The 576,716-nt window shown below is 38.2% G+C and overlaps 6 protein-coding genes, 3 long non-coding RNA genes and 1 pseudogene across 27 annotated transcripts; 7 read left to right on the top strand and 3 right to left on the bottom strand.

Annotated features, from left to right (window-relative positions):
* Window positions 1-1,855: 1,855 nt before the first annotated feature.
* On the bottom strand, window positions 1,856-41,080 carry LOC309604928. Its single transcript, XR_014231120.1, has 3 exons — window positions 35,716-41,080; window positions 16,936-35,383; window positions 1,856-15,400 (listed from the first exon to the last, which is right to left on the bottom strand). It is a non-coding gene; the product is annotated as an uncharacterized lncRNA (long non-coding RNA).
* A 20,516-nt stretch (window positions 41,081-61,596) lies between these two features.
* Window positions 61,597-129,765, top strand: MROH9 (maestro heat like repeat family member 9; the record flags this gene model as incomplete). Its single annotated transcript, XM_082344230.1, has 20 exons — window positions 61,597-61,671; window positions 62,209-62,288; window positions 69,305-69,554; window positions 69,952-70,098; window positions 72,054-72,230; window positions 80,286-80,506; window positions 89,019-89,160; window positions 92,443-92,592; window positions 104,933-105,087; window positions 106,870-106,886; window positions 107,166-107,383; window positions 108,552-108,695; window positions 109,707-109,867; window positions 111,388-111,508; window positions 113,825-114,040; window positions 115,846-116,022; window positions 117,671-117,823; window positions 117,925-118,041; window positions 118,608-118,710; window positions 129,027-129,765. The coding sequence occupies 20 exons, from the start codon at window positions 61,597-61,599 to the stop codon at window positions 129,098-129,100; spliced, it is 2,898 nt and encodes a 965-aa protein (XP_082200356.1). The 3' UTR covers window positions 129,101-129,765.
* A 43,516-nt stretch (window positions 129,766-173,281) lies between these two features.
* FMO3 (flavin containing dimethylaniline monoxygenase 3) lies at window positions 173,282-195,893 on the top strand. Of its 2 annotated transcripts, none has more exons than XM_082390982.1 (9): window positions 173,282-173,487; window positions 174,362-174,593; window positions 183,730-183,918; window positions 184,931-185,093; window positions 185,344-185,486; window positions 186,269-186,468; window positions 190,692-191,047; window positions 193,263-193,335; window positions 194,036-195,893. In XM_082390982.1, the coding sequence occupies exons 2-9, from the start codon at window positions 174,462-174,464 to the stop codon at window positions 194,376-194,378; spliced, it is 1,599 nt and encodes a 532-aa protein (XP_082247108.1). In that variant the 5' UTR covers window positions 173,282-173,487; window positions 174,362-174,461; the 3' UTR covers window positions 194,379-195,893. The 2 variants fall into 2 exon arrangements, with proteins under 2 accessions (XP_082247108.1, XP_082247107.1); XM_082390981.1 differs by having other exon boundaries at window positions 173,285-173,487; window positions 174,456-174,593.
* A 104-nt stretch (window positions 195,894-195,997) lies between these two features.
* LOC309635186 (putative dimethylaniline monooxygenase [N-oxide-forming] 6) lies at window positions 195,998-236,469 on the top strand (annotated as a pseudogene). Its single transcript has 8 exons — window positions 195,998-213,684; window positions 219,570-219,758; window positions 220,867-221,029; window positions 222,133-222,274; window positions 223,675-223,872; window positions 227,560-227,914; window positions 229,799-229,871; window positions 231,279-236,469. The product of its transcript is annotated as a putative dimethylaniline monooxygenase [N-oxide-forming] 6 (transcript).
* An 8,501-nt stretch (window positions 236,470-244,970) lies between these two features.
* On the top strand, window positions 244,971-299,499 carry FMO2 (flavin containing dimethylaniline monoxygenase 2). Of its 5 annotated transcripts, none has more exons than XM_082390582.1 (10): window positions 244,971-257,510; window positions 257,628-257,739; window positions 257,878-258,015; window positions 281,328-281,516; window positions 283,577-283,739; window positions 285,201-285,343; window positions 289,966-290,165; window positions 291,445-291,800; window positions 294,533-294,605; window positions 295,367-299,499. In XM_082390582.1, the coding sequence occupies exons 3-10, from the start codon at window positions 257,884-257,886 to the stop codon at window positions 295,716-295,718; spliced, it is 1,608 nt and encodes a 535-aa protein (XP_082246708.1). In that variant the 5' UTR covers window positions 244,971-257,510; window positions 257,628-257,739; window positions 257,878-257,883; the 3' UTR covers window positions 295,719-299,499. The 5 variants fall into 5 exon arrangements, with proteins under 5 accessions (XP_082246708.1, XP_082246709.1, XP_082246712.1 ...); XM_082390583.1 differs by having other exon boundaries at window positions 257,624-257,739; XM_082390584.1 differs by lacking the exons at window positions 244,971-257,510; window positions 257,628-257,739; window positions 257,878-258,015 and having other exon boundaries at window positions 281,428-281,516; window positions 283,509-283,739.
* LOC309636332 lies at window positions 285,352-464,577 on the bottom strand. The gene is made up of 3 exons (XR_014249409.1): window positions 458,965-464,577; window positions 387,235-387,414; window positions 285,352-285,469 (listed from the first exon to the last, which is right to left on the bottom strand). It is a non-coding gene; the product is annotated as an uncharacterized lncRNA (long non-coding RNA).
* Window positions 306,373-333,640, top strand: FMO1 (flavin containing dimethylaniline monoxygenase 1; the record flags this gene model as incomplete). Its single annotated transcript, XM_082344214.1, is given in 13 exon segments — window positions 306,373-306,377; window positions 306,421-306,625; window positions 317,898-318,020; window positions 318,097-318,162; window positions 321,321-321,483; window positions 324,745-324,779; window positions 324,783-324,887; window positions 328,057-328,140; window positions 328,144-328,256; window positions 330,038-330,393; window positions 330,914-330,983; window positions 332,879-333,101; window positions 333,105-333,640. Coding segments are annotated over 13 exon segments (1,665 nt in total). The 3' UTR covers window positions 333,222-333,640.
* Window positions 346,737-380,586, top strand: FMO4 (flavin containing dimethylaniline monoxygenase 4). The gene is given in 10 exon segments (XM_082389165.1): window positions 346,737-347,033; window positions 350,264-350,403; window positions 352,609-352,797; window positions 353,426-353,588; window positions 363,879-364,021; window positions 364,912-365,111; window positions 366,185-366,537; window positions 372,273-372,342; window positions 378,483-378,837; window positions 378,839-380,586. Coding segments are annotated over 10 exon segments (1,737 nt in total). The 5' UTR covers window positions 346,737-346,981; the 3' UTR covers window positions 378,911-380,586.
* LOC309604770 lies at window positions 357,340-363,871 on the bottom strand. Its single transcript, XR_014231037.1, has 2 exons — window positions 360,556-363,871; window positions 357,340-358,835 (listed from the first exon to the last, which is right to left on the bottom strand). It is a non-coding gene; the product is annotated as an uncharacterized lncRNA (long non-coding RNA).
* Window positions 464,578-465,072: 495 nt separating the features above from the next.
* Window positions 465,073-565,126, top strand: PRRC2C (proline rich coiled-coil 2C). 13 transcript variants are annotated; one of them, XM_082343735.1, is made up of 36 exons: window positions 465,073-465,312; window positions 495,965-496,130; window positions 497,652-497,829; window positions 499,231-499,340; window positions 500,448-500,573; window positions 502,528-502,748; window positions 506,573-506,655; window positions 507,241-507,374; window positions 507,455-507,542; window positions 508,568-508,712; window positions 510,236-510,289; window positions 514,437-515,070; window positions 520,941-521,110; window positions 521,564-521,813; window positions 523,146-523,356; window positions 524,543-526,795; window positions 529,039-529,247; window positions 532,560-532,714; window positions 534,129-534,966; window positions 535,379-535,464; window positions 540,345-540,533; window positions 540,665-540,916; window positions 542,120-542,212; window positions 545,620-545,721; window positions 549,155-549,356; window positions 551,566-551,769; window positions 553,625-553,737; window positions 553,995-554,131; window positions 557,222-557,453; window positions 557,674-557,796; window positions 558,899-559,117; window positions 559,457-559,560; window positions 559,951-560,077; window positions 560,928-561,164; window positions 562,693-562,745; window positions 563,199-563,414. In XM_082343735.1, the coding sequence occupies exons 2-36, from the start codon at window positions 496,019-496,021 to the stop codon at window positions 563,269-563,271; spliced, it is 8,517 nt and encodes a 2,838-aa protein (XP_082199861.1). In that variant the 5' UTR covers window positions 465,073-465,312; window positions 495,965-496,018; the 3' UTR covers window positions 563,272-563,414. The 13 variants fall into 13 exon arrangements, with proteins under 13 accessions (XP_082199861.1, XP_082199855.1, XP_082199857.1 ...); XM_082343729.1 differs by lacking the exon at window positions 562,693-562,745 and having other exon boundaries at window positions 535,382-535,464; window positions 563,199-565,126; XM_082343731.1 differs by lacking the exon at window positions 562,693-562,745 and having other exon boundaries at window positions 557,674-557,781; window positions 563,199-565,126.
* The last annotated feature ends 11,590 nt before the right edge of the window (window positions 565,127-576,716 follow it).

The following is a 576,716-nucleotide window of genomic DNA, read 5'->3' as shown; positions in this document are numbered from 1 at the left end:
GAGCTTTGTTGTCATATATTCAGTTTCAAATCTTGTGCTGCCTATTATGTGTCTGGCATTATATATATGCTGTCTCATTTAATCTTCGCATCAACCCTTAAGGTCATTATTTATGAATGAGGAAATTAAGTTCAAAGAGGTAACTAACTTTCCCAAAGTGACTTGTCAGACATAATGGCGCTGGGAAATGAATGCAGGACTGAGTCCAAAACCAGAGGTATGACCAGTGTTTAGGTGGAATCTGAATGTGCCGTTAATAGGCAAGCACCCCAGACAGCCAGTTTATGTCTATTGTAGTTCTTCTGTCTTGGAGATATGATCTGAAGTCAAAGGTGGTGATGTTGGTCTTGTAAGGGCAAAAAAAACCCCTCAAACCAGGCAAAAGCTCCATCTGATGGCAATTAGGGCAAAAGGCAAGAACATTAAACAAGATGTTTTGGTTATTCATCCATTCAATGAAGACTTATTATACCTAATATATGACAGGCATTGTGCTAAACACAATGAAGAATACAAAGATTCATGAGGTCCAGTTTCTGCTCTGAAAGATCTATGGCCTTTTAAGTAACAAGAGCTGCCCTGTATCATATGTCTACTAACTGCCAGGCATTTCTCATAAACCATCTGTAATCCTTAAATGGCATTGCAATGTAAGTATTTTTGTTCCCATTCTATGGATGGGGAGTTTGAGGCTTTGAACGACTAGACCCAGGTCATACAAGCAAAGTCAAGATTTGAGAGCAAGTCTGACCCCAAAGCTTGTGTTCTCAGCCACACATATCTGAAGTCTAAACTTGATTGAGAGAAGCAACATCCAATAGGTCTTCTTTTTATTCTCCTCTCCTGCCACCTAACTCTCATTCCCCTCTGCACTGAGTGCCTACCAAAGTGCTAAGTTCACTTAGGGACTCAGTGAATTCATATCATGTGTTTTCAGCTCTGTAATAGAACTCTATCATCTTCTCCTGATGCTGTCAAATGACTGAACTTGAGAAATCTGAGGTCTGAGCATTATATTTCAAGTTCAGTTGGCCATAATACAAACTCTTGCTTCTAGTGTAGAATTGGTTGTATTATTTAGATTCAACAAATACATTTTAAACATTTACTATATATGCTAGGCAATTCCACACATGTTGTTTCATGATTTCCATTTTGCAAATAATAAATTCAAAGCTGTAGAAAAATTGCTCAAGATCACTCAAATTGTAAATGTAAGTCCATGATTCAAATTCCAGTTCTCTCTGTCCAGTATAGTTTTATGCATATATCCAAGTTTTTAATATATTTTCAAGGATATGTCCTAGTCAAGTATAATTCTGCTCTACCAGATGTGAATGCTGTTGGGTTTTGTATGGTGAGAACTACTTTTATTTAAAGCATTTACTCTCTTTCTTCCTCTCATTCCACTTCCATGATTGCTTTTGGAATATTTTATGTCTACACAACCTCTGCTTTTTTTCTTGGTGTCTCATAATTGCTGGTCCTGGCTCCAAGCCTCTCTCCCATAACTATTCCCAGAGGCCATCCCTCACCATGCTACTGTCCGTCTATCAGTTAAGTTTTCATGAGAAACGTCTCCTTTGTGGCATTTACCAAAGGAAAAACAAATCTCCCAAGCTTCTCTAAATAGCACAAAGTAATGCTTTTCTCATAGTCTTTAAAAAAAGGTTTTTTTCCTTTTCTTTTTTTTTTTCAACTTGTATGACTTGTCTCATCAGTAGGACCTAGATAGCTTGCCACATGAAAACTTTTGAGTAAACTTTCTACAAGCCTTTGGTGTGACTGAGACAGAGATTGTCCCTCCTTAGCCCCAGGTAATCTCTTGGGAATAGTTTAGTATTTTCAGAAAGAAGAAAATATCAAAATAACAGGTGAGAATTATTTTTAAAAATTAATGTTTATGATAAAACTCAATAGAGGTAAGGAGCTCATTTGGGTAAGGTCACACTAGTTCTTATGTATGTTGCCTTATGAAGTTCTCAGCAACAAATTAGATCTTTCTATATTTCTTCCATAAACCCATTCTGCTTGAGGGCTTCAGTGTGGCGGCCCTTGAATTGAACTGGAAGAGGGAATTTAAATAGGAAAAGAGCAGGAGTCACCCACTGCTACATTTAGGAGCTGTTAAGTGTTTTGGGAGTTCAATCAAGAGAAAGTTGGAGCAAAGTAAGGGTAAGACTACTCTCTACCTGTGGAAAAGACATGTAGAGAAACAATGTCCTCCTAGGCTTAATACCTTTCAGCAAACTAGTGAAGATATATGGACCAGAAATAATAGCCTCCCACCCCTCAAACTGGGTGAACTTGTTCTGAATTTTAAAGAGCAGAGTTTTTGGCTAAGCAAGCAAGACATGAACTTCACCTAGTCAAGGAAGGCAGTCAACCACTGGGCAGAACAGCCATTGCCTGATAGCTGTCTCTCCATAGATTATGGAGAACCAGGGAAAGACAGCCAGAAAAGGATGCCCATTTCCAGCTCCACTCTCTTCCTCCCTCTAGACACCACCATTTCTTTTGCAATGCATTAATTAGCTTTGACACAATATTTCTGAATAAGAAACGACCCCAAGATTCAGTGGCTTAAAGGAACAATCTTTTTTTTTTTCATGGGTCTGTGGGTTGGCTGAGTTGGGAGTGAGACTGGGCTCAGCTGGGTGCACCTGCTTCTTACTGCAGGTCTGTGGGCAAGCTGGGGTGGCTCTGCTCCATATGTCTCTCATCATCCTGGAGTAGACAGCTTGCCAAGCCATGCTTCTCTCATAGAAGGAGCAGAAGCAAAAGGAAGCAAGAAGAAGCATGTGAGACCTCTGAAAACCTAGGTGTGGAACTGGCCCCTATCACTCCTACCCATATGGTCAAAGCAAGTCATGTGGCCAAGCCCAAAGTCTAAGAAGCAGGGAAATACGTTCCACCCACAATGAGCTTGTGGCAAGTGTATATAGATGCAGGGAAAATGGAAGGATTGGGGTCATTTAGTCTACAAGCCTGAATCACCCACAACCCTAAAAAAAGGTGCTTTACATGAAGAATTTGAACTTTCTTTATTAAAATGTGATTTTTCTTCCTTCACTCTTTACATTATTATTCAAGGTTCTAAATCCCTTCCACTTCTCCCTTGGCCAGAGTCCAGAATGCTCTCTTCTCTTCATTTCCTGCCTCAAATTGGAAACTTTCTCCCCTTATTGTTTATCAAAGTATGATCACTTTTTGTGCTGTATTTTCTTCATAATTCTTTGGGAACCAATCTATATAGCGTTTTATTGAACAAATAGTATTAATATTTGTGGTATTGCCTGTTTACTCCCCATAAATAATAAAGGATATAGGGTGTGTGCACACACGTGCACGCACACACCCACAAACTACAGAGAGTAGTCAAAATGAGGAAAAGTAAATTACTGGGGGTTAATCTGAATGACTTCATGGAGAATTTGAATACTGAATATATTTTTGAAGGAAATTACCAAGCTTCTTAAGGGCTTAATTACTCAAAAAAAATTTTTTAATAGTCCAAAAGTCCAATTGCAACATTCTACTCACTACCCACGTGATGAGGAAATAGATGTGTGGACTGATTAGTATTTTGCTCTTGTACTTGTTATTCACCACAAGCCTTTGCCCAGCCTTCTCAAGAACACAGACCATTAGTGTAAAGGCAAGTGAGTGAGAGTAGGGATAGCTCACACCTAACCCATCACCACAACTAGACAGAGCTTAGAGCCCATGCAACTTTCGGGGGGTGGTGGTCAGTGGTATGGTTCATGAGTGTTCTCTGTGTCTCTCTCCCCATGTGTGCGCACGTGTGTGTACATATAATAAAAAGTAAATTTATGCCGTGCTTGTTGATTAATGAATACCAATCGGTGATCAATAAATTGTACCATATCTGCCAGATTGCTGCTCTCATCATTAGGAACTATTAGTACATCCAAAAGTATATGTGTTTGAGTCACTAAGGTGATGTATTGTACAGTTGCTTTACTCTTCTGTTTCTAAACCCAAGTTTAAGGTAATAGGGTAGAAGCCTCTTCTTGGGTGAAGTACCCCTATTCAGTGTTTCTATGCCACCCTGACTACCCTTCATCATACCATTTACCATCCTACATTGCAGTTGTTCCCTTGTCTTTCTATCCACCATTTGATCATAAGCTCTAGGAAGGCAAGTAAACAATTGTATCTGTTCATCGTTTTATCTCCTGGTACAGTACCTGTCTTGTGTTAGATGCTCAATAAATAAGAAAGTATTGAGAGAAATAAACATCGTTCCAATATATTAAAAAAAGGACAAGTGAAGCATTTTGTAACTTGCTAAAGTTATATAACTTATTATAATTGTTATAATCTCCACTAAAATTACCTAATGAGAAAAGCTACAATAAGCAAACCCCAGATTACGAATGTACCAGCCCAGGCAATCTGACCAGTTTGCATATTATCTAATTTGGGGGTTTTATGTATAGATCTCAGCATGAATGTGTTCAGTGTATACATGACAACATGGGCTACAGGGCATATACACATGCTTCATGGTGGGGGGCAGGCCTGTACCCACTGCCTACACACAGACGGACAACCACATTAGGGACAGACAAGCTTGGAGTTAACATTGAGATGGTTTCACTATGAAAGCTCCTCAAAGTTGTAATATAGAACTGAGATTCAAGTGCAAAATAAAATACAAGTCTTACCAGAAGGGGAAAAAAACAGTTTTTCTCTGCATTAAAAAAATGAGAAGTCTTTTTTATTTTTCCCCTGAATGATAGGACCATAATGATTCAATTTCTTTTGCACCAATCAGCATCAGCCGTGAGATCCAGACCTGGCACATGGAAATTTCAGCCTTAAGTCAAATATTATTTCAAAGTTAATGACAAAATCTATTTTTGCAGTGGTCTTGTTTAAAATATTTCCCCTTAATACTCTTGAAATGCTGTAATTGAAAGCAGTTATTTGAGATGCCAGTGCATACTTCTTTAATTATGTCCTGTACCATCTGTTTCCAATGAAAGGGCAGTATCTGTTTGCAGTTACCAATCTTATGAAAAACAGGCTTGTCCCGAAATAGATTGGAACTAAAACCAGAAAGCATTTCTTTCAGAGGCATCCTTTCAAGCCAATTAACTTTAATCATTATAGAAATGTTTATTTCCCATCTTAGTCTCTCTTCACATGTAAATTCCTTCAGGGGAAAAGATCCCTTTTTGTGACTGTTTGAATAGTTCCAATTTGGGTTAATCAGAACCTGCTGGCCTGTTTATTTTCCAATTGTGAATGCTGGCAGATTTCTTGATGAAGGAGGCACACAGTCCCCAAGGGGAGCAGATCTAGAAAAGCAGCAGATACACACCTACTGGTCAGAGAAAGTTCGCTTAACCTCCAGGGTTCCATGCTTGCCTCCATGTTGTCTTCTAGGGTGGGGACCAATGAAGTGATTTGATAGGTGTGAGACCAGGACTCCTAAGTTGCATCAGTATGAAGCCCATCTTCCCAAAGGAGCCAGACATTCTCTTAGACCACACACTCACATGTCATTCTCATATAAGCTGTAAGAAAGCTTGGTGACCTTGCAAAATGCAGCATCTGTGGTGGTGGCTTATAAGTGGCATCACACTACCTAGGGGAGAGTTATTTCTAAATTGCTCTGTTCTTCAGGGAAATTTTCAATCCACAGGTCTAAAAAAATGGTTCATGGAATGTTTTTGGATGTTATTATTAAGTAGCTTCATTTGTCCATCAGAGAACTTTGACTGATTTGTCCACTGATATATCCCAAATACCTAGAACAAACAGTACCTGGGACAAATAGATCCTCAGTGAATATTTGTTAAATTTATTCCCTCTTCTAGACCATAACAATATGTTAATATAAGACATATAAAATCTCTGCTCTTATGATGTCTTGGAGATGAAAACAAAAGGGTCAAAGACAAGACATATTGACAATGAGCATCTTAAAGATAGATCAACAAGATCATCTCTGTGCCTAGAAGGTATCTGATGCAAAGGGTCTCGGTCAGAGTTGGTGTTTATTAAATATTTGGTTAATTTAGCTCAGCAAGCATATGTGTCTTGGCCAACACCTAAAAAAGCTACCATTTACTGAGCCTTTAATAAGTTCCATTCACTGTGATGAATGTTTTATACACATGAGCTCCTATGATCTTCAAAACAAACAAATAAACACCCTGTGAAATACATATAAACTATTTCCAATGTTTAGATGCAGAGCTGAAGCTTATGTATGGACAGTAACTTAGTGAGATTGATCAGTTAGTAAATGCTAATCTGAGATTAAGAATTCAGGTCCATCTTAGTTGAAAGTCGATATTCATATGTGCTCTCTATTTTCTCTCATGCAAAGCTCAAAGTGTCCAGGAAGGCCTCCTTCTAACACACCAAAGCTTAGGGATTTCATGGTCACATATTTTAAAAATCTGAAACCATGTTATCATTTGGGAAACAACAATTTCCATTCCTATTTCTCCCTTGAAGTTTCTGGAGTTGTACATTGACTGGACCTCCTAATAACAACAACATCCTTCAATTTTGGCTTCCTGAGCATCTGTAGCTTTTGGATCTTATGGGCTCCATCCAAGAAGTAGATATTTTCCTTGTTTCCCAAGAATCATGAGGGTAAGTAATATATTTTTTTCTGTTTGGAATTGAAATGTTATCCTGTCAGGTTGGATGAACTTGGCAGGCTTGAATTAAAAAATACCACCCATCTATCCCACGCTCTCTTCCTCTGATGATTTAAATGGAAGTGTAACAAAATCCCTTAAGCCTTCATAATTTAATCCCATCCCCAACTTTTCAGAAAGCCATCAGAATTCCTGTGGGGCTGTCCAGTGAGAGACAGTACAGGATGATGCAACAATGGGAAATGTGGAGGGACGTGATGGAAAGTTGGGAAAGAGAACAGAGACACCCTAATTATGCAGTGGCTGAGCATCTTCACATACTCACGCTAATGAGTGGCTTCTGATACTGTGTGGTCAAGGAGGAAGCTGGCCTCCATGTTCTTGAGCTTGACATTCAGGAGCTATGACTCATGCTGGGTCTGTAGCAGACTAACAAGTTATGAATAAACTACTAGCACTACCTCTACATTAGAGTTTCTATGATCTATTTGTCAACTGTTCATTTATTACTTAATAATATCAATCACCACTTCTCAGTCTTCATGCACAGTGTACTAAATGTTACCCTAGCAGCAAGTGAGAGGTATCTTTATTCAGAAACGTCCCATTTAAGTTCATTAAACACACACATATATAAATATAGGATGAAGATAAGAGCTCCCTCAAAGAAAATAAGAATGTCAGAGTACAGGTCTTTTACCTCCTTAGGCAGGTTTATTCCCTGATAAAAGAAACTGAAGATGATACAAAGAAATGGAAAGATATGCCATTTTCTTAGATTGGAAGAATCAATATTATTAAAATGACTATACTACCCAAGGCAATCTACAGATTCAATGCAATCTCTACCAAATTACCAATGGCATTTTTCACAGAATTGGAACAAAAAATTTTACAATTTGTATGGAAACACAAAAGGCCCTGAATAGCCAAAGCAATACTGAGAAAGAAAAATAGAGCTGGAGGAATCAGGCTCCCTGACTTCAGACTATACTACAAAGCTACAGTAATCAAAACACTATGGTACTGGCACAAAAAGAGACACATAGATCAATGGAACAAGATAGAAAGCCCAGAAATAGACCCATGCACTTATTGTTGTTTAACCTATGATAAAGGAGACAAGAGTATACAATGGATAAAAGACAGTCTCTTCAATAAGTGGTGTTGGGAAAACTGGACAGTCACATGTAAAAGTATGAAATTAGAATACTCTCTAACACCATATACAAAAATAAACTTGAAATGAATTAAAGACCTAAATATCAGACCAGATACTATAAAACTCCTAGAGGAAAGCATAGGCAAAACACACTTTGACATAAATTTCAGCAACATCTTTTTGGATTCATCTCCTAGAGTAATGGAAATAAAAACAAAAATAAACAAATGGGATCTAATTAAACTTAAAAGCTTTTGCACAGCAAAGGAAACCACAAGCAAAACAAAAAGACAACCCACAGATTGGGAGAAAATATTTGCAAATGATGCAACTGACAAGGGCTTAATTTCCAAAATATACAAACAATTCATAAAACTCAATATCAAACAACCCAATCAAAAAATGGGCAGAAGACCTAAATAGACATTTCTCCAAAGAAGACATACAGATGGGCAACAGACACATGAAAAAATGCTCAACATCGCTAATTACTAGAGAAATATAAATCAAAACTACAATGAGGTATCACCTCACTCCAGTCAGAATGGCTATCAACAAAAAGTCTACAAATAAAAACTGCTGGAGAGGGTGTGGAGGAAAGGGAACCCTCCTACATTGTTGGTGGGAATGCAAATTGGTGCAGCCACTATGGAAAACAGTATGGTGGTTCCTGGAAAAACTAAAAATAGAACTACCATATGATGGAGTTACCAGCAACCCCACTCCTGGGCATATATCCAGAGATGCACCCCAGTGTTCCCTGCAGCACTATTTACAATAGCCAAGACATGGAAGCAACCTAAATGTCCATCAACAGATGAATGGATAAAGAGGTGTGGTATATGTGTATATATATATATATATATATATATATATATATATATATATATATATATATATATATATATACACACACACACACAATGGAATATCACTCAGCCATAAAAAAGAGTGAAATAATGCCATTTGCCACAACATGGATAGACATAGAGATTATCATACTAAGTGAGGTAAGCCAAAGACAAATATCATATGATATTGCTTATATGTGGAATATGAAAAAAAAGATACAAATGAACTTATTTACAAAACAGAAATAGATCCACAGGCATAGAAAACAAACTTATGGTTACCAAAGGGGGAGGTGGGGGAGGGATAAATTAGGAGGATGGAGTTAACATATACACACTACGATGTATAAAACAGATAACCAGTAAGGACCTACTGTATAGCACAAGGAACTTACTCAATATTTTGTAATAACATATAAAGGAAAAGAATCTGAAAAAGAATCTATCTATCTATATCTGAATCACTGTGCTGTACACCTGAAACTAACATGACATTGTAAATCAACTATACTTCATTTAAAAAAAATAAATTAAAAAAAAGAATATCAGGATAGGGCAAAAGTCAATGTGTTAAAATGAAAAAAACTAATAATAACAATAACAAAATTAATATTTATTTAGTTTCTACTGTGTACCAGGCACAATGCTAGAAGTTCCATAGTAACTTTATAAGAACCCCTTTGAGATGAATATTCTTATCCCTATTTTACAGATGAGAAAATTGAGACTCAAAGAGATTAACATTAGGTTCCAGAGCTAGTAAATGATAGAAGCAGAATTCAAACCAGCTCTTCCTGACTCCAAAACCTCTGCTCTTTCCATATTAATGCAGTTTGTCTAAAGGATCATTAGTAGAGAATGTGGTACAGAAAATTTTGTTCTCAGAATTTCATTAATAGTGGATAACATAGATGGAGGTGGCAGAATTAGAGAAGGAAAAAAGGCATTTAAGAAGTAAAATCTTATACTTCACAAATTTCCATATCCTTTGAAGTCTTGAAAAAGATTAATTTTTATGAATCAATTTTAAATTTTCCTGTGATAAGTGGAAATTTTAAATATATGCACTTAATACTTATGGGGGCATTGAAATGAAGCATTGGAATTGCACCATCCTGAGCTTCCCTATGTAATCATGCCTCCATCATTCAAGCTCCTGAGATTTAGTCCAATGGCAACAATGAAAACACTCAACATGCCTGGTTACAATTCTCTCCAATATTACCCTTTAGGTCACTTTAAACTTGAGCCTTCCCAGCCTGTTTTACTGATCTGCAGGGAGTGTCCACTGCAACACATCAATGAGGAATCTCCAAACATTACGAAGACTGTCTTTTGGTTTTACTGAAGATGGTGGCAGAAGCAATGGCATCAGTTTTCCTATTCAGTCATCATAATCATTATCACCAAATTAATATGCAAGTCATTTTGGGGGCTCTATATATTAGCTACAAATTTTCTATGCAGTAAACATGGTTTATATATAAATTATAAATTTATCCAACTAATTTGTTGAAATAATTCCAATGTATTGGAACTGCTAGGACTAAGGACATCAAAAATTTATAGTTTCGAGTCCACACTAGATTTTCCCCTACTATATAGACAGGACCTCATCAATCTTGTCCCCCAGTGTTTATGTGGGTATGTCTCTTAAAACTGTACAAATGTTAAATATTTAATCTTTGGTAATATGATATTACAAAGAAATTGCTTTTCTTCTGTTACTGTTAAGCTCAGTCATCTTCATATATGCTTAATCCTTACTAGTCACTTGTGCTATTTAATTTTCTTCTGTTTTTTTCATTTCCTTTGGTATACCAATGTCTTTGTTACTAGTTACTAAGAACTCATTTATGACTAAGGATGTTAACCATTTGCCATGCAATGCAAATGAAATTCCATATTTTATTGCCATCAATTTACTATGGTGTTTTGTATTTTGGTTGTGTACTAAAATAGAATCACGTTGTGTTTTTTAAAAAAAGTAAATTTTGTTCTGTTAAGGAAGGAGATTGAGAAAATAGAGAAGTTAAAAACTTACCATTGGATCCTGGAAATATTCCTGAGCTGGAAATTAAAGTTCTATTTTCTGCTGCTTCACTAATTAACTTTCTACTTGGGCAAAGTCACTTCACCTCTCTGGGCTTTAGTTTTATCATGTGTTCTATCAAATTAAGGAGATGAATTTAATGCTGTTAAGGATTTCAGTGTGAAGTTTTGGTATCCAAATCTCACCCTACTCCTACCTCAGGGTTCTCTGTTGAAGGAGATATTTCAGCAAGGCTAAATAGCCAAATGGGAAATAATATGCCAGCATTTCAGGAGTGGAGCTCCTTGATCAAGTCATTCTAGAGCACCTTGGGCTTTGAGACTATATTGGGCCTTCCTTTCCCTACTCCCATCTAGCATGACTGGATCTGGGTAGCATATTCCAAATTTACGTAAATAACTAACCTCACGGGTAGTAACAGTCAATTTGTCTCAGCCATCCAAGTGCAAGGAAAGATTAGGTCAAAGTGTGGGTGAACTTCCTTTTCTGAATGGACCAAGGCAGAAGTGAGGGATGGAAAAGAAGCAGAAGAGAAGAATAATCTCTCTCCTCCAAAAATGACTTTTAAGGTCATTCCTGGTATTAAGTGTCCACGGATTGATGAAGCCACTGCCTATTAAAAAACCAGGGCTAACATATAATGACTATCATTCAAACTGAGACATGTAGTGAAATTGAGGATTATATATAAAGAAATGAGAATGAGGTTAAAAGCAGAGTTTTAATCAGGACAATAGATATCAGAAGACAATGGCATAATATATTTAAAGTGCTAAAGGAAAGTCAGTAAACCTAGAATTTTTCACTCAGCTTAACTATTATTTAAGAGCGGAGGGTGGAAACACAGTTTACCATACACAGTCTCTCACTGAAAAAGTTATCAGAGGATATGCTTCATGACATTAGCACTTTTTTAAACCATGAAGCACTATATAGCATTATACCAGGTTAAGATGGAAAGGAGAAGCAGGGGTACAGGTTTTCTCTCTCATAATTCCTAAAAATGAACAAAAATATTTTGAAAAGGCCAAAACTATACATGATACATATGTTGTGTGTACGTGTGTTTAATGAAGATAAATTGTTACATTATTAATATAGTTTATATGTGGTCCTACAGGTAAGAGGATAGACTTAAAATTTTTTCATGTCCATTCCAAGGCCTGAGTAAAAACAACTTAAACAAAGCATTGTGTTATCTGAATTTTACAGTTGTATGTATGTGTCTATGTATAAAATTATCTGTTTCCATAAAGGGAAATTGTACAATCCAATATAATTTATTTAAATCTAGTTCAATTAGTTTATACCAATTCAGTCCAGGTCAGATCAGCTCAGTTAAATTTAATTGAATACAACTGCTTGCTCTAATCTTGGTCCACTTTCATATTAGTATGAGAAAGTAAAAATCCAGCCCCAGATAATAGCTCTCTGTTGCCAGTGTTTGTTCTAGCCACCTTCCCAATTCCCCTTTACTCACTTGACTAGCTTTTTCCATTTCTCATCTTCTGAACCTTTGATCTTTTGGCTTTGTGGCCCTGATCCTATTACCTGCTTTAGATCTCTCTTTGTTTTGACAACTTATTTGGATCAGTTTCTGTGTCCTATTAATTTTAGTCTGTTGACTTCTTATGATCCATTCAAGTTTGATGACTTTGCAAGTCAAAATAAGAGACACTTGGTTAAAGACTAGTTCTAAAAAAAGTCACCAGACTATGAGACTATATGTTGACCTCTCCACAAGTTTATAATGCACTACTGTGCAGTGAGACATAAAATGGCAAAGAAAGACCATGTATATTGTGAACTAAAAAGACAATGATGCCTCAACTTGTTCACCTCTGTGCTTCTTTGTCCTTGATTCTTTATCCTTGATTCTTTATACCCATAGCTTCCCTTAACTGGATAGAGCCAAAAAGGCTAACCCAACCTAGAACTCTTTTTATGTGTGCCAATGCAATTCCCAAACTCATTGGGAGAGGAAGGCACATAACTGAGGCCCAGCATCAGTCCAAAGTTCTCAAAATAAATTACTTTCCAAATAGTTCAAAGAGATAAAGAAGGCAGACAGACTCAATATGGCTGGTAAAAAGTTGGCATCAAGGGCAGATGATAGATTTGAACTACAGTTTGCTGTATTTTTATGCTTTGAGTGACAGCATAAGTATCTTCCTGCTATTCTTGGCAAGGCAAAAACTCAAATTTTGCCTTTGGTGTTTTTTTCCTTACTTTATTATTTTTTAAACTGTGGTAATGCAAAACTGAGAAAAAGCATTAAGTCATCCTCTCATTGCTCTCGCCAAAGAATTACTTCCTATGGTGTGTATTCTAGGACTTCTATGAACTAAATTAACCTTAAATTATGGTAATGTTTTCACTACTTTCTCTGGGACATGTCTCCCAAATCTAATGATTCTTATTATGTATTAGATATTTATTTCTGATTCTGGTTTCCAAATTTTCTACTCATATTTCTCTGAGCTACATCTATATTATTCAGTAATCATAACACGGGGTTACAGCCTTCATATTAAGAAAGGCATTTAAGCATTTCTCTCAGTTAATGTACTGAGAGTGGGGATAGGTACGTATAAGGGAGTGGGATGTTACAGAATCTCAGTGAGGACCTCTTAACCCCCAAGATGTGACATCTGTTTAAAGTAATCATTGCATGTTACCTTGAAAGGAAAATAAAACATCAAAAGATAGCTTGGTGGATGACTGAACTGGGACAGTTCCAACTCTTCATTATAGTTGAGAGAGCCATTCACCAACTATCAATAATTAGGCTCAGCCTTTATTGGATTCTCAAGCAGTTCTATAAGCTCTTTCTATTCTTTCTGTCAAACCTTGAACATTTTCCACTCCTGTGTGAGCTGAGATGGTTTTTTAGCTCACAGCTTCTTGATAGTCGTTCTCCCCCCAGAAGAATGACTGTACTTTGCCCAGCATTGTAGAATCTTGCCCTAAGCATGCACAGCTTATGATTTGGCTAACTAAAGTTTCAAGATAGATTTCTGGAGCTGATAAAAAAGATACCCACTTTGACACTTCTATTTAACATTTTACTGGAGAATCTCAGCCAATTAAATAAGGCAAGAAAAATAAAGATAGGCATGTTGGAAAGGAAGCTGTAAAACAGTCTTTATTCCCAGATGATATAATCATGTGCATAGAAAAATCATAACTCCTCAATGTATTATAACTAATATGTAAATTCAGCAAGGTCACAGAATATAAGACCAATATACAAAAATTTAACTTTAAGTCTAAATACTAACAACAAAATGTGGAAAATAAAATTAAGAAAACAATATTTACAATAGCTTTGAAGAATATAATATACTTAAAGACAAATATAGTGGTATATATGCGAGACCTATGCATGCAAAACTATAAATACTGCTGAAATTAGAGTTAAATAAATGGAGAAATGTGCTATGTTCATAGAATGAAAGACTCTATAGTGTTATGATATCAATCCAGAAATAAACCCATACTTTTACAGTCACCTGATTTTTTAACTAAGAATCCAAAGCAATTCAATGAGGGAAAGAAAGTCTTTTCAACAAATGGTGCTGGGTCAACTAGCTACCTATATGAAAATAAGTGAGCCTCACTCAACCTGCACCTTACACGATACACAAATGATTATTTTGAAATGGACCACAGACCCAAATATAAAAATCAAGTATATATAGTTTCAAGAAGAAAACAAAGGAAAACACTTCCATGATGTTGGTGCAGGCAATAATTTTCTAGCTATGACCTAGTAAACACTAACCATAAAAGAAAAAATGTAAAATCAACTTTATCAAAATTAAAACTTTTGGAAGATTCTGTTAAGATAATCTAAAGACAAGCCACAAATTGGGAGAAAATATTGTGTATATATATATATATAAAACCACAAGTATGCATTTAGTACCCATGCCAGGCATTGTTATGTGTCCTGGAAATACAGCAATAATTTTTTTCCCAGGCATCAGCCTAGAATCATCTTCAAAGAAGCCAATCTGACAGAGGCTGCAAACCAGAAATGTACTTGGCCAGCCAGAGGAAATGCTGACTACATTAAGGGAACTCTTGATAATAAAACTTGGAGTTTTGATTATTAAATGAAATTAGACAAAATAATTACTGAAATAAGTTTCATGAGTAAAAATCACATTTGAGAGTAACCAGAGAAGTCATGGGACCTGCTCTAGGTTTCATCCAAGAAGTGGGGAACAGCAAACCCCAGAAGGACAATTTTCCCTAGTAGTGTGGGTAAAGGATAAAGACTGTTGTTAATATTGGTGTCAGTATTGATGGTGATAGTTGACTTCTTTGTTTATTTTGCACTTTATCAAGATCTACTCTTTCAATATAACAGTTATATTCTGTTCATTCTTCATAAAAGCATTGTCCAATAGAACTTTCTGTAATGATAAAAGTATTCTAGAGTTGAGCTGTCCAATTTGGTAGCCACTAGCCACATTTGGCTACTCAGCACCTGAACTGTGGCTAGAATGACTAAGAAACTAGATTTTAATTTTTATTTAGTTCTATCAATTTAAATTTAAGTAGCTCTCTGTGGCTAAGGGCTACCATATTGGACAAGTTATTCTCAAAGGTACATGTGTACTGACTGATGTAGTTACAGTGCCCAAAGATCTGAAAGGCATTGAAGTTCTCTGTAAAATGTTGCCTTGAAATATAGATCAATGGAACAGGAGAGAAAGCCCAGAGATAAACCCACACACATATGGTCACCTTATCTTTGATGAAGGAGGCAAGCATATACAGTGGAGAAAAGACAGCCTCTTCAATAAGTGGTGCTGGGAAAATTGGACAGGTACATGTAAAAGTATGAAATTAGAACACTCCCTGACACCATGCACAAAAATAAACTCAAAATGGATTAAAGACCTAAGTGTAAGGGCAGACACTATCAAACTCTTAGAGGAAAACATAGGCAGAACACTCTATGACATACATCACAGCAAGATTCTTTTTGACCCAGCTCCCAGAGAAATGGAAATAAGAACACAAATAAACAAATGGGACCTAATGAAACTTAAAAGCTTTTGCACAGCAAAGGAAACCATAAACAAGACCAAAAGACAACCATCAGAACGGGAGAAAATATTTGCAAATGAAGCAACTGACAAAGGATTAATCTCCAGGATTTACAAGCAGCTCATGCAGCTCAATAACAAAAAAACAAACAACCCAATCCAAAAATGGGCAGAAGACCTAAATAGACATTTCTCCAAAGAAGATACACAGATGGCCTACAGACACATGAAAGAATGCTCAACATCATTAATCATTAGAGAAATGCAAATCAAAACTACAATGAGATATCATCTCACACCGGTTAGAATGGCCATCATCAAAAAATCTAGAAACAATAAATGCTGGAGAGGGTGTGGAGGAAAGGGAACACTCTTGCACTGTTGGTGGGAATGAAAATTGATACAGCCACTATGGAGAACAGTATGGAGGTTCCTTAAAAAACTACAAATAGAACTACCATACGACCCAGCAATCCCACTACTGGGCATATACCCGGAGAAAACCATAGGTCAAAAAGAGTCATGTACCAAAATGTTCATTGCAGCTCTATTTACAATAGCCAGGACATGGAAGCAACCTAAATGTCCATCGACAGATGAATGGATAAAGAAGATGTGGCACATATATACAATGGAATATTACTCAGCCATAAAAAGAAATGAAATGGAGGTATTTGTAATGAGGTGGATGGAGTTAGAGTCTGTCATACAGAGTGAAGTAAGTCAGAAAGAGAAAAACAAATACAGTATGCTAACACATATATACGGAATCTAAGGGAAAAAAAAAAAAAAAAAGGCCATGAAGAACCTAGTGGCAAGACAGGAATAAAGACACAGACCTACTAGAGAATGGACTTGAGGATATGGGGAGGGGGTGGGGTGAGATGTGACAGGGTAAGAGAGTGTCATGGACATATATACACTACCAAATGTAAAATAGATAGCTAGTGGGAAGCAGCCGCATAGCACAGGGAGATCAGCTCGGTGCTTTGTGACCACCTAGAGGGGTGGGATGGGGAGGGTGGGAGGGAGGGAGATGCAAGAGGGAAGAGAAATGGGAACATATTGTATATGTATAACTGATTCACTTTGTTATAAAGCAGAAGCTAACACACCATTGTAAGGCAATTATACTTCAATAAAGATGTTTTAAAAAAAATGTTGCCTTGGCTCTAGAAGGTGAATTAATACACTATTTTCCCATGCAAATATACTTGGCTTTATTGGATAGCACACATTTTTAACCTCTACATCTCAGTCTCTGTAGGGAAGCTCATGACTTTTCTTTCCTCATTTCTCATAAGGCCACGGGGTCTCATTCCAGAGCAGTCAAACACTTACAACACTCATTGTTCCTTCAGTCATTTTTACTTGTGCTTAATGCACTGGGAAAGCCATTGGTGATGAAAACTGTGTAGTTCCTACCTTCATGGAATTTACTTCCTGCTTCAGAGGTCTTCTACCCTGTGAGCCTCAAGGAAAACCAGGTTAAGTAGTTCTACTCTAGACCTCAAGGAGAAACTTGTACTCTTCCCCTTCTACCTCTTTCTTCCTCTCCCTTTCCTTCACTCAGTATCCTTATCCTTAGGCTAGTCTTCATGGATTTTATTTTTCATCACAGTGGTACAATCTAAAGCAAAGTTTCTGCAGGCTCTTTGATGAACATTCAGTTCACACAATCATAAATTTTATATCAATTTAAAATTCAGTTATCAAAATTTTAAATAAAACTCCTAGTATTGAAAATCATACATTATAATGAGTACATTATTTCAGTGATATTATTTACAAACTGTGATAGTACATGTGTTTACTTCTTGATCAGTGGAGTCAGCTTGACTCATAGGTCAGTTGATTCCATCCTAAATGGAATAAAACATAGTAGTTAAAAGCAGGGTGCATTTCTTAGTTCTCTCTCGCATGTGTTGTTTTGTTTTCCTTTAATTTGCTTTGTTTTCCTCAGTTCTTTTTTTTTTTTTTCATTGCTCATAGCAGCTTTAACTGTAATAGCCCAAATTTGGAAACAGCCCAGATGTCCTTCAACAAGTAAATGGTTAAATAAACTGTAGTATGTCCCTACAATGGAATACTGTTCAGCTAAAAAATAAAATAAAATTTAAAAAGAACAAACTACTGATACATGTAACAACTTGGATCTCAGGGCATTATGGTGAGTGAGAAAAAAAACAATCTCAAAAAGTTACATAATGTATATTTCAGTTTATGCATCAGTCTTGAAAAGACAAAGTTAAAGAAATAGAGAACAGATCAGTGGTTAAGGAAGGAGGGAGGTGTGACTTTAAAATGGTATCTCCAGGGACTTCCTTTGTGGTGACATTAACAATTCTATATCTTGATTAGGATGTTGGTTATATGAATCTAAACATGATAAAAATACATAAAGCTATACACAAAGACATATCAAAAAAGGAATTTGTGCAAAAACTGGTAAAATTGGAATAAAGTCTGTAGGATAATTAATTGTATTTCATCAATGTCAATTTCCTGGTTTTGATCATGTATGTACTGTAGTAATCTAAGATGTTACCACTGAGGGACATTAAGTGATGGGTACATGGGACCCTTCTGCAATATTTTTACAAGTTCTGGAGTCTATAATTATTTCAGGATAAAAGTTTTAAAGCATAATTAATTGTATAATTTTGAATACTAGAAAAACCAGAAAATGTAATTTAGAAAAATATATATATACCATAGCAATAAAGCATACATATTACCTTAATAATAACTATAAAAATATACTGAAGGGAAAATAAATCTATAAGACAGTTAAGAGAGAAAATTTTAAACCTTTTCTTTTTAAATTTATTTATTTATTTTTGGCTGTGTTGGGTCTTCATTGCTGCACAGGGCTTTCTCTAGTTGCAGCGAGTGGAGGCTACTCTTTGTTGCAGTGCATGGACTTCTCATTGTGGTGACTTCTCTTGTTGCAGAGCATGGGCTCTAGGTGTGCGGGCTTCAGTAGTTGTGGCTCGCAGGCTCTAGAGCGCAGGCTCAGTAGTTGTGGCACACTGGCTTAGTTCCTCCGTGGATATGACTGTATTCTTGCCAAAAATCAAATCTGCACCTCATCAAGCTTTTAGATCAAATTTCCAGTTTGTAGGAACTACAGGGGACAGAGGAACATGCTAGTGACACCACAGAATGCAATAAGCAAATCCAGACTATAGGAAATTCTACCAAATAAACAGCTCATTTCCCTCCACAAATATATGGCAAGGGAGAAAAAAAGAGGGAAGAGAAACCTGTGATTTACTGTAAGAGATTTAAAAGACATATCAACAAAATGCAATGTACAAACACTTTGGGGTTCTGATTTGAAAAAAAATGTAAAACAAATTTTTTAAATTGTGAGACAATTAGGAAAGTTTGAATACTAAGAATTTGATCATATTAAAGAATTACTGTTAGTTCTTTTAGGCATGACAATGGTATGGTAGAAACCTTTTAGAGATACATACTGAAGTATTTACAAATAAAGGATATGATCCATGGGATGTTTCAAAATAATCTAGTTGAAAAATGTAAACCATATATAGATAAACCATATTTGGTCATGTTTGATAATTACTGAGGCTGGGTAATAGGTATATGTAGATTTATTATAATGTTCTCACTACTTTCATGTATGTTTTAATATTTCCATGATAAACAGTGTAAAAAGAGGGAGAAAACAGGCAGAAAAGAATAACGGAAACAGTCTAAGGTTGTGGTTAAGAATGCACCTCTCTAATCGACTGCCTGAGATTGAATTCCAGCTCTCCTACTTATTAGCTGAGTGACCAGAGCAAGTACTAAATTTTCTTGTGCCTCAGTTTCCTCATTTGTTCAATGGGGTAATAATGGTACTTGTCTAACAAAGTTGCTGAGAGTCAGTGAATTAATACACATAAAGCACTTAAAACAGTGACACATACCTATATATGCTAATACATGTTAGCTATTTAATGAGAAGTTATCCTAATAACAAGGAATTAATTTTGAAGCTCAGCTGGAAAACGTTCCAACACTAATCATTTCATAGTAGCTTCCTGAAGTCTTGAAATGAGTATGATTTTGAGACCAAATGTGGGCACAGCAAAAGATAACTTAGACTTCGGTCTGCAAGGGTGGGGAAAGTGGATGCATGTGGAGATATTTACCAACTCTCTTCTGTGAAGCCCAAGAACCAATGACAGGACAGTTTCCATAAAATTACAGGATTTTGTTACTGGAATCTACTTTATCCTTTTCTTTTACTGAGGTGATAACTGGGGCCCAGAGAGGTCAAGTAATTTGTTAAAAATCACACAACTGGCAATTAAACAGTCCCTAGAATCCAGATCTCAAGATTCCAGTAAGACAAGTTATGTGTTTCTTATATCCCAGCATGGCATGTGTGGGAAAGTCCATTCATCCATGAAATCAATTATGACTAGAGCTGTAAAGTACCTTATTTGGGGATTTCCCTAAATATTGGGAAACAGAGAAAGGAATAAGTGTGGTAGGGCTGAATAGATCTAGAACAGACAACCGGACCATCATTTCTGGGTTTTTAGGAAACCAAATCATTCCCTGCCATTCAATCCTTTGTTTTACAGGATCAAGTTTCCAAAGGATTTTATAGGTCAAACCTTAGGCAGTAGTGCCCAAAGGTCCTACTTCAGGTCTCCGGTTTTCTTCATGGATGATGAGACCCCTCCAAAAACTCAAAAATGACAGTGGTGTGGATCATTTTTGAGGTCTATTCAGAGACATCTGAAAATATCATTTATTTCCCTTGAAATAAAGGAAACATTTATTTTATTTGAGAGTGTCCTAACAGTTCACAGGGAACATCCAAAGTAAGCATATTCTTTCCCAAAAACAGTTTTCAAGAAGGGTGTATATTTCTTGCACTGCCAAGAACAAAGCTTTCATCTGTGAGGGACTTGAGAGCTAAAGTGTATTTCAAAGACATATTAAACTTATGTCCTAATAGGTCAATTATTCTTGAGAAATTTCAGTGGCTGAATTGAAGAAATGTTCACAAGGAAATTAAAAATTAAAGTTGGTATTCAAAATTTTGCCTTTTAAATGCTCTGTTAATCAAAATGGGCCTTTACAAAAATCAGTCAATGTTTTTTATGTCCCCTCATCATGTAAATTGTTGATGGGGAAGAAAACCATGAAGCAGTTACTACTCTTAGCTACCATTTGCAGAGAGGGAAGCATTTTGTAAAGTAAGCAGTAATTTCAACAAAGTAGTTTAGTGTCTTAAAGACAAATTTTTCAATAGCAAATATGCCTACAAAAGGACCACTGTTCTAGTAATTATTGAACTACTTGTGGTCCCCTTAACATCATGTCTTTCCTTATGCCTTTTCACATATTTGTGGTTATTCTTTGCTACTATACTAAAATTTGATAAGCAGTGATTTATTAAAGGTTAGTTACAGTGTGGAACTTGAAATCCTATCAAACTTTTCACACTCTATTACATTAAAATCCATTGGTCTGTCTTGCACTTTGAGGAGATTTTTCACTCATGTCCAACTTTGTAACATCATAGATTGGTAATTTGGAACATACTGGTTTACTTAGTTATGCAGGTCTTCCAAATGCTGGCACAAGGTCACATTTATTAATATCACCACCAAGCACCAACTTCATCAGAAAAGTCTTTAAATATTGGGAAGCTGTCAAACTCATGGTGGTGGATAAAATTTTCCAAGATTCGAATTTTCTCTTTAAAACTTTAATTTTATCATTGGCACCAGATACTTGTTTTCCCCAAAGTGACATACTTCACTCGCTTTTGAGAAAATGTCTGCCAAATACCCAAGTCTGAATAACCATAGTGTGTCATTCCTTCTTTCAAATTAAAAGAAAAATGTGTATCATGAATAAAACATTGAGTTCAACTCACAACTCAAACTATCGCACAAGTGCTTTTCCTCAAAAATAAGAAGTCATTGCATTTCATTCTGTACGGAAGTGTTTTATGCGTCCTTCCCATTTCATTACACAGAATATTTAAAAGACTTGTACTAGCTTTGCCTGTTTTGTTTGTTTTATTTACTGTGACTACTAATACAGTTTGGTGCCACTGCACTGATTCATGCTAAAGGACTGGCAGTTTTACCCATCAATGCTTTTGTACCATAAGTGCATTATTATGAAAATACTTTTGACCTCATGGACTCCTGATAGGATCTCAGGGGCCTCCAAGACTCTGCCGATTGCTGATGATGCTTTGAAAACTCCTGCCCTATAGTATATTAATTCTGATAGAGTATGATTTGAAATAAAGATTACGGGAGAGTGGCAAGGAAGAAAAAGCTTAGGCTCTGAAAAGGAGAGCTTAATTCCTATTTGGTTTATGTTCAAAGTAACCTTGAATGGAGGATACTTAAAGGAGAGTATCTTAGGGGCAGGCTATAAACCTTATCACTGCAGTTAATGAAGGAATCGAATGAATAAAAATCTAATATAAATTAAGAAACTAAATTAAATGATAAAAGCATTTTGCATTTGAAATGTGAAAAATACATTTGGATTCTCCCTGTTATTACTTCCTTACTACCATGGGAATAATCTTGATTAGACAATACTTCACTGGGCAAATTTAGGAAAGCTCTTGTAGAGTATACAAGAATGAGAATTCTGTTTTCTACAATTGAACTTTAATGTTTCAAAGAAATGTAAATCTGTGGCTTCGACTTATCAGCATTAGATAGCAACTAACCTCAGCATTTGGGGAAAATTTACCCGCAAAGTAATGTAAGATATAAAGCCAATTTTAGTGCAAATGTACCTAGCTTGATAAGATAGGTGTGTGGATCAACTGGAAAGTACATTTTTGCACATAGACACATTAAATATTTATCAAGAAAACTTGGTTTTGAAAAGATTTCTCAGGTGAACTTTTGTCAAGCAGGTAATCACTTCTTATTTTTTAAAACTTTTACGGGTTGTCTTTTCTAGGTACAAAAGTAAAGCCTTTGCCTTGTATGTAGAATGTGTTTTACATTTTTTTTTTTCTAGTAGAAAAAAGGAAAGAAACAAAGGGGGGAAAGACAATAGAAAATTTCTCCTAATGCCACATTACTATTTTGTACATTTTGGGTCTTTTTAAGAGAAAAATACACATTCACTGTAAAAAAAAAAAAAAAAAAAAAAGGAAATAGACAAATAAAAGTTGACATAAGAAAATAGGAATAATAAAAAAGTGGTAATCACTGTTAAAATTCTCTCTCTCTTTCTCTCTCTCTCTCTCGTTAAACTAACTAATTAAATATTATGAACTCAGTAGGAATACAAGCATGAAAGAGTTTTGTATTTTTTTTCCTCGTCATTGCCTTCAACTAAGCTAGGGAGTAGCTTTATTTTCTATCTCACATTGATATATAGAAGACACAAAGTTTTTCCATTTTAATCTCACAGCCAGTGTGCACTTCAGAACCTCCTGCCCCCCAGGTCCAGCCAGGTGAACAAAACTTGAAGTTGACTGGAGAGGGTGTTCTCTACAGCTTCACTCCTTCACTATTTTCCACTTTCCCCAACTATGGTCATTGCTAAGGTACTTTCTTGTGTTTTTGTTCTTCTTGCTTGCTCTTTCTCCATATGGAAAAGTTAATATTATCTAAGTGTTTTTTTTTATGTCTTTAAAATTTTTTGAGCACAATTTTAATGCCTATGTATTACACCATCTGTCAAATGATTATTCCATAACTCTCCATTATTGTTGTGTTCATAATTCTGACTTCCACTCATCAGATTTTTTTTTAAGCAGGTACACTCAATGTGCATTGAAACCCTAGAGCACCCTTCTGTGAATTACTCCTTCCCTATAAAACCTCAAGAGTTTTGCTGAGTGTTACATAAGAAAAAATTTAGTATCAAAAAGGGAAAGTAAAAAAAAAAAAATCACTTTTAAAATTGCATCCAAAAAAAAAAAGTACTTAGGAATAAACATAACCAAGGAGGTGAAAGACTTATACGCTGAGAACTATCAAACAATGATAAAGGAAATTGAAGATGATTCAAAGAAGTGGAAAGATAGCCCATGCTCTGGGATTGGAAGAACTAATATTGTTAAAATTGCCATACTACTCAAAGTGATCTACAGATTTAATGTGATCCCTATTAAATTACCCATGACATTTTTCACAGAACTAGAACAAATAATCCTAACATTAATATGGAATCATAAAAGACCCAGAATTGTCAAAGCAATGCTGAGGAAAAAGAACAAAGCTGGAGACGTAACCCTCCCAGACTTCAGACAATACTACAAAGCTACAGTGATCAAAATACCATGGTATTGGCACAAAAACAGACATATGAATCAATGGAACAGAAGAGAGAGCCCAGAAATAAACCCATACACTTATGGTCAGTCTTCAGCAAAGGAGGCAAGAATATACAGTGGAGAAAAGACATTCTCTTCAGCAAAAGGTGTTGGGAAAGCTGTACAGCCTCATGTAAATCAATGAAGTTAGAACATTCCCTCACATAATGCACAAAAATAAACTCAGAATGGCTTAAAGATTTAAATATAAGACATGACACCATAAAACTCCTAGAAGAGAACATAGGCAAAATATTCACAGACATAAATCTTAGTAATATTTTCTTAGGTCAGTCTCCCAAGGCAAAGAAATAAAAGCAAAAATAAACAAATGAGACCTAATCGAACTCATAAGACTTTGCACAGCAAAGGAAATCATAAAATGAAAAGACAGCCTATGGAGTGGGAGAAAATATTGCAAATAATGCGACCAACAAGGGCTTAATTTCCAAAATATACAGACAGCTCACACAACTCAAAATCAAAAAAAAAAAAAAAAAAAAAAATACAACCCAGTCAAAAAATGACAGAAGACCTAAACAGACATTTATCTAAAGAAGACATACAGATGACCAACAGGCACATGATAAGATGCTCACCATCTCTAATTATTAGAAAAATGCAAATAAAAACTAAAATGAGGTATCACCTCATTGGCCTCAAATAGCCATCATTAAAAAGTCTACAAATGATAAATCCTGGAGAGGATGTAGAGAAAAGGAAATTCTCCTACTCTGTTGCTGGGAATGTAAATTGGTGCAGTCACTGTGGAAAACAGTATGGAAGTTCCTTAAAAAACTGAAAATAGAGTTATCATATGATCCAGCCATCCCACTCCTGGGCATAGATCCAGAGAAACCTCTAATTCAAAAAGATACATGCACCTCTATGTTCATAGCAGCACTATTTACAATAGCCAAGACATGGAAGCAACCTAAATGTTCATTGACAGAGGACTGGATAAAGAAGGTGTGGTATATATGTGTATGTGTGTGTGTATATATATATATATATATATATATATATATATATATATATATATATATATAATGGAATACTACTCAGCCATATAAATGAATGAAATAATGCCATTTGCAGCAACATGGATGTACCTAGAGATTATCATACTAAGTGAAATAAGTCAGACAAGGCCAAATAGCATATGATATCACTAATATGTGGAAACTAAAAACTGATACAAATGAACTTATTTACAAAACAGAAACAGACTCACAGACATAGGAAACAAACTTATAGTTACCAAAGGGGAAAGGCAGGGAGGGATAAATTAGGAGTTAAATTAGTAAGTACAAACTACTGTATATAAAGTAGATAAACAACAAGGTCCTACTGTATAGCACAGGGAACTATATTCAATATCTTGCAATAAACTAAAATGGAAAAGAATCTGAAAAAGAAAATATGTATAACTGAATTGCTTTACTGTACACCAGAAACTAACACAACATTGTAAATCAACTATACTTCAATTTAAAAAAATAAAAAAAGCTGATCTTTGTCCCTGGTTCCTGGGAGGGAACCTCTAAATCCTTAGAATTTCCTGAGTGGTAGGAGTGTCTTTGTTACCCATGGTGGCCCCCTGGGACTACACTGAATTTATGCTAACAAAGTGACTCATGCTAGCCCCTAGATAGTTTCCGGCCATGAGAGAAAAACTAACTATGTTACCAGAGGGCTGCAGGAAAGGAAGTGGGGCTGGAGATCCAGTTGAATCACATGCCCAATGACTCAATCAATCATGCCTATATAATGAAACCCCAATAAAACTCTGGACACAAAAGGTCAGCTGAGTTTCTTTGTGTGATACACATCGATGTAGGGAGACACTTCTATAGTGTTCAAAGCAATAGAGACATCAAGAGTGATGTGCAGTGCAAGGTGTCCACTCCATTAGATATATTAATTATGAAGATCTTTGCCCAGTCTAAGAAAAAAAAAAAATTAAATGAGTGGTAAAGGTTAAAGATAGATATTTAGGGGTTGAGCAGTATAGGGGAGGAAAAATTTTCCTCTACCCATCTAGGTTCTTTTGGCTGGCTTATTAATTAAATTGATATAAGACAGATTAACAGAAAAACAAATTTAATTACATATGTATGGGATCCCCTTAAGAATATTAGACCCAAGGGCAAATCAGGTAGTTGAGGTTTATATGCCATCCTGAACTAAGGAAGGGATAGGGGCCTGGGACTTCTAAGGGGAGGAGGGTAATTCACAGGACTATAAGAGCAGATAGTTGATAATCAGATGTTTGCTCTGCCATACAGATATGTCATTCAGATAAAAGTTATCTCTTGTAGTAGCTCTCTCTCTCCCTGAGCCAGGCTCCCTATCTAAATTTTTTTAGGTATTTAAGGGAGAGGTAAAATGTTTTTTTGTTTTGTTTTGTTTGTTTGTATGAGTCTGCTGGGTCTTGATTGCCTTCAGCTCAAAATAATCCATATGCCAAAAGTGGTATATTTGGGTGTCATGTATTTTACTCCCCTTCAACAGAAAATTGAGAATCAAAGTATGGATAGTGTGAATGTGAGTTAATTTTTCTAGAATCTCAGTTGAAGGAGACAAGGTGAGTGGTAGAGAGACAGAGGGCTAAGGAAGGGGCTTTAAATGGAGAATTGTGCGTGTTTGTATGATGATTGGAAGGCAACAATGGAGAAAGAATACAAAAGAGAGAGGATAGTTAATGAATTAACTTCTCTAAAGAGGACACTGGAATAGGAAACAGGTAACTGAGTTGATTTAAGAAAAAAGGTAGGACAACACTCCTCTGAGATTATTGAGCTTTTCTCTAGAAATATTCATCAGATTGAGTTTATTCATCGTCATTAAATAGATTACTTAATCCTGTCCAGGACATCATACTTCAGACCCCTGCTACAGGGTTGCTCCCAGCAAGTTATTGTAGTTGCTACTGACAGCCCCCTCAGTAAGATGATGTGATCTATACATCCTCCTGGGCCTAGAGTCCATCATCACTTCCAGGATGGTTCTAGCCATTCTCCCCACCAAACTAATTCCTAGTTGCTTAGGGCCACCAGGACATTCTGGTTTCCTTCGTTTAGTTCTATTGAGCATCAGAGGCATTAAAGCAAATTATCCAGTAGAGTCCTGTTTCCCTCATGAAGGTGCATTCCAGTAATTTTCCTAGGGAGTGTCACTTCCTCTTTGTGTGTGTGCTATCTGGGATAGGCAGGAATAGGAACTCATTCTCCTGATAAATGGAATCATATTCTAAAGGCCCACTGGAAATAGTTCTTGAAAAACATTGTGATGAATTATGTGTAAATGAATCAGAAATATAAGGATTGGATTTCCCTGGAAATACATATGAGCTGAAAAATGAAGGGAGGGAAAAATTTCCAGTTCCTTAAGGAAGAACTGGACTGGACTGCCAAAAATGACAATCTGTTTTTCCAGCACTCAAATGTCATTTGAACTCCCTGCCTTTCATTTTCAGGCACCTGACAAAAAATAGGATACTCAGAAGCTTTTTCTGCACCCTGAAGTATGACTTTATTAATTCAATTAACTACGGTCCAGGCTTTCTTCCTGGACTGTAGTTACAAAAACTAAAGGGACACCTAGAGTCTTACAAGAATAGCTGATGAAGCAGTGGGGGGCAGGCAGCACTCATGAAGTACTGAAGGTCTGATGAGCCTTTGCTCACAGGCTTCTCGCAGGGCCCTACGGGATTACAATACCACTCAAAGTTAACAGGGAGAAGCTTCCACCCGTGACAAAGCCTGCTTTTGTAGAGGTAAAAGTGTGGGCAATGAGGTAAGGGGAGCACAAGACGTGCCCTTTTCCTGCTGGTTCACTTGTACCGTTCCTCTTACTAAAAGTAGGATCATTCTTTACCCAGATACTCTAATAATAGAGAGAAGAACAGCTGCTCCCTGGGCTTGAGTGACTAAGTGTATCAACTAGCTTTGTGATGTAACATATTACACAAAATTTAGTAGCTTAAAATTTCTCAATATCCTATGGTTTGCCTAAGAGGTCCTCCAGGCCTTGGCCGGCTCACCTGGGGCTTGAAGGTCTAGGACGGCCTCACTTAACATCTCTGGGCTGTGGTTAATTTCTGTTTCCTTAGTCTTCCATTCCTATATGTTCCAAGTTATATGTAATAACATCTATTAATTTTTTGTATATGGGCAGCTATTTTTTATCTCATATCATTTTTCTTTAATGTTTATGTAATTAGATTCATGATGTTTTTTATTCTTATTTAATTTAGTAAAAATTATACTGTTAGAGTTTTCCCATCTTTAAAAATTCTGCAAAACGTAATTGTAATAGCTGCATAATATGCTTTAATTTTAGGTATGCCTCTTAGTTGAGTCAGTCATTTTTCTTCTGTTGATAGTTGCATTATTCTTATGTTTCACAGTATAAATAATACTGTGATGAATATCTTTGTAAACAAAATTTGGATTGAATCTCTCTTTTCAATCTCTTGAATTGTGATTGTTGTGTCACAGGGTATGAACTCTCCAAGGATTTATGTTTCCGAATTATGGGGCAGAAAGGTCCAAATGTGTGTTCCCAGCAGCACTGGATGACAGGGTCTGAGTATAGCCCCATACAGTGCTCTCCTGCAGGGCTGCTGGGAACATACATTTCGATAAGCAAAAAAAAAAAAAAAGAAGAAGAAGGGAGGAGTGCTTTGTTTTAATTTTCATCATTTTGATTATTGGTCAGTTTGAACACTTAAAATATATTTATTGTCCTTTCCTTTTGCCATAAATTGTATCTTCATGACCTTTCACTTTTTTATATTGAATTTTAGCCTTTTTATCACTGTTTTGTAAAGCCTCTTTATATAAGGCTACTGACCCACCTTTGTCATATCTATGGTATATTTTCCCTTAGATTGTTATTCACATTTTATGTTTTTGGTGGTATTTCAAATTTGTAGGTGCATAAAGCTACCAATATTTTACCTTTTGATTTTTTCTATTATTTTTATACTCAGATCTTCTTCCATTCAGAGGTCAGAAATTTGCTCATTTTTTCTGCTGTTATTTTTTTAAACATTGACCTCTCTAATCCAACTTAAATTTCTTTTGCTGTGCTGTGTGAGTTTAAACTCCAAACTAATTTTCCCCTGAATAACTAGTTTTGCCTGCACTCTGTATTGACTACTTCATACCTTCTCTGGGGTCTTGTGTTGCATCCTGTATCATAAGCTAATCTCTCATATCCAATTGTCTACATCCCTACTAGAACATCTGCATAATTAATGTATAAAAACTAAACTCCTTATCTTCTATACCGTCCTTGCTCTGTGCCCCCTCCCCAGGCATACCCTTCAGAATGGGATGTCCATCCTTCTATTTGTTCATGATTTCTCTCTTTCTCTCACACCTCCACATCCAATCCATCACCTAATACAGATGCCCTACTTTGAAAATAAAGTCAGAATCTGACCACTGTTCCTACCTGTACTGTGTTCACTCTGGTTCAGCAACATCATCTCTTGCTTGAATTATTACAACCACCGCTTAACTGTTCTATGTACGTATTTGCATTAGGCCAATTTCAGACTATTCTCAAAAGACCATCAGGATGATAGGTCAGATCACATCCTTCTTCTACCCAAATCTTCTGATGGCTTCCCTTCTCACACATAGTAACAGTGAGGTGCCTATACTAGTCTATAGGTCCCCCTCTCACCTCCTGTCCTAATGATTGACCCCTTCCTCACTTATGTCCAACTACAGTGGTGCCAACTACAAACTGGCACTTGCCATCTACCTCTAAAAGGATCAAATTATAAGCCTCTGAAGCTGCTGACCTTCAACACCCCCCGAAAGGAGTTCAAGGTGGAGATCAGGAATGAGGCACTCTGTGCTCTCGGAAAAACTGGCAGAATAGGTCTTCAGACAGCTAGATATTTTCAGGAGAAGATTTTATGAGCCCAATTCTTGCATCTCCTCGTATCTAGAAAAACACTAAAATCCTTCATGGTGACATCTGCTCCTTGTGACTAGCAATAACCTACACGAGACTAGCAGCAACATTCTGCAAAAAATATGTGCTTGATTGCGTGTACTCCCCCTTCACCAAAGTCACATATATATTGACCTTCCCCCTACCTCTTCGGAGCAGTTTCTCAGAGCTGTCTGAAATGCTATGTCCTGGGCTATAGTCCTTATTTTGCCCCAAATAAAATTTAACTCACAACTCTCACATTGTGCTTTTTTTTTTTTTTTTTCAGTTGACAGTGGTCTCTTTGAGAAGTCCAATCATGCTCTGGCCCCAGAGCCTATACACTTGCTGTTTCCCCTACTGGAATGCCTGTCCCCCAGGTAGATGCATGGCTCCCACTCTCCTTTTAGGTCTTTGCCTAAATATCACTTTCTCACTGAAGCATTTGCTATCCACATTATTTAAAACTGCAAATTACACCCACTCCTCTTATGCCCAAAATCTCTGCCCTCCTCCTCTACCTTGTTTTTTTTTTTTTTTTTGCATCATTTATAACCAAATGACATCCTACATTTTGATTTTACTTGTTTATTGTCTATCTTCCCATACTAGAAGATGACCATGAGGGTAGTAATGTTATCTTCAGTCTCTAAATTTTTATACTTCATAATCCCATCAACATATTGTTTAATGTTTTCATCTTAATGCTTTGAAAAAAAAAAGAGCTCTAAGTGCTTTACTAGATCATACTTTTGGAGAGTCTTTTTTGTTTATTTGCTCTTATTGAATGTAGATGAATTTCTGTATTTTGTATCTACTTTTGAAATTTGGTGGTATGGAAGGCTGGAAAAATTATTATACAATGTGCTGTGCCCTACATATTACATAAGTCTTTTAAAAATAAAAACTTGAGGGTAGAGTACCAAGAGTATTACAGACTTTTCATATTTAAAAACTTCTATGGGAGAATCTTGAGTCTCTTTGCAATAATTCTCAAATTTTACTATAAAAGAGAATGCAATTGATTGTGTGCTATGTTTATGGAATTTCCACCTTTTCCCATTATAAGAATTTTGTTCTAAATTCAGTGATATGTCCTAAGAATACCATATCTAAATGAAAATGTGATATAACTAGTCCCTTCCCCCACAACCACCACCCCATCAAATTTCCACTTTTCCAGAAAGAGAACTTAAAAAATTAAGGCCTATTGTTTGGACAATTTTCCTTAACGTGAAGGTAAAAGTTTTGGGTTCTTTTTTTATAAAAACATGGCATAATTATTCAGCTGTAGTTTTAAAGAAATGTTCTTATTAATTAAAAGTTTAAAATAACTAAATAAAAAATCAAATACAATGGAACTAAACTATAATGCACATGCTGGGGATGGGGTCAGCATCCTGCTTTCCAGTTGATTTTTCCAGTAGGTATGGTTTTCCATTAGGCGTTATTTTTAGCTGCATACATTACCCATTCCTATAATTAAATGCTAGGTAATAAAAGAATCTGAATGGTTCCTGCTCATCTTAACCACGTCCTTTCCATTTTGAAACACAATGAAAAGAGAAAAAAGGGAGGAACATGGAGGGGAAAACAGGGATGTTTCTTTAGGACAGTTTATAAACATGGGAAGGTGGACTTCTTAATGTTTTCATTAATAAGAAAACAATGTCTCCTCTCCCTCTTCTCCTCTCTCAGATCCCTCCCCCCAACTGCCTTCCTGTTCTTTCAAGCTTCCATCATTCAATCCAAAAAGTGAAGCTTCTCTAGTTCCTCAGCTGTACATTTGAGATTCACTACGAGATAGTGTCAAAATGTATTTTATCATAAGATCTACAAATAATTTTCTGACAAATCTATGATACCGTACATGTGTAACATAAAATCACAACCATGGAAACTGTTACTTTGGAAAACTATGCCTAAATCTAAGTATAATTGGAGCTTTAAAATTTTTTCCAGTAATAATGCTTGTTACTTGTTCACTTATTTTGTCAAGCAGAAAATCTATAATTGATACCACAGATTTAAGCAAAATTTATGAGAAAATTATTTCAAACTAAGGCAATGCTCTCCATGAGCCTAACTTTTATCTGCAAATTAGGAAAGACTGTTTTGATTCAATCAGTGATCAGACCCCTGGATCATTGCTGCAGAAAGCACAAGGAGTTCACTGTAACAGCCTAGGATGTAGAGGGTGCTAGCTAATACATGTTAATAGATGCTATAGGATAAAAGCGTCCCATAATCAAATAAGATTGGAAAATGCTAGGTTAAAGAAAGTTAAATACATTTCTGAGAGTATCTCAGGGGTACTCTGCTATTTAATATGCAAAAGTGCAATATGAATTTGCAAAAGGAGGCAGTGACTATAGAGGCTTTTGTTCATGGAGCATGTCCTTACGCTGGAAGTCACAGAGGGAAATACTCTCAGACTCTGGCAGGTAATTCACCAGTTTAGGGAAAAAACCCTAATTTCCTATCATAACTTTTTACAACACATTACAATATACAATTTATCTAAGAGAAATAGAATTATAGGAAGTTAAGCATGAAAAAACTATGGTAACATTATTTATCTATTTATCTATTTATTTCCCCAGATGTCAAAGATATTCTTGGAATTTAATAAGAATAAAAAAAAGGCTTGCTGCCTCAGAGAACAGAGAAGCAGCAGCTATGAAATGCTGGAGAAGAAATCAGCCTCAGGGTGTTGATCCAATGTCTGGTACAGGAAGGACAAGAAGGGGATGAGCGTGACCTCTTGTGGGCAGAACCTCCCTTATTTCACCTTTGTACACTCTTCTTCCAGAACCTCACACAGTGTCATGTACGTAAGGTGATAAAAGTCAGGATGCATGAGTAAAGGCTATTTTTCTAATCTCGACTTTATTCATTAACAAAGTTTTCCTAAAATTAAATCTTATTTGCTTGTGTATTTCTATCAGTTGGGATTTTGTTTGTCTGCAAGTGATAAAAACTGAAAGCAGGAGACTAGAAGTTTAATTATCTTTATGAAAAAAGCCTATATATCAATATACAAAGCTGCCAAGTCAGCTTCATGATTGTCAAGGCCCTTAGCACAGGGCTTCCACCTCATCGTCCAGTCTGCAGTGACCATGTCCTTTCTGCAGCCGATAGGAAAGAAGAAAGGAAAAACAAAGCAAGCGTCTCCATTTAAGGATGCTTCAAGAATTCGTAAATGAACTGTGATAAGGGAGGCTGGGAAAAGCAGTCCTATTCGAAGTCGCCATGGACTCAGCTTACACTTGGGAATTCTATTATTATAGAAGAAGGAGGGAATGCCTCAGTATTTAATAAAGAAAAGTATATGAAAGAAAAATTTTAACGTACAATAAAGAAAATAAAAGTATATGAAAAACTGAGAGACAATGGCCAGCCAGAAGAAAATGCTTAGCTTGCATCTTTGGAAGTGCAATCAAATGTTTCTAGTGGGGACATCTGAATATCTCAAAAGCACCATTCAAAGAAAGATAATTTACTTCCCTCTTCATCTCTTCTTCTTTCCCACACTCTCTAAAGTATGTTAGGGAGTTGGGGAGGAGTTGAGTATGAAAAAGAAACATAATTTAGCCCCTTCTGGAAACTGCCAGACCACCACCAGCTCTAGCTTGGGGAGGAGAAGTTGTGATTTTGAGTGAAATAAGTAGCGTTATTACATAAAATTGGACAGTTTTTATTACTAAATTGTGATAGTTCTATTACTTAAAGTGATCATAGGACATTTGAGTAGCAACAGGAGATCAGAAATGATATATGTGTGCTTGAAGATTTTATCCAGGAGCAGGGAAAGAGCTTTCCTACTGAATAAAGTTTAAAGGAAAAATGAGAAATAAAAGTAAAGATTATTTGTCATTATATCTCATGAGTATTGCTTGTACACAGCCATGATGACAATAATTACCTCACAGGATTTTTGGTGAAGAATATGTTAAAAAAAAGGAATGCAAGAAAGCAGTAGAGAACAAGGTATAAAAAGCAACTAAATAAATGTTAGTTTCCTTCCCTTGTTTCATACTATTCATCCAGCAAACATGTATTGAATTCATACTATTTGCCAATTATGTTTTGCAGAATAAAGACATAAAAGGTGGGAAATCATTGAGAAAAGTAGAAATTAATTTGAAAAAAATCATATCTCAATTTTCCCTGTCTAAAGAGAATTCAATTTATCTGACTCACTGCCACCTGGGGGCAGCTGTTGAAACTTTAGACACAAGTCCCAGGAGGGCTCCAGCACTTGAGGCTTGGAATTTTAACCCCATTTTATTAACAGAGTCATTCTATAACATATTTCTTGAGTTTTATGAGATCATTTAGTTACTTTTCTGCTAAATGCTTTTGCCAGTCCAAATGGGTCCACACACAGATATGACAGGGTCTGAAACCATTTCCTGGGGTTATTGGGCTAGAGAGAAGCCACTTTCCATTGTGTCAACTGAAGGTGGAATTTTCAGTTTTCTCCATTAACATGATGAATTTCACTTGCCTTTTCAGCTTTCCTAGTTGTAATCTCTAATGAATACAAGTTTTATATTTAGTGACACCTAGTGGTTCCATGAGGTAATGAGAACACTTGCTTTGATGCTTTCTCTGGCTGCGTAACAGGCCAAGAGGGGCTAGGCTTGGGTTTGTTTCTCATTTTTACCCTTGTCAAATAGTCTGTAAGAAAAATTACTTTGTATCATAGTAGATCAGATTCTCCCATTCTTGCCTGTAAAATAGAATGATATTTGTGCTCCCATATCATCAGTGGGATGTCAGAAATTTCTGGAAGAGAGGTGCTATGTTCTTTCAAGTTGTTATAAATTGTAAAGCAACTCTCCTTCTCTCTGCTGGAATCTATGGAGGTGCTACTAACCAAGAGTGTGGAGGAAAGAAGACAGATAATGTCAATTGTTTCATTTCCCTGACTGGAGCAGAGACATAGTATGGAGATTTTTAGGGAGGAAGAAGCCAATGACTCACATTTTTCTGTCTGGTTTGAACTTGTAATTTTTTAAAAGCAAAATAAAAAGCAGAATATGACATTCCAGATTTGAAAGCCATTTCAAAATCATTTTATAACAGACCCAATTGTGATTCAGCAGTTATTTATCTTACTCTTGTCTTTTGTTTTCTATCCACCCATAGATTATAAAAAATTGAGCAGAGTCAAGTGAGTTCCCAGGGAACAGAAGAATCCAACCCATTATGACTTTCTTCTTTCTTCCTAAGTTTTAAATAGAGAAAAACACAAAAATAATATACACTCATGTGCCCATATTTTCTTTAATAAAATAAATAAAAATATTATGGGAGGGCTTCCCTGGTGGTGCAGTGGTTGAGAATCCGCCTGCCAATGCAGGGGACACGGGTTCGAGCCCTGGTCTGGGAAGATCCCACATGCCGCAGAGCAACTGGGCCCGTGAGCCACAACTACTGAGCCTGCACGTCTGGAGCTTGTGATCCGCAACAAGAGAGGCCGCGATAGTGAGAGGCCCGCGCACCGCGATGAAGAGTGGCCCCCGCTCGCCGCAACTAGAGAAAGCCCTCACACAGAAACGAAGACCCAACACAGCCATAAATAAATAAATAAATAAATAAATAAATAAATAAATAAATAAATTTATTAAAAAAAAATATTATGGGAAAAGTTACTCTTATTTTATTATCTCATTCCAAATCCCCATCACTATCATGCATAAGGTGTTTATCCTTTCAGCTCATGTTTTGCAAAAATAATTTGCTTTCAATATATGCACATATCAAAAATATTAGTTGGTGTGTTTTATATGCTGTAATTATGTAAATATTATTGTTCTGTAGGTATCATTCTACAATTTGTTTTTTATAGCTATCCATGTATAGATATATAATCTTAGTCCATTATTTTAACTGCTGAGTTCCATTGTATAAAGCGATCACAATTTACTTGTCCATTCTCTTACTATAACACATTTTTTCCAATTTTTTTCCTACTAAAAGTAAGGTAGTGCAAGTACTTTTATAATGGTGGAGTAAGAACCTCTGAAAATCTATTCCTCCATAAAAGCAATGAGAACACAGGCAAAATCAACTTTTTTTGGAACTTGGGGAATTAACTGAATGTTTGCAATCATCTAAAAAGTGTTTATTTTTAAAAATGGGTGAAAACCCAAAACCCCAAAACCATAGTAGCTGTGAAAATCAGCAGCCTAGCCATTGCTAGAGAGGGCAGAATATGTTCATAGATCCCACAAATCCTCCAGGGAACCATCATTATTTGACTTTTTGTTATCTCCTTGAAAAAGTACCATTCATAGGGCCTGTCATTATTTTACCTGACTCAGAAGTCCTTCAGTGCAAACAGTCCTATTCTCAGAGCATTTGCCAAAACCAATCAGTGGCAGTTGTTTAACACTGTAGCTCCCAGAGGTGGCAACAACAGTTGGAGCAAATAAGAGGCTGACCAAAAAAGGAAAAATAGGGAAATGAGGTGCCCATAGGACGCTTTGAAAGCTCTGATCTATTTCTGGAAATCATGTTCAGAGCTCTGCACACACCAAGGAAAGACATGAGAAGGTTCTAATCTCTTACCTCTGGGCAACATTAAGGCTCTGCAATCAGGAAGCAAAGACTAAGGCAGTGTTGTAAACTGCTGGAAGTATGGAAAGCATTCAATAACAACAACAATATACACACACACACGTACAAACACATGGAGCTCCTTGGCAAAGGTTGGGAGACTTACTGGTTCAAAACACTTTAAAAAAACCTCTATCCAATCATTAGCTAACTGAACAGAGAAGTCAGTGGCCATATATGACAAAAAAGAAAAAACACAGACTTTATAGTATTAGTCCAGGAAAGTCACTACACTCACAAAATAAAACCACCATCAATAACAACAACTGAGCATAACAACAAACTCTGAGGGGAGAGCAATATGATTTCTAGAGCTGCTATATTAAATTTTTTTAAATATCCAGATTTTAATAAAAATTATGACACATGCAAAGAAAAAGAAAATTATGGCCCATATACAGGAAGAAAAAACAATAGAAACGGTCACTAAGGAAACCAGATATTGTACCTACTAGACAAAGACTTTTAACAAACTGTTATAAATGCAGTGAAAGAACTAAAGTAAACCATGTTTTTAAAGAAAGTATAAAAACAATGTCTCTTACCAAATAGAGAATATCAAAAAGGAAATAGAAATTATACAACACAGCCAAATAGAAATTCTGGAGTGAAAAGTATAACTGAAATGGAAAATCTACTTAGAGGGGCTCAACAGCAGATTTGAATAGCAGATGGCAAAATCACCAAACTTGCCAATAGGTCAATCGATGTTATCCAGTCTAAAGAGCAGAAATTTAAAAGAAAGAGGAAAAATAAACAAAGCCTCAGTGACTTGTGGTACATCATCAAGTATACCAAAATATGCCTAATATGAGTAATAAATGGAGAGGAGACAAAGGAGCAGAAATAATATTTGTAGAAATAATGGCCAAAAACTTCCCAAATTTTATCCAAAAATCCCATTAACCTTCACACACAAAGCTCAAAGAATGTCAAGTAGCATGTCTAAAGCCAAAAACAAAGAGAAAATCTTAAAAGCAACAAGTGAAAAGCAGCTCATCATGTATAAGATATTGTCATAAGATTAACAGCTGGTTTGTCATCAGAAACATGGATGGCAGAATGTAGCAGGGTGACATATGCAAAGGGCTGGGAGGAAAAAAATTGTCAACCAAGATTTCTATATCTGGCAAAACAATGCTTCAAAAATTAAGAAAAACCTTACAGAAACTGAAAAGATTATAAGGGAATGCTCTGAATAATTGTATGCCAACAAATTACATAACATATGAAGTGGAGAGATTTCTAGAGAGACACAAACTATCAAAACTTGCTCAAGACGTAGAAAAAAATTGAATAGAACTATAATGAGAGATTACATTAGTAGTTAAAAACCTTCCTACAAAGAATATGTCAGAACCAAATGACTTTAGTGGTAAATTCTACCAAGTGTTTAATGACAAATTGACAACAATCTTTATAAACTCTTCTAAAAAATAGAAGAGGATTGAACATTATCCAACTTATTCTACGAGGCCAGCACTACCCTGATACCAAAACCAGACAAAGACATCTCAAGAAAACTACAGACCAATATCTCTTATAAATATAGGTACATAGATTGTGTTGATGGTTGTACAAGTCTGTAATTATATTTACAACTATGGAGTTGTACACTTTAAAGGGTGAATTATATGGAATACAAGTTATATCTTAAATTTGTTACAAAAAGATGCTGCAATGAACACATTTCCTGTGCCTCCCAGTACACAAATTCTATAAATGTTTCTATGTCTATGGACCTACAGGTAGAAATTCTGGGTTGCAATTTTTCAATTTTACTAAAATGTGACAAATTGCTCTACAAAGTAGCTATATCACTTGTACTTCCTCCAGTGGTGTCAGAAAATTCCAGTTTATTTTATCTTTGCCAATATTTAGATAATCAATTTAAAATTTTTTACTTATTTGCAGTTCTTCTTTTACTTATTTGTTGTGAAATGATATTTATTGGTTTGTATTTCCATGACTTTGAGGACGATTAAGCATCTTGTAATAGTTGTTGACCATTCAGTTTTCCTCGTCTGTGAATTTTCTATTCATATCCTTCACCCAACTTCTAGCAAGCTGTTGGTTTGCAGAGCTACCTTTCAGTGCTGATAACATAGGAACCAGAAGCTTCCCTCCCCAGGAGTGACAGTGAGCATTACCAGCCACTTGAGCATATCAGTACTTTCTAGGCAAGTGCATCCATTCCAGAATGGAATCTTTGAAATATATGGTTGTCATGACGAATGACAACATCTCAAAGGATTCCTTTCGTTGTTAGAATATGTTACCTTTGGCTAAGAGGTAAGACACTTGAGTTTCTCTTCACTACCCTGCCTCCTATCAATTACAGAGAAGTCACACACGAGTAAGTGATTTTTATTCTATTAGTCCTTCAGTCAGTCAAAAGTCTGTCTTCTTTCTAACTTTGACTACTTTTCTTAGTTTTTGTTCTGTTAAAAGAAAGAATTATGGGTATATTAGAATTTACTTCACTATGGGTCCTCCTCTAAAGTTCTTTCCAAATTTGCCAATTGGAAGAGTTCATCTTTGTTAATTAATCTCCTAACTCCATGTCTATCTTCTTTTCCGCCATCTGACCACATCTCTCCTGCCTCGAAGGCATCTGGAGCACTTATCTTAACCTATGGCAGTCTACACCATCAAATTTTGGTCTCACCTCAAGCACTCAAGCTCAAAAATTGAACCCCCCTCCAGAAAACACTTTATTTTTCTCAATGAAGCTGGATTTCAAGGAGTTAGGAAATAGAAAAATTCATTAGGTGGTGAAAAGCTCATGAGACTAAATAGTTTACACATCAATTTTTTATTAAAATAAACCATGCACACATAAAAACACAGAATAGCAAAACTTGGGAAAATTCTAGATCTGTTCTAAAATTTCTTCACATATGTATTGAATCCTGTGAGAATTTTAAAGAGGAAACTTTTGCTAAAGATAAATAAACATTTAGTAAATATGGAATCTTTGAAAATAACAATGAAAACACTCCAGTGGTGAAATAGCTAAATCGTGAGTAAATATGACATCTCTGGAATGAAGCTTTTGTTCAGATATTTGGATCCAGAGATACTCCCTGGGAAGATGAATGATGCTTTTTGGTGGGGATGGAGGCGTGAGGAAAGCAAGGTGAGCAGCTTAGACAGAAAAAACGGAAATGGAATATGCAAACTGAACACTTTTCTTTCGTTCTGGTTTTCAACTAAGAATCTACTGTTGCAGGTAAGTCATGATAGAGGAGGTAAATTCTGAAGCTGCCAAGATCAAATAGCAAGGGTAGAATAAATCTGAAAGAGCAAATTTACACACACAGTTCTGGGTCAAGAGGAGAATTTCTCTATCTGAAAGTCCAGCAAACATTTGATCTGAGAGTAGCTCATCTCATTCAATACTGAGTAATTATCAAAATGGAATCAATAGAGGATGTAAAAAAAAAAAGATTTTACAAGAAAAAAGCAGAAATGTAATATAAAAATAATGACAGTTAAATAATTCTAGGAAAATATCACAGAGCAGATAAAAAAGACTTTATAATTTAATGAAGCAATTTTATCTGTAAAACGTAATCTTGAAATAGAGATATAAGAATTTAGGGAAAAACAGTGCCGTTTAGGACAGAAGTGGAGGGGAAAGAATATTCTCACAAAAACAAAGGTCATGTTGGAAACGGTGCAAAGAAAATAAGCATTGCTGAAAATATGGTAAGGGGCATGAAGGACAAGACTGAGATAAGCTAGAAAGACATTAAAAAAGAGACCAATATAAGCATAATTGGTGTCACCAAAGGAGAACCAAAAAAAAAGAAGAAAATATTTAAATAAAAATTTTAATATAAATTTTCATGAAGATATAGGTCGAAAAGCAGACTATGTCCCTAGAAAAATTAACTCTATACAATCAAAGGAGCAGTATCCTAGTAAAGTTACTGATTTCCAAAGATAAAGAATGCTTTGGAAATCCAGGAAAAGGAAAAATATTCAACTAACCTTTCTAGGAGAAGAAAAAATCCAGCTCACCATAGCATTTTCCACAGCAATACTGGATGACAGTGGAACAGAACACATAAAATCCTTGAGGAAAACATTGTGGTCCAAGAATGTTATACTCAGGCTAGCTTTAACTCAGAGTGAGTGTGAGAAATATTTTGTAACATGAAAGAACTCAAGGACTGTGTTTCCCTTCAAGAGACTAACAGAAAATGAACTTCAGCTCAACAGGAGATGACTAGAGAAGCCATGGCAGTGTGCACTGAATCTATTTAAAAGAAAGTGAGGATTATTGTTACAGAATTGAATATAAATATTATAAACTTTGTAAGTATGAAAATTATATAACTAATAACCCAGGAAAATTAGGAAATAAGGAGGAATGTAAGGACATTGATTCTTTTTTTTTTTTTCACACACACACACTGTATTTTATTTTTACAAGAGATAAATAGACTGACACCAAGCATTGTACATGGATGACCACAACAAAAGCAACAATGATTGCAATTACCAAACATGAAACACACTCATTCTATGTCATAATATTGACATTCAGTCCAGTAATCCTCCACTGTAACAGCTCCTTTACTTTGCAGTGAGAATTGATTTGTATATTCTTTGCCTCTGAAGGACACTGATTCTTTATTATTAAAACTTGGGGATTAATAAGTCATCAAGTAATATAAACAAAAAGGCATAAAGGTTTCACTAAGTAATTTAATCAATTAAAATCTATAGGGGATAAGGAAGGGGAGGAAACAGAGATGAACAAATTTCATCTTTGCTCACAATTGGGAATCAGATTTGGTCTAAAGTTTGGTCTACAGTTTTGAGGAATAAATATATTACAAAAAGTTAGAGTCATCTTAATCATAATCACAACAGGAATATAAACCTTTCATATAAAAGAAACACACAAAACACACCACTTCACACCCACACACAAAGAAAGTCAAGGAAAAAATACCAAGTAATAAAGGACTTAAAAGTAGCCACAGCTACAGAAAAAGCATAAAATATAGAACAAAATTAATACCAAAATCTGTTCCATAAATAAATCAAAATGGATTGAACTCATCTATAATGAGAAAGGAGTCTGGTTAAGTTACAAATAAAACCCAGCAATATGCTACCTACTAGAGATATTTATAAAACAAAATACTCCATTGTAAAGCAATTAGACTCCAATAAAGATGTTAAAAAAAAAAAAGGTTGTGAATAAAAAGATGGGAAAAAGTATACCAAGAAAATGTAAACAACAACAATAACAACAAATTAGGAGTCAGGATCTTAATTCAGACAACTTTGACTTTTAGGCTTGAATTAAGACTTAAAGCATTAAATGTGATTTTTTAAAAGCATCACATAATGAGAAAGTCTATAAATCATAATAAAGATAAAATAATTATAAAAATTCATGTGGTAGGAAGAATTTTAAGATGTCCTCCAATATTCCTGTCTCTTGGTATACATGCCTTGTATAAATCCCTCCTCTTGAAGCTGAAAAATTAAGGAAGGATAAAGGCTGGAGCTCTGATATGATGGGATATGATTATATTACACAATATGGCAAAAGGGATTTTATAGATGTAATTAGGTTACTAGAGAGTTGGCTGCGAGTTAATCAAAAGGAATATTATGAATGGGCCTGATGTAATCACATGATCCCTTTGAGTCTGTGTCTAGATGTTGGAGACAGAAGTCATATTGGTAGTGTGAAAAGGCCTGTGAAGGGGCCACAGAGCAAGGAACTCAGACAGTTTCTACAAGCTGACAGATGTCCTCAGACTCAGCCAGCAAAAGAGCAGGATCCTCAGTCTTTCAGTCTCAAGGAATTGAATTCTGCCAACAACTTTTTTTTTTTTTTTTTTTTTTAATAAATTTATTTATTTATTTTTGGGTGTGTTGGGTCTTCGTTTCTGTGCGAGGGCTTTCTCCAGTTGTGGCAAGCGGGGGCCACTCTTCATCGCGGTGCGCGGGCCTCTCACTATCGCGGCCTCTCGTTGCGGAGCACAGGCTCCAGACGCGCAGGCTCAGCAGCTGTGGCTCACGGGCCTAGTTGCTCCGCGGCATGTGGGATCTTTCCAGACCAGGGCTCGAACCCGTGTCCCCTGCATTGGCAGGCAGACTCTCAACCACTGCGCCACCAGGGAAGCCCTCTGCCAACAACTTAAATGACCTTGGAAGAAGATCCTGAGCCTCAAGTGAGATGGCAGTTCATACTGACACCTTGATTTCAGCCATGTGAGACCCTAAGGAGAGCCTTACCTTCTTGACTCACAGAAACTGTCAAATAATTATAAATGGGTGTTTTTTTTAAGCCATTACATTTGTGGTAACTTGTTACACAGCGATCAAAAATTAATATGATCTACTTACCATATAATATAGTAGCATCAAAATTCATAAAGCAAAAAAAAAGCTATAGGAAAGTTACTGGCTTATGTACTAATACAAAATACTCTTTTGCAGCATTAGTAGTAGAAGTCTTTAATTCGCCTTTGTCAGCATGTCGTCAAGGAGTATTAAAGCAAGTAAGAATTTAGGATATACTTCAGACAAAGGTAACTGTGTGTATATGTGTGTGGGAGAGCGAGAGAAACCCATATATCAATCTCTAGCCCTGAATACAAAGAATATATCTTTTTTCCTAATGCCCACAAAAAGGTATACTCACAAAAGATAACCATATGTTAGGCTAGAAATTTCTGAATAAATTCCAAAATGTAGAAATAGCAGAAATAGTCTCTAATCACAATGCAAAAAAAAAAAAAAAAATTAGCAGTCAATAGTAAACTTATGAAACAAACAAAAATCCTTACCATGTGTCATATAAGGTATTCTATTAATTCTTAGGTTAAAGAGAAAATTAATACACAAATTACAGAATGTTGATAGCACTACATATTAGAACCTATAGCATACAGTTGAAAGAGTGCACAGAGAAAAATCCATAGCTTTGAATACTTAGAATTATAAACCAGAAAGGATAGAAATAACTGCATCAAGTATCCACAACAAGAATTTAGAAAAAGGACCTCAAAATAAATCCAAGGAAGGCAGAAGGAAAGAAGGCGTACACAAAGATGAAGCTGCATCCCTGAATCTGATAGGAGAAAAATAGTAGAACTATTGAATAAATTCAAAATCTGATACTTTCTCATGATGTGAAGGACACTTCACTTCTGTGATATTTTTCCCAAAACCTATATTTCCAATCAAATTTTGAGAAAAACATCAGATAAATGCAACCTGAGGGGCATGCCAAAATATCTAACCAGGTACCCTTTTCAAAATAGTCAAATTCATGAACAAGGAAAGATTACAAAATAATTACAGAACAGAGGAAACAAAGGAGAAATGATGACCAAATGCAATGTGGGGTCCTGGTTTGGATCCTGGAACAGGAAAAGGACATTAGTGGAAAAATAGAGTCTACAGTTTAGCTGTTAAAATTGTACCAATATAACTTTTTCAGTTTTGACAAATGGTCCATGGTTATGTAAGATGATAACACTACGGAAACAAGGTGAGGGGTATATGAGAACTCTAAACTATCTTTGCAACTTTTCTGTAAATCTAAAATTATCCCAAAATAAAGACATTATTTTTAAAAAAAAAAAAAGAATTACAGAAGACCTAGAAAATTGAAACAGAACAGTTAAAATGAAAGAAATAAAAATAATTATCAAAGGGCTACACCATCAAACAAAGACATATCAGGTTCTAAAGGTTTTCTAAGGGAATTTTACAAAACATTTCAGTCATTGATAATTCCAATTCTAATTAAATCATTCTGATATCATAGACAAATTTAAAAGGTACTCATATTCTTTCCCATGAAATAAATAATTTAAAAATAATATAGTCTTTTTCTTTCCAATTTTAATACACTTATTTCTTTCTATTTTCTAATAATACTAGCGGGAATGTCCAGAAATGGCAAATGATAGTGGTATAATGGTCATCGTTGTCTTGTTCTTTACTTTAATGAGAATGCTTCTAATTATTTCCTTATTACATCTGGCTCTGGCTTTTGTGTTTACATGTCACATTAAGAAAATGACTACATATCTGTTTTATTAAGAATTGCTATCAAGAATAGATTTAAAATTTTATCAGAATTTTTTGCCTCAATGTAAATTATCATGTAACTTTTTTAGCAATTAATGTTGAGAATTATATTATGGGTCCTCCTTTATCTAACCATCCTTGTAAGTTTGGAATAAATACCTCTTGGTTAGGGTTCATTATTCTTTTAATGTGGCTGTGTATTCTGTTTGTTAATCTTTTAGTTAAGTATTGTTTAGTAATATTTGTAATGAATTTGTCTGAAGTTTGTGTGTGTGTGTGTGTGTGCGCACGCGCGTGTGCACGCATGTACTATCTTCGTTGGGCTTTGCCATTAAGGTCATATAAAACTTTAGATTTGGGGATATGTTCCAACAGGTGGTAAGAGTTCATTTCCTTTTAACTACTCTCCCTCTTCTCCCTGACTAGCAAGTAATCTCCAGATTCTGCAGTCCAGTGTCAAATGGCACCGCATGGTAAGTGATATTCTATGAGGAAGTAATGTAACTGAAATCTCTTGGGGGGAAAAAACAAACAAATTTGTTCACTGTCTCCATTACAAGCCTGTCATAATTAATGTTTAAAATATATTTTAACATAGGTGAGTAGGTGGAAGGGGGAAAAGGGCAGTTTGATTGAAAACTGTTCTTAGCTTTTTCTTCCCAGCAGAGTCATATTCATGCTCACCCTTCTGTGCCCCTGCAGTGACCTCCATCACTAATTCAAAAGGATGGAAGCTTTGACCCATCCCGCTATTTCCCCATCCACCCTCATCTCCTGACTGCTCTGTCACAACAGCCTATTATCCTTCCTCCTTCCTCACTGTGGAAATCCTTCCCACCAAAATGGGTCAGAAGTAATCACCGCTAGAAAGAGGACAACAAGTCATGTCATGGGCAGATGAGAAAAGAAAAATATTTTTCCCAGTTCCCAGCCACAACCTCAGAGAAATAAAGCCAGGGGAGACAAGGGGAGCTGTGAGAGAAGGAAACCACATTACCCACTCCAATAATAATAAAAATAGCTAACACTTATGTAGCATTTATAACGTGTAAGTCATGCTCTGAGTGCTTTACATGAAAAACTCATTTAATCCTCACAACAGTCCTACAGAGTAAGTGCTACTACTATCCCTGCTTGACAAATGAGGAAACTGAGGCAAGAGGTGACCTGCCTGTTGACACATAATTTACAAGTCGCAGAGCCAGGGTGCAAATTCATGGAATCTGGTTCCAGAGTCACTGGTCTAAGCATCAAGCTGTAATGTGTCAACCCTAAAACCAAGAATCTTGCCTGCCCTTGGGATCAAGGAAGACCTGTGAATAAATTATGAGGCTGAAGATTTTAAATAAACAGGATTCAGTATTACTAATAATGGTGAAGCTGTTTTAATAAACAAAAGAGATGGAAAATTCATGGAAATCAGACTTAGAAGTCAATAAGGGAGAAAACGATCTAGGAAGGAATCGAGGGTAGGGGATCAGTGAGAAGAAAGGGAATAGAGTACAGTGGAAGAGTTACAGGAAAAAATAGAACAATTTCCTAGTCTTCTCAGCCAAAACAATGTTATTAGCGCTCCCATATCTGTGTATTCTACCTCTGGATAGATAGAAGAAAGACTTGGAATCTTTGTCTGCTATTTACTCTTTTGTGCGGTACTGTACATGTGTGTGCATTATTATTATTTTATTTTATTTTTTATATAGCAGGTTTTTATTAGTCATCAATTTTATACACATCAGTGTATACATGTCAATCCCAATCGCCCAATTTATCACACAACCACCCCAACCCCCCACCAGAGTTTTTCCCCCTTGGTATCCATACGTTTGTTCTCTACATCTGTGTCTCAATTTCTGCCCTGCAAACCAGTTCATCTGTGCCATTTTTCTAGGTTCCACATATATGCGTTAATATACGATATTTGTTTTTCTCTTTCTGACTTACTTCACTTTGTATGACAGTCTCTAGATCCATCCACGTCTCAACAAAAGACCCAATTTCGTTCCTTTTTATGGCTGAGTAATATTCCATTGTATATATGTACCACATCGTCTTTATCCATTTATCTGTCGATGGGCATTCAGGTTGCTTCCATGACCAGGCTATTGTAAATAGTGCTGCAATGAACATTGGGGTGCATGTGTCTTTTTGAATTGTGGTTTTTCCCTGGGTATATGCCCACTAGTGGGATTGCTGGATCATATGGTAATTCTAATTTTAGTTTTTTAAGGAACCTCCATACTGTTCTCCATAGTGGCTGTATCAGTTTACATTCCCACCAACAGTGCAAGAGGGTTCCCTTTTCTCCACACCCTCTCCAGCATTTGTTGTTTGCAGATTTTCTGATGAAGCCCATTCTAATTGGTGTGAGGTGATACCTCATTGTAGTTTGGATTTGCATTTCTCTAATAATTAGTGATGTTGAGCAGCTTTTCATGTGTTTCTTGGCCATCTGAATGCCTTCTTTAGAGAAATATCTATTTAGGTCTTCTGCTCATTTTTGGAGTGGGTTGTTTGTTCTTTTAATATTGAGCTCCATGAGCTGTTTATATATTTTGGAGATTAATCCTTTGTCCATTGATTTGTTTGCAAATATTTTCTCCCATTCTGAGGGTTGTCTTTTCGTCTTGTTTATGGTTTCCTTTGCTGTGCAAAAGCTTTTAGGTTTCATTAGGTCCCATTTGTTTATTTTTGTTTTTATTTCCATTACACTAGCAGGTGGAGCAAAAAAGATCTTGCTGTGCTTTATGTCAAAGAGTGTTCTTCCTATGTTTTCCTCTAAGAGTTTTATAGTGTCCAGTCTTACATTTAGGTCTCTAACTCATTTTGAGTTTATTTTTGTGTATGGTGTTAGGGAGTGTTCTTATTTCATTCTTTTACATGTAGCTGTCCAGTTTTCCCAGCACCACTTATTGAAGAGGCTGTCTTTTCTCCATTGTATATTCTTGCCTCCTTTGTCATAGATTAATTGACCATGGGTACGTGGGTTTATCTCTGGGCTTTCTATCTTGTTCCATTGATCTATGTTTCTGTTTTTGTGCCAGGACCATATTGTCTTGATTACTGTAGCTTTGTAGTACAGTCTGAAGACAGGGAGTCTGATTCCTCCAGCTCCGTTTTTTTCCCTCAAGACTGCTTTGGCTATTCGGGGTCTTTTGTGTCTCCACACAAATTTTAAGATTTTTTGTTCTAGTTCTGTAAAATGCGCCATTGGTAATTTGATAGGGATTGCATTGAATCTGTAGATTGCTTTGGGTAGTATAGTCATTTTCACAATATTGATTCTTCCAATCCAAGAACATGGTATATCTCCATCTGTTGGTATCACCTTTAATTTCTTTCATCAGTGTCTTATAGTTTTCTGCATACAGGTCTTTTGTCTCCCTAGGTAGGTTTATTCCTAGGTATTTTATTCTTTTTGTTGCAGTGGTAAATGGGAGTGTTTTCTTAATTTCTCTTGCAGATTTTTCAGCATTAGTGTATAGGGATGCAAGAGATTTCTGTGCATTAATTTTGTATCCTGCAACTTTATCAAATTCATTGATTAGCTCTAGTAGTTTTCTGGTGGCAGCTTTAGGATTCTCTATGTATAGTATCATGTCATCTGCAAACAGTGACACTTTTACTTCTTCTTTTCCAATTTGTATTCCTTTTATTTCTTTTTCTTCTCTGATTGCCGAGACTAAGACTTCCAAAACTATGTTGAATAATAGTGGTGAGAGTGGACATCCTTGTTTTGTTCCTCATCTTAGAGGAAATGCTTTCAGGTTTCACCATTGAGAATGATGTTTGCTGTGGGTTTGTCATATATGGCCTTTTTTATGTTGAGGTAGGTTCCCTCTATGCCCACTTTCAGGAGAGTTTTTATCCTAATGGGTGTTGAATTTTGTCAAAAGATTTTTCTGCATCTATTGAGATGATCATATGGTATTTATTCTTCAGTTTGTTAATATGGTTTATCACATTGATTGATTTGCATATATTGAAGAATCCTTGCATCCCTGGGATAAATCCCACTTGATCATGGTGTATGATCCTTTTAATGTGTTGTTGGATTCTGTTTGCTAGTATTTTGTGGAGGATTTTTGCATCTATATTCATAAGTGATATTCATCTCTAATTTTCTTTTTTTTGTAGTATCTTTGTCTGGTTTTGGTATCAGGGTGATGGTGGCCTCATAGAATGAGTTTGGGAGTGTTCCTTCCTCTGCAATTTTTTGGAAGAGTTTGAGAAGGATGGGTGTTAGCTCCTCTCTAAATGTTTGATAGAATTCACCTATGAAGCCACCTGGTCCTGGACTTTTGTTTGTTGGAAGATTTTTAATCACAGTTTTAATTTCATTATTTGTGATTGATCTGTTAATATTTTCTATTTCTTCCTGGTTCAGTCTTGGAAGCTTATACTTTTCTAAGAATTTGTCCATTTCTTCCAGGTTGTCCATTTTATTGGCATAGAGTTGCTTGTAGTAGTCTCTTAGGATGCTTTGTATTTCTGCAGTGTCTGTTGTAACTTCTCCATTTTCATTCTAATTTTATTGATTTGAGTCCTCTCCCTCTTTTGGTTGATGAGTCTGGCTAATGGTTTATCAATTTTGTTTATCTTCTCAAAGAACCAGCTTTTAGTTTTATTGATCTTTGCTAACATTTTCTTTGTTTCTATTTCATTTATTTCTGCTCTGATCTTTATGATTTCTTTCCTTCTGCTAACTTTGGGTTTTGTTTGTTCTTCTTTCTCTAGTTCCTTTAGGTGTAAGGTTAGATTATTTATTTGAGATTTTTCTTGTTTCTTGAGGTAGGCTTGTATAGCTATAAAATTCCCTCTTAAAACTGCTTTTGCTGCATCCCATAGGTTTTGGGTCATCATGTTTTCATTGTCATTTGTCTTTAGGTATTTTTTGATTTCCTCTCTGATTTCTTCAGTGATCTCTTGGTTATTTAGTAACATAGTGTTTAGCCTCCACGTGTTTTTTCTTTTTTTACATTTTTTCCCTGTAATTCATTTCTAATCTCATAGCATTGTGGTCAGAAAAGATGCTTGATATGATTTCAATTTTCTTAAATTTACTGAGGCTTGATTTGTGACCCAAGATGTGATCTATCCTGGACAATGTTCCATGAGCACTTGAGAAGAATGTATTCTGTTGTTTTTGGTTGGAATGTCCTATAAATATCAATTAAGTCCATCTTGTTTAATGTATCATTTAAAGCTTGTGTTTCCTTACTTATTTTCATTTTGGATGATCTGTCCTTTGGTGTAAGTGAGGTGTTAAAGTCCCCCACTATTATTTTGTTACTGTCGATTTCCTCTTTTACAGCTGTTAGCAGTTGCCTTATGTATTAAGGTGCTCCTATGTTGGGTGCATATATATTTATAATTGTTATATCTTCTTCTTGGATTGATCCCTTGATCATTATGTAGTGTCCTTCCTTGTCTTTTGTAACATTCTTTATTTTAAAGTCTATTTTATCTGATACGAGTATTGCTACTCCAGCTTTCTTTTGATTTCCATTTGCATGGAATATCTTTTTCCATCCCCTCACTTTCAGTCTGTATGTGTCCCTAGGTCTGAAGTGGGTGTCTTGAAGATAGCATATATATGGGTCTTGTTTTTATATCCATTCAGCAAGCCTGTGTCTTTTGGTTGGAGCTTTTAATCCATTCACGGTTCAGGTAATTATCGATATGTATGTTCCTTTAACCATTTTCTTAATTGTTTTGGGTTTGTTTTTGTAGGTTCTTTTCTTCCCTTGTGTTTCTCACTTAGAGAAGTTCCTTTAGCATTTGTTGTAGAGCTGGTTTGGTGGTGCTGAATTCTCTTAGCTTTTGCTTGACTGTAAAGCTTTTGATTTCTCCATCGAATCTGAATGAGAGCCTCGCTGGGTAGAGTAATCTTGGTTGTAGTTTCTTCCCTTTCATCACTTTAAGTATATCATGCCACTCCCTTCTGGCTTGTAGAGTTTCTGCTGAGAAATCAGCTGTTAACCTTATGGGAGTTCCCTTGTATGTTATTTGTCGTTTTTCTCTTGCTGCTTTCAATAATTTTTCTTTGTCTTTAATTTTTGCCAATTTGATTACTATGTGTCTCGGAGTGTTTCTCCTTTGGTTTATCCTGTATGGGACTTGCTGCACTTCCTGGACTTGGGTGGCTATTTCCTTTCCATGTTAGGGAATTTTTCGACTATAATCTCTCAAATATTTTCTCAGGTCCTTTTCTCTCTCTCTTCTGCTTCTGGGAACCCTATAATGCGAATGTTGTTGCGTTTAATGTTGTCCCAGAGGTCTCTTAGGTTGTCTTCATTTCTTTTCATTATTTTTCCTTTATTCTGTTCTGCAGCAATGAATTCCACCATTCTGTCTTCCAGGTCACTTATCCGTTCTTCTGCCTCAGTTATTCTGCTATTGATTCCTTCTAGTGTAGTTTTCATTTCAGTTAATGTATTGTTCATCTTTGTTTGTCTGTTCATTAATTCTTCTAGGTCTTTGTTAAATACTTCTTGCATCTTCTCAGTCTTTGCCTCCATTCTTTTTCCAAGGTCCTGTATCATCTTCACTATCATTATTCTGAATTCTTTTTCTGGAAGGTTGCCTATCTCCACTTCATTTAGTTGTTTTTCTGGGGTTTTATCTCGTTCCTTCATTTGGTACATAGCCCTCTGCCTTTTCATCTTGTCTATCTTTCTGTGAATGTGGTTTTTTGTTCCACAGCTGTACATTATTGTTTTAAATGTTTAAACAAAATGGGTATAATGCTTTAAAAGTGTATTCAAAAAGATGTTTCTATAGATAATCTAAGTTTCATCACTGGATCAATCTATGCATTTGTATCTAAATTTGAAATCCATCTCTTGCTCTTGTAAAGGTGCTGTTTACTATGTATGTCTGTGAATGTCCCTCATCCTCAAATCATCAATTTTATCTTAATTTTTATCTTTATTTTAATTTTATATCATTGGATTTTTTTCTTTGCCTCTAAGCCACCCCCAATCCCTTTTTATTTCTCTGGGGAAGAGGGATCTTAATTAATAAAGTAAATTAATAGAGAGCAAAGTATCTTACTGTGTGAATTTGAAAGTCTTTTTTTGTTTTATTTTGTTTCATTGCTAGTAGGGATTGCAAAATGGAGATTTGCCATCAATGCAAAATAAATATACTTTGTTTTGACCTAGTGGAATGTATACACTGTTAGAGAAATAGAATAGTCTAAACACAGTCATTGCCAATAGAGTGATGAAGAGTTTTACTGACAATATGAAGTGAACAGTAAATCTAGAAAACATAAAGAGCTAATTTATGCCATTTATATTACAGAAACAAGTTTATTAGACTCACCAATTTATCTCTGGAGTCATAGCAGGAATCAGTAAGACAGTTGCTAAGCCTGTAAAGTAAGAATATGGTCCTAAGAAGGTAAAACCTGCACTACAATTTCAGTTCTTAATTTGTTTTTCAGAATCAGGGTCTATATTTCACTTAGCTATGGACAAGATCAAGTCCAAAAACCAAATTATAGTCAAGATAATGACATAGACTTAGGCTGGAAATAGTTGTCTATAGAAAGGAGATGGTCAAATGGTTCATGGGACGAAAAGCAAACTTGTTTCATGTAGAGGTCACAATTTGAGCCTAAATTGAATTCTTGTTAGAATTCGGGCATGTCTGGACCACTCCAGATGAGACAGAACTACCAGGATGGAAGAGCCTGCAAGGGAAGAACATATCTTGTGTGAAGATATTATCAAGGTGCATAGTGTGATTCAAGGACAATGGGCTGGTAGAAGAGGGGGAAGAATCTCGCAATAGCACAGTCCCAGCTTCTGAGTCCCAGAAAGATGGGGCTGCTGTAAAAGAGAGAGAAACAATGAGTGGCTAAAATGGTGAGAGTGAATGAGGTCACCTGTGGTTTTTGCTATGAAGTGAGAGCATCTTTTGTGCAACCCTAGTTTTCTCTATCTTTTTAAATTGAAATATAGTTGAATTACAATATTATATTAGTACGACCCAGCAACTCAAATCCTTTGTATTTATTTGAAGAAAACAAAAACACTAATTTGAAAATATATATGTCCCCCATGTTCATTGCAGCATTATTTACAGTAGTCAAGATATGTAAGCAACCTAACTGTCCACTGACAAATAAATGGATAAAGAATATGTGGTACATATATATACAATGGAATATTACTCAGTCCTAAAAAAGAATGAAATCTTGCCATTTGCTACAACATTGATAGACCTGGAGGGTATTATGCTAAGTGAAATAAGCCAGTTAACTTGATAATGGGTATCAGCAGTCATGGGACTCCATCAGCAAGCACTAGCAACATTATCAATGCCTTTGACAGCTGGCAGCAGCAGCTTCAGCAGAATCTTTTGGTTTCAGCCAGAATAGTCAATGTTATCTTACCAAATCACAGCAATAAAGAAACTGTCACACTTTTAAACTATTATAGATAGCTCGGCTATATAACACAAACTCTTTCTGCATCTAATTTGGCGAATCTATACAGTTATTCCTCTTTTTCAAAAATGTATTGGCTAAGGTCATAGAAGCAACCTAAATGTCCATCAACAGATGAATGGATAAAGAAGATGTGGTGCATATATACAATGGAATATTACTCAGCCATAAAAAGGAACGAAATTGGGTCATTTGTAGAGATGTGGATGGACCTAGAGACTGTCATACAGAGTGAAGTCAGAAAAAGAAAAACAAATATTGTATATTAACGCATATGTGGAATCTAGAAAAATGGTACAGATGAACCGGTTTGCAAGGCAGAAATAGAGACACAGATGTAGAGAACAAACGTATGAATTGGGAGATTGGGATTGACATATATACACTAATATGTATAAAATAGATAACTAATAAGAACCTGCTGTGTAAAAATAAAATAAAATAAAATTCAAAATGAAAAGAAAAAAATGTATTGGCTAATTTTACTCATTTACACTTTCAGAAGAATTTCGGACTGTGCTTGTGAAATTTCTCCCAGAATTTCTTTTGGCATTTGATTAGAATTATACTAAATTTATAGATTAGTTTATGGAGAATTTATTTAAATTATTGTCTTGTCATCAGGAACATATTTTTTTCTCTCACTTACTTGAATTTTCAGTAAAGTTTTTTCTTCATGTATACCTTAAATATTTCTTAATCATTTATCTAGGGGTATTTTATAGATTTACAGTTATTGAGTGTAGAATATATGATTTGCAAATATTTTCTCCCAGTACATTGATATTTTTTTTCCTTTCCTTAATTGTGTCTTTTGAAGAGCAAAAAGTTTTAGCATTGATCAAGTCCAATTTATCTTTTTTTTCTTTTGTTGACTGTGCTTTGGGGTCTTTATCTAAGGAAATTTTGCCTAAACCAAAAGTGACAAAGATTTTCTCCTATGTTTTCTTCTAAAGGATTTATAGTTTTAGCTCTTAGATTTAGATCTATTATCTATTTTGAGTTATTTTTGTGTAGGTGTGAGGTAGGAATATCAATTCATCTTTTTGCATATAGATATCCATTATTCCATTCTTTTATTTTTAACATATAATCTCATACCATTATTGCAGCAGAATGTGACCTGCACAATGTCTGTCTCTGGGAACTTAGAGATTTTTTGTTTGTGAAGTGGATATATGATCAATTTTAAATGCTTTTTTAGTTTTACAAAAGTGCTATGTTTCCATTTTTTAAAATGATGCAATATAGATGAGTTTTTTAAAATACCACCATAAGAACAGCTATCATCAATTATGATTCCAGCCATTTCCCTAGGTTGCAAATCATTTTCTCTAAAAAATAAAATCTGAGGCATAACTTACATTTTTTCTGGTATCCAGTATAACCAATGAAAAATCTGATCATGATCTGATTCTCTAGCTTTTGTCACCTGTTTTCTCTTTCTGGAAGCCTTTAAGATTTTTCTTCATCTTGGCTAGACTGAAATTTCATAAAAATAGTTTTAGGTGTATTTTTTATTCAAATATGTTAAACACTTACTCATGTTTCAGTCTAAAGATTCCAGCCATTTATCTTTGAGAAGATCTTGCATTATTTATTGGAAAATTTTCTTCCTTATGTTTTCTTCATTCTTTCCTTCTGAGACTACTATTAGTTAGACATTGTATTGTGACATTTTAAGAAATCCCAAGATCTCATGGCTTTGATCTGAGACACATGAAAACGTACTAAAGAATCAACTCAGGACAGAACCAAAGAGTTTCTCCTTGTGGATGGATTGAGGTGTGTGTATTAGTGATCTGGCACATCAGAATGTTCACTGACAAGACAGTTTAAATAATGCTCTAGGAGGACGGTTTGAGGAGAGATTAATACCTTAGGTATTCATATAATTAAAATATACTTTTGTGGTTCATTCTAACTGCTATTGTTAAATGTCTACCCAATAGTAATAGTAAAAAGAAATGTGAAAGTTTTTTTAATGTGTGCATATTAACATAATCACTGAGCTAATACTCTCTATCTTGCCTTCAAGGGTCAATAGACTACCTACTGAAATGTTTGTGGTTCTCCACGGGTTAGACTTGCTAAGTCAGTATTATCACTTCCAACAACCAGATAACATTGACTAATGAGGATAAAAACAAAGACTTTTTCTGCACATTAGAGATCTATTCATTTAAAGGGGAAACTTTCAATACTGAATAGAGAAGCAGTTTGTTAATATGACCTATCCAGAATTATTAGTGTTCATAGATAACATTAATATTGTCAAAGTAGATAATAAAAGGCATAACAGATGGCAAATTAAAGTACTAGATGGACAGGGTAAAGCTGACTTGAAATTGTTCCAAAATAAGTGCCTGTTCTATAGGTCTTTCTAAAATGTGGGGATTAGGAAACAATGTCTGCATCACCAGCTGGCTAAATCTTATTATTTGAAAAAAAATTTTGTGCTTCAATGGATATCATAGAAGAGTTGTGAAGAATGTTTGTTATTACAATAATCCATTATGACCTAACTCAGAGGTCTAATCCAGGTCTAAACTAGGGATATATTAGAGAAAGGAGTTTTAAGTAGGCTTGGAAAAGTAAGAGAGTAACTAGGAATCCTCATCCTCTTGGACCACTGAAGTTGATGTGAACATGATGGTTTTCATCACCTATTCTGCTCAGGGTTTTTAAAATTATATTTACATACTAATAATACCATGTATTACTAGTTCTGAGGGTTTATACAATTACATTAAAAAGATGAGAGGGAAAGAAACCAGTAAACTTTATCAGCAGAATTCTATCAGATATTGAAATGGATATTTATGAATATAAGGCTCCAAAGTAGGCAGTCACCAACAAGTTTTTGAATGAAGCCACATTGAGACTTGGACTTAAAACAACACTCTAGGTTCCACAAGGTTGCCAAAGGGGAGGGAGGGTGGAGAAGGGAAGTACTGGGAGCCTGGGATTAGCAGATGTAAACTATTAGGATGGATAAACAACAAGGTCCTACTATATAGCACAGGGAACTATATTCAATACCCTGTGATAAACCATAAATGGAAAAGAATATAAAAAAAGAATGTCTATATGTTTATAGCTGAGTCACTTTTCTGTACAGCAGAGATTGGCACAACACTGTAAATCAACTATACTTCAATTTAAAAATAAAATTAAAAAAAACAACAACACACTACTAGGTTGATATTACTAGGCAGTGATATTGGACATACTAACTGGTTATGATGTCCATGTATACCTAAGCTTTAAAAAGTTCCTCTCTTTGCTGTTCCCAATGAAAAAAAGTAGAAATCTTCCCCATTAAGGAAGTTAGAGATATTTGGGTCTCTGTGTTTGTAGAGGTTCTCTGCTTTTACTGTCATGCTATAAATTTTGAGTTATCTCAAGAGAGTATACTCTAGTGGCCATCAATAATAATGCAGTTCAACAGAAGCACTCGCTTCTCTGTTTGAGGTAGAGAAATCAAAGAAAGCACAAGGGGCAGAAATCCAGCAGAGAAAAATGATAAAGAGAAAGGTATAAGGTCTCTAGGCATAGAATATCAGGTTTCAATGGGTATTAATATGTCACACCAGAATCAGTAAAATGACAAGTATTGTACCCAGCACACATGGTTCTGAAATGGAAACAAATGGTTTTGCCTCAATTATACAATCTCACTTTTTTTGAGAGTCTCACTTGTTGACTTTGGTCATGTAAAAAGGAAAAGTAAGCTTTGGCTAGTAGAGTCTTTCTCTTTGTTCATTTGTGTCTGCAAATAACTGAGGACTTCACATCCAAATGTGAGACCTGAGCTGATTAGTCAGCATAATGACCTGCCAGTCTGGGCATCTACAGAAACCCTCTACTGAGCTACTCCCATCTAGGTCTCTAGTGGCTTTCATGTCTCAAATCCAAAGAATAATTTTCTTTTTCTTGTGTGACCTTTAAGCAGCATTTGATATTGCTACCAGTCACTACTTATCTCTCTTTTTCCACTGCCAGTATTCTAATCCTAGTCTGTTACAATCTCTCGCCTCGGTAACATTCTCTTGGCAACAACTTTATCATATTTAATCAAATCTCTACAAAGCAGCCCTGTGATCTTGTCCCTCCTTCTATTAAATGCCTCCCATGGTCCTTAGAGATGAGTAGTAATCTTTATTACTCACAAAAGGACCAGCTGTGATTCAACCTTTCTGGCCCCATGATTTTCCACTCTCCTTACTTTCTTTGTACCATCCATGTGGTTTCCTGTCCTGTCCTCTGATACAGTGGTACTCAATCCTGGCTTCATATTAGGATTATGTGTGGAGATTTTAAAAAAACGTACTGTTGCTAGGGCCACACCTTCAGATATTTTGATTCACTTGTGTAGGGTGAAGTCTAGGCATTTGTATTTTTAGAAGGGATCCAAATGATTTTAAGGCTCAGTGAGGGTTGAGAACTGTGTCTGTAATGCAACAAACCCTTTCTCAAGTCAAGTCCTTAACCCATAGTGTTTCTCTGTTTGAAAAACTCTTCCTCTGCTCTCCTGACCCCCATAATCTCTAAGTTTGAGCTTAAAACTTCTTCAGAAAACAAATTTTCCTTGATACCCTTTGCTAGTTTAGCTTCCCTTAATCATCCCTATAAATCCTCTTTTGTTGAACACTTAGCGATTTCCTGTGTTTCAAGTTTGCTTTCCCATGAGATTATTGGCAGAAACTATCTGTCTTGCCCCTGTTCTAACCCCACTGCTTAACACAGCACCTAGTACATAGTAGACACTAAACAACTATCTGATGATCAACTGAAAATGTCTGCATCCTGGGGATTCAATCTTGCAGAGATATTATATTTAGTTCTTCATCTTTCCATAATAATATTCTTGGTTGAGAGGGGAGATTTGTAAGGATGGCAAAGGCTTTTTGATGAGGGAAGTGTGTATTTGGGGTACCCTCATGAGCCAAGATATGTTGATGCTAAGACCCTAAAATGTCTGGAGATTTGGTGAAGTAGGCCTTCCAGTAGTGTGCAGAGATGAGGGCCCCACATCTCCCTGGAAAAGGACTTTCTAAGAAAAGACAGTGGAGGCACAAAACTAGTTTAAAGAGAATGATTAATTAAAAAAAAAAAAAAAAGGAGTAGGGCAATTCTATATAATATAACAGCACAGTAACTTTCTTTCAGGAATTTGTCCCACCAATCTTCCCTAGACTTTAAGTCAAGCAAGGAATGAATAAGAACAAGTAAAAACTGTTAAGAACTACAATATTGAGAGTGCACAGTGTAGTTACACTGGTCCTGGTGCTTTTTGCAGTAGTAGAAAATAATTTAACTAGATTTGGGAGTAGGGGGTGAATTTATTCTGGGTGTAGCCTTCACCTATCTCAGTATCTGGCCTTGGCAGGGTTGGTAGGGACACAAGAGCATCAGCAACAGCAATCACTACCTTCAGTAAAGCACCAGCACAAGACAGAAAGCCTAAGAGGTAAGGGCATTGGATATTCATGCCCTCAATTCAGATGCCCCATCTCTCTGAACTTTTGACATTTTGCTATTATCAGAGAAAGGAGACATTCTAGTGAGCTAAGATTAAGGGACAAGTTCAGACTCACATAGTATTCTAGAAGACCAAGTCCATGGCTCCCTTTGAACATTCCCAGGATAGTTTGGGAATTACCAGAGGGGAATTCAAATTCCCTCAGAATAATGATTATTATGATAATACCATTTTCTCCCTGGCTAAGGTGGCATAAGAAAACACACATTATCCGTATGTGATTTGAAACATCTGAGATTTAAGAAACTAGTCAAGTTGGCACAACTCCAATTCTTCTGGCCAAGAATGACAAGCGATATTGAACAAAAAATGTCAATGATATAAGATATATATAAAAAGCAGATGGATAGTTTAGAGAACAAAGCCAAAATAATAAATATGGAAGCTTAAGGCCCACCAGACTGGCCCTAGAATCCAGTGTTATGAAATATATTACAAAGTACAGATTTCCAGGATTGTGAGCATTTTTTTTTGAATTGATTAATTTATTTATTTTTGGCCGCATTGGGTCTTCATGGTTGCACACGGACTTTCTCTAGTTGCGGCGAGCAGGGGCTACTCTTTGTTGCGGTGTGCAGGCTTCTCATTGCAGTGGCTTCTCATTGTGGAGCACGGGCTCTAGGTGCGTGGGCTTCAGTAGTTGTGGCACGCGGGCTCATTAGCTGTGGCTCGTGCGCTCTAGAGCGCAGGCTCAGTAGTTGTGATGCACGGCTTAGTTGCTCTGAGGCATGTGGGATCTTCCTGGACCAGGGCTTGAGCCTGTGTCCCCTGCACTGGTAGGCAGATACTTAACCACTGCACCACCAGGGAAGTCCCAGGATTGTGACCGTTTTATCAGTTACTGCGGGTTTCCAATGAAGAGCCAGAGTGATTAAGGAGTCATTGAAAATGATATAAAAGAGAACTTATCCATATAATAGAAGTTAAAGCCAGAATGATAATCATACCTCCCCAGAGGGGGCACTGAAGAATTTCTGGGAACACTGGTGAGCATGTTATATATTTGAAACAATAACAAAAAGCCTAATTGGGTAAAGCAGGTGAAATTCCTGGCTAAATCCTATAACTCCCTATACCGACACCACTGGAGAATCAGTTTGTACATGTTAGACAATCCTTACTGCTTATCAATGTGTGCACTGGCTTTTGGAATTAGATAAACATTAGCAGTATATATGGCACAGGTGAAAGCATGCTTATAACAAGGAAGGGATATTGCTGTAAATCAATGAATCAACAAAAGATGTGATGCTAAAGTAATATGGGCAGAACAATAAACTGGTGATGGAGTTGTGGTAACAAGTTTGGCTCCATGAAAAAGAGAGATCCTAGCTAACAGAGGGGAAGCAGAGGTCCATGTTATTAGAGATCAACCTAATGATGATTATTACTGTACAAGCAAGCTACAGGCTTAAAAACGGCTTCTCAATTCTGGCTGTACATCAAAATTTTCTGGAAGTCTTTTTTTTTTTTTTTTAATGTTGATGCCTGGTCTTGAATACAGATCTATTAAATCCAAATCTCTGGAGGTGTGGCCCAGGAATCAAAATCAATATTTTTTAACCCCTTAATGTTCTGCCAATGTTGAGAATCAGTGCTTTAAATTTAAAGTGTTACAAATTAATTTCCAAGGACTCAAGCCCAGTTAGAACATATTCTACAAGAAAAGTTCCCATTGAAACAATACTGCCAAAGGATCATTGCTTATATCAAAAAAAATGTTCAGTTAGTCACTGCCCAGAAAAACACAACTAGTAGATTTCTGGCCAAATTAAATGAAAGTGGTGACAAGGACAAAAATGTCTTTCCAAAATAGACCAATCACCATTATTCTTCCCTGTTACAGTGAGAGTTGTCTGCCATATAGAAGATTCCATGCTCTCTAAGTAATAATAATGTACAGTATGTTAATAAATACATAGCAAAGAATTATTCTTTCATGATTAAGTAAAATCATGTTTGGTATTATTAGGAACCAATGCTAGATATGAATATAAATATTTTAGAGAAAGGAGAATAAGTCCTCTGAACCACTCAGTCTGAGCACAGCCCAGAGAAGAGGTGTTAGACAATGATCAGTGTGGTAACCCCCAGGAAGGTCATGGCAGGATGCTTATCCCTAGTGGGGAGATGCCATTTTTTAATTCAGATCCCCAATCAGGAAGTTTCTCTGACTCTCTCATCTGTTTGGGCTGGTTTACCATGGTACCAGAGAATGGGTGGCTTAAACAACAGAAATTTATTTCTCACAGTTCTGGATGCTGGGAAGTCCAAGATCAAAGAATGGTAGATTCAGTATCTGGTGAGATTCTTCTTCCTGGGTTTCAGACAGCCATCCTTTCCTTGCATCCTCACATGGTGGAGAGAGAAATTGAAAGCAAGCTCTCTTATGTCTCTTCTTATAAAGGCTCTAATCCCATCATAGGGGCTATCCCTCATGACCTCATCTAAACCTAATCACCTCCCAAAGGCCCCACCTCCTAATATCATCACATTGGAGGTTAGGGTTTCAACATCGAAATTTCTCAAAATTCAAACACGCAGTCCACAACACGATCTTAATAGACAGGCATATAGCTCTATCCATCAAGATTGCTCTTACACTCCACAGAGGCAGAACATAGATCCCACAGGGCACTCAATGCTGGAGTCAGCAAAGCAGCACTTAGCAAACAGAGAAAGGCTTTTTTATAATGTGCGAAGTATTCAGGGGCAGTCATTTACCATGCACTAGAGGGAATAAATTCCCTTTGAAATACCATTATTATACAGCAGTACCTAAAAGAGAACTTTGAGCTATTTCAGAAATAGAGGCTGAGAATTTCTATAAACAGCATTAATGGGCCGGATACAAGAAAGTGACATTGCAACAGAGGCTTGTATGAAGAAGAGTGGGATGTGCAGAAGAAAAGAGGTGCTATTCTATTAGGTCTTCTCCAGTTCTCCAACTTCTTGAATAAAGAAGTGGAGATTCTTAATGGAATCCCATTTATTATCATTTATAAATTTAAATAGTTATATTAGACAGCTACACATTGACCTGTACATGGTTCCCATTCTATAGTAGTGTGAGTTTGGACATTTTTCAGTAAGGCCTGATTTAAATCACCTTGCTGGTATGTTTATAGATAGACTCCACGCTGAGTAGATTGCACTTTATGGTTAGAGTGGTGTATAGGAGGGCACCTGGTAAAGAGCATTCCTAATAAATTTTTGTCTGGAAATGCTAATTATATAAGCGCAGTGGTTGGCTGTAAAAGGCCAGCATTTAGTATCACGCATAGGTTTAAATTACAGTTTGTCTGGTCTCAACACTTCTATAAACCCTTGGGCTTATATTTCAAGTCCAATTTGGTCCCTTTGGTTTCTGTAAAAGACAGAATTACACATGATGTTATGAGCCCCACAGGTCTGTCATCATTGATTCTTTTCTCTCTCCTGGTACTTATAGGCACAAACAGCTGCCAGCCTATGGGATGCATACTCAGGCCTGTTAAGTAATCAAGCCATGATCCTGGCCATGAACTCCAGGTATAATAAGCTTTAATGCTCTCATATCACTGATTGAATACCTTTTTAAAAATGTAATAGATACATATCAAAAATGTGAAAAATAAAAATTTACTCCAAACTCCACCACCCTAATTCAGCAACTATTAGTTCTTTCTTTCTCATGTTCTTTTTAAACCTTTCTGTATTGCATGAATAGGCGGACCATCTAACTATTGCAGAATCATAAGCAGGTTGCACATTCAATTTTCTATACTACTTTTCATTTTTGCTTTGTCTTAATTTTTAATTTCTCTGTAAAATCATATTTTCATTTTAATGGCAATGGAATAGCCCCAAATTTTGACATTTTCTAAATTATATTATATTTTACCAACATTATGATAATCATCCTGGTACATAAAAGATTGTATCTGCTCTGAAATACTGCCTTGAAATACCATTCTGAAAGTGAGGTTCCTGATTTAGGTGATAGGCAACCATGAAAATGCCCTGCTGTGGGGGAATCCTCATTGGTCAACAGCTCCAGCTGCTGCCTGTATAGACTTACCAGCACGGTCTGTGAGGTGTCACTTCCTGTAGGCTGATCTCACCAATGACCCATAATGGTAGGACAAATAACTCCAATGGGTGACTTCAGCTTGAGGGATTGCCATCAGCCAAGCTGAACCCTCCTTGGAACTTGCTGCAGTCCAAGACTCTTCCTATCCTATTCCTCCTTCCTTCCTTCTCTTGGAAATCTCTTGTACTTCTAATCTTGTTTTGGCATCTGCTTCCCCTGAACCCAAAGTAATGTAGATGAGATGAACCTTCTTAGAGTTTTTGATTGTGTTTTCCAGAAGAACTGCACTTATTAATAAGTGTTTTGTCAAAGCCTAGTCACCTAGAAGATACTCATACATGTATACATAGATCCATATAAACAAAAGTTGGCATACTGTATTATATTATCTTACAGGTTTCATGGAAAGGCAGACCCTGGATTAGAATCCCCTTCTCCATATTTTAATTTAATTTTTTGGTCTACTTAAATGTGCTAAAAATCTCCCACATAATGGTTTTTCCTTTATTATTTAAAATTTGTTATAGATTTTGCTTTTCATATTTTGACCAAGTATAATTTGGTACATAAAGATTTACATGTGTTATACCTTCATATATACTTGTATAATTTAATAATATAAATAAATTTTATTTGTTACTATTAAACTCATATAATAGCTTACTTCTTTTTTTGACTAATTTAGTCTTTATTAATTATTATTTAGTTTCTGCTTACTCTTTTGCTTGTCTTTTTTTTGTTGTTGTTATTGGAGTATAGTTGATTTACAATGTTGTGTTAGTTTCAGGTGTACAGCAAAGTGAATCAGTTATACATATATCTACTCTTTTTTAGATTCTTTTCCCACATAGGCCATTAGAGATTATTGAGTAGAGCTCCCTGTCCTATACAGTAGGTCCTTATTAGTTATCTATTTTATATATAGTAGTGTGTATCTGTCAACCCCAATCTTCCAATTTATCCCTTCCCCCTTACCCCGTGGTAACCATAAGTTTGTTCTCTACATCTGTAACTCTATTTCTGCTTTGTAGATAAGTTCATTTGTACACTTTTTTTAGATTCCACATATAAACAATATCACATGATATTTGTCTCTCTTTGTCTGACTTACTTCACCCAGTATGACAATCTCTAGGTCCATTGATGTCACTGCAAATGGCATTATTTCATTCTTTTTTATGGCTGAGTAATATTCCACTGTGTATACATACCACACCTTCTTTATCCATTCATCTGTCAATGAACATTTAGGTTGCTTCCATGTCCTGGCTATTGTAAATAATACTGCAATGAACATTGGGGTGCATATATCCTTTTGAACCATGTTTTTCTCCAGATATATGCCCAGGAGTGGGGTTGCTGGATCATATGGTAGCTCTATTTTTAGTTTTTTAAGGAACGTCCATACTGTTCTCCATAGTTGCTGTAACAGTTTACATTCCTACCAACAGTGTAGGAGGGTTCCCTTTTCCCCACACCCTCTCCAGCATATATTGTTTCTAGATTTTTTGATGATGGCCATTCTGATTGGTGTGAGGTGATACTTTATTGGAGTTTTGATTTGCATTTCTCTAATAATTAGTGATGTTGAGCAGCTTTTCATGTGCTTTTTAGCCATCTGTGTGTCTTCTTTGGAGAGATGTCTATTTAGATCTTCTGCCTATTTTTTTGATTGGGTTGTTTGTTTTTCTGATATTGAGCTGCATGAGACGTTTGCATATTTTGGAGATTAATCCCATGTCAGTTGCTTCATTCACAAATATTTTCTCCCTTTATGAGGGTTGTCTTTTCATTCTGTTTATGGTTTCCTTTGCTGTGGAAAAGCTAAGTTTAATTAGGTCCCATTTGTTTATTTTTGTTTTTATTTTCATTACTCTAGGAGGTATATTGAAAAAGATCTTGCTATGACTTATGTCAAAGAGTTTTTTATGTTTTCCTCTAAGAGTTTTATAGTATCCAGCCTTACATTTAGGTCTTTAATCCATTTTGAGTTTTTTTTTTTTTTTTTTTTTAGAATTTCACTTATTTATTTATTTATTTATTTATTTTTGCCTGTGTTGGGTCTTCGTTTCTGTGCAAGGGCTTTCTCCAGTTGCAGCAAGCAGGGGCCACTCTTCATCATGGTGCGCAGGCCTCTCACTATCGCGGCCTCTCTTGTTGCGGAGCACAGGCTCCAGATGCGCAGGCTCAGTAGTTGTGGTGCACAGGCTTAGTTGCTCCATGGTATGTGGGATCTTCCCAGACCAGGGCTTGAACCCGTGTCCCCTGCATTGGCAGGCAGATTCTCAACCACTGTGCCACCAGGGAAGCCCCTTGAGTTTATTTTTGTGTGTGGTGTTAGGGAGTGTTCTAATTTCATTCTTTTACATGGAGCTGTCCAGTTTTCCCAGGACAACTTATTGAAGAGACCGTCTTTTCTCCATTATATATTCTTGCCCCCTTTGTCATAGATTGGGTGACCATGGGTGCATGGTTTTATCTCTGGACTTTCTATCCTGTTCCACTGATCTATATTTCTGTTTTGTGCCAGTATCATACTGCTTTGATGACTGTAGTGTTGTAGTATAGTCTGAAGTCATGGGAGCCTGATTCCTCCAGCTCCGTTCTTCTTTCTCAGGATTACTTTGGCTTTTGTGGTCTTTATGTTTTCATACAAATTGTAAAATGTTTTATTCTAATTCTGTGAAAAACGCCATTGGTAATTTGATAAGGATTGCATTGAATCTGTAGATTGCTTTGGGTAGTATAGTAATTTTCACAATATTGATCTTGCAATCTGAGAACATGTTATATCTCTCCATCTGTTTGTGTCATCTTTGATTTCTTTCATTAGTATCTTATAGTTTTCTGAGTACAGGTCTTTTACCTTTTTAGGTAGGTTTATTCCTAGGTATTTTATTCTTTTTGATGTGATGGTAAATGGGATTATTTCCTTGATTTCTCTTTCTGATCTTTCACTGTTAGTGCATAGGAATGCAAGAGATTTCTGTGCATTAATTTTGTATCCTGCAACTTTACCAGATTCCTTGATGAGCTCTAGTAGTTTTCTGATAACATCTTCAGAGTTTTCTATGTATAGTATCATGTCATCTGCAAACAGTGACAGTTTTACGTCTTCTTTTTCAGTTTGGATTCCTTTTATTTCTTTTTCTTCTCTGATTGCCATGGCTAGGATTTCCAAAACTATGTTGAATAATAGTGGTGACAGTGGACATCCTTGTCTTGTTCCTGATCTTAGAAGAAATGTGTTCAGTGTTTCACCATTGAGAATGATGTTTGCTGTGTGTCTGTCATATATGGCCTTTATTATGTTGAGGTAGGTTCCCTCTATTCTCACTTTCTGGAGAGTTTTTATCATAAATGGGTGTTGAATTTTGTTAAAAAGTTTTTCTGCATCTATTGAGATATTATACCATTTTTATTCTTCAATTTATTGATGTTGTGTCTCACATTGATTGATTTGCAGATATTGAAGAATCCTTGCATCCCTGGGATAAATCCCACTTACTTGACCATGGTGTGTGATCCTTTTAATGTGTTGTTGGATTCGGTATGCTAGTATTTTGTTGAGGATTTTTGCATCTATCTATGTTCATCAGTGATATTGGCCTGTCATTTTCTTTGTTGTAATATCTTTATCTGGTTTTGGTGTCAGGGTGATGATGGTGTCATAGAATGAGCTTGGGAGTGTTCATTCCTCTGTAATTTTTTGGAAGAGTTTCAGAAGGATAGGTGTTAACTCTTCTCTAAATATTTGATGGAATTTGCCTGTGAAGCCATCTGGTCCTGGACTTGTGCTTAGTCTATTCATATTTTCTATTTCTTCCTGGTTCAGTCTTGGAAGGTTGTACCTTTCTAAGAATTTGTCCATTTCTTCTAGGTTGTCCATTTTATTGGCATATAGTTGCTTGTAGTAGTCTCTTATGATTTCTTATCTTTTAAATCTTTTTTTAAACTTGCCATTATACTTATTATTTCTCCTTTTCTTTTTTTTTCATAATGCATTTATTTTGCTTACGTCCTTCATGTCTTTGGTTGTATTTTTAGTCCTTTTAAAATCTTAAATTACATGTTTAGTTTATTTTTTTCCCTCATTTTAAATAAGAAAAAAATCTTGACAGTATTTAAGTACTTTAAATTTTCTAATTTTTAAAATAGACTTCTCATTGTGATTAGAGAATGAAATATATATCCTTTTATATTTTGAAACTTTCTATGGCTAAGTATATGGTAAATATTTGTCAGCATTCCATGATTATCTGAAAAGATAATCCTTGTTATCTCAATTAATACAATTTATACCTCCTTATTAATTATATTAAAGGTCTCTCCTTTTGCAGAATTTTTATTTTTATCTACCATATACTAATAATTGAATGCTTAATCATCTCCTATATCTGTGTCTATTTCTCCTTAAATCTTTAATAATTTAATAATTTTTCATAAAATTATTATATATTTTAATAATTCTGTTTAATAATTTTTCAATTTTGTTTCTGTGTGGTTTGAGAGCTTTTGTATTAATAACTATTTCTTTTATTATTTTATAATGATTGCATATATCTCTCTTAATACTCTTTCACTTGAATTAGACTTGTATCATATTAATATAGCCTTCCTGATTTATTTCTGATCATGTTCAGTATAATTTTCCCATGCTTTTATTAGGAGGCATCTACTTTCCTTTATTCAATTGTGATTCTTGAAATTATACTTGTAAAAATTTTGCTTACTGATCTTATATAATACTTATTGCTTCATAATAGGAAAAAATAAAAATTTTCAATAAATATTTAAGTACATTTGGCTTACCTCTACTTCTCACTTCACTTTAATATCTGAAAAAACATTTCACTCAAAAATTTAACAAAAGCATACAGTAATTTGTGAGGGATGCTTATTCTTCCTTCTCAAGTTTCTTTCTATACCACCTGGTTATATATCTTGGAATATAAAAAAGGCTTTACACTGCCATTCTTATTTCTAAGATGTCATTGTTTGTAAAACACATTAGTAATTTAATACTTGTTCTTTTGAAAATCAATTACATGTAGCCCAAAAAACAATGTATACTTGCTGATAATTCCCGATGTTGACCTATACATTTACATTGGACTTTCTTCTTTAGTATCACCAATATCTGACTCTCACCCTTCTTCACACTTAAAATGTGAAGATTCTTTAGTCCATAAGCAGTTATGAATGGCATTAGAGTATCACACTACTATCCTAATCCTTGTTCATGACATGGACCATTTTAGCATTTTTAGGACTGGCAATATGATTTCAAAGTACATTAAAAGACACTATTTTCTATTTTATCAAAATATTAATTTTGCATTTTTCTAAACAAAATCATATATCTCTAGAAACTACAACTGAAAATACTACTGGAAGCTTTTGATAGGTAGCTGTTCAGAGTCTGAAAATCCATTGCCCATGAATAAGTCAAATCAATCCTCCCAAGATTTGAAAATTATCTAATATAATCCAAGAAATGCCATTTCAAACAATGGATATCGGATATTTAGGTCTTCTTCTCCAGTAAAGGAAAAAGATTCTGAGTTCAGCACAAGATTTTCTACCTTACCAACTATATTACCATCTTTTTTAGAAAAATTATTTTTAACACAAAAAAATCAGGAGGCACTGTTATCCAGGTCACACTTATTGAAGGAGCAATAGCTGTGTCACAACTTATCTTTTTAGCTGCTGATGGGAAGGTTTCTTTTGCCATAAATTGGAAGATGTATCCCAATATCAGAAACATTAAATGTAAGAAACATTGTATCATGGACTAGAGAAAATGTGGCAGTAATATATTTCAACTACCTAAATCTCAGCATGGCTTTATGGGCTTGGCTGTGTAGGTAACCACCTTTTACATTATTATGTCTATGCAGAAATATATTATGAACTCTAAATAACAGATTATAAATGATTTTTACCAAAAAATATGATTCCTTTATTTTTTTTAATTTTTTAATTTTTTAAAATAAATTTATTTATTTATTTATTTATTTATGTCTGTCTGTGTTGGGTCTTCGTTCCTGTGCGAGGGCTTTCTCTAATTGTGGCGAGAGGGGGCCACTCTTCATCGCTGTGTGTGGGCCTCTCACTGTCGTGACCTCTCTTGTTGCGGAGCACAGGCTCCAGACGCGCAGGCTCAGTAGTTGTGGCTCATGGGCCCAATTGCTCCGCGGCATGTGGGATCTTCCCAGACCAGGGCTCAAACCCGTGTCCCCTGCATTGGCAGGCAGATTCTCAACCACTGCGCCATCAGGGAAGCCCCCAATTCCTTTATATTTAAAGCACCATTGTTATTTTTTCACTAATATTTAAAACCCATGTTATATAAAGCCGAAAGTTGGGCCTCATTTTCTAGTACACTGTCGCTTAAACTAAGAAAAAACCCACTAAAGTTAGGTTGTATCCGTTCTTTCCTCAATTTAATAATTATACCTTTTCTTGTCAGCTTCGTGGATCCCTTATTGCAATATGAAACTCAACTGAAGATAGTAGAATTGTCGTTTAAAATGGCATTTGCTATACCAAGTCTTGACAAAGTGAAAGAAATTGGGAAGAATGAGGATGACCAAGAGGACCTGGAGGTAAGACTTGCTTCCTTTAGTCATGAGACATCGTCATGTACCACAGCAATCCCACAGAAAGTCTGTCCAAAAGTTGTAATCTTTGTTTTCTCCTTCATTCTTTTTATATATAATAGATAAACAGCATATTCTAGCACTAATCTCTATCCCTGGGCTCCTTGTGAATTCTATAACCCATGGGATTTAAAGGATTGTATAGGATCTATAGGAACAAATGGGTGAAGAGATTTTGGTTAATTTGTTTGACAAAAACAGCAAGTTTACTGGCAAGGGCTGCAAAGAAGGAAATAGGAGCTAAGAAAAATGGAGGTAGGAAGAATCCTGTAGTAAGATCAGCAACATCTGTGGTTTTTATTTCTCAGCATAGCTACACAGTTCACTTGCTCCGTAAGGTATTAAAGCAATTCATGGCATATTGTATTGAATGAGGTCTCATCTCCAGAGCTACCTCTCTCCTTTCTTACCTTCAGTTTATGGGGAGAACTCAGGACCCCAGGATGCAAAACTATAGGCATTGGTAAAATTTTATCTAAGGCTGGCTGGCTGGTTGTGCAAATTTCTTGTTTTTCAGAATTTATACCGAACTATTTTAAACATATTTGAGGACACTCTTCTGATCTTAGTGTCTAAAGACCTCTACAAACTGCAAATCTTAAAGGTAAAGGGAAAATAAGTATTCTCATTTTCTTGTCATAAATCTAAAGGGTATACTATATTTTACTTATTATTTACCATTTGCCATACTTACATCTCCTTCAAGTATTTGGCAGCTGAAAATTTTTCTTTACCTTTCAGAATGTGTCATTATCTCCCAAATAAAATCACTTCCTTTTATTTGAATTACAGAGACACAATTTTAAGAATCCAATTTTGGGAGAATGGCAACAGACACTTAAGAAGCCAAGGGTTATGTAGCAATGTAAGAGTAAACACAATACGGGGTAGCAGAGCATACGTTGACTGGCCTAAACCACCTTCAGGTCCACCTAACAATGAACCATATTTTGATAATATCTATATGCATGTTCTTCCCTAACAACCCTGGGCTAAGGAATCCCATGAGCATCCTATATTTGCAGACACCCTAGTATCAAAGGAAGTTCTAATAACCATCCATAACCCTACTTTTCACATCCAAGATTTGACTGTGTTTTTAATGTGCCAGGCAGAGACAGAGACTGATCTGGCATTTTATGACCTTTAATTTTGCATTTTTAACATGATGGCATCAGGAGGCAGCTGTCTGAAAATACTGAGAAACTAGATTTACTTACTGTACCATGAGAATCATGGGATTTGCAAATCATAAAATACATTCAAGGAAAGAAGCAGAACTGGTATATATGAAGATTAGGAGAAATGGGGGGGATAATAAAATATACTGAGGTAACTTCTGCCTAATTTAAGCCAAATATTTTCCATGCATTTAAAACATTTTAACCTCACAATCCTGTAAAGTGGTTATTACCCCATTATTACAACCCTCTCCCCATGTGTGCTCTTTCTACCACCCTAGGCTGCTTATTGAGGATTTACTCTATGTCAGGCACTAAGCTGAATACTTAATATATAGGTTTTTTAATTTAATCCTTAAAATAACCCTATGAGAAAGTTAAAATTATTTCTCTCATTTGCAGATAAGGAAATGGAAGCAGAGAGAGGAGAAATAATATGTGTGCATCTAATGAGTAGAGGACCTACTCTAACTTGGGAGCCTGTTACTTAACCACATTGTTCTTTTACCTACCACATCTAGAAACTCCCCTGATCCTCAAAAAGAGTTGAGCCTCACTCCTGGAAAAGGAATAGGCTGAGCGCCCTGAGATTTAGAGACTCTTCTGCCCTAGGAAACAAACTTCAGAACAGTTTTACACAATGGGAGCAAGAGAAGGGGATGAGATTTGGCCAACCATTGGCATAAATACTAATGACTCCAACAATCTGTCTTAAGAAGTCTACTAATGGTGTAACATGTAAGGCATATGTAGTCTTCTTCCTTCCTTAAGTATCTGAGGATTTAGAACAAATAGGTAGAAGCTACAGCAAGACAGACCATATTTAGCAATGAATCAAAATTAGCAAGAACTTTCTCATCGAGCTGGCTCCAGGAATATACTCTAAACCATGAGTCAGAAAATATCTGGATGGTAAATTTACAGAGGCAATTCTGGGATAAAATGACATTTCAGGATCAAATAACATTTGATTCTTTTTTAAAACTGCAAATCAGATCCTATGGTTTTAAAAAGAGAGAGAATATGTATTGTGAAAGAAAAAGAGAAGGAGAAGCAGCTGATGATAATCAGCCTCATAGCCTCATGTTAAACCTTTCATGATGCCTGGCAAAGTGACTGTTATAGTGGATATTGGTAAATACTTGTTGGATAGAATTAAATAAAATAAAACCCAGGTGTAGCTATATGGCAGATGAAGTATTATACTAGACAGTAATATCCCAGCTTATTGTCATATTTTTAAAATAAATAGAGGATAGGTGTGAAACCATTGGGAGGATATGGGGAAACTTGACTTGGTGAAGGTGGTGATCAGAAGAAAGGGACCTGTGGAAATGGGAACACCATGGTTCTAGGATAGTTCTTGTGTTTTCAACAGGAAATGGCTGTGTGGATGAGTGAAGATAATTTGTACATGCAGGAGAGAGCCATGGTGATCATCAGCAGAGTGCTAAGCTTTGCATCCAGGAAAGTCAAGGGATATGTAAGTCACAGAGTAATCATGCCACGTGCTTCTGAAGACTGCATTTCCGCAGTGCTGCTTTCCAAGTCTTGGGTCTAGAGAGTGTTAGATGCCTGCTTCGTATTATCATACTAGTAGGTTGGGATACTGGGAAAGGAGTTAATATCCTACATGACTTTATGTCAATTAGGGCAGAGTTTCTCAATTGATTAAGATGCCTCATGCTTTCCACAAACAGTATGAGTGTGTCAAAACCAGGCTTTTGCTGACTCTCTGGATTCTCCTCTTTGGACCACAATCAATGTTATTTGTAAACTTATAAATTCTTCCATCCTTACTTTCCTTCTTATTTCTCTCTTTCCTAGAATATTTTTAAACCACCATTTATTTTAAATGTATAACAAGTAATTCTTGAGTACTTTCATTGTAAAACATGCTAAAGACATAGCAGAAATCCTTCTTTACTATCCTCTCCACCCCAATCTCATCCCTAGCCATGTCTGTGTGATGTGTGTCCTGCCAAACAGCTACGTACACATACAAATATACACGCACACGGATATACATAGCTTTGTTACTTAGTTTTTCTTTATTAAAGTTACATCATATTTACATATGGTTCTGCAATTTGATTTTTTCACTGAACAGTATACCCAACAGATACCTTCATAGATTTGCTTCATTATTTTAACTACAGCTTATATCTTATAGTGTTGATGTATTATGATCTACTTAACTATTCTTCAGTTGATGAACATTGAGGTATATTGTGGGTTTTTCTACTTCAAACAATACAAAAATGGTCATCCTTTTGCATGTATGTGAGTATGTACTTAGAAATGCTAAGAAAAATAATAGGCCAAAAAGTATGAATAGGTTAAAGGTTAGTAATGCACAATTGTCCTTCATTCTGCATTCCTGTGAATATTAGAGTACCCATTTCCTCAACCTTCACAAACACCTGGATATTATCAGACTTTTTAACTGTTGCCTTTCAGATGGAGAACAAATAGGTATCTCATAATTGCCAATATTTACTGAGGTTTCCTATATTTTGAATAACACTATTGCCTGCCTTCTAAGAAGCCTCAGACTATCTCTGAACATTTTTCTCTCTTATGGATACTGTATTTTCAGTCTCTGTTCCATAACTCACCCTTCACTGTGATTTTTAAACATACTCTACTAATTGCATATCTGATTGCTTAAATCAGTTCAGTTCAGTATGAAGGGGGTCAGAAACATGCATTTGTGACACTATCTTCATGTATCCATTTCAAATACTTGTACAGTCTCTAGACATATTGAGATGAAAAGCCTAGATCAGCCTTATAACATAGCTGAATTTTTATTATTTTATTTAAAATAAACTTTGGGAGACAAACCCATGCACTTATGGTCACCTAATCTATGACAAAGGAGGCCAGAATATACAATGGAGCAAAGATATCCTCTTCAATAAGTGGTTCTGGGAAAACTGGACAGCCACATGTAAAAGAATGAAGTTAGAACACTACCTAACACCATACACAAAAATAAACTCAAAATTGATTAAAGACCTAAATGTAAGGCAAGACACTATAAAACTCTTAGAGGAAAACATAGGCAGAACACTCTATGACATAAATCGCAGCAAGATCTTTTTTGACCCATCTCCTAGAGTAATGAGAATAAAAACCAAAATAAACAAATGGGACCTAATTAAACCTAAAAGCTTTTGCACAGCAAAGGAAACCATAAACAAGATTAGAAGACAACCCACAGAATGGGAGAAAATATTTGCCAATGAAGCAAATGACAAAGGATTAATCTCCAAAATATACAAACAGCTCATGCAGCTCAATATCAAAAAAAAAAACCAAAAACCCAATCAAAAAATGGGCAGAAGACCTAAATAGACATTTCTCCAAAGAAGACGTACAGATGGCCAACAAACACATGAAAAGACGCTCAACATCACTAATCATTAGAAAAATGCAGATCAAAACTACAATGAGGTATCACTTCACACAGGTTACAATGGCCATGATCAAAAACTCTACAAACAATAAATGCTGGGGAGGGTGTGGAGAAAAGAGAACCCTCATGCATTGCTGGTGGGAATGTAAATTGATACAGCCACTATGGAGAACAGTATGGAGATTCCTTAAAAAACTAAAAATAGAACTACCGTATGATCCAGCAATCCCAATACTGGGCATTTACCCAGAGAAAACCATAATTCAAAAAGACACATGCACCCCAGTGTTCATTGCAGCACTATTTACAATAGCCAGGTCGTGGAAGCAACCTAAATGTCCATCAACGGAGGAATGGATAAAGAAGATGTGGTACATATATACAATGGAATGTTACTCAGCCATAAAAAGGATTGAATTTGTGTCATTTGTAGAGACATGGATGGACCTAGAGACTGTCATACAGAGTGAAGTAAGTCAGAAAGAGAAAAACAAATATCATATATTAACGCGTATATGTGGAATCTGAAAAAAAAAATATTATTTACAAAGCAGAAATAGAGACACAGACGTAGAGAACAAATGTATGGATTCCAAAGGGGAAAGGGGGATGGGATGAATTGGGAGATTGGGATTGACATATATACACTATTGATACTATGTATAAAATACACAACTAATGAGAACCTAGCACATAGCACAGGGAACTCTACTCAATGCTCTGTGGTGACCTAAATGAGAAGGAAATCCAAAAAAGAGGGGATAAATGTATACATATAGCTGATTCACTTTGCTGTACAGTATAAACTAACACAATATTGTAAAGCAACTATACTCCAATAAAAATTTAAAAAAAGAAAGTGAGAAAAAGCCAAAAAATAAATAAATAAAATAAGCTTTGGAACATAATACAATTTACTTACATGGGAAAATACAGTCCATGATGTTCTTTGCATCGTGCTAATTCCCCATCTCAGTGTCCAAAAGAGAGACCGAGTGGCTTGTTTTAAATATTCTGATTCTTTGGCCTGGGAAGTCAGTTTCCCTCTATTTCTGAGATGGTTTGGAATGTCCATTCAAATGGACACAAAATTTTGCAAGTGAGGCTTGAGATTAAGTGTAGTTCAACACTCCAGTCTGTTTTCTGTATAGTTCCTAACATGCTTTATATATTCAGCAAGTATTTGATGGAGACTATTCACATGCTTCTCATTGCACTTCAGTACACATATATACTTTCTATTTATATATCTAGTGTATATTTATATACTAGATATATACTATATGTGTGTATAAATATATATATATCTTCTAGTGAGTTCCATTCAGGTAGCAGGTATGACACTTGGGGGTTTCATCTTCTGCTATCACCTCTACTCTCCTTCAATTACAGTTGTAAAGTTCATTCTCCCCAGCACATACCCCACCCTTCAACTGTGAAACAATAAATGTGTAAATTCATATGTGCAGCAGAAGGCTCTCATAAATTGTTGTGGGTTCCTAAGCTATAACTGAGACCTTTGAGAAGCCAAGTGATAACGTATTCCTCTGTTCTGCAATGTTTGCTCAATGCCACCAGGTGGAAGCACACCAGCATTTTCCAGAAGGTGGGAACTAAGCTAGCCTCAACCAGCTTATCACAGTCATGGAAGTATAAACCTTTACTAAGTTTACTTTCTCTTTAAAATAAGATAATTAAGATAATTATCTTCTAAAGATAAGACAATTATCTTCTGAAGATAATTAAGTCAGTGAAATTAATGGAGATGGGGGAACAAATACATAAAACAACCAAAAATATTATTAATAAATTAAAAGCTAAACTACCCACAGGCAAGGTCTGTGTATCTCTATATCTGACACATTGTAAATAATAAATGAAGATTTGTTCTGCCATTCTCTAACTAAATGTAGCTACCTATTCTGTTCTCAGGTTCTGGCCATTCACTGGATAAAAACTATTTTCTTCATAAATTACCCTAGCCTACGTCTTCCAGACTCTCAGAGGCCCTTGTCCTATTGAACAATACTTTCATTTGTATTCTACCAGAATTTAAAATGGTATTCCTCTTACATGACCTGTGTGCCCATCAGGGTGAAGAAACTGCTACACTCAAAGAATATTTGTCCTTTCAATTAAACTGTTAATTTCCAAACGGGTGAAGAAGTGTGAGCTAAACATGTCATATTATCTCAATAACAGATTTTTCCTAGGTTTGTTCCTTTGGCACATCAGCATTTAAAAGACAGGTGGAAGATTTTCAGTCAAAGCTAACAGATTGTCCACATGTCTATCTCCTCCTCCTCCACAAAATGATAGTAATAAAATTTGTTAAATGTTGCCATTGCAACAAAGAGAATTAGTAACGGGTTCTCAGTGGGCTAGTGATGTCAGCAAACTTCTGCATGACAGAATAGACAGAAGATGGTAACTGATAAAGTCTGGCAGGGGAATCTGAAAGGCAGGGGCATGTGAACATTAGAATGGAGGACAGCTGAAAAGGGAGGGAGTTTCCCTATGGAACCCTGAAGAGTCTGGAGCTATGGAAGCCCAAGTAATGAAGAAGAGTGGGCGGCAAAGGAAAGCTGAAGACATACACATGCACTGAAAAGACTCATAGGAAGTTTATACAGAAGGATCTATAGTGCCTCCCGTCCCCATTTACACACACACACTCTATATTCCACAGGGACATGAGTCCATTGGTAGGTAAAATTTGAGGACATTTTTCTCAAAACAATTGTAAATTCCCTGAGACAATCATCTTGATTCTGTTGTTTAGATACACTTCAGCATGACCCCAGCCTTCCCACCCAACTACTTTAAAGCCAAGCCCACCAGTTGATAAGCCTTGCTCACATACAAAATCCCACCAGTGGCATCACATTCTTAAATATGACTAGACACCCAAGAATTTGCCAGACATTTGAGAAAACCCTCCAAATACAAGAGATAGTCCCAGGTAAATAAAGAGAACAAAAATGATTATCAAAAATAGATAATTCTTAGTACAGATGAGAATTTAGTCTCAAAAGGAGTAGAGAGGACATATTTTTATGCCAAAAGGAAATATAACTAAAAATGAGTATGGCCTATGCACTGATTCATCACAGCAGGAATAGATAGGCAATGTCCCAAAGTGATATTAGAACTGAAGTAGAAGTCCATTGTTTAGAGATGTACAGTTGACTTCCAAAAGAAGCAGCTAAAAAACTTAGAAGTGGTTGCCTCTGGAATTTAGTACCTAAAACTGTCATAATTGTTAAGATAAGGAACTGGAGAGGCCAGATGTACACAGAAGAAGGAATCCAGTAAGAAAGGGCCAGAAAACTAAGCAGGAGCACTTAGACTTAGGAACAAATACAGAGAAGCTACTTTTATCCAGGTCTTAGCTCTCCTTCTTTCAGCACTTTAGATAGATTTTCTAAAAAAGCAGGACTATACTGTATTAAATGTTCCCAAAGTCTTGTGTTTGAGGGGGTGTGACTGTGGTTGGCACACTTCTGAAGGGACTGTGCAGGGCATAATCAGTGTGCCCCATGGTTCACACAGCTTTATTCCTCTCTTGGCCTGTCCTAGGTCAGGTCTCCCCTCTTCCTCAAACATGCTATGCAATCTAGACATGGCCACACCTACTCTGTTAGAGACACACATCTAGACAGACCCTATCTGGCATCATTAGCAGCTTCCTTTACAAAGACACCTGCTAAGAGTTACACACCCACAAGTTCATAAGAAGGGATAATCAGAGAGAACGCTCAAGGCAAAAACTATAACACAATAAAACTTTAAGGCCAATCCTCTGTAAACGGTCCCCAGGTTCAGTGAGCTAAGCTGTGAGAAGTACTCCGCTGGTTCTAGGTACTTTCGTTATAAGGGTCTTTGCCATAGACATCTTTGTAGCATAACTAATTGGCCGTAAGGCAATTTTTTCATAAAAGATAAAATAACGAAAAATAAAAGGGGGACATTATAAAGGTCATAATGAAACATGAAAAATTAATAACAAAATTAAAAAGGCTTTCTTGAGAAATACAATTTAAATATTTGCATACAATTTAAATACATTTAAATTGTGTGTAAATTCGTGGCAATTCTGCCAAATAAGTGATTTTATTTTGTGGGTTGTACTTAAGCACTTGTCTTTGAAGTCTTTCATTCATAATATGTTTTTTGCTTTTTGATTCATCTCCTCATTCAGCATGATAGTTTTTCTCTTTTTGCTAAAATTTCTTCCTTCATTTCATCCTTCATTCCAAATACCAGGATGCGTATTTGTAACTGAGCTTTGTATTGCGTTATAAAAACCTCTGCACTGTCTTTTGTTCTTGGCATCTTGCCACATGTCTGTTCATAGATGTTCCAAAGTTCTATGGGAAATGTAGGTTCAACTCTGCACCCCTGAGACCCTTAGCTTCTTTCTCCTCCAATGTAGTGTGCTTCAAAATAAGAAACCAACTCTTGGGGCAAATCATTGTCATCTCTCAGCTCAATAAAGCAATCAATAAAATGGCTAACTGAAAGAAAGTCTAACTCATTTCAACCAGTTGAAACCAAAGTGTCAAACCAAACAGTCTACTAGTTATTTTATCTTTCACAGCAAAATTGCCTTACAGACAATTAGTCATGTATTAAAAGGGTTTGCAGCAAAAATGCTCGTGGCAAAGATGTCTATGGCAGAGAAGCTTGTGGCAAAAATACCAGACACATACTCATACTCCTCCATCGTGCCCAACAGAGAAACAGAACACCTTCCCCTTTTTTTTAAACCCATAATGCAAAGGTGGTTCTTAAAATCTTGCCATTTGATAGAAAAAGAAATTTGGAATGCAAACCAAAAGAAGAGAATAGGCAGGGGAAAATAAAACACTTCTTCCTAGGGCCTAGAATAAATAGCAACCCCTACTGTCTGCTTCTAGATTCTTCTAAGTCATAGGAAGTCCTCCTAAAATAGGGGGAGCCGCAGGTACCCTTACAAAGAATTATAGGCAGAAAGAATCCAAGGAAGACATCCACAGAAGCAGATTATCTTCCTTTCTTCTACTAAGACCATCACTCCCACATCCTAATTCGGTCATATCCTTGGCCCATGACCTAGGTCACCTCACATTCTTCTTCAGGAATGATTCTGTGTGTGTGTGTGTGTGTGTGTGTGTGTGTGTGTGTGTTTGTGTGTGTAAGACTGAGACAGGCAGACAGACAGACAGACGTGAGTGGGTCAAGCAAAAAGAGAGGCAAGGATAAGGGTATATAAGAGTAACACAAAGAAGGAGAAACAGGTCTTGGGATCTCCCTGGAAGGTTGACTTGAACTCTAACTTTGACCACCAAAGCATCTACCTAGGAAAAGTAATAATTTGTCTTAGAGATAAGAAGATTCTGCAGGCCTACTAGTTTAGCAAACCTACATGTGGGAAGAGTCCTTTTTGTTTAAAGAAAATTGGTAATAATTCTCATACCTTCACAAAAGCAAAATATCTCTTCCATCTCTCCTTTCTTCTTTTATGTGTCTACTCCTCTCTCTGTTTGCATTTGATCTGGCTAAACAAATCAGTCAAGGTAAAAACCTAAATATTTGAGAAACCTATGTGTCAAGGAAGTTGTGTGCATGTAGGGGGGGAATATATAAATGTTTTGGCAGTAGGTTTGATAGCAGAAGCAAATGTTTTGAGTTTTTAAAAAAATTAATTTCCCTGGGAAGAATCAGAGCAATTCTAGGAAGAAAAGTTTTCTTCAGTGACTTACAGAGTCATCTGAAGTGTTCTCCAGTGACTTACAGAGTCATCTAAAGTGTTTCATACATGGAGAAGGAAGCATGAAAGCTTTTGGATATTGACTCCCCCATTCCAGTATCCTAAGAATTTGATACCTACAAATAGCTACCTAAAATATAGACTAGAAACTAACATTAGTTGAGTCTCTATTATTGCCAAGCACTTTGCTAGGAACGTTCTTTTTTGTCATAAATGTTACCCCCTTAGTTCCCACAATAACTGTTACAAGGTAACATTTGTTATATGCATTTCACAGATGAGAAAATTGAGGCTCAGTAACAGAGTGAGGATTTTAATACAGATTTTGTGAACTCTGAAGCTCAACTCTAACCGTAGTCTGATATATATATCAGACACAAACATTTAATGTTGACCATGCATAGCAAATACATTTTTCTACTTTGTTTTTTCACTAGACAAGTGTTGATGTTCCATGTTTGGGTGTCCTGGCAGCAGAACTGTCTCTTTTGTGTTCCCATGCTGATCCCGCAATCACACAACAAGCATCCTTGGGAATGTATCACCTCCTCTGCATTGCAAAGTGTCAGAATGGTAAGAAAGATTCATCTTTTCTAAGGGTTACTAATAATCTGTTCCTAATTATTATACTTGTGGGTCCCAAGGGGGCTCTATGTCTGTAGATTTCAAAATCCTGCCCCAAGATCTATAGCTTCACTTTTTAAAATGTATTTTAAAATCTTTTTTAGAATTATTTTTTAAATGTTATAGTTGGTCCTTCAATGTCTATAACATACTATACTTAGATTAGTGTTGGGTGTTAATGATGGGGACAGGAATGCTGGATGGAGGCAGGGAAGAAAGAGAGGAAGAAAAATTACCAATGGGACTTTTTAAAAAGAGGCATACTTTTTCTCTGTAATGGAGTATCAAATAGAATACTCAGATTCTTGCTTCAATGGTGGGGAAAAATTAGCCCAAGACCTAAATAAATGCTGCTCTGGTCTGCCTAACAAAGCATAAGAGCAAGACCTTATAGTATCAAACTATTTCCAAATACTTTAACAGAGAATAGATTTACTGTCCCATAATAAAGAACTATTTAAAGATTATATATACTAATTGTTCTCAAGTCATTGGACATCAGATAACAAAGGACAATGATTCCTAATGAGATGGGAACAAATGAACAAATAAAGCAGAGTCTACAATTGACTGAGTTTACAACCTAGAGTAAGTTTCTAGGCTGCAGCCCAGAAAGGAGTAACCCAAGAGTCTCACCAAGTTGAAGAGACAGAATTGGGAATCCAGATAGATCAAGATAGCTAGAGTTCACAGGGCAAAGCGCCAGAAAGGAGTGCACAAAGAGAGCTCCAGAGATGTGCAGAGAGCCCTTTAACTATTTGGCTATGTAAGGATCAGAGCACACATGTGAGGAAACTACCTGAGGCTTGTGGGGGGGATGGTGGGGGTAACAACCAAAATGGTTAAAGGATCCACCGAATCCCGAAAGACTGGAAATGGTGCCCATGCCTATAAGCTAGAATTTAAAACTTCATAATTCATAAGTAATGAAGCAGAGTACAAAGAGATTTTGTCTCATCAAGAGGAAAAAATTATCCCTGAATTATTTTAGTGCCACTTAACAAAAGTTAAAAACAAGACCTAAAATTATCAACTGATCTCCAAATACTTTGTTTATCAGAAAAAGCTCAAGCTTACTTCTAGGAATACAAAAATTCCATCACTTAACAAGTTAAAATGAACAGTTTGGACAAGTTAAAATTAACAATGTCTGACATGAAACAAAAAATTACCAGGTATGCAAAGAAACAAAATACAACCCACAATAAAAAGTAAAATGAATAAAAACTGACCCAGAAATAACACAGATGATAGAATTAGGAGAGTCATTAAAACAATTATTATAACATATTCCATTTATTTAAGGAGTTAGAGAAAAAGATGAACATACTAATGAGAGACAAAGAAAAGTCTCTAAAAGACCCAAACTGAACCTCAGGAGATGAAAACTACAATATCTGAGCTGAAAAACACTCTGGCAGGGATTAACGGTATAATCTTTTTTATTGAGGTATAGTTGATTTACAGTATACACAATATACATTTATAATAGGTGTACAGTATATTCAGTATTTATACAGATTTTACTCCATTAAAAATTATTATAAGATAATGGCTATAATTCCTTGTGCTATTAATATTTCCTTGTTGCTTATCTCTTTTATACATAGTAGTTTGTATCTCTTAATCGCATATGCCTAATTTGTCCATCCCCTCTTCCTTCTCCACTTTGGCAACCACTAGTTTGTTTTCTATATCTGTGAGTTTGTTTCCATTTTGCATATACATTCATTTGCATTTTTTATTTTTTAGATTCCACATATAAGTGATATCATATGGTATTTGTCTTTCTCTGTCTGTCTGACTTATTTCATTAAGCATAATATTCTCTAGGTCCATCCATGTTGCTGCAAATGGCAGAATTTCATTCTTTTTTATGGACGAGTTTTATATATCTATACAGATAGATAGATGATAGATAGATAGAAGATATATCACATCTTCTTTATACATTCATCTGTTTATGGGCACTTGGGTTGTTTCCATATCTTGGCTATTGTAAATAGTGCTGCTATAAACATAGGAATGCATGTACTTTTTCAAATTAGTGTTTTCATTTTTTCTTCATTTTACTTTCCTGGATATATACTCAGGAGTGGAATTGCTGGATCATATGGTAGTTCTATTTTTAGTTTTTTGAGGAACCTCCATAGTGTTTTCCATAGTGGATGCACCAATTTACATTCCCACCAACCCTGTACAAAGGTTTCCTTTTCTCCATACTCTCTCCAACATTTGTTATTTGTAGACATTTTCATGATAGTCATTCTGACAGGTATGAGGTGATATCTTATTGTTGTTTTGACTTGCATTTCTCTAATAATTAGTGATGCTGAGAATCTTTTCATGTTCAACAGTGTAATCTTAAAAGAAGCTGGGGCTGGGAGGGGGCAACATTTCATTCAGAGTAAAGGTAAGGTAAGGATTGTAGCAAATTTCTCATGAGACAATGCAAGCCATAGGCAATGAAGTAACCTCATAATGTACTGAAAGAAAAAGCTGTCAATCTAGAATTTTTTAACCAGCAAAAGTGGTGCTCTTTCAAAAGCAAAAGTGAAATAAAGACTTTTTAGATATACAAGAGCTGGTAGAATTTATCACTAGCATATCTGAAGTATGAAAAATATTTCATGAAATTATTCAAGAAAAAAATGATGTCAGATGAAAATCTAGGTCTACATAAAGGAATAAGGAGCACTGGATTGCAACTATGAAGGTAAATATTAAAATTTTCTTCCCTACATTTTAAATCTCTTTAAATGAGAATCAACTATTTAAAGCAAGCAAACAAACAAACAAAAACAAACAATGTAAAAGCTAAATATGTGACAACAATATCACAGAGGCTTGAAAGAGGGTGAAATATGAGGTTCTTATCCATAAATTCATAAAATATCACTTCAAAGTAAAGTGTGATAAGTTAAAGATGTATAATATAAATCCTAAAGGAACTACTTAGCTAATATAACAAAGAGTTATATATAATAAGCCAAAATGGAGATACAATAGAATCATAAAAAATACTTAATCAAAAAAAGACCAAAAAAGAAGAAAAATAGAAAGAAAAACAGATGGAAATATGGAAAACAAAAAGTAAAATGAAGACTTAAATCCACTCATAATAAATATAAATGCTCTAAATATCTCCAATGAAAAGGCAAAGATTATCACACTGGACAAAGAGCAAGACTCAACTATATGTTGCCTATAAGAAATCTACCCTAGATGTAAAGACACAAATAGAATACAAGTTAAAAGTTGGAAAATGATATAAGATGCTAACACTAGTCAAAAGAAAACTGAAATGACTATATCAATATCAAAAAATACACACATTTCAGAGCAAAGAATGTTTCCAGGGAAAAACAGGGTAATTTCATAATGATAAAGGGGTCAATTAATTAAGAAGACATAATCCAAAACACTTATGTACTTGAAAATGAAACATATTAAAATAATCAAAATACATTAAACAAAAGCTGATAGGACTACTATGAGAAATAAATCTACAATTACAATCAGAGAATTCAATACCACTTTTTCAATAACCTATTACACAAAAAATCAATAAGGATACAGACCTGAACCAGCTAGACCTAATTGACATTTATAGAACACTCTACCAAAAATGGAAAAATAAACATTCTGTTCAAGAAAAAACCAGAAAATTTACCAAAATAAACCATATTATAGACCATAAGACAATCCTCAAGAAATCAACAGGTAGTTAAGTCATACAAAATATGACCAAAACAGAGTTAAATTAGAAATCAAACACAGAATTAACACCATACAGAAAAATAAACTCAAAATGGATTAAAGACCTAAATGTAAGACCAGGTACTATAAAACTCTTAGAGGAAAACATAGGCAGAACACCCGTTGACATAAATCGCAGCAATATCTTTTACAATCTGCCTCCTAGAGTAATAGAAATAAAAACAAAAATAAACAAATGGGACCTAATTAAACTTAAAAGCTTTTGTACAGCAAAGGAAGCCATAAACAAAACAAAAAGACAACCTACAGAATGGGAGAAAATATTTGCAAACAATGCAAATGACAAGGGATTAATCTCAAAATTTATAAACAGCTCATGCAGCTCAATATCAAAGAAAACAAACAACCCAATCAAAAAATAGGCAAAAGACCATACAGATGGCCAACAGGCATATGAAAAGATACTCAGCATTGCTAATTATTAGAGAAATGGAAATCAAAACTACAATGAGATATCACCTCACACCAGTCAGAATGGCCATCATCAAAAAATCTACAAACAATAAATGCTGGAGAGAGTGTGAAGAATAGGGAACCCTCCTACACTGTTGCTGGGAATGTAGATTGGTACAGCCACTGTGGAGAACAATATGGAGGTTCCTTAAAAAACTAAAAACAGAGCTACCATATGATCCAGCAATCCCACTCCTGGGCACGTATCTGGAGAAAACCAGGATTTGAAAGGATACATGCACCCCAATGTTCATTGCAGTGCTGTTTATAATAGCCAAGACATGGAAGCAACCTAAATGTCCATCAACAGATGAATGGATAAAGAAGATGTGGTACATATATACAATGGAATATTACTCATCCATTAAAAAGAATGAAATAATGCCATTTGCAGCAACATGGATGGACATAGAAATTGTCATACTAAGTGAAGTAAGACAGAGAAAGACAAATATCATATGATATCACTTGTATGCAGAATCTAAGAAAAAAATGATACACAAATGAACTTATTTACAAAACAGAAACAGATTCACAGACTTAGAGAATGAACTTATGGTTACCAGTGGGGAAGGGTGGGGAGGAAGGATAGATTGGGAGTTTGGGATTGACATATACACATTGCTATATTTAAAATAGTCAACAAGGACCTACTGCATAGCACAGGGAACTCTGCTCAATATTCTGTAATAAACTAAATGGGAAAAGAACTTGAAAAAGAATAGATACATGTATATGTATAATTGAATCACTTTGCTGTACACATGAAACTAACAAAACATTGTTAATCAACTATACGCCAGTGTAAAATAAAATTTTTTTAGATTTTAAACAAGTTAAAAATAAATAAATAAATAGAAGTGGGGAAAAGATTTATTCAAGTTAAACTTTTATCAACTTTTTAAGAAATGGAAACTCTGGAGATAAATTTTTAAATTTTAAAAGAAAGAAAGATATCTGAAAATTCAAAATATTTGGAAACTAGATAACCTGTTTCTAAATAATAAATGTGTCAAAAAAAAAGAAATAACAAGGGAAATTTAAAGCATTTTGAACTAAATGAAAATGAAAATATAAAATTTCAAAATTTATGGAATACAGCTAAACAAGATCCCAGAGGGGAAATTCTTAGCACCATATGCCTACATTAGAATAGAGAAAAGTTCTTAAATCAATGACCTTAGCTTCTGCCTTAAGAAAGTAGAGAAAGAAGAGCAAATAAAAGCAGAAGTAAGAAGATGAGAGGAAATAATAAAGACCAGAATAAAAACCAATAAAACTAGAAAGCAGAAAAACATAAAGGGAAAGCAATGAAGCCAAAAGCAAATTCTCTGAGAAGATCAGGGGAGAAATAAGAGACACAAATTACCAATATAAGGAATGAGAGAGATAATGTCACTAAAGATTCTATGGGTATTAACAGAATAAAAAGTGACATTATGAAAAACTTTAGGCCAATAAATTTGACAACTTAAACAGACAAAATTTATTGAAAGACACAAATTACCAAAGTTCACTCAAGAAGAAATCGATAATCTGAATATTCTATATCTAGCAAAGAAGTTGAGTTTGTAGTTTAAGATCTTCTGCAAAGAAAAGTCCAGATCCACAGGGAAAACTTCAGACTGAAACGATCTATCAAACATTTAAGAAAGAAATTATACTAATTCTATACAAATTCTTCCAGAAATGGGAGGATGAGGGAATACTTGCCAACTCATTCTATGAGGCTGGCATTATTCTGACACCAAAATCACACAAAGACATTACAAGAAAAATAAAACCAAAAAACTACAGACCAATGTCCCTCAAGAACACCGATGAAAAAAATTAATCAAGCTTAGCAAGTCAAATAGTACACTAAATAAAAAGAATAATATACCATGGCCATGTGGAATTTATCCAGAAGTGCAATGTCAATTTAACTTTTTGAAAATCAACCAATGTAACATACCACATCAACAGATGAAAAAAATAACCATATGATTATTTCAATAGATACAGAAAAAGTACTTGACAAAATTCAACATCCATTCCTAATAAAAACTCTCAGAAAATTAGGAATAGAAAGGAAACTTCCTCTACTTGCTAAAGTACATCTATCAAAAATCTACACCTAACATCATACTTAATGGTGAAATACTGAATGATTTCCCCAAAAGACCAGGAAAAAGACAAGGATGTGCACTGTCATTACTTCTGTTCAACATTGCTTTGGATAGAATAGAATAAAGAGTCCAGAAATAGATCCACACATGTATGGTCAAATGATTTTTGACAAAGGTTCAAAGGCAATTCAGTGGAGAAGGGATAAACTTCAATAGACATTGTTGGAAAAATTGGTGATTTATATGCAAAAAAAGAACTTTGATATATATCTCATAAATGCATAAAAGCTAATTCAAAATGGATCGTAGGACTACATGTAAAACCTAAAACTATGAAACTAGAAAGAATCTTTGCACCTTGGATTAGGCAAAGATTTCTTAAACATAACCCCAAAAGCGTGACCCATAAATGAAAAAAAAAAAGATAAATTAAGTACCTCTGCTCTTTGAAAGACACTTAAGAGATAAGCCACAGACGGTGAGAAAATATTTGCAAATTACATATCTGATAGAAGAATTGTATTCAGAATTTTAAAGGAACACTCAAAACTCAGTAAAAAAAAAAAAAAGAAAGAAAAAGAAAAAACAAGCAACCAAATTAAAATAATAATAGTAGATTTGAACAGTCATTTCACTAAAGAAGCACAGATGACAAGGATGCACATCAAAGGATGATCAATATACAGTCATAAAAGAAAGGTAAATTAAAACTGCAATGAGGGTTTCCCTGGTGGCGCAGTGGTTGAGAATCTGCCTGCCAATGCAGGGGACACGGGTTCAAGCCCTGGTCTGGGAAGATCCCACATGCCGCGGAGCAACTAGGCCCGTGAGCCACAACTACTGAGCCTGCGCGTCTGGAGCCTGTGCTCCGCAACAAGAGAGGCCGCGATAGTGAGAGGCCCGCGCACCGCGATGAAGATTGGCCCCCGCTTGCCACAACTAGAGAAAGCCCTAGCACAGAAACGAAGACCCAACATAGCAATCAATCAGTCAATCAATCTTCAAAAAAAAAAAAAAAAAAAAAAACTGCAATGAGACACCACTGCACTCCAGTTAAAATGTCTAAAATTGAAAAGACTGACCATACAATGCGTTATTAAAGGTGTGAAGCAACTGGAACTCTCATACATTGCTAGAGGGAATGTGAAGTGATGCAACAGCTTTGGAAAATAATTTGGCAGTATCCTAAAAAGTCAAACACACATCTACCATACGATCCAGTCATTCCACAGCTTAGTGTTTACCTAAGAGAAATGAAAGCAAATATCCATTCAAAGGCTTGTACGTGAACGTTGATAACACCTTTATTTGTAATAGCACCTTTATGTGTAATAGCCAAAAACTGGAAACAACCCAAATGTCCACCAAAAGGTGAATGAATAAGCAGATGATGGTATATATGTACAATGGAATAGTATCCATCACTAAGACTATTGATACAAGAAAAAACATGGATGGATTGCAAATAATTTTGCTGAATGAAAGATTCCAAACAACAAAAGAGTATATACTAAATGGTTCCACATATATAAAACTGGAAAATACAAACTTGACAGAATGCAGATCAGTGCCTGCCTTTGAATCAGGGAGTAGGATCTGGGAGCAGGTTTGATCAATTACAAAAGGACATGAGGAAACTTTTGGAGGGAATAAATCTTTTTTTATTACAGTGATGTTTACGGGCACATACATATATAATAACTTACCAAATTAGACACTTTAAATATGTTGCATATTGGTTATATCTCTATAAAGCTGTTAGCAAACAAGCAAAGTCATTTAAAACCTACCTTCTCTAGAACAAAAGACATCTGCACCTGAAGCTTATGTTGAGGGCTTTTCTCTTTCTTGCTGTACCACTCCCCCAGCTCTTTGCAAAATGCCTCCAAGTCTGCTCTTTTACCAATAGACACGTCAACTTAGCAGTAGCTCTTCCATTGCACTGAACAATGCATTTGATGGCCTAAATGTACTTGATATTTGGTCAACTTATTAAAATTATCTATGTCCTTTATTCATATTTCACAGGCCTCTCTTAAACACTTTTTAAACTCTGGGTCAATGTAGTCATAATATTTTATGTGACTAAACTGTTAGCAGAGAGTTAAACATTCAGAAACTTTAGACTTCCAGAATTGGGCAGGAAGAGGAAATTAGAAATAGCAATGTTATAGAGGAACCAGTGATCAAATAAAAACCTTAAACTCTTTTCCTTAATACAGCGGATATTGCAAAAAATAAAAGTACAAAGTATGATAAGCCTGGAAGTCATTGCCTCCTGCCTTCTCCCTCTGATATAGAATTTCTACCCAAGATCTTGCAAAGAGACAAAAGTAAAATTGCTCAGGTAACTTAGCCACCACTTTATCCTATGGCTTTTGTTTCATGTGTATTATTACTTTTAGTGGCAACTTATTTCAACAAAATTTATATTTTTAATAGATTTTTTTCTGTTTTATTTAAATTCAGTAAAGCAAAGAGTAAATGATAGAGTAGAGCATTTGGCTTCCTGATTTTCATCTCTATTAATAAGAATTATGCCTATTATTCCAGAATATAGCAATTTATATTATTTTACCTAATCCTTACAGAATGCAAATGAGATAGGTGTTTCCTAGTTGTTATGCTTCTTATTGTTTGGCTAATAAGTTACTAAAGATAGGAAACTTCTGATTTTCTAGCAAAATTAATGAAGTCAACAATTAACAGCCTTTTCAATGCTATTATAATTTATTCAGCAAACATCAAAATAATGTGATTTACATTTTAGAAACCTCTTAAATTTAAATTTTTTTAAAAGTTCAAGTGATAAACCTCAGTACCAAGTAAATAATTTTTACATTGACCCAACCCTTGGGGAAAATCATGAGGCTCTATAACTGTATACATTCCCTCACCTTCTTCAAAGTATATGGGCTTATTCATATGCTTGAGAGGTCACTGGTGCCTAAGTTGTGCTGTCCAACAGATGGCTGTCTAGCTACACACATTGAGTCAACAGTTCAGCAAAGTCTGCTGGGGAGGCTCTTCAGGCTAGCTTATCTCTTGAGTTGGGAGGGTCTTATGGTTCCTCCTAAAGGTACATGCATAAAGCAGTGCCTTGCCCTCCCACGGCTGAGGTAGATAGAATTGTGGGAGGCTGAGGAGATATGAAAGCAATATACCTCAAATAATACAATCAAAAATACCACATAGATGTCCTAAATATGCATCTTCATGATGATGCATCTTTCCAAAATCAAGCATTATTCGTAATCCACCTCCCCTCAAAAGTCACAAACCTGGTTGACTACGAAGTTGTCTATTTAAGTGAAGAAACCAGGCATCTGTAGAGGTTTACTAGAAAATCCTTTTACATCTTTCCATGCTTCACTCCAGAGCCCTAGAATTGAAATCCTGAGCCCCACAATTAGGCTAGTTAGCTTAAGACTGGCAGCTTCCTCAGGGTCTCTTCCAAGTGGTTCTTGGGTCTTACTATCTCCACTTCCAGTTTAGCGTCCTCTCTTATCTGAGTTTAATGTCCATCAGATTTAGAAATCCTTGGGTTTGGGGGAGGGTGCCCTGGGTCCTGTGTTCATGACCTGTTATTCAGTTCTCAATTGTGAGATCAAAGTAGGTCTAGTACTAGCATTGTGTGCAAGAGCAGTAGCTGGAAAATCCTGAGGTAGGTACTTTCAGAGGTAGATTGGGACAAGTGAGTGAGAGAATCTAAGGTTGTAGTAAGGAAACCAAGAGGACCATATCCAAAGACAAAGTCCAAAGGATGCAAATAGGAGGATAAGCATCAAGGTTTTTAGCCAATAGAGCTAGATCATATTTTATAAAGGGAGCCCCTATCATTTGATGTACTCTACTGTCATATCTATACCTTTGTTACTGAGTCCAAACTCATACTGCTCGCTGCACAATAGACCAACAAGTCAAAAGACAAGGTGTTGGGGCAAGGAATAGTGACTTTATTCGAAAAGCCAGCAGACCAAGAAGATGGTGGACTAGTGTCCCAAAGAACCAGCTTACCCGAGTTAGAATTCAGGCTTCTTTTACATTAAAAGGGGAGGGGAGGTGTGACTGGTTGTTGCAAACTAATTGGTGCTGAAATCCTTTGTTCTTGCAGCTGTCCAGGTAGGTCTGGTCACAATGTTCCTGTAAACCTCCAACAAGACAACTATTATTTTCTATTCTGCACCTTTTTATCTCTATATGAATGGAAACGTGTTATACGTTTAAAGGTCAAGCCTGAGAGACAGAATATTGAGAAAGGGTTAGTATGTATATTCCGGGCTATAGGCCACATTCTCTTACTGTTTGAGACAAAGGTGCAAAGCTAGCATGACTAAGCACAGGCAATGGAGCACAAAGGCTAGAGCTAAAGGAATAGATCCAATATGGAGTCAGGTTTGTTCTTCTTTGTTCAACCTTGACATACCAGAAACTTCTAACACTATCTCTAAGTTTCACTAGGAATTGTTCCTTCTACAACTTTTTAATAGACACCAAACTAAAGTATTTTGTTGAATAAACAAATATGCAAAAGAGAATATTTCCTCTTCCAATGATTTTTTTAAATTCAACATCTTATATAATTAAATCTGGCTTTCTCAAAGTAGAGCAAACTATTTATAATATTCAGTTCACCTCACCAAGCCTTAGTGACCCTCCTTTATCCATCTTTCATAGCTTTCCAAAAATACTATCCCTCACCCCTCTGTCCAGTAGGAGGGAGCCTGGTGGTCATCAGTTTTCACTCAGAACTCAGTCCTTCCCTATTGACCAGAAAGAGCTATGTTCTATTCCTTTAATGGGGATGGAGAAAAGCTTTTATTGGCAATATTGAGTACTTTCTGTATTTTAGAGAATGGCGCACACACACACACACATAAAGGAAATTTTGAATATATATATATATATATATATATATATACATACACACGTACAAAAGGAGGAAATGTGGTTCATTCATAATTGAGAGATCCATAATATTGTGATTTTTTTCACATTTTATAGCCCATGGATATTCCTCTAACTTTAAAAAGAGATTGTTTGAATTGTAGTTGTTGTACCTCAGTCGTGGACATATGGGCCTTTTTTTCTCTTCCCACTTCTTGATACTTCTCTGAGAAAAAGCCCACACCTTTGAATGACCCTGCCTTTCTTACTCCATCCTTTCCTTCATCTTCTACAAATCATGCCTGTTTCTGATCTGAGCAAATTCATTTCCAAAGCTGAAGTTCACAATAATTTCTAGTATTTGAATAGCTGAAATGGGATAAAATCAATATTTTATAGTTCTTCTGAATTGCAATGCCATGATTTTCCACTTCTCCCTGGCTTGCCCCCAGAGCTGACTTATTCAGATGAAAATGTTTTAATTGCTTTAAAAATCAGATGAAAAAATATATATAATTCAACTTGAATTACAGTCATCTTAATAGCAACACAACTGTAAAATATAATTTTTAATATTTTTTAATGGAGGAAAAGGCCCACAGCAGCAAAGGTGCCTAGGGCCTACAAAAATCATATGGCCCTGCCTGGCCCTGAAGCTTCCCTCAGGATGTCTGGGTTCAGCTGTCTTGCTTCTCTTGATATAAGTAAAGCCTGAGATCATGACTCTCCTTTTTGGTTTCAGAGTGTAGGACAAACCTTATTGCCACGCTTGCTGACTGACTTTGTGTGGAGTCTCCTGATGAGACTCTCTGCACCTGATCAAACAACTGCATCCAAGGCAGCAACCATACTGAAACTGACTCTGGAATATTATGCCCATAAGGTCACCATGGTAAGATACTTGACAATGAGCAGGGGAGTGCAGAATGTATTCTCTAATGGGCTCTTACTGCCTTTGTTACATGCCTACTTCTTTTCATATATATTTCTTGCCATTGTTCATTATGTCACTTCAATAAAATGAGGCTTTTGTGTGAAATATTTCAAGCATACAGAAAAGTTTCAAAATAATGTAATGAACATTCACTCACCAATCATACCAAATTGTAACATTTTGCTATACTTGCTTCAAATTTTAAAGAAATGCATTAACAACAATAAAATAGTACAACTGTAATTGAAATCCCCTGTGTAACCATTAAGGAAAGTTTTAAGAACCCTCAGCTTGCTGTAGGGCTGGCCACATAATTTGTGGGGCCCAGTGCAAACTGAAATGTGGGGCTTCTTATTCAAAACAACTACCATTAGATGTAGAAACATATGAAGATTTTCCGTATCTCTCTCTCTCTCAATTTGTCATGGTGTTGTTATTTTCTAAGTTAAAAATAACCCTAAAATTTTATAACATTAGCATGCATTTTGCCATCCATCTTTCTATTGTGCAATGCCAATCATAGCTGCAAATATAAGAGCACACAACTTAACAAAATACTACAATTCATATTTCATATTTCGTGCATGCATATGTATTTTATTCTTACCAGAAGAGTGGTAAACACTACACAAAACTACCTTAATTGTCTTTATTTCACTCCTTGTCATTCACACATTCTATTAACACTCTCTATCTTCATTTTGTTCGTGAGTAAGGAAAGATTGAATGGAAAAGAATTTATGGATTGACACATCTTTCTCTTTCCTTCTATGTCATCATTTTCAGCCTAAGTGGTTGAGGCATCAATAAATGTTTATCTTATACCTGCTTTGATTTCCCACTGAACCCCTGCACATCATGGGTTCACTGGAATTCTGTGTTCTTAGGGAATTGTGAATGCTGCCTCTGAATGAGGCTGCAGGAACCATAGCTGACTCTCATACTGCCACACACACACACACAGGCTCCATTGTCCCATGGGACTTCACTTACAAAACACAAACTCAAGGAAAACTTATTAAAAATTTCAATATGACGACAGCAGAGGTTTAAACAAAGTGAAGGACCTTCTGAATGTGGGACCTTGTGCAAAAGCATAGGTCACGTGTCCATGAAACCAGCCCTGATGGAGACATAAGGGCTGAACTCCCAGTTCCCTCTCCTGACATAGCAGTGTTATGTGATTGTAGATAAACTGAGTGCTTGCACTCAAACTCAGAGAGCAGGAAAGGGGAAATAATGCTTCTTACAAACTCTCATGCTTCTACAGACAGGAGCATTCCAAAAGGCATGCAGACCAAGGGGAAAGCTGGAGGGCAACTGTCATTTCTTTAACAAAATAAAAGTTCTCCTCTCATGCAGTGAGAAAAGGAGGCTAGGTAAAACCATATCAGGTCCTGGAGAAGACGAGAAGCCAATTAGAAAACTAGATGTGTAAAACTAGCCTGTGCTACAATGAAATCATTAAACATGGAGAAATAAACTGAACAAAAATGGGGTTCAGCAACTTATTTCCCCACCCCAGCTCCCACAAACAATTGAACTACTGAATACACTGGATTCTTGGCTTAAACAGGGTTGGATTCTAAAGTCAGTTATAATGAAAAATTGCATTAAAATTATCCTGAAAATCTCCTAAACTGCAAGTATAGTTTGTGGGCTTACTATTTCTAAATAAATCTAACACAGCACGTCTTTCCTTGAGGACTGAAGGAAATCATCATTTCTACAATTGAGCATACAGTGACATAGCTGGCTTGTTTTAGGGGCATGCTGCATTTAAAGTAGTAGGAGGAGGATGAGAAGAAAAAGCTCTAAACCCAATAGTTAAGAGAACTCTGGAGAAGATCACTGGTTTATGTCTCCCATTTCATGTTTACCTTGGAGCATATGTGGTGGGATGAATGTTTTACAATAAACACTTCATTTTGTTTGTTTAGAGTAGAGGGTTGGGCACAGATAATTCAGTTGTATACGAGGCAATTGCAATGGAATGTAAATTTACATCAAACAACTTTTCAGCTTATGGTCTCTGAGAAGTACTTTCAAAATAAGAAATGAGGTGATCTGGGTAGATTAAATTTGATGTTGAATATACAACCATTGGTTTGAGAAAAATTCCAGGTCTAGTTAAAACTCTCCTTACTCAAAAATGAAGAGGGATTGGAGACAAGATGGTGGAGTAGAAAGACCCGAGTTCACCTCCTCTCACAAGTACACCAAAATCACAACTGCTGAACAACAATTGACAAAAAAGACGGGAGCCTACCAAAAAAGATATTGCAAGGCAGGAATAAAGAGGTAGACATAGAAAATGGACTTGAGGACATGGGGTGGGAGGGCGAAGCCGGGGCGGAGTGAGAGTAGCATCGGCCTATATACACTACCAAATGTAAAATAGTTGGCTGGTGGGAAGCAGCCGCATAGCACAGGGAAATCAGCTTGGTGCTTTGTGATGACCTAGAGGAGTGGGATAGGGAGGAAGGGAGGGAAGCTCAAGAGGGAGGGGATATGGGAACATGGATATGCATGTGGCTGATTCGCTTTTTTGTGCAACAGAAACTAGCACAGTATTGTGAAGCAATTATACTCCAACAAAGATCTATTTAAAACAAGATATTCTACATCCAAAGACACAAAGAAGAAACCACAATGAGATGGTATAAGGGGCACACTAGTGATATAACCAAATCCCATACCACCCAGGTGAGTGACCCACAAACTGGAGAATAATCATGTCACAGAGGTTCTCCCACAGGAGTGAGAGCTCTGAGCACCATGGCAGGCTCCCCAGAATCAGGAGGTGGAGCCCCCTGAGTATTTGGCTTTGAAGGTCAGTGGAGCTTGATTGCAGGAGCTCCACAGGACTGGGGGAAACAGAGACTCCAGTCTTGGAGGGCACACACAAGTTCTTATGCACACTGGGACCCAGGGCAAAAGCAATGATTTCATAGAAGCCTGGGCCAGACTTACCTGCTGGTCTTGGAGGGTCTCCTGGGAAGGCAGGGAGCAGCTGTGGCTCTCTCTGGGGTCATAAAAGCTAGTGGTGGACATATCAGGGAATGTTCATCTATGTGAACTCTGGCTGAAGGAATATATCTTGCTTGGGTCCTTGGCACTGAGACCTGGCCTCACCCAACAGCCTGTAGGCTCCAGTGCTGGGATTCCTCAGGCCAAACAACAAACAAGGTGGGAATACAGCCACACCCATCAGCAAACATGCTGTCTAAAGACTTCCTGAGCCCATAGCCACGAATAGACACATCCCTTGACATGGCCCTGCCCAGAAGAGGACCAAGACCTAGGTCCACCAACCAGAAGGCAGGCACTGGCCCCTCTCACCAGGAAGCCTGCACAAGCCTCTCAGCCTCACCCACCAGGGGGCAGGCACCAGAAGGAAGAAAATTATGATCCCACAGGCTGCAGAACTGAGTGTGCAAACACAGGTCAGAACCTACCCTGGGACCAGCTAGTCCCTGGCCATTCGGTGATAAGAGGAAAGTGTATTGCTGTGACACAAAGGACATCCCCTACTGAGGGCCACTTCTTCAAGGTTGAGAAACATAACTAACCTACTACATAAATAAAATACAAATAGAAATTTTTTAAAAAAAGAGATGGCAAAGGAATATATTCCAGACAAAATGAACAAGATAAAACCACAGAAGAACAACTAAGTGAAGTGGAGATAGGCAATCTACCTAAGAAAGAGTTCAGAGTAATGAATATAAAGATGATCCAAGAACTCGGGAAAAGAATGGCTGCACAGAGCAAGAAATTACAAGAAGTTTTCATCAGAGAGTTAGAAAATAAGAATACAATAACGGAAATGAAAAATACACTAGAAGGAATTAATAGCAGAATAAATGAGGCAGAAGAATGAATCAGTGAGCTGGAAGACAGAGTGGTGGAAATCACTGCTGCAGAACAGAATAAAGAAAATAGAATGAAAGTAAATGGAGACAGTTTAAGAGACCTCTGGGACAAGGTCATAGGCACCAACATTCACATTATAGAGGTCCCAGAAATAGAAAAGGGAGAGAAATGGCCTGAGAAAATATTTGAAGAGATAATAGCTGAAAACTTCCCTTACATGGGAAAGGAAACAATCACCCAATTTCAGGAAGCACAGAGAATCCCATAAAGGATTAACTCAAGAAAGAACACACCTAGACACATAGTAATCAAATGGACAAAAATTAAAGACAGAGAAAACATTAAAAGCAACAAGGGAAAAGCAAAAAATAACATACAAGGGAATCAGCTGATTTGTCAGCAGAAACTCTGCAGGTCAGAAGCGGGTGGCATGATATATTTAAAGTGATGAAATGGAAAAACCTACAGCCAAGAATACCCTACCAAGCAAGGCTCTCGTTCAGATTCAATAGAGAAATCAAAAGCTTTACAGACCAGCAAAAGCTAAAAGAACTCGGCACCACCAAACAAGCTTTACAATAAATGCTAAAGGAACAGCTCTACGTGGAAAAGAAAAGGCCACAACTAGAAACAAGAAAATTATGAGAGTGGTAGTTCACCAGTAAAGGCAAACTTACAGTAAATGTAGGAAATTATCCACACACAAATATAATCTCAAAATCAGTAATCATGAGAGGAGGAGAGTACAAATGCAAGATATTTAAAATGCATTTGAAATTAAGATATCAGGAACGTAAAACAATCATGTGTGTGTATATATATAGAGAGAGAGACTACTATACCAAAACCCCATGGTAACTGCAAACCAAAAATCTATAATGGATATACACACAAAAAAGAAAAAGGAATCCAAACACAACACTAAGGATAGTCATCAAATCACAAGAGAAGAGAACAAAAGAGGAAAGGGAAAGAAAAAAGACCTACAGAAAACAAATCCAAAACAATTAACAAAATGGCAATAAGAACATACATATCAATAATTACCTTAAATGTAGATGGGTTAAATGCTCAAACCAAATGACACAGATTGGCTGAATGGATACAAAAATAAGACTCATATATACGTTGCCTACAAGATACCCACTTCAGATCTAGAGACACATAAAGACTGAAAGTGAGGGGATGGAAAAAGATATTCCATGCAAATGGAAATCAAAAGAGAGCTGGAGTAGCAATACTCATATCAGACAAAATAGACTTTAATATAAAGACTGTTACCAGAGACAAGGAAGGACACTACATAATGAGCAAGGGATCAATCCAAGAAGAAGAAATAACAATTGTAAATTTTTATGCCCCCAACATAGGAACACCTCAATATACAAGGCAAACATTATCAGACATAAAAGGAGAAATTAACAGTAACACAATAATAGTGTTAAATGACTCATTAGACCAGATGGACTTAATTGACATTTAAAGAGCATTCCATCTGAAAGAAGTAGGATACACATTCTTTTCAAGTTTACATGGAATATTCTCCAGGATAGATCACATGCTGGGTCACAAAGCAAGCCTCAGTAAATTTAAGAAAACTGAAATCATATCAAGCATTTTTTCCACCCACAATTCTATGAGATTAGAAATCAACTATAAGAAAATACTGTAAAAAACACAAACACGTGGAGGCTAAAAACTATGCTACTAAACAACCAATGGATCACTGAAGAAATCAAAGAGGAAATCGAAAAAATACCTAGAGACAGATAAAAATAAAAACAATGATCCAAAATCTATGGGATGCAGCAAAAGGAGTTCTAACAGGGAAGTTTATAGCGATACAAGCTTACTTCCAAAAACAAGAAAAATCTCAAATGAACAACCTAACCTTACACCTAAAGCAGCTAGAGAAATAAAAACAAACCAAACCCAAAATTAGTAGATGGAAATAAATTATAAAGTTCAGAGCAAAAATAAATGAAATAGAGACAAAGGAAGCAGCAGAAAAGATTAACGAAAATAAAAGCTCGTTCTTTGGAAACATTTTTAAAAATGATAAACCTTTAGCCAGACTCATCAAGAAGAAACGGTAGAGGGTCTAAATCAATAAAATTAGAAATGAATGAGAAGGTACAAACAGACATCACAGAAATACAAAGGACCATAAGACATTACTAAAAGCAACTGTATGCTAATAAAATGGACAATCTAGAAAAACGGGACAAACTCTTAGAAAGGTACAATCTGCAAAGACTGAACCAGGAAGAAATAGAAAATATGAACAGACCAATCACAAGTCATGAAATTGAAACCGTGATTAAAAATCTTCCAACAAACAAAAGTCCAGGACCAGATGGCTTCACAGGTGAATTCTATCATACATTTAGAGAAGAGCTAACACCCATCCTTCACAAACTCTTCCAAAAAACTGCGGAGGAAGGAACACTCCCAAACTCATTCTATGAGGCCACCATCACCCTGATACCAAAACCAGACAAAAATACTACAAAAAAAGAATTACAGACCAATATCACTGATGAATATAGATGCAAAAATCCTCAACAAACTACTAGGAAACAGAATCCAACAACACATTAAAAGGATCATACATCATGATCAAGTGGGATTTATCCCAGGGATGCAAGGATTCTTCAATATATACAAATCAATCAATGTGATACACCATATTAACAAATTGAAGAATAAAAACCATATGATCATCTCAATAGATGCAGAAAAATCTTTTGACAAAATTCAATACCCATTTATGATAAAAACTCTCCAGAAAGTGGGCATAGAGGGAAGCTACCTCAACATAATAAAGACCACATATGACAAACCCACAGCAAACATAATTCTCAATGGTGAAAAACTGAAAGCATTTCCTCTAAGATCAGGAAGAAGACAAGGATGTCCACTCTCACCACTATTATTCAACATAGTTTTGGAAGTCCCAGCCATGGCAATCACAGAAGAAAAAGGAATACAAATTGGAAAAGAAGAAGTAAAAGTGTCACTGTTTGCAGATGACATGATACTATACATAGAGAATCCTAAAACTGCCACCAGAAAACTACTAGAGCTAATCAATGAATTTGGTAAAGTTGCAGGATAAAAAATTAATGCACAGAAATCTCTTGCATTCCTACACACTAATGATGAAAAATCTGAAAGAGAAATTAAGGAAACACTCCCATTTACCATTGCAACAAAAAGAATAAAATACCTAGGAATAAACCTACCTAGGGAGACAAAAGACCTGTAGGCAGAAAACTATAAGACACTGATGAAAGAAATTAAAGATGATACGAACAGATGGAGAGATATACCATGTTCTTGGATTGGAATAATCAATATTGTGAAAATGACTATATTACCCAAAGCAATCTACAGATTCAATGCAATCCCTACCAAATTACCAGTGGCATTTTTTACAGAACTAGAACAAAAAATCTTAAAATTTGTATGGAGACACAAAAGACCCCGAATAGCCAAAGCAGACTTGAGGGAAAAAAATGGAGCTGGAGAGTCAGACTCCCTGACTTCAGACTATACTACAAAGCTACAGTAAACAAGACAATATGGTACTGGCACAAAAACAGAAACATAGATCAATGGAACAAGATAGAAAGCCCAGAGATAAACCCACGCACTTATGATCAACTAATCTATGACAAAGTAGGGAAGGATATACAATGGAGAAAAGCCAGTCTGCTCAATAAGTGGTGCTGGGAAAACTGGACAGCTATATGTAAAAGAATGAAATTAGAACACTCCCTAACACCATACACAAAAACAAACTCAAAATGGATTCGAGACCTAAATGTAAGACCGGACACTATAAAACTCTTAGAGGAAAACATAGGAAGAACACTCTGTGACATAAAGCACAGCAAGATCTTTTTTGCTCCACCTGCTAGTGTAATGGAAATAAAAACAAAAATAAACAAATGGGATCTAATGAAACTTCAAAGCTTTTGCACAGCAAAGGAAACCATAAACAAGATGAAAAGACAACCCTCAGAATGGGAGAAAATATTTGCAAACGAATCAATGGACAAAGGATTAATCTCCAAAATATATAAACAGCTCATGGAGCTCAATATTAAAAAAAAATCACCCACCCAATCTAAAAATGGCCAGGAGACCTCAATAGACATTTCTCCAAAGAAGACATACAGATGGCCAAGAAGCACATGAAAAGCTGCTCAACATCGCTAATTATTAGAGAAATGCAAATCAAAACTACAAAGAGGTATCACCTCACACCAGTTGGAATCAGCATCATCAGAAAATCTACAAACAACAAATGCTGGAGAGGGTGTGGAGAAAAGGGAACCCTCTTACACTGTTGGTGGGAATGTAAATTGATACAGCCACTATGGAGAACAGTATGGAGGCTCCTTAAAAAACTAACAATAGAATTACCATATGATCATGCAGTCCCACTACTGGGCTTATACCCAGAGAAAACCATAATTCAAAAAGACACATGCACCCCAATGTTCATTGCAACACTATTTACAATAGCCAGGTCATTGAAACAACCTAAATTCCCATCGACAGACAAATGGATAAAGAAGATGTGGTACATATATACAATGGAATATTGCTCAGCCATAAAAAGGAACGAAATTGGGTCATTTGTAGAGACGTGGATGCATCTAGAGATTGTCATACAGAGTGAAGGAAGTCAGAAAGAGAAAAACAAATATCATATATTAATGCATATATGTGGAACCTAGAAAAATGGTACAGATGAACCAGTTTGCAGGGCAGAAATTGAGACACAGATGTAGAGAACAAACGTATGGACACCAAGGGGGGAAAGCGGCAGGGGGTCGGGGTGGTGGTGTGATGAACTGAGCGATTGGGATTGACATGTATACACTGATGTGTATAAAATTGATGACTAATATGAACCTGCTGTATAAAAAAATAAATTAATTAAAATTCAAAAATTAAAACAAAAAAACTCCCAACAAACAAAAGTCCCAGACCAGATGGCTTCACAGGTAAATTCTACCGAACATATAGAGAAAACATCCATAGTGCTGAAACTGTTCCCAAAAAATTGCAGAGGAAGGAACACTTCAGAACTCATTTTATACTACAAAGCTACAGTAGTCAAAACAGTATGGTCCTGGCACAAAAACAGACATATAGATCAATGTAACAGGATAGAAAGCCCAGAAATAAACCCACCTATGGTCAATTAATCTATGACAAAGGAGACAAGAATATACAATGGAGAAAAGACTATCTCTTTAAGAAGTGGTGCTGAGAAAACTGGACAGCTACATGTAAAAGAGTGAAATAGAACATTCTCTAACACCATATAAAAAAACAAACTGGAAATGGATTAAAGACCGAAAAGTAAGACCAGATACTATAAAACTCCTAGAGTAAAACATAGGCAGAACACTCTTTGACATAAATCTCAGCAATATCTTTTCAGATCAGTCTCCTAGAGTAATGGAAATAAAAACAAAAATAAACAAATGAGACCTAATTAAACATAAAAGCTTTTGAACACCAAAGGAAACCATAAGCAGAACAAAATACAGCCTACAGAATGGGAGAAAATATTTGCAAATGATGCAACCAAAAAGAGATTCATTTCCAAAATATACAAACAGCTCATGCAGCTCAATATCAAAAAAAACAAATAACCGAATCAAAAAATGGGCAGAAGATCTAAATAGGCATTTCTCCAAAGAAGATATACAGATGGCCAACAGGCAGATGAAAAGATGCTTAATATCACTAATTATTAGAGAAGTGCAAATGAAAACTACAATAAAGTATCACCTCACACCGGTCAGAATGGCCGTCATCAAAAAGTCTACAAATAGGGACTTCCCTGGTCGTTCAGTGGTTAAGAATCCTCTTGCCAATGCAGGGGACATGGGTTCAAGCCCTGGTCCAGGAAGATCCCACATGCCATGGAGCAACTAAGCCCATGCACCACAACTACTGAGCCTGCGCTCTAGAGCCCACGAGCCACGACTACTGAGCCCGTGAGCCACAACTACTGAGCCCACGTGCAGCAACTACTGAAGCCCACAAGCCTAGAGTCCATGTTCCACAACAAGAGAAGCCACCGCAATGAGAAGCCCACACACTGCAACAAAGAGTAGCCCCGGCTCACTGCAAGTAGAGAGAGCTCGCACGCAGCAACAAAGACCCAACACAGCCAAAAATAAATACATAAATAAATAAATTTATTTCAAAAAAAAGTCTACAAATAATAAATGCTGGAGAGGGTATGGAGAAAAAGGAACCCTCCTACACTGTCAGTTGCTGCCATTTGCAGCAACATGGATGGACCTAGAGATTATCATACTAAGTGAAGTAAGCCAGACAAGTAAGACAAACATCATATGATATAGCTTATATGTGGAATCTAAAAAAAAAAAGATACAAATGAACTTATTTACAAAGTTGAAAGTGACTCATAGATATAGAAAGCAAAACTTATGGTTACCAAAGGAGAAGTTGGGGGGAAGGATAAATTAGGAGGTTGGGATAAATATATACACACTACTGTATATAAAATAGATAATCAACAGGGATCTACTGTATAGCACAGGGAACTATACTCAATATTTTGTAATAACCTATAAGAAAAAGGAACCGGAAAAAGAATTACTGAATTACTGTGCTGTATACCTGAAACTAACACAACATTGTAAATCAACTATATTTCAATAATAATTAAAAAAAAAAAGAATAAAGCCAGAAAACAAGGAAAAAGTGAATGAAAAGGGGAAAAATAAAACTTGGAGCCTATAAAGAAAATTTGAAAGATTATGATTTAGTGTTTACCATTCTAGTCCATTCCCTCAACACATAGTTCATTCCTTCAAAGTATAGATTCATATCTCCTTTAATTGTCAAAATGTTTTCAGAAGTATATTGTTCTGTTGTGATTCTGTTCCATTATTTTGACTTTCTTTTTAAAGGACTCAAATTATATTGTACATATGCTTTCTGAATTGAGCTTATATGTTTTATATAATAAAGTCTACCCATCCAAAATAAACCTTTTTTTAAAAAAATGGGTATTCTCCCACTATCCATAAATGCATAGATTGGGAGGCAGCCAAGATGGCAGAATAGGAGGGCCCTGAGCTCACCTACTCCAACAGGTACACCAAAATTACAACTATTTACAGAGCAACTATTGATGAGAAAGACCAGAAAACTAGCAGAAAAAATCTACAACTAAAACTGTAAAGAAGGAAGCACAATGAGATGAGTAGGAAGGGCAGAGACACTGTATAGTCAATATCCACGCCCCCAAGGAGGCAACCCATAAACAGGAGGATAATCACAATTTCAGAGGTTCTGCCCAAGGAGCGAGGGGTCTAAACCCCACATTGGGCTACCCAGCCTGGGGGTCCTACACCAGAAAGATAAGCCCCCAGAACATCTGGCTTTGAAGGCCTGTGGGGCTTGCTTTCAGGAGAGCCAGAGGGCTGTAAGAAACAAAGAGTTCACTCTTAAAGGGGACATAGTAAACCTCACATGCTCTACAAGACCCAGGGCAGAAGTAGTAATTTGAAAGGAGCCTGGGTCAGACCCACTTACTAGTCTTGGAGAGCCTCCTAGAGAGGCAGGAGGCAACTTGGATTCACCTGGAGACATAGACTCTGGTGAGTAATGGGGATGAAATGTACAGTGTGGGAAACATATATAATCAAGAATAATATAATATCTTTGCACAGTGACAGATGGTAACTATACTTATTGTGGTGAACATTTTGTAATGTATAGAAATACAGACTCACTATGTTGTGCACCAGGAATTAACATAGTGTTATAGGTTAATTATACTTCAAAAATAAATAAACAAACTCATCAAAAAGGAGATCAGATTTGTGGTTACCAGAGGCTGGTGGGAGGGGTAATTTCCAGTTAGAAGATAAATAAGTACTAGGGATATAAGGCACAGCATGATAAATGTAATTAACACTGCTTTATGTTATATATGAAAGTTATTGAAAGAGTAAATCCTAAGAGTTCTCTTCATAAGGAAATATTTTCTCTTTTTCTTTTATTTTGTATCTATATGAGGTGACAGATGTTCACTAAACTTATTGTGGTAATAATTTCACGATGTATGTAAGTCAAATCGTTATGCTATACACTTTAAACTTATACAGTGCTTTATGACAATTATATCTCAATAAAATTGGAAGAAAAAAATAAATGCATATGTTTATTTCTCATCCAAATAAACATTTTCATTGTGTAGTAATGCACATAAATATGCTTTCCTCTAGTGCTTATTTGTGTGTTAATTGCTGCCTTGGTCATTCTGAGAAGGACTGAATTCTTTTGTCTAAGAAATGCCTCGGTTAGAGGTGGCTGTGCAACAGGAGACTCTTGTTGACCTGTGAAATTGCTTTTCCAGGTGTCTAAAATTGTGGATGTTATTTATAAGCAATTGTGTGGAAATGCTTCTCCCATTTTGAAGCAAGCTATGTTGCGGGTCATTACCTTGTTGACACGTACTTCACCAAAGAAGGTCATCTTTCAACTTATGGACTACCCAGTCCCAGCAGACAAGTAAGCCCCCTCTCACCCCTTCCACAGGGTTCGTTCAGTCTCCAGAGTCAGAGAGACCTGAACAAGTCAGATCTGGTTGCTTTTTTTCTGAAAGAGAATATCTATTTTTGTACCACATAGGATGATTGTAAGGCTTAAATAAGATCACCTATAGTATTCATATCTTCCTAAAATATGTGGCACACAGTACACCATCAAGAAATGATAATTGTTGCTATTATTTATCTGAGGATTTAAATTGTGTTCTGCTGCATATCCCACATTGAAAAACCTCTTCTCAAAGTGATAATGGTTTTTTCCCCACATGTGATAAAATTCATAGTGTCTTTTTCTCATTTATGAAGGACAGACATAAGATATTTCCAACCACCAATAAAATAATAAAACATTTAAAATTCCCAGGTATAATTGGGAATTTTACCTGTCTCTGTCCCTTAACTGTTTATCTGAAATTCACGATCCAGGGTCATGAGAAATATTTAAGAAGAAAGTATGCTAAGGTGAGCCTACGTGACACTATGAATCTAACAGCCACGTTAGAGGAGCTTATTAGATCACATCACTCCATTTCTATAGTTTGTACATTGGAAGGGAAGGTATTTCTTCTCTACTATTAACAGTATAAAAGGCAGGAAATTACATTATGGAAAGGATTCAGGTTTGGAAACAAATGAAAATGAATTGCATCCCAGCCTTGACCCTTATATCCTGTGTGACATCATGTAAGTTTCATAAACTCCTTGATCCTCAATTTCCTCATCTGTGAAATGAGGAAAGTTCTTTTCATCTATAAAGCTGTTATATGGATTAAATTAGTTAATGTCTGTAAGAGGGCAATGAAATCAACAAAATTCTAAACCAATTATATGACCGACTTTCTATTTCCAACTTAAAGATTGTATTTTTTAGGAAGCTTAAACTCACAAAGTATTTTACTATTTAGAAAATTCCTGGAAACTAAAAATATTCATAAGACTCAGTGTTTTCTCATTCAGGAACTAAGTACCCACTGTGTGTAAAGCGTTACCAGCCTTCAAGCATTTTGTTGAGGAGAGTGAATATACCCGCATGGATATAAGATAAAAGCTGCCAATGAATCCATTACAAACAGTGTGTACTGAGGAGGTACAGAAAGCAAACATAATTAGAATTAGGTGAACTTAATTAAAATAGTCACTAGCAGGTCTTGTGCAATAGTAGGTGAGGATTGAGGTAGAAAAACTGGGATTTGTAGGTAAGATTAAACAGAGAAACAGAAAGAAGGTGTGATCAAAAGGGAAGAGAATGAGACAGGGCTTGAGAGATTTGATATCCATGTGGTTCTAAGCATGGTACTATGAATAAGCCCTGCAGATAAAAGCAATTGAGTACTGGGGTTCTAGAGAGATAGGTGTGTCCATGTTCTGAGGGACCAGGCCCCCATATTAGGAACCTAAATGCAAAGAGAAAGAACGACAGAGTTCAGAACCCAGCATGGCTTGACATATAGCAGTTTTTAAGATGAGCAATAGTAAGAATAATCTTGAAGTGTGACAGGTATGTAGGGAAAGGAGGTCAGGAATTGGAGATTGAGAAGCCAGGGTTCTAGTTACATCTGTGTCACTGACTATATGTGTGACATTTGGGAAAATGGCTTCATTTTTAAATTTAATTTTCTAATTTTTAAGTTATGTAGTTTTTTAAAATTTAGTTAGCTTTTTACCTAGTTTTTTTAATTGATATATTTATTTATATATTAATCTGTATTTCCGTACCAGTTTTTAAATACTCTATTATCCCTAGACAAACAAGGTCACAAGGTGGGAGGGAAGAGTATGGAGTACAGAAAGCTGATCAGTTCCTGACATTGAGCTGGACAGATATTTACATAGCAATAGGAAATGAACTTGCAGACTTACAGTCTGTATTTTCCACAAGACCATATTGAAATTCTTCCTCTGTCTTCAAGGACAAGAAACTTAATGGGATCATTTGGAAATGGGAATATCAGTTAGTTTTGGACTTGTCTGCAGTTTCTTTGCACTATAAAGATGTAAAACCAAGACTCTTTTCCTGATTTGTGTCACAGTGTTGAGTAGGAAATGAAAAACGTATGATTTTCACTATCGGGGATGGGGGCTGTGTTTGCAGCACTTTGATGCTGATGTGGCAGGCGGCTGGTTCTGAGTCAAGTATGGCTCCACACGTGCTGAAGACAATCTTGCTGATACTGAAAGGAAAGCCTGGGGCAATGGAAGAAAGAATAACGGAAAGAAGACATTTCTCTCTTGACACTACTAATATGATGCCCGTGGCGGTAAATAATACAATGCGTGTTTCTTTTTCCTGGTGTTGTTTTCTTAGTCGTGAAAATCCCTATCTGCTCGCAGTCTCAGTCATACTTCCTTGACACGATCTGGCTCTCATTCATTCATTCATTCATTCATTCACTCAACACATATTTATTGAGCGCCTACTACCTGCCATACCTCGATCATGAAGCTTACATTCTTGTAAGAGACCCAGACAATGAACCAAAAAAATGTGTTATGTGTCAGATGATATAAAGCTTAGAAGAGATATAAAGTGGGGTGGGGAAAAGAAAGTGTCAGGGAAGGTTTAGGTAAATTGGTCAGGGCAGGTCTCTCTGCTGTAGTGACATCGAATCAGAGACCTGAATGAGATGAGGGAGTGATCCTTGCAGATATATGAGAGCTCTAGACAGAGAGAAGGGCAAAAGCCACGTGGTGACGGGAGCTTACCTGGCATATCAGTGAAGCAAGGAGGCCAAAACATCTGGAGAGCACCGAGCAAGGGTGAAGGTGTAGGAGATGGTATCAGAGAGGTAGCCCCCAGCCGGATCACACAGACTCTTGATAGGCATGTGAAGGCCTAATCTCATTTGTGTCCATCATTATATATCTCCCAAGCACCCAAATCACCACTCCTGGGAGTAAATTCAAGTCTTACACAGATATAATAGGAGAAAAAGTGGATAATGCTGCACAAACGTGAGGTGGTGAGATGTGTTTCTCTGATATAGTGGGTATTGTAGTGGTGAGTAGACCAAACAATTTGTTAGTGACCCGGCACGCCCCTCCTTAAATATTTCACTGCCCTGGATTGTTGAAGCACTGGGAGGACCTGGGTTATTGGTAAGACTATTCTTCATGACCACATAGGCGTGGAGCCTTGGGAGGTATGCCTTCCTTGGGAATCAGCGTGCTTCCTGCTGGTTTGGCAACCAGGCACTGTTGATAGTACTTTGGGAGCCCATGGCCAGAGAATGCTTGGCACAGTTCCTGCTTCAAAATGGACTGAGTAACTGTTATTGAATGAATGAATACACATGCATGCTTCAGGCTTCCTTCGAGGAATTTGGGGGAGGAGTTGCAGAGCCCCTGCCTTTCCACCCACCTCACCACTGCTGACTGGGTTTAAAGGGAGATGGTTACATTCTTGACTCCTTTTTCCTTCCCTTATAGGCATCCCAGGCTCTGTGCACATTGCTGCCTATTGGTTCTTACAAGAAAGCGGTGGCCCAGTTTTTCCCCCAGCTCCTGATGGCCCTCATGCTTCAACTCTTTTACACCAGCAACCTGAGACTGATGACAGAGGACAGGCCTTTGTGAGATACTAGTGGTATAAGAAATGAGCTTCCAGCTGTCAAATATTTCTACTCCCTTGGGTTCATGTGGAACTATATAATCCCTTGTGCAGTATATTCATTTATTACAGTTTTCTCTCCTCTGCAGGGTAGGATGCCTTTGGAAAAGTAACTATCCTAAGTACCTAGAAGTAAGCTGGGACCTTCCCTGAATGTGTATGCAGTGTATAAAAAGCCACTCCCACAGAATACGGTTTATTCCTGTCACAAAGGGAAGCCACCACGCAGAGAGAGAGTAGGGAGGAGCAACAGGTCCAAAACCGGACATGTAGTAGCTCTGCCATTTTCTCTGATAGTGATCTCTCGGGGTAAATTACGTGTAAGGTAAAAATAATGTGCACAAATGTGCTTTGTGAACTGTAAATTTATTTTGTGGTTGGTGATGTGATGTGTGGGCTTATGATAGCATGCAGTCATTCTGTCCACATAAGGTAAGGTTCGGCTCTTCTCTCTTGCCCAAGAGATTACAGTAAGCTTTCCTCCTCTCCAGGGAAATCAGGACCCAACTTTCTGCTATTTGCCCTCATCTGGTGTGGACTTCTAAGCCAGGCAGGACTCTAACACACATTCAGTCCCATTAAGATATTTAATCCACTCTCTGTCTTTCAAGCAGACATACACCAAATCATCCCAAGTAGATAAGAATGTATTCTATTTATTTAAAGCATCCAAAGAAGACAATCAACAGGCACCTTTAGCATGTCTTCACATCACTTAACATCTTTTGCTAATAAGCTTTTAATAAACTAATAAACAAATAAGCTGCTCTATGATTAATCCTAGATTTTACATGCTACAATTTCAGTTTAACCCCACATCCCATGTCCTGTTAATCAGGGGAGACGAAGAGCATTTAATGGTCTTTTCCTTTGAAACACCCCCCTTTCCCAAAACTGGCATCCTGCCCAACATAGAATGAAAAGGCAAATAGTCACTTGTATCTAGTTATGTGAAGGCCACTTGCAAGTGATGACTCTCCTCTCTTTGGGACCTTAGCTATGCTCGAGATGCACTGAGAGTTCTACTGAATTGTTCTGGACTGCAACAAGTGGATATTGCTCTAAAGAGAAAGAATTGCTGGAAGCAGTTTTCCCAAGCACTGTTTCACCATCATGGAGTCTACCTTGTTGCCAAGTAAGAACAGGGGCATTGAGAAGTGTTCTCCGTCTCTTTCCCACCTGTTTCATCTTTCTTCAACTACGCCACTGTGGGAACACTGTCAATATACACTAGAACTTCCAAGTCTCTCCCAATGGTCTGACTTGCCATTTGACGTCTACTTTTTCACTTATTTTGGGGGGTTTTACTTTTCCTTGCCTTGCTCTCTTACCTAATGATATAGATACCAAATTATCCTCCCTCCACAGAACAGGTTTCTCTCTCAGATATGGAGAACTAGAGGTGAATCTGCTTTTCCCTTCCTCTGTTGTTAACTGATTCCTCCTCTGCAGGCATCAGACACGTGCTCCCACTTTAAAGAGGTCTGATAAAAACCTGTACCCAATGAGACAAATTTGGGAAAGTATAATAGAAGAGGACTTTTATTTTCCTTGTACCACAAAGTTGTTGTTGTTGTTGTTTTTTCTAGTTAGCCCATTAGTGAATAGCAAGCTTCTGATTATAGGAATCAGCTTTTCTGATCAAGAATCACAATACATGGCCTTGACAACATAATAGACCATTTGAAGTTGTGACTGACTCAGAAAGTACAGTCCATATGGTTTCTGGGCTTTTGGTGCTTTTAAACCATTTTATTTGCACATAGATTTCAAGAACACATCTTATTTTGTAAAAGTGTAGTACGTCTCCACCGTGCAGATGGAGTCATTCTATCCTCAGTACCTTAGTACATTTGAATCTTCTTATTCAAAGTGTAGTCCACACACCAGCAGCAATAGCATAACCTGGGAGTGAAACATGCAGAATCTCAAGGCCCACTCCAAACCCAGTGAATCAGAATCTACATTTTAGCAAGATCCCTAGTTGATTTGCATGCACATTCAAATTTAAGAAGCACTACTTTAGTGCTTCATCGCCTGGAGTCTTCAAATGGAATCTCTGTTACATCACCCTTCCCAGTCCTGCCAATCTGGTCTAGGCCAGCATGTCAGGACAGCTGTGAGCCTGGTCACTGCCCAAGTGTGTTCTAGGGAATGGCTCAGTGAATCAGTCCTCACCACCTCTTCTCTTTAATAATCCAGGATAGCCCCATATTCTCTTCTTCATTATATCATTCAAAGGAAGGACTTGGTCTAAAATCACAAAGGTGACCTGTGTGGCCATCTTGGATTGCCAAGATATATATTTTGCACTATTTATTTTTTCTCCGTTTGGTCAGGCATGGATGGGAACTTGCGGTAATATAGGGCAGTCTGTACTGTGGCACAGGATAGGAGAGATAAGAAAGAGGAGTGATGTTAAGGAAAGAGATGTTATCAGTGATCCTGGCATATATAATTCCGCAGAGTCTGTGTAGAATTCATAATGAGCCTGCGGTTTACCTTGTATTAAGGAATATTCAAGACTATCTTTCTTTTTATCTGGTGATACAAAATATGAGGATAATGTTTCCCTCTTTTCTACCATTAGCATTTGCTGATGCAGAAAGTGTTTTCATCTTCTTTGCTAATTCTGTGCTTTATTCTTCTTTACAGAACTCTCAGTGACTATAACTTTCCACAGTTTCCAGACACCTTGCATTATCTCTACAAGCTCTCAGTGGAAGGTCCTAGAAGGTCAGAAGACAACGTCATCACAATAATATTCCTCACTGAAGTGAGTTTTATTACGAGACTGTGAACAATCAAGTTCTCATTCCCTTTCCTTATCCAAAGTTAAATCAACTCTCTAACGTTTTGTCTCCCTCTCCGAATATTGATTCTTACCAAAAGTTAAGACAATAACAGATATCTGAAGCTGAGGGGCGTAAGGTGAAGATAGATTTGAGTTATGAGAGGGTTGTCCCTTTAGACTGTTTCAGGAGTTGGCCTTTGTAGTTTCCTAGGGGGTGTGGATTTGCACAGACTAATTATTTTTGTAGTCCTAGTTCATATTTCTCTACAAGCTTCTTAAAGTATATAGGGATAATTAAGTTTACTAAAGGTGGTAGGTAACATCTAGTGTCTAAACGATACTTCAGACTTTCTAGGGGAAAAAAGGAATGGGCTAAATAACTGGGTAACATGAAAATATAGAACTATATTACTTTGTATATGAATATTACATCAAATATTGGAATGTCATACTAGAGTCAAGCAAATTGAGGCAGTACTTTTGCTTACAAAAGGCATGTAAAAAGTTCTATAAATTGAAATTATCTGAGTCAAATCTAATTTTCCATAAAAGTAATATATAATAAGGAAGTATTGATCTAGGTACGATGCCACATATTTCCAAAAGTTTGACATGATTTCAAACTTCATGTCAAAATAGTTAATAAACTATAAAAGGCATACCCATACACTATACTATATACTTCTAAAGCTTTCACAAAGATACATGAATTAGTTTAACTTAACATTGCAGTAGCAAATCACCAGTATTTTTCAAACTTGCTTAATCCATTTGAACCTCTCATTATTTTATTATGTGACTCATTATTTTTATTGTACTACCCTTTAAGTATGTACAAACACCAAATAGGTCTAAACATGAGACACAAAATCCCTCCCATAAAATGCTACATTTAAAAGAAATTTACAAACTACATAAGATTTATGTAAGCATCATTAATATACCTGATGGAAACCTAGTTGCCTCTCTCACCATGAATATAATGCTTCCTGCTACTGGAGATTGGCATGTCTGTCTTTCCAGGAACTCAGCAATGACCACACTCTCCCACCACTTGCTCTGTTTAGAATTTCTGGGCAATCGTCAACTTTCCAGTTCAACTGTGAGGTTCCCTTGGCCTTTTGTTGTTCTGAACACACAATCTATGTATTTTACCTTATTTTGGTCTTATCAGCCAGTGATACCTAAGACAGTATTACCAATGCCTATGCCATTTATTTATATATATTTGTTATTTCTAGTTTTCTACTGATATAAATAGCAATCAAGTTCTACTGATATAAATAGCAATCAAGTTTACATCTTTGTGCCTAAATCTTCTTTCTTTTGGTATTTTAGATTATGTTCTTATAATAGATTCCAAGAATCTGAAATAATAACCAAAGGGTATAAACATTCTCAAGGCTAAGGATTTTTAATGCCAAACCACTAACTGGAAAGCAGTGACAATCAGAGCTCCCCACACAGCTCATGGGTATGCTTACCCCATGGCACTCTTGCCACCATAAACAAGCTTTCCAATGTGAGAGGCAGACGTGATGTCCTGTGGGGTGATTTGATTTGTACTTATTGTTTAAAATTGTAGAGAGTTTGAACATTTTAAAAATATTGTTATTTATAAATTAAAGTTCCATATTATGAACAACCTGATCTTTCCTTTACCTATTTAACTCTTATGATCTTAGAGTCTTTCTCAATGAATTGTATGCTTCTCTCTCTCTCTCTTTCTCTCTTTCTCTCTCTCTCTCACACACACATACATACACATATACACACCCCACAGATTTGTTAAAGATCAAGTAACATATGAACACTGTGCTTTGTACATCCTTAGTGAGATAAATTGCAAGGACAAAAAAAATCTGTAAAGAAATATTTATTTTTCCTCAGGAGGTTTATTGATGTTATATGTGTTGATATCATAATTTTAAGACTATTGTATGCATTATATGGTAGAAAACGGATAAGTAAATGTACTAATGCTATTAGGCACCAAGATTTTCCAGGTAAGAGAAAGATGAGGCAACATAAAAGTATAAAAAGTTAACGTAAACTCTGTTATTCCACGTGTGAAAATTTCTTTCATCATATATATAAAACAAAGCATGTATTTCCTATTCCATCTGCTACTTCTCCTTCCCTCTATGGACACAGAAATATATGTAAAAATATGTGTAAGTATTTAGAGTTTTAGTGTGATTTGTGTTTGTTTTACTGAAAATGTCTCGATTTTTATGACTGAAGCAAAAACAATGCCTGGCCATTACTCTGCCTATGAACTTAATTGTTTTCTTTTAGCTTCTCAATAATTTCTTCAAGGACCCATTCCCAGAAGAATTTTTGGTTCTCTTCAGAAACTGGGTCAATGACTCTGATCCTGCAGTTAGCAAACTGAGCCTTCAGAAAATTGCCAGCATGGCACCAGTTATCAATGAGGTATGTGTGTGTGTGATTTGTGTCTGCCAGCACCATCGAAGTCATAATCTGAGATTTGGTATAACTCAGTATCCTTACTGACAAAACATTGATTATTTTTTAGTTTATACATCACTAACACAATATCAAAGCTGAGTGTTTTATCAATAAGGAAACTGGGTTGAATGGAAAGGATGTGTTAAGTCAATTTATTGGCTTTATCACCTTATTTATATTTTTCCCAGAAAATCACTCATTACACTCAGAATTTATCAGCATTGCCCTACATGAACACTCTTGTTACACTCTAAACCACACATACGTTATTTTCCACTCCAACATACACACATGCATACACATTAATTCCTGTCTCAGAGCACTCGCTCAAGCTTTTTCTTCCTTTATACCACTTTCCTCCTTCACCCATTCACATTTTTCTTATTTTCCAATGATCAGCTCAAGTCAAATTTCACTGGATATTCTGGTCTCTAGCAGCCTCATCCCTTTCAGGGCCACACCAACTATAAGCACTTGCTTATATAATATTTTATATTTATGGCTCTCTACCTATGACTCTTGAACCAACAGCATCAGAGTCTCTTGGAAATTTGTTAAAAATGCACACTGTCAGGCCCTATCACAGGCCTATGGAATCAGAAATCCTGGGGGTTGTGCCCACCAATCTATGTTTTCAAAAGTCCTCCAGGTAATTCTAATGCAGGTTAAACTTGAGAACTACTGTCCTATATCATTTCCCACTAAGTCATGTGAATACTTCTTGCCTTCCAGGAAGAGTGTGTCAACGCATACGCCTATGTGTTGTAATTCTTTTGTAAATTTCAAAGTAGCTTGCACAGTGCTGAGACTGTAGATATTCCATAAATTATTACTGATTTAATAATAAATTTAATAATAAATCCTAGTATATCCATTAAGCATAGTCTCTGAAAGCTTAAAGCCTGTCAGTGGGCACTCATTTTGCATTTAGAATGAAATGAGCCATAGTTTATTTGCTTTAGATAAATCATACAAGTCAATAGTATGTATTGCGAACAGAAAGTTATTTATTGCCTTGTCTAGTCCTCTTACCAATGCGATTAACAATGTGACCAAGTTGTCTAGGAAAGTGGGAGAGAAACAGTGGAGAGGGATCTGGATTGAGGTTTCATGTACTATCTATTGGTAAAGACTCCAGCCAGACACAAGTGTCCTCTGGCTGTTATTTTGGCAAATAGTATTTATTTCTTTTATTTCCTTTCTTTCCAGCCTGTCTTTCACTCCTCTGGTGTCTCCTTTTCATGTTTTGATTGCATGATATTCTGCTTGTCTCTGATCTGCAACTGATGCCCATGACCTAGCTCAGCAGCTCAGTGGCTCTCATGTCCAAACAGGTCATTGTCACCTAGTTTAGAGGTTATACTGCCAATGGTGTGTTGGTAAATGTTTAAACAAGCAGCTCTGTGAAAATAAGACCAATTTCTCTGGTGTAAATACTCCCACTATGGATGATTTCAGTCTATCAAAGGGACATCTGTAGACATGGATTTGGGAGAAGATGTGCAGTGGCGCATCATTATTTAATATCCCCACCATACAGATACAATACATGTAAATAACCTCAAAGGCATAAAAGAGCAAAATGTAGCAAAAGAACAGGAAGTGATGAGTCTTGAGTATTTATTACCAGTTTTTATTTATTTCTAAATTTATAAAATTTAATTTTTAATAGTGACTTGTTTTAATGATCAGCTTGCAAAATTTTTGACAATTTGGCAATTGACTCTTGTAAGCTAGCTCTAGCACATCACTGCATGCTGCCCAAACTCAGAGGTGTGTGTGCCAAATGCTACCTCAAGTCTCCTTCTAGTTCTTAAATCCCACCGTTTTCTTCCTTTTATATGTAGATAGAAAATGTATGCAGCTTATTAATATCCATCTTGGATGCCTTCCTTTCCCAAGACAAGACTGTTGTAATTCGGGCCTTGATGACCCTTCGAAGACTTTTAGGCAAACTGGACAAGGTGACCTACTCCTCCCTGTGTACCAGAATTGCTTGCAGCTACTGTCCTCTGATGGATCATGTGAGTTGCACAGTTAGATATGTGAGATCATTAGGTTTTATCATTAAACTGAAGCCCCAGGTAAGGCAATGCTATTACGTCCCAGAATAAGTCAACAAAAGGCAGTCATTTTGTGCAGAGCTACCTTTTTTTTTTTTCCCAGAGATACTAAGATTAATCAAGTAAGCTCTATGTTTGTTTGTTTTTAAACTACATTGTGAGAACCTGGAAAAGTCTGCCCATAGGAAAAGAGAATCAAAATGTAGCCTCTGTTCTTAGATGAAAGAGGAATTATAGTTTAGTGGCTGTGTTTGTTAACCCTGAATCTGGACTTCCTAGGTTCAAATCCCCGTGCTGCCACTGACTCGCTGTGAAATCTTGAGCAGGTGGTTCAGTCTCTTAGTGCATCATCTGTAAAATAGAGTGAATAGCAGGCATATTATGGGTATTGGAGTTGACACGTGTAATGCCCCAAATGAATATGATATTTTCATAGAAAACTTTAATTAGAAAGTATTTCATCAGAAAGTTGTGCATTTTGAATATTCTCATTTTTTATGGTAAAAGTGTTCCAGAAAAGTTGGATGACAGTAATATAGTATTTTAATAAACAGGAACATTTTGGTATGCTATGGGAAATCTATCTGTTTTTAAAGATTCCTTTGATGAGTGTTTGTGAACCAGAGAATTATTTCATAGTAAATTATCTTGCCAAAATTTGTAAGTTCTTAGTTCTGCAGATTTCATTGAAGAAAGGCCCAATATTATTAAATTATAGAAAGAGGAAACAGTGTCAGAAAAGATTTTCATAAGGACATAGTGATAATAATAGTAATAATAATAGTGGCCAAAATGTATTGAGTATTTACTATGTACCAGGCACTATTTTAAGGGATTTACATGGGCAATTTTATATAATCCTCTAACAAACTCTATTGCTATTATCCAGTTTATGTATAAGGAAACTGAGGAAAACTGAAATGAATATTTGGCCAAGTTCACACAGCTAATAAGTAGCTGGCATGCCCATGTAAAGAATTATTTTCAAAATGGAATCAAGCTTTTTTAAAAAACTGAAGGTGATATTATAGTTTAAAAAATTAACCTCTTCCTCTGACTTGCAATTTTTCTCTTGTAGAATCTTTATAATCCAATCACCTTCCTATTTGGCATAAGTAAGCCCTTGGAAACCTAGTACTATGCCATTATGCAAAGAACTTGCATTGGTATTCACTGGCAATTCTGCAAAGGCCTCCAGCATTTGAAGACATCATGGTCACATTACCCTAAGTATTATTGTAGAAATCATCTCCAAGTTATACAGATTTTTACATGTTATATTTTTAGGATGTTTTTAAATACTATCTTCCTAAATTTAAGAAACTCACTTTTCACAGGGGATTTTCTTTAATGTAATCTGAATTTTGGTAAGCAACTCTTATTTTAAAATCAAAAGGCAAGCTGACTTCTTAGACCCAAAGTGAATCTTTTCTAAAAATAAATGATAATAATTATATATATACATATATACACACATCATATATAGTATATATACGTATAAATATATATATACTAGTGTATATATGTATACATAGTATATATAGTATATAGTGTGTGTGCATATATATAAATATCCTCAAATGAGGTCTTTTCTGTGTGCATATTTCAGATTAATGGAGGCATTCGGAGTATGGCCATTCGACACTTTGGTGAGTTACTCAGGGACATGAGTCAGTACACATGGATGCTGAATGATGTGGTTTTCGGAGGCTTGGTACCTCTGATTCTGTTTCTGGAAGATACAGAGGCAAGAGTAGTTAAAGTAAGTCCTGTGATTTTGTTTTTCTTAGTTTTGCTGAGAATCGCAGTGCTTTATGTAACATCAGATGAATAGATTTTTACTGACCTTTTTCTACTTCACAGGCATGTAAACATACATTAGAAATCTGTGCCTCAGAATTAAAATGGTCAACATCATATTTGCTCAAGGATGAACATTACAGTTTTGAGCTGGTAGTGCTCAACGTCTGTAACAATCTTGTAAGTGACCCCTCAGGGTTTACTACCACAAGATTTATAGAAGGAACTTTAAAGGATATCCAAAGTGATGAAAAGCATGATGAGCAAGGAATATAAAGAAAAGATAAATGAACAATTATAGCTAGAACTTGAGACAAGAGAAAATTAAAATTTCCCACTCTCTTTTCCTCAACATTTTTCATCTATCGTTTCTTCCTCCAACCTACATACTTTGAGCAGTGTAAAGGTAGGAACAACATTTCAGATCACCAAAAGAAAAGCTGGAATTTCTTTTCCATGGCCGAATGAGCTGGTTCTCTGAAAACAGCATAAACTGCAATGATAGACAAATGGGGATGGAAGGATGTTAAGCAAAAGTTGGAAACCCAAAGTTTGGATATCATGTAATAAGCTGAATAATACCTGCAAGCAAAAGAATAACGTTCATACACAGAAACCCCCAAGTTTTAAACTGACCCTGATTTGGTATAAGCAACCAAGTTCTTTTCCCTGAAAGCCTCTCTGGAGAGAGCAAATGTGCTTTTTCAAGAAGTGAGAGAATGTTTTTTTTCCTTTTTTATTCTCAGCTTATTTCTCATCAGAAATATATTACAGATTTGATATCTGATACCTTAGGATTCCTGAGGAGTTCCAGAACATATCTGAGAAGAGGATCAGTTATTTTAATAGGTAAGTAAAATTCAATTCTAATTTGTCTTAAAAGGTAAAGAAAGGGGTAAGCAGCTAGAAATTTTCCTTGAAAAAATTATAAATTTTCTTTCTTTATGATGGACAGTACCTTTCATGGTGATATCTATGATGAACAGAAGTTAAAATATATGATGAGTGTAGAGTTCTACTTTATAATACACAGTGGGTATAGCTGTGTGATTAAATTATACAAAGTACATTCAACAGGATGAATTTCAAAATTTAAGATGGTGGCAAACCACTACAGTTTTCCTTCACTGCTTAAAAATCACCCCCCAAAGAATAAGAATAATGTATTTTTTAAATGTCATCTTCAACAAAACATGAACATCTATAACCATAGACTACAACAGATGAGGAAGAGCTACCAAATCCAATAAAGTTTGAAGAAGAAAATGTAAAGTTGTGGGAGTGCAGGAAGATTCTAAAAGAAGACAACTAAAATTTTTGACCTTGGACAAACGTGACCAATCAGTTTTTTCCCCCCTAGATTCTCGCCATGAAGATCAAAACTAATAATCCTTTATTTGGAATGGTAGGAAGTGAATTCCCAACTTGGTAGTGGGATCTTCCCTTGACCCCATTTGGCATCCTCGAGTAGCTGGGGCCCCAAGGAATGAGGAAATACTTAGTCACATTATACTTGTACAGAAAAGTCTGTCATTAGTCAGGGTAGAAGACAAATTGTATTATGATCAGCACTACAGTTCATGATCTGTGTTGATCAGAGTGGAGTAGAGGAACACACACACACACACACACACACACAGAGAGAGAGAGAGAGAGAGAGAGAGAGAGAGAGAGAGAGAGAGAACCCTGTATTATAAGAACTTTATTTCAAACCATAAAGAATTCATGTTATTCTGAATTCTACACTGGAACTTTCCACAAACACTCCTCTGTATATAATATTGCAAGATGCAAAAATAAGTAACTAAAAAAGGAAAAGGCATTATCTTTCTGAAGAGGTATTTCCAGGAGGACAAGAGAGGAAAGAAAGAAGAAAATCAAATTTTAGAAAATGTTTCTACAGAGTAGTTGAAAATCATGGTAAATATATTCATGAATCCAAAACTTTTAAAAATAAAGATCTAAAGATATAAGCACACAGGGAATATATAATGGGATAATGGGAGCACATGAAGAGTAAGCTTTGCATTTCTCTAATAATTAGTGATGTTGAGCATCTTTTCATGTGCTTTGTGCTTTTTGGCCACCTGTGTATCTTCTTTGGTGAAATGTCTATTTAGATCTTCTACCCATTTTTTGATTGGGTTGTTTTTTTTTGATATTGAGCTTCATGATCTGTTTGTATATTTTGGAGATTAATCCCTTGTTGGTTGCTTCCTTTGCAAATATTTTCTCACATTCTGAAGGTCGTCTTTTTGTTTTCTTTATGGTTTCCTTTGCTCTGCAAAAGCTTTTAAGTTTAATTAGACCCCATTTGTTTATTTTTGTTTTATTTTCATTACTCTGGGAGGAGATTTGCTGTATACCTGAAACTAACACAACATTGTAAATCAACTACACTCCAATAAAATTTTTTAAAAAAAATAGACAATGGAAAGAGAACATCAGGAGATCCAGATACTAAAGTTATCTGACATAGATGTGAGATATATGTTTTAAAAACTGATTAATATGTTCAAGAAAATAAATGGCAAAATAGAGAATTTCAAAAAGAAAAAAAAGAAAAAGAAGCTTTCAAAGCATGATGGAAAGTGTAAGAAAAAATATATAACCATTTCAAAAAACTACATTGCAGCCAATGGAAGAGCAAATATATATTGTTGATAACCCAGTAAGGAACAAGGAGTAAAGGGTTGAGAAATGTTAGCAAAATAAAATATAAACCAACAAGAAACAGTTTGAAAAATTAGCAAGCAATGATAGATATAGAAGATAGATGAAAGAAATGCAAATATGCATAGATAATAACCCTGAAGAAAAATGAACAATTAGACAGAAAAAAAAGTATTCAAAGATAGAATTTAAGAACTAAAAAAAATTTGATTAAATATACTGATGGTAAAAATTTTTCAAGAAATATTTTATACAGAATGAAACATTAAGACATTTCCTAACAAAGTTATGGAACTTCAGAGTTAAAGAATTCTTTGAGCAGTTGAGCAAAAAAAAAATCACCTATACATTACAAAATAAATAAATCTGGCATTAGATTTCTCCACTTCCGTATTCAACTCTAAAATATAGTAGAATAGAGCCTACAAATCCTAAGTGGAAAAAAAATATGACTGAAGAATTTTATACTCATCAAAATTATATCCAACTATAAAAATAATAAGAAAACATTTCTAAAACACAAAAACTCAGCATAAGTTCATTACCATGAATCCTTCTTGAAGAAATCATTGATGGATGGAATTCAGCCAACTAAAGAAGGAATGGATAAACTATCACATAAGGACATACAGTATCTACTTAACTGTAGGACTTCCAGCTCCCAATCCATTCTTCACTTTGTTTCACATGTCTCTATGCCTCAAAAACTGACCTCTATGGTCTACATCTCCCTTGCCAGCTTGCTTCCAGGTTGGTATAGCATTTAATGTCCATTAATGCATTTAACGTTACAGGAGTATGCTTAATATTCAGTAATAATTGTAACAGTGTTAGTCACAAATTATCCCATCTAGAATCCCCAGAGCCCCTACTGAGAAATACTGATCAATAAGTTCAATGCAGTTATAATAAAAAATACCAACAGATAATTTCATAGATCTTGACAAGTTGATCCTAAATGTATGTGGAAGAGCAAAAGACCAACATAAGAAGATATAACTAACAAATTTTAGACAATCTGTTACTCACTCAAGGAAAGACAAGACCTGTGAAACTATAATAGAAAGCCTAGAAGCAGATCCACACATATACAAACACCTAATATAAAGATCGGAACTGGCAGTATATATCAGATCAGAAATGATGGGCTGTCTAATAAAAGGTGCTAGGACAATGGGAATACACACACACACACACACACACACACACACACACACACACACACATTCCTACCTGACACCCTACACAGAAATCAATTATAGGTGTATGAAGTCATGTATTGAATAGATGGAAGGAAGGAAGGAAGATCTAAAAAGAAACTTTGAAATGTATGCAATATTTCTATGAAGAAAACTTGCAAACATTACTGAAAGACACAAAAAAATTTTAAATAAATTGAAAGGTATAAACCATATTTTAGGAAAGAATCAAAATTGTAAATATGCCAATTCTTTCCTAAATTAATCTATACATGGAATAAGATGCCCATTAAAATATCAATAGGGCTTTTTTTTCAAAATTCACATCCTAATTTTAAAATTAATATAGAAAAGTTACCATGCAAGAATATCCAGGAAGTTCTAACCAAAAAAGAATGAGAGAGGACTAGCCTTATCAGATATTAATATAGCTACAGTAATTAAAATCACATGGAATGAATAGATAGACAAATGGAACAAAATACCATCTAGAAATAACTGCCAAAACATGCAATATTTTACAGTGAATCACTGGCTTTAACTAATAGTGATGAAAATATGGAATATTCCTTAAATGGTTTGGGGACACATGGTGAGCCATCTGGAATTTTTAAAATTATTTTATTCCTATCCCACTCTTTACACTAAATAAATTCCAGATGGTCAAAGGCACAAATGCTAAAAATAAAACCATAATAATAAATAAGATTAGATAAAATAGTGTAGAAGAATTTGCTTTATAATCATGGGGTAGGTAAGATCATTCTAAGTAAAAGTAAAAATCATAAAAGATTGACAAACTATCTAAAAATAAATATTTCTGCAAGGCAAAACCATTATAAACAAAGTCAAAAGCCAAATTGTAATAAAATATTTATGTCACTTATCACATATAAAGGGTGCATGGATTCTTACTGTCTAAAGAATCCTCACAAATCTGTAAGAAAAGCCAAACAACCCACTAGGAAAATGGACAAAGTACATGAAGAAAATTATTTGGCTCATATACATAAAATTTTCACAGCCTCATCCAAAAAGTGATGCAAATTGAATTGATAAAGTGCTTCCATCCATCAAACTGACAAAGAACAAAAATGATTATACTACATAGTTTTGTCCAGGTTGCAGGAAGTAGGCAATCACTTACATTACTGGTCAGAGTGTAAATTACTACAATCTCAGAACAGTTTGGTAATTTCCATCCAAATGTGAAATGCATATTCTTCTGACTTAATAATCTCTTCTCAAGAGAATTTATCCTCTGATATAGTCACATATGAGAAGTGATGTGTGCATGTAGATATTCATTGCATCATTGGCTTTATAATACCATCATCCTTAGCATGTGGCTTGTATCCTTATTTGTGTTTTCTGATTACCTTCAGCATTTTCGCAGTGTTATCCCAAGGAGAAAAAAAAAATGTAAAGGGCAAAAGGTGTCTCTGGGTCAACCTAATTTTGCAAAGCTTTCTTCAAAATCCCAACCGGTGATTCATCTTACACCTCCCAATGACCAGAACTGTCACAATGCCACCATCATTTGCAAGAGATGCTTGGCACTTTTTTTATTGGGCAAGAAGGGGACAATGATATTAGATTGACAGCTAGTAGTGTGTCGCAATTGCCAAATTTAAGAGTTTTCGCATAAGTATCTGTATTTCCAATTATTTGATAGGCGGAGGAGATAAGGCTACACTGAACCTGCGTTTCTGCCTGGTAGCAACTGAGCAGAGCTGACTGCTTGTGGATGGAGGTTGTAATTCCTGTTCCCATGCTCCCCACCACTACTAACTGCATTCTTCCATTTAGCTAAAATCACACCCACGTGCACCTTGTTGGCATTGTGGTTAGTCTGCCGTGTTTCAAAACTTTCAAAACATCCAATTCTATTTGAAATTTCATTTGTAACTTTCAAAAACACCATTTCAGTAGAGTCATTTAATTTTCAGTTGTTTTTGCCTAATTTTGCCACCTATTTTGCTCCTTTGGTGGTAATGTTGTATTTCTTAAGTTCCTACAGTATAAGAAAGACCCAAATATAATTACGGCTTAAACAAAATAGTAGCTTATTTCTCTCTCATTTAACAATCCAAGTATACGTAGACTAGTGTCAGCTCTTTTGTTGCTCTAGTATTCTCATCACACAGTTTCCTACATCAGGTCCAAGATGTTTCCTCTATCGCCTGCCACCACTTCTACATACCAGTCAATTGGAAAGGGGAAAATATCAAGAGGTCACAGGCATCTCTTTAAAGAGTAGCTGTAACTTCTGCTAAATGATCATTAGCTCAGAACATAGATGTTGCCATACCTAGCTGCAAAGAAGTCTTAAAAGTCTAGTCATCTGCTGGACGGCCATATGTCCAGCTAAAAATTGGTAGTTTTAGTAAGAGAACTAAAGATAAAGAAGTAATTTGACAATAGGGGAAATTAGTACTCTCTAGCATAAGAAATGTTCATTCATTATTTGTACCCACCATCTAATTCAGAAAGGAATTGCATTGATTTACAAACTTAAGCAAAAGTATGCCAATTAAGGATACCTCCACAACACAGGGCTTTGTTTTTAAACATTATTCTTAAATTTTTAAGCCCATGTTCCACCTGTCAATAAGAATATCTTGAGCTTTACTATCTGTAAATTGTATTATGAAAATAATGTATTATTGTGATTTCTGTGGTCACTATTTTGACTGAAGCAGAGGCAGTGTGAAATATTGGTGAGAGTAGATACATTTCCATTGAAATCTCAGAATGAACACCCACTAGCCATGTGACCTTCACTAAGTTACTTATTCTCTATGAACTTTTATTTTATCACATGGAAAATGAAGATAATAAGAACAGCAATAAAAATATTTCTTAAATCTATCTGAAAAAGTATGAAACTAGAACACTCCCTGACACCATACACAAAAATAACCTCAAAATGGATTAAAGACCTAAATGTTAAGCCAGACACTATCAAACTCTTAGAGGAAAACATAGGCAGAACACTCTATGACATAAATCGCAGCAAGATCCTTTTTGACCCAGCTCCTAGAGAAATGGAAATAAAAACAAAGATAAACAAATGGGACCTAATGAAACTTAAAAGCTTTTGCACAGCAAAGGAAACCATAAACAAGACCAAAAGGCAACCCTCAGAATGGGAGAAAATATTTGCAAATGAAGCAACTGACAAAGGATTAATCTCCAAGATTTACAAGCAGCTCATGCAGCTCAATAACAAAAAAACAAACAACCCAATCCAAAAATGGGCAGAAGACCTAAATAGACATTTCTCCAAAGAAGATATACAGATGGCCAACAGACACATGAAAGAATGCTCAACATCCTTAATCATTAGAGAAATGCAAATCAAACCTACAATGAGGTATCATCTCACACTGGTCAGAATGGCCATCATCAAAAAATCTAGAAACAATAAATGCTGGAGAGGGTGTGGAGAAAAGGGAACCTTCTTGCACTGTTGGTGGGAATGTAAATTGATACAGCCACTATGGAGAACAGTATGGAGGTTCCTTAAAAAACTAAAAATAGAACTACCATATGACCCAGCAATCGCACTACTGGGCATATACCCTGAGAAAACCATAATTCAAAAAGAGTCATGTACCAAAATGTTCATTGCAGCTCTATTTACAATAGCCAGGACATGGAAGCAACCTAAGTGTCCATCATCGGATGAATGGATAAAGAAGATGTGGCACATATATACAATGGAATATTACTCAGCCATAAAAAGAAATGAAATGGAGGTATTTGTAATGAGGTGGATGGAGTTAGAGTCTGTCATACAGAGTGTAGTAAGTCAGAAAGAGAAAAACAAATACAGTATGCTAACACATATATATGGAATCTAAGGGAAAAAAAAAAAAAAAAAAAAGGACATGAAGAACCTAGTGGCAAGATGGGAATAAAGACACAGACCTACTAAAGAATGGACTTGAGGATATGGGGAGGGGGAGGGGTGATATGTGACAGGGTGAGAGAGTGTCATGGACATATATACACTACCAAATGTAAAACAGATAGCTAGTGGGAAGCAGCCACATAGCACAGGGAGATCAGCTCGGTGCTTTGTGACCACCTAGAGGGGTGGGATAGGGAGGGTGGGAGGGAGGGAGATGCAAGAGGGAAGAGATATGGGAACATATGTACATGTATAACTGACTCACTTTGTTTTAAAGCAGAAACTAACACACCATTGTAAAGCAATTATACTTCAATAAAGATGTTAAAAAAAAAATCTATCTGAAAACATGTAAGAGCTTTTATAAAGGCAGTGATGAGAAAGTAGAAAAACCAAAAGAAGTAGGCCTGATATTTGGGGATTATTTTCCTTTATAGATTTTCTTTTATAAATTTATAGATCAATTCTAAATGCAAAAAGGGTATTTGGGAGGCTGATAAACTGTGCAGAAATTTTAGCTGTCTCACTGAGCTGGAGGAATAAAACTTGTAGTGGACTGACAATGAGGAGGAACCCTGGTAAATACTCCCAAGTTTTCAGCTGGGATCCCTGATGTCTCTACCCTAAGAGTAAGAGTAAACTAAAAATAAGCCAGCCCTTAAAATTACTGAACCTTTGAATATCTAACTCACTGGTTGGATTAAGGGGATATATCTCTAGCCTAACTGCCTGCCAAAAAAGCAAAAATAAATCCTCTCTGGGAGAAGATAAATTGCCCAGAGCCTAAAAGTATCTACACAAAATTGTATACACAATAGCTGAGATTTAATCAAAAATAACCAGACGTTTAGATTTTTTTAATTACAAGGAAAAAAAAATAGAAACAGAATCTAGTATATGCAATTATTGAAATTTATCAGATAGGAACTTTAAAATAAATATGATTAGTATGCTCAAAAGATTAAATAATGAGACGGAATGCAGAACTCAATGGGTAAAATTAGCATCAGACTAGAAAGAACTGAAAAGAGATAAAGAGAATTAGAAATGTCAGAATAAAATATTCGTATCAAGATTAAAACTCAAAGAGTTAAAAATGGAAAATATGAAAAGAGCATAATAATATGAGATATGGTTAAAAGGTTTAACATACGCGTTCCATAAGGATAGTGGGGAAAGAATGAGACAAAATAAATATTTGAAGAGATAATGACCAAAAATTTTCCAAAACTAACATAAGGTAATAACAAGAAATAAAATGTATAAGTCTGGAAAAAATAAAATAGAACTTCCAAAATTTGCAGATAAATAATTGAGTATTTAGAACACTGGAAAGAATTCAGAGAAACTATTAGAATTAAATAAATTTAGCAAGTTTTCTATATACAATATCAATATACAAAGATCAATTGGGTTTCTACACACTATCAATAAACAACTAGAAAATTAATTTTTTGATGCCTAATGCCTTGTACCAAAATTCATCAAATACCTCAAAATAAAACTAAGGAAAGATGTACAAGACTGATACACAAAAAAACTAGAAAATGTTGAGAAGTTTTTAAGAAGACTTAAATAGAGTGATATATCATGCTTATGGATTAAAGAATGAAGTATTGTAACAATGTCAACTCTCCCCAGACTGTTCAGTATATTCAATACAACCCCAAACAAAATTTCACCAGAGGTTTTGGGTGTGTATGTGTGTGTGTGTGTGTGTGTGTGTGTGTGTGTGTGTGAAATTTGAGAAGTTGATTCTAATTTTTACATGAAAATTTAAAGATTTGAGAATAGCCAAGATAATCTGAAGAAGAATCACAAAGTTGAAGAACTTATACTACTGGATATCTAAGACCCATTTTACATTAAGGTAGTATGGAAGTGGCACAATGATAGAATGGAGGCAAGACACTGACCCCTGCACAATTTACGATTTAAATGACCCTGCAAAGCATTAGGGAAAGGACTTTTTTTTTCTCTTAATGGTGCTCGATTAATTTCATAGGTAAGTAATCTCAACCCCTATTTTATGCCATATAATTCCAGTTGGGCTTGCAATCCAAAAATGTGAAAAGGTAAAACAATAAAGTTTCCAGAAGTAAATATGGGAGAATATCTTTATGACCTTCAGACAGCAAAGATTCTCTATCAGGACTCCAAAATTCACTAACCATAAATTGGACTACATTAAAATTAGGGACTTCTGTTCATCAAAAAAAACAAAAACAAAAACAATACAAATGGAAAAGTTTAGCCCTGGGGTAGGAGAAGATATTTGTAATGGGTGTAATATTCTAAGAGATTAGTATCCAGAATTTAAAATGCCTAAGAATAAATAATTTAAAAAACACCTCAATATAAAAACAAGTGACTTACTTGAACAGACATTTCACTAAAGAAATATCCAAGTGGCCAATAAATATACAAAACTAATACCACCAAACCCATGAGACTGACTGAAAGGTAAAAGACTAACAATTTCAAGTGTTAGAGAGGACGTACAGCAATGGAAATGTAAGAATGAAAATTGGTAAAACCACCTTGGAAACTGTTCTGCAGTAATGATTAAAGGTGAACATAAGCATATCCATTAGCCAATAAGTCCACTCCTAGCTATATACCAAACAGCAATGCACACAAATCTACGGAAAAATTCATGTACAAGAATGCCCACAATAACATCATTATTCATAATAGCCCAAAATTGGAAACAACACATTGTCCATCCTAAGCAGGATGGCTAAAAAGTGCTGCATTAATAAGATGGAATATCATATAAAAGCATTCTGCAAACTCTTTCTGTAAAGAACCAGATAGTAAATATTTCAGGCTTTGAGTACCATATGGTCTCTGTCGCAACTATGCAACCCTGCTGTTGGAGGGTGAAAGCAGCCGTAGATAATCCATAAGCAAATGAGCCAATAAGCATGGCTGTTTCAAGAGAACTTTGCCAACCTTTGTCATGTAGCAATGGAAATGAATGAACTATTGCTATGTTTAAAAACATGGATGAATCACACAATATAACGTTGAGCAAAAGAATGTATTCTGAAAGGTGAAGGAGGAGGCTGTGAAGGGCATGAGGGAGGCTCCTAGGATAATAGTAATATTCTATTTAATGACCTAGGTGGTAGCGAGATGTATTCACTCTGTGGTCATTTATTGAGCTGTACAATTATGATTTCTGCACATTTATATACACATGTATATCTCAATAAAGAATTTTATTAATAATTATTTGAAAGCACTAAAAGATGATTCAAGGATAATCTAGAGATGCTTTGCTTTGAAGAAAGCAATGAAGGTAGCCAGATAATATCAGATAATGTATTTTCATAATGTATTTTCGGGTAACTTTAATTTTACTTTGTGCATAGGGTACTTGGCAAAATTGGGTGGCCATTTACTGCTCAGAGATGAAATTGAAGTCATGCTTGAGGGTAAGTGTTGAAGTTATAATGAAATCTTTATGTATAGGCCTAAATAACTTCACTATTTGTGATTCAATTTATATCTGAGCTCTATAGTGATGCAAGGGATGGGAAGAGGGTGGTAGAGGTAGCTAGGCGGTTAAGGGGAAATCAGTGGAAGGACTGGGTTAAGGGACATCTTCTTTATTTTTTATTCTTTCTCTCTCTGTTTCAATCTCTCCATCTGTCCCTCTCATTATTTGAGACCTAACTATTATCCTAGAGTCCTTAGGAACTACAGAGAGTTAAGAATTCATTCACTCATTAATCCATTCAACAAATATTTTCCCAGCATCTACTATGTGACAGCACTATTCTATCTGCAGGGTATACAGCAGCAGACAAAGCAAAGTCCCTTCCCTCAGAGGATTTACATTTTAGTGGAGAGCAATGAACACTTGCACCAGAAGAAATTAAAGAAGGGTAATGTTTATTCTTTCAAAATGTTTGGATCTTCAGCATCTCTCTTAGCCTCTGCCTATTTCGCCTTCAGGATCAGAATTACAAACAGGGGAGGCAGAAAATAAGGTGGCTGCCTTCCTTCCTTTTTCTGGTAATAGACTTTATATTTTAGAGCAATTTTAGATTACTAAAAATATTGAGTGGAAGATACAGAGGTTTCCTGTATACCTCCTGACCCCACATATGCAGAAAATAAGGTGGCTGCCTTCCTTCCTTTTTCTGGTAATAGACTTTATATTTTAGAGCAATTTTAGATTACTAAAAATATTGAGTGGAAGATACAGAGGTTTCCTGTATACCTCCTGACCCCACACATGCAGAGCCTCCCCCAATTACCAACATCCCCCAGCAGAGTGGTACCCTTGTCACAGTTGCTGAATCTACATTGACACATCATTATCTTCCTTCCTTTTTTGTTCATTCATATTTATTGACTGCCGGTTAAATACCAAGCACTCCCTCCATGTCACTCAGAATATTTTTCTTCTTTCGCTCTTCCTCCTCCTTCTGTTCCTTCTCCTTTTTCTCTCTTTTCTAAATCTGTCCTTTTTTCCTTCTCTATTTCTTTTTATTAAGAAAGAAAATAATAACTTCCCACAAGCTCAACATATGAATATAATGATATTAGCATTTTGGTATATATCTTATTGCAGACATTTTTAAAGAATATAAACTATTACATATTTATTTTTAAAACTATCATAACTGTTTTATAACTTTTTCACTTACTCATGTGTCAGAAACATCTTTCATGCCAAGAAAATGGGTCTACATCATCATGTTAATATGTATGTGCTATTTCACTTTATGATATCTCTAATTTTTAAGCACTTTCATATTGATGAACATTTAGACTGATTCCATTTTTTTCATTATTATGAGCAATATTGAACCTCTTCATGAATATATGTTTATGCTGTCCACCAGAATGCTCAGCACATAATAGGCACTCAGTAAACACTTAGTGATTATTTCCTTTTTTCTTTTAATGAGGTCTGGTGAGGATAGAGGATAAAAAACTTCCTGGATGCTATTTGTCAAAGTAACAAAAATTGGGGGAGGGGAGCTTTTGTGAAAGGTGGTGAGGTTATTTAGGGTTAGAGCTTCTCAGACTGTGAGAGTGATGCCTTGAATTAATGGCCTTTCTGCTGTTACAGCTATTGACCGAGTGCTTCGGGATGAAGATCCTGTGATCAGAGAGTTTGCAGAAATAACAAACAAAATTTTTATGGAAATAGCTCATAGATTGACCTCCTCAAATATTCAACAAAGCTTCCGAAGACTGTTTAACCTAATCTACATAAAAAAATTGAAGCCTCTTTATAATTATAAACTTCCCAAGGACCTGACAGGCAGTCCTATGGGAATTAAAGAAACCAAGAATGATAAGGAAGCCATTATAGACAATAATTATGAAGACGTATTGGTAAAGAATGAAGGTGTATCGGTAAAGAATGCAAGGTTCACGAGTGCCTTGGAGCACACCTCAGAAGAGGAATGATTTTCCTTTCCCTCTTGATAACTTGAGTCCGTTTGTAGATGCTTTTCAGAAGGACACTAGAAGCCTTTACTGTCTCTTCTTGATTCTCTACTCAAATATAGAAATGTGTTGCCTCTCTCTGTCTGACAGTGATTAGAAGACTTACTTCATCAAAGCAACTAACGAAATTGAAAAAACATGTAAGCAAAGTGTTTGATGAGAAGCTCTTGGAGCTTGATGTAATCAATACATACCTACTGAACATCTTCTAAGTGCCAGACACTATGCTAGATAGTGAGGCTATTTGGATGATGTAAACAAGGTTCCCATCCTCAGGAAGGCCACAGTCTAGTGACACACAGTGTGGTTATTTACACCCTGCTCTGATGAATGCTGCCTAGGGCAGTATTTACAAAGGAAGAAATGGAGCTTACAGGGGAAGAGGATTTAGAGCAGGCAAACTATTCCAGGTAGAGACACTGAGGCAAGAAGAGTGTTGGGGGAAGCTGGAGAGTTTGCTGTGGGTACAGGTGGTTAAAGAAAGAATAGGGAGAGCTGAGACCTGAGGGGAAGATTGTGCTGTGCCAATGGTTTTAAACTTTTTGAAATGAAAATTGGAGAGTCAACATAGTTAGTGGTTCCCATGGCCATCAGGATCCAGTTTAACACTTTGTCCTGGTTTATAAGAAAGTTGATATATAAATGTTGAACTGCAGTGATCTTGCTTGATTTAAGGCTCCAGGCTCATCTTTCACTCATCTCACTTTACCTTCCTGCCACCCCTGCATCCCACCCTAGCATAAGACACTTCAGCCACAGGGAAGTACTTGCTGGTAGATGAAAGCCCCATTTCCTCTGTTGACTCAGATGTTGTGGCTTTGAAATGTGTCAACTTGCAGTTCACACATGTTTTCATTTCTCTGCCAGCTCGCCTTGCTGGGAGTTGGGGCAGCAGCCGTTCTACCTTCCCTTGGGTCCTTCTTCAGCTTCTCTGACTTCTGGGCCAGGTGGGTTTAGTAATGTTGACAAAGGGCACCAGCTTCTCCTGTAGGACATCTGCATCATCAACATCATCAGTGTTGGAGGCAATGAGAGACTGATACAGTCACACACTTGTGGGTTCTACCTTGTCCCTGCTCTCCACTTCACACCCACACTCCTTTCCCAATTGCCTGCTCTGCAGACTTCAAGCTCCAGCACAAGGTGTGAAGATGACAACTTTGCAGAGCCTTCTTAACCCGCTCCCACAATTGCTTACAGTCAAACCTCTGGTTGTGCCTCTCTAATTGAACCCTTACTGATATATCTGAGATACATTTCCAGTCCTCTTTTTTTTTTTTTAATTGGGGTAGAGTTGCTTAACAATGCTGTGTTAGTTTCTGCTGTACAACGAAGTGAATCACCTTTATGTATACATATATCCCCTCGCTCTTGGACCTCCCTCCCACCATCCCCCATCCCACCCATCTAGGTCATCACAGAGCACCGAGCTGAGCTCCCTGCTCTATACAGCAGGTTCCCACTAGCTCACTGTTTTACACGATAGTGTATATATGTCGATCCCAATCTCCCAATTCATCCCTCCCCTCCTTCCCCCACACTGTGTCCACGTGTTTGTTCTCTACATCTGTGTCTCTATTCCTGCCTTGCAAATAGGTTCACCTGTACCATTTTTCTAGATTCCATATATATGCATTAATAGACAATATTTGTTTTTCTCCTTTTTTAAAAACATATTTATTGGAGTATAACTGCTTTACAATGTTGTGTTAGTTTCTACTGTATAACGAAGTGAATCAGCTATATGTATACATATATCTCCATACCCCCTCCCTCTTGAGCCTCCCTCCCACCCTCCCTATCCCACCACTCTAGGTGTTCACAAAGCACCAAGCTGATCTCCCTGTGTTACGGGGCTGCTTCCCACTAGCTATCTATTTTACATTTGGTAGTGTATATGTCAATGCCATTCTCTCACTTCGTCCCAGCTTACCCTTCCCCCTCCCTGTGTCCTCAAGTCCAGTCTCTACATCTGAGACTTGATTCCTGTCCTGCCCCTAGGTTCTTCAGAACCATTTTTTTTTTTTTTTAGATTCCATATATATGTGTTAGCATATGGTATTTGTTTTTCTCTTTCTGACTTACTTCACTCTGTATAACAGTCTCTAGGTCCATCCACGTCTCAACAAATGACCCAATTTCGTTCCTTTTTATGGCTGAGTAATATTCCATTTTATATATGTACCACATCTTCTTTATCCTTTCATCTGTCAATGGACATTTAGGTTGCTTCCATGTTCTGGCTGTCGTAAATAGTGCTGCAATGAACATTGGGGTACATGTGTCTTTTTGAATTATGGTTTTCTCAAGGTAAGGCCCAGTAGTGGGATTGCTGGGTCATACAGTAGTCCTAGTTTTAGTTTTTTAAGGAACCTCCATACCGTTCTCCATAGTGGCTATGTCAATTTACATTCCTGCCAACAGTACAAGAGGGTTCCCTTTTCTCCACACCCTCTTCAACATTTATTGTTTGTAGATATCTTGATGATGGCCATTCTGACGGGTGTGAGGTGATACCTCACTGTAGTTTTGATCTGCATTTCTCTAAAATTAGTGATGTTGAGAATCTTTTCATGTGCTATTTAACCATCTGTATGTCTTCTTTGGAGAAACGTCTATTTAGGTCTTCTGCCCATTTTTTGATTGGGTTGTTTGTTTTTTTGATATTGAGCTGCATGAGCTGTTTTTAGATTTTGGAGATTAATCCCTTGTCAGTTGATTCTTTTGCAAATATTTTCTCGTATTATGAGTGTTGTCTTTTTGTCTCATTTATGGTTCTCTTTGCTTGCAAAAGCTTTTACATTGAATAAGGTCCCATTTGGTTATCTTTGTTTTTATTCTCATTACTCTAGGAGGTGGGTCAAAAAAAGATCTTGCTGTGATTTATGTTAAAAAGTTTTCTGCCTATGTTTTCCTCTAAGAGTTTTATAGTATCTGGTCTTACATTTAGGTCTTTAATCCATTTTGAGTTTATTTTTGTATATGGTGTTAGCGAGTGTTCTAATTTCATTCTTTTACATGTAGCTGTCCAGTTTTCCCAGCACCACTTATTGAAGAGACTGTCTTTTCTCCATTGTATATTCTTGCCTCCTTTGTCATAGGTTAGGTAACCATAGGTGCGTGGTTTTATCTCTGGACTTTCTATCCTGTACCATTGATCTATGTTTCTGTTTTTGTGCCAGTACCATACTGTCTTGATTACTGTAGCTTTTTAGTATAGTCTGAAATCAGGGACCCTGATTCCTCCAGCTCCGTTTTGCTTTCTCATGATTGCTTTGGCTATAAGGGTCTTTTGTGTTTCCAAAGAAATTGTAAATTTTTTTACTCTAATGCTGTGAAAAATGGTAATTTGAAAGGGATTGCATTGAATCTGTAAATTGCTTTGGATAGTGTAGTCATTTTCACAATACTGATTCTTCCAATCCAAGAAAAATCTCTATCTGTTTGTGTCATCTTTGATTTCTTTCATCAGTGTCTTATAGTTTTCTGAGTACAGATATTTTACCTCCTTAGGTAGGTTTATTCCTAGGTATTTTACTCTTTTTCTTGCTGTGGTAAATGGGATTGTTTCCTTAATTTCCCTTTCTGATCTTTCATTGTTAGTGTATAGGAATGCAAGAGATTTCTGTGCATTAATTTTGTGTCCTGCAACTTTACCAAGTTCATTGATTAGCATCATTGATGGTGGCATCTTTAGGATTCTATATATAGTATCATGTCATCTGCAAACAGTGACAGTTTTACTTCTTTTCCAGTGTAGATTCCTTTTATCTCTTTTTCTTCTCTGATTACCATGGCTAGGAATTCCAAAACTATGTTGAATAATGGTGAGAGTGGACATCCTTGTCTTGTTCCTGATCTTAGAGGAAATGTTTTCAGTTTTTCACCATTGAGAATTATGTTTGCTGTGGGTTCGTCATATATGGCCTTAATTATGTTGAGGTACGTTCCTTCTATGTTCACTTTCTGAAGAGTTTTATCATAAATGGGTGCTGAATTTTGTCAAAAGCTTTTTCTGCATCTATTGAGATGATCATATGGTTTTTATTCTTTAATTTGTTAATATGGTATGTCACATTGATTGATTTACATATATTGAAGAATCCTTGATAAACCCACTTGATCGTGGTGTATGATCCTTGATCATAAAACCCACTTGATCATGGTGTATGATAAAACCCACTTGATCATGGTGTATGATCCTTTTTGTGTGTTGTTTGATTCTTTTTTTTAATAAATTTATTTATTTATTTATTTATTTATTTTTATTTATTTATTTTTGGCTGCATTGGGTCTTCATTGCTGTGCACGGGATTCTCTAGTTGAGGTGAGTGGGGGCTACTTTTCTTTGTTGTGGTGCGCGGGCTTCTCATTGTGGTGGCTTTTCTTGTTGTGGAGCATGGGCTCTAGGCACATGGGCTTCAGTAGTTGTGGCACATGAGCTCAGTAGTTGTGGCTCGTGGGCTCTAGAGCACAGGCTCAGTAGTTGCGGTGCAGCGGCTTAGTTGCTCCGCTGCATGTGGGCTCTTCCTGGACCAGGGATCAAACCCATGTCCCCTTCATTGGCAGGCAAATTCTTAACCACTGTGCCACCAGGGAAGTCCTGGATTCTTTTTGCTAGTATTTTGCTGAGAATTTTTGCGTCTATGTTCATCAGTGATATTGGTCTGTAATTTTCCTTTTCAGTGATATCTTTGTCTGCTTTTTAGTATCAGGGTAATGGTGCCCTCAGAGAATGAGCTTGGGAGTGTTCCTTCCTCTGCAATTTTTTGGAAGAGTTTGAGAAGGATGGATGTTAGCTCTTCTCTAAATGTTTGGTAGAATTTGCCTGTGAAGCCATCTGGTCCTGGACTTTTTATTTGTTGGAAGATTTTTAATTGCAGTTTCAGTTTCATTACTTGTGATTGGTCTGTTCATATTTTCTATTTCTTCCTGGTTCAATCTTGGAAGGTTGTACCTTTCTAAGAATTTGTCCATTTCTTCCAGGATGTCCATTTTATTGGCATATAGTTGCTTATAGTAGTCTCTTATGATCTTCTGTATCTCTGTGGTGTCAGTTGTAATTTCTCCTTTTTCATTTCTTATTTTATGATTTGAATCCTCTCCCTTTTTTTCTTGATGAGTCTGGCAAAGGTTTATCAATTTTATTTTTCTTCTCAAAGAACCAGCTTTTAGTTTCATTGATTTCTGTTATTGTTTTCTTCATTTCTATTTCATTTATTTCTGCTCTGAATTTTATGATTTCTTTCCTTCTACTAACTTTGGGTTTTGTTTGTTCTTCTTTCTCTAGTTGCTCTAGGTGTAAGGTTAGGTTATTTGAGATTTTTCTTATTTCTTGAGGTAGGATTGAATTGCTATAAACTTCCATCTTAGTACTGCTTTTGCTGCATCCCATAGGTTTTGGGTCATCACGTTTCATTGTCATTTGTTTCTATGTATGTTTTATTTCCTCTTTGATTTCTTCAGTGCTCTTGGTTATTTAGTAGCGTATCATTTAGTCTCCATGTGTTTGTGTTTTTTACGGTTTTTTTTTTCCTGTAATTGATTTCTAATCTCATAGCACTGTGGTCAGAAAACATACTTGATACAATTTGAATTGTCTTAAATTTACTGAGGCTTTATTTGTGACCCAAGATGTGATCTATCCTGGAGAATGTTCATGAGCGCTTGAAAAGAAAGTGTATTCTGCTGCTTTTGGACGGAATGTCCTATAAATATCAATTAAGTCTATCTGGTCTATTGTGTCATTAAAGCTTGTGTTTCCTTATTAATTTTCTGCCTGGATGGTCTGTCCAGTGGTGTAAGTGGAGTGTTATAGTTCCCCGCTATTATTGTTTTACTGTCAATTTCCCCTTTCATAGCTGTTAGCATTTGCCTTATGTATTGAGGTGCTCCTATGTTGGGTGCATAAATATTTATAATTGTTATGTTTTCTTGGATTGATCCCTTGACCATTATGTAGTGTCCTTCCTTGTCTCTTGTAACAGTCTTTATTTTAAAGTCTATTTTGTCTGATATGAGAATTGCTACTCCAGCTTTCTTTTGATTTCCATTTGCGGGGAATATCTTTTTCCATCCCCTCACTTTCAGTCTGTATGTGTCTCTAGGTCTGAAGTGGGTCTCTTGTAGACAGCATATATACGGGTCTTGTTTTTTGTATCCATTCAGCCAGTCTGTGTCTTTTGGTTAGAGCATTTAATCCATTTACATTTAAGGTAATTATCAATATGTATGTTCCTATTACCATTTTCTTTATTATTTTGGGTTGTTTTTGTAGGTCTTTTTCTTCTCTTGTGTTTCCCACCTAGAAAAGTTCCTTTAGCATTTGTTGTAAAGCTGGTTTGGTGGTGCTGAATTCTCTTAGCTTTTGCTTGTCTGTAAAACTTTTGATTTCTGTGTTGAATTTGAATGAGATCCTTGCTCGGTAGAGTAATCTTGGTTGTAGGTTTTTCCCTTTCATTACTTTACTTTTTTATGTTTTTTTTTTTTTAATTTTAGGGTTTTTTTTTATGTGGACCATTTTTAAAGTCTTTATTGAATTTGTTACAATATTGCTTCTGCTGTTTATGTTTTGGCTTTTTGGCCACGAGGCATGCAGGATCTTAGCTCCCCAACCAGGCATGGAACCCACATCCCTTGCATTGGAAGGTGAAGTTTTAACCACTGGACCACCAGGGAAGTCCCTCCCTTTCATTACTTTAACTATACCTTGCCACTCCCTTCTCGCCTGCAGAGTTTCTGCTGAAAAATCAGCTGATAACCTTATGGGGATTCCCTTGTATGTTATTTTTTGCTTTTCCCTTGCTACTTTTAATATTTTTTCTTTGAATTTAATTTTTGTTAGTTTGATTAATATGTGTCTCAGCATGTTTCTCTTTGGGTTTATCCTGTATGGGACTCTCTGTGCTTCCTATACTTGGGTGGCTATTTCTTTCCCATGTTAGGGAAGTTTTCAACTATAATCTCTTCAAATATTTTCTCAGACCATTTTTTCTTTCTCTTCTTCTTCTGGGACCCTTATAATTCAAATGTTGGTGTGTTTAATGTTGTCCCAACTGTCTCTGAGACTCTCCTTCTAATTTCTTTTCATTCTTTTTTCTTTATTCTGCTCCTCAGCAGTTATTTCCACCATTCTATCATCCAGCTCACTTACTTGCTCTTCTGTCGCAGTTATTCTGTTATTGATTCCTTCTAGTGTATTTTTCATTTCAGTTATGGTGTTGTTCATCTCTGTTTGTTTGTCCTTTAGTTCTTCTAGATCTTTTTTAAACATCTCTTGTATTTTCTCATGCCTCCATTCTATTTCCAAGATCTTGGATCATCTTTACTATCATTATTCTGAATTCTTTTTCAGGTAGGTTGCCTATTGCCTCTTCATTTATTTGGTCTTGTAGGTACCTTGCTCCTTCATCTGTAACATATTTTTTTGTCATCTCATTTCAGTTTTGTTTTTTTTTTTGATGAGTGGGGCTGTGTTCCTGTCTTGCTGGTTGTTTGGCCTGAGGCATCCAGCACTGATGTTTGCAGGCAGTTGGGTGGAGCTGGGTCTTGGTGCTGAGATGAGGACCTCTGGGTGACCTCACACCAATTAATATTCCCTGGGACCTGAAGTTCCCTGTTAGTCCAGTGGTTTGGACTCAGCACGCTCACCACAGGAGCTCAGGCCCAACCCCTGGCCTTGGAACCAACACCCCGCAAGCTGCACAGTGTGGAAAAAAAAAAAAAAGGCAACAAACAAAAAGGAGAGGAATGATAACAAAGAATAAAAAATAAAATTAAATTAGGAAAATAAAAAATATATTAGAAAAAATAACAATAAAAATGGAACAACAGAACCACAACAGAAAAAATATATATAAAGGAAATAAATATTTTTTAATTTTTTAAAATTAAGAATAAAAATAAAAGATAAAAAACAAATTAAAAGAATAAATAAATAAATAATTCCCTGGTGCCTCCTCTATCAGTGTTGTTGCCTCCACGATGAGCTACAGCTTACCCCCACCTCCCCAGTAGGCCTCCAAGACCTCCAGGTAGGTCTCTGGACCCACTGTTTCAGCCCCACCTCTGCATGTATCCTCTCTCTAGCATCTGTTCCTGGAGCTGGTCCAGAGCACATGTGCCTGCACAGTCCAGCTGGGGCACAGGCCTCCACAGGCATGCCTGCGTGTGGGGTTGGCACAGCTGGAGAAGGCCTTGGAGGGGGGCGGTGCTCAGCCCACCTGGACCCACGTGGCCACAGGAGGCCCTGTCAGGGGCAGCACTCAGGATGCCAGAACCTGTGCAGCCAGAGGACGCCTTGGCTGAGGCGGGGTTCAGAGCTGGGGACCCACACACCTGGAAGAGGCCCTGGCAGTGGGGGGGGCTCAGGCCCGAGACCCCAGCAGGCTTGCTGGGGTCCAAGCAGGCAGGGGAGTTGTTGGCCGCGTTTCCCTCCAATCCCCCAAACCCCTGAAGATCCCTCTCTGTCCCTGCTGATCCCCTCACCGTGAGTGGACCCTTCTGAACATGGGAACCTCTCCCCTTCCCCCAGACCCCCCTCAGGGGTGCCGGTCCTGTCCCACCTCCACTTTTTTTCACCCCCCTTCCCTCCAATGTCCTACCTGGTCGTGCAGGGATTCCTCCCATCCCCTTAGGTGTCCAAGGTCCCCCACCAGCGCCTAGTAGGTGCCCTAGTTGTGAGGAGATGTGAACTCCGCATCCTCCTACTCTGCCATCTTGACTCTGTCCCCTCCATTCCTCTTTGATCAAGTAGTTGGATGTTGTCCCTATGTTTTACCTATCATTGCATTTATCACACTGTAGTAAAATTATTGGGTTGGTCAAAAAACTCATTTGGTTTTAAGTACAAATAAAAGGAACATTTTTGATTTTCACAAACATCTTTATTGAGCAACATGTTCGCTAACCAAATGAACTTTTTGGCCAAGCCAGTACTAATGTCCTTCTCTCCCTGTCCCACAAAATTGAAGTGTCCTGAAACCAAACTTTGTATCTTATACTTGGTTAAGTACTCTGGCACTCACAGTCCTGGCACCTAATATATGCTCAGTGAATACTTGCCAAATGAATAAAATGCTAACAGGACATATTGCTCTCATGCTTCAATAAAATTTTTCAGATATTTATGAGTGTTACTTAATATTCAATATTAGAAATAATTTTAAAAATGGATGATTTTAATTTACCCCTTAACCCATATTATTTCCTATCACTCAGATGTCCCAGACCTAACTTTTCAAAATCAGGGCAAATTTTCTTTTCCACCTTCTAAACTAGAACTATTATTCAGCCTACCACAGCAGGATGCCTACTGTGGTAGTCTGAAAGATATCCACAATATCTTTCAGGTATCCCCAAAGATATCCAATTCCTAATCCCCAGAATCTACGAGTATGTTACCTTACATGGAAAAGGAAATTTACAGATATGATTAAATAAAGAATCTTGAGACAGGGAGAGGAAACTGGATTATCTGGGCTGGCCCCATGTAATCAGAAGGGTCTTTGTAAGAGGAAGGTGGAAGTTAGAGAGGAAAGATTTTTGAAGATGCAATGATGCTGGCTTTGAAGAGGGAAATGAAGAACATGAGCCAAGGTATTCAAGGAATGCAACCCTAGAAGCTGAAAAAAGCAAGGAAATGGATTCTCCCCTAGTGCTCCCAGAATGAGCATAGTCCTACCAACACCTTGGTTTCAACCCAGTGAAAGCCAGTTTGGACATCTGAGCCCCAAAACTATAAGATATTAAGTTGGTATTGTTTCAAGGCATTAATTTGTGATAATTTGTTAAAGCAGCAATAGGAAACTAATATACCTACCTAGAATTCTACAAAACGAAGCAAACCAAACCAATTCATAACTCTTCACCCTTCTCCACCCCCCACCCTCCCAAAGAAACAGACATAGCAACAAGTATAGTGGACCTTATACAAATGTTGAGGGTTTTGTAAAAGGTCAGATATTCTGTGATATTTACATGTTCTTCAAAGCCCTTTAGGTTAGTGACCAAGGATTTCTTCCTCACTTTCAACCTACTACAGTAACGTCCTCCATCATCTCCTGGTTCTCTCTGCTCTTTCTCCTTCTCTAATTATTGTCATTTTAATTACAATGTGTGGTGTGGTATTCCTCTTTGGGTTAATCCTGTATGGGACTCTCTGCACCTCCTGGACTTGGATGTCTATTTCTTTTCCCAGGTTAGGGAAGTTTTCAGCTATTATGTCTATGACTATCATAGCAACTGAGATATCTTCATTTGTTTCAAAGAATAAAAAATATAACTTCTGAATATGGAGTCAAGTGGTGGTAGAATATATAAGGCAGGTCTCAGGAAATAATTCAAGGCAAAGGAAAGCCCTCCATAGCTGAGTCAGCTAATTACCCAGCATAGGCACATGGCTAATCAACCAGAGACCAGTCCTCTTTGGACTCTAGGTGGCCAAAGTTCTCACCAATAGAAGGTGAGCAGAAGCAAAGTGTAAGATTTAGCCTAATCACTTGCTTAAGGAGGAAATCTGCCTTATTCCTTCCTGATGGTTGAATGTGGATGTGGAACTCAGCTTCAAACTTGGAGAAAATAATAATATAATATGCCCCTTGGAATATGGAAAAGCCCCTAACAGCCTGGATATCTGGATGGCTTCTGAGAGCAGGTCCTACCCATGCTGGACTTTTACATTAAAGGGAAATAAATGACTACCTATTTTAGTCTTTGCATTTATAGATATCTCTATTACAGTGATTTAGTCTTCACTCTAATTAATACAGCCCCTCTCCAAACTCCCAGATCCCTAAAGCCTGAAATTACACTTTTAAATCTTTACCCTTTACCATAAAAACAACTCTGTTAAAATGCAAACACTGTATCTCAAGAAGCAGTAGCATAATGAGGTAGCATTCAATTGTGTCTACAAATAAATGAGTCTAAAGGATCCTTTCTGGAGGAGAATGTAAAACATAACACAACTCTTCTATTCAACCAAAACATACCCCTTCCCTGAGGAAGACAATGGTCTCACCCAGTTACTGATCTTAGCTCCAATTCTGTGACCTCTGAGTGACATGCTACCCCCACTCCTTAGTCAAGTGTGGCTTCCCATGGTCTGGCCCAATATACAATGGCAAAATTCTTCCACTGGACTGACAAGAGTAGAGTTGTATTTTGATCCTGTTTTTTTTGTTTTGCTTTTGCTCTTAATGCTCCAGTTTCACTAGACTCTGCTGATTCCTCTTCAAGGAAACCTCCCCTCCTGCCCTCTTCCTCCACCACTTCACCATGACATAGACAGAAAATCTAGTGAAACTATGAATCTATAGAAAGGAGAATGGTAGGAAATATTCTTTTTGGAGGTCCTTTGTCAGAGGACATGGGAACTGCAATTCTATAATAATACATTGATTGCAACTGGATCACCACTTAGAAATATATTCATGAGGCCAGAAACACCAAGCTGTCCCACAATGTCAGGGAATTTAATTGCTGATATTTTGGGGTCCTATTTCTTTACAGCTTGATTTCAGTTAATGCCTTTCTCCATTCCTTTTATTCTCCCTTTTTACCACCAGCATATATGAAATATGTCCCAAATATGTTCACAAACTATCAGCTACAGAGGAAAGTATTCCATTAAGGGGTGTAACTGTGGCCAAGTGTAACCCCCCCCAAAAATGACTTTTTAATTGAAGAGAAGGGATGAATGGAGGAAAACCCACAAGTAATAGGAGTCTTCTGGACCAACAGTGGCTAAAATGAACATGACAACCACTGCAATAAATGAGTTTGGTAATTCACAGCGTTCTTCAGGAAGATACTGAGGATATAAATCAATAAGGCCTAATATGCATGCAATATTAATTGTATAAATCGTTACATAACATCTTGGAGTTTGGGAGTATATTAGGTCATTCCTTGCTCATAAAGTGTTCTACACTTTACAGATGTGCTTACTGAAAATCATAAAATAACCCCAACAAAGAAATATTACCTAACTACTTCAGAAAAGTTTAAAATAAGCAGAATCCATACATTCAGAGGATATTACAGGTATTTCAAACACTTGTTTTTACTAAATGAAGAAATATATTTTTAATACTATTCTCTCAAAGCATTAACATTGACTTCTAAAATTTCTTCGTAATTTTTTTAATTTGCCACGATTACAAAGTAACAGATACCTGGTTGTCTTTGTAGGTTCTATAGGTTTCCCACTCCCTTCCCCAAATTATGTTTCTATATCTAAAGCTGAGCATAATGAACTTTTATTGAACTCTTTGAGTAAACTCTTCCCAAGAGCCAAGCACTTTATATGTATTATATGATTTCATCCCCAACCTCTGAAGGTAAGTAATTTTTTTATTCTCTTTTTATAGACAAAGGAATGAAAGCACAAAGACAGAGATTAATTTGCCCAAGGACACATGACTAGTACATGAAGTTCAAGGGTTCAAACCCAGATTTCCTGACTCTAACCCACCCAACTCTTGACTGATAAGCTCTGTTGCTTCTAATCTTATGAGGTTTATCATATGAGATCATCACACTTTGTGGTTACAGTATCTTATTCATACAAAGATCCTGATTATCAAAAACATTTTACATCTCTTATCTTCACAACAACTTTATTCATTGTAGATAGGACATATCCCTTTTTAAGATTTTTTAAAAAATAAACTTTAGGTTTGTTACCTTTCCTAATTAAGAGCTGGTCACAGACTGACATAGCCCAAGGAGATGACATAAACTGGTTAGAACCAACAGGTCCAAGATGGTGGACATTTTGACTTCCACTAGACATTGAGCCTCAGTATACGCTCATTGTAACACATCAGCATGCTAAATGACACACCCACAGGCACCATGACAGTTCCAAGGCTGACCATAAAAGGTCAAAAAGTGGGTAGCAGCCCAACTCCTGGAAGTCCCCACCCTTCCCCAAAATAGCTGGAATACTCCTCCCACTCATTAGCCTGTGAAATTACCCACCCCTATACCCTGAAAACCCTATACCCTGGTGCCTCTCACCTTCTGAAATGGCCCACACTCTGCCTGTGGAGTGTGTATCTCTTTAAATAAATCCACCTCTTACCTATCACTTTGTCTCTCACTGAATTCTTTCTGCAATGAGAACATCAAGAACCTGAGCTTCATTACGTCCTGAGACCAGGTGTGTGATCTCAATTAAAAGACCATGGGTTCAAGTCCCAATCTGGGTTTTGGCTGGGTTCAAGACCCAATCTGAGTTGCACCGTTTCAAGTATACAATTATAAATTGTTAACATAGGCTATGAAAGGAAATACATTGCACTCTGAGATCTAAAGGGACCTACTATAAAAGGTGGATTTGAGAGGTTTCTTTAAGCTGAGATATGGGGGCTATAAGGAATGTAGCAGTGGAAGAACTGGAGATCACTCAGGCATCTGCAACGTGGGTGAAGGGATGGAGGCAGCAATGAGTTGGCACATTTAAGAAACAAAATAAATCAACTACACTCCAATAAAAATTAATTTAAAAAAAAAAGAAACAAAGATGGCCAGGATTGATGGAGCACAGTGTGCACAGGAGGAGTGGCACAGGATGATACTGGAATTATTGACAGGGGTGAAGGCTGTGCCAAGAATTTGGTGTTTCATTTCAAGTTTAATGAGAAGCCATTGAAGAGTTTTCGGCAGGGAAATGACATCCAATCTGAGGTTTTAAGAAAGATCGCTTTGGCTGTTTTGTCAAAACAGGACTGGAGGTGAGAAAGTGTGAAATCAGAGAGACTAATCGGGCTGTTGCACAAGGCCAAGAAAGAAGTGGAAGTAGTGAACTATGCTGCGACTCATGAGATAGATAAAGCATCCCAACTAGGATGTGTACCACAAACCAAGGTCAAATAGTTACCAGCTCATTGCGACCCACATGCTCCAGGAGGAGACCACTGATTAGCTGTTCTAGCAGTAACTGCACAGACTCATGCTTTCCCAAGACCAGCATCTCCTGCCAAGTTCACAAATTCTGACCAAGACCTTGCTTTCTTCTTCTGTCTTAAAACCTCCCTTTGATAATTCCAGCACCTGAAATGTGTAAGTACCTTTCCCAATTCCCCCCTTTTAAGACATTGTGAAACTCTGTCAAGGCAGACCAGCTTTCCATGGTCTGCAGGTTTTCCTCTGGTCATTGTATGTGGCAGCTTTGACAGTAACGTGGGCTGTGTGCTATCAGGGAAAACAGAAAGAAGTGGATGGAGCCAATGTGTATCTTAGACGCAGACTCCATAGGTCTTGAAATCAAACGTAAGGGTAACAGAAGCAAGGTGATAAAGATCAGTCCCAAATTTCTGCCATTTCAACTCTAAGAAAATAAATCTGAGGAACTGATATAATATTTAAGAGCAAATGCTTTGGATCTGGTGAGACAGAAATTGACTCCTTACCCTGTGACCCAGTTGTTGTAATTTTGGGAAAGTTACTTGCCTATTACAAGCCTCAATTCCCATAAATGTGAAATGGGGAAACACAAATAGAACCCCTGTCCTAAATTTATTATGAGGATTAAGTGAGAAAACTATTATAAATTACTTGGCACAGTTCTTAGCATACACCCAACAGTAAATGATACTTACTGTACTGAAGAATATTCACAAGCACAAATTCTAATATGCAAGACATTTAGTTTAATATGTTACCTGCATTTTTTTCTATAACAACTTAATTTTTGTCATAAGTCGCCCTTTTCTGCCTGGTAACAGAAACGTCTTCTCAGTTAATTCAGGTTGCTACCCCAGCTTCATCCTGTGGGTCGGATCTTTAGGGGCTCATGTGGCACCAAGCCATCAGGTGCTTGGGCAGGGGGCACAGAAGAGTGATGCAGCTGGTCTTCAGCCAGAATCACCACAATGACATCTCTGAGACTGCCTCATGTCTGTTAGGTGTTCAGTCATTCCTCCTGTTAGGGAGGAAAAAATGCTTCCTCTATCCTTCTAGGTTTCTTTGACTGGTCTAATAATTAAATTGACATGAGACAGATTAAGAGGAGAAAATAAAATTTTAATTTCATATGTACAGGAGTTCATAGAAATGTGAAACTCAAAGAAATGATCAAAGCAGGCAGATTTAATAAGTTTTAGACAAAGAAACAATAAATTTGTGAAGAACTGACAAGACAAAGAAACTTAGGTTTGGGTACTAATTATTGAAGAAACTAAGCAGAGATACATAGCCTTCACAGCCCTGAATTCCCTGTCTCTGGCAAAAGGAGGTCTCTCTACCTCCTAATGCAGGAAGGGTAACTTTCACATGAGAGATTTATTTTCTGCTTTCAGGGGGACAGAGAGGAGGGTCGGAATGTCCTTTCTGCACCAGCTGTTTCTCAAGTAACTTCAATTCACAATAATCAATATGCCAAAGTGATATATTTGGGGGTGGCCTGCCCTGAACCCCACCAATGCATTAGGTCACCACTGCGCCCTGTTCATTCCCATGCCAAGATCTCATGACACTCAGCTCTCTCTGCCACTCATGCCTCTTTGACATATGATAAAGAATCAGTTCCTGCTGCTAACCATCACTGTGAGAAATTAGGTAGGGCTGCCTAAGGCATTTTGCCCTTTATGCTCTACTGTTCCCACTCCATGTTGGGCCAGGGAAGGTCTGGGGTCTTACCAGCTTCCATGTACTTTCCTGGGTCTATAAGGATGGGTGCGAGGCTTAGGTTCTCTGTCACAGATCTGCATTTCTCCCTTTCTCCCACGGAGGGAACTTAAGGGAGGGGTGGCTAGAACCAGAGGTTCCAGTTCTCTCTCCTCTACTGAGGAGACAAGCTCACCTGGCCTGAGGGATGAGACAAAATTTTATGTCCTTTCATATCTTTTATGTCCGGAGCTCACAATTTAATTCTTTTGTTTATTGTGTTCTATTCTGTCATGCCTTTCCTGAGGGCACTAAGTTGTAGCTGCTATTGGAAGGAGGGAAAAGATCATAAAGTTCAGGGGATACTGAGAACAAAAAAATTGGTTAATATATCAAAATATTATCCCATTATATAGTTATTATCATTGTTCATATTTACTGTGAATTCATTGATTTAAGGAGGGTTTATAAAGTTGTGAATAAGCACGTGGGCTCTGGAGCCAAATCGTTTGGGTTCAAATCCTAGCTCCACAGCTAACTATTTCTTTGGGTGATTGACTATGTTTTTAGTGCCTTGATTTCCTTATTTGTCATGGAGATGATCATGGTACCTTCCTCACAGTGTTGTTTTGCGTGTTGAATGATATAACAAAGGTAAAGTGGTCAGAACCGTGTGCAGAGTAAATGCAGTAAAAGTGTTTGCTACTATGACTATTAAGCTTGTCATGCTCTTCTAACACTTGGCACAAATTCACTGAACATGTGGGAATTAGTTCTTTAACTATTGGGAGAAAACAAACCACTGTGCCACTCCCCAAAGAAATATGGTATATGAATCCATAAGATGGGACTAAAATCTCTGTTCTTACCAGCATTAAAGTCAGATATGAAGCATAAATTTAAACTATTTAACTAAATACAGTTTGAAAAGACTCCTCATCGTCATTTATTTGTTCTATTTTTATTTAATTACGTCTATGTTTACTAGCACTAGCCACTGCACTAGAAATGGGAGGCACAGTTTGGATTTCATGGTTCTCACAATCTCATGGAGGAAGACAAACATAAATAAACTGAGAAAGAAAAAACAGCCCTGACAGCTTCCCAGCCTTTGTTCATGGTTCACAGTTCCAGGTGACCAAAATGATACTAAGTCTATGCTAAAATAATAAGGTTCATTCTCTGCTCTTTCTCTAAGAAATTCTATAATTTTTCCATAATCTTGACACCAGTGACCAGACAATAGAGAAATATTTGTCAAATCCAGCCATGCTCTACCGGAGAGGATGAAGGAGTACTATTCTTAAAATGATCAGATTTGAAAAGAAGACAGATTTCCAGATTCATTATGCATATTTTGGCATAGCTTGTGATCCATTTGAAATGTTAAGCTAGCTGTAGTTTAGTAATATTTAGTATACCATAGGGTCAGCCTAGTTAATGTAAAATATCTGTGCCCAAAGTGCTGAGATTTAACATTAACAATGTGAAAAAAAAGAATGAAATATTGTCATCTGCAGCAATATGGATGGACCTACAGATTATCCTACTAAGTAAAGTAAGTCAGACAAAGACAATATTATATCATTTATACGTGGAATCTAAAAAAATAATACAAATCAACTTATTTATAAAACAGAAACAGACTCACAGACATATAAAACAAACTTACGGTTACCAAAGGGGGAAAGGAAGGGGAGGGATAAATTAGGAGTATGAGATTAATAGGTACATACCAGTATATATAAAATAGGTAAACAAAAAGGATTTATTATATAGCACATGGAGCTATATTCAGTATCTTGTAATAACCTATAATGGAAAAGAATCTGAAGCTGTACACCTGAAACTAACACAACACTGTAAATCAACTATAGGTAAATAAATTTTTTTTTTAAATCACTGTGACTTGTGAAGTCATTTAAACTGCTCTGAGCTATACTGCTTTTTTTGTAAAATGGAAGAGATAACCTCTATCTTGCAGGACTATAGTGAGGATTAGAAGCAATGCATGTACATCTCTTAATATGGTGTCCGGCACATGGTAGGGACTCAAGAATTGTGTTCTACTCTGAATGCTTGTAGGGTACTGGGTAATGTCACATATACTTCATTTAACCCCCAGGGCATCATTGTAATGTAGGTATTATTATCATGGTTTTGCATTGGAGGAGACTAAGACTCAGAGTGAATTGTTACAGACCCTTATATGCTCTGATGTGCTCACAGGTCGCTGTAGGGAAACATACTTGCTACATAAATGAAACAGTTCCAAGTAGCATTGTGGCTCCAGTGCAAGCACAGTATTAGTACTCTAAAAACTTCAGAATGCCTCACTTGGCTTAACTCTTCCTCAGACCCTAGAGAGACCCCAAAACTAGCTCCCAAATCAACCTCCTGGTGAATGGGTCAAAATGGACTCTCGGAGTTGGGGGCAAAGGGATATATTTTTTAGGGTTTTCAGCTCACATTACTATTGAGTGTTTACTGTATGTCCAGCACTGTTCTAAGTGCTGGGGATACAGCAGCGAAAAAAAACCAAAAGGAATCCTCGCCTTGATGAAGTTTATATTGTAGCAGAAAATAGGAAAATAGACAGTAAACAAAATAAATAAATAAATAAAAGATAGACCATGTTGGCTGACGGGGAGTATTGTAGGGAAAAAAAATAAAGTAGGGAAGGGGGAGAAATGTGAATGAGAGTGAGTTGTTCCAACAGCCTCTTTTACTCTGCACGTGCCTAGGGTGCAAAACCAGAAAAGGACATCTCAGTACTGGACGCATCAGAGCAGAGCTCATTTGCTTTTTCCCTACCACAGAAGATTATGGCTAAGAGAGCTACTCTTCTTGGAGTTGCTTGGATGAAGAATTTGAGCCTACCTGCTTGAGAAATACAGTGACATCGGGCGACTGTGGACATTCAGGATGGAGGCTTCGCTTACGTGGGTTGGTAACTTTCTGTTATTGCTAAGGTTGTTTACTTTAGGAGGTCCAGATAACTTGGCAAGCATACTACTGGAAGGGAGAATTTGAGGGCACTCTCCTTGCAGAGTCATCTACCAGTTCAACAAACACACCATGCTCCATGCCAGGCTATGTGCTGTCCCTGGGAACTCTCTACCCATATAATTTAGTTGCCCTATCAAACAATTTAAAGGGAAGGAGAAGTCAAAGGAAGAGAGTATTTTATAAGGCAAATAAATCAGTTCATGCTATACTGGTGCATACCAGGATTCAGAGATTTTATTTTTATGATTTGAAATAAAAAGGCACTTTCACATTTATTATCTCATGACCATTTTTGTTATAAAAGATATTTACAAAGCACGTTGTAAACTGATCCCTCAATTGCCATCAATTAACTTTCAGTTTCTTACCTCATAATACTGGTTTTGAATTATTTACCTTTATACTGTATGCTTTGCTCTCTCTGCATCCAGTGACTTTCACCTCCTTATGACTTCAGTCCCCAGTCCCACAGCAACACCTTGGATATTGTTATCACCAGGAATTACCCCACCACTCATACAAACACGAGCAATCCTGCTTTGGGACCTCAACCTCTTACCTTTCCAAAACCCTGACACCTTCTGTATTAGCTCGTTAGAGCTGTCATAACAAAGTACTGCAGAATGAGTGGCTTAAACAACAGAAACTTATTTTTTCACACTTCTGGAGGCTACAAGTCCCAGATGAAGGTGCTGGAAGGTTTGATTTCTTCTAAGGCCTCTCTCTACTGGATTAGTCAGGGTTCTTCAGAGAAACAGAGCCAATAGGATATATGTAGATCTGTACAACAGGAGACTTATTGTAGGAATTGGTTCACATGATTGTAAAGGCCAAGAAGTCTCACTGTCTGCTGCCTGCAGGCTGGAGAAACAAGACAGCTGGTGGGATAATTCGGTCTGAGCCCAAAAGCCTGAGAACCAGGAGCTCCAAGGTTGGAGGGCAGGAGGAAATGGATGTCTCAGCTCAAAAAGAGAGAGAGAAAATTCACCCTTCCTCTACCTTTTGTTCTATTCAGGCCCTAAATGGATTGAATGATGCCCACAGGCATTAGTGAGGAAAGGTCCTCTTTACTCACTCTACTGATTCGATAGTAATCTCTCAAAAACACTCTTACAGACACACCCAGAGATCATGCTTTACCAGCTATCTGGGCATAACTTAGTCCAGAAAAGTTGATACCTAAAATTAACCATCACAGGGGCTTCCCTGGTGGCGCAGTGGTTAAGAATCCGCCTGCCAATGCAGGGGACACGGGTTCGAGCCCTGGTCCGGGAAGATCCCACATGCCACGGAGCAACTAAGCCCACGCGCCACAACTACTGAGCCCACGTGCCACATCCACTGAAGCCTGTGCATCTAGAGCCCGTGCTCCACAACAAGAGAAGCCACCGCACCACAGCGAAGAGTAGCCCCCACTGACCGCAACTAGAGAAAGCCCGCACGCAGCAACGAAGACCTAACACAGCCAAAAATAAATAAGTAAATAAATAAATTAATTAATTAACCATCACAGTTGCTTTCTCTCTGTGTCTTCACATAGTCTTTCTTTAGTGTGTTTCTGTGTCCTGTCTCCTCTTCTTAGAAGGGCACCTATCATATTGCACTAGGGCCTGTCCTAATGACCTCATTTAACTTTAGTGACCTCTTTAAAGATCCTGTCTCCAGATAAAATCACATTCTGAGATACTGGGAGTTAGGACTTCAACAAAGGAATTTGGGGGAGACACAATTCAGCCCATAACCTTCATTCCTACTACACTTGGTCTTTCACTTCAGTAGGACATTCAGACTCAAGCTCATCCTCTCACATCTTCATTTTCTTCTTTGCATGGCCTAGGACTCTTGTCTTTCACTTCAGCCACCCTGCTAACAAAAGCCACAATTCCACCATCTCTCTTCCACTGAACCCATCTAAGAAACACGTACCATGGATCAATTCATCTGTCGTACCTCCCTTCTCTGCTCCCAGATTGACATTGCTCCTGGAGAAAAATCACACAAGCACATCCAAAATGGTGCTACTGTGCATGAACAAGTCATGTTCTGTTAGAAATTCATGCTCCTCCACCCCAACTAGACCCTGGGGCCCCAGGCAATCCTTACAGCTATTTCCTACATTTTGCACTCTCCTGAAGTCTACTCTTCTACCACTTGCCACTCATTCTCAACAGATGACTTTGCTCTCTGCATTGAAGAAAAAATAGGAGCCATCACCCAGGAAACCACTCAACTCCATGCTCCTGATCCATGAACACTTGTTTCTATTCCCATTCTTACCACCAATCTACTTGACTTGGAATCAATTTTATTCCAAAATTCATGCATTCTATTTCTATTGGAGGGAGGGGGTAGCAGAGGTGGTAGGAGAGAGGGAAAAAGGAGTTAGCAAGATTATTTCTAATCTGCAGTCAAGCATAAAAATAAAATAAAATATTGTGTTCATGTTTTAATGCACAGTTTTGTATTTTATTCATTCTGTTTTAGGAGCTTTGATATAAAATCATATCCTATCAGGATTAAAATATGTAGGTTTCTTCTTTCTCAAGAGGCTATCAGAAGGTCTTATAAAAGTTACAAGTCAAATTTGAAAACCAACACTTAGGAAGTTGAGCAATGATTGTATATGTGTATGATATGCACTTGAAACAGGTATCTACTGGGCCCTGGAACTATTTCTAGGTCCAACATCTAAGCCTATTAGACCAGGTATCAGTTGTGTAGCAGTTGGATGAGGATTCCAGGGGTCCCTGGTCCATCCCTCTAGGCCTCTCCTTCCTTTTCAGCTCTTTCCCCACCCCTTGCTTTTCTTAAACTTATTAAAAAAACAAAAAAAACCCAGAAACTTCCATTCTAATATTTAATAGCTCCTTATACTCAGTTTTCTCAGAGGTGATCACACATAAATCACTTTTTATCTCCAGTATAGCCATCAGCTTAAAGATATAAACATGAAATAATTTAACTCAATTATTATGTTAGAACTAGAAAAAAAAATCTGAAAAGAAGCTTAGCTGCAAACTTGGAGGAGTTTTTAGATTGCATATATGATATTTTATCAATCACATATTTTTTGTAGTGCAAAATTTATCTTCTCAACCAAGAAAAGTGATTCTTTTCCAAACATTCACCATGCATTATTGCAGATCTACATATCACTAACATATGAAAAATCTGGCAGTCCTTTCTAAAGTCAATTTCAATATCCACCACATTTTTTACTGACTTTGTTTTTTATTCCAAAACTTCTTTCCATCTATTAATTTCCCTTCAATATGTACACATTCTGTGCTTACTTTTAAGGCTACATCCCTGTAAGGAGAGCCTTAAAAAAAAAAAAAAAAACTCAGAAGTAATGTTTCTGATTGTCCTTCCACACCTGGTCAAGGAGAGATCCCCAAACTCCATACACAGATTCCTCATGTTAATACCACTGCACTGTCCCTAGTGCCTTTCTATTTTCAAAGGCCTTATGCGTAATATCTCATTCTACTGTTACACTAACATCATGAGATACATTCTAATGAATGAGGAATCTGAAGTCTAGAGAATCTAAATGAGTTGTGCATGATGAGGTAGATAGCTGGTGAAGAGAGTTAAATCTTTTAACTCCAATTTCCAAGGTTCAAACTACTAAATTCATGTTTCCAAACTGAACTTTATTATAATTATTATTTTTAATTGTGGTGATGTCTTTACCTGTCAGACTGTTAACTGATAAAGAGGCATTGTCTGAGACTCTAAACATCCAATAGGATATCTGGATAGTCTATCACCTTTTCTTGAAAGCTAGATAATCAACAATTATATGTTGAAGAAAAACTTTATTTTGCTATCCTTAGTCTCCTAGAGTAGCTTTAACGGAGGACAGAAGTATATTAAGTACCTGCAGCTCAACCTTCAGCATATATAAAGCAGCCAGAAATGGGTTAGAACTAAAGATCCTAGAACCAGAGAATGTCAGAAAGTAGAAATAGTACCAACCAAGTCTTATGTATACTTATTAGATGCTTTCACTTTCCCCAGCTCTTGTTTCCCATAAATTAACACAAACTATCTGACATTTTATTACTTCTTACACGAGAGTGATACCAAGGACAGAGCCAGAGGGCTGCCATTCATAAATCTCTATTATCACCTCTAAGGAGATGATGACTTCTAGGAAACCACTATAGGTCATCATTTCAGAATATTATCCTAGTTACATGCCTAATAGACAAGTCATGAGGGATTTCCACACATATGCCAAGCATGGTGGCCTACTGATGTATATTCAACTTAAGGGAAGACAAGGAAGAATTTATTAATAAAAAAATAATGATAAATCATAATATACTTGATTAAGGGCTCTTCCATTTACAGTGAAATTATATTAGTTTCATTTACAGCAATAAAAGCACTAGAGACTTGGCATTTAGTCCAGGGTTCTTCTACATGGAGGAACAGAGAGGGTGACCTTCCTGCAGGCCGAATGGCTCTGAAAGAGAGAGTTCAAGGGGCTAAACCCAGCAGGCTCAGTTCTTTACCCCAAATGCTACTGGGACTGCATCTCTCACTCTCACTTCCTGGGCTAGGTTAAAGTGCAACTCTCCTACTTCCTTATAACTTCAATTCTGGCGCTGCCCCACCATTACCACAATGCCACTGACTGCCACCAATGCCTATAATCTGACCCAACAGCACAGGCAATTGTGTCTATGTGACCCACTCATAGGACTACAGGAAAAATCGCCCAAATGCCTGCGCTCTTTTGGAGCCGTGGCTTAATCTTTTCATGAAGGAGAGCATACGTTTTAAACAGTGTGTAGAAGAGTTGTACCTACTGACTAGATGAGTAAGGCAGAATTTACACTTGAATGAAGAGCCAATACATCTGGAACCCCAGACACCTTCTCTTTAATTTCAACAAACAAGCTGTCCAGAAATTTCCCATGGTAGTAATAATCATCCCAATGCTATTCTCTCAGGCTGTGTTATCACGAAGTCAAATACAAAGGCCTTTACAGAAACAGTAACACCTTTGAAAGTGGCACAAATACGGAAAACACTGATGCTGTCATCTTTGCCACTGGTGATTCCTTCCCAGGTAAAGTGTCATTTAGTCTAAATCCTCTCCTATGTCCAATTATACTGACTATTTGCCTGCTATATACAGCTGACAAACAGTTATTCCACTCCTCAGGATCCCATTTCTACACCTCCATACCCTCAGTTTGGGCTGCTCATTCTCACCAACTGCATCCAAGACAGTCTGAATTTCATCTGTCTGAACTCTTCATCCAGTTCCTGCCTTTGAAATCCAGCAAGCCTTGATCCTCCTTGTTCAATCATCTTCCTGTTGACAGCCTTTCACCATATTCCCTATCTATGGGAAGATTTTGTTGGCACTATTCCTGTTGGTCTTTTCTGTATTTGTATAGTCCTAGAAGGATCTCCCACCACCCTGATTTGCACTGACACAAAGGCACTTTAATGGAAGAGATGATTTTTTTTTTCTTCAAATGGAGATGAGAGTGGTACCTTCAATGTAACTGAATAAATGATATTTTTTTCTTTCAAAGACATTTTTCATTTTTCAAATTTCCTCTTTTCTGGTAATCTGACTAAAAATGAAAGAATGTTTCAGAAATTAAAATTCTTAGTAGTGAGCCTACCTACTTTTATAATCCAGCTTCATACACAAATTTTATCTGAGTCATGTTCTTCCCCTTCTTTGAAATAAGACATTTGATTCAACTCAACTTATACAATACTTTCATGCCACTCAATTGCTGGGGGTATATCAAGTATAAGTGTATCTGCCTGTCTACACGCCCCAGGTCCAATCTATCATATTTAGCCATATTTAGTAATGTTAGCTATAGTTAATTTAAAATTATTTATCATAATTTTAGCTTCAAATATGTATCTTTTGAAAATATTTGCAATATTTAAATGCTTTTCAAATATGTATTTAAATTAGGTGATTATATAAAGTTTGGGTAATTATGATGGGACTTTGCAGAAGCCAAAGCCTAGCTGTTGGGAGAAATTAAACATCCCTAGCATTAGGCTACTCTGTATCTGACACACTTAACTCTGCTTCCCACAAACTCCTGTCTTTCCTTTCTATTATTCTTTTTTACTATTTTTATCCCACATCAATTGACACTTTTATTGAGCACTTTCTGTTTCAAGGTCCTGTGCTAGGCACTGGGGATATCACCATGAGTGTAGTATGTATTCCTTTCCTCCAAAGAGTTTAAAGCCTAATTTAAAAGATAAACATATAGGAAATTAAATAATACAAGAGATAATAATAACTCAGTGCAAAATAACAAGCAAGGCAGAACATAAAAAGTTGTCATGAGTTAGGGAAAGGGAGTCATAGAGAGAACTGGGACTTCTGAGAACCTGTTTTATGGCTGGCTCTGTACTGGGTAGTTTTATAATTTAAAGCATCTCTAATTGGCAAACAAATTTTGTTAATCAGCATTACATAACTAATGCTGCTTCCTTGAGTTTTACCTATTTGAGACTTCAAAGTCCTGATTGTAATTGAAAATAGTCATTTAATGTAGGAATTTACTATTATAATATGTTCCTATCTAGCTGCTACTATTAATATCCTCATTTTATGAAAGAGAAAATTGAAGCTCAGAAATACTAAGTAATTTGGCCAAGGTCAAATATCCAATAGGTAGAAAAAGCAATTTTTTAAATTCTAGACTTTATGTAAGTCACACAAAAATTTAAGAGTATCTCAAACCCACTCTCTGGAATAGGAACCAGATGACTCTCCCTGTAGCTAAGTTAAGCATAAATATAAGTAGCATTACCCTAAAAGACGTGAAGCAGAATGGTGATATGAATGTGCAGTACTCCTTACTAAGATACTGGCCAAGGAAGCCATAACCCCTAGCCTGTGTGAACAAGGGAACCAAATCTAGTGTGGTCTGGTCAAGTTTATGTACTAGACTTTCCCTGATCCTTAAACTCAGCAGTTCTCACATCTGGGGAAGGTTTTTGGGTTTTTTTCTTTCAGGGCTAGTGGGTGAGGTCAGGTACTATTGGGAAAGTGATTAATTCCTGGGCTTCACCCTTCATTTTTGATCTAGTGATCAGAAATGAAACCTAATCATGGTAATCTGTTTTATTTTGATTTGTAATCCATTCAAGTTATCTTGATGTTCACTGCTGTTTAAGAACAATTGCTCTAATGCATGTTTCAAGGCAAAACAGATTAGGTTTAGCTTTGGCTCAAGTGACTCAATAAAGATGACTTACAGTGATTTATCATGACTTCTAGAGCTGTTTGCTTACTTCTACTAAGAGCTACAAGGTGCACTGCCTTCACCTAAGAAAGGTTCTCTTAAACAGAAAAGTATACTTTTGTGCCTATATTTTTCTCCCCAGCTGTGCTTTCTTCCAGGAAGATCATGTTTTGCTGCTAAATGAGTATGTGTGCAAAAATACTCTCTGACAAGAAGCTTATGCTTATGTTCCATATATATCAGCTTATTTGTCCCTGTGGCCACCTTTTGCAGTTGTCATATTCCATGTTTTGCTGATTAAGAAATATACAAAAGAAATGAAATCACTTTCTTAAGGTCATTCAGCTGAGTTTATATATGCTGGAGCTGAGTTTCAAACCAGGTCTGTCTGACTCTAAATCATTCTCCTTGGATTCTTCCCTCTTTGTCTTCATTTTCTCTCCTGCCTTATTCCCTATCCAAGTCTTGAACCCCATAATATTAACCACAAGCATAGGACTGAAGACGCTGTCAACCTTGGTGTTAGGTAGATTTCTAAACAGACTTTCTGCTCATATATGAGTGTTTGGAATAATTTATTGATTTAATGCTTACTAAAAAGACCAACAAGATTGTTGTTTGGTAACCTCAAGTTTCATTATGGAGATTATGCATAAATGTTGTCTAATCCTTATTCATTCATTTCATGCTTATCTAATATTATGCTTCTGAGACCAATTCTGACATGTGTAATAATATGCAATCTATTTTTATAAATGAAATATTATTATGCAATGGTAGTAATAACTAAGACATCATAGCAAATGCCTCTGATAATAATAAGTGAAACGGTCATCTTCCTAAAATAGTATAAGATAATCACTTTTAACCAATCCCCTGCCACCTGGAAACCCCTATTTTAATCATCATCATCATCTTCACCTTCATCATTGTAAAGATTAAACACCTTCCTCGTCTTCACTTTATAAATCATCCTGTAACATCCTTCCTCTGAGCTTCATACCACTTTTGAGTTTGAAGTCTCCCTGTTCAAGAAAAGTTTGTTTCTCACACAATAAAATATTAACATCAAGGAAAGCTCTCTGAATTTTATTTCAACAGTAGATAATGGGTACAGTGATAATTCAGATGTCAAAATAAATGGGTGTGTCTTTGAGACTAAGTAATTCCTTGGAAAGAAAGAAAAAATCACTTTACTCTAAAACAGGGATCATACAACAACTTTAACTTTTTAAAATTTTTTTCAATTGAGACATAGTTGATTAACTTTAACTTTTATCACACCAGAAAATGCTAAGTTTTGTGCTTTAAAGGGATTCATTTTGTTCTCTGATGAGATATCAAAGAACATTTGATCCCCCAGCACCTTCAGAAGTCAAGCCAACAAAACTAGTTCACAAACAAAATTTCATATAAATAAATGGAGCTAATCTTCAGACCAATTTAATTAATCTATAGATAAAATCCACAGTAATCATAACTATACCATTTTTCTTATTATATGTAACATTTTCATAAACTTATACTTTCTAAAGCGATTTCAAAACTTTTTATTATAACTTCTCTCTAATTGCTTCTGTATTACTTATGGACCAATAAGTGATGGGTCTCCTCCTCTTGATGATATTCTGGGGTTGAAAGAGATAGTGAAATGAAAGAATACTTATCTTAAAACTTACTGATAATATCCTAAATTTTACAGATGTACCACTGTTGTCAGTCATTTAGGAGTAGAACTGGAAAAGTTGCAACAAAGGAGATCACTCAGATGTAAGTTACATGAGGGAATGTATCTCTAATGCTTAGAACATTACTGGGCTCACAGTAGGCACTCATTTACTAGATTAATGAATGAAAAGTACATATGAATATAGTTTAAGATACAAATGAAAGATATCATGTGCATTCTCCATGGTTATAAATTCCAACCAGCTCCATGAACCTTATCTATTTGCTATTTTGCCTATTTAATATGTCATCCAACTCGGCACACTGGCAATGTGTGTGTATGTGTGTGCATGTGTGTGTATGTGTGTGTGTGTGTGTATGTGTTTGCCGTGTGTGTGCGTATGTGTATGTGTGTGCTGTGTGTGTATGTGTGTGCATGTGTATGTATGTGTGTATGTGTGTGTGTATAATAGTGAAGTTAACTATTTATGTGTCTGCCTTCTCTGCTAGGCTCTGCACTCTGTATTATAAATCTTTATATCATCAGCATCTAGCTCAGTTCCTGACATGTGGTAAGAATTATGAAATATTTGTTAAACCAGTCAGCTAAGATTTGAATAAATCAATTAACATCTTTCACATTTTTTGTCTCAAAATAAAATAAGTGGGTTGATCTATAGGTGATTCTCAGTGGCAGCAGTACTTCTACATAGGATCACCTGGAAACGTATGGGGACAGGTTTTTTGTTTTCCTAATGCCAGAGATGTCACTGGCATTTATTGACTGAGTACCAGGCAAGCTAAATACACTACAAGCACTAAGATAGTCCCATACATTGAAGAATTTCCCTGCCCAAAATATCATAGTGAGGCCATTCAGAATTTTAATCCTTAATGTCCTTTCAAATTCTAAAATTCTATAATTCTAAGTGGAAAGTAAATTTTGAAAATTATTGTTTTAAAATGCAGACATGAGTATCAAGGTAACATCAATTAATAAGGTTCCTGTTTTGCTTCCTATTTGCCTTTAGGTATGTTCCTAGCTGGCGTATTTCTCTCAAGTACAGTATATGGACTCTATGAGTGAAATGGCCAGCTTTTCTGGTGTGAACCTCAAACTCATGTCCTTGTTCCTCATGGATCCAAAACCAGCCTGGGAAATCTTTTTGGCCCTTGTACATCAACCCAGTTCCAGCTGAGAGAATCTGGGAAATGGAACAGGGCCAAAAGGCTCTCTTATTCTCCCAACCCCCCCAAAATTTATCAAAGCCACCAAGACAAGGAATCTCCCTTTAATGAGTCATAAAAGTGATGATCCTTATTCCTCAAGCTTCCTGCTCTAGATGGAAGGCTGGTGGTAATTGCTGCCATTTTCCTGGTGACTTACGGTTACTTGTAACTTGTGCAACTGATGGAAGCTCGGAGATGCAAGATAAGCTCTTTTTTATTTAGTTTCTTTCATAACAACCCTTTGATTTTCCTGCTCCTGGGGTAATATTAACAGTGTGAGTAACAGCAACCTTGGCCTTTTGTAAAAGAACACCAGGTGGAGGAACGATTCAGTGCCTGTGGTTAGATCCAACCTTCAAGCCTATGTTTCTAAACAGTGCATCCAAGGGTCAAAAATCTCTTCAAATCACAGCCAAACTACGTCACAGATTCCTGTTCTAATTTTTACCTATTTGTTAGCTCCCAGATGAAATGTAATCTTTTATTACCTAAGTTCTAGAACATTTTGGTTTTATTATTTTCCTGATCAAAAATTTTAGTTCAGTTTTATTTTTTAAATTTTATTTATTTATATATTCATTCATTCATTTACTTAGTCTTAGCTCTTTCATCCATTCACGTATAATTACCCCCCAAGGTAAAATATATATACAACTTGGTATATATCCATTCACATTTTTCTCCCAAATCAAAATCTATTACAGATTATATCAATCCTTATCACCACGTTTCTCATAGCCATGATCTTTCCTTAATTACCAAGCTCTGAGAAACCAATAAGTCGTTTGGGTTATACCCCTCTTCTCACTCCAGGCCCATAATATGTGAAGGTTCTAACGGAAAACTATAGCTGGCATATGGTTCTTACTTCAGGATCTTTCCACTTAAAATTCTCCATCCATTCCCTTAGATAAGACAGCTCGATGGACTAATGACTAATCATCCCAGGCTCCCATGTAACTGTGGTGTCATGCATTTGGTATCTTTTTTAATTTGGGGGGATGCTGTGACTCAGCTATGGCCATCAAAGGCCTTAACACAGTCAAGCAATTTGTAGCTGAGCTTAAATTGAATGTTAATTACCAACATCATAACCATAAGGGGTTAATTAGTCAATTCTTGTAGGATATAAAAAATGTAATTATAAACTTGCACACATATTATCATCAAACAAAATTATCTTAGCAAACCCTCTTAACCTTTAGCTATACATATTGTACAGGTATCCACCCTGCTTCTCGAAAGTTTGTTTTATGCCACTTTGCCTTTACAAAAAAGTACCTGTTGTCACTAACCAAAAGAAATACAAAGATTTTTCACTTTTATGAAAAAAGACAAAAAGTGAAAATAGCGTTCAGCCTTTGTTTTGCAGGAGCCCTTAGAGAGGCAGAACGTACCCCAAGCAGGGAGAGCGGCACCGGCAAGCTCCTCCCTTGGGAACTATACTCAGCATCTCAGCATCAAGCCACCATAGCTTTGAACTGTGTCTGTGAGCATCTGTGCTTCATCTCTATTTATTTCGTGCATCCATTAGCAAGGTAATTGCTTCTTCCCTTTAAGCCATTGGCTTATGAAAGATTTCATAGGAATGCTCTATTTCTGAACAAGGGGACCTGTATAAGTTTATCTTGCCAAACCCCCAAAACAAGACTCTGTAACAACTCATACAAAGCCTAAATAATGTTAATTATTCCATAATTTATAGCATATTTTCTCCAGTTATAATCTCAACCAAACATATTCTAGCCTAACTCCTAATTAAATGAAATTTTAAAATGCTAAAATATTTCCAAAAGTTAAATTTAATGGGCTAGAATTTTTTTTTATTCTCTAACAGGTTTAACATGACCCCTCCCAATACTGACATAGCATTTAAAATTTCAAGATTTTTATGGAAAGGAATTTCTATAGATCTGATTTAGTTAATGCAGCTTAATAATTAAAGCAAGAAACTGAAAAATGCCTAGATGAGTTTATAAAACTTCATTAACACACAGGACTGGTCCTAGTCTTTCTATTAATTTTTAATAAAATTACACATGCAAGTATCTGCATCCCCTTGAGAATGCCCTCTAGATCAGTAAAAATTAAAAGGAGCAGGAATCAAGCACAATAATAAACAGTTGATAACGTCTTGCCTAACCACGCCCCCACGGGAGACGTCTGTAATCAAACGTTAAGCTATAACGGAAAGTTTGACTGTTATATTAACTTAATGTCAGGGTTTGTAAATTTCGTGCTCGCTACCACAGTCATGCAATTAACCCAAATTTTAAAAAATTTGTCATAAAGCATGTTTAAGATAATTTAATGCTAGTTAAGTTTTCATTAAAAAGCTCCAACTAAAATTAAAACAACCTAAAAAAGTGACTTTAAATATTTCTGGTTACACAATAGCTAAGATTCAAGCTAGGATTAGATACCCCATTATGCTTAGACCTAAACTCAAGTAATTAACATAACAAATTTCTTGCCACAGTACTACTAGCAATAGCCTAAAACTCAAAGGACTTCACAGTGCCTTTTACATTCCTCTAGAGGAGCCTCCTCTATAAGTGATAAACCCAGAAAAGCCTCACCACTCCTTACTGATACAGCCTACATACCACCATCCTCAGTGAATTACAGTAAGCACAACTATCAGCATAAAAACACTAGGTCAAGGTGTAGCTGATGGGTGAAAAGAAATGGGCTACTTTTTCTACTTTCAGAACATTAAAAATTATATGAAAGCCTTTATGAAGCCAAAGACTAAAGGAGGAGTTAGTAGTAAATTAAGAATAGAGAGCTTAAATGAATCATGGCCATGAAGCATGCACACACCATCCGTCACCCTCCTCAAATATTAATTTCATATTTATAATTATCTAACACATGAGACAAGTCAACGTACAAGATAACATACTGGAAAGTGTGCTTGGACAAATCAACGTGCAGCTTAAGTCAAGCATCTAGTTTACACCCAGGAGATTTCATCTTCAAATGACCACTTTGAACTAAAGCTAGTCCAAACTTAACTAAACTTAACAATCATATTTAAATGAAAGAAAACATTTTTTTACAAGTAAAAGTATAGGCAATGGAAATCTTAATGGGTGCTCTAAAGTACTATAAGAAAATGATGAGATAAGCATTTAAAGTATTAAAGAGTAAAGTTTACCCCTTTACCCTTTGCATAATGAATTAAATAGAACAATCTCAGAAGGAAGACTTAAGTCAAATACCCCAAAACCACATGAGCTACTTAGCAGGCAGTTTAAAGAACACACTCAGCTACATGGCAAAATAGTGAGAAGATATATTAGTACAAATGAAAAGACTACTGAGACTGGTGATAGCTGGCTATCCACAATAGAATTCTAGTTCAACTTTAAATTTACCTAAAAAAAAAAAAAAAAGTCCAATGTAAAGTTAAATGTTATCCAAAAAGGTACAGCTCTTTAGACATAAGAAAAACCTTCCTTAGAGAGTAAGTATTAATAAATCCATAGTTGGCTTAATAGCAGTCTTGGTTAAGAAAGCATTCAAACTCAGCAATTTTAATTTCAGTAATAAAAATTGACTCAATACTGAATTAATCAATTAATAGAAGAAAACTGTTAATAACTGTAACAAGAATTATTTTTTTGTAATAAGCTTAGATCAGATAACTACTGATACCTAACAATTAAATAAAGTTAACCTAATAATTAACTATTAAATCAAGTGTTAATTCAACACAGCATGTGCCTAAGAAGATTTTTAAACATAAAAGGAACTCTGCTAACATAAACCCTGTCTGTTGACCAAAAACACTGCCTCTAGCATTTCTAGTATTACAGGCATTTCCTGCCCAATCAAATATGTTTAACGCTGCAGTATTCTGACCATGCAAAGGTAACACAATCCTTTGTTCTCTAAAGACTTGTATGAAAGGCCACACAAGGGTTTTACTGTCTCTTTACTTTCAATCAGTGAAATTGACCTTCCTGTAAAAAGGAAGGAATAACAAAATAAGATGAGAAGAACCTATGGAGCTTTGATTAATTAATCATCCAAATACAAACATTTTAACCAAACTGAGGAATAACAAAAATTTAAATGGATTAATAATTTTGTTTGGGGTGACTACAGAGTATAAAAATAATTTCAGAGTGGTTTAAATTTAGACCAAACTAGTGAAAATACATTTTGTCCCTTATTGTTCCAAAAACTGATCAACAGAACAAGTTACTCTGGGGATAACTGCAATCTTGTTCAAGAGTTCATATTGACAGTAGGGTTCATGACCTCAATGTTGGATTAGGACATCCCAAAGGTGTAACCCCTATTAATGGTTCTTTTGCTCAAAAGATTAGTATCCCACGTGATCTTAGTTCAGACTGGAGTGACCCAGGTCAGTTTCTATTTAATATTTCTTCCAGTATGAAAAGACAAGAGAAATAAGGCCAACTTGACAAAAGTGCCTTCAACATAATAGATGATATAATCTAAGTAATTTCTATCAACCCTGACCAAGAACAGGGCTTGTTAAAGTGGAAGAGTCCAGTAATAGCATAAAACTTAAACCTTTACAACTAGAGGTTTAATTCCTCTTCTTAACAGTATGTTCAGAATTAATTTTCTGTTAATTGTTCCTATTTTACTTGCCATAGCATTCCTTTATTAATCAAACAAAAAGCATTGGGTTATATATAACTTCATAAAGGACCAAATATTGTTGGTCTTCATGTTCTGCTTCAACCCACTGTCAATGTTTTCAAATTATTTATCAAAGATATAACCTCACACATGTCAGAACGGCTATCATCAAAAAGACAATAACAAGTGTTGGCAATGATGTAAAGAAAAGGAAACCCTTGTACACTGTTGGTGGGAATTAAATTGGTGCAGCCACTATTAAAAACAGTATGTAGGTTCCTCAAAACATTAAAATAGAACTACCATATGATCCAGCAAGTCCATTTCTGGCTATTTACTGGAAGAAAACAAAAACACTAATTTAAAAAGATATATACACCTCTATGTTCACTGTAGCATTATTTACAGTAAACAACTGCCATTTGCTACAGAATAAATGGACCTATAGGGTATTATGCTAAAGTGAAATAATTCAGAGAATACTGTATTTCACTTATATGTGGAATCTAAAAAACAAAGCAAGCAAAACAAAGCAGAAACACACTTATACTACAGAGAGCAAGCTGGTGGTTGCCAGAGGGGAGGGGCATGAGGGGTTGGGTGAAATAGTGAAGGGGATTAAGAGGTACAAACTTTCACTATTGTTTGTCTTTTCACTCACTTAATTGTATAAAACTAAAACTAATACAGTATTTTAGGTTGTGAAAGACTAAGGTTAATCTCCTCTTCATATAAACTTTCTAAATTTTTATGTCAGCTTTATGAGTCATTTAAGTTATTATTTTCACAAATTAAGATTATAAATATAAATTTTGAATGAATTTGTAATGTACAGAGATTTCATTAATTTTAAGACCATGGCAACTTTTAAATTTAATAAATTAAAAAAGAATATTTGGATAATATTTTTGTTATAAAACTGGTCACTAAAATTAGCTCTTATACATTTTTAAATGGCTAGGGATCAGCAGGTGTGTAAATGAATTCATATAATGTTGATTATGGAGGAGTTTTTGCCATTTTTAAATTTGTGAAGGTGATATGAAATGTGTTTATGGATAAAAACAGCTACATAGCAAAAAAAGAGGTACAAATTTTCAGTTGTAAAAACATGTCATGGGGATGTAATATACAGCATAAGGAATATAGTCAATAATATTGTAATAATTTTGTATGGTGACAGATGGTTACTAGACTTACTGTGGTGATTGTTTCATAATGTATTTGATTGGCAAATCATTATGTTGTACACCTGAAAGTAACATAATATTGTGCATCAACTATACTTCAATTTTAAAAAATGGGAAAGACGGAAAACAGTTATTAGTCAAAGAAATTTTATGACCATTAACATCATCAATATGAATTTCACTATGCATACCATATCCACTATTCAACAAATTTAGGTGTATTATTCTTATTAGCTGTATCAAGTTTAGCTATTTATTCTCTGATCAGGATGAGCTTTAAGTTCAAAATAGCCCTTAATTGGTACACTCTGAGCCATATCACAAACGATGTCATATGACATTGTTGCACTAGCAATTATTCAATTAACTGTACTACTTATAAATGGATCATTTACACTATCAACCCAATTATTACTCAGTAATACTTATGACTAATTTTTCCATCGTGACCACCAGCCATAATATGATTTATTTCTACCCTAGCAGAAACCAACCGAGCCCCTTTGTTATTAACAGAGGGAGAATCAGAATTTGTCTCCGGTTTTAAGGTCAAATATGCAGCAGGCCCCTTTCCCTATCTATTCCAGCAGAATATGCCAACATTATCATAATAAAAATTTTACCAAAAACTGTTTTCTGAGGAACATTCTGCAATCCCTATATACCAGAAAAGTATACAATTATCTTCATTATCAAAACCCTTCTATTTTATTTTTATGAACTCAGGCATCTTACCCACAGTTCAGATATGACTAGTTTACGCATCTCTTATGAAGAAATGTTTACTCTAACACTAGCCTCATGCACATGGCATATGTCAAATACCGTTACTATAGCAAGTATTCCACCACAAAGAAATATGCCTGATAAAAAAGTTACTTTGATAGAGTAAATAATAGAGGCTTAAACCCTCTTATTTCTAGACTTTTAGGAACTGAACCTAGTCCTAAGAATTCAAAAATCTCCGTGTTACCATATTACATCACACTCTATAGTAAAATCAGCTAAATAAATCTTCAAGCCAATACCCCCAAAATGTTGGTTTGTATCTTTCCCATACTAATCAATCCTCTTATCTTTATTATTATTTCATTTACCATTACTACAGATACCATAATATTATATTAAGCTCACATTGATTAATAATCTAAATTGGCTTCAAGATAAATATAATTAATATTCCAATCCTAATCAAAAATTATAATCCATGATTATAATTAGTAACATTAAATCCATGACATATCCACTAAATATTTCCTAACACAAGCCACTACTTCTATACTTCTCACAATAGCTATCATTATTAAAATAATATATTCTAGTCAACGAACAACTACTAAAATTTTTAATCTAACAGCATCTTCTATTATTACAGTGGCCCTTATTATAAAACTTTGACTTTCCCCATTCCATTTTTGAGTACCAGAAGTTACACAAGGTATTCACTCCATTAATATGAAGCTTAATCTTATCAACATGACAAAAACTTGCACTCACATCAGTTTTATATCAAATTTCATCATCAATTAATCTAGATATATTCATTATTGCTATAGTATCAATTACAGTTAGGATACTGAGGAAGGCTCAACCAAACACAACTGCAAAAAATGTTGGCCTATTTATCAATTGGCCATTTAGGCTGAATAGCAGCTATCATGATCTATGACCCAACTTTTATAACTCTTAACCTATTCATTTATATTATGTTAACATTTACTACATTTGTATTATTTATTTACAGTTCATCCATCACAACACTTCCACACACATGAAACAGAGTACCTTTAATTACTACCATAATTCTTCTAATTATATTATCCCTAGGAGGCCTCCCACCAAAAATAGCAGCATTATTATACCAACATTAATACCTACTGTAGCATTACTTAATCTACATATGATTAATTTATTCTATATCACTAACATTATTCCTATCAGTAAATAAAATAAAAATAAAATGACAATTAATACCTATTGTAGCATTACTTAATCTACATATGATTAATTTATTCTATATCACTAACGCTATTCCTATCAATAAATAAAATAAAAATAAAATGACAATAAATGAAAATATAAACCAAATATTTTTTTAAATCTCTATCCATTACTGTATCAGCATCAATATTGCCCCTAATGCCAATATTATCAGTACTGGCCTAGGGATTTAGGTTAACATAGACCAAGTCCCTTCAAAGCCCTAAGCAAGTGTTATCTACTTTGTTTCTGAAACATGGATTGCAAGACTCTACCTTGCATCAGCTGCATGCAGATCAAACACTTCCATTAAGCTAAATCCTTACTAGATGGGTATGCTTCCATCCCATGAAATTTTAGCTAACAGTGAAATACTCTAGTCAGCTGGCTTCAGTCTTCTCCAGCTGCTGAGGGGAGAAAGGTAGGAGAAGCCTGGCAGAATTAAAGCTATCTCTTTGAATTTGCAATTCAATCTGTTATTCACTATAGGGCTTGGTAAAAAGAGGATTCAACCTCTGTCTTTAGAGTTAGTCTAATGCTTACTCAGCCATTTTACTGTGTTGATAAACCTCTTATTATTCTCAACAAACCATAAAGATATTGACATATCATATTTACTATTTGGTTCTTGAACCAGAATAGTAGGAACCTTCCCAAGCCTTCAGTCCATACTGAATTAGGTTAAATGACAGCTTTATTAGGAAATGGTAAAATTTATAATGTTATTGCTTACACATTCTAATAACCTTTTTTATAGTAATATCTATTATGATCAGGAGCTTTGGCAGTTGATTAGTACCATTAGTCATTGAAGCCCCTGATATAGTAACTCCTTGAATAAACAATGTAAGCTTTTACATCTCATATCATCACTCTTTTTTTTTTTGGTTGCACCAGGTCTTAGTTGCAACAGCCAGGCTCCTTAGTTGCGGCACGTGGCTCCTTAGTTGTGGCACGTGGCTCCTTAGTTGTGGCATGCGCACTTCAGCATGCATGTGGGATCTAGTTTCCTAACCAGGGATTGAACCCAGGCCCCCTGCATTGGAGCCTTTTTTTTAACATCTTTATTGGAGTATAATTGCTTTACAATGGTGTGTTAGTTGCTGTTGTATAACAAAGTGAATCAGCTATACATATACATATATCCCCATATCTCCTCCCTCTTGCGTCTCCCTCCCACCCTCCCTATACCACCACTCTAGGTGGTCACAAAGTCCCAAGCTGATCTCCCTGTGCTATGTGGCTGCTTCCCACCAGCTATCTATTTTACATTTGGTAGTATATATAAGTCCACGCCACTCTCTCACATTGTCCCAGCTTACCCTTCCCCCTCCCCATGTCCTCAAGTCCATTCTCTACGTGTGTCTTTATTCCTGTCCTGCCCCTAGGTTCTTCAGAATCTCTTTTTTTTTAGCTTCCATATATATGTGTTAGCATACGGTATTTGTATTTCTCTTTCTGACTTACTTCACTCTGTATGACAGTCTCTATGTCCATCCACCTCACTACAAATAACTCAATTTCATTTCCTTTTATGGCTGAGTAATATTCCATTGTATGTATGTACCACATCTTCTTTATCCATTCATCTGTCAATGGACACTTAGGTGGGAGCATGGAGTCTTATCCACTGTGCCACCAGAGAAGTCTTCTCCCATCATCACTCTTACTTGCTCTTGCCTCATCTATAACTAAAGCAGATGTTGGAACAGGATGAACAGTATGACTGCCCTTAACCAGTAATTTAGCTCACAATGGACCTTCTATAGATTTGACTAACTTTTCATTACCTTTAGCAGGTGTCCCATCAATTTTAGGTGCAATCAGTTTTATTACTAGAATTATCAATATAGAACCACCAGCCACATCTCAGTATCAAACACCACTATTTGTTTGATCCATTCTAATTATAGCTGTACTATTATTACTTGCACTCCCAATGCTACCAGCTGATATTACTGTATTATTTATCTTTCCTTCAATATTGAATAATAACCTTGCTGGGTAGAGTATCCTAAGTTGTAGGTTTTTCCCTTTCAGCACTTTAAATATATCATGCCACTCCCTTCTGGCTGCAAAGTTTCTGCAGAAGAGTCAGCTGATAGTCTTATTAGGGTTCACTTGTATGTGGTTCTTTGTTTTTCTCTTGCACTCTTTAAAATTCTCTATATATCTTTTGCCACTTTAATTTTGATATATCTTGGTGTTGGTCTCTTCAAGTTCATTTTGTTTGAGACTCTCTGTGATTCATGTACCTGGAAATCTGTCTCCTTCTTCAGCGTGGGTAAATTTTCAGCCATAATTTCATCAGTTATATTTTCTCCTCCTTTCTCTCTCTGCTCCTTCTAGTACCCCTGTTATGCAAGTGTTAGTAAGCTTGATGTCTTAGAGGTCCCTTAAACTATCCTCATTTAAAAAATTTTTTTTTCTTTTTGCCATTCTGATTGTGTGTTTTTCGTTATTCTATCCTCCAGATCCCTTACATGTTCTTCTGTATCACTTAGTCTGCTATTAATTCCTTCTAGTGTATTTTTCATTTCAGTTATTGTATTCTTTAGCTCTGACTTTTTCCTTTTTATATTTTCTAGTTCCTTGTTAAAATTCTCACTGTGTTCATCTCTTCTTTTCCCAAGTTCAGTTAGCATTCTTATTACTAATGCTTTGAACTCTTTATCTAATAAATTATTTATCTCTGTTCCATTAGGTTTTCTTTCAGGGTTTTTTTCTTATTCTTTCCCTTGAAACATGTTCTTCTTTCTTCTCATTTTGTTTAACATTCTCTGTCTCTACGAATTAGGTGAAACAGTTGCCTGTCCCAGTCTTGAAGGAGTGTCTGTGTGGAAGCATTCCTATGCAGTCCATGTGTGCTCAGTGGCTTTGGTGGGAGAGCTGCCATGTTAGAAATCAGTGATCTCTTATAAAGTAGGATTCAAAGAGTTTTCTGGGATTCAACTAATCTTGAAGGGAATGTGTAAACAGTGGAACATGTTAGTTAAGGACACGTGTGACTTGGATTTGTCTTTATTTTGTTGGACTTTTTAAACTTTCATTTTACATCATCCTTGGCTGTTGTCGCAGCCTGTTGGGATTCATGATCTCTGAGTATAAGCAGATAAGTAAATAGATGGAACTGATAACTTAATTATAGTCCCAGAGAATGGGTAAAGTTCCCAGCCGTAACTCCACTAATTGAAGGGTAATTCTGCCTCTTCTCATTTAGGAGGCAGGCAGGAGTGTGATGAACACCTACTACAGAGGAATACATCAACATAGGTACATTGAATTCGCAAGAGGCATATCCACTGAGAAATTCTCTTCCCTAGGAAATTTCTTAAAAACACAAGGACATCCTCACACTTTGAAGCTTTTTAGTACGATCACCTCACAGAAGACCGGTAACACCGTGAACAACGGTTCACTTCAACAATGTTGTTTCTCTAAAGCAGGGGTACAGCTGTAACCAAATCTGGTCCCATTTGTTTTGCACAATTTGCAAGCCAAGAATTGTTTTACATTTTGAAATGGTTGGAAGAAAATCAAAAGAAGAAGAATATTTCATAACACATGAAAATTATACAAAATTCACATTTCAGTGTCTATAGATAAGTGTTATGGGATTACACCCATGCCCATCAATTTTCTATGGCTGTTTTCACACTACAGCATGGTGTGGAATAGTTGCAACAGAGACTGTATGGACCACAAAGGCAAAATATCTGCTATTTGGCCCTTTGCAGAAAAAGTTTGTCAACCTCAGCTCTAGAGCTCATGTGAGGAAAGGAGGCACCGAATCCCCCTGGGTATGTACAAAATGAGTATCTCTTTACAAGTTTGTATAGGCATCTTTGTATGCAGTTATGGGGATTGTACAAGACAAGGAATAGAGAAGAGAGTGAGCTAGTAGGGTCGAGGTGCTTAGTCCCAACATTCCTTCAGGAAATCAGTTGTCATTCCTCTCACTGATGCACCCACTTTTAAACTACCTCCTAGAACCTTGAAACTACAGGATCTGGGAGAAGAATAGTCGAATACAGTGTGTAGGGAATGTGGCCAGGAATTAAGAGTAATCTTATGACCAACGAGGGATGCCTCCTTGGGATGCCACACGCTCTAAGCTAAATCGTTATTCCTAATGTTCTCTCTCACCCAGCCCTACTCCAGAGAACATGAAGGAAACCATGTAAAAGAGTATGGAAAAGAGAGGCAATGAAACAGGTAGTGGCCACTCCCCCAACCAGGTCCTGGGCATTTGGGATTCTGAAGATGAAAGAGGGCTTTGCAGAAAGATGCAGCAAGTAAAAACTAGGCAGAGGTGTCTAGGAGAGAGACTGGGGCTAATAAATGGGTCTGTTACAGATGAAATATACTCCTGCAAAGGGAAGAACTGGGAAGAGTAGACTTTTTTACCTTGTGGAGAGAGACAATAGCATTAGAGGTCAAGCTAGAATTGGGTGTATCCTGCTCATCCTTAGATGAATAAAACTATAGGAATGGTACTGCTTCCTAAGGAAGGTATCCATAATCGCTATAGTTTGAGTAGCATTAAAAACTAAAAAGAGCTCTATGTAAAATGAGAGGAGATAAAAACATGTGATCCAAATTGCAGCTTAGAAAATTCAGTGAGCCTGTGATTAAAAAAAAAAAAGAAATTTTTTTACCTACAACATACCTTTACCATTTGGTAATTGCTAACTACATGCCAGGTTTACATATGCATATATATAAGTGTATAGATAAAAATACGTGTATATACATTATATATATATATATATATATATATATATATATCTCCTCTAAGCCTTGTAACAATTGAGCAAGATAGATAGTATCCTCATTTTATTAATGAAGAAAACAAGAATTGGAGAGGTTCAATGACTTGCCCAAGGCCACGCAGCTCTAAGTGACTGAACTAAGATTTGAAGTGTCTCTGACTCTCCACTTCACCACATTTACTTTATAGATGAGCATCACCACCTCCAAAAAACATAAAAAGGCAATTCCTCCAGAATTAAATATATGCCAGTTTATGCTAAGTATTACCTGCTTAATGAGGGGACTCACTGAGTCAAATAATTGAGGTATCATCATTTTAAGTGCTAGAGGAATATGGTTGGTAGAGAAACAATTTTTAGAAACTTCAATATACTTCATGACCGGGAGTTAAGTGCAGTTTATTTAGTCCCATCACCAACATAATTTTACCTGGTGCTAATGGATCAATTTATGGAATTTGATCTTTTCCATGACTACACACTGACCAGAATCAAAGAAATACAAATTTGAGAAATCTAGGCCTTTGACCACAAAGGTCCAAAGAGAGGATAAGAGGAAGGAGAGAAAACCCATCTTCACTGCTGGGATATCTCAATTAAACAGCTAGTTTTCAACAGTATTGGGGGGCTACTATGAGATACCCAGAGAAGAATTAGAAATGAGAAAAATAAGGTAAATTTTGAATAACACATCATAAAATGGAGCAGAAAACTGCAGAGTCATCTATCTGGGACAAATGCCTGAGTCCCAGGCCAAGAGTCCAGGAGTGTAAGTAGATTGGGTTTACTAGGACTAAAGGGAAAGCAGGGATTGGGCAGCCAAGAGACTAGAGCAGAGCCCCACCCTTGGCAGGGAGTTGATGGTGTCCTCACTTGCTGGAGGACTGGGAAATGAGTTCCTCTTTAAGAGCAACTCCTCCCATTTTGCAATAATCCCCCCTAGAGTGTTGGTTCAGGGAAGCATTTTTTCTTTCAAACTGCCCAAATATCTTGGACAAGACTTAAACCTTCAGAAGAACAGAAGATAAAGAAAAGGTAGAAAAAGAAGGGTGATACTGTAATGATTTGAGAGGGAGGAGAGTTGGATTGGTAAATGGAGAAGGAGCATGCTATATTTGTACCAAATATGGCCAAAATGAGAATGACATATAATTCAAGTAGATCTTTTTTTATTTTCTGAGAATTAAGGATTATGATTTTTGTCATTCAAATCTACTTCTCTGCATATCTATGTGATTTTGTCTAAAAAGACAAAAACAGAGAAAAGTAATAGTCAGGTCTAAAGATATTGTCAGGAATAGGAATAGATTAGGAAACATAATTTATTTTAGAAGAGAATGGAGGTTGAGGGTAGCAGCTAGTGGGAAGAAGTTGTTTTTAGATAAAGAGACTTGACTTTTCTTTTTAATTGAGAAGGTGAAGAACATTATCAGGGGAGAAAAGAGGGTGACTTCCTGGCATAGCGAAACACAGATATAACCAGATCTTATTCCTCAAGGTTTATGTTAAAGTAGAAAGAAGAAATAAATATGTGTGTGTATTTATATGTGTGTATGTATATGCATTTATATACATACACATATATATTTGTTTCTTCATTCATACATACATAAATGTTTGTGGGTATAAGTGTGTGTATATGTGTTTTAGCGGTGAATCTCCTCTTTCTCCCATTTACTGTCTCTAGTACAGAGTACATGACAAAGGGCCAAAGGCAAAGAAGACAAATATTTTGCCAGATCATCAGCCTCTTAATTTTGGAGAGTTGACTGAAAACAAAGTGTTTTTTTTGGGAGGAAAAAATATTCTCTTTAGAAATGAAAGAGAAAGGCAAAGTGTAGTCAGATGACTAAAAAAAAGTTCTGATCTATTTTCTTTTAATATTGCTTTCCTTGGTGCAAAAACAAAGTTTCTTATTAAGCCAAAAAGTGATACCAAAAAAAATCCAAAAATGAGTCTTCAGCAATACTGTTGCTGGAAATGTTCCCTGGGCCTTTGCACAGGCAACCATGGTGAAGAAAGTGGCCATCATTGGAGCTGGCATCAGTGGCTTGGCATCCATCAGGAGCTGCCTGGAAGAGGGGCTGGAGCCCACCTGCTTTGAGAAGGGTGAAGACATCGGGGGCCTGTGGAAATTCTCGGTGAGTGGGACGCCACTGCAGTAGACTGGGGAGTGAGATGGGAGGTGTGAGAGCACATTGCTTGAACACAGCCTTCCAAACAAGCTGTCATGGCAGTTACACTCACTCTATGAAGCACAACATCAGAAGCAGGTTGGAAAGTAAGTCCCTTACTTACTTCAAAAGTAAATGAGATAGTGGGCTGGTTAGTCTCTGTGTACAGAGCTCAACTCCAATAAATCATTAATAAGTGAGCCACTTGGGGATAAAATCCATGGTCAAATATTGGTTAGGTTTATGTAATGGAATTACATGAGTTATTCATTTAAAAAGCAACAGCTCTTTCCATTCTTTTGTTGAGGTTCTGGAACATCCTCTTAGTGATTCAGACCACAGATTTTAAGATTTCAGGTGCTGACTTCGGTCTTGCCCAAAACGCATAATTCATGAGATAGCTACGAGAGGGACCAAGAATAGGACACACTGATTTGAAGTTCTTCAATGACTTTTTACTTCTATGCATTTATATTAAGGACTCCATCAGCAGACATGCTTGTAAGCTGACGTTAAATCACTTCCTGTGTTGTCTGACAAGCATATCATCGGGTGTGTGGGCTGCCTTGTGCCCCCAACTCTCTCAGTGCCTCCAACCTTAGGAACGCTGTCTGGCTAAGCCTACTCCTGTTTTCTTCTTCTTCTTCTGATAAACCATTAACACATATGGAAACATAGGAAGATCATTAACCCTTTTTAAGCCACCATTTCCTTCTCAAATGCAAAATTAGTATTAAACTTCATACCTTAATAAAAGGTTGTATTTAAGGAGACAGTGTTTGTGACAGCTCTTTAAATATTATAAAGATATGAGAATTATTCTTATTAATGTAGATATTTTCTAGGCTGTAAAGAACTCTTCAAAACATGCAGTATCTTTTATAACATTGTGGAGCCCAGCGTGTCACTGGAATGTGCTGACAGATCTTCAGATTAGCACACTGATGAATCTTAGGGCTATTTTATTGAGCACTTTCTATATGCCAAACACCTTTCCCATTTAATTCAGTCTTTATAATAATCCTATACGCTAGGTATGAGTTTGTCCCTTTTACAAATGAATCTGAAGCTTAAAAAGAAAAGAAAAAATGATAAATGGCTGGTAAATGGTAAAGACAAGACCCCAATTCAATCTGACTTGTCTCTCCAGCCTGAATTCTTAACCCCTTTTTAAACTGCTGGGTGACATTTCAACAAGTGGCTTATTGAGCAGGCAAGTCTTCTACACAGTGATCTTAACCAAATCCTCATATTCAAACTTACTTTGCGGGCTTCCCTGATGGCTCAGTGGTTAAGAATCTACCTGCCAATGCAGGGGACACAGGTTCCAGCCCTGGTCCGGGAAGATCCCACATGCCGCAGAGCAACAAAGCCAATGTGCCACAACTACTGAGCCTGCACTCTAGAGCCCGTGAGCCACAACTACTGAGCCCATGTGCCACAACTACTAAAGTCCGTGCGTCTAGAGCCCATGCTCCGCAACGAGAAGCCACTGCAATGAGAAGCCCGCGCACCGAAGCGAAGAGTAGCCCACGCTTGCTGCAACTAGAGAAAGCCCGCGCACAGCAACGAAGACCCAACACAGCCAAAAATAAATAAATATAAATAAATAAATAAAAACTTACTTTGCAAAGCATTGCTGAAGAAAGACTGCTGATATAGCTTTTGAGAGCAGCTGCCTCTCTTGTTGCTCAAGAAAGACTTTAAAAATTTGAACCTAGCATCATAGGGTGATAAACTATGCAGCTGCAAATATGTGCTGCTCTTCAAGAAAAAGAAAATTTACCCTAGAGGCTGGAACCTCAAACACAGAGGCTGGAGCCTTGAGACACAAAGGCTTATTACCAGGTCTTGAAACCTAATGAAACTTGCCCTGCTGGATTCCAAAATTGCTTGGGACTGGTGACTCCTTTTTTCCTTCCATTTTCTTCCTTTTGGAATGGGAACATTTGTAACGGGTACCCTATGCCTGTCCCATCACTGTATTTTAGAGGAAGACAACATGTTTCCTTGTTTGGCAGGTCCAGAAATGGAGAATTTTATCCCAGGGTGAATCATACTCAGTCTCATTCATACCTGATTTAGATGATGAGATTTAGGACTTTTAAGCTGATGATATATAAGTGAGATTTGGGACTTGATTTGATGCTGCAGTGGATTGAGACTGTGGGGATGTTGGGCTGAAGTGAATGTATTTGGCATGTGGGATAAATGTGAATCCTTAGGGGCCTGACAGTGGACTGGGGTAGGCTTTTCAAACAATGGCATCCTCAAAGATATCAGGTCCTAATTCTAGCACCTGTAAATGTTCCTAATAAAGACAAAGGATATTTACAGACATGACTAAATTAAGAATTTTGAGATGATGAGATTATCCTGGATCATCTGGGTGGGCCCAAGATGCCATAACATAAACCCCTAAAATAGAGAGGCAGAGAGAGATTTGACACACAAAGATAGAAAAGAAAATGTAACCTCATCAGAAAGAGAGATTTGAAGATGCTATGCTGTGACCTTGAAGATGGAGAAAGGGGACATTAGCCAAGGAATACAGGTGGCCTCAAGATGCTAAAAGAGCCGAGGAACGCTGGCATGCACCAGAAGCTGGAAGAGACAATGATTCTCCCCTAGAGCCTCTGGAATGAACGTGGTCCTGCCAGCACTTTGATTTAGGCCCAGTGATACTGGTTTCCAACTCCTGGTCTCTGGAATCATGAGGGAATAAATTCCTGTTTTTTCAAGCTGTCAAGTTTGTGGTAATTTATTATAATAGCCTCACGAAGCTAATAGAAACTAATATACTTGGTTATTCGGAGTTTCCAAACTATTTCACCTCTGTGAGAGGACTTAAAGATTGCAAATGATGTTGTGACTTGCAGTGTTTCTCCAATACCTCTAGGAGTCTGTAGCAGTATTCCTAGAATTCACATCATGGGATTATATTATAAAATCAGGTTAAATTTTGGATTTTCATTATCTTTAGTTTCTAAAGACAGCACTTTACATTCTCTCAACTTTTTTTTCTTTCAGAGAGATCCAAATATTAGCTATGTGTAAAAAGGGTGAAGTGCAGATAATCCAAACTTTTGTAGCTGTTTCCTATAGCACTTTCCTATAGCTCTTCTAGTTCTTTCTTCTAACCCTGATCTAAAGGCAAGATGATATATTTCCCTCACCTGCTCTGATCGCTGAGAAAATAAAGTACATTGTGACTAGGATGCAGGTCTAGGGGAAAGGTCTTTCTTTCTCAGGAGTCCCCCAAACAATATGTGAGTAAACTGTATTTTGGCCTGAAGTGTCATGAATAAAGTCTCTTTTTTTCTGGGCATACAACCCATTGTTCACTTCCCCTGATTTTTTTCTAGCCTATGTATCTATTTGATCTTTAATATTCAGTCTCTCCTTGTGTTAATTATAATCACTATCAAGCTTCCTAAACTCACCCAAAGCTATGAATTCCTCCACCTCTGCATCCCAAATGCACACTAGCAGAGTCAACAACCCAAGGGAGCAGCAGAAAACTCATGCCATATTTCAAGATCACATTGCTTTCTGATGCAAACTTGGCAACTAATCTACCACTGAATTACTTGTAAAGAACAAGGCCACAGCCACATTGGCTTTTGATATGATTGGAATATTCTAGTATTAAACTAAAAATTTATATTCTATGGGCCTGAAATTTTGAGTTATATGAGCCCTAATTCTAAATTTCTAGTGCTCATTGCTTTTCATTATGAACTGGCAACTCTACATAGAGATCTACAGTTTGATCTTTCATCAGAGGGAAAATCATTTCAGATAGAAAACAATTTTAATTTTTTTAAGGAAAGAAATGTTTTTCTTTGGAGCCCCTTTTAGGTATTTTTTTTTAATTTTTAACTTTATTTATTTATTATTTTTGACAGCGTTGGGTCTTCGTTGCTGTGCGTGGGCTTTCTCTAGTTGTGGCGAGCGGGGCTACTCTTCATCGCGGTGCACGGGCTTCTCATTGCCGTGGCTTCTCTTGTTGTGGAGCACGGACTTTAGGTGCACGGGTTTCAATAGTTGTGGCATGTGGGCTCAGTAGTTGTGGCTCACAGGCTCTAGAGCGCAGGCTCAGTAGTTGTGGCACACTGGCTTATTTGCTCCACGGCACGTGGGATCTTCCCAGACCAGGGCTCGAACCCGTGTCCCCTGCATTGGCAGGCAGATTCTTAACCACTGTGCCACCAGGGAAGCCCCTCTTTTGGGGTTTTATTGGCTCTTTAAATTTGAAAGTGCAATCTTAGGAATTAGACTAATGTTTAGTTTGTTATTTTTTAAGGATCATAGTTTTGGTCAAATAGTAGCTTAACAACTATTACATCTTGCACTTTGGTCTGTCACTAGTTGATATACAACAAACACTATAAAAAGATGAAATATGCCTTATTTTCAAGTGCCCATGGAATATTTCTAAAACTGACTCAACCAAAAAGCCTCAAATTTTTTGAAAAAATATATAAATAAAATGAAATTCTCTGTTGCCAATACAATAAAATAGAAATTTGTAACAAAATGATGGAAAATACTGCCTCCAGGAAATTTTTAAGCTCTCTCTTAAAGATCTATTGATTAATGTTCTTTTAGAAGTTTGAGCCAATTCACTAAGACAAGCGATTGATAATAAAAAAGAGAAACTGGAAAGGAGGAAAAATTATCAGTTACTGTCTATCTGATTTTATACCATGAAGGACATCAATTGGAAAATGGTTGCAAAAAATAAGATAATACAATGAGGTTGGAATTACCAGACAAAAATCAATAGTTTATGCATGTTTTAGAGTTAGCAAACTGGCTCTTTTTATACTAAAGCTGTTCTGTTTTATTTGATCTATACATTTTTAAAATTTTTTGATCCATTATTTTAAAATCATGATATTTCACATAAAAATCTAGGGATATATCTTCTTTTGAAAAATTAGAAAGTCAGGCAACACTGTTATCTCCTCTTACTCTAATACCTGGCCTCTTTTAGGCTAAATTTGAATTCTCTGTTTCACCATATTCATTTTTGACCCATTTCTTGTAACTTCCTCTGTATTTATAGAATTTTTTTTGATTGGTGCTATGTACAAACAACAATCCCTTAGAATATTTCAAACAAAAGACACACCCATTTACAAGATTTTCCATCTTCTCTTGTTCATATAGTTATACCATTCTTTTTGTTTAAGTAAACCTTCATGTTTATATTATTATAACCATGTAAATACTGTTCATTGCTATATTTTCTTTCTTAAATAACTTTTTGTTTTCACTGGAGCTAATAACTGCCTTGTGTCCTTTGCTGGTTTAATTTTATAAATGCTATCTCTAATTCAAACCCCAGGCCATCCCACAGAATTCTGATTCTCCTCTCAACATGTTTAAACACACAAGGTGTTTCACCAGCTTAATTCTTCTCTCAACTATCTCTTAAAGATACTTTCAGATTGTCTTCCTTCTTTTCCCTAGGCTAGCTACACTGCTTTACCCTGGGTAACCCTATTTTCTGGAAACCTTATCTTTCTACTATTTTGTTTATTCTCTCATTTTAGTAGACTATATGAGAGTACATCCTCAGTAGTTTTCTGAGAAATTATATATGTGAAGATTGTAGACCTTGAATGTCTTAGAGTATCATTATTTGATCCAGATTCCCAGTTGATTAGATCTAGTCTTAGCTTTCACCTTTCTTTGGTCTGTTAAGTCAGTTATCACTCATGCATCTATGTTCTACTTTCAAAATATTGTTGCTATTTCTTGTTTGCTTTTATTTTTTTTTCTTTTTCTTTTCTTGTGGGTTCATACCTCTGATACCTTTACAGTAATTTTAGTGGAAAAAGAGTTTAATACATCTATATAATCTTTCATGTTTAATCAGAAGTCTGGATTACTTTAGTAATCAAAAATAAATAAATAAAGCTACTTCCATAAATAACCAAGGTTTGGTTCTTTGTTGAACACTTGCCCCACAAAAAATTTATATTTGAAAATGCAATTTATGACTCTACAGTCATTCTCTTATGAACTTCTTATATGATCAACTTAAAAGAATCAGTCTATAAACATGGGCTCTGAGATACACTATAATACCAAATAGGAATAGTAAGATGTCCATGACATATTTTTGTGCTTTTTTTTTTTTTTTTTTAAGCAAGTCACAAATGATGCGGTTAGTTGATGCTGCAACTCTTCTCTCATTAATCCTGGCCTTTTCGGAACCCAAGAAAAACTGAAGACCAATCAGCTCAGCATTGCTAGGGGGATTTACTGAATATTACCCTGAAGCAACCAAAGTTGCAAAAGTACCTCAAACCTGTCTCAAAGGTTTGCATCATTTTTATTATATGAAACTCTTCCCTTGTTGTTACATTACATAATTTTCCCCGACTTTGGCTTGCTCCAAAACCTTACCTTTGGCCTTGTATTAGTTTTCTATTTCTGCATAGCAAATTACCACAAACTTTAGCAGCTCAGAACAACACTTATTTATTACTCTCAGGTGTACAGATCAGAAGTACAGCATAGTTCAGCTAGGTTCTTTGCTTAGGGTTTCACGAGGTCAAAAATAAGCTGCTAGCTGGGCAGGGCCCTTATCTGGAGGCACAAGGGAAGAATCTGCACCCAAGTTCATACAGGGTGGTGACTGAATTCAGTTCCTTGCTGTGGTAAGATTAAGGTCTTTGTTTCCTTGCTGGCTGTAAGTTGGGATTCCTCTCAGCTCCTAAAGGCTGCTAGTATTCCTTGGCATATGGCACCCTCCATCTTCAACGCCAAGAACAACAAGCTGAATCCTCCTCATACTTTGAGTGATATGATATTTACAGGTTTCACCCATACTCAGAGGGCAAATGACTGTACAAGGATGAAGAGCACTAAGGGTCACTCTTAAAATTCTGTCTACCAAATGCCTCATGTTATAAGTTGAGGGAAAGTCATGAAGCATGTCAGCGAACCCTAAAACTCTCACTCTGTCCTGGGAGATCCTCTCCCATTTTCTCCTATGAGTTCTTGATATTTTGCAATGTTTTGTCAGTAAGTAATACTAGACTACTAAGTGTTCAGGTCACTCGTTTATGTCTAGCATAAATAGGACAACAGACAAATATCCAGAATTACATAGAGAGAAGCATAAAAGCATTCTAAGACACAAGGAGTACCCCCAGTTGGCACAGCTTAATCTCTAGGTCTCTTTTGGATCAATACTCAGTCTTTCAGGTCCCCTCCTTGCCCCTCAGCTGTTTCCAAAATTGTATCTGGGCTTATGGAGAAGGAGAACTTAAGTGACCTTGTGGTAAAGGAAAGCCAAAGTTTCCCAGATTCAAACACAGGTCTTGGGACTGTCCTCTGGCCCCTCTGGTCTCCTCATGTTTCTATTCTATTTGGTTACCATTCACACTCATCCTTCAAGAGGGTAAGACAGCAGTTGATGAACCTGGAGACTGTCCTCTCTTAGCTTAATCAGGAGCCACTGAATCTCCTTGCTGAATAGACCTCACTTGTCAGGTCCAGTTTTCTCACTGAGTCCCTGACCCAAGTGGTCCACTCTGCATCTCTCCTAAAATGTCGCTTAGCTTCTTCCATGGCAACTCTCTGGTAAACTACTTACTAAGATTCTCAGATAATTTCTGCATCCCTGTTGGGAGCAAGCAGGAACTCCTATGTTTTGTTCAAACTGAATGGGTTCAAGAGAGCTAAACTAACGTCCTACCTCTTCCTGATCATTGCTACTTGACTTTCCTGTGTCAACGTCCCCCTACCCAGGTTGGTTCAGGGGGAGCCTTTGATATCTATTCTGATATCTTACCAGAATTTCAAATGTGAAAACAAAAGCCCCTCTTCCCTCAGTGTTCCCCTCAATCTATCTAACAGAAGGTTATGTTAATTTCAGAATTCCAGAATAAAGCTTAGGACTTAGGTAATCCACCATTACCCCTTTTTCTGCCTCTATTCCCCTTTCTCCTTACCCAGTTCACTTAAACCAATGTTTTTCAAACTGGAGATTATGACTCATTAGTGTGCTATGATATAAATTAATGAATCAATCTGCATGTTTAAATGGAATGTATAGAAAGTATGTGTGCAACTCAACTTGTTGAAAATGATTTATTTCATAAAACTTTTGTCCCCACTGTGTGTGTGTTTGTGTGTGTGCATGCACTGGGTTGCAATATAAAATGTATTACTAACTATAGGGTATGGTCAAAAACATTTGAAAAACACTGTTCTAAACATAACCAAACTTCTCTCTGCCCTAGGTACATAAGAAAATATCATGATCTAATCCACCAGAACTACCTCATGACATGCTAAAGGAAATTTTTTTCATTGTGGTAAATAAACCACAATAAAGATTTACTGTTTAACCATTTTAAAGTGCATAGTTCTGTGGCATTAAGTTAAATCACATTACTGTGCAATCATACCACCATCCCTCTCCAGAACATTTTTAATCTTCCCAAAGTAAAATAATACAGAAATTAAACAATAACTCTCGATTCCTTCCTCTCCCTGGTCCCAGGCAACCACCGCTCTTTCAGTCTCTAAAAATGTGATCACTCAGGTTACCTCAGCTAAGTGGAATTATACAGTATTTATCTTTTTGTGACTGGCTTATTTCATTTAGCATATGTCCTCAAAGTTAATGCCTATCACAGCATATATCAGAATTTCCTTTCTTTTTAAGGCTGAATAATACTCCATCGTATGTATATATCACATTTTGTTTGCCCATGCTTATGTGTTGACACATTGAAATCATGCATGGGTGAATTTTGGAAAATATCTACCACTGTATTTAATGGCTAAAAGGAATAAAATTATTCCAGTTACATGTTCTTTAAAGGACATGATGAAATTCAGAATTTGTTTCCCTTAGAAAAGCAAAGATATTAAGAAAGATATATTTTTCCACATTCTAAGTTCCTTTGATTATCATCAAATTGTTTAAGTGAAGTTAATTTATGCCTCATCTTATTTCACTTACTTGTGGGTAAAGGCCGACTGAAAATGAGTGGTAATTATTTGGAACTGGCCCTGACCGTGATAAGTATACTCATTTACAAACTCTCTTCCATTTAAAACCATACTTTCACAGGACCATGCCGAGGAAGGCAGGGCCAGCATTTATCGGTCAGTCTTTACCAACTCTTCCAAAGAGATGACATGTTTTCCAGACTTCCCTTTTCCTGATGACTTTCCCAACTTTATGCATAACAGTAAGCTCCAGGAATACATCACTGCGTTTGCCAAAGAAAAGAACCTCCTGAGATACATTCAACTTAAGGTAAGATATTATCAAGAAATTAATTCGGGGCATTACTGTGAGGAATTTTCTTTTTATTAGTAGATTCCCATTCGTTCCTTTCAGTGTCTCTTTCTTACTTGTCAACGTTTTTAATGATGTGGCTTCTCTGACCCTAGATTTAGAGAATACACATTCTTCTCAAGAATATGTAGGAAATTTACAAAACTTGACCACATTCCATGAATTTAAGAGCTCTTTTTTCCTAAACAATGTATGGGTCAAAAAAGAAATTGCAATGGAAATTTTAAAATATTTAGAGCTGAATGATAATTTAAATTCTACATATTGGTATTTGTGGGAAGCAGAGAGAGCAAAACTTTCATGAAAATTATAAGCTTAAATGCTTATATTAGAAAATAAGCTGGGGCTGGGGCTGCTTTCCCCTTTTAGGCTCTGAAACTCCCCCTCCATCCACTCTAATTTCTCCACTGGTGAGGAGCCTTCCCAAGGTGTAGGAACCTTTCCTCCTTCACAGCTCCCTCCCTGGGCTGCAGGCCCGATCCTGATTCCTAAGGTTTTTCAGGTAATCCTTACGCACACTAAAATTTGAGAAGAACTTATGCTCTGAATATAGACAACATCTTTCATTTTAAGACAATAATGTTAAAAATAAAATGACTAATGAAATACATTAGGAAATAGTTGTTACTACAAAAATTATTGGCCACCAGATTATTTACTACATGTGCTACATGCCTCTTGTAAACTATGATTCAATTCACTGTCATAGCTCCAAAAGGAATCACTCTTCTACTGCAGAAAATACTGGTCATACACAAGGAACCATGTGGGGATAAAAAACATATAGACCATTTAATGTTTTGAATTATTCTGAAGGAATTTTGAATTTGTAATATGTACCTTCATAATGAATTAAGTATTTTTCCTAAGCCCCTATTAAAGATTTTTTTCATCCTATTTGATCAAGTTGGTGCCAAACCTACCTGTTAGCATAGAAAAAAAGAAGGCTATCTTTCTATGTTTCTCTTAGACACTTGTATCCAGTGTAAGTAAACGTCCTGATTTCTCAGTCACTGGCCAATGGGACGTTACCACTGAAAAGGATGGTAAAAAAGAATCAGCTGTCTTTGATGCTGTAATGATTTGTTCTGGACATCATGTGTACCCCAACCTACCAAAAGAGTCCTTTCCAGGTAAGGCCAAAATTTAGGGTGCCATCTACAAATCTGATATGAATGAATAACCTTGATAATGTCTTTCTTACATATATAAAAGTACAATTTATAAAAGCACACATTAAATTAAAATATGCTTCTATTGTATCTAACATACCTGGTGTGCTAAAATTCCAGATTACTGCAACTATATTCACCCACAAGATCTGTTACAGCAGTTTTTTAAATGAAAATCAAATGATTCATATGTTTCCCACTTTTCACTCAGGTCTACAACTTTTTAAAGGCAAATGCTTGCACAGCTGGGACTATAAAGAACCAGGAATATTCAAGGGGAAGCGAGTCCTGGTGATTGGCCTGGGAAATTCGGGCTGTGATATTGCCTCAGAACTCAGCCACACAGCTGAACAGGTACGCCTCCCAGATACTAAGGGAACTATCTTTAAAGGGACAGACACACCATTTGAAAGGTGTGATAATGAAACGGGAGAAGAGCAAGGTGCTTGATAGGAAGACTAAGTAGTGTTTCATATAGCTCAACTTCCCTGGTAACTTGTGAGATTTTAAATAGCTTGATATGGCAAAGGCAGAACATCAGCAAGGAGTGATGTTGTCATTCAACAATCTTCTTCTTTGGGACATTTATTGTCTAACATGTGTCCAGTAAATTCCTCTGAAACTAATGGGATCATTTTGGGATCATCAGATAAGCACAAGCACTAGAAGAAATATGAGTAGAATTCAGTTATTGGTCATCAACACCAGAGAAGATTTGATTAAAATATGAAAATTTGCCTGGAGGAGTACGACAGAGTGTTGATCCTAAGATGTAGATTATAGTGCAGGAAGTTTATTTGGGAGAGCTCTCTGGATGAATACCTCTGAGGGAAGGGAAAGAAGTTTTCCTTTATTTACTCTGAAGCTAGGAGAGTCCTTTAGAATTGTCTCTAGTTGAAGTGAGAGGCTGGGCCTTTATATCCTTCCATTAACCAGTCACTGAATGCAGGGAATCCAAAAAGAGTATAAGTTACCAAAGTAACTGCCAAAGAGGGCTGACAGCTTAGGGTTGCCTTCTGGCAACACTCCCAGAAGCTGTTTTAATAACTCCATTCCTAAAGGCAGATCTGGGGGATATATCACAATATCCAGTACAAATGGTCACCACTTTAATGGTTGAAATGGTGTTCTTTAAGGTCATCGTCAGCTCCAGAAGTGGCTCCTGGGTGATGAGCCGGGTCTGGCATGGTGGCTATCCATGGGACATGATGTTTATCACTCGATTTGAAACCTTCCTCAAGAACAACTTACCAACAGTCATCTCTGACTGGTGGTACGTGAAGCAAATGAACGCAAGATTCAAGCATGAGAACTATGGCTTGATGCCTTTAAATGGGTAAAGCAGAGTTAAACATTTTATGCCTGCTAATTTTTATTTCAGTGTCAACAACCCTTATGTGTGTTGTAACCCCTAAACAAATCAAAGTGAAGTAATCACCTCTCACATTTCAGAGGATAAAGAATTGCAAAAGTTAGGGGTATTTTCCTATTCACAATCCTCCTTACCAGATTTGCACAGCTGGAAAGTTATATAATATCAATACCTCAGGAATTAGTCCCTAGAGTTATGATAATAATAGTCAACATGTTTTAAGCCCTTAATACATGTCAGAGTCTCTGACACTCATTATCTCCCTTTATTTTCACAACAACTATGAGGATGGCTCTGTTATAATCTTCATTTCAGAGATGAGAAAACTGTGGTTCAATGTAGTTAACTTTACCAAAGCCACACAGCCAGGAAGTTAAAGGCTTGTCCAGATCTGCTGACTCCAGAGTCCCTCACTCTTAGCCACCTTGCTCTACTGCCTCTTTCTTAATGACAAAGTTAAGTTAAGCAAAGCAGAACTTTCCCTGTGCTTCACTCTCCTCACCTGCCCCTTAATGGAGCCCTCGCACTGAACTATGGCCACAATGTTTACAACTTCAGTCTCCTCACTCTCTCCTATAACATCCCCCAAGCCAGTCACATGATAAGAAATTACTTTGACGTGGGTGAAAAACCCAAGTTATAAGCTGTTTACATCAAAGTTAATTCACTAATTCAACAAATATTTATTAAGCATTTATTATGTGCCAGGACCTGTGTTAAATCCTGTGGATATAGCAGTGAACAAACACATAAAATCGCTGTCCCACATTCTAGTAGTGGGAAACAGACAATAAACAAATAGCAGAAAATCATATGGTGACATGTATCAGGGAGAAAAAACAAAGCAAGCAAGGGTAACAGGGAGTGCCATCAGGACAATTTTAAACACTCCGCAGGGGAGGTCTCACTGAGAAAACTTTTAAGCAAATTCCTGAAGGAGATGAGAAAATGAGCCATGAGGATATCTGGAGAAGAGCATTCTGGACAATGGGAACAGCTAGGACATCACCTCTTCAGGGGTATGACTGGTATGTTCAACAAACTACAATGAGCTTCTCTTCCTGGAGAAGATGGCTGGGGAGAGTAGCAGGAAATGAAACCAGAGACATCAATATAGCCAGTTTACATTGGGTCTTGTAGGCCACTGTAAGGAGTCTGGCCTTTACTCTGAATGCAGTGGGAAGACATTGCAGGCATCTGAGTAAATTGAAGACAAGATCTAAGTTAATTTGAAGAGATCACTTTGGCTGTTATGGTCATCACTCATTATAGGTGGGTAGGTCAAGGAAGGAAGTGGAAACACTAGGTAAGAGGCTATCGTCAAAGAGCATTATTCCTATGTTTTCCTCTAAGAGTTTACATTCTCTGATATAAATCACAGCAAGATCTTTTTTGACCCACCTCCTAGAGAAATGGAAATAAAAACAAAAATAAACAAATGGGACCTAATGAAACTTAAAACCTTTTGCACAGCAAAGGAAACTATAAACAAGATGAAAAGACAACCTTCAGAATGGGAGAAAATATTTGCAAATGAATCAATGGACAAAGGATTAATCTCCAAAATATATAAACAGTTCATGCAGCTCAGTATTAAAAAAACAAACAACCCAATCAAAAAATAGGCAGAAGACCTAAATAGACGTTTCTCCAAAGAAGATATAGAAATGGCCAAGAGACACATGAAAAGTTGATCAACATCACTAATTATTAGACAAATGCAAATCAAAACTGCAATGAGGTATCACCTCACACCAGTTAGAATGGGCATCATCAGAAAATCTACAAACAACAAATGCTGGAGAGGGTGTGGAGAAAAGGGAACCCTCTTGCTCTGTTGGTGGGAATGCAAATTGATACAGCCACTATGGAGAACAGTATGGAGGTTCCTTAAAAAACTAAAAATAGAATTACCATACGACCCAGCAATCCCATTACCTGGGCATATACCCGGAGAAAACCATAATTCAAGAAGACACATGCATTCCAATGTTCATTGCAGCACTGTTTACAATAGCCAGGTCATGGAAGCAACCTAAATGCCCATCGACAGATGAATGGATAAAGAAGATGTGGTACATATATACAATGGAATATTACTCAGCCATAAAAAGGAATGAAACTGGGTCATTTGTAGAGACGTGGATGGACCTAGAGACTGTCATACAGAGTGAAAGTCAGAAAAGAGAAAAACAAATATCGTATATGGACGCATATATGTGGAATCTAGAAAAATGGTACAGATGAACCAGTTTGCAAGGCAGAAATTGAGACACAGATGTAGAGAACAAATGTATGGAAGCAGGGGTGGTGGTGGTGGTGGTGTGATGAATTGGGAGATTGGGATTGACATGTATACACTAATAGGTATAAAACAGATAACTAATAAGAACCTGCTGTATAAAATAAATAAATAAAGAGGCTATTGTCAAAAATCCATATGAGAGGGGTAGGTGGCTTGAAGTAGGATCGTCAGTGCTCAGAAGTGGTCAGATTTTGGATACAGTTTGAAGGTAAACCCAAACAGGATTTTCTGTTAGATTGAATAACAGACGTGAAAGCAAAAAAAGGGTCAAGGATGTCTTCCAGACTTTTGATCTGAGCAAGAGGGCAAGGATGGAGGTGACATCTATAGAGATGTGGAAAACCATGGGAGGAGCGGAAATTTAGTTTTAAACGTATCAAAGTTGGAATGTCTATTCGACATTCACACAGAAGAATGTGGAAAAGCAGTGGGATACACAAGACAGAAGAGACATTCAAACCATAAGTTTAAAGTGTGAACTGAAACAACAACAACAAAAATGTGGACTGATCGGAATATAGATAGTATTTAAAGAAATGAAAACTAGATGACGTCTCTTGAAGAATGAATGGAGATGGAGAAAACAAAAGGTATGAGGGCTGAGTCCTGGGGCACATCATCGTTTAGAGGTCAGGAAGAGGAGAAGAATTCAGCAGGAGACACTGAGAAAGAATAGCAAGGTAGATAGAAAGGAATCAAGAGTGAGTGATGACCTGAAAGCAAAATGAAGACAGTGTTTCATGGAGGAGGACACCATGAAGTGTGTCAAATGCTGCTAATAAGTTGAGTAAAATGAGAAGTAAGAGTAGACCATGGGATCTGGCAGCTTGAAGATCCTGGTGGCCTTGACAAAAGAAGTTTCAACATGGCAGTGGGTTTAAGATAAATGGCAGGTAATTTGAGCAGTTGAATCCAGCCTTTTTCCAATCAGCATTCCAACCAATCTCATTGTCTGGCTCAGTTTCCTCCCCAGTGGAGTCTACCTATGGCTCTCTCACAGCTCTCACCGTCCTATAGGAACAAAGTCTTTTCCTTCAACATTATTCAGTTCACCACTAAGTTCAGATTTATGTGCACTCACTAGAGATATTACTGAATAAAAAGTAATCAGAAGCTCTCTCTTTCCAGATTTCCAGTGGCCTCTTCCTTCTCCTGGCCTTATTTAAATTCCTAGATGCTCCCTCCCTCACCTGACTTGTGCCTTTGTCTGCACGGGGCTCACACTTCACATTTTATGATAGAACCTGACTGCAGTCTTCCCACCTTTGGCTTCCTTCCACCTATTTGATCTTCTTTACATCACAATGACCACTTTGGAGTATGCTATGTTAAGAATAATGGCTAACATTTCGAGCACTATGTATGTGCTACAAACTACACCAAATTCTTTATATTACTTAGGTCTCCCAATGACCTGCGGTAGGTATAACTTTATTGCCACTCCAGATGAGAAAGATGAGGCAAGAGAAATTAAGAAAACTTAATTTGATCAAGGTTCACAGTTGATAAGTAGCAAAGAAAAAAATTTAAAGACCCGGGTACTCTGACTTTAAGAGTTTTCCCTGATATAGGTTTTAACAGGGGAAAGGGCCTGGGTGCTTATTCTGGGATTTAGAGAGAGCTCTGTGGAAGAGAAGAGAAAGATCACAGGAAATAGAGAAGGGATCAGCAAAAAAACAACTTCTCTTACTCCACAATGTTGCCTTACATCAGTTTTGTTCTTCAACCATATTGGTGACACTCCATGGCACATTAAAAAATCTTGAGTCATTTTCTCCCTCCTTATTAATTAACTATTAACAATCACTAATTAATTATTATGGACCAATAAAAGAAACAGGAAATGTTACTGTTCTAATGGTCATCTCTGTTTTCCATACAGCACCCTGAGGAAAGAGCCCGTGTTCAATGATGAGCTCCCGGCTCGCATTCTATGTGGCACTGTGACTGTTAAGCCAAATGTGAAGGAGTTTACAGAGACTTCGGCCATTTTTGAGGATGGGACAGTGTTTGAGGCCATTGACTGTGTCATCTTTGCAACAGGCTATAGTTATGCCTACCCCTTCCTTGATGACTCCATCATTAAGAGCAGAGACAACGAGGTCACCTTATTTAAAGGTATCTTCCCGCCTCCACTGGAGAAGCCAACCATGGCAGTGATCGGCCTTGTCCAGTCCCTTGGAGCTGTCATCCCCACAACTGACTTGCAGTCTCGCTGGGCAGTGCAAGTAATAAAGGGTAAGTAGACAAAGAAGTTCATTGATGGGAAAGATGGAAGCCAATGAGAATGGCTTCGAGTCTTTGTGAAAACAATAATCCTAATAACAAGGGACAAATCCTAGGTCCCATCCAGTTTCCAGAATCTACAATTCTACATTTTTGGTACTATATTTTATAAGCAATTAAAAATATATTACATTGGGTTGTCATAAACAATAGTACAAGACATTATTCAAGGAGTAGTTTGCGATTTATAACTCCTTAGAACTGTTAATTACCCAAGACCTTTCATTAAACTTGAGAACACCAGAGCTTCTCATCTTAAACGCATGACAACTTTATAAAATTAAGATTTCAAAACTCAATAGAATGACATTTCTTGAAAGGTTAATAACAGATGTTTCAAAGCCAATATCCAGCCAACTTTAAACATCCACAGTCATGAAAAAAAATTATCATTGCTAGAGAGGAAGTGGATTTCCTGCTCTATTTTCTTCCCTGCCATGGATCATTAGAAGCAGAAAGTACTTGGTGTGGTAGACAGTCAGTCTTTAAGGAATACTAAATCCCTGTATTTTAAAAAGAAAAAGGAAACAACAAACTTGATTGGGGCCAAGCAAAGAAGGCAGGCAGCATCATCCAGCCCTAGGCACTGGGATCAGATTCACACTAACCTTTAAATGCAGTCGTGGGCCAATTCAGATAATAAGACCAAACAGGGCCATGGTTAAAGAACAGATAGAGATGTCAAAGTTTAGTGCACAAAGTTTAGTTGGTCTTAAAGGTATGAAACTTATGGATAAGGAATCTTAGCTGGTCTGCTTCCTTTGAAGCCACATCTAAGGCTTCCAGTCCTACCTGACTTGCTGGGGTTTAAATGTTCTTTTATACTGGTGGTTGGAACCTACAACTACATAGCCTGCATCATCGCCCACCACCAGGCTACTATCCACACCATTACAGTCCTTCATATCAGTGATCTCTCTGAATCTCCTTCACTCTCCGGTCCCCAAGCAGAGATGTGTTGCAGGATGATGTTACTACAGTAAGGCAGCAGCCAGGAAGGTGAGGGCATGAAATTCTACTTAGAAAGAGCTAAGCTCAGGGTTCAGGTTCAAAGAGACTGGCAATAAAATGTGGGACACTTACTCTCTGTGTGGACAAGAGTTGTAACCTGGGCTCTGAAGAAAGGAGACAAGGCAGATACCCAATCAACAGAGAACTGATGCACAAAGCAAAGACTCAGTCTTAGGGGAAAAGGAAGATAAGGCAAACAATCCAATTTGGGGGAACCAGGGTACCAGGATAGAGGGGTCAGCTACAAGCAGCCCAATGGCAATAGCTGGTGGGCTATAGAATACAGCCTCTTCTCCATCTCTCCTCCTGCCCAAGAACAGAATGAGTTCCAAGGTTTGAAACAAGGCCATGTCTACAGACTGTTCATGTGATCCTGCCTATAAGGATTTCAGGAATAGGGAGTTAGGCAAGTCATTGCAGGTCTTGAGCAATCAGAGCTAGGCTGGGAGTTCTAGTCTTGCTCCAGGTGATCCCAGAATTGCCAAAGAAACCACACTAATTTGAAGCATCTCTGGGTACAAAAGTTTGGGTCTAGATTTCAGAGAATTCTGTAAATTGGTGCCAGAAAGAGCCTGAAATCTTGGGGCAGCCCCAACTCAGATTTAGTCTCCTGGGACTTCCCTATATCCTTGGTGACTTGTGGACAGTACATATCCTCAGTCTCATTCAGGAGCTATTGGCTTTTCAGAGAGAACCTTGCGGCTTCACTAAATTCTCTATCTTATCTGCTGTAAATTCCCTTTCCTGGCAAAGCAAGATAACTTCCTATGAAGATTTTTTTTCTTAAATCTTAAAAAAGAGATGCCTATTTACCTTTGGCTATAATTTATTAGATAACATACTTAGAAATAAAGCTGAGAGATTAGAATATATAATCTAATATTTTGAAACTGATTTTTTAAATCCAATAACTGGTTTAAGTGCAAAGATACAAAGATAAAAGACTATTTGGGTAATGGCTTTTAATTATTGTGACAAGTATCATCACTGAGAAGATTGGGAATGACCTGTATGTTTGTCTCAAAATTTTATTTTGCTAGACAGTGACAAAAATTTGGAAATACTAATGTGATTCATAACTATTAAAAAGGAAACATTGCAGGCTGGTCCTGTGACAGACTTATTTAACTACTATCATGTCTTTCCCTTTTTATAGGAACTTGCACTTTGCCTTCTGTCAAGGACATGATGAATGATATTGATGAAAAAATGGGGAAAAAGCTCAAATGGTAAGAGCAGCTATTGTAAAGGGGATCTAGAATTTTCATAGAAAAAGCAGAATTTGTGAATACTTGGAACTATTTTAGTTTTAAATGGCCCTGAGTGAGGTCATTACGGTGACAGCTATGAGCTAAATTCAGCCATTCAACAAATATTTATATCCAGGATCTATTTTGCACCTGATACCTCACTAAATCCTGTTTTAACCCTCCATAGTTCCTGCAATATGTCATAGAAAGGAAACCCAGAAAGATTAGAAGTCAGAGGAGTTTGGGAACATGTGGATGTGGACTTCAATTTTCTAGCCCATAAATCCTCTAAGATGTAAAGGATGCTTTCCAACAGATGGCTCTAATAAAATGAGAACTTGTCAGAAGAACTGGGTTCCAGCCCTACCTCTGTCACTAATTAGCTCAGTGGCCATGAAGTAGTAACCTCACTTGAGCAAGAGACAATTTACCTACTTGTAAATGTGAATAAAATTGCCTTTCTCAGCTGCCTTGCAGTGTTGTGGAATGTCCAAATGAGATCAGTATGAAAGTCCTTTAGTAACAACTACAAAGTACAGGATAATGGGCAATAGTCCCCTTACCAACACAAAGGATAGATGTTGATTCCCATGGATAAAAAGGTGTGAGGCATTTTCCCTGTTCTTTTTCCTGCACAAAGCGTGGATGACCACAGTCTTGTTTCCTCTCCCGCCCCTAGGTTTGGCAAAAGCGATACCATACAGACGGATTATATCGTTTATATGGATGAACTTGCCTCCTTCATTGGGGCAAAGCCCAACATCCCATGGCTGTTTCTCACAGATCCAAAGTTGGCCTTGGAGGTTTACTTTGGCCCTTGCAGCTCATATCAGTTTAGGCTGGTGGGGCCGGGGAAGTGGCCAGGAGCCAGAAATGCCATCCTGACCCAGTGGGACCGGATATTGAAACCCACGACGACAAGAATTGTTGGGAGTCCTCTGAAGCCTTGCTTATTTTGCAGTTGGTTCAGGCCCGTTCTTATTTCTGTTCTGTCAATTGCTGCTTTCCTTGTGTTGTTCTAATCATCATTCCATCTAGGGTTCTGAAAGTAACTAACACTACCTGGGAAGAAACTTTGCTATTTAAAAATTAGGAATTTCACACCTCCTACTTTCCTATTTAGCAGGCATTAGTCAGTAAGACAGTACTATTTCTAGGCTTTTAAATAAGCTCCTGTAAGAATCATGTCATGATCTGAAGAGCATTAATCAATTCTCTTCAGGTTCCACTAACATTTCATAATTCCATAACATTTCCATAACATTTCATAATTAGATATATGCTCTTTATCTCTAACCTAAATCATCTCCTGAAACATTTGACATGATTCCTTTTCTCCTTAAACAATGTTTGAAATATGTATTTCAAATCTAAACAAAGAGCAGATTAAGCAGAGTAGTTGCAATATGATAGTCCCAGCCTACTTCTACAAACTATTTGCAGGATCAAGGGGAGAATTTGGCTATTATATTCTATTTCTGTCCTCCAGGCGATTCCTCCTCTCCCCTGGCCAAGAAACATAGCATGGAGACCCCATTTATAATGAAAGTTAGCAAGAAGTAACTCATTTTATTTAGATTCTCAATAAGGAACCAACTTTCCAACATGTAGCAGCAAAATAATGACAACAATAACAATAATAATGAGTAGAGCACCAAATATACCTTTTAACTGAATGGACAGTCTTTTAAAAAATTAAATATTTAGCCAAAGCTATGACCCAAGCCTAATAAAACCTGATATAAATCATATAGAATTATATACCCTTATAGAATGGGGTGCCAGAATAAATCTTAAATTTTATTTTTTAAAGTATTATTACATGTTACAATTAAATTTTGATAGTTACAGATTTTCATGTTTGACATTATGGAGCAGATAAAATAATCTGTCAGCATCACCAGCCACCAGAGGGCTCTGCATGTTGTGAAACTCCATATTTCTCACTACACCTTCATTTCTTTTTTTTTTTTCCAAACAAACTTTATTAAAATAAAAATCTTGTGTTATACTTGGTTATAAAAGGACAGTCACAAATTTGGGGGGAAATACCACTTTATCTTTCTTATTCATTATTCCTTTCTCTATTATGCTTCTTTAGATGAAATACTCCTTACAAAATCCTGGAATCCATACTCCTTATGAAATACTCCTTACAAAATTTCTAACTGAAGCCATTAGAGCAAGAAGAGGAGGAGGAGATCACATTTTTCTCTAACACTTTCTTCTTTTCTTTTTTTTTTTTTTAATTCTCTTGATATTTTAATCTTTGGAGCTAAGATTTATTATGGATGTTGTACACAACTTTAAATCGTTCCCTTTTCCTAATTGTTTAAGGTAGCAAAATAATATTCTGCTTTTAAGGTCTTCTCACAAGGTGTGAAGTATTCCCAAATATTCCCAAGTGAAACAGCACTTTTCTTGAAACCCTGTGGCCTAAATGGAATCAAGTAAACAAATTAAATACAGCACATAAACTTTATTTTGTTTCATGTTATAAATGCTAGTATGCAAAATAAATTGAAGATTAAAATTGATATGATACAGTTTCTTTTATTCTTCCTCATATGATTCTTTAAGTTTTTGTAAACATTAATTGGCTCATGAAGGATATAATATTCTTCCTAAACTATTGTAGCCAACATACTCTCTTAATAGTCCTATTAACATCTATCTATTCCCATACTAAACTGAACTATTATCAATGTCTTAATTACTTTGGTACATAACAGTAATTCTCAATCATTCAATTCCACATATGTTACTCTAAGACTAAATAGATGTGTGTGTGTGTGTATTTCAACTGACACACAATTTGAACATATGAAGCACAAAAGATTTTTTTCACTCCCAGTTTCATCTAGAAATTCTTACCAGTTCTTAAAAGTGCATAGTCAGATATTAAAAATAAAAGCAAATAAAATTTTTTCTGTACAGCTGTCATAGCTATGCTGATTAGATATGAAGCTGACCTGCAGGATCACGGGATTAATGGCCACACCCACTTTCCACAATGGGAGGAAGGACCTTGAAATGAATTTCGGCAATTCAGCCATTCAGAGGTTTCCAGCTTCTGAAGCCAAGTAGCAGTTTTTAGCCAAATACGGAGACCAAAGTCAATCTTCAGTGTATTTACCTACCAATCTTCTTCACTTCCTCTTTTCCTTCCTGTCTTCTTCCTCTTTATTTTCCTCTTCTTTCTTCTCTGTTACTATTCTTACTTCTTTTTTCTTTCTCTAACTTCTTCATCTTCCCTCTTCCCCTTCCTTCTTCCTTTGTCCTTTTCCTTCAGCAGAAATGATTGGAGGCAAGAGTATTCACTTTGAAGGACTCTTGGATCTTCTGGGATGGTGTCCTACATGCTAACCTCAAACTGTCTTCCAAGAAGTGAGCATGCTCCCCTAGACACAACCATGCTACACGCTGTGATGAAGATGCTGAGTTAGATATGGTCCCTGTCTTCAGTCAGGTACAGTCTGGTATGTAACAGAGAACTGAAAAAAAAAAAAATCTAACTTTGCCTTGAGCAAGCAAAAACTTCTAATTTTTTGTAGAAATCCAGTCTCTGTGTTCTCAGTTGCCCAAGATTTTCAGAAATTGCTAGCATCTGCTATAATGTTAGAGTTTAATTAAAGTATTGAAGCTTAATTAATATTCAGAATAACCCTTTAACACAGGTCTTATCACCAGGGCTTCTCAGAAGTCAAGAGAAGCCTGAGACTTTTTTCTATCAGAACAATTTTTTAAATGAAGAAATGTCAAAAATATTATAAAAACTGTAATTTATTTTAAAAGTTTATATAGGACAAACTAAAACTTTAAAGCAAAAGATATGATGCAATATTACATATATATTCACAAGATAATTACAGGTTTTATTACAAAAATAGGAATTCATAATACCCTAGCTGTACCCTAAGACACAGCTGCAAATTCAATGTTTTAAGATAGAAAACGTCTTTCAGTTCTATCATTGTGAATCTCATTTGGAGACAACATCAAAAGAATAAATGTGAGGTCCTTTATGAATATGAGTCTTGGGCCAAGTGGTCTGTCTGATGGCCCTTCTGATCAAGATCTTAGAAGTCAATAGTCCTCAACACAATCCAATGCAATGTCCCCCTTTTAATAATAAGTATTTTGCAATGCTCTATTTACAGTCCTGAAGTGAAATTTATAGACAATATAACCTACATACACATATAAAAAATATATCTTAACCACTGTAGCCCCATTGTAATGTTTAGGACTTCTTTGGGTTTTTTACCTACAAATACACATCCATTGGGTTTCAAAAGTTGCATGAAATATTGGACAAATCATTGTATAGGACTTTACAGGGTATCTAATATCTAGTACTCCCCAATCATGCAACAACAAAAACTGCCCCTGCAAATTTAAAAAATGTCCTAAATGGAGTGAAATCGCCCCTAATAAGAATCATTATAAAATGGTTGAAAAATCTGAGTCTTAGAGATTAAAATCCAGGATTACACACTCATCCAGAAAGGGCACAGTTCAAATCCAAAGACACAGCTCATGACATCTAATCCAATACATTTTTTTCAGAATGTCACAACTGCTCCTAATTTGGAATGGATTTCAAGGTGACATCTGACCTTATTGTGTCTGTCCAAGATCTGTTGATCTTTGAGACCCAGAAATCATGCAGCACATAGTTCCCTTCAGTACAAATAATATACAAATCATAGTCCAACTTACCAACATTGTTAAATGATATTAGTTCTGTATAACCAGCTCTTTGTGTTGACATCCAGAAGTGATGAGGAATGGTTCTAAATTCCTTTATTTGAATCATTTGTATAACCACTTCTAAATTTTCTAGGTTTATATATACCACTGCCTACTTGATATATTTTCTTGCATGTGGATAGGCATCTCAAACATGTAGTTTTAACTACTAAATTTCACTCTTCATTTTCCCCACCACCAACACACACATGTATACCCCAAATTGTTTCTTCCTCAGCCTTACTCATCCTGGTAATAAGATGTCTAAATATTCAGTTTTCAAGCCAAAAACCCAGGCATGATCCTTGATTCCTTTCTTTGTCTCAGGTATTAGTTTGCTAGGGCTGCCTAACATTTCAATTTCTATGCAGCAGCAAAGGTGATCTTTCTCAAACACAAATAGAATCTTGTCACCCCCAAGATTAAATCCCTACAATGGTGAGCCATTACAATTAGAATAAAATTAAAGTCCCATCATGACCTACAAGATCCTGCTCTACCTTCAACCCCATTTGATACATTTCTCCGCCCTTCTGTATTCCCACCAGACTGGCTTTCTTTCAGACTAAATTCATTTCCAACTGAGAACAGTTACATTTGCTGTTGCTCTGCTTGAAATGCTTTATCTCAAGATCTCTGCATACTGGCATTTTCTTATAGTATTCAGATCTCAATTGACATAGGACAATCTCAGGAAAAAAAAAAAAAGCCTTTCCTGGCCACCCAATTTACATCAGCATAACCCTCTTTCAAACCATCCTGTTTTATTTCCTTCTGGGCACTTCTTTTTTCTGAAATCATCTTATTCATTTTTTTAACTTGTTTCTTATCTATCCTCCTCTTTCTCACTCCCAGCTACAATATGAACATAAATCCCTCCTGTTTTATTCTCCACTGTATCCTCAGTGCCTTCAATGTGTCTGGTACTAGTGGATACTCAATAAATATTTATTAAATTAGTAAATAAATTTGCATGTGTATTCACTATACTTCATAAAAACATGCATTTTAATACATTCTTAATATATATTTATTCAGTAAAATTCTTTAACATGTTCCTTTTAAAGTCATTTTTATTCTGTAAAATAAATAGCATTGTTCATTACTCTCAAATTGTGATATATTCATTATATAAAATGATACATCCATTGGCATTTGGGTAGTGCAATAAAAATTTACTTTTATAGGTCCTAAATAAGTATTATAGTTACCTTTTATCAAGATGACTAGTATCAAAGTTAACCTATCATAACAAATCATATCAATATTAAATGTTAAACCAATTAATATTAAATCAATAAATATTATATTTTTTAAGGAAAATGATATATCCAATCTATTGTTCTTGAAAAGAGGTTTAAAATAGACCAGGTGATAGATCAGGTTAAGTCAAATTTGTACTCTGTATTTGACACATTCACATTTATAGAAGCAAATGGGAATACTTGAAGGACAAAGGAATGGGATTCTTAAAAACAAACCAGGATATTATTTATTTTGAAGCTGACTATTTGGGGGTTAATAGTCAACTAATGGAAAGAAACCCATGTTACTAATTCATGAGGCTAATCAACTTGCTGCATAAACTCCAGAGGTACATGGTTGCCCTTGTTCATTATTATTACCATTCCTATCCAGATAGCATTATCTTGTATTTTTAGGACATCACACTGTTCTCCAAGTGCATTCAGATTTACTTTTATCATCCTCTTTTCATGAACAGCATGTAAGCTTACCAGGACATTCTCCATGCCTATATTGCAGATGGGGAAATAAACATGCAAAGAGGTGGTGGTAGAGCCAGGGGTCTTCCAATCTCCTGGCAGGTGCAGGTTAATTCTGTGACAAAGCACAAGAGGAAAGCAACTATAATCTAGAAACCCAGTTCTCAGTTGACCATTTTCTTGGGTTAAGAGAACACCATTTAACAAAGGAAATTCTGAGTACCCTTTCTAACCTTGAGATGGTACCTACATTGCTCAATCCTTTTCTTATAGACTTTTGTACCTACTGTATTCACAACTGCTTTTCACAAGACTCAGTTACCAGGCTTAGCTATGGAGGAAGCCCTGAAAATAAACAGCTTACAAACTTAGAAACACAAGTTGGTCAGAATAATTGTCCATTTCTTCTTGCCAAAAGGATTAGTTGTAATACTATACCCCACATGGAAATGTATAGCCTCCTGCTTGTGGTGTAACCGTGTGGATATCTGGCAAATAGAGATTTCAACTCAAGAGAGAAAGTCCAAGGCACTCCCTGACATTGGGGAAAACTATGGAGGCAATGAGGTTTGCTTTGAAGTACCAGGTTTTCCTTTCTGCTTTTGTGCTCCTTGGAATATTTGCCATGTTATTCAAATACCCACTGCTTTCATATTTCTCCTGCTTTCACAGTAATCTCAATAAAGAATCTGTAATTCACTCTCATTATGGATTACTGGAAACAGCTGAAAATATCACCTCTACTGGGGTGTATATATTTCAACGTCTCATTTAGATGATTGGTACTTTAATTCTTGATGTATGGGATGCTAGGACCTCAACTGCAGGCTGGTGTGGAAGGGAACAAAGCCCAAAATCATGTAGGCTACAGGCTTGTGCAATTTACCTGCTCATCCTAGGGCTAGCACAACAGATATGTGGCCAGAGGTCAAAATTCCAGAGTCCAACTTGCCTTAACTAGCTGTTGATATCCAAGAGGAGGACAAGTTGGTGATTTCTTGGTCATAGCAATAATGAAGACAAGGCAGTGAATTTCTAGTTGGTAGCAATAGTCAAAGTCTTACAGATGGTTCCAAAGGACACTGTGATTCTATAGTGTCCACCTATTCAAGTAAGACTCCAGCCAGAAGCAGATGACATGAAAAGATCCGGCTCCTAAATGGAAAGGAGGGGATATTGCTAAGAACCAGACAGGCTATCAGAGTCCCAATAAAGTGGCCTGGAGATCAGAATAGGGTTTCACTTCTGATTTTAAAAACAAACAGAAAAAGTCCAGTCATAGAGAAATGGTATGTTATTCCAGGGTTCTCAAGAAGCATATGCCAAGACAGGACTAAATGAACAAGGATTTTATCAAGAGAAAACTGTGAAAGATAACAGGGAAGAAACTGGAAGACAGGGAGAGCTGTCACACAGGGAAGCAAGTCTGGGCCAAGCAAAGGAAAGAGGGGAAGAAGGTTGGGTGAAGCATCCTAGGACGTAGATTAGCCTAAGAAAAGTTTGGCAAGGCCAGGCCATAGGAGAATTACAGATTCAAAGTTGGGTATCAGAGGAGCCCTGTGTCAACAAGGAATAGACTTGCTGAGTATCCCTGCCACACTCAGTCATTGGCTGGGAGCAGCCCAATAAATATGGCCTCAGTTCCAAGGCAGCGAGCAGTGATCAGCTTGAGTCCTTGATCAGTTATGCTTCCTATAGTTGGAGATCTGTTCATTCTTGTGTCTGCCAGAAGGTGCCAGCCCTGTAGGATTTACAGAAGGTCTTGGCGAGGGACCAGGTAAAGACTTTATCAATATTAGTAAACCAAGACTCATTCTAGACCCTGCAGGTGGCCACTGTGCACCTTCCACCTTGGTGTGAGTTGGCCCAGGGATTGGAGGCAGCAAAACCAACAGATTGAAAATTCTCTGAGTGTAGGTAAACAGGTGCCTCTGTGTAAAGGCGCAACTGGAAATTATTAATCCTCCTTTCCCAAGCTTATGTAAATTGAGGAAAGGCTGACCCAGACCCAGGGACTTCAAATAAGAAAATTATAACTTGAAATTTTTCCAGCAAGATAATGGTAAACTCTTATCTAAATTTCACTGTGTCACTTACATCCTTCCAACACTAACCCTGTCCAGTGTTTTATGTGGTTCCCCCAACCTCTCCTTTTTTTTAAAATTTGTTTGTTTTATTTATTTATTTTTGGCTGCATTGGGTCTTCGTTGCTGCGTGTGGGCTTTGTCTTGTTGTGGCGAGTGGGGTCTACTCTTCGTTGCGGTGCGCGGGCTTCTCATTGTGGTGGCTTCTCTTGTTGCGGAATACAAGCTCTAGGCACACGGGCTTCAGTGCTTGTGGCTTGCGGGCTTTAGAGCACAGGCTCAGTAGTTGTGGCACATGGGCTTAGTTGCTCCGCGGCACATGGGATCTTCCCGGACCAGGGCTCGAATCCGTGTCCACTGCAATGGCAGGCAGATTCTTAACCACTGCACCACCAGGGAAGCCCATCCCCAACCTCTTCTTAATCAGTAGTCTTCTGGCAGAACACTAAATACTATTAGTTGCAACACTATTAGTTGCCCCAGCTAATAGTGGAAGCAACATAATCTGCTTATTTCTCATACTGTTACTCTACTGTAAATAGTATTGCAATGCCAGTGTTTTCAACTCCAAAATAATTATCATATTTTCTAGTCCAAAGGTTTTAATAAAAATTATAATAGTAAGGAACAAATAGAATTTATGCTTTCCACCAATAATTATTGAGTACTTATAATGTGCAAGGGCTATTCTATGCCCTGGGGACTCAACAGTAAATTAGATAGAAATTATCTCTACTCTTAAGAAGATTACATTCTATTGGAGGAAAACAGTCAATAAACAAATATGCAAATTAATAAAAATAAAATATCTTGTATCTATATGAGATGATGGATGTTAACTAAACTTATTGTGATAATCATTTCACAATATTTGTAAGTCAAATCATTATGCTGTACATCTTGAACTTATATAGTACTGTATGTCAATTATATCCCAATAAGACTAGGAAGAAATCCAAAAAATAAATTCACGTCATAGAATAATAGAAAATAGAGAATAAAGCCCTAAAAAGTCATCTAGTCCAGTCCTCTAGCTTCAGACCAAAGTGACCCCCAAATTATGGAAGGTTGGTGGTTACCAACCCCAACCCCATTTGAATCCCAGGTGTGTCTTTTTTTAAGCTACTGCAACTATATTCTTAAAGCATATCCACCCAAGACCTGATGGATTTCTAGTCAATTTTTTGGTACTCTGAAGTCCCAGTTTCCCCAGTAATATCTCTGTAGAGATTCATTCCAGTGTGGAAACTCAGCTGCAAATACATCTATTTTCTCCCAGTAGAATCACAGCCTGACTCAACAGAATGCACCTTTTTGGGCATCTTCATTGCTTATTCCCACCCCACGTTTGTCTTTACCTACTCATTTTCTCATTTACTCCCTCTCTTATATTCGCCCCTCCCCCCCACCTTGCGCGCAGACTCACACTCACGCCACCAGTTACATAGACTCAAAATTTCACCTCATTTTCCTCTTCTTCTTAGAATCCCCATCTGCAATGTAAGAATAGATCTTATAAAGTCCACCTTCTATGTGTCTTTTACCTGTCCCCACCTTTTCAATTGTATTTTTATTGTGGAGCACTTGTAGGCTCACAGCAAAATGGAGAAAAATGCACAGAAATTTCCGATATATTCCCTATCCCCACACATGCATAACCTTCCCATTATCAACGTCCCTGACCAGAGTGGTACATTTATTACAATCGATGGACCTACACTGACATATCATCACCCAAGATCCATAATTTACATTATGGTTAATTCTTGGTATTGTACATTCTGTGGGTTTGGGCAAATGTATAATGACATGTATCCACCATTATAGTGTCATACAGAATAGTTTCACTGCCCTAAAATTCCTCTGTGCTCTGCCTATTCCTCCCACTCTCCCTATAACCCTTAGCAACCACTGATCTTTTTACTGTCTACATAGTTTTGCCTTTTCCAGAGTGTCATATAGTTGGAATCTTATAGTATGTAACCTTTTCAGACTGGCTTCTTTCATTTAAGATTCCTCCATGTCTTTTCATAGCTTGACAGCTCATTTCTTTTTAGCACTGAATAATATTCCATTATCTGGATGTACCATTGTTTATTTATATATTCACCTACTGAAGAACATCTTGGTTGCCTCCAAATATGGGCAATTATGAATAAAGCTGCTATAAACATCCATTTGCATGTTTATGTGTGGACATAAGTTTTCAATTCCTTTGGGTAAATACCAAGAAGCACGATTGCTGGATCGTATGATGAGTATGTTTAGCTTTGGAAGAAACTGCCAAATTGTCTTCCAAAGTAGGTGCATCATTTTGCATTCCTCTCCTCACCTTTTAACTCCTACTGCCAACAAGCTAGATCCAACTACTGTTATTTCCTAAACTATTGAAATGGACCTCTAACTGGCCAGCTAGACTAGTTTCCCTGTCACAGTATATACCCTGTACACCACTGCCAGGTTACCTTCCTGGGATGAGCCCATAAACACATTACTCCTACTCAAAATCCTTCACCACTTCTTCCTTCCTCTATTTTAATCACATGCAGGGTGCCTCCCAATATAGCTCAACCTGCTTTTCTAGTCTTACTTGCAACCATGTTCCAAATTAACTAAATTATTTACAGTTTGATCTCTGAATAGACCCATCTTCATGCCTATAGCTATAGTTATTTTCCTGCTTGGAGTCTAAGCATCTTTCAAACCCGTCTTAAATCTAAACTCTTTCCTCCTGGGTCAGACTTTGTACCTGCTGAGGTTAACTCTGATTATGAGTCTAATGACAACAAAGAAAGGGTAGATTGGGGTAGATCTTGAAGAGAATAGTCATCCTGTTGCAAAGTTATTACAACATCTTTAAGCATCCTCAGATATGGAAGGTAGGCTGCTTCCACCATAAGAGAGGCTTAGAGTGACTCAAAAGTTCAAGATTCTCAGGTTTATTGAAAGACTTGATGAGGCTGGGGATTCCAATTATGTTATAATTCTGAAAGCTGCAAAAGTTAAATTTGTTCTGAGTTTCAACAAGGTTAGCCCCGAAGAATAAGAGATTCTTTTAGGGTCACCACAGAAGCTCTGCCTCTCTGACCATGCATTGAGCTGAGAGTCTAAAGACCAGAGCCTGTCATTTTCTTTCTTAAGTACTTCAGTTTGCTCAGAATAGCCATCCCTCCCTCTGACCTTTTGGTCATCTTTGTTACCACACAGGTAAGTGCAACAGCCACTTGTTCCTCCAAGGCACTTGCTTTAGTACGTACTTCCCCACAATCAAACATAGATGATAATACGGTTAGTTGTGATACCACCATTTTCCATGGATCACTGCATCCCAATTCACAATTGTCAAGGGGTTCAGCACTGCATTCAAGTTCAGGGACATGACCAAACCAACTCCCAAATCTCATTTTTGAGTGTGCATTTCCTTGGACCATTCCTGGCACCAACTTTTGTATCAGTCAGTATCCAGTCAGGAGATAGAAACCTCACCACTTATTTTAACATAAAGAATATAATATTAAAAATTGTTGGTGAGATATCAGAAACCCTAAAGGACAAAAAGAGAACACAGAATATCATAGAAGTAGCAATTGCTGAAGGAGCTACCACCTCCAGGCCTGAAGAGACAAAGGGGAGAGTCTGGGATTATTGGAATTGAGAAGCTTAGAGGGAACTTGCAGAGCTGAGATGGTACCTCTGAGGAGGCTGCCAGCTGGCTGCTGTTGGTCTCTTTGAAGCAGCATAAATAAATTTGTTCTAGGAGTGTTGGAACAACTGTAACCCGGAACTAGCTATGGCACCAGCATTGCTGCCAGGGGGAAGACATAATGCTGCAGCAGTGCTGACAGGAACAGGAAGCAAACAGAAAGGAGCAAGTCCCTTCTTTTCCAGGTTCTAGACCCCCACCCCAAACAAGGAGCCAGCTGGCAAAGAAGAATGATGTTTGCAGAGTCCCAGGCCCAGCTTCATAAAGCAGAGCACGAAAGAACAGGTTTGATGAAAAGACAACCTACTGAATGGGAAAAAATGTTTGCAAATGATATGACTAGTAAGGGATTAATATCCAATATATATAAACAGTTCATACAACTCAACATCAAAAAAACAAACAACCTGATTAAAAAATGGGCAGAAGAACTGAATAGACATTTTTCCAAAGGGGAAATGCAGATGGCCAACAGACACATGAAAAGATTCTCAACATTGCTAATCATCAGGGAAATGCAAATCAAAACTACAATGAGATATCACCTCACATCTGTCAGAATGGCTATCATCAAAAAGAACACAAATAGCAAATGTTGACGGGGATACAGAGAAAAGGGAACCCTCATACACTGTTGGTGGGAATGTACATTGTTGCAACCACTGTGAAAAACAGTATGGAGGCTTCTCAAAAAACTAAAAATAGAACTACCATATGACCAAGCAATTCCACTCCTGGATATATACCCCAAAAAAACAAAAACACTAATTCAAAAAGATACATGCACCCCAATATTCATAGCCAAATTATTTAAAATTGCCAAGACATGGAAGCAACCTAAATGTCCATCAACAGATGAATGGATAAAGAAGCTGTGATAAATATATAATGGAATACTACTCAGTCATAAAAAGGACAAAATTTTACCATTTGCAACAACATGGATAGAGGACATTATGCTAAGTGAAACAAGTCATACAGAGAAAGATAAGTACTGTATGATATCGCTTATATGTGGAATCTAAAAAATACAACTACTAGTGAATATAACATAAAAGAAGCAGACTCACAGATATAGGGAACAAACTAGTGGTTACCAGTGGGGGGGAGGGGCAATATAGTGGTGGGGGAGTGAGAGGTACAAACTATTGCGTGTAAGATAGGCTCAAGGATGTACTGTACAACATGGAGAATATAGCCAATATTTTTTAATAACTGTAAATGGAAAGTAACATTTAAAAATTGTACAAAAATTTAAAATAATAAAATTTTTTTAAAAGAACCTGTTTGAGGTCAAGAGAAAGTAATAATCAATCAGCCGGCATTCTTTAAACACATCTCAAATACCACTTCCTCCATAAAGGCTCTCTTAATTTACCCCTATATAAATGTGTGTTCTCTCTCATTTGAATCCATATAGTAACTTGGTTTCCTTTTGGTGTCACTTATATTTTTCCCTGCACTAGAGTTATGCCTGCACTTGTCTTCATCTCTCCCCTCTCCACCGTCCTTCTCCTCCATACACAAACACACACATGTTAGAAGATCAGTGAATGCTGGAACAGTAACCATTTCTCTCCACATCCCCTGTGACTTCTCAATAACTAGTTGTGTTTATTCACTGCTGAATCCCCAGTGCCTACAACTGGACCTGGCACGTAGTAGGTATACATATTTTAATGAAAGACTAAGTAAGTTAGTAAATGAATTTAACTGAATTGAATATCAGTCTAGGGAAATCAGGCTTGGATAACACTAGGGGGTTTTGAATATAGGAACGCCCTGGTTAAACAGTATGTCACTTGAGGAAATAAAAGAAAATGTCTTCTTTGTGGAGTGATTGGCCTAATTTCAAACTTAGGAAACTTCTCAGCATCTAATTCATTGCATTCCCCCACTTCTCCCCCTGACCATGTCAGAAGGGAGATGTACGCCAAAATCTCATGGACTTAAGTGGATCCAAATCCTGAAGCCAATTTCATATAACAAAATAAATAGAGAGAATGTATTTTGCAACCAGTACAAAAAACAAACAAACAAATGCATCTGGCATAGACTTGTCTGAAAAGTTAAGCATAGAATATTACATTCAAAACCAAAGAAGAATGGCTCCAAGCATTCCTGTGGAAAGAGATGAAGTCTGTTCCAAATCCCATGATACCAAAGAGTACTTCTGGCAGATGAATTTAATCACTGTTCTGTGTTACTAATAAGAAAACGCTTAAAAAGGGGTCATCGAGTTAAATCAACATTTACTTATAGATCTCCTACTGAATACCCAACCCTCTACTGGGTGTTGAGGAAGATAAAATTTTAAGTACATGTGATGGTCCATGATAGGAAATATGAAATCTGTCTAACAGAGATAAGAATTAACACTCATGAGACAATGAGCACACAACCCCAGAAGTCTACAACGTTACATAGTGTGGGACGTCGTATTTGATTTATGGGAACTCAGCAGCAAAGTGTTCAGGTGCTAGGAAGCCTTCCTGAGGAGAGTAAAGTTTGTTCAGGGTTTCGAGATGCATAGGACTTGTACAGACCAAATGGAAGTGGAAGAGTTCCCCCACTCCTGATTTCAGAAGCCTGTGCCAGGAAGGAGCATGATCACAGACAAAGAGATGAGAAGGAGTGGGGTGTATGTGATGGACATTAAGGGTGCCAGACATCCTAGCAGACAGGGTATGTGCAGGAAAATGGTGGGATGAGTAAAGCAAGGCAGAGCATGCGTGACAGCAGGAAGTAACCGTCAACTCCTAAGGAGGAACACGACATAATGGGTGGTTTAGGAAGATTAATTTCCTGAAGTCATTTGAGGTCCCAACTTCAGAAGAATGGCCTCTGAGAAAGAGCAAAAGAAATCACTTTGCTGTAAAGACTGGCACAACATTGTAAATCAACTATACTTCAATTAAAAAAAAAATTTAAAAAAAAAGAAAGAAAGGAAGGAAGGAAGAAAGAAAAGAAAGAAAGAAAGAAAGAAAGAAAGAAAGAAAGAAAGAAAGAAAGAAAGAGAAAGAAAGAAAAAAGAAAGAAAGAAGGAAAGAAAGAAAGAAGAGAGAGGGAGGGAGGGAGGAAGGAAGGGAGGAAAGAAAGACTGCTAACAGCAGAAGAACTCCACAAAAAGAATGGAGTTGAGCCTAAGTTCATTCAACAGGGCAGGGTGGTGCCAAGATGAGGTCGTCACTGAAGAAAGGAACGGGAATCCTGCCATTCTGGCCCTTCAGCCTTCCTGACTGAACACTTTTCCTCCAAGTGACCCAGGGCCTCCTCTTGGCTAACCTGAGGGTTCAACTTCAAGGTGATGCACCATAATATCTTGTTATTGAAGAAAACTTCCAGGAAAGAGAAGCTTAAACTTTTTCCCTGTCTTCCTCTTCTATCCCTGGGGTAAGCCAAGCAGAGCTAGGCATCGGCCCAGGCAAGGGAGTAAGGGAATATCTCTGTGATCAGAGTGGACCCGGAGATGCGATGGAATGAATCCCAGGGGTCTAGAATCAGAGTAAAGCAAGGCCTCTGGCTACAGTTATGGGTCCCTCAAGACTCCCTTAGGTTCAGCAAAATACAATAATGAGAATTACAAGATATAAAGTAAGCTGGACAATCTCCCCAAACCCTCACATGTTCTGCAATAATCGGCTTGTCTGTCAAGCATCAGCACTTCTCACATCTTATACAAGATTGACAGTAAATTTTCTCATTCCCCCCACCCTCCAAAAATTCTAGTCTCCTGCCCAGAGAAGCCAGACAACAGGCAGCCTGTTCAAAACACTTCTGCTCTGTTTGGTATTCAAACTGTGAACCACGTATGGAATTTGAAAAGTGGAGTACTGAAGTCTATAAAGGTTTAAGACTAATTCTTACTTATACAGATGTTTCAGCTTATGCTTCAGAGGCTCCAAAACAATAGAGGTCTCTCCCCAATAGTTCCCTTGACCAAGAAGAGTGGATCCTATTCTGGAAGACACTTCCTCAGCAGCCACTCCTCACACTGGGGTCCCATCGTGCCTCTAGGCAGCCCTATTGGACAGGATCTAATATGACCCCATGTTAGCTCACCTTGGGTGGCTCACATCTGGCCCTCAGGAAACCCTTACACGTGCTTTGTCTCAACAGCTCTGGGAGTGCAGGCCAAACCCAGCACAGCAGCAACTGTCCTTCATAGCTAGCCAGTCAGAATCTCATCCTCTAGATTTCCCAGGTAGGAAAAAGGTAGACAAAGTCCCCTCAAGCCTCCAATGTCTCTCCAAGTGGTCGGATGGAGCCCCTACTATGCTTGTGGCAAGAAGCAAGTCTTCTGATCCAGTCTCTTCATGGGATGGGAAAGGAACACGCAGCACGCCAACAGCTCTTTACAAAGAGATTCATTTCAAGATTCTATCTCAAGCTTCACTTTCTTTGTTTATATTGTTATTATTTTTATTAAAGTGTACTTAATTTACAATGCTGTGTGAGTTGCAAGTGTACAGCAAAGTGACCCAGCCATGTACACACATACGTATATTCCCTTTCAGGTTCCCCCTTGCTGCATAGGAGGTCCCTGCTTTCTGCCTATTTTGTATATAGCAGTGTGTATATGTTAACCCCAAATTCCTAATTTATCTCTCCCCCCACCCCATTATCCCCTTTGGTAACTATAAGTTTGTTTTGTATGTCTGTAAGTCTATTTCTGTTTTGTAAATAAGTTCATTCGTATCATTTTTTTAGATTCCACATATAAGCGATACCATATGATATTTGTCTTTTTCTGTTTGACTTCCTTCATTTAGTATGATAATCTCTAGGCCCATCCATGTGACTGCAAGTGGCATTATTTCATTCTTATTTAAGGCTCAGTAGTATCCCATTGTATATATATATACCACATCTTCTTTATCCATTCATGTGTTGATGGACATTTAGGCTGCTTCCATGTCCTGGTTATTGTAAATAGTGCTGCAATGAACATTGGGTTCCATGTATCTTTTCAAATTAGAGTTTTTCTCCAGATATATGCCCAGGAGTGGGACTGCAGGATCATATATTAACTCTATTTTTACTTTTTTAAAGAAACCTCCATACTGTTCTCCATAGAGCCTGCACCAATTTACATCCCCACCAACAGTGGAGGAGGGTTCCCTTTTCTCCACACCCTCTCCATCAAGCTCTGCTTTCTTGATGCTCTTATACTTTCAGTTGCATCAGCTGAAACTTCCAATTTAACTTGGCTCTCAGCAGCCAAATTAAATCAACTTTTGGACATCAGGGTCACATAGGTTAAGGAAGATCCTCTTAAGCAGTTTAAATATATTTGTGTTGTCTTTAGCTTATATTTTCTATCTTTGAAAAGGTTTAGTAGGATTTATTCACAGATAAATTAAGAGATTCACAGAATGTCAGAAGGACTTTAGTAATAGTTCAATTTGCTATTTTACAGAGGGGAGATCTGAAGTCTTGCAAGAATTATCACAAAATATACAACCAAAGGGGTTAATCACTGAGTATTTACTATATTGATATTAGAGAAGAATATGAATATGTTTAGGTGTTCTAGGAACGCAGGACTGGCTTCCATTTCATACCACATAACCCACTGTGCTAGACACTGCTTAGTGATGGTTGGCATATTGACCCTCCCCCAGTGGGCTCCCTCCTGCATCCCAAGGACCGGAAGGCTCAAAACTACATTTCTAAGACTTCCCTGCAGTTAGAGCTTGGATACAACTTAGGTTTTTCCATCAAGATAGACATCTGTGCTTGGAAGGCGAAGGGAAGCAGAGGCTAAATTTATGTGATGTGTTTATGGGCAAACATGTTCCAGCAGATGTGTTTATATCAGCCAAACTCCATACCTCACCCTGTGGAGGCATCTGTGGTGGCAGCAGGAGTTTCCTGCCCTTTGGGTGGATGCTCTAGTGGTCTGACCTTATAAGGCTCATGGCAGCCTCCTGGTTTCTGTTCCTCCGGCCCTTCCATCTATTGCAAGCACCTAATTTCCTGTGCTATATCCCTTTCATTGTGAAATAGAATGTTTTCTGCTTCCTGTACTAAATCATGAGTGATATGCATATAAGCCATAAACATAAAATCTTAAAGACGGAAGGACCTTCTTTGAGGCATCAACTCTATAATCAGTCAGCAAATCCCCAAATATCTACTTCCTAAATATCTCTTATGTCCAGTCTCTATGCTCCTTTCCCCTGACATTGCTCTAATTTAGGTCCTCCACATCTCTGCCTAGACTATTGAAATAACCTCCTGACTACTTGATTGTAGTCACTGCCCATTCTAGTTTCCATGTGAATCGGATCTTTTCTGATCTTATCACTTCCTTGTTCAAAATTCTTGAATGGATCACCATAACCTAGAGGATGGTATCCAAACGCTTGAGTGTGGCACTTCAATACCCTTCATAATCTGGGCCCTGCCTGTTTAATTCATCTGCTATTCCCGACACCTTATGGTTCAGCAACACTGAGCTAATTGCAGCTCGCTCTATCATGTTCTCTTACTTTTTTGTGTATTTGCACATATTTTTCTCTGTGGCTGTTGTACGTTCCTTGCCCATCGTCTACCCAGCAAGCATCTATTCTTCCTTCAAGACTCAGCTCTCTTCTTACTTCCTCTTGAAGTCTCTCTCATTCTTCTCCCAGGTGGACCTAGATGTTCTGGCCTGAGTGCCAGCACTCCAGTGAATTACACTTCCATTGTGATTTTGATCATCTCTCTCCATTAGACTGCATGTTTCTAGATGGAAATACTGTGTCTTTGCATCTTTGAACCCCCAACAGACTGCTATAAGGTATGACATATGGTAGGTACTCAGAGAAGTGGAAGGAAGGGAGGGAGGGAAGAACAGGAAGAAGAAGGTATATGGAAGCAGGAAAGGTGGGTACAGAAATGAGACAGAACCAGAGACAAAATTAAGTGACTTTGCAATTCTGTCCTTTGAGTTCACTACTTTTACAAACGTATCATCTCCAAGAGTTAGCTCACCTCCTCAAATCAGGCCCTCCTAAATTTCCAGAAAATTAAGCTGTTTTTTTTCACTGTTGGCACAACAAAACCTTTCATTATAGTCCAGGTGCATAGCCTTTGTTTATATAGTCTATACTTCCAAAGCAAAACGAAATAGAAGAACCATTGTTCCTCTGATCTCCCAGGGGTTTCACTTTACAGCTTTACTGACCATATCAGTTATTGTTTTAATTTTTGGAACCAGGACCAGTGATCTCATTGTTTCCCTTACCCCGTTCCTTTCTTCCTCTGTTCCCCGCTCCCCCTCCCCATTCTCCTATCCCTACCACACTTAGCCCTTCTCTTCCAGGTTGTACCAGGGCTCTGCATCATGAAAAATACAAGGAAAAAGGACTTTTTACTTTAAGAAAAATAACTTCTCCCCCTTTCCCAATTTTTACATCAAAAGACGTTATTAAAAGCCATCTCTTCTACGTTTTGAGAACTGCAAGTTCTCTGGGGAAAGAAGGTGGTTGTTTAAGAGTAAGTCCCCTTAAAGTCAAACATTCAAGATAAGTAGGGGTGATTTGGTACAGTGGATTTTATGTAGAAGGCTTGAGTTCTTGTTCCAACTCTTTTACTTGTTAGCTCTGAGACCCTGAAGAACTAATTTCTAAACTTCTTGGAGTGACAATTGTTTCATTTGCAATTGAGAGGATTAGATTGATGATTTCCAAGGTCCTTCCTGCTCTGGGGTTCACTGGCTCTGCTATTTTTGGCATCTTGAATAATCAGAAGAAACCAGATTTAGGGTCTTACTAGAGCAAAAGTGGTAAACATAATGAGCATAAACTCTTAACATGCATCTATGTCTTCTTGTGTTAAGGTGAGGATCCTGACATATACGCCTCACCTGGTTATTTCTACTCAAAAATTTTAAGCATTCAAGGAAACTCTTCTGAAAAAGCTCCTCTAGATCCTCCTGCAGATGACCATGGTGAAGGGATTGGCCATCGTCGGTGCTGGTGTCAGTGGCTTGGCCTCCATATGGTGTTGTCTGGAAGAGGAGCTGGAGCCCACCTGCTTTGAAAGGAGCAATGATGTTGGAGGCCTGTGGCAATTCTCGGTGAGTAGGACAATAGAAGGTAGATGGGACCTACTGTACATCATAGGGAACTCTGCTCAATATTCTGTATTGACCTAACTGGGAAAATAATTTGAAAAAGAATAGATAATTGTGTATGTATAACTGAATCACTTTGCTGTACACCTGAAACTAACACAACATTGCTAATCAACTGTACTCCAGTACAAAATAAAATTTTTTTAAAAAGAGAAGAAAAAAATAGAAGGGTTACACTGCAAATCAATCTTGATCAGTTCCAATTCAGACTTGGGAGGTAGGTCACAATGACCTACTTCATTTTCAGGTCTGGAAAATAAAATCTTATCTCTCCCATCCTACTAAAGTCCTATCACTTAAAACTATTTCACACCAGCAAGGCTTATCCTGGAGAGAACTTTCCAACTCATTAAACATTGTCACCTATGTGGCACAGCCCAAATCTCTAGGCAGTAAAGGGGTCAATAATTAACAGAAAAACCATACCACTGCCTCCCCATGTAACTGAAAGATTCTATTCCTATTGCTCTTAAATCCTGAGAACATGGGTGTGCTGGTGCGGGGCAGGGGGATGTAAAAAAGAAAAACCTAGACTGGGGTCAGAGGTCTCAACTCGGAATTTTTAAGCAAATAAGTTTCAGGAAAGTCACTTTTTCCTTTCTGGACTTCAAATGCTCATTAGTCAAATGCAGAAGTTGGAAATTAAGTTACCTCTAATCTGCCTCCCAATTCCAATAGGATATGATTTTATAATTAACTCATGTCTATTGGGTACACATTATGTTATTATAAATGATGATTGTACGTGTGGTGTGTGTGGTTAGCAAATACGCTGTCAGGCCAAATCCAGAGAGAAAAATGATTATCTCTGCCATTCAGGCTCATTGCTGGAGAAAAAATATAATCAGGAAATATTCATTATAAACACAATTTTTACATTTCAAAAGCCAGGTTTGGGGAAACTCCCAGCTTTTCTGTCCTGAAGTTCCCAGCAATTAGGATTGGATGTAGATGATACCTATTTGGCTTGAAGACATTATATCCACATGATTTATATTGTAACCACAGTCTGTCCTCATATCTGTCACTGCCCAACCTGCAAAAACAGGTTGCTCTGGGGGTCATAAAACTCTGAAAATATTACATGAGATATAGATCATTAATTAGTATTTTCCATTAGGAATAATCAGGAGCTATTTTTTATTAATTCAATTTTTTAATTTACATTTGCTCATGGAGATACCACCAGCTTAGCCTAAATCAAGAAATGGTTGTTTATTATCTTATTAGCAACAATTAAATGCTGCTTGAGTATCTATTTTTACAGAGTTTTGTACTAAGTCCTGGGATGACAAATATGTGACATAATCACTATACATAAATGATTTCTACTTCATTTGGTATAGCAAGTCTTAATATAGGTCCACAATCCTTGACAGAAAATGATCAAAAACTCATTTAGTAGCAAAACCTGTCCTGAAGTCATATGGTCAAGAAACATGATTGAATTGCACCAGATCTCACTAGGACTATTATGGATAAAAACCCCAAAATCTACAAATTCTAAAACATATCTGGTCCTAACAGTTCAAACAAGAGATTATAGAACTTTACAACAAGACAGCCCTTGGTGACTTTGAACTAAATAAACAAGTGCCTTGAGATTTAGATGAGGCTGGACTACTAGAATATTAGCAAGTCAAAAGAAACTTCCTACAGGGATAGCACTTAGCTGAGACTTGAAAGATGTTCTTGGACAAGAAAAGTAGAGAACCATTATGTGACACAGCTCCAGAGAGTGGCATTCTCAACAGGGCAGAACACAACAGTGTGCCAGTATCAGGTGGGAAAAAGGGGCTGCTGGTCACCCTTCTAGATAGGGGTGACCAGCAATCCATGAAAGGCACAGAAGAAGGCAATGAACATGGTGTATCCAGGAATCTGTGAGTCAACCAGTGCAGCCAGATCTGAAAATTTATTTAAAGAAGCATTAGATGATAGATCAATAAGATGCAAAGTCAGACTCTGGGTTATCCACAAGAGGGGAATGTCTCTTTTCCATAAAGTCACTGTGCATAAGCAGAATTATACTCAAAAGCCCTATGGGGATGTAAACATATACAAATATTCTAAATTTTAGCCCTCTCCATACACCCCACCCCTTCCTTATTTTCTAAGAAAAGTTGCTTGGTACGCTGCATGATCAGAGAGGAATTTTTGAAAAATGTGTTACATAAGCTTTCATCTTGCAAGTCCTGTTAGGCAGAAGGTATTCCAGAAGAGAGAAACTTGATAATTCTGAACTTTTCACAGTGTGCTTTTTCTGTAAAATGAAAACCAAATGGAGTTTAAATACTAGCAGGCTGAATGTGAGCATGTCTTAGGTTTAACGTACTCCAATATAGGACCTCATGACCTCTAAAGATTTTATTGTTGCTGTAATAAGAGGTTGCTCAACAAGCCATGTACAATAGGTCAGTATCACTTTGATTGCAAAGGGGAAAATAATAGAACCAGAACTATCTGAACTTTTGTTTCACTTATTCATTCATTTATTCATTCAGCAAATAAATATTTGAGTTCATTATGCATAGGGTACTATGTTAGGCATAGCTGCATATAAGAAGTACAGCAGGCAGACAGTATTCTAAAAGCAGAGAGAAAAGAAGTACTAGAATAATCATAATCCAAATGAATAGAACAGAGTATGATTAGGGCAGTAAAGACAATTAGAGCTTGGTGGAATGACTTCCAATTGGTGGGAGGGAAGACAAGGAAAGGCATGAGAAGGGAGACAGCTTTTAAGCTGGACACTGAGGGTATATTTAGACAAGCAAAAATGGGACTTGATAAGCAGAGATGGAATATCAAAGACCATCAAGGCAGACTGCTAAAATGCATGCACAATAGTCTTGAATTAGCCTCTGACCTTGCCCTCAATTGCCTTATGTTCTAGTGGGGATGATGGGAGATGGACACAGTTATAACCCAAGACAGACAGTGATAATGTGCCCCATAGCTGCTTGGCATCTAGGTCTAGGACAAGCTCTCTCAGCCAGAGGCAGAGTCTGAGCTTAATTTCCTCCTTTACTGGCTCAAACCACCCCACATATTGAAATAATGAAAATGTGAGCTCTCTGGAGCAATTGTCTGTTGTTATATAATACTTCTGTTTTCCTTTGTTTGGAGAACATCCTTTTAGGGAAAATTCCAAGGAGCTGTAGGGCACGTACTCTTCTCTCCTCATGTTACAATTGGCTGGAGTCCAGGGATGAAAGAGCAGGGATTCATTAACGATGGAAATAATGTGAGGTCCTATCACCTTTGTTTCCCGGAGCAGAATGTTACATTTTTTTAAACCAGTCCGCAACCCGCAGTTCAGCCCTCCTTTCAGTGGGCAGCTGAGAAAGCTCCTTCTCACAACCATCAACAAAAGTTACAAGCTATGCGTGAATGGTACAGACTCAAACATGAGACCCTTCCAAGCATGAGCCTTCACCCTTTTTCTGACCTTAGCAGAAATTTCCAAGAGAGGTTTTAAAAAATTTTAAATCTCTGAGCTTCGCTATTATGAGAAATACAGCAACCATGAGTAGAGGAGGCTTTTGTCATGTAAGAGGAAACAGTGAGGCCTGAGGCAGCCCATCAGAGACACAATCCTTTCATTCGGGGTTGTTGGGCTGGAGGGAAGTAGATGTCTTGAATCCAGGAGCAATACAACATTCCATCCTTTTCCTTCATTTCATGAAAGTTCCTTCAGAATATGGGGAAAGAGAGGCTGCCAGCTTTTAGATGTACTTTCAAGGCAGCACATTGTGTGAATTTTTATCCTGTTCTTGAAACAGAGAGGAAATGTTTATTTTGAAGTTAGCCTTCAACTGCTCCTCAAAAGAAGCCACTTTTCAGTTACACAGAGGTTTCTGGGGTTTTTTGAACATCTTTATTGGAGTATAATTGCTTTACAGTGGTGTGTTAGTTTCTGCTGTAGCACAAAGTGAATCAGCTATACGTATACATATATCCCCATATCCCCTCCCTCCCACCCTCCCTATCTCACCCCTCTAGGTGGTCACAAAACACCAAGCTGATCTCCCTGTGCTATGCAGCTGCTTCTCACTAGCTATCTATTTTACATTTGTCCATGCCACTCTCTCACTTCATCCCAGCTTACCCTTCCCCCTCCCTGTGTCCTCAAGTCCATTCTCTACATCTGCGACTTTCTTCCTGTCCTGCCCCTAGGTTCTTCAGAACCTTTTTTTTTTTTTTTTAGATTCCATATATGTGCGTTAGCATGCAGTATTTCTATTCCTTTTTCTGACTTATTTCACTCTCTATGACAGACTCTAGGTCCATCCACCTCACTACAAATAACTCAATTTTGTTTCTTTTAATATTCCATTGTATATATGTGCCACATCTTCTTTATCCATTCATCTGTCAATGGACACTTAGGTTGCTTCCATAACCTGGCTATTGTAAATAGTGCTGCAATGAACATTGTAGTACATGACTCTTTCTGAATTATGGTTTTCTCAGGGCATATGCCCAGTAGTGGGATTGCTGGGTCGTATGGTAGTTCTATTTTTAGTTTTTTAAGGAACCTCCATACTGTTCTCCATAGTGGCTGTATCAATTTACATTCCCATCAACAGTGCAAGAGGGTTCCCTTTTCTCCACACCCTCTCCAGCATTTATTGTTTGTAGATTTTTTGATGATGGCCATTCTGACCAGTGTGAGGTGATACCTCATTGTAGTTTTGATTTGCGTTTCCCTAATGATTAGTGACGTTGAGCATCCTTTCATGTGTTTATTGGCCATCTGTATGTCTTCTTTGGAGAAATGTCTATTTAGGTCTTCTGCCCATTTTTGGGTTGGGCTGTTTGTTTGTTTGTTTTTTTTGATATTGAGCTGCATGAGTTGCTTGTATATTTTGGAGATTAATCCTTTGTAAGTTGCTTCATTTACCAGTATTTTCTCCCATTCTGAGGGTTGTCTTTTCATCTTGTTTATGGTTTCCTTTGCTGTGCAAAAGCTTTTAAGTTTCATTAGGTCCCATTTGTTTATTTTGGTTTTTATTTCCCTTTCTCTAGGAGGTGGGTCAAAAAAGGATCTTGCTGTGATTTACGTCATAGAGTCAATTACACAGAGGTTTTAAAATAAGATGCCAAGATTTAACACAAGTTCTAAGGCTTCTTATTTCCTCTGTTTCTTTGGTGAGGAGTGAATACCACTAACTGGTGAGTTCAGGAAACCCTCAAGCACAGAATTCATTTAGAATACAGAAGTAGTTCTCAGGTGTGGTCCCTGGACCAGCCGCGTCAGCAACACGTGGATCTGTCAGAAATGCACATTTTCAGGCCCCACCCCAGACAACTGAGCCAGAAATTCTGAGGTGGGGCCCCGGAAGCTATAGTCTAAGGAGCCCTTCAGGTGAATCTGATTACCCTGGGAAACGACTTCATTTAGAAGGTTCTGTGGCTGGTGAAGAGTTCATTGAATTCCATATAGCCAATCAAATAGGCTAAAAGCCACAGCCTCCATTGGACTATTTAGTTATGTTTTTGAACATAAGTATGAGATCAGAACCAGTGTTTTGACTGGAAAAAAAAAAAAAAAAGAAAAAAGAAAACTCTATGGAACTATAAACACAGAGCTAAACACGGGGTAATTAGAGTAAAAGGACCAAGGTGGAGGGTTTACCAGTTCTGTGCCACGTGCTATCCTGAAGGCTTTCCTTTCCATATCTTACAGAAAGCTGTCGATTTTTTTCATGTTTTTTTAATACATTAAGAAGGTTTTTAATATATTAATATTCAACTGAGCATTGAATATTCACTGAGGGGAATGCCATTCTTGGTTTCCCTTTTAAGCTTATTATTCTCCCTAGGACAATGAAGAAGAAGGCAGAGCCAGCATTTACCAGTCTGTATTCATCAACTCATCCAAAGAGATGATGTGCTTTCCAGACTTCCCATACCCTGATGATTACCCCAACTATATGCACAAAAGCAAGCTCCAGGAATACATAAAGACATTTGCTCAAAAGAAGGATCTTTTAAGATATATACAGTTTGAGGTAAGGGCCTTATAACTTGTGCTGTTGATATCAATATGTTTATGGATTAGAGGAGAAGCAGGGATACATCACTGTATCCTAGAAATCAGAGTCAAATGTTTGGACATCTCGCCAATCAAGTGTTGGTTCAGATTATAAAGTATTCATGAATTGTTTTTGTTTCCCCTTAAAACACGTTCTTCACTAGCCTGTAAGAGCTTTTAAAACACCATAGAAAATGCTGGAGGCAGCTGTACCAGCGTAGTGCACTTTCCACCCTCATACACTTATGTTTTAGAAACAACCCCAAAGTCTCTAGGTTGTATTTCGACTTCTGTAGGTTCAATGTCAAGGAGTTGTGGTTCCAATAAATGTGGCATTCATTAGAAATGCTGCCATTATGAAGAGAGCAACAATGTAAATGAATGATTAAAATAGTCATTGCCCTCATTCTTCACCCACTTATTTCCTTAGATAGTAGCCTTAGGAGTTATGGCATAGAGGCATTGTCTCTGTAAATATCAGTAATACTTTACAGTTGTTTGAACTCAACCTCAGTTCATTACTGTTAAATGCAAAACACATATATGTAGTGAGAAAAATAAGCAGCAGAATTATGAATTGGGATTTTAATTAATATAATTTTATTTAATTATCTAATTATTATTTAAAATAATTTTACCTATATCAACATAATAGTCATACAATGGAAGTGACTAATATTTCCAAGGGATAGTGTCTATACATTGCAAAACAGAGATCAAGGATTGAAGCCTGAGATAATCCCATATTTATGGAGTAGATAGAAGAGAAGTCCAGAGAGGAAGAAGCCATGAATGTCAGTGGAGGGTGGCAGTAAGCAAATGACATGGCACCTTTCATAAGAATACTCAGTGTAATTTACCCCGAATCTACTAACTAGGTGTCAAGAAAGTAAATATTCCCCCGTGAGCAATTTTCCTTTTGAGATGTGAAGCCTCACAGTGACTCCTATTTTGATGCCATTCCATATAATTCTCAATGACCAGGAGAGCACATAATTATTTTCTCCACAGAAACACTGCAAGGAAACACACAAAAAAACCATAGGATTGTAAATAGAAGGAATTTCTTTCTGGTTTTCTTTAAGAACCTGGTTACTAGTATAAAGAAATGTCTCAGCTTCTTAGTCACTGGCCAATGGGAAATAGTTTTGGAAAAGGATGGGAAGCAGGAATCTACTATTTTTGATGCTGTAATGATTTGTTCAGGACATCATATATACCCCAACCTACCAATGGATTCCTTTCCTGGTACATTTGGAAAATATGTAATAATCTGGGGATTTATACACAAACATCAAGGACTGAAATAGAGCTTTCCACAGATTGTACATAATGATTGTTCTTAACGTTCCAAATATTTCAAAACAAAATTTTTAAGTGTGACAATATGTGAAATATAGTAATAATTGCCCTATACTGAAAGAATCAAGGACTTGCAGGTCAGAGATTAGATGAAAACACAGGTCTGTAGAGAGGAAACCTGGGTTTTAAAATTTCTATATCCACATTTTGCAAATTAACTTTAGAAATCACAGTGAGTGTGGGGGTGAGTGTGTGAGGGGGGTGTGTAGGTACACATTGCATTACTCTACAAAAGTGGCAAACAGCAAATAGATACATTACACAAGCCACCTTCCTTCCTTCTTCCTTCCTTTCTTCTTCCTCCTTCTCTTCTTTCCTCCCTCGCTTCTTTATCTTCCTTCCTTCCTTATTTCCTTCTTTCTTTCATTCCTTCCTTCCTCCCTTCTTTCCTTGCAACAGGAACACATGTCCCCTCAAAAATATTAGCACTCACACCTCAAGGCATGATGTTCATAAGGCAAGGTAATTAAAAGGTAGCGATTAAGGGAGAACAGAAGATTGAAACCATTAATGCTAAGAGGTGGTATATTTAGGGGTTCTGAGCATAGAACACCTAGGCTCAACTCCTTATTCTACTAGATCCTTACCATGTGACCCTAGACAAGTCACTTAACTTCTTTGCCTGAATTTCCTGGCCTTTTAAAATTGAGATAATACTAGTTACTACCATTCAGAGCTGTTATCAAGATTAAATGGCTAAGACATGTAAACCCTTTAGCAGAGGGCCTAGCCCACAGTAAGTACTCAATAAATACTATTATTATTACCAAATATAAGTTCAAATACCTTAAGGTATTTTTCTAAGGCTCTAAAAGTAATTAGTTAGGGATTTAGTGTCAAAAATCACTAAAAGGATAAGTGCATTTCAATTAGGGAAATTTTTTAAATTAAGACTGCCAATAGAATTAAAAATAAAACATAGCAAAAAAAAAGTGAGTCAATCATTTCTTCTGAAAATCAACTCAAACCACTCCCCATGTTCTGTTTAGGCCTAGACCAGTTTCAAGGCCACTACCTCCACAGCCGGGACTATAAGGGCCCAGAAGTGTTCAAGGGGAAGAGGGGCCCGTGACTGGCCTGGGAAACTCAGGATGTGACATTGTTGTTGAGCTCAGTCATCTGGCTACACAAGTACATGATATAAAAGGTTTGGGGAAATACACCTAGAGTATGGCTGTGCTACTACAGCAATAGCCCAAGCACTGAGGATGGTATTTACCATGTCATACCACAAGGAATCTACCTGCTGTATATGCCCATTAAATCAAGGAGGACTTGAGACATTCTCCCTGTGAAGAAAGGTAAGGTGGCCCATGCTAGTAAGGAAGTATAATCTGCTGGAACCAGAGGTAAGGGCATGTGCATGTGTATATATGTAAATATGCATTTTTTGTTTTAATTTTATGTTCTGATCACCTCCAAGCAAACTGGTTGCTAGTCAAGCTCTGCTTTTATTTATTTAATAGTATTTCTTATCACCTATCATGCAACAGTACTGTGCCTACCACTCTGAAGTTCTGGAAGATACACAAGATTTAGGTCTTACTGTTGTTTACCCATTTAACAGCCAGTGCTCAACAAATATCAGGCACTTCTTATGTGTCAGCACTGTGTCAGACTAGAAATAAACCCAGAAATAAGTCAGACCACTTCTTGACTTCAAGGAGCAATAGATAGGTGGAGGTAGAATGACAGGTACACAGACCATCACAAGAGGAGGCAATGAGACCGGTGATATTAGGTGTGGCAGTAGCAGCACCGTGAATAGAGAATCGAACTTAGCCTGGATGAAGTTGTCAAAGAAGGCTTCCCAGAGGACTCCACGATGAATCATACATGACCAATAAACCCAGAAGTACTTAAAATATTTTTAAGGAAATAGGCGCTCAATAAATAAATTCTTAAATGGATGTTTACAAAATACCTCAGGATTTTTTAAAGTCAAATTCCCTTGGGTTGTCACAAAAATGATAAAATAGACAAGCAGCCAGGCTTGTCTCAGGCTGAGGCAGCTGCCACAGTTTGGAATGTCTAGCAGAGGTCCTGGAGTGGGTGTGCAGGGAGGACTGGAAAAGGAGACCAGGCACAGAGAACAGAATTAAATCCCTGGCATCTCCTCAACCTAATTTCAGCTAGGGATTTAGCTGCATTTCCCCCACTCAACTCAGCAACTACTACCACCCACCACCACTGGGGCTCACTGGATTGACTGACCTTTATTAGACCTACCATCTTAGTCCTATGAGTCTGCAAAGAGTAAACTTATCACAGTTGTATACAGAGCCCTCTTATTCCAAGATGTCACTTTGTTGTTCTTTCAGCACCTATGTACTCGTCTTCTGTGGTGGAGAGAGAGACGGTAGTTCTGCCTCTATCTAGTTTCAATCATGGACTATTCATCTTGACCCACCTCTTTAAAAGTGCTCCTACCTGGATATTAAGGGAAATGTATGGAGATGTCCATAGAATTGTGTTGTATTTGCTTAATACTTAAAGAGTGATGTTGAAATCTATGTTGCCTCCCCCACCAGGTCATTATCAGCACCAGAAATGGTTCCTGGGTCATGAATCAGATTTGGGATGACGGCTATCCTTGGGACGTAGTGTATGTTACCCGCTTTGCATTCTTTCTCCGAAAGCCCTTCCTTCATCTGTCTCTGACTGGTTATATGTCAAGGAGATGAGCACGTGGTTTAAGCATGAGAACTACGGCCTGATGCCTTTAAATGGTACTACAAATAATACATATTTTATTATTCAAAAAAAAAGGAGCACTGGTTTAAGTTGAATTCTTTCTCTCTAGGTCTTGCTTTAGTGGCCTCATTGAGGCTGGTGGAATTAAATTAAGGACTGCATAGGTGACATGGTACACTCAGAGACCATGAATGGAATGAAAATCTTATTGAAATTAGTCTAGTAGGAAAAGGAGTAAGAAAGAATACAAAATGGGAATGGATCAGGCCGCTAGATCACCCTGACATGCAGGGTTCATTTATGGTTGCTACAAACCATAGCACAGAATTTTGAGGGCTGAGCCAATTCATAAATGGCTTTATTGAGGAATATCTTGTCCATGCTTATGGATGAATAGGGATAGCAATAATAAGACCTACTCCTCAAGACTGTTGTGGTATTCAGTAATATTTAAAATGTAGGAATTACTTTGTGAACTATAAAGCTTTACAAATATCAGCTCTTATTAATGTCTTCTAATAGGCTTCTGAGAAGCAATTAACAAAATAGTGTTAACATGTCTCAGCAAGTAGAAAGTCTCAAAAGGAAAGTGCACATATCCATGGAAGGATTGACATTTCTGCAGGACAGTCACAGAACTGATGTAGTCTGTCAAATTAATGATTCATTTACTTACTTCTCTATAGAGACAAAGCCCAACACCTACTAATTAGAAAGGCATTCTAGGTAGAAGAATCAGTATATCAATAGAAAAAAAGAATATTTAAGTGGGTAAGAAAAGGATTCCTTAGAAATCTCATCTTTGGTCCATGCTAGCAAAAGTGTTTCATTCTGTTTAGAAAAACAGGTTTAAAAAAAGTAAGAACAAATTGTAAATTGGAGTAGTAAATACCAGGTTTAGTAGCCAAACCCTCACTCTGCAGCACTTATCCTACCTTATCTGGCAGACTGCTACATCCATAAGAGAAAAGTGTTGATTTCATGCATTTAAAATTATTTTTAACGTAATAGAAGTTTCAAAGCCTGAACTGGTTAAGATTTTTTGTCTTGTAAGAGTAACTGCAAACTGTATTTTTGCTTTGTCCTTCAGAGAATTAAAACACGGGGAGGGAAAAGGGTAAGCTGGGATGAAGTGAGAGAGTGGCATGGACATATATACACTACCAAATGTAAAATAGATAGCTAGTGGGAAGCAGCTGCATAGCACAGGGAGATCAGCTCCATGCTTTGTGACCACATAGAGGGGTGGGATGGGGAGGGTGGGAGGGAGATGTAAGAGGGAGGGGATATGGGGATATATGTATACATATAGCTGATTCACTTTGTTATACAGCAGAAACTAACACACCATTGTAAAGCAATTATACTCCAATAAAGATGCTAAAAAAAACAACAACAACATAGTTTTGGAAATCCATTCATTCTAAGAACTAAGCTCCCTCCCAGGAAGGGTTCCAGTTACCAAAAGGTGTTGATGACACCTTCTCACTCCTTCCTTGGTGGGGAGGGGTGATGTGGGAGAAAAACAGGTTTAGCTGTGACCTGTTATTGCCACCTTATAAAGTAAAAGAAGAGGTTGCAGAATTATAGAGGTAGAGCACAGTGTGGAATGTAGAAACAAATTCTAAGATTTATAAAGTTTCTTAGGGTTTGAGGTTAGTTACAGGAAATTCCAGAATCCCTGAAGGAAACGTAAGTCAAAATGAAGAATGTCATCAAAAAAACATCATTCCTAGAATTTTGGCAACTGAAGTGAAGTATCAAAGTTGTACTTTCTTTTGTGACCACAGTTGATGAAAGGAAATCAAACATGGCAATAAAACATCCTACCACAGTAGATCTGATTTCCTCATGTAAGATGAGAGCTTAGTTATAATAATAGTTCACTTAGAATAGTGATGCCTTAACTACTAGGGATGTAATGTACAACATGATAAATATAATGAACACTGCTGTATGTTACATATGAAAGCTGTTAGGAGAGTAAATCCTGAGAGTTCTCACAATGAAAACTTTTTTTCTACTCTTTAATGTTGCATCAATATGAGATGATGAATGTGCACTAAACTCATTGTGATAATCAAATTAATTAATTAAATGCATATGAAAATGTAAATATAAAAGTGGTACAGCTAAAAAAAAATTAAGTGCTCTACAGATAATTGTTCATTTGATTCTTGGAACAATCTTGCGAGGTAGATTGTATATTATCCCTATTTTCCATATAAGGAAACAAATACAGAGAAGTAGCAGCAGGTAAGAGAAGGAGCTAGGTTATGAACTTGGGCCATCTGGCTCCAGAGTCAGCACTCTTAACTTTATTATCACTAGGAATTAGGTTTATCCTCATCTATGTGGTCTCCAAATAGTATAAGTACCCACAAGAGAATCTTCAAGTTTCAAGGGGCCAAAAGAGGCAGCTCAGACAGATATTCTTTTTTTTACATTTTCTGTATTGAAGTATAGTTGATTTACAGTGTTTCAGGTATACAGAAAAGTGATTCAGTTATACATATATATTCCTTTTCAGATCTTTTCCATTATACGTTATTACAAGATATTGAATATAGTTCCCTGAGCTACACAGTAGGTCCTTGTTGTTTATCTATTTTATATATAGTAGTGTGTATCTGTTAATCCCATATTCCCAGTTTATCCCTCCTTGCTTTCCCCTTTGGTAACCATAAGTTTGCTTTCTATGTCTGTGAATCTATTTCTGCTTTGTAAATGAGTTCATTTGTATCATTTTTTTAGGTTCCACATATAAGTGATGTCATATGATATTTGTCTTTCTCTGTCTGACTTACTTCACTTAGTGTGATAATTTCTAGGTTCATTCATGTTGCTGCAAATGGCATTATTTCATTCTTTTTTATGGCTGAGTAATATTCCATCGTATATTCATACCATACCTTCTTTATCCATTCATCTGTCGATGGACATTTAGATTGTGTCCATGTCTTGGCTATTGTAAATAGTGTTACAATGAACATCGGGGTGCATGTATCTTTTCAAATTAGCATTTTCATCTTTTCCGGATATATGCCCAGGAGTGGGATTGCTGGATCATATGGTAACTCTGCTTTTAATTTTTAAAGGAAACTCCATACTGTTTTCCAGAGTGGCTGTACCAATTTATACCCCAGCAACAGTATAGAAGGATTCCCTTTTTTCCACACCCTCTCCAGCATTTATTATTTATAGAATTTTTTATTGAAGTATAGTTGATTTACAATGTTTCAGGTGTATAGCAAAGTGATTCAGTTAAATATATACATATTCTTTTTCAGATTCTTTTACATTATAGGTTATTGCAACATATTGAATATAGTTCCCTGTGCTACACAGTAGGTCTTTATTGTTTATCTATTTTATATATAGTAATGTGTATCTGTTAGTCCCAAATTATTATCTGTAGACTTTTTGATGATGGCCATTCTGACTGGTATGAGGTGGTACCTCATTGTAGTTTTGATTTGCATTTCTCTAATAATTAGCGATGTTGAGCATCTTTTCATGTGCTTCTTGGCCATCTGTGTGTCAGACAGATATTCCTAAGGATTGTTACTAGCAACAGGAAAGGACTTTCCCAAAAGAGAGTTTAGTTGTCTTCATGCTGACGTTTAACTGCTTAAATTTGTTCAGTGCTATGGACTGTTGCAAATATTTCTTGGAAATGAGGTACTTTAGAGCAAGGGCCTTTTTCTCTTCTTTCTCCACAGCACCCTGAGGAAAGAGCCTGTGTTCAATGATGAACTACCATCCCACATCCTATGTGGCACTGTGTTCATCAAGCCCAGTGTGAAGGAGTTCACAGAGACCTCAGCCATGTTTGAGGATGGGACAATGTTTGAGGCCATTGACGTTGTCATCTTTGCAACAGGCTATGGGTATGCCTACCCCTTCCTTGATGACTCCATCATCAAAAGCAGAAATAATGAGGTCACCTTGTTTAAAGGCATCTTCCCCCTGCTGATGGAGAAGCCAACCTTGGCTGTGATTGACTTTGTCCGGTCCCTTGGGGCTGCCATCCTCACAGCTGACTGCAGACCCACTGGACAGTTAAAGTGTTTGCAAGTAAGTGGGCCATTCTGTCTTTCATTCATTTAGTGAACAAATATTTACTGAGCACATACTATACACCAAACACAGTGCTAGGTGCTAGGGATATAAAGGGAATAAGATAGACATGATGCTTGACCTCACAGAGCTTAAAATAAGGTGGGGGGAATGCTGCAGTAGGGAAAGTTCTACAGTGTTCTGGTGAGGGGAGTTGGGTAGTGAGTTATTCCATAAAAATGGAACAGCATGAGGAAAGATATAAAGGTAAGGTACAGCATGGAGTGTGTGAGGAACCAGAAACATTTTGGTGTAAGGAAATATAAAGTAGAGGCAGGCAGCAGCAAGAAATAGAGGAAGGAAACAGAGCACGGAGGGCCTTATAACCTGTGTTAAAGAGCTTAGACTTCTCATAGGGGAATTGGTAGGACTTTGCAAGGCTATAAAGGCAAGAGACGGACAGCAGTGGATCATTGCAATGTCAACGTACATTGCAAAGGTTGAAAGGGCCCTGGTGGGTGTCAGGGCATGCTGGAGGCATTACTGGTGTCAACTGTGTCATAATAACAGTGTTGGGCCACTCCTACTCTGTTGATAATCTTCTCCCCCTTCCTCCCCCTGGACCCCATGGGCTTCAGGGACGACAAGTATGTTTGTGTGGGCAAATCAAGAATATGAGGAGAAAGGCAATATCTCAAATATCAATTTAATTTACTCCAATCATATTGATCACCACTATTATTGAAAGTGTCATTTTACTCAAGGGTACGAGAATCTTGGCCAATATAGGTGTACCCTACCTAACATACCGTCCATAAAAACTTAGACTACAAGTAATGAAGAAAAAGTTAAAATCATAGAGTATATATGTATATTTTCTTAAAATATTGTGGATAAGTAAGCTTCTATTTCAAATGTACCATGCAAGATTGTTATTTTAAAAAACCCATTATGAAATCTTTTGTAAGGATGCTCACCTATAAAATGATTCTATTGTCTTTTTCTCTTGAAAAGCAAAACAGTGCCAAGCACCTGAGGTTTTACGGAGAAGTCAGACATAGTTCATAAACCCAAGAAATTTACATAAAACAATGGGCATCATTTATTCATCCAGCAAATATTTACTGAGCACCTGCTATGCGCTAGGCTCTGTCTTGGCACTTAAGATACAACATCAAACAAAATGACCAAAATTCTGGTCCCTTACTTTCTAGTAGGGGCACAGCAAGTATCTGACCACAGGGTACCAGCAGGCTGAGGTGAGATGCTAACAATGACTGGGAAGTATTCATGAGAATGCCATAACTTCTCCTGCCATTGTTACAAAGGCAAATGAGCTACAGTTACCAATTAGAAGAGGCCTCCACTAATATAGTGAACTTTATAAAAAACTAAAAATTTTCTGCTGCCGCTTAAAACATCTTCCTTGGCTACAGGCTGATGCTGGAAAACTCAGGTGTCCTTCCATTGTCCCATTTTAATTGCCATAGACCTTAGATTGAATTATTTTACCAGACTATTTCTTGAGAGAATTCTTAGTAAGAGGATGCAGAAAGAAATATGACGAGACTGGTAAGGTATTATATGCATGAGGCATGTTGAGGACTGACCCACCATAATGTCATCAGAAATGTAAGATAGGGTGACTTGAAGCTAAAAACTTTTCCACTGTCACTATTTCATTGTAGGCCAGCTTTGCCATTCCCAGAGCAGGTTCATTGGCTTCTCAGATCTTTGTTTCCGTGAATTGTTATTCTGCTAAACATACTAAAGATAGCTCCTCTTGATACAAAATCTTTTAGGGTCATAGTTCATTAACACTGAATGAAATTAATCATGTGTAATTACATATTTCTGATTTCTTTGTCTTTTTCAGTATTTCTGTCTTCATTTCTTTTTTAGACTCATGCACCCTGCCAACTACAAATGAAATGATGGATGATATTGATGAGAAAATGGGGAAGAAACTCAAGTGGTAAGAGATGGTACTTGCTAATAAACAAATCCTAAAATTTGCCTATATGTGTAGGAAAACATTTATAGATTCTATAATCTTGTCACTAGTCAAAGTTCACATTTTTTAAACACTTGCTATAATCAAGCAGTATTTGATGGGCAAATTATTGTCATTGCACTTCTGTGTAACTCTAGAGCACAGGTTCTCAGACAGGTGATTCTGTCCCCCAGGGGATATTTGGCAAAATCTGGAAACATTTTTGGTCATTGCAAATGAAGAGGGCATGCTACTAGCATCTAATGGGTAGAAACCGGGGATGCTGCTAAATATCCTACAGTACAGAGAACAGTCCACCTAAACAAAGAATTATCCATCTCAAAATGCCAATAGTGTTGAGGATGAGAAATGACTCTGACTCTTTCCCCAACAGCTCCTTTCCCACCAGCCATGTGTCTGTCAGCAAACTAGCTAGCTGGAAACTTGAGCAGTGGCAGTGATGTAACAAGAAAACCAAATGAAGAATGAAATTGAGCTCACCTGCCCTCGTATTTTCTACTTACTACCTTTTATGTTAGAGGTCAATAGAAATAATGAGGAGGAAAAAGAGAAGCCTCAATGTCAATCTTATTGCTTAAATAAGGGTTTCTAAAAGCAAATGAGATCACACTGCAACTAAACGTATGAAACAATTTATCTTAGTAAATTGCAACAATATTAAAACTATACATAGGCCTTCCCTGGTGGCGCAGTGGTTGAGAATCTGCCTGCCAATGCAGGGCACACGGGTTCGAGCCCTGGTCTGGGAAGATCCCACATGCCGCGGAGCGGCTGGGCCCATGAGCCACAACTACTGAGCCTGCGCGTCTGGAGCCTGTGCTCCGCAACAAGAGAGGCCGCGATAGTGAGAGGCCCGCGCACCGCGATGAAGAGTGGCCCCCGCTCGCCGCAACTGGAGAAAGCCCTCGCACAGAAACGAAGACCCAACGCAGCCATAAATAAATAAATAAAATTAAAAAAAAAAAAAAACTATACATAAACCCAATTTTAAACACATTGATATAAAAATCTAACATTAGGGGAGATCCTAAGCAATGTCATATAAAGAATAATCATGTATCAAAGAGTAAACTAAGTTAATCAGTCACCTTGAGACCCTAGGGTCAGTTCACTCCAGGCTTCATGGCTAGAGACAAAAGCCCAAAATGACATCACACTTGAATAGAGGTTAAGAAGGAGAGGGAAAAAAACAGCTCATTTACAGTCAAAGAACAAATGATAAATTCTATGTTGTGGAAAAAGGGAGGAGTGGGGGTATTACTGGAGATGCTGACTAAAATGTTACTTTCCTGAGAGTAAAAAGTAAGAAATTTGTGCTTCTGTTTACAACTGTGGCACTCATTCCAATGTGTTCTTTTCTTTCTCCAGGTTTAGCCAGAGCCAGACTTTGCAGACAGATTACATCACATACATGGATGAGTTGGGCTCCTTCACAGGGGCCAAGACTAACATACCATGGCTCTTCCTGACTGATCCCCAGCTGGCCCTAGAGGTGTACTTTGGTCCTTGTAGCCCATACCAGCTTTGACTGATGGGACCAGGAAAGTGGGATGGGACCAGGAAAGTGGGATGGGGCCAGAAATGCCATCCTGACCCAATGGGAAAGGACAGGAAAGCCAACCAGAACAAGAGCTGTCAGTGAATCTAAGAGACCCCAACCCTTTCACAATTTGCTTAAAACACTTTTATTCCCAGTTCTTCTTCTGGCTGTTTTACTTGCATTTTATTAATGGGAAAGTTCTTTGGGTTTCAGAGTTCAGCCTAGAAGTTCAATTGCAGATATGCATACACACATATTAAATTTCATAGCTGCTCTTTCCCTTCCTGCAGATTTAAAATGAATCCTAGCCCATTTGACTAAAGTCTAAATAAAATGGATAATAGCACCTCTCTTTAGATAAGAATCTAAATTGGCAAGTTTGGAGATACTCAAGATAAGGGAAAAGATGGGGGGGTAAATGGGAGTGAGCACAGATTCGCTGGCAGAACAAAGTTTAATCAACTTTTTAACGTGTGTTTTGTCATGAGGAGAATTTACATCACAACAATGTTGAGTCTTCTAACCCATGACACAGTATAGTTCTCCATTTATTTAGATCTCCTTTCTATCAGCAGTGTTTTGTAGTTTTTAGTGTCTTACCCATCTTATGTCAGATTTGTCCTAAGTATTACATATTTTTGAATATTATAAATAGTAGTTTAATTTTGTTTAATTTCTTATTGTTTATTGCTAAAAAATGCATGTATTTGTTCTAGGAACTTTATGTAGATTCCATATTTTCTATATAGACAATCATGTTGTCTGAAAATACAGTTTTACTTCTCCCATTTAAATTTGAATGTATTATATTTCTTTTTCTTGCCTTATTGGCTAGAAACTCAAGTATTTTGGATAGAAACGGGGAGATCAGATATCCCTGCTTTGTTCCTGATCTTAGGATTAAGGCATTCAGTCTTTTACCATTAAGTATGATATTAGCTCTAGATTTTTCATAAATTCCTTTTATTAAGTTGAACAACATTCCTTCTATTCCTAGTTTGCTGACAATTTTCATCAGGAATGGATGTTGTCTTTTTTCAGCTGCTTTTTTCTGCATCTATTGAGATGATCTTATGTTTAATTTTTAGTTTATAAATATGGTGAATTCCACTGACTATTAAACCAATCTTGCTTTCCTGAAATAAAACCCACTTGATCATGATATATTATCCATTTTTTATGCAGTAGATTTATATTTGTTAACATTTGGTAACATTTGTGAGGGATATTAATCTGTTTTTAATTTTTATAATATTCTTGTCTGGTTTTGGTATCAGTGTAAGGATGGCCTCATAGAATGGGTTGGGGAGTATTCTGTCCTCTTTAATTTTCTGGCAAAGTTGTCTATAATTGGAATTACTGCTTTCTTAAATATTTGACAGAATTCACCAGTGAAGCCATCTTTAACCTGAAGTTCTTTGTAGGAAAAATTTTAAACTAGATGTAATGTTACTAGATGTAGTGTTACTCAGGTTATGTGTTTCTTCTTGAGAGAGCTTTGGCAGTATATGTATTTCAAGCAATTTGTTCATTTTATCTAAGGTAATTCAATAGCTACAAGACAGTCTTTTCAACAAATGGTACTGGAACAATTGGATATTTACACAATATGAAAAAATAGTGATGTGGAAACTTATACAGACACTTGAGGAGAACAAGAAAAGTGATATTTTGAGTGGGGATGTCTATGTTTCAGGAACATGTTTCAGGGTGTGAGAGTCTCCTCCTCATCCAGACCCAGTACTGGAGGGTTGTTTTCCCCAACCAAGATTCTGCTGGAAGTATGGCTAAGTGTAGTGTTGACTCTTCAGACTTAGAATATTTAAGCCAACTGGAAATTTAGTTGGTAAACTGGAGTCGTTGGTATCTTAGTCAATCAAAACGACAAGATTAATTTTCATCAACCTAAATTTGATGGAATGCTACTTACAACCTCTATGTACTTTGTCCTGTGTAGTAAATAGACATAAGCATGTAACTTCCCAACAGCTTTACCAGTTATGCAAAATAAGGTGAGAACAAAGGAACACTGAGGGGCAACAGAGGTCTAGAGAACAAGGTAACTCAAGGGCATTTTATTCTTCTGACTGGGTACTTAGCTGGATTGTCAGTGAAATTTGTGTTTGTGTGTACATAAATGTGTATATGTAGGCGCGTGGATATGTTTGTGACTGAATCCAGTGTAAGGACTATAGCAGGCAAGCTCGTTAACAAATTGAATAAACAAAACCATTTTTATCAGTTCATTAGCAATGATAATCACTGATTTTTTACAAGAGATAGGGAGAAAGGCTAACAGTTAATAGACTGCTTGGTTTCGTGTCATCAGATACAAAACAAACTATTTTTTAATGTTCTCCTTACCCCTAAAATCCTAGCATAAAGTAATAAACTAAATTGAGATAATATATTTAGTGCTGCAATCACAGGAACTTTTTAATGTTGATTCTCTTTCATGTTTGAGAGTACTTCATTAATCTTTATGGCATTTCCTCTATTATCATCACCTTGTCCTATTGTACAATGAGGATGTAGAAACTTTGAGGTAACATGGGGATTGAGGGCAGAACTAAGGAGTTAAGCCTCTTGCTCCCTATTTCAGAGTTCATTCCAAGAGCTATTTGACTAGTTCCTATCATTTTGTCTAAACAGCACATGAGGGCATTGAGAACAAAAAGGACATATTTATATCACCACCCATGTAATATTCTTCATATATGGTAGTACTCTTCAGGAATATGATTAAATGCATTGTGTACATTTTATGTATGTATTTTATGTATATACATATGTGTGTGTTTGTTTATATAATACATGTGTACATGTTTGTATCTATAAATACATATGTACATATACATGTATATGTGTGTGTATAAATATGGCACAATGCATTTAATCATATTTCTGCAGAGTATATGAATATTATGAGAATATATTATACGTGTGTGTGTACATATATATTACATAGTAAAAATGTGATCAAGATTAAAAAGGCAATGTGAAGGAAGTAGTGTAGGAAACAGAGAAATATTTCCTGGGCATCTCTAGAAAAGCTTCCCAAAGGAGGTGTCATTTGATCTGGACTATGAATAATATGCAGGAGAAGATGGAAAAGAGTATTCTAATAAGAAGGAATGGAATCTTTGAAGCCATGAATAAAACAAATTCAAGTTAAGTGATAGGAGTAAAGGGTATAAAAAGGCAAGTGATAGAAAATAAGGATGAACAGGAAGGTAGGGCCAAATTAGATAGTCTTACATTTTGTGCTAAGGAGTTTAGAATTTATGACATTGAAGAGTAGCACATTATGCCACCACAAAATATGCCACTATGGCATAAGGATTATCTTGAGAAGAAGCCAATTGAGAATCAGACACAAGAAAAGCTCTCTGCCCTCCTCCTATTTGCCTAAAAGCAGGACATAAATTCACAAAGCTCTCATCCTCTCTCTACCAGGAAGAACAAATGTTAATACCTGGAGACAACTTTAGACCCTATCAGCCTGGAAAAGGCACCAGAGGAATCTACATAACAAACTTTACTAAATAGTGTTTACCTTCACCCTTGGAAGCATAAATCTGCTTTATTTTGTCCTGTCCTTTCTCCACAAATTTATTATTCTTTGTTGAAAATGCTATATAAACTGGAATTCTACCCCACCTTGGGGAGTTACTCATTTTTCTCTGGGCATTTCCCATGTACACATGAGGTATACATGTTAATAAACTTCTGTTTTTTTCTCTTGTTAATCTGTGTTTTATTACAGGGGTCTTAGCCAGGAACTCAGAAGGATAGAGGGAAAATTAATTTTCCTCCCCTATAATGTCTACTGAAGAGAGCCAATAGAGGAAAAGGCAGATGATATGATCTGAATTTTCTGAGATATTAGGAGGTCAAAATTAACCTCAATTTATTTATTTTTTCATGCGTACATTATATCTCTACTTCTGTATACCCTACAGCATGCCCAACATCAAAAATTTAGTTTCCATGCATCACCATACAGTTGATCCCTTTTACTCATTTTGTCCTCCCCCCTCATTCCTCCCCCTCTGATAACCACTGCTCTGTTCTCTGTATCTACATGGTTGGGGGTTTTTTGTTTGGTTTGTTCATTTATTTTGCTATATTTCACGTATGAGTGAAATCATATGGTATTTGCCTTTCTCTGTCTGACTTATTTCACATAGCATAATACCTTCAAGGTCAATCTGTATTGTCACAAATGGCAAGATTTCATCTTTTTTATGGCTGAGTAGTATTACATTATATAAATATACCACACCTTCTTTATCCATCTATCCATTGATGGCCACTTAAGTTGTTTCCATATCTTGGCTATTGCAAATAATGCGGCAATGAATATAAGGGTGGATATATCTTTTCAATTAGCGATTTTTTATAGTCTTTGGATAAATACCCAAAAGTATTGGACACTTGGATCATATGATAGTCCTGTTCTTAATATTTTGTGGAATCTACATACTGTCTTTCAGAGTGGCTGCACCAATTTCCATTCCCACCAACAGTGTATGATTGTTCCCTTTTCTCTAATGCTTGTTATTTCTTGTCTTTTTGATAATAGCCATTCTAACAAGCATGAATATCTCATTGTGGTTTTGATTTGCATTTCCCTAATAATTAGTAATCTTGAACATCTTTTCACATGCCTGTTGACCATCTGTATGTCTTATTAGGAAAAATGCCTCTTCAGCTCCTCTGCCCATTTTTTATTTTTTTATTTTTTTTAGGTCTACCATTTAATTAATTAATTAATTAATTATTTATTTTATTTTATTTTAAACATCTTTATTGGAGTATAATTGCTTTACAATGGTGTGTTAGTTTCTGCTTTATAACAAAGTGAATCAGCTATACATATACATATATTCCCATATCTCTTCCCTCTTGTGTCTCCCTCCCTCCCACCCTCCCTATCCCACCCCTCTAGGTGGTCACAAAGCACCGAGCTGATCTCCCTGTGTAATGCGGCTGCTTCCCACTAGCTATCGGCTTTACATTTGGTAGTGTATATATGTCCATGCCACTCTCTCACTTTGTCCCAGCTTATCCTTCCCCTTCCCCATGTCCTCAAGTCCATTCTCTAGTAGGTCTGCGTCTTTATTCCCATCCTACCCCTAGGTTCTTCATGCTCTTTCTTTTTTTTTTTTAGATTCCATATATATATGTTAGCATGTGGTATTTGTTTTTCTCTTTCTGACTTAATTCACTCTGTATGACAGACTCTGAAACTTAAAAGCTTTTGCACAGCAAATGAAACCATAAACAAGATGAAAAGACAACCCTCAGAATGGGAGAAAATATTTGCAAATGAAGCAACTGACAAAGGATTAACCTCCAAAATTTACAAGCAGCTCATGCAGCTCAATATCAATAAAACAAAAAACCCAATCCAAAAATGGGCAGAAGACCTAAATAGACATTTCTCCAAAGAAGATATACAGATTGCCAACAAACACATGAAAGGATGCTCAACATCTCTAATCATTAGAGAAATGCAAATCAAAACTACAATGAGGTATCACTTCACACCACTCAGAATGGCCATCATCAAAAAGTCTATAAACAATAAATCCCAGAGAGGGTGTGGAGAAAAGGGAACACTCTTGCACTGTTGGTGGGAATGTAAATTGATACAGCCACTATGGAGAACAATATGGAGGTTCCTTAAAAAACTAAAAATAGAACTACCATACAACCCAGCAATCCCACTACTGGGCATATACCCTGAGAAAACCATAATTCAAAAACAGTCATGTACCACAATGTTCATTGCAGTTCTATTTACAATAGCCAGGACACTGAAGCAACCTAAGTGTCCATCGACAGATGAATGGATAAAGAAGATGTGGCGCATATAAACAATGGAATATTACTCTGCCCATTTTTTAATTGCGTTCTTTGTTTTTTGTTGTTGAATTGTATGAGTTCTTTATATATTATATATATGATAAGGATATAACTCCTTATCAGATATGTTATTTACAAATATCTTCTCCCATTCAGTAGGTTGTCTTTTCACCTTATTAATGGTTTCCTTTGTTGGGCAGAAGCTTTTTAGCTTGATATAATCCCATTTGTTTGTTTTTGCTTCTGTTTCCCTTGCCTGAAGAGACGTATCTAGAAAGATATTGCTAAGACCAACGTCAAAGAGTGTACTGCCTATGTTTTCTTCTAAGAGTTTTATGGTTTCGATGACCTGAATTTTTTAGGAAAAGAACATTGGCAGTAGTATGGAGGATGTCCTCACCAAAGAAAATATTGGTAGGAAGGCTCATAGTTAAGAGAAGCCATTCCTGGTTCTCTTCAGTTGTCCAAACCAAAAATGGTAATCCCCTGACCTAAACTGATGCAGTGGTGGTGATATTGGAGATGAGAGGCTAAATTCAAAGTGGAACTGTTGGAATTATTGTCTACCTATATGTGTTGAGTAAATGGAAAGGTAGAGTCAGAGATGACATTACAATTTCCATTGGGAACCTAAGAGATATTAACTCTTCCACTTGAACTAAATAATCTCAAAGGACCAGATCTGGATTAGAAAACAGTGATGATAAGCTAGGGTGAGCTAAATTTGAAATGCTTGTGAAAATGTCCCAAAGGCAATTGGAAGTATGGATCTACAAAGCAAAAGTAAGAGGTTTAAGATTAGCATGGATATGTATACATACAGCTGATTCACTTTGTTGTACAGTAGAAACTAATGCAACATTGTAAAGCAACTATACTCTAATTAAAAAAAAAAAAAAAAGATTAGCATGGGTAAAAATACTTGTTGAAGCCAAAGACATGAGTAAAATCAGCCAGGGAAAAGATGTAGAATCAAAAGAAAATAAGAAGACAGCCCTAGTTGGCAAAGTAAAAGAAGGAAACTAAAAAGAAGTAATTAGAAAGACAGGAGTGGAAACCAGGAACGAGTAACATGCTGAAATACAAAGAAAGGAGTTTTGAGGAGTTTGTAAACCCAACAAATTGCTCATTAACGTGACAATTCCAGGGGCTTCCCTGGTGGCATGGTGGTTAGGAATCTGCCTGCCAATGCAGGGGACATGGGTTCGAGCCCTGGTTCAGGAAGATTCCACATGCTGCAGAGCAGCTGGGCCTGTGCACCACAACTACTGAGCCTGTGCTCTAGAGCCCGTGCACCTGGAGCCGGTGCTCCAAGACAAGAGAGGCCACCACAATGAGAGGCCCACGCACAGCAATGAAGAGTAGCCCCCGCTCACCACAACTAAAAAAAGAAAGCCCACGCACAGCAACGAAGACCCAATGCAGACAAAAATAAATTAATTAAAAAAAAAAAAAAGAGTGATGGTAGGGGTGGGGTGACATTTAAAAAAAAAAATAAAGTGACAATTCCAAAATCAATCTGAAATAATTCATAAAAAAGAGCAGTCTAGAAAATTTTGATGAAGACAAATCTGGGGGGCAAATTGCTCTGTCAGGTGTTTAAATATAGTGTAAAGATACAATATTATAAGTATATTATTATTTCAAATGAATACACAGATTAATGGATCAGGAAAACATGAATTCTCATGAGAAAATTTTTGTTGGCTACAACAAGTCTATCTCAAAGTGCCAAGCCCAGACTGGTTTTCAGGCTTATTTTCCTGAATCCCTCAGGGAATAAGATTTATTTTCCAAGGTTTATTAAAGCTCAGGTTGTCACCTCTCCTCCCATGTCTAATTGGCTCTGTAGCTACAAAATGGTAGACCAAGGGACTGAGATCTTAATCACAAGACTCGGATCCAAGACATGGAATTCATGAATATTTCCAACTCCTTGGTGTCCATTCCACAAATTGAGGCAGAACTGTGTCCTGTTTCAGCAGGATGTAGCCAGAACAGTCAGCACCCCATTCCCTCAAAGACTGAGTGAAGGTTGAAACAGGAGTGGGCATTGAAACCAACTCCCCCTAAAACCTATCTCCTCTGCTGAGTTTATGATTAACCTCCCTATTCAAAACTTTATCCCCTTTCTTGTCCTGTTCCCCAAAAACTGGATTTGCCTCTGGGTGGTGTCAAGCCAAAAGACACAACCATGCCAAAGGTCAGGAGAAGGAAGGACTTATTATTACTTACAGCAAGTAAGGAAAACACCAGGGATCTTTCCCAAAGCAGTGTCTCCTCAAACAGCAAAATTGGGGAAGTTTTAAGCTAAGGGTACATGCATATTCATGAAGGGGCTTGAGTAGGGGAGAATTCAGCATAGAATTGGGGAAAAGGCAGACAGAGTCCAAGCTTTAGTTGATTGAAGTCAGGAGGGTCAACATCATCATTCCATCCTCCACCTGAGTGGGAGCCTTAGTTCCTACAGTACTCAAAGACTGATCAGATTGTCATGAATATCCTTTGAGGAGGAACTAGGACTCTGTTTTATTGCTGAACTATTGTTTCTTGCCTGCTTTTCCTTTGTTCTGCATTCCCTTACTTCCCTTAAGATCATTAAATACTGAGATCTGTTCAAGGGTAAGCACTGTAGCCAGGCTTAGATCACAACATGTCTTAGGCCAAAATGCCTTCTCTCATGTCAAGAAAGCCATTCCTGGTTCTCTTTCTCTGGGAACCCCCTAACCTATCTGCTTACAGTCCCACACCTGTTAACCCTCAAGATTGAGGAGTATCAAAGAAAAGGGGGGATTGAAAGAGCAGGACCCTGTGGGGCCCTCCTGGTTACAAAATCCTTTGTTTCCCCCATTTCCTGTTTATAGGAAAAAAGGTTTCAGCCTCCTAAACCATCCCTGAGTTCCAAAGGGCAGATTCAAACTGTTACCAATTAGGGAGGTGAGGTGGAGGATGGTAACTTCAGGCTAAACACAAGATTCCTGGAACACCACCCTGTTACCTCACCGCCAATCAATCAGAAGAAAGTCATACATCATGCAGCCATCACCCCAAATATTGCCTTTAAAAACTCTTCCCCAAAAACCATCTGGAAATACAAGTCTTTTGAGCATGAACCACCTGTTCTCCTTGCTTGACCCTTGCAATAAAACTTCCTCTGCTTCAAACCCCACTTCTGTTTGTTTGGCCCCACTCTGCATTGGGCACATAAACTTGGGTTTGACAACAAGTCCAACAAGAAGATATAATAATTGTAAATATATATGCACCCAAGATAGGAGCACCTAAACACATAAAGCATATATTAACAAACATAAAGGGGAAAATTGACAGCAACACAATAATAGTTGTGGACTTTAACACCTCACTTACATCAATGGGCAGATCAGCCAGACAGAAAATCAGTAAGGAATCACTGGCCTGAAATGATGCATTAAACCATACAGAGTTAAAACATATATGTAGAACATTGATCCAAAAGCAGTAGAATACACATTCTTTTGAAGCACACATAGAACATTCTCTGGGATAGATCCCTTGCTAAGCCACAAAACAAGTCTCAATAAATTGAAGAAGACTGAAATGATATCAAGCATGTTTTCCAACTACACTAGTATGAAATTAGGAATCAACTACAAGAAAAAACCCACAAACACACAGAGGTTAAACAATATGCTACTACACAATCAATGAGTCACTGAAGAAATCAAAGAGGAGATTAAAAAAATACCTGAAGACAAATGAAAAAGAAACTACAACAATCCAAAATCTATGTGATGCAGCAAAAACAGTTCTAAGAGGAAAGTTTATAGTGATGCAAGTCTGCCTCAGGAAACAAGAAACATCTCAAATAAACACTCTAACCCTAAACCTAAAGGAAATAGAAAAAGAAGAACAAACAAAACCCAAAGTTAGTATAATAGAAGGAAAGAAATGATAAAGAGCAGATCAGAAATAAGTGAAATAGAGACTAAAAAAACAATTTATCAGTGAAACTAAGAGTTGGTTCTTTGAAAAGATAAACAGAATTGATAAAACTTTAGCCAGATTCATCAAGAAAAAAAGAGAGAGGGCCCAAGTTAAAAAAATGAAAGAGGAGGAGTTACAACTGACACCACAGAAATACAAAAGATCCTTAAGAGAGTACTACAAACAATTTACACCAATAAAATGGACAACATAGAAGAAATGAATAAATTCCTCGAAATGTTCAATCTCCCAAGACTAAATCAGGAAGAAATAGAAGATATAAACAGACCAGTTGCCAGTCATGAAATTGAATCAGTAATTTAAAAATTCCCAACAAACAACAGTCCAGGACCAGACGGCTTCAGCTGAATTCTACCAAACTTCTCAATAAGAGTTAACATCTGAATTCCCTGGTGGTCCAGTGGTTAGGATGGTTAGGATGGTTAGGACTCGGTACTTTCACTGCCATGGCCTGGGTTCAATCCCTGGTTGGGGAATTGAGATTTCACAAGCTGTGTGGCATGGCAAATAAATAAATGAGTAAATAAATAAATAATGAGTTAACACTGATCCTTCTCAATAATTCCAAATTCCAATAAACTGAAGAGGAAAAAATGCAGGCCCAGCACAACCAGATTTTCTAAAATTTTTAGTAAGCTTAGCATTGATATCTGTATCTGTTATTTTCTGGATATTTAATGTTTAGCAACATTTTTTAAGCCTTGGACAGGCCAGATAAAACTTGAGTGAGCACAGCTTTCAGGGGCTTCCAGTTTAAGATCTCTTTCTTGCCTTCCTTGAAACAATAGATATTGTCTTCATATAATCACCATTTTAAAGTTCAAAGGGATTTTATAGATCTCCTAATTCAACCCTTGATAGATGTTTGTGTTTTCTCCACAATACCCAGTCTCCTCTTTAATACCTATTTAGACATATAATTCATTTGTTACCCTCTGGAGCAGACTTGAGATCACTGACTGCCTCTGGCATATATCCAGTGTGACCACTATTCACTCACAGTGGTGGATACTAGCCCTGTCATAAGTCTGTAAGTGCCAGATTCAAATGCAGGAGTCATGTTCTACTTGCTCAACAAGCAAGAGTGAAGCACTGAATTCATTCCAAACTATGGTTTTAATAACAATTGAATATTGAAAAAGGCAGGACTACTTCCCATAATCTGTCCTATACAAATGTTTTTTTTTGTTTTTGTTTTTTTTTTATTAAAATGTATATTTTTTTAATCAGTCATCAATTTTATACACATCATTGTATACATGTCAATCCCAAGCGCCCAATTCAACGCACCACCATCCCCATCCCACCGCAGTATTCCCCCCTTGGTGTCCATACGTTTGTTCTCTACATCTGTGTCTCAACTTCTGCCCTGCAACCCAGTTCATCTGTACCATTTTTCTAGGTTCCACATACATGCGTTAATATATGATATTTGTTTTTCTCTTTCTGACTTACTTGACTCTGTATGACAGTCTCTAGATCCATCCACGTCTCAACATATGACTCAATTTCGTTCCTTTTTAAGGCTGAGTAATATTCCATTGTATGTATGTATCACAACTTCTTTATCCATTCGTCTGTCGATGGGCATTTAGGTTGCTTCCATGACCTGGCTATTGTAAACAGTGCTGCAATGAACATTGGGGTGCATGTGTCTTCTTGAATTACGGTTTTCTCTGGGTATATGCCCAGGAGTGGGATTGCTGGGTCATATGGTAATTCTATTTTTAGTTCTTTAAGGAACCTCCATACTGTTCTCCATAGTGGCTGTATCAATTTACATTCCCACCAACAGTGCAAGAGGGTTCCCTTTTCTCCACACCCTCTCCAGCATTTGTTGTTTGTAGATTTTCTGATGATGCCCATTCGAACTGGTGTGAGGTGATACCTCATTGTAGTTTTGATTTGCATTTCTCTAATAATTAGTGATGTTGAGCATCTTTTCATGTGCTTCTTGGCCATCTGTATGTCTTCGTTGGAGAAATGTCTATTTAGGTCTTCTGCCCATTTTTTGATTGGGTTGTTTGTTTCTTTAATATTGAGCTGAATGAGCTGTTTATATATTTTGGAGATTAATCCTTTGACCGTTGATTCGTTTGCAAATATTTTCTCTCATTCTGAGGGTTGTCTTTTCGTCTTGTTTATGGTTTCCTTTGCTGTGCAAAAGCTTTGAAGTTTCATTAGGTCCCACTTGTTTATTTTTGTTTTTATTTCCATTACTCTAGGAGGTGGATCAAAAAAGATCTTGCTGTGATTTATGTCAAAGAGTGTTCTTCCTATGTTTTCCTCTAAGAGTTTTATAGCGTCCAGTCTTACATTTAGGTCTCTAATCCATTTTGAGTTTATTTTTGTGTATGGTGTTAGGGAGTATTCTAATTTCATTCTTTTACATGTAGCTGTCCAGTTTTCCCAGCACCACTTATTGAAGAGACTGTTTTTTCTCCATTGTATATCTTTGCCTCCTTTGTCATAGATTAGTTGACCATAGGTGCATGGGTTAATCTCTGGGCTTTCTATCTTGTTCCATTGATCTATGTTTCTGTTTTTGTGCCAGTACCATATTGTCTTGATTACTGAAGCTTTGTAGTATAGTCTGAAGTCATGGAGTCTGATTCCTCCTGCTCTGTTTTTTTCCCTCAAGACTGCTTTGGCTATTCGGGGTGTTTTGTGTCTCCATACAAATTTTAAGATTTTTTGTTCTAGTTCCGCAAAAAATGCCATTGGTAATTTGATAGGGATTGCACTGAATCTGAAGATTTCTTTGAGGAGTATAGTCATTTTCATAATATTGATTCTTCCAATCCAAGAACATGGTATATCTCTGTTTGGATCATCTTTAATTTCTTTCATCGGAGTCTTATAGTTTTCTGCATATAGGCCTTTTGTCTCCCTAGGTAGGTTTATTCCTAGGTATTTTATTCTTTTTGTTGCAATGGTAAATGGGAGTGTTTCCTTAATTTCTCTTGCAGATTTTTCATCTTTAGTGTATAGGAATGCAAGACATTTCTGTGCATTAATTTTTTATCCTGCAACTTTACCAAATTCATTGATTAGCTCTAGTAGTTTTCTGGTGGCATTTTTAGGATTCTCTATGTATAGTATCATGTCATCCGCAAACAGTGACAGTTTTACTTCTTTTTTTCCAATTTGTATTCCTTCTATTTCTTTTTCTTCTCTGATTGCCGTGGCTAGGACTTCCAAAACTATGTTGAATAATAGTGGTGAGAGTGGACATCCTTGTCTTCTTCCTGATCTTAGAGGAAATGCTTTCAGTTTTTCACCATTGAGAATGATGTTTGCTGTGGGTTTGTCATATATGGCCTTTATTATGTTGAGGTAGGTTCCCTCTATGCCCACTTTCTGGAGACTTTTATCATAAATGAGTGTTGAATTCTGTCAAAAGCTTTTTCTGCATCTATTGAGATGATCATATGGTTTTTATTCTTCAATTTGTTAATATGGTGTACCACATTGATTGATTTGTGTATATTGAAGAATTCTTGCATCCCTGGGATAAATCCCACTTGATCATGGTGTATGATCCTTTTAATATGTTGTTGGATTCTGTTTACTAGTATTTTGTGGAGGATTTTTCATCTATATTCATGAGTGATATTGGTCTGTAATTTTCTTTTTTTGTAGTATCTTTGTCTGGTTTCAGTGTCAGGGTGGTGGTGGCCTCATAGAATGTGTTTGCGAGTCTTCCTTCCTCTGAAGTTTTTTGGAAGAGTTTGAGAAGGATGGGTGTCAGCTCTTCTCTAAATGTTTGATAGAATTCACCTGTGAAGCCATCTGGTCCTGGACTTTTGTTTCTTGGAAGATTTTTAATCACAGTTTCAATTTCATTACTTGTGATTGGTCTGTTAATATTTTCTATTTCTTCCTGGTTCAGTCTTGGAAAGTTATACCTTTCTAAGAATTTGTCCATTTCTTCCAGGTTGTCCATTTTGTTGGCATAGAGTTGCTTGTAGTAGTTTCTTAGGATGCTTTGTATTTCTGAGGTGTCTATTGTAACTTCTCCTTTTTCCTTTCTAATTTTATTGATTTGAGTCCTCTCCCTCTTTTTCTTGATGAGCTTGGCTAATGGTTTATCAATTTTGTTTATCTTCTCAAAGAACCAGCTTTTAGCTTTATTGATCTTTGTTATTGTTTTCTTTGTTTCTATTTCACTTATTTCTGCTCTGATCTTTGTGATTTCTTTCCTTCTGCTAACTTTGGGTTTTGTTTGTTCTTCTTTCTCTAGTTCCTTTAGGTGTAAGGTTAGATTGTTTATTTGAAATTTTTCTTGTTTCTTAAGGTAGGCTTGTATAGCTATAAACTTCCCTCTTAGAACTGCTTTTGCTGCATCCCATAGGTTTTGGATCATCGTGTTTTCATTGTCATTTGTCTCTAGGTATTTTTTGATTTCCTCTTTGATTTCTTCAGTGATCTCTTGGTTATTCAGTAACGTATTGTTTAGCTTCCATGTGTTTGTGCTTTTTACGTTTTTTTCCCTGTAATTCATTTCTAATCTCATAGTGTTGTAGTCAGAAAAGGTGCTTTGATATGATTTCAATTTTTGTAAATTTACTAAGGCTTGATTTGTGACCCATGATGTGATCTATCCTGGAGAATGTTCCGTGTGCACTTGAGAAGAACGTGTAATCTGCTGTTTTTGGATGGAATGTCCTATAAATATCAATTAAATCTATCTGGTCTATTGTGTCATTTAAAACTTCTGTTTCCTTATTTATTTTCATTTTCAATGATCTGTCCATTGGTGTAAGTGAGGTGTTAAAATCCCCCACTATTATTGTGTTACTGCCGATTTCCTCTTTTATAGCTGTTAGCAGTTGCCTTATATATTGAGGTGCTCCTATGTTGGGTGCATATATATTTATAATTGTTATATCTTCTTCTTGGATTGATCCCTTGATCATTATGTAGTGTCCTACATTGTCTCTTGTAACATTCTTTATTTTAAAGTCTATTTTATCTGATATGAGTATTGCTACTCCAGCTTTCTTTTGATTTCCATTTGCATGGAATATCTTTTTCCATCCCCTCACTTTCAGTCTGTATCTGTCCCTAGGTCTGAAGTGGGTCTCTTGTAGACAGCATATATATGGGTCTTGTTTCTGTATCCATTCAGCTAGCCTGTGTCTTTTTGTTGGAGCTTTTAATCCATTCACATTTAAGGTAATTACTGATACGTATGTTCCTATGACCATTTTCTTAATTGTTTGGGGTTTGTTTTTGTAGGTTCTTTTCTTCTCTTGTGTTTCCCACTTAGAGAAGTTCCTTTAGCATTTGTTGTAGAGCTGATTTGGTGGTGCTGAATTCTCTTAGCTTTTGCTTGTCTGTAAAACTTTTGATTTCTCCATTGAATCTGAATGAGATCCTTGCCAGGCAGAGTAATCTTGGTTGTAGGTTCTTCCCTTTCATCACTTTAAGTATATCATGCCATTCCCTTCTGGCTTGTGGAGTCTTTGCTGAGAAATCAGCTGTTAACCTTATGGAAGTTCCCTTATATGTAATTTGTCATTTTTCCCTTGCTGTTTTCAATCATTTTTCTTTGTCTTTAATTTTTGCCAATTTGATTACTATGTGTCTCGGCGTCTTTCTCCTTGGGTTTATCCTTTATGGGACTCGCTGCACTTCCTGAACTTGGGTGGCTATTTCCTTTCCCATGTTAGGGAAGTTTTTGACTATAATCTCTTCAAATATTTTCTCAGGTCCTTTCTCTCTTTCTTCTCCTTCTGGGACCGCTATAATGAGAATGTTGTTGCATTTGATGTTGTCCCAGAGGTCTCTTAGGCTGTCTTCATCTCTTTTCATTCTTTTTTCTTTATTCTGTTCTGCAGCAGTGAATTCCACCATTCTGTCTTCCAGGTCACTTATCCGTTCTTCTGCCTCAGTTATTCTGCTATTGATTCCTTCTAGTGTGGTTTTCATTTCAGTTATTGTATTGTTCATCTCTGTTTGTTCATTAATTCTTCTAGGTCTTTGTTAAACATTTCTTGCATCTTCTCGATCTTTGCCTCCATTCTTTTTCCGAGGTCCTGGATCATCTTCACTATAATTATTTTGAATTCTTTTTTTTGGAAGGTTGCCTATGTCCACTTCATTTAGTTGTTTTTCTGGGGTTTCATCTTGTTCCTTCATCTGGTACATAGCCCTCTGCCTTTTCATCTTGTCTATCTTTTTGTGAAAGTGGGTTTTGTTCCACAGGCTGCAGGATTGTAGTTCTTCTTGCTTCTGCTCTCTGCCTTCTGGTGGATGAGGCTTTCTAAGAGGCTTGTGTAAATTTCCTGATGGGAGGTACTGGTGGTGGGTAGAGCTGACTGTTGCTCCTTTGGGCAGAGCTCAGTAAAACTTTCATCCACTTGAGTGCTGATGGGTGGGGCTGGGATCCCTCCCTGTTGGTTGTTTGGCCTGAGGTAACCCAACACTTGAGCCTACCCAGGCTCTTTGGTGGGGCTAATGACAGACTCTGGGAGGGCTCATGCTAAGGAGTACTTCCCAGAGTTTCTGCTGCCATTGTCCTTGTCCCCACTGTGAGCCAGAGCCACCCCCCCCACCGCCTCTGCAGAAGACCCTGCAACACTAGCAGGTAGGTCTGGTTCAGTCTTCCCTGGGGTCACTGCTCCTTCCCCTGGGTCCCGATGCGCACACTACTTTGTGTGTGCCCTCCAAGAGTTGAGTCTCTGTCTCCCCCAGTCCTGTTGAATTCCTGCAATCAAATCCCACTAGGCTTCAAAGTCTGATTCTCTAGGATTCTTCCTTCCGTTGCCGGAACCCCCAGGTTGGGAAGCCTGACGTGGGGCTCAGAACCTTCACTCCAGTGGGTGGACTTCTGTGGTATAAGTGTTCTCCAGTCTGTGAGTCATCCACCCAGCAGTTAGGGGATTTGATTTTACTATGATTGCGCCCCTCCAACTGTCTCATTTTGGTTTCTCCTTTGTCTTTGGATGTGGGGTATCTTTTTTGGTTAGTTCCAGTGTCTTCCTGTCGATGATTGCCCAGCAGCTAGTTGTGATTCTGGTGTTCTCACAAGAGGGAGTGAGAGCACGTCCTTCTACTCAGCCATCTTGGTTCCTCTTAAAGTGCATTTTCTTATTTTTTGTTTTTACACAAAGTATAGCATGGTATGTATACTGTTCTGTACCTTGCTTTTTTATTTAGTAACAAATCTTGGGAAGAAGTATATAGAGAAGTTTCTCACTCTTTTTAAAGCTGTGTATTGTTTGATTGTATGGATGAACTGTGATTCATTGAACCAGTCTCCCATTGACGAAAATTTTTTTGTTTCCAGTGTTTTGCTATTTCCTTCAGTGAATAATCTTGTGCGTGAATCATTTCACATACATTCAACTATGTTTAGAAATAAAAGTTGGATGTTTTAGCAAAGCCATGATTCTTCAGACCTAGTGAGATGTTTGGCATTATTTTTTGTTTGTTTTGATTTTTCATAAATCTGGAACTAGACCAACCGATGCTTAAAACCATTTGTTGAATGATGTATGTAAGCTTGTGTTTATTTCTAATATGGTTTCCAAGATACGAAAGTAGAAATGAGAATACAGTAAAAAGGAACATTCAGGCACTCTTTCCCTGAGAGATAAAGAGTTGAATAGAAAGATATTGGCCTAGGCAGCACAACATGCCCCACATTTGGGGTCACCCACATAGTGTTGAGGGCCCATCACTGCAACTTTGGGATGTCTCTACTGTCATTCTAACAGTCAACTATTATTCAGTTATACTCTCATTCTATTATTATGGTTTGTTCAGATCATGGAGACATGCCTTTCTTCATGGGCATGGATTTTCCCCAGAGAGTATGAAGTTCTTATTGTCAGTTTTACTGAGAATGGGATAATCCCCAAGAAGCGAGTGTGGCAGACAAGGGTGACTGTGCTCTCTGGGTTTTAGAGGCAGCCAGGCCTGGGCTTTAAGGTTTGTCTCTGCTATAAGCTAAGCAGAGTCAACCTGGTGAGGGACTCTGAGAACTGATTTGGGCAATAATATTATAGGTTTTAAGAGAAGACAATTCTAATATCAACTATAACTTATACTTTATATTGTACTATTATCTCCAAGCCTTTTATAATTCATATCACTTAGTAATCCAAAAAATGTAAGTTAAAACCATTATGAAATATCACTTCACATCCTTAATAAATATCAGCCAAAAAAAGTGTGAAAATGCCAAGTACCAGGTAGAATGAGGATCAAGGAGAATTAGTCATTTGTGGAGGGAGTACGAATTGGTACATACATTTTGGAGAACAATTTATCAACATCTAGCAAAGTTGAAAATATGAATATGCTATAATCTAGCCATTTCACAGTGAGGCAGGTACCCTGGAGAAACTCTTGCACAGGTGCTCAAGTAAATAAATACAAGAATATATTGTTTGTAATAGAGAAAAACTGAAATAATCTAAATATTCATCAATGGAGAAGAACTAAATGAACTGTAATTTATTTATATCAAGGAATTCACCCATGATGAAAATAAATGAAATAAAGTTGCTTATATTTAGAAAACATGGATCTCATAAAGATAATGTTGAGCAAAAAAACAAGTTGTATGAAAATGTATATGGTGTGATACCTTCTTATGATATTATATAATGTTTTTATTCATGCATATGTAGTAAAAGTATAAAGAAATGCACAAAAAATATAAGGAATAAATTCAACAGACTGGTTACCTTTGGCAGGCATGGAAAAGGATAAAATTAGGGAGGTTACAAAGAGGGCTTCAACTGGGTAGTGAGTACATGAGTATGAGTTATACCTTTGTAATTCTGTAATATATTTATAAATGTTAAAAATAAAATTACATCTTTATCTGTAGTGCAGTAGGGGTTCAGAGAAAAGCTGTTGCAAAGTGAGAGTACACACAGAGTTCAACAATGAAGAACAGCTGTGCCAACAAAGACATTATCTCACAAAGGTCATCAGCAAAAGGATGTTCTGAAGATGAAGAGACAGAGCAGAAGAAAATAAATTTTTTATTCTGGACTGAGACAGAAACCTAGGAAACTATTAGAAATAGCTGAAAAGTATGGATGTCTTCCAGCTATGACTGGCTAGCTTGTATTTGTCCTGTCTTTCCACTAATAACAACTAGAAAAACTGTATAAAATATTATTTTAAAAAAATATTTGTTCGAAATATCAGAGAGCTACCAAGGTAGCAAGAATCAAGATCCTGAAAGGAAGGAAAGCTCACTGAGGGTGAGCCAGACAGTCAGCTTCACTAGTTGTTTGAAGCAGGTACCATTTAGAAAGCAGAAACTGAGAGGCTGAATTTTTGGAAATCCCAAAGAGCTAGGGAGGCAAAGACTGAAGTTCAAGGGGAAAGGGAGGTTGGCAAATACTGCAGACCTTTGACTGGGACGCCTAAAGGGCTTTTAGTCAGCCAAACCCAGCCTAACTGCCTTCCAGAGTACCCCAGAGAGGTAGTCTATGTACCCGATAGTAAAACTGATGAAAACTGAATACAAAGAGAAAATTTTAAGACCAGTCACAGGAGTAAAAAGGATGTATTGCCGTCAAAGGAACAATAGTAAGACTTACAGCTGACTTCTCAATCGAAATGATGGAAGTCAAAAGAAATAGAATAATTTCTTCTAAGTGCTGGGAGAAAAAATACTGCCAATCTAGAATTCTATACCTTTTTTAAATGTTTTTCAAAAATGAAGGTAAAATAATTCATACTCAAAATAAAGAAACTGAGATAGTTACCAGCAGACCCACACTAAAGGAAAATTAGAGTACTTCGGGCAAATGAAAATGATCCTAGATGGAAGCATGGAAATACTAAGGAATGAAGAGGTAAATATGTGTGTAAATTTAAATGACTATTGACTGTATGAAGCAATAACCAAAATGTCTTGTGAGGTATTAAAAACATGAAGAATTAAATATACATGACATCAGGACTACAAAAGGTGTGAGGGTAATAAATAGAGTGTTATGTAGACCTTTTATTGTCTTGGAAGTAGTATAAAAATATATATATATATATTTAAGAAGCCAAAGATGCATATTGTAACCCCTAGGGAAACTCACTAAAAGAATATCAGAAGATAATTTAACAAATAAGCTAATTGGGGAGGAAGGATAAATACGTTTTATTAATTCAAAAGTAAGCACAAAAGGAGAAAAACACAGAACAGGTAAGGAAAGTAGAATATAAATGGTAAAATGGTAGACATAGATTAAATGTAAATAGATTAAATATTCCAATTAAAAACAAAAATTGTCAGACTACACAGCTTTGAGGCCCTTTGCAAAAGGCTAAGTTTGAGGAAATGAAAAACAAGTTATGTGGGAATGAAGTCTAGGAAGAATACCAGGATATGGTAGATTATGAGAATGAACATACTTTTCTAAGGACTTAGAATTTTATTCTGTTAATTATAATGAATCCTGGAGGCAAATACTGCTGTTCCCAGTCTCTATTCATGTTTCTGTGATGAGCAGAAACATGAAGGAAGAACTAGCCCAGCTGTTACTTAGACCCTCATTTAATTACCTTGATTAATGTCCCACAATGTACTCCACTCCCTACACCTGCCTCCTCTGTGCTTAGGGCTTACAGGTAATTTGATGTAGTGATTAAGAGCACACATTGTGAAGGTTTAGATGGCCTGGATTCAAAGCTCTCCTTGTTGTGTGATTTTCAGCATTTTACTTAATTCTTTGATGTATCAGATTTCTCACTCATAAAATGCAGTTAACAAAATTTATTCTCTCATAGGATTGTTTTAACAATCAATTAAATTAATCTCTGTAAAACATAGACAATAAGTAAATAATAAGCACTACATAAATGATATGTATGATAGAGCCTCTCACAGCCACCACTGGTAAAGATACCTCCCATCTCTGTGCCAGCCTTCTCCCATGTGCTCTGGGCTATGGATTGTACTCTGGTCTGTCAAGATAATCTCATCCAAATCCCATCTTCCAGAAATTTCATGAAAATCTGGTCCACAAATAGGAAAAGTCTTCTTAGTTACAACACCAAAAGTACAAGCAACAAAAGAAAAAGAAAAATAGATAAATTGTGCTTCATTAAAATTAAAATTTATGCACTTCAAAGAACACCATCGATAAAGTTAAAAGACCACTCACAGAATGGGACAAAATATTTGCAAATCATGTATATGACAAGGGACTTACATCTAGAATATGTAAAGAACTCTCACAACTCAATAATAAAAAGGTGAAACGGATAAAGAATCTGAATTGACATTTCTCAAAGAAGGTATACAAATGGCCAAGAGAGTCGGCCATTTAAAAGACAGTTGATGTCATTAACTATTAGGAAAGTGCAAATCAAAACCATAATGAGATACCACTTTGCGTCTACTAGGATGTCTATAACCAAGAAGACAGATAATAACACATGTTGGAGAGATTATGGAGAAATTGGAATCCTCATAAATTTCTGGTAGGAATGTAAAATGTTATAGCTGCTTTGGAAACAGTTTAGCAGTTCCTCAAAATGCTAAACATAACATTATCATATGCCCCAGCAGTTCTACTCCTGGATATGTATCTAAGAGAAATGAAAACATATGTCCATACAAAAAATTTACACATTAATCCATATAGCAGCATTATTCATAATAACCAAAAAGCAGAAACAATCCAAACATCCATCAACTGATGAATGGATAAAGTGTGGTATCCATAAAATGGAATATTATTCAGCAATAAAAAGGAATGAAATACTGATATATGCTACAATATGAGTAAACTTTAAAAACATTATGCTAAGTGAAAGAAGTCATTCACACCTGAAAAAAATAGATCATATGATTCCATTTATATGAAATATTCAGAATCAGCAAATCTATAGCAATAGAAAGTAAATTACTGTTTGCCTAATTGGGGGTGGGTCTATGTGGAGAGAAATTGAGCAGTGATTGCTATTGGGTACAGGAGCTCTTTGGGGGCGTGATGAAAATGTTCTAAAATTGATTGTGGTGATGGTTGAACAACTCTGTGAATATACTAAAAACCATTGAATTAAATAGTTGAATGGTTATACTATTTAAATTAAATAAATGAATTATATAGCAATATCCCACTAAAACTTTAAAAAATCTGGTCCAAAGAGCATTTCCTTTTCTCAGACCTGTCATGTATTTATTCGTTTGTACAACTTTCCTACCACTTCAATGAGAGTTTGGAAAGGGTAGTAAATATGCTTGCTTGGTTCATTCTCTTAATCCAGAAGCTCCAGGAGGATTATTTTAAAAGAGAACTGCCCCAGAAAATATAGAGCATATAGAAATGATGGGACTATATACATCACACAGGAGATACAGATGGGTTCATCCAAACAATAAAACTGGGTCATAGTCAAGGGATAATAAGATTAGTTTAGCTTGTCATTTACCTAATGGTCTAAAGCAACTTAATGAGAAAACTTGTTCTCCTGGCTCTGTGCTTCCTGTTCTCAGGGAGTGACACATGGTTTTGAGAAGTTTTCTGTTGAAATATGTAATAAAAAGTAAAACTGGAAAGAGAAAGAGATGCCAAGGCTGATATGTACATTGTTTTCATGGGAGAAGCCATAATCAAGAGAGCTTAGAACATTCCAGGAATGGCTCAGGAGGTGACTCCAGGACCCCAGCCATGTGGAGGGGTACATAGTGCCAACAGCCTCCCATTCCTTTACAATAACCAGTATACTTTCAAATCCAATCCAAAGTCTTCTCAGCAACTCTGTGCCTATCTTAAAACTACAACTGATAGGGACTTCCCTGGTAGCACAGTGGTTAAGAATACGCCTGCCAATGCAGGGGACACAGGTTCAAGCCTTGGTCCAGGAAGATCTCACATGCCGTGGAGCAACTAAGCCCGTGAGCCACATCTACTGAGCCTGCGCTCTAGAGCCCGTGAGCCACAACTACTGAGCCCGCATGCCACAACTACTGAAGCCCCGTGTGCCTAGAGCCCGTGCTCTGCAGCAAGAGAAGCCACCACAGTGAGAAGCCCGCACACCACAACGAAGAGTAGCCCCCGCTCACCACAACTAAAGAAAGCCCGTGCACAGCAACCAAGACCCAATGTAGCCATAAATAAATATATATATTTTTTTTACAAAACTAAAAAAAAAACTACAATTGATAATGACAGAATCCAGGATCTCAGATGCTAAAATCTTGCAGTTAGGACAACTTTACTTCACTATCACACTCTGCCTGAATTCCTCTATTATGTACTAAGAAGCGGTTTTCTAACTGTTTCAATACTTACAGTGATAGAGAATTCACTACCTTACAAAACAGCCCCTTCCATATTTGCACAGCATTGTTAGCCAGAAAATTCTTCCTTATATTGAGGCAAACAGCTTTTCTGTAACATTGACAGATTTGATCCTGAATAGACTTTTGTGTCTACCCAAAATTGGCTTATATGACCTTTTCCATGTAACAGCCATTTTGAAGGCAATTATAATATATTTTTCAATATATATCCTCTGGGCTAAACATCAAAAGTTTCTTCAGTGGTTCCTTATGACAAGGTTTTAAGAAGTTCATTACCATCCTGGTTATTCTTAAACTTCCTAGTAGCCAAGCCAAGTTTGTTTCCATATCCATAAGACAAGGATGGGTAATAATGCCTAGGTCCTGAGCTAACCAAATGAATTAATGTATGTAAAAGTATTTTTACACTTTAAAACACTTTGTAAACATAAAATACTATTAGAAAGTATCCACTTCCTGGAAGACAACTTGTCAAAATATAGTAGAAACTTGCAATTCAAAATGTGATCTAAGGACCAGCAGCATTGGAATCATCTGGAATCGTGTTAGAAATGAAGACTCTCAGACCCATCCCATATCTATTAAATCCACATCTGCATTTTAATAAGGTCTCCAAGCGTTTTATGCTTTAAAGTTTGAGGAGCACTGTAGACTTTCAAATGGGCATATACTTTCATACAGCAATTCCCCTTTTAGGTTTTTATCCTGAGAATATGATGTGGTAAGTGTGGAAGAGATATACCTAAATAGTGTTCATTACAGCATTTTCATAATAGCAAAAACTTAGAAGGAATCTAAAGGTCCACTAATAGAAAATTGGCCAGGTGCTTTATGGTTCGTTTGTGGATATACCCGTTCTCCCCAGGAGGCTTGTTGGCCCTCGGCATACCTAAGTACCGTTTGCCAGCCAGGAATGTCTGTTGAGCAAGTTCCTCAGCTGGTGCCAGTGGCAAGAAGATGCCTGCTCCCAAGCTGATGGTTGATGCTGTGAACATAGGTGTATGTTCAATTGGACACAAAACGGTATTAATATCTCCAGATAGGTTATCTACTGGGGGAGAACCAGACCATCTGCACAAGAGTTCATTCATCTCCCAAGTGTTCAATCAGTTTAAAAAACTGCTCGCGTATCTGGGTGTTTCGTTTGTTAGGTAAAATTATTACAGGACTTTTATCGAGACCATAATTAACTAGAGAAGGGAGAGTGAAGACATAATTGGAAAACTGTTCATAGATTAGTTACAAAATCTGTGACCCAATGTCAGTGAAGTGGCTTATCTTTTTTCCTCTTTAATTAAGAAACATGTTCAGCTCTTTTGTTTCTTAGTCATTGACCATTGCCCTTGAAGTGTCTTTTACTCTTGCTATAGAGTTGATTTATTTATTAGACAAAGAAAACCTTCTACTGTGACCAAATTCAGTTTTGGAAATATCAGGAAAATGATGTTTCCTGAATACCTTATTTTAAAATGTCAAACTACGCTTCACTTCTCCACTCCAGACCTTAGTTCTCTGTTTAATTTTTTTCCACAGCACGCATCACCAGCTACTCGTTTATTCTGTCTTACTGATTGCTTGTCTGGCTTCCTCCACTAGAAAGCCAGCTCCATAAGGGAAAGGAGTATTGACTCTTTTGTTCACTGCTGTGTCTACAGCACTTAGGAATTGTCTGGCACCTAGGAGGTGTTCAACAAATGTTTGTTGAATGAATTTGCATTAAAATATTTCAGTGTCCTTAGGTCCACTGGTCTTGTTGGCTGGAGAACAAAATCCTTTACTTTCATCATTTAGACTATATCTAAGGTACACATGTGCTTTATAGCCTCTAGATTTAGTTTTCTTAATTAATGGTAGTGCTAGTAACTGAGATTGTAGGCAAAGGTAAGTTAGCCAGTTCTATATCAAGGCAAAAAAGAGCAATGAACAGGAAGATATTAGAAGTCCTACTAGATTCATCCAAGCCGGCATATACACAAGCAGAGACATAAGATGGTGTATGGGTCTGGGTAGGGTAAGCAATCTAGGAACGGGTAAGCACAGTAAGCTAAGATCCAGAAGTCATCAAGTCTAAGAAAGCCAGGCCAGAACAAGAATGTAAAGTCCAGAATACATATATATATTCTGTAAATTCCAGAATATATATATATATATATATTCAGTTATACATATATATACATATATATGTATAACTGAATCACTTTGCTGTACAGCAGAACTTAATACAACATTATAAATCAACTATACTTCAATAAAAATTCTTTTAGGAATGTAAATTCTATGAGATCATTCATCCAGGCACAGTGATATGTCAGAAATAGTGCCTAACAAATAGAAACGAGTATTTGTTAGATGGAAAATTAATTCATCAACAAAATGGAAATCATACAGCCATTTAAAAATGTTGCTCTAGATATAAAGTTATCACTATACTGTAAAGTGAAAACTCGAGTTGGAAATTATACTTAGAGTATGATTCCATTTTTGTTTGTGTGTATGTATATATATATAAATTAAAGAAATACAAAAATGTCAACAGTGGTTATAGTGATGTCTGTATGGTGGGGTAAGGGATAATTTTGACTTCTCTTTATTTGTCCATATTTACAAACTCGTTAATGAGCATTGGTTAAATCCATTATTAAAAGGATTTTTACTATCTGTATGATATATGGGTACGTGTACAATGTTGTTACTGTAAAGATGTTCCATCCTTACCCTGGACCTCAGAATACAAGCCTCTTGCTTAATTTCAGGACTCCTAACAAAGGCCTTGGAGTTTCAGCTGGCAGAATGCCAGAGGAGTGCAAGCTCCTCCCCTTTCCCACAGCCTCCTTCAGCTCTTCAAACGTTTCTGATTACTTCCCAACACACAACCAACACAGAAGACTACTGTCAGAGAGGGCAACAAAAGGCAAAAACGGAGGTAAGGATGATAGCTGGGGAGAGCGGCTGAAACGGAAAAGCTCAGCACTCTGAAGAACGTAACTGAAGATTGGCTCATATCCCTAGTAATATGTTATCTGTTGGCTTTGTTAGATAGGTTGCTTTTAAATGTTAAACCATTTAAAAAGACGTCGTAAACGGGGTTTGCAGCAAAGTCCATGACACAACTTGGCTTCTTTCAAGGGAAAGAGGAGACTGGGATTTGACAGGTAAGGCATTTTATTCAATTAGTGCTGCTTATTAAATTACACTGCTTCAGCATTCAAAGCCAATTACTGTCCACACCATAAGGACTGTCTTACCTTTTGCCTCAGTGAAGCAGCATTAATTCATCAACTCCTTCACAGGATACCATGGCAAAGAAGGTGGCAGTGATTGGAGCTGGGGTCAGTGGCCTGATATCTCTGAAGTGCTGTGTGGATGAGGGACTCGAACCCACTTGCTTTGAGAAGACTGAAGATATTGGAGGGCTGTGGAGGTTCAAAGTAAGTGAGATCTTGTTTCTTGAATAAGTTGTGCTGCTATTGTAGGGTGAATCATACTACTGATGGGCCTTATTGAGGTATTTCCTAAGCAACTTTGATAGAATGTATTTCATGCTGCTATACAGGAACTAAAGAAATAGGCTGGTGTCTCTCCCAGGTCATTACTATCCTAACCCAGGTGGCCAACCCAGGCTGTGAAGGAATCTCTTCTTATGGACCTAGCAATTGTCCTGTATGTAGCCCACACTTTTGTTATTCTCAAAGCAATACACTGATATTAGAGAGCATTTTACAAAACAGAAGTGACAGGGATTCTTTTCAAGACACCACTTCTATTCTAACCATTGAGCACTTGCTTTTTCAGAGAGTGAGCTCTTATTACTGCTGACTTTTTTCTGACAAACAAACCATATTTGTTTGCTTGGCTTTTTGATGACACTCTAGTGTAACTCTGAGAACTCTTTAACTATATTATTAAATATATTTTATTCATTAATTTTATTCTGTTAGCCAAACCCAAATATTGGAAATGCTAGCTGTCCCTCAGAATTTGTATAAAATTTAGAAAAATACAAAGATAGACAGCTATGAAGATTTATAAATATTTATTCCCATAATCTTTTAAATAAGTAACTAGCTTGCCACCTCCTAGGTGTGACATCTTGGGCAAGTTATTTACATTCCTGTGTCTTACTTTTCTCAGCTGTCTAATGAGGGCAACAGAAAAGTATGATTATCTCATAGTACCGTTTTAAAGATACAGGGAGATAATTCATGTAAAGAACTTAGAATACAATAAACATTAGCTACAATAACTATATTTATATTTTATAGACAAGCAAACAGAAACTGAGAGAGGTTAGGTGGTTTGCCACACAGCTGCAGGAACTGACATTCAAACCTGGGTCTCTGTGACTCCCAAGCAGCTAAGGCCCTACTTATAACCCTAACTTGTATTCCTGCTCAAAATGGTTAAACAAAAGTTTCATCTCAGACCTCAACAGCAGTGACTTTAGGATTATGTATCAGGTACATCCAAGTGAGAAGTTAAAACAAGTGGGAACACTCCAGACAGGAGTGAAAAATTTGAATATGTGAAAGCAGACTCTCACACCAGCAGAGATCATCCAAAGGGCTCTTGCTAAAAGCTGACCAGTCAAGGGGATGGCAAGAACATCTACCATGTGTGCTTTCCCAGTTCAAACTGAATCTTATGCCAAAAGGAATTTTTTTAACATTGGGTTTCTCAGATGTATATAATCATAAAACATGCCTAGAGGGTTTCTTAAACATACTGATTCTTTTTTTTTTCAACATCTTTATTGGAGTATAATTGCTTTACAATGGTGTGTTAGTTTCTGCTTTATAACAAAGTGAATCACCTATACATATACATATATCCCCATATCTCCTCCCTCTTGCGTCTCCCTCCCACCCTCCCTATCCCACACCTCTAGGTGGTCACAAAGCACCTAGTTGATCTCCCTGTGCTATGCGGCTGCTTCCCGCTAGCTATCTATTTTACATTTGGTAGCATATTTAAGTACATGACACTCTCTCACTTCGTCCCAGCTTAACCTTCCCCCTCCGCGTGTCCTCAAGTCCATTCTCTATGTCTGCATCTTTATTCCTGTCCTGCCGCTAGTTTCTTCAGAACTTTTTTTTTTTTTGATTCCATATATATGTGTTAGCATAGGGTATTTGTTTTTCTTTTCTATGTTCATTAGTGATATTGACCTGTAGCTTTCTTTCTTTGTTACATCATTGTCTGGCTTTGGTATCAGGGTGATGGTGGCCTCATAGAATGAGTTTGGAAGTGTTCCTCCCTCTGCTATATTTTGGAAGAGTTTGAGAAGGATGGGTGTTAGCTCTTCTCTAAATGTTTGATAGAATTCGCCTGTGAAGCCATCTGGTCCTGGGCTTTTGTTTGATGGAAGATTTTTAATCACAGTCTCAATTTCAGTGTTTGTGATTGGTCTGTTTATACTTTCTATTTCTTGCTGAAAGTCTTGAAAGGTCATGCTTTTCCAAGAATTTGTCCATTTCTTCCAGGATGTCCATTTTATTGGCCTACAGTTGCTTGTAGTAATCTCTCATGATCCTTTGTATTTCTGCAGTGTCAGTTTTTACTTCTCCTTTTTCATTTCTAATTCTGTTGATATGAGTCTTCTCCCTTTTTTTCCTGATGAGTCTGGCTAATGGTTTATCAGTTTTTGTTTATCTTCTCAAAGAACCAGCTTTTAGTTTTATTGATCTTTGCTATCATTTCCTTCATTTCTTTTTCATTTATTTCTGATCTGATCTTTATGATTTCTTTCCTTCTGCTAACTTTGGGGTTTTTTTATTCTTCTTTCTCTAATTGCTTTACTTGTAAAGTTAGGTTGCTAATTGGAGATGTTTCTTGTTTCTTGAGATAGGATTGTATTGATATAAACTTCCCTCTTACAACTGCTTTTGTTGCATCCCATAGGTTGTGGGTTGTCGTGTTTTCATTGTCATTTGTTTCTAGGTATTTTTTGATATCCTCCTTCATTTCTTCAGTGATCTCTTGGTTATTTAGTAGTGTATTGTTTAGCCTCCATGTGTCTGTATTTTTTACAGATTTTTCCTGTAATTGATATCTTGTCTCATAGCGTTGTGGTCGGAAAAGATACCTGATATGATTTCAATTATCTTAAATTTACCAAGGCGAAATTTGTGACCCAAGATATGATCTATGCTGGAGAATGTTCCAAGAGCACTTGAGAAGAAAGTGTATTCTGTTGTTTTTGGATGAAATGTCCTATAAATATCAATTAAGTCCATCTTGTTTAATGTATCATTTAAAGCTTGTGTTTCCTTATTTATTTTCATTTTGGATGATGTGTCCATTGGTGAAAGTGAAGTGTTAAAGTCCCCTACTGTGATTGTGTTACTGTCGATTTCCCCTTTCATGGCTGTTAGCATTTTCCTTATGTATTGAGGTGCTCCTATGTCGGGTGCATAAATATTTACAATTGTTATGTCTTCTTCTTGGATTGATCCCTTGATCATTATGTAGTGTCCTTCTTTGTCTCTTGTAATAGTCTTTATTTTAAAGTCTATTTTGTCTGATATGAGAATTGCTACTCCAGCTTTCTTTTGATTTCCATTTGCGGGGAATATCTTTTTCCATCCCCTCACTTTCAGTCTGTATGTGTCCCTAGGTCTGAAGTGGGTCTCTTGTAGATAGCATATACATGGGTCTTGTTTTTGTATCCATTCAGCCAGTCTGTGTCTTTGGTTGGAGTACTTAATCCATTTACATTTAAGGTAGTTATTGATAATGTATGTTCCTATTACCATTTTCTTAATTGTTTTGGGTTTGTTATTATATGTCTTTTCCTTCTCTTGTGTTTCCTGCCTAGAGAAGTTTCTTTAGCATTTGTTGTAAAGCTGGTTTGCTGGTGCTGAATTCTCTTAGCTTTTGCTTGTCTGTAAAGGTTTTAATTTCTCCGTCGAATCTGAATGAGATCCTTGCTGGGTAGAGTAATCTTGGTTGTAGGTTTTTCCCTTTCATCACTTTAAAGATGTCCTGCCACTCCCTTCTAGCCTGCACAGTTTCTGCTGAAAGATCAGTTGTTACCTTTATGGGGATTCCCTTGTATGTTATTTGTTGTTTTTCCCTTGCTGCTTTTAATATTTTTTCTTTGTCTTTAATTTTTGATAGTTTGATTAAGATGTGTCTTGGCGTGTTTCTCCTTGGTTTTATCCTGTATGGGACTCTCTGCACTTCCTGGACTTGACTGACCATTTCCTTTCCCATATTAGAGAAGTTTTCAACTATAATCTCTTCAAATATTTTGTCAGTCCCTTTCTTTTTCTCTTCTTCTTCTGGGACCCCTATAATTCAAATGTTGGTGTGTTTAATATTGTCCCAGAGGTCTCTAAGACTGTCCTCAATTCTTTTCATTCTTTTTTCTTTATTCTGCTCTGCAGTAGTTATTTCCACTATTTTATCAGCCAGGTCACTTATCCATTCTTCTGCCTCAGTTATTCTGCTATTGATTCCTTCTAGAGAATTTTTAATTTCATTTATTGTGTTGTTCATCATTGCTTCTTTGCTCTTTAATTTTTCTAGGTCCTTGTTAAACGTTTCTTTTATTTTCTCCATTGTATTTCCAAGATTTTGGATCATCTTTACTACCATTTATCTGAATTCTTTTTAAGGTAGACTGCCTATTTCCTCTTCATTTGTTTGGTCTGGTGGGTTTCTACCTTGCTCCTTCATCTGTAGTGTGTTTCTCTGTCTTCTCATTTTGCTTAACTTACTATGTTTGGGGTCTCCTTTTTGCAGGCTGCAGGCTCGAAGTTCCTGTTGTTTTTGGTGTCTGCCCCCGGTGGCTAAGGTTGGTTCAGTGGGTTGTGTAGGCTTCCTGGTGGAGGGGACTAGTGCCTGTGTTCTGGTGGATGAGGCTGGCTCTTGTCTCTCTTGTGGGCAGGACCACATTCAGTGGTGTGTTTTCGAGTCTCTGTGACCTTATTATGATTTTAAGCAGCCTCTCTGCTAATAGGTGGGGTTGTGTTCCTGTTTTGCTAGTTGTTTGGCATAGGGTGTCTAGCACTGTAGCTTGTAGGTCGTTGACTGGAGCTGGCTCTTAGCGTTGAGATGGAGATTCTGGGAGACCTTTCGCTGTTTGATATTACGTGGACCCAGGAGGTCTCTGGTTGACCAATGTCCTGAACTTGGCTCTCCCACCTCAGAGGCACAGGCCTGACACCCAGCCAGAGCACCAAGACCCTGTCAGCCACATGGCTGAGAAGAAAAGGGAGAAAAAACAAAGAAAGAGAGAAAAAATAGAATAAAATAAAGTTATTAAAATAAAAAATAATTATTAAAAATAAAAAAATTAAAAAGCAAGAATAAAAAAGAAAAAAAAGAAAGAATGAAAGAAGAGAGCAATGAAACCAAAAAAACAAATCCACCAATGATAACAAGTGCTAAAAACTATACTAAAAAAAAAAAAAAAAAGGGGGACAGACAGAACCCTAGGACAAATGGTAAAAGCAAAACTATACAGACAAAATCACACAAAGAAGCATATACATACACACAAAAAGAGAAAAAGGAAAATATATATATATCTATATATAAAAAGAAAAGACGGAAGAGAGCAACTAAATCAATAAACAAATCTACCAATAATAATAAACTCTAAATACTAAACTAAGATAAACATAAAACCAGAAACAAATTAGATGCAGAAAGCAAACCCCAAGTCTACAGTTGCTCCCAAAGTCCACCACCTCATATTTGGGATGATTTGTTGTCTATTCAGGTATTCCACAGATGCAGGGTACATCAAGTTGATTGTGGAGATTTAATCCACTGCTTCTGAGGCTGCTGGGAGAAATTTCCCTTTCTCTTCTTTGTTCGCACAGCTCCTGGGGTTCAGCTTCGGATTTGGCCCCGCCTCTGTGTGTAGGTTGCCTCAGGGCAACTGTTCCCACCCAGACAGGATGGTGTTAAAGTACCAGCCGATTAGGGGGCTCTGACTCACTCAGGCCGGGGTGAGGGAGGGGTACGGAATGCGGGGCCAACCTGTGGTGGCAGAGGCCAGCATGACATTGCAAACAGCCTGAGGTGCACCGTGTGTTCTCCTGGAGAAGTTGTCCCTAGATCATGGGACCCTGGCAGTGGCAGGCTGCACAGGCCCCCGGGAGGGGAGGTGTGGATAGTGACGTGTGCTTGCACACAGGCTTCTTGGTGGCTGCAGCATCAGCCTTAGCATTTCATGCCTGTCTCTGGGGTCCGTGCTGATAGCCGTGGCTCGCACCCATCTCTGGAGCTCGTTTAGGTGGTACTCTGAATCCCCTCTCCTCACACACCCCGAAACAATGGTCTGTTGCCTCTTCAGCAGGTCCAGACTTTTTTCCAGACTCCCTCCCAGGTAGCTGTGGTGCACTAGCCCCCTTCAGGCTGTGTTCACACAGCCAACCCCAGTCCTCTCCCTGGGATCTGACCTCCGAAGCCCTAGACTCAGCTCCCAGCCCCCACCAGTCCCAGCCGTTGGGTGAGCAGATAAGTGTCTGGGGCTGGTGAGTGCTGGTCAGCACTGATCCTCTGTGAGGCAATCTCTCCGCTTTGCCCTCTGCGCTCCTGTTGCTGCGCTCTCCTCTGTGGCTCTGAAGCTTCCCCCACGCCCATCTCCCTGTCTCCGCCAGTGAAGGGGCTTCCTAGTGTGTGGAAACTTTTCCTCTTTCACGGCTCCCTCCCAGAGGGGCAGGTCCCGTCCCTATTCTTTTGTCTCTGTTTTTTCTTTTTTCTTTTGCCCTACCCAGGTACATGGGGAGTTTCTTGCCTTTTGGGAAGTCTGAGGTCTTCTGCCAGTGTTCAGTAGGTGTTCTGTAGGAGTTGTCCCACATGTAGATGTATTTCTGATGTATTTTTGGGGAGGAAGGTGATCTCCATGTCTTACTCCTCCGCCATCGTGAAGGTCTCCCCAAAGATACTGATTCTTGAACACCAGCCCAGACTTACTGAATCAAAATCTTCTAAGGAGGGGAATCTGTTTTTAACAAGAGTCCCAAATGAATCCTATGATGAGATAAGTTCAGCAAACATTGCTCAAATACCAAACAAAAAAATCTGTTTATTCAACCATTCAAGCACACTCAGAGGTAATGATGGAGATGTTGATCCTTATAGAGAACAGGTAACTTTGCTGAGAAGAAACTGGAAAAACAACTTGAATCACATTCATTTCTTACTAACAACTGATCATTAGAATCATTATAGCTTTACCTGAGAGGGTGATATGATTAAATGGTCATTTCTGTCTTAACCAACAATGTGTTACTTTGTTGACTCTGGTTTCACATGTAGATTCCATTTGGGATTTTTTTCCCCAGGTAGATTTTTTTACCTAAGCAAGAAACGTGAAATTTCAACAAATTTATGTTTAATGATAAATTTGTCATTGCTTTGCTTTATTACCTGGTTTGGTATTTAATATTGAAGAGCCAAATGTCCCTTATTTAATTATCATTAACTTGGAAGCAGAAGAGTAAGATTTGTTTTGAGTGGCCTGTCAAAAATAAGATTTGATGGGTTGAAGTGGTACAAGATGGCAGTGTAGGAAGATTCTGAACTCACCTCCTCCCATGTACACCACAAATCCACAGCTACATATGGAGCAACTCCCTCTGGGAGAGACCTGAAAATTAGCTGAGCAGCTCCTCCACAACAAAGGATAAAGGGGCCACATTGAGACTGGTAGGAGAGGCAAAGACATCATCATCTTACCCTTGGCAGGGCAATCCACAAGCAGAAGGGATCTCATGAATAGAACACTTCTCCCTGAAGAGCAAGGGGTTTGTGCCCCACACCAGGTTCCCTAACCCTTGGGACCTGCATTGGAGAGCCAAGCCTCCAAAATATCTGGCTTTGAAAAGCAACAGGGCTTGCATCTAAGAGAACATTAGACTTGTAGGAATGGAGATTCTACTCTTAAATGGCTCAGTCACAGACTCACTCACCCTGGGACCCAGCACAAAAGCAGCAGTGTAGGAATTGCCTAGACTATATGTGAAAGGGTTTCATTTGCTAGTCTTAGAGCATCTGCCAAAGGAGCAGAAGCTTGTTGGGACTATCACTGGAGATGGAGGCACCAGCCAGAACCATTTTTGCATTCTCCCCTATCTTACTAGCACTGCTGGATGCACCCTGCCCCTGCACAGCTCCTTTGTTCCTACCAAAGCTGGCCAGATGGTACCCTGCACCCATGCCACTCCCAGGGCCCCACCAAAGCTTGTGAGCAGGTGTGGACCACAGAGTGGATGACACTAGAGTGCTTGTCTCTGGAGGCTACCAGGGGGGATTGTGATCTGGGCCCCACAGTCTGAAAAAAATTCAGAGAGAGAGTCTTGGCACCTCAACAAACGGAACCTATCAAGAAAAAGATCAGACTGCTTAGACACTCAGACAGGCTTGAGAGACAACCAAGAGTTAGGGCAAGATGAAATGATAAGTTTCATCTCTTACATAAGGCAATTCCTTCAATACAGGGAGAGATAGCTGTTTCACCTAATACACAGAAACAAACACAGAGAGCCTAGCAAAATGAGGAGACAGAGGAATAGGTTCCAAACGAAAGAACAAAAAAAACCCAGAAAAAAAAAAAACATAATGAAACAGACATAAATAATTTATCTATAAAGAATTTAAAGTAATGGTCATAAAGATGCTGATCAAACTCAGGAAAAGAATGAATGAACACAGCAAGAACGTCAGCAAAGAGACAGAAAATGTACAAAACTGCCAAACAGAAGTCAAAGATCTAAAGAATACAATAACTAAACTGAAAAATACACTAGAGAGTTTCAACAGCAGACTAGATGAAACAGAAAGAATCAATGTTCTGGAAGACAGGGTAGTGGAACTCACCAAAACAGAGCAGCAAAAAGAAAAAGAATTTAAAAAGTGAATATAGCTTAAGAGACCTATGGGACAACATCAAGTGGAGTAACATTTGCCTTACAGACATATCACGAGAAGAAAGAGAACAGCACAAAAATTTATTTGAAGAAATAATGGGAGGGGCCTTCAAGATGGCGTAGGAATAAGGCATGGACAAATACATCAAAACTACATCTACATGTGGAACAACTCCTACAGAAAACATACTGAACCCTGGCAGAAGAACTCAGACTTCCCAAAAGATGCCCTCAGGCTACCTACACGCAGAGGCGGAACCAAATCCAAAGCTGAAACCCAGGAGCTATGCAAACAAAGAAGAAAAAGGGAAAGTTCTCCCAGCAGCCTCAGAAGCAGTGGATTAAATCTCCACAATCAACTTGATGTACTCTGCATCTGTGGAATACCTGAAGAGACAACGAATCATCCCAAATATGAGGCGGTGGACTTTGGGAGCAACTGTAGACTTGGGGTTTGCTTTCTGCATCTAATTTGTTTCTGGTTTTATGTTTATCTTAGTTTAGAATTTAGAGTTTATAATCATTGGTAGATTTGTTTATTGATTTGGTTGCTCTCTTCGGCCTTTTTTTTTTTAATATAGATATATATTTTTTTCCTTTTTCTCTTCTTGTGAGTATGTATGTGTATGCTTCTTTGTGTGATTTTGTCTGTATTGCTTTGCTTTTGCCATTTGGCCTAGGGTTCTGTCTGTCCTTTTTTTTTTTTTTTTAGTATAGTTTTTAGCAGATGTTATCATTGGTGGATTTGTTTTGGTTTGGTTGCTCTCTTTCTTTCTCTCTTTATTTTTTTCATTGTTTTTTCATTTTTAATAATTTTTTTTAATTTAATAACTTTATTTTATTTTATTCTTTCCTTCTTTTTTCTCCCTTTTCTTCTGAGCCATGTGGCTGACAGGGTCTTGGTGCTCTGGCTGGGTGTCAGGCCTTAGCCTCTGAGGTGGGAGAGTGGAATTCAGGACATTGGTCCACCAGAGACCTCCCAGCTCCACATAATATCAAATGGCGAAAGCTCTTCTAGAGATCTCTTTCTCAACGCTAAGACCAGCTCCACTCAGTGACCTGCAAACTACAGTGCTGAACACCCTATGCCAAACAACTAGCAAAACAGGAACACAACCCCACCCATTAGCAGAGAGGCTGCCTAAAATCATAATAAGTTCACACACACCCCAAAACACACTACAGGATGTGGTCCTGCCCACCAGGAAGACAAGATCCAGCCTCATCCACCAGAACACAGGCACCACTCCCCTCCACCAGGAAGCCTACACAACCCACTGAACCAACCTTACTCACTGGGAGCAGACACCAAAAACAACGGGAACTACAAACCTGCAGCCTGTGAAAAGGAGACCCCAAACACAGTAAGTTAAGCAAAATGAGGAGACAAATACACAGCAGATGAAGGAGCAAGGTAGAAACCCACCAGACCAAACAAATGAAGAGGAAACAGGCAGTCTACCTGAAAAAAAATTCAGAGAAATGATAGTAAAGTTCATCAAAAATCTTGGAAATACAATGGAGAAAATAAAAGAAACGTTTAACAACGACCTAGAAGAACTAAAGAGCAAACAAACAATGATGAACAACACAATAAATGAAATTTAAAATTCTCTAGAAGGAATCAATAGCAGAATAACTGAGGCAGAAGAACGGATAAGTGACCTGGCTGATAAAATAGTGGAAATAACTACTGCAGAGCAGAATAAAGAAAAAAGAATGAAAAGAATTGAGGACAGTCTTAGAGACCTCTGGGATAACATTAAACTCACCAACATTCGAATTATAGGGGTCCCAGAAGAAGAAGAGAAAAAGAAAGGGACTGAGAAAATATCTGAAGAGATTATAGTTGAAAACTTCCCTAATATGGAAAAGGAAATGGTCAGTCAAGTCCAGGAAGTGCAGAGTCCCATATAGGATAAATCCAAGGAGAAACACGCCAAGACAAATATTAATCAAACTACCAAAAATTAAATACCAAGAAAAAATATTAAAAGCAGCAAGGGAAAAACAACAAATAACATACAAGGGAATCCCCATAAAGGTAACAGCTGATCTTTCAGCAGAAACTCTGCAAGCCAGAAGGGAGTGGCAGGACATCTTTAAAGTGAAGAAAGGGAAAAACCTACAACCAAGATTACTCTACCCAGCAAGGATCTCATTCAGATTCGACGGAGAAATTAAAACCTTTACAGACAAGCAAAAGCTAAGAGAATTCAGCACCAGCAAACCAGCTTTACAACAAATGCTAAAGAAACTTCTCTAGGCAGGAAACACAAGAGAAGGAAAACACCTACAGTACTGAACCCAAAACAATTAAGAAAATGGTAATAGGAACATACATATCGATAACTACCTTAAATGTAAAAGGATTAAATGCTCCAACCAAAAGACATAGCCTGGCTGAATGGATACAAAAACAAGACCCATGTATACGCTGTCTACAAGAGACCCACTTCAGACCTAGGGACACATACAGACTGAAAGTGAGGGGATGGAAAAAGATATTCCCCGCAAATGGAAATCAAAAGAAAGCTGGAGTAGCAATTCTCATATCAGACAAAATAGACTTTAAAATAAAGACTATTACAAGAGACAAAGAAGGACACTACATAATGATCAAGGGATCAATCCAGGAAGAAGATACAACAATTGTAAATATTTATGCACCCAGCATAGGAGCACCTCAATACATAAGGCAAATGGTAACAGCCTTAAAAGGGGAAATCGACAGTAACACAATCATAGTAGGGGACTTTAACACCCAACATTCACCAAAGGACAGATCATCCAAAATGAAAATAAATAAGGAAACAAAAGCTTTAAATGATACATTAAACAAGATGGACTTAATTGATATTTATAGGACATTCCATCCAAAAACAACACAATACACTTTCTTCTGAAGTGTTCATAGAACATTCTCCAGCATAGATCATATCTTGGGTCACAAATCTAGCCTTGGTAAATTTAAGAAATTTGAAATCATATCAGGTATCTTTTCCGACCACAACACTATGAGACGAGATATCAACTACCGGAAAAATCTGTAAAAAATACAAACACATGGAGGCTAAACAATACACTACTAAATAACCAAGAGATCACTGAATAAATCAAAGAAGAAATCAAAAAATACCTACAAACAAATGACAATGAAAATACGATGATCCAAAACCTATGGGATGCAGCAGAAGCAGTTCTAGGAGGGAAGTTTATAGCAGTACGATCCAACCTCAAGAAAAAAGAAATGTCTCCAATAAACAACCTAACCTTACACCAAAAGCAATTAGAGAAAGAAGAACAAAAAAACCCCAAAGTTAGCAGAAGGAAAGAAATCATAAAGATCAGAAATAAATGAAAAAGAAATGAAGGAAATGATAGCAAAGATCAATAAAACTAAAAGCTGGTTCTTTGAGAAGATAAACAAGATTGATAAACCATTAGCCACACTCATCAGGAGAAAAAGGTTGAAGATTCAAATTAATAGAATTTGAAATGAAAAAGAAGAACTAACAACTGACACTGCAGAAATGCAAAGGATCATGAGAGATTACTACAAGCAACTGTATGCCAATAAAATCAACAACCTGGAAGAAATGGACAATTTCTTAGAAAAGCACAACCTTCCAAGACTGAACCAGGAAGAAATAGAAAGTATAAACAGACCAATCAGAAGCACTGAAATTCAGACTGAGATTAAAAATCTTCCAGCAAACAAAAGGCCAGGACCAGAAGGCTTCACAGGCAAATTCTATCAAACATTTAGAGAAGAGCTAACACCTATCCTTTTCAAACTCTCCCAAATATAGCAGAGGGAGGAACACTCCCAAACTCATTCTACAAGGCCACCATCACCCTGATACCAAAACCAGACAAAGATCTCCCCAAAAAAGAAAACTACAGGCCAATATCACAGATGAACATAGATGCAAAAATCCTCAACAAAATACTAGCAAACAGAATCCAATAACACATTAAAAGGATCATACACCATGATCAAGTGGGGTTTATTCCAGGAATGCAAGGATTTTTCAACATACAAAAATCAATCAATGTGATAAACCATATTAACAAATTGAAGGAGAAAAACCATATGATCATCTCAATAGATACAGAAAAAGCTTTCAACAAAATTCAACACCCATTTATGATAAAAACCCTCCAGAAAGTATGCACAGAGGGATGTTTCCTCAACATAATAAAGGCCATATATGACAAGCCCACAGCCAACATCATTCTCAATGGTGAAAAACTGAAACCATTTCCACTAAGATCAGGAAGAAGACAAGGTTGCCCACTCTTACCTCTCTTATTCAGCATAGTTTTGGAAGTTTTAGCCACAGCAATCAGAGAAGAAAAAGAAGTAAAAGGGATTTAAATCAGAAAAGAAGAAGTAAAACTGTCACTGTTTGCAGATGACATGATACTATACATAGAGAATCCTAAAGATGCCACCAGAAAACTACTAGAGCTAATCAATGAATTTGGTAAAGTAGCAGGATACAAAATTAATGCACAGGAATCTCTTGCATTCCTATACACTAATGATGAAAAATCTGAAAGAGAAATTAAGGAAACACTCCTATTTACCATTGCAACAAAAAGAATAAAATACCTAGGAATAAACCTACCTAGGGAGACAAAAGACCTGTATGCAGAAAACTATAAGACACTGATGAAAGAAATTAAAGATGATACAAACAGATGGAGAGATATACCATGTTCTTGGATTGGAAGAATCAGCATTGTGAAAATGACTATAGTACCCAAAACAATCTACAGATTCAATGCAATCCCTATCAAACTACCAATGGCATTTTTCACAGAACTAGAATAAAAAATTTCACAATTTGTATGGAAACACCAAAGGTCCTGAATAGCCAAAGCAGTCTTGAGAAAGAAAAACAGAGCTGGAGGAATCAGGCTCCCTGACTTCAGACTATACTACAAAGCTACAGTAGTCAAGGCAGTATGGTGCTGGCACAAAAACAGAAATATAGACCAATGGAATGGGTTAGAAAGCCCAGAGATAAGCCCACGCACATATGGTCACCTTATCTTTGATAAAGTAGGCAAGAATATACAATGGAGAAAAGACAGCCTCTTCAATAAGTGGTGCTGGGAAAACTGGACAGCTACATGTTAAAGAATGAAATTAGAACACTCCATAACACCTTATACAAAAATAAACTCAAAACGGATTAAAGACCTAAATCTAAGTCCAGACACTATAAAACTGTTAGAGGAAAACATAGGCAGAACACTCCTTGCCATAAATCACAGAAAGATCCTTTTTGACCCACCTCCTAGAGAAATGGAAATAAAAACAAAAATAAACAAATGGAACCTAATGAAACTTAAAAGCTTTTGCACAGCAAAGGAAACCATAAACAAGATGAAAAGACAACCCTCAGAATGGGAGAAAATATTTGCAAATGAAACAACAGACAAAGGATTAATCTCCAAAATATACAAGCAGCTCATGCAGCTCAATATCAAAAAGATAAACAACCCAATCCAAAAATGTACAGAAGACCTAAACAGATATTTCTCCAAAGAAGATATACAGATGGCAACAAACACAGGAAAGGATGCTCAACATCACTAATTATTAGAGAAATGCAAATCAAAACAACAATGAGTTATCACCTCACACCAGTCAGAATGGCCATCATCAAAAAATCTACAAACAATACATGCTGGAGTGGGTGAGTAGAAAAGGGAACCCTCTTGCACTGTTGGTGGGAATGTAAATTGATTCAGCCACTATGGAGAACGGTATGGAGGTTCCTTAAAAAACTAAAAATAGAACTACCATATGACCCAGCAATCCCCCTACTGGGCATATTCCCTGAGAACACCATAATTCAAAAATAGTCATGTACCACAATGTTCATTGCAGCTCTATTTACAATAGCCAGGACACTGAAACAACCTAAGTGCCCATTGACAGATGAATGCATAAAGAAGATGTGGCACATATATTCAATGGAATATTACTCAGCCATAAAAAGAAATGAAATTGAGTTATTTTTAGTGAGGTAGATAGACCTAGAGACTGTCATACAGAGTGAAGTAAGTCAGAAAGAGAAAAACAAATACCATATGTTAACACATATATATGGAATCTAAGAAAAAAATGGTTCTGAAGAAAATAGGGGCAGGAGACAGGAATAAAGACCCAGACGTAGAGAATGGACTTGAGGACAGGGGGAGGAGCAAGGGTAAGCTGGGATGAAGTGAGAGAGTGGCATTGACAATATGTAAACTACCAAATGTAAAATAAGTAGCTAGTGGGAAGCAGCCGCATAGCACAGGGAGATTAGCTAGGTGCTTTGTGTCCACCTAGAGGGGTGGGAATAGGAGGGTGGGAGGCAGACACAAGAGGGAAGAGATATGGGGATACATGTATATGTATAGCTGTTTCACTTTGTTATAAAGCAGAAACTAACACACCACTGTAAAGCAATTATACTCCAATAAAGATGTTTTAAAAAACCTAATATTAAAAAATAATAATATAAATAAATAAGTAAGAAATAATGGTTGAAAACTACCCTAACCTGGGGAAGGATATGGACATCTGTCAGAATGGCTATCATTAAACACACACAGACACACGTGCACACACACGCACAAATAATAAATGTTAGCGAGGATGTGGAGAAAAGGGAACCCTCATACACTGTTAGTGGGAATGTAAATTGGTGCAGCCACTATGAAAAACAGTAGGGAGGTGTCTCAAGAAACTAAAACTAGAACTACCATATAACCCAGCAATTCCATTCCCAGGTATTTATCTGAAAAAATCAAAAACACTAATTCAATAAAGATACATGCACCCCACTGTTCATAGCAGCATTATTTACAATTGCCAAGATATGGAAGCAACCTAAGTATCCACCAACAGATGAATGGATAAAGAAGATGTGGTATATATATACAATGGAATACTCTTCAGCCATAAAAATAGAATAAAATTTTGCCATTTGCAAAAATATGGATGGACTTGGAGAGTATTGTGCTAAGTGAAATTAGTCAGAGAGAGAAAAACAAATACTGTATGATATCACTTATACGTGGAATCTAAAAAACAAAACAAACTAGTGGGTATAACAAAAAAGAAATAGACTCACAGATATAGAGAACAAACTAGTGGTTACCAGTTCTCTGACACCCCCTAGTGGCCGCTTTGGAACATTGGAAGAGTGGGTAATTAACATATTTTAGCACTTTCTCCAGCAATGGGAAGCACTTGCCATGCTTCATCTCATTTTTCTTCACAGTACTCCTAGGACGTAGGTGTTATGATTATCGTCACTTACATATGAAGACAAAACTAACGTTTGGGATAAACAACTTGCACAAGGGAACGTAGGTAGTAGAAAAAGAATAAAAGTGAAGGTCTGTAGGATTCCTGAGCCCTCACACTTAATAACCTTACTGAGGTATTGAGAGAGGAAAGCATGTTCTTCCTTCAGCCTCTAACCTGCTCTGCTTCCTTTACTGTTCCTGATACCTATGCTCATACAGAACTTACCAATATACATTGTTTTTTCTTTCCTTTTTACATTTGGATATAAATATGTCTTTATCCCAGCTACATATATTCAGTTATTTTAATTACTTCTCGTGTAATAGTCTCTAAACGTCTCTTCATCTTGGTTTTCTTCCTCTAGATTCAATCTGAAATATCACTTTCTCTCTTAAAATGTGACTCCCCCAAGATCGAATGTTCCAAAGCAGTTTATCTCCACAACATATACTTTTTTCAGAACCAAAGAGGTGTTTAGCACTGCTTTAGACAATGGAGAGTGAATCAGACATAATCACTGCTCTCAAAAAATTTATAATCAATTCGTTTGACACATTCCCACTATAGCTTATGCTTCCCTTGGTTTGAATGCTACACCTCTGCTAAAACAATTTACTGTTGCACCAGCTTTTTCAGTATTCGCAAAATTAAAGCTATCATTTATATAATTATTTTCATATGAATTATCTCATTCTATACTCACAATACTCTCCGACATTAGTTATTATTAATTCCAACTGAAAAGTGAGAAAGCCAAAGGTAAGTGGTTTGCCTATAGTGACTAATAAGTGGTAGATGGTAGGTCTTAGAACCAGCCAAAATAGTGAGATTAAACTTATGTTGGTTTACCATCATACTTTGTCTCACATAATTCTAATGATTTATACTAAGCTTGGGATCAATTAAAACCCCTAGGTGTTTTTCATTTGAATCATTGATGACTTGGGTCACTATCTTTGTGCAACTAATTCTTTAATCCTATTTGCAGGAATTCACATTTGTGCATGTTAAACATTATTTAGTTGGTTTTATCTTTAGTCAAAGAGTGTTTATTTGAAGTTTCAACCTTCTGTCAAGTTTGCTATGTAAAAGAATATTAGAACATTTCCCCACACCATATACAAAAATAAACTCAAAATGGATGTAAGATCTGAAACCATAAAAGTCCTAGAAAAAGAACATAAGGCAGAACACTCTTTGACATGAATCACAGCAATATTTTTTTTGGATCTGTCCCCTAAGGCAAAAGAAACAAAAGCAAAAATAAACAAATGGGACCTAATAAAACGTAAAAGCTTTTGCACAGCAAAGGAAACCATCAGCAAAACAAAAAGACACCTACTGAATGGGAGAAAATACTTGCAAATGATATGACTGATAAGGGGTTAATATCCAAAATATATAAACAGCTCATACAACTCAACAGAACCCAATTAAAAAATGGGCAGAAGACCTGAATAAATATTTTTCCAAAGGAGACACACAGATGGTCAACAGGCACATGAAAAGATGCTTAACATCACTAATCTACAGAGAAGTGCAAATTAAAACCACAGTGAGATATTACCTCACACCAGTCAGAATGGCTATTATCAAAAAGAACACAAATAACAAATGTTGGCAAGGATGTGGAAAAAAGGGAACCCTTGTATAGTGCTGGTGGGAATGTATACTAGTACAGCCACTGTGGAAAACAGTATGGAGGTTCCTCAAAAAATTAAAAATAAAACTACCATATGATTGAGCAATTCCACTCCTGGGTATATATTCAAAAAAACCAAAACCACTAATTCAAAAAGACACATGCACTCCAATGTCTATAGCAGCATTATTTACAATAGCCAAAATACGGAAGCAACCAAAGTGTCCATCAAGAGATGAATGGCCAAAGATGTGGTATATATATACAATGGAATACTACTTGGCCATTAAAAAGAATGAAATTCTGGCATTTGCAACAACCTGGATGGATGTAGATAGTATTATGCTTAGTGAAATAAATCAGAGAAAGACAAATACTCTGTTATCACTTATATGTGGATTCTGAAAAATAAAACAGACAAATGTATATAACAGAAACAGACTCACAGATGTAGAGAACAAACTAGTTGTTACCAGTGGGGAGAGGAAGCAGGGAAGGACAGGATAGGGGTATGGGACTAAGAGACACAAACTACCATGTATAAAATAAATAAGCAACAAGGATATACTGTACAGCACAGGGAAACATAGCCATTATTTTGTAATAACTTTAAATGGAGTATAATCTATAAAAATATTGAATCACTATGTTGTACACCAGAAAGTAATATAATATTGCAAATCAACTATACTTCATTTTAAGCGTTTATTTGAAGTTTCAATCCTGTGTTAAGTTTCTATGCCTCCATGCTTTGGGTATATACAACTTTGATCACCTGTATTTGTCTCCATCAAAGTCATTGATTTAAATGTTGATAATAGAAAGATAAGACTGTGAAGAAGGCACGTGGGATATCACCAAATGGAATTTCCCATATGGTGCCATTTCCACACTGACTTAACATGTAGTTCATCTATTTTTTTCTATGCCTCACAGCCTTTCTTCTGTTTCAACTGGCATGTTCAGTTTAACATCATATAGAACTAGCTTAGAACAAAGAGCCATTTCCTTCCTGGAAAAGATAACCACCTTACCCTTGTTTAACTTTCAGAAGTTCCCTTAGATAAATTTATCCAAAGAATCTATCACAGCATAATTCAATATAAGTTTTTGTACACTGCTACCCATTTAATAGAACTAAATTTAACATGTTAGATATTTGTAACTCTCCAGACAACCAAATATAAAATACCATGGTTCTTAAGCCTCTCCTCCAGCTGTTTAAGACATACTTTGGTTAGTTTTCCCTAGTATTTTTAAAGATGTAATGTTTGCATGAACAGAATAAAGTTTATAGCATAATATTAGCAAAATCATAACATTTTCATGCATAAAACAAAACAAAGTTTATAGCATACTATCAGCAAAACCATTTACTTATTCCCATTACACTACTAAACATCCATTTTAGTATCATTAAGTCCTGTTTGCAATGAGGGAAAAAAGCTTCCAGTTAACATTACTTCTTTCACTCATTCAACAAACATATTACCTGATTGCATACTATGCACCAGGCATGTACTAGCTACTAAAAAGACCCAAATGCACCATCCCTGCCATCAAAGGGCTCATTTTTCAGTGGGGTGTCAATGGGGGGCTGGCGGGGTGGAACTAAAGCAAATCTACAGAGTGCAAATGTGTAAGGGCTGATACACTAAATGTTATGGAAAGCATGCAATCTCACTCAGCAGAGAATAGGGCAAGCTTCCTAAATGGTGTGATGCTTTTATTTGTCTTGACAATGTTCAGAGATCAGGTACATGAATATGGAGAAAGTGTTCTAGGCAGAGCAAATGGCATGTGCAAAGGTATGGAAGCTTGTGAAACCTGATACACTTAGAGAATAGAAAGTCGTGTAATGTGGCTGGAAAGAAGGATGAAAGTGGCTGAGTGATAACTGATGAGGCTGGAGAGAATAGCCAGGGTCTCATTGTGAGGACCTTGTGTCCCATGCCAACGAGTGTACTATTTACCCTGAAGTCAGTGAAGAAAGTGGGCAATATCTGAGTCAGGGAGTTTAATTAGGGGGCTCTGTCAGTGATCAAGGCCAGAGATCAGGGAAGTACCAGCCTAATGGAGAGATGGCAGAATGCAGTGACACCCTAATAAAGATGGTGTTTCCCAATGTTCACTGTGCATAAGAATCAGCTGGGAAGCGCTTGTAAAATACAGATGTCTGGGCCCAAACCAGACCTACTCACACTTTATATTTTTCAAATCTCCCCTGAATTCTTCTAATGCAACTAGACTAGCATGTGGGAATGACAATTTTGCCTCTAACTGTAGGACAAGGAAGTAAAAAGAGTTTCAATTACACTTATTACAAACAATGGAGCAGATAATTATAAAGTCCACCTGAAAGAGTGAAAATATGGAATGAGAGAATATTTTCAAAGAAATAAATTTTATTTCCAAACTGGTTAGAGTAACTAGCCGTGAGAACAAACTATTGATTGGTAGAGGTCAATATAATTATGTTTCATAATGAAAAAGACTAATTTATAAGATTTTGTTTTACATTTATAATAAGTGAATATATTTTTGCTTTGTAAGTTGCTCCCTCTAGTAGATTAAATATTAGCCTTATAATCTTTCTTAAACTTAATTTAGTTTTTACAACTTTTTATTTTTATAGAGTCAAAGATAAACTTCAGTCCAGCCTACAATCAAAAGATCATAAATTCCAAATCAGTATTGTCTGAACTAACTTGGTTTTGTTATAGTCTTCTGACCTTCAGAAAAATTTATATTAAGAAAATGCTTATCATATGACCATTTATCTTAAACAAGCAAATTGTAGCAAACTCTATTTGCTAGGAAATTCAGGCTATGTATCTGTATTTGTACTTAACTGTCATTTTTAGGCAGTGCTTGTATTTTAAGTAAATATGTGAGTTAAATTTATTTGTTTTGAAAGCTATGTCTCCTGTCCTTGACTTGGCTGAGCAAAGCCTCTCATCTTATTCTGTCTTCACTTTCCATCTTCAAAGTCCAAATTGATTTTAATTCAATATAACAGTAAGCTCCATAAAGATAGAAGCTGTGTGTCCTGGTTACATCTTATCCCTAACTCCAAGCTCAGGGCCTGAACAGGAGATATAGTTGATATACATTTGTTTATTAATAAGAATCATCTTCCCTTTATAACCCTGGGCAAACTCAATTTTACCCAGATTTGTCTAAACATATAGACATCTACTTCAGCCAACACAGGAAGAAGGACACATGAGCACAAAGCTTTTTTTTTTTTTTCACAGCTGTATACCAATCAACCCAATGATAAAGATTATTACTTGATCTTCAGAAGAAGAATTGTGATGTCATCATCAATTGTGTCAAATTACACAAGTAAAATCCCCAAAGGAGAGCCTTGCCCTGGCTCTGAAATGACCGTAGGGGCTGAGACATCAAACCAGTTCTCATCACTCGAAATCCCCTTAAGATTGACCTGACAGAGAAGCCAACCACATTTTAAAGCCAATTTAAAGCACTTGAAAAAACTAACATGTTGGCTCTAGTGTAACAGTCGATCTTAGTTTAGCTGTTTTAAAAACTATGACGGGTTTAGTAAGACTAACTCTAGTGACCGGTAATAATGGCAATAGAGGCAAACATGGATGGAGCAGTTATTTAGAGTCAGGCATTGTGCTAATCACTTTAATCTCATCAAAGCCTCATAATGATTGTTTAATGTTGGAACAACTGAAGAACCCCATTTTACAGGAGAAAATGAGGATTCTGCCTTACGTAACTTGCACAGGTTCTGTGCAAGTACTACACCATTTTATATAATGGACTTAAGCATCCATGGATGTGGGTATCCACAAGGGGTCCTGGAACTAATCCCCTGTGAATATTAAGGGACAACTGTATTATGCAATTTGAAGCTAGTGTTTGAAAACAAAAATACCATGATTTATTCATCCAGAGTTCAGATCATTGTATCCTCGTATATGAGACAGAAAGCACTTCAGATTCGAATACAAACTCCCTTTGCCTTCTAATATGTGCATACAGTTAATAATAACACCACACCAAATTAATCACCCAGAAAGCTGGTATACCCTAATCTGACTAATGTTTACCAAGCCACTTAAAGCTGTAACAAAGTTAGCATCTAAGCCTTGATTCTGGACTAGGAAGGTTAAACACCTTGCTCATGGAAAAAAGGCGTCTGACTCCTGGCCTACGGTAGACATGAGGGAATGAATGCATGAATGAATGAGGAAGAAAGAGAGCGTGTGAAATGTATGAGGAAGGATCTTTACAAACTTGGACTTTTTATTGCTCTTAAATGGCATGATCTGAGAGTAAGCATTATCTTAGTTGTGGTAACTCATGTTAGTACGGGTAATCTTTGAAATTTGGACACAGCGAAGCCCAGTACATATAAGGAGCTTTGTTGATAACAGACGCAAGATCCCACAGTTTAATCTTTTTTAACTCTTTGAAACTGAGTACAGCCTCTTGTAAAGGAAATATCAGAAAACTCAGATGTGATAGTGAGTGTACTTGTATCACTTCCTTTGGTGTCAGAGCAGCTGCCTCGTTGCCTTTCTTCTACTGTGGTGAGCAGGAAGGTGTAACCGACAGCTTTGCTGAAGCTTATAGCTTCCTCAGTAACCATAAACAATACTCTTGAGCACCTAGTACCTCCCTAGTTTACAGATGAGAGGACTGAAGCTCAGGGATACTGATGGGTCCAGGCTCACACAGTCTGAAAGAGATGAACTCAAACCTAACTTTGTCTAACTTCAAAGACCAGGTTCCTTCTGCCAGTCCAAGCTGCCTCTTTCAAGTGTTGCAAAAATGTAAGGAGTCTTGATCTAAAGATTTGGCAGGAAAGTAATGATTTTCTATGAATAATGATGAGAAAGCAACCTATACAACTGATTTATTGCAGTGGTGGGATCAGAGTTGAATATTTACCTTCCTTTATTTACTATTCTGTGAAAGAGACTATAATGCCATTTATATAAGATGAAGTAACTTATTTCAATTAACTTATGAGTTCCTACAACCTTTCCATTTCTTTATATCCTACCCTGGTACTGAGTCATAACAGCAACTACTGTTTGCCTGGATTATGCTTAGTCTCTGCATATGCAGAAGCATCTATTGAGGAGTTCTTGGGTGACATTATTTAAATTTCTTATAAAACTTTCTTTGATAACATGCTGATTTCACAGACACTGAATCACCGTACTTGGCTCTTGTATGATTTAACGTTAAATCATTACGCAGAGCACTTTTGCAGAGGGAATTATAAACTCAACCATAGCATGTGCTGTCTCCTGATTTACCAAAGCATACTCGATAACCTTTAGAATCAAGTTCAAGATTTGATTGGCGTTAATACTACTTACCTTTGTCACTTGAGGAAGGTTGATTCACATAAAGCATAAAATAAAGGCAGGGGAGGATTCAAATTAAGATGCAAAAACTTCCTGCCCCCCAAAGTACTCATTTTAATGGAAATTCTCCATTGTAGTCTCTGACCAGTGTCCCAGGGTTTATTGGTTCCTAAAGAGGTGGAAGATGGGTATGGCCTCCCCAGGGGGAATTTCAGAAGAGGGCTGGTTGTCACAATGATTGACGTTAAACAGGTAGAGATCTGGGATGCTAATATCCTGCAACGTGTCAGAAGAAGGACTACCCCCACTCCCGATCCCACCAATGGCAATAGCCCCTCCAGTGAACAACACTGGAAGACCCCAGCCAGGTCATATCGCACAGGATGATGAAGAACATATGCTGCACCTCATCAGGCAGACATTTCAGTCACGCTACAGCAACGAAAGAGGTTCATGTCATGCAGGGGTTAGATTTGGAAGAAGAGTAGGAAATCAAGGGATTTTTTTTTTTTAATACAGGATTATCACTCTTTTATTTCAATAGGAAAATATTGAAGATGGCCTAGCGAGTATCTATCAATCTGTCATCACCAACACCAGCAAAGAAATGTCCTGTTTCAGTGACTTTCCAATGCCTGAAGATTTTCCAAACTTCCTGCACAATTCTAAGCTCCTGGAATACTTCAGGATTTTTGTCAAAAAGTTTGATCTACTAAAATATATTCAGTTCCAGGTATTGTATTTTGGGGAAAGAATGGTTTTCTCTACATTAGTTTAGCTCACATTGAAATAGAGAAGTTACTCTGATAATGAAAGAAATTGGGAATAAAACAAAGCATTCTAATTCAATTATTTTCTGAAAAACAACAGCACAGTAGAAAACCCAAAAAGTAGTGTCATTACCCCTGATATTATAGATCATATACATTAACAGAAGAAAAACATCCATTAAAATTAATGACTTGAATGATTATATTGACGGTGAAACTGCATTTAATACCTATAACCACTGAGGACTCATAGCCTCATTTCCTTTGAAACGATATATGAAAAAAAATACCACATTGTTATTTCATTTTCTTACCGTCCCCATAAAAATGAAATTTCTTAGAAAAATGTACTAAATAAACTCACAGCTCTCCATTCATCTCAGAAGCCTGTAGAAACCATTTCGGCTAATTTTTTGATGCATTCTTTAGCAACAAAAGAATAACCAGACCATTTTGAAATACAATTATAACTACCTTTCCTGTGTTTCCTTGAAAACAAATAATCAACAAGATAAAAAACAATATTCTCATTAAACATCCTGAATTTTTATCAGTAACCTACACTCTGAAAACTAGTAACTGTGTCTAGGAAATAAAATTTAAATTATAGCCTTGACTAAAAAACTGTTAGTGGAACTTACTTTTTTTAACACAGTTCATTTTCTCAGTAACTTTAGTTTTGTTCCAGATTTGTAGTACATTAATTTGTAATAGTTGATTTGATAGACATCAATATATGCAAATACCATTAAAATATCACATTCTATCTAATGTAGTTTTTCCCCAGTTTCCATTTCTCTTGTTTATGATTTTACTGAGGTTGTTTTCTGGAGGTTGGAGAGGGCTTAGGAAAACTCACTTCTGTTTATTGGTCTCTGAGTTAGTACAGCCATAAGATGATGGAACTCAACTCAAACTATCAAAGGAGGTGTCCTCACTGAGTTCTGTATCAATATGGTGACCTCCCGGGAGGGGGAAACCACCAGGTTGCCTGAGGAGGGGTGAACTGGCTCAGGTCAGTCACATTTCTAATAACTTCCCCAGTGATACTGAAGGTTGGTCCTCAAACCACATTTTAAATAGCAAGAATCCACAGTACTTTAGAGAATATACTACCCAGAACTTCAAATCTGAATCTTTCAACTGAAAATGCCCAGACATTTTATAGCCTTTTCATAAGCTTTATACTAATATTCCATATACATTTTTAAATTGGAACAGCTTCAAACATTGCCAACCCAGCATTTTGAAAAATATATGAAAATTTGAAATGCATGTATAACATGGGACTCAACACTTGCCCCCATGGGCAAGGGACTCAAACACTTGCCAACAAGAGGAGAAGCATGCCATTCCTCTAGAAGTGAGAAAAGCTTTGTTTCCTTTGACACTGCTTCTTAAATACAGCAGACACACACAATTATGTACACTTTTAAAAATTCACAAACCTCCAGAGAGCAAATGGCATTCTAAAAAATCATGAACTGATAAATTATTTCATCCAAATGAGATCATGAAGTATACTGCTAGCATGATGTTTTAAAAATAATAAATATGAACTTACCATTCATGGAGTGATGTCACTGTGCCAGGCGCTATGCAAATTGCTTCACATGGAATATCTTCTCTAATAGAGAGTCTACACGGAGGTCAACACTTTTAAAGCTTCTTGATAAATACTGATTGTGTAATCACCTGAATGATGAACATGTATTTTGTATCTTGCCCAGACGCTGTCTTGCTTTTTCTGGGTCTCTCTCAAGTCCTTATTCAGTCCTTAACACTGGTAACTACTGCTGAGTCAGGCTTCTCGCACAAAGCACATCCTTGGTAGCACCTGCCAAGGAAGAAGCAGCTGGGCGCACTTAGCAGTCTTTGCCTTAAGTGGCTTGAAATGGATTCAGACAGGACCTAAATGGAATCAGACATTGCACTCTACCCATCTCCACTCCCAGGGCACTGGACAAGGCCCCTGTTATGCCAGAGTAATTCTCAATGATGCCTTCTCTGTGTTCGGTTCAAGACAACCGTCCTCAGTGTGAAAAAATGCCCGGATTTCTCATCCACTGGCCAATGGGTGGTTGTTACCGAGAGCAACGGCAAGGAGCAAAGTGCTGTCTTTGACGCAGTCATGGTCTGCAGTGGTCATCACATACTCCCTCACCTCCCACTGGAGTCATTTCCAGGTGAGGCCTGTGGGGATCCCCAGCTTTGGGGAGTAGGTGTCCAGGTACTTTATATTCAGGTTGGATTGTCAGGCAGAATTACCTAGCTACTGCAACTCGGCATAATATTGAGATCAGGATAGAGCTAGAAAGATGAGAGACTCCAAACACCATCTCTGTTTCTATTGAGCTCTTCGGGTCTTCATTATCAGCCAGCCTCCCTCAAAGTCACTAAATATTACTCAGTATTTCAGAGAATTCTCACCCAAATTGGTTCTCTGTTGGAGAGGTCCTTTCAGCCATGTGCTTACCTTGTGACTTTGCTACATCTTTGGAGACTTCCACAGAGCCACGCCCACAGCCAGGGTTACTGGGGAGAGTTTCTGGAAATAAGTGCTCCTACAGGACAGTGAGGTTTCAGGGAGCACAGGGAAGGACGGTACCTCCCAGGCCCTTCCCTCAGAGAGCGTATCTCCTTCCCAAGGCCTTCAGGAAAACATCTGATAGGGTGGTTCAGTCCAAACCCCACATTATTCAAACCACCTGAGGAGCTTTTAAAGTTCTAATGACCTTCAACGATTCAATTGGTCTAGGGTAGGCCTCCATCAATTAAGGGCTACTCAGGTGATTTCAATATTCAGCTGGGCTCGAGGCTTACTGATCTAAGGCAGTGGAAATCTCAATCAGAATCAGCTGGAGGGCTTTTAAAACCACAGCTTGCTCGTCTCCACCCCTAGCATTTCCAACTCTGTAGGTCTAGTATGAGGCTGAGAATTTGCCTCTCTAACAAGTTCCCAGGTAATGCTAAAACTGCTGGCCAAGGGACCACACTTTGAGAACTAATGATCTAAAGGCTCTTTCAAGCAACCCACCATCAAACACAAATACTTTAACAAAGTCATGTTTTCCTGGGAAAAGACAAAGAGATGCTTATCTTCAAAAAGGCTTGTCCAGTAAGTTGCTGACTTACTGCAAAGTGGAAACTATCCTTCACCTTATAACGTGCCTTGTTTTTAGTTTATTTTAGTTTTTGTTTGCTTTTGCAAAATAAGAATGATGAATGTTATTCTAATTATTACACAATTGTGATAATAGTACTTCGTAATATGTTTAAGAAACATTTAAAAGAATATATGCTATGTGATAATAAAGTATCATTGTACAGTCCAAAATAGGATAATGGGTAGCTGGAAACCAACACCTGACTCTGCTCTATTCATCAAAACCAATTGTTTACTCTCTAATAAATATCTAAGCTGCAGCCTCTGAAATCAACTCTTTTGGTCCTGTACCATATGCTTAACCTAACATTTCTTATGTGGTTCATACTTTGAGATTGCCAGTTGGCCTTGATACTGTAACTTCCCTAAGAGGGGAAGAGACAAAACAAATGATTTTCCCCAGAAAGGAAAAGCTGACGGTGCAGTTTTATTGAATTTAACTTGACATAGTTCATGGATTTCTCTTTTCTTCCCCCTAAAGGTATCCAGAAGTTCAAAGGCCAGTATTTCCATAGCCGCCAATACAAGCACCCAGAGGGATTTGAAAGAAAACGCATTTTGGTGATTGGAATAGGAAACTCAGCCTCAGATATTGCAGTTGAGTTGAGTAAGAAGGCTGCTCAGGTAAGATGTTCCCTGATTACCTGGTACGGTGGAGGAGAGGAAAATCCCAGCCATGTAACTAAGGCTCCATTTCTCAGTAATTGGTTGATTCGTTGTTTGGTTGCCCAGTGTGGTATCATAGAAAATCTGGAAATCAAGAAGCCAGAGTTTATCTCCCAGCTTTGCCACTAATCAGCCTTGTAACCTAGAGTGAGTCATTTTACTTCTCTGGGCTATGGTTCCCTCACTTAAGTTTGGACCAGATGACTTTCAGCACAGGAGGCCTTGTTTCAACCCAGGGGCCTTTATGAGTTGACCTGTTCATCTTTGGGGGAGTGCCTTTTAGAAATTTAGTGCATATTTGAATTCTATTTGAAATGTAAATAATCCTTAGTTTCCAAGAATCATTAAAAGAAAGATTAAATAGACAGTAAGACTCCCAACCATAATCACAGATATTTAGGTGCTCCCTGAGGCCTTCCAACCACTGTTATCTTTGCACCTGCTCAGGAATGACACAGCTTTGCTTCCAGAGTCAAACATTACAAGATACAGATAATGCTGACAGAGGTGGTTGGGAGTGGCAGAAAATAAAACCCTTTTAGAAGGACAGACCTAGGCAAAGATGGGAAAATAGCTAAGGTTCCTCTCCCCAAAGCATCCCCTCTCAACAGGGCCTGGACCCAGGGGCCCTATCACTCTGATGTAGCCCAGCATCTTCTGGCTACACAGGACTTGCAGTGGCCATGTCTACAACCAGCAAAACTGTCCAGTCCTGAGACTCACACTGTCAGGGCTCAAGATGCCCAGTAGCAAATGTGATAAAAGAACATAGTGCCTCCCCAGCAGGTTGATGAAGGGGTTCCACTGGGACCTGTCAGAATTACCACCCTGGACACAGAGCAGGTCACTAACACCAGAAAGAGATTTACTAGACCCAGGAGGTCCTCACCTTTTTTCGTGAAAAGAAACCACTCTTCACTTTTCAAAGCTTTAAGACCTCAGTGTGAGGTGGATGGACCTAGAGTCTGTCATACAGAGTGAAGTAAGTCAGAAAGAGAAAAACAAATACCGTATGCTAACACATATATATGGAATCTAAAAAAAAAAGAAAGAAAAATATGGTCATGAAGACCCTAGGGGCAGGAGACAGGAATAAAGATGCAGACGTAGAGAATGGACTTGAGGACATGGAGAGGGGGAAGGGTAAGCTGGGACGAAGTGAGAGAGTGGCATGGAAATATATACACTACCAAATGTTAACATAGATAGCTAGTGGAAAGCAGCCACATAGCACAGGGAGATCAGCTCCCGCTTTCTGACCACCTAGAGGGGTGGGATAGGGAGGGTGGGAGGGAGGGAGACACAAGAGGGAGGGGATATGGGGATATATGTATATGTATAGCTGATTCACTTTGTTATACGGCAGAAACTAACACAACATTGTAAAGCAATTATACTCCAATAAAGATGTTAAAAAAAAAAAAGACCTCAGTGTGAAGAACAAGTGAGGAGGCAGTAACTGTAAAGTCTTGGAGAAGAGCCGACTCAGGTAGGGAGGCACAAGGTCCAGTCTCTTTCCTGTTGGGAATGCCTGCCAAGCTTGAGGAAGGGAGTATGATAAAAGGAGCTGACTTTTAGCTGTCAACCAAGGAAAGCTCCGTACTAGACCACTACATGTTACAGGTCAGTGATTTGGACTTAGAAAAGATGATCCAAAGATATCAAATCTTAGATTGCAAGAGTCTATTTCCTTATATGGGCCTTGCCATGTAAAAGCCTGTCAGTCATACCAGATTCAATATTAAGAAACCACCTTTGCTATATTTGTGTGCCTTTCACCTCATTAATCTTTACATAGGATGTCTCTTCAATATTTATTGGATTAATAACATAATTGATAATTATGATAAAATGTCTTGCACAGAGTAATGCACTCTCAACCCTTCTGTGAGAAGAGATACATAGGAGCTATGTATGTAAGGGATAGAACCAGGTGCATCTGCAAAGCTTAAAATTATAGCCTAAACTCACCTTAGTCCTGAGTGTGCCCTGCTTCTGTTAAAGGAGGTTCATGTTCACAAGTATATGGCATGCTCTACCACAGTCCAAAAGCACCACTCAAAATACTGTGGGATGGTGCTGAGTCATCCACACACTTTCTCACCAAAAACCAGATCTCTGACCCTTGGCCTGAAGTATGCATCTCAGGGAAAGAAGCCTGATCCTAAATCCTGAGACATATCACACTGTTGCAGCTAGTACAGCTAGCCAGATTAGACTCCCCGCTGTAAAGATGGTGACAGCAGAAAGAGAATGAATAAAATAGGCAGACCTCCCAATGTGAAACATGGATTGATCCTAAGGAAGAAGGGCAGACAATAAGTAATGGAAAGAGACATTCATGGAAATATTTGAGGTATATTATCTAATATGTAACCAAAGTATTGCCAAGTCAACAAAAGGGAAACAGCAGGAGAAAATCAGGATATAAGCGTATTACCACACACAGACCAACAATTCAACACCATTATACCATTTTATGTAATTGCTACTTCACAAGCTAAGGAGTTGAGGCCCCAGCAAAACTTGTCTCCAAATTCTGGCTCACTCCAGATATGTGGCACTATATGAAACTCCTCTCCTCCAGGCTAACTTTACAAAATAATAATACCTAGCAGTACTTATCACTTGCCAGGCAATATTTTCAGTACTTCATATGTATTATCTCATTTAATCTGTACAATAATTCTATGAAGCAGGTACTATTTTACAGAGAGGGAGAAATGGAGGCACAGAGAGGTTAAAGTAACTCACCCAAGGCAACACAGCTTGCAAGTAGTGGGGCTGAGAGTCAAACCCAGGCAGTCTGGATCCAGAGTCCTAGATCTAGAATCCATGATCTTAAACTCCTAAGTGAATCAGTTTCCTTGTAAGTGAATCTTATGTGTTTATCAAGGACAGCCTTGTACATCAGAACTCACAGAGTTCTGGCATGTAAAAGTACTGGCATATAAAATTTTAAGAAGCAAGTCAAATATGCATTTGGTCAATGGGGGAGTAACAGTAAACAAGGTAAAATATATATTTGAAAAGAGATATAAATGCACACCTTGAAAACTAGGGAAATATAAGTATACAAGGTAAAGAATACATCTGACATATACACACTACTATATATAAAATAGGTAATCAACAAGGAACTACTGTATAGCACAGGGAACTAACTCCACTCAATACTCTGTAATAACCTATATGGAAAAAGAATCTGAAAAAGAATATATATATATATATATATATATATATATATATATATATATATGTATAAATGATTACCTCCTATATTAATTTCCATGTAAAGTAATATCTATGAATAGTAAATGTTAGATTTTTAAACTCTGAATTTTTAAAATAAATTCAAAGTTAAAAATCTGGTAACTTAATCAAGATATAGAAACTGATGGAAGGAATCATAACATATATGCTTTTAGAATTTATGCAGTAGTTAATAAAATAAGGCTACATTTAAAAAAAAAGAGTACATCTGAAAGGGGATTCAGAAGTGCACTTGAAGAGAATGGGAATCACAGTATAAGTTCAGAAATTTATTTTTTCACACACATACACACACACACACACACACACACACACACTGTATTTTATTTTTACAAGAGATAAATAAACTGACACCAAGCATTGTAAATGGATGACCACAACAAAAGCAACAATGACTGCAATTACCAAACACGAAACACACTCATACTATGTCATAGTACTGACATTCAGTCCAGTAATCCTCCACTGTAACAGCTCCTTTACTTTGCAGTGAAAATTGATTTGTATATTTTTTGCCTCTGAGTCCTTGTGGGATTTTTTTTTTTTTATTATTCAAACAGAAAGTCACAAAAATTATAATCATCCTCATCGGTTAACTCAGTCCCATGTAATTAATTTTTTTTTCATCCTGATCTTTTGTTAGCACTTTTATGAGTTCATCAGTGTTCCATTAGAGTTCTGAAAATGCTTATTCATTCAGTTCAGCAGTATAGTCAGTATTTTTAACTTTTAAAATATATAAAATGTTATAATATATAACATATATAAATATATAAAATATATAAAAGAGCACAACAGTGTTCTTTCAAGTATGGGAAGAAGCTGATTTCCCTTGTTATTCCCTCTCTGGGTATATACAGATCCATATATTTGTGCCTATCTAGACATTAGGCTGTAATCATACATTTCCTAGGATTATAATTGTATACCTTCCCTATAAAAACAACTTGTGGTGGATGGAAAAGGTAAGAGGAGGGAAGGAGCATTGAACCACAACTTCAAACATGGCAAAAATGTGTGGGTTTTATGATTGGTTTAGCCCAAAGATTTTCTCATGTTTCCATGAAGTTCTCAAGACTATGGTGGTCTTCCTCTATCAGCATAAGTACTACTGGTTCCCACTTGTATGATAAAGCTGCCCCAGAGCAGTGAAAACTAGAAGGTACTTCACTTTGAGGTCAATCATCTTTAAAACAAAGCATTTCAGCAAATTCTGGGGCCATACATGTGATGTATTATCTACACAGTGGGTTCCTCCCAAAAGAGATGATGCCCTAGTTTAAACTGCATCCTTTTTTGCTCACCAGGTGTTTATCAGCACCAGACATGGTTCCTGGGTCATGGGCCGTATCTCTGAAGATGGTTATCCCTGGGACATGGTGTTCCACACCCGTTTTAGCTCCATGTTCCGAAATGTCCTGCCACGAAGAGTTGTAAAACGCGTGATGGAACAACAGATGAATCGGTGGTTCAACCATGAAAATTATGGCCTTATGCCTCAAAACAAGTAGAGTTACTTTGCTTTTTTATGGTATACTCATTGATAATCAAGGATGTCAGAGGGGTTTCTTTTTGCAAAGAGACAAATTACTAACATGGTAGTTCAAACTACAACCTAACAGTATGGGTATCATGTAGCCCCTGGATTTTGAATTCCAAATTTGTTCTGTATGCCTTTTAAAAAGTAAATATTTAAGAAGATGAAGTATAAATATTATGAGCTGCTCCAGAAAGTAGAACTAGGATTATGGGAAGGACTTCCTAATACCCAGAGCTGTCCAACATCGGAAAAGGCTGTTTTAAGAGATTGTGACCTTCCTTTCAGAGGGTGGGTGGGAAAACTGATCCAAATTCTACATCTGTTAATTCATACTTTGCTAACTCCGTACATCATAAGAGTTCTTCCTGTGGGTAGCTTTTGAGAGCATACTCACTGCCTATTAATCTGTTATACATCACTGATCTTATAAACACAAGCAAACAATATGGATGTTTATTTTTCTTTATTTGATAACAGGCTCCTTCCCTTAAAAAAAAAAAAAAGAAGAGGTTTGCAATCTTTCAACAAATGCAACGTGGCTGCTATATTCTGAGATCTGATACATGTACCATGTATCCTTATTTTTTTAACAAGATGGTTCTCAAATCTACAAAAAAGGAAATTCCAGAAATACAACCAGACTTTGCTCCACCATTCATGCTATCAGATACATACAGAGACTCCACGTATATTTGGGATCAAGAAATATCCCCAAACTTAATTCTATGCATTAATTTTCACACTGATCCCTTAATAAGTTTCAAAACTAATGGGAATTTAACAAAGTTTTCCTTACTTACTTATGATCAGATAGAAATTAAATGGAACATCAAGATAATTAAAGGTAGATAACATAAAACAACAGAAATATCAGTGGGATAATAACAACTGGAATGCTCGGGAACTGACCATAGGCACTGGCATTTTGTCTAAGCCCTTAGGAATTTTGTCTAAGCCCTTAGGAATGCCTCCTTTTTTGTCTAAGCCCTTAGGAATGCCTCCTTTTTTGAAATGTGTTTTGCCCACATCATCTACGTGTTTTTCCTTCTTTGTTGAGGGAAGAGATATGTGACATGAGAATAAAGTCAGAGAGTAAGGCTTGGGGTAGCCCAACTAGTCAAGTTAGAAAGTTTTATGGATATTGGAGAAACCTCTTTATTCCCAGAGCCAAGCCCATAAAATATCAAGAGAGTTCAAGACCCCTCATTAAATACTCTTTCTGAGTGTTTTCTTCCGCATGTTTCAGATACCTTATGAAAGAGCCTATACTAAGTGAAAATCTTCCAAGTCGTATACTCTACGGAGCCATCAAGGTGAAGTCAAGAGTGAAAGAGCTCACAGAAACTTCTGCCCTCTTTGAGGATGGAACAGTGGAGGAGGATATTGACGTCATTGTCTTTGCAACAGGATATACTTTCTCTTTTCCCTTCCTCGAAGATCCACTTGTTAAAGTAGAGAATAATATGGTCTCGCTGTACAAATACATGTTCCCTCCTCACCTGGAGAAGTCAACCCTTGCATGCATTGGTCTTATCCAGCCTCTAGGTTCCATTTTCCCAACTGTTGAACTTCAAGCTCGTTGGGTAACAAGAGTTTTCAAAGGTAAGTGAGTGGGCAAGTGAGTGGCTGAGTGTTTCACACATGGTGGATTTTGCTCAATAACAAGTTTAGAAAAGGAGGTTGCCAACAAGGAGGTTGCCAACCTTGGCTGCTCTCACAAAACTGACATCCTAAAAAGTTAGCAGAGAATTCACAAAATAACCAATATTGGGATACGATAAAAATAAATATCTTCAATCATTCCTTTAAAATATTAGAAAATCCAGAGAATTTCAGTTGGCATAATGTTAAGTAAATATTATTTTTTCTTGGACTAATGAGAGAACAGAAGGAAGGAAGACATCTATGACTCCTAGTTTTACCTGTAAGATGTTTATAAATTCCTCAGAATATGTGCAAATCAAGAGACCTAGGGCCTACTCCATACTTAACTCCAAATTAACTCTTAATACCTAAGCAGCTCAACCTCACAGATCCCTACAAAGCTATAAAATTATTAAAATATTTGTCTCTGAGCATCGTGTAGCACTTTGCACTTCTCAGAAGGCTGTTACTATCTCCCTGATCCAGGGCTCAATTCAGCTGAACAAAAACTTATTGAATACTTAGCCCTGTGCTGGAACTTGGTAGGATAGAGAGAAATTTAAATGGATCATTTTAAGATAATAAGACATGTGCTTTGTCAGAGGACTGCATGGAGTGTGTGGGAAAAGAGAAAGGGTGCTTAGCAACAGCAGAGTTTGGATAAAGGAAGGGCATGTGGTCAAGGAAAACTTCCTAGATAACTAGGTTTCCCAGGTGCAGAAAAGGGAATCAGAGCACAGAGGTGTGATGCAGATGAGGAATTATTACAAGATACTTGACATTCCTAGAACATGAGGTGTGAGGCAGAGAGGGGTGAGAGAATATTCTTAAAGAGGAAGGGGCCAAGACACAGGAACCTTTTAAGACATGCTAAGGAGCTTGAATATAAAATGTATATCAGCTCTTCCCAAATTTAGCTACACATAAAAACCATCTGATGGACTCTTAGGGACCCTGATTAAGTCTGGCCTGAGGACCTAGTGGCTCCATTTAAGAAAGCTCTTCTGGGGCTTCCCTGGTGGCGCAGTGGTTGAGAATCTGCCCGCTAATGCAGGGGACACGGGTTCGAGCCCTGGTCTGGGAAGATCCCACATGCCGCGGAGCAACTGGGCCCGTAAGCCACAACTACTGAGCCTGTGCCTCTGGAGCCTGTGCTCCGCAACAAGAGAGGCTGCGATGGTGAGAGGCCCGCGCACCGCGATGAAGAGTGGCCCCCGCTTGCCGCAACTAGAGAAAGTCCTCGCACAGAAACGAAGACCCAACACAGCCAAAAATAAATAAATAAAAAATTAATTAAAAAAAAAAAAAGAAAGCTCTTCTGCCAGAAGACTCAATGAAAGGTGAAGCAAGGACCAGACATGATCAGATTTTCACTTTTGATAGATTATTTCAACATTGGTGTGAAAGATAGATTTGAAAGGCGAAAGGAATAGAGTCTCAGAGACCAGTGAGAAGGCTGCTGTAATCGTCTATACTAAAATGTGATACAACCTCAGCCAGGCAAAGAGACAAAGTGGAGAAGAGAGATAGTTAAGAATCAAACCAGCAGGACGTAATGCTTGGCTCCATGTAGGAAAATTCGAGGAAAAGAGCAGAATCAAGGGTGACTTGATCAAGGCGGATCTCAGGTGGTGGAAACTGGGTAGGGAGCAGTGCTGGGGCTATAGAGAGAGCATGTGGAAGAGGAGGCAGGTCTGAGCAGGAGGGCTTCAGTGATGAGCTCAGTTTGGGACTCATTGAATCTGAGATGTCTGATGACTAGCCATATCCAGGGACGCTGACCATTCTTCAGCATGTCGGAAGTTCCAGGGACACCTGTGACAGGGGACGGAATCACAAGCCCACAGGGATAACTGACGTCAATCTTTCTCTATCCCCACTGCCCTACCTCAGTTTGTGCCACCCCTTCCCTCACCTGGTTTACTTCAACAGCCTCTTAACTGGTCTTGCTGCCTTTTTTTTTTTTTTAAACATCTTTATTGGAGTATAATTGCTTTACAATGGTGTGTTAGTTTCTGCTTTATAACAAAGTGAATCACCTGTACATATCCATATATCCCCATATCTCCTCCCTCTTGCATCTCCCTCCCATCCTCCCTATCCCACCCCTCTAGGTGGTCACAAAGCACCGAGCTGATCTCCCTGTGCTATGCGGCTGCTTCCCACTAGCTATCTATTTTACATTTGGTGGTGTATATATGTCCATGCCACTCTCTCACCCTGTCACATCTTACCCCTCCCCCTGGTCTTGCTGCCTTTAAACTGACCTCCCTGGAGCCCATTTTCCAAAATTCAGCACCTCAAAGAACCTTTCCAAAAGGCAAATCTGATCTTGTCCCCCACGGCTTCCCACCACTTTCAGAATGGAGCTCAAGCCATCTGGGACGGCTTCCCAAATTCTCAGGCTCACCTTCCCTCTCCACCTTCTTCTCTAACCCCCCACTCCCACCTCAGAGTCCACGCTGTAGCCTGGTGATCCCTGGGCAACATCACATAGAACTCAATGCGAGTGGCGCACCCTGGAGTTCAACGACACAGCAGCCCTGACCGGTATCTCATGGGTAAATGGCCAAAATTTAATTGTAGGAATCAATTGATTGTAGGAATCAGTGGATTGTAGGAATCAATCAACTAGATAAAGCAATGAAATTGAATCAAACCCACTACTCAACCAACCTTTTATTTTCTAGGCTTGTGTACCTTGCCCTCGGAGAGAACTATGATGGCAGACATTATCAAGAGGAATAAAAAAAGAATTGACTTGTAAGAATTTTTAAAAATTCTTTACATGGAACAGTGTTTCTCCAAGTATAGTGATCTAACTACTCACAAGAACCACCTAGCTGCTTCTAAAAAAGCAAATTCTTATACATGCTACTTTAGGATCCAACTACTTAAAAATAGTAATTTCACCAAACAAGAACATTTATCCTTGACCTAAATTTATTTGTTTTATATGTTGCCCATGTTAGATTCTGTATCCTCTCACACTCTGTGGTAAAGAGGAAGTGGGATGGGGGCAATGGTGGTGACAGTAGCCTAAGCATCTCTGGAAAGTTAGCTGGAGGAACTCCCATCAAAGCAAATTAGAAAGGAGTTGGTGTGAAGTGAAGGTCAAGGATTTACATTTTGTGATGAAGTGGAATGGAGTTCAATAGAGATCAAGTACATAGGAAAGTAGACTTGGGGGCCTTATATCACGTGTAGGGGTTATCTCACGTTCAAATTCTAATTCATCTACTATATGCCAGCCAGAGTGCAAGGTACTTTAATAATTTAACAAGCAAATATTAAGTGTCTCTTCTGTGCAAAACACTGAGCTATGCTTTCATCTGTGTTATCTTGTGAATCTTTGCAGCAATCCTGACTAGGTTTACTTGCTAGGAGACTTGGAGAGTTATTCAAAACTCATTTATTCATTCATTCATTCCTTCCTTCATTCTTTCAATAGCTAATGAATACCTAATGTTCTTATATAACTTAGCACATTTTGTGAATCTGTCCTTTATTCTTTCTTCATTAAGGTTTGGAGAGAGCAACAGCCAGATACTGCAGACCAGTTACATCGACTACTTGGACGAGCTTGCCTTAGAGATAGGTGCAAAGCCAGACCTCCTCTCTCTCTTGCTAAAAGAGCCTAAACTGGCTGTGAAACTTTATTTTGGGCCCTGCAACTCTTATCAGTATCGCCTGGTGGGACCTGGGCAATGGAATGGAGCCAGGAGTGCCATCTTCACCCAGAAACAAAGGATATTGAAGCCTTTAAAGACACGGGCTCTAAAAACTTCATCTAATTTCCAAGTTTCCTTCCTGTTGAAAATCCTGGGGCTTCTTGCTGTTGTGGTGGCCTTTTTTTTCCAACTTCAGTGGTTCTAATATGTCAGCATAATGCTTTTGGCTTTCACATCAGTCAATACCTCTTAAAGAGAAAAAAAAAAGACTAAAAGAAAAAATATTAAATCTAAAGTCTAAATTTTAGAGTTGAGAAAAACAGAGCGAGAGAGGTAATTGTGGAGAGTTAGTTAGAAGACTTAGGTCTATGTGTAAAACTGAAATTGTGTCATGAAATTTCTTTGTCATTCTACCCTTCCCTCAAGTTCACTAGACTCTCCAAAAAAGACAATAAAATAACACTGGCTAAACAGTGTTGCCAAGCCCTGGTAAAGGAGAGTCATGTGGAAAAATAGTAGAATTACACAGAACGAAAAGCACCCATGGTTTAAATCATTGGAAAATTTTAAGTGTGGGCAAATATTAAAATTCCTGTGTGTTGTTTTTGATAGTCTTCTTATCCGGACTCTATTTGGTAACAAAGTTCTCAGATGTTAGGTCATGCGCCATTTGCTTCATGGGGAATCACTCAAAGCTACTGGAGAAAAAAATGAGAGGATAGACTTAGAACATGGCAATGCTCAGACAGACTTTTAGGGCCTCACATTGAAAGCTGAGCAAGTAGCCACATTTCTTATATTTGTCTTATATTTTGACAGAAACACTGCTGTAAAAATAAAAATAAACATGCCATAAGAGATAGATATATGTATGTACAGTATAGAGAGTACTTATCAAGGACCAGACAATTTGCACATTGCATGTATTATTTCATTTAATTCTCATGACAATTCTGTGAGATGGGTGCAGCTCTTACACCCATTTTACAGATGATGAAACTGAGACTCAGAGAGTTAGGTAACATGCCCAGGACCAGACAGCTGATCTTGTGATGGAGCTGGAATTGGAACTCAGGTTTGCTTGACTTTAGAAATGAAGACTTGCCCCATAATATACTTTTTTACAAAAACCTCCATTATTAATCAAGTACTTAATAACAGTTTATTTATGATCACATATATGTTACTTTTGGAGGACCTTTACATAGAATACAGCACTCTTCTTACAAATAAGATCTGATTAGGTTTATTTATAATATTTGGGTTACATTTCAGCTAGATCTAAAATTCGTTTGAAGGAATTTACAATAAAAACTCCTATATAATAACATTTAGGATAATCATTGACATTTTCAAAAAACAAGTGTCGAGGAAGAAAAGTGTATCTCCCAAATAGATGAAAAGTATTGTAATGATTGATTGGACCTTGTATTTAGCTCTAACCATACAAATAACCAAGGCAAAAAGCAAAACAATATTTAATCTTTGTCATCTGATAAAAGAAAGCATGCCGGCTTGTTACGAGAGACAAACATTTGCTTAAAACTGAACTTTAAAAAAAAAAACAACTGAACTTTAAAAATGTCACAAGCAATTCAATGTCAATAGACATTGAGCAACATAATAAACATCTGGTTATAAAGCAATCACTAGAGCCATTCTTTACACAAATTGTGCTTTGGGAGATTAAACTGTGCCATAAGCCCAGAACAAGACCTTCAAAGAGAGGGAAAATCTCAGAGACTCAAGATTTAGACAAATTTCTCCTCTTATTCCTCCAAAGCCTTTGTGGTCATCACTCTTCACATTGGCCTGGATTTCTCTCTCAAGTGCCTAGAACTATGTGATGGCAATCCCTGTCAGTGGAAACTCTTTAAAAGGCCATTGAGGGGCTTCCCTGGTGGCACAGTGGTTGAGAATCTGCCTGCCAATGCAGGGGACACGGGTTCAAGCCCTGGTCTGGGAAGATCCCACATGCCGCGGAGCAACTAGGCCCGTGAGCCACAACTACTGAGCCTGCACATCTGGAGCTTGTGCTCCGCAACAAGAGAGGCCGCGATAGTGAGAGGCCCACGCACCGCGATGAAGAGTGGCCCCCGCTTGCCACAACTAGAGAAAGCCCTTGCACAGAAACGAAGACCCAACACAGCCAAAAATAAATAAATAAATAAATAAAATAAAATAATAGCAATTAAAAAAAAAAAGCATATCTACTCTTGGTAGATTCCATGAGGGATGAGAAGAGAGAGTTGTGAAAGAAGTAAAATTTACTGGGGAGGCAGTCTGGAAGGGAGCATACTTATCAATACAGATTCTCCAAAAAACGATTTAAAAAAAAAAAAAAGGCCTTTGAAATGACACCAGCATTTAAATACAAGATTTTTTTTTCATTGCTCCTATAAGCAGATTCTTTGAAAAAAATTGCAGAGGGCATATATACTTAGTTATTCGTTAAAAACTGATTACTTTTCTAATTATTAAAGATTATTTGCAAGCCATTATATTATTAATAATAATAATAGAATTTATCAAGACTTTATAGCAAAAGTAGGCAAACTACTGCCTATAGGTCAAAACCAGCCCACTACCTATATCTGTAAATAAAGTTTTACTGGAACACATCCACACCTATTCTTTTATTGTCTGTGGCTGCTTTCAAGCTACAATGGCAGCACTGAGTAGTTGCAAAAGAAACAGTATGGCTCAACAAAGCCTAAAATTCTTACTATCTGGCCTTTACGGAAAGTTTGCCAATCCCTGCTTTGTAATGTGCAAAGCATTGTCCTAGTTGTTTTTTCATAACTCATTCATCATTACCACTACCTGGTGAAATAACTATGGTTGTTATCCTATTTCTACAGTGGAAGATCGAGAATCAATTGTCAGGTTGAGGCTGAATCAGTGGGGGAAAAACTAGCACCATTAGGACAAAATTGTTACTAAATTTATATCCTTGAAAAATTTTAGAAAGGAGATGATCCCTTGAAATCATTCCAAGTATTCTGATATCTTTTTAAAACATAAATAGTTCATTTCCAGAGCCTGAGATTGACTAAGGAAGACTCATTCAAGTCTATTCCTTTGCCTCCATACATCCTGTTGTCATGATTACTTTATTTTATTTATTCCCTCCCCTTTGAAGAATGAAATCTATGAATATTGAAGATGCTGCTGTGAGTCCTTAAAATAATTTCTGTTTGGCAGGGAGAAGAGTTAGTCTAAAGTACATATCACCAGTGTTTCTCGTAGCATGTCACTGTTGCAATTAATCAAGTTAAAATATAAACAATGGCTAACCTTAGGTTCCAAATTCTGCGTAACATTCCTTATCTCCTAGACAGGGTTCATCCAGTATACTGGGGACTCCTAGGCCAACACTGGCTCAGGATTATCCATTTAGATTTCTGCAAGCTCGAGTCCTAACTGTGGCCAGGACTTGGCACCAGGAATTTCAAGTACATAAAGTAAATAAGATATAATCTCTGATTCCTTTGGATTAGGGAGGTGGGGGTCAGATTTTTCCTGTTTTGTTATTATGCTTCAGGACAGAATCGCCTCACCAGAACGCCACTCTCTTAGTCTGTGGAGGAGCTATAAAGCCACTCCCTGCCCCAAAGTACAAAGAGAGTGGTAAATGCTTGAGTACTTGTAACGGGACAGTAAAGTCAGATATTATCAAGTCTTCTGTGTACACTGGTAAGTACATTGCTGGTCAGACTACTAAGTGGTTAATCAAAAGGGAAAACTTGGATTCCTAATGCAAAGGGAAATCAGTCATTTTTCTTAAGTGCTTCCACTAATAGCTTCTGACATGGTGTCTGACAATGCTTTGGGGGTTTGTCTACCAAATGTTGGCATTTGACACAAGCTGGGAGAGAGAGGCAATCCACACTTTCAAATCTGACTACTTTGTGTTGGCATGTTGTCTTTTTTCCTGTTGTTAAAAGTGCTCCATTCTACGCATTATGACAAAATTTCTTGATTCTTGTACTGTTGTCAGTTCTTTTTGCTAATTCCGCTCACAGCTGAATTCACAAGATTACAAACTTTAAGGGTTTCAAAAATCTCTTGTAGATATCCAGTTGAATGCCATCTGATTTACAGATGGAGAAACTAAGTCTGTCCTTTGTTATTTCCTAGTTTCCCCTCCAGCCTAGGGAATATCTATGGCCTTGTAACTGGTACGGTGAATTCAGAGCCGGGCAGAATTTTTCTTATCAGGTGGTTGTGTTTAGGAATAGGCTTGAGGAGGTGGGGAACGGCTGCTGGAAGATTGAAATCCCAGAGCATGGCCCTGCTCTAACCCGAGTTTCTTACCAGTTTGTGCTCGTTTGTTCCCAAGGGCTAAGTGGGCACCCTCACTCACCCCTAACTGCATTCAACTAAATCTACCATCTCTGATTACTCCTGAAATGCACAGCTCACTTCAGGATATTGTATCATTGTGCAGTCCGTGCCAGTATCCGTATGCTAAGAAAGTGTGTGTGTGTGTGTGTGTGTGTGTGTGTGTGTGTGTGTGTGTGTGTGTGTGGGAGAGACAGAGACAGGGAGACACAGAGAACATAGGACAGAGAGACAGAGAGAGAAAGAAAAAGGAAGAGAGAGAAGGGTGGGTAATGTACAAATAAAGGACTGGATACAAGCCTGACAGCACATCAGTGAAGATGGTTTCCTTTGAAATGCATAGATGAGTCACACTAGAAACAGTCAAGAAGCGCTGGTTAATCGATACAATGCTGGACTAGATATAGGATAATTTGCATTTCCTGACACCAATAGATAAGGTGTCCTGATCAATTAAAAATATACTCAGAAGGAAAGGCTATAATCCAGAGGTTCCCAAACTTCCCAGGTTCAAGGGAATCTTTAGTGTGTAAGTAATTTTTTCACAGGGCCTCCAAGCTATAGTTCCTCTTATTAAGTAGTCAGGTCCAAACAACTTACGTATTTCTGTTCTCTGTATTTGTATTTTTGTTCTTTTTCAAATAACCTTGTAGTTGTTTGAAAAAATAATACACAAATTGAAAGGAAAATAGTATTTTTATTTCATTCTTGAATAACCACAATTACTTAATAATAAGGTGTATATGCCTGCTACGCGCTGCACTGCTCAACCCTTGGAATCAGACCGCACATCGTCCCTTCATTTCCTGTTCTACCTCAACCAGTTTTTGTGCACTACTCGCTTTTTAACATTGAAATGGTCAAAAACCCAGCTTTGCAAACATGTAGCATCATCAAATAGAACACAGCCTTATCTGATATAAAAACTGTGAACTACCTCCAGCTAATGCTTTGTTCCGTGTTCAACAGACATGGAGTGCTTTCCTCAAATTTTTAAAATAACTGTGATTTCCTCAAATTTTTAAAATAACTCAGTTCCTCTACACACAATTTTGGGAATGACAGCCCTAGCCTCAGGTTCTAACCCCCTATATTATCCTAATAAACCAAAGTGGGCACTCAAACTGACTTCAATACATTATATATTTGCATCTTACTTCTTTGAAGTAGAGGCAGCAATATAAAATGCCCAGGAAAAGAACAGTAGTTTGTAACCCCATGGTTAAAAATCGGTAACTTTGATGCAACTGACAGTGATTTCTCAACTCATTTAGTAATTTTGTGTTGCTTAAGTTATTTTGCTTGATGTTTTTTATAAACTCACTTTCATCCAGTGACACTTTACCAATTTAGTCATTTTTTTTTATTTTTATTACTTATTTCTTTCATATTTAGTCAGCTTTGAGGAGGCTTTCTTCATTAAAATAATGATGATGATGTTACACTGCTTTTAAAACCTCCAACAAAGGAATGGCCAAATTTTTTTGAATATTCACATAAGGAGGAATAGCATTTTTAATATTAGTTTTGCATTAGCATGTGAAATAGCACTCCAATAATCAGTGGCATTAGTGTACCTTTCACCCTAACAAAATTTCCGACTATGTTTTCAATCACTCTGTCTAAAGTACAGCAGTCACTGACTGGAAATGATTTTTAGTTAAAGGAAATAATAAAAGCAGACAATACTTTTTCTAAAAAGCACTTATTAATTTTTAAATCATTTTGGTTTCATATAATTATCAATACTTGAATGAGTGATTGGAAGCATTAATTTTTATCAGCATTGAAGGCAGTATTTGAGTGTATATGTGCTCATGTATTCTGTTTGCTTTTCCAAACATGGGAACAATTCAAATGAGACTATGGTGACACACCAAATAGATCTGAAGGAAAAACTTAAAGAAATAAAGAAAAAGTCCTTAAGCGTGACTTTGAAACCTATTTTTCTCCTTTTTTCTTTTTCTCTCTTTCCCTTTCACCATCATTCTTACATTTCCCTACTCATTTCCTTCACTTGCTAGAAGACAACCTTTAGCTATACATGTCTAGTTGCCCCAGTGACTCTGAGTCCAAATAAATATACCCAAAATTGTCAAGGCAGATAGCCACAAAAATATCAAATTAAAGAAAAATCTCATGAAGATGTAAAAATAACATAGCAACATCTATTTGGAAATGAGAATGTCCCAAGCACTGTGTTAAATGCTTTTTATACATTAGTTGATTCTTACAACAGGTTCTACATCTAGCTTCATTTTAGAGAGAAGGAAACTGAGACACAGAAACAAATTACTTGTGTAACATCATACTTCTGGCAATTAGCCAACACTGAACTTCAAACTCAGGTCTCTGACTCACAAACACCCCACTGTCCCATGAAAAGCCCCAGGGGTGTTTACTTCTCAGAGAAGGCTGGCTGCATCCGGCCCACACTGAGTAACAGTGGTGACCTGGGGAGAGAATTTCTACTTGTTGTACATTTGATAGAAAGTCATTTTGAGGAAGGAATCTCTGACCCAGAAGATATTTGCTCAATTATTTTTTTAATTAAAAAGATATAAGGTGATTAATTAATTCATTTTACCTAACAGGAAATCAATCCTTTGCCAAATATTTATGCAACTGCTAGTACAGACCAAGCATGAAGCTAGGAGTTATGAGAAAATAAGAGAGAAATCAAAGAAAATGACCTATTGTGGGGAAACATGTAGGTCATATGATCCAGTGAATCGACACTGTAATGCAGTCCCCTCATGTGGGGAACATGCTATTTTCTGTAGGAGGCAAAAGAATAGCAAGCCCTCCTTGGAGTCAAGCTGTCATGATGCCTCTATGGACCATCTCTGGCCCTTATAAGGACTCTCTCAGTTTCCTCCCTTTCAACCGCACTTCCTCCACTCCTCTGCCCACTGGAGTCCTTTTCATCCTTCAAAACCTGGAGCAAAGGACTTCCCTGGTGGCACAGTGGTTAAGAATCTGCCTGGCCAGAACACTCTATGACATAAATCACAGCAAGATCCTTTTTGACCCACCTCTTACAGAAATGGAAATAAAAACAAAAATAAACAAATGGGACCTAATGAAACTTAAAAGCTTTTGCACAGCAAAGGAAACCATAAACAAGATGAAAAGACAACCCTCAGAATGGGAGAAAATATTTGCAAATGAAGCAACTGACAGAGGATTAATCTCCAAAATTTACAAGCAGCTCATGCAGCTCAATAACAAAAAACCAAACAGCCCAATCCAAAAATGGGCAGAAGACCTAAATAGACATTTCTCCAAAGAAGATATACAGATTGACAACAAACACATGAAAGAATGCTCAACATCATTAATCATTAGAGAAATGCAAATCAAACCTACAATGAGGTATCACCTCACACCAGTCAGAATGGCCATCATCAAAAAATGTACAAACAATACATGCTGGAGAGGGTGTGGAGAAAAGGGAACCCTCTTGCACTGTTGGTGGGAATGTAAATTGATACAGCCACTATGGAGAACAGTATGGAGGTTCCTTAAAAAACTAAAAATAGAACTACCATACGACCCAGCAATCCCACTACTGGGCATATACCCTGAGAAAACCATAATTCAAAAAGAGTCATGTAACAAAATGTTCATTGCAGCTCTATTTACAATAGCCAGGACATGGAAGCAACCTAAGTGTCCATCATCGGATGAATGGATAAAGAAGATGTGGCACATATATACAATGGAATATTACTCAACCATAAAAAGAAATGAAATTGAGTTATTTGTAGTGAGGTGGATGGACCTAGAGTCTGTCATACAGAGTGAAGTAAGTCAGAAAGAGAAAAACAAATACCATATGCTAACACATATATATGGAATCTAAGAAAAAAAAAAAGTGGTCATGAAGAACCTAGGGGCAGGACGGATATAAAGACGCAGACCTACTAGCGAATGGACTTGAAGACACGGGGAGGGGGAAGGGCAAGCTGGGACAAAGTGAGAGAGTGGCATGGACATATATACACTACCAAATGTAAAACTGATAGCTAGTGGGAAGCAGCCGCATAGCACAGGGAGATCAGCTCGGTGCTTTGTGACCACCTAGAGGGGTGGGATAGGGAGGGTGGGAGGGAGGGAGACGCAAGAGGGAAGAGATATGGGGATATGTGTATGTGTATAGCTGATTCACTTTGTTATAAAGCAGAAACTAACACACCATTGTAAAGCAATTATACTCCAATAAAGATGTTAAAAAAAAAAAAAAGAGTAGCCACCTCTCGCCGCAACTAGAGAAGGCCCACACACAGCAACGAAGACCCAACGCAGCCAAAAATAAAATAATTAATTAATTAATTAAAAATAAATAAATACATAAAATGAGTGATTTAAAAAAAAAAAAAAACCTGGAGCAAACATTATACCTCTGTGTTGCCTTCCTACCATCCCAAAGTCAGAATTAGCACCTCTTTCTTCATGCTCTTACTGCAAAGTGTACGTGAGACATATCTCTGTGTTAGCACTTGACACAGAATATTGTATCTATTTTCAAATCTTACTTCCCCACCCGGATGATAGCTACCATAAAGAAACCATCATGCCTAATTCATCTTTTGTTTCCTTGATACCTTGCCTAGGGCTTAGCAACATAGAAGCCCCTCATTAGGTGTTTGAAGGCTAATTAACCAGAAGATGAATCATAGAATATGGCTTGATAAGACCCTATAGGGCATTTGATTCCCCTTTCTATATAACCTGTTAATTTCCTACTTACAAAGTCTCCAAAAAAATCATCTTACAGACTCTGCCTGTAAATATCAGAGCTTGAAATGCTGGAAAGTGCTTAAATTGACCTAAAATTTACCTGAATATAACATCTTTGATTTCATGATTGGCCATAATTCTAATCTTTCTGTCCATGATGATTCTTCAAATGTTTAAAGGCATATATATACGGTAGTGCATTGGCCTTTGGAGTAAGAGTCAGTACAGATATCCTCTTTTGCAAAGGAGCCCAAGGCAATTCTATCAGGATCCAGAGCATGACTCCTCGCAAACGGACGTTACTAGCTTTTCCCTAGTAAATAAGATCCAGTTGCCACAGGGAAGCAACTGACTCTATAACACCTTTACATGACACCTGAAAAAAATGGACCTTTTCATTTCATTCAAGAAATATTTATGGGTGTTGAGCTTCAGTTACATTATGTTCCAAGTGCAGCCCTAGACACTAGGGCCACAGCAGAGAACAAAGCAGAAGAAGTCTCTATAGTTGAACTACTTCTTTGTTTCCCAATCCTGAAAAACAAAAGATGTATATTCAGTTTTGTGGAGAGAGCTCATCTGTGAAACAAGAAAATGCAAATGTTCAGAAAAAAAATGTCTTTGGGGCACCTTTTGCATCTACTCTGTGACCCATGTGGTTTAAAAACTTACTAACTTGGGGAGAGAAAATTTTTCACAAAAAAGTATTTGAGAACAACACCTAAACTCACATGATATAGTGTTAAAGGTGTACATATTGACCTAAGTGCTACAGGAATTAAAAGAACAGAGGCTCATTGATGGGAAAGGCAGAAGAGGAAGCCAATTTGGGGAAATGTTTTTATAGTTAACAATAGCTTCTATTTATTGAGCACTTTCTAAGTGCCAGGAGCACTGCTAAGCCAACTGTCATGTGTTGATTCACTTGATTCTCACAAAACACTGCAAGGAAACTCCTACAACTTTCTCCATTTTTATAACGTACAGAGGAGTTAAATAACTTGCCCAAGATCGCAGAGCAGTAACTGACAGAACTGAGCTTTAACCCAGGGAATCTGGTCCAGAGTCTGGTTGCTTAACCAACACACTATATTGCCTCTCCGCATTCTTACAAGTTCATGTGAACTCATGGCCAGGAGCAGACAATCCTCCACGTGTGCCAGTGATGACACAGTGGTTTCCTAGAAGTGAATCAGGATCCAATGGAGAGAGGAGGGGTGATTCTCCATGCCTACCTTTCCACCACACACCCTCTCTCTTCCACTGGTGACCATCCACTGGCAGCAGGTAGAAGGATGGACAGCTGAGCCGGAGCCCTGGCAGGATGCTAGGGGCTGCGACTGGCCCAGGGCAGTGCTGCACAGCCCCTGTGGGGGCCGCAGTGTCTTGGCTCTTCATCCCAACTCCGCTCCACCAGCTGCTGTGCGGCCTTGTGTCCCATCACTACACCAATCTGAGCTTCAGCTTCCTATGTTTACGAAACACCATGTTTGACAAGGTGATCATTTCTGGTCTGCTGCTCTATTCCACTCTACGGGTAGTGGAGGGAGGCTAGAGGTAGCAGCACAGTCCAGAATGCAAAACTCCTTCCACTAAAGGATCCGATTTCAGCCACTCTGCCAAAAGCTACAGTCTTGACAACAGTTGTACTATAGTTTAGAACCAGCTCCGAGTGAGGGGGTGGGAACATACCAAGCACGGGGTTAAACCAGTGACCTGAACATTTCTCTTCTCACATTCACAACACCAGAGACCAGCTACAGAGGATTCGAATGGAGCAAATCCCTTAATCGTTCAAATTCTTTTTCCTAATCTGCTAGAGCAGCCAAGGATGGGGTGGGGCTTTCACTTGTGAATAAAAGGTTCTGCTTCATTGTCCCCACGCAGGAGAGCACGGCCAAGCGAGTTGCAACTGTGGGAGCTGGGGTCAGTGGCCTGGCCCCCATCAAGTGCTATCTGGAGGAAGGACTAGAGCCCACCTGCTTCGAGAGGAGCGACGACCTTGGGGGGCTGTGGAGATTCACCGTAAGTGGGGCTTCGACAGCTTTGTTGTGTGCCTGTTGGAAAAGGGCTGGACTGGTGCAAAAAGAGATTGAATTTCTTCCACAAGGGCTGGCGCCCATAGGCGCCAGAAACATCTGCTGAACAGGGAGACAGAAAGGGCCATTGAAAATGATTTTTTAAAAAGAAAGAAGCAGGGAATAGCCTGAATTTGGATGGGAGGTGCATCAGCCACCTTGCAAACTTCATCCGGGGCCAAGAGGAATAAAGATGCCTACGAAGGGTAGAAGAGGATGGAGTGGCTGGGACAAGCCAGGAAAGCTCAGGACACGCAGGGCAGGAGCAGAACCTGGGGGTCAGAAGCACGAGTCTCCAGTGTTGGGGGCAAAGGTATAAACACAGCACAGGAATTTCTGCCTCTGCCTGAGAGACTGAGCTGCTTATACATGCTTCTTTTTCCAGCTCTGCTCTATCTGAAGCAAAGCGACACAAGACTCAGTGTAGGGTGAGTCCTATACTCAAGGTCTTGCTGTCCAGGCAATTCCAATCCATGTCAAGAACAATCAGAAGTGAAGGATGTGAGGAGTTTGGAGACTTTTTTGTTGCCTGAGCAAAAAATAATAATAATATTCTCAGGACTACAGTATGGATTGGAGAGGGAACAGGGGTGAGGTAGGAGGAAAGGCAACTATAAAGACCACCCTTGATTGGCCTGGGGTCCAGGGAAACCACAGGGGTCCTGCTGGAGGCCACTGAAACCCTGTGAGCTCCACGGCTCAGCCAGGGAGTCATTTGCATCAGATCTCCCCAAACCTCCTATTTCCCTTCTTCTCAGGAGAGCAAGAACATATCCCGTGAGCTTTAAAGGTGCTAAGGAGAAAGCAGTCAGGAAGAGTGAAAAGGAGCAAGGTGTCAGATATCCTGGCCTCAGAGTCCTAAGGGACTAAGAGAAAGCAACACTTAGCATTCCCTTATTATAGAAGGGTAGAACTTGGAACAGGAATAAAGTAATTATTTTTTAATTCAGTGATCAAAGCTCCAGAGAGGCCAAGGTTCCTAGTTTAGTCCCAGCATAAACCAGCTTGTCACATAAAGAAGAACTGCATATCTTGAAATGTATCCAACCACCAAATGTGACCATCAATGCACAGAGACCTCCCCAAGGGGCCTAGGGAAAAGAGAACATCTGTTCCCATGATTCAAACCACATACATTCCGAAAGGGGAGCAGAAACCTGACACAAATGCCATAACTCTAGCCTCTCATGCCCATTGAAAACATTGCTAATCAAACACTATACCCTTCCCCTAATGAGCCTCAGAATCCTTCTTAACACAGTATTCCAGATAAGTACTACTGCTCCATTGGGGTTGAGGGTTAGCTTCCAGGATAAAACTGCCAGAGTAGAGTTATTTGGTTAAAGTAATCTCAATCAAAGCAAAAAGTAAGCCCAGAGACCTTGGCATACCAGACAAAAATGCTCCTTATATAAATCACAGATACCCAATTATTAACACACACACAAAAAAAAACTATTGATGTAAGAATCAAGAGAAATGAGTTCTAGATACAGCTGTGCCCAACTGGCTGTGTGATTGGGCAGGTCAAACACCTATGCACAAAGCGCTGTGAGGGACACAAAAATGAGAAACAGTCTTCCTGCCTTAGGGAGCTGTCAGTCTGATGGGAAAAGGGCAGGATCTTGTAAGTCAGAAACAGTGCTATGGGTATTTAAGTGAGGTCAGGATTACATTCACTTGAGGGAAGCCAAGAAAGGCTTCATGGAGGAGATGGTGTGTGGTGGACTCTGAAGGATCTCAACAGGCAAATGAGATTGAATGGGAGATGCCAGGGAGGAAACCGTAAAGAAAAAGTACTGGGCATGCTTGGAAAATAAAAAGAGCTTATTGGTGTTTGTGGAACTTGTAAGAGAAATGATGAAAGGGGAGGACAGTGGCTGAATGTTTGGGTAAGGGATTCGTACTCAATTTAGAAAGCAACGGATTATGAGCAGAATTAAGATGTCTTTCTGTTGTTGTTGTGTTTGTTTTGTTTGCATGATAGCGAGACCCATATATGTTTACAGGTAAAGAGAAAATATCTGTATGATAGGAAATGATTGAATATGTAAGCCCAAATTGAGACAAGATCCTGGCAGAAAAAGGAAGAAGTGGAATTGCAGGCCCAAGTGGAAGGATTAGCCCTGGAAAAGTGGAGAGGCACACTTTTCTCAGAGACAGGAGGGGAAGGAAAAAGAAAATTAGAGGCCCTTGTGAGGCACGTGATAGGACATCAAAAGGATGAGAAAGAGGGTGACCCAGCAGTAGCCTAAGTAAAATGGTACCCAATTAACAAGTTGTTTCAGTCCCCATTACCTCATCTGTAAAGTAAGAACACAGAGTCAGTTTAAAAAATAGATAAAAGCTAAATTACTGGGTCCTGGGAGGCAGGAAAAACCATCCCCACCTTCATTCAGCAGCCCTCTCTTGACACAGCAGCCTCTTTAAGACACCTCTGTACTACCTTGAGATTCCTCTAAAGCCTGATTGAAAATCTCTAAACTAAGTGACCTTAAAGGGGACTTCCAGCTCTAACATGCTATGACTCTCCTGGGTCTTTCTAGAGACATCCCTTCCCCCTTCTACCCCAGCAGATACACACACACACACACACACACACATGCACGCACGCACACACACACCACGAAAGATTGTTAGAGATGTCTCTGCAATCAAAGCAAGTGGCCCATTCAAAACCTGCAGAATTAGAGAGTCTGCTCAGGCAAGGGCTGTGCTTACCAGAAAATGTACAAGGGGGATCCTTAGTCCCTGTTCTGGGTGAAAGGGGCCATAATGCAAAAATAGACAGGCAAACTGCAGAAACCCAATAAAACACATATGGAGAAGGTTTCCATTTACAAATAGAGAGATGCCCCCAACATTACAGAGATTATAAACTACTGCACTTAATTCGATACTCACATGGGCATAACTCTGGCCTCTTCCAGACCACAGTCTTAAACTAAGAGGAAGCAGACAAAGGTTGCAATGGAAAAGAAAGTCCATCCTTCATTGGTGGGGGGAGGGGTTGGCATTGTTTAAAAGGAAAAGGGATACATTGATAAAGAACCCACCTGTGACCACCAACTCAAGTGGCAGCAGGAGGTAAGTGTGGAACATCTGTTCCACAACCAACTCTCTCAGGCTCTTGAGAGGAAAAGGAGGCTTAGAAGAGTAATGCTATTGGCTGATTATCTCGACTGTAGAGGAATACTTGAAGAAATAAAATGTCAGGAATTGTTCTGTCACTCATAACTAATATTACTCCTAGAGAATTTTAGTATAGGAAGGAGCCTTGAGAAATAGCCTTAATGTAGAACCACACTGACATCCTCTAGAAGTAATTATACTATGCTGATAGAAACACATTCTGCTTCACCCATCACATCTCTGTAGCAATAACCCTCCCTGGAATGACGTGCTTCCTTATGCACATCGAGGTCTTTTCTTCTGCACATGTATCCTTTCACTTATTCCACATTTATTGAGCACCTACTATGTGCCTTATGCACCACATATTTTTAGATTCAGTGAGGGAAATGATGAAGTGTAATACTTCACCCGCTTAAATCACTAAGGAATTCTTCAGCTATTTCTTCTTTAGGCACATTAAGCCTGATTCTTACAGGGGCTGAAATGTTTTGTTAATTGGGCACCATTTCACTTCTTCTTAAAAGCCTTATTTCTAAAAGTTCAGTGATCTTAGTAGGTTTCCTTTTATTCATATATTAAACAAACATTTATTGAATTCATATTATCTTGGAGGGGATACACCTGACAGGCCCCTAACCTCTTGGGGGTTCCTCAAATCTCCTCTGAGGTTTCCACAGCTCCCCTGTGCTGCAGATCTGAAAACAGATCTACAGACTGTGGACAGATTGTAGACAGTCTGACTCTCCATAGGGAGAGGAAGTGACAAAGTAAAATGTGTTCCGGCTGTTCAAAGGAGAAGAAAAGAAGGAAATAATTGTTCTTAAGAGCAAGAGCTGAACTTCCCTGGTGGCACAGTGGTTAAGAATCCACCTGCCAATGCAGGGGACATGGGTTCGAGCCCTGGTCTGGGAAGATCCCACATGCCACGGAGCAACGAAACCCGGGTGCCACAACTACTGAGCCTGCGCTGTAGAGCCCGCGAGCCACAACTACTGAGCCTGCGTGCCAAAACTACTGAAGCCCGTGCACCTAGAGCCCGTGCTCCGCAACAAGAGAAGCCACTGCAATGAGAAGCCTGCGCACTGCAATGAAGAGTAGCCCCCGCTCGCCGCAACTAGAGAAAGCCCCGCACACAGCAACAAAGACCCAACACAGCCAAAAATAAAATTAATTAATTAATTAATTAATTTAAAAAAAAAAAAAAGAATCCACCCGCCAATGCAGGGAACATGGGTTCGAGCCCTGGTCCGGGAAGATCCCACATGCCACGGAGCAACAAAGCCCATGCGCCACAACTACTAAGCCCTGCGTGCTGCAACTACTGAAGCCCACGCGCCTAGAGCCTGGGCTCCACAAGAGAAGCCACCGCAATGAGAAGCCCGCACACCGCGATGAAAAGTAGCCCCACTCGCCACAACTAGAGAAAGCCCGCACACAGCAACGAAGACCCAACGCAGCCAAAAACAAAAAAGAACAAGAGCTGCGAATGTCGTGCATTGAGAGACTGTCTCTATGTATCTATACAGGAATGACTTTTATTATCATTTTATATCTATTTTTTAAATGAGAAAGGAGAAACCTCTGACCTGACAAAGGTTTCTTCCCATTGCCTATAATCCTCTCTGGAGGACACAAAGCTTGAGAAAGTAAATTTCCACGGTAATTGTAGAAGAAGAACATTACAAATAACAGTTAACATTTTGGGGCTTCCCTGGTGGCGCAGTGGTTGAGAATCTGCCTGCTAATGCAGGGGACACGGGTTCGAGCCCTGGTCTGGGAAGATCCCACATGCCGCGGAGCAACTAGGCCTGTGAGCCACAATTACTGAGCCTGCGCGTCTGGAGCCTGTGCTCCGCAACAAGAGAGGCCACGACAGTGAGAGGCCCGCACACCGCGATGAAGAGTGGCCCCCGCTTGCTGCAACTGGAGAAAGCCCTCGCACAGAAACGAAGACCCAACACAGCCATAAATAAATAAATAAATAAATAAAAATTAAAAAAAAAAAAAAAACAACAGTTAACATTTTTTGAGAGCTTACCAGGCACTGTTCTAAATGCATTAGAACTATCATTTCGTTTTATCCTAGGGGATATGTAGTATTGTTATTCCTATTTATAGAAGAGGGAACTGAGACACAGAGAGGTTAAGAAAATTCCCAAGGTCACCCAGCTAAAAATGTAGAGCTTGAATATGAACCCAGGCTGTCTGACTCCGTGGTCTGTGCTGACAAGAACTATACTCCACGCATTTCCAGAGTCTGTGCCACAGCTCAGGAATAAGGGCAGGCAAATCCTGGACTGTCCATGGAATCGCATGAAGTATTCTAGTGAATATGATGTCTTTCCCATTGTACTGCAGGACCCAGTGGACCAGGAAGCCAGAAACCCCTCCATTCTTGCCTTTATTATTTTTCCCCTCTGTACAATCCATCTCCCTTCCCCTCTCATTCAGTTCTACCTTCAAGACAAAAATCTTTCCCCTAAGTGCCCCTATCAATTCTCAGGAAAAATGTGCTTCCACATACAGAGTGCCACACAGAGGGCAATTGGCACACACACAGAGACAATGCCAAGAGTGCCTGCAGCCGGGGGTCCCAGCAGGGCCTGAGAATCACTGGGGCAGTTTGTTCACTGAGGCAAACACTGGAGGGGAGGGCTCAGGACCTGCAAACCCCATTCAGAAGTGGCATGGACTCGTACTCTCTGTATATATCTGAAACACTCCAGACCTTATATTTTACCAGGAGAAACAATCAGTGGGAGGAAAGAGAGACAGAGCAAAGTGGTGTTGGATTCCATCCTAAAGGTCAGGTTTCCATACTAAGCTACAGTTTCTCCTCAGCTGGCATCTGTGATGCATTACTTCACATTAGGCTTCAGTGTTTCCTGGAAGGTTTTCTTCTTCCTGCCTTTACAATTATTTTCCAAAATTTTGCGCAGCAGAGTTGGTTTTTTTTTCTATTTTTGTTTGTGGGTTCATTTGTTTTAAGGTCCCCATGGTTCCCTGACTTATCCAATTCCAATGAGTCTCTACTACTCTTTGATTTTTAAACATGCCATTATAAAATGTTTTAAATTTTTTTGAACTACGTTTATGGAAATCTTTACAACATGATATTATGCACATCTCTACCCCCCTTTTGAAGGTATGTATTCCAAATTGAGCCTTTTATTGTTGTTAACTAGAAATTGGCGCTTTTAACAAAGTATTATTTACAATGTGATGCTCTCAGGTGCCAGAGAAAAGTGAGGGAGCTTTGGTCATACACAAACTGACCCCAGAATGTTTATAACTGATGTTTTTCTCCTTTTACCATAGTTTCTTCCCCTTCTGTTTGCTCTCACTTTTCAATATTACAGCTCTTTGGAGCTATTCCCATTATCTTTTTCCTATAACCCAGAGGAAACCTGATCACTTTTAACTACACCAAACCAGCACTAAATTTAGTTCTAATACCTGGCTTCAAGTTTAAGGATGTTCTAAATCTGTGTTGTCCAATAAGGTAGCCACCAGCCACATGTAACTGTGGAATGCAGTTGATACGACTAAGGAACTGAATTTTTTATTTAATTTAGTTTTAATTCATTTTAATTTTAAAACCAATACTCAATTCAGTTATTGGAGAATTTTTAAGTGTATTTGTTAACAATTTGGGTATGTAAATCCACTTTTTCAAGTGAAAACTTAGCATTTGGATTCAGATGTGTAAAATATATACTAAATTTAGAAGACTTAATATGAGAAAAAAGTTTTAATACTTCATTAATAATTTTTATATTGATTACACGTTGAAATTATAAAATTTTGGATATATTGAGTAAAATAAAATATACCATTAAAATTAATTTCATCTGTTCCTTTTTACATTTTTTAATGTGGCTGTTGGAGATTTTTAAAGTGCATGCGTGGCCTGCATCACATTCCTATCGGGCAAGACAGCTCTAAAGTCTTGTTACTCAAAGCGTGGTCCGTGACCCAGCAGCATCTGCATGGGAGCTTGTAAGAAATACAGAGTCTCAGGCTCACCCAGACCTACTAAGTCAGCATCTACGTGTTAGTAAGATTCCCCAAGCAATTCTTTTTTTTTTTTTTTTTAACATCTTTATTGGAGTATAATTGCTTTACAATGGTGTGTTAGTTTCTGCTTTATAACAAAGTGAATCAGTTATACATATACATATGTTCCCATATCTCTTCCCTCTTGCATCTCCCTCCCTCCCACCCTCCCTATCCTACCCATCTAGGTGGTCACAAAGCACCCAGCTGATCTCCCTGTGCTATGCGGTTGCTTCACACTAGCTATCTATTTTACGTTTGGTAGTGTATGTATGTCCATGCCACTCTCTCACTTTGTCACAGCTTACCCTTCCCCCTCCCCATATCCTCAAGTCCATTCTCTAGTAGGTCTGTGTCTTTATTCCCGTCTTGCCACTAGGTTCTTCATGAACTTTTTTTTTTCCCTTAGATTCCATATATATGTGTTAGCATACTGTATTTGTTTTTCTCTTTCTGACTTACTTCACTCTGTATGACAGACTCTAACTCCATCCACCTCACTACAAATACCTCCATTTCGTTTCTTTTTATGGCTGAGTAATATTCCATTGTATATATGTGCCACATCTTCTTTATCCATTCATCCGATGATGGACATTTAGGTTGCTTCCTTGTCCTGGCTATTGTAAACAGAGCTGCAATGAACATTGTAGTACATGACTCTTTCTGAATTATGGTTTTCTCAGGGCATATGCCCAGTAGTGGGATTGCTGGGTCGTATGGTAGTTCTATTTTTAGTTTTTTAAGGAACCTCCATACTGTTCTCCATAGTGGCTGTATCAATTTACATTCCCACCAACAGATTTGCAAATGAAGCAACTGACAAAGGATTAATCTCCAAGATTTACAAGCAGCTCATGCAGCTCAATAACAAAAAAACAAACAACCCAATCCAAAAATGGGCAGAAGACCTAAATAGACATTTCTCCAAAGAAGATATACAGATTGCCAACAGACACATGAAAGAATCCTCAACATCATTAATCATTAGAGAAATGCAAATCAAAACTACAATGAGATATCATCTCACACCAGTCAGAATGGCCATCATCAAAAAATCTAGAAACAATAAATGCTGGAGAGGGTGTGGAGGAAAGGGAGCACTCTTGCACTGTTGGTGGGAATGTAAATTGATACACCCCAAGCAATTCTTAACAAGATTTAGAAGCACAAATCTAGAGAGCTGTGCTTCTCAAACTGTGGAGAAGAATCAGGTTTGTTTTAATTTCCAAGAAATTATAGACAATCATATTTGTAAAATATAATAAAATGAACTATTAGAAAGGTGAAAATGAAACAAAGGAAAATGTCAAAACATAAATTCAAACTCCTTTGAAAGTGTGCACAAGGCAAATACTATAGAGAATCTCTATTACGCTTGTAACTTTTTGCTAAACAAAACCCTATGTGTGAAATACCAGTTCTCCGTGTTAAACACCTGTAGGCACACTTTCACTACACATTGTACATATTAATACTTAAGGTTTATAATGTGATAATTAAGCTTGCTTCTTGTTTGTCATTTTATCTAATCTGGGCTGAATGGATGAGAGCACTTCTCCCAAGAGATAACATATATCTAAACTGTTTCTAAGTTTTGCTTAACAACACACATAGTAGAGAAATGAGGCCCACAGAATATAAGAATGGAATGGAAGAAAAAATTTTAAAGAAACCTCAGTAAGCTCAGGATATTCATTTTTTTAACTGCTATCCAGAATGAAGCAAGTAGTGCTATATTTTTAAAATTTAACTTCAGTCCTTTATCAGTAGTCAGTTCTGATCATTTATTCTGTAAAATTATAAGCAAATATCAATTATCTTTCAATGAAAGAAAATAATTATAGCTTTTATCACTTTTGGAAAACAGTTTTCAAACTAACCTTAAAATGTTACACATTGGGGACTTCCCTGGTGGCGCAGTGGTTAAGAATCCGCCTGCCAATGCAGGGGACACGGGTTAGAGCCCTGGTCCGGGAAGATCCCACATGCTGCGGAGCAACTAAGCCCGTGCGTCACAACTGCTGACCCTGCGCTCTAGAGCCCACGAGCCACAACTACTGAGCCCATGTGCCACAACTACTGAAGCCCACGCGCCTAGAGCCTGTGCTCCACAACAAGAGAAACCACCACAATAAGAAGCCCGCGCACCGCAACGAAGAGTAGCCCCTGCTCACCGCAACTAGAGAAAGCCCACACGCAGCAACAAAGGCCCACACAGCCAAAAATAAATAAATAAATAAATAAATTTTTTAAAATTAATTAAAAAAAAGTCGTACACTGTAATGTAGTCTTACCCGCATTACTAGTACTCAGTTCAAATCCCACACAACTCATCACGTGACTTAGACAAAACCAAGACTGATCTATGTCCCGTTCATCACGAAGGAGTCCACATGCCTGGATACTGAGCAATGTCAAATTATTGCTATAAAAGTTTCGAGATGCTTACTCTCACCTTCTGTACTTATATTTTCATAGACTGGTAATAAAAAGTTCATATCAGTCTGGCTCTGCTGACTACATCTTTGTTTCTTCATTTTTTTTAATTTTTTTTTTAATTTGGTTGTGCCGGGTCTTAGTTGAGACATGCGAACTCTTAGTTGTAGTTGTGGCATGCATGTGGGATCTAGTTCCCTGACCAGGGATCAAACAGGGGCCCCCTGCATGGAGAGCTCAGAGTCTTAACCACCGCACCACCAGGGAAGTCCCTACATCTTTGAGTAGCACTGCTTTAGAACTTCCTACAGAATGAAAGATCAGGATTTAAATAGTCATCTTTCTCAGAAGCCATTTAGATTCCAGTTTTCTAGATATATTCTGGATAAATGGGACTGTCAGATGTGGAGTCACAAATAAGCAAGATAAGGTGAACTCATCAGTTGATGAGATCGGTATCATTAATTCAAGCTACAAAGGTATGTTTATAATTTTATTTTCTGTTATCACTACATATTTCATGCAGATCTAGACTCAAACCTTTTGAGGGAACAAAGTAAGTCCTCTCCATATGTGAGGTTTATGTTCACATTTCTACTTGTTCACACAAATAAAATAATTTTTGTTTCACAGGAAAAAAGAATTATATATATACAAGATGGTAAACAATATTAAAATACTAAGGACTTTCCTACTGAAATTAGAACAATTCTTTATAATACATCTAAAAGATAGAGGCAATGTACATACCTAAATGAATAATTAAAACTGCCCACTACTCAACCTTGTAGTAGTTGTCTGAGATGTTGCTATTTGCTAGTTACCCAAGTCAAAACTGGAGTGGGAAATTGTTTAGTGTTTTGCCATGCTCACAGTTGTCCAATCTGGAAACCTTTGACCTGCTTCCTCTCCCAAACCTTAAATCCAAACAATTTCACAATCCTATGTATTCTACCTTTCTGCTACCTAACAAATCCCATGTCTCTCATTTTCAACTGCCACTGCCTTTGCTCTGGCCCTCATTGGCAATCGCATGGATTTGTGTTTCAGGTTCTTAACTAGCCTCATTTCCTTCCTTTCCAGATCCCTCTAAGTTATCTTTTGTAGAACCAGAATTATCTTTTCAAAATTTAATATGAATCACTTCCATGAATTTCTATGAAATTAAAATTCCTTAACTTCAGACACAAAATCCTTCAAAATCTGAACCCCCTTTCTCCATAATCCTTTCAACAATACCTCATGAAACCAAAGCAATCGTTCATCATCTAGATACTACTTCCTGGCTCTGGTGTATTTCCATATTCTCCTGTATTTTGCAGTGATACTGTGTGAGTCTGGACAGGTGAGTTTATCCTAGGTTTGTTAGCATGTAATAAATGAAACTGTAATTCTGATCATGATATTCATAGTGGGGTCCAATATTCATCATCTTTCAAGTAAGTGCAGGATAGCGAATTCCATTAGAAAGTAGCAGGTAGCATACGTAAATTGTATGGTTCAACGTCTAAAAATTAACATCCATTTCATGTGTGTGCATGCACATGCACACATGCATACACACTCATGTGCATGCACTGTTTGTACAGGAACATGTTGAAGAAGGCAGAGCCAGCCTCTACAAGTCCATGGTTTCCAACAGCTTCAAGGAGATGTCTTGTTACCCAGACTTTCCATTCCCAGAAGATTATCCAAACTATGTGTCAAATTCTGTATTCCTCCAATAAAGATGTTAAAAAAAAAAAAAAAGAATTCAAAGAAACAAATTATTAAAAAAAAAAAAATTCTGTATTCCTGGAATATCTCAAAATGTATGCAAACCAGTTCAACCTTCTGAAATGCATTCAATTCAGGGTAAGAAAGGCACAAAACATCAGTTAGTAGTCAGGAAGTGTTTCCTACCTATTTTCTATTATCTCTCTCTACCCTAGGTTCTGTAGATGAGATAATGAACTGGCAAGATTGTTGATACCAGGTTGGATTCCTTTTCCCCTTTTACTTACAATCACCCTAAGTAAATCTGGAGATACTTTGTCTAAGGATTCGTATGTATAAACTTTTAGTTTGCAATGCCTACAACCAAGTATCCAAATGGACCTTAAAAATGTCAAACCAGATTTTCAGTTTGGGCCAAATGCCTATACACAGGGACATTGAGAACTTCCTATCAGCTCCTGGGTACTCTCTTTTTACTATCCCTTTATATGAATGGATGTGTGCACTAGCCTATACACAAGAGAATGTCACTATTTGAAGGAAATCTTTTCTAGATATCTTAGGGAATAGAAAAATCTTTGATATTTTCTCATTGGCCATACCCACCTCCCTTCCCATTTCAGAGGACAGAGACAGGAGGTAGGTAGGAGGACAAAGGCAAATAAATATATCCTCTTTCTCCTCTTTCTTTCTTCCTTTTTTCCTTCCTCTGCAAGAAACACATGAAAATCCATGTGTTTCCCTTCTATTACCCTCCCTATCAGGGATGGGGATGGTAAGGAATTCATGGAGAATTACACAGAGAAAGTAACATGAATGGAAAGATTGACTAAAACAAGTACCATATAAGATTCACATTCACAACCTTAAAAGTACTCCTGATCAAAATGAAGTCACTATCTCGAAGAGATATCCACACCTCCATATTCATTACAGCATTGTTTACAATGGCAAAGCCACGGAAACAACTGATGGATAAATGGATAAAGAAAATGTGATAGATGATGGATGGATAGATAGATAGATAGATAGATAGATAGATAGATAGATACATAGAACAATGGAATATTATTCAGCCATGGTAAATAGAGAAGAAAATCCTGTCACTTGCAAACACATGGATGAACCTTGAGGGCATTATGCTAAGTGGAATAAGTCAGACAGAGAAAGACAAATTCTGTATGATCTCACTTATATGGAATCAAAAAAAGAAAACTCATAGAAACAGAGAACAGATTGATGGCTGCCAGAAGTAGATGGGGGATGGGGAAGGGAAATGGGTGAAGGTAGTCAAAAGTAATAGACTTCCAGTTACAAGATAAATGAGTTCTGGGGATGTAATGTACAGTATAGTAACTATAGTTAACAGTATTGTATTGTATATTTGAAAGTTGCTAAGAGAGTAGATCTTAAAAGTTTTTATCACAAAAAAAAAAAATGATAACTATGTGGGGTGATGAATGTTAAGTAAACTTATTGTGGTAATCATTTTACAATATACACATATGTCAAATTATTAGGTTGTACACTTCAAACTTATACGGTGTTATATGTCAATTATATCTCAATAAAACTGGAGAAAAATAAAAGTACTCCAGTTGTCCAAAGAATATTTCATCCCACTTCCTTATTTTCCAAGGGACAGAATAAAAATAAAACACTACCATAGTCAATGGATATAATCCACAAAAAATATATTTAATGCATCAGAATTTCTGAGTCTGAAGCATTTCCTTCACTACCTGTTTCCCAAGCCTGTTTCAAAATAACTTTAAAAAACTAGATGTTCACCAAAGTTTTAAGAAAGTACACACAAGGGCTTCCCTGGTGGCTCAGTGGTTGAGAATCTGCCTGCCAATGCAGGGGACACGGGTTCGAGCCCTGGTTTGGGAAGATCCCACATGCCACGGAGCAACTAGGCCCGTGAGCCACAATTACTGAGCCTGCGCGTCTGGAGCCTGTGCTCCGCAACAAGAGAAGCCGCGATAGTGAGAGGTCCGCGCACCGCGATGAAGAGTGGCCCCTGCTTGCCACAACTAGAGAAAGCCCTCGCACAGAAACGAAGACCCAACACAGCCAAAAATAAATAAATAAACAAAGTAAACAATGCGTTAAAAAAAAAAAAAAAAGAAAGTACACACAAGCAGCTGTCTGTAAGAGGTTTTGTTTTTCCTTCCTCTCTATACATTCTAAATTTTCAGTGATGAACACATTATTTTCAAGATAAAAATAAATGTATTTTGAAAGTTTTTTTAATTAACTGAAAGTTTATATTTTAAAAAGACAATTGCTAATACAAATGTAGAACCCAACAAGCACTTCAAATATTATAAACCAGACAGTGAACCGTTAGGAGGGACTTGAGAAGTCTGTCTTCTTTGAAAACTGAAGAGGAAAGCAAGGCAGCAAAGTCTCTTGGTCAGTGGCTCATTTATGCTTTTAAACTTGACTTGTAAATTTCTTTTATATATTTTCTGAATCAGAATCTAGTACCCATGGATATACATGTACTCCATGAGAACAAAAATAGACCACAGTTGACCCTGGAGCAACACGGGGGTTTAGAGGCGTCAACTCTGTACAGTGGAAAATTCCCATTTCCTCCATTTCCCAGGTGCCTCTGTATCCACAGTTCCACATCCACAGATTCAACCAACTACAAATCCTGTTGTATTGTAATATTTACTATTTTTAAAAATCCACGTATAAGTGGACCTCCGCAGTTCAAACCCATATTGTTCAAGAATCAACTGTATTTGAAATTTAGACAACTCCCAACAAATTCAGCCATAAAGTTAGCACTTTTCAGTAGTTCTCTAGATCTGGGAAAACTTCAACATCATAGTCTATAAGACCTTTCATAAACTAAGATACTTGGGACCAAATTTATATTTTCAATTACATATTCAATATTATCCATGTTTCTATTAAAGGAGCTGTTGTAAAGGAACTGTTGTATACGAGAACTATACATAACAGAAAAATAATTTTAAAAACATAGAAAGACCTAAGTCATAATCTTGGTTCTATCACTCACTGTGAGAATTTGAGTAAATCACTTAAAAATTCTGGACCACACCACCTCTCTTAAATACCCCTCTACAACTCGAAGCTTAGAATACTTCCATCAGGAAATTACGATCAATCTGATAGTCCAATTTGATTTCTAGGGCTATGCTTATTAATTATGTTTCGTCTGTGCTCTAGAACATTTGAAATGTCAATTGGCACGTCAGCCAGCAGGCCCTTACTGGAACCTTGAAAACTATTAACCATGTCTATGATTCTTTTTTCAGACTAAAGTCTGCAGTGTAACAAAACGCCCAGATTTTTCTGTTACCAGCCAATGGGAGGTAGTCACTCTGCATGAAGGGAAGCAAGAGTCAGCCATCTTTGATGCTGTCATGGTCTGCACCAGTTTTCTTACTAACCCATATTTGCCACTGGACTCCTTTCCAGGTATAGGCTTTTTTGCAACTGACCTTAGTTTGTCTCATGGGAGCCATCCTTACACTGGATGGGTCTGGAAATAAATCCCTATTGATTCCTCCATTAAACAGTTAAAGTTGTGAGGTAAGAGGGTTTTTTCCCTAACCAGCACTATCTGGCCAATTTTTGGCTTTCATCTGTTTCAAACAACTTATGAGTACCAAAGAGCAGAATGAATAACTACTAAGCAGTTTTATGCTTCACTGAAGTTCAATGTCCCTCCCTAAGTGACTGGCAGCACTCAGAAAGTCTTCTAAGACTTGGGAGGCCTAGACAAGTTGTGAGCCTCAGCAGTGGTGCATTGACAAAGATGAGTGTAGAGGTCACAGAGGTCAATCGGTGAATAAAGGAAAAAGTAACGTGAATTTTGTTTGTTTCTATGAGTCATAGCAATTACCTAGATCAGAGGTTTATGGCACTGGATTAATAGTCAGTAGGGGCATGAGCCTTAGGAGGCAAGTTAAGACATCTTTGTGTCTCAGTTTCTTTATCTGGCTTTTGTAACCATGATTCATGGTAATCTATGTCAAATTTCAATTGGATTACAACTCAGAGGGAATAGAAAATTCAATGGTTTGGTTTATTTCATCTGCAGTAAAGGATTCAAAAAGTTAAAACTTAAGGAAATTTTTCTCTGAATCATCTACATATGACTTGTAGTGATCCCAAGGCTTGGTTCACAATTAACCCACGTACCTCTGATGATCCTTTGTCTGCCCCCAGAGGTTACTCAAGTCAGGTTAAGTTAAGATAAAGCATATCCTTAAAACTGCCATAGACTATAATCATTGAATTGGAATGCAGTTCAGTCTTCTTCCTGGTGCAGGAAACTCTTCACCATCCCTGAGAAAGACTCAACAGCCTCTGCTTGAACACATTCAACAATGAACTCTTACCACCCCACCCTTTTCTTGCCTACAGAGAAAAATCCCTGAGCAGGCAAGGTACTCCAGACTCCCAGGAAGGAGTACCTGGTACAGGATCACTCCAAGAATCCGGAAAATTTCATAACATAGAGAGTACACTGCATTTATTAGGCACCTACAGTATATTGCACAAGATGCTAAGAATACAGAGGTGGATAAGACAACACATAGCCTGCCTGAAAAGAGTTTTATAGGAGTCCAGTGGAGGAATCACATCTACACATGACCTGGAGTGATAGCAATACTCATTTTACAACAAACTCATGTACCTCCAATGATCCTGGATCTGCCCCCCAGATGTTACTCAAGTCAGGTCAGATTAGGATAAAACATACCTTGAAAGCAATGGAGTCAATATACTCAGTTTAAATAGGATGAGCTTGGGACCCTGGAGGTATACATTCTAGGCTATACAATTAACAAGCTATATAATCTTGGGCTTTCCACTTAACCTTTCTAAGCCTCTGTTTTCTCTCCTAGGAACTGAGGGGTTTGGACCACCTTACCCAATAGCATACATCACAAATCAAGCAAAAAGAACTCTACAGTACTTGCTGTCCTTCTCAATATCCATCTTACCAGCCACTACCAATTGGTCACTTAAAATCCGTGGGTAAATTATTGTTAAGGAGCCTTTGAGTACTAAAATTTCATGACTTTAGACTTGAAATGGAGTCCTCCAGATCTCACCATCTCCCTCTCTGCCCCACAGCAGACTTGCGTGGTCTGTACATACTCCCTAGGGTCGTTGTTAAACATTACAAAAATTAAATTCATTGAAGTTATTCAAAAATGCATGTCATGAGATCTGGAGGCAATTCCATAAAAGGTGTTCCAAAATGTCTTAGTAAAAATAATAGGTATTACAGCTGGAATAAATATATAATTTCCCAAGCTAACTAATTTTATTAATTCAGATACCATATACATTCAGCTGTGTTTACTAACACAACCACTTCACCTAATAAAAGTTCTTGCTCTGTTCTCCTGTAATATAAGTGGGGAAAGTATTAGCCTGGTAGAAGACTCAGCTACAGAGTCTCATTTTTGTCCATTTGTGGTCCAAAACAGCCTGATCCAGTGAGAATCTAAGATAATCTAACATTCAGGGATAATTCTATTATTCTTATTAAACTTGTCCGGCTCTCCCTTCCTGGCAGTTCTTGGATCCAGATTGGGTCCCTGTGCTGAGTTAATATTTAAACTTGGTTGCGTCATTGTTAAATTCTAAATGATCTAGATTGTGGTTGGGCTCTAACTGAGATTCATGTTAGATTTCTAATGATTTAAGATGAAGTAAAGAGCTACTGGGCCTTGGTAAGGCTACGTGCCACAGCATCCATACTCATCCCCTGAGAATCTAGATGTCTTATCACATTTTCTTAAAAAAAAAAATTCTTTGTACAGGACGTATTACTTTTGATTGTGTTGCACAACCTTGAGTATTTTCCAAAACTCTCCAAACACACCTGATGTTTCAGTGAGATTTGGCATCAACTGTTTGAGATATCTAGCTGGAACAGCGGCTCTAATCCCAGTGTAACTAACATAATCCCTTTTTCTCTGAGCCAAATCTGGCTGACTCAGCAAACCCAGCTTGAGTTACTGTCAGTCACCAAGATGAACCCACAAGGATCTTTTCGAATAGGAACCATATTTTTATTTATCTCCCATGTCATCTAGCACAGTGACAGGAACATAACAGGTATCCAAAAAAGCTTGCTGAATAGAGTGGAAGCACTGACTCATAGTTCCCTTTAATTTCTCTGCTCTTGCTCCTTACTTGTGAAAAGTTCTATATAGATCAAATATTAGTAGATAGAATATTTCTGTCCCATTGATTTCTGTCAAACTTTGAAAGGTAATGACTTCTTACACTTTAGTTTAATAAGTTTTTATGCCATGATTTCTTTTTTTTTTTTTTTTTTTTTTTTGATTAGAGGAAGGTTTATTGCAGGGCAAAGCAAGGATAATGGGTGGCTTATGCTCCAAAACCTTGAACTCCACAATGGTTTGGGGGGAAAATTTTTTATAGTGCCATGATATTTTAACTTAGTAATCATCTAGTAAGTAAAACTAGAGGCCTATCTAGTGAGATGGAGTAAGTATTTCCATTAAATAACTAATCACCCATTAATTTCTGTACCTTGTAAAATTATGTATTCATGTTTCAGATTTTCTTAAAATTGAGTATGCTATGAAAACAACCTAAATCATCTGTCAAAAGGATGTTATTAACTGAATAACATGTATGTTTCATTCACTAGTCTTATAAATTTTCTACTTGACTTTTTTTTTTCTATAGGTATAAATACTTTTAAAGGCCAGTACTTTCATAGCTGAGAGTATAAACATCCAGATATAGTTAGAGACAAGAGAGTTCTTGTGATTGGAATGGGGAATTCTGGCACAGACATTGCTGTGGAGGCCAGCCACGTGGCAAAGAAGGTATCATTCTTGATGTTACCTAATGAGGAGCTTTATCTTACGACACATGCCTCAGGCAAACAGTATTTGACACCATGATAACTGATGAAAGGAAAAAAAAATTCCTAAAACACACACACATACACTAAACAGATTTTTTTAGGTATTTTTTTCTTGAATGTTCATAAATGTTGCTGTGAATTCCAGGTGTCATTTTTCTTCCAAATCCAGCTTCTCTGACTTCCTATTTTTGTCATTTTCTCAGTCAAAAAGAGCTATAGAGGACATCTGTTTCTTACTCAGTCCCACAGGTCAGAAAATTCTGGCAATTTTTCTTGCTAAGATCTCCCATGTGCTCCTTCCTTTCCTTATTGATTGCCACCACCCTCATCAGGTCCATACCACCTCCCACTGAGTCTATTGCGTTGTCCTCCTAATAATAATTATGGAAATAGTCAATATTTATTGGGCTTGCTTACTCTGTGCCAAAAATGGCACTAAATGCTTCACTGCATTACCTCAACCAATTATCAAAACAAGCCACAAAGTAGGTACTAGTATCTTTGACTACAGATGAAGAAACTGAGACTTAGAGAAGTTAAATAACCCGCCTAAAGGCGTACCACCAGCAGGTGGTAGAGCCAGTCCTCAAATCCTAGTCTCTTCCATTCAAAACCCCAGCTCCTAATTCTACCCTGAGCTGCACTCCTACCCCAGTCCAACCCCCCACACACAACAATCCATCCAGACCCCCAACCACCAACAAACAAATCCTCTGAAAAGATTGCTGTCATTATGACACTCGTGTTAAAAAAACTAACTCCCCCTTACCTAAAAAAATAAAAATTACAATTTGCAGATGTATCAGCCCTGCATTATAGGGGTCTCCACAATCTGGTCCAAATCTGCTGTTTTAACTTTTTCCCACACTATTTTCCCACATGATCATTAACTGCACGCTGACAGGTCTACTCTGTGCCCTTTCCAGTTCCCAAGTCTCTATTTTCCTCTTTGTTCACACCATACCCCTCCCTTCTGCAGTGCCCTTTTCTCTTTTATTACAATTTAATTTACATTCCCAGATACCTCAACCCAAGACAAAATGATCTCTCGCTAGTATGAATTTATGTAATAATTGTAATTTACACTCCTCGGTCAGCACTTTTAATTCTTAGTATTGCTAATTACTTTTTTTTAATTAATTTATTTATTTATTTATAGCTGTGTTGGGTCTTCGTTTCTGTGCGAGGGCTTTCTCTAGTTGCGGTGAGCGGGGGCCACTCTTCATTGCGGTGCGCGGGCCTCTCACTATCGCGGCCTCTCTTGTTGCGGAGCACAAGCTCCAGACGCGCAGGCTCAGTAGTTGTGGCTCACGGGCCCAGCTGCTCCGCGGCATGTGGGATCTTCCCAGACCAGGGCTCGAACCCGTGTTCCCTGCATTGACAGGCAGATTCTCAACCACTGCGCCACCAGGGAAGCCCTGCTAATTACCTTTTATGGTATGTATTTTCTTTCCAACTATGCTGTAAACTCATTGAGAGCCATTCAGCCAACAAATCAATATTTGTTGTTGAATTCCACTATACCGAATGTTATGCCAGGCATGGGGGATACACTGGAAAACAGAACAATCAAACAAGATTCCCTCTATCATAGAGCATATACTCATGGGGAAAACAGATGTCAAATAAATAAATATAAATAATTAGATCAATAATTGCAAGAGTGGAAATAGCTCTGAAGAAAAAGAATTGGGAGTGTGTTCCCTTCTGGAATTTTCAAAAAGGAACTCGATTGATTGATTGACTAATTGATTGATTTGGAGAAACTTAGCAATTTGGTGGAGTTATCCTAAAGGAAGGCAAAGGAGGTTCTGAAGCAAAAATTAACACAGGCCTATCCATGATGACCACCACATGTGGTCATGCTTCGGCACACATCATTTCTATATCGACAAAGAAATTCCCCTTTCTTCAGGATATAATTCATATCTACCAAAATGCCATATCCGATTCTGAATCATGACAAAGAGAGGCAGGTGCATACTAGAGAATGGACTTGAGGATATGGGGAGCGGGAGGGGTGAGATGTGACAGGGTGAGAGAGTGTCATGGACATATATACACTACCAAATGTAAAATAGATAGCTAGTGGGAAGCAGCCGCATAGCACAGGGAGATCAGATCGGTGCTTTGTGACCACCTAGAGGGGTGGGATAGGGAGGGTGGGAGGGAGGGAGATGCAAGAGGGAAGAGATATGGGAACATATGTATATGTATAACTGATTCACTTTGTTATAAAGCAGAAACTAACACACCATTGTAAAGCAATTATACTTCAATAAAGATGTTTAAAAAAAAAAAAAGAGAAGCAGGTGCAAATATGTCTAATGTCAGAATCACTGATGTGCTCATAGTTCTTGCCACCATACTGCTCCATCATGTTATAAGGTCAAACAGATGTATAATAAAAACACTAACACTGCAGCTGTGGTCACCCCACAGCTGTGGATGCCCCAGTTTGTTGGGAGAAAAACCACGTATTAAATCGGTTGTTTTGTATCTGCAAAGCAACAGATTTTTGACGAATTTTTTTAAATTTTTAAACAGTTCTACAGACAACTCCTTATTGTATAGGTACCAGAACAACTATTAGCTTAGTGAACTCGGTCAGCAGGTAAACTCAAGTAGCCAGATAATCTGTCAAAAGAACAAAAACAAACAAAAAAACCCCACCAAAACTAGTTGTATTACTAAATTTTACTGTCAGTTCTAACAATGGTTTGTGTCAAAACCCTTTGCAGACAACTTTCAATTGCATCCATGCCCTGTTCTCATTTACAGTTATTAGCATACAAAGTTGTTATCACCTGTTCACTGTCTTCTCATATGAGATTCTAAGCCCACTACAGCCAGCCTCAATACATAATTCACCATGGTGTCTAGCACTGAGCCTGGCAGATAAAAAGTGCTCAATAATATGTTCTAAGGCATTTTAATACTCTAGATATTCAAACCATTATCTCAAAAGAATAACTTTAAAGTGGGAGTTAGAGGAGTCAAAACTGTCTTGTCAGGGATGTGTTTTGAGGGTGGCCGACTTTTTGGTCGACTTTCAATTCACAAAACTTCTCGAATCTCTGGCAGAGCCAGCCCTGTTCACTGTGTCAAACTGAGTGGATTGCTTCCAGGTGTTCCTCAGCACCACCGGAGGGGCGTGGGTGATCAGCCAGGTCTTTGACTCAGGCTACCCATGGGACATGGTGTTCGTGACGTGATTTCAGAACATGATCAGAAATTCTCTCCCAACTCCAATTGTGAATTGGTTGATAGTGAGAAGGATGAACAGCTGGTTCAATCATGAAAATTATGGCTTAATACCAGAAGACAGGTAAATTATGGAGTGTCTGCTGAGAGCTATTAGGGAGAAGGGGCCTCGAGCTTTCCAGTGGCATATCCAAACCAGGCAGTAATGTGACAACATGACTGAATGTGAAGGAAACTTTCATACAAATTACTTAATTTAATTAATTTAATTAAACTTAATTACTTAATTTGCTTACTTAAATTACTTAATTTAAACAGTTAATAGCTAACTGTTTTTGAGTGCTTGGTAAGTGAAATTATGTAATACGTAATTGTCAACAGTCCTTTAAAGTAAGTACTATAATCTCCCTTTCATGGTGGGTATGCTAAGGCTTAGGGAAGTTCAGTCACTTGCCGGAGCTCATTTAGTACTAAGTGGGCTCTGTGACCTTGGCAAGTTACATAAACCTCAGCTGCAGCAATCAAAAGGGAATAATTTGTCTATGACTCTTCTGACAAAAGCAACACACTTGCCTGTTTCACTGTGTTGGAAAAATTGAATCCTTCCCCATGTCTCTCTAAGGGCAGTGCCTTCTCCTTGTCAAGATGAGCTTGATTTCAGTCTTGTTCTTTCAGTTACAACCCATGACTCATCCCATTAACAAGAACCAACAGTTTTACTTTCTCATTCATTGAGTCTGTACAATGACATTCCATTACCAGGGTGGCACCACAGCCTGGAGATCCTGTCTGATCTTCCTCCAGATTCTACTCTGCACCAGCAGGGATCAGGTGGTACCCAAGCCACAAGTGATGGCAGGCAGCCCCCTTCCTACTACATGTACTTCATTCCTCTGGTTCTCTTCATCCTTCTCTCGTATACCTTGCTCTCTCCCTGCATTTTTTCCTTCCTTTTTTATTCCTACCCTGTTCTACTTCTTAACTCCAGGCCTCTTAGGGGTTTAACTCTTTTCACCAGAGCTTTTTCTACTGTAAGTTTTAGAATGGCAGCCTGAATGGCAGCTATAAAGAATTTTATTTAATCCCATAAACCCTAGAATATATAAAAGGAGCCTGAGGAATTGTAATCTCTTCTCTCTCAGATTTACCTAACCCTTTATCATTTCCAAAGTTCTTAAATATATACTATTTCATATGTTCTTCATCCTACCCAATGAACTAAGGATGGCAAATGTTAGTGTCCCTATTTTACAGATGAATAAAAGAAAGCCTACAGGGACCCAAAGACTTTCCCAAGCTCTAAGTATAAACATTTGGACACAAATCCACCCTTACTACCTCCTGCTCCAATGCTCCTTCCGTTTTATCATATTGTCTCTTTCTGTGCATTCACCATAAGCCAAAAATGGCTCGGCTTACTTAAAATCATCTTGCTAAGTGTTTGTTTTGTGATTCCAAACGCATAGGCAGAAAAAGATAATTCTGCCCTTATTCCTCTTAAACACATGCAAGTTTTCCTTGTACAGTTGCTTCCTAGGAGGAGGGAGTTTCCGGCAGTTCTCAGCAGATATAGAAGTCCCCAGTCTCCCTTGTGGTCCTTCAGCATTCAGCTATCTCTAAAGTGACAGTGATAGCTGAATGCTAAAATTCAACAAGAGAAGCAGGAGCTAGAGAAAGCTCTGGCCGCTTTCTCCTCAGGCTTCTAAACTCTGGTAAATGGTAAGCATATCCCATCATCCTTCTTGGTCATTCATGAATCCACTCCCACAGAGGTAACTTCTCCCAAGACTGGCACCTCCTGCCTAATGTAGAGGAGAGTCCCAGAATGAAAAGAAGGGAAGGAGGAGGTAGGACTGGCTGCACTGGTCCCTGGCAGGTCTCTTCCTCATCCGTGTTTATGTCTAGGACACAGCTAAGAGAGCCTGTGCTAAGTAATGAGCTCCCAGGCCGTATCATCACTGGGAAAGTGCTCATCAAGCCAAGCGTAAAGGAGGTGAAGGAAAACTCTGTTGTATTTAACAACACCCCAAAGGAAGAGCCCATTGATATCACTGTCTTTGCCACTGGATACACCTTTGCTTTCCCCTTCCTTGATGAGACTGTGGTGAAAGTTGAAGATGGCCAAGCATCACTGAAAAAGTACATCTTCCCTGCACATCTGCAAAAGCCAACCCTGGCTGTTATTCCCCTCATCAAACCCTTGGACTCCATGATAACCACAGGGGAAATGCAAGCTCGATGGGCTGTTCGGGTCCTGAAAGGCAAGTGCATGAGCAATAGCGGGACGTATATGTTCAGTTTGCCATATTATTTTGGATACTGGAAATTTCGAGGCCTTCCCCAGGTTCTATCTAAAACCACAGAATTTTTAAAAGCAAAGTCATCTATTGTTCACCAAATTACACTATCACAGTGAATTTGTGTCGTGACCAGCACAAAAGATAAATCATGGATCAAAAAATATCAACCTGTTATTTTGCCTGAATCAACTGGTTCAATTAAAATTAAAAAGTTCAATCAATTGAATGACAAAATTCAGTCAAGCCAGTTGTGAGGGTCTGTCACATCAAATAAGTAGTGAGATGTTCTGATACTTATCTCTTCAGCTGATGGCTTTATCACCACAGCCATCCACTTAGGCTGCTAGTATTTCTGCAAGAAGAACAGATGACTAGCTGGGTACTAAAAATAAAATATGAGCGGTGGTACTGTATCTTTACCTGCTAAGTAACCACTGAAACCTAAAGTTAAATTGCATTTTTTATTTGTTTTGCTTTACAGGTGTTAATAAATTACCACCATCAAGCATCATGATAGAGGAAGTTAATGCAAGAAAAAAAAAAAAAGCCCAGTGGGTAAGTTAAGTACTATGCATTCTTTTTGAATCATAACTAAAACTGGTAAAGCAATAGCAAAGAAAGGTGAGAGTTACATTGGAGAAAAAAGAAGCACCTGAGATTTAGAGAAGAAAAAAAAAAAAAAACTAGGCCTGTTTAAGGAGAGAGAAGAGAAAGGGAAATTGAGGTTTTAATGTCCCAGACTATCACTTTAGACCATGGTCATCTAGCACCACATGGAGTTTAGATTCTAAACCAAAATATAATTAATCTCATCTACCAGATACTATTCTATATCTCTATCCATAATCAGCAGGCAAGCTGTTGTGTTTATCCGCTCTGACACCAGAAAGTTCTGCTCATTCATTCATTTCAAAAAATCTGTGTTCAGCTCTATTGGTTTTTTTTTTTAATTAATTTTTATTTATTTATTTATGGCTGTGTTGGGTCTTCGTTTCTGTGCGAGGGCTTTCTCTAGTTGCGGCAAGCGGGGGCCACTCTTCATCGCGGTGCGCGGGCCTCTCACTATCGCGGCCTCTCTTGTTGCGGAGCACAGGCTCCAGACGCGCAGGCTCAGTAGTTGTGGCTCACGGGCCCAGTTGCTCCGCGGCATGTGGGATCTTCCCAGACCAGGGCTTGAACCCGTGTCCCTTGCATTGGCAGGCAGATTCTCAACCACTACGCCACCAGGGAAGCCCAGCTCTATTGTTTTTATTCAGATGACTACTCTAGTGCAGGAGTCAAAATAGGGCCTATTGGCCAAATCTACTGACTATCTATTTTTCTCGTTTACAATTTTAAATCATTGGAAAGAAGATTTTTTGATATGTGGAAATTATATGAAATTCAAATCACGGTCACATAAGTAAAGTATTATTAGAACACAGCCACACTCATTAATTTACAAATTGTCTAAGGCTGCTTTCGCATTACAACAGCAGAATTGAATAGTTTAGGTAGAGACCCTAATATGGCCCTCAAAGCCTTAAGTATTTACCATCTAGAACCTTTTGCAGAATAAGCTTGTTGACACCTTCTCTAGAGGAGAGGTCTCCACTTGTGCTCTGCTCTTTGGCTACCACCAAGGGCCAGGGATAAAGGAAGGGAGATGGCCAGCGAAGAGGGAGTCTTGCCCCTCCCTGACTCCTAATCTTAAAACATCTCTGGTTTTATCTGTTTTACTGTTTATCTGTTTCAGACTTTGATATAAATTTTCACTTAAAAAAAAAAGGGTCTCTGTGGCAGAATAAAAGAGTTTTAAAATCACTGCATTTAAGAAACATCACTTTTCTCATTCATATATATTTCCAAACTTCATTGTTGTTCTACCCTTGTCAAAGTGCTAAATACCAAAATAATAAAAGCATTTTAGGGGTCTCTTCTTCATCCTCAACCTGGGATATGACCTGATCTCCATTATGGAATTCTAGTATAACATAAATCATTAATTAGAACTATGTGATGTAAAAGCTTTTGTCACATAGGTCAGTCAATGATATTAGGTATTAATACCAGCATTACAGGGAATTCCACCCTATGATTTTTGTGGTTTTTCACATTATACAAATCAAGCAATAATTGAGTTTTAGAAAGATTTAGGAATAGTAAAATCATATAAAATCTTTTTTTCTAGAAATTGCTGATCATTTGACAACAGAACTAAAGTAATACGAGATCCATTATCAGCATTTGGAGCACCATATGTACAGAGTATATTTTCAAGGAATCCACCTTGTATTTAAATAATACTGTAAGACCATTAGACAGCTATGGGCATGGAGGGAAGAATACAGAAGCCAGTCCAAATTTTGTACCATCATTGTTTACTTCTGGCACTTTTACTTGTTCTAAGGTTATCATTATTTAATCTTTTTGTCTTCCCCTTTATCCCAATCTTCCTTTTATAAAGGTTTGGCTTGTGTTACTGCAAAGCTTTACAATCCGATTATATCCCATACATAGATGAACTCCTGACCTATATCGATACAAAGCTCAACCTGTTCTCTCTGCTCCTGACGGATCCACACCTGGCTTTGACCATCTTCGTCGGCCCATGCACACCATACCAGTTCCGTTTGACTCTCCCAGGGAAATGGGAAGGAGCCAGAAATGCTATCATGACCCAGTGGGACTGAACATTCAAGGTCACAAAAACTATAGTTGTACAAGAATCCCCTTCTCCCTTTGCAAGCTTACTTAAACTCTTCAGCTTTCTAGCTTTGCTTGTGGCCATTTTCCTGACTTTCCTATAAATAAAAGATTACCTAAATGGATTGTCAAATGCACAGCGTAGATGGACAATGCTTTGGTTCCCCCATTGCAACAGCATTGCCTTCACGGATATAAACCATATCTGAGTAGTGAAGGCCACCCCCTGCCCTTTCCTGGCTGGCTGGAGGGCCGCCGCTGGTATTCCTGAGGGTCTCCCAACTCCACCTGCTTCTAATGCTAGAGGAAGATAACCAAGGTTTCTGTGCATTTGAAGGTGGCTGGAAGGTTCAAGTTTCATTTTAGAAGACAGAGTTGTCCCAGACAGCACTCTGAGCATTTAGACCTCTTTTCTATTTTCATAGATCTCAACTGAAACTCCCTATTTCACAAAAGATTTGGTTGTACTAAAATGGTGCTCTTATCAGCTGATTAAAAATAAAAAGAAAGAAACAGCCTAGAATTATTTCAAGCGGTCTTTTATTCTCTTTTTAAGAGTTGGGGGAAGAGAGAAGGGGATGAGGAGCCTATTAATAAAGACCATAAAAGGATGGGAGGGTTCAATGACTTCGTTGGAGTGTTTGTAGAGGAATGTACTTGCCTGGGAGTACTCATTCCCCTAGAATGCACTCTGCAACAAAACTGGGCCTCCAGCTGGAGTAATAACAACCACAATCAGATCTACTCCACAGAAAACACCCACCTCCACCTGCTCTTGGAGCTGGCCTCCAGCACCCAATGGAAAAACACCTCGTGCTCACATACACCTTTACAACTTTGCTTAAAGAGGCAAACAGCTGCCTCTTCTCAGAGTCAATGAAATCCAACTGGAATTCATTACAGAAAAGACACAGCTAGGAAGTCTTTAATAGAGAGATAAGAAGAAGAAAGAAAAGACAGAAAATGAAGAGCAAAAGCAAACATCATGTCAAAAGCAAACATCATGTCAAAAGCAGTTTTTGACCAAACTACACCAACCCTGGATTCTCTCACAGCTACACATGTGAGGATGTGACTCAGCCAGAAAAGGTTTTGCCTTCACTTCACCTCACTGCTGGGCTTTGACGGGAAGCTTCACCTCACAGAGAGGTCCATGATTTGCATAATGGAGGGGATTCAAAAACTATGGAATCAGGAGAGAGTGAGCTCTGTAGGTAAGTAGAGATGCAGGTAACGACTCCTCCACTCAGGTCTGCTCTTCAAGCTCCTCTGTTCTGTTCCATTTTTTAACTTTCCCCGTGACCTATTTCACTTCTTAACACTTGTGATATTGTGATTTATAATAACAATATATATTGATCTTCCTCCTCGTTTCCAGCACAGAGCTCTTAAAACCCTTGAAATCTCCTAAGTGATGAGAATATAAAGGTGTCTTTTGTTAATGAGGAGACTTTTGGAAAACACCTAAGAATGGGGGCTGATCACCAGAAGAACAATCCATGTGATTTGAGGATTGGAACCTTCCCACCCCTTTGATCTCTGGGGAGGGGAGAGGCGGGCTGGAGGTTGAATCAATCACCAATGGCCAATGATTTAATCAATCATGTCTATGTAATGAAACTTCTGTAAAAACTGGAAAGGATGGGGTTCAGAGAGCTTCCGAGTTGGTGAACACATAAAGGCTCAGGAAGAATGGTGCCCTTGGAAAGGACATGGAAACTTCACTCCCTTCTCACCTACTTTGCCCTGTGCATCTCTTCCATCTGGCTATTCCTGAGTTATATCATCCTTTTATAATAAACTAGTAATCTAGTAAATAAAATGCTTCTCTGAGTTCTGTGAGCCAAATTAGTTCACAAAGCTACTGACTATTTTAGCAAATTAATTGAACCCAAGGAGGGGGATCATTGGAACTTCTGATCTATAGCTGGTTCTCAGAAGCACAGGTGACAACCTGGGCTCACAGTTGACTACTGAATTGAGAGGGAAGGCAGTCTTGTAGGACTGAGCCCTTAACTTTTGGAATATGATGCCATCTCTGGGTAGATAGTATCAGAATTGAGTTCAACTGTAGGACACCCAGCTGGTCTCCAAGAACTGCTCGATGGTGTGGGGGGAAAGCCCACACACACGCTGGAATTGGGAGAACACTTAACATAGGAACTCATAAGGAAAAACTGCTCCACTGAATATAATCTGAATGACTTCTTGAAATGCTTTTCTCTCCCGTGAAGCAGAACTGACACTTTAGCGGTCCTCATGAAGCTGGCTGGGGAGGTTCAGTGCCCAGGGTGAAACAAGGCAAGGTAAACTACCCAGGCAGCCACAGGGGCAAACCACAAGGACTCAAGCTGGAGCCTGAACCTAATCTCAAGTACTGAATATATTGTGCCAAAAGACTAAGTATACAAACAGACAATGGCCAAACCATCTACAACAATAGAACTCTGACCCGTAACCTCAGCAGCAATCAGATTAGAACACTCAGGACCAGGACTTGGTCAATGAGTGCCAGCTTCTCTAACTGTTGTCCCCACTCCAACCCAGGACCAACAAAGAAAATCAAATATACTCCCCAAACCAGTCACATGTGATGACTTGCTTCTCGTTAGCCCGCCTCCACCTTCCCCATGCCAACAACCTCCAATAAGAGTATAACTGAATCATTCCCCTTTTTTCACTCTTAAAAAAAACTCCCCTGCCTGCCTTTAAATCTCTGCCAAATGCTAGTGATGGTAGCTGAGTTTCTTGCTATAGCAAGCTCCGTCTTCATGGGGAAGGCTGTACTACAAATTTAACAAATAAGAAACAGGCAAGGAAATATCAATTGATTAGTCCAAGGTAAAAGAGCTCATAAGTGGCCGAGTCAGGACATAGATCTGCAGAACATACATCCAGGGCTCCTAACTTCACCATTTAAGCCTGTGGTTTCCAATGTTCAAATAAATGACTTCAGAAGTCTTAATAGTGATATCATGAAAGTCATATTACAAGGATATTGCTCCATGAAAGCATCTGTGTGTCTCCCTTTCTCACTCTGCCTATGAGTGTGTATGGACGTGCCTCTCTATCCACACACATCTTTCCTGCTTTGTCTGGGATTTTGAAGCTCTCTTCCATCATGTAGACCACTAGTTTCTGAATCTCCACATGCATCTTTTTCCGTGTTTATCCCTCCCTCTTCTCTGACCATGACTATTCTAGATGTACTCTGTGGCCATAGTGTAGAACAGATTCCATAGAAAAAAGGGGCTCTCATTCCTCACCTTGGAATTATTCCATAAATCATACTGGGAAACAGTTTTGTCCCATTCATAAAGATAAATGAATTTAGTTAGGTCCCAGAAACCTGGCAAAAGAGAAAACATATTACACACTTCGGCCTCTTGCTCATCCTTTAAATCCGAAGGACTTCTAAGGCATTTCAACTTAAGAGTGATTTTACATTTTCAGAAATTCTTTTTAGTGTATACAAATAGTACCACCTACTGGGCCTAACTTTTTTTACAGTCCAACACTCTGGATCTTTCAACATGCCCCACTGGGGGGGTTGCATAGAGAACTGAAACCAGTGCAGAAGTTCTGCCACTTACTAGCTGTGTGAACTTCAGCAAGTTATGTACTTTTCCAAAGCTACAGTTTTCCTTTCTATTGCATAGAAGTTATAATACATCCTACCTCGTAGGGTGTTATAAGGATTAAATAGTGTAATCCACATAAAGTACTTAGCATAATTCCTAGTAAGTATTTAATAACTGACAGCTATTATTACTATTATTACCTAAGCAGGATGCGCGTTTTATTGCCTGCCTTATTTTTTCTGAGCCACAGACCTAGCGTCTCAATGCACATTTCAAACAGAATATGCCATGAGCTTCTCAAATGCAATATGTACAAAGTTAACCTCATTATCTTCCCCAAAAGCTCCCTTACTCAGTCCCTGATATCCTCCTTATCCTCTGCAGGGAAAAAAATGTGTTTCAATAAGTAATTATGTAAAATTGCACAGTTTAAAAATAAATGGTGTGTTTATTAATAAATATGTGTTTTCTTCTTTCATAGTCAAATAAATAAATAAATAAGCATTGTTGAGAGCACTCCTTTCGGGGTTATCTTATTTTGATTCTGAGAGCTATTTTGAAACTGTAAATTATAGACAATTAATAGCAATGCAAAATAATTCTTGTCTATAGACATGTAAATTATATCCAATAGAGGTTTAAGTGGCATTCCCCACCGTGGAAAACATTAGTTTTGCCTTCATTTGCATGTTCATTTTAATATTCCTGATCTGTAAATGTAAGCTTCTTTTGAACTAGTGGTAACATCTTACCAATTCCCTCTTTAACAGCAAGTTAAATAAAATCTTTAAACTGCATTCTCTTTATATTTGTATAAGAGGCATGATTTTGCCTCCTTTGAAAATTATCTTTTAATACTTCTCTCAAGGAATAACAATACTATTCATCCACAGTTTTCCACTGAAACACAAAAGAAGTCACCTTGACGCTCTGACCCTCACACCCCACATCTAACAGTCAACAATTCGATCAAGTGTGTCTCTAGTTCAGAGAAGGGATCACGGGGAACTGCCTGTAAAGCATTTAGCCCAGTACCTAGTGTACAGTAAATACTCACCTAAAGGTAACTATTATTAAATCTCACAGACTTGTCTGTCTCTTACCCTCCCTCCTTCCTCACTGGCTAGTTCAGGCCCATTTCATTTCCTGTCTAGGTCACTGATTCCTGTTCCACTTGTTCCCCTGGCCCCATCTCCCCTCACTTCTCCATCCTCCCCCACAGAATAATGTGAGGGTCTTCCCATTCCCTGCAGTGGTCATTGTAAGAGGAGATAAGCTTAAGAGCTTCTATACTCTCCCAGTCCTAGGGCCCACTCCCAATCACCGCTTCCCAATTTAGAAAGTTTCACATGTAAGCTGTAGACAACCAAGAAAAACAACACCCTTTACAGTTGTCCTGTCCTTGATAAGATACATTATTATTTTCAGTCTCTAACTTCAGAACATTTTGATTTTTTTTAAAGTCTACACTTAGTTTGTTCTCTTCAGAAAAACTTGATTAGTGATTTTAAAATAGACCTAAAAACTCTAAGCCAAAAGGAAAAATATAATGAGACAATTAGCTTGTATCAATAGGATAAGACTATTGAGCACATTTTCCTACAGAGTAAAAGTTATACTATTTAACTATGCAACGTTTTTATTTCTGACGTCTGTTTTCATGGAAGTGCCAGCAGCCTTTATAAAGAGTGTGACTGTGATTAGTTATGGCCAGGTTAGTAAACAGAGAAGGAGCTAGGGCAACATGTGGATGGAGAAAGAAACTAAGCCTCAACGTCAGCAGAGGAGAACACATGTCACCAACACGCTATTCTACAAAATCAAGACATAAAAGGAGTCAAAGGGAGACATTCCAGAACATTAGAGAAGGAGGGTGGTGATTGTAGAAGGAAAATGTTACTAAACGCAGATTGGGGCAATTAGGTGGTGTTCACCAAAATGTTAAATGCACATATCCTCTGGCACAGCAGTGATACATCTTAGACTCTATCCTATAGAGATAGTTATGTGTACAAAGTTGTTTATTGCACTGCTTACAACAACAACAAAGGGAAATAGTGTTAGTAGTGGAATGGTTAAATAATTTGTGAAACATCCTAACTTTAAGAAACAGAAACTCAACTAACTGGCATAACAAGGAAACACTGTGGCTCATATAATTGGGAGTCCAGTGGTAAGATGGGCTTCGGGGTTGCCTAATCCAGTGGCTTCAGTGCCATTTCTCCACAGTTCCCTTGGATTTGCCCTTCTGCTGGGACCAACATCATCCTCAGCTTGCAAAGAGAATAGTTGCTGCAATTCTAGGCTACAACCGGTAGAAAAAGAGAGAATCACTTCCAGAATTCTTCCAGAAGCAGATTATGGCAGACAGCAACTTGTATTTAAAAAGTCTGTTTACCCCTTCTTCCTGGTCACATGGCCACCTAGCTAGGGACAACCTTTCCCAGTCTTTCTTGCAGCTGGTGTGGCCACGTGATCACTTTCTTGCGAACGGAATGTGAATGGAAATAATATGTGTAATTCCTCCTTCATTTACTTAAAAGGAAATTGCTTACTCTGGATTTCCTCACTTCCTCATTTCTGCAAGCTGTATTGTGTTCATGGCAGCAACCCAGCTTCAACCATGCAAAGGACAAAGTCCTCAGAGATAACAGAGTAACAAGATAGAAGGAAAAAGGTTTTCTGAGTGACCCAAGCAAGAAAGCTTCCTTACCAGCTTAGAGTGGTCAAATTGTTGCATGACAGAGAAATAAAATTTTGTCTTATTTGTTCCACTGTATTTAGGGGTCTCTGTCACATCAGCTTCCCTTTTACACTAATAGAAATATCTTAAAATCTCCAGTGAATCTCCCCTCGTGTCTCAAGTCCTCATACATAAATTGAATCAAAGCCTGCTTCTAAGGCAGTCATGTGCTAGGGGGTTGGGATTCTCCTTTGACCAAAAGACCCACACATGGAGCTGGGGGTGGGGTCAGCTGTCTCTGAGAGGCTCAGAGCTGCATGGAGAAGGCATGAATCGACCTCTAAATCAATTTCTCTCTCTTCCCCATTACTCCTGTCATAATTCTCAGTGGTTTCTTTTTTTTTTTAAGATAGATTTTATTCATTTTTAAATTTTATTTATTTATTTTTGGCTGCATTGGGTCTTCGTTGCTGCACACAGGCTTTCTCTAGTTGCGGCGAGCGGGGGCTACTCTGTTGCCGTGCGCCGGCTTCTCATTGTGGTGGCTTCTCTTGTTGAGGAGCACAGGATCTAGGTACACAGGCTTCAGTAGTTGTGGCTCACAGGCTCTCAGTAGTGGTGGCACACGGGCTTAGTTGCTCCGCAGCATGTGAGATCTTCCTGGACCAGGGCTCGAACCTGTGTCCCCTGCATTAGCAGGCGGATTCTTAACCACTGCGCCACCAGGGAAGCCCAATTCTCAGTGATTTCAAAATCAACTATACAATCCTTCCATGCCATGTCCTCTCAGTTCCTTAGTCCGCTCTCTCTAATGATCTTATCCTCCACCTGTCCCATCCACCTACTACTATGTTCATATGCTAGACCAGTGCTGCCCCACAGAACCTTCTGCCATCATGGAAACATCCGATCTTCAGTCTCCAATGCGGTAGCCACTAGCCACGTGTGGCTGTTAAGCACTTGAAATGTGGCTAGTGCCAAAGAAGAAATGAATTTTTAACTTTATTTACCATTAAGTAATTTAAATCTAATTTTAAAAAGCTACATATGGCTAGTGGCTATTGCATTAGACAGTGCAGGCCTTGACTGTGTTATTCTCAACAAGTGTAATTCTCCACAATCTGAATTACAAACATCCTACTCTCCACCAACATCATCATATTCTTCCAGATAACTCTTCCAATGCAATATTCTCTTCAAACTCCTGGGACTTGCAATCCAAACACTCTATCATCTTTCACTGTCCCACCTTCCTTTATTTCTCATCTCCCTCATTACCCAGCTTAGAGTTCATGATCTTATAACATCACATTTGCATACACTCTCAACTCCATTCATTCACACTTGGAAGGCAGGACTCCAACTCTGGCCAAAATCCAACTCTCCACCTACTTCAAACTCCACCTGAGCACTTAACCTTAGGTAGAGGAAAAACACTCAGCACCCTAACTGATCACTCTTCAACTCATGCTTACCCTACTGCCCCCCAAATCCTGCTAGATTTTTCTAATTCCTTCACGCCCCAATCTCATCTCCAAGATGACTATTCTATATCATCCCTTCTCACTACAAACCTCTACCATTTCCTTCTCACCTCTCTCTCAGATGAGAAAATAGTAGCAGTTAGCAGATAACTTTGACAGATTTCCACCAACTTCTCTCCCAAATTGTTGAGTTTTCCCTTTCTACTGGGTCATTCTCCACAGTACATAAAAATGCCTTAGTATTCCTGTTTTTTAAAAACCCTCCCAAACCACACATCTCTTTCAGCAAACGCTTTTATACATCAGAGTAACATGATCTGATTTATGATTTAGAGAGATAGTTCTGGAGAATGGATTATAAGGGAGCAAATGCAAGTAAGAAACCTAATTAAAAGACTATTTCAGGACACTAGTTCCAGCAGTAGCAAACTCAATAATGTTGATCATTCTTAAACTGGACCCTTTGGAGGCTGGAAAACTATCACAGAATAAGACAAACTAAAGAGACCTAACAGCTAGATGCAATTTATAAACTTTGATTGGCTATGTTTTTAATGTTTATTTAGTTAGTTAGTTAGTTAGTTGCACTGGGTCTTAGTTGCAGCAGGCGGGCTCCTAGGCTTGCGGGCTCCTTAGTTGTGGTTCACCAGCTCCTTAGTTGTAGCATGTGAGCTCCTTAGTTGTGACACGTGGGCTCCTTAGTTGTGGTCCACTGGCTCCTTAGTTGCGGCATGCGAACTTTTAGTTGCAGCATTCATGTGGGATCTAATTCCCTGACCAGGGATCGAACTCAGGCCCCCTGCATTGGAAGCACAGAGTCTTAACCACTGCACCACCAGGGAAGTCCCTCGATTGGCTCTTTAATCAGGAGAAATATAACCATAAAGAGTGGCATGTGGTTCAATGTATGCAAATCAATTAATGTGATACACCACACTAACAAAATAAAGGATAAAAATCACATGACCATCTCAATAGATGCAGAAAAATCATTTGACAAAATTCAACACAGTTTCATGATTAAAACTCTCAACAAACTAGATGTAGGAGGAATTTACTTCAACATAATAAAGGTTATATATGGCAAGCCTACAGTTAACATCATACTCAGTTGTGAAAAACTGAAAGTTTTTCCTCTAAAATGAGGAACAAGACAAGAATGTTCACTCTTGCTACTTATATTCAATATAGTACTGAAAGTTCTAGCCAGAGCAATTAGGCAACAAAAAAAAAATGAAAGTATTAAAATCAGAAAGGAAGAAGTAAAATTATCTGTTTGCAAATGACATGATTTACATATAGAAAACCTTAAAAACTCCACAATAAATAAAATGTTAGAACTAATAAACAGAGCTATGGTGATTAGAACAGTATGGTACTGGCATAAAGACAGACATAGAGACCAATGTAACAGAATAGACAGCCCAGAAATAAACCCATACATATACAGTCAGTTGATATTTGACAAAGCTGTCAAGATCACACAAGAGGGTAAAGGGAGTCTCATCAACAAATGGTGTTGGGAAAATCAGATATCAACATGCAAAGTAATAAAACTGGACCCTTCTCTTATACCATGCCAAAAAATCAACTCAAAATGTATTAAAGTCTTAAATTTAAGAACTGCAACTATAAAACTCCCAAGAAATAACATATGGGAAAAACTTTTTGGCATTGTTCTTTTTTTTTTTTTCACCTGCTTTTAATGCTAATCTTGTTAAATTAGGGAAGAAAATAATGTTAAAAATGCCGTGTTAGGAGAATGCAACTCGAAGTAGTTTCCTTCAAATCAGCTTAATTTTTTTAACATCTTTATTAGAGTATAATTGCTTTACAATGGTGTGCTAGTTTCTGCTTTATAACAAAGTGAATCACCTGTACATATCCATATATCCCCATATCTCCCATCTTCCCTATCCCACCCCTCTAGGTGGTCACAAAGCACAGAGCTGATCTCCCTGTGCTATGCGGCTGCTTCCCACAAGCTATCTATTTTACATTTTGTAGTGTATATATGTCCATGCCACTCTCTCACTTCATCCCACCTTACCTTTCCCCCTCCCCGTGTCCTCAAGTCCATTCTCTATGTCTGTGTCTTTATTCCTGTCCTGTCCCTAGGTTCTTCAGAACCTTTTTTTTTTTTTTTTTTTTAGATTCCATATATTTGCGTTAGCATAAGGTATTTGTTTTTCTCTTTCTGTCTTACTTCACTCTGTATGACAGACTCTAGGTTCATCCACCTCACTACAAATAACTCAATTTCATTTCTTTTTATGGCTGAGTAATATTCCATTGCATATATGTGCCACATCTTCTTTATCCATTCATCTGTCAAGGGACACTTAGGTTGTTTCCATGTCCTGGTTATTGTAAATAGAGCTGCAATGAACACTGTGGTACATGACTCTTTTTGAATTATGGTTTTCTCAGGGTATATGCCCAGTAGTGGGATTGCTGCGTCATATGGTAATCCTAGTTTTAGTTTTCTAAGCAGCTCATGCAGCTCAATATCAAAAAAACAAACAACCCAATCCAAAAATGGGCAGAAGACCTAAATAGACATTTCTCCAAAGAAGATATACAGATTGCCAACAAACACATGAAAGGATGCTCAACATCACTAATCATTAGAGAAATGCAAATCAAAACTACAATGAGGTATCACCTCACACCAGTCAGAATGGTCATCATCAAAAAATCTACAAACAATAAATGCTGGAGAGGGTGTGGAGAAAAGGGAACCCTCTTGCACTGTTGGTGGGAATGTAAATTGATACAGCCACTATGGAGAACAGTATGGAGGTTCCTTGACATTGTTCTTAGCAATGATTTCTTGAATATGACACCAAAGGCACAGGCAACATAAACAAAAATAGACAAGTGGGATTTCATCAAACTAAAAGGCTTCTGCACAGCAAAGGAAACAACAGAACGAAAAGGCAACCTACAGAAAGGGAAAATGTTTGCAAACCATACATCTGATAAGGGGTTAACAACCAAAATACATAAGGGACTCCTACAACTCAATAGCACAAAACAAATAACCCAATTTAAAAATGGGCAAAGAACTTGAACGGACATTTCTCTAAAGAAGACATACAAATGGCCAACAGGTATATTAAAAAGTACTCAATTTCACTAATTATCAAGGAAATGTGAATCAAGACTACAATGAGATATCACCTCACACCTGTTAAGATGGCTATTATCAAAAGCAAAATAAAAGATAAGTATTAGAGAGGATATGAAGAAATTAGAACACTTCTACTTTGTTGGTGGGAATGTAAAATAGTACAGCTGCTGTGGAAAATAGTATGGAGGTTCCTCAAAAAATTAAAACTAATATGATATCGCTTATACGTGGAATCTAAAAAAAGGATACAAATGAACTTATTTACAAAACAGAAATAGAGTCACAGATGTAGAAAACAAACTTATGGTTACCAGGGGATTGGGGGGGGGGTGATAAATTGGGAGATTGGGACTGACATATACACACTACTATATATATAATAAGAACCTGCTGTATATAGCACAGGGAACTCTACTCAATACTCTGTAATGGCCTATATGGGGAAAGAAACTTTAAAAAAAAGAGTGGATATATGTATATGTATAACTGATTCACTTTGCTGTACACCTGAAACTAACACAACATTGTAAATCAACTATACTGCAAATAATTTTTTTTTTAATTAAAACTAGAACTACCATATGATCCAGCAATCCAACTTCTGGGTATTTGTACAAAAGAATTGAATCAGGATCTCAAGAAGATATTTGCACTACCAGGTTCATCGCAGCATTATTGACAATAGCCAAGATGTGGAAACAACCTAAATGTCCATGATGAATGAATAAAGAAAATGTGGTATATACATACAATGAAATATCATTCAGCCTTAAAAAAAAGGAAATCCTGCCATAGGTGACAACATTGATGAACCTGGAGACATTACTGTAAGTGAAATAAGCCAGTCACAAAAATACAAATCTGTATTATTCTATTTATATGAGGTATTCAAAATTGTTAAACTCATAGAAGCAGACAGTAGAATGGTGGTTGCCAGAGACTGGGGGGAGAGGGAAATGGAGAGTCCTTGTTCAATGGATATAAAGTTTCAGTTATGCAAGATGAATAAATTCTAGAGATCTTCTGTTCAACGTAGCACCAGTAGTTAACAATATATTGTGCATTTAAAAAATTTATTAAGAGGGTATATCTCATGTCAAGTATTCTTACCAAAAACAAAGGGGCATGAGGAAACTTTTGGAGGTAATGAATGTGTTTATCACCTTGAGGGGTGATGGTTTCACAGATGTATGAATATGTCCAAGCTCATTAGATTATATATATTAAATATATGCAGATTTTTTGTATATCAATTATACCTCAATAAAGCCATTGAACCTAAAATGAGTGGTATATGGATAAATGTTTAAAAAATGGCTGGGGGTGTGGGGAGATCCCAGATTTGTAGTGTTTGCCAGTTTCCATGATGTAAATACCCCCACCATGAACAATATCAAGCTATTGTGTAGAGCATTACTGTGTGTAATGCCAAGCTATCACTGAACTTGGAAGAGATGCATATTCTCACTCTGCAAGCCAGCTCCAGTATGCCACTAGATAAGAACATTTTGGGGACAATTGGAGAAATTTGAAAGTGGACTGTATGTTGGATGACGTTATTGAATTTATACTGACTTTCTTAGTATAGAAAGGGAGAATGCCCTTACTCTTGTGAAATATGTGCTGAAATATCCTGTTGGCATCCTGATGTTTGAAGACTACTTTCAGATGTGTGTGTACAGGTGTGTGTGTGTGTGTACGTGTGGAGAAAGAGAAAGAGAGAGGGGAAGAAAATTTCAATGTGTCAAATGGTTGCTAGTTGATGAAATGGGTGAAGGATACATTAGTGTGCATTAATAAAATTGTTCTTTCAACTTTTCTGTGGGCTTAATATTTTTCAAAAGAAAAATTAATTTGTTGCCAATAGAAGATTTTATATAAAAATCTGAATTTGCAGTTTCTACTGAAAGGAACCTAAAACCTTGTAATTTGGGGCTTATGCTCTCAAATTACACCATTTAGCTGAACCTAATAGATGGGGAATGTGCTTCCCAGTCAGATCTTATCCCGGCCCTCTTCCCTCATTTGGGTTACCTTCCTGACCCCTGTGGACATCTGCATTTGCTCCCCTGGTCTAGAAACTGTTCAATGAGCTTAAGATGGTATTTTATGCTTGTTTCCAAGCACTCAATGGAGAAGAAAAAAAAAAAAAGATGTTGCCTATTATTATTATTCCAAGTGCTTGCTTCTGTAATTATTCCTCTTCTTAGATATTAGCCCTAGGCTAATACCTAAAACCAATTTTACGCTTTTTCAAACAGGTTTACCAGCTCCCTCTGCTAACCCTTTCCGAAAGGATGAAACAGCTTAAATTCCTTAAAAGTTCTGAATTTTGAAATCACACTTCTGGGGTTAGGGAACTCTAGACTTGGGAGAACTTGATGACGTGATAGTCACCTAATTGACTTTCTCCTATGGACAGTTCCTATGATGGTTCAAGGGACTAATTCAAGAGTCAGAATTTAGTAAGTAGAACGTCTGTTTCACTGGGGATTGTGGTTTGGAATGACTTGGCGCCCTCTAAAGGCTACAATGAGAAGAGCAGTCGCTTACCACGTGCTCCCCTTTAAGTTTAGGGCTCCGTCGGAACTGTGACGTTTAGGAGGGTGGAGAAAGGGGCAGAAGTCGCTTGTGGCCTTCGAATCCGAAGGCTTTATTCTAACTCGTCATTTAGCCCTCCTTCGAGAACACGGAAGTATCAAGCTGGTGCCCTACACAACTTTTTTTCCTCGGTGAGTATACTTTCTGCTGTCACTAGCATGACAGGAAAAACGGATGGTTTTTGTTTTAAACCGAGAGCACTTTGATTAAAGTCAGCATTAGTTTATTTTTTATTTTTTTTTTAGAACAAAGAGTTTGTGTTTGGAATTTTTTATTTTTAAAGACAAACACTATCTTTGGCTTTGGGCTGTGAGAAATAATTTGTCAAAATATCTGCTCTATGCCAACAAGGTAAGTGTCCTGGATTTTTTTTTTTTTTTTAATGGGGAAATGTTTCCAGAAGCTGCTTTCACAGAGGATGAATACTTTCCTTGGTGAGTACACTCCTTGAAAATGAATGTGATCTTCTCCTTCGAGAGCCTCTTGATTAGGGTTAAAGCAGCAGAATTAGAGAAAACCAGGAAGCAAAGGAACGTGCTAAGGAAACAAAGTTATGTTGTAGGGGAAAACCACCCTGAAGGAAGGTGTGGGTGAGAATAACAGAATCATGGGACTGTCTGTGATTCCAGGCTCACTTCTGATTTCATCTTTTGGTTGAGATGGAATTGTGAGGCATTGGGAAACACAAAATACTCCACAAGTGTTATGTTAGGAACTGCCGTAGCAGAGGAAGAGCACTGGTAGAGTGATAATAAGAAATATAAATAGATCCAAGTCCAAACTCATATAAATCATAATCAGCTACATAATTTGCTAATCATCCAAGTCTCTCCATGTCTCAAAAATGATTCCTGCATTTTCTGGTCTGTCAGGTATGGGATGGGGTTTTCATGTTGTTCAGAAGTCCAGTTCAGTAGTTTAGGGCTTCTTTTGATTAAGGAATTAAATGTCAGCAACCTTTGACCTACAATGGACCTTATGTTTATAGCCCACTTTACAGTTTACAAAGAGCTTAACACACCTTATGTCCTCCCGCCCCTTCAAGCCTGCAGTATTCTCCCCTGCCTTTCAATTCACATCTATTTTAGACACCAATTATTTGGCACTTAGACAGTCTCTAAGTCAGTCTGTAAAGGACAAGGTGTTTTTGCCCAGGAAAAATGCAGCCTACTGTGTGTCTCTAACTAGGTCTCCAGGCATAGCTAAGCAGCCCAAGAGTGTCTGCAAGCATTTGTACCCAGAGCACACTGCTGTTACAGGACGTACCACATGATATCATGTGTGTCAGCCTCTCTCCATATAGTGGCATCTTCCTGTGGACAGTCACTGGGTCTATATTTATTACTATTATTTAAGTCACTGGCTCTTAATCATTTTGGGGGTCCCCACGCTTGGCTCAGTACCTGCCCTTAGAGGTACACAGGGTGCATCTGTTGAGTGAATTAATTTGCTGCCAGTCTATTCACTGCAGCACATTTTGCATTTTAACCAGATCAGTTAACAACTATTTCTTTCATATTATTATTGCAAAAACACAGCACAGAGAGATCTGCCAATTCCAGACCTCTACCTAGTGCCCTGGAAGTTTAAGTGTTCTTATTGGTGGAGGCCATTTATTTCTGATTAAAAGCCATCTAAACCTTTTACTCAATCCAAAGGAAGTCATAGGTATGTTTGCCTATATGTTTCCAAACTTGTTGATAAATTTTATCAGCATGAGCTGTCTTTTCCAGGAAGAAGAGAGGAAAGGAGGGGGTCAGTTAGGGAAGTGGGAAATGAATGCTGAGTAAATATTTGGTGCTAGGCAGTTTTGTGTAATTATTGTCACTGTTTAAGACCCAAACAATCCTTCAATATGGCTATTTTTCTTATTTGCAAACAGTAAACCTTAAGGTGTGTAAGTGGGTTGTTTGGGGTCACATGCCTAGTCAGCTGCAGAGACAGAGTTCAAACCCAGCTCTGCTGCCTCCAAAGTCCATTCTTATTGCAGCCTGCCCAACTCTTCCAAATCAAAAGAGACTCCTAAATAAACAAAAAGTCTCAGGGGGAAAAGTGTAAATTTTGCTATAAATAATGAAGCCAGGCGTGAAGGTCTCAACCTTACAAAGGGTAGGATGGCAGGTAAGATTCGGAAACAGGCAGCCCTGAGAAATCCCTCTGATCCTTGTTGCAAGTCCCTGCCTAGATCTTCCTCTGGAACCAGGTGAGTCCAAAGGGTCCAAGGGCTCAGCAGTCTTCTTCTGCCCTCTGTAAAGTCAGTAACTTCACTTTGGTTTCGTGCCTGGGGGTTCTGATCTGGCTAGGAGGCAAACTACAAAACCAAAAGGACAAAATCCCCCAAGCCCAACCAGAAGGTGTGGCAGCAAACCTGAGCTCAGGTGAGGGAAGAGGCTTAGTAGCAGGAATCACAGGACACTTCAGGCTCTCAGACCAATGAGATGTGCACATCCAGGCTCAAACTCAGATACCCAAAGTCTCTCCAGACTCAACCTCTTATTAGCAGAGTGGCCTTAATTCGTGTTCAGTGATGATGCTATATGTTTTCCCATTTACTGGTAATCAGGGCTCAATAAATATGTTCTCCCTAGGTTCCTCAAGGCAAACACCACTATGGTGAGTGTCATGACACTACAAAAGTCACATAAGAGTTATATGGCAAGATCTCTCCTCAAAAAGTACCATGTCTTCATAGGCAAAGTCAAATCAGTTAAGTATATTTTATAAAGCAGATACTTTGAGGTCTCAACTACTCTTTGTGTGTTTCTCAGACTGGCCATGAGGGTTGAGGGAAAGGCAGCACTTGAGAGTGAGGACTCCTGACACTTCAAAGTCTTCCATGTGACATAAACCTGATTTGCTGAAATCAACTTGGTGGTTAGCCCATCTGATCAAAGCAAAAGCTATGCTGATGTTTGCAGAAGCCCAAAACATAAAATCAAGAAAAACTGGTTATAAATCCCCATGACACATTCACACTTCCTCCAATCTTTCCTGACAACATGGCATCCCCATTTCCATATGACCATATGACCACAGTTCTGTATTATGGTGAGTCAACCTTTCTCTGTGCAAAGTTAAGAACCTCCCCTAAATGCATGTAATATCTTTTTTGCTGGCGGGACATGGCCCATGACTAGCTATTCTTTAGAACTTTAGATGCTTTGAATAAAAAGTAACATTTTTGCTTGTTGCAATTCCTAGCATTTCAGAGGGACTAGGTGTTAGCAAAGAGTCCTTTTAATACTGAGAGGATCTAAAGTCTTAAGGGGATCAAGGTCCTGGCTACACTAGCTAATAATAAGAGCAAAATTTAATTGAGCACTTACTATGTAGCAGACACACTTCTATAACCCTTCCAACATATCTCAGTCATTTAATTTCACAACAAATATTTTAAATAGGTATTATTATTTCCACTCCCATTGTGCTGATGAGAAAACTGAGGCACACAGAGGATAAACAACTAGCCTAAGGTCATACTGTAAATAAATGAAGCCAGGATTCAAACCAAACCAGTGTGATTTCAGAGCCCTCATCTTTAAACAAAATGTGATTCTGCCTCAGCTCAAAGATGAAAGGATCACTGTAAAAGTTGACTTCTATGACAAGGGCTCCCTTCTAGCCTTGTCATATAAAGAAGGTTTGCTCAACCTATCTCATACAGAACACACCATGGCCAAGCGAGTTGCAGTGATTGGAGCTGGTGTGAGTGGCCTGTCCTCCATCAAATGCTGCTTGGATGAGGACCTGGAGCCTACCTGCTTTGAAAGAAGTAATGACATCGGGGGACTGTGGAAGTTTACTGTGCGTAGTTCATACCCTCCCACTTCCACCAATCATAATCTGGCCGTTTGCTTTGTCCCTGCCCAGGCATGGTTGCTTTAGCCTACCTTGGCGATCATTACGGGAGCAGCTCACTGCAGTAGCACAAGTTTGTTATGGTGTTGTGCTGACCCCAGGCAGGATGCAGTCTGATAGGCGATGAACTTGGACAATTGGCAGGGTAGGGACAAGAGACAGTTGGAGGAGAGAGGAAGAAAAAGTTAAGTCTAATACACAAACATAGTATTGGAAGTTACGATGATTTCTGGAGCAGGGACATTGTAAGACAAAGTAGCAGAGTGTCACATTGGGTAAGCTGAATGGCATTGGTGAATATGGAGCAGATGACACTTTAGGAAGGACAGAAGTTGGCAGCAGGGAGTGGAGCCCCAGCCCCCAGGCATTGTTCAGGTCTTTGGGAAGAGAATTGGCAAGGGTGAGGCAAGAATCCAGACCTTGAAAGGTCTAGGGGGTATTTTTCACATTATCAGAAGAAGAAGAACACAGGCACTAATCCACCCTTCTTAGGAATGTAATATGCAGCCTAGTGGGGTATGCTCAAGGCTAGGCCAGCTATTAGGTGACTTGAGCATCAGGAAGTGGGGCTGGAAATGACTAAATACCCCCTGCCTCTGACCAAAATTGGTCCTGGTTACTGGGAATAGCAGGGTCTTCAGAGGGAATAAAGGGGCCTGCCCCAGTGGTAGGGTATAAGGTGTCAGAAGACGGGAGGCCCAAGTACTAAATGCTTTGGTTGGGGAGAGAAGAGCAGCCTTTAGTGGGAGCTCAAGGTTGGGGAGGGTACTTCAAACTGGTATGAATGAGGGAAGCCTTCTTGGAGGAGGCAGCATTTGCCAGTCTTTGATGGATGGTGAAGAAAACAGAATAAGCAAATGCATGTAAATGATCACAACCCTAGGATTACAGCATACTGAGGAAAAATAATTTTTTTCTGGTGTACTATGGGCCTCTTCAAGCCACCAAATGTCAATGTGGAAGAAAGTATTAGGTCTGGTTTGTGTACCTTCTGATGTTTGACCCCATGGTTGGTTTGTTTTCCTTCTCCTATTGTAAAGTGATATAGATTAATTTTAGAAAACAGTACTGAGTTAAACAAAAGAAAAATACAAATTAAATATAATATCAATACTCATGAGTCAGCACTATCAAAATTTTGATGTAATTTTTTCCAGTCATACAACTACTTTTTTTTTTTCAAAAATGCAATTGTAGTATTCATTTTCATTCATTCAACAAGTACTCGTGTTGTCCCTCTACCAGGACATATGGGAAACAAGATAGACAAGGACCCAGCCCTCCTTACTGTCTGGTGGGGAACAGAAACAGTAAACAGATCACTACAATGCAGTGTGATTGGTTCTGTGCTCAAAGTACAGTGTGCTGGGGCAGGGCACAATAGCTACCTTGTGAAGATCTGTTGGGTCATGGAAGGCTTCTTAGAGAACATGATGGTGAAGAAAGAGACTTGAAGAAGAAAACTTCGGCCATGAGAAGTTCACTGGTGCCTTTAATATAGATCTTTTTGTTTTGTTGTTTTGTTTTTGAGTGACAGAGATCGAGACAAGACAACGAGTTGAGGAGTCCAGGAGAAAACAGAGGCTGCCAGTATGTGATGATTCTTTCATGAAGACCTAGATAAGACAGAGAGAGACAAGGCTGGAAGGGGATACAGGTTGAAAGAGAGCTTTGTTTTGTTTTGAAAATTTGAGTCTTCAGTATTTTAAGTGTGGATGGGAAGGAGCCAATAAAAAGAGAGAGGTTGAAAATATACATAGACAATAAACAGAAAAATTAGTGAGGAGCTCCTTAAACAAAGGCAAGAGGAAGAGGTGCAGAGCATGAGTGGAGGGAATAATCATGGCAAGGGAAGAAGGAGAAGAGAAGCAAGATAGACCATGGGCCCGTGTTCATGGAATTATTTAAGGGCAGTGTCATTCTTGGAGAGCCCTATTAAATGTTGTTAGCTTCTTTGTAGTTTGAGAAAGATATCGTATTTAACAATTCCAACCCCACCAATGATTTCTGATAACTATAGCATGGGGACCCAATGCTAACTTTTCCAGGAACTCTTTGGAATTACAAGTGGAACGCTAACTGCTGATGGTCTCTTTCTCTTCCTCCTATCCCCCCCACCACCCCATCAAGCTAACTGTGCTTTCACCACAGGAAACTTCTAAAGATGGGATAACCAGGGTCTACAAGTCATTAGTGACAAACGTCTGCAAAGAAATGTCATGTTACAGCGACTTCCCCTTCCAAGAAGATTATCCCAATTTCATGAAGCAAGAAAAATTTTGGGACTACCTCCAAGAGTTTGCTGAGCACTTTGACCTTCTGAAATACATTCAGTTTAGAGTAAGGTACCTTGGGTTATGGAAGGTTAATGAGTAGGGGCTGGCCCATTCACCAATCTGATGGAAATGGGATGCTTAAGTAAACTTCTTCCTGACTTTCTCTCTATGTGAATAAGGCAGATAATAACCCTGCTGGTCATGTTTTACTCAAATAAGTCACTAAAATACTGAATTTCCTGGTTCTTCCTCTGAATCCAGACTCTCATTCAGGATAAAATTTAGAATTTTTTTGAGAGGAAAGGAAAAATGGATTTTGTTCATGAAACCCATTGGGAAGAAATGACTAGAAATCTGAACCACAGATGATATAATGGGTCAAAACTCATTTTCCTAAATTTTTTCAACATTCGGTATTTTAATTCATCTCCTTCTCACCAGGAGTAAAAACTGAATGTTTCTTCCTTGCAGTGAAGGCATTCAGATGTTCTGGGTCCTAATCTATATGACCACTTTGGAGACTTTGCACAAATTATTTAACTTCTCTAGGGAAAAGATAAGCCAGTGTTAACAGACCTCCTATCGTGGGACTGACTTGGCCCACTTGAAATAACAGACATGGTTACCATACAGTCATTGTATGAGGTCCCAAGATGACTGATGGAAAGCGAGTGTTTGTCTTTTGCTTTCAGACCACAGTGTGCAGCGTAACAAAGCGTCCTGACTTCTCCGAAACTGGTCAGTGGGATGTTGTCACAGAGACAGAGGGGAAGCTGGACAGAGCTATCTTTGATGCTGTCATGGTTTGCACTGGACACTTCCTGAATCCCCATTTACCTTTGGAGTCATTTCCTGGTGAGTCATTTCTACCTGAAACCATGCCTACTTTTCTTACTTCTAGAAGTTACTGATTTGTAATTGGAAATACTTCCTCATGACTATAGACAACTTTATGTTTACACTCAGAAATAATATGTACAAAATAACTTTGAAGGTTATAAAACACTATAGAGGTGTCAGATTTTATTATTTACTTATTAATATAAATGCTGATCTTATCATTTAAGTTTTATCATGCCTGTCTGATTCAAGCTCAGTGATCACATAAGCCTCAAAACTATCAGATCGGTCATGAAAAAAAATAGGCTTCGAATTTTGTCATTAAATTACAGGTCATTTGAATCAGGAGTGACCTGTAATTCAATAACTTAAAGGAAGTGAGAATACAAGGAAACTTGACAGAATTTTTTTTAAGAAATAGACCAGAAATTATACATACAAAGAAATATTGTCACCCTTCAAAATAGTCATCACAATATTAATCCATCCACCTCTTAAAGCAGGGCTATCCACACAAAGGAGTTTTAGAAATTCCCCTTTGGAAATGCTTTTGATCCAATGGCACATTCTTTTTAATGAACTCACAATTGGCAAATCTCCATCTTTTGAAGTCAAGTGAGGATTACTAAAATGTAGTAAAGCTACTCTTCTTCCGTTACTCGTAAGTGGCCCTAAAGGCAATTGAGTATGAAGTTTTGAAACTTCTTTGAGGAATTAAAAGAACTTTTAAGAAACGAAGATGTGAAGAAGAAAGTTTGCAAACCTTAGACAATAAAAAATGAAATATAAATCTTAAAACACAATCTCAAATTAACAAACTATTCTATTTTCAAAATGTGTTAGGGACCGAGGAAGAATTCAGTACATAATTTTACAAAGAAGCAATATTGTAAATGGTGGGTCAGCTTCAGGCTTGCTGCTAGTCTATGGGCTAAATACATAATCACATAGCACTAAAGGAATATATAACTGCCTCTTATAACAATGTTTCTATGAGGAAATGTTGTCACAAGTGTCAAATAAGAGATGCTTTTGGAATTAAGTGTCTTGTCAGGTTTGAGGTGGCTAATCCTTTACCCCTAAGTACCTTCAGTTCCACTGCGACTATAACTAAAGAACACTGCTGCAAAAGAGCAATCAGGAGCTGAGAGGTGATGATCTTTGTGGCAGCATGAAGTGTCCAGACTGGCAGAAGTGGTCCCAAGGAAAGAGACTGGCTAAACATAAACTAGAGTAGCAACATAGTTTTGGATCATCTTGAGAGCAGACATTTCTACATACTTTAATGACCTCAGGGAGGTGGGGGAGGAATAATTATAGTAGAAATATTGAGGTGCCCCTTTCTTTTGCCCTAAAACCCAGATATTGGAGAAGGAAGAAACCCACACACATAGATTTTAGAGACTCCCCCTGAGGGGGTCTTGGTTTACGACCAGACTTTAGAAGAATCTGTTATGGGGGACAGCAGGACAGATAATCCCAATTTCCTCTGTGTTTCCAGAGTAAGGTATCTTGGTGAGTGGATACGATGTAAGCTTTCCAGGAAGTTCTGGTCTGCTACAGTTCCCTGCAGGCAATGGCCCTGGATAAGTAGCATTTAGCATAATGGTTATGCACAAAGCTCTGGATCCATACCCTGTGCTAGTTGCTTAATCTTGGATGAACATAACCTCTGTAAGCCTCAGCAAAGTGGAAATATAAATTCCCATCTCAGAGTAGTGATGAGGATGAAATGAGATCATCAATGTAAAATACTTAGCATAGTACAGAGCACACAGTAAGCACTCTATAAACAATAGCTACTACTGTTATGAATCATGACCTTTTGGAAGCTATTATCCACCATCTGAGAATTGCTTGGAAGAACCTGCTTCCTAAGAAGCAGGTGCGTCCCCCAGACGAAGAAGTATTTCTCCCTCTTAGTTAAGTTATAACCCCAGTTATAAGCCTCAGCAGCCATTCCATCTCAGAGTGCTGGATCCTCCCAGAGCCCATACAGGAATCACGGGATGGGTAGCACAAAGTGCAGTTCTGCAGGTCACCCCTCTTCATTCTCCTCTCTCCCACACTCAGAAGTTGTGTAAGAGTGACTCTCTAAACACACATCAGTTGTAATCATTAGTTACAGGTTAGTGGTCACAAATGCCTAGTTATATTTGATCAATTATTAACAAATGTTCTTAAACTTTGTGAGCGTTGTGCATGGACTTCAAGCTCCTGGTCTTCCTTCTCCTAAGGTAGTTGCTAAGCATTTTCCAACACATAACAGTAGGGGAATAAGTATAAGATGAAGAAACCACAATAGCAAACTATTCCAGAGATATTTGCTGACACGGCAAACTAGGCCCTGTGCCTCCTAGCAGACCGTTTTTTTTTCTGAATTAGTAGTTTTGATTTACCAAATAGATTCCTTTGGGGCAGGGGAAGGGGCAAGGCATTATTGATATAATCATTGATTCAGAGCTACCTATGCATTCCATACTTTTTCTTGGGTCCCCTGCTCAAATATGCAATTATGGAGAACCTATTATTTGAAAAGCATTGTGTTAGGTACATACAAAATCTATGAACCGAGGTTGAGCCCTCAGGAAGCTTCTCTCCAGCCAAACCTCAGTGAATGGGTTGAAGCCCCACTCTCTAATGCATTCGGGGCACGTGCTCTTCCCCCTTCTTGAAACCCTCTTAGGGCTTCCCTTTTCAAATTCCTAATCATCTTTCGTATGTCATTCTTTGAAAAAAAAAAAAAATCACCTCCTCCAGGATGACTTCCCTGGCTCAGTCTAGGCTGATGCCCCATTGAAGGCATCGTAACACCTCCTGTTCTGGGGGGGGCAGCATAGTATCATGCTTGACAGCTGAGCCCAGAGTCAGATGACCTGACTTCCCCATCGGGCGGGCTCTGCTACTTACTGTATGGCCTTGGGCAAGTTGCTTAAGCTCTCTGTGCCTCCACTCTCAGCATTAGTAAAATTGCATCATAATACTGTTCACCCTATGGGGTTGTTGTGAGGTTTAAATTAATTCATATGTATAAAGTCCTTAGAAGAATGTCTGGGACTTGCTAGTAAGGTCTGAATAAGCGTTAGTTAGCTATTGTCTGTTTACCTATTTCTCACTCGAGGATGAACTCTTTAAGGGTAGAGACTGCCTTTTATTCTCACATCTCCTAAACCTAAAACCTGAAACAGTGCCTTGGGTTATACAATGTAGAAAGTACAGGTCATGTAATGTAGAGTTATTAACCAACTGTACTTTTTCTTGTAATGTCCCTGCAGGCCTCATCTGTGGGGCTTGTCCTTCTCCTGCCCTTGGTTGCAACTTCAGGCCATTCCCACCACTTTTCTGCTCACTCTCAAATAATGAAAAGTCCTCCTCTGTCATCTTTTTTTTTTTTTTGGCCGTGCCACGCAGCATGTAGGATCTTAGTTCCCTGACCAGGGATGGAACCCGTGCCCCCTGCAGTGGAAGCACAGAGTCCTAACCACTGGACTGTCAGGGAATTCCCCCAACTTCTCATTTTTATAACTGAAATGTTCTGTCTCGTGTAATAGTAAAAACTGGCAATTACCTGTAATGATGAAGCTTCTCCCCTCCCCCAGCTGGCTCCTGCTTTGTGCTGACAGCCGCAGTGAGAAGACATGGTGCGCTTGGCTCTGCCCCCTTCCTCTGCCAGCTCCTCCTCCTGCAAACCTTTCACTCACCAGCTGCAGTCTCTGGCCCTTCCAGAACTGGAGTCAGGGCAAGGACAAGAAGAAGTAAGGGGGCAGGAAAAGTCTTTCTTGACTGGCACCAACCGGGTGCTAGTTCTCTCAGGCCTTGGGGGTGTTTAAGATCCATGCTTTGTGGGGTGCTTTCCTAGGCTCTGCTCCAGAGAGACGCCCCATGACTAGGGATCGTTCCGTGCAGCCCCTGTTGCTACAGACCAAGCACTCTCAGACTGGCCACTTTACAAGTCCCTGAACCCTAGCTCCTCCCCAGGTCATTTCCATAGACTATCTGTTAAGGTCTCATTGCCAGTCCAGATGGCTACCTTGTGCAAAGTCCCTTTAAACTGGCATCAGACAGGCTCTCTCCTGCGTGGCTTTCATCTGGTCCACATGAGACATGTATTCCACACCGTCAGCAGTAGATGAAAAACTCGCTACTGGTGCAGCCACCCCTTGCAGGCAGTTCAAGCGTGGGTCACACACCAGTCTCCGTGCTCAATAGACTCCAAGGGTCGAGGTCTCGCAGGGGTCTCCCAGAAGCCCCTCGAATACGGCTTCGTGTCAAGGAGACAAAAAATGCAACAGCACTTTAAATCCTTTCCTAAACGTCTCCAATTTCCAACCTCTGGCCACTTTGACTTCAATCCCTGAAAGTAAGTGAGAGGCAAAGGATCACAAAACTGGCCTGCGTACACCTTCTTTGCAAATTCTGCCTGGTGGGTTTAGCACCTCCCTAGGAATGTGGCAACTATTTGTTGCCATATTTAGTGCATTCAGTTTGCAGCTTTGGGGGCCTCAGCAGGCAAAGACTCCTATTAAAACATTGTGTTATATATAGTAGCTCTTCAATAAACGTTATTGAGTAAATGAATGAAGCAGTGACTGTCTGGTAGGAGAATGATAGGTTCCAGGAGACAGTTTCATCTTTTTACATTAAAATTGCAGAAGTACTTGAAGTATTGGGGTGAGAGGCTGAGGAACCCTCTAAAGTGCAGCGCCTCCCTTTCCGATTCATTGTCAGGGCTTCATCTCACCGGTCACGGGGTCTGAAGGTGGCCGGCCCCATCGCTGTTTGTTTCCTCTGCCACCTCTCATTGCTGAAGCTGTTACCACCGACCCTTTCGAGTTGGTCCCCAACGAGGGTCCTCCTGCCCGGTGCTGTTCGAGCCAAGAGACCAAATTTGGTTCAGAAGCAGAGGAAAGCTTTATTCTTTGATTAGAGAGTGGACAGGTGCGAGATCTGGCTCTAGAGAAGGCGCTCTCCAGGAGAGGACGCGGTGGGGCTGCGTTGCAGGGTTCTGTCCGCAGGGAGGGGGCAGAGTTCTCGCGAGACAGGCACAGGCGTACGGCGCACGCTCCAGATCGAGGTTTGGACCCAGAGACTCTGCACGCAGCCCGTCACCGCCACCGCCTTCAACTGAGGGTCACGCGCTGCGCTTCCGCACGCTCCCCCGAGCTGAGGCGTCAGCGCAGCCGTTTCACGCTAGGAACTCAGGTCTGAAGGGCCGGGAGCGAGGCCTCGGCACGCAGCACCCCGTGAGCAAGTGACCCTAGACTAAGCACAAAGGAAAAGACAAAAAGGTTAGACTTTATCTTATTACCCAGACTAGGCTCTGCTGGTGACAAATCCCTCCTCTCTTTTGTCCTGCTCCTCATCCTTGAGGGGCGCTAGGGGGCGCAGGTCCATCTTTTGTACACCCTCCCCCCCTGGAAGAGGACCAGACTTCTTCCCAGATGCCTTTAGATGTGTTTGATGGTCACCAGGCCTCAACCCTAACTGTTCGTATTGCTGAGCGACCATCGTTTGTCTAACCCTTTGGAGACAAAGGACACCAGATAATTTAAGATACATGGCCCAAATATTAGCAAGAGCAAGTTTTTCCTAAAAATGCACGTATCTAGGTCTTTTGCCTGTAGGCAAACGTGCCCTGATATGGAGGCTCACTGCAGTGGCCTAAGTATCCCTGGTCACATTTTGTTGTTTTTTTGGAAAAAAAGCTTCAGGTCAGAGAGAGGTTCGCATGAGTCAGGGTGGGGGGTCCATGGCCCCAGGTTGTCTCTCCGGAGGTTGGGGTTTAGGGTCCTCTTCACTCAAGGGTGATGTGGCCACAGAGCGATCCCTGCAACGTCAGGGCAGAGTAGGTGGTTAGGGTCACCAAGTGGGGTCCGTTCCCCTTAGGACTGAGCTGGTCTTGCAGGCTGCTGGCTTTCCAGGTTTTTAGGTGTCCCCAGTCTCCTGGCCAGAATGGGTGGAGAGCCAGGTTGGTGGGTGCAGGCAGCACCTGGTTACCATATTCCATGAAAGCTTTCATAGTTTCTCCTCCCTGGAGGGCACACTTGAGTTGTTCCATTTCAAGTTAAGGTGTCCCTTCTCTCGGGCTCGGGTAGTGGCTGTACCATAGATGAGTTCAAATGCACTTAACTTTCACTTATCCCTTGGGGCTAATCACATGCGGAGCAGGGCAATTGGAAGCAACTTAATCCAGTCTTCTTGAGTTTCTGGACATAGCTTGGCTAAGGCCCATTTCAAAGTCTGATTGGATCTTTCTACTGTCCCCAACAATTGAGGTCTCTAGGCTGAGTGCAAGGTCTGCCACAGTGCTCATTATCCCCTTCATCACTTGAGACACAAATGCTGGACCATTATTACTTTGTAGGGACCCTGGAAGCCCAAACCTGGGAATTATTTCTGTTAGTAACGTTTCTATACACCCAGAAAAAGAGTCTACTAGCACCAAGAGATACCAGAAATTGCCAGGTACTCTCGCCATGCCAGTGAAATGAGTCTGCTAATCTTCCCCAGGATATATCCCTCTGGTCTGAATGGGCCTTACCTGGGGGCCTCTCGGGGGTCTGGTGTCGGAGTTGTTCATTGTGCAGATGGGGCATGTCTCAACTCTCCGACTGATTATACTTTTCATGCCAGGAGTTACCATGACCTCAACTAGCCAATTATATGCCTGTAGTGAGTTCCTTGATGAGCCTCCCTGATGGCTTGACAAGCTGCAGTTTGGGTGAAGAAGTATTGCCCGTGTTCATTAACTAGCCACGCATGGCCTCCTAGATCTCTATCGAAGCCCCATTTTCAGGCTCTGTTTAATTCTTCCTTTGTGCAGATTGAGGAATAATTGGATGGATCTGGCCTTTGAGGTATGAGGGGTAGTTGCCAAGTTACTGGTTCTAGGGCTGCCCTTTCAGCAGTTGCATTGGCCTTGTTGTTTCCCTTTATTACCTCTGCATCCTTCTCTTGGTGACCCCTACAATGAATCACTCACCTTTTTTGGAAGCTGTACTGCTTCTAAGAGCTTCAGTATATTTAAGCCATGTTTCACCTGTTTATTCTCCACAGCAGGCATACTTCTTTCCTTCCAAATAGCCCTGTGTGTGAAGGATGGCATATCCTGGGAATCTGTGTAAACATCTGTGTAAAATCTTCCCTGTCTAAGACTCAGGTGAAGACTATCAGCTAGGCCTTTTGGACAGAAGTCCCTGGGGTTAGGCTTCTTGCTTCTATGACTTAGGTCTGGGAGGTCACTGCCTATCCTGCCAGGCTTTTTCCTTCTCTCATAAAATTGCTCCCATCTGTGAATCATTCCTCTTCGGTGTTTGGGAGAGGCTCACTTCCTAGGTCAAGGCGACTGGAATAGATCGTTTCTATGGCTTCTATATAATCATGCTCCAAGGGCCCTATTTCTGTGGGTAGCAGGGTAGCAGGATTTAGCCTGTGACAGTTTTTTTATGGTAACCACTGGGTTGTCTAAAGGCATAGCCTGAACTTGAATTGACTTTCTGGGGGTTAGCCATTCTGTTCCCTTAGAACTTAACTGAAGCCTGAACCCAGTATGGAGTCCGTATAGTGAATGGCTGACCAAATGTTAACTTTTGAGCCCCCTTTAGCAGGGTTGTAGTAACTGCTATTGCTGGTAGACAAGGAGGCCATCCCTTAGCAGTTTGATCTAATTGTTTGGAGAAATAAGCAACCACCTGAGTAAGGGGTCCCATTTTTTTGAGCTAATACCCCAAGGGTGATTCCCTTTCTTTTATGAATGTAAAGGTCAAAGGGTTTAGCTAAATTTTGGAGGGCCAGGAGAGGAGTCTGAAGTAACTGCTTTTTCAGTTCTTGAAAGGCCCCTTCACATTCTGAATTCCATTCAAAAGGATCATTATCTTTTCTTTTCAACTTTTCATACAGAGTCCCAGCTATTAAACCATAGTTAGGGATCCAGATGTGGCAAAACCTGGCCATCCCCAGGAAACCTCTAAGCTGTCTTTTAGTTTTTAGGAGGGGTGAGGCAGCAAATGACTTCTTTCCTTTCCTGGCATATGCTTCTCTTACCTTCTGTGAGAATGAAGCCTAGGTAGGTCACCCTAGTTTGTGGTGTTTGAAGCTCTTTCTTGGATACCTTATAGCCTTTATCTGCTAGGTTGTTCAGGGTGGTTACAGTATTTTTGTCAGAGGCCTCCTTAGTAAGGCTGGCAATCAGAATTTCGTCTACATACTGGAGGAGGGTTCCCTCCTCCAGATGTAGATCTTTTAGGTCTTTAGCTAAAGTTTCCCCAAAGATGGTGGGAGAATTTTTGAACCCTTGAGGCAGGACTGTCCAGCAGTATTGTTGTTTTTGTTGCATGTTTGGGTCCTGCCACGCAAAAGCAAAAATTTCTTGTGGCTCTGTGGTTAATGGAATACAGAAAAAGACATCTTTTAAATCTGATACAGAGCCCCAGGTCCTGGTGGACGGTAGAGTGGCCAGCAGGGTGTAGGATTAGACACTACTGGGTGTATATCTTCAGTGGCTTCATTGACTGCCCTGAGGTCCTGTACCATCTGGTATTTCCCATTGGGTTTCTTTACGGGGGGAATGGAGGTATTACAGGCTGACTGACATGGTCTAATAAGGCCCTGGTCAGTTAGGCCCTGTGACATGGGCAGTTCCCAACAAGACCTCCCAGCAGAGTGGGTACTGTTTTCTATTGGTCCATGTACGTACAGATTTTAGATGGACTATCATGGGACTGGCTCCTACAGCTCATCCCACCCATCCCTGGGCCCAGACCTCGGCATTTATTCCAGGGAGGTCAACTTGCTCTGTCTGGGGAGGTTTGTCCTCAGCCATTAACATTATCATCTTGTGCCCTTTGTCTAAGGGGACACCAGTCTCCAATTTGTCTCCCATTAGGTGTATAGTAGCCCCCAAGATATCTCTTCCTAGCAGAGGTACGGGGCACTCGGGAACATGCAGGAAGGAATGGGTGAGCCTATGTTTGTCCAGTTTACATTCTGATGGTTCTATGAATGCCCGTTCTTGGACCTTCCCTGAGACCCCCATAATTTTACAACTCTTGTGACTGAGTTTACCTGATCTGGTGTTCAGAACTGAGTAAGTGGCATGAGTGTCAACTAAGAATTCAACAGGCTTTCCCCCCATGTCCAATATTAGCTGAGGCTCCTAGGGGTCAATTGGTGTGCCAGCTTAGCAGCTCCCTGGCCCCATCATTCTTCATCTATCTGGCATTCCCTTCCAATGACTCGGGGTCGGTGGTAATATAGATTCAGAGGCATTCCCTGAATGCACTTCTGCATGTGGTCTGCTGAGCTGAAGTGTCAGGCACAGCCATTTCACACTAGGATCTCTGGTCTGAAATGCTGGGTACAAGGCCTCTTCACATGGTATCCTATGAGCAGGTGAAACTAGACTAAGTACAAAGGAAAAGAAAAAGGTTAGACGTTATTACCCAGATTCTACTTTTATTTCTCAGGAATTGTTAATGGACTTTGCCAGTGACACAGCCAGCACTGTAAATAGCTCTGCTTCCACTGTTACTACCATTCTTAGTTTATATGAATCCATTGTTTATGTCTGTTATATATGCCAAGGAGATAATTACCAAAAAAAAAAATCAAGAGGAGAAATATTTGGTAGCCCTTTTCATATATAGTATATCAATATCGTAATAGTGATACTTCTATTGACAGAGTGTTAGGAGCTTGAAAGATCAGTCAGAAATACAAATATAAATAACAAAAGAATAAAGTATAAATAAGCATACAGTATAATAAGGCATTAAGCGTATAATAAGACACAAAGTAAAATAAGCATGAAGTAACAAGCCTAAATCACAAGAATAATTACTTTATTTACATGAGAACATGCCACACAATTTCCTTTTGTAAAAAAGAAAATTTCTTAATTCAATTTGTAAACATGTTATATACATAAATCACATTCTGACAGAATATATCTATTGGGTAAAATAACATGCATCAACAATCTACTTGTCTAGGATGTTCAGGTCATGCATGAGATGTTTCTTATTATTGTCTGCAGTAAGCTTGATTTCCCTAAGTAATTGCTTTAAAACGGAACACGCATGAAATATAAGTTCTCCTATGTTTTTAACAAGGCATGTTATACTAAATCAGTATCTGGGCTTACAGCATCCAGTGGGATAGGGGATGATATACTGGTTCTACTTCCTGCAATTGGGAGGAGGAGCAAAGTGCTGCCATATTTCTGGGACTTCCCTTTTCCCACAGACTCTATGCCTGCCAACTAAGGAGTTATAACTCTAGATATTTCTGATCCTTCTGTCCCTTCAGGAATCCATAAGTTTAAAGGCCAGATCCTGCACAGTCAAGAGTACAAGATCCCAACAGGCTTTCAGGACAAACGCGTCTTAGTGATCGGTCTTGGGAACACTGGAGGGGACATTGCGGTGGAGCTCAGTCGAACCGCAGCTCAGGTATACCATCTCTGAATCTGCACTCCCACCCCCAGCATCATTTCTGGTGTCTGGAGAGTGGTATTCAAGATTATAAAACACACCGGCCAATCGCTAAATTATGTGGACACTGGGTGAGTGAAAAAAAAATCTTGAAAATCCTTAAAGCCTCTCATAACGCACGCTTTACAGAACTGAACCATCTCCAAGAAGGGTCTAAGAAAATTGTGTGGATGCCAGATCACTAAGTATTTTTCAGACGTACTCCTCGAACAAGATCAAATGAGCAAATTGTTCTACCCATGCCAACTGTCTTTCTTTCACACTCTCTCTCTGTAATTCTGGAAAAACCCCCATGTAAAAAGAGAAAGGGGAGGTTGTTTTCTCAACATCTCCAAGTTTTCAAAAGGAGTCAGATTTGTACTTCATTTTGAGGTAAAAGCACCCGTTACTTTGCCCAAGAAGTATGCATAATGATTTTAGAAATTCCAAGCATAGATTCACAAATTAGAAATCTATTCCACTTTATCATAAATTATAGGACAATGATTAGATTTAGAAATAATAGATTTTTATTTAATTTAGTTAAAATTGCTTTCTCAAAACCTCACTTTAAATCCTATATTACTTACATGTAAAAAATTGCCAGCTCAATAGCACATGTCTACTAGTACTATAATTCTTTACTTTAAACATGATGAACATACTTAACCGATACATAGATCAGGTCCAAGTGATTTATGAAAATAATGACAGCAGTGGGAACAGCTAGTCATTTGTAGATCTAGGTACAACTTCACCAGTCCTCTGTTGTTATAAGGCCAGAATGTTATAAATCGTTTGAAACATAGTGAAGAAAAATACCACAAAAATGATGCACATGCATTTATCCTTCTTGCCTTACTTTTTAGGTTCTTCTCAGTACTAGAACTGGTACCTGGGTCATCAGCCGCTCTTCAGATGGGGGCTACCCATTTAATATGATGGGTACAAGACGACGCCGTAATTTTACTGCACAAGTTCTGCCTTCATGTGTACTAAAGTGGAGTCAAGAGAGGGGCTTGAATAAAAGATTTGATCATACTAATTATGGACTAAATATTACTAAGGGGTACTTATATTTTTATTTAATGGTAAAGTTATTTAATCAATATTTCTCATTCTATTTTATTCAGAACTCAAAATGTTCAATAATTGTGACATTGCCTTTGTTTATCCTGTTCTAAGCTTATTCTTTTAAGACAATGTCTATCAGTACCACAGAAGTTCTTGAAATAGGAGTACTCTCTGTCTGGTAGCAAAATAGTAATTGATGAGGCTAGAAGAAAATGAAGGATGGAAGCTTTATTTCCAGTTTGAAAATTAGGAAATTTAAACTGGCCTTGAGGGTTCACAGGATGGCTGCCATCCACAAATAGAATATTTGCAGCACCAGTGAGTGCAGATGGGCCAGCTCTCACTAACCTTTAATAAATGTCTACTCTGGCTGAATGATTAGAGGTATGAACTGCCAATAGGAATTCCTAGAGTTATATATTTTAATACACATCTATATAGAGCTACACATTGGCAAGGAAAAGGAAAACTTTGAAATGCATGTAAAGTCATTAAATGTGATTTTTATTATATGCATGACCCAAACATTTTTTCTTTGGTAAGATGGCTTTCAACTTACGAAGAAAATTAATAACTACGAATGATTCAATACGTAAATTTTATAGACATTATGTCTGCTGCAATTAGGTAGAATGATGTTCACCATGAAAATATTTATTATGAAACTCTATCAATAGATTCAATTTTTCTAATCCAAAAATTTTTTTGTAATTTCCTCTTTGCCAAATGCCAATCCTTTCAGGCCTGGGTGATGTGGACCCAAAACTGATTATCAAATGGATTGTTATGCACTTGATCCTGACATTGCTCCAGAAATTAGACCCAAGAGATAGAGAATTTTAAATCCCACAGGAAAGAGTAGGTTTAGTCATTTTCTACATGCCTTCTACTGGGAGCAGGAAAACAAAAGATGTTATAGAAACAGTAAGTCAGATAGACAACTTTGAATTAGACATTGGTCAATTTACTCCCTTGACGTGGCAGATATTTTGAACTGACTAAATAAATCATTTGCTGAGTGTCTTATAAATATAACCACAGTGAATAATTTTCTCCTCTGTGTCAAAGGAAAAAACCAAAAATAATTGTGAATGATGAGCTGCCAACCTGTATCCTCTGTGGGACAGTCACTATGAAAACCAGCGTGAAGGAGTTTACAGAAACCTCTGCTCTCTTTGAAGACGGGACAGTGGAAGAAAACATCGATGTTGTGATCTTCACTACAGGATACACCTTTTCTTTTCCCTTTCTGGAAGAACCTCTCAAAAGCCTTTGCACAAAGAAGATATTCCTGTATAAGCTGGTCTTTCCCTCAAACCTAGAGAGGACAACACTGGCTATGATTGGCTTCATCAGCCTTACAGGATCCATCTTAGCAGGCACAGAGCTCCAAGCACGATGGGCCACAAGAGTATTCAAAGGTACCTGGACTCTATTTAAAGCCCTATGTGAACAACTGAGTCTTGAAACCAGTCCCCTGAGATTTAGCTAAAATCAAACAAACGTGAGCTAAAGTAACATAAAACATCCAAAAAAATTTTAGTGAAGAATTAATTTTATATATGTGTCATATTATGGTGGGTGTGCTTATGTCATTAATGTGACTGAGTGGAAAAAGAGGCTTTGACTCTGTGGATAGAATAAATTTGGACAACAAAATAAAATCACATTTCTCAGAGTAACTGAAAATATTAGAAGTTTCAGGATCCTGTTTTATCCTAGTCAAAGCAAGTCTAGTTTAGTCCATTTACTCCTAAGTCTTTCCATTTATGACTATCAGCAGAGTTTTATATTGCTTCCTAAGAAAGACATTGAAATAATATACACTGTGAATAAAGTTGGGGTCTAAGGAGATAGTGACTTTTAAGCAATGCCCATAAAAACACTGTAGACACTGGACACAGATTGCTATCAGTTATCACTGTAAGAGCAGAGGTGATAGAGTCAGGGCTACTGGGGTCCAATCCCAACTCATTAGCTTTGCAACGACCTCTTTAAATCTCAGTTCCTTTGTCTGTAAAATGAGGATAATAAAACCTGTTTCACAAAGGTTTTGTAAAATGAATAACATCTACAAAGCAATTAGCACAGTTCTTGGCACAGAGTAAATGCTCATTAACTTATAGCTGTTGTTCTTACTATTGCTATTATTATCATACCTCTGTAAAGTAGGGCAAGTTTTAGATTCATAAGCATTTTAAATAATTCCATTTGTAATTGTATTATTGCATTTGTAAAAATATAAACAGCAATCACAGTTGAGCCAACCAGCTGTCCTTTAGCAGAATTTTACCCTTAATGAATAAAAACAATCACCAATAATTTATAAATAGCATATAACACAATATTAAGTAGTATTGATTTCTGTCACACTGTAAAAATGTATTAGATATCAACCATACTTTAAAATGTTCTCCTACATTGACAAACATGATATTTTAATTGGGAGGGTGAGGAATGGAGGGGAGGAGAAGGTGATTAGGAAATCTCATTTATTTGTATTACAGAAAAAATTCCATGGCATTTGTGATTAAATTATCACATATGTTTACTTAAGGCTAATTAAAGTGCTTTCACAGCATTTTCTAATTATATTAAAACAACAGCAAAGATCAATAAAACTAAAAGCTGGTTCTTTGAGAAGATAAACAAAATTGATAAACTATTAGTCAGGCTCATCAGGAAAAAGAGGGAGAGGACTCAAATCAATAAAATTAGAAATGAAAAAGGAAAAGTTACAACGGACACCGCAAAAATACAAAGCATCATAAGAGATTACTGCAAGCAACACTATACCAATAAAATGGACAACCTGGAAGAAATGGACAAATTCTTAGAAAGGTATAACCTTCCAAGACTGAACCAGGAAGAAATAGAAAATATGAACAGACCAATCACAAGTAATGAAATTGAAACTGTGATTAAAAATCTTCCAACAAACAAAAGTCCAGGACCAGATGGCTTCACAGGTGAATTCTATCAAACATTTAGAGAAGAGTTAACACCCATCCTTCTCAAACTCTTCCCAAAAATTGCAGAGGAAGGAACACTCCCAAACTCATTCTATGAGGCCACCATCACCCTGATACCAAAACCAGACAAAGATACTACAAAAAAGGAAAATTAGAGACCAATATCACTGATGAATATAGATGCAAAAATCCTCAACAAAATACTAGCAAACAGAATCCAACAACACATGAAAAGGATCATACACCATGATCAAGTGGGATTAATCCCAGGGATGCAAGGATTCTTCAATATATGCCAATCAATCAATGTGATACACCATGTGAACAAATTGAAGAATAAAAACAACACAATCATCTCAATAGATGCAGAAAAAGCTTTTGACAAAATTCAACACCCATTTATGATAAAAACTCTCCAGAAAGTGGGCATAGAGGGAACCTACCTCAACATAATAAAGGCCATGTATGACAAACCCACAGCAAACATCATTCTCAATGGTGAAAAACTGAAAACATTTCCTCTAAGATCAGGAACAAGACAAGTATGTCCACTCTCACCACTCTTATTCAACATAGTTTTGGAAGTCCTAGCCATGGCAATCAGAGAAGAAAAAGAAATAGAAGGAATAAAAATTGGAAAAGAAGAAGTAAAACTGTCACTGTTTGCAGATGACATGATACTATACATAGAGAATCCTAAAGATGCCACCAGAAAACTACTAGAGCTAATCAATGAATTTGGTAAAGTTGCAGGGTACAAAATTAATGCACAGAAATCTCTTGCATTCCTATACAGTAACAACGAAATAACAGAAAGAGAAATTAAGGAAACAATCCCATTCACCATTGCAACAAAAAGAATGAACTACCTAGGAATAAACCTACCTAAGGACATAAAAGCCCTGTACTCAGAAAACTATAAGACACTGATTAAAGAAATCAAAGACGACACAAACAGATGGAGAGATATACCACGTTCTTGGATTGGAATAATCAATATTTTGAAAATGACTATACTACTCAATGCAATCTACAGATTCAATGCAATTCCTATCAAATTACCAGTGGCATTTTTTACAGAACTAGAACAAAAAATCTTAAAATTTGTATGGTGACACAAAAGACCCCGAATAGCCCAAGCAGTCTTGACGGAAATAAACAGAGCTGGAGGAATCAGACTCCCTGACTTCAGACTATACTACAAAGCTACAGTAATCAAGACAATATGGTACTGGCACAAAAAGAGAAATGTAGATCAATGGAACAGGATAGAAAGCCCAGAGATAAAGCCATGCACCTATGGTCAACTAATCTATGACAAAGGAGGCAAGGATATACAATGGAGAAAAGACAGTCTCTTCAATAAATGGTGCTGGGAAAACTGGACAGCTACATGGAAAAGAATGAAATTAGAACATTCCCTAACACCATACACAAATATAAACTCAAAATGGATTCGAGACCTAAATGTAAGACCAGATACTATAAAACTCTTAGAGGAAAACATAGGAAGAACACTCTTTGACATAAATCACAGCAAGATCCTTTTTGATCCACCTCCTAGAGTAATGGAAATAGAAACAAAAATAAACAAATGGGACCTAATGAAACTTAAAACCTTTCGCACAGCAAAGGAAACTACAAACAAGACAAAAAGACAACCCTCAGAATGGGAGAAAATATCTGCAAACGAATCAACAGACAAAGGATTAATCTCCAAGATATATAAACAGCTCATGCAGCTCAATATTAAAAAAACAAACAACCCAATCAAAAAACGGGCAGAAGACCTAAATAGACATGTCTCCAAAGAAGACATACAGATGGCCAAGAGGTACGTGAAAAGCTGCTCAACATCACTAATTATTAGAGAAATGCAAATCAAAACAACAATGAGGTGTCACCTCACACCAGTTAGAATGGGCATCATTAGAAAATCTACAAACAACAAATGCTAGAGAGGGTGTGGAGAAAAGGGAACCCTCTTGCTGTTGGTGGGAATGCAAATTGATACAGCCACTATGGAGAACAGTATGGAGGTTCCTTAAAAAACTAAAAATAGAATTACCATATGACCCAGCAATCCCACTACTGGGCATATACCCAGAGAAAACCATAATTCAAAAAGACACATGCACCCCAATGTTCATTGCAGCACTATTTACAATGGCCAGGTCATGGAAGCAACCTAAATGCCCGGCGACAGAAGAATGGATAAAGAAGTTGTGGTACATATATACAATGGAATATTACTCAGCCTTAAAAAAGAACGAAATTGGGTCATTTGTAGATAAGTGGATGAATCTAGAGACTGTCATACGGAGTGAAGTAAGTCAGAAAGAGAAAAACAAATATCGTATATTAACGCATATATGTGAAACCTAGAAAAATGGTACTGATGAACCAGTTTGCAAGGCAGAAATTGAGACACAGATGTAGAGAACAAACTTATGGACACCAAGGGGAGAAAGTGGGGGCAGGGGGGAGGATGAATTGGGAGACTGGGATTGACATATATACATTAATATGTATGAAATAGATAACTAATTTTTAAAAAAAGAAAAAAAAGCCACAATGAAATATCACCTCATACCTATAAGAATGGCTATTATCAAAAAAACAAAAGATCACATGTGTTGACAAGAATGTGGAAAAATTCGAACCCTTCTGCACTATTTGTGGGAATGCAATAGTGCAGCCACTATGGAAAATAGTGTGGAGGTGGCTAAGAAATTAAAATTAGAAATACCATATGACCCAGCAATCTCACTCCTGGGTATATATCCAAAAGAATTGAACTCAGCATCACAAGGAGATATCTGCACTGCCACATTCATGGAAGCATTGTTCCCAATAGTCAAGATATGGAACCAACTTAACTGTCCATCAGTGAATAAATGGGTAAAGAATATACAGACAATGAAATATTACTCAACCTTAAAAAAAAAAAAAAGAAATCCTCCCATCTGTGACAACATAGATGAATCTGGAGAACATTATGCTAAATGAAATAAGCAGTCACAGAAGGACAAATGCTGCATGATCCCACTTATATGAGGAATCTGAAATAGTCAAACTCATAGAAGCAGAGAGTAGAATGGTGGTTAGCAGGGACTGTGGGAAGGGGAATGGGGAGTTGTTGTTCGATGAGTATTAAGTTTCAGTTATGCTAGATGAATATGCTCTGCAGATCTGCTGTACAGCACAGTGACTCTACTTAACAATACTGTATTACACACCAGAAATTTTGTTAAGAGGGCAGATCTCATGTTCAATAAAAAAAGAAGACAATCCCAAAACAAAAACAAAAACACAGAAGACTCTTAAGTACCTGGATTTTTTAAGTATTTTATAATGAGCTCAAAAATGCTTATCAGAATGACAGAGCTGAGAAAACAAAACTTGATTAGATCACACCATAGAAGTGATTGCAAGCCTCTCCAGAGAGCCTCCAAGAGGCAGTCTGGGAACCACCAAGTGAAGTCTTTCCAGCTTTATACAGGATAAAATGATCCCAGTGGCAGGTATACTACAGAGCTAAGTCAGACCTTTCTCATGTAGATTAGTAACCCCACACCCTGGGGTCAGCAACTTGGCAACTGACAGGGGCAGGACTGGCCAGAAGAGAGAGACTGTCCGTGTCTAGGTGGATTATTGAGAAGAAGCACATCCTCACAACAGCTCAAGCCGACAGAGCCTTTGTGAGACTGAGAGACTGCCAGGCCCCTTCCATGCCTGAGCCTCCCCACGTAACAAAATGAAGACATACCAAAGCAGGGTTATAAAAACAGGGTCATTTTAAGTATTTACAGTTCACCAGCTAATAGTTTTAATGCACACACACAAATATAATGTGGAGGTATATATACAATATAAATAATATTATATGTCAATATATGTAAAGTGCAAGCAGATGAAGACGGTCAGGTTCTGATGACCAGTGCAGTGCAGGCTCGGCCACGGGGCATCTGTCCTCACAATTCCAGCAGTACAGTACCCTGCTTCAGTGAATTCAGAGGGGGGATTTACCTCCAAAAAATTACCCTCTGCACTCTAATTCCATTCTAAGCTTTGATGATCCCATGTTTTGAGGTTGGAGCAGTCGGGGGCCAGAAATGAGGGGGAGGAGAACGCAAAGGAAGAGGCACATGTGACTTTAGTGTTGTTTCTGACTTTTCTTACAGGTCTCTGTAAGATACCTCCATCTCAAAAATTGATGGCTGAGGCTACGAAAAAGGAGCAGCTCATAGAAAGGTATGAAATATAGCCTGCTACCAATATATTCCATGACAAAAAAAAAAAGATTTTCAATATAAAAGCCATTCCTAGAGAAGCAATGTGGCAGGATGGAAATAACTGCATTATGAGTCAGAAGAATACGTTTTCAGTCCTAACTCTTCCACCAACTAGATTTGTGGCCTTAGATGTGTCCGGTGGAGGCACCAGGTCACTCCACTAAGCCTGGCCCAGAACAGATGGCAATCCTTTGTTCACTTGCCCCCAAAGCCCTGTTCTCTTTGGTCTCCTCCTACTTCTCAGGCTGCTCTTTCTATGCATTGACAGGTGTCTCCCCTTCCTCACTCCTGAAACATGGTGAACCCCAACCTTCATCCTCAGACGTCTTCTCACTTCTATTAACACTCACTCCTGGGTGGCCTCACCAGGCCTGTGGCTTTAAATGCCATCATACACTCATGGCTCCCAAACTTGGATCTCTAGCCCAAATCTCTCCTCGGAGCTCCAACTCTTAATCCAACTCCCTCTAGATAGCTCCACTTAGATATGTAGTAGGTATTTGAAATTTAATATGTCTAAAAACTAACCCTCAACCTCCACCTGAACATGGGCTGCTCTGAGACTTTCCCCTTCTCAGTCAATGGCTACTTATTCCAGTTGAACAGTCAAAAACTTTGGAGTGATCTTTTTTTCCTCTTTTTCTCTCACATCCTCAGCAAATACTGTCAACTCTTACCTTCAAATAAATTCAGAATCCAGACCCTTCTCATGACCCTGGCTGCTACTATCCCAGAACAGGCCACTATCATCTTTCACCAGGACACTTGCTGTCACCTCTTATCTGGTCTCTGTACCTCCCGTCTGCTATTCTACAGTCTAACCTTGACGCTGCACAAGAGTGACCAATGCTCACGTTGCTCTTCTGTTGAAAACCCTCTGACTGCTTCCCATTTCACTCCCAGAAACGTCCCTGCAGCTCTGCACCCCTATAGGCAACCAGCTGCCTCTATGCCCTCATTGCCTCCTGTTCTCCCATCTCACCCATACTGCTCCAGTCACTCCAGACAGCTCCCTGCTCTTCAAATATGCCAAGCATAGCCCCCTCAGAACCTTTGCACTTACTGTTCCCTCTGCCTGGAATGTTCTGCCCCCACCCCATACCTGTAGGCTCACTCTGCTCAAATATCACCTCAGAAGAGAGAAGCCTTCTCTGAGAACACTGTATAAAATGGCAAACCACTCAGTCTCATCATTACCTCTTCCCCTTTACCCTCCTTTATATTTCTTCATAATTCCTATTACCACTTGATATATTCTATATCTATTTGGCTGGAGTTTTTTTTTTTACAGCCTGCTGATTTTCCCTGTTAGAATGTAAGTTCCTTGATAGCAAGGACTTTGTTTTACTCACTGTTGAACTCCCAGCACCTAGGATGGTGCCTGTCATGTGATACACACTTAAGATTGATTGATTAATTGAAGGAAAGAATGAATAAGTTAAAGAATGACATTGGCACATCATGAAGGTTTACTAACAACAGAAATGTGGGAATAGAGCCTTCATATACACTATACAGTTGACCCTTGAACAACACAGGTTTGAACTGCGTGGGTCCACTTACGCGTAGATTTTTTTCAATATATTGGAAATATTGGGGGAGGTTTGTGACAATTTGAAAAAACTCGCAGATGAATCACAAAGCCTAGAAATACTGAAAAAATTAAGAAAAAGGTATGTCATGAATGCGTAAAATATATGTAGATACTAGTCTATTTTATTATTTACTACCATCAAATATACAAAAATCTATTTTAAAATTTATCAAAACTTGCACACATAAACACAGACCATACATGGCACCATTCGCAATCAAGAGAAATGTAAATAAATGTAAAGATGCAGTATTAAATCATAACAGCAGAAACTTAATTGTAGTATATACTGTACTACTGCAATAACTTTGTAGCCACCTCCTGTTGCTATTGTGATGAGCTCAGGTGTTTCAACTATCTGCTTAATATGTCATGTGATGCTAATCATCTCTGCAAGAGCAGTTCATCCCTCCAGTAAATTTTGTGTCTCAGTAAAAAGTGATCTCTTGCAGTTCTCACATATTTTCCATCGTGTTTAGTAAACCTGAATAACACACAGGACCCATACAAAAGTGTCACCAGTGATGCTGGAAATGCTCCCAAGGAGGAGAAAAAAGTCATGGCATTACAAGAAAAAGTTGATATGTACAATAGATTGAGGTCTGCTAGCTGCAGTTGCCTGTCTTTTCAAGATAAGTGAATCCAGCATGAGGACTGTTATTTAAAAAAAGAAAATTTGTGAAGCCATCGCTGTAGCTATGCCAGCAGGCATGAAAATCTTGCACTTTTTGTGAAATACCTTTTTATCTTGTATTGAAAATGCAGCTTTTATGTGTGTGCAGAATTGCTATAAGAAAGGCATAGTTATAGACTAACATGACTTGAGAAAAAGTGAAGTCATTACACGACAACTTAAAGCAAAAGAAAAGTGAGGAAGATTGTAATGCCAGAGAAGGATGGTTTGATAATTTTAGAAAGAGATTTGTCTTTTAAAATGTCAAGATAGGGACTTCTCTGGTGGCGCAGTGGTTAAGAATCCGCCTGCCAACACAGGGGACACGGGTTCAAGCCCTGGTCCGGGAAGATCCCACATGCCGTGGAGCGACTAAGCCTGCGCGCCACAACTACTGAGCCTGTGCTCTAGAGCCCGCGAGCCACAACTACTGAGCCCGCGTGCCACAACTACTGAAGCCTGCGCACCTAGGGCCTGTGCTCTGCAACAAGAGAAGCCACCGCAATGAGAAGCCCGCACAGCACAACGAAGAGTAGCCCCCGCTCACCATTAACTAGAGAAAGCCTGTGCGCAGCAACGAAGACCCAATGGAGCCAAAAATAAATAAATTAATTAATTAAAAAAAAAATGTCAAGATAATGGGAGGAGCAGCTTCTGCTGACCAAGAGGCAGCAGACAAAGTTCCAAGACACGATTAAGACAATCATTGAAGAGAAAGGATACCTGCTTGAACAGGTGTTTAATGCAAACAAAAGTGCCCTATTCTAGAGGGGAAAAAAAGGCCACAAAGGACATTTATTAGTAAAGAAGAGAATTGAGCACCAGAATTTAAGGCAGGAAGGCATAGGCTAACTCTACTGTTGTGTGTAAATGCAGTCAGGTTTATGATTAGGACTGCCCTTATCTATAAAGCTGCTAACCCCAAGCCTTGAAGGGAAAAGATGAATACCAGCTGCCAGTCTTTTGGTTGTACAACAAGAAGGCCTGGACAATAAGAACCCTTTTTCTGGATTGGTTCCTTCCATGCCTTGTCCCTAAAATCAGGAAGTTTCTTGCCAGTAAGGGACTGTTTTTAAAGTTCTTTTGATATTGGATAATGCCCCTGGCCACCCAGAACCCATGATTTCAACACAAAGCGCTGAAGTGCTCTATGGAAGGAATTGTCAGTGCTATGGAAGAAAATAGAACATCAGGAAAGTCTGGAAGGATTACACCATTGAAGATGCCATTGTTGTTATAGGAAAAGCCGTGAAAGCCATCAAGCCTGAAACAATAAATTCCTGCTGGAGAAGACTGTGTCCAGATGTTGTGCGTGACTTCACAGGATTTACGACAGAGCCAGTCAAGGAAATCATGAAAGAGATTGTGGATGTGGCAAAAAAAATAAAAATAAAAAGTAGGGGGTGAAGGGTTTCAAGAGAAAGATCTTGGAGAAATTCAAGAGCTAATAGAGGGAGGGCTTCCCTGGTGGCGCAGTGGTTAAGAATCCGCCAGCCAATGCAGGGGACATGGGTTCGAGCCCTGGTCCAGGAAGATCCCACATGCTGCAGAGCAACTAAACCCGTCTGCCAGATCTACTGAGCCTCCGCTCTACAGCTCACGAGCCACAACTACTGAGCCCACGTGCCACAACTCCTGAAGCCCACGTGCCACAACTACTGAAGCCCGCATACCTAGAACCCGTGCTCCACAACAAGAGAAGCCACTGTAATGAGAAGCCTACGTACCGCAATGAAGAGTAGCCCCCGCTCGCCGCAACTAGAGGAAGACTCAACACAGCCAAAAAAAAAAAAGAGCTTAACAGAGGGAATCCCTGGCCGTCCAGTGGTTAGGACTCTGTGCTTTCACTGCAGGGGGCAAGGGTTCGATCCCTGGTCTGGGAACTAAGACCCCGCATGTCACCCACAGCACGGCCAAACACACACACACACACACACACACACAAAAGAGCTAATAGACACCACACCAGAGGAATTAACAGAAGACAACTTGATGGAGATGAGTGCTTCTGAACCTGTGCAAGATGATGAGGAAGAAGACATAGAAGAAGCAGTGCCAGAAAACAAAGTGACATTAGACAATCTGGCAGAAGGGTTCCAATTATTTAAGACTGATTTTGACTTATTTTATAACATGGACCCTTCTATGATACAGGCACTGAAACTAAAGCAAATGATGGAAGAAGAATTGGTACTGTATAGAAACATTTTTAGAGAAATGAAAAAGCAAAAACGTCAGACAGAAATTACAATGTATTTCCATAAAGTCACACTACATGTACCTGCCTCTTCAGCCTCCCCTTCATCTCCTCCACCTCTTCTGCCTCTGCCACCCCCGAGACAGCAAGACCAAGCTTCCTCTTCCTCCGCTTCCTCAGCCCACTCAATGTGAAGATGACGAGGATGAAGACCTTTATGATGATCCACTTCCCCTTAATGAATAGTAAATTATCATCATGACCTACCATCAATAGATTTATCTGTTGTGTGTGTGTGTGTGTCTTCGTGTGAAAATCTAAAAACTGCATGGCAAGAACTGTATGAGAAGTTTTTGTGTCATCATCATCATCATTGCTTAAGTACTTGTCATGTAGAACATCGTGTGTAACACTTGTACTGAAGTGGATAGCCCATCCTTACATAGGTATAAAGTGAGTGATATTTACAGTAATATAAAATTAATAATGTGTTAGTTTTCTTACTATTTGCTAACTTTGCTTTCAAAGAATTACATTACTGTACAGTATGCCTCTTTCTCTCATATTTGGAGAAACTGTCTATCAGCCTGTCATCACAGGTAAGTGGGTTTTTTTATGTAACAATGTTTCCAATACTGTAGTATGAATATGACTGTAATGTTGTATACCATAAAAATTTTATAATGATTCATTCATTAGTATATAGGCTAGGTTCCATGAAATAATCATATTGCTGCTTCTTTTTCATTATCAATGTATGATTCATTATACTTGTAAATAAATATGAATTTCTTTTTCACATTATCTTTTCATTTTTGATGTCTAGTGTTAGGGATACAAATAACATCTACAATATTTTGTATCATAGAAGACAATATTGATGTAGTTACCAATAGACAGTTCATCTTACAAACAGATGACATAAACTTATGGTATTGATGAGTATAGTACAGTACTGTAAATATATTTTCTCTTCCTTATGATTTTCTTAATAACATTTTCTTTTCTCTAGCTTACTCACTCTATTATAAGAATACAGTGTAGAATCATACAACATACAAAATATGTGTTAATCTACTATTTATGCTGTCAGTATGGCCTCCAGTTAACTACTAATAATTTATTAGTAGTTAAGTTTGAGGGGAATCAAAAGTTTCATGTGGATTTTCAACTACATGGTGGGTTGGTGCCCCTAACTCCCTCGTTGTTCAAGGGTCAACTGTACTTATATCTGTATCATGTTCAGTACTGCTACACCAATTACAGTCCCCTCAACTCACAATTAACATCAATAAAAATAATTTAGGTAGCTATATATGTGATGCTTTCTGATCATGTTTATTTATTCAACAACTATGATATTTGAACTGATCTGATTTTACCCTCCTATCAAATTCAAGAACCTAAAACATTATTTAAATCTCCTCTTCCAATTGCCTCCTTCTACCATCTCCTTTAACAAAACTAATTATGCTCACAAATACCCTATGCAAATAAACTCCTCTTATTTTTTTCTCTTCAACATAGAAAAACATTCCTGACATGGTTTGACTCCAATAGAAAGAAACAAAATGGTGGGAGGTGGGGTAACTCATAACTTGAAAATCAAAAGTGATCCATCTTCTTCCCTATCAGGGGTTTGATGAAAGATACCAGTGGAGACAAACTTGACTACATTTCCTACATGGATGACCTCGCTGCCTGCATAGGCACGAAGCCCAATGTCCCACTTCTGTTCCTCAAGGATCCCAGACTAGCTTGGGAAGTTTTCTTTGGACCATGTACTCCTTACCAGTATCGCCTAATGGGCCCTGGAAAATGGGATGGAGCCAGAAATGCCATCCTGACCCAGTGGGACAGGACACTGAAACCCTTAAAAACTCGAATAGTTCCCGATTCCTCCAAGCCTGCCTCCATGTCACATTATTTGAAAGCTTGGGGGGCACCTATCCTGCTCGCCTCCCTTCTACTGATCTGTAAATCTTCACTTTTTTTTGAAATTGGTGCCAGAAAAACTATGGGACAGAATTTCTCCTTACTTAATAAGTATTTGGCGAGGATAAATCTGCTTGGTTATGAGGGTTGTACCAAGTCATATTAATTCTATTCCCAAATATCTTGTGTTTTTCACTTCTCCTCTCCATCATAACTGTTATCATCCAAGGTTAGGTCTAATCATCTCTTATCTGAATTATTGTACTATCTTTCTCTCTAGTCTCAGTATCCCCCTTTTTTGCCTCCTTTACCTAAGCAATTATTCTAAAATAAAAAATATTGTCATTGTTTCCATCAAGATCCTGGCAGGAATAAGATAGAACTCAAATTAGGTAATTTAATATAAAGATTATGTCAAGTGGTTTGGGCAGAGTGTAGGGAAATCATAAGTAGAATGAAATTCTCCCAGACTAGTAACAGTGAGGTGCTTCTACCATCCGTAGGCCTAATGAGGCAAGGCGAGAAAACAATTATGAATGAGAGGGAGGGAGAGAGAGAGAGAGAGATTATGTAGAGAGGGCCACCTCTCAAGAACTATGACCTCCAGCTGACCAATGAAGGCAGTCCATGGTGACCCCAAAAGTACTAGGGAAATTAATTGCCGAATCTTAGGCTCTTCCCTCCCGCTGATCATCTGCCCATACTCCCCAGTGGCCTAACCCAACCAAAATTTAGAGGGCAAGGTTACTGACTATTGTGGATTTAATTGCACCCCCCCCAACCAAAAGATATATTCAAGTCGTAACCCCTGGTATCTGTGAATGTGACCTTACTTGGAAGTAGGATCTTTGCAAATGTATATAAGTTAAGATGAGATCATACTGAAGTAGGGTGAGCTAGATCCAATATAAAAAGAGGATCCTTATAAAAAGAGGATAAGACACACAGAGACACAGTCACAGTGGAGAATGCCATGTGAAGACAGGCAGAGATTGGAGTGCTGTATCTACAAACTAAGGATCGCCAAGCAAGCAAACACTGTAAGGTAAGAGAGAGGCACAGATCAGATTCTCCCTCAAAAGCTCCAGAGGGAGCAACCCTGCCAACAATTCCAGACTCCTAGCCTCCAGAACTGTGAAAGAATAAGCCACCCACTCTGTGGTACTTTGCTATAGCAATCCTAGGTTACCAATACACCAACTGATGTTTTCCGTGGAGGTGAGCCTCCTAAGCCACAGAGCAAAGCAAAGATGATGGGGAGTGTGTAGGAAAAGGCAACCAGAAAGGATCCAGAGCAGACATGTTGCTTTCCAATGTAAAAGTCCTTCAAAGTTTGTCCCTTGATTAGAGATAATAAATTCCTTAGCCTGGAAGAGGAGACTCTTCATGACCTGAGTCCCTTTGCCCAGGTCACCAGAATCCTGTCCTACAGCTACCCCTCCACTTCAAACCCTGCCATCTAGTACTACCAGACTATGGACTCTGCTGTACCTCCTCACTTTGGCACAAGCTGTTGCCTCTTCCAGCCCCTCGAATCCATACCTGACTGTCTTTCTAGAGAGACCTTGATCATCTCCCTCTGTGAAGCCTTCCCTGAATCCCCAAAGCAGAGTTGACTGCCCCTTCGTAATGATTGTGCCTCATGTACTACTCTGTCATTGTTCTGTTCTTACTATAGTATAATTTTCTTTTTGTGTCTGTCTCCTAATGAATGGTGAGTTCTTGAGAGGAACCATGTCCTGTTCAGCTAAAACACGGCCTGATAAAAAGACTGCAAAATAAATATGTGATGACTGAACGGTGACCTCACTGGCTGACATTCCTTGTCTCTCCTCCTCTACCCACATTCTTTTCTTCTGCCAACTTGATAAATTACCTCAGATTACCTCAGCTCTGCAAATGAACAAGGACAGTCCACCAACACCTATTTTACAGACAGTCTATGTGGCAATCAGAATAAATAAAACTAATCCATAACTGGGAGCCAGTGTACTGGTTGAAAGTGCTAACTCTAGAATTCAACCTGGATTATAATCCCAGCTCTGCCATTAGCTGTAAGGCCGTGGCCGAGTTACTTAGCCTCTCTGAGCCTCAAGTGTCCTCAGCTGGAAAATGAGGAGAAAAGAATAGTATCACCCACCTCAAAAGTAAACATTAAGTGAGACAATATAGGGTGTTACTTATACAGTAAATTACCTATTAACAGCTGAGGAGTCTGAGGACATTTTTAATTCTCTGAATTAAAGGATTTGAAAACGATTGCCTGTTGCCTAATCAGAGAGTATGGCCTTTGCTCTCTGTGGATTGTCTGGTAGCACTTTCCAGCTAGGATCACTCTTTTGTCCTTGTGCCCCACCCCTGCCCAAACCTTGAGGTCTGTTGCCACCACCATCACTGCCACTATCACTGCACCACCCTCATGCTTCTCAGATGGACCTTTCAGGATGCAGCAAGCAAATAATAGCAAAGGAAGAATTATTCTCAATCATTAAGAGTGGATCTCCTGTCAGAAGAACCTAGGGGCAAGACGGGAATAAAGATGCAGACCTACTAGAGAACGGACTTGAGGATACAGGGAGGGGGAAGGGTAAGCTGGGACAAAGTGAGAGAGTGGCATGGACATATATACACTACCAAACGTAAAATAGATAGCTAGTGGGAAGCAGCCGCATAGCACGGAGAGATCAGCTCGGTGCTTTGTGACCACCTAGAGGGGTGGGATAGGGAGGATGGGAGGGAGGGAGATGCAAGGGGGAAGAGATATGGGGACATATGTACATGTATAACTGATTCACTTTGTTATAAAGCAGAAACTGACACACCATTGTAAAGCAATTATACTCTAATAAAGATGTTAAAAAAATAATAATAAAAAAAAGAGTGGACCTCCTGGGCTTCCCTGGTGGCGCAGTGGTTGAGAGTCTGCCTGCCAATGCAGGGGACACGGGTTCGAGCCCTGGTCTGGGAAGATCCCACATGCCACGGAGCAACTGGGCCCGTGAGCCACAACTACTGAGCCTGCGCGTCTGGAGCCTGTGCTCTGCAACAAGAGAGGCCGCGATGGTGAGAGGCCCGCACACCGTGTTGAAGAGTGGCCCCCACTTGCCACAACTAGAGAAAGCCCTCGCACAGGAAAGAAGACCGAACACAGCCAAAAATAAATAAATAAATAAATAAATAAAGAGTGGACCTCCTGATATAACTTGTTGATGTGCCTCTAGGTTTTAATTGGCAACAACCCCCAGTCAGAGAAGCACCTAATTCCAAATCTTCAAAACCAACTAAAGCTGACCAACAGGAGCAGTGTTGCTGGAGGATGGAGGAAACAAGAAGTGCCCACTGCAGAGCCTCCCATCAAGCCTCTTGGATAGCCTCAACCACCAGAGGGCAGACAGCAGAAGCAAGAAAAGCTACAATCCTGCAGCCTGTGGACCAAAAACCACAGTTACAGAAAGATAGACAAGATGAAAAGGCAGAGGGCTATGTACCAGATGAAGGAACAAGAAAAAACCCCAGAAAAACAACTAAATGAAGTGGAGATAGGCAACCTTCCAGAAAAAGAATTGAGAATAATGATAGTGAAGATGATCCAGGACCTCGGAATAAGAATGGAGGCAAAGATCAGGAAGATGCAAGAAGTGATTAACAAAGACCTAGAAGAATTAAAGGACAAACAAACAGAGATGACCAATACAATAACTGAAATGAAAACTACACTAGAAGGAATCAATAGCAGAATAACTGAGGCAGAAGAACGGATAAGTGACCTGGAAGACAGAATGGTGGAATTCACTGCTGTGGAACAGACTAAAGAAAAAAGAATGAAAAGAAATGAAGACAGCCTAAGAGACCTCTGGGACAACATTAAACGCAACAACATTCGCATTATAGGGGTCCCAGAAGGAGAAGAGAGAGAGAAAGGACCAGAGAAAATATTTGAAGAGATTATAGTCGAAAACTTACCTAACATGGGAAAGGAAATAGCCACCCAAGTCCAGGAAGCGCAGAGAGTCCCATACAGGATAAACCCAAGGAGAAACACGCCGAGACACATAGTAATCAAAGTGGCAAAAATTAAAGACAAGGAAAAATTATTCAAAGCAGCAAGGGAAAAACGACAAATAACATACAAGGGAACTCCCATAAGGTTAACAGCTGATTTCTCAGCAGAAACTCTGCAAGCCAGAAGGGAGTGGCATGATATACTTAAAGTGATGAAAGGGAAGAACCTACAACCAAGATTACTCTACCCGGCAAGGATCTCATTTAGATTTGATGGAGAAATCAAAAGCTTTACAGACAAGCAAAGGCTAAGAGAATTCAGCACCACCAAACCAGCTCAACAACAAATGCTAAAGGAACTTCTCTAAGTGGGAAACACAAGAGAAGAAAAGGACCTACAAAAACAAACCCAAAACAATTAAGAAAATGGTCATAGGAACATACATAACGATAATTACCTTGAACGTGAATGGATTAAATGCCCCAACCAAAAGACAGACTGGCTGAATGGATACAAAAACAAGACCCATATATATGCTGTCTACAAGAGACCCACTTTAGACCTAGGGACACATGCAGACTGAAAGTGAGGGGATGGAAAAAGATATTCCATGCAAATGGAAATCAAAAGAAAGCTGGAGTAGCTATATTCATATCGGATAAAATAGACTTTAAAATAAAGAATGTTACAAGAGACAAGGAAGGACACTACATAATGATCAAGGGATCAATCCAAGAAGACGATATAACAATTATAAATATATATGCACCCAACATAGGAGCACCTCAATACATAAGGCAACTGCTAACAGCTATAAAAGAGGAAATTGACAGTAACACAATCATAGTGGGGGACTTTAACACCTCACTTACACCAATGGACAGATCATCCAAAATGAAAATAAATAAGGAAACAGAAGCTTTAAATGACACAATAGACCAGATAGATTTAATTGATATTTATAGGACATTCCATCCAAAAACAGCAGATTACACGTTCTTCTCAAGTGCGCACGGAACATTCTCCAGGATAGATCACATCTTGGGTCACAAATCAAGCCTCAGTAAATTTAAGAAAATTAAAATCATATCAAGCATCTTTTCTGACCACAACGCTATGAGATTAGAAATGAATTACAGGGAAAAAAACGTAAAAAAGACAAACACATGGAGGCTAAACAATACGTTACTAAATAACCAAGAGATCACTGAAGAAATCAAAGAGGAAATAAAAAAATACCTAGAGACAAATGACAATGAAAACACGACGACCCAAAACCTATGGGATGCAGCGAAAGCAGTTCTAAGAGGGAAGTTTATAGCTATACAAGCCTATCTCAAGGAACAAGAAAAATCTCAAGTAAACAATCTAACCTTACACCTAAAGAAACTAGAGAAAGAAGAACAAACAAAACCCAAAGTTAGCAGAAGGCAAGAAATCATAAAGATCAGAGCAGAAATAAATGAAATAGAAACAAAGAAAACAATAGCAAAGATCAATAAAACTAAAAGTTGGTTCTTTGAGAAGATAAACAAAATTGATAAGCCATTAGCCAGACTCATCAAGAAAAAGAGGGAGAGGACTCAAATCAATAAAATCAGAAATGAAAAAGGAGAAGTTACAACAGACACCGCAGAAATACAAAGCATCCTAAGAGACTACTACAAGCAACTTTATGCCAATAAAATGGACAACCTGGAAGAAATGGACACATTTTTAGAAAGGTATAACCTTCCAAGACTAAACCAGGAAGAAACAGAAAATATGAACAGACCAATCACAAGTAATGAAATTGAAACTGTGATTAAAAATCTTCCAACAAACAAAAGTCCAGGACCAGATGGCTTCACAGGTGAATTCTATCAAACATTTAGAGAAGAGCTAACACCTATCCTTCTCAAACTCTTCCAAAAAATTGCAGAGGAAGGAACACTCCCAAACTCATTCTATGAGGCCACCATCACCCTCATACCAAAACCAGACAAAGACACTACAAAAAAAGAAAATTACAGACCAATATCACTGATGAATATAGATGCAAAAATCCTCAACAAAATACTAGCAAACAGAATCCAACAACACATTAAAAGGATCATACACCACGATCAAGTGGGATTTATCCCAGGGATGCAAGGATTCTTCAATATACGCAAATCAATCAATGTGATACACCATATTAACAAATTGAAGAATAAAAACCATATGATCATCTCAATAGATGCAGAAAAAGCTTTCGACAAAATTCAACACCCATTTATGATAAAAACTCTCCAGAAAGTGGGCATAGAGGGAACCTACCTCAACATAATAAAGGCCATATATGACAAACCCACAGCAAACATCATTCTCAATGGTGAAAAACTGAAAGCATTTCCTCTAAGATCAGGAACGAGACAAGGATGTCCACTCTCAGCACTATTATTCAACATAGTTCTGGAAGTCCTAGCCACAGCAATCAGAGAAGAAAAAGAAATAAAAGGAATACAAATTGGAAAAGAAGAAGTAAAACTGTCACTGTTTGCAGATGACATGATACTATACATAGAGAATCCTAAAGGTGCCACCAGAAAACTGCTAGAGCTAATTAATGAATATGGTAAAGTTGCAGGATACAAAATTAATGCACAGAAATCTCTTGCATTCCTATACACTAATGATGAAAAATCTGAAAGAGAAATTATGGAAACACTCCCATTTACCATTGCAACAAAAAGAATAAAATACCTAGGAATAAACCTACCTAGGAAAAAAAAAAAGAAGTGCCCACCAAACTGAGAAGGCATCTTGAGACTGAAAAATAAGGCAGGCAGCTCCATATAATCAATGGATCAGTTTATTATAGGGTAACTTACTCACAGGGTGGGATCTGAATCAGGCAGACAACGATCCGGAAGCATTCACAGCTGCACTCCATACCACCAAGGGGCCTTTGGAACAATTTTATAGTTTACCTAGGGTTATGGGGGGGTACGTGCTTAGATAAAGGACATGCATTCCTAAGCTAAGATTTATGAACAGGTTAACTAGTCTCATGAGCACCAGAATATGTCAGAGAAGGTTTTCATTATTGTTTGGGGACTAACGGAGCATAGAGGCCACCTGGTCCTAGTGATTATTAAACAGTATCTATTAACTACAAAGCCCTTGACAACAGAGAAGTGATTCACTGCACAGTACAGTCCTGGGTAGGGTCAGTGAAAGGACAGCAGAAATTGTAAGGGCCCAAGATGACACCAGTTCTGGCTAACAGCCATATACTTATCATATTTAAGCTATCTATACCCAAGTTCTTGAAGGAGAAAACAAAACTTAGATGTCTTTATTACCTCATTATTTTTAGTGTTGCTATCTTTTTCCATGTAGTGATCTTTAGATGAGAAATCAAAGACTCATAGAAGTTAAGTAATTTGCCCTGATTCACACAGCAAGTAGAGGCAGAACAGGGATTTGAACCCATACAGATGTAAGGCTAAAGCCCAGGCTGCCTCACTAGTTGCCTTGGGAAGCAACTCCTCTATTTGCCGCTTACCACCTCAATTTGCTTGTCGATGAAGCCCAAAGCTGGACACCTCCTCCTCCAGGAAGCCTTTGTCTTCCTGCTGTTTTCCTTCCTCTACACCTTGAATAGACTTCTAAACATTGTCCCAGTTCTCAAAGAACAAGTGATACCAGGAAAAGGCTACTGCGTAGGAATCGTTTTAACTGGGAATCAAATTTTCATGGTAAATAGTTGGGGAAATATCAGGTTTTATCAAGATATCAACTTGAGGGGCTTCCCTGGTGGCACAGTGGTTGGGAATTCACCTGCCAATGCAGGGGACACAGGTTCAATCCCTGGTCCGGGAAGATCCCACATGCCGCAGAGCAACTTAACCTGTGTGCCACAGCTACTGAGCCTGCGTTCTAGAGTCCATGAGCCACAACTACTGAGCCTGTGTGCCACAACTACTGAAGTCCGCGTGCCTAGAGCCCATGCTCCACAACAAGAGAAGCCACCGCAATGAGAAGCCCGCGCACCGCAACGAAGAGTAGATCCCGCTCGCCGCAACTAGAGAAAGCCTGCACGCAACAACGAAAACCCGACGCAGCCAAAAATAAATAAATAAATTTATAAAAAAGAAAAAATATATCAACTTGAGAAATGAAATAGATTATGAAAGTGTTTGCTTTGTCTTTTATTGAAATTTTAATTATAATTGCAACTATGTACGAATGGGAATTACCTCATTATCTGAAAATTTACATAACAGCAAATAAAACATCCTCCACCTCATACATTCTCATAACAGTGTACATGGAATTTAATTTCAGGAATCCTCAAATCCTGATAGTGGAGATACTGGGATCTGCTTTAAGAAACTCAGCCCAGCTCTAGTCTGACCATTCCCGATCAAGTATTTCTGATCAGATCTCACACACAGGGAAGGACCGACCAATCAAGTGACTGACCTGTTGTGCTGCAGTTCAATGGGAGAGGTTGGAAAATCCAGCTAGGGCTCTGACTTGGGCCTTTAAAATGGTCATGGTTCCAGGTGACGCTGAAAGAGTCTCCCTCAGAAGGGGCAGCGCGGATTCTCTCCATCTCCTCGGTTGAGAATGAAACACAGGTCCCAAGGATGATTCATAATCCTATAACATTTAGAAATATTATTAAAGTCATTTTATCTTCTATCACTTATCATATAATTCAGTTTTTAAACATAAAATTATAATTTAAATGAAAACTACAGTATTGAGAAGCATTATGAGGCAAACCACATTTCACAAGTTCTTTCAAGGAAATTAAAAATAAACCAGCTATAAAAGTCTCTTGTTCAACAATAAAATGTGTTCAAAGCTCAGCATTACAATTAGATACTACTGTTATGCAATTTCTGAAGATTTATCTCTCCAAAGGAAATCTTTCAAGTGAATGGGGGAAGTCACTTTTAAAAAAGGACTAAGCTTCAGAGATTGCATTTTCTAGTTGAATAACAGTATGTACATATAATTACTTAAGATGAAATAAATAAGCTCAAAAATATTATTTTCTTGGACTCCTCTTATGCATACAAGTTCTAACACCCTCTCCACATTGAGCTCACTATAGCTCTTCAAGCCAACTCTTTGAGTCTCCATGGGAGTAGTAATCAGAGCACCTACCATTCACTCTGTAGGACAGAAACAGAACTATATTCACACCCACACATCCATTACACTCATTTGACCTCACTTTACTTGTACCAGGCATTCTGGCCTCCCTCAGCCACCCTCAGTTAACTTTCAGGTACCTGGCAGGTGAAAAACAGGCAAAAAATCGGATGGAATGGTTCACTGGCAGCAGCCAAAACAGTAACAGACAAAAGCAGAAAAGAGGAGCAACCAAGAAGGAAGACAAAGAGAGGCAGGAGCTCCAACCAGAACAGCAGAGTTCTCTAGAGTGGTGTGGGAGAATTAAACCACTCCCAATAACCTTTATTGGCATTTTTGGAAATTTTGAGTTTTATTTTATTAATTTTTTTATACAGCAGGTTCTCATTAGTTATCCATTTTATACATATTAGTGTAAACATGTCAATCCCAATCTCCCAATTCATCCCACCACCACCACCACCACCCCCCACTTTCCCCACTTGGTGTCCATATGCTTGTTCTCTACATCTGTGTCTCTATTTCTGCCCTGCAAACTGGTTCATCTGTACCATTTTTCTAGATTGCACATATATGCATTAATATAAAATATTTGTTTTTCTCTTTCTGACTTACTTCACTCTGTATGACAGTCTCTAGATCCATCCACGTCTCTACAAATGACCCAATTTTGTTCCCTTTTATGGCTGAGTAATATTCCATTGTATACATGTACCACATCTTCTTTATCCATTCGTCGGTCGATGGGCATTTAGGTTGCTTCCGTGACCTGGCTATTGTAAATAGTGCTGCAATGAACAGTGGGGTGCATGTGTCTTTTTGAATTATGGTTTTCTCTGGGTATATGCCCAGTAGTGGGATTGCTGGGTCATATGGCAATTCTATTTTTAGTTTTTTAAGGAACCTCCATACTGTTCTCCATAGTGGCTGTATCAATTTACATTCCCACCAACAGTGCAAGAGGGTTCCCTTTTCTCCACACCCTCTCCAGCATTTGTTTGTAGATTTTCTGATGATGCCCATTCTAACTGGTGTGATACCTCATTGTTGTTTTGATTTGCATTTCTCTAATAATTAGTGATGTTGAGCAGCTTTTCATGTGCTTCTTGGCCATCTCTATGTCTTCTTTGGAGAAATGTCTATTTAGGTCTTCTGCCCATTTTTGGATTGGGTTGTTTGTTTTTTTAATATTGAGCTGCATGCGCTGTTTATACATTTTGGAAACGAATCCTTTGTCCATTGATTCCTTTGCAAATATTTTCTCCCATTCTGACGATGTCCTTTCATCTTGTTTGTAGTTTCCTTTGCTTTGCAAAAGGTTTTAAGTTTCATTAGGTCCCATTTGTTTATTTTTGTTTTCATTTCCATTACTCTAGGAGGTGGGTCACAAAAGATCTTGCCGTGATTTATGTCAAAGAGTATTCTTCCTATGTTTTCCTCTAAGAGTTTTATAGTGTCCATTCTCACATTTAGTTCTCTAATCCATTTTGAGTTTATTTTTGTGTATGGTGTTAGAGAGTGTTCTAATTTCATTCTTTTCCATGTAGCTGTCCGGTTTTCCCAGCACCACTTATTGAAGAGACTGTCTTTTCTCCATTGTATATCCTTGCCTCCTTTGTCATAGATTAGTTGACCATAGGTGCATGGCTTTATCTCTGGGCTTTCTATCCTGTTCCATTGATCTACATTTCTCTTTCTGTGCCAGTACCATATTGTCTTGATTACTGTAGCTTTGTAGTATAGTCTGAAGACAGGGAGTCTGATTCCTCCAGCTCTTTTTATTTCCCTCAAGACTGCTTGGGCTATTCGGGGTCTTTTGTGTCACCATACAAATTTTAAGATTTTTTGTTCTAGTTCTGTAAAAAATACCACTGGTAATTTAATAGGGATTGCACTGAATCTGTAGATTGCTTTGGGGAGTATAGTCATTTTCACAATATTGATTCTTCCAATCCAAGAACGTGGTATATCTCTCCATCTGTTTGTGTCGTCTTTGATTTCTTTCATCAGTGTCTTATCGTTTTCTGAATACAGGGCTTTTACCTCCTTAGGTAGGTTTATTCCTAGGTAGTTCATTCCTTTTGTTGCAATGGTGAATGGGATTGTTTCCTTAATTTCTCTTTTGGGTATTTCGTTGTTAGTGTATAGGAATGCAAGAGATTTCTCTGCACTAATTTTGTATCCTGCAACTTTACCAAATTCATTGATTAGTTCTAGTAGTTTTCTGGTGGCATCTTTAGGATTCTCTATGTATAGTATCATGTCATCTGCAAACAGTGACAGTTTTACTTCTTCTTTTCCAATTTGTATTCCTTTTATTTCTTTTTCTTCTCTGATTGCCATGGCTAGGACTTCCAAAACTATGTTGAATAAGAGTAGTGAGAGTGGACATCCTTGTCTTGTTCCTGATCTTAGAGGAAATGTTTTCAGTTTTTCACCATTTCACATGTTTGCTGTGGGTTTGTCATATATGACCTTTATTATGTTCAGGTAGGTTCCTTCTATGCCCACTTTCTGGAGAGTTTTTATCATAAATGGGAGTTGAATTTTGTCAAAAGGTTTTTCTGTGTCTATTGAGATTATCTTATGTTAATATGGTGTATCACATTGATTGATTTGCATATATTGAAGAATCCTTGCATCCCTGGGACAAATCCCACTTGATCATGGTATATGATCCTTTTAATGTGTTGTTGGATTCTGTCTGCTAATGTTTCGTTGAGGATTTTTCCATCTATATTCATGAGTGATATTGGTCTGTAATTTTCTTTTTTTGTAGTATCTTTGTCTGGTTTTGGTATCAGGTGATGGTGGTCTCACAGAATGAGTTTGGAAGAGTTCCTTCCTCTGCAACTGTTTTGAAGAGTTTGAGAAAGATGGGTGTTACCTCTTCTCTAAATGTTTGATAGAATTCACCTGTGAAGCCATCTGGTCCTGGACTTTTGTTTGTTGGAAGATTTTAATCACAGTTTCAATTTCATTACTTGTGATTGGTCTGTTCATATTTTCTATTTCTTCCTGGTTCAGTCTTGGAAGGTTATACCTTTCTAAGAATTTGTCCATTTCTTCCAGGTTGTCATAGTGTTGCTTGTAGTAGTCTCTTATGATGCTTTGTATTTCTGCAGTGTAACTTCTCCTTTTTCATTTCTAATTTTATTGATTTGAGTCCTCTCCCTCTTTTTCTTGATGAGTCTGGCTAAATGTTTATCGGTTTTGTTTATCTTCTCAAAGAACCAGCTTTTAGTTTTATTGATCTTTGCTATTGTTTTCTTTGTTTCTATTTCAATTATTTCTGCTCTGATCTTTATGATTTCTTTCCTTCTACTAACTTTGGGTTTTATTTGTTCTTCTTTCTCTAGTTCCTTTAGGTGTAAGATTTGATTATTTGAGATTTTTCTTGTTTCTTGAGGTAGGCTTGTATTGCTATAAACTTCTCTCTTAGAACTGCTTTTGCTGCATCCCATAGGTTTTGGATCGTCGTGTATTCATTGTAATTTGTCTCTAGGTATTTTTTGATTTCCTCTTTGATTTCTTCAATGATCTCTTGGCTATTTAGTAACGTGTTATTTAGCATCCATGTGTTTGTGTTTTTTACGTTTTTTTCCCTGTAATCTCATAGTGCTGTGGTCGGAAAAGATGCTTGATATGATTTCAATTTTCTTAAACTTACTGAGGCTTGATTTGTGACCCAAGATGTGATCTATCCTGGGAAATGTTCCATGTGCATTTGAGAAGAAAGTGAAATCTGCTGTTTTTGGATGGAATGTCCTATAAATATCAATTAAATCTATCTGGTCTATTGTGTCATTAAAAGCTTGTGTTTCCTTATTAATTTTCTGTCTGGATGATCTGTCCATTGGTGTAAGTGAGGTGTTAAATTCCCCCACTATTATTGTGTTACTGTTGATTTCCTCTTTAATAGCTGTTAGCAGTTGCCTTATGTATTGAGATGCTCCTATGTTGGGTGCATATATATTTATAATTGTTATATCTTCTTCTTGGATTGATCCCTTAATCATTATGTAGGGTCCTTCCTTGTCTCTTGTAACATTCTTTGTTTTAAAGTCTATTTTATCTGATATGAGTATTGCTACTCCAGCTTTCTTTTGATTTCCATTTGCATGGAATATCTTTTTCCATCCCCTCACTTTCAGTCTGTATGTGTCCCTAGGTCTGAAGTGGGTCTCTTGTAGACAGCATGTATATAGGTCTTGTTTTTGTATCCATTCAGCGAGCCTGTGTCTTTTGGTTGGAACATTTAATCCATTCACGTTTAAGGTAATTATTGATATGTATGTTCCTATTACCATTTTCTTAATTGTTTAGGGTTTGTTTTTGTAGGTCCTTTTCTTCTCTTGTGTTTCCCCCTTAGAGAAGTTCCTTTAGCATTTGTTGTAGAGCTGGTTTCATGGTGCTGAATTCTCTTAGCTTTTGCTTGTCTGTAAAACTTTTGATTTCTCCATTGAATCTGAATGAGATCCTTGCTTGGTAGAGTAATCTTGGTTGTAGGTGCTTCCCTTTCATGACTTTAAGTATATCATGCCACTCCCTTCTGGCTTGCAGAGTTTCTGCTGAGAAATCAGCTGTTAACCTTATGGGAGTTCCCTTGCATGTTATTTGTCATTCTTCCCTTGCTGCTTTCAATAATTTTTCTTTGTCTTTAATTTTTGCCAATTTGATTACTATGTTCTTGGCATGTTTCTCCTTGGGTTTATCCTGTATAGGACTCTCTGCGCTTCCTAGACTTGAGTGGCTATTTCCTTTCCCATGTTAGGGAAGTTTTTGACTATAATGTCTTCAAATATTTTCTCGGGTCCTTTCTCTCTCTCTTCTCCTTCTGGGGCCCCTGTAATGCGAATGTTGTTGTGTTTAATGTTGTCCCAGATGTCTCTTAGGCTGTCTTCATTTGTTTTCATTCTTTTTTCTTTATTCTGTTCTGCAGTAGTGAATTCCACCATTCTGTTTTCCAGGTCACTTATCCATTCTTCTGCCTCAGTTATTCTGCTATTGATTCCTTCTAATGTATTTTTCATTTCAGTTATTGTATCATTCGTCTCTGTTTGTTTGCTCTTTAATTCTTCTAGGTGTTTGTTCTTTAATTCTTCTAGGTCTTTGTTAAACATTTCTTGCATGTTCTCGATCTTTGCCTCCATTCTTTTTCCAAGGTCCTGGATCATCTTCACTATCATTATTCTGAATTCTTTTTCTGGAAGTTTGCCTATCTCCACTTCATTTAGTTTTTTTTCTGGGGTTTTATTTTGTTCCTTCATCTGATACAAAGTCCTCTGCCTTTTCATTTTGTCTACCTTTCTGTGAATGTCCACTCCCAATAACGTTTGAGAACACCACTAACTAGAAAGACAGAAAACCAGTCAACCACAGTAACACAGCTTTCTGGGTCCAATCAGCCAACGGTGCCCGAGTCTCTCCAGCAGTGGTTTGGGAGGAACACACTGAATTACAGCCTGGATTGTACTCAAGCCTAAATCATTTTTTTTTTTTGGTTGGGGGGTGTTTTGTTTTGTTTTTTGGCCTCGCTGCATGACTTGTGGGATGTTAGTTCCCTGACCAGGGGTGAAACCCTGGCCCTGGCAGTGAAAGCACTGAGTCCTAACCCCTGGGCCGTCAAGGAATTCCTGGATTAAATCATCTTTTGCCTTTTGAGAGGAAATTTGGTTTCTGGAAGCAGCTAAACATCATTTAGAACTCAATATGGGTGTATGAGATGTAAAGACAAACTGAGAAATTTCATTTTGATTGAAAACAAAACATGATATAAATAATGAATCTGATTTGCTTTTGTTATTCCAAACAATGTGTCTGAAAAATGGAGAAAGAGCAAAAGAATGAAGAATGAAAACCTAAAAAGTGACCAGAACAGGAAGCTTTTATACTTCTTAGACAAAGAAAAAATAAATTTGTGAAGAGTTGACAAGGCAGAGGGGTTTGGGCTAGGGGTAGTAAATGGTGAAAAAGTAACCAGGAAGACAAGGGTTAGTTTGACATGGTTTGTAAGGTTTCTCAGCCCCAAATTTCCTATTTATGGTGATAAGAACGTCTTCCTTCCTCCTGGTACAGGGAGGGTACCTTTCACATGGAAGTTTTATGATCTGTTTCAGGGGAGAACTTGGGGTTGGGGGGTGTCATAGTGACTTTCCTGCTCCTGCTGTTGTCTCAAACTCTTTCAGCTTAAGATATTCAATATGCCAAGGTGCCATATTTTGGGGTAGCGTGCCCTGAACTCTGTCATCACATTTTGTGCCACGCATTAGTTAGAACACCACAGGTACACAGGATAGAATGAAAGTTTCCTGCTCACACTTCTTAAGAAAAATCACACAAAACACAGTAATGAGGCCAAGATGATACCTGCCTGCCCTTTCACTGTCACAGTGAAGCATTGTTTAACAATCCTCTCCAGGATTATTTTATTTTCTAAGAGAAGTTACCATTTCCTGAATTTTCTATTTAGTATTTCTTTAATATTTCTTTATTATTTTATTATTTATTTTTTTATTTTGGCTGCACCAGGTCTTAGTTGCAGCATGCGGGCTTCTTAGTTGTGACCTGTGGGATCTAGTTCCCTCACCAGGGATCGAACCTGGGCCCCCTGCATTCGAAGGTGAAGTCTTAACCACTGGACCACCAGGGAAGTCCCCTCGATTTACTGTTAATTAGGGACTCAGATTCTGTGAAGTTAACTTATAGATTTATGTCCAATAAAGTTACAAATGATTTCTCTCTAGTAGAAGAGATAATCCCAAAGGTTGTAGTCTAATGCCCTGTTAAACATGAATCAGTTTTGTTTCTAACCTAGATAATTTATTCTAACCATTCTTTATTAAACTGCCTATAAATACTCAGTTCCTTAAATGCTCTTTGAACCGGCTTTACATACTGATTTCCTCACTAATTAATGAGATGATTAAATCTTTGACATGGGTTCAGTTTATGTTTGCAAAAAAGAGTTATGTTTTTAACTTCTGAAAATCACACTTTCACACTCTAGAAGTGAGTGAACCATTTACAAGAACTCATCTAAATAAGTCTTTTTCACAGTGAAATCTGGTAAGAAGTGCTTTCTTGGCACCTGCTACTGCTTAAGTCATGAGCAGCATGATATGAGGGAAAGGACGTGGACTTCAAAGCCAGATAGACCTGGGTTCAAATATGAACATGTCCACGTTCTAGCTCAACAATCTGGGGAAATTCACTCTTTTTCTCTAAGTTCTACTCTATGTCCATGAAATGAGAATAAATATTTCCTCTACAAAAGGTTATTGTGAGTGTTAAATAAAATAATACATCCAGCATTTAATATAGTGTCTGAGTCCTAGTAGGTGATTAGTACATACATAACCTTCCCCTTCTCCCAAGGGGATGCTGGCAAATGTCTAAAGAAAGTGCAGTGTTTGTAGATTCTCACAGTGTAAACACCCCCACCATGGCGATTTCAACCCATCAATCTGAACACAGAATTGGAAATATACATCCAATTGCCCCTCGTACCCCTGTTCTCCACCTCTGTAATTCCTCCTCCTCTTTCATAGCTCAACTCAAACACCTCTTCGTCAGAGGAGATGCCCTGATCCCCAGGTTAGGTCAAGTCTCCTATTATTTTTTCTTTTTTTTTTTTTTTTTAAATTTTATTTATTTATTTATTTATTTATGGCTGCGTTGGGTCTTCATTTCTGTGCCAGGGCTTTCTCTAGTTGCGGCAAGTGGGGACCACTCTTCATCACGGTGCGCGGGCCTCTCACCATCGTGGCCTCTCCTGTTGCGGAGCACAGGCTCCAGACGCGCAGGCTCAGCAATTGCGGCTCACGGGCCTAGTTGCTCCGTGGCATGTGGGATCTTCCCTGACCAGGGCTCGAACCCGTGTCCCCTGCATTGGCAGGCAGACTCTCAACCACTGCGCCACCAGGGAAGCCCTATTTTTTCTTATGTGTGCCTTTGCTTCAGAACCCTTCTCACAATTTGTAATTACACATTTATAACCATTAGTTAATTAACCTTTATCACATCCATTAGAGTGTAAGTGCCAGAAAGACAGATACCATATCTGTTTTGCCCTCCATTATGTCCCCAGCACCTAGCTCAAATCTGGTACAAAAAAAGGGGCTCAATAAATATATGTTGAATTAATCAAGCAACCAAACAACTGAAGATGGATAGGTGGATGGGTGGATAGACGGATGAATGGAACTGAATTTTTGTCCCTCGTCCAAATTGTACATAGTTACTTCCCCTCTAATTGGTGCTCAGCCCCGCTCTGAATACTTTTGCACAAAGTTGCTCCAATCAGTCCTCTTGGGAAGTAAAGCATTTTCTGATGGTTAGAGAGCCACAGTACGGTGGCAAACTTCCTGAATGGCAGTCATCTGACTACCTGACACCTCTGTAATTGAGACAGTTCTCCAGAGTCCACTTTGGAACTTGAGTCCACATCCAATTTCCTTCTCTTCTGCATATGTTTCCGTAAAAAGAAAAAATTAATGAATAGAAACCTCAGTTAAATAGATTTGGGAAACCAGGAAGGGGAGTTCTCTTGTCCTTAGCAGAGCCCAACAGGAAGAAGAAAGACTCTTCTTTCCTGGTAAGGACTCAGCCAATGAAAAGCCATGGACTCTTTTTTACTAAAGCCCTCCCAGCTTCCTTTTCCCCACTATAAAAGTGTTCTCCTTCCCTTGCCATGTGGGGACTTTCACATGGCTTGCCATGGTTGCAGACCCGGAATTGCCATTTTCTGCTGACCCCAACAAACTCATCTTTGCTGGAGAAGTATCTGGCAGTCTATTTGCTTTAGGTCAACATTTCTTACTACTACTCATACATAATGCCTTCTATCCAAGTTTCAGATTAAGATCAACATTTACTCAGCTTGACTCTTCTAGAGAAATAATTTTCATTCATAACTAGAAGTATTTTTCCACATTCAGAATTATCTTCTCCACTATTCAAAGGCAGCTTGGTTAAACTAAGTAGACTATCCCTCAAGAAAAGAAACATCCATTCTGAAGTATTTTCTAGGATGTTGTATAAAAAATAAGTCTTATTAAAACTTCTGGTTAAACATGGCAGATAGAACACGTGATTATTTTTATTTAATCTCTTTAAAACGACAGTAAAGGGGGAAAAGACAACAACAGATGGGCAATGTCATCACATTTTCAGTAGATAAAAAGCATGTGGAAGGTAAGTAACTGGCTAACAAAATAGAGAAAGTTTACAGCCTAAATTAACATAGACATAAATATCATAAAAAGCCACAGAACCTTAGGAAAGCTCAGGATCTAGAGGCATCCAGCATGGCAAAGGGCAGGGATGGGGCAAGTAGATAAAACCGGGAGAGTTAAAGTCTCCATTCTGAAGGATGAGCCGCAGATCCCTTCTCCCTGCCCTGCATCCAGAATATCAGCAGCCAGGCATAAGAGTGGCACTTCTCTGGAAAATCTGATTGGCTCTAGAGAAAAACTTCTGGATTCTAACTTTTAGGGGACCCCAGCAAAAAAAGTGGAGAGCCTAAAATCCCAGCCTGATTATGTCATTATCAATCCCACTGGCAGAAAAGTCCTGCACAAGCATACAAAGTCACAAATCAACAGTTTGGTACTGTGCTCTGAAATGTGAACAAAAAGACAAGGATCAACATATGTTTCAGGAAATCATCTCATACAGAACGCAGAGACCAAAACAAACACAGAAGAAAAGAAGTTGGAGGAATAAAAATAATGCGTGAATTAACATCCAAAGAATTATAATTCAGGGAATTAACATCAAAAGAATTATAATCCAGTGGTTAGGACTCGGTGATCTCACTGCTGAGGGCATGGGTTCAATCCCTGGTCAGGGAACTAACATCCCACAAGCCTCACGGCACAGCCAAAAACAAACAAACAAACAAAAAAGAATTATAATTCATGTCCTCTGAGAGATAAAAGATAGTGTTGGGCCCATAAAACAAGAACAGAATATTACTGTAGGAGGAACAATAGAACAAGAAGGAGCTTGTAGAAATCAAAAAAAAAAAAAAAAATGAATGGAAGATAAAGTTCAGGAATTCTCACAGAAAGTGGGACCAAAAATAAAATGATGGGCTTCCCTGGTGGCGCAGTGGTTGAGAATCTGCCTGCCAATGCAGGGGACACGGGTTCGAGCCCTGGTCTGGGAAGATCCCACATGCAGCGGAGCAACTAGGCCCGTGAGCCACAATTACTGAGCCTGCGTGTCTGGAGCCCATGCTCCGCAACAAGAGGGGCCGCGATAGTGAGAGGCCCGTGCACCGCGATGAAGAGTGGCCCCCGCTTGCCGCAACTAGAGAAAGCCCTTGCACAGAAACGAAGACCCAACACAGCCAAAAATAAAAATAAATAAATAAATAAATAACAAAAAATAAAATGATGGACAATACCAAAGCAAAGAAAATTTAAGGACCCATCTAGGAAATTTAACATCTGAATAACAGGACTTTCAGAAGAGGAGAGTAAGCATGATAAAATTATTGTAGGGAAGCAAAATTTGCCACCCCAAAATGTATCTCTTTGGCATGAGGATTATTTTAGGTTGTTTATTTTTAAGAAACAGAAGTATCAGGAAGTCTTTCTTTTTACCTCCCCCTTAGTTGCCTAAAGAATAGATATAGGGTCTGTTCCTGGAATAGTGCTATTACCAGAGATGTCTACAAAAAATATGGGCTAGGTGTGCTAGGGGAGACTTGGCAGGACCTAGAGATCAGAGGCCACTCTGTGTCCCATTGTCTCTGTATGGCCCAGCAAACACCTGTTTACTGAACATTTTCTTTTCCATCTCCATGTGAATTGCCTTCCTCCCCTTTAAAGTCCCAAACTACTACCCCAATATCCTGTTTGGTCTTCAGCTGAAGATGGTATTTAATGTGAGGGCTTCGGCCATTTTGGTGAGTTACTCAGTTTTCCTGGGTCTCTCCCATGTATATGTTATTAAACTTTTGTTTGATTTTCTTCTGTTAATCTGTCTCATGTCAGTTTAATTCTCAGACCAGCCAGGAGAACCTAAAGGAGTAGAGGAAATGCATGCCTCCCTCCGCCAACCGAAGACTCAGTGGAAATGCCCACTGAGCGTGCAGCACAATGAATGAAAAAAGCCTCAGAGTGAGGCATGGTGAAGTTGTTTTAGACACGTGAGGTTTGAGCAGCTGTTACAAATACCAGTGAAAATATCCCATAAATAGCTCGATACAGGAGTCCAGAGCTCAGGGAAGAAGTCAGGGTTGTGATGAAAACTGGAATGCATTAGCTTGTAAAAACTATTTGAAAGGGCTTCCCTGGTGGCGCAGTGGTTGAGAATCTGCCTGTCAATGCAGGGGACACGGGTTCGAGCCCTGGTTTGGGAGGATCCCACATGCCGCGGAGCAACTGGGCCCGTGAGCCACAACTACTGAGCCTGCGCATCTGGAGCCTGTGCTCCGCAACGAGAGGCCGCGATAGTGAGAGGCCCGCGCACCGCGATGAAGAGTGGCCCCCGCTTGCCGCAGCTGGAGAGGGCCCTCGCACGGAAGCGAAGACCCAACACAGCCATAAATAAATAAATAAATTTTTAAATGGTCCACGTCAAAAAAATCTTTAAAAAACAAAACAAAACTATTTGAAGCCAAAACATTGAATAAAATAACCTACGGAGAGTTAAATAGAAAAGGAGAGAGAGGGGACTTCCCCGGTGGCGCAGTGGTTGAGAATCCGCCGGCCAGTGCAGGGGACAAGGGTTCAATCCCTGGTCCGGGAAGATCCCACATGCCGTGGAGCAACTAAGCCCGTGCGCCACAACTACTGAGCCTGTGCTCTAGAGCCCACAAGCCACAACTACTGAGCCTGTGCTCTAGAGCCCACGTCCCACAACTACTGAAGCCCGCGTGTGAGCACGTGCTCCACAACAAGAGAAGCCACCGCAGTGAGAAGCCCGCGCACCACACCAAAGAGTAGCCACCCCCCCACCCCCGCTCACCGCAACTAGAGAAAGCCCGCGTAGCCAAAAATTAATTAATTAATTACTTAATTTTAAAAAAGAAAAAGAAAAAGGAGAGAGGGGAAAAGGAGAAACAGAAAAGAGAGAAGGGAAGAGACTAGGGCTCAGAGCAGAGTCCTGCAGAGGAGATAAATGCTATGTCTCAGGGAACCGGAGAAAAGAGTACTTCAGAAGGTGAACAAGATCAACTGTATCAAAGGCAACCAGGATGGAGGGAAATAGGAGTACAGAGGAGATCTGATTGTTGGATTTACTGAGTTGACGAGCACAAGTGACCTTAGTAAGAACTGCACACCTTTTAGAAGCGTTAATTTTTTCAAGGAGTATAGTGGGATAGAGAAAGATGTGGGATACTAATAATTTAAGTGCCAAATAATGTAAAACACTGTTTTAGTATTAAAATAAATGTGGACAATTTATGGAACAGAATACAGTATTTGCATTAATTTTTGAGATAAATCAGGAGACTTCAAAGAAATTGGGCCATGTGAGGGCTTTGCTGCCATATGTTCCTTCTCTCCCAAACCTCACAGAAGTATTTGGCTCAGTGCCCAGGGCTGCCCAGACTTAGTAATATTAAAGTATTAATATTATACTTCTGTGGGAAACTTTGAGAAGTCCCACCCCAAATATGAATACATTAACAAAGAGCTCCCCCTTGTGACTCAATTTTTAGAGAAGCCTTCAAAAGCCACACTGCTATATTTAAAATAGATAATCAACAAGGACCTACTGTATAGCACAGGGAATGCTGCTCAATATTCTGTAATAACCTAAATGGGAAAAGAATTTAAGAATGAATAGATACATATATATTTATAACTGAATCATTTGCTGTACACCTGAAACTAACACAACATTGTTAATCAACTATGCTCCAATATAAAATAAAAATTCAAAAAAATAAAAAAGAAAAGAATATTTGTGTTGAAATAGAAAAAAGTCACATCTTTGGAAAAAACAAAAAAAGCCACGCTTCGGGAGACAAGATTGATAAACAAGCCAGAGCACATTTGATGAATCCTCATGCAGCACTGATGGGTCCAACTCACATACTGCTAATCTTGGGCAGCTTCCTGTCACTGTAGGCTGTATTAATGTCTGCTAAGTATTTGAGGAAATTTTCCCATATAGCTTTCTGAGAAGTCATTTACTATGTTTACATTCAATTAAATGAATCGTATACCTGTTTTTCAGTGGGGGTCACAACAATGAAGGCATTGGACTAAATCAGTGGTTTTTAACTTCGCTGTTATCTACTTCAGGGGATCAAAGATAATTGAGTGGGAGGAAAAAACTAAAGCATGGCTTCCCCTCAACCCAACCCACACCGCTGCTTTTTTATCTGTTTTACATATTGGGGTACCCACTAATATTTTATTGAGGGAAAATTATACCCTGCTAAAAATTTAGAGGCCAGTCATTCCTACTAACTCTAATAGAAGAGGATTCTATGTGTAAATGTTATACTCGGTCATGTCACTCTCATCCCTGGTTCTGCATCCAAGTGGAGATGCCCAGGAGGTAGCTGGATATTCAGGTCTGAAGCGCCTGAAGGACAGTGGGTTCTCATAAAAAAACAAGGGCTGGGTAATATAGAACACTGCATTTCTGTGATAAATTCAGGGGGAGCATTTCTTATAATGTTGCTCTGTGTATTAAATGATGTTATACGTCACTAAAAGCAATTTTAGGAGGGACCAAAATAGCCAAGTACGAGTAAGCAGGTACCTGATATTCTGGAAGGACTACATATCCTTTAGAAATCTTCCCTGAATATTATTCCTCTCAAATGAGCTTTTGGCAATGGTTCAGCTCCCTACAGATACATGGCCAATTAAGGGAGTATCTATCTGCACTTTGACAGTCAACTTTGCCAAAGTATATAGAAACATTTGCACAACTATGAGGACTCAAACCTCTATACCATAGAGCTTGCCTGCAATAACTTTAGCCTGAAAAAAATCCTATGCTCCAATATAAAACGAAAATGTTACCAATTGCCCAACTGGTAAAAAGAAAACTCAATGAAATATTTTAATTTTAATTTTAGCAGTGCACTTTGCAGTGAACCCTTCAAGATATTATAGTTGAAATATGTAATCCTGGGTAATTAAATGAATTAATCTGTTTATTTTATTTTATTTTTAAACAATTGGCCTTTTTATTATTTTATTTATTTGTTTTTGGCTGTGTTGGGTCTTTGTTGCTGCGTGCGAGCTTTCTCCAGTTGTGGCGAGTGGGGACTACTCTTCGTTGCGGTGCACGTGCTTCTAATTGTGGTGGCTTCTCTTGCTGTGGAGCAGGCGCGAGGGCTTCAGTAGTTGTGGCACAAGGGCTCAGTAGTTGTGGCACACGGGCTTAGTTGCTCCACGGCATGCGGGATCTTCCCGGACCAGGGCTCAAACCTGTGTCCCCTGCATTGACAGGTGGATTCTTAACCACTGCGCCACCATGGAAGTCCCTGCTTGTTTATTTTATATGAATCAATTTAACATTAGAGCATACTTCCTGAAAATGATATATAAAATAGGTATAGTGCCTGCCCTTTTAGAGCTTACATTCAAGTGGAAAGATAGAAATTAAATCATCACAAGTAAATATGTGATTACAGACTGAAAAATGCTTTGAAGGAGCAGTCTAGTAAGAGAGAATGACAGAGTGACCTAATTTAAACTGTGAAGGGATTTTATCAGGGAATCTCTCTGAGGAAGTGACATTTAAACTAAGATGTAAAAGATTAGTAAAAGCTCTCCAGCGAGAGTGGAAGATTAAAGGTATCTCAGGCAGAGGACAGCAGTAGGAAGTCCTTGAGGCAGAAGATAGTACAGCGCTGCTGGAAATCAGTGAGCAAGGTAATTGGGCAGGGAGGCAAAACCAAACAAGCCAAATAAAGCAAGACCTTATAGGCCATGAGAAGGGTGTCTGCTTTTACCAAGATAATTATTGTAAACAAAAAGTACCACAAAGGTTTTTTTAACAGCCTTATTAAGGTATAATTGACCTACCATACAATTAATCCATTGTAAGCCTACAGTTTGATGAGTTTTATTACATTTATACAGTTGTGCAGTGGTCATTACAATCACCCAAAAAGTTCATTTGTGCCCATTTGCACCTATTTGTTCCCACCCCTACATGAGACAACAACAAATCTGATGTTGTTACTGAACCTAAATTTTGCACAGCAAAGCCAATCTACTGACGCAGGATTGTGGTGAAGGAAAGCACAACGTTATTGCAGGGGACCAAGCAAGGAGGGGTTTTTGTACCCAGGAGGGTCCCAAAGGGTCCTGCTCAGTTTCAATGTCTGTCTCCACAGTTCTCTCTTCTTTAGAAATTTCATAAAAATAGAATCATATACTATATAGACTTTTGTGTCTGGCTTGTTTCATTTAGCACAATGTTCTTGAGATTCATCAATGTCATTGTAGTTTTGAAACAGGAAGGAAGGGTCACGGGACAACCTTTAAAAGAATGACATAGCCTGAGGACACGACATAAACTCATTAGAACCAAATAGGTCCAAGACGGCAGATGAGTCAATTTCCACTAGACCTTGAGCCTCAGTACACACTCATTGTAACACATCAGCAAGCTAAATGACTCACCCACAGGTGCTATGACAGTTCCAAGGCCAACCACAAAGGTCAAAAAGTGGGTGGTGGCCCAATTCCTGGAAATCCCCGTCCCTTCCCCAAAATAGCTGGAACACTCCTCCCACTCATTAGCCTATGAAATTACCCACCCCTAGAAAAACTGACAACCCCGTACCCTGGTGCCACTCTTGCCTTCTGATATGGCCAACACTCTGTGGAGTGTGTTTCTCTCTAAATAAATCCACTTCTTTTTTTTTTTTTTAATATTTTTCTTATTTATTTACTTATTTATTTTTAGCTGTGTTGGTCTTCGTTGCTGCGCACAGGCTCTCTCCAGTTGCAGCGAGCGGGGGCTACTCTTCGTTGCTGTGTGCGGGCTTCTCATTGCAGTAGCTTCTCTTGTTGCGGAGCACGGGCTCTAGGCACGAGGGCTTCAGTAGTTGTGGCACGCGGGCTCAGTAGTTGGGGCTCACAGGCTCTAGATTGCAGGCTCAGTAGTTGTGGTGCACGGGCTTAGTTGCTCCACGGCATGTGGGATCTTCCCAGACCAGGGCTCGAACCCGTGTCCCTTGCATTGGAAGGCAGACTCTTAACAACTGTGCCACCACAGAAGTCCAATAAATCCACTTCTTACCTATAACTTTGTCTCTCACTGAATTCATTCTGCAATGAGACATCAAGAACCTGAGCTTCATTAAGTCCTGAGACCAGGTGTGTGATCTCAGTTAAAAGATCGTGGGTTCAAGTCCTAATCTGAGTTACAGTTTCAGTTTGTTCCTTTTTATTGCTGAGTAGCACTTGAAGGTGTGCACATAACACACATTTATCCATTCACCAGTCAATGGACATTTGGATTGTTTTCAGGTGGTGTCTATTATGAATATGGATGCTATTAACATTCATCTACAAGTCTTGGTGTGGACATTGTTTTATTTCTCTGGGGTAGAGAAGTGGAATTGCAAGGTCCTATGGTAAGTTCCTGTTTAACTTTTAAAGAAACTGCAAAGTGGCTGTGTGATTTTACATTCCCACCAGGAAAACATAAGACTTCCAGTTTCTTTATATCCTCATCAATAATTGTTATTGTCTGATGAAATAAAATCCATATTTTATAGCAAGATGAGAAAAATTTAAACATAAAATTTTTCTTTGCCATTTCAGCCACCTGCCTCCTCTTTAGTAGGTATTGTGCCTCTGCATTAACCAGGACTCTTTTTTTTTTTTTTTTTTGCTGTGTTGGGTCTTCGTTTCTGTGCGAGGGCTTTCTCTAGTTGCGGCGAGTGGGGGCCACTCTTCATCGCGGTGCGCAGGCTTCTCACTATCGCGGCCTCTCTTGTTGCGGAGCACCGGCTCCAGACGCGCAGGCTCAGTAGTTGTGGCTCACGGGCCTAGTTGCTCCGCGGCATGTGGGATCTTCCCAGACCAGGGCTCGAACCCGTGTTCCCTGCGTTAGCAGGCAGATTCTCAACCACTGCGCCACCAGGGAAGCCCTAACCAGGACTCTTTAGGAGATAACATTCCTTCTTAATCTCAGCAAGGGTCAAAACTCCTTAGGAGATAACATTCCCTGATCTTAAGAGGCCACCGACTACTTTGTACCTGTAGATCTGAATTGTGCAAACTGTCAATAATACGTCATTTAATGTACAGCCCTCTGTCTCAAAAACTTATATAACTGTACTTTGACCTTTAATGGGCAGAACAGTCCTCAGCTTTCTGAAAGACTTCTTCCTGGGTTATTATCCTCAATTTGGCTCAAATAAAATTTTCCATTTCTTTCTTAGATCGACTGATTAATTTTTTCATGGACAGTCTGACTTTTTTATCTTATTTTAGTGGGTGTGTAATAGTATCTCTTTGTGGTTTTAATTTGCATTTCCCTAATGAATAATAATGTTGAGCATCTTTTTTATTTATTTTTAATTTAGCTGTAGTTGAGTTAAAATATTGTGTTAGTTTCAGGTATACAGCTTCAGATTCTTTTCCACTATTGGTTATTACAAGATATTGAATATAGTTTCCTGTGTTTTACTGTAAATCCTTGTTGTTTGCCCATTTTATATATAGCACCGTGTATCTACTAGTCCCATACTCCTAATTTATCTTTCCCCCTCCCCTTTCCCCTTTGGTAACCATAAGTTTCTTTTCTATGTCTGTGAATTTGCTTCTGTTTGTAAATTTGTATTATTATTTTAGATTCCACATATAAGTGGTATCTTATAATATTTGTCTTTGTCTAACTTATTTCACTTAGTATAATAATCTCTAGGTCCATCCATGTTGCTGCAAATGGCAATATTTCATTCTTTTTATGGTGAGTGATATTCCATTGTATATATATACCACATCTGTATCCATTCATCTGTCGATGGACATTTAGGTTGCTTCCATATCTTGGCTATTGTGAATAGTGCTGCTATGAACATTGGGGTGCATGTATCTTTTTGAATTATAGTTTTGTCTGGATATATTCCCAGGAGTGGGATTGCTGGCAACTCCATTTGTAGTTTTTTGAGGAACCTCCATACTGTTCTCCATAGTGGCTGCACCAATTTACATTAGCAACAGTGTAGGAGGGTTCCCTTTTCTCCACACCCTCTCCAGCATTTGTTATTTGCAGACATTTTTTTTTTTGGCCATGCTGTGCAGCTTGCAGTATCTTAGTTCTCTGACCAGGGATCAAATCTATGCTCCCTGTAGTGGAAGCAGACACACAGAGTCCTAACCACTGGACTGCCAGGGAATTCCCATTTGTAGACTTTAATGATGGCCATTCTGACCAGTGCGAGGTGGTACCTCATTGTAGTTTTGATTTGCATTTCTCTAATAAATAGCGATGTGGAGTATCTTTTCATGTGCCTGTTGGCAATCAGATATATTTTTTGTAATAGGGAAGAACAAGTCTGACTCCATATTGGATCTGTTTCTTTTACTTTAACTTTTGTATTCTATCGCCTTGCAGCAAGTTAATCACTAAAGGAAGGTTGCCTATAGCTTAAAACATACGTTAGGATTCATCTCCAGGAACCCTGCCCCCATGCCTGAATGTTAAGCTAAAACACTTTTGTTTAGCTCACAGAAAATATCCTGACCAGACCCACCTGTAAATGGCTGCAGGAAAGAATATTAACACATCTCCTCTGGAGTCTGGCCAGAACCAGGAAATAACTGCAGTAGCTTATTGCCTTTTTTACTTTACCTCCTCACCTCCCCATCTCTGTACTGTAAAAGAAACTAGCACTGAAACCCAGACAAGATGTTTCTTTAGAACATTAGTCTGCTATACAGATCTTGGTCTGCTGGTTTTCTGAATAAAGTCACTATTCCTCACCCCAACACCCTATCTCTCCATTGACTGGCCTGTCATGTGATGGGCCATACAAGCTTGAACTCTGTAACATTGAAGGAGCAGGTGTTTTTGGTTTTGTTTTTTCACATTTATTTACTTATTTAATTATTTGGCTGTGCCAGGTCTTAGTTGTGTTATGCGGGCGGGATCTAGTTCCCTGACCAGAGATCAAACCTGGGTGCCCTGTATTGGAAGCATGGAGTCTTAACCACTGGACCACCAGGGAAGTCCTGGAGCAGGTGTTTTAATTCTGATTTTCTGGCATGAAAATAGATTCAATAGAGACACCATTTTCTGATACAGAGCAGATACGATAAAAATCAGATTTGAGAATGGGAAATTAGGGGTTCAGTTTAAGTACTTTTGAGATGTTTGTGAATTTTTATTCACAAAATTCACAAAAATTATTAAAATTATTATGAAAAATAAATTTAAAAGATAGATTCTTAGAAGTAAAATTGCTGGACCAATAGATAAAACTGATAGACACTACCAAACACTTTTCAGTGTCCTTTCCCTCAAGCCCTTGCTAAATCTAGAGAGTATCAATCTTTTTTTAATTGGCCCTTTTATATAATGTCTATATCCTATACTTTAATTTATAAATTAAAATGAAAAACCAAATTTTGATTCACATTTCCCTGATTCTTGGTTGAACAACTGTGATATTATGATTTATAGGAAATATATATTTGGTCTCTCAGGGAAGAAGAAATTTTCCTCTACCTTTCTAGGTTTTTCTGGATGGTCTAAAAATTAAATTGGGATGGTCTAAAAATTAAATTGACATGAGACACATTAACAGGAGAAAATCAAACAAAATTTAATAACATGTATACATGAGGTAGACCCAGAAAAACTGAGTAACTCGCTAAAGTGGCTGAAACCCTCACCTTAATACCATCCTCAGCTAAAGAGAAAAGTGAATGTTGGGGGTGGTGGTTTGAGACCTCAAAGGGGAGGAAGACAACTGATATGGAGATGGAAACAGAGAAGAATTTAACAAACTTTGCTAGGTTCCTCCGTGTCTACACACCAAGTTCATACTATAATTGTCTATGGTGATAGCTCCCTTCCTGGAAGAGGCCCTCTATCTAAATTCTTTAGACAGTTAGAGGAAAAGTCAGAGTTTCTTCCTGAGTCTTCTTGGTCTTGATTGTTTTCAATTCGAAATAATCTTCATGCCAAGGAGACATTTGGGGGTGGCAGATTTTGCTCCCCTACAGGTCATTCAGATGACCAAAATATATTTCTCATATAGTATATTTGGTCTTCATCCATGACTCCTGGCTCACAGCTGCCAAAACCCTTGGGATTTCCTGAGCAATAACCGGAAGCAACTTTTGTCATAATATTTGGTGTCCTGTCCTCAGTTCCTGAAACTGCTTCAGACCATGAAGGTGAAATGGGTGTCTTGTTACTCATAACAAGACCTTTTCCACCACAACTGGGTTTATGTTAACGTGGTTATTACCTGAAAACTGGGATCGCCTCTTGGTGGGTGTCAAGCCAAAAGACACAACTGTAAGTAGATAGGGTAGGGGGTCCCTGGAAAAAGAGAAAAGGCATGGCTTACTTGACATAAGAGAAGCCATTTTTTGGCCTAAGCCATTTTGTGATCTAAGCTTGGCCACAATGCTCACCCTTGAGCAGGTCTCAGTAATTAATGACCTTAAGGGAATGAAAGAATGCAGAAACAAAACTGTTACCAGGCAAGAGAAGTAACAAAATATATCTCAGTTTTGTTCCAAAGGTAAAGATTAGCCTGAAGTGCTCAACCAGCATATAAACTGGAACCTAAGTGATGACGACATTGACCTTTTCTGACCTTCATGACTTCAGTCAACTAAAGCTTGGTCTCTGTGGACCTCTGCCCCAATTCTAAGCTGAATTCTCCTCTCTCAAGCCCCTTCATGAATATGCGTGTACCCTTAGCTTAAAACTTCCCCAGTTTTGCTGTTGGGGAGACATGGCTTTGGGAAAGATCCCCAGTGTTCTCTTTACCTGCTGCAAGTAATAAATCCTTCCTTCTTTCAATCTCTGGCTTGGTTTTGTCTTTTGACACCCACCAAGAGGCAAATGCAGGTTTTGGGTAACACAACAAAGCCAAAGAACAGGATAAGGAAGGATTTATTACTTGCATTAAGTAAGGAGAACACGAGGGATATTTCCCAAAGCAGCATCTGCTTTTTTCTTTTTCCACCACATCCCAGTTACTGAAAACCCTAAAGCCCACTTCAATCAGTCGGGAAGTGTAGGTGGTAGGTCCTACTGCAATCTTTTGAAGATTTAGAATCCTGAAGGCTGATCAGGGATGCATGATCATGAAAGGCCTCAGTGAGACAATCGGTGTCTCTCTTCCTGATTTTGACTCTCATTGGGGGGTCCTGGTAACTTGAATTATTTGTAGAGGTGAAACCATGCACCTCAGATTGGGACTTGAACACACGTGCTGGGACTCGAACCCAGCCAAAACCCTGATTGGGATTTGAACCCCTGTGGCCAGGACTCAAATCCAACCAAAACTCAGACTGGGACTCGAACCCACACGGCCGGGACTCGAACACCGCCAAAACCTACGGTCTTCCAACTGAGATCACACACCTGGTCTCAGGACTTAATGAAGCTCAAGTTCTTGATGTCTCATCACAGAAAGAATTCAGTGAGACACAAAGTGATAGGTGAGAAGTGGATTTATTTAGAGAGAAACACACTCCACAGACAGTGTGGGCCATCTCAGAAGGTGAGAAAGGCACCAGGGTTTGGGGTTGTCAGTTTTTAGAGGGGTGGGTAATTTCATAGGCTAATGAGTGGGAGGAGTATTCCAGCTATTTTGGGAAGGGGCAGGGATTTCCAGGAATTGGGACACCACCCACTTTTTGATCCTTATGGTGACCTTGGAACTGTCATGGCACTGGTGGGTGTGTCATTTAGCTTGCTAATGTGTTACAGTGGGCGTATACTGAGGCTCAAGGTCTAGTGGAAGTCTAATTGTCTGCCATCTTGGACCAGTTTTGTTCTAATCAGTTTATGTCATGTCCTCAGGATATGTCATTCTTTCAAAGGCTGTGCCCTGCCCCCTTTCCTCCTGTTTCAGAGGGGTGCTACTTTGGTATACCTGGACAACTTGAGTGTGCACTTTTAAACTATCTATTGGCAGAACTTAACAACTCTCTAGGGAAGGAAATTTTCAGTGGCTGAGAATAGCCGAATTTTTGTCTCCACCCGCCTTTATCTTAGACCCTCATGATAGCTGGAGAGAAAACCTCAACTGAGATATGGGAAACCAGATATCAGTCCCCTCCGACAGCCTGTTAGGGTGCATTCTGAGTCATTGGAAACTCTGTGTCTATACCACAATTACAAAAAAACAATTTATTTTCTTTTGTAATACAGTCTGGCTACAATACCAACTTGGCGACCGGGAGAAATGGCCAGAGACTGGCTCATTAAATTATAACAACATTTGAAATGTTTTCCAAAAGGAAAGGATAAAAAAAAAACCCTGCTTTTTTGGAGAGGATTAGAGAACACCTTTGGCAATACACTACAGCGGACCCTGAGCATCCAAGAAGTGCAGTAGTAATAAACACCTATTTCATGTCTCAGAGTGAGATACTTGCTACAAACTTCAAAAGGTTGCAGTAGGACTTACCACCCACACCTCCCAACTGGCTGAGGCGGCCTTTAGGTTTTTCAATAACTGGGATGTGGAAGGAAAAAGAAAAAGAGACACTGCTTTAGGAAGGATCCCAGGTGTTCTCCTTACTTGCTGCAAGTAATAAATCCTTCCTTCTCCTGCTCTTTGACTTGGTTGAGTCTTTTGGCTTGACACCCACCAGAAGATGAACCTGGTTTTCAGGTAACAAGATGACATTTGGAAATCACCTAGGGATGGAGGCTTGATGCCAAGGGAACCAACCTTGAATAGAGGGCTGGAAATTTCAGTCCCACCCCCTAATTTCCAGGGAGAATAGAGGAGCTAGAGGTTGAATCAGTCACCAACGGTCAATGATGTAATCAAGCATGCCTATGTAATAAGGCCTCCATAAAACCATAAAGATGTGGTTTGGAGAGCTTCCAGGTTGGTGAACATGTGGAGATTCAGGGAGAGTAGCTCACCTGGAAAGGACATGGACACTCCACGCCCTTCCCACATACCTTGCCCTATGAATCTCTTCCATGCGGCTGTTCCTGAGTTATATCCTTTTATAATAAACTGATAATCTAGTAAGTAAAATGTTTCTCTGAGTTCTGTGAGCAAATTAATCAAACCTAAGGAGGGGGTCTGTGGGAACATCTGATTTATATGATTTATAACCAGTTGGTCAGACAGACAGCAACCTGGGACTTGTGACTGGCATCTGAAGTGGGTGGTAGTCTTATGGGACTGAGCCCTTAACCTGTGGGATCTGATGTTGTCTCTGGGTAGATAGTGTCAGACTGAATTGCATTTTACACCCAGCTGGTGTCAGAGAATTGCTAGTTGGTGCTGGTGTGGAAAACCCCATCTGCATACACATTGGAATTGGTCCCACATATTGTAATTGGGTGCAGAAACTTTAGCAACTTTTTAAGTAAATGAGCTATTTGCATTTCTCCCTTTGTTGTTTCACAATTTCTATTGTTCCACTTTTTTTTAAATTAATGATCACAGGAACTTTTTGTTTTATGAGTATTATCCCCTTGTCTGTTACATATGCTGCACATATTTTCTCCCAGTTTTCTTTTATCTTTTATTTTGTTTATGATAACTTTCATCATGAAAACACTTAATTTTGCAAGAGAACTTCTGTTTATCTGTTTCTTTGTGGCTTCTAGGTTTGGTGTCTTGCTTGTGTCTTTCTCTCCCCCAAATTACTAAGATAATCTTTGTTTTGTTTGAGCACATCATAGTAGAGTTTCTTATGCTTAATCCTCTAAACATTTTGAAATTTATTTTATGGCATGCTGTGAGATAAAAATAAACATTTTTTTCTTTTTTCTAAATAATGACTGATATTCTCAATGGCTTTTATTCAATACTCCATTATTCCCCTTTGATTTGAAATACCACCTTTAATATGCTAAATTTTCATAAATACACAAGTGGAACCAGATTCTCTAAAGTTGACCTAAGACTTTTTTACAGTAAGAATTACAGTTATTCCTGATAATAAAATCATGGTATCAGCATACAAATGTGCTTATCTCCTTAGCAAGCAAGGGATCATACACCCAGCTCAGAGAGATAGGATGTTAAGCCATTATGGAAAAGCTGCTTTAAAAGGAGGGTGTAGAGATTGGTTCAAGATGGCAGAGTAGAAGGACCTGCTCTCACTCCCTCTTGCGAGAGCACCGGAATCACAACTAACTGCTGAACAATCATCAACAGGAAGACACAGGAACTCACCAAAAAAGATACCCCACATCCAAACACAAAGGAGAAGCCACAGTGAGATGGTAGGAGTGGCACAAACAAAATAAAATCAAATCCCATAACTGCTGGGTGGGTGACTCACAAACTGGAGAACACTTATATCACAGAAGTCCACCCACTGGAGTGAAGGTTCCGAGCCCCACGTCAGGCTTCCCAACCTGGGGGACCGGCAACGGGAGGAGGAATTCCTAGAGAATCAGACTTTGAATGCTAGCGGGATTTGACTGCAGGACTTCCACAGGACTGGGGGAAACAGAGACTCCACTGCTGGAGGGCACACACAAATTAGTGTGCATATCAAGACCCAGGGGAAGGAGCAGTGACCCCAGGGTAGACTGAACCACACCTACCTGCTAGTGTCGGAGGGTGTCCTGCAGAGGCAGGGGGTGGCTGTGGCTCACTGTGAGGACAAGGACACTGGCAGCAGAAGTTCTGGGAAGCACTCCTTGGCGTGAGCCCTCCCAGAGTCCGCCATTAGCCCCACCAAAGAGCCTGGGTAGGCTCCAGTGTTGGGTCGCCTCAGGCCAAACAACCAACAGGGAGGGAACCCAGCCCCACCCATCAGCAGACAAGCGGATTAAAGTTTTACTGAACTCTGCCCACCAGAGCAACAGCCAGCTCTACCTACCACCAGTCTCTCCCATCAGGAAACTTGCACAGCCTCTTAGATAGCCTCACCCACCAGAGGGCACACAGCAGAAGCAAGAAAAACTACAATCCTGCAGCCTGTAAAACAAAAACCACATTCACAGAAAGATAGACAAGATGAAAAGGCAGAGGGCTTGTACCAGATGAAAGAACAAGATAAACCCCAGAAAAACAACTAAATAAAGTGGAGATAGGCAACCTTCCAGAAAAAGAATTGAGAATAATGATAGTGAAGATGATCCACGACTGAGGAAAAAGAATGGAGGCAAAGATCGAGAAGGTGCAGGAAATGTATAACAAAGACCTAGAAGAATTAAAGAACAAACAAACAGAGATGAACAATGCAATAACTGAAATGAAAACTACACTAGAAGGAATCAATAGCAGAATAACTGAGGCAGAAGAACGGATAAGTGACCTGGAAGACAGAAAGGTGGAATTCACTGCTGCAGAACAGAATAAAGAAAAAAGAATGAAAAGAAATGAAGACAGCCTAAGAGACCTCTGGAACAACATTAAAAGCAACAACATTCGCATTATAGGGGTCCCAGAAGGAGAAGAGAGAGAGAAAGGATCAGAGAAAATATTTGAAGAGATTATAGTTGAAAACTTCCCTAACATGGGAAAGGAAATAGCCACCCAAGTCCAGGAAGCGCAGAGTCCCACACAGGATAAACCCAAGGAAAAACATGCCAAGAAACATAGTAATCAAATTGGCAAAAATTAAAGGCAAAGAAAAATTATTGAAAGCAGCAAGGGAAAAATGACAAATAATATACAAGGGAACTCCCGTAAGGTTAACAGCTGATTTCTCAGCAGAAACTCTACAAGCCACAAGGGAGTGGCACAACATATTTAAAGTGATGAAAGGGAAGAACCTACAACCAAGATTACTCTACACAGCAAGGATCTCATTCAGATTCGATGGATAAATGAAAAGCTTTACAGAAAGCAAAAGCTAAAAGATTTCAGCGTTGGCCTTCCCTGGTGGCGCAGGGGTTACGAATCCACCTGCCAACGCAGGGGACACGGGTTCGAGCCCTGGTCCAGGAAGATCCCACATGCCGCGGAGCAACTAAGCCCGTGCGCCACAACTACTGAGACTGCGCTCTAGAGCCCGCGAGCCACAACTACTGAGCCAGCGTGCCACAACTACTGAAGCCCGCGCACCCTAGAGCCCGTGCTCCACAATAAGAGAAGCCACCACAATGAGAGGCCTGCGCACTGTAACAAAGAGTAGCCCCCGCTCACCACAACTAGAGAAAGCCAGTGCGCAGCAATGAAGACCCAACACAGCCAAAAATAAAATAAAATAAAAAATAAAATAAAATAAATTAAAAAAAAAAAAAAGATTTCAGCGCCAACAAACCAGCTCTACAACAAATGCTAAAGGAACTTCTCCAAGTGGGAAACACAAAAGAAAGGACCTACAAAAACAAACCCAGGGCTTCCCTGGTGGCACAGTGGTTGAGAATCTGCCTGCTAATGCAGGCGACACAGGTTCGAGCCCTGCTCTGGGAAGATCCCACATGCCACGGAGCAACTAGGCCAGTGAGCCACGGCTACTGAGCCTGCGCGTCTGGAGCCCGTGCTCCGCAACAAGAGAGGCCACGATAGTGAGAGACCCGGGCACCACGATGAAGAGTGGCCCCCGCTTGCCACAACTAGAGAAAGCCCTAGCACAGAAACGAAGACCCAACATAGCAATCAATCAATCAATAAATCAATAAATAAATCTTTTTTAAAAAAAAGACAAACAAACCCAAAACAATTAAGAAAATGGTAATAGGAACATACATATTAATAATTACCTTAAACGTGAATGGATTAAATACTCCAACCAAAAGACACAGGCTCACTGAATGGATACAAAAACAAGACCCATTAATATGCTGTCTAAAAGTGACCCACTTCAGATCTAGGGACACATACAGACTGAAAGTGAAGGGATGGAAAAAGAATTTCCATGCAAATGGAAATCAAAAGAAAGCTGGAGGAGCAATACTCGTATCAGATAAAATAGACTTTAAAATAAAGAATGTTACAAGAGACAAGGAAGGACACTACATAATGATTAAGGGGTCAATCCAAGAAGAAGATATAACAATTATAAAAATATATGCACCCAAATAGGAGCACCTCAATATATAAGGCAACTGCTAACAGCTATAAAAGAGGAAATCGACAGTAACACAATAATAGTGGGGGATTCCTGGGGGGGCAGGAGAAGATGGCGGAAGAGTAAGACGCGGAGATCACCTTCCTTCCCACAGATACAGTAGAAATACATCTACACGTGGAACTGCTCCTACAGAACTCCCACTGAACGCTGGCAGAAAACGTCAGACCTCCCAAAAGGCAAGAAACTCCCCCCGTACTTGGGTAGGGCAAAAGAAAAAAGAAATAACAGAGACAAAAGAATAGGGACGGCACCTGCACCAGTGGGAGGGAGCTGTGAAGGAGGAAAGATTTCCACGCACTAGGAGCCCCTTCGCGGGCAGAGACTGCGGGTGGCAGAGGGGGGAAGCTTCGGAGCCACGGAGGACAGCGCAGCCACAGGGGTGCGGAGGGCAAAGCGGAGAGATTCCCGCACTTCCCGCACGGAGGCTCGGCGCTGACCAGCACTCACCAGCCCGAGAGGCTTGTCTGCTCCCCCGCCGGGGCAGGCGGGGCTGGGAGCGGAGGCTCGGGCTTCGGTCGGATCGCAGGGAGAGGACTGGGGTTGGCGGCCTGAACACAGCCTGAAGGGGTTAGCGCAACACAGCTGGCTGGGAGGGAGACCGGGAAAAAGTCTGCAGCTGCCGAAGAGGCAAGAGACTTTTTCTTGCCTCTTTGTTTCGCGGCGCGCAAGGAGAGGGGATTCAGAGCGCCGCCTAAACGAACTCCAGAAACTGGCGCGAGCCGCGGCTATCAGCGCGGACCCCAGAGACGGGCGTGAGACGCTGGGGCTGCTGCTGCCGCCTCCAAGAAGCCTCTGTGCGAGCACAGGTCACTCTCCACACCGCCCCTCCCGGGAGCCCGTGCAGCCCGCCAGGTCCCGTGATCCAGGGACAACATCCCCCGGGAGAACGCACTGCGCGCCTCAGGCTGCTGCAACGTCACGCCGGCCTCTGACGCCGCAGGCTCGCCCCGCCTCCTCTGTACCCCTCCCTCCCCGCGGCCTGGGTGAGCCAGAGTCCCCGAAGCAGCTGCTCCTTTAACCCCGTCCTGTCTGGGCGGGGAACAGACGCCCTCAGGCGACCTACACGCAGAGGCGGGTCCAAATCCAAAGCTGATCCCCAGGAGCTGTGCTAACAGAGAAGAGGAGGGGAAATCTGTCCCAGCAGCCTCAGAAGAAGCGGATTAAAACTCCACAAACAACTTGATGTGCCTGCATCTGTTGAATACCTGAATAGACAACGAATCATCCCAAATTCAGGAGGTGGACTTTGGGAGCAGGATATATTAATTTTTCCCCTTTTCCTTTTTTTTTTGTGAGTGTATATGTATATGCTTCTGGGGGAGATTTTGTCTGTATAGCTTTGCTTTACAATAGCTTTATTTTACTTCACTATATTATAGCTTCTTTCTTTCTTTTCTTTCTTTCTTTCTTTCTTTCCTTCCTTCCTTCCTTCCTTCCTTCCTTCCTTCCTTCCTTCCTTCCTTCCTTCCTTCCTTTCTTTCTTTCTATTTTTTCTCCCTTTTACTCTGAGCCGTGTGGACAAAAGGCTCTTGGTGCTTCAGCCAGGCATCAGGGCCGTACCTCGGAGGTGGGAGAGCCAACTTCAGGACACTGGTCCACAAGAGACCTCCCAGCTCCACGTAATACCAAACGGCAAAAATCTCTCAGAGATCTCCATCTCAACATCAAGACCCAGCATCACTCAATGACCAGCAAGCTACAGTGCTGAACACCCTATGCCAAACAACTAGCAAGACAGGAACACAGCCTCATCCATTAGCAGAGAGGCTGCCTAAAATCATAATAAGGCCACAGACACCCCAAAATACACCACCAGACGTGGACGTGCCCACCAGAAAGACAAGATCCAGCCTCATCCACCAGAGCTCAGGCACTAGTTCCCTCCACCAGGAAGCCTACACAACCCACTGAACCAACCTTAGCCACTGGGGACAGATACCAAAAACAACGGGAACTACAAACCTGCAACCTGTGATAAGGAGACCCCAAACACAGTAAGATAAGCAAAATGAGACGACAGAAAAACACACAGCAGATGAAGGAGCAGGGTCAAAACACACTAGACTTAACAAATGAAGAGGAAATAGGTAGTCTACCTGAAAAAGAATTCAGAATAATGATAGTAAGGATGATCCAAAATCTTGGAAATAGAATAGACAAAATGCAAGAAGCATTTAACAAGGACGTAGAAGAACTAAAGAGGAATCAAGCAATGATGAAAAACACAATAAATGAAATTAAAAATACTCTAGATGGGATCAATAGCAGAATAACTGAGGCAGAAGAAAGGATAAGTGACCTGGAAGATAAAATGGTGGAAATAACTACTGCAGAGCAGGATAAAGAAAAAAGAATGAAAAGAACTGAGGACAGTCTCAGAGACCTCTGGGACAGCATTAAACGCACCAACATTCGAATTATAGGGGTCCCAGAAGAAGAAGAGAAAAAGAAAGGGACTGAGAAAATATTTGAAGAGATTATAGTTGAAAACTTCCCTAATATGGGAAAGGAAATAGTTAATCAAGTCCTGGAAGCACAGAGAGTCCCATACAGGATAAACCCAAGGAGAAACACCCCAAGACACATATTAATCAAACTGTCAAAAATTAAATATAAGGAAAACATATTAAAGGCAGCAAGGGAAAAAAAACAAATAACACACAAGGGAATCCCCATAAGGTTAACATCTGATCTTTCAGCAGAAACTCTGCAAGCCAGAAGGGAGTGGCAGGATATACTTAAAGTGATGAAGGAGAAGAACCTACAACCAAGATTACTCTACCCAGCAAGGATCTCATTCAAATGTGATGGAGAAATTAAAACCTTTACAGACAAGCAAAAGCTGAGAGAGTTCAGCACTACCAAACCAGCTTTACAACAAATGCTAAAGGAACTTCTCTAGGCAAGAAACACAAGAGAAGGAAAACACCTACAATAACAAACCCAAAACATTTAAGAAAATGGGAATAGGAACATACATATCGATAATTACCTTGAATGTAAATGGATTAAATGCTCCCACCAAAAGACACAGGCTGGCTGAATGGATACAAAAACAAGACCCATATAAATGCTGTCTACAAGAGACCCACTTCAGACCTAGAGACACATACAGACTGAAAGTGAGGGGATGGAAAAAGATATTCCATGCAAATGGAAATCAAAAGAAAGCTGGAGTAGCAATTCTCATATCAGACAAAATAGACTTTAAAATAAAGACTATTACAAGAGACAAAGAAGGACACTATATAATGATCAAGGGATTGATCCAAGAGGAAGGTATAACAATTGTAAATATTTATGCACCCAACATAGGAGCACCTCAATACATAAGGCAAGTACTAACAGCCATAAAAGGGGAAATCGACAGCAACACAATCATAGTAGGGGACTTTAACACCCCACTTTCACCAATGGACAGATCATCCAAAATGAAAATAAATAAGGAAACACAAGCTTTAAATGATACATTAAACAAGATGGACTTAATTGATATTTATAGGACATTCCACCCAAAAACAACAGAATACACATTTTTCTCAAGTGCTCATGGAACATTCTCCAGGATAGATCATATCTTGGGTCACAAATCAAACCTTGGTAAATTTAAGAAAATTGAAATCGTATCAAGTATCTTTTCCGACCACAACGCTATGAGACTAGATATCAATTACAGGAAAAGATCTGTAAAAAATACAAACACATGGAGGCTACACAATACATTACTTAATAATGAAGTGATTACTGAAGAAATCAAAGGGGAAATCAAAAAATACCTAGAAATAAATGACAATGGAGATACGACGACCCAAAACCTATGGGACGCAGCAAAAGCAGTGCTGAGAGGGAAGTTTATAGCAATACAAGCCTACCTCAAGAAACAGGAAACATCTCGAATAAACAACCTAACCTTGCACCTAAAGCAATTAGAGAAAGAAGAACAGAAAAACCCCAAAGCCAGCAGAAGGAAAGAAATTATAAAGATCAGGTCAGAAATAAATGAAAAAGAAATGAAGGAAACAATAGCAAAAATCAATAAAACTAAAAGCTGGTTCTTTGAGAAGATAAACAAAATTGATAAACCATTAGCCAGACTCATCAAGAGAAAAAGGGAGAAGACTCAGATCAATAGAATTAGAAATGAAAAAGGAGAAATAACCACTGACACTGCAGAAATACAAAAGATCATGAGAGATTACTACAAGCAACTCTATGCCAATAAAATGGACAACCTGGAAGAAATGGACAGATTCTTAGAAATGCACAAACTGCCGAGACTGAACCAGGAAGAAATAGAAAATATGAACAGACCAATCACAAGCACTGAAATTGAAACTGTGATTAAAAACCTTCCAACAAACAAAAGCCCAGGACCAGATGGCTTCACAGGTGAATTCTATCAAACATTTAGAGAAGAGCTAACACCTATCCTTCTCAAACTCTTCCAAAATATTGCAGAGGGAGGAACACTCCCAAACTCATTCTACGAGGCCACCATCACCCTGATACCAAAACCAGACAAAGATGTCACAAAGAAAGAAAACTACAGGCCAATATCACTGATGATCATAGATGCAAAAATCCTCAACAAAATACTCGCAAACAGAATCCAACAGCACATTAAAAGGATCATACACCATGATCAAGTGGGGTTTATCCCAGGAATGCAAGGATTCTTCAATATACGCAAATCAATCAATGTGATACACCATATTAACAAATTGAAGGAGAAAAACCATATGATCATCTCAATAGATGCAGAGAAAGCTTTCGACAAAATTCAACACCCATTTATGATAAAAGCCCTGCAGAAAGTAGGCATAGAGGGAACTTTCCTCAACATAATAAAGGCCATATATGACAAACCCACAGCCAACATTGTCCTCAATGGTGAAAAACTGAAACCATTTCCACTAAGATCAGGAACAAGACAAGGTTGCCCACTCTCACCACTATTATTCAACATAGTTTTGGAAGTGTTAGCCACAGCAATCAGAGAAGACAAAGAAATAAAAGGAATCCAAATCGGAAAAGAAGAAGTAAAGCTGTCACTATTTGCAGATGACATGATACTATACATAGAGAATCCTAAAGAGGCTACCAGAAAACTCCTAGAGCTAATCAATGAATTTGGTAAAGTAGCAGGATACAAAATTAATGCACAGAAATCGCTTGCATTTCTATACACTAATGACGAAAAATCTGAAAGTGAAATTAAGAAAACACTCCCGTTTACCATTGCAACAAAAAGAATAAAATATCTAGGAATAAACCTACCTAAGGAGACAAAAGACCTGTATGCAGAAAATTATAAGACACTGATGAAAGAAATTAAAGATGATACAAATAGATGGAGAGATATACCATGTTCCTGGATTGGAAGAATCAACATTGTGAAAATGACTCTACTACCCAAAGCAATCTACAGATTCAATGCAATCCCTATCAAACTACCACTGGCATTTTTCACAGAACTAGAACAAAAAATTTCACAATTTGTATGGAAACACAAAAGACCCCGAATAGCCAAAGCAATCTTGAGAACGAAAAATGGAGCTGGGGGAATCAGGCTCCCTGACTTCAGACTATACTACAAAGCTTCAGTAATCAAGACAGTTTGGTACTGGCACAAAAACAGAAATATAGATCAATGGAACAGGATAGAAAGCCCAGAGATAAACCCACACACATATGGTCACCTTATCTTTGATAAAGGAGGCAAGCATATACAGTGGAGAAAAGACAGCCTCTTCAATAAGTGGTGCTGGGAAAATTGGACAGGTACATGTAAAAGTATGAAATTAGAACACTCCCTGACACCATGCACAAAAATAAACTCCAAATGGATTAAAGACCTAAGTGTAAGGCCAGACACTATCAAACTCTTAGAGGAAAACATAGGCAGAACACTCTATGACATACATCACAGCAAGATTCTTTTTGACCCAGCTCCCAGAGAAATGGAAATAAGAACACAAATAAACAAATGGGACCTAATGAAACTTAAAAGCTTTTGCACAGCAAAGGAAACCATAAACAAGACCAAAAGACAACCCTTAGAATGGGAGAAAATATTTGCAAATGAAGCAACTGACAAAGGATTAATCTCCAAGATTTACAAGCAGCTCATGCAGCTCAATAACAAAAAAACGAACAACCCAATCCAAAAATGGGCAGAAGACCTAAATAGACATTTCTCCAAAGAAGATATACAGATGGCCTACAGACACATGAAAGAATGCTCAACATCATTAATCATTAGAGAAATGCAAATCAAAACTACAATGAGATATCATCTCACACCGGTCAGAATGGCCATCATCAAAAAATCTAGAAACAATAAATGCTGGAGAGGGTGTGGAGGAAAGGGAACACTCTTGCACTGTTGGTGGGAATGTAAATTGATACAGCCACTATGGAGAACAGTATGGAGGTTCCTTAAAAAACTACAAATAGAACTACCATACGACCCAGCAATCCCACTACTGGGCATATACCCTGAGAAAACCATAGGTCAAAAAGTGTCATGTACCACAATGTTCATTGCAGCTCTATTTACAATAGCCAGGACCTGGAAGCAACCTAAATGTCCATCGACAGATGAATGGATAAAGAAGATGTGGCACATATATACAATGGAATATTACTCAGCCATAAAAAGAAATGAAATGGAGGTATTTGTAATGAGGTGGAGGGAGTTAGAGTCTGTCATACAGAGTGAAGTAAGTCAGAAAGAGAAAAACAAATACAGTATGCTAACACATATATACGGAATCTAAGGAAAAAAAAAAAAAAAAAAAAGGCCATGAAGAACCTAGTGGCAAGACGGGAATAAAGACACAGACCCACTAGAGAATGGACTTGAGGATATGGGGAGGGGGTGGGGTGAGATGTGATAGGGTAAGAGAGTGTCATGGACATATATACACTACCAAATGTAAAATAGATAGCTAGTGGGAAGCAGCCGCATAGCACAGGGAGATCAGCTCGGTGCTTTGTGACCACCTAGAGGGGTGGGATGGGGAGGGTGGGAGGGAGGGAGATGCAAGAGGGAAGAGAAATGGGAACATATTGTATATGTATAACTGATTCACTTTGTTATAAAGCAGAAGCTAACACACTATTTTAAGGCAATTATACCTCAATAAAGATGTTTAAAAAAAAAAAAATAAATAATAGTGGGGGCCTTTAACACCTCACACCAATGGACAGATCATGCAGACAGAAAATTAATAAGGAAACAGAAGCGTTAAATGGCACAATAGACCAGATAGATTTAACTGATATTTATAGGACATTCCATCCAAAAACAGCAGATTACACTTTCTTCTCAAGTGTGCATGGAACATTCTCCAAGATAGATCACGTCTTGAGTCACAAGTCAAGCTTGGGTAAGTTTAAGAAAATTGAAATCATATCAAGCATCTTTTCTGACCAAAACACTATGAGATTAGAAACCAATTACAGGGGAAAAAACGTAAAAAACACAAACACATGAACACTAAACAATATGTTACTAAATAACCAAGAGATCACCGAAGAATCAAAGAGGAAATCAAAAAATACTTACAGAGAAATTACAATGAAAACAGGAAGATCCAGAACTTATGGGAGCAGTTCCAAGAGGGAAGTTTATAGCAATACAAGCCTACATCAAGAAACAAGAAAAATCTCAAATAAACAATCTAATCTTACACCTCAAGTAACTAGAGAAAGAAGAACGAATAAAACCCAAAGTTAGTAGAAGGAAAGAAATCTTAAAGATCAGAGCAGAAATAAATGAAATAGAAAAAAAGAAAACAATAGCAAAGATCAATAAAACTAAAAGCTGGTTCTTTGAGAAGATAAACAAAACCAATAAACCATTAGCCATACTCACCAAGAAAAAGAGGGAGAGGACTCAAATCAATAAAATTAGAAATGAAAAAGGAGAAGTTACAACGGACACTGCAGAAATACAAAGCATCATAAGAGACTACTACAAGCAACACTATGCCAATAAAATGGACAACCTGGAAGAAATGGACAAATTCTTAGAAAGGTATAACCTTCCAAGACTGAACCAGGAAGAAATAGAAAACATGAACAGATCAATCACAAGTAATGAAATTGAAACTCTGATTAAAAATCTTCCAGGGCTTCCCTGGTGGTGCAGTGGTGGAGAATCTGCCTGCCAATGCAGGGGACACAGGTTCCAGCCCTGGTCTGGGAAGATCCCACATGCCGCAGAGCAACTGGGCCCATGAGCCACAACTACTAAGCCTGCGCGTCTGGAGCCTGTGCTCCGCAACAAGAGAGGCCACGACAGTGAGAGGCCCGCGCACCACGAAGAAGAATGGTCCCCGCTTGCCGCAACTAGAGAAAGCCCTCGCACAGAAACAAAGACCCAACACAGCCAAAAATAAATAAATAAATAAATTTTAAAAACAACAACAACAACAACAACAAAAATTTAAAAAAAATAAATCTTCCAACAAACAAAAGTCCAGGACCAGATGGCTTCACAGGTGAATTCTATCAAACATTTAGAGAACAGCTAACACCCATCCTTCTCAAACTCTTCAAAACAGTTGCAGAGGAAGAAACACTTCCAAACTCATTCTACAAGGCCACCATCACCCTGATACCAAAACCAGACAAAGATACTACAAAAAAAGAAAATTACAGACCAATATCACTCACGAATATAGATGCAAAAATCCTCAACAAAATATTAGCACATAGAATCCAACAACTCATTAAAAGATAAATACCACGATCAAGTGGGATTTGTCCCAGGGATGCAAGGATTCTTCAGTATATGCAAATCAATCAATGCGATACACCATATTAACAAATTGAAGGAGAAAACCATATGATCACCTCAATAGATGCAGAAAAAGCTTTTGACAAAATTCAACACCCATTTATGATCAAAACTCTCCAGAAAGTGGGCATAGAGGGAACCTACCTCAACATAATAAAGGCCATATATGACAAACCCACAGCAAACATAATTCTCAGTGGTGAAAAACTGAAAGCATTTCCTCTAAGATCAGGAACAAGACAAGGATGTCCACTCTCACCACTCTTATTCAACATAGTTTTGGAAGTCCTAGCCATGGCAATCAGAGAAGAAAAAGAAATAAAAGAATACAAACTGGAAAAGAAGAAGTAAAACTGTCACTGTTTGCAGATGACATGATACTATACATAGAGAATCCTAAAGATGCCACCAGAAAACTACTAGAGCTAATCAATGAATTTGGTAAAGTTGCAGGATACAAAATTAATGCACAGAAATGTCTTGCACTCCTATACACTAATGATGAAAAATCTGCAAGAGAAATTAAGGAAACACTCCCATTTACCATTGCAACAAAAAGAATAAAATACCTATGAATAAACCTACCCAGGGAGACAAAAGACCTGTACTGTATGCAGAAAACTATAAGACACTGATGAAAGAAATTAAAGATGATACCAACAGATGGAGAGATATACCATGTTCTTGGATTGGAAGAATTAATATTGTGAAATTGACTATACTACTCAAAGCAATCTACAGATTCAGTGCAATCCCTAACAAATTACCAATGGCATTTTTCACAGAACTAGAACAAAAAAACCTCAAAAATTTTATGGAGACACAAAAGACCCCAAATAGCCAAAGCAGTCTTGAGGGGAAAAAACGGAGCTGGAGGGCTTCCCTGGTGGCGCAGTTGTTGGAAATCCACCTGCCAATGCAGGGGACATGGGTTCAAGCCCTAGTCCAGGAAGATCCCACATGTCGCGGAGCAACTAGGCCTGTGTGCCACAACTACTGAGCCTGCGCTCTAGGGCCCGTGAGCCACAACTACTGAGCCTGCAAGCCACAACTACTGAAGCCCGCGCACCTAGAGCCAGTGTTCCACAACAAGAGAAGTCACCGCAATGAGAAGCCCGCGCACCCCAACGAAGAGTAGCCCCTGCTCGCCACAACTAGAAAAATCTCGCATGCAGCAACAAAGACCCAATGCAGCCAAAAATTAAAAAAAAAATTAAAAAAAAAAAACGGAGCTGGAGGAATCAGACTCCCTGACTTCAGACTATACTACAAAGCTACAGTAATCAAGACAGTATGGTACTGGCACAAAAACAGAAATATAGATCAATGGAACAGGATAGAAAGCCCAGAGATAAACCCATGCACATATGGTCAACTTCTCTATGACAAAGGAGGCAAGGATATACAATGGAGAAAAGACAGTCTCTTCAATAAATGGCGCTGGGAAAACTGGACAGCTACATGTAAAAGAATGAAATTAGAACACTCCCTAACACCATACACAAAAATAGACTCAAAATGGATTAGAGACCTAAATGCAAGACCAGACACTATAAAACTCTTAGAGGAAAACATAGGAAGAACACTCTTTGACATAAATCACAGCAAGGGACTTCCCTGGTGGCGCAGTGGTTAAGAATCTGCCTGCCAATGCAGAGGACACGAGTTCAAGCCCTGGTCCGGGAAGATCCCACATGCCATGGAGCAACTAAGCCTGTGTGCCACAACTACTGAGCCTGCGTTCTGGAGCCCGCAAGCCACAACTACTGAGCCCACGTGCCACAACTACTGAAGTCCGTGTGCCTACAGCCCATGCTCTGCAACAAGAGAAGCCACCGTGATGAAAAGCCTGCTCACTGCAATGAAGACCCAACACAGCCATAAATCAATCAATCAATCAATCAATCAATCAATCAATCAATCAATCACAGCAAGATCTTTTCTGACCCACCTCCTAGAGTAATGGAAATAAAAACAAAAATAAACAAATGGGACCTAATGAAACTTAAAAGCTTTTGCAAAACAAAGGAAACTGCAAACAAGACAAAAAGACGGCCCTCAGAATGGGAGAAAATATTTGCAAATGAATCAACGGACAAAGGATTAATCTCCATAATATATAAACCGCTCATGCAGCTCAATATTAAAAAACAAACAACCCAATCCAAAAATGGGCAGAAGACCTAAATAGACATTTCTCCAAAGAAGACATACAGATGGCCAAGAAGCACATGAAAAGCTCCTCAACATCACTAATCATTAGAGAAATGCAAATCAAAACTACAATGAAGTATCACCTCACACCAGTTAGAATGGGCATCATCAGAAAATCTACAAACAACAAATGCTGGAGAGGGTGTGGAGAAAAGGGAACCCTCTTGCACTGTTGGTGGGAATGCAAATTGATACAGCCACTATAGAGAACAGCATGGAGGTTCCTTAAAAAACTAAAAATAGAATTACCATATGACCCAGCAATCCCACTACTGGGCATATACCCTGAGAAAACCATAATTCAAAAAGACACATGCACCCCAATGTTCATTGCAGCACTATTTACAATAGCCAGGACATGGAAGAAACCTAAATGCCCATTGACAGATGAATGGATAAAGACGATGTGGTACATATATACAATGGAATATTACTCAGCCATAAAAATGAACAAAATTGGGTCATTTGTAGAGATGTGGATGGATCTAGAGACTGTCATACAGAGTGAAGTAAGTCAGAAATAGAGAAACAAATATATTAACGCATATATGTGGAACCTAGAAAAATGGTACAGATGAACCAGTTTGCAGGGCAGAAATTGAGACACAGATGTAGAGAACAAACCTATGGACACCAAGGGGGGAAAACGGCTGGGGGGTGGTGGTGGTGGTGGTGTGATGAACTGGGAGATTGGGATTGACATGTATACCCTGATGTGTGTAAAATTGTTGACTAATAAGAACCTGCTGTATAAAAAAATATATAAAATAAAATTCAAAAATTCAAAAAAAAAAACCCTTCAATGCCTTCCCATTTCACATAATGCCCTCGACCAGTATTTTGGAATGAGTACATGGGGCAGGGAATCTGACATGATGAAGGTAGAGGGTCCCTAAAGATAAATGAGTTTATGGGAACACTGTTTGCAGGGAGGACAAACCACCCCCTCACAAGTTACAACCTGGGATTTTCTCATTTCCTCTCAAAACCCTCACATTTCCTCCTCCCTTCCCATTTTCCATGCCCAAGGGAACTTGAACTTCTCAGGGCAAAGCTAGCCAAAACTGTTGAGTCAGTCCCAGTTCCTCTTCTTTCCCACCTCAATGAAAACCTGTGTCCCAGGCCAGAGTGCCTTCTACGAAAGCTCACCTGAGGCAGGTTGTGTACAGAAGGATCCCTTTATTCTACAAGCACTAAGGAAGCAATAGAGCCCAGTGGCTAGGAGCACAGTCTTCAGAGACCCATAGGTCAGCACTGGAGTCTTGACTTAACCACTTCCAAGCTGTTAATATCTCTCTGAACCTTGGTTTCTCATCTGTAAAAGGATATAGGAGTACCTACTTGAGTTGCTGTGATTATTTTTTTTTTCCACACTGCAGGGTATATGGGATCTTAGTTCCCTGACCAGGGATCAAACCCGTGCCCCCTGCAGTGGAAGCGTGGAGTCCTAACCACTGGACCACCAGGGAATTCCCAGAGTTGCTGTGATAATTAAATGTGGCGTCTGACAATAGTGATGGCTCAATACTAGTATTAAAACCTTAATTCTAGAAGCTAGAAGTAAACCTCCTTCCTCCCCTCTCCCATACAAGGGAGTGAGCACAAACCTCATGTTATTCTATTAGCCATGAAAAAATTCTAGATACAAATTAGATCTAAATATAACAATAACCGTAATTCCCTACTGTTCTAGTTTGTGACTGTGTAACACTGTACTTTCTGCTGGGCCACAACAACCTGTGGAAACAGTGGGGAGGACAGGGTTTCTGCTGTCTCTACCACTCCTACCCCCACTCTTTTTTTTTTTTTTTTTCTTCTGTGTACCGCCTTTTGTTTAACAAGGCCACTCTTTTTTTTTTAACATCTTTATTGGAGTATAATTGCTTTACAATGGTGGGTTAGTTTCTGCTGTATAACAAAGTGAATCAGCTATACATATACATACATCCCCATATCTCCTCCCTCTTGCGTCTCCCTCCCCTCCCCCCAATCCCACCCCTCTAGGTGGCCACAAAGCACCGAGCTGATCTCCCTGTGCTATGTGGCTGCTTCCCACTAGCTATCTATTTTATATTTGGTAGTATATGTAAGTCCATGCCACTCCCTCACTTCGTCCCAGCTTTCCCTGCCTCTTCCCCGTGTCCTCAAGTCCATTCTTTATGTCAGGGTCTTTATTCCTGTCCTTCCCCTAGGTTCTTCAGAACCTTTTTTTTTTTTTTTTTTAGATTCCGTATATATGTGTTAGCATACAGTATCTGTTTTTCTCTTTCTGACTTACTTCATTTTGTGTGACCGACTCTAGGTTCATCCACCTCAGTACAAATAACTCAATTTCGTTTCTTTTTATGGCATTCCATTGTATATATGTAACACATCTTCTTTTTCCATTCATCTGTCAAGTGGACACTTAGGTTGCTTCCATGTCCTGGCTATTGTAAATAGAGCTGCAATGAACACTGTGGTACATGATTCTTTTTGAATGATGGTTTTCTCAGGGTATATGCCCAGTAGTTACCCCCCACCTTTCATTCAGTCCCTGAACCCTTCCTTCCACACTGGGAACATACAGCCTAGTCCAAGCTCCTTGCTCTCTTGGAATCTTTAGGAGATGGTGGTAGCTCCCACCTTGTGCCCTCCCAAGATTGTCGTGCAGTTTCTCAGTCACTAAAAATGGCCTCAACCTCCTGACTCATATGCATACACTTGGCCCCCTCCCGCCATGGATCACCCCCTCCCCCCAGCCACTGCTTCACAGGAACCTGACACCCCTACCCAAGTAGATTTTCTGTTTCCTTCCCTTCTGTCCCCCTCATGTCACTAGTCGTTTTCATCACTGCTGGTGTCTGGCAGGGTGCTGGCCTTCCCTCCATTTTTCAGGCAGAGTCTAAGCCATTTCTAAGAGTTCTTCTCAGGAGTCTCAGCCTGGACCAGCTGCAGAGAATCCACTTCCTTCCCTCTTCCTGAGGTCCCAGGAAACCCACAAGTCACTTTGGCCCCTCAAACAAAATGAATGACCTCATCACATTTTCTCTAAAAGTGCCTGATGCACAAAAGCATAGACACCACCCATTTGGACTTTCCAAAGCAGTGTTAAGCAATAGTGTATAACCAAATGCAACTTATTCTTCGCAGATTTTTTATATACATAAGTTCAAAATTAAAGAAAAATATTTTTGGTCAAAGTATCTATCTTGATTTTGGGTCCCATACCTAGAAGAAACTATGTTGATTTCTGAGTGTGGGGCATGAATCGGGAACTGGAGAAGAGGGAAACAAGGAGAAATATGAAAGATTGTTGTCTATAACAGAGTATATTGGCATTCACACACTTACTGAGAACCTATTAGGTTCAAGAACATGCTAAGAGATGGTTGTGGATATTATACTTTTGAATATAAGAGGCTCCCTGGCATCTAAGAACTCATAAAATAATAAAGAAGACAGGTTACACAAATATCTGTAGTATACAGCTGGCCATGAGAAGTGCTACAATTACGCCAATTTTTGTGAGTGATTAGAGAGGAAAGGGTTCCAATTCATTCTCCACACTGCCATTAAAATGAACTTTTTAAAATGGAAATTTCATCATGTCATTTTCTGGCTTTAAAAATCTCCAGTGACTCACCAAAACCCTCACAAAAAAGAACAGATTTGGCTCACAGGGCGTCTGTCTCATTTCCAAACTCTTTTAGCTGTCAGCCATATCAACCACATCATTCTCAACTACTTACAAACATGCCCATTCTTTGAAGCCTCCAGGCCTTTGCACTTTCATTTTGCTCACGGTCTCCATTTCCTCTTCTTCCTCAACTACCAGCATCTCCACTCTACCCAGCTTGGCCTAAATACAAATCATCTCTTGAGTCCAAATGAAGACCTGGTCAGGAAGCGTTCCTTGATCTTCTCAAACAGGGTTCAGTGCCCTTCCCGTGCACTCCCCTGCAGGCTCCACTAGATGTTCACTTATCATACTCTTACACTGAACTTTTTACATACACAAAGACCATGATCCTGTCTTATTCATCTCTATGTCCTAAGTATCTTACCTTGCCTAGAACACAGTTATTCAATAATCACCTGTCAGAAAGCTGAGTATGGAAATTCTTCATGATGAAATTCACTTAGCAGGCTTCAGCCCGCATCAGCCTAAAATTTCCAGGAAGTAAGGTGCACAACTAACCATCTCAGGCCTTTAAATGCACAAGGCTCAGCATCCAGACCTCACCTCTGAACTTGAGACTCAGGGACTATGTAACTCACAGTTGCATGGAGCAACTCTACAGTCGTTCAGTCATACTAGGCATCAAACAGTTGGCTAAATTGGCTGGCTACCAAAATATAGTTCCCCCAATACCCTCATTCCCATATTGCTCCACTGCTTCTTTCGCTACCATACCTGTAGCCTCTCTGTACCCTAACTCATAGAATGCTTCCTCAGTCCCTTAGTCATAATTAAGACCTGACCCTGGTCCAAGACCACCAATTTCCTGCTGCATAGCTGAGGTGGTTGGCCATTTTCCCACCCTACATACCTAAAGGTGGGTAAGTGAGGTTAAGATCTTCCTCACTCCCAATTGCACTTCCAGGCCTTCACTGTCCTTGAAGTATCACTGGTCCTGTGACAGTTGTTCTATCTCTGACATCTGCTTACTTTACATGCTCACATTCTTGAAATGCCTGATAAATTGGCACTGTCTTGGAAGGCCTACATGTCCATTTGGATAATCCCTCTAATATTCTAGTTCTGTAGCATCTTGATACCTCAGTAATGACTGTTTTTACTTCATTCAGCTTTCCATCCTTGTGATCATACCTGGACCTTGTTACCATCTGGAATTGTTCCATTGATTAAATTTTTAGCTATAATAATTCACTCTCTGACTGTGGACTCCCATCTTTTAAGCACCATTATTTCTTACTCTCACTAGACAGCCCTACCTTTTTGACTTTCCATTTCTCTCAATCAGCCTTTTCCCCTTCTGAACACAGGATACTCATGTAATTGATCATATGCACAATTCTTTCATGAAATCATCAATTCCAAGGCACACCTATCTTTACATTCTGGATTATCTTCTATGCCTATGATTATCTTCTTTGCTACAACATTGGGACAATAGGCAAAACTGGATAGAATGATACACTTTATACAGATGGAACCACTGTAAAAATTAATGATTTTCAGCCTCAACTGGGCTTTTTGTGATTTCTCTTATTTCCCCTTAAATATTATTCTAAACCTTAGCAAACTTTATCAATTCTCCTTTCCCCTCACTTCCAGCAATTGATGTTTATCAGATTCCAACCAATTGGCACATCTGCAATTTTACCTAGATTCATTCTAATCCTCACTAACTTCCTTCCAATTTCAGAAGATGAGATATCCTTTCTTAACTGCATTCCCTCTTGATTCAGGCAGAATGCTACCTCTTTCCTATATTACTAACCTCTTTATCACAGCTGACTCCTGGCCAGGGCAGAGGACAGCAAACTCTTTATCACAGCTGACTCCTGGCCAGGGCAGAGGACAGCAAACTTTTTCTGTAAAGGACTAGATAGTAAATATTCTAGGTTTTGCAGGCCATATGGTCTCTGTCACAACTACTCAACTCTGCTCTTGTAGCATGAAAGCAACAATAGACAATACAAAATGAAAAAGCAGGGCTGTGTTCCAATAAAACTTTATTTATGGACAATGAAATTTGAATTTCATATGAAATATTATTCTTCTTTGGATTTTTTTCAACCATTTAAAAATGTAAAAACCACTGTTAGCTCATGCGAGGTACAAAAAACAGGAGGTAGGCCATATTTTGCCAACCTCTGCCTTAGCCTATATATAAGAGTGGTTCTTAAGAGTGTGGGCAGAACAGCCATGAGCATCTCATGGGAATTTGTTAAAAATGCAAATTTTCCTGCTCCACCCCGGACCTACTGAATCACAAACTGTGAGTACAACCTGCAATCTGTGGTTTAACAAGCCCTCCAGGTGATTCTGATACACACTCAAGTCTGAGAACTACTAACCTATAAACAAACTCTCTCTGTTTATATAAACAAGTCTCTCCTTCCAAAAAAAAAAAAAAGTTCCCTGACTCTGCACCTCAAGCTCTTTTTCTCCTCTTTTCATACAAAATTCCAAAGTGATCTGTCAATCCTTGTTGTCTCCATTTTCTCATACATTTATAAAATGAGGGTAAGAATACCACCAAGTAGTTATAAGAACTACTGAAGATGATTGTTAGAGGTCATTCCACATTTCCATGGTGGGGGAAGGTGGGGAGGATTTCAACTTCACATCCCAGGAGAGAGAAGTATGGAAGAAACATCGCCTATGTCCCCAAACCCCCTCACTCACTCCTCCACGTGGAAGAAGAGAGTAAACTTACAGGTGAATCTGGGAGAGGGAATGAAGCCTGCTCTGCTCACATGGCCAGGTGGAACCTATATATCTCCTTTCTGCAAAGTCCAAAAAGGCATCTCCACAGGCGAGCACAGCCTTGGGGAGCAAAGCTTGGTGACCGGAAGGTACCCTGTGGGAATTAGAATAAGACACACCTTCTCCAGGTGGACGGAGCCCAGGACAGGGTCCTGAGGGCCACCCCCAAGCCCTGTTTGTTCAGCTCCTGATGGATTCATTCTTTTCAGTCTCTAAGTTATCAAGATCTGTTGATTCTTCAAGCCTCTATAAATATCCCCTCGGACTCAATGAAATCAGACAATCTTGTTAGAAATTTTTAAATGGTCATAGGTGGCCAGTGGGGCCCTGTACTCGCCCAGGACTGCCAGGACAACTTTCTCTATTCTTCCTATCTGCTGACCAACATCACAAGGGAAAAAGTGTTATGGGGTGTGTTGTTCTAAAACATAGGTGCTTAAATTTCCATCTTTCCTGGCTCCTAAGACCAGAAATGCAATATTTAATGCAGACAACAATCTTGCCTCCATCTTTGCTTTTGGAAAGAATTTTGCTTTTAAGAAAACAAGAAGACACGAAGAATGTGCCAAGTCTGAGCTTTATTTAAAGTGCTGGTGAAGTGTCAGGAAGTAAGAGGATCATGGAAGTCCTCCCAGATCAGTGAGAAATAAGTAGCATTTTTATAGGTGGATAAGGAGGGAAAGGAATCCTAAGTGAGGGAACAGTATGAGAAAAGTGAAAAAAGTGTGGAGTGCCTGGCGCATAGAAGAATTGAGAGTTAGCACAAAAGGTAGGCCTGAAATTCTGGCAAATTCTTGATCTTTATATGCCATGCTAAGCCCCTTCAGGGCTAAAGCTATTTAACTCATCCCTTTTCTTTAATGGTTCTAATAGAGTGCTTTGTGCATAGCAGCAGATTATTAAATATTTGTTACATGAAAAAGCAAATGTGTGAAATTACATTTACTCATGCTTAGCTGAGTCAGGTGGCCTAACAAAGTATGAGGAGTCCCAGAAGATGAAGCAAGCTGAGAGTCAAGCTAGGAAATTTGCATACAAGTTGTCCTTTCTTACTTGATGAGCTCATCAAATGAGTCAGAAACCATTTTCCCAATGTTCCTGTACAGTCAGATGGCAAATGCAAACCTTATTTGCTTCCAATAGCTTTTTTAAAAAAAACAAAAAAAAACAGTTATTGCAAAAATAAATCATGTTCATTTTCAAAAATTTGGGACATACCCAAAAATATATAATAAAGACAATTTAAATCCCTGTAATCTCACCAACTAATGATGTAATATTTTAGTAAGAACATTTTCTCATGTCATGAAAGAGTCTTTGAAAGTATGGCTTTTATCAATATAATTTTCTATGAATGCACACATCAAAATATTTTCAATTTATTTAACCATTCCTCTATTATTGAACATGTAGTTTTCAAATATTTATTGCACTTGTGTAAATATATCTTTAAATACATCTCTAATGATTTCCATACCCAAGAGTCCTAAAAATAGTCTTACAAACCCTATTAAAGCATAAAAGAAGGCCAGAAAAGAAAGAATATCACATTCATGCTGAATAGTTTACCAGTAAAAATGTATAGTTTCTTCTAAAAGTAACATATACATTTAACATATTTTCAGTCAAAATTTCCAGCACAATTTTGAAAGGAATGTGACAAATTGATTCTAAAAAAGTATAAAGGAAAAAAAAGTACAAAGAATAGCTAAGGCACAGGTAGTTAAGGCAATTTTGAAAAAGAACAAAGATGGAGGACTTTTCTTACCAGATATTAAGACATACCACAAAGCCACAGCAACAACAAAAATAATTTAATACTGGCATAAGAATAGACAAATGGATCAATGGAATAAAACAGGAATCCAGAAACAGACCCACATGTATATGGAAACTTTCTATACGATAGAAGTGATATCTCTAATCAACAAAGATAGGTTATTTAGGAAATGATGCTAGGAGAGCTGACTCACTACATGGAGGAAAATACAGTTGGATTCCTACCTCATACTACATAGAAATGTTAACTGTAGTAGACTTTAGATACTTTAATCTGAAATGGAAACCAATAAAGATCAGAAAGTATAGAACAATATTTTTCTGATCTTGAAATTAAGAAGGAGTTAGTAAGGAAAGCCTAAAAACCACCAATCATCAGGGATGGGGGGAGAATTTGTGGATTTCAGTATATTAAAAAAAAGGATTTCTTTTCAAAGAAGGACATCATAGACCAGGTTAACAGACAAATGACAGCCTAGAAGAATATATTTGCCACCTCTAAAACTCAAGGAATTAGTATGTAGAATATACAGAGAACTTCTGTATGTCAACAAGTAAGAAGCAGGAAATTCAATAGAAAATTGGACAAGGAATTAGAATAGGCAAATCACAGAGGGAGGAATCTGAATGTCTAAAAAATCTATGAAAAGATGCTCAAACTCTCTATTAATCCAATAATGCAAGTTAAAATAACGAGATAGCACTTTATAAAAATTTTAAAGTTTCATATCAAGAATTGATAAGAATGGGACTTCCTGGTGGTGCAGTGGTTAAGAATCCGCCTGTCAATGCAGGGGACACGGGTTCGAGCCCTGGTCCGGGAAGATCCCACATGCCGCGGAGCAACTAAGCCCGTGCACCACAACTACTGAGCCTGTGCTCTAGAGCCCGTGAGCCACAACTACTGAGCCCGCGTGCCCCAACTACTGAAGCCCACGTGCCCAGAGCCTGTGCTCCGCAACAAGACAAGCCACTGCAATGAGAAACCAGTGCACTCAGGGCTTCCCTGGTGGTGCAGTGGTTGGGAATCTGCCTGCCAATGCAAGGGACACAGGTTCGAGCCCTGGTCTGGGAGGATCCCACATGCCGCGGAGCAACTGGGCCCGTGAGCCAAAACTACTGGGCCTGCGCGTCTGGAGCCTGTGCTCCGCAACAAGAGAGGCCATGATAGTGAAAGGCCCGCGCACCGTGATGAGGAGTGGCCCCCGCTTGCCGCAACTGGAGAAAGCCCTCGCACAGAAACGAAGACCCAGCACAACCAAAAATAAATAAATTAATTAATTAATTAAAAAAAAAAAGAAACCAGTGCACTGAAACGAAGAGTAGCCCCCGCTCGCCTCAACTAGAGAAAGCCCGCACAACAAAGACCCAACGCAGCCAAAAATAAATACATAAAATAAATAAATTTATTTTTAAAAAAAAGAATTGATAAGAATGTGGGGGAAGGTTACTCTCACATGCTATTGGTCTGCAACTATTAACTGATGCAGCCACACTGGAGAGTGAATTACCAGTAGTTATACAGCTAAGTATGTCCCAGCATTCACACTCCTAGGAAGATACCCCACAGGAACATGCATGCAGGTCTTTATGTGGGAATCTGTAAGAGGATGTGCATCTCAGCATTGTTTGCAACGTCAGGGAGTGGGAAGCCACCTGGGGGCTAGTAGACAGGGATATAGCTATCAGGTGTGCTGTATGGCAGCAGTCAGAATTAATGAGCAAGGTATACATTTAGATCTACGGTTAGCTCTTAAGACATAGTATCAATTGGGAAAAATGTAAGAAACAAAATAAAATTGATAGAACTGTAACAATGTAAATTTAAAACACTCTAAATAATATTTAAGTCTCAAGCATACTGGTGGATGCCTATGAGAGACAATAGAAGTAATGAGAATGGGGAGCAGGAACAAGGAGGAAAAAAGAAGGCCTGGTGTAGACCTAAGATAACAGAGTGTGATTGATGCTATTCTTTCCGTTGCTTAGGGAAAAAACAAACAATACAAACTTGGAACTGTTAAAATAATCAAACAAAAAGGCCATTAGACTGAGGTGGCTCCAGTGTCCCCATAGCCTAGGTAAGCAAACCTAAACCAGAGTCAATCCTGTGAATGCCTCAAGGTTAAGAAGAACAACCAATCACAAACAGCCAACTAGGCTTTCCCAAATAACGCATCCCTTAAGTTAAAGCCATTCAAATAGTTTCCTTGCTTCGCTTCCTTCTTTCCTCTATAAAAGCTTTGCCCCTAGTTCCTGCCAGTGGAGTGCTCTTAACCACTTCCAGTTTGGCATTGCCTGATTAAAATCAATGTCTGCTCAGATAAACATAAATATTTTAATATGCCACAGTTTATCTTTTAACAGAACTATCCCTGATTTCTTTCTTTCTCTCACACCCCCACATCCAATCCTTTAATAAATCCTTTATCTTCCAAATATATGTAGAATTCAATCATTTGTCATTCTTTCCATCAGTATCACCCTGGGCTTAGTCACCATCACCTCTGGCCTACTTTTGGTAACAGTCTCTTAACCAGTTTCTTTGCTTTTGCGTCTGCAAGCCTTTGGTCTACTTTCACCACAGCAACCAGAATGATCCAATTAAACAAGTCAGAGCACATCAATTTCTGCTCTAGGTCTTCTGGTTTTCTGTCTCACTCAGAGTAAAAAAAAAAGCAAAGTCCTAATGATCCACAAGGTCACATGAGCCCCACTCACACACACCTGCCTCTCTGGCCTTATCTCTTAATCTCTCCCCTTGGCCACTCCCTCATGCCACACTGGCCTCCTGCTATTCTAGAACATACCAAGCACACACTTTATTTAGGGCCTTTGCAGGTAGGTGTTTATACTGCTTCCTGGAATGCTCTTTTTTTTTTTTTCCTGGAATGCTCTTTCCTTAGAGTTACAAACAGCTCGTTCCCTCATCTCTTTCAGATCTTTGTTTAGAAGTCTTAGTGAGACCTTCTCCAACAACACTATTTAAAATTGCAACCCTCAAGTGGACAAAAGATCTGAACAAAGTGGGCAAAAGATCTGAACAGATACCTTTCCAAAGAAGATATGCAAATGGCAAGTAAGTACATGAAAAGATGTACTTAGTGACATCATATGTCATTAAGGAAATGCAAATTAAAACAATAAGATACCATGACACACCTAGAATGGCTAAAATCCTAAAAAACTAACAACACCAAGTGCTAGTGAGGATCAGGAACTCTCATTAATTGCTGGTGGGAATGCAAGATGGTACAGCCACTTTGGAAGACAGTTTGGCAGTTTCTTACAAAGCTAAACATAGACTTAAACAATACCAGCAATTGCACTCCTAGGGATTTACCCAAATGAATGAATAAGTTGAAAACTTTTGTCCACACAAAAACCTGCAGATGGATACTTATAACAGCTTTATTCATAACTGCCAAAAATTGGAAGCAACCAAGATATTCTTCAATAGGTGAGTGGACAAACTGTGGTATATCTGTACTGTGGTAAATCTGTACAATGGAATAGTATTCAATGAAAAAAAGAAATGAGATATCAAACCACAAAAAGTCATAAAGGATATTTAAATGCATATTTCTAAGTGAAAGAAGCTAGTTTGAAAAGACTACATATGGTATAATTCCAACTATATGACATTCTTTAAAAGGCAAATGATCTGTAGTTGTCAGAGGTTAAAAGGTAGGGAGAATGGGTAAGTGGAGAACTGGATTTTTAAGGCAGTAAAACTATTCTGTTTGATACTGTAATGGTGGACACGTGACATTATGCATTTGACAAAACCCAGAAACCCATGCAACATAAAGAGTGAACCCTAATGTAAATTATGTACTTCAGTTAATAATAATGCATTAATATTGGTTTATCAATTGTAAAAATGTATCACACTAATGAAAGATGTTAATAGGGGAAACTATTGGAGGAGAGGACTTATATGGGAACACTGTACTTTCTGCTCAGTTTTTCTGTAAACCTAAAACTGCTCTAAAAGGGGACTTCCCTGGTGGCACAGTGGTTAAGAATCCACCTGGCAATGCAGGGGACACGAGTTCGAGCCCTGGTACAGGAAGATCCCACATGCCGCAGAGCAACTAAGCCCGTGCGCCACAACTACTGAGCCCATGTGCTGCAACTACTGAAGCCCACGCATCTACAGCCCATGCGCCGCAACAAGAGAAGCCACTGCAAAGAGAAGCCCATGCACAGCAACTAGAAAAAGCTCGCACAGAGCAACGAAGACCCAAAGCAGCCAAAAATTAAAAAAAAAAAAAGCTCTAAAAAATAAAGTCTATTAATTAAAGAAAAATTGCAACTATCCGCACAGGCACTCCCTATGACTCTTCCCTGCTTTACTTTTCTCTGTAGAACTTATCACCTTCTAATATAATAAATTTTTTACTGATTTATTTTGTTACTATCTGTCTGACACAACACCCCACCTCACCCACCCACTTACACACAAAGGTAAATTCCACTAGGCCAGGACATATTTTTAATGTTTTATTTTGACATAATTTAAATTTACAGAAAAGTTGCAAGAATAGATTGAGAGGGGCTTCCCTGGTGGCGCAGTGGTTGAGAATCTGCCTGCTGATGCAGGGGACACGGGTTCGAGCCCTGGTCCGGGAAGATCTCACATGCCGCGGAGCAACTAAGCCCGTGCGCCACAACTACTGAGCCTGCACTCTAGAGCTCGCGAGTCACAACTACTGAGCCCACATGCCACAACTACTGAAGCCCACACACCTAGAGCCCGTGCTCTGCAACAAGAGAAGCCACCTCAATGAGAAGCCCGTGCACCGCAACAAAGAGTAGCCCCCGCTTGCTGCAACTAAAGAAAGCCCGCACACAGCAACAGAGACCCAACGCAGCCAAAAATTAATTAATTAATTTTTTTTTAAAAATTTGAATCTAGTTTCCTATTTTCTAAATGTTTCTTCATAACTCTTCAAATAAATTAATATTTAACAGGCAAAGTTATTTGTACCTAATAGGATTAGAAAGGGAGTAAACTTGGAAGTGACACATCTACTAAAAAAAAATTAAAATTCCAAATATTTATGTGTGGGCATGATTAAAAGAGGAATTTCATTCGTGTTCAAACATCATCTAGAGAAAAAAAATTATCTGTACATGAATAGTTTATACTCAATGGTGACATCTCACCTAAATGAACGGTTTTACTCCCACCGAATACTCTTTGATATACACCAATTTAATCTCTTATGCTTCTAATCTGTAGTGTTGAGTCCGTTTCTAACCTTTCAGGCAGTGTTCCTTTTTCTGTAATTAATCATTTTTTCAACCTAAATATTTCAGGAAAGTAATTTGTGCAGAATTATCAAAAGGAAGTGAAACACATTCAGAGCCAGAATGACTAATGTTTCACTCCTGAAGGGGTTTTTCAAATCCCAGAGCAGCATCACGGTTTTCCACTAAAGGGTATGGACATTCGAGGCACTCTAATATCCAGGGATCTTCCTTTCTACATTTTCCTGAACAAAAAAAAAAAAAAAAGAAAAGAGGAAAAAAAAAAAATTCAACCACTGCCATCCCAGTTAGACACAACAAGCACTAGTCTAACAATTTCAGCATGCCATTTTTACATACATGCAGCCCACAGGGAGCAGCACATAATAACATCCTTCTCCTCCGCTCACCTCCCACTCCCTTCTGAGGGATGAAACACTGGAGAAAGTGAACAAGTGGATAAGCCAATTTAAGAAATTGTGGGTGAAGTTAGAAACCTGCTTGAGGATGCAAAAGCTTCCAAACTGTGAGACTCCAAAACCACGGAAAACCTTGGCTCTTATCTGAAATGTCATGGCACTTAGAATCTGTACTAGCCAGTTTGCACTTAACCATATTAGTAACTGATATTGTTAGTTCCCTTTACATATAAATCTTCACATTTTCTCAGTCATTAAGAAAGAGGGGGCTTCCCTGGTGGCGCAGTGGTTGAGAGTCTGCCTGCCAATGCAGGGGACACGGGTTCGAGCCCTGGTCTGGGAAGATCCCACATGCCGCGGAGCGGCTGGGCCCGTGAGCCACAATTACTGAGCCTGTGCGTCTGGAGCCTGTGTTCCGCAACAGGGGAGGCCGCAATGGTGAGAGGCCCGCGCACCGCGATGAAGAGTGGCCCCCGCTTGCCACAACTAGAGAAAGCCCTCGCACAGAAACGAAGACCCAACACAGCCATAAATAAATAAATAAATATTAAAAAAAAAAAAAAAAGAAAGAGGAATATGTCACTTTGCAAAGTAATTTTTTTTCAGGAACATTTGTTTGTAAATTATATTTTCATAGATAAAACATAATTGAAATAAACCATTGGACCTAACAATTTAAGGATTCTTGCAATACCTTTAATCATTCACTATTAAGTATTTAATTAGGTCCACTTGGTGCTTCGTACTCTGGTGTCTGAAAACCTCTTTATATTTGTTCACTTGTTTATTATCTGTTTCCCACACCAAAATAAAAGCTCAGTAACTTAAGGAACATTTTTTAGTCTTTTCCTCTGCTTTATCTACCGCACCTAAAACATAATAGGAGCTCAATAAATATTTATGGAGTGAACATGTGCCAGCACCTAGTGAAATGTTTTTTCTCCCTCTAGAAAGCCACCTGAGTGTCTCTCTGCCAGCCATAAAATCCCAAACTGCTGTTACCCGAGTCACTGTCACACTGCTTTATGGAATTTGAACAGCAGTTCACTAACAAACTGCCTCAAAGATACTCCCAAGACTACAATTTGCTTATGTCATCAAGGTTCTCCCTTGAGGTACTCATATTACTCCCTTGGTGCAAATCTGAGATACACAAGAATGAGTTTAGACTAGATGCTCGCTCTTGGAAACTTTTACAAATTTTTAAATTTTGATGTTAAAACCGAGAACCAACAGTTACTCTGACATAGATTGGGTTACCTCCAGTCCAAAATGTGAGCATCAGCGGATGCACGGGGGAAGTGCTGAGCTAAGCTTGGCATTCTTCAAAGCGGAGCCAAATAGGGATTTTCCATAGGTACAGTCAACCCGGAAATGGAATTAGGCAATGTTAACCCATCTATCTCACCCTCTCTCTGCTTGCATAGAGACTCACAGAAGCAGGAGCTGCTCTGGCAGACAGTGATTAACGGAACAACTGGTTCTTCTGTATGTAACCTGTTCAGAAGCACCTATCCTCTCTCTTGCCATCCATGTTTCTCCTGCTCCCAACCTTACCCAGATTTCTGGGTGCTCCTTCTCTTCTCAGAGACTATCCCTGATATTATTCTGACTAGATTTCATTCAGATGGAAATGGTGAAAAGTGTTTTCCAAACTTGCCTGATCATAAGAATATCTGGAATATTTATTTTTAAATGTAGCTTCCAAGGGACTTCCAGAATAATCATAGCTGTGTAAATCAACATCGTAAACCTCCTGGAAAGTATACAAAACAACAAGGAAAACAATAATAAAACATAAAAACAGGGGCTTCCCTGGTGGCGCAGTGGTTGAGAATCTGCCTGCTAATGCAGGGGACACGGGTTCGAGCCCTGCTCTGGGAAGATCCCACATGCCACGGAGCAACTAGGCCCGTGAGCCACAACTACTGAGCCTGCGCGTCTGGAGCCTGTGCTCCACAACAAGAGAGGCCGCGATAGTGAGAGGCCCGCGCACCGCGATGAAGAGTGGCCCCCCGCTCGCCGCAACTAGAAAAAGCCCTCCCACAGAAACGAAGACCCAACACAGCCAAAAAAAAATAAATAAATTAATTAATTAATTAAAAAAATAAACTGGGGGAAAGTAGGACAGTTCTCCCTCAAAAGGAGGTTTAAAAAAATTTTATAAAAAAAAAAAACATAAAAACAAATATATAATTTGTGTACGCAAATGTTCATAGCAGCATTATTCACATAGCCCAAAAGTGGAAACAACCCAAATGTCCACTAAAGAATGAATGGATAAACAGAATGTGGCATAATATACAATGAAATATTATTCAGCCTTAAAAAGGAATGAAATTGATACATGCTACAACGTGGCTGAAACAAGCCAGTCACAAAAGAACAAATATTGTATGATTCCACTTATATGAGTTACCTAGAGTAGTCAAATTTATAGAGACAGAAATTAGAACAGTAGGACATCTTCCTTTGGGGTGAGAGGAAGATGGAGAGTTAGTGCTGAATGGGTTAATAGAGTTTCAGCTTGGGATGATGAAAAAGTTCTGCAGATGGATAGTGGTGATTGTTGTACAACAATGTGAATGTACATAATGTCACTAAAATGTACATTTTAAAATGGTTAAAATGTTAAATTTTATGTGATATATATTTAGCACAATTAAAAACCCAAACAAATACATAAAAACACTCCATTTTTAGTGAGACCAGGTAACAGATATAATCTGCAAATTCCAAAACATGTCAGGGCAGCTAAAAGCAGTTGGGAATGGACAAAATCCATGTGAGAGGAAGTAAAGAAGAGAAATTTGAAGGGTGGTGAAAAACCCTTATATTAGAGCTCAGAAAATAGCAGGAAAAATAATTCGCTTTCTGAGGTGAAGAGCTCACTTTCAGCTAAAAGGCAATATCATTTCTTTGCAAAAACTGTTGTGGAAATTTGGGTGAGCAAGGCTCTAACCAGAAGCCTTCCTGGACACGGTATGGTCCAGAAAAGAAGTATGGGTGGAGGCACTACCCAAAGAATCACACAGCTTATTCAAATCTTTAGGAGTAGTATGCTTCTGTAGCAACAGAGAAGAGAGAACCTTTGGGCTATAAAGCATCAAAAGTCACCTTCACCCGCCTCTCTTGCTGTGCATAATCTGCAAGAAGGTGGTTTATGAAAATCTAGCTCATTCATTATTAGGCAATAAAAAAAAGGTTCTGGCACTCCTGGGTTTCAGCACCAAAAAAAAAAAAAAAAAAAAAGGTAAAAAGTTCTGGCACGGAATGATACATATATACTTTTTTTTTTAATGTGGAAACATTACAAACTTATCAGTGGGCAAATCATACTGACCAGGAGAAAAATAGCTATCAAGAAACATGAAATTTTAACCAAAATTTTCATCATGAATTCAAGAAATCTTAATGAAGTAATTGCATCTCTGGAAGACACCCACAAAGTGGAAAGACAAGAATTCTGGAAAGAGATGATGAGACTATAATAGGAGATAAAATGTGAGCAGAAAGAAGTACAGGAAAAAAGCAAACCCAACAGAGAAGAGGACGATACAGAGGGAACACAGGGAGAATAGACACAGAAGGAAAACACAGTAAGGATCATAGAGTATAAAAATAAGAAAAGTGATATAAAGATTTTAAAGGAGAGAGCACTATACAGGAAACAAGAAGCGCCAACACATGCATAATATAAATCCTTGAAGAAGAAACCCAAAATAATGTCATAACAAATAGTTAAAAGATATCCAAGAAAACTTTCCTGAAATAAATGAGGACGTGAATGTACACTTTGGAAGAACATACTAAGTACCAAAGAAAATTCACCCGAAAAAGCTGTTGACGAAAAATTAATCAGTCGATCTAAAAAAGAAACGGAAAATTTTATTCGAGCCAAATTTGAGGAGTATAACCCAGGAAGAGCATTTCAGAAAGCTCTGTGAACTGTTTTGCCCATCAGAAGTCAAGGCACAGTTATACAAGTTTTTTGAGACAGGGGGCTATACGTCAAATGACGTATTATTGACAGTTTACATAATCCAGATCTAAGCGCCATGGAAGGAATGTTATCTTTAAGGAGTCGTCTTGTTGATGCTAGGAGAATATTGCTCTTTATGGTTGAGCAGGTATTTTTGCCAATGGGGAAGTTTGGTTGATGCATAATGCAGATACATAATGCACAGTGGGGGAAGAGAGGAGGCCAAAAGGCAGAGAAATTTTTTATTTAAATTTTTCTTGTCTTGCCATAAAATATGAATTTTATTTCACAAGCATATCCTAGGAAAGTTATTGGACTGAAAATATAAATAAAGAATACTTTGGACAGCCAGGCAAAAGACTAAATCATTTATAAAGGAGAAAAAAATCAGGATTGCCCCAGATTTCCCCACAGCAATGTTCAATTCCAAAAGACGTTGGAGGTTTGATTGGAGCCAGATTTCTCTATCGTTTTTCTTTTTTTTAAATCTATAGGTAACATGGTACTGAATTTTTTTTAATATTTATTTTATTTATTTATTTGGTTGCACCAGGTCTTAGTTGCGGCCGGTGGGTTCCTTAGTTGTGGCATGCGAACTTTTAGTTGCGGCATGCATGTGGGATCTAGTTCCCTGACCAGGGATCGAATCCAGGCCCCCTACATTGGGAGCAGGGAGTCTTAACCACTGCGTCACCAGGAGAGTCCCCCAGATTTCACTTCTTAAGGTTGTGGCTGGATTTGATAATTCACTGATTAATTACTTAATTCAACAAACATTTAGAAACCATTCAATAAATGTTTGTATATTTGGACAATAGACGTATCATCTGACAACCTATAATTTTCCTGAGGATTAAAATCACATTCTAGGGACGTCCCTGGCAGTCCAGAGGTTGGGACTCTGGGCTTCCACTGCAGTGGGTGCGGGTTCAATCCCTGGTAGGGGAAGTAAGATCCTGCATGCTGCACTGTGCTGCCAAAAAAAAACAAAAGACATTCTATTAGTTTATATGCCCTTGCGAATTTTAGAAGCTCACAGACTAATAGGAAAGACAAACAAGTAAACAAATTATCACAATACAATTTGATAAGGGTCAAAACTCATGACAGGAACAATAGGAAAGTTGTGTTCAGATGGCAAGAATTTCAGGGAGAGGTGGAAGATGGCCTACTTTAGGGCCAGTTCATTATGAAATTTGACCTTAAATTATAGGTGACAGAAAGTCAATGAAGGGTTTTAACTTTAGGAGTAATAAGGAGAAAGTGTGTGTCTCTCTGTGCTGTGTGTTCACATGTGTAGGGATAGGATTCTTATTGGACCTCAGATGCACAGGGATGAGTTAATCACTTGATAGGTCATGGCATATTATCATTTTTTTTGGTCCTTTTATTTATTCTCTTTTTATCCTCATATTCTTTTTCATTTCCCTTAACTCCTACCATATGTAATCATATTATGTTTAATGATATTTTTTGTTTTATGTGTTCTTACAAAATGTACACGTACTTTTAATTTCTGTAAATGATAGTTTGTCACACAGTTCATCTCTTTAGCGTTTTTTTTTCTTTTTTTGGTTGTCATTTCTTTTTAGTTTTTTTAAAGGGCCCTTTTAAAATTTTTATTTATTTACTTTTGGCTGCATTGGGTCTTCGTTACTGCGCGCCAGCTTTCTCTAGTTGCAGTGAGCGGGGTCTATTCTTTGTTGCGGTGCATGGGCTTCTCATTGCGGTGGCTTCTCTTGTTGCGGAGCAGGGGCTCTAGGTGCACGGGCTTCAATAGCTGTGGCACGCGGGCTCAGCAGTTGTGGCATGCAGGCTCTAGAGCACAGGCTCATTAGTTGTGGTGCACGGGCTTAGTTGCTCCACGGCATGTGGGATCATCCCGGACCAGGGCTTGAACCCATGTCCCCTGCATTGGCAGGCGGATTCTTAACAACTGTGCTGCCAGGGAAGTCCTTTAGCATTTTTTTATGTTTATTTATTTTTGGCTGTGTCGGGTCTTAGTTGAGGCACGTGGGATCTTTCATTGTGGCTCCCAGGCTCTCCACTGAGGCATGCGGGCTTCTCTCTAGTTATGACGTGCAGGCTTAGTTGCCCCTCGGCATGTGGGATCCTAGTTTCCTGACCAGGGATGGAACCGCGTCCCCTGCATTGGAAGGTGGATTCTTAACCACTGGACCACCAGAGAAGTCCCTTTAGCATTTTTTTTTTAACTAAACATTATGGTTTTAAAGTATATCTGTATGGCTCTGTGTATATCTGTTTATTGTAATTGCTATATAAGGGTGTGCATTCATCACATTTTAGTATCCACTCTCCAAATGATGAATGCTCAACTCCTCACTGCCATACCAAAAAAAAAAAAAGCTACAGTGAACATCCTCTTATGTGTCCTGTTATACATCTGTATGAGAATTCTTAATTTGACTAAATCATGCCAGGCTGCCCTCCAAAGCAGCTACACAGGTCTACATTTTCACCAGTAATGCGTGAGGGTAAATTCCCTCACCTTGCTTAAACTTTCTAATATTTGCCAGTTTACTTGGTATAAACAATTTCATTGCCGTTCTTATTTGCATTTCTCTGATTACCAATGACCAGCTTCTACTCATAAACTCATTAGCTTTTCAAGTTTCCTCTTCTGTAAACATCTTTGGCCTATTTTTTTTCTTTTTATTCTTAGCCCATTTTTTCATTGGGGTTGCAGTCTTTTGTAAGAATATTTTAAAATATTCTATATATTAATCCTCAGGTAGGTTTAGACATTACAAATTCTTTTTCCTATTCTTTCCTTTGTTAACATCATTTACAGAAATACTCAGTTTTGATATAATTGCCTTTGTCAATTTTTTTCCTTACAGTTGAGGCTTTTGTTTTAAGAAGTCCTCTCTGACCCAAAATCACAAATATATTCTCCTACGTGTTCTTCTATTAACTTTGTCATTTAGCCTTTCACTTTTAGATCTTTAATCCATCCATAGCCCACTCTTCTATATGGTGTTAGGTGGGAAGTAGGTTTTAATTTTCTCCATATAGTGAGCCAATTTCCCAAAAATTATCTTTTTAATAATCCATTCTTTCTCTCTATTGATTTGGGAGCAAATTTGTTTTTTTGTTTTTGTTTTTTTTCTTGGAAGTTAACTGACTGGCAGTTCTGCAGAGAAGAAAGATTAGAAATAGGGATGCCAGGTAAGATATACTGCTACAATCCAGATAGAAATAAGACCTTGACCAAAGACAGTAGCATGAGGGTTGGGGGAATGGATAGAGAGGAGTATCAGATTTGAGAGATATTTCTGGGTTGGAAATGTGGGATGAAGGAGAGAAAGGAGTCAGAAACAACTTCAGTTTTGAACCCAGCACATTCTGTGGCTAGAGATGCCACTACTGAGGTAAGGACAGGAATGTGAACAGGTTTTGAAGAGAAGAGATGAACACAGTTGCAGAGGTGTTGAGGCTGGGGTGCCTGTAGACATGCTTTGGCTCTCACATTATTTAAAAAATAATGTGTTAATTAAATAACATCATTTAATAACTGGGAGGTTTTATTTTTTAAAAAATCTATATTCAGCTTCCTTCAAAAGATCAGGACCGCCATAACACCAAAACTGCTTCTCTGTTTGGCTTCAGCTGAATGTAGCAGGGGCTCCACAGCTCTCCACAGTCTGCACTGGACCCTCAGTTCCTATAGACATTCGGGATTGGGATCCTGGTATATGCGAAGTGATGAGGTGGCACAAAAGTGTGGATGTTTTCCATAAACAGACAATTTGAATCCAGGGTTCAGCCATTTATTTAACTGCTCTAAACCCGTATCTTCTTATAAAAAAACGGGCAGAGTACCCATCTTACACGGGTTTCTTAAGAGAGTTTAAAGATAGAATGCATATAAAGCTTAATAGTAATTGTTAGCAAATGATAGCTAGAAAAAAATCCAATTAAAAATTGGAAATGCGGGCTTCCTTGGTGGCGCAGTGGTTGAGAATCTGCCTGCCAATGGCAGGGAACACGGGTTCAAGCCCTGGTCTGGGAAGATCCCACATGCCGCAGAGCAACTAGGCCCGTGAGCCACAACTACTGAGCCTGCGCGTCTGGAGCCTGTGCTCCGCAACGGGAGACGCCGCGACAGTGAGAGGCCCGCGCACCGCGTGAAGAGTGGCCCCCGCTTGCCGCAACTAGTGAAAGCCCTTGCACAGAAATGAAGACCCAACACAGCCAAAAATAAATAAATAAATTTAAATTATTAAAAAAAAAAAAAATTGGAAATGCAATTCCAGATCTGAGGAGAGAATCAGAGCTATGAGCCATGGATTGGAAAGGCAGTTGTGTATGGCTCTGTCCTACAATCTACAAATCATGACGTGTTTTGTTTTTTTTTGTTTTTGGCCATGCTGCAGGGGCATGCGGAATCTTAGTTCCCCAACCAGGGATCGAACCTGTGCCCCCTGCAGTGGAAGGACAGAGTCTTAACCACTGGACCGCCAGGGAAGTCCCATGACTTTCTTGATGATTGGAATGTCAGAACCTCTTCTCTATCATAACCCCATCTTCACTTCTTTAAATCCCTAAAAGTTGACACATAGAAAGAATTTCATAAACATTTGTGAAAAGAAGGGAGAGAGGAAGAATAGGTGAAGGATCTGGAAAAAAAAAAAAAAAGGCCTTTTCTTTCATTTGTAAAACAGAAGAAAAATCGAAGTTACCAACTTACCTACGTTTATTCCTGCCAGCCCAGCCCCACCTCCCAGCAAATAAAAATGTTAACTAAGGCGTACAGTTGCATTCTGTACTCCCAGTTCCCAGGAAAAGATTGCAAAAAGACACACAATTAGTCATGTTGGCTGAAAAATATATCTCTAAGCCTCCCTGAGTAAAATACTATTTGGACAGTATTTTAAAATTATTTCTTATATGTAATTAATAATACCAACAGAACTCAAAGAATACAAAGACAGGGCTTCCCTGGTGGCACAGTGGTTGACACTCTGCCTGCTAATGCAGGGGACACGGGTTCGAGCCCTGGTCTGGGAGGATCCCACATGCCGCGGAGCAACTAGGCCCGTGAGCCACAATTACTGAGCCTGCGCGTCTGGAGCCTGTGCTCCGCAACAAGAGAGGCCACGATAATAAGAGGCCCGCGCACCGCGATGAAGAGCGGCCCCCGCTCACCGCAGCTAGAGAAAGCCCTCGCACAGAAACGAAGACCCAACACAGCCACAAATAAATAAATTAAAAAAAAAATGCCACCTCAAAATATGCCACTTTGGCATAAATATGGTTTAGAAAAAAGAAAAGAAAAAATAAATAAATTAAAAAAAAAAAAAAAAAAAGAATACAAAGACATAACAATTAAGATTTAGTGAAGAAAGCTTCAAAGAAAAGATTGTGGGAGTTGTTTTATCTTTTTCTGTTGTGACAAATATATATATTATATATATATTTATATAATATATATATAGTTCTGAATTCTCCACAGCAACATTCAACTCTGTAAACACATTTTGCTCATGCTTCTGCTAAACAACCACAGTTACTTTGAATTCATTTCTTCAGGATACCCTGGTATTTGTTCTTTTTATAGTATGTAAAATTGCACTGTTAGTGTGGTCCTGATTTTACTCTCTGTAGCTAAGGAAAATAACCATGTTAAGTTTGAGAATGTGTTAACTCCCGTGGGGGGGGTGGCGAAAAAAAAACTAGGCTAAATTAAATTATAAAGTTTTAATATGATTTTATTTTGGCTGCGCTGGGTCTTAGTTGCAGCATGTGGGATCTTTGTTGAGGCATGCGAGATCATTTAGTTGCAGCGTGCAGACTTCTTAGGTGCCGCATGTGGACTCTTAGTTGTGGCATGCAGGCAGGATCTAGTTCCCCAACTAGGGATCGAACCCAGGCCCCCTGCATTAGAAGCATGGAGCCTTACCCACTGGACCACCAGGGAAGCCCCTAATATATTTTAGAATGTCATGAATTTTCGAAGCTAGAGTATAAATTATCTGACAACAACTAGGTCATCTTCCACTATAAATAAACATTATTGCCAGCTAATTCCAAAGATTCACCTAACATAAAAACTGTAGGGTAGGTTCTTTTCTTTTTTTTTTTTTTTTTTTCACACACACACTGTATTTTATTTTTACAAGAGATAAATAGACTGACACCAAGCATTGTACATGGATGACCACAACAAAAGCAACAATGATTGCAATTACCAAACATGAAACACACTCATACTATGTCATAATATTGACATTCAGTTAGGGTAGGTTCTTGAATGCAATGATTTGGCTGGAAAACCCAGATTATCCTTGGAAAGAAATGAGCACCAGCAGAGAAAATAAAGGGTGATTGGCTAGTAAAGGAGTGCTATGAAGGGTATCCTATTATCAGATGAAGGAACAGGCATTTAGTGCCAAATCACCTGTTATTATATGCAGATGTATATAAAGTCCAATTGTTTTACATTGTCTCAACCAAAAGATCATTATGGTCATTATTCCCAAGGAGCTAGATTCAAAGACACTTAGAACTGGAATGGGATTATTGAGATCATCCAGTTTAGTTTGCTCATTTTCCAATAAGGAAACTGAAGATCAGAAATCTGACTTGCTCTCAGTAACCAGATCATGTGCTCCTTTTGAACTCCCTTGCTTCAACAGCAACTGCACCAAGCATAAGTTATTCAGTAAATGGTGCTAAATTTGTATTCATGAACAAAGCATGGGAAGGGTCATTTTCATGGTGCTTATATTCTAGCTGTGCTATTGGAAGAAGGTTTGTCAACAGAAAGATTTCTAAAACAGGGAGAAGTAAGAATATGATGTAGAATGTGTCACTGAGAAAAACCTTTAAAAATTTTTTATTGTGGAAATTTAAAAAAATTAATGAAAAGAGAATACAATGTATCCCTAACCACCTTAAACAATTATTGACATTCTGCCATTCTTATTACATATGCATTTCCTCCATTTGTTTTTTCTTTTTGCTTTGTTTTGTTTGGCTAGAATATTTTTAAAGCAAAACTGAGACATTGTATCATTGTACCTATAAATATTTCTATATGTATCTCTAGGAGATGAGGATTTTTAAACAACATAACCACAGTAACATTATCATACCCTTAAACAGGCTAACATCCAGTCCAGGAGAAATTTAGTTCTATGACAGTATTCAAGAATGGATCAAGATCTCAAGTCTTTCAATAAGGCTAAGAATGAATTCAAAAGAAGAGAACTTCAAAACTAAAGATCGCAATCTCATTTTTTCTTGTATTGCTCTGCAAATACAAATCTGGATACTCAGATTCCAGAAGAAGATAAAAATAGTCTATGAATCAAAACCACTAATCATATCCTGTTATTTTTAGTTATGTTTCTTCCTGATATTTTAATTCAAAATCAGTTTAATATATTTAATCACACTTCTTTTTCAGGGAAAAAGTATTTTAGGTTGAAGCAGAAAATTTTGACCAAACGATAAATTTAAAGCTAAATTAGGGTGATTGTCAGAGCCTATATCCATGACCTTGGATGAGGTGCTTACTTACTGACTTGGAAAGTCCCGTGTTAATAGTCTGTTCTATGACTCAACTATCTGCCTCATAGAGATAGTACAAAAACACCCTCAAAAAACTCACACCTGGAAATGTAAAAAATCACACAAAATATATAAATGGTAATTGGGTGATAGGTCACATTACCCTCCATACTAAAAGCAGACACTAATAACAGGAATGTTGAGATAGCTTGTAAAAACATCTGGCTCTGAGTAAACTTAGAGTCAAAGTAAAGTACCAAAGTTTTACTTCTGTTGGAATGTTTAGAAAGACCCCTCCATACACAGTAGATGCTCAATAATATTCGCTGACTGGATTTAATGCTGGAACCAAACTTTTGCAACATAGCAACTATTAAATTCCTGATTATGTAAAATGCAATGGATATGTATTATTCTACATCCTGGAACTGAATAGGAGAAAACGTTTTTTTTATACATGCTTTTGCTCTGCACTCAGCACTTTTTCTGCTGTCCCAAACCTATACGTTCATATTCAGGGTTCATGCTGAATTTGTGTTTGTGTGGATGGAGACATCCAGCATCTCTACTTCACCCCCATCCCCAAATTTCAGGGAAGCCAGAGGACTGTCCACAGGGTGAGTGATAATGGGGGCATTTTCTGGGCATTGATAGAAAGGTACTTACCAACACTTTATTTTTATACTAATTCTTCAGGATAGCCTACTTGGTAAGGATATCAGACCTCTCCAGACAATTCTATTTCATCTTTTCCTGACCTAGAATTCACTAGACCTAAGTAGACTTTATATTATCATGTATGCTTCTAATTACATACCAGCTTATATATAAACACATTCTATCAGTCCACATATTTGTCTACCAGCACACTTTTACTCCCAACAGTAACATGAAAAAAACAATAGCACTTGGCCTGTCTGTGAAGCCTTAGGCTGTATTTTGCAGGACGGATGATATGGACAAATAAATTTGTATTACCTAGAGCCAAAATCAAACCAACAAACAAAAACAACAACAAAAACTGATGTGGCTTGACTAAGTTTTCCTTATTAGCTATGCTCCTCTCCCAATCATCTCTGTGAATAGGAACAGTGCCTTCAGTATATTTGCTTTCTTAGAAGAGTCCATCAGAATCACGTTAAGAATTTTTTAAAAACATGAGTCCCCAGGACCTTGCAGCCCTTTACTACAAATCCCAGAATGTGAGACCCAAGAATTTATGATCTTAACAATTCCTCAGGTGCTTTTTCTGTGGCAGCACCAAGAGTGTGTGAGAATCACTGCCCAGAATACCTAGAACAGCACTCTACATATAGTTATTTTATATAAATGTTTGATAAATGAACGAATGAATAAGTCAAGATTGTGGAAATTAGCAAATCCATGAGTTCTAACCACACCCAAGATCTACTGGTTTATGTACCTTCTAAGTGTCTTGCATCTTGCATAGTCTGACCTAGATAGATACTGACTCAACTCTGATCTGTGTAATCTCACCCCCATTCCACCCTGAGCAGCCAGCAACAATCCCACTTAGCCAAGAAACAGTGATAAGAAAACTGCTTTATTTTTACTCCTTGACTGGTAAGGTAAACAGACTGAAATCATAAACCCTAGCCTCACAGAAATACCTCTTGGCATTCAATGTAACTACTTATTGGTTATCTACTATAGACTTTATATATGCCATGCACAGTAGAAGACACAAAATGATTACAAGGCTTGATACTTGTCCTTGAATATTTTACATTCAAAGTTGATAAGACAAAAGGATGTGTCACATCCTGTGCTGGGAGCTTTTTGATATCATCTTATTCATTCCTCAGAGCAATTCTATGGGGGGAAAAGTATTGTTATCTCTATGTTATAGGTGAATAAATTGAGGCTTAAAGAGGTTAAATACCATCTCAAGGTTATATATTGGCAGAGTTTGTATCTGAATTTCTCTTCTTTCTGACTCCAGAATTCAAGCTATTGCCCCAAAACTACTATGCACCGTGCAATGGAGATTACTATCCATTCAACATCCACTCCAGAAGTATGTAATAAGCATTCACTATACATTAGGTCCTGGCATAGATGCAGATCACACAGGGTCTCTGTCTTCATACAGTTTCTAGTTTAATTGGAAAGGCAGACATTTAACAGTAAACGCAACAAGGATTATAAGGGAGAACTAGAACTAGAACTAGAACTAGAAGGATGTTATACAGGAGCCTGTAACCAGGAACTTATTTTGGTCTAAGGATTCAGGAAGTAGCTGAATCCATGTAAACCCAGGAACTCCACTTCCTAGCTGCATGATTTGGGGAAAATTACAGTTCCTTATTTGCAAAATAATGACAATAACACCAGTTACAGGTTTTGTGAGGGTTAAGAGATACAATGTATACGGGCTTCCCTGGTGGTGCAGTGGTTAAGAATCCGACTGTCAATGCAGGGGACATGGGTTCGAGCCCTGGTCCGGGAAGATCCCATGTGCTGCGGAGCAACTAAGCCTGTGCGCCACAACTACTGAGCCTGTGTTGTAGAGCCTGAGAGCCACAACTACTGAAGCCCACGTGCCTAGAGCCCATGCTCCACAAGAAGAGAAGCCACCGCACTGAGAAGCCCGTGCACCGCAATGAAGAGTAGCTCCCGCTCACCACAGCTAGAGAAAGCCCGCGCGCAGCAACGAAGACCCAATGCAGCCAAAAATAAATAAATAAATAAATATTTTTTAAAAACCAAAAAGAGATACAATGTATGTAAGGCACAGAACCTGACAAAATAACCACTCAATAATCATTAATTAGCAGTTATTTAAAATATTCATTCATATTTAAGAATATACAAAAGCAGGGGTAAAACAGAGAGAAAAGAGCAGTAGAGAGAGAAGGAAAACGCAGGGCAAAGGCCCTAAGGCAAGAGGGGCAAAGCATCACATAATTTGGTTTAAGATCCAGTCCTGCTGGCTAGAAAGTAGAGAGCTCTGCCAGAGAAAGCTGGAAAGGCAGGTGGGGGACCACAGCAAGCCCTCAGGTAAAGATTTTTATCTTTATACAGAGGCAACTGAAGCAATTAAAGGAATTTAAGACAAGGAAGAAACTTATTGAGATTCAAATTTTAAAAGATTACCCCAAGGGAGGGTGGAGAGAATTTCTGTTTCCATTTTCTGATTGCACACACACACACACACACACACACACACACGTGTGTGTGTGTGTGTATATATATATATATATATATATATATATATATATATATAATCTCCAACTAGCTTGCACATGCAGCTTTTGTAATTTAAAAAATAATAAAATCAGTGATGAAAATGTCACCTTGATTGTGGTAATAGTTTCATTTGACTACAAATGACTAAGGAATAATATACATTACGCTGTATTCCATGTGCGATGCCAAGAAAATTCACCAATTTTACCTAGACTACATAATATCCCAGTGTAAATTCATCCAAAGGCTCCTCTTGCCCCTGGGGTAGAATCCAGACTCAGTTTAGAAGGCTCTTTGCAGTCTGGTCTCTGATCACCTCTGCAGTTTTGCTTTTTATTTCTACTTCTCTTTCGCTTTGAGCAACAGAGCTACTAAGATACTTTATTTTTTTTTAAGATTTTTTTTGATGTGGACCATATTTAAAGTCTTCATTGAATCTGTTACAATATTGCTTCTGTTTTATGTTTTGGTTTTTAGGCCACGAGGCGTGTGGGATCTTAGCTCCCTGACCAAGGATCAAACCCACACCCCCTGCACTGGAAGGTGAAGTCTTAACCACTGGACCACCAGGGAAGTCGCCCAAGATACTTTAAAATCCTCAAATATGCCATGTTCCCTTGGGTTTAGGGGTGTCTTTCCACATGATGCTTCCTCTGCCTGCACCATTCTTCACCCTTCTCTATATGCAAGCCAACTGCCTCTCTTTCCCCAAACACTGTCCCACCAAATACTGCAATTACCTCCCCCATCACAGACACACACTCACTCTTAACATACACCCATATATGTAGCTAATTCCTATAAAATGTTAGGATCCATCTTCCCTGACCAGCCCTCTCTGTATATCTGGTTTAGGTGCCCATTCTTTTGGCTCACATGGTACCTTTTAATTCCCTCATCAGAGCATTTATCACCATTAGTTATAATTGCTTGTAATTTTTTTAACCTCGCCCCTTTCTCATCCCACTTGATTATACACTCCCTGAGAGCAGGACTTTAGACTGTCTTATTTGTTGAAGGAAAAAAGAAATAAAAGTTAAGTATAACATATATAAAGTTAAATGTCCCATAGTAAAATTAAAGCAAATAATACAGATTTATGATATACATCATGACATTTACAAATAGCAAATACACAGTTTGAGTAATGTATTAAGAATTCCCATTCCATTTATTTTCTGTGATCCACTTCAAAAACGGTAAATTCTTCCCCTGACATTAGGTCATCTCTGTGACCTAATAAAGTTCTATGCAATACTTATTAGCAAGATTGATGCCAATTCTTTAAAGCAAAATTCCCTCTAGGCTGACTTTTTTTTTGTTTGTTTTTGGGCCAAACCTCACAGCATGCAGAACTTCCCTGACCAAGGATCGAACCTGCGCCCCCTTTAGTGGAAGTGTGGAGTCTTAACCACTGGACCACCAGGGAAGTCCCCTCTAGGCTGATTTAAGGAAACTTTCTTCTAATCCAAGGCAATAATAGTTAGTTATGATTTGTTAACAATGCACTTCATCCTAATAAGCCCTTGAACCCTCAACTAGTACCATGGGCTGGTTGGCCAGCCCAGAAGTCATACTGCTAGAGAACAGGCAACAGGCTGTTGCTCATTGTTTTTTTCTTCCACTGTTCCTGGAAAAAACTTACCTTTTGCAAATTTGGGTGCTGAACAAAAAGTAATAATAAAAATCTTGAGCCCAAATTTTCTGTCATTTTTCGACCTTAGATAAAGGTCAAAATGTTACGCAAATAACTAGAACTTATATTTGCATGGTACCAAGTAAGCATAAATACTTTCTTACTACCTCCTCATTTCATAACATTGATAAAGTTGGATAATTAATGCATTGCTGAATTGTTGATTCAATTTGAATTTTAAGGAGAGTGACTGGGGATTTCACTCTCTAAATCAGTAATCTAGTTACTTTAGTGTTTTTAATTGTATCAGACCAAATTACTGATGATTTATTACTTAATGATTTTAAGCAACTGTATTTCTTGCTTTTGGTGTTAATCTTTTAACAATGGGTAGTATTTGTTCATGCTTATTCTTTCTGTGCTTTTTAAAGAATCACTTTAAATCACCTTCTGTCATTGAGTTGAGGGAGATTTCACCAGCAACGGTCACGCAGCATAATGCTCTACCAGCAAGAAAAGAGCCTGATCTAGTTAACAGCATCAGTCACTGTACCTGAAGGTCACAGAGCAAGTGATGAAGAGATACAGTCCTTGAGTGAAGGGTCAGAGAAAGTATGCAAAGAACCTTCCAGACTGAATCAGCTTTGCTTGAAGTTAGACCTAAGTTCAAAACACCAACTCTAGCACCGATTAGCACTGTGAGCTTAAAGCAAGCCCCTTATCCTTTTTGAGCCCAGTTTTATAATCCGCATTGCAATTTGCCACATAAAATGATATATGTAAAGAACCCAGAACAGTGCTGGTCCCCAGCAAGCATGTGATAATTTGCAGCTATAACAGGTTAGAAGAAGTTAATGCAGCACTAACAGTCAAGTGAGAACCGCAGAACTGATGTGTTCAGTTGCTGCCAGGGGCTCCTAAGGCCTAACTTCTTGGTTTGCTGCAGCCTGGCTAACCCCTCAAGATTAAAAGAACCTTCTCTGGTATCAGAAAAGGCTCCCTTCCTGTTAGTGGTCTCCAGAAAGGGCATCTTCTCAGGCAGATTGTAGAGATCAAAAGGAGATTTTAACGTGGAAGAACTTTAGAACTAAGATCTATGGCTCCACTTCATTGCAGCCAGCATAGGGTGACCAACTATCCCACTTTGCCCTGGACTGAGAAGTTTTTTGGATCATGGGACCTTCCGTACTAACACCACGACAGTCTCATGCAAACTGAGATGATTCATCATCCTAGCATTTTCCAAGGTTGGGCAGGTGGCCTGGTAACATGTAGCCTAATAGGTGGTACTATTTTATAAATCATTATTATGATTAACACTTTCCAATTAAAAATCTCATACAGGTAATAATGTTGAAATGAAGAGTTTCATTTCACTGCAATTTACCCAGGCTGTTAAATACTTTGAGAAGCTTTTTCTCAATTCTCTTTCAATCACTATTCCTCTTTTCTTTTCTTCCTATCAAGACAGTGCCCTATAAAGTTAACAATGGTCCAATCCCTCGAGTATTGTGCTTACTATTAATTCCCATTTGAAGCAATTATCTCACTGATACTCTCAGCAACTCAAAGAAATATTTCTGAAATAACTGTTTAATTAACCCCAGCAGAAATAAGAATGGAGAATACAAAGAGATAAAATCTGAACTGGGTGTGAACTACCGATACTCTGTAACACATGAAATTCTCTTTTCCAATAGAAGCCTGAAAGTTACTCAAAATACCTAATCCCAGTGCTAACAAAGAAATGTACTATCATGAAATAATGCCATTTACAGCAACATGGATGGACCTAGAGATTATCATACTAAGTGAAATAAGTCAGACGGAGAAAGACGAATATCATATGATTTCACTTACATGTGGAACCAAAAAAACTTTAAAAAATGATAAAAATGAACTTATTTACAAAACAGAAACAGACTCACAGACACAGAAAACAAACATGGCTACCAAAGGGGAAGTGGTGGAGGAGGGATAAATTAGGAGCTTGGGATTAACAGATACACACTACTTTATATAAAATAGATAAACAACAAGGTCCTACGTATTGCACAGGGAACTATATTCAATATCTTGTAATGACCTATAATGGAAAAGAATCTGAGAAAGCATATATATATAAACATATATATAATTTTTTTAACATCTTTATTAGAGTATAATTGCTTTACAATGGTGTGTCAGTTTCTGCTCTATAACAAAGTGAATCAGTTATACATGTACATATGTCCCCATATCTCTTCCCCCTTGCATCTCCCTCCCTCCCACCCTCCCTATCCCACCCCTCTAGGTGGTCACAAAGCACCGAGCTGATCTCCCTGTGCTATGCGGCTGCTTCCCACTAGCTATCTATTTTATATTTGGTAGTGTATATATGTCCATGCCACTCTCTCACTTTGTCCCAGCTTACCCTTCCCCCTCCCCGTATCCTCAAGTCCATTCTCTAGTAGGTCTGCATCTTTATTCCCATCTTGCCCCTAGGTTCTTCTGACCATTTTCTTATTTTTTTTTTTTTTTAGATTCCATATATATGTGTTAGCATACGGTATTTGTTTTTCTCTTTCTGACTTACCTCATTCTGTATGACAGTCTCTAGGTCCATCCACCTCACTACAAATAACTCAGTTTCGTTCCTTTTTATGGCTGAGTAATAGTCCATTGTATATATGTGCCACATCTTCTTTATCCATTCATCTGTTGATGGACAATATATATAAATTTTAAAAAAAAGGGAAATGTACTACAACCTTACTTCTCTTAATTACTATGTAGCAATAAATGATTTGAATTGGTGGCTTCATTTTTACATTTTATATACAATTGGTTGGGCAGCAAAAAAATTAAAAGTGACTTATACTTTGAGAAATGCGACAGGCAGCAGCCAAAGTTACAATTTTAGAGGTAATAATTGAGTACTGTATTTATATCCATCAGCAATATATCAATTTTCTATTATCTGCCCTGAAACATTAAGAAATCACCTTTTCTGTATCTTCAATTACCACCTGCCTAGTTTCCTTTGTAATCTTTTCTACTCTGCATTCCCTAGACCCACTCCCTTTCCTATTGGTCTCTGGATCCGTCCCCTTTATCATTACTCACTTCCTGACTTCCAGCCTAAGGCAAAACTGTGAACCAGTAAGTCTCTTTCCTCCAGTTCCTTCCTCTTCCCCTCCTTTCTTCTCCATGATATTCTCTGTTCATTAATGACATTATACCCTCTTGACTTAAATCCACTGCTCCAAGAACTTAGTTTCTCCTCTTAGCTAAGAAAATTCTGGGGAAATTTTGGGTGGACAGTAGACTCCAGTTAATTCAAATTTCTTTGACATATGACTTGTGATAAATGAACACTTTTAGCCAAAAATGTACCTTTTATTCCATTATAAAAAGGGTTTGCTGAGCAAATTAATAATAGTCTGATAAATAATGAAAATCTTTATCCTTTACATATAATATAATATTTTTATATAACATATATAGTAATATATTTAGTATATAACGTCTTACAAGTTGGCAGAAGGTAATTTTTCAAAGCACTGGCAATATGTTTTCTTTATTAGCAAAATTACAATATCTGTTGAGGTTTATAAAATGAGATTACATTTTCATACAATATTTGGGTATTATGGTTTTCATTATATCAGGCTCATACTATTTCACAATTTTACTAATTAAGATTTGCTGGACCATTGGTGAAAGGAAACCAAAATTGTCATGTGCACATAAATATTTAAGAAACACTATTACTAATGAAGCATGATACCTTCATTGGTTCTTTTGTTTTTCACCTCATACCCCATAAATGTTCAGTACCTATGGGTTTATAGAATCAATCCCAATGAGAAGGGTAGAAACAATAAAACCGCTAGCAAATAAGGCTGGGCAATCACAAACAAAGTAGGTCATACTGTTTGGAGAATCAATTAGTTTTCCGTAAGAAACTAGGTTGCCCTATTTCATATATCAATTGGCAATTTGATATTAACCTAAAATTAATGTTTAAAAAGCAGAACTGGAAATTAAATGCAAGTTTTCATTCAAACTGTCATGAAAACATTTTTGTTATGACAAATTTATCTACACTAAAAGGGTGTTAGGAGAGACACAAATAATCCAAAACAAAATAAAATTTTTAAAGAGTATTATTTGGCTTTGGACACTGTACCAATATCTAGAGATCGCAGTCAGATTTTCCCCAAGATATTGGAAATAAGGATAATACGACTGCTTCCTGAAAGCTAAACTTTAAGATTATGTACAATGCATATGAGCAGAAGTAGGCAAAGTCACCTTTAAAACACAAACTGGCCTGACTTGATTGTAACTTGACTTTTAATGAAGAATATTGTTAAGAGGTTTGGGTAGCCATGGAAACAGAGAAAAGCGCATACAGGATCGCTTTAGGGTTAGTGCCCATGCAAATGCTGTCAGGAGAGAAGGAGCCCAAATCAACAGTGCAGCAGGATGCCCCTACTATATTGGAGATCAATGTACAAAGTTGCAACCGTTGGAAACTGAGTATTTCTATCTCTGGGACAAAACAGTCCTGTCATGGAGTTAGATGAATCAAGAAGAGTCCGTACACACAACTCCTCTTGTTCTGAATCTGTGCTCATCAGGCAACCTTCTGTTAATGCTTTTGGTTTCCTGAGTAGGTTTGTCTACATAGAAAATGCACTGGCTTTGCAATCTTGAGTATTCAGGTATATAAATTACAGCTCTTGGAAATTAATAACTATTCTGGTTGTATATACCAGTCTTGTGACCTCAGTTAAGGTAAGTTCATCTGATGGCCGGAGCTGTTCTACATTGCTAACGAAAGATATTTCTGTTCTAAAATACTCTAGACAACATCCTAGAGTATTTTGGAAAATTCACCAAAGTTATGCTTCCCTGTCTGCCTGGGGACAGTCAGCAGGCCTTTTGCTGGCAATGACCCTATATCAGCCAAGCTTTTCCATTTCAAAAGATCATTGATTATCAATGGGGTGGGGGTTGAGTGCCTGTGATTTACTTCCCTTTATTATTTTATTTATTCCAACATTGCTACAGTGACAATTTCATGACCACAATGGTATAGAAGACAGCTCATACCAGGAGAAGTGGTAGGTAACCTTTGGATATAAAATATACCATAAACAATTTATAAAGTGGACACAAGTTACCATCTACTACACATCCACCATATGTTTAAACACAGTATTATCATTACAGTCCCTCACTTACAGATATCCTTGCCTCCCTATGTTACACTTGCCCGGTAAAACTCAGCATGGGTGAATCTTTCTATATTTTCTGTAGCTGTACCAAAGAGCTAACATTGCTGGAGAAATCATATGAATAAACTGAATGGCATATTTTAGATCCATAATCACAACTTCAAAAAATGCTCTCAGCAGATCATGCGAATCCTACTCTGTTCCTCACACTAGGCTTACTTTTTCACTCTCTGAGATAAATTTTGAATCTCCTCCTCAAACTCCTACATACCAAGCCCTCTCATCAGATTACTTTGCTCCCTACTTCGCTGAGAAAATAGAAGCCATCAATGGGACTTCCCTTATGTTCCCACCATCAAATCATCAATTGTCCCTAGAGCTGCAACTATCTTCTCCTCCATCAGTGCTCTGGACCCACCTCTTCACACCTTCTCATGGATTTCTCTCTTTTAGTTTCCCTCTCTCTACTACATAATTGCCACCTCTTGCCTCTTCTGGATTATTCCTATTATCATACAAACATTATCTATTGTCTCCAATGTTTTAAAATGTCTCTCTTTACTCCACCTCTCTCCAGCCACTACTTTCTTTCTCTGTCACGACAGAGTTCAAGTTCTGGAAAGAATGGTTTATCTATAGTCTCCACTGTCTCAACATCTATCTCATTTTTAGCTCACTACCATATGGCTTTCTGACCTCACTGCTCCACCAAAAATTCTTGTAAAAGATACCAGTAACCTCCATGTTGCCAAATACAATGGACACTTCTGGCTCCTTCTTCATAAGACTTGACCTCTCAGCAGCATTTAACATAGTCGATTGCTCACACTTTCTTACAATACTCTCCTCTCTTGGCTTCTGTGACAACATCCTCTTGGGTTTTCCAGTTCTCTGGCATCTGTTCAGTGTTCTTTGCTTAATCCTCCACCTCCACCTAACCTCCAAATGTTGTTGTTCTTTAGGTCTGGCCCTTTATTCTTGTTTCTCTAATCTCTCTCTCTGAGTTATCTTATCTCTTCCCACTGCTTGAAACACGTGAAATACATAAAAAACATGTCTGTGAAGCCCAAATCTCTGTCTCCAACCCCAACCTCCCCTCTGAGCCCAAGACATCCATGTCAACTGCATACTTTATCTACAGTTGGACACTATGTGAACATCTCAAATTTAACATGCCTAAAATCTAATTGTTCTCAATTTTTTCTTTTTAATATTTAATTTTTATTGCTCCACCAACCAAACTGTTTTTCTTCCCTCTCCCATCCCCATGGTCTCTATAAATGTCACTGTCATCCACCCAATTGTTCAAGCCATAAACCTATGTCATTGTTGTTTTTGTTTTTTTTTTTAATTTTTGGCCGCATTGTGCAGCATGCAGGATCTTAGTTCCCTGACCAGGGATTGAACCTTTGCCCCCTGCAGTGGAAGTGCAGAGTCTTAACCACTGGACTGCCAGGGAAGTCCCTAAATCTATGTCATCACTGATTCTTCTCTCTTCTTCACACCTTCCCTTCACTTAGAAGTGATCATCTCCCACAAGCAAGTATATTCTAGCTCTAAAAATATATACCAAACCTGTCTACTTCTCTCCATCCCACAGCCTCTATCCTACTCCAAGCTACTATCATTCTTCACTACTGTGATTACTTCATTACTGCCTAGTGGGGCTCCTTGCTTCTATTCTCACCTCCCTTTAATCCATTCTTCACACTCTTCACTCAGCAGTAACGGTGAGCTCCTTAAAATGGAAAATCAGACCATGTGACTTCCCTTCTTAAAATCTTCCAATGACTTTTCACTGTACCTGGAAGACATTCTGAACTCCTTACCCTGGCCTCCAAGGCCCCTCTGAGCCTAGCCCTTGTCCCTCCTTTTAGTTTCATCTTGTGCCACTCTCTCTCAACTAAGCTCCAGACATACTCCTCCTAGTTCCTAGAACATTCCAAGCTCTTTCCCAAATCAGGGCACTTGTAATTGCAGTTCATTTGGTCCAGAGCACTTTCCCACCTACTCTATGCATTGCTGAGTAGGTCCCTACTGTTATCATTTAGGTCCCAGTTTAAATGGCACCTTCTCAGAAAGGTGCTCACTGACCACATAAAGTAAATCTGGAGTGCCTGTCTTGCTGGTTATTCTTTTCTTCCTTCCTGTTTCCCTTCCTTCCTTCCCTCCGTCCTTCCTTCCTTCCTTTCTTTTCTCTCCCTTTTTTTTTTCCAGTTATTCTTTACCTTAATATCCTGTTTGTTTCCTTCACTGCACATATGCAAATCTACTATGTGATCTGCATCACTACACTGTTTCATTAGGACCAAGATCTTAACTTTTCTCTACTTTTGTATCCCAGTACCTAGCACATATAGTAGGTGCTCAATAAATATTTGGTGAGTCAATAACACAAACTTGAGAAGTAGGTGTTATCTCCATTTTACAAAATGAGAAAACTGAATTTAAGAGATGTTAAGTAACTTATCCATACTACATAGTAATTAATTAGCAGAACTGTTATTCATACCTGTTTGAGTCTTATTTTAAAGCCTAAAAAATATGTAATCCTTTTTGTATCTTTTTTTTTTTGCCTTTTTGTATCTTAAACACAATGCTATATATATTTACATAAGCATGCACACTATATACACACATGTATGCACTATATATGTATACACACATTTATCATTTGTTTCTCATAACAATTTTATCACTCACAAAAATTTTTCATTACACATTAAAACTTTTTCTGATTGTAAAATCTGGAAATTACAGAAAGCCATGCATAAAATATTTTTAAAAATCTGATGGCTCTAAGAAAACTATTGTTAAAGTGTTTACCATTAGAAACATTTCAGAGTACATTTTAAAGTCTTTTTTTCTATTACTATGCATATATGTGTGTTTTTATAGCATATTTATGGCATAAGCGTATCATGGCTTAAGCATTTCCCTTGTCCTTAAACATTATTCTGAATTTAATGGCTTCCAAATATTCCATAATATGGATGTAACATAATGCATTTATCTCTGTATCTTTATTAACAAACAGGTTTTGGCATTATGAATGGTTTTGGCATTATGAATACTGAGTATTGTGTACGTACATTTCTAGAAAATACCGAGATACTGCCAAATATCAAGGTTAAAGATTATGCATAGTTTAATTTTGATACACACTGCCAAAGTGTTGTTTGAACCAATTCACACAACTATCCAGCACCTCCAAGAGTGCTCACTTCCCTGAGGCATAACAACCTGTAATTGCGGTCTCTTAAAGAGTTCCTGGAGAGATCTCAGGCGAAATCTTCACCCTGCATCTTGAGCTCTGATCGCAGGAACTCCCTCGGTCCAGCAAGCGGCGCCGTCACCTTCCGTCGGGGTTGGGTCGCCACGGAGACCTCACGTGATCCGGCCGTCTCTGCGCCGGGGGGCGGTCTTGCGGGGATTTGCCTTACGTACGCCGCCGCATGACGTCGTACGTAGGGGCTGGCTAGCCGCCATCTTGCTTCTTTTTCTCGCTCGCTATCTCCCTCTCGAGAAGGAGTGAAAGTGCTTTGGCGGTTTGTCCATCCGCAGCTTCGGATCTCTGGGGCCTAGGGTCCTTCCAGCCGCCCCCTACCCCTAGTTTCCCCTTCCCCTTCCCCCTATCAGAGCTCTGCGGAGCCCCTCGAAGCGCGCAGACACACTCAGCTTGACACTCATCCTGGCCGGTAAGGAAAGCGAGGGCGTAGGAGCTGCGATCAAAGCGGGCCCTATCCGGGAGGGCTGGCGTGGGGCGGCCCGGGGCGTGGGAGCGCACCCCGACCCTGGCGCCCAGAGACTAGGGAGCCGCGTGGAGAGGGCCTTGGGTCCGGGCATCCTCTTTTTCTCTTTGGCTACCATCATCTCTGCTTCTGGGGGAGCCTCGGCCTCCTGCTTGGGGAGCGGGAAAAACCGGAGTCAGACCCGCCCCATGTGGTCTGCAGCGGGAGTTCCGGACCCGTCGGCCTCCTCCCACTCAGGCCCTGCAGGGGGATTACGCGCGTTGCCGGGTAAGGGAAGGGAGTTTCCTTTCCGCGGGATAGGCGGGTGCGCGGTCTCTTTTCCTAGTGTGGGCATGTGTCCCCCCCCAAACAACTCGGGGGCTCATCTAGGCTCTTTAATGCCTACCTCTTCTTCATGGTTAGTGAGGGTGAAATTTGCAATGAGTAGTGTGCGGGAGAGACCGGGTTAAAGGCCGGGCTCGGTGAGAGGCGCTTCGGGGAATGAGGACCAGTCCTACTTCCGCTAGGGACGTGCTGCCCCAACTCCAGAGGCGGGTTCGGATAGTCTTTTCTCACCCTAGGCCTCTCCATCCCCTGACCTGCTTGGTGAATCTCCGCAGCTTCCTCTCTTGAGATAGCATTAGTGTTGGTGTTACGGTAAAGGCCCCACTTTAGGGCTTGAAGAAAAGGGCATAGGGGGCCAATAGGAACACTGATAAATTCTTCCTTCCCTTGAGAGGACTGTGTCTAATTCCTTTAAAGGGATGTGTATATGTTTTGACTTGATCTGAGATTCTTTTGAGGTTTCCGACGTGTCTGATGTTTGCTGGCTTCTAAGGCTAGCCGGATTTCCGCATTGACCGATCTTCAGCGTATGTCCATAGATTCATACCTCGCCAGGGTACTTGGAATTGTACAGTAGGCGGCTGTGCTGTAAGATTTTCATTTGGAATGCCCCCAGAAGAATCGGGATTCTTGATTAAATGCTTGATAGCTTATTCCCGCAAATAAAAATGATAAGGTGATAGTTAAACGCCCACTAAGCCCAACTCCAGCATTTGTTAGAAGTCGATTAACCTCCTCTGTTGGTAATTAAGATGCTGCTCAGACTGGAGCCATTTTTAGGTGTGTGTCACAAATGCACTGCAGCATCATTTCTGGTCCACTTCAAATGCATTGATCCCCTAAAAAAAGGAATAGGTTGAATTTGAGTTTCTAGCATATAGTCAACTCGTAATTCTCTCCTTTAACATAATGGGATTTTCAGAATATAGGCTTTTTACTTTTACTCTTGTGTTTCGGTCTAGTGAACTTCTGTATGTGGCTGTTTTCCCTCCACTAGTTGACCTTTTACCATGTACTGAGCACAGAATTAAGCTCTTTACAGACATTCTCTTTGTTAATCCTACAGCAAGCCTTTGAGGGAGGTACTATCATCATCCCCATTTTACAGAGGAGGAAATGAAATCTGAGAAATTAGTTTGACCAAGGTCACACGGCAGTTATTGATGGTGCTGTATAGATTCAAACCCAGATTGTCTAAACGCAAAGGGGATGCTCTAAGCTGTCAAACTGCCTCCCTGTTTCTTGTAATTTTGCAAACTATAGGAACTAAATAAGATACCGCATTATTACTTATTACTAGTTTTTGTTTTCCTTGACTCAGTATAGAAACATTGTTGCATGTGAAGGTTACAGTGTTCCAAGGTGTAAAAAATACATTATAGCTACTCTGGGGATAGAAAAGCCAGCCGAGTAAAACTCAAATGCTGTGGTATGACAGATAATTTTTAAATTTTGATATCTGGTCTATATTATTGATAAAATATTTCCTCATCTGTAACATGGAGATGATAATAGCAGTAACTCCTTCAAAGGCTTGCTGTAGGTTTATCACAGATAATGTATGTAAAGAGCTTATTACTGTGCTCAGTACATAGTAAAAGTTCAACTAGTAGTGGAAGGAGAATGACAGAATACTGGTAGAAGAAAATACTCTTCTTCCAAGCAGTGGGTAACCTGTATATTCTCAGAATGGAGTATACCTTTGGAACTTAAGAAATAGTTTTCCTTTTTTTTTTTTTTAAGGCTTTTTTAGACTTAAATATCTTTTTTTTTTCCTTTTTTTTTTACACTTATATATTGGGTTTTGTTTCTTAAAGATTTCTTCATGTTCTAGAGTCAGTACCTCTGGGATCAGTATATTGGGCATAGCTGAAAATACAGAAGTTCTGCCTCATTCAAGTCCCTGTCTCCCATCTACCCCTACCCCACCCCACCATCCTTATGGTAAAATGTCTTTGAAGATTATATTATGTCCTCCTCTCCCTCCAAGTGGTTTCCTTCTTCCCCCAGCCCCCAAACACCACTTCAGTTTGTAATTCAGTTGAGGAACTCATTTTTCAGATGCTATTTATGCCATATTTGTGTAAGGCACGAATTGATCTTTCATAAAATGTTGACACAAACTGGTATAGAACCCTATTCTTACCATGAAGGAGATCCAAAAGTTGTGTCTGCCTGAGTTATGACTAATATACTTTCAGTAAAGCGAGCCTTGTCATCTTATGAATAGGCTGACACAATGAAAGCTTGTCTCAGTCTGTGTTAACTGTTGCTTAGAAGTCTTGAGAATTAATAAGTTAGTTTTGAGTCATAACATTTAAAAATTCTCAGTAATGCCATTGATGCATCAGTCAGGACATCTTTTGGGGTAAAAGTGTTCTCTAGAGACAGTGATTTCAGTAAATTTTTTATTGTATGTGTGTCCTCCCCCCTTCCCCAAAGGCTAAATATAGTCTGACCTTTTTGCCCGTTATATTTCTAGTCATTATTTTGCTCTAGATTGACAGAATGCCTGTCACATTTTGGGGCCTTTGTGTGCACATATTTTCTGGCAAATCAGAACAAGGGCTATTACTGAGTTTCAACAGTTGTCTAGTTGACAAAAACTTTTAGGTGGTTAGCCTATACCTAGAGTTGAACACAAGATAGCAATGGAATTATTACTGTCAATGTAATATACTCACCCATGTGTGGTGCTGCTAGGTGCTCTACATTAAAGAAGAGCAGGACATAATCAGCATTTGTGAAGCACATCTAGTATTTAAAAAACACTATTAGGTTTTTTTTTTTTTATTTTATTTATTTTTGTCTACGTTGGGTCTTCGTTGCTGCGCACGGGCTTTCTGTAGTTGTGGCGAGCGGAGGCTACTCTTCGTCGCGATGCACAGGCTTCTCATTGCGGTGGCTTCTCTTGTTGCGGAGCATGGGCTGTAGGCACGCGGGCTTCAGTAGTTGTGGCTCGCAGGCTCTAGAGCCCAGGCTCAGTAGTTGTGGCACACTAGTGGCTTAGTTGCTCCGCAGCATGTGGGATCTTCCCGGACCAGGGCTTGAACCCGTGTCCCCTGCCTTGGCAGGCATATTCTAAACCACTGCGCCACCAGGGAAGCCCCAATACTGGGTATTATTTACATAACATTATATAGTAGTTTTCTATTTACTTGTCTGTGTTCTGATATTACTCTGTCTTACTTTGCTAGACTGTTTCCGTGTCTTATCACTTTGTACAGTGGTTGGCATGTATCTAGAGTTTATTATATGTTATTGAATAAATGAGATTAGGAAATAAAGATTAGACCCACAACTAAGATTCAACTGACAAATGTCTTAGTGGAGCAAAAGAATACCCCAATCATTTTTCCCCATTTATTTACCTATTAGAATAGTATCAGATGCTTTCAAATAGTTTGTGTTTATGTTCTGTACATTGTGAGATTTTTTTGCATCAGATTATCCTTACTAATTTTTAGATTTATTCAACAAACATTACAGGTTCTTTTAATTTTGTAAGGCACAGTGCATGAGAGGAAAATGGCTTTTGGTTCGTACTGCCAAGATGTTCACAGTCTTAAGGATTAATATTAAAACTTATCATGTGATCTTTGGATTCATACCAGAAGATAAAAATAAAGATATAGAGACAGGTAGTGGAAATTTGGAGCAGAAAATTCATATATGGAAAATTGTCCATAGTATAGGTCGAGTGCCCAGTTGGTTACAAGTAAAGGCATGATGGCCAGGAGAGACTAAGAATAATTGTAATTATTAATATTTAGTGAGCACTTACCATGCCAGGCACTGAGCTAAGAACACTTTGAGGATTATCTCTTTCATTCCATACATTAAGCCTAGAATGTGGATTATTTTATTCCCATTACACAACTAGAAAACTGGATTTAAAGAGATTTAGTAATTTGTTCATAGTTACTTAGGTAGTAGGTGAGATTCGAATCATTGACCCAGAGCCTGAGTGCTTAACTTCTATACTACATGGATTTCCCAGTGGCCAGTGTTTCTCAAACTTTAGTCATTCACAATTTTTGCTTTATCTTCAAACCATCTATCAATATTTTTCTTTAATTCAGCTTACTATCTTCTAATTGAGTTTAAAAGAAAAATTTATGTGATTATTTGGTGTTAGAGTTTTTTCCCCTCAACATGTGTTAAAGTAAACACGTAATTTTAAATATTCCTCTATGGACTACTTAAAATCATCTAATATACCATCAGTACTCATTTGTATCCCACTCTTTGGGACATAACTGCTATAAGAAATGAATACTGCATAGGATCAGGCAGCAGTTGGAATTAATGAAGGCCAGAAGTGATGAAAGCCTAAAAATAGAATAGATTCATCAAACAGGAAATGGCAGCATTACAGGAGTAGAGAGATAAATTAGAGCCTTAACTACATACTTGGGACAGCCATTTCCAGGATGAACTGCAAAGTGGATTGGGTTTATTTAGACAGAGAAATGTAACAGGATAGGATGTCTAAGACAATCTATGGCAAGAGAAGGAGAACAAGAATGAATAACTTAAGAAAGAAGTCACTACAGAAATCAGGGTGGAAGAGGAAAATCTCTAAAATAGGATTGTGACAGCCAAATGTAGCAGAGTTCAGAAAAATATGTGAGAAATGGCTCTTGGATTTGGCTTGAGTGATCCTTGGTGACCCTAAGGATTTAAGTCAAGTAATGAGGCTGAAAGGTTAAGCAGGGAGGAATAAGTAGTGAGACCTCTTGATTTTTAGATGTGTTGAATACTCAAAATGAGCTCTGGACTAGGAGTTTGAAAACCTGGGGTTAATCCTTTTGTCACTTGGGGGCAAGTGACTTGGCTTCCTCAAATTGTGGATACACTGTATTCATCTGGAAAATAAGGATAATACCTGTTTCCCCTATCTTAGAGGATTGTTACAAAGATCACATTAAATGTGTTTCTTATACTTTTTGAGTTTAATATTCTTTGATATCACATGAGTCTTAACCACATTTAAAACAAAAGGGACACATGAAAAGTAGAAAGTTGAAGGTAAAGGGAGGATAGGTCCTCAACGAGATTGGAAGATCTCCTCATGGTGCATATGTAGTTGGAGAATGGGTGTCTAGGGAAGTTAATAATCGATCTTCCTTCCTCCTTCTTTCCTAATGAACAATCTGAAAGTGCAGGGCTGCTGTATATGGTTGTATACAGGGCTGCTGTATATGGTTGTACCATTTGTGCACTGCACAAAGATGCCTGGCTGAAGGAGGCAGCAAGGACTGAAACCTAGCCCTTGATCTGCTTTCAGAGTCCTGTGCCCTGGCTAGGCCTCCAGCTTCTCATTGTGGTGGCTTCTCTTGAAGACTGTTAACAATGTCCAGCAGCATGTCTAGGAGTAGGGAGTGGTGGGAGGCACAAAGCAGCTGGATCAAATAAGAAATTAGGGCTTCCCTGGTGGCGCAGTGGTTGGGAGTCTGCCTGCCGATGCAGGGGACGCGGGTTCGAGCCCTGGTCTGGGAGGATCCCGCGTGACGCGGAGCGGCTGGGCCCGTGGGCCACAGTTGCTGAGCCTGCGCGTCTGGAGCCTGTGCTCAGCAGCAGGAGAGGCCGCGATGGTGAGGGGCCCGCGCACCGCGATGAAGAGTGGCCCCCGCTTGCCGCGGCTAGAGAAAGCCCTCGCACAGAAACGGAGACCCAGCACAGCCATGAATAAATAAATAAATAAACTCAAAAGTTAAAAAAAAAAAAAAAGCTCGTAAACTCAGTGATCAAAAGACAGGCAACTCATTTAAAAAAAAAAAAAAAAAAAAGAAATTAGAGTTGTGCCAGGCAGGTGTAAAGAAAAGCAAGGGAGATGAGGATACTGCCAGGAGAATGGTTAGATTAACATTTCATGGAAGTCTAAATCAGAGTGAAGTAAGACAAGCTGGAAAAAAATGAGGAGAGAAGGTGGAAATTGTGCCTCCACTTCTCTTCTCCCTCCCAAGACATCAGCCCTCTCACCAAGATGAGTGCCTGTATCTTCCCAGAGGGTGTGTTTTTCTGTTTGCACAAAGGCCCTGTGGAGGCCAGTGCTCTGAAAGGCTCCTTAAGGAGACATATTAAGGATATGTTTAGAACAACATCAAAAACATTTGGGAGACTGGAGAAATGGCCACTAGGAACAGAAAGGTTAGAACTTATTATGAAAATAGGTTAAGTAGTTGCCCAACAGCAAGTACAGAATTCCAGTTTATCCAGTGTATTTTTAAAGATGGGCATTGTAACTTTTTTTTTTTTTTTAATCCTGTGCTCTTTTTTTTTTTTTTTTTAATTTATTTATTTTTGACTGTGTTGGGTCTTCGTTTCTGTGCGAGGGCTTTCTCTAGTTGTGGCAAGCGGGGGCCACTCTTCATCACAGTGCGCGGGCCTCTCACTATCGCGGCTTCTCTTGTTGCGGAGCACAGGCTCCAGACACGCAGGCTCAGTAGTTGTGGCTCACGGGTCTAGTTGCTCCGCAGCATGTGGGATCTTCCCAGACCAGGGCTCGAACCCGTGTCCCCTGCGTTGGCAGGCAGATTCTCAACCACTGCGCCACCAGGGAAGCCCCGCATTGTAACTTATTAAGTGTTTCTAGTAATTTGGAAACAAATAATGTTTATTAAAATATCATATGTAGATTATAAACTTTCCAAGAGGAAAGAGAATATATGAGTAAAACCATACTTAACATTTTAATCTTTAAAAAAACCACTTTATACTTTTTCAATTGCAATTACAATTTACATTTTTGGCAATATGACTATTGTTGCTTGGCCTGTATATGTATATATTTTTAATGTTATTTATTTTGATGTTTGAGCTTTTTTTTTTTTTTGGCTGTGTTGGGTCTTCGTTGCTGCGCACGGGCTTTCTCTAGTTGTGGCGAGCGGGAGCTACTCTTCATTGCGGTGCGCGGGCTTCTCATTGCAGTGGCTTCTCTTGTTGTGGAGCACAGGCTCTAGGCACGTGGGCTTCAGTAGTTGTGGCACGAGGGCTCAGTAGCTGTGGCTCATGGGCTCTAGAGCGCAGGCTCAGTAGTTGTGGCTCACGGGCCTAGTTGCTCCGCAGAATGTGGGATCTTCCCGGACCAGGGCTCAAACCCGTGTCCCCTGCATTGGCAGGTGGATTCTTAACCACTGCGCCACCAGGGAAGTCCCTTGGCTTGTATTTTTAAGTAACTTTTTAATGTTAGGTTTAAACTTTGTAGATCTTAATTGAACATAATATGAAGAATTACTTCTGAAATGGGACAGATAGAGGAATTTTATTTTAAAAGCAGGGAAAGGATGTTATTGAAATAAGCCTTTTGACAGAGATGTGGAAGGTTAGTTATATTGCTGTATAAGTGTTAAAATTTCAATTAAGAAAAATTGGATTTTTTGATATGTGTAGTTACATGTAGCCCACACCACAATTAAGATGCAGAATGTAGAAAGATGAGATATCTCCCCACTGTAGAATCAGAGTCTTCTGACATTTTGGAGACACAAAATATCTCTCCTGATGAAGAAAGAACTATTGAGTAAGGATTCAAAAGTCAAGAATAGCTTATATGTGCTGATTGCTTGATTTCCTGACCTGACCAAAAAACAAATAAATAAATTTCTTTGGTTGTATAGTTATATTTATGACAAATTTGAAAACATGGGGAAAAATGAAAGTAGAAAGTAGCAGAAAGAGATGGGTAGGTTAACATGTCTCAAGACAGATCGTTTTAATGGTAGAGGAATAGAGCCAGTGCTTGGTGGGGAGGGATGCTAACCAATTCTCTACACTTAAAAATTTAAACTTACAGTTCCAACCCTTAAAGGCAGCACTTTAGTTATATGAAAGGTTTAGAATAATTCATGATGTTGGATGAGCATCTTGAACAGAATGCTTCTCTTTTTCTTCCATAAAATCCAACATACTTGCCTTTTAAAAAATAAAGTTGACTAAAATTATTTATGCATTAGTTTTTATTTACTATGTATAAGTTTTGAAAATGTTATTACCATTTATTAAGCTCATTATTAAGTACCAGACACCATCTAAGAGCTTTATACACACTTAAATCTCACAGCAGACTAGAAGATATAGCCAACAGATGAGAAAATAAAAATTCAGGATTATATTTAATGACTGTGGAAATGCTCATGCCATAATATGTGTATGCCACAATTATGCTATAAAAACACCTAGCTACTAAATGTTAGAGCTGGGGTTTAAACTGAATCTGTTGTAAGAGAAGTAATTGTGTAATACGAACAGTTTTAAAATACTACAAGTTGTCCAAAAGAGTGCTCTGGCAGTCAACTTATAGAGTAAGTGATAGACACACAGCTTTACTTTGCTGGGATAGTAATTTATAATACAGAAGATTTGATAGCTACATTTCTTTTCTGATAAGGCTTTCTTGGCCCCAGAAACTTAATTCACATATTTCAGTTTCTAAGAACAGTCTGAGCCCTTCTACCATTTTGATTAAAACTGCAACAGATTTATTTGTATTACACTTTGTTTTTAAAAATGACAATTTTTAATACTTTTGCTGTAGTGCTATTTGTAGTAGAGGCAGTCAACATGGTGATATTCTTAACTTTACTGTTATAATAGCAGATGATCTTAAAAATATTGGATGTCACTCTAACTTTATTTTTTAATTTATTTTTTATTGAAGTGTGGTTGATTTATAATGTTGTATTAGTTTCAGGTGTATAGCAAAGTGACTCAGTTATACACACATATATATATATTCTTTTTCACATTTTTTTCCATTATGGGTTATTACAAGATGGTGAATATAGTTCCCTGTGCTATACAGTAGATCCTTGTTGTTTCTCTTTTATATATAGTAGTGTGTATCTGTTAATCCCCAAACTCCCAGTTTATCCCCCCACCCTTTCCTCGTTGGTAACCATGTTTGTTTTCTATGTCTGTGAGTCTATTTCTGTTTTGTAAATCAGTTCATTTGTATCAGTTTTTTGAAGATTCCACATGTAAGTGATATCATATATTTGTCTTTCTCTGTCTGATTTACTTCACTTAGTGTGGTAATCTCTAGGTCCATCCATGTTGCTGCAAATAGTGTTATGTCACTCTGACTTTAGTATTACTAAGTGATTATAACAATTAACAATGGAAGTGACCTTAGAAGTTGACCAGTTCAACCTCTCACTCAAAGCAGAAGTTACCTTTTAAAATATTTTTGATAAAGGCTTATCTTGCTGTCGCTTGAACATATATGGTGCCCAGGAAGACACTGTAGTCAACCTTTAACAGTCACATTTTAATATCTTATAAATTTCCAAATATTTGAACACCATGATAGCATTCAGACCTCTTCACTTTCTCTTGGCTTCCATCATCTGCACGAGGATTTGGCTTTCTTTTCAGAGCTCTTTTTTTCCCACAAAGAAACAGTTATGTATCTCTTCACGAGAGTTACTGTTTCTCTAAAAAACAAAACAAACTCTGGGGATGAGACAGCAGGAGAGATAGGGAGAGATGTCTGAGCTTATTTCCTAGAAGCATCCTTCTCTCACATACCTCATGGCATTGTGGCATTTTGTGCCTCAGCAAAATTACTTATCACTTCATTTCATAGCTCTTTGGGTTGCTTGGCTAATGGTGAAAGTAGAGAATGAGTTTAAGATATAACTTGTTCCCACCTAGGTAAGCTGAACAGTTATGAAGTTTTTCTTTTGTATCCAATTTAGTTTGTTTTTAATGTTTGTCTTAATGAAGACCAGAATTGAGCGTAATGCTCTAAACAATGTGATAAACACAAGATTCAGTAGAACTGTCACAATTCCAGATTTGTGCATTAGATTTCTATCAAAGTAGCAATTTTTGTAAAGCAGTGCTGTCACACTACTAGCTGTCACTAACTGTCCTGTTTTATATGAACAGGCTGGGTCTGTATTCTGTATTTATGAAATTCAGTTCTTGAGCTATGACTAACCACTTATTCTTAAATCCAATTTAATTCTATCCAGCATTCCAAGAAAGTCATTAAATCTTAAGAAAGTCATTAAGTGCATTGTTACTCTTTCAGATGTTTGTGTCATATGTGATGTCTACTTTCCAGGTCTTTATTCAAGTTTTTGACAAGAGGCTTTGAAAAGGACAGGGTCCAATATATTAGTTTTTCTGGTCATATTACTTCATATTGACTTACTTGAATATAAAATAATTTTCAGCCTCAAATATTCTATGATCCTCGTTTGTATTTAAGGAGTGTATAAAGACTAGTACCTTGATTAATGTGTTTAAAGTCAAACTGGGGGGGAGGGGGAGTTAATCAAAAGTAAACTTTTTAGAAAGGTAATATTTTACATTATAACTCAACTATACTCCAATAAAAATTAATTAAAAAAAAATTTTTTTTTTAAAAGTGAGTGCTGATTGACCTGGAACTCAGAGGAGTGTGGTGAATGTCTTGACTTTTTTATTTTAAATGGAAAATTTAGTTAAAATTTGAGTGATAAAATGCTGTTTTCTGAAGTTAATACATCAATCCCCTCTATCTTTGTTAGCTCCAGCTACCATAATAAAATACCATAGGGGGGCTTCCGTGGTGGCGCAGTGGTTGAGAATCTGCCTGCTAATGCAGGGGACACGGGTTCGAGCCCTGGTCTGGGAAGATCCCACATGCTGAGGAGCAACTAGGCCTGTGAGCCACCAAGTACTGAGCCTGGGCGTCTGGAGCCTGTGCTCCGCAACAAGAGAGGCCACGATAATGAGAGACCCGCGCACCGCGATGAAGAGTGGCCCCCGCTTGCCGCAACTAGAGAAAGCCCTAGCACAGAAAAGAAGACCCAACATAGCAATCAATCAATCAATAAATAAATCTTTAAAAAAAAAAAAAAAAAAGAAAATACCATAGGCGAGGTGGCTTAAAAAACAGAAACTTATTTTTCACAGTTCTGAAGGCTGGAAGTCCAAGATCAGGGTGCCAGTGTAGTCGGGTTTGGCTGAATGCCTTCTAGCTGAGTCCTCGCACGGCTGAGAGCTCTGATGTCTCTTCCTCTTATAGGAGAACTAATCCCATTATGAGGCCCCACGCTCATCACCTCACTTAACCCTAATTACCTACCAAAGGTCCCAGCTCCAAATACTTTCTATTACATTGGTAGTTAGGGCTTCAACATATGAATTTTGGGGGGACACAGTTCAGTTCATAGTAACCCCCCTTTTATAGTCTATAGTGCATTGATTTTTATGCTTTTTACATTGTTATACTTCAAAATAATGTTTCTACAACAGTTGGAATACATTCATTAATTGAAATATTACTATGTTTTGTTGCTTTAATTTTTTTATCCTTGATATTCAACTCTGTATTGTAACGGAGTAAGTTTTTTTTTTTTTTTTAAAGGAATTCCTTTATTTTTATTATTTATTTATTTATTTATTTATTTATTTTTGGCTGTGTTGGGTCTTTGTTTCTGCGCAAGGGCTTTCTCTAGTTGTGGCGAGCGGGGGCCACTCTTCATCCTGGTGCGCGGGCCTCTCACTATCGCGGCCTCTCCCATTGCGGAGCACAGGCTCCAGACGCGCAGGCTCAGTAGCTGTGGCTCACGGGCCTAGTTGCTCCGTGGCATGTGGGATCTTCCCAGACCAGGGCTCGAACCCGTGTGCCCTGCATTGGCAGGCAGATTCTCAACCACTGCGCCACCAGGGAAGCCCAGTTTTTTTTTTTAATTAATTTATTTTTTGGCTGTGTTGGGTCTTCATTGCTGCTCACGGGCTTTCTCTAGTTGCAGCAAGCAGGGGCTACTCTTCACTGCAGTGCACGGGCTTCTCATTGCGGTGGCTTCTCTTCTTGTGGAGCACGGGCTCTAGGTGCGTGGGCTTCAGAAGTTGTGGCACGTGGGCTCAGTAGTTGTGACTCGTGGGCTGTAGAGCGCAGGCTCAGTAGTTGTGGCACACAGGCTTAGTTGCTCCACGGCATGTGGGATCTTCCCGGACCAGGGCTCGAACCCATGTCCCCTGCATTGGCAGGAGGATTCTTAACCACTGCACCACCAGGGAAGTCCCCAGAGTAAGTTTTGATAAGAAAAACTTGAATCTTTTAAAATCTCTTAACCTCAAATGACATGTTATTTATTATTATGTATTTTAAAGGTTTGATGCTTGTCTCTTCTATAATGAAAATTGAGTTCTGATTTTCATATGGTGAGGTTATCTTGGTTACTGGCTTTGACAGTAATCTTGGCTCCATCACTTCCTAGCCTTATGAGTTTTACTTCTCTAAGGTTGTTTCTTCACTGGTAAGTTTTGGTGACTTGGGCTTTGAGCTTTTCTTATTTCCAGTCTGATATTTTTACATTCTAAATCTCTAGAGCTCAGATTTTAAAATTTGGCTTCAAGAAACATTACAAAATTAGAATGTATAGAACTTGGATCCCTCTTTATGTTAGAAATGGGAGAAATAAATATCAAAGATTATTCAGGGTTTTAAACTAGAGGTTAGGGAAAATGGTTATGGTGAAATTGGGAAGAACATGTTTGGGAAAGCAGATAAGCTTTTAGACTTTTTTGGGGGTTGGATAATCTTAATCTCAAAGAAATGTAAAAATAATTCAGAGAATTTCCATATTCGTTCATCCATATTCCCTGATTGTTAATAGTTTACTGTATTTGTTTTACCATTCTCTGTGTGTACATGTACCTATGCACACACTCACGCATATTATATGTTCTTGAACTTTAATGTCTTGGTCTAAACCCTGTCATTACCTGAAACGTTACATTCAAATCACAAGCTCCTATGCCTCCACTTTTCTCATTCAGTACATTTTCTCCTGCTGTTTTTATTAAATGAACAGAGCAATCCATAGTAAGCTTGACTCAGCAAGCATTCAGTAATCACTACTGTTAAGAGCTTTTATTCGATCTTTTCGACATTTCCACTTCCTTCTCCTCTCCTCCTTATTTTTTTCCAGCTTGTCTTATTACTTCACTCTGATTTAGACTTCCATGAAATGTTAATCTAACCGTTCTCCTGGCAGTATTCTCATCTCCCTTGCTTTTCTTTACACCTGCCTGGCACAACTCTAATTTCTTATTTGATCCAGCTGCTTTGTGCCTCCCACCACTCCCTACTCCTAGACATGCTGCTGACATTGTTAACAGTCTTCAAACTGCACAGGCTTGGGAATACTGTATATCCCTGGTTTCCAGCTTCTACTAAGGTTTCAGTGCTGCCTGTCAATGCCTCATTTTACTAGTTGGGTGTCTTTTCTCCCAGTTCCTTGCAAATCTTTTCCAGCCTTCTCACATCTCCACTCAGTTGATGAGATCAGCATGTCTCTTTTTCATTTGTTCCTAGTAGTGCCTGATTAGTAGGCACTGGGTAAATATTTTTTTTGCGTGGATGGCGGAATTAAACGTTTTTAGTGTGTAGTTCTGTCAAGAAACTTAAGTGAAGATGTTTTGTTCTATACGCAATTAAAAATGAATGTCTAAAGATTGTAGCTTGAAGGAAGGATTTGGTTGGGAATTATCCTTACTGAAGCAGTGAACAGTAAATGAGATGGCTAAAGCGGTAAGCACATAGAGAAGAGAGAGCTGACAAAAGCAGTTAACATTTATGTAGAGGGATAGGAAAAAAAAATGAGGCAGATGTCAGTCACAGAAACCAATGAAAATGGTTTACACGGAAGCTCTTTATTTTTATATTTGTATGTGATACTTGACTATTACTAGTATATATTCTTCCTTTATTTGTTCAATAAAACATTTGTTGAGTGTGTCCAGCATGCTCATCTGGAAATGGTTGCAGTTTCTTTTTAATGTCAACAATTTGAGTGGGACATTGTGGTGTGTTTCCCAGAGGAACTAAACAATCACCATAAGAATAAGGAGGAAATAGGTAAACAGAGGCTGGATACATAGAAGCCCATGGAGGCCAGAAAGATTATGATTCTGTTATTTAATTGAATTTTGCAAATTGGTGATTTACAAAAGTATGAGGTTCCTCCCCCCCCCAAATATACTAGATTTTAAATATCACTTAATATTTTTGGTATCGAATACTTTTAATCCTTTTGTAATCGTAGGTGAGTCACCTTAGAATCTTACAATTTTGGGCACTGCTGGAATTTTAGAGGTGGTACCTAATCTCTTGATGTGGAAATCCCTTACAGATTTTTTTTCCCATAAATTTTCAGCCTACAATACCTATCCTTTCATGAAAACCATCTTTTTGTTACCACTGTTCCGTTATTCTTTCATTTCAAAAAGTTGATGTTTATATTATGGTAAACTGCTGCCTTCCAAATTTCCCTTAGACCTTTTGGAAACAGTCTGTTGGCTTTAAAAGCACAGGCTTCCTTTTTTTTTTTTTTTTAATTATTATTTATTTATTTTTGGCTGTGTTGGGTCTTCGTTTCTGTGGGAGGGCTTTCTCTAGTTGCAGCAAGCGGGGACCACTCTTCATCGCGGTGCGCGGGCCTCTCACTGTCGCAGCCTCTGTTGTTGCGCAGCACAGGCTCCAGACGCGCAGGCTCAGTAGTTGTGGCTCACGGGCCTAGTTACTCCGTGGCATGTGGGATCTTCCCAGACCAGGGCTCGAACCTGCGTCCCCTGCATTGGCAAGCAGACGCTCAACCACTGCGCCACCAGGGAAGCCCACAGGCTTCCTTTTTTTTTCCTTTTTTTTCTTCCTTTCTTCCATCTTAACTTTTTTTTTTTTTTGGTCAAAAAAGGTAATATGTATTTATTGTTCAAAATTGGGAAAATGTAGGTGCATGTTTTGCTACATCTAATTTCAGTGAAAAAAATACTAGTTTCTTACCAGCATTGCTCAGTCATAGAACCTTGAATTTAGAGAGATGTTTACTTTCTCTTTCCTTAAACAGAGAAAGGGGGTGTGTTATTCAGAAAGTTTTGTTTTTGCAGACTGACCTTCAGCCCTTAATGATTTAGATTTTTTAGGTACATAGTAGACAGGGTAGTAATATAAAAAATAGAAGTTTTTTTTTTTTTTGGCCACGCCGCACAGGTTGAAGGTTCTCAGTTCCCTGACCAGGAATTGAACCTGGGCCACGGCAGTGAAAGCCCAGAATCCTAACCACTAGGCCACCAGGGAACTCCCTAAAAGATATTCTTAATAGCATACAAATAATAAAAAGCTTTCCAAATTAAAAGGGATAAAGTAGAGGATATAGTTCCTTTGGTCTCGTATAGCTGTGCCATATGTTTTTTTGAAATCAGAAGCTGACTAGTTTGAAGAGAAATGCTCCTATTGAGCTTACAGTTTCAAGGGTTTTTTGAATTACTAATTTGTGTAAATTGTACCATTTTGTTACTTAAGATGTGGGTCTGCTGAATGCAGCCATGCATTTACTCAGCAGTTGAGATTTTTTTTGGATTATTTTTCCCTCCATTGGCTCTTCATGACATTTAGAACAAACTCAGGGGCCATACTCCTTATCCTAGCCTAAGAGGTTCTGCAATATTTGACTTCTGCCTACTCTGACTTCCTCTACTGCCTTGTTTCCAAGATCAAAATTGGTTTGTTTTTCTGTGGTTCCCAACCATGGCTATACTTTAGAGACACTTGGGGAACTTTTTAAAGAATGCTATTGCCAGACCCAGCCCCAGAAATTGGTTTAACTGGTCTGGCAGTGGGGCCTGGACATATAGTGTCTTTTAAAATCTTCCTGAATAAGTCTGTGCAGCTTGAGTTGAGAACCACTGATTGATTTTCTTAACTCATGTCCCCTTTTCATAGAGGTCTTCCAGACCTACAACATCCTATCTAAAGTCTCCTTCCTCTCTTTGCTGTCCCTTTACCCAGTTGAGTTTTTTCATTTCCATATTTTCATTTACTTGTTTATTTTTAAAACTTCCATGAAAGCAGGGACATCATCTGTCTTTTCATGATATATCCTAACATCTAAAACAACATTTGGCAGTTTATTAGTTCTCAACACATTTGTTGTATAAATGTTGAATGAATATTGTCACTGCAGCAATAGGGAGGTACTTTCAGAAGGCTTGTTGTTTCTGTGTAACCTGTAGAGGATTGCTTTGCTAAATTGTATTTCAGAGACTATACTAATTACTCCAGCAGGCTTTAAGAGAACATAGGTTTCATTATTTAAGGTTTTAGTATCCAAGAGCAAGAGCACACAAGAGAGAAGAAGATAGGTTGTCCCTTGGAAACGATGTTATAGATGTGGGTTAGGTTCTCCATGCCAGTGCCCAAAAGGAAGAGGCATTTTTCTTTACTACACTTGGAGGCACCTTTTATGATATAAGGAGGAATAATGACAGTGGTGTTATGCTCAATGAATGTTCACTTAAAGTAGGTTTGTGCGTGTATTTGGAGATTACTTTTTTCTGATTTTTATTTGTAATAAAAACTACAGATCAGGCAGATCAGAAGTCAAGTGAACTCACCAACTATTATTTACCTTTAGTCTTTGATATTCTTTTTTTTTTAAATAATTTTAGTCCTTTTTTTCAATTTATTCACTTATTTTTGGCTGCATTGGGTCTTCATTGCTGCGCGCAGGCTTTCTCTAGTTGTGGTGAGCGGGGGCTACTCTTCGTTGTGGTGCACGTGCTTCTCATCGTGGTGGCTTCTCTTGTTGCAGAGCACGGGCTCTAGGCACGCAGGCTTCAGTGGTTGTGGTTCGCAGGCTGTAGAGCGCAGGCTCAGTAGTTGTGACACATGGGCTTAGTTGCTCTGCGGCATGTGGGATCTTCCCAGACCAGGGATCGAACCCGTGTCCCCTGCATTGGCAGGCGGGTTCTTAACCACTGTGCCACCAGGGAAGTTTTTAAATTCTTTTCTTTTTACTTAACCATAAACCGTGCATTTTTGCATTTTTTCTGGTCTTGAAACTGAGTTTTTTAAATTTCAAGTCATTGCTTTTTAAACCATTTGTTCTTTATTATTTTCTGTTACAAAATCAAAGTGCACTTATTGTTTAGATTTAGATATTGCAGTACGTATAACAAAGTCCCTTATGATCAGCAGTGTCTACTGCTGATAATTTGTGGTATGATTTTGTAAATTTTTCATACTCGTCATGTGTATTGTATTTTTCTTACTTAGCATATATGATTTTTAAAAATCAATCAGTACTATTTTACTTTATATCTTGAATATCTTTCTATACAAATCTCTGTGTGTCTTTATCTTAAACTAAACATGGCTAAAACAGAACTATTGATTTCCCCTCTTCCCCTATTTTCCCTAAATCTGGTCTTCCCCACCTCACTTAAGGTCCAGTTTTTCAAGTTCATGACCCAGATTGTCCTTGATTCCTCTTTCCTAGCCTTCTATATCTAGTCTCCATTTTTCAACCACGGCCCCATCATCTTGTGTCTATGCTGTGGCAATCTATGATATCTCCACATTCCACCCTTGACCCCCTGCAATCCATTCTCCACATTGTAGCCAGAATTTTATATATATATACATATGTATATCTATATATATATAGATAAATATAGATTTTTTTTTTTTTTTTTTGCTGCTCTGAGAGGCTTGTGGGATCTGTTCCCCAACCAGGGATTGAACCCCGGCCAAGGCAGTGAAAGCACCGAATCCTAACCTCTAGACCACCAGGGAACTCCCAGAATGCTATTTTTAAAACAAAGACAAGACTTTGCTCAGAATTCAGTGATTTCCCATTGTTTCAAAGATAAAATTTTTAATCCTAATAGGCCCACCTCATCCAACCTTCTTTCTCTCCTTCAACTGTCCCTTTCTTACTAGCTTCTGCTTCCCCAGCTTTTATATTTTTGAACATGGTTAGCATATCAGGGCCCGAAGTCCTTTGCATTTGGTTTTTCTTCAACCTTGAAGCTGCCTGCTTCCCCTTTAGATCCAAGTCAGAAGCTCTCTCCTCAGAGAGGCCTTTAGTGATCAACTTATCTAAAGTAGTTCCACCCTTTCTAAAGTAGTTTCCACCCTTTCATGTTGTCCTGTTTGGTTTTATTTATGGCATTTGTCACCATCTGAAATGATTTTATTTACCTATTATTTAAATCACCAAACTAGAAAGTAAGACCCGTGAGAGCAGATTCTTATCCCTTCTATCTCCAGTCCACAGAATAGCATACATAGTAGGTGTTCAGTAAATGTTTCAAAATATGGATCACTTAATGACTGACATAGATTATAAATAAATTTTATCACATACCATATTGTAGTGCATATCCTTATGTGTATGTGTATTTTGCACACATTAGTATTTTTTTAGGATAGATTCTTAGACTTTGTTTTAAGCTATGCTGCTGGTTTCTAAACCATTCTTAGCTCTCTACCCAGGCCTTACAAAACAGACCACAGGCTGGATTTGGCCATAGGCCTTAGTTTGCCAAAGCCTGCCTTTAGTTCATTGTAAATAGCATGTGAATTGTCTCTGTTTAATGTCAGAATTCCCTTGTGAAATCACCTGGGCCAGACACTTTGGGGGTGGGCAACTTTTGGACAACTTTTTTTTCCAGCGTTTTTACCTGTTTATTTTGAGCCAAATCTGGTAATTTCTGTTTTCCTAGAAAACCCTTGTTTCAAAGTCTTCTCTTCATGTGTGTATTTTATATCATCTTTCTCATTCTTAGTGTTAACTTAAAATTAGAGTGATTCAGCTAATTTATATATTTTTTTTCCAAAAGAGCCAGCTCTTGAATTGATCAGTAGTTATTATTCTGTTTTTTATTTTAATTTGATTTTTCTTTTCTGCTTTTTTTGGGTAACTTTTAAAACATATTGTTTTGTCTGGTAATGAAAGTCCTTAAGAGCATTCCTTTGAATTATATGATTCTATGTTTTATGGTTTGAAAGAGGTGTGTTTTTCACTTTCAGTTGATTTTCTTCTACATTTCTAGTTTTGTCTATTAACTTTGGAGCCACAGGAATCTTAAACTACTTTCTTATCAATCCCAGGAACAAAAACCGTTTGTTGATTCCTTGTTTATTATGCTCTGACATTTTTTTTTTCTGCTCCGGTATGAGCTGTATTATTACATTGTTCTTCATTATTCCTTATCAGAGCTACTGATTTCTCCAATTTCATATCTTTCCAGCCTGTCTCCCTCCCTGCCATCCCTGCCCTCTTCCCTTGTACAAATTAAAAACACTACTGTAGGGACTTCCCTGGTGGGGCAGTGGTTAAGAATCCGCCTGCCATTGCCAGGGACACGGGTTCAATCCCTGGTCCAAGAAGATCCCACATGCCATGGAGCAACTAAGCCCGTGCGCCACAACTGCTGAGCCTGCGAGCCACAACTACTGAGGCTGCATGCCCCAACTACTGAAGCCCGCGCGCCTAGAGCCCACGTTCCGCAGCAAGAGAAGCCACCGGAATGAGAAGCTCACGCACTGCAGCAAAGAGTAGCCCCCACTCGCCGCAACTAGAGAAAGCCCGCACACAGCAACGAAAACCAAATGCAGCCAAAAAACACAAAACAAAACAAAAAAACTACTGTATATCTCCTATATTAATATTCTACTTTACTTCTGACATTTCTGGTCACCACGTGGAGAGCGGGGTTCCCCACACCAAGCAGATAGATCCTCCAGCCACTATCTGGGTGTCCTGAAATTTAACTCAATTCTGATCTAACTACCCAGAGATAGCATCATATCCCAGAGATTAATAAGGGCTCAGTCCCACAAGACTGTCCCCCCGAATACTTCAGATGCCAGGTGAAAGTCCAGATTGTTACGATTGTTAACTGTGCTGCTGGCTAACTGGCTGGCTGCTGTAAATCAGGTTTGATTAATTTGCTAGAGCAGTTCACAGAGCTCATGAAAACAATTTACTACTAGATTACTACTTTATTACAAAGATATTAAAGTATAGGAGTGAATGAAAAGATATACAGGGCAAGGTCCAGAAGAGTCCCAAGCACATGAGTTTTTGTCCCTGTGTAGTTTAGGGAGCTCCATCCTCCAGGAAGTGCTCCCAACCTTAATGGAAGCATGAATAATTAAATCTTTGGCCAATGATGATTAATTCAACCTCCAGCTCCTCTTCCTTCCCTGGAGGAGAGGAGGATGGTGTTGAAAGTTCCAGCCCTCTAATCACTTAGTTGATTTCCCTGTCGACCAGCCCCCGCCCCTAGAGGCCTTCCTGGAGTCACTACATTAACTTATCCTCAGGTGTGGTTGTAAGGGGCTTGTTACGAATAACAAAAGATACCTTTATCTCCTGTTATTTAGGAAATTCCAAGGGTTTTAAGCCCTGTCAGGAGTGGGGATGAAGACCAAGCATAATTTTCTTATAAATCACAATATCATACCTTGCAGTCTGCACTCCACTTACAATAAATTTGTGTAAATATCTGTAATAACTTCATTTCTAATCCCTCTTGTTTGCTTGGAATCTAGGGGTCCTTGATCTTTTTAAAAATATTTTTTATTGACATATAATAAACTGCACATACTTAAAGTATACTATTTGATGCTTTGCATCTACACATCATGAAACTCTTACCACAGTCAAGATAATGAACATATCAACAAAAATTTCCTTCTGTTCCTCCCAGTTCCTATCCATAGGCAATCACTGATCTGCTTCCTGTACCATAGATACATTTGCATTTTGTAGTGTCGACTGAAAAAAAAGCACAACCTAAAAGTTGAGAATTACGTTTTATTTCGCGGACAAAACTGAAGACTTAAGCCTGGAAGTTAGCCTTTCAGATAGCTCTTAGGGACTAGTCCAAAGAGGTAAGGGAGGAGCCAGTATATATAGAAGTTTTGCAACAAAACCCAGGTAGTTGGAACATCAAAAACGGTTACGGTTCATTAAAGAAAACCAGACGTTTCAAGTTAATGAATTTAGCTCTTTCCTAGTATGGGAAGATGCAAGGGTCTGGGCTTATTGAAATCATTCCTTTGATATGCACCTTAACTATCTAGGGCCAGTATCCTCCTTTTCTCCATCCTGGATCCCCTCAGGGTGCACAGTGGCTGCTGTAGCTACTGGCTTGTTGGCCGGTGGCAACATCCTCTGTTTACTGATACGGGAGGCAACATTTTTCATCCGCAGTTGAATTCAGTATATAGTGTATATGTTGGGCGTCCAGCTTCTTTCCTTCACCATAATGACTTTGAGATTTATCCATGTTGTTACATTTATCAGTAGTTCATTCTTTTTTATTGCTTGGGTATTCATTCCATTTATGTATATACCACAATATGTTTATCCAGTAACCTGTTCGTGAACAGTTGGATTGTTTCCAGTGCTTGCCTATTAGAAATAAAACTATGAACCAGAGTACGAGTCTGAGTCTTCATATGGACACATGTTTTCATTTTCTTGTATAAACATTGGTAATGGAATTGGGATTGTATGGTTTGGGGATGTTTTTTCCTTTTTAAGAAGCTGCCAAACTCTTTTCCCAAGTGGTTATACCATTTTACATTCCCATGAGCAGGCTATGAGAGTTCCAGTTCTTCCACATCCTTATCGACACTTAGTATAATTATTCTGTAGTTTTAGCCAATACAGTAGAAGTATGGAGGTATCTTACTGTGGTCTAAATTTGCATTTCCCAAATGCTAATGGTGCTGAAATGCTAAATATCTTTACACGTGTTTATTTGCCACTTGTGTATCTCTGGTGAAGTGTCACATCCTGTGCCCTTTAAAAATAATTGGGTCATGTGTTTTATTACTGAGTTCTGAGAGTTTTGTACATATTCTGGATAAAAGTGTTTCGTCAGATATATGATCTGCAGATGTTTTTTCCCAGACAGTAGCTTGTGTTTTCACTCTCAACCATGAGAACTTTCAAAAGGCAAAAGTCTAGTTTAGAAATTTCATCTTTTATGGATTGTGGGCCCCGCCACCCCCCCCCCCACCACCACCACATGCGTCTTGCGGGATCTTAGTTCCCCAACCAGGGACTGAACCCACACCTTTGGCAGTGAAAGCTCTGAGTCCTAACCACTGGACTGCCAGGGAATTCCCTATGAATTGTGTTTTTAGTGTACTATCTAAGAAGTCTTTATATATAACCCAGGGTCACAAAGATTTTCTCCTAATTTTTCTCTAGAAGTTTTTATAGTTTCAGGTTTTACCTTTTGTCTGTGGTCCTTTTTTAAAAATTTGAGATATTATTAACATATGATGTCATATAAGTTTAAGGTGTATTTTTGTGCATTTATATATTGCAGTGTGATTACCACTGTAGCATTAGCTTAAACCTCCACACATCACATGCATAATTATCATTTAAGATCTTAGCTCAAAAAATCTACAAACAATAAATGCTGGAGAGGGTGTGGAGAAAAGGGAACCCTCTTGCACTGTTGGGGGGAATGTAAATTGATACAGCCACTATGCAGAACAGTATGGAGGTTCCTTAAAGAGCTAAAAATAGAACTACCATACGACCCAGCAATCCCACTACTGGGCATATACTCTGTGAAAACCATAATTCAAAAAGAGTCATGTACCACAGTGTTCATTGAAGCTCCATTTACAATAGCCAGGTCATGGAAGCAACCTAAATGTCCATCGACAGATGAATGGATAAAGAATATGTGGCACATATATACAATGGAATATTACTCAGCCATAAAAAGAAACGAAATTGAGTTATTTGTAGTGAGGTGGATGGACCTAGAGACTCATACAGAGTGAAGTAAGTCAGAAAGAGAAAAACAAATACCATATGCTAACATGTATATGGAATCTAAAAAAAAAAAGGTTCTGAAGAACTTAGAGGCAGGATAGGAATAAAGACGCAGACCTAGAGAGTGGACTTGAGGACATGGGAAGGGGGAAAGGGGAAGGGTAAGCTAGGACGAAGTGAGAGAGTGGCGTGGACTTATATATACTACCAAATATAAAATAGATGGCTAGTGGGAAGCAGCCGCATAGCACAGGGAGATCAGCTCGGGGCTTTGTGACCACCTAGAGGGGTGGTATAGGGAGGGTGGGCGGGAGATGCAAGAGGGAGGAGATACGGGGATATATGTATATGTATAGCTGATTCACTTTGTTATACAGCAGAAACTAACACACCATTGTAAAGCAATTATACTCCAATAAAGATGTTTACAAAAAAAAAAGATCTTAGCAGCTTCGAAATACATATACTGTGTTGTTGACCATAATCATAATACTGTACATTAGCTCTCCAGAACTTAACCCATCTTCTAACTGCAAGTTTGTACCCTTTGCTATGGTCCATTTTGCATTGAGTTTTGTATATTTTTGTATTCATTCATTCATTCAGCTAGCTAGCTGCACTGGGTCTTAGTTGCGGCATGTGGGATCTTCGCTGTGGCATGTGGGATCTAGTTCCCTGAACAGGGATCGAACCCTGGGCCCCCTGCGTTGGGAGTGCAGAATCTCATCCACTGGACCACCAGGGAAGTCCCAAGTTTTGTATATCTTTCTATATTCTGTTCTGTTGATCTGTTTTACACTGTTATTACAGTGTCTTCATTGCTGCTTTATAAGTCTTGAAATCAGGTGACGTTGGCCCTCCAACATTATTTTTCTTTTTAAAATTCTTTTGCTTATTGTAGAAAAATTCCCTCTGAGGTTTTGTTTGAGATTGCTTTGAATCTGCAGATAAACTTGGCAAGAATTGACATCTTATTATTGGGTCTTTTGACTCACAGACATGGCCTATCTCCATTTATCTAGGTCTTCTTTAATGTTTTGTAGTTTTCAGTATACAAATATTGCACAATTTTTGTCAGATATATCCCTAAGTATTTCCTAGTTTTAATTGCTGTTAAAAGTTGTACTTTAATTTCTGATTGTTCGTTGCTACTATACACTGATATAATTGATTTTTGTATATTGATCTTGTATACAACCTTGTTTAACTCTCTTCTTAGTTCCAGTAGCTTTTCTTAGACTTAGTCAGATTTTCTACATATATGATCATGTCAGCAAATAGTTTTATTTCATCCTTCCCCATCTGACTTCCTTTTTTCCCCCCCCTTGTCTTGCTGCACTGGCTTAGAAATTTTAGGACAGTGTTGAACAGAAGTGGTGAGAGTTGATAGCCTTTCTTTGTTCTTTAGAACATGGGTTAACCATTCAGTCTTTTACCATTAAGTATGATGTTGCTATAGGTTTTTGTTTTTTATTAATAGACTTTATTTTTTTTTAAATAGGTTGTAATAGATGCCCTTTATCAGGCTGAGTCTTAGTTTCCTGAGAAGATTTTATCAGGAATCGGTGTTGTGTTTTGTCAGATACTTTTTCTGCATATATTGAGATAATTGTGTGTTTGTTTTAGTTTACTATATGGTGAAATGCCTCTATTGAGTTTTGAAGGTTAAACCACCTCTGCATTCCTGGGATAAAGATATTTAAATAATAAAAAAGTGTTTTTCACACATTTCTTACTTAGTTCCATTTCTGGTGCTGTTCATTCTTTTCTGTAGATCCAGCCTTCTGTCTGGTAACTTTTTTTTTCTTTTTTTTCTCCTGTTTGAAGGACTTAACATTTCTTAGAGTGTAGATCTGCTAATGATGAATTATTTCATCTTTCTTAAGTCTGAGAAACTCTTGTTGGTCATTTTTGAAAGTATTTTTGCTGGATATAGAATTCTAGGTTATCAGTTTTTTCTTTCAATACTTTAAGCATGTGGCTGCAACATTTTCTCACTTGGCATGGTTTCCAACAAGGATTCTGCTCTAATTTTTTTTTTTTTTTTTTTTTATAAACCTCTTAGTTCCTCTTAGTTTAAACCAGGGATTGAACCCGCACCCTTGGCAGTGAAAACACAGAGTCCTAACCACTGGCTGCCAGGGAATTCCCTCTGCTCTAACTCTTATGTTTGTTTCTCTTATTGCTTTTCAGATTTTCTCTTTATCATTAGTTTTGAACAATTTTATTATGATGTGCTTTGGTATGGTTTAGTTCATATTTCTTATGCTTGGACTTCGTTGAGTCTTTCGCATCTGTATTTATAGTTTTCATCAGATTTTGTAAGATTCTGGCCATTATTTTTCCTTTCACCCCACCTCCTTGGGCGACACCAGTTACACAGATTAGGCTGCCTAACTCTGTCTCAGGCCTTATCTTTCATGTCTCTATATTTAATCTTTTTACTTGTTGAACATATAGAATGCAGTTATATAAAATAATATTTTTATCCACTAATTCTGATACCTGGGTCAGCTAGATTGGTTTCAGTTGATTGATTCTTCTCTTCAGTATGGTTCATATTTTCCTGCTTCTTTGCCTGCGTAGTTTTTAATTGAATTGTTCAATGTGGATTTTGCCTTCTTGGGTGCTGGATATTTTTCCATTTTTTAAAATAAACATTCTTTAGATTTGCTTGGGACTCAGTTACCAGAAACAGTGTGATTTAAAGTCTAGCATGTGAGAATTGGTGCTATTCCCAGTCCCTCCTGAGCAACAGGCACTGTTCCCTCTGATTATTTCAGATGGTTCTTTCCTGGCTTTGGGTGGTTTCCTCACACATGTACATATTGATACTCTGCTGAATACACAAGGGGGAACAGATCCTCTGCAGATCTGTAGCATTTTCTCTTTGTATACCTCTCTTCTTTCCAGTATTATATCCTAGCTACCTTGGTCATCCTGAATGCCCAGCTTCATTTCTTCAACTTAGGGAGTCTCCCAGCCTCCACTTGGACTCTCTTCTGAGTTCCCTTCTCAGTGCTGTGACCTGGGAGCTCTCCAGGCAGTAAGCTCAGGAAGCCATAGGGCTCACTTCATTTCTTTCCTCTCTGTTAGGGATCACATCAATTCAGTATCTTAAGTTCTTGTTTTATTTATATATAAGTAAAATTACACACACCTACCTGCACTGGACAGTATATATAAACACATTACATATGCATGTGTACAGCAAAGTGATTCAGGTTATATATATATATAAATTCTTTTTCCTACTCTTTTCCATTATGGTTTATTAGTTCCCTGTGCTATACAGTAGGACCTTGTTGTTTATCTATTTTATATATAGTAGTTTGTATCTGCTCATCCCAAACTCCTAATTTATCCCTCTCCACCCCTCTTACCCTTTTGGTAAAACCACAAGTTTGTCCTCTGTTTGAGTCTGTTTCTGTTTTGTAAATAAGTTCATTTGTGTCATATTTTAGGTTCTACATATAAGTGATATCATATGGTATATGTCTTTCTCTTTCTGACTTCACTTAGTATGATAATCTCCAGGTCCGTCCATGTAGCTGCAAATGGCATTATTTCATTCTTTTTTATGGCTGAGTAGTATTCCATTGTGATACATGCCACATCTTTATCCATTCATCTGTCGATGGACATTTAAGTTGCTTCCATGTCTTGGCTATTGTAAATAGTGCTGCTATGAACATAGGGGTGGGGTGCATGTATCTTTTCAAATTAGAGATTTCTCTGCATATGTACCCAGGGGTGGGATTGCTGAAAGTGCCCACATATAACTGGCAAACCATTAGAGTGCAATTGGCTTTTCTGATTTATCCAGTCTTATTGTTTATGGCTATAAATTCTTTGTCTTTAGAAATGCATAATCTTTTATAGAAATAGGTACATTGTGATAGTTTGTTCTTATCTTTGATTGAATTATCTTATGAATGCATTTGTACTAACTTCAATCATGTGTATTTATGATTTACTTTTGGAGGGGGGTAGTAAGTACTATAAAGCCTTCTTGGGTTTTATACTGGAGAGGCTCATAGGATATGAAAGAATAAATTTATTCTCTATTCTAATGGCCTGAGAAGCTGACTCTCTGGCCATCTTTCTTACCTCAGAATATACCCAGTATGTACTTTGTTTATCTGTTTGGTGAAAGAGCATGTACTGAAGGGCATACCATATAGGCAGTAGTTTGTTAATAGTGGAAGGAGAAACTTTGTACAGAATTTTGAACCTTAAAAAGAACTATTCAAACTTGAATTTTATTATATATTCGCAGGAATTTTCTTATTCTTTTTTTTTGTATTTGGAAATTCCTTATAATTTAAAGGAAATTTTTTAGTTTATTTAACTCTTAAGTAGGAAAATTAAGGTTCGTTTTGTGATTATTTCCAGGCTCTAATGTTTTGTGGTGGCTGAGTTGAATTAGATATTCTGTCACCCTATGGTTAAATTGTGTTATGTTACTTTGTTTTCCTTATGTAAGCCAATGGACAAGGTGAACTGCCCTATCTTGTTCATTTTGTTTACTTATAAAATTGAACATTTTAATACATTTGCTTAGTGATATTTCTCTATAGTGAATTGTTTGTTCATATAGCATTAATGTTTGGGTTTCTGCAAGTTTTTTTCTTCAATTTGTTAATTTCTTACATAACATTTGCATTTTGTCAAATGTTGAGATATTTTCACTGTTGACTCTCAACTTAATATTTTTAACTACAGTATTCCTCTCATGCTTTGTGAATGTTTGGTAGGTTTGCTTCTGAAATGCTTAATGTGAAGTACATGCCTGTGTTCTAGGTAAAGTTGAAACTTTATTCCAAACAAAGGAGAAATGTAAACAGGCAGTAGAATTCTGTAAGAACACCGAGTTCTGGGCTGGAGATATAAATTTGGCATGATCGGTTGGTAGTTGAAGCCTTAGAATTGGATGAGATTTCCTACAGAGATGAATTTAGAAGGAGAAAGAAGTTGAGGATAGGATGGGTAGCACAGAAGGAAGGATTGGCCTTAAATGGAATGGGAGGAAAGATACACTTCCTTTATTGCAGTGGTTCTGAAGACTGCTTACATATTAGAATTGACTGAGGAGCATTTTCAAAGTAAGGATTGATGATCAGATCCCACCTCACATCCCTAGAAACTTTTTTTTTTTAGTAAATTTATTTATTTTTGGCTGCATTGGGTCTTCCTTGCTGTGCACAGGCTTTCTCTAGTTGCAGTGAGCAGGGGCTACTCTTCGATGTGGTGTGCGGGCTTCTCATTGCAGTGGCTTATCTTTGTTGCAGAGTATGGGCTCTAGGCGCACAGGCTTCAGTAGCTGTGGCATGCGGGCTCAGTAGTTGTGGCTCACAGGCTCTAGAGCACAGGTTCAGTAGTTGTGGCGCACGGGCTTAGTTGCTCCACGGCATGTGGGATCTTCCCAGACTAGGGCTCAAACCTTTGTCGCCAGCATTGGCAGGCAGATTCTTAACCACCAGGGAAGTCGGAAACTGGTATGTTTTAAATCCCCAGGTGATTTTAATGTGTGACAAGAATTAAGGACCGACCACTGCTTAGCATATATCTGTTTGTAGTAAGTCAGTGAGTCTTGAACTTTTGTATTTTTCAGAATCACTGGGAGGGCTTTCTAAGGCACAGTGGTGGGCCCCATCCTCAGTTTGATTCAGTAGGTATGGGTTGGAGCCTGAGAATTTGCATTTCTAACAAGTTTCTAGATGATGCTGAGAACCACTGTAACAGTAGGTGAAGGAAAGGAAACCCTTAGGAAAGATGGATGTAGATGCCGGTGGCCTTGTAGGTTTCCCCCTAGGAAGTTTAAGGAGTTTCTTTCTTAATGTTGTTGCTTTGTTTGTGATGTAGGCACGTGAGGGTCTCCACTAAGAGTGCTGCATGAGTAGTTGTAGGGTTAGGAGGGGTTTGAGGATTCTTAGGTGTTAAAATTGCCATCAAATGAGGGTGAAAGAACAAGTTGACTTTTTATTATATGTCAGTTACTTTTTTTTCACCTGAAGGAAGATCTCCTTGAGTTCTAATTTTGTCATCTAATGAATATGCACTGTCCTCTTTTGTCACTGGAGGTGAATATTCTTCCTGTATATCTTTGTCCATGTTATTGGTGAAAATATGTCAACAGGATAGATTCTTGGAGTATATAGATAGCTCTCTTCACACTGTCATCGTTAGCACCCTTGGGATAAAATTAATTATATACATTCTGCCACATATGATTGTAAGCCATCTTATATTCATTAATGTAGTTCTTTTGGTTGCAGGTGAGTCGTTTTCACAATTTATTTCAAGGAAAGATGGTCTATCGTAAATGTATACTTGGAGAAGCTAAGTGATTACAGTTACATGAGGAGGCGGCGGCATGGTGTAAATGGACTGACCCAGAAGTCCTGATTTCAAATCCAATCTTGTTTACCCATGAACATCAGTTTCCTTATCTGTAAAATCAGAATACTAACTGTATTATAAAGTTACTAGACTGAAATGAGATAACAGATGTGAAAATTGTTGATAAATTTTATGGAACGCCATAAATATTGTGGCAGGTGATATGAATATAAAATCACATCTCTGCATGTGATGCTTATTCTGCAATTGACAAATGTAAAACTAGTACATAAAATGATTTTTATGATGGTAGGGTCTACACAGGCATTCCTTAACTTTGAATGCTTTTTGCATTATATACTATTCTGTGTTATCTTTAGCTCCCATGCTTTTAGTTGTTGATGGTTTATTGGTAGAATTCACCGCCTCCTGTCCTACTTCCACCCTGAAGACAAAATAAACAAAACAAACAAAAAATCCAACTCCTAAGGTTGATAATGTACACCTCATTAAATTGAAGGGAAATAGTATGAGACCTAATTTGTGTCTTTTGCCCTGTTTATTAATAAACTAGTTGTTAATTGGGATACATTAGTTCCAAAGATGAACATTCTCTTCGTATATGAATGTTCATTAAAATACTGTGTACTTCTAATAACTTCTCATATACACAGAGACTTGTTTTGACAAGTGTACACCATTTCTTGAACACTTACTCCATAGCCATGAAATAGAATATTGTTTTTATGTACCTTGGGTTTATAAAGAAGTATTCTACTCTTTGCAGAATGCAGAGAAAATAGAATGTTCTTTCTATTCTAAACTGTTAAACTAATAGATCTTTGTTAGACACATACTGCCTGAAAACACAGGCATGCAGTTTATAGGGAAACTATGTTATTCTTCTGTCACGTTTGGATTCCATATGTGTAAGCTGATCATGCCAGTTATCTCAGTCCTATGAAGTTGAATGATATTTGTTTATTAAATAGAAAGACATTATCCATAGATTCACTGTATTTGAACTGTTCATCTCAGTATGGATTAAAACCCTTATTCTCTATAGTGTAGTTAAATGGTTACAAATCATAAAAAATATACTCACCAAGCACATGGAAGCTTATTTTGATTAATTTTGTCACATTTTGGTTGTTGGAATTTTACAGTATTAAACAGGCTCTTGAAATTATTGTTGATGTGAGTTATTGAAGATTGATTTAATTTCTCATGTTTTTATTTTTCAGAATTTCTGTGAACATTTGAATTTACTAACAGCTTTTAGTAAACTAATTCTAAAGTTTTCCTCCTTGTTTTTCTTTCTTATGTGCATCTTAAAGACTGGTTTTAAGGGGTGTGGCAGGACGTTCTGGACTCGATGAGTTTCCACTGAAATGTCGGAGAAGTCAGGCCAGAACACAAAAGCAAAGGATGGGAAAAAGTATGCGACACTCAGTTTATTTAATACTTACAAGGGTAAATCATTAGAAACTCAGAAAACCACAGGTGAGTAAAATCAAATGGCATTTCTATTTTTTATAGTTTTCATGGTTTTGTTTTATTACTATAAATGACACACTAGAGCTATTGCTATTAGGATCTAGGGCAAACATATGTTAATGCAGGCCTGTTTACATTGGGCTTTTTATATACGTACACATCTTTGAAGGGATATGAATTTTTTAAAGTTGAAAATTTATAAATGTTTTAAAATATGTTTTTTTTTTCCTGTTTGTTATCAGAAAATAAATAAAACTATGTGGTTCCAAAAGGGAGACTTGGTCAATGAGATTAATAGGCATAAAGCTATGTATTAGTGGATTTATTCTACCACTTTTAGTTATGGACTAGAGAGAGTCCTGTGGTTCTTAGTTTTGTTTTTTAATACCTTGAACCCAGTGTTTACAGTGAAGAGTGAAAACTGGACCATGTACACATGATACTGTATGGTGCATTAACAGTGTTCATTATGTACATAAAGGTAGCATATTTCTTCTTTTCTAAAATTTATTTTCAAGTATAGTTGATTTACAGTGTTGTGTTAACTTCTGCTGTAGAGCAAAGTGATTCAGTTATACATATACATACAATCTTTTTTCATATTATTTTCCATTATGGTTTATCACAGGATATTGAATACAGTAGGACCTTGTTGTTTATCCATTATGTATTTAATAGTTTGCATCTGCTAACCCCAAACTCCCAGTTCACCCTCCCTCAGTCCACCCCCCACTCCCCTCCCCATTGGCAACCACAAGTCTGTCCTCTATGTCTGTGAGTCTGTTTCATATCATGTTTATTCTTTAACATACGAAGTTTCGAGTTTAAAATCGATTCCCTGGAAAAATTAGAAGACAGCATTGTCAGTGTTTTCTTTTTTGTAGTTTATAGGGTTGGTTCAGTTGTTAGAATTTTTTTTTTTAATGTATGTTCTATTTTATTTATTTTCTGTATACTCTATTTATTTATTTATTTATTTATTTTTGGCTGCCTTGGGTCTTTGTTGCTGCACGCAGGCTTTCTCTAGTTGTGGCGAGCGGGGGCTACTCTTCATTGCGGTGCCCAGGCTTCTCATTGCGGTGGCTTCTCTTGTTGCAGAGAATGGGCTCTAGGTGCGCGGGCTTCAGTAGTTGTGGTGCGCGGGCTCAGTAGTTGTGGCTCACGGGCTTAGTTGCTCCGCGGCATGTGGCATCTGCCTGGACCAGGGCTTGATCCCGTGTCCCGTGCATCAGCAGGCGGATTCTTAACCACTACGCAACCAGGGAAGCCCGGAAACGTGGAGTCTTAACCACTGGACTGCCAGGGAAGTCCCAGTTGTTAGAATTTTTAAAGCATCTGTTCAGTGGCTTGATAGTTAATTTTAGTATAATTTCTACATTGGGTATGTTGCAGGTGTGTGGCTTAGTTTTAATTTTTTCATTTTAAAATAGAAAATAATAATTCAAGATCCCATTAATTCCTGTTGTCTTTTTATTTTGTTTTAAGAATAAAATAGTTACTAAGAAAGTTGATGTTATTGATCTTTAGTTGCAGCTCGACATGGATTACAGAGTCTTGGAAAAGTTGGTATTTCACGGCGTATGCCTCCACCTGCTAACCTCCCAAGTCTCAAAGCGGAAAACAAAGGCAACGATCCTAATGTGAACATCGTACCTAAAGATGGCACAGGATGGGCATCAAAACAAGAGCAACACGAAGAAGAAAAGTGAGTCAAAGTCTATTAAAGAATGAAATCATTCCCCTTTCTTTGTGGGAACTTATGTTTGAGTTCCTTACGTTCTAGGTGTTGTGCTATGCCCTTTAAAGTGTTTTATATAGTCAACTTTTGTGTAATTTTTCCTATGTGTGGGTTTAGTGGCAGTATTTTTATGTGTCAGGGTAGAACAGTTGACAGAATTGCTAATCACAGTTTTCCTTGTATCATACACTGTCGGGCTCCCTCCTATCCCATCCTCACCACATCAGGCATTCTCTTTCTAAAATGATTTAAGAGTTGATTCTGTTAACTACTTTTCATGAAGCTAAGAGTTTCTGTCTGCCTGATTCATTGAAACTATACCTGATGCACATCATAGGTGCTCAAGTAATATTATTTGAATAAATAAAGAATTCACAAGAAAGCTGGCGTGGAATTAGTAATATCCTGCTTAATCATCATTCATTCAATAAATATTTAGCATTCTGTGTCACGGATTATTCAGGGCTCTTGGTTTATTAAATGACTAAGCTAAGTAGTGGTAGTTTTTAAAAATAAGACAAGAACGTGAGTACTTAGTGCTTTTTGCCTATATCTGTTACTAAATTTCTTTATTCTGGTTTGGGGAGCTTTATACAATAAATACAACTGCTTGGGTGAAGTTTACTAAAGACTTATTGTTCTCTACTTCTTAGTTGTTATAGAATTATTTTATAGTAGCAAGTCAGTTTTAGGTCTAAGTATACCAGAAATATATTGCATTTCTTAAGCCTGTTAACTACCTTTTTCATTTTTAAGCCTTAACTCATTACAAGAATTGAATAAAACTGTAGACCCTTTTAAAACACCTTTTACTCATGGGGATGCATCAGGCAAGTTGCTGTTACCTCTTTTGATTAACAGTAATATGTACAGTGGTGAAACTGTTGACTGCCAAATGGAGAGCTTGCTTAGCCTTAGCCCCTGGTTAATCCCACCAATCCAGGCTGTATGTATGACTATAATGTTATTTCTAATTATAAATGTTCACTTCTTCAAAACAAATTTTTGGTAGCTATGTTCAATAATGAGTGCTTCTTTTTTTTCTTTCTTTCTTTCTCTTCTTTCCTTCCTTCCTTCCTTCCTCCCCTCCTCCCTCCCTCCCTCCCTCCCTTCCTCCCTTCCTCCCCTCTTTTCTTTCCAAAATTAAAAACAAAGCTGTCATCTCCTTGGGTTATTCATGGGTAGAAATGAAAGGGGACAAAAATAGCTGTACTTCATTTAAAGGAATGTTGGAGAGGGAAAACATGGTGGGGTGCATCTGAGTAAATGTGTAGCCAAAATAATTTGTATACAAATTCAGCGTAAATGCAATATTTATTTTATTTAAACATATAATATCTGAAATAATGGATTCATATTTTTTTTAAGAGCACCAGAAGTTCCACCAGCACAACCAAAACCTGGGGTTGCAGCTCCCCCAGAAGTAGCCCCTGCTCCCAAATCATGGGCCAGTAACAAGCAAGGTGGGCAAGGAGATGGTAAGTGGACATTAGCTGGGGAAACTGGTTAGGCTTGATAGTTACTGAACAGCCATGCAGGAGGTAAGGGGTGAATTGTGGTGTTTTGGCAGGGGTAGAGAACACTGTCAAAAGATATTATCAGGCCCTGAAAAAAAGGGTCTTGTAAAAATTCTCTTGGGCTAGTTAAGTTTCAGTGTTAAGAGCCATGTATGAGCCAATAATAGGGATTAAAGAAGGAATCTTTAAGGTACCTTGTGCCCCACATTACTCTGTCTTTACCCTACATGACCAGACAAAATCTTATGCCTTCAGCTCTGAGACATAAAAGTATCCAGACGTTATGTTGATTGCTAGAAACCATATTATTTTCCATCTGTGCCCCTAAACCTCTTCTGTTTCAAACATGCTGTTCACGATTTCCATGGTAGAGAAGACCTAGAGAGTAGCCATAAAGCACAGTAGCTGTAATACTTCCCTCCCTGCTAGGAATGATTGGAATCCCCAACAAAACTTAATTTTCCCACTTGCAAAACATGTCTATAAAACATTGTATGGAAAAACCCATCTGGGCCCTCAAGCTAATAAAATCAGCTCTTTTAAATTTATGGAAGTATAAAAATAAATAGGCGGGCAGGTAGGTAGATAGGTGAATGAGTGAATAGTGAGGTGCAATCAGTATCTCCGCAATAAATTAAAATGAAGCATTTTAGTCTCACCGTGATACTTGTAGTGTTGATTCATAAATTCTATTTTAGCAATATTATTTGAACTGATTCTTAGAGCTATTTATTAGTAAAGGAATTTTACTTATATTGAAAATGAAAGGAGTCGTAATAAAAGAGAAACAGAAGTGAAATTCTCCTTACTTGCCTCATTATCTTTAATGAGTCACTGGAACAATGTCTGGCGATTCCTTTCTTAGATTTTTATTTCCTCATGGCTGTTCATTAACTTTCCAAGGGATTCTAATTCTAGATAAATTTAAAAGTTTTATGGATACGAACAGTCACCACTGAAATGCGGAATAAATTATCAAAAAAAGACAGAGAGCTCTATCCTGGGAGGGTTTTTGAATTATCTTCAGTATAAAAGTTACATGTAATTTTTTTAAAAAAAAATCCATAGGAATCCAGGTGAATAGTCATTTTCAGCAAGAATTTCCCAGCCTGCAGGCAGCTGGGGATCAAGAAAAAAAAGAAAAAGAATCAACTGATGACAGCTATGGACCTGGACCCAGTTTACGCCCACCAAGTAAGAATACTTTCTATTTAATAAAAATACAGAATGAGATTATATTTGTGTTTTATCTTGTGATATAACCTCCTGTCTGCTATTGCTCTATGTATGATGACTCACCTAGTTTGAAAAGGCAGATAGTAACTGTAGTTGCTTGTCACTCAAGTATGGTTTTTACATGAACAGCATCAGTTTAACTTGAGAACTTGTTGGAAGTATATGTCTTGGGCCTCACACCCAACTTACTAAATCAAAAGTCAGCATTTTAACAAGATGCCTAGGTGACTTGTTTGCACATCAATATTTGGTCATTTTTACAATAGTAAAATTTTTTAGCACACCTTCCCAATATGCAAATATTTGTTTATAATTTATATCCATTCATTTGCTTTCTATTAATATTCTGAACTCAAACCTAGGAACCAATCAATTTGGATAGTAAGAGATACTTGTATTATGTACATTATAAAGCAGAAACTAAAAATAGAAATATAAAATCTTTGAGAGATTTTAAAACATCTTATTAATTATATTGGATTCAGTGTTGTTACCAAATATCTCAAAGAAACCTGTACCATGTACAGGGTAGTTCCTATTTACAGTAATGGTTACAAATTCATGTTTTTGATAACCTAATACATTTTCTATCTCTTTGGCTCATTTCTTGCCAGGTCTGGGTAAATCACCTTTTTTAATTTTTATTTTTAATTACTGTAATGCGGTTGATGAGTTTGTATTAGGAATAGATGTGTCAGCTCCACTGTTCTCTTGTTTAGTTTCTTTTCACCAGTTACCTGTTGCTGTGTAACAAATTTGGCAACTTAAAAAGACAAACTGAACTGGGCTTACCATTTCACACAGTATCTGAGGGTCAGGAATCTGGGAGCCACTTAGCTGGGGGTTCTAGCTCAGGTTTTGTTGGTTCTCTGTCAACAGAATTGCAGTGAAACTGTCATCTGATGCTGACTTGACTAGGGCTGCTGTTTTAAGCTCTCTTACGGTGGCTCATTTGTATGTGGGCGGCTCACAACAGATTTCCTCAGAAAAAATAAGGAGGGACAGACAGACATCTCTCACCCAAGATGGAACCCCTAGGCTTTCATAGCCTGTTCTCAGAGAAGACAGCCAACACTTCTGCCTTATTCTACAAGTTACACAGACCAGTCCTGGTACACTGCTGAGAGGGGACTACACAGGGTGTGAATAGCAGGAGGTAGAGACCATTCGAACCAAACAGGGTTTCCTTGTAACATCATTTATCTCTTTTATTTGGTTAAGTGTAGTTGAGTCAGGTAATGCAGTCACTGAATCTGCTCACTTGGGCACATGTAACTAGCAATAGTAGACTGAAAACAAATGAGAGCGTGCATCACTGTCAATCCTTCTGGGTTATGGAACTCTCTCCCCCCTTCTTCAGGACACCTCAGGTATAACAGTGATTTTAATCTCTGTATCAAAAATTGGTGAAGCTTAATAGGGAAGTTCTAATATTTTCTTCCCTGACCCCAGTATTTGCTTTTGGTGGTACCCTCTGAGGCAGGGGTCCCCAACCCTTGGGCCGCAGATCGGTACCAGTCCACAGCGTGTTAGGAACCAGGCCGCACAGCAGGAGGTAAGTGGCCGGCGAGCGAGGAAGCTTCATCTGCCGCTCCCCATCACTCGCATTACCACCCAAACCATTACCCCCCCTCCCCCCGTTCGTGGAAAAATTGTCTTCCATGAAACCGGTCCTTGGTGGCAAAAAGGTTGGGGACCGCTGCTCTGAGGTACATCGTCTCTGCTTTGGAAGCCACTGCTCTTGACTACCTAAACACCTTCAAAGTCTAAATTTCTAGTACAGCCTAGGTTAGACTTTCACTATTCCTTCACTATGCTTACTTGCTTAACTTCTCTTGAAGTGTGCCTAGTTTGGTTTCACTCTGTTCCATTTTCAGATTTTTTTCTTATTTTCTCTCTCTCTTCATACCAGATGTTGCTTGTTGGAGAGATGGTGGTAAATCTGCTAGTTCACCTTTAACATCTGACCAAGATGAAAAGTCTGGCCAGGATGAAAGCACAGCTGGAACATCAGAACAAAATGATATCCTCAAAGTGGTGGAAAAGAGGATAGCTTGTGGTCCTCCACAGGCTAAACTGAATGGACAACAGCCTGCCCTTGCTTCCCAATACAGAGCTATGATGCCTTCTTACGTGAGTATTGTTGAGTCAGCAAGTGGTTAAATAAGAGGTTTTTGATCTGGATTCCAAGGAAAGAATTGGAATAGGAAAAAGTTGAGGTCTTTATTTTCATTAACGTCTAACTAAAAATTAAAATTTTCTTTGATTATGAATTTAGGAATCAAATCGCAGAAAGTATCAGCAGTACCCATGTTTTATCCTTAGGGATCATAGGTATTTTCATATCACATTACATTGTTTTTAGGTATTGCAAATATTGTTTATACTCAGCATTACTTCAAAATAGTTATTAGTGTTATTTAATGAAGCACATACATTACTGTATCACAAATTTGTTTTTTAAATATTGTGGTAACAGAATTTTAGTATAATTGTTTCCTTAGTAATACTGTGTTTTTAATTATGCATTTAAAAACATTTCTGTGAGAAGAGGTCCATAAGATTTATCAGACTGCCAGAGGGGTTGTTCATGGCACAAGAAAAGGTTAATACCTGCTTCAGTTATAAAGTTTTTATTAGTATACCTTGAATTTTTTTTAAAAACTTTTTATAATGGAATATTTTTAACATTCAAAAAAGAAATGATAAAAGAAAGCGTGAACTTTCTTCCTCCCATAACTACCATACATCTTCAACGGTTATCGATTTGTGGTCCATCTTTTTCACCTATTTCTCACCACCTGGCGTTACTAATATCCTAGATACATCATCTCATCCATATATATTTTAGGTTATATTTTAAAAGATAAAGACTAGGGGAAAATCCACAGTGCCATTACCACACCTAAAAAGAAATTCTTTTTTATTTATTTTATTTTATTTTTTTTGGCTGCATGGGGTCTTTGTTGCTGCATGCGGGCTTTCTCTAGTTGTGGTGAGCGGGAGCTACTCTTTGTTGAGGTGCATGGGCTTCTCATTGCAGTGGCTTCTCTTATTGCGGAGCACGAGCTCTAGGTGTGCGGACTTCAGTAGTTGCGGCATGTGAACTCAGTAGTTGTGGCTTGCAGGCTCTAGAGCGCAGGCTCAGTAATTGTGGCACACAGGCTTAATTGCTCCACGGCATGTGGGATCTTCTTGGACCAGGGATCAAACCTGTGTCCCCTGCATTGGCAGGTGGATTCTTAACCACTGCACCACCAGGGAAGTCCCTGAAAATACTTTTTAAAATACCAAGTCAATATTCTAGTTTCCCTGATTATCTCATAATTAGGATCCAGATAACATCTATTCTTGAGATGGTTTATATTTTTCTTAGTAATCTTGTTATCTGTGGGTACCTCTTTTCCTTTATCTCTTGTTTTCTTTGGAGCATATCTATTACAATTTATTTGTTTTCCTGTAGAGTTTCTCATAGTCTGTATTTTGCAGATTCCATCTTTGTAGTTTCATTTAATATATACTTCTGAGGGGACTTCCCTGGCGGTCCAGTGGTTAAGACTCCACACTCGCAATACAGGCACGGGTTCGATCCCTGGTCAGGGAACTAAGATCCTGCATGCCACACGATGCGGGCAAAAAAAAAAAGAAAGAAAAAAGAAAAGAAACGAAACTTAATAGTGGTTGCTTCTTGGGCAGGGGAAATTTAAAAAATAAACAAATATATATATATACACGCACACACATATATATACTTTTGACCCCCATATTTTCTATAAATTAGTAGTTAGATTTGGTGCCCTCATTCATTCATTTGCTCTCAGTCTACTGTGAAATTATGTGGCAAGTTACATGTGCTCAAGTAAATAAATTTACATTTTTTGAGAAAACCGTTAATCTCAAAGGAAAGAACAATCTAGTTCATACATTTATTTTTCTTATGACTTAACTCCTAAGTTGTCAAGGTCCAACCATATTTTCTATTTTTTCTTTGTATCATTATTACTTAACCATTCTAAGGTAGAGGGAAATAAATTATTAAATACAATTACTTGTTAAATATTTTCTTTAAAAGTTGGGGTGTATGATAAAACAGTCTTATATGCTAACCTGACCTTGAATAATGATTTGCATCCAAATACTTGTCTCCTAAGATTTTTCAAATTGTGCTTTCAAGGACCCCTGCCTGAATTTCCGGGCGTAGGGGTGGAATGGGATAAGGGGGAAGGTAAGAGGGGAGACCAAGTGAGCTTTGTTCCCAATTTCATCAATGAATTTATTCAAATAAAATGTTTCACTAAACAAAAACATTTAAAACACCATTACTATGTGTTGAGAACTTATAGTTGTTTCTGCAATTTTTTTTTTTTTTTTACTTTATTTTTCTGGCTGTGTTGGGTCTTCATTGCTGCGCGCGGGCTTTCTCTAGTTGCACGAGCAGGGACTACTCTTCGTTGCAGTGCGCAGGCTTCTCATTGCGGTGGCTTCTCGTTGCGGAGCACAGGCTCTAGGCACGCGGGCTTCAGTAGTTATGGCACGTGGGCCCTAGAGCGCATGGGCTTCAGTAGTTGCGGTGTGCAGGCTCAGTAGTTGCGGTGTACGGGCTCTAGGAGACGCAGGCTTCAGTAGTTGTGGCTCGCAGGCTCTAGAGTGCAGGCTCAGTAGTTGTGGTGCATGGGCTTAGTTGCTCTGTGGCATGTGGGATCTTCCAGGACTAGGAATCAAACCCGTGTCCCCTGCTTGGCAGGCGGATTCTTAACCACTGCACCACCAGGGAAGTCCCTTGTTTCTGCAGTTTTTGTGGCAAATTCCTAAATTTCAAACATTTATTAATACCGCACGAAATTAATATCTATGCCTAAATAATCAACAGAAAGATCTAATGCAACTTAACCGATGAACATTTGCCTCCAATAGTGTATTTGCTAATTTCAGTGTAAAGTGTGATCCAACCGAGAATTCTCGAGTATTCCCCAAACAAAAAGCTTCTCCTGTTGAGTTTCAGCTGTTGCTTATCTTAATTAACTTTTGCTTCAACCCTACTTAGAAATTTCTTCTTTACATAGCACAATCATATAAACATAGCCTTTCTTCTAGTATAAAGCAATTCCCTCATCAGTTTTTTTTAAAGAAAAGCTAAACTATTTCAGGATATAAATTATGTATTTAAGATAATACAATTTCATTTTTTTTTAAACATAATTTAACCTGGATTTAAGCAAATAGTAAATAATCAAGCACTCCTTGACATTTCTTCCATTCCAAATCATAGGATGAATCCCTTGGTGTTATTATTTGTCTTCATAATCTATCTTAGAATTCTCCTAAAGTCAGATTCTCAAAGCCAAGTTCCCGTGGAGAGCATCATCTTTGGGCCTCTGTATATAATTACTATCTGTGTGATGACTCAGAATCCACCTATGCCCTACCCATAGAAAATCTCTCAATTAGCTCCCTACCCACTTCCTCCTTCAGCTCTGTTGGGTTATGGACTATCCTTTTATCTGAACTGAGTTCCTCTTTATCAGCAAATCTGCTTTCAGTTAATCTACTCTTGTATTAGGATGAGGTCTCACATTATATCATTTCTAGTATTGATATTTGAACTTGGTTGAGAAACAGAAGTTTTCTGGGGTGCATGCATGTTGTCGTTTTTACTTTTTCATTTCAGTACACAGTCATTTTTATGTAACTTTGTTAATGGGATAACAGAAGTTCTTAATAAGATGTGTCCTAGTTATTACCTCTATTTGTAATGACTTGGTGGAGGCAGTAGATTTATAAATGGCTTGTTATTGAGGGTGAATGATCATCTATACCAGTAGACAAAATTAGTTATTGACAGTACTGTTTATTTTAATCATTTCTATAAATTATAATTTCAGGCTTAGTCAGGGTGATCTTTTTTTTTTAAATAACTGAGTAGCTAGATTTTATCAATTTTTGTTTCTTTTATACAGATGTTTCAGCAGTATCCAAGGATGGCCTATCCTCCTCTACATGGTCCCATGAGGTTTCCACCTTCTTTAACTGAAACAAACAAGTAAGACTATTAAATGATTAAAGTTTGCAGGGTATATGTATACTTGTTAAGATTTTCTGGAGGTTGAGTGGATTATGGGGATTTATTATTCTGTCCTCAAGGTACATTTGCCATTAACAAGTAATTGGCTAACTTTTGTAAGACAGAACAAAAATACTTTATTCTTCTAAAACTTTAAATCAGTTGACATAAAATTCTGAAAACTGAAAATTGTGGCCCCCAAAATGGATGGCACTTGTTTACTCCTTCTTCCTTCCATGATGTTGATAACCCCCATTCTCTTTTTTTTTTTGCTTAGTGTATTTTGAGATTAGTATTAGTCTTAGCCATATCATCTTTTAACATATATTTGTTTTATTTTAAATGTTTGAAAACTTTGCTATTAAATATCTGCATAAGAAATATAATTATGTATTGTCTTAAATTTCTATGTTAATTTTATAATCTCTTCATACACGTCAGGTGCAAAATATTTTGTATATCACGGTATAGAAAACTAATGTTGAATTGAAATGAACTAAATTCCAATCTTCTAATATTTTCCTAATTTAGTATCCTTTTCTTTCATAACCTGTCACTGGTTAGAGGCCTTCGAGGAAGAGGCCCACCTCCTTCATGGGCCTCTGAGCCTGAACGCCCCTCCATCCTTAGTGCGTCAGAACTGAAGGAGCTTGATAAATTTGATAACCTAGATGCTGAAGCTGATGAAGGTTGGGCAGGTAAGAGGCAAGATTAATTAAGCACTTTTAGTTTTTAGATGCTTTGAAACAGTCAATCTGAGTTCTCCTTAATTTAATAGGTGCTCAGATGGAAGTAGATTATACAGAACAGCTGAATTTCAGTGATGATGATGAGCAGGGAAGTAGTAGTCCTAAAGAAAACAGCAGGTAAGTTGTGATATCTCTTACTAATAATAGTATGAATTTGTTGATGTAACATGAGCCATTTATGCAGAGAGGTTTCATTAATAGGTATTTGTTCCCCACTTATAGAATTTCTACATTCTACTCCAAGGATTTTTACTGAGTGGGAAGGCGATTAATGAGCCAAATTTTAAAAGTACAGATAATCAAGGAATTAAGAGTTTGATGTTTCTAAAGAAAATACCTATTTTTAAAAAGAAGCTATTTAGATGCTTGTCATCTAATTGGAGATATTTTGAGAAACAGTATTCGGGACCATTTAAAACTTGTTACTTACTTGACCTGATCCACATTTATAAAATCGGAGAAAAATTACTTGGGTTACAACAGCTGCTTCAAGTCTTTGATTTTTTAAACTTAGCAAGGAGCAATAAGGTCTTGGAAAATAGGAGCTTTTTCTCCTTTTTTCTGGAATATAGGGGCATCAGAGTCAGGAATATATGGGTTATGTGACATAAAAATTGGGCTCTTAAGATAAACAGGAGTTTGCACGCACATATTGGTATAATTTTTCAGCCATAGTGTTGTAATACACTGCTGTTTCATGATCAGTTGTGAGATTCCTACTAAAATACTGTAGTTTGATTTCTCTTTTTCATTAAATCAGAACAAATTAGAATACATTAATTAATTATCTGGAATATTACTCAGTTGTGTTCAGATGAGAGTTTTGGTTGGGGGTAATAGAAAATGATGGAATCATATTGTGTGTCAAGTGTGAGTGTCCGTATTTGATAAGTACTATATCGTATCTTGTATCTTGTGATAATCTGGCCAAGCCCAGGCCCCATCACATTATAGATATATAGCATATATTTCTTGAATGAATAAATTAGCACTGCTAGGTTACAACACCATCTCATTCCTTGATACATTTTCCCCCTGAAATTGTATGGAAATAATGTCTTTTTTACGTTGAGAAAATGCATTTACTTATGGTACATTCTGTCCACTCTATTTTTTATTTCACCTGGATTTTGATTCTTCAGTGAGGATCAAGGTTCAAAAGCCTCTGAAAACACTGAAAACCGAAAAGAAGCAGATGAAGTTTTCAACACTAAGTCATCTTCTCAGATACCTGCCCATCCATCAGTAGCAAAAGGTCCCTATGGGAAAGGACCTCCACTTAATCAGGTTTGTTGGACTCATGGAGATTCTTGTCACTGCAGACAAGTGACAAGGATGAATTAATCTCATAATCATAGTTAGTTGGAAAAAGACTTAGGAAATGGGAACTACCTATTTTTTCTTAAATAGCTCTAGACCTAAACCATAATTTTATTGCATACTAACAGGAATTATCAATACAGTAGCTAAAATTATCAAGTAGAAACTAAAGTTTCACTCTTCCTTCTTATAGCAGCTTGGGCTGTCAGAGTGGAGGGATAAATTGTTTTTCCAAACTAACATAACTGAAGTGCTTTATAGTTTACTGAATGCTTCGTAAATCCTAGTTAGTATTCATGTGTGAAATTGTATGTTGTCTGAGTAGGGAAATCACACTAGGGAGTAGAGAAATCTATGTAGTCTGAGCCATTTTGAAGAATGTTGTTAAAAAGGGGGAAGTACGTGGGCAACAGATACACTTGATCCTACCTCTAAGATGTAGCAAGAACTGTACTGCAAAGTGAGAATTTAACAGGGCTATCTTCCAGAGAGCCTACTTAAGTAATTCATAGTATACTCAGCATGTATTTGTTGAATTCATACAAAACAGATGGAGGAATCGGTGCCTTCAGGGAGGTAAAAGTAAGTAGCTAACAGTGCCGTGATAGGGTGCACATAGTTCTTAGAAAATTCTATGTAAAACATTTCACAAAAGACTTGATACTTGAAGCAGGAATTAGCCAGTAAACAAAGGGAAGAGGGTGATTCCAAGCAGTGGGAACATGTTCAGGTAGAGAAGTATAGGAAAGCATGGCCTAATCAAGAAGTCCCCAGCAGTTTGACATGGGAGAGGAGTAAGAGAGCTATGTAAGAACTAGTAGTTGTTAAGTTTTGTATGCTGTACAAGAGGTTTGAATTTTATTCTTAAGGCATTGGTTAGCCATTGGAAAATAAATTTGTGAATTCTGGAAAAGAAGGATTTTTAAAGTAATTTTTAAATAAAATCTGTGTTTTGTGTGACTTTTAACTTACTGGCATAATGGGGAATGATAAAAGAACAGAAAAATATAGACCATATCTTGATGTTTTGATTTGCGTACGTGTGTGTGGCACTGATATGAATAATAACAAGTGAATAGTCTATATGTATCTGGTTCCAATGTTTTAGATGTTTCTTTTCCTTATATAAATTTGAAAGGTTTCGTTTGCCATTAGAAAAACAATTGGGCTTATGTAAATAAAAATTTGAAATTAGAGGCATACTTCTTCACAGCCAGATTACCTGGGCTAGAATTCTAGAATTTGTACACTAAGATTCTACTCTTAACAAAGTTAATTGGAGATTGTAACCTTAATTAAAATGGCTGAGTGATTGTATAGAACATAAAGTTATTTTGTAGAGACTGATGTACTTTTATTTAAAAAGAGAAAAGGATAAAGATGTTTTACTTTTTGCAGTCTTTTGGTCTCACTGAAAAACATTGCAGTCAGAAATATTTCAAGTAGATATTTTTTATCTTACTTTGTAAAAATCCTTTTCTTTATAATAGGAACGTGGACCATCTTCACACTTGCCACCACCTCCAAAGTTGCTTGCACAGCAGGTAAATTTTAACTAAATGCTTGTTAATGGTCTGTATGTATTAGTCGCCCTATTTGTTTTAATGGAAACATCCTCTGTGTGTTTCTTATTTATAATGTTTATGAAACAGTTGCTGACTTCACATTGTAGCTCCTGCACGTCTTCCTCTTTAGCCTGTCCCTCTTCCTCCTCAGCTGATGAGCATGCTCCTGATTTTTCCAAGAAAGTAAGAAGCAGTTCTTCTTCCCATTTGAGCGCTCTTCCTGGTCTGACTCTTTTCCTGTTGCCCTTGCTTCTGAGGATGACCCTTCTACTTGTTCTCTGGATCCCATCTTTTATCGGTTACCAGTAATATTCTCTCTCATCTTTAAAAAAAAGTTTTAAACACCAACCCTTCTTCAACTCCCACTACACTCCATTTCCCCACAGCTTCCTACCTATATCTCTGTTCCCCGTCATGGCCAAATTGTTCTAGTGAGCTGTTTACACTTACTGGCTTCACTTTCTCTCTCATTAACCCTCTCCAGTTACGCTTTCATCTCCCCACTATACCTTTGAAACTGTTATTATCAGGGTTAGTAATGACTGTTCCATCTTGCCAAATACAGTTCTCTTGTATTCATTTACTTAATCTCAGCAGCAGTTGACATAGTTAATCTCTTCATCCCTCCATCCTTCTTAAAACTTTTTAAAAACTTGCTTTTGAGACATCATACTGTTTTGTTCTCTTTCTTAAATTTATATTCCTTCTGGACCTCCTGTACTTAAGCCTTTGGGTGTTGGAGGGCTCAGGGCTGTGTTCTCATTTCTTTTTCTAACTATATTCTTTCCCTGGGGGATCATCTGATGGCACTCAGTAAGTATCTCGAGCCCTTAAAGCTCTATCCTGACTTCGAAAGTCTTGTATTCAGCAGTCGGCTCAGCATTTCCACTTGGATCTCTGGTAGATATCTGACAGTTACTAGTGCAAACCATAAAAACCCTCACCCACACTTAGGCAGTTCGGCTACTGTCTTCCCGTCTTCCCTATCTTAGATAATGACATTGCTGAGGTTAAAACATAGAAGTCTCTCTTAAATCTTTCTTCTCTTTTACCTTACATCCAGCCTAATCTATCAGCAAATTGTCACCTCTACCTTTAGAATATATTCCTATACTGAGTACTTGCTGCTGCCACCAGATATATTTCATTTGGACTTAACAGGTCGTCTTGTTTTCCTGTCATGCTGCCTGCTCACCCACTACCTACATCCCAAATTCTCCTATAGCAGATATAACTTTAAATATATATATATTTATATATCTTATATTACATGTATATGCTTTACATACATATACACACAGACACATACATACATACACTAGGTCAGTTATTCCTTGCTCAGGTTCTTTTCATGGTCTTTAAAGTTTCTGTCTCCTTTTCTGATTTCATCTACTTTTCTCCCTCTCTGTTCTTGCCACACAAGCTTTATTGCTCTTGTTTTAATTTTACCCTCAAGACATTTTATTTGCTCTTGCTTCTAACCAGAAGACTCTTTCTAAGGTTCTTGCTGTGATCAAGTTCTTTGCTCAGATACTAACAATGCACAGGCCTTCCCTGATCACTGTACAATGATAGTGCACATACCGTAACCATCACCGTCATCTCCACCAGTCATTTTCCTTTTAACCACTGAATGCTCTTTGTAGCATTTCTATGCACATAGAAGCTAAAACTAAGACATCTAGCAGAAAATGTAGAAGAAAGTCTTTATGAACTTGGGCCAACAAAAATGTCTTAGATAAGACAAAAAATGCAAGAATTAGAAAGAAAAAAGAAATCGATCAGTTGGACTTTGAAAAACATCTCTAAGGCAAAGAAAAGATATCACAGGAAAAATATTAATACATCTGACAAAGAACTTGTATGGGGTGGGTGTGTGTATTTAAAAGCCCTTACAAGTCAATAATAAGACAAAAAGTCCAACAAAATGATTTGAACATTCACTTCATAAAATAAGGTATACAAATGTCCAATAAGCACATGAAAAGATGTTCAATATCTTTAGTCAGCAGGAAAATGGAAAGTAAAATCACATTGAAATTTTGTTACACATCCAGAATTTAAAAGGCTGATGACACCAAATATTGGGGAGGATGCAGAGCAGGTGACACCCTCGTATGTTGCTGGTGGAGCTGTAAAACCTTGTAATCACTTTGGAAAACAGTTTGGCAATTTCTTGTAAAGTGAAACACATAGTTACTATATGACTTGGCAGTTCCACTCTTAGGTATTCATCTAAGAGGAATGAAAACATACATTTACACAAAGACTTCGGCATGAATGACCATAGCTGTCTTATTTCTAGTTAAAAAAAACTAGAAGCAATCCGTATGTCCATCCACTGATGAAACAATATGCCTGTGATGCCATACTATGCAGCAATAGAATGGAGTAAACTACTGCTACACACAGTGACCTCAGAACCATTACCCTGAACACAAGATGCCAGATACAAAACAGAATATAACTTGATGTATCCATTTTTGTGAAATTTTAGGAAAGGCAGATCTACTCTATACTGCCAGAAGTAGATTGCTGGTTGCTTGAGGTCAGGGATGCAGGCAGAGGACTGATGAAAATGCTCTATATGTTGATTGGGGCAGTAGTTACCTAAGTTTATCATTTGTCCAAACTCATCAAACTATACAGTTAAAATATATATATCACATTTTATGTAAATTATACTTCAATGAAGTTGCTTTTTAAAAAATGCTTACTCTGTGAGTTTACAGTGTAAATTAGGTGTGTTTATATAATTACTTTTCTTTTGCAGCTTGTCTTTCAAGCTCTAGATGAAGTAACTAAATACCAGAGAGATTAAACAGTTTGCCTAAGACAGCACTGTTAGTAAATGGTAGAGTCTGGATTCATGGTTTGTTTGGGTTTTTTGTTTTTAGTATTCAGTCCAGTGTTTTCACCATATCATTATTTTCTCTTTTGTAGGGATTCTGACTAATTATATGGCTTTTAAGGTTTCTTCACCCTAATACTATTAAAAATCTTTTTTTTTCTTTTTTTTTGGTTGTGTTGCTGAGCACGGGCTTCTCATTGCGGTGGCTTCTCTTGTTGCAGAGAACGGGCTCTAGGTGCACAGGCTTCAGTAGTTACAGCACATGGGCTCAGTAGTTGGGCACGCTGGCCCTAGAGCACGCGCGCTTCAGTAGTTGCGGTGTGTGGGCTCATAGTTGCGGCGTGTGGGCTCTAGAGCGCAAGCTCAGTAGCTGTGGCACATGGGCTTAGTTGCTCCACGGCATGTGGGATCTTCCCGGACCAGGGATCAAACCCATGTCCCCTGCATTGGCAGGCGGATTCTTAGCTGCTGCGCCACCACAGAAGTCCCGAAAATCAATGTTTTTAAAACAAATTTTTTAGTTCCTTGATGTTGCAGCTCTTCATGTGCTTTTATTCATCCTGCTTGTTTTTGCAAAGTTGCTGGCATTTTTAGGCTTTGTAGTAATTGTTTTAGAACATGTTAATTGAAAATTAAATCATTAAAACTCAGCCTCTTAGGTCATCCTCCCATTCTCCACCAATGGGATCTAGATACACCTTTCTGGATCTTTCAGTTTAAAGATAGAATTCTCTCTACCAAGCTGCTTTTTAGGAATTTCCTCTCCTTTGGCATGCCAGCAGCAGCAGCAATGTCTCCATGTCCTTCACTTAGCATCTTTGACTGTGTGCTCTTTCCTTGTAACTGTATCTCAGTCTTCTCAGGGCTCATGTGTTGCCATGTTGCATCTTTATGGACTTCTTTTCTCCCTCTTTAGGCATTCCATCTCTGGAAGTTCCTGCTAAAGCACTCACATTCTAAATTTCCTTTGTCTCTAAATTTAGATTTTGAAATTCATGTTGTGACAACTTCTAATTTTATTCAACAAATACTGAGTGAGCAGTAATGTCTGGCACAGTAAATAGGTACACGCTCAGTAAATATTAGATGGCTGGATTAATTATTCTCAAAAATTAACTAGATTTACTATTTTCCCCACATTGTTACTTGTTTGCAGTTTAATGTGTATGTTTTTCAGGAAAATTTCTGACACACTGGAGAATTTTGCTCCTGCTCCGTGTCTATGATATATCCTTTGTTGTCATACTCATCTGATAATTTATCTTAATGTTTCAGCATCCTCCTCCAGACCGACAGGCAGTACCTGGAAGACCAGGCCCTTTCCCTGCTAAGCAGCAGGTCCCGGATGAAGATGAAATATGGAAGCAAAGAAGAAGACAACAGTCAGAACTTTCTGCAGCAGTGGAACGTGCTCGTAAACGGCGTGAAGAGGAAGAGCGAAGAATGGAAGAGCAAAGGAAAGCAGCATGTGCAGAGAAACTTAAACGATTAGATGAAAAGCTTGGCATCGTGGACAAACAACCCTCTCCGGAGGAAATTAGAGAAAGGGAGCGAGAAAAAGAACGAGAAAAGGAACGGGAACGTGAGAAAGAACTTGAAAAAGAACAAGAACGGGAGCGAGAGAAGGAGCGGGAAAAAGAAAGGGAAAGGCAACAGGAGAAGGAAAAAGAACTGGAGCGAGAGCAGGAAAAACAGAGAGAAATGGAGAAGGAAAGAAAGCAAGAAAAAGAGAAAGAACTAGAACGGCAGCAAGAAAAGGAAAAAGAACTGCAGAAGATGAAAGAACAGGAAAAGGAATGTGAGCTGGAGAAGAAAGAAAGGGAGAAAGTGGAGGAAAAAATTGAACACAAAGAACCTACTTTAGAGCCTATGGTAGAAAAACCAGAAAGTGAAAACAGCTGTAACAAAGGTATAATAGTCTTGTTTGTCTTTATATAAGCTTTACAAAAGGCTTCATATTACATGTGGATATTGGATGTTTTTGTATTTTTAAAATATGTAATCCAAATAAAAGTGATTAGTGTTTTTTGGATAAGGTTGAATTTTATTGGATACTTTAAAATGTGTTTTTTTCTGTAATTTTTTTTTTATGATAAAATACATATAACATAAAGTTTAGCATCTTAACCATTTTTAGGTGTACAGTTCAGTGGTATTGAAAACATTCATAATGAACCATCACTACCATCCATCTCCAGAACTCTTTTCATCTTCTTAAATTGAAATTCTATATCCATTAAACAGTAGCTCTCCCCAGCCCCTCCCTGGATGGTGATTCTACTTTCTTTCTGTGTGAGTTTGACTATTCTCAGTACCTCATGTAAGTGGAATCATACAGTATTTGGCTTTTTGTAACTGGCTTTTTTCGCTTAGCATAATGTCCTTAAGTTTCATCCATTGTAGCATATTACAGAATTTCCTTCCTTTTTAAGGCTACTAATCATCATATAAATACACACACACACCACATTTTGCTTACCCAACCTGTTGATGGACACTTGGGTTGATTCCATGTTTTACCTATTTTAAACAACACTCATGTGACTGTGAGTGTACAGATATCTCTTTGAGACCCTGCCTGCTTTCATTTATTTTGAGCACAGGCATACCTCAGAGATGTTGCAGGTTGGGTACCACACCACCGCAATAAAGCAGATATGGCAATAAAGCAAGTCACATGAATTTTTTGGTTTCCCAGTGCATATAAAAGTTATGTTTACACTATTCTGTAGACTATTAAGTGTGCAGTAGCATTCTGTTTAAAAATATATATATACTGTATGTACATACCTTAACTTAAAAATACTTTATTGCTAAAAATGCTAACCATCAATGAGCCTTCACTGAGCCATGATCTTTTTGCTGTGGGGGTGAGGGAGGGTCTTGCCTCCGTGTTGATGGCTGCTGACTGATCAGGGTGGTGGCTGCTGAAGGTGGGGGTGCTGTGGCAATGTCTTAAAATAAGACAACAGTGAAGTCTGCTGCATCTATTGAATCTTCCTTTCACAAATGATTTCTTTGTAACATCAGTGCTGTTTGATAGCATTTATCCACAGTAAATCTTCTTTCAAAATTGGAGTCAAACGTCTCAAACCCTGCCAATGCTTCACCAACTAAGTTTATGTAATAATGTTCTAAATCCTTGGTTGTCATTTCAACAGGCTTCACAGTGTCTTCACTAGGAGTAGATTCCATCTCAAGAAACCACTTTCTTTGCTCATCTGTTGGAAGCAGCTCCTTATCCATTCAAGTTTTATTGTAATATTGCAGCAATTCGGTCATATCTCAGGCTCCACTTCTAATTCTAGTTCTCCTGTTGTTTCCACCACATCTGCAGTTACTTCCTCCACTGCCGTGTTGAATCCCTCAAAATTATCCAGTACTAAGTTGAATAAAAGTGGCAAAAGGAGGCACCCTTGTCTTGTTCCTGATCCTACAAAAAAAGCTTTGTCTCTCAACATTGAGTGTGGTATTAGCTGTGGGTTTCTCATAAGTGGATTTTATTATGTTGAGGTAGTTTCCTTCTGTTCCTAGTTTGAGTATTTTTATCATAAAAATGTGTTGAATTTTGTCAAATCCTTTTCTGTATTAATTGTAATGATCATGTGTTATTTTCCCTTCATTCTGTCAATGTGTAATATATTGATCGATTTTTGTATGTTAAACCATCCTTGCATCCCAGGAATATATCCCACTTGGTAAACGGTGTATAACACTTTCAGTATATTGCTAAATTCTGTTTTCTAGTATCTTGTCGAGAATTTTTGCATCAGTGTTCATAAGAGATATTTGTCTGTAGTTTTCTTGTAGTGTTCTTGTTTGGCTTTGGTATCAAGGTGATGCTGGCCTTGTAAATGAGTTAGGAAGTGTTCCCTCCTCTTCAATTTTTTGGAAAAGTTTGAGAAGAGTTGATGTTAGTTGTTTAAATGTTTGGTGGAATTCACCAGTGAAGCCATCAGGTCCAGGACTTTTCTTTGTCGTGAGATTTTTGATTACCAAGTCAGTCTCCTTACTAGTTAAAAGTCTATTCACATTTTCTATTTCTTTGTGACTTAGTCTTGGTAGATTTTTTGTTTTTAGGAATTTGTACATTTCATCTAGGTTATCCAGTTTGTTGGTGTACAGTTGTCCATAATTCTCTCATAATCCTTTTTATTTCTGTAGAATTGGTAGTATTGTCCCCATTTTCATTTCTACTTTTAGTAATTTGAGTCTTCTTTTTTCTTTAGTTCACCCCCCCACCCCAGCTAAAGATTTGTCAATTTTGTTGATCTTGTCAAAGAACCAACTTTTGTTTTCATTGATTTTTCTCTATTTTTCTCTTCTTTATTTTCTTGATCTCTGCTGTGATTTTTACTTCCTTCTAGTAACCTTGGGTTTAGTTTGTTCTTCTTATTCTCATTCCTTAATTCGTAACTCTAGGTTATTGATTTGAGAGCTTTCCTGTTTTTTAATGTAAGCATTTATAGCTATAAATTTCCCTCTTTGCTTTGCTTTTGCTGCATCCCATAAGTTTTGGTATGTTGTGCTTTTGTTTTCATTCATCTCATAGGTATTTTCCAATTTCCCTTGCACTTTCTTTTTTGATCTTTTGGCCATTAAAGAGTGTATTGCTTAATTTCCACAGATTTGTGAATTTTCCAGGTTTACTTCTGGTGATTTCTAACTTCATTCCATTGTGGTTAGAGAAAATATTTTATATGAGATCTATCTTTTTAATTCTTTTGAGAGTTAATTTGTGGCCTAACGTGATCTGTCCTGGAAATGTCCCTCGAGAAAAATGTGTATGCTGTTTTTGGGTAGAGTGTTCTGTATATGTCTGTTGGATCTAGTTGGTTTATTAAGTTCTCTTTTTCCTTATTTATCTTCTGTGTGGCTATTTTAGCCATTATTGGGATTGGAATGTTGAAGCCTTTATTTTTATATATATATAAATTTGTTTGTTTGTTTTTGGTTGCGTTGGGTCTTCGTTGCTGCGCGCGGGCTTTCTCTAGTTGCAGCGAGCTTGCGGGTACTCTTCATTGTGGTGCGCAGGCTTCTCACTGTGATGGCTTCTCTTGTTGCGGAGCACAGGCTCTAGGCACGTGGGCTCAGTAGTTGTGGCTTGCGGGCTCTAGAGCGCAGGCTCAGTAGTTGTGGCATATGGGCTTAGTTGCTCTGCAGCATGCAGGATCTTCCTGGACCAGGGCTCGAAGCTGTGTCCCCTGCACTGGCAGGTGGATTCTTAACCACTGAACCACCAGGGAAGACTGAAGCCTCTAACTATTAATGTGCAACTATTTATTTCCTTAATTCTGTCAGTATTTTGCTTCATACGTTTTGATGGTCTGTTACTAGGTGTATAAATGTTTTATAATTGTTGTATCTTTCAGTATTGAACCTTTTATTAGTATTTAATGACTTTCTTTATCTCTTGTAAAACTTCTTTGATTTAAAGTCAATTTTGTCTCATGTTAGTGTAGCCACCCTGCTCTCTTTTGGTTACTATTTCCATGGAATATCTTTGTCCATCTTTTCATTTTCAATTTATTTATATATTTGGATCTAAAGTGAGTTCATTGTAGATACCATATAGTTAGATGACCTTTAATTCTATTTTGTCTGCAAAATTGTACTAGCTTCATAGTTAAGAGGTGCTGATTCTTCTCCTACTCTTTTCTGATTCCAAGACATTTAACTACTAAATAAAATCTCATTTGTTCACATGTGTTAATACCTCTAAAACTTAAGTTGAATAGAGGTTAATGGGAATTTTGGATTGTCATAATTAAATGACTGTACTCAGTTCATAATTTCATGTTTGTTTTTCTACCAGTGTGAATAGAAAAGCTTCCGTAGGTCATTTATATGCTTACCAGACAGTAATTATGCTTTTTGAAAAAAGCCTTCGCTGGACTTCCCTGGCAGTCCAGTGGTTAAGACGCCACGCTTCTACCTCAGGGGGCGTGGGTTCAACCCCTGATTGGGGAACTAAGATCCTGCAAGCCGCACAGCACTGCCAAAAAAAACCCAAAACCTTTGCTAGCTATAATCAGCTTTTTTGTTCTTTCCCAGCTTGGCTTATAAACTCTAATTAATAAAACTTTGCTCCAGACTTGCTGTAAAATTCAGTCTTAATGAATAGCTTGAGTTAACAGTGATTTAAAATAGAAATAGTTTTATTTCAGTATATTTTCTGTTACGGAAATACTGAAATTTTTTTTACCTCAAAACCCATGCTCTTTCTATAAGACCCTGCTGCTTGAAGTTATAAAGCTGTTTAAGGTTTTGCTTTAAGTTTTTATCTGTATTCTGGGTTACCTTCAAACTTGGTCCTTAATGTAACTATAAAAAGAGTAAGAGTGTTTTATCTCAATTTTTTTAAAAAAAAAAGATACAGCCCATGTGGATTATTTGTTTAGTTACCAGATTTCACAAATTTTTATATTAAGCAGTCTGGAGATAAATTGATATTGATAACGGGCTTTTATTATATATCTTAAGCACTTTGCTCAAAACACTCAAAAAAGGTAAAGTAAAATTTCTCACCACACAAATGAAAAACATTTGTATACTTTAAAATTGATGAATTCTGAAAGAGAGCAACCTTAGGGAATCTCATTCACAGTTAATGAGAAAGGACCATGGATTAGAAATAAGGAAATTTCATTTTAGTCCTAGTTCTGCCAGTGAATACATGTATTGACCCTGATTAATTAATTTAACCATCAGCAGCCACTATATATACATAATTAATTATGGTTTTGTTTTTAATAATCGTTATTCAGTGACACTTTTATTTTCATTCACATTTTATATGTCCTCTGATGGCAGTTTAATTTTAGCTGGGTTTATCAATGAGATGTATCCATTTCATTTTTAAATGTTGCACCTACTTGGCTCTCTTTCCCCTCTAATATTTTATTTTCTTTAACATTTTTAATATTGAATGTAATACAGACAAAATGTGATTTGTGATTCTTTACTGCATCGTTTTACCATTGGCATTACATTAGCTTTCCCATTAAAATCCACCCCTAATTCTCTGAGAAAAGAATTTATAATATACATGGCTTTGTAGTTGTGACAAATGGCATTCTCTAGAATGTATATGGCTCTGGTTTTCTTTGGGATGAGAACTTTTTTTGTGTGGGGGGATGTGTATGGTTCTTCTCATGTACCATAATTGATACCCTTTACATAAAATAATGATTTTAAACTCTGATGACAACAGAGTGATCACCAGCTATCTTCAAGTATATCACAGAATAATGATTTATATATTTGAAGATAGCTGGTGATCACTCTGTTGTCATCAGACTTAGATTCATTAGTTTTCTTTATAGATAACACCCCCGATCAAAAAAATTTTTAAGTAAACCAGTATGTTCTATTTTAAGTATTTATAGGCCATTTGTGTTTTCACCTAAGTCCTAGAGAACCCCAAGTAAATGTTGACAGTAGTGTTAATATTTAGTGAAACAGTGCAAAATAGGTAGTATTTGAAATGGTTTATTATCACAAAATATCAAATACAGACATTTGTATGGTAAAGCATTTGAGCATGTGATTTCTGTCTTAAGAATCCAGCTTTGAGAAAGTCTAGGGTTTTGTTAATCTAATGTTACCTCATTGATGGTTACCAATATTAAAATACAAAAGTGTTTTAGAGTAAGGATGCTTTCTTCCTCGTTAACTTTTTAAATATATCAATCTAATTATTTCACTCCAGTACAAACAACATGTATTTGTCAAGTGTCGTTGATGAGTATAATTATCTTTCACCTTTTCTTTGGGCAGAGGATGACCCAGTTTTCAGTAGACAAGATAGCAATCGCAGTGAAAAGGAGACCACACAAGCAGCACATGAAACAGAACCAGAATCAGGGTCTCAGCCTCGGCCTGCTATATTATCTGGCTATTTTAAACAGTTTCAGAAGTCTTTACCACCACGATTCCAGCGGCAGCAGGTAACAATAAAAACATTTTATCTTGTATGTGTGATTAAAAAGGTTTATTGTTCAGTAGTATAAGAAATAATTTGACATAAAACTCAAAATACACAAAGCATACAAATTTTCCCTGAAAAATTTCCCACTTTTAAATTAGTAAGTTTGTTGATAAGGGCTTTACTGTGAAACTTCTATGTCATTCCTTTTTTCCCTCTGCCTCATTTATAGAAACCATCTTCCTTTCTAGGAAGTGGTTTCTGCAGTATAATTAATGAGTGATTAGTTGCTTAAGTCAAGTGTAAGGCAAAATGTCATAACTCATCCTTTGTTCTTTTGTCTTGCCACCTCTCACTGTCAAATGTGTTTGGAGTTCTTTTCCCTCAAGGTTTCACAAAGCCTATTTTCTGATTGATTATATTAATTTATCGCATGGAGCTAAAGTCTCAGATGTGGGGTCCTGCTTTTTTTTAGGAACAGATGAAACAGCAGCAGTGGCAGCAGCAGCAGCAGCAAGGTGTACTTCCGCAAACGGTTCCCTCACAGCCATCCAGTGGTGCTGTCCCTCCACCACCACACAGACCTCTTTACCAGCCCATGCAGCCTCACCCTCAGCATTTGGCTTCTATGGGTTTTGATCCAAGGTGGCTCATGATGCAGTCATACATGGATCCGCGAATGATATCAGGTAGACCTGCTATGGATATTCCACCCATTCATCCTGGTAAGTCTAAGTTGGCATTGTCTCATGGCTCACTTGCAGTTTTGCAAGTTCAAAGTTTTTCATTTTCCCCACGTTTTTAGTCTTAATTCCTTTGAGAGTTATAATCTAGTAAGAACTTAAATAGGACTTTTTAGTCATAAAATAATGTGTCTTCTCTCAGCATAGAGTAGTTAAATGCCAGATACTGTACCAACAGTGTGGTAAGACCAAAGAGCAAATATATTTTCTCTCTTGCAAATACTATTTTAAAATTTTCAGATGGAAAATTACTATCTTAGTTATAGTATCTGTTATTCACTACATTGTTTTTATTCCTTCAGGTGTTTCAGCATTTGAATTTTGTCCATATATTATATATTACAGCTTTTAAATTTTCTCTATCATTTGCCAGCCTAACACTTGGATTTCCTAATAGGTTAGCTAAAAACAAATAAAATAGCAGTCTTTATCAGAATAAATCCAGATAATCCAGTACCAAGACAGTGTAGAGGAAAATTTAGAGGTGACAAAAATATGATCAAGAATCACATCTGTATTTTAAAATTTACACTGAAAATTTTAAATTTAAGAGGCATAATTTATAGCATATTGATCAACTAAACTAGATTAATGGGATTTTCTATAGAAAATGTTTTTCTGAAAATTTATCATTTGGTGTAATTCTCATAATGTTTAACATGCGTAGAGTCATGGTGCTTGTTATCTGATTTTTTTTTTTTTTTTTTATAAATTTATTTCTTTTTGGTTGCGTTGGGTCTTTGTTGCTGCGCGCGGGCTTTCTCTAGTTGCCGCCGAGTCGGGGCTACTCTTCGTTGCGGTGCGCGGGCTTCTCATCGCAGTGGCTTCTCTTGTTGCGGGGCACAGGCTCTAGGCATGCGGGCTTCAGTAGTTGTGGCGCACGGGCTTACTTGCTCCGCGGCATGTGGGATCTCCCCAGACCAGGGCTCGAACCCATGTCTTCTGCATTGGCAGGCGGATTCTTAACCATTACGCCACCGGGGAAGCCCTGTTATCTGATTTTTATAGGCATTATCTTTTCTTTCCTTTAAAGTAAAATAGGCTGTTCTTATGGTTTTGCTTGCTTTGCTTCCTCAATTTTTAAATGTATTTAACAGCAACAATAAAAATCTCATTCACAGAAAAACTCAATATAATTTTCACTGATTATTTTTTTGAATTAATCAGTTTTACTTGCCAAAAGTATTTCTTTGGTTTAAATATAGAATGTCCAAATAGTAATTAAGTAATAACGTAGATTCTACGTCTATAATGATTTTGTTTCCTTCGTTCTCCTACCCCCACCCCCCAATCTTTTTCTGATCTTTTGTATAGGAATGATTCCTCCTAAGCCATTAATGAGAAGAGACCAGATGGAAGGGTCACCGAGCAGCTCTGAGTCATTTGAGCATATAGCTCGCTCTGCAAGAGATCATGCAATTTCCCTCTCTGAGCCTCGTATGATGTGGGGGTCAGATCCCTATCCTCATACTGAGCCTCAGCAGGCCACCACTCCCAAGGCAACAGAAGAACCTGAGGATGTAAGGTAATTATTAAAATTATTAGTAGACCAATAGAATATTATGGGGAAACGAAAACTGTGTAGTCTCTCTGAAGATCTTTCTGATTTAGGACTGAGCCACCGATCTGATTTTCTCCCATTTAGTATGCCTTATTTCATTCTAGGACGTATTTTCCTTTTTCTGGCATTTCTGTATTGATTAGGGCATTTTGTAACGTAGCTCTGTACACTTAGTTAAATGCTGAAATTTAGTGGTAGATGTTAAAATTGGCAAGATTCTGCTGTTGATTAGGTACTTGACATGTAATGTGGCTAAAGTGTGGATGTAGTTCTTCCACTAACGAGAAATATGGTAGACATTTAATTCTAAGGCTGAGTTAAGGACAAACACTAATTAACAGAGTTACTTTGAAGTATCAGACAATTGGTGATCTCTAACAGTTTATAACCATGAAGTTAGAACTTCTGCCCTTTTAAGGAGTATATGTTATGGTGTTTTAAAATTCTGATTCAGTGGGAAAGATGGACCTACTCTAGTGTACTCTCGTTATAAGTGGAAATTACTAGTTTCAGTGGATTAAAAGTTCACATCAGCATGTTCTAAACTTCCTCTTAAGGAATGAGCTTCATTTGTTTTTAATTGTGGGGGTGGAAACATAACATATCTACCCCCCTATCAGAATTTTAAGTGTGTAGTATAAGCATAATGCACAACAGATCTCTACAACTTTTTAATCTTGCACAACTGAAATTTTTTACCCATTTAATCATACTCATTTCCGCCTTCCTCCTAGTCCCTGGCAATCACACCTTCTGTGTGGATGAGTTTGATTACATTATATAGTATATATAAGCGGGATCATGCAGCATTTGTCCTTCTGTGACTGGTTTATTTCACTTAGTGTAATGTCCTTATCCATGATATAGCATATGGCAGGATTTTCTTTCTTTTTTTAATACTAAACAACATTCTATTGTATGCATTTACCACATTTTCTTAAGCCATTCATCTGTCGGTAGGCACTTAGGTTGTTTCTGTTGGCTATTATGAATAATGTTGCACTAAACTCTTTATAGAGACATAAAGCTCTTTATGATTAGGATCCATTTTTTTCTTTTTAAATTAGAGGGGTTATTTTGCTGTACATGTACCTGTGAGAAAGATTTTTGCCTTGATGGCTGTTATATCTTTGAATTCTCCTTATCATAGGCCTGAAGCCCCATTGGATCAGGAACAAATAACTGCTGCTTATCCAGTAGAACATAGTCAGTTAGAGGCTCATCCAAAAGCAGACTTTGTCAGAGAATCAAGTGAGACAGAAGTACAGAAGTTTTTAAGCAGATCAGTGGAAGACATTAGACCTCATCATACTGATACAAATAATCAGCCTGCTTGTTTTGATGTACCTGATCAAAAGACTGTATCCACTCAAGAAGAGCGAATTTCAGCTGGAGAAAGTCAGCCTGCCCGGAAAAGAAGTGTTTCCCATGGATCTAACCATACTCAAAAATCAGAGGAGCAGAGAAATGAGCCATCTGCAAGCATTCCTAAAGTAACTAGCAGATGCATTGATTCAAAAGAACCAGCAGAAAGACCAGAGGAAAAACCAAAAAAAGAGGGCTTTATACGATCTTCTGAAGGACCAAAACCTGAAAAACTGTATAAATCTAAATCGGAAACTCGTTGGGGCCCAAGGCCTAGCTCCAGCAGAAGAGAAGAAGGTAATGATAGGCCTGTGAGAAGATCAGGTCCTATTAAAAAACCTATACTTAGAGATATGAAAGAAGAACGAGAGCAAAGGAAGGAGAAAGAAGGAGAAAAGGGAGAAAAGGTCACCGAAAAAATGGCAAAACCTGAAAAGACAGAAAAGAAAGAACCTCTTCCTCCACCCCCACCACCTGTGGCACCACTTCAGCCACAGTCGGTTCCACTGCCACCTCAACCAGAACCAGAGAAATTTCCTTCAGTAGAAACTTCACCTTCAACTTTGGTGCAAAAGCCACCTCAAGATACCGAGAAGCCTTTGGAACCTGTAAGTAGTGTTGAGGTAGAGCCTGCAGCTAAAACTGTAAACCAGCAAACTGTCACAGTACCAACAGTCAAGGAAGAAAAGCAACCTGAGAAAATCATCAGCAAAGACCTTGTTACAGAGAGGTCTCGACCAGATTTCAGACCAACAGCTAAGAAAGAATCAACTTTACCCCCTAGGACCTATTGGAAAGAAGCTAGAGATAGAGATTGGTTTCCAGATCAAGGATACAGAGGTCGAGGCCGAGGTGAATATTACTCCAGAGGGCGAAGCTATAGAGGCTCTTATGGAGGGCGTGGCCGGGGTGGTAGAGGGCACACTCGAGACTATCCTCAGTATAGAGACAATAAGCCACGAGCAGAACATGTGCCCCCAGGACCCCTCAGACAACGAGAAGAAAGTGAAACACGAAGTGAGAGCTCTGATTTTGAAGTAGTTCCCAAAAGAAGAAGACAGCGAGGTTCAGAGACTGACACAGACAGTGAAATTCATGAAAGTGCAAGTGACAAGGATAGCTTAAGCAAAGGTAAACTTCCCAAAAGAGAGGAACGGTCTGAAAACAAAAAACCTATAAAGCCTCCATCTTCTTTCAAGCCTGAAAATCATGTCCGAATAGATAGTAGACCTCTAGAAAAACCTTTTGTAAGGGATGATGATAAATCTAAACCAGGCTTCCTTCCTAAAGGAGAGCCTACAAGGCGAGGCAGAGGGGGAACATTCAGACGTGGTGGAAGGGATCCTGGAGGTCGCCCGTCACGCCCTTCCACTTTACGAAGACCTGCTTATCGGGACAATCAGTGGAACCCAAGGCAGGCAGAAGCTCCTAAACCAGATGATGGAGAGCCACCAAGAAGACATGAGCAGTTTATTCCTATGCCAGCAGATAAACGGCCTCCGAAATTTGAGAGAAAATTTGACCCAGCTAGAGAGAGGCCCCGAAGGCAGCGTCCTACCCGACCACCGAGGCAAGATAAACCTCCCCGATTTAGACGGCTAAGAGAGAGGGAGGCTGCTTCAAAAACCAGTGAGGTGGCAGTGCCCACAAATGGCACAGTTAGTAATGTGGTTCAAGAACCAGTTAATACTGCTGGGGATATTTCTGGGAATAAGACACCAGACTTATCTAATCAGAACTCTTCAGATCAGGCAAATGAAGAATGGGAAACAGCTTCTGAAAGCAGTGATTTCAATGAGAGGCGCGAAAGGGATGAAAAAAAAAATGCTGATTTGAATGCACAAGTGGTTGTAAAGGCTGGAGAGAATGTTTTACCTCCAAAAAGGGAAATAGCAAAGAGAAGTTTTTCTAGTCAGAGACCTGGCATAGATCGCCAGAATCGGCGTGGCAACAATGGTCCACCCAAATCCGGAAGGAATTTCTCAGGTCCTAGGAATGAAAGGAGAAGTGGCCCACCATCAAAAAGTGGAAAACGAGGGTGAGTATTTTGTGTTAGATAGAATTACTTTTGCACCTTCTCTTTTTTTTTTTTTTTTGGCCGCCATGCGGCTTGTGGGATCTCAGTTCCCTGACCAGGAATTGAACCTGGGCCCTCAGCAGTGAAAGCACAGAGTCCTAACCACTGGACCACTAGGGAATTCCCTACTTTTGCACCTTTAGAGAAGCTAAAAGTATACTTCTTGGTTGAACTGTGCAAAGGAGCTAGTCTATAGAGGACCAAGACATTCTTCTCCTAGAATTTTTTTTCTATTCTAAAAGTGTAAGGGTGCTTGAGAAAGAGGTTAGTGTGTCTCAGAAGTCTTTGCCTGTTGTTACGTTACGTTTCCCAAAAGAGTCCTGTTAGGAATTTGTAGGTTTGGGGAAATCTACACACCTAGGGCAGGACCTATACAGTGTCTTCCATTTGGTAAATCATCTTACTGACGATGAGCAGCCTGCCTTTCTTTCTTGGCTTCTCTTTGGAAAACTGGTGCTCACAGGTGTCCTCTGGGACTTAACATGTTGTAACCATATACAGTCACTCTGTACTGGTTTCTAGAGAGTGAATGTTGAAACTTAAGGATAAATAATATTCCTCACTCAAGTTGCAAACCTACAATAAATGATCCAGCTTAGAGAGAGGCCTAGAAAGCAAAGTCCTGCCCAACCACCAAGGCCACCAGTAACATACATACCATGTCATTGGTGGTGTTTTTAAAAGAATTTTTCTCAACTATGCTAAACTTGGTCTGTTTTTTTAAATATTAAAATGTTGGTTATAATAAATTATTATTATTATTTTTAGTATTAGGAAACATTATAAAGTAGCATTATTCCTAGTTTTAAATCTAGGCTCTGGTATTTACTAGTGGTATAAACTCTGCTTCATCACCACTAAAAGGGGGAGAAAGTAATAGTACTTATAAAAATGTGTGAAGATTTAGTGACATGATATTTGTGAAACACTTAATGTAACACCTGGTATATAGTAAGCAACTCTTAATGACCTGCCCATTGTTTTTTTTTTTTTAAACCAATTCCCAGATTTGCAGCCTGAGCTGGTAGGAAATTTATTCAGGCAAAGTATCTTAATCTGCATTGGTTAGTTACTTATACTTAGCATTTCAGCATTTCAGGTTACTATACCAGTCAGCGAAAATATTTTTGCTTTCTGATAATTTAGAAAAAGTTCCAGGGAAATAATACTACCAGTTGTGTTTGAGTACCTGCTTAACACAGAATTTAAACCTCCCTTTAAAAGTCAAAAGAATAGGATAACATATAAGTTACAATAACAACGTATCAATAGTTGTTGACTGTAACCAGACTATTAGAATTTCAAGTAATAATACTCAAGGGAAAAATTGATCTGATTTGTGTGCACTGTAGATCTCAACTACTTAGCAAGACTTTTGTGCTATGTAGATGGTAACAACTTTGAACCTGCAGAAATAGCAGTTACTGGCTGTAGTGAAATGAATGTTTTGCAAGAGTCCCATTTAGAAGAAATGAATTCATTCTTCACCTGTTTGAGGTCATGCTTTTTGTCAGGCTCTTTCTAAGCTTTTATCTTGAGTAATACTATAGACTGAGCTGAAAATGAATTGGTAAGGCCATTTTTCATGGTGTATTTTCATGAAGTTTTTGTAAAATGAACCCAAGAAAAGAATCTGTTAGGTAAAAAAAAACCCTGTAGAAATACCTTTGGTTTTGTGAAGTGAATCGTTTCCATATTAAAACTGGTTTTTAAAATGTTTACATGTATATAAATCTGATTGAACTTTTTTAAAGAAAAACATACTTGTAGTGTAAGCATAGAATTCTTTTTAAAAAAAATTTTCATATGCTGCCCTCTTGTGGAGAAGATCCACTAGTGAATACTTTGGACTAGCTTGGATCACAGAAATTTTCTGCTATAAACAATGTTGATAGCTCATTTATAACATGATAGACACAGAAAGAATAGACACGATAAGAACCTTCAGAGGATAATTAGAATTCTAGAATTTAATTGCTGGAAAGAATCCTAAGGAGCTTGTCTTATTTCCTTTACTGGGAAGCTCCGTCTTAGTGAAGTTGTACCCAACAAAAGTCACTAAAGCTTGTTGGTTTTAGAGTTAGGGTCTTCTATCCCACTGTTACTTCTTCTTAGATTGAACTTTAGAAACTGCCACTAAGAGCATTTTTCTTTTGTTCGGATATGTAGAGGTAGTAATAAAATCTCAAATTATTATTTTGTAGGCCATTTGATGACCAGTCAGCAGGCACAGCTGGTGCTGATCCTGTCAATGGCAGCTCTGCACACCACCAGGAAGGAGCACCTAATGGTACAGGACAAAAGAACTCCAAAGATTCTACTGGGAAAAAAAGAGAAGAGCCCAAACCAGGCCCTAAAAAACCCAAAGAGAAAGTGGATGCACTATCACAGTTTGATCTCAACAACTATGCAAGTGCGTCTCAGGTCCCTTTTATATATCTATCTGTTTATCTATTTGTTACATTTAAATAGATACTGTAAATAAAGAAGTCATCAAACAAGAAAGAGTTGGACTTCAAGGTAGAGATAGAGAATGGTTATGAATCACCAACTGATATACCTTTAACTGAAATAACACCAGCTTTTAGCATAGGCTTGAGTGCTTGATAAAATTCTTGTTAAAGATAATCCACAGAGTTTCACTGTTCTTCTTTAAAAAAAAAAAAGGAGGAAATTAACCACCCTACCTTGCTAAACAGGTGTGGGGAAGCACACCAAACCAAATGTGAAGATGCTTAGTTATATCTGTACATATTCTGTGTCTGAAAGGAAAGAAATGTTAACCTCAGTGAGTTATGACCTTGATAAAATTGACATCTAAGATACGATAAATAGAGAATAAATAATAGGATGGGAGGTAGTGTGGCTATGGATAAATGCTTTCAGAAAGCCATGGAGTGATAGGATATCAAATATGAAGGATAACACAGCAAGAAGGAAATATTTGATGAAGAAGTTAATAAGGAATCTCTATGAGTAGACACTTATATTGATACATGTAAAAATGTGCTATTTGCCATTCATTCAGATGAGACTTAAGCTGGAAATACTGAATAAGATTGAGAGATTTACTAAGTTAAGACCAGATAGTAGTAATGGGAAACTTTGGTTAGGTACTGTTGTTATTCCAGTATTCAAGATGTAGATGAGAGTTTTCTTTCATCTAGTTAATACTTATTTATACATACTAAATTTGATTTGGGCCCAGGACTTTGGCATTATTATTTCTAGACCAGCGGTTCTCAAAGCGTGGTCCTCAGACCATCAACATCACCTGGAAATTTGTGAGAAATACAGAATCTTGGGCCCTACCCCAGACCTGCTGGATCAGAAACTCTTGGAGTGTGAAGCAGTCTGTGTTTTAACCAGTTCTCCAGGTGATTCCGATGCACGCAAACTTTTGAGAGCTAATTCTAGACTACCATTTTAGGATTCACGTGGGAAAGAAATGAACTTATCTTAATTGCGCATTTTAAGAATTTTTAGAACTGTGGTTCTTAACAGGGATGGTTCTGCATTTGGCAATCTGTGGAGATCTTTTTGGTGTCAAAACTGGTGGCTGGATGCTGCTGACATCTTAGTGGGTATAGGCCAGGAATGCTGCTAAACATCCTACAGTGCACAGGACAGCTCGCTCAAAATGTTAATACTGCTAAAGTTGGAAAGTTCTGATTTAGAGAAAGTGATTAAAGTAAATCCATAGGAAGCTTGGATGCTAATCCTACTGTGGTCCATGAGAAGAGATTAACATCCATCTAAACACCACATTTGGAAAATGACAAGTGAAGATTACAAAAGTCCACAAAACATGGCAGATTTCTCAAATATTTGTTTACTGGTTTCTCTTTTTCCAAACAACTTCTGGAGTAGAAATTTTGCAAAGTATTATATATTATTGGATTAAGACAATATAAAAAGGTAAGAAGTCAATTATTTCTGAATTGATAATGGAAATTGAGCTATTAGTTTTAACTTGTTGAAGTTAATTTTAAGAGTCATCTTTAGGTTCTTTTCCTAAAAATGTTCTATAATTTCCTTAAAATGGTCTTCCTAATAATGTCCCGTTAGCCCAAAATGTTGCAAAGCACCAGGCAAGAACAGGGTGTTGAGAACAAAGTATTGCTCACATGTCCTTAAATGCTTCGTGTAATTGAGTGAACTATTCAAAAGGTTTCTAACGAAGCTCTTAGGCAAGAAAATTTAAATAATGAGTGATGGCATGACTATGAAGATGAGCTTTAAACACACACACTTTTTAGTTTAAGTGAAAAACCGAGACGAATTTAGAATTATGAAGAGGTCTCTTCACAAGTCTGAAATACTGGAGTGCATGACATCCTTAGAAATGTTGGACTAAAACCTTGCATTGAGATGAGCATATGCTCCATTTTACACAGTTGATTTCTTTTTTTTTTCTTTTGACATCTTTATTGGAGTATAATTGCTTTACAGTGTTGCGTTATACACAGTTAATTTCTTAAAGGATTTAGAACACAAGTAGAAGTGTCATAGATAAATCAGAATCAATTGGTTTTTTCCTTTGAAATTAAATTTTTATTAGAAAAACAATAACAGTAATAGGTTTATAAAGAGTGAAAGCCAGTCTTAGTATTTATTTTTTGTTTCCTTGTCAGTGTTTCTATAAATGGAAATTTTTAGCTATTTAAAAAGAACTGTTTTCCGGTAGATTCCCTATGATGCACTCCATGGTCATATTCTCTTGCCAGCCCCCGCAAGTTATCACCATTCTGAATTGTATATGTATAATTCCCAAGCAAATCTCTATTTTTATTATGTGTTTCCCGATCAGAACATATTATATGTTTATATTTGCAAAATTAAAATAATTTATTTGAATTGCCTCACCCTTTTCTTATATTTATTGTGCAAACATTATACCTACAACCCAAAATCACATCACCTGGATTATTTTTATTTTTCTTCTAAGTATTAGTTAATGGATCTAAATTTCTTATACTCACTGGAATATAGAATAATTTAACAAGATAGCCGGAATAATTGTTAGACAATGAGTTGAAAGTATATCTTGAATTATTTCTTCCACTGGGTTATTATGATGTATGTACATCTATGCCACTTTACATTCACATGGAACTTTAACATGTATTTCATGTTTTTAACAGCTCCGCATTATAGACAATAGTCTACGTAAACTAGAGGCGTTAAGAACCATAAGACCAGCTTAGTTGTTCAACACCGCATTGTTAGCACATCAGCCTCTCAGAGCTTATTACATCCTTTGTAAAGGGGAAACAATAGTAATAACCACCTCTTAGAGTGGTTAGATGCAAATGAGATAAAGTACTACGTAGATCTTTACAGCACAGCACACATCTTGAGGCTGGGAGAGGTAGAGGTTAAGTGATTTGACTACGATAAGACAATTTTGATTTTTCTTTTAAAAAACAAGGCATTACCACTACATTGCTTAAGAAAAAAAGATGTATAATATATCATTCAAAGTAGATAGTCTCAGGACTTTTATTTTTAACCTTGTTTACAAAATCTTTTCATATATCTATGAAATCTTTGCAAATTTTGCTGCTAAATGGCCATTTTATGGGAAATGGGTTATATACTATGAGTTATAAGAACTAGATCTTTGCCATGTCTTTTATTTTTTAATCACTACTGGACTAAACATTTCTATTTATCTTTTCAATTGAAAAAAAATATCATTTTAAATCTTTTTGTATATCTGTAGGTGTTGTTATAATTGATGACCATCCTGAAGTAACAGTAGTTGAAGACCCCCAGTCAAATTTGAATGATGATGGTTTTACTGAAGTTGTATCCAAAAAACAACAGAAACGTTTACAGGATGAAGAACGCCGAAAGAAGGAAGAACAAATCATACAGGTTTAGCGTTTCAATTTGTTGCTCGTTATTTAGATTGTTGCCCAAAATATATTAGGAAATGGTCAAGGTTTCTATCCACCTATAAGGTCAGGGCTGCATTTATTATTCAAGTGTTGAGAATGACCTGATTTTTCACAACTTTAAACTGTTTTTAACCAGAATGAGGTAAATTTTAAGTAGAATGTAATCACTAGCTCACTGTTTGCCTTAGAGAAAACCATCTTTACTTTATTTCAAAATATATCTTATTTGCCCCATCTTACTTCATTGCAGAGTTAGGGTTAATTTTAAATCATCTTGGAAATTTAATGAATACAACTGCCATTATCTCTAATAACGTGCAGATTCTTGACCTATACAAGTTTCTGTTGTAATCTAAATTAGTTCATTTAAATAGTATGAATCACAATAAGTTATTTCCTTTAAATCAACCGAAACACCCATTTTACTGAATGCTGACACAGGATAAAAATAAATACAGCACATGGGTCATAGCAATAAAGAGCCCTAACAGATGAGAGGGCTTAAAAGCAGGAAACACTGTAAAAATCCTATGTGGATGGTAACATTGAGTTTAATTGAATATAATCCTTGGGACTAGATATTTTCAGAAGTCATTTATTTGTTATTATTGTTTAGGAAGATACATTAGTGCAGATTTTATATAGCATAATACCCAGCAACACTCCCAGAATTAATGCTTCTGTGGCAAACAGTTAAGTAAGTAATTTTTTGTCAGGTGGGGTCAGATTTTGCTGCCAAATGAATTTAGTGCGAATTTACTTAATTTCTTTAATTTCAGAATAGTGGAAAAGAGATTGTGGACCTGTATATCAAGAATATCTAATACATATTTGTCTTTTTTCCCCATAGCATCTTTTTTTTTTTTAAAGTATGTTGTATCTAAATTATTATTTAGCTCCTAACTCTTTTTTTTTTTTAATTAATTAATTTATTTATTTATTTATGGCTGTGTGTTGGGTCTTCGTTTCTGTGCGAGGGCTTTCTCTAGTTGTGGCAAGCGAGGGCCACTCTTCATCACGTTGCGCGGGCCTCTCACTATCGCGGCCTCTCTTGTTGCGGAGCACAGGCTCCAGATGCGCAGGCTCAGTAGTTGTGGCTCACGGGCTTAGTTGCTCTGTGGCATGTGGGATCTTCCCAGACCAGGGCTCGAACCCGTGTCCCCTGCATTGGCAGGCAGATTCTCAACCACTGCGCCACCAGGGAAGCCCTCCCCTATAGCATCTTGTAATTTAAAATCTCATTGGCAACCTGGATGTTTTTATTCTATCAAGTAGCTATTTTGTAAAGTAAAGGAGCTAAATTAGCAGTAGATAGCTTTGTTGGAATGTCTGTGTGAACTATTACTTTCAGCTGTGTTACTGACACAAATGATTCCTGCAAATTTTTTAAGGTCTGGAATAAAAAGAATGCAAATGAAAAAGGAAGAAGTCAGACTTCTAAGCTCCCACCAAGATTTGCCAAAAAACAGGCTACGGGAACCCAGCAAGCACAGCTTCCAGCCTTAGCTCTAGCCTCAGCTCCAGGTCCAGGTTCAACCTCAGCTCCAGGTCCAGCCACAACCTCAGCTCCAGTTCCAGCCTCAACCCCAGCTCCAGTTCTAGCATCGCCCTCAGCTCCAGTTCCAGCCCCAGCTGCAGTCCCAGTCTTTACCTCCACCTCAGCTCCACTCCCAACCTTAGCCTCAGCCTCAGCTCCAGTTCCAGCCTCCACCTCAACTACAGCCACAGCCTCTTCTCCAGCTCCAGCTCCAACCCCAATCCTTGCCTCCGCTTCCACCCCAGCCTCTGTCCCCATCCTTGCCTCAGCCTCAATTCCCATCCTTGCTTCAGCTCTGTCACCAGCTTCAGCTCCACCTCCAGCCGCCTCAGCCCCAGCTGCCCCCACCTCAGCCCCAACTGTCCCTGCCTCAATCCCAACCCCAGCCCCAGCCCCAGCTCCAGCCCCAACCTCTGCCCTAGTCCAAGTCTCAGTCCCAGCCCCCACTGCCCCAGCCCAGACTCAGGGACAGACTCACAAACCAGTCCAGAGTCCACTACAGACTACAACACAGTCTTCAAAACAGCCCCCTCCTTCAATTAGACTACCTTCAGCTCAGACACCTAATGGCACAGATTACGTAGCCACAGGAAAGCCCATCCAGACCCCACAGTCACATGGCACTCTTACAACTGAATTATGGGATAACAAGGTGGCCCCACCAGCTGTGTTGAATGACATCTCTAAGAAATGTAAGTGTGCAACAAGAAGTGAGGGGTGGAAATGGCATGGGAATTGGGGGTTTGTTTTCAATTTTATTTATATACTCAGTATGTTTTTTCCTAGCCATTTCTTTTTTCTCAGTAGGAAGCAGTAACAGTAATCTTTTCTTAGCTTCCTTTCTTAAAACCTTTGTTTCTAAGACAAGTGTGTTATATTTTTAACAGCCATATTTTATGGACACAACTTTGTGTTGATAAAACAATAGTACAATGTTTTGGAGGAGATTATTTTGGTATGCAAGAATCTCTTTAAGTATTATATACCATGTGAAAAGTCATTGTTTTATTATCTAGCTACCATTAAAAGAAAGGGTTAAATGGGTTAAAGATTATTAGCCTCTAAATTTTAATGGTCATATTTCCTGTGGCTTCTCCTTCTCAGTAGGTCCCATTAGTCCACCACAGCCACCTTCAGTCAGTGCATGGAATAAGCCCCTAACATCATTTGGATCAGCTACTTCATCAGAGGTAGGAACAGACTTAATAATGGCTTTTGTGGGGTTAGTGTGGCAGAGTTTCCTTAAAACAGTTTCTCAAACTTTGGCATGCATCAGAATCACCTGGAGAGCTTATTAAAGTAGATTGCTGGGACCCATGCCCAGAGTTTCTGATTCATTAGGTCTGGGCTAAGGCCTGAGTACATTTCTAATAAGTTCCCAAGTGATGTTAATGCTACTGAATCTCAACAGTTATAAGCTGCTTCTCACCTTTAGACATATTAAGGTTAACATTTTAAAACTTCTAGCTTTGTGACACAGAGAGTGTAAGTGCAATTACTATTTTCTGGACTGTTTTGTGTTTTTAATGATATGCATGTTTGAATAAACATGCATAATATGCATGTTTAATGATATGCAGTATAGTTACTTAGAAGCAGAGTTTCCGGGAGGTTGTTCTAACATAATTTCTCAAACACACAGTATTGGTAATTGGCTATTTAGGCCAGCAATTCTTCATTCATTGAACAAACATTTATTGAGCACTTGTGATGTATCAGGCACTGTCCTAACCTGTGGCCTTAGAAAAAGTGGGTGGTGCTGTGAAAACAGAATAAAAGCCCCGCGCTCATGGGGCTTCCATTGTAGTTGGGGAGAACCAACAATAAATAACACATAGAATGTTAAATGGTGATCAGTGCTGAGGAGAAAAGCAAAAGCAAGGAAGGTGTATAAGGAATTTCCCAAGGGGTGTGGAGACAGCTTAAAATAGGTTGGCCAGAAAAGGCTACTTAGGTGACATTTGAATTAAAGACTTGAAGGAGGTAAGAGAGCATGCTATTCAGTTGTCTAAGGAAAAGTGAATTCCTGGTTCAGAGAATAGTAAATACAAAACCCTAACACAGGAGCATGCCTGGTGTGTTTGAAGAGGTACATATGGCTGGATTGAAGTAAGGGGTGAAAAGAGAACAGATGAGGTTGGAAAGATAATAGGTGGAGGATCTGGTATGGACTTCAGGCATGGTAGGAAGACAGTAGACAGTTTTGAGAAAAAGAGTGACAGGATCTGACTTTTTAAAAGACTATTCTAAGTAGTCTGTTAAGAACAGTCTGTGGGAGCGAAGAATAGATGGTAAGATGCTGTTGCAATAATCACATGATGATAGCTTAAACCAGGAAAGTGACATTAAAAGTGATGAGAAATGGTTGGTTTCTGGGTATTTGAAGATAGAGCTCATAAATTTACTGATGAATTAAATGTGATATGTGAGAAAAAGGAGTCAGTTATCTCCAAAGCTTTTGACTTGAGCAGCAAAAGGGATAGAGTTCCCATCAGTTGAGATTGGGAAGCTGTAAAATGAATCATCATTGGGGAAGATCAGGGAATTCAGTTTTGAACTTGTTAGATTTAAGATGTTTATTACACATCTAAGTGGAAATGTCAAGTAGGTAGTTGACTATAAGAATTTGTAGTTCAGAGAAGATAGTCTAGTTTGACTACATAAATCTGTAAGTCATTAGATGGTGCTTAAGTGATGAGGTTGGTTGAGGTCACGAAGGAAGAATGAGTTATAAAAGTAGTTAGAAAAAGAGAAGAGAATCAAAAACCGAGTCCTAACTCAGGGAGTTGTGGGAGATGGAGAAGCTAAGTGATGAGAAAAGTGTCCTGGAATCCAAGTGAAAGATGAGTTTAAAGAGGGATAAATCAACTGTGTCAAATGCTGCTGGAAGGTCAAGTAAGACAGACCCTGCGAATTGACAGTTGGCATTAACAATGTGGAGGTCACTGGTGACTTTGACAAAAACAATGTTGGTAGAGCACTCGGTGCAAAAGCCTGGTTAGTGTGAATTTAAGAGAAAATGGGAGAAAAGATGAGTGCAGTCGTCCCTCAGTATCGCAGTGGGATTGGTTCTAAGATCCCCCATGGATACCAGAGTCCAAGGATGCTCAAGTCTCTTGTATAAAATGGCACGGTATTTGCATATATTTATCTCTAGATTACTTCTAATACCTAATACAATGTAAATGCTATGTAAATAGTTGCCGGTGTGCAGCAAATTCAAGTTTCACTTTTTGGAACTTTCTCGGGTGTTTTTTTGTTTTTTTTTTAATCCAAGGGTGGTGGAGCCCATGGATGCTGAGAGAAGGCCGACTGTGTAGAGAACCTAGAATAGTTTTGCCGTAAAAGGGGAGCAGAGAAATGTCAAGGAAGATACAGTTAAGAGATTTTTTTTTTCCTTCTTTTTTCTTTTCAGGGAAGTCTTCCTGCTGTTCCCTACCCCCAGTTCAGCTTTCTGACTTAGGTCTGGAGTAGGCCTCATCATCTGTTTTGATTTTTTTAAGTTCTACAGAGAACTCTTTGTAAAAATAGAATTAAGAGTCACTGGATTCTGTATCTGAGATGCTCAGTTTAATCATTTTTCCTCTGCCTGTTTGTTTTGACATTATGATTAATTAGAGCATTTCTTGTACAGAAAGTTGATTTTTCATTACTAATGAGAAGGATGGAGTAGAAAGTTTCTTTTCTTTGTTTTGGATGAGTGTACTGGTTTAATAATTTTATTAAAATGTTTGGTCCAGGTTTTTAAATTGACGTTAAAGTACAGGGACCATAATCTCTCAGCTGCAAGATTTTTGTCGTAGACATTCTACTACAAGTTGATAATACTAAAAGGATGCTTACATTCTTCTTCAGCCTCTTGGAGCAGCAAGATATTTTGTTGGTATCTCATTTTTCTCATGCATATTTTTCTTCATCCTCTTTATGTTCTTTATATTTTCTGGATAGAATGATTTTATCATCTCTCCTTGTCTTATGTATATTTTATAGACATTTTTTGTTTCAAAGAATATAATATTCTTCCTAATATTGTCTGACGTTCTCTAAGTCCCATTAACTATTTGCCTATTCATTTAACTATTTATAAGTTCTTTATTGTTTTATACATAAAATCAATAGCTTTCAGTTATTAAATACTGCACCATTCTCTCTTCTAAAATTAATTGTACATTTATATTGAACTGACTAGAAAATTTCAACATTGACTGAAACAGAGATGTTTATTCTAAGTTATATCAGTACTGTTTGTCTGTAGTTGAAAGTGAATGTTCAGATATTAAAAATAGATCTGAATGACATGCCTTATTCCTACTGATGACATTGTCATACTGATAAATATAACAGTAACCTTACACAGTAATTGACACACTTAATTCAGGGGTAGCAAAAATGATATGAAATAGTGATTTGATTATAAGACCAAGGCCTGAAGTTTAACTTTGTCCCTAGTTTTGTCTTTTTGTTTGTTCTTCCATGAAAAGGTTAAGTACAGTTTTTGTGGTTTCAGTTACCTGCAGTCAGCCACAGCCTGAAAATATTAAATGGAAAATTCCAGAAATAAACAGTTCATAAGTTTTAAATTGTGCACACCTTTCTGAATAATAGTGTCATGAAATCCAGTGTTCCCACCCACCCATTAGTCATTTAGTAGCCATCTTGGTTATCAAGTTGGTCGTTTTGCTGTGCTTGTGTTTGGGTAAACCCTTACGTAACTTAATAGTGGCCCCAAAGCGCAAAAATAGTGTGGCTGGCAATTTGGATGTTCTCTTACTGTGCCTAATTTGTAAATTAAACTTTATCATCAGTATGTACGTATAGGAAAAAAAACACAGTATGTGTACTGTTGAGTACTGTCTGTGGTTTTGAATGTCCACTGGGGGACATTGTTATAAACACCCTCAGGCTTACAAAACCCCATGTCATCTAACCTTCTGCTTGTCCATCTTCTGCCACTGTTCCTAATACCTGCTGTGTTCCAGCCTCACTAGCTTTTTGGTTTTTTTTTAATTCCTGACCTTTACGCTAGACGTTTGCTCTGCCAGAAACACCTTCCACTAATCCTATAGTTTAGATTCAGTTTCAGTATGACCTCCTAGGGCCTTTTTCTAAGTGGTTTAACCATATTTTAATTTTTGCATATCCCTTGTCTAACTTTTTAGTTGTTTATTTTCTTCATCCATTATAATGCAAGTTAGATTGGTAGTGTCTGCCTGGATCAGCGCCTAGCACAAAGAAGGTATTACGTAAATTAGCAGTTTAATTGATGAATGAATTTCTGATGTGTGTGCACGCCATTACCAATCAAAGTACTTTCATGTATATTAATTCATTTTCTTTTCAAAGCAGAAGTGGGTGACACTGGAATTCCTATCTTTTTTCTGCTCCCCCGTTAATTCATTCATTTATCTGTTGCTGGTGGTGCCTTTCTGTATTTGTTTTACATTTGTTTTAAATGATGTTTTACATTTGTTTTAACTTGAGGCTCTGATTTGCCCTTCAACCCAGGGCACTTAAAGCCAGGACTTTAAAAATTAAGTCTTGTCCTAGTTTTTAATTTATCAGTTGTTTGCTAATACAGATCAGTAGGGTTAAGGGAATGTTCTCCTAAAACATAAACCAAGGTCAGTTAATCTCAGTTGGATGTAGATTGCTTCAAACCTTCTATTGTACTTTTAAAATATGTGCTATTACATAAATCATTCAGTCAAATTTGAACTCTGCTTTGAAACAAGTTTTTTGTTTTTTAAGTTTTTATCATTATAGAACCAGAGGGTTTTTTTTTAAATATCTTTATTGGAGTATAGTTGCTTTACAATGGTGTGTTAGTTTCTGCTGTATAACAAAGTGAATCAGCTATACATAAACATATATCCCCATATCGCCTCCCTCTTGCGTCTCCCTCCCACCCTCCCTATCCCACCCCTCTAGATGGTAACAAAGCACCGAGCTGATCTCCCTGTGCTATGTGGCTGCTTCCCACTACTAGCTATCTGTTTTACATTTGGTAGTGTATATATGTCCATGCCACTCTCTCACATCTGAAGCAAGTTTTTAAATGTTCTCTTACTAGGGAACAAAGAATAGTCAAGAAAGTGGAGTTGAAATTGGAATTGACACAATTCAGTTTGGTGCTCCAGCTTCAAACGGGGGTGAAAATGAAATTGTTCCTGTGCTTTCGGAAAAAACTACTGACAAAATATCTGAACCTAAAGAACAACGGCAGAAGCAGCCACGGGCAGGCCCTATCAAAGCCCAGAAGGTATAGTTCATGTTCCAGATATAATTGTATGAAAGCCACTAACATTTAAGGAGAATAAGTTTCAAAATTGGATTAGTTTTCAATGAGTGTCTTTGATCATGATGTGTTTTTGTCATAACCATTGAATTTAGCTTCCAGATTTGAGTCCAGTAGAAAACAAAGAACATAAACCTGGTCCTATTGGAAAGGAACGTTCATTAAAAAATAGAAAAGTAAAAGATGCCCAACAGGTGGAGCCAGAAGGACAGGAGAAATCAAGCCCTGCTACAGTCAGAAGTACAGATCCTGTGGCAGCAAAGGAAACCAAAGCAGTTTCAGAAATGTCTACTGAAATAGGAACAATGATCTCAGTATCATCCCCAGAATATGGCACTAACGTGAAGGTAAGCAACGTGCAATGATTACCAGTTCAGTTGATGCAAACCATGTCTAAAATGAATGGGGAAAACAGCAACAAAATACTTTTTTTTTTTTTTTTCTTGAGGCATATAATTCTGTAGCTTATAAGGGTTGTTATTTCTTACAGAGAAGATTTTATTTCATGGTGTGCATATGTGATCTAAAGAAATTCCTTACAGTAAATTATCTTTCTATGGCAACTTAATTCTGGACTATTGAGTAGTTTAAAGTGAAAAAATATTTACCCAAGATTAGAATGCTTTTCAGCGTGTTTATAGACTTCAAAAGAATTGCTCTATATTACTTTTTATTTTGTTAATGGAGTTACAGTGGACCCCTCCTTATCTTGCACACTAGTGAGATTCTGAAGTCAGGAAAGATAAACTGAAAGATAAACTTTTAGTAACTCCAGTATAGCCAGTTTTCTTTCAGGGTTGGAACAGATCATGTTTCATTGGTTGAGCACCAGAGGAATGGTTGACTTGCATTTAGGGACTACATTGAATGAAAGATGCATATCTTTAGAAATACTCATTAAGGCAAGATACACTGAGTGACTTTATGGGGACTGACACTTGTGGGAGTAGCAAATTTATATCTGCCATTTGGTGTTCACTCCAGAACATGTATTCATGGAGAAGAAAGGTAGATGGAATCTTTCATATTACTTGAATATTTTTCTCTTTTTAATTGCCATACAACTCAATGCATGGAAGTGAAAAGCTTGTGTGATCTAACTCTGCCATGTTTAAAGAAGATATTCATGATGATAAACAAGGAGTTTATCCTAAAACCTAATTAATTGTGACAACTAAGATCTTGACATTCATTTATCCATGTTTTATTTCGAAGAAAATAGAAAATCAGTAGTTGAAAGTAAGCTATAGATTGAGTATAAGAACCACACAGAGTTCTTTTAGAAATCCAAAGAAATAAATACTTGACACTGTTGACAACCTCCTAGTACTATGCAGTATATTTTTTAAACGTATAGGACCCCAGCAGTGGTTGAAATGTGGTAGGTCCATGTTTGTTTTATCCCACTGTCGGTCTTTAAGATTTGAATCTTAAGGTCTGCTCTCCTCTCCTGCTTTCTTCCAAAACAACTTTACAACTGTTAGGCTGTTATTAGAAAGTGACTCTTTAATTCAGTTTAAAACGTATTTTTTTCTATTACCACTCCACAGGAGTCTGTAACAGACTATACTACACCTTCTTCCTCTCTGCCTAACACTGTGGCTACTAATAATGCAAAGATGGAGGATACTTTGGTTAATAATGTAAGTAATCAACCTGAGATGTGGCAAGTTTGGATAGGAACCTGGCTATTGTTATCTAATACACACTTTATGACCAGTATTTAACTCTTCTCAGGGAAAGAGTTGATAGTAAGTTTGTATTTAGGAGCACTGTAATATAATTAGGGGAAATAGTCAAAGCTGAGTTGTTTTTCCCCTGAAAGTCATCAGCTTTATGTTTAATATCCAGGCTTGTGATGCTTAGGCTTGGTTTCATAAGTACTAATCCTATTAACCTGGTTTGGTAAGAATTTTTGTTCTTAGCTTTCACATTCTACAGATTCAGCATTTATTTGGTTGGTAATTTTGTTCTTAAATGACACCTTTTTATAATGCAGTGAAAGGTCATTCACTTAAAAAGACAATTAGATTGGGCTTCCCTGGTGGCGCAGTGGTTGAGAATCTGCCTGCCAATGCAGGGGACACGGGTTCGAGCCCTAGTCTGGGAAGATCCCACATGCCACGGAGCAGCTGGGCCCGTGAGCCACAACTACTGAGCCTGCGCGTCTGGAGCCTGTGCCCCGCAACGGGAGGGGCCGCAATAGTGAGAGGCCCGCGCACCTCGATGAAGAGCGGTCCCCGCACCGCGATGAAGAGTGGCCCCCACTTGCCGCAACTAGAGAAAGCCCTCGCACGAACCGAAGACCCAGCACAGCCAAAAATAAAAAATAAATAAATTAAAAAAAAAAAAAAAAGACAATTAGATTATTACCAAAGATTTATGTGTTTCTTTTTGAATTTAAAAAATTATACTGGACCATAACAGCTTCATTCCTCTTGTGAAGATTGAGCTATAATGTATATCTTCATAAAGCCTTAAAAGCTCTATTAACACATTATTGACCAGGGGATTTTTGCAGAAACTAACGCCTGTGGCCATAATACGTCTCCGTTCAAAAATGTGTTAAAAGATGACAGTAAGTTATGTAAATTTGGCTCTAGCATCCCATAGCTACCGTGTTATAATTCAAGACTCTGTTAAAAATCAGTACAGTCCAGTATTTTGCCTAGTTCACTAACTGACAGGTGAAAAATTGTGAGCCAAAAAAAAGTTAGGTAACCTCCCATGGAAGAAGAAGAGCATTTTAGAAGTTACATGTATGGCTCTTGTTTTGGAGAGCAGGTATGGTGGAAATTCGGTCATCTGGCCTCTTTTTTAAATATAGCCTTCTATATTAAAGGCTTCTTTTAAAAAAAATAACCTTTACAGATATATTTAAAGATCTCTTAAAAAGCTTTAACTCTATCATTTTAGAATAAAAATCTCAATTATCTTTTATTACAGTGTCTTTCCCATGTTTTCTGTTTTTCTCTCTAGCATCAGGTATATAGACTTTTAGGTGAGATGCATTAGGGATCATTTAATCCAACTTTTGTAGTCCAGCTGAAGGAAAAAGGAGAGAAAGGAGGAAGACACACATTTTCTCTGTGATAAGAGAACACTTTTGGAGCTGATTAATGTAATTTGTCCAACTTATGTTATAAAGCTTCACTTCATATGCCAAATCCTCTTCCCCTGACCTTTTGGAGAAAGGTTTATTTAACTTCTTATAGGCAGTAATAGAAAACTTGGGAAGGGCAGAAAGACTTTCAATTTACTTCCTGATGTCACTACATGGATTCTCAAATATTGAATTAGTAACATTTCAATAAGGTTTAATTATACTTGAATCATGCTGTCTTTTCTCACTTTAGAAAAATGTAGAGTATGTTACCTTTTCCAGAAAGTATATGATGCTTTCTGCCAAACTACTCTTTTCTAAAAATATAATTTATAAAATATGAATATGGAAGGGAAGATCATGATTCTTAAAACTCATTGAAAACATCCATATGAGCATTTTAATGGTTTCTGTCTAATCTGCAAGGCTGATTAACATAGTGACTTGTACACAGAGGACTACTGAAGGGAAGACGCCCAGTCTTGTGCTTAAGTAAATAGTCTATATTTGATTTTTAGCAGTGTATCCAGAGTATGTTTGAAAACAAGATCAGTTTGGGTCAGGGAGCATTATAAAAGGTCATCAGTTTGGAATGATTTCACAGTGTTGCTTATTTGTGCCGAGTGTGGTGGTGATTCTGAGCTTAACATAGTGTTAAAAACAAATGTCCTACATGGGAAAAAATTTTAGGAACTTTTGAAATGTCCCTTTCTCATTCATTAGTCTGGGGGCTCCATTTTATGCATAGAACTTTTGTCTTTTTAAAAATTAAACTGGGGACTTCCCTGGTGGTCCAGTGGTTGGGACTCTGCACTTCCACTGCAGGGAGCACGGGTTTGATCCCTGGTCAGGGAACTAGGATCCCACAAGCCGTCTGGCGTGGCCAAAAAATTAAAAATTAAAATTAAACTGAAAAAAAGCCTTATTTCCCTTATTGAGGCTTAACGTACTTTTTAAGGATCTTAGCTGATATTTATTGGTTGTAATACCTAATATTACAATTGTTTTGAATCTTGAATGTCTTGAAGATTTAAATGCAGGTGGTGTTTTTGATTATTATAGCACAGCTATTTTAAAGATTTATAAAATAATCTCCATTAGATTGTCCGTAGTACCACAAAGTGATTATCTTAAACCCACCCCCAACATCTCAGTCATTGTGTTTAAACAACTGACTGAACCATCATGTAGTAGTACAAATCAGTCATATAGTAGTACATAATAAAATCTCAAGATCCAGAGACTTAGAGGAAAAAAAGAGATACGAGTAGTGAATTTCTAGTATCTTCAGGTTTCTAACAGTACTTGCCATAATCATGTCTTACTATAGCAAAGCAATTTGGTTAGCGTAACGAGGTGGGGGTGATACTATATATTTTCCTCCCAACATTACTTTTGTTCTTGAATCTATTTATAAGTTGATTAGATTGCTGTAAAGAGAATAATTTCTTATACTTACCTTACCATGTTAAATGCTTCTCATAGAACCTGTGGGTCCTGTAAATGGTGGAAATTATGTTACTTAGAGCTTTGCTATACAGCGTATGGTCCAGGGACCAGCAGCGTCAGCATCACCTGGGAGCTTGTTTGAAAGGCAGAATTTCAGGGCTTCCCCAGGCCAAGTGAATCAGAATCTGCATTTAACAACACCCCCAGGTGTTTTGTATATACATTAAAATATAGGAAGCATGACCTTTGAGTTTTTACCTTATGTTTGTGACAGATTTTTTCTGTCAATTTATGCATAAATAAGCAGATATAGTATTTCTTCTCAGAAGTTTTATCTAAGATGTCCAGAATTATCAGTTACTGTAAATGCAGTGTAACTAAGCAGTCAAATATTCCTCTTGGTTCTGATGAAAATAACCTTAGAATACATTAGCATTATCTTTAATGGGGCTTTTGTAGCGGACTTAGATTGTAATATGTGTTGCCTTACCTTTTCAGGTGCCCCTGCCCAACACCCTCCCCCTCCCTAAGAGGGAGACTATACAACAGAGCTCCAGCCTAACTTCAGTTCCTCCCACTACTTTCAGCCTCACCTTCAAGGTATGTACGACATCCATCTCTAAAGGTCCTTGATTATTGCATGCAAGGGGACATAAGTTAACAATACTCTTGGTATTTTTACTAGTTTTGTGTGAAAAGCAGCAACACTAAGCTGAAGAAACGGAGTGATGTCAAATTATACCTTAAAATTTTATTAGTTTCTAATACCACATAGCAGTGACTTGATATCCTCATATTTAAAGTGAGGCATATTATGCTTGTGAATTTTGTCTTAAAAGTACAGGAGAGCATTTTATATTTCATGTTTGTACTGAGTTCCTCTTAGAGATCTTAATAATTATTGGATACATTAGTTGTGTAGAAAACAACTAACTTGGTGTTGCATGTTTTTTTATCCTAAGTACTGGTAATGGTAAGAATGCTAATTTTCTGTCTTTCCTCTAAGTCATGTGTGAATTGAATGAATACAATGTAGTAATTAAGAATATTTTATGAAGATGTAATTGATTAATAGAAGTGATTTTGATTTGATTTTTGTTGGATAATTTTTGAGTAACGGTCCAAAAGAGATTTTACACAACACATGCTTTTTGATGTCAAGAAGTTTAGGCTTTTTTTTTTTTTTTAATCTCCTATTATGCTTATAATCTTGAGCTATGTTACTAATACTTCTTTTACAATTGAGTTATTTGAGAGTATTTTAAATCAGTTGTTCACCTCAAGAGTAGTCAGTTGTTAAAAAGTACAGATGTGGAATTAAGTGAGGATTTTTTTTTTTTTAACTGCATTTATATATCTCTTTGGTGCTGTTTGTTTAGTTTTATAACCTGGGCAAGTATTTATCCTCTACTGTAGCAGGGCTTTCTAATGCTACACTGGTTGCCAGTGAATCTTTTTGATGATCTTCAGGAGAGGGAGTAACTAAGTTTTTTTATAATGTGACCAGTGTTTATTTCTAGACTCTTTCTATTTGATTCTCCAGTCTCCTGACCACTTGTCCCCTTGCCGCCCCCCAACTTTTTTTTTAATACCCCCAACTTCTTTTTAAGAAGCTGCTTAAATACAAGTTTGAGACTATAAAATTTTACAAGACAACCGCTTCTGCTTTGTGTCATCTCCATCTTTACCCAGTTCTTACTGTTTACTGCCAGTTCCTACTTAGCCTTTTTTGTTGTTTTTCCACCTGAATGACTGTCTTAACCTGTGTTTCATACTATATCTTACATTTGGTTTTTACCGTTATTCTGCTTAAGGCAGTAGTCTCATTTCGCATAAGCAAATACAATATCATCATTAATTATTCTTCAGGCCAGTTGTTGATTCTTCAGAAAGCCCTTCCACATTGCCTTTCACTTAATGTTTTTAACACCCCAAAAAGAAGTAATATACATTTGGATTAAAGTAAATTTAAATTAAATTGTATTAGCTTAAGACTTTTTCTGGTTTATTTTTACTTTTTTTTAATTTAATTTTTATTTTATATTGGAGTATAGTTGATTTACAATGTTTTGTTAGTTTTGGGTGTAGAGCAAAGTGATTCAGTTATACCTATACATATATCCATTCTTTTTCAGATTCTTTTCCCATATAGGTTATTACAGAATGTTGAGTAGAGTTCCCTGTGCTATACAGTAGGTCCTTGTCAATTATCTATTTTTACTTTTTTTTTGGACACCTTTCTTTATTTGAGTAATTTATAAAGTATGGAAATTTCTATTATATGGGTATTGTCAACAGTATACTTGCCAAAAGGAAAAATGAATATAGTTAAGTAACTATACTTCTTAGTTTCCTTGAATTTCCAAAATTAGAATCTAAATTTTCTTGCTGCTTAAGAAATGAAATGAAACCAATGTATGTGGCTTAAGTATTATGTAAGATTGATAACCTATAATTTATGTATTTCCCATACAACAAAACTGGTTGTAAAAGGCATTGTAGTCTATAACATTCCTCTAAGCTATAAAATCTCAGATAGTACAAGCAAATCGCATTTTGTCTAACTTGCTAAGTGGTGGTATGGGGGTTTTTTGTTTTTGTTTCTTACCCTCTAAGACTTTTGTTTTAAAACAAAATACATTTGAAACCAGCAAGGTGATTGTGAGGAAAAGGAAAGAGTCAAGCAAACCTAAAAGTGTCCTGTGTTTTGAGTTTGTAGTAATGATATTAGCCATCAAGGTTATATTATATATAGTGTGTGTTTTAACAGGAAAGTAGGGAGATATGTGATATTTCTCAAATACTTAAAATTAAAATCAGGTTGAAATTTTTAAAGTTGGTACTTCAGAGACCTACAGACTTCCCAACAGTGATATTTTAAAATCTTATTTGTGAAAAGTACCCTGGTATAAGTCATTGCAGCTGAATTTTATAGGTTATCTTAGATTTTTTCCTCTCAGCTCCGTATTTTGACTAGTAGAACTAAAAGCTTCAGAATCTCTCTATCTGTTCCTTTCCTGTTCAAGGAGCCTCAGGATAGTTGAGGACCTACATCTGTGCTCTCCAGTTCAGTATCCACAAGCCACATGTAGTTACTGAGCACTTGAATGTGGCTAATCCAAGTTGAGGTGTGTGCTGTAAGTTTAAAATTAAATAGATGCTGGATCTGAAATGTTAATTTTTTTAATTAAAACATCTCAATTTTTGTATTGATTATAGGTTTTAATTATTATTGTAGATATATTGGGTTGAATAAAATATGTTACCAAAATTAGTTTTACCTCTTTATTTTTATTTTTTAAAGTGTGGCTACTAGAAAATTTAAAATTATATGTGGCTTGCATTTGTCTATCTGTTGAACAGCTCTAGATAGATTAAACTAAGCCTACAGGTAAAACCAGCAGCCACAAATACAAATGGTGGCAGTCAGAACCCGAAATGCTTGATGGGGTCTGGAGGTGAAACAAGAAGTGTTTCTACTGTACCCAAGCCTAAAACCTGTCTGGTTACACTGCCTTTTAAAACACTGTGAGCATAAAACAGCCAAACAAAAGGTACCTGTCGCTTGCCATTTGAGAACTGTTGGTTTAAAAAGAAAGACTGGAGAGAATGGATATTTAATGGAGGGCCTTTAGTGTCTTTCCTACTAGAATCAGAGCCTCAGGTCAGTCCTAAAGGGACATGGTATTTCCATTTCCTTATTCACTGGTAGGAATAAGGACTCATGTTTAGATGATACAAGAACTGTGACTATATTTCACTGACCTGTTTGCCAAAGCCTTTAACAAGCTCTCTACAGAGACATAATTAAAGCCCACTGCCTCCAATTTGAGTAAAGGAGTGGAGATAAAGGAGAAAGTGAAAGCTTTGAAAGCCTTATGGTCCTAATCTATATATGTGGTTTTTGAAAGGTTACAGTTGGAACACATTTATGTATATATATTTGTTTATATATGTGTATTAGTTCTGTTAGCATAGTGATTTTCTTTCTTTTTTTTTTTTTTGGCTTTAAAAAATGTTCATTTGGTTGCAGATGGAGTCTGCACGTAAGGCATGGGAAAATTCTCCAAATGTTAGGGAAAAGGGATCTCCAGTAACTTCCACAGCACCTCCAATCGCAAGTGGAGTCAGCAGTAGTGCCAGTGGACCAAGCACTGCTAATTACAATTCATTCTCAAGTGCATCGATGCCTCAGATTCCTGTTGCTTCCGTCACTCCCACAACTTCACTATCAGGTAGAAGTCTTGTACCTTTTCTTTAAATATCTTAAATTATTTAAAGTTTCTTATGATCTTTTCCTGTTTACTATCCCCCAAAGTATTATTTGTAAAAGACAGAAGATTGCACATGAGATAATTATCAGCTGGTTTATAAACTTCTTGCCTCCCTCCCCTCTCTTGCCCTCTCCCAATTTTAATTTGGCAAATATTTAATGATGGCTTACTAAAATACTTCGCTTGACCCTCTCTTCTTCCCACCCCAACTCCCAATACAGATACGGATAAGGAATCGGTGGGAGATTTTCTGTCTTGTTACTCTAAATTTTTCTATAAATTTCACCTTTTAATTTTTATTATTTAACTCATAGAGCTAATTAGACCAACTCGGAAATAACACACAATCACAAAGCTTTTAAGTTTTGTGTGATCTGTATCTCATTTGAAGGAGCTCTTGGCCTAAGTCTGTTGGTTTAACGTATTTTCTGGGGAAGAGTTACGGGTAGAGAATTTCCAGTCTGTGTTATTTGAGTAAATGATATCCATTAGTTTGAGGTTTTTTTGTTTTTTTTTTTAAAGGAGAGTCCATCAGCATCCCAAGTTAGAAGGTGTTTTTCTTTCTTAAATGTTTCACTAGTGTGTAATCCTTTCATTGAACTATATCTCATATGGGACTTTATCATTCTTAAAGAACCAGAGATATTTCTGAAATATTTGACTCTAAGAAGGTATACCCTTTTACCATATGTATAACCATGTTTCTTCTGCTGAAAATAGAAATTCGTTTTAAGCTTTCCTAATACTCTCTAATGTTTCCAAAACAGTCGGAAACTCCTTTCCAATACATGTAAAATATATACAGCACAGAATTTACTTGCTTTGGCTAGTTCTCATTTAATGATTGCAGTAATGATTTTCAGTATTCTGGCTTTCTGTGCTACTTTTAAGCACCAAAAGGACTGAGGTTGTACTATAGTTATTTTGACACTATCTGGAATCAGATATATATATTAAGACACACCCAGATATTCAAATCAAAGAGAGTATTCCAACTGTACTTCTTCCCTCTTTAAACCCTTTCAGGCACACCCCATCACCCATTTCCAAGGCATCTTCATTATGCTTACCAGCTTGGGCCCCAGACTACTTGGGTGGATAGGAGGTGAGGCTATAAAGGAAGCAGGAGGAGAGTATGGTAGGAAGATTAGGAAATATAGGGACTGGGGAGGTTCCTAGTTTTTTCTTTGGAACCCAACTACTTCCTTTCCTCTGGGTCTAGTTTCCCCACATTCCCATCAACTAGGATAAATTTTTAACAAGGACCTTCTTGGCTAGTCATCCTAGTGGTAGAGATTCAAGTGCAAGAACAGAGGTACCTCAGTCTTGGTCCTCTCTTAGAACATCATTTGATATCTGAAAATAATAATAACTACTACATCACACTTTTGAATCAAATACCTATATTGTCATTTGCTCAAGTATTATTAATAGTTTGTCTTGTTTTTAACGTATTACTAAATACCAGTTTTTGCTGGTATATATACAGGGAGAGACAGGAATAGTCTTTAAGTTTATATGACTTTTTAGGAGCAATTTACATTAAATTTTTATATTACATTAATAGTTATTCTTAAGACACTTCATCCTTCTGTGTTTTTATGTCTATGCCTGGCCTTTAATAGATGTTCAAATATTTATTTATAAATAACTGAAGTTCTAGAGATTATCCTTAAGGTATTTTGCCAGAAAGAGGAAAAAAAGTCTAACCTTAAGTTTATGTGACTTTTTAGGAGCAATTCTGATCTCTCAAGGCCCATTTATGTGCTGATATTTATGCCTCACCATAAATGAATGAAGCTCTTGATTATCCTTTGTGATGATTAAAAAACTAAATATTAGTTTGAGGCTAGACTATAACAATGTTGTAGGCTCTCAGCCTCCTTATTTTGTGAGTTTATTTTTAAATTTTCTCCTCATTTTAATTTTCTATTTGTATTTCTCCAGATTTTATAGTCTTATTTGCATCTGATAAATGTGTCTTCCTTTTACAAGCCCCCTCATATCCACTTTTGGTCTGAGGTACCGTATATAAGTGCCTAATGAGTACACAGTGGGCATAAATATTAATTTTCCAGTTTCTGGTTGGTGCTTGAGTTTACTGTGAACAACAGTGGTACTTTAAAATATGCTACATTTCCCCCTTATTTTATCCCTCTCCCGAATGTAGGAGCTGGTACATATACTACCTCTTCTTTAAGTACAAAATCTACAACCACATCAGACCCTCCTAATATTTGTAAAGTGAAGCCCCAACAATTACAGACAAGCAGCCTGCCTTCTGCAAGTCATTTTTCGCAGTTAAGCTGTATGCCTTCCCTTCTTGCCCAGCAGCAACAGAGTCCACAAGTCTATGTGTCTCAGTCTGCAGCAGGTAAGATGTTTGAATATAAGGAATTCAGAAATGAAGACGTTTTAATGCTTTTTTTCTCTCTTCCCTTACCTTTCAAGCTTAAATATTTTTTGATCTGCTTTGCAAATTTGTTTCCTCATAGAATTGAATGCTGTCTCTCCTTGACAAGCATTCTGGGGTTCGTAGCAATTGTTTCTTACACATATGTTACATATATAGTAGACATATTGGTGTCCAGTACAGTCTATATCCATGGATTCCGAGTCTACGATTTAACCAACTGTGGATTGAAAGTAATTCGAAAAAAATGTTCACAAAGTTCCAAAAAACAAAACTTGTATTTTCTGCACACAGGTAACTATTTACATAACATTTACATTGTATTAGGTATTATAAATAATCTAGAGATGATTTAAAGTATATGAGAGGGGACTTCCCTGGTGGCGCAGTGGTTAAGAATCTGCCTGCCAATGCAGGGGTTTGAGCCCTGGTCCAGGAAGATCCCACATGCCACGGAACAACTAAGCCTGTGTGCCACAACTACTGAGCCTGCGCTCTAGAGCCCGCGTGCCTAGAACCCGTGCTCCGCAACAAGAGAAGCCACTGCGATGAGAAGCCCGTGCACCGCAATGAAGAGTAGCCCCTGCTCGCTGCAACTAGAGAAAGCCTGCGCACAGCAACAAAGACCCAGTGCAGCCAAAAATAAATAAATAAACAAATTGGAAATAATTTTTAAAAAATAAATAAAGTATATGAGAGGATGTGCTTAGGTTATATGCAAATGATATACCCCATTTTACATTTGCAGGTTTTGGTATCTGGGGGGTGGTCCTAGAACCAACCCTCCACAGACAACTGGAGTCTGTTATCTGAAACCTGACAAATTGATGATAAAGTTCATGAGGAAGAATAAACCTAAGAACAACAAAGAAGAGAAAAAATTATTTATTGGCGGGGGGTAGCTTGTCCTACTAAATGTCACAATGTTAATCTGAGTTAAATAGTAAATAAGCATTTGAAAAATACTCGAGCTCACTAATGATTTAAATTCAAAGTAAGAGGACAGTGAGGCTATTTTTTGTCTTTCCATGTGGGAAATATTAGGAAGATTGATAATACCCAGCATATTTGATACCTACTATCTATAAGGATCCACAGGTATTATTAATAGGCTCTTAAAAGTACATTGCTAGTGAGCATATAAATGGGCAGAATTCTTTTAGAAAAGTATCTCAGAATATTTTGTGTGTTATACATAGTCACTGTAGTAGCAGTTTCATAGTTGGGAACCTTATTGTACAGGTAAACCTGCTTATTAATCAGAGATATATGTATCAGGGTGTTCATTCATTGCAGTATTGTTTATAATGATAATAAATTAAAAACAACATGGGAAGTTCTCCCAGACATACTATTATATAGGAACAGCGTAATACAAAGTAGTTGAGTATAAACATAGAGAAGAAATCTGTTAAGAATCTATACCAGATTCTTTCAATTATTAAATGTCAATTCTTGTGAAATATTTTGCTAAATTCTAGTTGGTAGATTTAAAATTGGAGTGGATTAGCTGGTAAACAGGTAGGTTCATTTTCAATTTTAGTGGATACTCCAGTGGCAGTGTATGAGAGTGTCTATTTTCGTCAACCTTCACAAGTTCTAGAGTTTCATTGTTTTAATTTGCATATACCTGTCTGAAAGAAGTTTTACATCTTTTTGCATTTGTATCTTTTCACATTTCTAGTTTTTCCTTGGCTGTATTAATTTTCAGAGGGCTCACTTTATTTGAAATCTGCATTTTGGGTTTTTTGTTACTGTTTGGAAAATTCTGAAGTTTAGACACTCATTACTGCTTGTTTTTCCTGCCAATCTGTAGCTCAAATCCCAGCTTTCTATATGGACACAAGTCATTTATTCAATACCCAACATGCACGATTGGCTCCACCATCCTTGGCTCAGCAACAAGGCTTCCAACCAGGTCTCTCTCAGGTAAGTATCACAGGCTTCTTCCAGTCTATATTTGTTTCTTTGCATTTTTGTGGTGTGATGTGATAGTATTTGGGGGCTCAATGTAGAACTAGTAATGGATTGAAAAGAAATTTTAGATGTTTACATTTGGTTTTGTTTTAAAAAGGAACTGATACATAGCATTAATCTTTTGTTTCATATCTCAGATTTTTATTTTCCAGGTATTGTCATTTGTGTATATGGTGTTGTTCATATATTGTTCTTTCATTGCATTGCAGCCAACTTCAGTTCAGCAGATTCCAATCCCTATTTATGCACCACTGCAAGGGCAGCATCAAGCCCAGCTAAGTTTGGGTGCTGGACCTGCTGTTTCCCAGGCTCAGGAACTATTCAGTTCTTCACTTCAACCATATAGGTAAAAGCTTTAAAATTATGTATGTGATGTTGGAAAGAATGTAATTGCTGAGCCTTCTTGCCATATCCTTTCTACTCCCTCCTTCCCCTCCAAAACACGATGACCCTCTTATAAACTACATTAAATAATTGTGTTGAGTATGTGTCATGAACTTCAGCCTCTGGTAATTTCTGTCAGTCTTTATTGAACAAAGTGAAGCCTCAAAGCGTCTTGAAGAAGAGGCTAACAGCAGTCCTGTAACAATTAGAAACCACAGGAAATAGCTGCTAAAGGACCTGAAAGTTTGAGTGCCGTCTCGCTGCTAACAACTCTTAAATCCAGGCCTGCTCTGTGTAAGAGCTGAGGCGTGGCAGATGACATTACAGTATGTAAGGGGGCAGAGACCAGGGTGGAATATAATAAAAGCGAGAGAGTAGGGTGTCAAACAAAGAATAGAAGTAGTGGTGATGAGTGGTGATGCTCTGTAGTGTAGAAGAGACCATTCTTTTGAAAGATTCACTACTGTCAGTTATCTTTGCAGATAAGCAAGTAATGAAAACTAATCTTTATTGAACTTCTTTATACATGATAGTTATTCAGCCCTTTACACACACTAACTTATTTAATTTTCACAAAACCATATAAGGTAGATTAAATCATCCCCATTTGACATTCGAAGAAGTTGTGGGGGGTTTTTTTGTTTTGTTTTTGGGTTCTTTGGTATTTTATCCTAATGTTAACACTGCAAATAAGTGGCAGAGCCTGGATTTAACCCAGGTGTCTCTCATCTCCAACTTAATGAGAGTGGAAGAGTGGGGTAAGAGTTGAATGACAGCAGTGATCATGGCATAACTCAGTCATCATCATGATATACCTGTCATTGATACTCATGGTAATGGCCCTAAACAGTCAAAAAGAAAAATAAGGGACTTCCCTGGTGGCGCAGTGGATAAGACTCCACGCTCCCAATGCACGGGCCCGGGTTTGATCCCTGGTCAGGGAGCTAGATCCCACATGCATGCTGCAACTAAGAGTTCACATGCCACAACTAAGGAGCCCGCCTGCCGCAACTAAGGAGCCCGTGAGCGGCAAATAAGGAGCCCGCCTGCCGCAACTAAGACCTGGTGCAACCAAATAAATATATAAGTAAATAAATATTTTTTAAAAAAAAAAAAGAAAAAAATTCCTTTCAGGACATTTACTGTAAAGAAGGTTGCAAAACTAGGCATTTCCTTTTAGAAATTTGCTTTTTAAGTGGTTCAGGTAGAATGTCCGTACTTTATAGATTAAACTTGACATCAATTGATACAGCTCATTTCTTTCAGATCACGTTTTACTCCTAAAGAAGCTAGGCTCAGCTAATCAAACTTTCTCAAAGGAACAGAGTTATTAGTAAACTTAATAAATGTGGCTCTCACTTTCATTTTTTATTAAAGATTATTAAGTAGAATTTAGTACATCTGTATAATTATATAGTATGTTTTATTTTCTGGTATTACTCCGTCATACCAGAGTAATGGTATGGTATGACAGTTTGGTTTGGTTATTCCAAGAAATTCTCTCTCACTACAAGTAAAATTACTTACCCCAACTGGAATTATAGGCAGTCTCTTTCATGTTATTAAATTTGAGGTTATCTTGAAATTTGTGGTAAAAATTAAAATTTTAAAACCAGTAGATTTAGAAATAGCAAATAGATTTAATCTCAAAACCAATCTCCTTTTAATTGGTACTGGCTGTTTGAAACATTGTTGAAAAGTTTGCAACTTTTCAGCTCTGTTAAAAAGAGTTCAGTAATTAATTAGTAATGTCTTCCATAGACATGGGAGATGGATTAGCAATGCAATTCTGTATTTGTAACCCCCATTTTAACAATTGCCTTGGAAGATGTACTTTTTAAGACCAGACCTGTTCAATAGAAATATAAGCTGTATATGTAATTGTGGCAAATGGCTACTTGGAAGGCACCAGTTTCAACTTTGAAAGTAGTTGTTTGTATCCCTACCACATCATTCTGCTGTTTCTTGTTCTGAACCTAACTAGCATAGTGTTTATGAACAGGGAATCCTTGAATTAATTTCTGCCAGGACCGGGGTAGTTTTAACAGTATGCTTATGTTTTACATTTTATATTTGAAACAGATTATAAGTGGACATTGTAAAGATTACTTGTGACCCTAGACTAGTGCTCCTGCTTAATGGGTTTTGTTCCTGTCGCATGTGTAAAGATTGGACACCTCCGTCCCAGAAATAATAGGGCAGTCTGAGGTTAGATTTCAGCATTGTATTTTTTTAAAAACCTTTCAGATTTCCAGTACAGTGTTATTAACTATAGTCACCATGCTGTACATTACATCCCCATGACTTATTTTATAATGGAAGGTTTATACCCTTTGACCATAATACTGTGTTGCATATTTGAACATTGCTAAGAGAATAGATATTAAAAAGTTCTCATCACAAGGGAAAAAAAAATGTGTAACTGTGTGGTGACAGATGTTAACTAGACTCATTGTAGTGATCATTTTGCATATATACAAATACCAAATCATTATGTTGTACACCCGAAACTAGTGTCATAAGTCCCTTATACCTCAAGTAACAAAGCAAAATTTTGTGGGTAATCCTGTTGCTAACTACTACTCTGCTTCATTCCATAGAGGTCTTGAGACCTCTTAGAGGAAAAATACATATACATGCATATGTATGTATATATGTATATATACACACATATATGTGGAAGTAATGAAATACAAATAACGAAAGTCAGAGCTATTGGTGCTATAAATTTGAATAGAATGTCAATACCAAAGAGAAAAACAGCAGATTTGGTTCTGAGCTGGCTAATGAACACATGAAAAGAGAATTATTCTCATTGTTAAAGAGAAGGAAATCTTACCATTTCCTCAGGAAGAGCAAGACTTTTCCCAGAACTTTTACATGGGGAGCTTTGCTGTATACAGGGCTCTAAATCTTGAAACAAGTGCTTTAGACACACTCTGCCTCTTTAATTGTGCTGATTAGAGTATTTGGTCATTTGAGATACTCATTCTTAAGATTCCAGATAGAATTAACTTCTAACACAAGCCTTTTCTCTTTAATACTTCTGTAGATCTCAGCCAGCCTTCATGCAAAGCAGTCTATCCCAGCCATCTGTGGTACTTTCTGGTACTGCCATCCACAACTTCCCAGCTGTCCAACACCAGGAACTTGCCAAGGCACAGTCGGGTCTTGCCTTTCAGCAAACTTCAAATACTCAGCCTATTCCTATACTGTATGAACATCAGCTGGGTCAGGCATCAGGACTAGGGGGTTCCCAGCTGATTGATACACATCTTCTCCAGGTAAGGCAGGAGCTAGAATCATGCACTGTCTTTGTATTCCTATGCAGCAAATTATTTAAGAAAACAGTTTTGAAAGAAAAAATGTTAAATGACGCAGTGGAAAAAACAAGATCTTCCTTTCTATCTAATGCTAAAATTCTTAGAGATTACTTTGAAGTCATGATCTTGATATCTGAATTGAAAAATATTTCAATCTTACTTCTTACAAAATATTTTCTAGGCTAGAGCGAATCTTACCCAGGCTTCAAATCTTTATTCTGGACAAGTACAACAGCCTGGTCAGACAAATTTTTATAACACTGCCCAGTCACCAAGTGCTCTCCAGCAGGTAAACTATGGCATGGTAAATTTCCTCAATTTTCTTTACTATTATTGTTGTTGTTGCTGCTGTTGCTGTTGCTTTTGTTATTGTTGGGGAATTTAAATAGAACCAAGATGGGGAGGTGGTGCAGTGGTTTCGGACTTCTCTCTGAGGTGTCTAGGAATTCCATGGGGTCCACTAGTAGTGGGACATGTTTCAGTCCTATACCACCCCTCTTCTCACCCCCACTTCAATCCGTTATGCTTTTTACCTCTTTTTAACATGGATTTCTGGGTAATCATTTATTTTAACAAAAGATTCCACACATGTAAAAATTTGAAAACCATTGTCCAGGATATGCAGTTACATGTAAGTGTGATAAATGCTTTACCCATTCGTGCTAGAGGTGAAGGAAGACCCTGAAGACCACCACACCGGTTAATATAATACATAGGACTGGGTTGCAGAGTTATGACAGAGTAAAAATGACAAACACATTTCTAAAGTATATGAATGTAATAATTTTCAGTGAAAAATGTATATTTTTATGAAACTATCTCCTCTGGCAATGTCATTAATCAGCTTACTCTTTGAAAGTTGGTGGAGGGCTGGAGGAGAGAGGCAAGCCATTAGTCATTTTCTCATAACTGTTTTTGGTGGGTATTTTAGGGGGTGAGAATTCAAAAAATATCACCATATTGATGTTCAAATTAAATATTATTTGTATGAAAACTGAAAGACTATTTTTTTGTCAAAGCTCATTTTGACCACACCTGAAAACAGTATAAAAATGTCTATTATAAAAATGAACGTTGTAACTGCTTTCTTAAATTGTATATTCATGATTTTATTGTATTTTGTGGTTATTAGGCATGTACTATGGATTAATTCAAAGATAGTCATAATTATTTTATATGTATAGCTTCTCTACTGCTAATCTGTTTTATTGTTGCACATTTAATAAAAGAATGGAGATAGTCACTAAGCAAAGTATTTATATGTGAAATATATTAATAGATTGAAGTATTCTGTTTAAAACCTTACTCAAAAGTATTTAAAGAGTCATGTATAATATATAGTAAAAGGGATATACATACAACAGGTCTAAGCAAATTGTTACAGTTTCTGTTTGCTTGTTTTCTAGGTTACAGTACCTTTACCAGCCTCCCAGCTTTCCTTGCCTAATTTTGGATCCACCGGGCAGCCTTTAATTGCTCTGCCTCAGACTCTTCAGCCCCCATTACAGCATACCACCCCACAAGCACAGGCCCAGAGCATGAGTCGTCCTGCACAAGTAAGCCAGCCTTTCAGGGGATTAATCCCTGCTGGAACACAGCATAGCATGATCGCAACCACAGGAAAAGTAAGTGAAGAGAAATTTACGCAGTTTCTTTGAGAATTTAAGGCCATGAGTTTAGATATATGCATCTGTGTAGTCTATAAAAATAAAATGCATCAGTTTTTACCACCCTCCAAGAAATGTCAAACTCATTATACTTACTTTTTATCTACTCTCTGTTAATGTGTTTGGTCCCCTCTGGTTTTTACCTAATAACAAAGAATTCATAAATTTTGTGGAGGAATTTTGTACTAAGGTTCTTTGCCCTTTGCCAGATGAAGTTATCATATATAGAATACTAAACACAGAACTTTAGTTTATGGAATTGCAGAAATGTTAAGTTTACTTTATGCTCTTTCTCAGATGTCTGAAATGGAACTAAAAGCCTTTGGAAGTGGCATTGATATAAAACCAGGCACACCTCCCATCAGCGGTAGAAGCACCACACCAACGTCTAGTCCTTTCCGGTAAAATGGGCCTTTACATTTGCTTAGAGAATATCCGAATAACTGAGCACCATTTGTTTGTTAGATACTTAATGCCACTTTTCCTATAGTAAGTATAAGACATTCTGATAGTTTTACCAAAATGTTAAGCTATTAAATTATTAAGAACGTATTTGCTATACTCTATTTTAAGAAAAAAAAATTTAACCCAGGGGAAAATCTAGCTAGTGTGCTTTCTCACATCTGCATCTCCAGTGTCTCTTCATTACCACCATAATGTTTGGTAACTCACCTTGGTAAATTTTCATCAACTACAAGTATGATGAATCTACCAAGAGCAATGTCTCTAAAAATCTAACAGCATCATTTATGTGGCACTACCGTACTGACCAGTGATGGCTTCTTTCCAAGGGCTACTTCCACAAGTCCGAACAGCCAGTCCAGCAAAATGAACAGCATTGTCTATCAGAAGCAGTTCCAGTCAGCCCCTGCCACTGTGAGAATGACACAACCTTTTCCTACACAGTTTGCACCCCAGGTGGGCAGATATAAGTGAGAAATGAGTATTATTTACTTGCAAGTGATTGCTAATCTGGCTAATTCTCTGATTTTATAATCTTGCCGTATTATAACCAGTTTAGAAACAGTTTTTAGTAAATTTATGACATTCAAATATATTCTCTACAATTTTTAGCTAGACACAAGTAGTAACCATATAGTTCTAAAGCAGACAATTGAAATATAGTCAAAAGATTCCCCACACAGCTCTGATAGTTTATTTCAGTCCTGATCCTTTTATCTTTTTGAAGGTGACTTTTCAGAGAAGGGTCCCAGTGCTTACCGTTTTCTAGTTTTAAAGTTGGGGGGGGGGCAGTTTTGGTTTTTGTTTTTTTAATATAACTATATGTAGTTGAGCTGGAAATTCTAAAAGGTGTTCTAATGTATATGTAAAAATGTTGGCTTCCCTTTGCTAATCATATGGAAGGACTAACTAAAATTGATAAGCACTCTCATATATTTGTTGAATTAGTATTATTTTCATTTATCTTCAGATTATATTTGGTATAGGTATGTGCCTTTTCTGCAGTTATATCTTTTTTTAAAGATATCCTAATTAATAGCCTTTCTGTCTCCCCTTCAGAATTTGTAGCTGAAATGCTAGAACCAACTGAAGTGCCATAGCATGCTTTGCCTAATTTTTCTGTTAGATTCTCCAAACATGGCCCATTTGTTCTTGGTCCTTGTAATAGAATGGCACAAACCCATACACTTCCTTTCACTGACAGAATGGGCACAGATTTACTCTGGGATAAGCCAACCTGGTCTAGTTGGCAAATTTTTTCTTTTTTTAACAGTTCAATGTTGTATGTTTTGTTTTTTTCACTCAGATTCTCTCTCAGCCTAACCTGGTCCCTCCATTGGTAAGAGCCCCACATACTAACACCTTCCCAGCGCCTGTTCAGAGGCCACCAATGGCACTGGCCAGTCAGATGCCTCCTCCGCTGACCACAGGCCTCATGAGCCATGCTCGTTTGCCACATGTAGCCAGGGGTCCTTGTGGATCACTATCTGGAGTCAGAGGTAATCAGGCCCAGGCTGCGTTGAAGGCTGAACAAGACATGAAGGTTAGTACAGTGTTAACAGCCAACAGAGCAAGAATCTGTCTCTGAACCATGTCTTAAGATGCCTCTGGACCCATAACTGCATATCCAGGCATTCATTGTCTTAGCAGACTTAACCAAACTAACTACTTTTATTCATCCTACCCCGCCCCCCTTTTTTAATTTCTTTTTTTTCTCCCTACCCCCCCGACACTTTTTTCTTTCTTTTTTTTTTTTTTTAATGTTTTTTTTGTTTTTTGCAGCTAATAGTCAGCAAACAAGTTAACATTTTAAACTCTGTGGCCAAATGAATTACTTACAAAATAAATATTTGAGGGAGATATAAGTTTAGCTGCCACATTTTTTGGAAGAGCAAATAAGTAATATGAATTATTATAGGCTTCCCCATTTTCTTTTTTTTTTTTTTTCTCCCTTTCCACCCCACCCCCATCCCCCCATCCCAAGATATAAATCATGGTTATGTGAAAACTCTGGAATGGGTGAGGCATGTTACCTATCTTGATTTTTCTTCCTTCATGAGTCATCCAAGTATAGTTTTCTTCTCAGACTGGTTTCATACCCTTTTTTTTTTGCCTGCCGCCTGAGGCAGCCATATTCCACAACAGATTGTGTAGTTGTAGATGAAGAACTCAAAAAGCACTTTGGGATCCTTCGTGATAAAAGGCGCTGATAAACTTGAGGTTTGCTAATGCAGAAGGGTGCCTTTAGGAGTCTGTGTGGGGACAGTTTTTATAGCATAAACCTTACCTGTCTGCCTGTACAGCTAGCTGAATCAATTTATTTCTGTTTCTAGACTTAACTTCAGAGGTCTTAATAATTTTGCCAATTTTGTCACTTTATATATCAGGTCAGACGAGAACAAAGAAAAGCTTACTGCTTTCAAATGGGAAATGTCCATAGTAATGCTTTACTCTGAATTAGAAACATGTTTATGACAATCCTGTTAGAAAATTCGGTTGACTGAGTAAAGTTTCTTTCTGGGTGGATATCCCTTGTTTCTGATCCTGAGTAATCAAATTTAAAGACTGCCCTGCAGTGAAACGCTTGTTAAATGTTATCCACTTTTATTAAGGCTGTGTGCCTAGGATTTCCATCCATTCATAACTATTAAAAATACTAGTATGTGTAGAAATCTTTGGAAACCATTTGGCCTTGGTTTCCAGTTCTCTTGCCTTCTTGGCACTTGATTTTCATACATCCCCATGTTGGAAATGACATTAGAGCTTAATAATGAATGGGCTGGGGAAGGATACAGATTTCATGAAAATTGCTTCAGAACTTTGAATATAGTACAGGTACCTATAGAACATGAAGGGCTTTTGTTATATGCAAGAGGTGTAGAAACTTTAGTTTTAACTGTGTATGTTATACAGTGGTATAATTTACAGATTGACGTAAGTATATTCTGTGGGGGCACAGAGTCAATAAAACTAGGAAATTATTTTACCAGCTCAGAATGTGGTAGGAGCTATCAGAACTTAGTGATCAAGTGAAGTTGTAGTTACTAATTTCTGATGCTCTTCCCCTGCAGAAGAGAGCTGTGGGAAGAGGACTCAGCCACAAGACATTTGGTCCTAGGTGTTGGTAATGCCACAATATAAGTGCTTCCTTTTCATTTTATTGTAGACCACATATTGATAACTAGAAGTTTTAAGTATTACATATATGTTTTCAAATTTGCAAGCAGGCTCCCTAAATAAAATTTAATATCAATAAGCTTTGTTCCAGAAAAGATACAAACCAACAACAATTTCTATTTTATTATTTGATAAAAGGGCAAACTTTGAAAAGATGGTGGGAGGTGGTCCTGTTCTTTTTATTTTTTTTTATTATTATTATTTTTTTAAATCACATGGAATGTTTTCAAAAATAAGAAGAAATCTATCCATTAAAAGCCGAAAGATCAGTAAGGTACTTTGGGGCCAAACCAACATGGGGAAAACTGATTTGTGATTGGTAAAAGAATTTGAACTGAGCTTGATTGACAAGCTTTGATAATACTGTAGCATTTTCAGTTGTTGTTTCTCATTTTTTAAGGCAAAGCAGAGAGCAGAGGTTCTTCAGTCCACGCAACGGTTCTTCTCTGAACAGCAACAGAACAAACAGATAGGAGGCAAAGCCCAGAAAGTGGACAGTGATTCAAGTAAACCTCCTGAAACACTGACCGACCCCCCTGCTGTCTGTCAGGAAAAAGTAGAAGAAAAGCCACCCCCTGCACCCACCATAGCCACCAAACCTGTTAGAACTGGACCAATCAAACCTCAGGCAATCAAAACCGAAGAAACAAAATCCTGAAGGCTGTGGGCTATTGCAGGGGGTTGGGGGAAGGGAGAGGGGAAAGAGGGAGGATGAAGTCAGATAATGCCAGCAGCCAGAGGGGTAAAATGTTCTCTGACATTATCCTGTCCAGAGCTTAGAGGTGCACAAGGGACATAGGAGCAATTTACACTGACACACAGCTGCTGCACCAGTAAAAATGAGGCTTTGCCAGCTTGCACCTACTATATAACATGCACTCTGTTGACGGCCATGCATCTTCAGTCAGAAATTTATATACGAATACGTGCACACATTCCTTGAGTGCATATAATTTAGAACTAAAATCCTTATGGTTAGATGAAACACCAGAAATATGAGGGCAGTAACATCACAGAGGAATAGCTCAGCCTGAACAATGCGATGATCCCAGCTATGACATCAGATGTGGTTTCTTTGCTCCGCTTATGTTCTTTGGATATGGTTATAGCATTTATAGGCTTGGTGGTGAAGAACAGAAGATAACTGGTGCTGGATAGAGGAGCCTTATTTTTTATTATGGCAGCTTGCTATTTTTGTAACGTGGTGATTGAGTTGAACACAATCAAAGTACAGTAACTGATCTCCCCTTCTTCCTGAATGAGTGAGCAGATGATGAAATATTGACGTCAGCGTCCTTGAACATATCCAGGTGGACAGTGTTTGGCTACCGCTTCTGTTTGAAAAGATGCTGTGTTTTGGTTATGGCCCAAAGGTTTGATGTGCTACTTGGCGTCTTCTTTCTTCCGTGGAGCTCTTACCGTTCAGACACGACAGAGTTGGTCAAATACTAGTTAGGTTGAACCTTGCTTGCCTCTACTCAGTCATCTTTGTATGAATCCAGTAGTTTTTTGTTTATTTTTTAAAACGGTTTTTAGCTGATGTTCATAAAGATCATTGAGTACCTAGAACTGTGCCACTAAAGAAAGGAAATCCTATCTAAGAAGGTGTATTTCTGTACCAGAGCTGTGTTATAACCATCCTTTGGGCCCTCTGCTGGAAAAGTAGAATCAAGTCTCAAATAATGCCTTTTTAATTATATCCTCTAGTATTATAGATGTAGGACAGTACTGTATCATACCTCTGTGAATGTAAAATATCTTGTACCTGCTTTATGATACGTAGTAGTGACCGTGCTTTATCAGATCTGTTTTTAATGACGTTATTCTAGAATGTTTTCTTTCCAGATGATAATTGAGAAGCTAATTAAAAAAAAAAAAAATGGTGCCAGGTACCACAACAGTAACAGAATTTGCTGTTTTCTGAGGTTTTGTTTTTTACCTTTTTTTTTTTTTTTTTAATGGAGTGTGCTGGATGTCTGTATAATTGTGTTCAGATGACTGCAGAACCTGGAAAAGCTGTTGCTGCTCTTGATGCATAACATACTGCTATTGGTCTTTTTATATAAATAAATAAATCTATCTATATATATATATACATATATATATAATTTGAATTTTTGGAAACTTTAGCTGTGCTGTCAACTTTGGAGAAGTATCCCAGTTGTACCGTGTTGGGTTGGCATTGTACAGAAATCAACAGCCATATTGGTCTAGAAACGTTAAACATAATTTTTTCCATTTGTACAGGGGTAACGCACTGTATTAAATATGTAAGGTCTTATCTACATGGGTTTGATTACAGAAACTAATAAAGTATTCTCTAAATAATGAGTCTTGGAGCTTCTTATCCACTCCTAAAATCTGAAGCAAGAAGGCTTGTCACATACCAAAAAGAGTGATCAAGACTACATTATGCTCTAGGAAAAAAATTGTCATCCCAAAACTTGATTTCTGACTTTCCAAAACTATAAAGCTTATTCAATCAAAGTAAAGATTGTTTTAGAGGATAATGTTTATGGCTCCTGTTCTCAAGGTAGCCATACTCCTGTTGAAAGCAGTCTGTCAAGGAGGAGGAGAGAAGTCTTTCTTGATGATGCAAAGTGCTGAATGTAGAAAATAGAATCACCATTCTTCTGGTTGGAAGTGGAAGGACCCAAAATAGATCTCAGTAGTTATATTTGTATTTTTCTTATTTTTGCTAACACATTCGTAGCCATTACAAGCAGACAGTAAGGGAGTTTGTTTTATCATTTACTCAATTTGTGAAGTGAAGTACTGAGGGATTTCAATTGCCTAAAATCCTGTATCCAGAACACGTGGCTTCCAGACCCAGCTTTAGGAAAACTAGTAAATTCAGTTACTAATAACCTGTGTGCCTTCTTTACTCATAGATGCTGTGATTCTTAAACATTTAAAATATGCAAGTACTAATAAACCCTACCTTGATGTCCAAGCTTTCCAGTCTCAGGTTTTTCTCTAAATGTGCTCTAATTTGGTATGATGGAGAAGGCTGGGAACACAAGCCTCTACCAAAATGCTGTAGTCACTACTTCACATATGTGCCTTCTCACTCACTTCCATTACCACTCTTTCATATTCTCATCCTTAAGTTCAGTCCTCCTAAATTTTAGGACTTACAGAGTGACCAACTGTATAGTTTGCACTGTCTTCACTTACAAGCCACCAAGTATGTGCTGTTCAGTTGGTTGTGTTCATTTGAAACCATTAATACCTTAGGCCCTTTATTAGCTAGGATCTACAGTGGAAAAAAATGACAATGAAAGTATAGCCAATGAAAGAAAGATATTTGTATAAGTGCTTCTCCACAGTTTGGTCATATAAATCTTATATCTGGCTTCTCCAACATAGGACACGATAACCCAAAAGATGTTGCAGTTAGTGGTTGACAGTAGACTTGGTCACATAACCTTCCACGCCTTCAGCTCTTCTGGTGAGGGGGAAGGGGCATGATTTTGTCCTTAGTTAATAACAAATTGTGCTCTGTGATAGAAGAATGATCAGGGGCTGTGTTGGGGAATGAGGTGAGTATAGTCTGAAAAGGCATTTAATTTACTTGCTTTCACAGTATAAATTACAGAAAGCAAATCAACATACTCTTGGTTGGGGGCAAGATGTAGAAGGTAGGATCAGAGTATATCATAGGTTTAAAAAAGTTGAGAGTAGATGGTCAGAACCTAAATGTATGAGGTATGTCTTTTCTAACAGGTCATCGGTGATATTTTTTAAGGCAAATAATCCATTTTATTTTATTTTTTAATATTTATTTTTTGGCTGCGTCTGGTCTCTTAGTTGCAGCACGCGGGCTTCTCTCTAGTTGTGGCACGTGGGCTAAAGAGCACATGGGCTCTGTAGTTGTGGTGCACGGGTTCAGTAGTTGCAGCGTGCAGGCATAGTTGCCCTGTGGCATGTGGGATCTTAGTTCCCCGATCAGGGATTGAACCCGCATCCCCTGCGTTGGAAGGTGGATTCTTAACCATTGGACCACCAGGGAAGTCCCCATCAGTGATTATTTTATGCTGCCACTGTATCATATTTCATAGCTTCTTGGCATTTTCAGTATTTTCACTTTTCCATTCCAATCATAGCAGTTAACCACAGTTGACCTATTTGTGAAAAGCATCTTAATTCTATTTTAGGTGCTTTAAGAAATTTTAGCCATAAAATTTCTGCTTGTGAAATGAAACGAACTATAGACAAAGATGTCTTAATGTTACACTGGCTATCTTAACATTTGCATGTTTCTTTTACGTTGCCAAAGGGAAATGGTTCCTTGGCCCCTTTCCTTCCTCTATGTGCTGGTCTTCACACCCTCAGTTGTAGGGCTGGGTCTACTGTTGGTGCTCCAATTAGTTACTGGTTTTCCTGGAATATCCAGAAGATGGTGGCAACAGATGTTAAGTCAAGAGTGCTATTGATTTTCAGCCTTTCTTGAGTTATAATGGGTAAAAGCTTATTTCTGTGGTAGGGTGACTGTGACATGGCATCACTTAGATTCTTAATAGAAGCCCTCAGATCTATCTTTCTGAACTGGGAGCTGTTTAGAGTGGGAAATCAGAAAATATGGATACTTTAATTGCATGATTTTAGGTGTACATTTATTTTCCATCCAATCTTTTGACAAAGCCTATGCCATTTCTTTGACATGTCTGCTAGAGTCTTTTACATATGGCGAATACAGAATTTCTTTGAATTTTTACAGATACTTTCCTTCAGTTTTTTCCACACCTAGTTTGACAGGAATTTTTTAGAGTGAAAACTGGTAGATATCAAGCAATGTAGACAACACATATTGACTAATGCCCACAGCTAGTAGGCTGTTATCTAGGAATGGTTAAAAAAGTTTGGGTAAGGCTCACCAACTTAACTCCATATTCCAACATGGAATTACTCCAGAGAATTATTGTCAAAAACACATTTCCCTGGACAGGGAAATATCATACCAAAGGAGAAGGAAATTTTACTTGCACTGGAGAGTTTAAGCAAGCGATGAGGCTCTTATAATTAGGCAAGGGGTCAAGTATCAACTACGTATGTGTCAGGTGCTGGGAATATAGAAGACAGTTCTTACCTCAACATAGCCTAGTGGTAGCTTGAGGTCTTTCAGGTTGCCATCACTGATACCTGACCTCTATTTCCTGGGTCCCTCAAGCCGTCTTCTTCCAGTCAATCTCTCTCCCTTCCCCTGCCATATACCCATACTGCTTAACTTCTAAGTATGATTAAAACCTTCTAAAAGTATTTAGGTAGTACTAATCTGGTCTTGTTTCTCACCATTTCTGGATACACTAGCTAGTAAGTAGTAGAATTATATGTAAATTTTGGTCTTACTGGTTTCTGAGCAAAAAAAGCAAAGTCAACAATTTGTTCATCTGAGATGAAAAGGGGGCTCCTAAATGAGTTAATATTCATTGGAGAATTAGAGTGAGGAAATTTCGTTAATCAGGCCTGAGGTTCCAGATGAATAAGTCTTAGGTTCAAGGATGATGTAGAGGGACAGAAAAGGGATGGACAGATGTATTCTGGCCCTCTAGAGTTAGAATTAGAAGTGTTCAATTTCAGTTAATTTCACACTGTTAGGTGTGGAATGATACCTGGTTTACTGACTTAGGGTTGTGGTTTTCAAATTGGAAGTACACATACTGTTCAACTGAAGCAGTTTTACTTTAGAATTTTGGCCAAGGGATGCAACTGCTACAAAACACAAGCATTAACATGAATAAGGTTAATTGATTCCAGAGAGGAGCTGCCCTCTCAAACTAATATGAGAAGTCAAAGAGACGACTGTACCAAGAGTAAAGCCACACTTCCCACAGAAGCTGATAGTGATCCCCATTGGGGGGACTGATTGGGTCTTGAATTTCTATAACCTGGGAATAGAAATGGATGTTATAAAGTTCCCTCTTAAACAACTCAGTTACCAGAATTTTATATCCAGCTTAAAGCCTCACGGGGGAAAAACAATTACTCATAGACATTACCACCTTTTTTTCCTCAGCAGCCCAGAATCAGGGCATAGTTCAGGTGCTTGAGTTTTGTTTTGTTTTAACCTTCCTGGCCAAGTAGGCCTCCCACATAAAGCAATCTTATTCTTAACCATAGGGAAAGGCACATGGGCACTCCTATTTATTCCAGAAACGTTTGTGCAGCACCTAACACATGGGAAGCGTCATCCTTGCTAGGTCCTAAATGTTTAAAGCCAAAGGCATGATTCCACCCTCCAAGAAGCTCACAGTTTAAGAGACAGTGTGACCAAACAGTAGTAGTACTTCCCTGGTGGTTTAGGTTACTGAAGGGACAGGACCTAGCCACTAGTGCCAGACCATGCTCATACTCCGTAAGTTCCCATCCACACCCACAGTACAAAGGCTTCTCCCAAGTACGTTTTGACCAGAGAACACAGGGAAAAGTGGTAACACAGAGTAACACTCTCTGGCCACATGTGTCCAAAACTAGCTTCTTCCTTAGTCCTCCTGCTATGTCTGCATAAAAGTAGGAAACAAGAAAATGCCAGTGTGCCAGGGACTGTCCTAATTACCATGTATCAACTGATGCCTCCCAATACCCTTAAAAGGTATTTTTATTCTCATTTATACATGAGGAGAATGAGGCATAGATAACTTGCCCAAGGATATGCAGTAAGTGTAGGAGCCAGGATTTGGTCCAGGAAGTCTGATTCTCAAAGCACAAGCTCTTAACTACTGAGCTGCACTGCTATGAAAGCACTGGACTTGAAGTTACTAAGAAAATCACAACTCTTATGTCTGTTTCTCCAGGGGAGAGTGGGATGAATTGTGAGATTGGGACTAATATATATACACTAATATGTATAAAATGGATAACTAATGAGAACCTGCCATATAGCACAGGGAACTCCACTTTGCTGTACAGAAGAAACACAACATTGTAAAACAACTATACCCCAATTAAAAAAAAAAAACAGGAATTTCAGATTGTATTTCCCCCTTTACTCAAGAATTATGTCACACCATGCTTCCTTTAATAAATATTGAGGAGGGACTTCCCTGGTGGTGCAGTGGTTAAGAATCTGCCTGCCAATGCAGGGGACATGGGTTCAAGCCCTGGTCTGGGAAGATCACACATGCCACGGAGCAACTAAGCCTGTGTGCCACAACTACTGAGACTGTGCTCTGGAGCCCACGAGCCACAACTACTGAGCCCGTGTGCCACAACTACTGAAGCCCGTGTGCCTAGAGCCCTTGCTGTGCAACAGGAGAAGCCACCAATGAGAAACCCGTGCATCGCAATGAAGAGTAGCCTGCACTTGCCACAACTAGAGGAAGCCCGTGCACAGCAACAAAGCCCCAAAAAATTAATTAATTAATTAATTAATTAATTTTTTAAAAATAAAAATAAATATTGAGGAATTTTCTGAATAAACAAATAAATAAATTCAATGGTGTCTGTGATAAGAGTGGGCACTGGCCTAGTATACTGAAATTGTGGGTAATTATCAGAACATTTCAACTGTTTCCATTGGTACATTTTATATTTCTCTTTACATTTGCAAACTGCTGATTCATTCCTTTGCTATTTTCATGTTGGCATATTTCTCCCATGCCTTCTTTGCAGGTATTATCTCCAAGATGGTGCCTCAATTGTATCTTCAAAAGGCCATTCCATTGCACTATCGGGGTGGCAGCTTCTAGGTGGTACAGTATGCAATAGGACAGTGGGCTCTATGGTTATGCGTCCATTGCCACATCTCCTTTGAGCTAAGGTGGGTTCCTTTGTTCAAAGAGAGGTAGGAACCCTCGAGGGGAGAACACACATTGTGTGAGCTCTCTGATGGTGCCAGTTGAGGTCCTGCAGGCAGAGAAGGCAAACCCATATACAGAATGGGTCAGTTCCAGTCACCAAAGGGTTGGATGGTCTTCCAGTCATTTTTCCTTCCAAGCTCCTGACCAACAAGCCAAGTCCTCTCCCATTGCCCATGAGTTTGCAGATATTCTTGGCTTGGGCCCCTTCTCTTTCCACACAGAGTAAATGGCCAGATGAATTGCCCAAAATTCTACTGGGACAATTTCCCCTTGTCCCTATCATTCAGGACCACGTCTAACAAGAAGTACAGCACAGCAGCCATCCAGTTTTGGCTTGCATCCACATATTACGTTGACGGGACCAAACTTGAGTTTTCCCCTTCTTTCTAGGCTGACCATAAGGGACACTTCATGCAAACGTAGGGATGATCTGAGGGAGAGGTGCTGTGCAATATTAATGAAAGATATGGGGCTCTGGGCCACCTGCTTGTAGCATGAGCCCTACTTATGCCCAGTTCTATATATATAGCTTATGATAGATTGCTGCTGGGCCTGCTCAACTTATGACCCTGAGGGCCTAACAGAGCTGCTCAAGATGAACAGTCCTGGCCATTTGGTCACTTCACGTCCTGAGGTCAGGTGTTCTGTTTCTCCCAGGAACCTTGTATACATAAAACTCCACTGCAGATGGTCTTGCATTGTAATTTTCCTACTATATCTTGCCACACCGATCTTTTTCCAGTCATCAATACCTTTAATACCATGGGGTCTTCTAGTCAGTTATCAACCAAGTGGCAAGTGAGTACACTTGCCTCACTGTCTGTGTCTGCAGGGGCCTTTCCTGCTCTAGAACCTGCTCAAATTTGGCAGACTTTCATGTCACTCAGTACTCCCAAGTATGGAATATGCTGCCTCAGAATCCAAAAGTTGTGCTTTTGTGAGAGGTGTAAGGTGCAATATTTTGTTCTTTAATTTGGAGGTGATGGAACGGCATGACCCCAGATCTCTGGATCCCTAAAAACTTCACTGATGGGGTAGACCCACATCAACCTGCTCTAACAAATGTATTACTTGACTCAGCAGCTACAATTAGGGCTACAGCTGGGTTGAGTTTGCAGTAATCTTCAGTCTGGTTTATTGTAGAGGCCAGAGGAGCAAATTAAATGGGGATATTATGGGAGCCAGTATCTCTGCACCCTTTAGTTTTCTAAGGGTGGTACCAATCAGGGCGATAACCACCCGGCACAAGATATTTGATTTACCATATTGACTGGGAGGAGGCAGTTTCAGAGACTTTCATTTAGCAACTTTGTATTTCCCACAACAATAGCTCCTACCTCAGGCCCAGGCACAATGGGAGAGGACTGCCGACTTCCAAGTACGTCTGTTCCAATCATAAAAGGCATATGGAAAGCATGTGGAAAGGACCACTGGGTAGGTCCTGGACCCAGTGGACTCACTGTGAGTCAAACCTGGGCCAGGACTCTATCCCTGGCCTCCATGTGTTCCCAACTCTAGCAGAAGGACCATGTTGACACTTTGAGTATCAACGTCAACTTGAATCCTGTATCCAAAAATCTTCGAAATGTGTAGGTAATTTCCAGTGTATGGTTACTTGGGTAAATGGCCCTAGATCCCCATGAGGAATCTCGCCAGGGTATTGCAAGGACCTCCTCCTAGAACTTGATTTCTCTTTTATTTATTTTTTAAAAATTAATTTCTTTTTTGGCCACGCTGTGTGGCATGCACGATCAGGGATCGAACCCTTGTGCCCTGCATTGGGAAGATGGAGTCTTAACCAGTGGACCAATGGGGAAATTCCTGATTTCTTTTTTAGTGAGTGAGTTATTAAGGTGGCTGCCCTCAGCCCCATCATCCACCACTGATTTGATCGTAGAAACTGAGCAATACTTGCTGACTCTTCACCATTCCTGGGAAGGCTGTGTTCTATGAACCACTTCTATAGTTCTGTGGGGTCCAAACCACCCAGCTGCCGCTCTGGTTTTGCTGCTGGTTGTGGTAATATTATCCACCTGTTCCTGACCCTTAACCACCTGACCTATCTTATTTTAGTATCCGTTATGCTTGCTGCTACAGGTGAGGCCAATTCCAAGTCATAGCATCTCCCACTGTCAGCCCTTGCCTACAGAGGACAGCCGCCCCCTGGGCTTCCTAATGATACTGGAGCCCTTTTGTGCGGTACATTCTTTGCTCCTTTGGTAAAGGGAGTGTCTGCCATGTTCATACTCAACTGGGTTTTCTGCCTTTGCACAGTATATCCAGTCTAGAATGCCCATTTCTCTGAGCCTTGTGTTACCTTCCACCATCCATCCTGGAATTTGTACTTCATCTGACACGGGCCATCTCTTACTGCCAGCTTCCAAGAGCCATCATAGCAGCAGGTGAGCACTGTCTTCCAGGGTCCTTGCTGGGGAGTTAAAAACATGGATCGCAGGACAGGGCTCTCCTAAACCCGCCTTGAGCCGGCATTCGCAGGATCCAGTCTCAGATGTAGGTTAATACTAGACCCAGCTGGTACAGATTAGCCGAGTGCTGCAGCTGTCTCTTCCCATAGTCCCTTTGGTCCCTCAGCAGTTTCCTGGCAGGCTACGCGGTGACTTGACTCTAGATATTGGTCTGGCGGCCAGAAGGGAGATCCTGAATGGTGTGCGTGTTACCCTACAACACAGAGGCCTCTGCAGCATCTTTAATCAAGAGGAGTGCTAGTCTCCAATAGGGAGGACTAAACCATCTCGGCAGGCCCTGAGGATTTTCTTATAAATTTACTTATTTATTTATTTACTTATTTTTGGCTGCATTGGGTCTTCGTTGCTGCGTGCAGGCTTTCTCTAGTTGCGGCGAGCGTGGGCTACTCTTCGTTACGGTGTGCGGACTTCTCATTGCAGTGGCTTCTCTTGTTACGGAGCACGGGTTCTAGGTGCTCGGGCTTCGGTAGTTGTGGCATGCAGGCTCAGTAGTTGTGGTGCACGGGCTTAGTTGCTCCGTGGCATGTGGGATCTTCCCAGACCAGGGCTCGAAGCCGTGTCCTCTGCATTGGCAGACAGATTCTTAACCACTGCGCCACCAGGGAAGCCCTCTGAGCATTTTCTTCATCCCAAGTCTCAGGATCCTGTTTTTTCCCAGCCTTGCTGGAACTGAGAAGTCAGCCTCCTCTGGAATGTTACTTTTATAATTACGTCCTCAGCCTTATCCTCAACGTCTTCTGTCCTTTGGCTGCAGAAACTAAGCTGTTGCCAAAGAGGCCTCTGACTTTCTCACTTCACCTTCAACTGCTGATTAATGACCCCAATCTTTCATCATCTTTCTCAGAAAGAGGCATTGTCCTTATAATTGGTTCTTCCCCAGAACCTCTCAAAAGCTTGAGATATTAAACCTTCCAGCTCGTCCTCTTCCAACACAATCCCATCCCAATTCACCATCAATGAAAAAAAATTTTTGGAATATAATTGCTTTACAATGTTGTTAGTTTCTGCTGTATAACAAATGAATCAGCTATATGGATACCTATATCCCCATATTCCCTCCCTCTTGCACATCAATGAAAATTTTAACCACTGGCCATTACAGCTTGCCAGGGCCTGCTAATGCTCCACATACCATCAGTGATAAGGTTCTCTTTGCCTGGTAATCCACAGCCAAAATCTCTTTTTAGAGTCGGCTTCCTTAGACCACTGCTGGCATCCGCTGTGCTAGACTGAGTTTCCTGGGAAACACACTGAAATGTAGATTTATGTGCAGGAAGCTCTTTGGGGGAGTGCCCTCTGCATCAGTATCCATGGGAGAGAGAAGCTGAACTGCGATGTATCAATAGTTACAACAAAGGCCTCGGTTGATTCTATAGGCAGCTCCCGAGGTAGGATGGGTCTGGGCATTCATACCCCTACACTGGTCAGTCATTGGATGAGGGCTATCATTTGTCTCTAGGGGAGGGGCTGAGGCAACTGTCTTCAGCTGAAAGCAATGCCTGGAGAGGGACTCAGCTGAAAGCCATCAGCTACCAACACTCCTAGCAGCTGGGGAAACGAGTGCCTCGGCTAGAAAGAGGATCTGGATGACGTGCCACAGCCTCAGCTACGATGCGCTGGATGTTGTTTCAGGTGTTGAGATACAGCAGGGAGTATAGCAGGCAAAAACCTGTGTTTTTTTCTATATTTTAAATGGAGTACACAAGGAAAGCATCACTGTGCAGGCAAAATTGAACAAAGACTTGAAGGAACAGAGGAAACAAGGTATGTAGATATTTGGGGCCGCGTGTTCCAAGCAGAGGCAGCAGCAAGTGCAAAGCCTGGCTTGAAGAGGGAGTGTCCCTGGGTGTTCAGGAACATGAGGAAGCCAGAGTGAGAAAAAGGGAGAGTAATAATTGTTGAGGTCAGAGAAATTGGGAGTGAAGGAAGGGGGCAAATTGTAATAAGCTCTGAAGGCCATTGCAAGGGTTTTTGGCTTTTACTCTGAGTAAAAATGGAAAGCCATTTGGAGAGTTTGGAGCAGAGGAGAAACATGACGTATTTTAAAAGGATTGCTCTGGCTGTATGTTGAAGGAGGTACAAGGATGAAAACAGGCAGGCCAGTTAGGAGGCTTTTGCAATTATTCATGCCAAGAATAATGAAGAGTTGCGGACAAGGGCGGGTAAGAGTGAGGGTGGTGAGAAGTGGCTGGATTCTGGATATAACTTGAAAAGTTGAGCTCAAAATCCATCTGCTGATGGACTGAATGTGAGTTTGAGAGAGAGAGAGAGATATAGGACAAAGATGACTTCTAGATTTGAGGCTCAAGCAGCTGAACGGATGGGGTTGCCGTTAACAGAAATGGGGAAGACAGCAGGTAGAGCAGGTTTGAAGGAGTTGATCAAGAGTTCAGTCTTAGGCGTTCTGAGTTAAGTGTTTATTAGCAAAATGGAGATGTCAAGTGGACAGGTGATGCATCAGTCTGTAGTTCAGGAGAGAGATCTGGAGAGACAGACAAGATGTCATCATCCTAGAGATGGAATTTAATGATGTGACTAAATGAGATCAACAGAGAAATGAGAGTAGAGGAGAGATTCAAGGACCGAGCCTTGGATGCTCTAATGTTAAGAGTTTAGGAAGATGAAAAGAAACAAGCAAAGTGAACTAAGAAAGAGTAACCAGTGAGGTTGGGGCAGGAGAAGTGTGGTGTCCTGGAAGCCAAGGAGGAAATGTTTCAAGGAGGAGGGAGTGATCTACCGTTTCAAACGCTACTGATAGCTGAGTGAAAGGAGCAATGTTTTGGTAAATCAGCGCTGGCGTGGATTTGATAGAGGATGGAAGGAAAGCAATTGGAGACAATGAATACAAACAACTCTTCTTCAAGAAATTTTTGTTGATCTGTTTTGCGGTGGGGAAAACTGGATTCAAGACAGAGTTTTAAGATGGGAGAAATAATGTTTGTACACTGATGGGAAAGATCCAATAGAGAGGGGACATTTGATATTCAAGAGGAGAGGATTACTGGAGTGAAGACCTGATGTGGATGAGAGAGGATGGGGTCAGGTGTCCGAGTGCAAACGTTGGTCTCTGAAAAGAGTGCTCATAGTTCATCTATAGTAACGGGAGGAGAGGCAAAGAATATGGCACAAAAGCTGGAAGGTGGGTAGATGGGTGGGGGGTGGGTAATTTTGGAAGTTCTCTTGATTGCTTCTGTTTTCCTCAGCTGAAAGTGAGAATTAGGAAGAAGTGTTGGAGGTTTAGGGAAGAGATGAGAAGGTTTCTAGGCCTGAGATAAGTACCCAGTTGAAGTTTGCAGTCATGAATTTCAAGTGAGTAGTCATCAAGGTGTGTGTTGTTCTTTAGCCATATATAGCTGCCTGGGTACAGGCGTCAAGAGGTAGAGAGGTGAATGTAACTTAGGTTGGCACTCAGCCAAGCAAATGCAGACTGGAGAGGGGGTCAAGGGAGCTGAGAGTAGACTTGAGGGACCCACACACCTGTGTTAGTGCTAATTATCCTGTTACCTCAGCTAGGCATCTATGCCTATAAAAATTATACCCGGCTTATACATCTTGCAGAGATTGAGAATAACTGAATCCCGTTCAGGGTAGGGTGCTAGAGCCATAAATTTTGGTAGCTGTAGGGATGGCAAG

This window comes from Balaenoptera borealis (assembly GCF_965194805.1).
Source record: "Balaenoptera borealis genome assembly, chromosome: 1".
Lineage (NCBI taxonomy): Eukaryota > Metazoa > Chordata > Mammalia > Artiodactyla > Balaenopteridae > Balaenoptera > Balaenoptera borealis.
This window is presented reverse-complemented; position numbering and strand designations above follow the sequence as displayed.

Bases quoted from the DNA above. Each gene is read 5' to 3' on its own strand.
- PRRC2C (XM_082343724.1), top strand. From the start codon at position 496,019: ATGTCGGAGAAGTCAGGCCAGAACACAAAAGCAAAGGATGGGAAAAAG. The intron at 497,830-499,230 runs GTGAGTCAAAGT...ATTTTTTTTAAG, and splicing joins GAGCAACACGAAGAAGAAAA to AGCACCAGAAGTTCCACCAG. The intron at 510,290-514,436 runs GTAAATTTTAAC...TTAATGTTTCAG, and splicing joins CAAAGTTGCTTGCACAGCAG to CATCCTCCTCCAGACCGACA.
- FMO2 (XM_082390582.1), top strand. From the start codon at position 257,884: ATGGCAAAGAAGGTGGCAGTGATTGGAGCTGGGGTCAGTGGCCTGATA. The intron at 283,740-285,200 runs GTGAGGCCTGTG...TTCCCCCTAAAG, and splicing joins CCCACTGGAGTCATTTCCAG to GTATCCAGAAGTTCAAAGGC. The intron at 290,166-291,444 runs GTAGAGTTACTT...CGCATGTTTCAG, and splicing joins GGCCTTATGCCTCAAAACAA to ATACCTTATGAAAGAGCCTA.
- FMO3 (XM_082390982.1), top strand. From the start codon at position 174,462: ATGGTGAAGAAAGTGGCCATCATTGGAGCTGGCATCAGTGGCTTGGCA. The intron at 191,048-193,262 runs GTAAGTAGACAA...CCCTTTTTATAG, and splicing joins GGCAGTGCAAGTAATAAAGG to GAACTTGCACTTTGCCTTCT. The intron at 193,336-194,035 runs GTAAGAGCAGCT...TCCCGCCCCTAG, and splicing joins ATGGGGAAAAAGCTCAAATG to GTTTGGCAAAAGCGATACCA.